At 54.7% G+C, this 541,659-nt stretch overlaps 161 protein-coding genes across 161 annotated transcripts in view; 84 read left to right on the plus strand and 77 right to left on the minus strand.

Moving 5' to 3' along the window:
- Positions 1–8,088: 8,088 nt before the first annotated feature.
- On the minus strand, positions 8,089–11,719 carry SPSK_02171 (uncharacterized protein; the record flags this gene model as incomplete). Its single annotated transcript, XM_016729047.1, has 2 exons — positions 8,089–10,857; positions 10,937–11,719. The coding sequence occupies 2 exons, from the start codon at positions 11,717–11,719 to the stop codon at positions 8,089–8,091; spliced, it is 3,552 nt and encodes a 1,183-aa protein (XP_016589335.1).
- A 1,015-nt stretch (positions 11,720–12,734) lies between these two features.
- On the minus strand, positions 12,735–14,909 carry SPSK_02297 (uncharacterized protein; the record flags this gene model as incomplete). The annotated part of the gene is made up of 2 exons (XM_016729169.1): positions 12,735–14,813; positions 14,880–14,909. 2 exons carry the CDS (start codon positions 14,907–14,909, stop codon positions 12,735–12,737), a joined length of 2,109 nt encoding a protein of 702 aa, XP_016589336.1.
- A 1,573-nt stretch (positions 14,910–16,482) lies between these two features.
- Positions 16,483–18,297, plus strand: SPSK_02373 (tyrosine decarboxylase; the record flags this gene model as incomplete). The annotated part of the gene is made up of 3 exons (XM_016729245.1): positions 16,483–17,446; positions 17,528–17,649; positions 17,734–18,297. The coding sequence occupies 3 exons, from the start codon at positions 16,483–16,485 to the stop codon at positions 18,295–18,297; spliced, it is 1,650 nt and encodes a 549-aa protein (XP_016589337.1).
- A 14-nt stretch (positions 18,298–18,311) lies between these two features.
- SPSK_02853 (uncharacterized protein) lies at positions 18,312–18,635 on the minus strand (the record flags this gene model as incomplete). Its single annotated transcript, XM_016729716.1, has 1 exon — positions 18,312–18,635. The coding sequence occupies one exon, from the start codon at positions 18,633–18,635 to the stop codon at positions 18,312–18,314; it is 324 nt and encodes a 107-aa protein (XP_016589338.1).
- A 400-nt stretch (positions 18,636–19,035) lies between these two features.
- Positions 19,036–19,926, minus strand: SPSK_02687 (uncharacterized protein; the record flags this gene model as incomplete). Its single annotated transcript, XM_016729555.1, has 2 exons — positions 19,036–19,442; positions 19,542–19,926. 2 exons carry the CDS (start codon positions 19,924–19,926, stop codon positions 19,036–19,038), a joined length of 792 nt encoding a protein of 263 aa, XP_016589339.1.
- A 1,649-nt stretch (positions 19,927–21,575) lies between these two features.
- Positions 21,576–22,058, plus strand: SPSK_02807 (uncharacterized protein; the record flags this gene model as incomplete). Its single annotated transcript, XM_016729671.1, has 1 exon — positions 21,576–22,058. The coding sequence occupies one exon, from the start codon at positions 21,576–21,578 to the stop codon at positions 22,056–22,058; it is 483 nt and encodes a 160-aa protein (XP_016589340.1).
- A 638-nt stretch (positions 22,059–22,696) lies between these two features.
- Positions 22,697–25,428, minus strand: SPSK_02225 (minichromosome maintenance protein 2; the record flags this gene model as incomplete). Its single annotated transcript, XM_016729098.1, has 2 exons — positions 22,697–25,352; positions 25,424–25,428. 2 exons carry the CDS (start codon positions 25,426–25,428, stop codon positions 22,697–22,699), a joined length of 2,661 nt encoding a protein of 886 aa, XP_016589341.1.
- Positions 25,429–26,471: 1,043 nt separating this feature from the next.
- On the plus strand, positions 26,472–27,895 carry SPSK_02493 (E3 ubiquitin-protein ligase UBR7; the record flags this gene model as incomplete). The annotated part of the gene is made up of 2 exons (XM_016729362.1): positions 26,472–26,547; positions 26,658–27,895. The coding sequence occupies 2 exons, from the start codon at positions 26,472–26,474 to the stop codon at positions 27,893–27,895; spliced, it is 1,314 nt and encodes a 437-aa protein (XP_016589342.1).
- A 355-nt stretch (positions 27,896–28,250) lies between these two features.
- SPSK_02471 (uncharacterized protein) lies at positions 28,251–29,741 on the minus strand (the record flags this gene model as incomplete). The annotated part of the gene is made up of 2 exons (XM_016729340.1): positions 28,251–29,377; positions 29,465–29,741. 2 exons carry the CDS (start codon positions 29,739–29,741, stop codon positions 28,251–28,253), a joined length of 1,404 nt encoding a protein of 467 aa, XP_016589343.1.
- A 2,570-nt stretch (positions 29,742–32,311) lies between these two features.
- On the plus strand, positions 32,312–34,537 carry SPSK_02286 (Patatin-like serine hydrolase; the record flags this gene model as incomplete). Its single annotated transcript, XM_016729158.1, has 3 exons — positions 32,312–32,375; positions 32,444–33,023; positions 33,106–34,537. The coding sequence occupies 3 exons, from the start codon at positions 32,312–32,314 to the stop codon at positions 34,535–34,537; spliced, it is 2,076 nt and encodes a 691-aa protein (XP_016589344.1).
- Positions 34,538–35,095: 558 nt separating this feature from the next.
- Positions 35,096–36,451, minus strand: SPSK_02525 (uncharacterized protein; the record flags this gene model as incomplete). The annotated part of the gene is made up of 4 exons (XM_016729394.1): positions 35,096–35,576; positions 35,600–35,840; positions 35,958–35,975; positions 36,055–36,451. 4 exons carry the CDS (start codon positions 36,449–36,451, stop codon positions 35,096–35,098), a joined length of 1,137 nt encoding a protein of 378 aa, XP_016589345.1.
- Positions 36,452–39,780: 3,329 nt separating this feature from the next.
- SPSK_02514 (FAD-binding protein domain containing protein) lies at positions 39,781–41,160 on the minus strand (the record flags this gene model as incomplete). The annotated part of the gene is made up of 2 exons (XM_016729383.1): positions 39,781–40,956; positions 41,044–41,160. 2 exons carry the CDS (start codon positions 41,158–41,160, stop codon positions 39,781–39,783), a joined length of 1,293 nt encoding a protein of 430 aa, XP_016589346.1.
- A 3,047-nt stretch (positions 41,161–44,207) lies between these two features.
- Positions 44,208–45,908, plus strand: SPSK_02410 (uncharacterized protein; the record flags this gene model as incomplete). Its single annotated transcript, XM_016729282.1, has 1 exon — positions 44,208–45,908. The coding sequence occupies one exon, from the start codon at positions 44,208–44,210 to the stop codon at positions 45,906–45,908; it is 1,701 nt and encodes a 566-aa protein (XP_016589347.1).
- Positions 45,909–50,150: 4,242 nt separating this feature from the next.
- SPSK_02192 (uncharacterized protein) lies at positions 50,151–53,378 on the plus strand (the record flags this gene model as incomplete). The annotated part of the gene is made up of 4 exons (XM_016729066.1): positions 50,151–50,359; positions 50,426–51,450; positions 51,541–51,979; positions 52,034–53,378. The coding sequence occupies 4 exons, from the start codon at positions 50,151–50,153 to the stop codon at positions 53,376–53,378; spliced, it is 3,018 nt and encodes a 1,005-aa protein (XP_016589348.1).
- A 974-nt stretch (positions 53,379–54,352) lies between these two features.
- SPSK_11021 (uncharacterized protein) lies at positions 54,353–54,559 on the plus strand (the record flags this gene model as incomplete). The annotated part of the gene is made up of 1 exon (XM_016737241.1): positions 54,353–54,559. The coding sequence occupies one exon, from the start codon at positions 54,353–54,355 to the stop codon at positions 54,557–54,559; it is 207 nt and encodes a 68-aa protein (XP_016589349.1).
- A 3,990-nt stretch (positions 54,560–58,549) lies between these two features.
- SPSK_02161 (C2H2 finger domain protein) lies at positions 58,550–62,536 on the plus strand (the record flags this gene model as incomplete). Its single annotated transcript, XM_016729038.1, has 3 exons — positions 58,550–58,687; positions 58,863–59,272; positions 59,440–62,536. 3 exons carry the CDS (start codon positions 58,550–58,552, stop codon positions 62,534–62,536), a joined length of 3,645 nt encoding a protein of 1,214 aa, XP_016589350.1.
- A 496-nt stretch (positions 62,537–63,032) lies between these two features.
- Positions 63,033–63,642, minus strand: SPSK_02767 (acyl-CoA thioester hydrolase; the record flags this gene model as incomplete). The annotated part of the gene is made up of 2 exons (XM_016729632.1): positions 63,033–63,480; positions 63,569–63,642. 2 exons carry the CDS (start codon positions 63,640–63,642, stop codon positions 63,033–63,035), a joined length of 522 nt encoding a protein of 173 aa, XP_016589351.1.
- Positions 63,643–64,410: 768 nt separating this feature from the next.
- Positions 64,411–66,180, plus strand: SPSK_02389 (tRNA pseudouridine synthase 9; the record flags this gene model as incomplete). Its single annotated transcript, XM_016729261.1, has 1 exon — positions 64,411–66,180. One exon carries the CDS (start codon positions 64,411–64,413, stop codon positions 66,178–66,180), a length of 1,770 nt encoding a protein of 589 aa, XP_016589352.1.
- A 1,944-nt stretch (positions 66,181–68,124) lies between these two features.
- On the plus strand, positions 68,125–69,198 carry SPSK_02621 (uncharacterized protein; the record flags this gene model as incomplete). The annotated part of the gene is made up of 3 exons (XM_016729489.1): positions 68,125–68,674; positions 68,743–69,047; positions 69,139–69,198. 3 exons carry the CDS (start codon positions 68,125–68,127, stop codon positions 69,196–69,198), a joined length of 915 nt encoding a protein of 304 aa, XP_016589353.1.
- Positions 69,199–69,838: 640 nt separating this feature from the next.
- Positions 69,839–71,047, minus strand: SPSK_02571 (biotin synthetase; the record flags this gene model as incomplete). Its single annotated transcript, XM_016729440.1, has 1 exon — positions 69,839–71,047. One exon carries the CDS (start codon positions 71,045–71,047, stop codon positions 69,839–69,841), a length of 1,209 nt encoding a protein of 402 aa, XP_016589354.1.
- A 1,065-nt stretch (positions 71,048–72,112) lies between these two features.
- On the plus strand, positions 72,113–73,409 carry SPSK_02544 (bromodomain associated protein; the record flags this gene model as incomplete). Its single annotated transcript, XM_016729413.1, has 2 exons — positions 72,113–72,422; positions 72,499–73,409. The coding sequence occupies 2 exons, from the start codon at positions 72,113–72,115 to the stop codon at positions 73,407–73,409; spliced, it is 1,221 nt and encodes a 406-aa protein (XP_016589355.1).
- Positions 73,410–74,616: 1,207 nt separating this feature from the next.
- SPSK_02542 (guanine nucleotide-binding protein subunit beta-2-like 1 protein) lies at positions 74,617–75,923 on the plus strand (the record flags this gene model as incomplete). The annotated part of the gene is made up of 3 exons (XM_016729411.1): positions 74,617–74,760; positions 74,888–75,205; positions 75,498–75,923. The coding sequence occupies 3 exons, from the start codon at positions 74,617–74,619 to the stop codon at positions 75,921–75,923; spliced, it is 888 nt and encodes a 295-aa protein (XP_016589356.1).
- Positions 75,924–76,489: 566 nt separating this feature from the next.
- On the minus strand, positions 76,490–78,427 carry SPSK_02346 (uncharacterized protein; the record flags this gene model as incomplete). The annotated part of the gene is made up of 5 exons (XM_016729218.1): positions 76,490–76,733; positions 76,790–76,881; positions 76,963–77,091; positions 77,158–78,037; positions 78,093–78,427. 5 exons carry the CDS (start codon positions 78,425–78,427, stop codon positions 76,490–76,492), a joined length of 1,680 nt encoding a protein of 559 aa, XP_016589357.1.
- Positions 78,428–78,871: 444 nt separating this feature from the next.
- SPSK_02398 (nucleobase:cation symporter-1, NCS1 family) lies at positions 78,872–80,610 on the minus strand (the record flags this gene model as incomplete). The annotated part of the gene is made up of 2 exons (XM_016729270.1): positions 78,872–80,382; positions 80,472–80,610. The coding sequence occupies 2 exons, from the start codon at positions 80,608–80,610 to the stop codon at positions 78,872–78,874; spliced, it is 1,650 nt and encodes a 549-aa protein (XP_016589358.1).
- An 888-nt stretch (positions 80,611–81,498) lies between these two features.
- On the plus strand, positions 81,499–82,774 carry SPSK_02550 (2OG-Fe(II) oxygenase; the record flags this gene model as incomplete). The annotated part of the gene is made up of 3 exons (XM_016729419.1): positions 81,499–81,747; positions 81,850–82,012; positions 82,092–82,774. The coding sequence occupies 3 exons, from the start codon at positions 81,499–81,501 to the stop codon at positions 82,772–82,774; spliced, it is 1,095 nt and encodes a 364-aa protein (XP_016589359.1).
- Positions 82,775–84,255: 1,481 nt separating this feature from the next.
- On the plus strand, positions 84,256–86,582 carry SPSK_02270 (MFS transporter; the record flags this gene model as incomplete). The annotated part of the gene is made up of 4 exons (XM_016729142.1): positions 84,256–84,744; positions 84,806–84,995; positions 85,063–85,168; positions 85,331–86,582. The coding sequence occupies 4 exons, from the start codon at positions 84,256–84,258 to the stop codon at positions 86,580–86,582; spliced, it is 2,037 nt and encodes a 678-aa protein (XP_016589360.1).
- An 860-nt stretch (positions 86,583–87,442) lies between these two features.
- On the plus strand, positions 87,443–89,167 carry SPSK_02403 (uncharacterized protein; the record flags this gene model as incomplete). The annotated part of the gene is made up of 1 exon (XM_016729275.1): positions 87,443–89,167. One exon carries the CDS (start codon positions 87,443–87,445, stop codon positions 89,165–89,167), a length of 1,725 nt encoding a protein of 574 aa, XP_016589361.1.
- A 4,059-nt stretch (positions 89,168–93,226) lies between these two features.
- SPSK_02172 (uncharacterized protein) lies at positions 93,227–96,799 on the plus strand (the record flags this gene model as incomplete). The annotated part of the gene is made up of 1 exon (XM_016729048.1): positions 93,227–96,799. The coding sequence occupies one exon, from the start codon at positions 93,227–93,229 to the stop codon at positions 96,797–96,799; it is 3,573 nt and encodes a 1,190-aa protein (XP_016589362.1).
- Positions 96,800–97,234: 435 nt separating this feature from the next.
- Positions 97,235–98,365, minus strand: SPSK_02595 (uncharacterized protein; the record flags this gene model as incomplete). The annotated part of the gene is made up of 2 exons (XM_016729463.1): positions 97,235–98,221; positions 98,285–98,365. 2 exons carry the CDS (start codon positions 98,363–98,365, stop codon positions 97,235–97,237), a joined length of 1,068 nt encoding a protein of 355 aa, XP_016589363.1.
- A 335-nt stretch (positions 98,366–98,700) lies between these two features.
- Positions 98,701–99,302, plus strand: SPSK_02771 (uncharacterized protein; the record flags this gene model as incomplete). The annotated part of the gene is made up of 2 exons (XM_016729636.1): positions 98,701–99,011; positions 99,086–99,302. The coding sequence occupies 2 exons, from the start codon at positions 98,701–98,703 to the stop codon at positions 99,300–99,302; spliced, it is 528 nt and encodes a 175-aa protein (XP_016589364.1).
- A 1,466-nt stretch (positions 99,303–100,768) lies between these two features.
- On the plus strand, positions 100,769–102,053 carry SPSK_02547 (mitochondrial large ribosomal subunit; the record flags this gene model as incomplete). Its single annotated transcript, XM_016729416.1, has 3 exons — positions 100,769–100,808; positions 100,884–101,840; positions 101,914–102,053. The coding sequence occupies 3 exons, from the start codon at positions 100,769–100,771 to the stop codon at positions 102,051–102,053; spliced, it is 1,137 nt and encodes a 378-aa protein (XP_016589365.1).
- A 525-nt stretch (positions 102,054–102,578) lies between these two features.
- Positions 102,579–103,720, minus strand: SPSK_02592 (cfem domain containing protein; the record flags this gene model as incomplete). The annotated part of the gene is made up of 4 exons (XM_016729460.1): positions 102,579–102,908; positions 102,978–103,318; positions 103,382–103,559; positions 103,622–103,720. 4 exons carry the CDS (start codon positions 103,718–103,720, stop codon positions 102,579–102,581), a joined length of 948 nt encoding a protein of 315 aa, XP_016589366.1.
- Positions 103,721–109,035: 5,315 nt separating this feature from the next.
- On the minus strand, positions 109,036–110,177 carry SPSK_02593 (uncharacterized protein; the record flags this gene model as incomplete). The annotated part of the gene is made up of 3 exons (XM_016729461.1): positions 109,036–109,213; positions 109,288–109,641; positions 109,813–110,177. The coding sequence occupies 3 exons, from the start codon at positions 110,175–110,177 to the stop codon at positions 109,036–109,038; spliced, it is 897 nt and encodes a 298-aa protein (XP_016589367.1).
- Positions 110,178–114,904: 4,727 nt separating this feature from the next.
- On the plus strand, positions 114,905–118,375 carry SPSK_02176 (pre-mRNA splicing factor (Prp24); the record flags this gene model as incomplete). The annotated part of the gene is made up of 1 exon (XM_016729052.1): positions 114,905–118,375. The coding sequence occupies one exon, from the start codon at positions 114,905–114,907 to the stop codon at positions 118,373–118,375; it is 3,471 nt and encodes a 1,156-aa protein (XP_016589368.1).
- Positions 118,376–119,094: 719 nt separating this feature from the next.
- Positions 119,095–120,029, minus strand: SPSK_02669 (15-hydroxyprostaglandin dehydrogenase (NAD(+)); the record flags this gene model as incomplete). Its single annotated transcript, XM_016729537.1, has 2 exons — positions 119,095–119,958; positions 119,991–120,029. The coding sequence occupies 2 exons, from the start codon at positions 120,027–120,029 to the stop codon at positions 119,095–119,097; spliced, it is 903 nt and encodes a 300-aa protein (XP_016589369.1).
- Positions 120,030–121,167: 1,138 nt separating this feature from the next.
- On the minus strand, positions 121,168–122,775 carry SPSK_02438 (uncharacterized protein; the record flags this gene model as incomplete). Its single annotated transcript, XM_016729310.1, has 1 exon — positions 121,168–122,775. One exon carries the CDS (start codon positions 122,773–122,775, stop codon positions 121,168–121,170), a length of 1,608 nt encoding a protein of 535 aa, XP_016589370.1.
- A 2,109-nt stretch (positions 122,776–124,884) lies between these two features.
- SPSK_02473 (uncharacterized protein) lies at positions 124,885–126,370 on the minus strand (the record flags this gene model as incomplete). Its single annotated transcript, XM_016729342.1, has 3 exons — positions 124,885–126,097; positions 126,192–126,225; positions 126,301–126,370. 3 exons carry the CDS (start codon positions 126,368–126,370, stop codon positions 124,885–124,887), a joined length of 1,317 nt encoding a protein of 438 aa, XP_016589371.1.
- A 1,554-nt stretch (positions 126,371–127,924) lies between these two features.
- On the minus strand, positions 127,925–128,197 carry SPSK_02869 (uncharacterized protein; the record flags this gene model as incomplete). The annotated part of the gene is made up of 1 exon (XM_016729731.1): positions 127,925–128,197. The coding sequence occupies one exon, from the start codon at positions 128,195–128,197 to the stop codon at positions 127,925–127,927; it is 273 nt and encodes a 90-aa protein (XP_016589372.1).
- A 378-nt stretch (positions 128,198–128,575) lies between these two features.
- On the plus strand, positions 128,576–132,622 carry SPSK_02159 (uncharacterized protein; the record flags this gene model as incomplete). The annotated part of the gene is made up of 3 exons (XM_016729036.1): positions 128,576–128,865; positions 129,474–129,717; positions 129,773–132,622. The coding sequence occupies 3 exons, from the start codon at positions 128,576–128,578 to the stop codon at positions 132,620–132,622; spliced, it is 3,384 nt and encodes a 1,127-aa protein (XP_016589373.1).
- A 1,018-nt stretch (positions 132,623–133,640) lies between these two features.
- Positions 133,641–135,650, minus strand: SPSK_02328 (uncharacterized protein; the record flags this gene model as incomplete). Its single annotated transcript, XM_016729200.1, has 1 exon — positions 133,641–135,650. One exon carries the CDS (start codon positions 135,648–135,650, stop codon positions 133,641–133,643), a length of 2,010 nt encoding a protein of 669 aa, XP_016589374.1.
- A 2,284-nt stretch (positions 135,651–137,934) lies between these two features.
- On the minus strand, positions 137,935–138,894 carry SPSK_02655 (short-chain oxidoreductase; the record flags this gene model as incomplete). Its single annotated transcript, XM_016729523.1, has 1 exon — positions 137,935–138,894. The coding sequence occupies one exon, from the start codon at positions 138,892–138,894 to the stop codon at positions 137,935–137,937; it is 960 nt and encodes a 319-aa protein (XP_016589375.1).
- A 922-nt stretch (positions 138,895–139,816) lies between these two features.
- SPSK_02840 (translation initiation factor 1) lies at positions 139,817–140,176 on the plus strand (the record flags this gene model as incomplete). The annotated part of the gene is made up of 1 exon (XM_016729703.1): positions 139,817–140,176. The coding sequence occupies one exon, from the start codon at positions 139,817–139,819 to the stop codon at positions 140,174–140,176; it is 360 nt and encodes a 119-aa protein (XP_016589376.1).
- Positions 140,177–142,048: 1,872 nt separating this feature from the next.
- Positions 142,049–143,055, plus strand: SPSK_02642 (uncharacterized protein; the record flags this gene model as incomplete). Its single annotated transcript, XM_016729510.1, has 2 exons — positions 142,049–142,292; positions 142,391–143,055. 2 exons carry the CDS (start codon positions 142,049–142,051, stop codon positions 143,053–143,055), a joined length of 909 nt encoding a protein of 302 aa, XP_016589377.1.
- A 7,705-nt stretch (positions 143,056–150,760) lies between these two features.
- SPSK_02664 (uncharacterized protein) lies at positions 150,761–151,704 on the plus strand (the record flags this gene model as incomplete). The annotated part of the gene is made up of 2 exons (XM_016729532.1): positions 150,761–151,506; positions 151,587–151,704. 2 exons carry the CDS (start codon positions 150,761–150,763, stop codon positions 151,702–151,704), a joined length of 864 nt encoding a protein of 287 aa, XP_016589378.1.
- Positions 151,705–155,023: 3,319 nt separating this feature from the next.
- Positions 155,024–158,061, plus strand: SPSK_02202 (annexin; the record flags this gene model as incomplete). Its single annotated transcript, XM_016729076.1, has 2 exons — positions 155,024–157,666; positions 157,723–158,061. The coding sequence occupies 2 exons, from the start codon at positions 155,024–155,026 to the stop codon at positions 158,059–158,061; spliced, it is 2,982 nt and encodes a 993-aa protein (XP_016589379.1).
- A 410-nt stretch (positions 158,062–158,471) lies between these two features.
- On the minus strand, positions 158,472–158,809 carry SPSK_02846 (splicing factor 3B subunit 5; the record flags this gene model as incomplete). The annotated part of the gene is made up of 2 exons (XM_016729709.1): positions 158,472–158,732; positions 158,807–158,809. The coding sequence occupies 2 exons, from the start codon at positions 158,807–158,809 to the stop codon at positions 158,472–158,474; spliced, it is 264 nt and encodes an 87-aa protein (XP_016589380.1).
- Positions 158,810–159,358: 549 nt separating this feature from the next.
- SPSK_02460 (uncharacterized protein) lies at positions 159,359–160,870 on the plus strand (the record flags this gene model as incomplete). Its single annotated transcript, XM_016729331.1, has 1 exon — positions 159,359–160,870. One exon carries the CDS (start codon positions 159,359–159,361, stop codon positions 160,868–160,870), a length of 1,512 nt encoding a protein of 503 aa, XP_016589381.1.
- Positions 160,871–161,351: 481 nt separating this feature from the next.
- Positions 161,352–162,838, plus strand: SPSK_02472 (mage protein; the record flags this gene model as incomplete). Its single annotated transcript, XM_016729341.1, has 3 exons — positions 161,352–161,847; positions 161,898–162,035; positions 162,099–162,838. 3 exons carry the CDS (start codon positions 161,352–161,354, stop codon positions 162,836–162,838), a joined length of 1,374 nt encoding a protein of 457 aa, XP_016589382.1.
- Positions 162,839–163,187: 349 nt separating this feature from the next.
- Positions 163,188–166,976, plus strand: SPSK_10447 (DNA repair protein RAD5; the record flags this gene model as incomplete). The annotated part of the gene is made up of 2 exons (XM_016736854.1): positions 163,188–166,825; positions 166,898–166,976. 2 exons carry the CDS (start codon positions 163,188–163,190, stop codon positions 166,974–166,976), a joined length of 3,717 nt encoding a protein of 1,238 aa, XP_016589383.1.
- A 588-nt stretch (positions 166,977–167,564) lies between these two features.
- Positions 167,565–168,348, minus strand: SPSK_02723 (uncharacterized protein; the record flags this gene model as incomplete). The annotated part of the gene is made up of 2 exons (XM_016729590.1): positions 167,565–167,650; positions 167,721–168,348. The coding sequence occupies 2 exons, from the start codon at positions 168,346–168,348 to the stop codon at positions 167,565–167,567; spliced, it is 714 nt and encodes a 237-aa protein (XP_016589384.1).
- A 7,695-nt stretch (positions 168,349–176,043) lies between these two features.
- On the plus strand, positions 176,044–177,398 carry SPSK_02526 (uncharacterized protein; the record flags this gene model as incomplete). The annotated part of the gene is made up of 2 exons (XM_016729395.1): positions 176,044–176,310; positions 176,382–177,398. 2 exons carry the CDS (start codon positions 176,044–176,046, stop codon positions 177,396–177,398), a joined length of 1,284 nt encoding a protein of 427 aa, XP_016589385.1.
- Positions 177,399–180,858: 3,460 nt separating this feature from the next.
- On the plus strand, positions 180,859–184,188 carry SPSK_02186 (NRPS-like enzyme; the record flags this gene model as incomplete). Its single annotated transcript, XM_016729061.1, has 1 exon — positions 180,859–184,188. One exon carries the CDS (start codon positions 180,859–180,861, stop codon positions 184,186–184,188), a length of 3,330 nt encoding a protein of 1,109 aa, XP_016589386.1.
- Positions 184,189–184,364: 176 nt separating this feature from the next.
- SPSK_02332 (D-lactate dehydrogenase (cytochrome)) lies at positions 184,365–186,355 on the minus strand (the record flags this gene model as incomplete). Its single annotated transcript, XM_016729204.1, has 3 exons — positions 184,365–184,451; positions 184,531–186,074; positions 186,136–186,355. The coding sequence occupies 3 exons, from the start codon at positions 186,353–186,355 to the stop codon at positions 184,365–184,367; spliced, it is 1,851 nt and encodes a 616-aa protein (XP_016589387.1).
- Positions 186,356–186,810: 455 nt separating this feature from the next.
- SPSK_02488 (beta-lactamase family protein) lies at positions 186,811–188,249 on the minus strand (the record flags this gene model as incomplete). The annotated part of the gene is made up of 2 exons (XM_016729357.1): positions 186,811–186,914; positions 186,989–188,249. 2 exons carry the CDS (start codon positions 188,247–188,249, stop codon positions 186,811–186,813), a joined length of 1,365 nt encoding a protein of 454 aa, XP_016589388.1.
- An 869-nt stretch (positions 188,250–189,118) lies between these two features.
- On the minus strand, positions 189,119–191,255 carry SPSK_02308 (uncharacterized protein; the record flags this gene model as incomplete). The annotated part of the gene is made up of 2 exons (XM_016729180.1): positions 189,119–189,266; positions 189,289–191,255. 2 exons carry the CDS (start codon positions 191,253–191,255, stop codon positions 189,119–189,121), a joined length of 2,115 nt encoding a protein of 704 aa, XP_016589389.1.
- A 923-nt stretch (positions 191,256–192,178) lies between these two features.
- SPSK_02458 (uncharacterized protein) lies at positions 192,179–193,702 on the minus strand (the record flags this gene model as incomplete). The annotated part of the gene is made up of 1 exon (XM_016729329.1): positions 192,179–193,702. The coding sequence occupies one exon, from the start codon at positions 193,700–193,702 to the stop codon at positions 192,179–192,181; it is 1,524 nt and encodes a 507-aa protein (XP_016589390.1).
- Positions 193,703–195,526: 1,824 nt separating this feature from the next.
- On the minus strand, positions 195,527–197,125 carry SPSK_02441 (uncharacterized protein; the record flags this gene model as incomplete). Its single annotated transcript, XM_016729313.1, has 1 exon — positions 195,527–197,125. The coding sequence occupies one exon, from the start codon at positions 197,123–197,125 to the stop codon at positions 195,527–195,529; it is 1,599 nt and encodes a 532-aa protein (XP_016589391.1).
- A 2,107-nt stretch (positions 197,126–199,232) lies between these two features.
- On the plus strand, positions 199,233–200,175 carry SPSK_02665 (uncharacterized protein; the record flags this gene model as incomplete). The annotated part of the gene is made up of 2 exons (XM_016729533.1): positions 199,233–199,682; positions 199,750–200,175. 2 exons carry the CDS (start codon positions 199,233–199,235, stop codon positions 200,173–200,175), a joined length of 876 nt encoding a protein of 291 aa, XP_016589392.1.
- A 473-nt stretch (positions 200,176–200,648) lies between these two features.
- Positions 200,649–202,327, minus strand: SPSK_02415 (large subunit ribosomal protein L7e; the record flags this gene model as incomplete). Its single annotated transcript, XM_016729287.1, has 3 exons — positions 200,649–201,275; positions 201,519–201,630; positions 202,311–202,327. 3 exons carry the CDS (start codon positions 202,325–202,327, stop codon positions 200,649–200,651), a joined length of 756 nt encoding a protein of 251 aa, XP_016589393.1.
- Positions 202,328–202,862: 535 nt separating this feature from the next.
- Positions 202,863–203,517, plus strand: SPSK_02762 (small subunit ribosomal protein S14e; the record flags this gene model as incomplete). The annotated part of the gene is made up of 3 exons (XM_016729628.1): positions 202,863–202,929; positions 203,050–203,122; positions 203,205–203,517. 3 exons carry the CDS (start codon positions 202,863–202,865, stop codon positions 203,515–203,517), a joined length of 453 nt encoding a protein of 150 aa, XP_016589394.1.
- Positions 203,518–204,145: 628 nt separating this feature from the next.
- SPSK_02168 (DNA excision repair protein ERCC-6) lies at positions 204,146–207,910 on the minus strand (the record flags this gene model as incomplete). The annotated part of the gene is made up of 1 exon (XM_016729045.1): positions 204,146–207,910. The coding sequence occupies one exon, from the start codon at positions 207,908–207,910 to the stop codon at positions 204,146–204,148; it is 3,765 nt and encodes a 1,254-aa protein (XP_016589395.1).
- A 565-nt stretch (positions 207,911–208,475) lies between these two features.
- SPSK_02519 (2-dehydropantoate 2-reductase) lies at positions 208,476–209,843 on the plus strand (the record flags this gene model as incomplete). Its single annotated transcript, XM_016729388.1, has 1 exon — positions 208,476–209,843. The coding sequence occupies one exon, from the start codon at positions 208,476–208,478 to the stop codon at positions 209,841–209,843; it is 1,368 nt and encodes a 455-aa protein (XP_016589396.1).
- A 1,000-nt stretch (positions 209,844–210,843) lies between these two features.
- SPSK_02881 (uncharacterized protein) lies at positions 210,844–211,077 on the minus strand (the record flags this gene model as incomplete). The annotated part of the gene is made up of 1 exon (XM_016729742.1): positions 210,844–211,077. One exon carries the CDS (start codon positions 211,075–211,077, stop codon positions 210,844–210,846), a length of 234 nt encoding a protein of 77 aa, XP_016589397.1.
- A 6-nt stretch (positions 211,078–211,083) lies between these two features.
- Positions 211,084–212,474, minus strand: SPSK_02508 (MYB DNA-binding protein domain-containing protein; the record flags this gene model as incomplete). Its single annotated transcript, XM_016729377.1, has 3 exons — positions 211,084–211,218; positions 211,292–212,305; positions 212,352–212,474. The coding sequence occupies 3 exons, from the start codon at positions 212,472–212,474 to the stop codon at positions 211,084–211,086; spliced, it is 1,272 nt and encodes a 423-aa protein (XP_016589398.1).
- Positions 212,475–215,218: 2,744 nt separating this feature from the next.
- Positions 215,219–215,449, minus strand: SPSK_02886 (uncharacterized protein; the record flags this gene model as incomplete). The annotated part of the gene is made up of 1 exon (XM_016729747.1): positions 215,219–215,449. The coding sequence occupies one exon, from the start codon at positions 215,447–215,449 to the stop codon at positions 215,219–215,221; it is 231 nt and encodes a 76-aa protein (XP_016589399.1).
- Positions 215,450–218,521: 3,072 nt separating this feature from the next.
- Positions 218,522–227,212, minus strand: SPSK_02126 (pre-mRNA-processing factor 8; the record flags this gene model as incomplete). Its single annotated transcript, XM_016729003.1, has 1 exon — positions 218,522–227,212. The coding sequence occupies one exon, from the start codon at positions 227,210–227,212 to the stop codon at positions 218,522–218,524; it is 8,691 nt and encodes a 2,896-aa protein (XP_016589400.1).
- A 796-nt stretch (positions 227,213–228,008) lies between these two features.
- SPSK_02230 (translation initiation factor 3 subunit C) lies at positions 228,009–230,705 on the plus strand (the record flags this gene model as incomplete). The annotated part of the gene is made up of 2 exons (XM_016729103.1): positions 228,009–228,378; positions 228,463–230,705. 2 exons carry the CDS (start codon positions 228,009–228,011, stop codon positions 230,703–230,705), a joined length of 2,613 nt encoding a protein of 870 aa, XP_016589401.1.
- Positions 230,706–231,569: 864 nt separating this feature from the next.
- Positions 231,570–234,307, plus strand: SPSK_02224 (complex I intermediate-associated protein; the record flags this gene model as incomplete). The annotated part of the gene is made up of 2 exons (XM_016729097.1): positions 231,570–234,070; positions 234,139–234,307. The coding sequence occupies 2 exons, from the start codon at positions 231,570–231,572 to the stop codon at positions 234,305–234,307; spliced, it is 2,670 nt and encodes an 889-aa protein (XP_016589402.1).
- Positions 234,308–234,511: 204 nt separating this feature from the next.
- SPSK_02705 (37S ribosomal protein S18) lies at positions 234,512–235,354 on the minus strand (the record flags this gene model as incomplete). Its single annotated transcript, XM_016729572.1, has 2 exons — positions 234,512–235,164; positions 235,231–235,354. The coding sequence occupies 2 exons, from the start codon at positions 235,352–235,354 to the stop codon at positions 234,512–234,514; spliced, it is 777 nt and encodes a 258-aa protein (XP_016589403.1).
- A 6,281-nt stretch (positions 235,355–241,635) lies between these two features.
- On the minus strand, positions 241,636–241,902 carry SPSK_02871 (uncharacterized protein; the record flags this gene model as incomplete). Its single annotated transcript, XM_016729733.1, has 1 exon — positions 241,636–241,902. The coding sequence occupies one exon, from the start codon at positions 241,900–241,902 to the stop codon at positions 241,636–241,638; it is 267 nt and encodes an 88-aa protein (XP_016589404.1).
- A 266-nt stretch (positions 241,903–242,168) lies between these two features.
- On the plus strand, positions 242,169–244,553 carry SPSK_02265 (U-box domain containing protein; the record flags this gene model as incomplete). Its single annotated transcript, XM_016729137.1, has 3 exons — positions 242,169–242,171; positions 242,240–243,046; positions 243,114–244,553. 3 exons carry the CDS (start codon positions 242,169–242,171, stop codon positions 244,551–244,553), a joined length of 2,250 nt encoding a protein of 749 aa, XP_016589405.1.
- A 310-nt stretch (positions 244,554–244,863) lies between these two features.
- On the minus strand, positions 244,864–245,853 carry SPSK_02651 (sulfonate/nitrate/taurine transport system substrate-binding protein; the record flags this gene model as incomplete). Its single annotated transcript, XM_016729519.1, has 1 exon — positions 244,864–245,853. One exon carries the CDS (start codon positions 245,851–245,853, stop codon positions 244,864–244,866), a length of 990 nt encoding a protein of 329 aa, XP_016589406.1.
- A 1,068-nt stretch (positions 245,854–246,921) lies between these two features.
- On the minus strand, positions 246,922–250,845 carry SPSK_02165 (uncharacterized protein; the record flags this gene model as incomplete). The annotated part of the gene is made up of 3 exons (XM_016729042.1): positions 246,922–249,929; positions 250,004–250,036; positions 250,167–250,845. The coding sequence occupies 3 exons, from the start codon at positions 250,843–250,845 to the stop codon at positions 246,922–246,924; spliced, it is 3,720 nt and encodes a 1,239-aa protein (XP_016589407.1).
- A 1,072-nt stretch (positions 250,846–251,917) lies between these two features.
- Positions 251,918–252,178, plus strand: SPSK_10491 (uncharacterized protein; the record flags this gene model as incomplete). Its single annotated transcript, XM_016736885.1, has 1 exon — positions 251,918–252,178. One exon carries the CDS (start codon positions 251,918–251,920, stop codon positions 252,176–252,178), a length of 261 nt encoding a protein of 86 aa, XP_016589408.1.
- An 85-nt stretch (positions 252,179–252,263) lies between these two features.
- On the plus strand, positions 252,264–252,635 carry SPSK_10484 (uncharacterized protein; the record flags this gene model as incomplete). Its single annotated transcript, XM_016736878.1, has 1 exon — positions 252,264–252,635. One exon carries the CDS (start codon positions 252,264–252,266, stop codon positions 252,633–252,635), a length of 372 nt encoding a protein of 123 aa, XP_016589409.1.
- A 3,228-nt stretch (positions 252,636–255,863) lies between these two features.
- On the minus strand, positions 255,864–257,399 carry SPSK_02454 (nucleolin; the record flags this gene model as incomplete). Its single annotated transcript, XM_016729325.1, has 3 exons — positions 255,864–256,182; positions 256,242–256,882; positions 256,953–257,399. The coding sequence occupies 3 exons, from the start codon at positions 257,397–257,399 to the stop codon at positions 255,864–255,866; spliced, it is 1,407 nt and encodes a 468-aa protein (XP_016589410.1).
- A 581-nt stretch (positions 257,400–257,980) lies between these two features.
- SPSK_02828 (NADH:ubiquinone oxidoreductase 12.3kD subunit) lies at positions 257,981–258,375 on the plus strand (the record flags this gene model as incomplete). Its single annotated transcript, XM_016729691.1, has 2 exons — positions 257,981–258,206; positions 258,293–258,375. The coding sequence occupies 2 exons, from the start codon at positions 257,981–257,983 to the stop codon at positions 258,373–258,375; spliced, it is 309 nt and encodes a 102-aa protein (XP_016589411.1).
- Positions 258,376–259,255: 880 nt separating this feature from the next.
- SPSK_02721 (ribosomal protein l37, mitochondrial) lies at positions 259,256–260,048 on the plus strand (the record flags this gene model as incomplete). The annotated part of the gene is made up of 2 exons (XM_016729588.1): positions 259,256–259,697; positions 259,768–260,048. 2 exons carry the CDS (start codon positions 259,256–259,258, stop codon positions 260,046–260,048), a joined length of 723 nt encoding a protein of 240 aa, XP_016589412.1.
- A 514-nt stretch (positions 260,049–260,562) lies between these two features.
- Positions 260,563–262,518, minus strand: SPSK_02339 (uncharacterized protein; the record flags this gene model as incomplete). The annotated part of the gene is made up of 3 exons (XM_016729211.1): positions 260,563–261,980; positions 262,060–262,418; positions 262,466–262,518. 3 exons carry the CDS (start codon positions 262,516–262,518, stop codon positions 260,563–260,565), a joined length of 1,830 nt encoding a protein of 609 aa, XP_016589413.1.
- Positions 262,519–264,290: 1,772 nt separating this feature from the next.
- On the plus strand, positions 264,291–265,559 carry SPSK_02554 (HemK family methyltransferase; the record flags this gene model as incomplete). The annotated part of the gene is made up of 2 exons (XM_016729423.1): positions 264,291–264,607; positions 264,674–265,559. 2 exons carry the CDS (start codon positions 264,291–264,293, stop codon positions 265,557–265,559), a joined length of 1,203 nt encoding a protein of 400 aa, XP_016589414.1.
- A 129-nt stretch (positions 265,560–265,688) lies between these two features.
- On the minus strand, positions 265,689–268,814 carry SPSK_02197 (leucyl-tRNA synthetase; the record flags this gene model as incomplete). Its single annotated transcript, XM_016729071.1, has 1 exon — positions 265,689–268,814. The coding sequence occupies one exon, from the start codon at positions 268,812–268,814 to the stop codon at positions 265,689–265,691; it is 3,126 nt and encodes a 1,041-aa protein (XP_016589415.1).
- A 521-nt stretch (positions 268,815–269,335) lies between these two features.
- SPSK_02523 (uncharacterized protein) lies at positions 269,336–270,696 on the plus strand (the record flags this gene model as incomplete). The annotated part of the gene is made up of 3 exons (XM_016729392.1): positions 269,336–269,575; positions 269,639–270,210; positions 270,270–270,696. The coding sequence occupies 3 exons, from the start codon at positions 269,336–269,338 to the stop codon at positions 270,694–270,696; spliced, it is 1,239 nt and encodes a 412-aa protein (XP_016589416.1).
- A 223-nt stretch (positions 270,697–270,919) lies between these two features.
- Positions 270,920–271,246, minus strand: SPSK_02852 (uncharacterized protein; the record flags this gene model as incomplete). Its single annotated transcript, XM_016729715.1, has 1 exon — positions 270,920–271,246. One exon carries the CDS (start codon positions 271,244–271,246, stop codon positions 270,920–270,922), a length of 327 nt encoding a protein of 108 aa, XP_016589417.1.
- Positions 271,247–271,686: 440 nt separating this feature from the next.
- Positions 271,687–273,744, plus strand: SPSK_02320 (amino acid permease family protein; the record flags this gene model as incomplete). Its single annotated transcript, XM_016729192.1, has 1 exon — positions 271,687–273,744. The coding sequence occupies one exon, from the start codon at positions 271,687–271,689 to the stop codon at positions 273,742–273,744; it is 2,058 nt and encodes a 685-aa protein (XP_016589418.1).
- Positions 273,745–274,146: 402 nt separating this feature from the next.
- Positions 274,147–276,408, plus strand: SPSK_02281 (nulp1-pending protein; the record flags this gene model as incomplete). Its single annotated transcript, XM_016729153.1, has 1 exon — positions 274,147–276,408. One exon carries the CDS (start codon positions 274,147–274,149, stop codon positions 276,406–276,408), a length of 2,262 nt encoding a protein of 753 aa, XP_016589419.1.
- A 1,698-nt stretch (positions 276,409–278,106) lies between these two features.
- Positions 278,107–278,449, plus strand: SPSK_02844 (copper chaperone; the record flags this gene model as incomplete). The annotated part of the gene is made up of 2 exons (XM_016729707.1): positions 278,107–278,194; positions 278,283–278,449. 2 exons carry the CDS (start codon positions 278,107–278,109, stop codon positions 278,447–278,449), a joined length of 255 nt encoding a protein of 84 aa, XP_016589420.1.
- A 1,366-nt stretch (positions 278,450–279,815) lies between these two features.
- SPSK_02603 (uncharacterized protein) lies at positions 279,816–280,921 on the plus strand (the record flags this gene model as incomplete). Its single annotated transcript, XM_016729471.1, has 2 exons — positions 279,816–279,973; positions 280,045–280,921. The coding sequence occupies 2 exons, from the start codon at positions 279,816–279,818 to the stop codon at positions 280,919–280,921; spliced, it is 1,035 nt and encodes a 344-aa protein (XP_016589421.1).
- An 802-nt stretch (positions 280,922–281,723) lies between these two features.
- On the minus strand, positions 281,724–282,059 carry SPSK_02848 (uncharacterized protein; the record flags this gene model as incomplete). Its single annotated transcript, XM_016729711.1, has 1 exon — positions 281,724–282,059. One exon carries the CDS (start codon positions 282,057–282,059, stop codon positions 281,724–281,726), a length of 336 nt encoding a protein of 111 aa, XP_016589422.1.
- Positions 282,060–282,642: 583 nt separating this feature from the next.
- Positions 282,643–282,873, minus strand: SPSK_02887 (uncharacterized protein; the record flags this gene model as incomplete). Its single annotated transcript, XM_016729748.1, has 1 exon — positions 282,643–282,873. The coding sequence occupies one exon, from the start codon at positions 282,871–282,873 to the stop codon at positions 282,643–282,645; it is 231 nt and encodes a 76-aa protein (XP_016589423.1).
- Positions 282,874–288,530: 5,657 nt separating this feature from the next.
- On the plus strand, positions 288,531–291,829 carry SPSK_02188 (c6 zinc finger domain containing protein; the record flags this gene model as incomplete). Its single annotated transcript, XM_016729063.1, has 3 exons — positions 288,531–289,613; positions 289,827–291,584; positions 291,668–291,829. 3 exons carry the CDS (start codon positions 288,531–288,533, stop codon positions 291,827–291,829), a joined length of 3,003 nt encoding a protein of 1,000 aa, XP_016589424.1.
- A 1,346-nt stretch (positions 291,830–293,175) lies between these two features.
- On the plus strand, positions 293,176–294,567 carry SPSK_02507 (sterol carrier protein 2; the record flags this gene model as incomplete). Its single annotated transcript, XM_016729376.1, has 1 exon — positions 293,176–294,567. One exon carries the CDS (start codon positions 293,176–293,178, stop codon positions 294,565–294,567), a length of 1,392 nt encoding a protein of 463 aa, XP_016589425.1.
- A 2,268-nt stretch (positions 294,568–296,835) lies between these two features.
- Positions 296,836–298,517, plus strand: SPSK_02414 (uncharacterized protein; the record flags this gene model as incomplete). The annotated part of the gene is made up of 2 exons (XM_016729286.1): positions 296,836–297,455; positions 297,521–298,517. 2 exons carry the CDS (start codon positions 296,836–296,838, stop codon positions 298,515–298,517), a joined length of 1,617 nt encoding a protein of 538 aa, XP_016589426.1.
- Positions 298,518–298,998: 481 nt separating this feature from the next.
- Positions 298,999–301,006, minus strand: SPSK_02329 (uncharacterized protein; the record flags this gene model as incomplete). The annotated part of the gene is made up of 2 exons (XM_016729201.1): positions 298,999–300,546; positions 300,611–301,006. The coding sequence occupies 2 exons, from the start codon at positions 301,004–301,006 to the stop codon at positions 298,999–299,001; spliced, it is 1,944 nt and encodes a 647-aa protein (XP_016589427.1).
- Positions 301,007–302,684: 1,678 nt separating this feature from the next.
- Positions 302,685–303,659, minus strand: SPSK_02652 (uncharacterized protein; the record flags this gene model as incomplete). Its single annotated transcript, XM_016729520.1, has 1 exon — positions 302,685–303,659. The coding sequence occupies one exon, from the start codon at positions 303,657–303,659 to the stop codon at positions 302,685–302,687; it is 975 nt and encodes a 324-aa protein (XP_016589428.1).
- Positions 303,660–304,838: 1,179 nt separating this feature from the next.
- Positions 304,839–306,229, minus strand: SPSK_02509 (DNA-directed RNA polymerase II subunit RPB7; the record flags this gene model as incomplete). The annotated part of the gene is made up of 2 exons (XM_016729378.1): positions 304,839–305,225; positions 305,312–306,229. 2 exons carry the CDS (start codon positions 306,227–306,229, stop codon positions 304,839–304,841), a joined length of 1,305 nt encoding a protein of 434 aa, XP_016589429.1.
- Positions 306,230–306,820: 591 nt separating this feature from the next.
- On the plus strand, positions 306,821–308,661 carry SPSK_02367 (uncharacterized protein; the record flags this gene model as incomplete). Its single annotated transcript, XM_016729239.1, has 2 exons — positions 306,821–307,471; positions 307,561–308,661. 2 exons carry the CDS (start codon positions 306,821–306,823, stop codon positions 308,659–308,661), a joined length of 1,752 nt encoding a protein of 583 aa, XP_016589430.1.
- Positions 308,662–309,612: 951 nt separating this feature from the next.
- Positions 309,613–311,422, minus strand: SPSK_02374 (6-phosphogluconate dehydrogenase; the record flags this gene model as incomplete). Its single annotated transcript, XM_016729246.1, has 3 exons — positions 309,613–310,053; positions 310,153–311,224; positions 311,256–311,422. The coding sequence occupies 3 exons, from the start codon at positions 311,420–311,422 to the stop codon at positions 309,613–309,615; spliced, it is 1,680 nt and encodes a 559-aa protein (XP_016589431.1).
- A 3,491-nt stretch (positions 311,423–314,913) lies between these two features.
- On the plus strand, positions 314,914–316,359 carry SPSK_02485 (rnp domain containing protein; the record flags this gene model as incomplete). Its single annotated transcript, XM_016729354.1, has 1 exon — positions 314,914–316,359. The coding sequence occupies one exon, from the start codon at positions 314,914–314,916 to the stop codon at positions 316,357–316,359; it is 1,446 nt and encodes a 481-aa protein (XP_016589432.1).
- Positions 316,360–316,611: 252 nt separating this feature from the next.
- On the minus strand, positions 316,612–317,820 carry SPSK_02572 (elongator complex protein 5; the record flags this gene model as incomplete). The annotated part of the gene is made up of 1 exon (XM_016729441.1): positions 316,612–317,820. The coding sequence occupies one exon, from the start codon at positions 317,818–317,820 to the stop codon at positions 316,612–316,614; it is 1,209 nt and encodes a 402-aa protein (XP_016589433.1).
- Positions 317,821–319,764: 1,944 nt separating this feature from the next.
- SPSK_02190 (uncharacterized protein) lies at positions 319,765–323,017 on the minus strand (the record flags this gene model as incomplete). Its single annotated transcript, XM_016729065.1, has 2 exons — positions 319,765–321,246; positions 321,329–323,017. The coding sequence occupies 2 exons, from the start codon at positions 323,015–323,017 to the stop codon at positions 319,765–319,767; spliced, it is 3,171 nt and encodes a 1,056-aa protein (XP_016589434.1).
- A 1,299-nt stretch (positions 323,018–324,316) lies between these two features.
- Positions 324,317–324,979, plus strand: SPSK_02758 (vesicle transport protein SEC22; the record flags this gene model as incomplete). The annotated part of the gene is made up of 1 exon (XM_016729624.1): positions 324,317–324,979. The coding sequence occupies one exon, from the start codon at positions 324,317–324,319 to the stop codon at positions 324,977–324,979; it is 663 nt and encodes a 220-aa protein (XP_016589435.1).
- Positions 324,980–325,473: 494 nt separating this feature from the next.
- SPSK_02383 (transcription initiation factor TFIID subunit 7) lies at positions 325,474–327,261 on the minus strand (the record flags this gene model as incomplete). Its single annotated transcript, XM_016729255.1, has 1 exon — positions 325,474–327,261. One exon carries the CDS (start codon positions 327,259–327,261, stop codon positions 325,474–325,476), a length of 1,788 nt encoding a protein of 595 aa, XP_016589436.1.
- Positions 327,262–327,412: 151 nt separating this feature from the next.
- Positions 327,413–327,963, minus strand: SPSK_02788 (uncharacterized protein; the record flags this gene model as incomplete). The annotated part of the gene is made up of 2 exons (XM_016729653.1): positions 327,413–327,725; positions 327,824–327,963. The coding sequence occupies 2 exons, from the start codon at positions 327,961–327,963 to the stop codon at positions 327,413–327,415; spliced, it is 453 nt and encodes a 150-aa protein (XP_016589437.1).
- Positions 327,964–329,194: 1,231 nt separating this feature from the next.
- SPSK_02299 (uncharacterized protein) lies at positions 329,195–331,367 on the minus strand (the record flags this gene model as incomplete). The annotated part of the gene is made up of 2 exons (XM_016729171.1): positions 329,195–330,834; positions 330,899–331,367. The coding sequence occupies 2 exons, from the start codon at positions 331,365–331,367 to the stop codon at positions 329,195–329,197; spliced, it is 2,109 nt and encodes a 702-aa protein (XP_016589438.1).
- Positions 331,368–332,928: 1,561 nt separating this feature from the next.
- On the minus strand, positions 332,929–334,705 carry SPSK_02386 (uncharacterized protein; the record flags this gene model as incomplete). Its single annotated transcript, XM_016729258.1, has 2 exons — positions 332,929–333,845; positions 333,982–334,705. The coding sequence occupies 2 exons, from the start codon at positions 334,703–334,705 to the stop codon at positions 332,929–332,931; spliced, it is 1,641 nt and encodes a 546-aa protein (XP_016589439.1).
- A 748-nt stretch (positions 334,706–335,453) lies between these two features.
- Positions 335,454–336,583, plus strand: SPSK_10461 (uncharacterized protein; the record flags this gene model as incomplete). Its single annotated transcript, XM_016736860.1, has 5 exons — positions 335,454–335,478; positions 335,555–335,704; positions 335,750–336,024; positions 336,085–336,178; positions 336,231–336,583. 5 exons carry the CDS (start codon positions 335,454–335,456, stop codon positions 336,581–336,583), a joined length of 897 nt encoding a protein of 298 aa, XP_016589440.1.
- Positions 336,584–336,766: 183 nt separating this feature from the next.
- On the minus strand, positions 336,767–337,737 carry SPSK_10462 (uncharacterized protein; the record flags this gene model as incomplete). The annotated part of the gene is made up of 4 exons (XM_016736861.1): positions 336,767–337,120; positions 337,184–337,243; positions 337,329–337,548; positions 337,649–337,737. 4 exons carry the CDS (start codon positions 337,735–337,737, stop codon positions 336,767–336,769), a joined length of 723 nt encoding a protein of 240 aa, XP_016589441.1.
- Positions 337,738–337,953: 216 nt separating this feature from the next.
- Positions 337,954–339,860, plus strand: SPSK_02353 (MFS transporter; the record flags this gene model as incomplete). Its single annotated transcript, XM_016729225.1, has 6 exons — positions 337,954–338,194; positions 338,275–338,388; positions 338,462–338,594; positions 338,681–339,370; positions 339,443–339,675; positions 339,748–339,860. 6 exons carry the CDS (start codon positions 337,954–337,956, stop codon positions 339,858–339,860), a joined length of 1,524 nt encoding a protein of 507 aa, XP_016589442.1.
- Positions 339,861–340,268: 408 nt separating this feature from the next.
- SPSK_02878 (uncharacterized protein) lies at positions 340,269–340,511 on the minus strand (the record flags this gene model as incomplete). Its single annotated transcript, XM_016729740.1, has 1 exon — positions 340,269–340,511. One exon carries the CDS (start codon positions 340,509–340,511, stop codon positions 340,269–340,271), a length of 243 nt encoding a protein of 80 aa, XP_016589443.1.
- An 864-nt stretch (positions 340,512–341,375) lies between these two features.
- SPSK_02786 (uncharacterized protein) lies at positions 341,376–341,934 on the plus strand (the record flags this gene model as incomplete). Its single annotated transcript, XM_016729651.1, has 2 exons — positions 341,376–341,475; positions 341,564–341,934. The coding sequence occupies 2 exons, from the start codon at positions 341,376–341,378 to the stop codon at positions 341,932–341,934; spliced, it is 471 nt and encodes a 156-aa protein (XP_016589444.1).
- A 122-nt stretch (positions 341,935–342,056) lies between these two features.
- On the plus strand, positions 342,057–345,260 carry SPSK_02194 (uncharacterized protein; the record flags this gene model as incomplete). The annotated part of the gene is made up of 5 exons (XM_016729068.1): positions 342,057–342,530; positions 342,617–342,743; positions 342,855–344,670; positions 344,716–344,961; positions 345,023–345,260. 5 exons carry the CDS (start codon positions 342,057–342,059, stop codon positions 345,258–345,260), a joined length of 2,901 nt encoding a protein of 966 aa, XP_016589445.1.
- Positions 345,261–346,989: 1,729 nt separating this feature from the next.
- Positions 346,990–349,123, plus strand: SPSK_02309 (solute carrier family 35, member C2; the record flags this gene model as incomplete). The annotated part of the gene is made up of 2 exons (XM_016729181.1): positions 346,990–348,181; positions 348,270–349,123. 2 exons carry the CDS (start codon positions 346,990–346,992, stop codon positions 349,121–349,123), a joined length of 2,046 nt encoding a protein of 681 aa, XP_016589446.1.
- Positions 349,124–349,664: 541 nt separating this feature from the next.
- On the plus strand, positions 349,665–350,672 carry SPSK_10453 (u4 tri-snrnp-associated; the record flags this gene model as incomplete). The annotated part of the gene is made up of 1 exon (XM_016736858.1): positions 349,665–350,672. The coding sequence occupies one exon, from the start codon at positions 349,665–349,667 to the stop codon at positions 350,670–350,672; it is 1,008 nt and encodes a 335-aa protein (XP_016589447.1).
- A 255-nt stretch (positions 350,673–350,927) lies between these two features.
- Positions 350,928–352,265, minus strand: SPSK_10452 (Endonuclease/Exonuclease/phosphatase family protein; the record flags this gene model as incomplete). The annotated part of the gene is made up of 1 exon (XM_016736857.1): positions 350,928–352,265. One exon carries the CDS (start codon positions 352,263–352,265, stop codon positions 350,928–350,930), a length of 1,338 nt encoding a protein of 445 aa, XP_016589448.1.
- Positions 352,266–352,722: 457 nt separating this feature from the next.
- SPSK_02589 (uncharacterized protein) lies at positions 352,723–353,874 on the minus strand (the record flags this gene model as incomplete). Its single annotated transcript, XM_016729457.1, has 1 exon — positions 352,723–353,874. One exon carries the CDS (start codon positions 353,872–353,874, stop codon positions 352,723–352,725), a length of 1,152 nt encoding a protein of 383 aa, XP_016589449.1.
- Positions 353,875–354,810: 936 nt separating this feature from the next.
- SPSK_02843 (uncharacterized protein) lies at positions 354,811–355,155 on the minus strand (the record flags this gene model as incomplete). The annotated part of the gene is made up of 1 exon (XM_016729706.1): positions 354,811–355,155. The coding sequence occupies one exon, from the start codon at positions 355,153–355,155 to the stop codon at positions 354,811–354,813; it is 345 nt and encodes a 114-aa protein (XP_016589450.1).
- A 143-nt stretch (positions 355,156–355,298) lies between these two features.
- SPSK_02254 (uncharacterized protein) lies at positions 355,299–357,745 on the minus strand (the record flags this gene model as incomplete). The annotated part of the gene is made up of 5 exons (XM_016729127.1): positions 355,299–355,540; positions 355,718–355,917; positions 355,976–356,154; positions 356,212–357,430; positions 357,699–357,745. The coding sequence occupies 5 exons, from the start codon at positions 357,743–357,745 to the stop codon at positions 355,299–355,301; spliced, it is 1,887 nt and encodes a 628-aa protein (XP_016589451.1).
- A 3,010-nt stretch (positions 357,746–360,755) lies between these two features.
- On the plus strand, positions 360,756–362,390 carry SPSK_02426 (lysine 2,3-aminomutase; the record flags this gene model as incomplete). Its single annotated transcript, XM_016729298.1, has 3 exons — positions 360,756–360,998; positions 361,081–361,450; positions 361,534–362,390. 3 exons carry the CDS (start codon positions 360,756–360,758, stop codon positions 362,388–362,390), a joined length of 1,470 nt encoding a protein of 489 aa, XP_016589452.1.
- A 2,270-nt stretch (positions 362,391–364,660) lies between these two features.
- On the plus strand, positions 364,661–365,044 carry SPSK_02834 (uncharacterized protein; the record flags this gene model as incomplete). Its single annotated transcript, XM_016729697.1, has 2 exons — positions 364,661–364,754; positions 364,887–365,044. 2 exons carry the CDS (start codon positions 364,661–364,663, stop codon positions 365,042–365,044), a joined length of 252 nt encoding a protein of 83 aa, XP_016589453.1.
- Positions 365,045–367,003: 1,959 nt separating this feature from the next.
- SPSK_10489 (uncharacterized protein) lies at positions 367,004–367,267 on the plus strand (the record flags this gene model as incomplete). The annotated part of the gene is made up of 1 exon (XM_016736883.1): positions 367,004–367,267. The coding sequence occupies one exon, from the start codon at positions 367,004–367,006 to the stop codon at positions 367,265–367,267; it is 264 nt and encodes an 87-aa protein (XP_016589454.1).
- A 741-nt stretch (positions 367,268–368,008) lies between these two features.
- SPSK_02436 (uncharacterized protein) lies at positions 368,009–369,622 on the plus strand (the record flags this gene model as incomplete). The annotated part of the gene is made up of 2 exons (XM_016729308.1): positions 368,009–369,571; positions 369,599–369,622. 2 exons carry the CDS (start codon positions 368,009–368,011, stop codon positions 369,620–369,622), a joined length of 1,587 nt encoding a protein of 528 aa, XP_016589455.1.
- Positions 369,623–371,224: 1,602 nt separating this feature from the next.
- On the plus strand, positions 371,225–374,749 carry SPSK_02174 (uncharacterized protein; the record flags this gene model as incomplete). Its single annotated transcript, XM_016729050.1, has 2 exons — positions 371,225–371,464; positions 372,617–374,749. 2 exons carry the CDS (start codon positions 371,225–371,227, stop codon positions 374,747–374,749), a joined length of 2,373 nt encoding a protein of 790 aa, XP_016589456.1.
- Positions 374,750–377,811: 3,062 nt separating this feature from the next.
- SPSK_02149 (vacuolar protein sorting protein) lies at positions 377,812–382,434 on the minus strand (the record flags this gene model as incomplete). The annotated part of the gene is made up of 1 exon (XM_016729026.1): positions 377,812–382,434. The coding sequence occupies one exon, from the start codon at positions 382,432–382,434 to the stop codon at positions 377,812–377,814; it is 4,623 nt and encodes a 1,540-aa protein (XP_016589457.1).
- A 1,833-nt stretch (positions 382,435–384,267) lies between these two features.
- SPSK_02252 (uncharacterized protein) lies at positions 384,268–386,745 on the minus strand (the record flags this gene model as incomplete). Its single annotated transcript, XM_016729125.1, has 1 exon — positions 384,268–386,745. The coding sequence occupies one exon, from the start codon at positions 386,743–386,745 to the stop codon at positions 384,268–384,270; it is 2,478 nt and encodes an 825-aa protein (XP_016589458.1).
- A 5,688-nt stretch (positions 386,746–392,433) lies between these two features.
- On the plus strand, positions 392,434–392,703 carry SPSK_10488 (uncharacterized protein; the record flags this gene model as incomplete). The annotated part of the gene is made up of 1 exon (XM_016736882.1): positions 392,434–392,703. The coding sequence occupies one exon, from the start codon at positions 392,434–392,436 to the stop codon at positions 392,701–392,703; it is 270 nt and encodes an 89-aa protein (XP_016589459.1).
- A 1,921-nt stretch (positions 392,704–394,624) lies between these two features.
- On the plus strand, positions 394,625–395,056 carry SPSK_10480 (uncharacterized protein; the record flags this gene model as incomplete). Its single annotated transcript, XM_016736874.1, has 1 exon — positions 394,625–395,056. One exon carries the CDS (start codon positions 394,625–394,627, stop codon positions 395,054–395,056), a length of 432 nt encoding a protein of 143 aa, XP_016589460.1.
- Positions 395,057–396,875: 1,819 nt separating this feature from the next.
- SPSK_02520 (SUN domain protein (Uth1)) lies at positions 396,876–398,240 on the plus strand (the record flags this gene model as incomplete). Its single annotated transcript, XM_016729389.1, has 1 exon — positions 396,876–398,240. One exon carries the CDS (start codon positions 396,876–396,878, stop codon positions 398,238–398,240), a length of 1,365 nt encoding a protein of 454 aa, XP_016589461.1.
- Positions 398,241–399,455: 1,215 nt separating this feature from the next.
- SPSK_02540 (2-acylglycerol O-acyltransferase 2) lies at positions 399,456–400,769 on the plus strand (the record flags this gene model as incomplete). The annotated part of the gene is made up of 1 exon (XM_016729409.1): positions 399,456–400,769. The coding sequence occupies one exon, from the start codon at positions 399,456–399,458 to the stop codon at positions 400,767–400,769; it is 1,314 nt and encodes a 437-aa protein (XP_016589462.1).
- A 245-nt stretch (positions 400,770–401,014) lies between these two features.
- On the minus strand, positions 401,015–403,666 carry SPSK_02236 (ATP binding protein L-PSP endoribonuclease family protein; the record flags this gene model as incomplete). The annotated part of the gene is made up of 1 exon (XM_016729109.1): positions 401,015–403,666. One exon carries the CDS (start codon positions 403,664–403,666, stop codon positions 401,015–401,017), a length of 2,652 nt encoding a protein of 883 aa, XP_016589463.1.
- Positions 403,667–408,249: 4,583 nt separating this feature from the next.
- SPSK_02296 (uncharacterized protein) lies at positions 408,250–410,437 on the minus strand (the record flags this gene model as incomplete). Its single annotated transcript, XM_016729168.1, has 2 exons — positions 408,250–409,499; positions 409,849–410,437. The coding sequence occupies 2 exons, from the start codon at positions 410,435–410,437 to the stop codon at positions 408,250–408,252; spliced, it is 1,839 nt and encodes a 612-aa protein (XP_016589464.1).
- Positions 410,438–415,990: 5,553 nt separating this feature from the next.
- Positions 415,991–416,461, minus strand: SPSK_02810 (uncharacterized protein; the record flags this gene model as incomplete). The annotated part of the gene is made up of 1 exon (XM_016729674.1): positions 415,991–416,461. One exon carries the CDS (start codon positions 416,459–416,461, stop codon positions 415,991–415,993), a length of 471 nt encoding a protein of 156 aa, XP_016589465.1.
- A 21,923-nt stretch (positions 416,462–438,384) lies between these two features.
- On the minus strand, positions 438,385–438,726 carry SPSK_02845 (uncharacterized protein; the record flags this gene model as incomplete). The annotated part of the gene is made up of 1 exon (XM_016729708.1): positions 438,385–438,726. One exon carries the CDS (start codon positions 438,724–438,726, stop codon positions 438,385–438,387), a length of 342 nt encoding a protein of 113 aa, XP_016589466.1.
- Positions 438,727–439,613: 887 nt separating this feature from the next.
- On the minus strand, positions 439,614–441,842 carry SPSK_02285 (esterase; the record flags this gene model as incomplete). The annotated part of the gene is made up of 1 exon (XM_016729157.1): positions 439,614–441,842. The coding sequence occupies one exon, from the start codon at positions 441,840–441,842 to the stop codon at positions 439,614–439,616; it is 2,229 nt and encodes a 742-aa protein (XP_016589467.1).
- A 1,753-nt stretch (positions 441,843–443,595) lies between these two features.
- SPSK_02524 (uncharacterized protein) lies at positions 443,596–444,953 on the plus strand (the record flags this gene model as incomplete). The annotated part of the gene is made up of 2 exons (XM_016729393.1): positions 443,596–444,021; positions 444,120–444,953. The coding sequence occupies 2 exons, from the start codon at positions 443,596–443,598 to the stop codon at positions 444,951–444,953; spliced, it is 1,260 nt and encodes a 419-aa protein (XP_016589468.1).
- Positions 444,954–445,486: 533 nt separating this feature from the next.
- Positions 445,487–445,720, plus strand: SPSK_02882 (uncharacterized protein; the record flags this gene model as incomplete). The annotated part of the gene is made up of 1 exon (XM_016729743.1): positions 445,487–445,720. One exon carries the CDS (start codon positions 445,487–445,489, stop codon positions 445,718–445,720), a length of 234 nt encoding a protein of 77 aa, XP_016589469.1.
- A 3,445-nt stretch (positions 445,721–449,165) lies between these two features.
- On the plus strand, positions 449,166–451,016 carry SPSK_02362 (uncharacterized protein; the record flags this gene model as incomplete). Its single annotated transcript, XM_016729234.1, has 1 exon — positions 449,166–451,016. The coding sequence occupies one exon, from the start codon at positions 449,166–449,168 to the stop codon at positions 451,014–451,016; it is 1,851 nt and encodes a 616-aa protein (XP_016589470.1).
- A 1,268-nt stretch (positions 451,017–452,284) lies between these two features.
- SPSK_02635 (pyroglutamyl peptidase type) lies at positions 452,285–453,311 on the plus strand (the record flags this gene model as incomplete). The annotated part of the gene is made up of 2 exons (XM_016729503.1): positions 452,285–452,353; positions 452,427–453,311. 2 exons carry the CDS (start codon positions 452,285–452,287, stop codon positions 453,309–453,311), a joined length of 954 nt encoding a protein of 317 aa, XP_016589471.1.
- Positions 453,312–453,846: 535 nt separating this feature from the next.
- Positions 453,847–455,139, minus strand: SPSK_02545 (NADPH dehydrogenase; the record flags this gene model as incomplete). Its single annotated transcript, XM_016729414.1, has 1 exon — positions 453,847–455,139. The coding sequence occupies one exon, from the start codon at positions 455,137–455,139 to the stop codon at positions 453,847–453,849; it is 1,293 nt and encodes a 430-aa protein (XP_016589472.1).
- A 4,292-nt stretch (positions 455,140–459,431) lies between these two features.
- On the plus strand, positions 459,432–460,795 carry SPSK_02521 (uncharacterized protein; the record flags this gene model as incomplete). The annotated part of the gene is made up of 2 exons (XM_016729390.1): positions 459,432–459,439; positions 459,511–460,795. 2 exons carry the CDS (start codon positions 459,432–459,434, stop codon positions 460,793–460,795), a joined length of 1,293 nt encoding a protein of 430 aa, XP_016589473.1.
- Positions 460,796–466,176: 5,381 nt separating this feature from the next.
- On the plus strand, positions 466,177–468,836 carry SPSK_02234 (uncharacterized protein; the record flags this gene model as incomplete). Its single annotated transcript, XM_016729107.1, has 3 exons — positions 466,177–466,467; positions 466,521–466,767; positions 466,855–468,836. The coding sequence occupies 3 exons, from the start codon at positions 466,177–466,179 to the stop codon at positions 468,834–468,836; spliced, it is 2,520 nt and encodes an 839-aa protein (XP_016589474.1).
- Positions 468,837–469,058: 222 nt separating this feature from the next.
- Positions 469,059–469,373, minus strand: SPSK_02857 (uncharacterized protein; the record flags this gene model as incomplete). Its single annotated transcript, XM_016729719.1, has 1 exon — positions 469,059–469,373. One exon carries the CDS (start codon positions 469,371–469,373, stop codon positions 469,059–469,061), a length of 315 nt encoding a protein of 104 aa, XP_016589475.1.
- Positions 469,374–469,390: 17 nt separating this feature from the next.
- On the minus strand, positions 469,391–470,779 carry SPSK_02510 (uncharacterized protein; the record flags this gene model as incomplete). The annotated part of the gene is made up of 1 exon (XM_016729379.1): positions 469,391–470,779. The coding sequence occupies one exon, from the start codon at positions 470,777–470,779 to the stop codon at positions 469,391–469,393; it is 1,389 nt and encodes a 462-aa protein (XP_016589476.1).
- Positions 470,780–476,174: 5,395 nt separating this feature from the next.
- Positions 476,175–481,378, plus strand: SPSK_02140 (intracellular protein transport-like protein; the record flags this gene model as incomplete). The annotated part of the gene is made up of 2 exons (XM_016729017.1): positions 476,175–477,508; positions 477,850–481,378. The coding sequence occupies 2 exons, from the start codon at positions 476,175–476,177 to the stop codon at positions 481,376–481,378; spliced, it is 4,863 nt and encodes a 1,620-aa protein (XP_016589477.1).
- A 4,288-nt stretch (positions 481,379–485,666) lies between these two features.
- On the plus strand, positions 485,667–487,388 carry SPSK_02405 (ammonium transporter; the record flags this gene model as incomplete). Its single annotated transcript, XM_016729277.1, has 1 exon — positions 485,667–487,388. One exon carries the CDS (start codon positions 485,667–485,669, stop codon positions 487,386–487,388), a length of 1,722 nt encoding a protein of 573 aa, XP_016589478.1.
- Positions 487,389–488,324: 936 nt separating this feature from the next.
- SPSK_02241 (crossover junction endonuclease EME1) lies at positions 488,325–490,949 on the plus strand (the record flags this gene model as incomplete). Its single annotated transcript, XM_016729114.1, has 1 exon — positions 488,325–490,949. One exon carries the CDS (start codon positions 488,325–488,327, stop codon positions 490,947–490,949), a length of 2,625 nt encoding a protein of 874 aa, XP_016589479.1.
- A 2,937-nt stretch (positions 490,950–493,886) lies between these two features.
- SPSK_02608 (uncharacterized protein) lies at positions 493,887–494,979 on the plus strand (the record flags this gene model as incomplete). The annotated part of the gene is made up of 2 exons (XM_016729476.1): positions 493,887–494,737; positions 494,826–494,979. 2 exons carry the CDS (start codon positions 493,887–493,889, stop codon positions 494,977–494,979), a joined length of 1,005 nt encoding a protein of 334 aa, XP_016589480.1.
- Positions 494,980–495,656: 677 nt separating this feature from the next.
- On the minus strand, positions 495,657–496,910 carry SPSK_02559 (uncharacterized protein; the record flags this gene model as incomplete). Its single annotated transcript, XM_016729428.1, has 1 exon — positions 495,657–496,910. The coding sequence occupies one exon, from the start codon at positions 496,908–496,910 to the stop codon at positions 495,657–495,659; it is 1,254 nt and encodes a 417-aa protein (XP_016589481.1).
- Positions 496,911–498,131: 1,221 nt separating this feature from the next.
- SPSK_02747 (ER lumen protein retaining receptor) lies at positions 498,132–498,828 on the plus strand (the record flags this gene model as incomplete). Its single annotated transcript, XM_016729614.1, has 3 exons — positions 498,132–498,146; positions 498,203–498,269; positions 498,335–498,828. 3 exons carry the CDS (start codon positions 498,132–498,134, stop codon positions 498,826–498,828), a joined length of 576 nt encoding a protein of 191 aa, XP_016589482.1.
- Positions 498,829–501,117: 2,289 nt separating this feature from the next.
- SPSK_02351 (uncharacterized protein) lies at positions 501,118–503,034 on the plus strand (the record flags this gene model as incomplete). The annotated part of the gene is made up of 1 exon (XM_016729223.1): positions 501,118–503,034. One exon carries the CDS (start codon positions 501,118–501,120, stop codon positions 503,032–503,034), a length of 1,917 nt encoding a protein of 638 aa, XP_016589483.1.
- Positions 503,035–504,933: 1,899 nt separating this feature from the next.
- On the plus strand, positions 504,934–508,983 carry SPSK_02158 (c2h2 finger domain containing protein; the record flags this gene model as incomplete). Its single annotated transcript, XM_016729035.1, has 2 exons — positions 504,934–507,207; positions 507,295–508,983. 2 exons carry the CDS (start codon positions 504,934–504,936, stop codon positions 508,981–508,983), a joined length of 3,963 nt encoding a protein of 1,320 aa, XP_016589484.1.
- Positions 508,984–509,655: 672 nt separating this feature from the next.
- Positions 509,656–511,557, minus strand: SPSK_02355 (histidine acid phosphatase; the record flags this gene model as incomplete). Its single annotated transcript, XM_016729227.1, has 1 exon — positions 509,656–511,557. One exon carries the CDS (start codon positions 511,555–511,557, stop codon positions 509,656–509,658), a length of 1,902 nt encoding a protein of 633 aa, XP_016589485.1.
- Positions 511,558–513,600: 2,043 nt separating this feature from the next.
- On the minus strand, positions 513,601–515,400 carry SPSK_02376 (threonineeeee synthase; the record flags this gene model as incomplete). Its single annotated transcript, XM_016729248.1, has 2 exons — positions 513,601–515,193; positions 515,317–515,400. 2 exons carry the CDS (start codon positions 515,398–515,400, stop codon positions 513,601–513,603), a joined length of 1,677 nt encoding a protein of 558 aa, XP_016589486.1.
- A 1,310-nt stretch (positions 515,401–516,710) lies between these two features.
- On the plus strand, positions 516,711–519,830 carry SPSK_02198 (hypoxia up-regulated 1; the record flags this gene model as incomplete). The annotated part of the gene is made up of 1 exon (XM_016729072.1): positions 516,711–519,830. The coding sequence occupies one exon, from the start codon at positions 516,711–516,713 to the stop codon at positions 519,828–519,830; it is 3,120 nt and encodes a 1,039-aa protein (XP_016589487.1).
- A 1,436-nt stretch (positions 519,831–521,266) lies between these two features.
- Positions 521,267–522,676, plus strand: SPSK_02500 (aspergillopepsin I; the record flags this gene model as incomplete). Its single annotated transcript, XM_016729369.1, has 3 exons — positions 521,267–521,348; positions 521,421–521,718; positions 521,812–522,676. The coding sequence occupies 3 exons, from the start codon at positions 521,267–521,269 to the stop codon at positions 522,674–522,676; spliced, it is 1,245 nt and encodes a 414-aa protein (XP_016589488.1).
- A 1,019-nt stretch (positions 522,677–523,695) lies between these two features.
- Positions 523,696–524,595, minus strand: SPSK_02682 (uncharacterized protein; the record flags this gene model as incomplete). The annotated part of the gene is made up of 3 exons (XM_016729550.1): positions 523,696–524,194; positions 524,381–524,470; positions 524,540–524,595. The coding sequence occupies 3 exons, from the start codon at positions 524,593–524,595 to the stop codon at positions 523,696–523,698; spliced, it is 645 nt and encodes a 214-aa protein (XP_016589489.1).
- A 2,425-nt stretch (positions 524,596–527,020) lies between these two features.
- Positions 527,021–530,128, plus strand: SPSK_02199 (uncharacterized protein; the record flags this gene model as incomplete). Its single annotated transcript, XM_016729073.1, has 1 exon — positions 527,021–530,128. The coding sequence occupies one exon, from the start codon at positions 527,021–527,023 to the stop codon at positions 530,126–530,128; it is 3,108 nt and encodes a 1,035-aa protein (XP_016589490.1).
- Positions 530,129–530,737: 609 nt separating this feature from the next.
- SPSK_02581 (26S proteasome regulatory subunit T6) lies at positions 530,738–531,907 on the plus strand (the record flags this gene model as incomplete). The annotated part of the gene is made up of 1 exon (XM_016729449.1): positions 530,738–531,907. One exon carries the CDS (start codon positions 530,738–530,740, stop codon positions 531,905–531,907), a length of 1,170 nt encoding a protein of 389 aa, XP_016589491.1.
- Positions 531,908–532,334: 427 nt separating this feature from the next.
- On the minus strand, positions 532,335–532,907 carry SPSK_02782 (uncharacterized protein; the record flags this gene model as incomplete). Its single annotated transcript, XM_016729647.1, has 1 exon — positions 532,335–532,907. One exon carries the CDS (start codon positions 532,905–532,907, stop codon positions 532,335–532,337), a length of 573 nt encoding a protein of 190 aa, XP_016589492.1.
- Positions 532,908–533,926: 1,019 nt separating this feature from the next.
- Positions 533,927–534,736, minus strand: SPSK_02716 (daunorubicin C-13 ketoreductase; the record flags this gene model as incomplete). Its single annotated transcript, XM_016729583.1, has 1 exon — positions 533,927–534,736. One exon carries the CDS (start codon positions 534,734–534,736, stop codon positions 533,927–533,929), a length of 810 nt encoding a protein of 269 aa, XP_016589493.1.
- A 275-nt stretch (positions 534,737–535,011) lies between these two features.
- On the minus strand, positions 535,012–538,918 carry SPSK_02166 (RNA-dependent RNA polymerase 1; the record flags this gene model as incomplete). Its single annotated transcript, XM_016729043.1, has 2 exons — positions 535,012–537,146; positions 537,202–538,918. 2 exons carry the CDS (start codon positions 538,916–538,918, stop codon positions 535,012–535,014), a joined length of 3,852 nt encoding a protein of 1,283 aa, XP_016589494.1.
- Positions 538,919–540,099: 1,181 nt separating this feature from the next.
- SPSK_02420 (uncharacterized protein) overlaps positions 540,100–541,659 on the plus strand; it is a gene marked incomplete at both ends in the record, with an annotated part of 1,647 nt that continues 87 nt past the window's right edge. Inside the window, one exon of the mRNA XM_016729292.1 lies at positions 540,100–541,659. This exon is cut by the window's right edge and continues 87 nt beyond it. Within this exon, the coding sequence (XP_016589495.1) occupies positions 540,100–541,659 (1,560 nt within the window).

The following is a 541,659-nucleotide window of genomic DNA, read 5'->3' on the forward strand; positions in this document are numbered from 1 at the left end:
TTAAAAAACGTTATTAATTTTACTCGAGATAACGCGTCGAATAATAACGCTTTTATTACGACTTTATACGAAAAAAACGATAAAATATTCAATATTCGATACCTTTCATATATTATTAATATTATCGTTAATACGATTTTATCGGACTATTTATTAACATCGATTACGGAAGAAGATTTATTTAATTATACGAATAATTTAACTAAATCTACCGAAACGGTCGAAACAGTCGAAATAACGAATAATTCGAATATATTAATTAAAGTATGAAAACTCACTACTTTAATTAAATATACACACGAAAATCGAAAACTATTACACGAAGACATTAAAAAATATAAAGACGAAGGCGTTATACCGGTTAATTATAATATTAAATTAATCCCTCTCGATAATATTACACGGTGGAATTCGACTTATAAAATGGTTAAAACGACCCTCGAATTAAAACGGCCTTTAATTTATGTTTCGAAAAATACATTAAATTCGGATTTTATTAATAATATATTAAACGAATTTGAATGGGAGGTTTTAACCGAATTAAAGACGATTTTCGAAATATTCGTTAAACTTTCCGTTAAATTACAAGGCGAATATTATACGACGTTAAACGAAAGCTTATTCTATATTTTATCAACTATATAATAAATTAAAAAAACTTTTACGGTATTATACGAATTTATTATTAACGAATTTATATTGTGATAATTTTATAACGGTGATTAATACCGGTATAACGAAATTCGAAAAATATTTCCCTCAAAAATTAACACCGAATAATTACGAAAAATAGAAACCTTATTTAATTAGTATTATTTTAGACCCTAGGTTTAAATTAATACACTTTAAAGAAGGTTTATTACGATTTAATTCGACTACCGAATCTTCCGTTAAAGGCTTTTTTATTACCGAATTTAATAAAGTGAAAAACGAGTTAAACGACGAAACCGGACAAAATAACGCATTTAATTTATCTTTCGACGAATTACAAGACGAATTTATCGAAAAACCCGTTTTAGATTCAGATTTTAACGAAATCTTTATTAAATCGAATAAAATAAATAAAGAAGACGAATATACGATTTATTTTAACGAAGACATCGAAGATAATAAGGTTAATCCGTTAAAATACTGGTTAAATAACGAAAAACGATTTCCTATATTATCTATTTTAGCTAGGCGTTATTTAGCTATACCAGCCACTTCAGCAGCAATCGAAAGGGTTTTTTCGGTAGGAAGCTTTATTATTTCGAAATCTAGGAATCAGTTATTACCGAATACGGTTAAAGAGTTAGTTTTATTAAAGAGTTGGGGGATAACGGATATTAATACGTATTTAAATACGAATAACAATGAAAACGAAGAAGAGGATTAATTAATATTATTAATTAACTTTTAATAATATATTAATTTTATAATTTACTTTTATTATAATTACTTTTAATATTATAATTCTTATAATTTTTTTAAACGATTATTATTATTATTATTACTTTTTAATAATAATTATACGATTTTATTAATTTAAATTATTATTATTATTAAATCACCTAGTCTTTTTAGTCTTTTAGTCTAGTCAGAGCCTTGACTAAGACTAGACGAAAGACCAACTAGTCTTTAAAAATCGGTGACTAAAACTAGTTGACTAGGACGACTAGATGACTAGACTAAAAAATGACTAGACTAATTGCCAACCCTGAGTCCATACGGTACGTTTATTTTTATTTATTATTATTATTTAAATATATATATATAAGGTTCACTAATAATTAATATATCAAATAACGTTCCGACATAGAATTCTACGTATTATATACTTAATACTTTTTAAAATTAAAAGAACCTTTAATTTACGTTAAAAATAATATTATTAACGATAAATTTAAAAGGATTCTTTTAACGGATAAAGAGTGGTAAGTATTAATATACTTAATTAAAATATTCGAGGTTTTTTTAAAATTTTCTATTAAATTAGAAGTAAAGGTGTATATTACCCTTATTTAAAGCTTATTATATATTTATACTATATATAATTAATTAAAAGGATTAATCGAAGATTTTAATAATTTATAAGACGAAGACTTTAATAACGTTTTATTCTTTTTCTTTTTCTTCCTTTTATTACTATTATTATTATTATTATTACTATTATTATTATATTAAAATTTGATAAGTCCGAGTATTTTATTATATTTATTAATACTATTTAAAAAGACGTTACAAAATTTTATAAATATTATCCCGTCCAATTAACGATTAATAATATTCATAATTTTACACCTTTATTCTTAATATTATTTTAAACCCTGGTTTTAAAGGACAACAGTGTAGAAACGGAGGTTTATTCTTTTACTCTTTCATTGATAATAATATTTTAAATATATTAAAAGAAACGTATAAAACGTAATTTATTAATATTATTATTCTATTAATTATAATTATTTTAGTTTAAAAACCGAAATAATTCTGACCGATAATCCGTTAAACGAATCTTTCGACGAATTAACATAAAAATAAAAATTATTTACAATTATCTTTTATTTTAACCGAAAATAATAACGAAAACGTAGATAGTAACGACGATTTATGCGTTATTTCTACCGTTAAAAAAACGAATATTTATTATATTTAACAGAAGAATTTAAAATACAAGAAGTATGTTTTTAATTAATTATAAAATTAAAGATTAATAATCAATATTAATTATAATTATTATTTATTAATCCTTTTATAGTAATTTTTAATAAGTTAATACTCTAAAATATTAAAAGTTAAATAAATAAAAATATCCTATTTTAAGTATTTTAACTAGACGTTATTTATCTATACCAGCCACGTCTACTTCTATCGAGAGGGATTTTTCTATTACTTGGAATATAATTACGAAAAGTCGAAATCGGTTATTACCTAACACTATTAGACAATTAGTTTTATTAAAATACTGGAAGGTTATTAATACTAAATGAACTAAATAGGTTAGTTAACGACGAAGATAACGACGAATAATTATATATGATATAATATTAAATAGATTAACTAAATAAATATTATTTTATTATGTATATATAAAACATAATATTTTTATATTGATTGTAATATATTACATTAATATAATATTAAGTGTAATATTATACAGTAATATTATTAACTATAATATAATAATATAGTCTTCGACGAAAAAAATACTACATTAATATATTACAATTAATATTCACCCTTATTAATATTAATTAATACTAAAATATTACATTAATATTATATTAATATTAAATACTACATATTAATTTCGTAACCCTAATAATAATATCGTTACTAAAAACCGTAACCGTCTTTTACCTTATACGGTTAAGGAGGCTATATTATTACGGTAAAAGGTTTTTAATATTAATAACCTTAATTGGTTAATATTTAACGATAATAAAGTAAATAAATAGAATACTATTTACTTTTTTTTAAAGAAAACTTTATAAAGTAAACGTTTTTAAAGTTATTATATATTTTCTAAATTTTAAAACTCGAAATAATTTTAATTTTAACTATTATACGGTTAATGTAATAATATACTACGTATTTAACGTAAAAATAAAATATATTCGTATAATTACTATAAAATAATATTTAAAAAGTGAAACGTAACATTTATAAAACGTGATAAACGTTTTAAAGTGATACTTTTTAAAACGAATAATTTACTTATTACATTTTAAACCTTACCATAATTTTATTTATAACTCTTATACAGTTAATATAATAGTATATTATATATTTAAGTAAAATATATTAAAATAAAACGTATTCGTATAGTAACTGTAAAATACTATTTAAAAAGTAAAAACTTACTTTTTTAAAACGTAATGAATATTTTTAACGAATACATTTTAAAAGAAAAGTTTCACTTTTTATAATTTAAAACTCGATTTATTTTATTTTAAAGACTATACGGTTAAATAAGCAGTAAACTATATATTTAACTATACTATATTAAAATAAAACGTTATTGAATAATTACCGTAAAGTAACAATTTATAAGTAAAAGCTTACTTTTTAAAAACCACAATAAACGTTTTTAAAGTAACACCTTTTAAAATAAGGTTTTACTTTTTTTAAAAAAAACTCGAATCAGTTTTCCTTTTAAAAGATATAACGTTAGATTGATAGTTAATAACGTATTTAACGTAAATATATTAAAATAACACGTTTGCGTATAATTACCGTAAAATAATATTTAAAAAGCTAAATCATACTTTTTTATAAAACGTAATAAACGTTTTAAACGAACACGTTTTAAGAAAGAAAAATTTAGCTTTTATATCATAACAACCGGAATTACTTTTATTTTTAAATAGTAAACGGTTAAAATAATAGTAAATATCGTATGTACCTTAAATAAATTACAATAAAAAGTGTTTATATAATTATCGTTAAATAAAATTTTAAAAGTAAATTATTACGTTTTTTAAAACGGAATATAAGGTTTTTAATTAATATATAATTAAAACGTATATTTCAATTTTTACGTTATGAATATCGAATTAGTTACTATATTTTCAAATATAATACACCTTTAAAGTGTTAAACTAATATCACACTTTATTACTACGTATTAAATAAAAGTAATATATAACGCATTAAACTAAAGAAGTATATAATTATTTAATCTTTTTAGTACAGATAAACTTAATACAACTACATTTAGTTGTTTTTCTTGACAACTAAATTTAGTTGTACTAAAAGTAAATTTAGTACAATTAATTCCCAACCCTGGTTATTCCCAACCCTGGTTATAACGCCTTGTTTAATAAGGATAACTAGGTAGATAGTTAAAAATTAAATGCCGTCTTTATAATCAGTTTTTTAAAAAGTAGTAAAAGATCATAATTCGTAATTTTAAAACATTACGTTTTAAGATAAGTAATTTTCATACGGAATAAAAGTATTTACTTTTTTATGATAATACTATTATTACTGGGTTTAAAATCCACGTTTAAATTATATACACACTTTTAAACTTAAAAATAAATACGTTATATAATATAAATAAAGGACTACTTTTATTGCAAACGAATTTTCACTAAGTTCAGAAAATTAGTATTTATTCTAATACCAATCAATCCAGTATACTACAAATACTTAGTACTGATTTTTTAAATACTAATACTAAAAGACTAGTACTAAAAATACTAATACTAAATTAGTATTTGAAAAATCCATACTTATCAGGGTTGGGAATTAATTGTTTAGTTTTAGTATAACTAAAAAACTAAATTTGGATTTAGTAGCCTTAGTACAACTAAATTTAGTTGTACTAAATTTAGTTTTAGTAGTTTTAATATAATTAAATTTAGTTATACTAAAAAATATAACTTATTTAATATTACATATTTAATTTAATATGTTATACTATTCACTTAATAAATCTTTTTTTTTAATACGTATTACTAAAATATAATATTCAATACTTAAATGTTATATATTGTACTTAAAAATAAAACCAATTGGAGTTTTACAACGGAAAAAGTAAAATATTAGTTTTTAAAACCGTTCGTTTAAGAACGCTTTTTACGTTTTATAAAATATAATTATTTACTTTTAAAATATTATTGTATAGTAATTATACGAAAACGTTTTAGTATAATTCAGTTAAGTTAAATATAAAACGTATTATTGTATTTACTGTATATCTTTAGACATAAAATATATAAAAAGTAAAATTTTAATTTTAAAAGGTGTTCTTTTAAAACGTTTATTACATTTTATAAAAAGTAAGTTTTTACTTTTAAAGGGTTATTCAATACTAATCATATGAAATCGTTTTCTTTTAATATATTTACTTTAAATACGTTGTTTACTACAAATATAATCTTTTACATTTTAAAAATAAAATTACGTCGGGTTTTACAGTATAAAAAGTAAAATGTTAGTGTTCAAAGGTGTCAGTTTAAAAGGTTCATTGGTAATCGTTTTATAAAAGTTAAATTTTTACTTTTAAAGGTTTATTTAACGACAATTACACGAAAACGTTTTATTTTAATACAGTTGAGTTAAATATTAGACGTCTTATTATATTAACAGTACACCTTTAAATTTTAAGTTTAATTCGAGTTGTAAAATAAAAATAGTAAAATATTAATTTTAAAACGTGTTGGTTTAAAACTTTTATTACTTTCTATAAAACATAATTTTAACTTTTAAATATTTATTTAATAATTATTATACGAAAATGTTTTATTTTGATATATTTTAATTGAATACGTAATATACAAAGGGTTAAGGATTAGTTGCTTAGTTTTAACTAAAAAACTAAGTTTAGTTGTACTAAATTTAGTACAACTAATTCCCAACCCTAATACTAATGCTAAAATATTAATACTAACATATTCTAACCCCGTAACTAATATATAAAACAGTTAAAGACCCGTAAAGTAATTTTATAACGGATCGATTAAAAAAAGTACGATTAAAACGGTCGTAAAACGTTAAATTATTCAACTTAACTCGTTCGTATTATTATAAAAGTATAAAAATAATATAAAATTACGCTTATAAGATATTTATTATAATATCGTTTAAAACTTATTTTTATTATATTTATAGTATAAAACAGCATTGTAAAAAATATATTATAAAATAATGAATTAAAAAACGACTTTATACGGATAAACTACGAGATATGGTTAAAGTATAAAAAAATTACTAAAAATTTTCGAGTAATAAGTTTCATATAAAAAAAGGTCTATTGATTTAAAAAGTATTAGATAAAAGGAAAATAAGTTACGGTTCTTTTATAATAAAAAAATAGTTTATTTAAAAAACGTTCGTTTAATTAAAAGACGAGTAAAAGGAAAAAAAAAAATGTAAAAACGGGTTATAGTTAAAGTTTAATCGAGTAATTAAATTTATATTTAAGTGCAAAAAACGATAAAAATAAATACCGTTTTAACAAGATATAATTTATAACTAATTTTTTAAATAAAAATATCTATTTAACATTTATTATTAATTATTTTGTATAGTTATTGGTTGATGTTATGAACAGTATATTAATATTATAAATAATAGATATTTATTTGAATATTATATTTAACAAGAAGTAATTAAAGTACGTTTAATACATTTAAGTTTTATATTACGTTAATAGTTCATAAATTAAACTTAATTTATATGTAATATAGAAGACCATAATGTAGTTTCTATATATAAAGTAATAAATTATTACACTTAATTAATAAGTTAATTATTGTTTTTAATACTTTTTACTTAATAAATTTTTTTAAAAAAAAAGTCATAAGGAAATTTAAAACCTAACTTATTAAAAAAATTTTATTATAATTGATTTGTAATTAAAGGTTATAAATTAAGTAATTTAACTAACGTAAGGTAATATAAAGTGATTGATCTTTAACTACTCCTTAACGATACGTTAATAAAATGTCTTTCTTTTGAAATAATAAGACCTTTTTAAAGGAAGAAAGAAAGTGTAAGAATTAGTCCTTGTTATGATTAACTTTTAATACTTATTCTTTTATATAAACCTTACTTACGGTTACTTTATTTTAGTTTTAAATACTTGTTCCTTTATAAACGTATTGTAAAATAAACGTTTAAACGGAAGTCTTAAAAAACTTAAGTATACTTAAAGTCTTATTTTTTAAAAAAAATTTAAGTTATACTTACGGTTACCACGTTTTAGTCTTAAATACTTATTTTTTATAAAATAGTGTAATTTTTTCACCTTTTTTTCTAGGAAAAAGTAACGATTAGTCTTTATTATAATATATACTTACCTTTTACCTTTAAAACTATTACATTTTATTAATTAATTTATCATAAAGACTTGTTCATAAAACACCTATAATACTTTATAATACACACTTACTTCGTCCTTGAAACTATTAACTTTTTATGACGAATTAATCGTAAAGAAACCTATTTAACCAACACTTATAACAACCTTGTTTTTATGTATGTACCTCATTCCTTTAGACTTAATTTACACTTTTTTGTCTGTATAAAAAAGTATAAAGAATTTACAGATCAACAAGTTAAATATTATTGAAAAATAAACGTGATATTAAGTTATAAGATCAACTACCGCCTTCTTTTATCACCCAAGGGCCTTTTAGGCTTTATAGAAGTGACCGGGAGGGTCGCATCCTTCAGGCTATCGTCTATATCAAGAATCTTCTCCTCGGTGAGGGATATATTTTCACCCCCACTCAGGTTACTACCACACTCACCCGCACTGTCGTCAACAACGCTGCTATTATCATCGTCCGAAGCGCCCGAGAACGAAGCGTCGCTACGTGTCCTACCGCCCGTGCCATGGTTGCGGGTCGAGGAAAACGGATGTGCTCGTTCCACACCAAGTCGTATGATGTTGTCGCTTCTCTCCCTATCACCATCAACCCCCTGGTAGTAGACACGCAATCCAACGACGGCGACGGCATTCCAGGGATCGCCCGCCCCGTAGTCACCGCGAGGACTGTCATTGCTCCCACGGCGGCCGTAAATAACAGGCACCGGGGACGGGGACCTCAATTCTCGGTGCCTGCCAGGTTCTGGTCTTGTACCAGGACGATCGCCTCCGTTTCTCACGGCGCGATGATTCTGCTCCATATATATGAACTCCAACTCGCTATCGCTGATGTCGGAGGGGCTGGACGGGCTAGAAAGGCCAGACTCGTCATTGCCCGACCTATCGTTGAGGTGAAATGGGTGATGGGGAGGATGGCGATGACTCCGGGGATGGATGTCATCATCTCCGCGGACCAGGTGAGGTTGACCGGGAATCAGCGGTGGTGTTCTAGAGTAGCGGAGACCGAATACTGGTGGCGATGGGTATCTCGAAACAGAGCGGCCACGGGATATCGGTGCGTATATAGGAGACATTGGCCGCGAGGCACGCCCGTGACGTTGTCGACTGTCAACACGATCGCCATCGCGGCTTGAGACATTCCGCTCTTGGTTGTCATCCCGAGCACTACGAGAGCCATGGGATGGGGAACGTGTCCCGTGACGGCCGCTGTTGCCACTTTCCCAGTGCTCTCCCTCCAAGAACGGCCGCGTGTAAGTGGTCGATGGGTGGTTAATGTCTTGTCGGTTGGATTGCAACAGCCCACTTCTTTCAACACCTCCCTTCATAGAGCGTGGAGAATCAGCCTCGTTAAGTTCCGGTTTAGGAGTGTTATCGTTCCTGGCGGTACCGACGGTGCTGGTGGGGGACAGGTTTAGTCCGGTCAAGGCTGGAACAACTTCACTGGTGAGGTCACCAACGCTCTCATTGTGGCTGCTGCTGGTTATGGCATGGGTTGGATTGTTTGTTGGGCTGCCTGCAGGGACGGTGGCCGAGGCGCCTGCTAATATACCCACCACCGGCACTTCAGTCATTGGCACCCCCTCCCTCGCTTCGTCATCTTTTTGATTTTGCCGAGACATTTTGTCTTTCACGCTCACTACGTCCACATCGTGCCGGTCAGATCCGGTTGTCTCTCGTGCTGCGGGTTCTCCCCGAGTAAGCTCCTCGGCTGATCGTTCCTCCTCCTTCATGTGCGCTCGACGTTTCACATCCCGATCTTTGCGCTTTGCGTTGGCTTTGGCCATCCCCCTTCTTTGCTTCTTGAGGCGAATCTTTGCTGCTAGATAGTCTAGAGCACGCTCTTCCATAATATCTTTCCTGAGACGCTCCTTCTGCCGTGCTTTTCGCTTCGCAGCAGCGGCTCGGCGTGCCTTTTTCTCAGAGGACGTCTCTACGATACGCCCCTTGCTATGCGCAAGGTCGTACGCAAGGCCGATGCGGATAAGCTTTTCACGGCGCAAGAGCACGTTGTCGCGGATAACATCCTCGGCGGGTAAGATTTGATCGTCGCGTCGGGCGTCGATTTTAACGAGAACAAGGTAGCTCCCAGCGTCCAGGTCAACCTCAACGCTGACCGAGCGTGACATGCGGTAACCTGGCTGGCTACGGACAATGTAGTCGAATGCATCGTCTGCTTCGTTTGTTTGTGCTTCGTTATCATTGTCGACTTTATGAAGACGAAAGCTCAGGCTGAATGAATACTGGCCCTCAAGCCCTCGAAAGTAACGTTCGTCAAGCTGGCTGAGCACAAGGACAACGGGGCCTGGGCGAGCAAGTGCAAAGGTAAATTTGGTATCGTTGTATTCGAGTGTCCAGGGTACGGTCATGGTCGTCCATATACTCGCCGTGCTCCAGTCATCGCCAAATAGCCGTGTGCGATCAAAGGCCTGGTATTTCCGCAGGAGGTCCTCATATGAGATCCAGAAGGAGCCGTCGTCACCGAAACGATGCTTGAGCTTCTGGATCCAGTCGGCTGTCCACTCCTTGGAACCATCGCTCCATGCACCTCTCCACTCATGACGGCCCCATGGGTTTTTGAGGAGAACCAGGCGCACACCGTCCATTTCAATCGCACGCATAACGGAGTACGCGTGTTGTTCTACGATGCCGCCGCGGTCACCTCGCCCCTTACCCCAAACACCTGTACTGCAGCTAAACAGGAATGTGTCGTTGACCTTCAGGAGCTCTTCATTCCAAAAATGTTCCTTGTCTAGGATGTCACTTGTGTAAAGTTCTGAGGTGACGCCCCCGGTAAGATCTTCGATGCCCTCACCCGTGAAGCCTCCCTCGATGGAGGCGTAGTCGCCGTGGGCCTTAGCGTATGCCTTTTCAAGCAAAGGAAGCCACGTTTCGTTTGGGTTCTCGCACTGCGCAAAGTAGAGCGCACCACTGTTAGACTGGTAGATCTTGCGGTACGCCTCCTCCGAGTTGACGCGTACACGGTCCTCTAACATATTACGCTCTGATCGGCTTTCATCGTAATTCGGTTTAGTCAAGTATAGCTGTTTTCGGATGGTGGTATAAGTATGGGAATGGGAACAGAACAAAAGAGAGAAATGGCTAGGAAAGGAAAGGACGTACCTTGTCATCAATGATCTCGCTGAACCACTCGCCGTCGCGATGGAAAACGAACCCATACACGCCAACAGCAGCATCGTGTGCTACGCATACACGCTCAATCAACCCCGGCTTGTTGCTCAGTGTACAGAGAGCTGCCATGAGCCAGCAATCTCCGTCGCGCCCTTGACGTACGTCGTTGGCTGTTGGGCCGTCGATGAAGAATTCGGGATGGTCAAAAATGTCAGGGACACGCTTTACAGCCTGAGGATTGAAGTTGGGCGCAATGTAGGCTGGCTGAAGAGGGACACTTGGTGTGCGACGCCCACGGCTGCGGCTAGGTGGAGGACCATAGTTGATGGTGCAGACATTTGACAGACTTTCTAGACAGTCTCGGCGATCTAGTTGAATATCAAGTTCCAGGTCAAAGTGTGGGTCGCGGTATTTTTGATTGATGCGGCGACACTCCTTGACGATGTGTGCAACTTTTGCACGGCACTGGGCAGCGGCCTCAGCGTAGGAAGCGGTAGTAGACTGGCTGCCATTGTTGGATTGGGCGGCTATACGGCGTGCTGCTTTGTCGGCGTAGGCATTTTGGGGAACGATGGAAGTAGGTTTGCCAGGCCTTTTGGACTGGAACTCGGCCCAGAAATCATCGATGACCTCCTGAGGCGCGCGGTGTAGACTTGCACGGCGTGGTGGGCGGAGCTTTGGCAGGCTAGCGGCGGCAGGTCGAGAGGGCTCATCATGGATGATGATCCGGGGTTGACCGTGTAGGTAGCTGGAGCGGCCTGACAATACAGACATTGTACCGCGGATAGTAAGTAGCCTGGGCTGCCACTGGGTTAGCTGTCGGGGGTGGCAAGGCCATCGAAGGAGGGATGAAGCTCCTGTTCCTGATTACTTTGATTCTCGTAGCTCTCTGTGGAGAGGTCGAAAAAGGAGGATGGAACGAGGGCAGGTCCACGATGGACAGAAATCAGGAACGCAGCCGAATAAACAGGAAAAGGAAACGAAAAGAAAGAGATCAAGGGAATGGGTCTCTGTAAAGGAAGTTGCAAAGAAAATGGGACGTGGGAAAATGTTGCGCAGTGTGCGTCTGGCCAACGACATGTCCAAGTGGGCTGGGAACCTTCACATCTATTGATCGCGTAGAGAAGCCACATGGCTGTTTCCATCATGTCCCAATTCCAACCTCTTTTGGTGTCCTTTGCGAGGTAGGGCAAACAGGGGCCTATTCATGGGCCCTTGCTGATAGGCTCGCAGCTGCCTGTGGGAAGCCTACCCATGAACATCGTACTTTTCGGATTTGCTACACTTTATTGGCCTCAAAGGTTCTGTTATGATGTTAGAGGCACTTGAAGATGTCTTCACGGCGAAGCCAGGTTAAATAATATTGGGTTTTGTTTTATTTCGTACAGGACAATCTTTTATTTACCAAAGCCTGGTTGAGAGTCAACCCGTCTAGCACAGCCGCTGTGGGGAGGGTCGTTCGGAGGATTGCCGAGCTTCTCAACACGCGGGACAACTGGAGATATTTCACTGACACCCAACTCAACTGACAACCACTAAGGCTTGTTGATTTAATTATTAACTATTGCGCAGTTATCTATGTAGGTACATCGTTATTATTATATTGGTAACTATCGACCCTCTGGACTTATGAAGTTGTTATAGTGTTGGATCGAGACTGTTGGGAGAGCCTCTGGTTGGGCAACGGAAGGCAAATATACGTTTTGTAATGCTGTGCAAAATTAACGAAGTATTGAGGAGGCCGAGTATGTCTTTACTGGCAGGATGGAATATTTCGAGGTCCTGCACACTAATGATGGGCGCTGAGGCTGGCAAATGCGTCCGGGCTGTGCCTCCCGTTGCTCCACTCCATGCCAAGCGCCATTATGCTATCCCTGCTGCGACCACTAACAAACAAGTCCGCTGGGTTCACTGTCATGGTAGTACCAGAGGGCGATGCAACTGTAGGTGGCGGGGGTTGTCGCTGCACTGACGACAAGGACGGTTGCGTGGTAGGATATTGTGAATTCTGTTGGGCATATGTTGATATCATACTGGTGGTGTTTGACATGGTAAGGAACGGATTATTCGCTACCCGTGTCGTTGTAGGCAAATGAGTTTGCGATGATTCGTTCTTGTTAAAGAGACTTTCGCCTGTAGATGACTGCTGCTGTGCAGGTGGTTGGAGAGGATTTAGAACTGGCTTGTCTAACGGAGAAGCCAATGGTTGTGCCACGACGGGGGAAAGCGGTTGCATGTTGTATAATGCCATGATAGAGGCTGTATTGTGCAGCCGCGGCGGCTGCGGCTGAGGTGGAGGCTGTGTCACAAACGGATTGTTCATCGGCCTTTGAGGTGGCTGGGGTAGCTGCGGGTTGGAGTTTTGCAACGACGACAGAGAGGTGCCGGACGGGTTTCCATTAGGTAGTGGGTAGGTGTGCGACTGGGATAAGGTTGTGAAGTAGCTCGCTTGGGACTGCTCTGGGATTTGTCCTAGTGCGTTTGGGGATTGAATGCGAGTGGGTGACCGTGTAAATGGATTATTCCCAAGCGTACCATTAGGAAAATCAGATGTTACGACAGACAGCGGTTGTTGGGGTTGCATAGGGGACTGGAGTCGCTGATACTGTACATGCGGCACTGGCTGTAGCTGCTGCTGCTGTGATGCGTTGTCAACATTCATGAACGGGTTATTGTACTCTACTCGTTGCGGTAAATTGCTTTGGTGAGATCGGCCGGCCGGAAAGGTGGAAGAAAAGTATGGTTGACCTGCTGATGAGACACTGAGCGGAGACTGTGCTTGGAGGGCCTGCTGGTGCTGGTGCTGATGCTGTTGTTGCATGCTGCTTCCGGTGTGGTGGGGAAATAATGGCTGCGGCGGGCTCAGTGCCAGTTTCTGAAAAGCCTGATGCAAATTGAAGGCGGACGTAGACGCCGTGACAGTTGGGTTAAACGGCGTAGCTTGCTGCGGTGGTGTTGGAACGATGCCGAACGGGTTTGTAGCGCTGTACAGTTTTTGGTTCTGCAGCGTCCCCGTCGATTGGGATGACTGCGGCGGCGCTGGTGAGGGGGCAGTTTCCAGTGTATCAAAAGGATTTATACCACTGTTCGCAGAAGGCGATGACGGTGTCCGAAGAGATGTCGGTAAGGGAACGCTCAGTCTCGTGGCGGTCGTCATTGATGCTGTTGGATTAAAGGTGCGGGTCGGCGCGGATAGGGAGCTATCACGCGGTGACGCAAGGGGGTGGGGTGAGAGTCGACCATTGCTTACACCTGCGTCACCCATGCGCACCAACATGTCAATAGCCCTGTCTAGATCCCAACTGACTGCTTTGAGCACAACGGTGTTGCGTCGGTCATCGGAGAAACCCATATCACGCAGCCTTGCCAGCTTTCCATCAAGGCTCTCGCTGCCATCGGTGTGTTTGTCGGAGCCAAATACTTGTGAAACTTTACTGCGGATCCTGGATCCTGCCCCAGAACCGGATGACTCTGGCCGCGGGTATGACATGGCACGTGGCAGTGGGGAGGTTGGTGTGGTGTTATGCTTGTCAAGGTTGCCCGGAGTGCTGTGATTAACAACAATATTGGCAGAAACATTGTCTTTGACCCTGGAGGGGAGGGGAAAGATGGAGGATACGGAGCGTACATTTAAACGGCCAGGGGTCTTGGGTGGGAGTGGTGGTGGTATATCGTCGGATCCAGAGCTGTCGGTGCTGCGGTGACGGCCAGCGTTTGTAGGTTTGGAAAAGGCAGAGTTGATATACTTTTGGCGAATAAAACGCTCCATGGCTGAATCGGCTTCGTCGGCGTCGATGGGAACTGGGGGTTTTTGGCCGATTGGATTGTACACTTTATTGGATGCAGCGTTACCGACCTTGCGCATATTCTATACGAAGCAGCAAATTAGACCTACACGGCGAGGAGCAAATCTGGACGTGAGGGATGGACGTACGTCGACTTGTTCGTTGGACCAGCTGTCCATGCTCAAAGACTTGACTTTGGATACGTGCGTACCCAATTTGCGATGGATCGCTGCGCATCGCATGCAGAGAAAGATGCCAAGCTGTGGTTTCGGACAGAGAGTGGTTAGCACATAAAGAGGTCATAAACGCAAATAGTGAGGATATTGGCTGTAGTCTCCCCTGGGGTCCGGGGCCAGAAGCCGGGGATTGGACGCCCAACAAGCTCACATTCCACGATGCCCACGCTGGGAGATGCGTTAGCAAGATTACATTTGCTTGGCAGCGGGTGATATAGCTGCATAGATACCGGTAGTGCGAGAAGGACAGCGGCATAACACACCTGGATTACGCGCTTGACAGTCAGCGCAGACATTGTTGCCTGACACTGACTGGACAAGGTCCTGAAGATTCTTTTCGTTGCGCGCCTGTTGGCGTTTGCTTAGTAGACCGGACATGGCGACTGGTAGTGGGCGGGGGAGAGCCACGAAGGCGAAAGCTGCGGATCAAGCGGCGGGCAGAGCACGGTTGGAGGCGCAGAACTGTTTGTTTCGAAGTTCAGGGCACAGTCGCGTCGGAAGCGAACGGTACTGCAAAGCAAAGCAGCGACGTGAGTTAATATGATGAGTGGAGCGCGGGAGCGCGAGCAGACATGTATGTCTTTGTCCGTGTGTCTGTATGTGCACGCGTGCGTGCTGAGTTGCCGTCTACGGATGCTAGTCGGTTTGCAGCACGAGAGCGTAGACTGTACCAGGAAGGGAGCTTCGAACTATGTCGAATAGAGTTGGATTCTTTTCGGATATGGCTCGCTTTTTCTGGCCGATGGATGCTGGCAGGCAGATACGTATTCTGTCTGTCGGCGTGTGCCGCTGGATTGGACATCGGAGGCGGAGGGGAAAGGTGGTTTGTACACGACCAAATAATATTTTCGTTAGGTACGTTGTCGCGAACTTCTCGCCGGGGCAGAACGACGAAAGGGGAGAGATGTTCATACCCAACAAAGAGAAGGCTTGTGTGTGGCCTTGGCCCAGAAAAAATTAGGGGTCTGAATAGACTGTGGGTCTGTCAGGCCGGACCGTGATGGATAGAGTACGAATAGGAGTATTGCTCCACACAAAATGCGCCATAAATCTTTCGCCGCCTCTTACTTGTATTGTTATTTTCAATTATGTATTTTACGGAGCGTTGCGAAGGAGAGGACAGCCCAGGTACAATACATTTTTACCCCGATGTTTATCTCGCACGGCCAATTTTTATGCAATGATGGCGTGTTACACTTGGCTAGGTCATTTGAATTGCAGCGCGGTATGTCGTTGCCAGCCTGGACAAGACTTCCTCCGACTGTAGCTACAGACTTGTCTGGAGTGAAAAAGGGGGAAGTAACCTTAGCGGATTTCCGCACACGAGAAATCGCCGAGAATGGCAGTAGCGGCTGGAGCTTGTTTTGCACTGGGCTTTGGTGGGTAATATTGGCTGAACTGCTTTTATGAAATGTGTTTTGTGACTTCGGTGCGGAGCGTCAGTCAGCTAGCATGCTACGTTTCGACTCATCTCAGGTCTCGCCGTTTGTTCCCGTAAACCTTCGACCTATAAAAAATGTCTTCCGAGAACATCACTGACATTGGGTTTCTCTCTGGCGGCTACGAGCGCTTGCGCGCTGCTGTCGATCGTCTTACAAAGCAGGACGGCGCCGACAATGCCGTCCCTACACTGCCGTCGTCAGCACGGGTTCAGGCAGCACTTGCGGCCATACCCAGGCCAGGCCAGTCTGATTACCTCCAGCCACGCGGCGCCCGCGTGGCCCATGACCACATCCTCGACACCATCATCCCTGCGCTCAATGGCCAAAACTTAAGCGGTCGTTATTATGGATTTGTCACTGGCAGCGTGCTCCCCATAGCCGAGGCCGCCGACAACATCGTCACCGCGTTGGACCAGAATCTACATGCGCATCTACCGGCCCAGACAGTTAGTACGGCTGTCGAGGCAGCCGCGCTGCAGATGCTTGCGAACGTTTTCGGACTGGACGATGGCGACTGGACAGGTCGTATATTCACCACCGGCGCAACGGCAAGCAACGTGCTCGGACTGGCCATGGGTCGAGAGGCAGTTATAAACACAAGACTGCGAAAGCGGCGTAGGTTGTCTGGAAAGGGTGTTGACAGTTCCACGGCCTCGCCCGTTGCCGTGGCCGAATTGGGCCTCCTCAAGGCGTGCCAAGAAGCAGGCGTGTCCGACATCCGCATCCTCACAAGCTTGGGTCACAGTTCGTTATATAAAGCCGCGAGCATCGTTGGGCTCGGCCGTGCCGCCATTATAGACTTGCCGTACAGTGAGGCTGAACCGTGGCGTCTCAATATTTCTGCTGTCGAGCAGACACTCGCAGACGCGTTCCAATCCCCGGGTGGTGAAGGGCAAACCGGCTCCTCTGTGGCATACATCATCAGCGTTAGTGCCGGTGAGATTAACACTGGTCGGTTTGCAACGACAGGGCTGGAGGATATGCAACGACTACGGGCACTTGCCGACAAATACGGCGCATGGATTCATGTTGACGCGGGTACGACTCCCATCCCTCGCTTGCTAACTTCCGTTCAAGTTTTTCTTTGCTGACTACTCTTTCTTTGCGCGCCATACACAGCCTTTGGATTGTTTACAAGAGCTTTGCCCTCAACACTTGAGTTTGCTCGCATTAGACAATACACGGATGGCCTGGAGCTGGCTGACAGTATCACGTCAGATGGCCACAAGCTCTTGAACGTTGTGAGTAAACAACAACAAAAGAACCACTTTGCATAAGTGTACAAGGTAACATTGGACGCAAAACTAAACTTGGATGTACTACAGCCATATGATGCGGGTATCTATTTCTCCCGACACGCCAGTATACAAACAGAGGTTTTCCAGAACGCCAACGCCTCTTATCTGACCGGAGGCGCGATCGGTCACCTACCCGACCGCGACGGGCCATTTGTTCCCAGCCCAATGAACATGGGTATTGAAAATTCTCGCCGTTTTCGTGCGTTACCGGTTTATGCCGTTTTGCTCAGTGAGGGTCGAGAGGGGCTCGCTGCGATGCTGGCCCGCATGGTGCGTTTGGCCCGTGGCGTTCGGCAGATATTGCGTAGGTTGCCAGAGTATGAGGTATTTGGAGATGAGGATGCATCGCGCAAGGATGACGATCTAGTTGACGACACACACATAGGTGTGCTGTTTTGGGCCAAAGACGAATCCCTGAACGCTAATCTGGCCGAGCGCATCAACGATTCCCGTCAAATGTACGTCAGCCCAACGGCATGGCGCGGCCGGCCAGCCTGCCGTATCGCCGTGAGCAGCTGGCGGGTGGCCGAGGGAGACCTGCAAGTTGTTGAGGTAGTTTTGAGGAAAGCAGTCGCGGTAGGAGATTCGTAAGGGAAGGCCGTCTTCTATCCAAACCGCCGCGAGCCAGCCTGGTGCGCTTTGTCGCTCTTGCGGTCGACGCCCTTCTTCTTGCCAGGGCCGATCAGCTCGAGATGGCCGGCGCGGTCGCCGAGCATCGCCTCAGTTTTTGCAGCGAGGCCAGACGAGAACTTTTTCATCACCTTGCCTGTGCTTGCATGTGCTTTCACCGCCTTGGCAGACCGAGGTGCCTTGGTGACCCGAGTGAATCGTTTTGGCGCGCCGTTGGAACCGGAGGCGATGGCCTGTTTCTTTGCTTTGCGAGAGTTGGACACCGGTTTAGCCGATTTCTTAACTGCCCCTTGAACCATTTTTTATTTTCTGTTTGGGTATTGTCACAATTATTTTTCGAGGAAATGATGAAGAGCGGATGTTGTGGCAGGCGTGATGTGGAATTTGAATTGGGGGAGAGGGAAAAAAAAAAGCCCTATCAGCGGACTATGGGTTATTATTACGACACGAAGTATCTTAGCGAAATTTTGCCGCTCTTTAATCTGACCGCCTTTTAAGATGGGGAGTATTTCACTGTTGGATTGAGCGGGAGCTATCCACTAGTTAGACAATTAATGGGAAATAACGATGGAATACGCCGTACATCGCCGCGCAGCTTTATGCCCTTTCAACTAAATGTTGCTAAAACTGGCTCATGTGAAATTATTACATAATACACCGGAATGTGTTGCGCTGTATAGTTCCCGATGTTCCTGCCTCTCAACAAAGCTCAAGTAGCGCCTGGGATCGTAGACGCCCTATTTCTTCGACGTCCGTGGTCGCTGAGTTTATGTTGTCCACGTTTACGTCTGGCCGGTCTATTGATCCTGTCAACGATACATCCGGAGTGGGTAAATTTGCAACCCGGTCACCCACTCTTGCGAGAAGTAGGCGCATCCGCCCTAGCTCGCCCTCCACTGGCCCATCACGCGTTACGAGACTAAGCTGTGCAGGAACGACGTCAGACGAGACACCGTCGAGCAAAGAGTTTATCCCACGTAGGCGCCGCACACGTGCTGCTGCTTCTGTCCGATGACGTGCAAGCGCCTGCAGCTGTATCACCTGCTCTGTATACCGGCGGGCCTCGAGCGGTAGTCTGTCAGCCTCAAGGGAATCGTCCCAGGCTACTGGAAGGTGAAAAATTATCGCCGATGCAGCTGTTTGTTAGCAGGGAGGGCCTTGAAGAAAGTCAAGAAAACGGGGAGGACTCGTTGTGGAAAGCATACTGTAGTCCGATCCTCGGTCAAGAGATTCACTGCTAGCATCGTTTGGTAGGGCCAACAGGTCGTCGCTAGTAGCCTGGTAGAGCTGGTCCAGTTGTTCGGCAACGTGGCGGACAGCCGTTGAGGTGTGCACACGGCGAGAGTGAAGCAACAGTAACTGGTTGGTGCGCACAAGGACCTCGTCGATAACCTTGGGAGGTAAGCGCCTTCCACCGTCTCCGATATCACCGGTGCTGTTTTCGATAGCTACTGCATCGCGACCACGTATGGTTCCTCTCGAGTTGTTTCTCCTTTGCCAGGTGCGCGATGGTGTGAGCGGCTGGGCCAATTGACGCGTGGCAAGTTCGAGAAAAGCCCGTTTAATGGCAATGACGGTCGGGGGATCCATCTTTAACTCATGTAGGAATTTCTGCGCGGCGTGAGAGAAGGCAGGCGATAGGGCTGGCAGTCATATCGCGACGTTGGTTGTCGAGATGCTAGTTTCGCGTCGCGTCGTGTGGACAAACTACAAGTCGTCGCGCAGCTAGGTGCTTTAAGCTGTGGCGTGTGGGGTTAGCCCGGTGGGCCACGGGTGGTCGTTGGTTAGTACTCGGCTTACTCTACGCCGTAGGGAATTTTGAAACTTTGACAGATATGATCAAAAAAAAAATTGAGGACAGGCTCTGCTTAACGAAAAGCTTGGCCTGCTTGTACATTTACAGGTAGGTTCGGTATTGGGTACTTTACGTCATTTTTTTAACCTTTTATTCCGACTTTTGATGAATGTTTCTACCCTGCAGTAAAGGCGAAGCTCTCGTTGCCACATTCCCGATAGCACCTTCACACTGTATACTAAAGCATAATGATGTGCAACTGCCCCATTACCACGGTTCGAGATTGTGCGTAGAATTTAACAGGGGCTCAAAGGAAGCACACCGACGGTGAGCCAGGCAGAGACGGAAGAACGGAAGAGTTGTGTGGGAAATATTCACATGTGAGATATTGAACGGAACCGTCGAGGCAACCAGGACTAGCGATATCTTGCAATGGGGAGTCAATCAAACCATAGTAGCTGGTCCGCAAAAGGGTCGGCTGCGAAAGGCACGCTTTGCTTAAACTTGCCCTAACGGCACGGGACGGAATGCCGGGCCGTGCCAAGTCCGGACTCTTCTTTGAGGAGCACCTCTCGTCCCAGATCTCATTCTCGGCAAGACCAAGACGGATACAGATTAAAATGTAATACTCCGTACTATTAATTTCGTATGTATGTGGAATTGATGCCCCGTATTAATCCGTATTTTTCTGTGGTCCAGCACTGAGAAATTCTCCGCGGTGGCTACCCTGGTGGGACTATTCTCGAAACTACTCACGGAGCATTCTTTGCTTCCCCATCTGCTCTACCAACCTATCGGCTTTTTGGCAGAGAGAGAAGGGGCGGCACCTTTTTGCTCGGCCGACTTGCACTTCCTACCAGTTTGACAAACAGTGGTGGGTGGGTCACAGGGGTGTTAGTTCCTCATGCTTGAACGAACTCGGGCGTGGTGGGACGGGGCAAGTGGGAGATGCCGGGGTGGACGGGGAGACCAGTGGGAGAGATTAAGCCGGACCAGCCAGCAAGCGAAAATAAGGGGGTCTCACCACACCTTTAAAACTTGCAATTACATGCTTTTTAGCAAGAACTATGAATAGTTTGCATATTGAACTGTCTGGGTAGTGCGGCGCAAATTCTGCTCCCTGTGGAAGATGTAACGTGCTTGACCTGCCAAGCTTGGGCCTGGCCAGAACAGGAGGCAAGAGTCCGCCAATTTCACGTAGTACGTGCTTTGGAAGACGAATGCGATCTTTGTTGCAACGGCCTTTTCTCTTTGCCGACAGACCAGATTCGGAGCTTCCCACGCGCAAGTCAAAGGCGGAGCTCACATCTTTCACCCTTGCGGGCGCATTTGGGCGCTTCCGGTTGCCGTTCCTTTACAGAATCAAGATTCCAGCATTTCTAGAAATTTGCCTGTCCACCCTCCTATTCTTCATTTCGCAACAGCTTTCTTCTGGCTCTCCGCCATGTCTGTCTATCGCTCGGCCGAGACCTGGGGGGCTGCTCTCCAGCGCCTCTTCAACCCCGAGCCTGTTGATCCGGCCACCGACACAGTTGAGGCCAAGGACGCTCGCATTCGCGAAGGCCTCCTCGACCTCTATATTCCGGGTACTTCGCATGTTACCATCGACGGATTCACCATGGACTTTGATGGCCTCATAGCCTCCGTAAACCGTGTTCGACGCTCGACCACCAATTCGGGCACGTTCGTGCGCTTTACTGTCCGTGATTACGTACGCGACCCGTCCGACACGACAAAATTTCGCTGCGTTTGGCGCATTGTTTGCGAAGATCCCCCTGACGGCCCTCCCGCAAAACGGCCTCTGCCGCCAGTCGTCGAGGTGCAGGTGCGCGGTACCTTGAGTGCGCCTGACGGTAAGGCTGTTGATATCCAAGCCCAATCGCAGACCATCTCAGAGTCTGACGACTCGTCTAGCTCCGACGATTGATGGTGGTGGCCGTGATCCCAGTTATGTTGGAAAGCGGCGGGTTTTATAATTTTATGAGAATCGAGTCAGATGTATACCTTTTTGGTGAGACCGCACAAGCAGGAAAACAAAGGGTGCAAAGTGTCATGTGATTCCACCTCATGTATAAGGGTTAGGAAAGAATACAGAACCTTGCTTTATGTCTGTACCCAAATACGCTGAGTTTTATTCATGATTGTGATGTTTTACGCCTCTCTTCATTCTTTCATTCCTTCAAGCTCCATCCGCCCCACGAGTACTGTTTCTTGCCGTTTGATTTTGTGCAGGTTGATATTCCCTCCTCCCCCTATCCTTTTACACCTACGAGACATACTATCCCAACAAGCGTTCAGGAACGACAAGCATGTATCGTAGAACAAAAACACAGAACAGTTAAAATAACACAAATCTAAGAAAATACTTCCCAATATACATGTAAAGAGGCGTGGCCGTACAAAATCCCGTGACAACTATCATCCGTCGAGGTCGCCTTGACTTGCACTACCCCCATCTATATTGTCACCTCCCCATTGTTTTCATTAAAGCATGGCTCCTAGGAGACTTGACTACGGCAATCGGTGCTGTTGCCGATCCTTCATTCAGATTGCCGACTCTCCATCCTAAACAGTCACAGACGATGACCGAGCATTGCGCCCGCCGGCCCCGCTAGTCATGGCTCGGCGACCGAATCCCTGGCCTGGCCGTACCAACGTGTATTTGGCAAATGCGCGTGCGAGCGCCTTCTTGCAGCTGACCTTCTGGCTACCGACAAAGCTTTCAATGGTCACGGCAATTGCACGGTCAATGTCCTGGGCTGTACAGTAATCCGAAAGTCGCATACGGCAGAACGCCTCTGAAATGCGAATAATTGCCTCAAGGTGGCGCACTGTAATTGGGTATGCACCCGTGGCAAGCGATTCGCGCCGCATGTCGGCAAATAGACGCGCAACTTTGTCTTCATCCATGTTGTAGAGCTTGGGCGAGCACCGCTCACGGGCATATAGGATGTACTTGCGGAGCAGATCCTGCGGGATCTGGTTGTCAGGTGTTTTGCTTACAGATGTAGACGAAGGTGAGCCTTGGGCAGTCTCCTGGGTCTGATCATCTTGGGACGTGTTCGCTTGCATGGAGTCAGGTTCAATTGCCGGATGGCTGCGGCTGTGCGAGTTAACAATGAACCGTGCGAGCCGCTCGTCCTCTTCCGGATCGACCGTGTCCCGCACGACGCATAAGATATCAAAACGCGACAAGATGGGTTCCGTCAGCTCCACGTTGGCCGCGAACGGGATGGTCGCGTTGTAGCGTGATCCGATAGGGTTGGCCGCCGCAATGATGCCACACCGCGCCTGCAGCGTCGTCACAATGCCGGCCTTCGAAATCGAGATTGTCTGCTGCTCCATCGCTTCATGGATCGACGTGCGGTCTTGGTCGTTCATCTTGTCAAACTCGTCGATCAAGCAAGTGCCTTTGTCTGCAAGCACCAGCGCACCTCCCTCGAGTGTCCACTCGCTTGTTAGCGGGTCGCGGCGCACACTCGCCGTAAGACCCACGGCACTCGCACCCTGGCCAGTCGCAAACACCGCACGGTGTGCTGTCTTTTCGACATACTTTAAAACTTGCGACTTTGCAGTACCAGGGTCGCCTAGCAGCAACACGTTGATGTCGCCGCGCACGTGATGGGCACCTTTACGGACTTTGGCTACGCCACCGAACAGCGACAATGCCACAGCCGTCTTGATGTCGTCGTGGCCATAAATGCTGGGCGCCATCGACTGCACGATCTTGTCCACAATTTGCGGGTCTCGTGCGAGCTTCCGGATTGCCTGCTCGTCGTCCTCAGTCATCCTGAACCCAGCAAGCTGGTCATGAGCCTTCACCACATTGTTGGCCTCGAGAATTGTGGCAAAAACGGGGAACCCGTTCCGGTTGTTAAGCTGGGCATCAAAGTTGTTGAGGTATGTGCCGGTTACTTCAATCTCCTCGCCAGGCTTCGCCCTGTCGATAAGGTCCCACAACAGAATGACTTCGCGGTGGCGAGGTAGGCGACCTGCCGGTACGGTACCGGGCGACTCCTGCAGCGTAAGCTTCTGGTAGTTGCGGTAGACCGTCTTCTCTGAGTTGAGGGTGAAGGGGCCACGCGACTGGCAACTTTGGCAGTAGTTGATTTTTACCTCAACATTGGCTTCCTGCTGAAAGGGCCCTAGAGTGACGCCGCACTTAGAGCAGTCGAATTTAACGTATTTTAGTTGCGGGAACACACCGCTGCGCCGAGTCACCACACCGCTCACACGAACCAGGCAGTTGAGGTGAGATTGGCGGAGTTGGCGAAGGGTATAGTGCACAGGTAGGTCGAAGATACGAACATGGATCTCCGAATGGATACGCTCGTAATCTGGGTAGTGAAGCAGAACTACATCCATGGCGACGTCGTCGAAGAGCTTGAGCATTTCTGTGGGAGCGTTGGCCAAAAAGTATGCGAGGATAGCCTTTGCCGAAGAAAGGTGATCGTATGACACCTCGAGCGACTCCGCATTGATCTCGCCAAGCGTTCGGATCCGGCTGCCGTACACCGACGAGCCACTCTCATCCGTGTACTCGGTCAAAAAGGCTTTGAACTCACGCTTGATCGTACGCTGCACTGCCGGCTGCGACACCCACTCAGTAAGGCTGGCTGCTTTCACGTCCTGAAGCGCCTCCAAAGAAAGCTCTTCATCCATGATGTCACCATCAAGCATTTCATCCGGGTCTTCGTCCATCCGGTGACGCCGCCGCCGAGGCTGCGCCGTCAAATCTATGTCACCGCCCTCGCCGTCGTCATCGTCATCTCCTGGCAAAAACGCCGCGGGCATGCCTTGCTGCTGGCGCCGTGCAACTTCGCGATCGCGACGGCTTAGCCGTGCTTCAAGCCGGCGACGGTCGCCCAAGTCCATGGTGTCGAAATCATTGTCGTCATCGAGGTCAATGCCCTCGTAGACATCGGTCTCATCCTTCTCGCGATAGTCACGCTCGAATCCTTCGCGGAAAAGGTCGACATCGTCCTCGGCCAACTCGTCGAGTTCATCAATGTCGTCCTGGATCTCAACATCTTCTTCGATATCATCGTTATTGTCGTCCTGTCCATGGACGATATCAAACCCGGGTGGCGATGATGGAATAGGGCTGGACGTAGCACCTGCGGACGACCCGCCGTCGTCCGCCGCGCCGCGAGAGCGTTTGCGGTTGAGCCGGGGCGCCGCACCGCGGTTCCCAGAAGCCATACTAGGGCGCAGTGGAGAACTGTACAGGCTGTTAGTTCCACGCAGCGACGTTTAGCAGAGTACTGGGCAAAGCTCGATTTCCCTTCTTACCTCATGGCGTGAGCGTCTACAGGGGGTGTCGTGATCCTATATGGTTGTCGAGTTTGTTGTGTTCTGTCGGCAAGTTATTTTGTCAAGTTGTCACAACAGGTGGCAGAGATGAGAAATTTGAAGAAACTGGAGGGCAACGAAAGATGAAGTTGATAAGAAATAGGTTTAGACGTGAAGCAGGGGAGTCACAAAGGTTGGCGACAAGAAGCCAAGTTAAAATGAGTGCGGGAGTTCAAACGCACGGGGTGCTCCCTGTGTCGCGTCTACCACGGTCCAAATTCGCGTCAAGGCGCGTAACTCCAAATGAACTAGTCCATTTAGAGCCAACGTGTAAAGGAGGTTTAAAGTGGTCGCATATGACCCACTAAAATTGTTGTCACCAATCCTGTTGGAGAAGGCGCAAACTTTTGAATTACATCAGCAGTTGCTTTCCTTGGTTCCCATAGGGGCTCCCAATAGGTGTACGGGCCCGTACAAACAACAAAAACGCGTGACGCGGGACACATGAAGACACTGAAGGCGAACCGGAAAATTGTCCAAGTAATTCACACAGTATCCAACATAACGTTTTGACTCCATTTCCGCCATTGCCTTCTGCTTGTTGAGATATTTCAAAGACAACCCCGTGGTTTTCTGCCAGAGCTGCGCCAACCGTCCTCGAGGATGGATTCACGATCGCGCCATGATGTCCAGTCAGCCGAAGATGGATTGCACACATCGACGGCACGTCGCCGGAGTTCATCGCATAGCTCACAAGCTTCGGATGACTCGCACACAGCACTGGAGTACGTTGTACCATTTCCCCGTTAATAAATTCGTCGGCACGCTACTTATCACATCTTCTCAGCTTCATCCGGTCGCAGATGCAACTTGAGGCCGATGCCCGTGAGGCTCTGCCTTATGTACGTTCTAGGCCACCTAGTCTTCCTGTGCACGTCGCTCCCACTAACGTTGCAGAGCATCGAAAATTGTACAAAGCCTCTTGGGCGTCTTCGCCAGGCGGTTTTTGCCTGTCTGACGTGCAACCCAGCACCCTCAACCTCAACCGATGATCGCCTTCAGTCCTACAACGGCGCGGCCGGTATCTGTTACGCCTGTTCCGTACAGTGCCATGGTGAACATAAGTTAGTTGAAATTTTCAACAAAAGAAATTTCACATGCGATTGCGGTACTACCCGGTTCCCTGTTACAAGCCCGTGCCGCCTTCGTTTTGATCCCAAAACAAATACCAAAGGTGTCGTGCACTCCGAGGAACCCGACAGAGGCAACAAGTACAATCAGAACTTTCGCAATCGCTTTTGTGGGTGTGCGTTGGATTATGACCCGTTCCAGCAAAGGGGTACTATGTTCCAGTGCCTGGGACTTGGCACGCATGATACTGGCGGCTGCGGTGAAGATTGGTGGCATCCTGGTTGCATCGTTGGTCTAGGGCTGAAGGAATCAGAAACGTACCAGGAGCGTGGGCCTGAGGTTTCTAAGGTTACGCACAAAGACGAAGAAGCACCTGCACGTGGAGTAACTGATTGTCTGCCAACCATCTCAGAGACTGTCGAGTACGACGAACATGTAACTGAAGCGGTTCACAGTTCTGGAGGCGCTAGAGCTGTTGAGGGTGATGGATGTGGCGATCGCGAAGAAGAGGGCGAAGACGATCCACCCATGCCGCCTGGGTTTCCGAACGAGGATGCTTTCGAAGGTTTTATCTGCTACAAATGCGTCGACGCATATCCTTGGATCAGACAGTACGCTGGATCGCCCGGCTTCTTACCAGCTGTACTATACCGAACCGAGCAAGACGTCTCGCCAGCACAAGCTCCAGGCCCATCTACGGAGGGCCTGGTGAAGCGTAAAGCCGACGACGATACTGAGACAGGTGCCAAGAGGTTTCGGACTGACGATAAAGCGGTCGCCGATGAAGACGCGTCGACCAACATTGAAAAAGACGAGACTGTATCAACTATGGAGCCAACTGTTCTGGCACCTGTTGTCCCAACTTGCAAGAAAGCAACCCTTCCACCTCCACCCAGTGGTCGATTCTCGTTGTTTTTCACAGAAGATTTTCGCGATCATTTATGTCGTTGCGCCAACTGCTTTCCTCTGTTAACTGCCCATCCCCAGCTGCTTGAGCAGGAGGAAACGTATGAGCCGCCAGTTTCTGACGACGGTGGTAGCAACGCGGAGGGTGTCGGCCCTGGAAGTGGGTCGCACGGAAGCGGTAGTCTCTACGAGCGCGGCGAAAGCGCGCTACGCAACGTTGACCGGGTGCGGGCAATTGAGGGTGTGATGGCATATAATCATCTCAAGGACAAGCTGAAGCCTTTCTTTCAACAATTTGCTGAGAGCGGACAGGCAATCTCAGCGGAAGATATCAAGTCCTACTTTGCAAAGCTGCGAGGTGACGAGCAGGCAATCCAGGAAGCTGGTGAAGGCGCTAGATCCGATGACAATTGGAGAGAACAGAGTGGATATTAGGTTAGGTAACGGAGCGGAGATAAAGCGAGGCAATTGTGGCACTGGATTGGCATGTTCGTGACGATGCCTTTAACCTTGGGCTGTATTAGGGTTTTGTATGGTGAGCAGAGTCGTTTAAAGTCTTGTTTAGATCAATATGTAGTACAATAGTGCTATTCAATTGCGCAGATTTTTTTTGGGGCGTTAATGGTTATGACACATAAAGCTACCAGATCGCTATCACCTGTGTGTGTCAATCGCACTATTTCGAGTGACGAGTCTAAATATACGGCAAACATAACAGACATATGATGGTGGGCAAAATGAACTGGTCGGTTGAGGGTCCGCTTGTCCGACTGCCCGCCTGGTTGCCCACCTACGGCTCACGTACACGCGAGCCGCTTGGCTGAGACGCCATGTCTGGGCTTATGTCCGTTCCTTGACCATGTGCTGATGCCACAGGGCTATCTCGTTGTATAGCAAGGATGCCACCCACGCGGCTGATGCTTGCCGGCGTTGGGGCTGATGAGGGTGCCTGTGGAACAGCGGGTAAGTGTGACGGCAGGTCGGTTTCAAGGTCGAGATCGTCGTCTAAGTCAAGGTCATCGTTGTCGTCATCGTCTTCTTCGCCATCAGTGTCGGCGCTCTGTTGGCCGTTCTTCCTAATATCGCCTCCCTGAGCCTCCGACGTAGCTGCCCGCGAAAGTACCATACTATCTAGGCTCAGACCATCGACGTCTCTACCATCTACGGGATCGCTGCTGGTTTCATTTCTGTGCCGACTGGTGTCAACATCTAAATCATCGAGACCCTCACCGATGTCGCCCGAACCTGGCGAGAGCGATGTCGGAGACAAGGCGGATGATAAAGCTGTTGCAGCGGCAAATCCTATTTGCTGCTCGTATTGCTGCTGCTGGTAGTGGAGGTTCTGCTGCTGCTGGTGTTGCTGCTGCTGATGTTGCTGGTGTTGGAGCTGCTGCTGTTGGTGTTGTAGCATTCGCTGTTGTTCTTCGACTGCTTTCTGCTCTATGTCGCGCAACCGCACTTTTTCCGTTGGGTCTATCAAATCATCATCGTCGCTCCAGTATGCAAGATCGTCGTCAGCCACGGTAGGCATCGCCATTCGCTTCCAAAAACGCAGCTCCTGACGGAGCGCCTTGTCCGTAACACGACGGTCCCATCTCGCCGGGTCTTCATCGAAGGACCGTCGGAAAGCTCGTAGACTAGCGTTGGCACGCCCGGCGCGCTCCTGCATCTGCCAGATTTGGTCACGTAAACGGCTGTTTTCGGCGCGGGCTTCGGCTAGCTGGTGCCGGTAGCTGCGGTGCCAGGCGGCAACGTCAGATACGTGCTTTTGCTTGTACTCGTGGAACTGTTTGAGCATCCCGGCGAGGACGTGCGCGTACTGGCCAAGGAGGGCGGCATTGGCGTCCTTGGCGTATTTAGCAGCATCGAGTGCCTCACTCAAGACAGAGATCGTGGCATCCATGTTGGACTCTTGACCTGGAACACAAGTAAGAAAGTGTTAGCATAGCAAACAAGTCCTGTCCTGTCTCATCCCCGCCCAATGACTGCTTGAGGACTGCATACCCTGCAGCTCTTCGCTTGCCCCTTCTATCAACGCCTCATTTCCGAGCTGTTGAGTGCGCGCACGGCTCCGCACACGTCCCACGCCAGTTACAACGTCATCTAGAACACGCTTGTTATCGGACAACTGTCGGCTAAGCTCCTCAACCATAGCGTGAATATAACTCAGCTCGGCCGTGTAGCCGGCAGGCGCTGGGAATCCGGATGCGGCGGCGGCCCCTGCCCCAGTCAAGGCGCCGGTGCCTGTGCCTTGTGCGTTGCCTGCGCCAAGGCCATTCATTGTGTGCGATTTAATTTCGTCGGTAAGTGTTATATCCTGTATACCAGGGTCGGCGCTGGGTAGAACTGTCGAGGTGTTGAGTCGAGGCGGGCTTTGTTGTCACGAGTATGTTTGGTTTATTTAGCTAAATTTCAACCTACGCGGTTTTACGAGAGAGTTGGTCAGTGCTCCCAGGTAAGCCACCAACTTGACGTTTAGCTGCTTTTGGCGCTAAAGGTTGTAATACAGAAAGAGAAAAAAGCACTGAAACGACACTCCTGAGAAAAGACCACAATGTCAAGTGGGGAATATATGCACAAGAAAAGGCCGCCCAAGAGGCCCATATGAAATAAGCTCTCGCTGTACAACTTACATATTATTGAATACCATCTTTGCATCTGATGGCTTTCAAAGTATGGCAGGTTGAGAACGTGTATTTTGTGAGCCCTGAATTTGCATCCGGTATGTCTTTAAACTTCATAATCGCACTACCTGTACCAGCCAACACACCCCGATGGGACGCCCATAATGCGCATTGGGCGCCTCCGTACGACAGAAGATGAAGATGATGCAGTGGTCGATCTTCACACATTACGACAGCAAGTTAAACAACCTGGGAAACGGCGACATCCGGTTTGGGCCGCGCTAGACACAGACGTCAACGGCGCCTAGTTGTATGCAGCTACGTTACCGAGGGCGGTATCCGCTGCCCTGTTGCTCTGTAATATCGGCCGCTTGCAGCGGCATAGAGCACGGAACTTAAGATGATCAAAGCCTTCACCGCTGTCGCGAACATATCACCCTGCTCGTTTTCAGGCGCAAAGGCCGGTTTCGTTAATACGATGTAATGTAAAGAAACTTTGCTGTGTCCTTGGTTCCCAAGGCTTAGGTTTGGTAGTTGTTCCATTCTAGTGTATTTAGCACGTGTCAAAGTGTCTAAAATTCGAGTGAATGTCGCAAATGACTCCAGAATACTCTGTAAAGATCCAACCATTGCAAACTGCTCTCTTGGATAAGGGCTATTATTAATATGTATAGCTTTTAAAATATTCACGCCAGCCAGTTGGAATTATTGTATTGGCTGGTCGTTGCACCTGACTATTATGGCTCACGTCCAGCTAGACACCGCGCTGGCCAAAGGAACAGGATTGACGTCTGACCAGATGAAGTGGTTATTTCCATTTAATCTACGAACATAGTTGAAGAGATTCCTATTTCCGTCGCGCAGGCTTGATACCTGGACACAGTCACTCTTCCTCAGCCATCTACGTGGTTGGCCAGCGGCAGCGACTTGGGGCAAGGATCCGACTTTTGTATTTTGCATTGCTGTACGACATACTCCGTAGTCCGTACGTCGTATCTTTGGCGTATGTGTATTCGTCGACCTTCACTGGTGGCGTTGACTGGCAACAGCTACTTCTGGCGGCCCGGAGCCACTTTGCACTAGCTGATACTCGCACACAGCATTGAGGAGTATTAATACCTTTGGTAAAGCCATGCTCTTCTATTCTTCGACCATTGCGCATAATTACAGTCCCAAATTGACGAAACTAATTCGGCGCCCGTCAAGTCATACAACACACCGTCCAGGCGAACACTCTTCAGTAATGCTCCGCAAACGAGTGAATTATGCTGTCCAGTCACTATTTTCTCTTGTCGTCTCTCTTCGTTCAAGTCGGGCATACCTTTCTTATAGATTGCCCAGTCAGATTCCAACACACTTGGCGCCTCGCCACACCTTGGAACACAAGGCACAGGCTAGGCTACCTCCGAGCCTCCGAAATCTGTGGTGGTTACGCGTTTCGCGTCCGCAGCAGAGAAAGTCGCCCCCCCTTTCCCCCCACCGACAATAACAAGATGGCTGGTCTGCTGGTGTTGTCAGTCGTTCAGCACTATAACTTGGCGGACCTGCAACTTGTTTTGGCCCTTCCAAGTCCCTCCCGGAGTGGCCCGGCCCAACTAAATTGGAGAATGAGGTACAGCCCAATGCCCCGCCCATGTTGCCATGAAACAGGCATATCCAAGGTACCAGGCCCTAGGAAGGCCAGCACAGCTCGCCCCGCGCCGCTGCTACACGGTCGCCTTTAGTTGGTCCTAGCCTAGCCAATCCCAGCCACAGCGCGAGTGGACGGAAAAGAGGGTAGGCACGGAAGTCCCGCTCTACCGTCATCGCCGTCGACGAACCAGCGAAACCCGCAAAGACCCAACGCACAACTTACAGAACGCATCGTAAACTCTGACAATCAAGACAAGCAACCAAAGTAAATACGACTAATTTATCCCCCTCCGCAGTCGGCTGAGATTGCGCCTTTGTCTCTTTATTGCTACATTATTTTGTCTCTCTGAACGAGCTATCTGAACGAGCTAGCGAATAGGACTCCGTCCACGTTTCGTCATCTTGCAACCTTTACATCATCCTTTTAATGCCCTCTCCTCGATCGCAAAGCTGACCTAAGTACCGGCGAATAGACAAAAAGCTGGCTGAGAGTATCTTCAAACGGAGCGCATTCTTCACTTCCTTTCGGGGGCCGCGAATCTTCTGATACGGCAGGAGAGGCATCTCCTGCTCGATCACTATCATACTAGCCGTCATGGACTCGAGTCTAAAACGAAAAGATACGACCAAGGGGCCGCCCCTTCGCATATTATCTCTTGGTATGTCTGCCTCTCTGGTATACGCTACCCCGGATCCCGGCCTTTCTAATCTCATTATTTTGTATTAGATGGTGGTGGTGTACGCGGTTACAGCATCTTCATCATCCTCCAAGAAATTATGCACCGGACGTTTGTCGAGATTGAGGGTCGCGCTCCCCACCGCAACGAGATCCCCAAGCCCGCCGACCATTTTGACTTAATTGTTGGCACCGGCACCGGCGGACTGATTGCCTTGATGCTTGGTCGCCTACGCCTTGATATCGAGACGTGCAAAGAACTCTATGTGCGCATGACACGTATGGTTTTCGAGACCGACAAGACCATCCTCGGCATCCCAACCCGTCCGACGCTATTCAAGGCATCACGCCTCGAAGACGCTATCAAAGAGGCTGTGCGCGAACATACCGTGGCCCTCAGTGAGGGTAAAGACTCGCTCTCCAGCATCGCCAGTCCCCTTACCGCAACCTCCGGCCGGCCCGCCAGTGGCGCTTCGTCTTCGTCTGCACCGCGGCGACACTCGAGCAATGCAAGTGTCGTAAGCTTCAGCGCGCGAAGCCCCGCCGCACAGATGGCCAGGCCATACCACTCCTCTAACCGTGGCGACCCAAACGCGCTACTTTATGACTCGAGGGAATTTCGCACAAAAACGTGAGTTGGCAGCATTATGGACTGGACTGACCACCCATTCTGTTTTGAACCGTACACAATTGGCTAAACGAGTTTCTCACAGGGTGGTCACTGCTATATACAAAGGCGCGCCACGAGGCGAAGAGCCCGTCATGCTGAGATCATACGACTCTAGGCGGGAGCCGGCCCCGGAATTTGACTGCCGTATTTGGGAGGCCGGTCGTGCAACTTGCGCCATTGGCCTTGCCTTCAAGCCCATTCAGATCGGCCAGTCCATGTTTCACGATGACGGTTCTGGCTCTTTTAACCCTTCACCCCATGCCCTTGATGAGGCTACCATCAACGAGTGGCCGGGCCGTGACGTCGGTGTTTTTGTCAGCGTTGGCACCGGCAAGCGTCCTCGTGGCAGTGACAACAACCCGATGTGGTATGATGGGTTTCTTGGCGAGTTCGCAGAAGCTCGCCGCCGTCTTATTTCCAAGATCGAAGGTTGTGAAAACATCCACGAATATATGCAGCAAGAGCACCTGTTGAGGCGCGGCGTCAACGTTGAAAACTACTACCGCCTAAATGTAGAGGTTGGTGTCGGCGAGTTTGGCATGAACGAATGGGGCCGCCTGGCTGAAATCAGCACCAACACAAAGCGATATTTATCACGAACTGCTGAACGCAACATGGTTCAGAGTGCTGCCGCCAAACTGGCCAAGATCAATCGTGCTAATGAGCGGCATAACCGACTTGCCGACGTGCCCGAGTCCATCCAAAAGTCACAAGGGCAGGCGCCTCTCCCTGCTGCAGAAGTGCTCGCTGTTGAACTGCCTGGCGATATGCCCACAGCATTTAGTACCGCAGCGCCAGGTACAGCAGCTTACTCCCCACGACAATCCTACGACTCCGGCATTGACCATCTGTCCGTACCTCACCAAAATGGCAGCCCATCACCCAGAAGCTCGTCTGACCGCTTTTCGTATAACGCCCCGCCATCTCCGCACCAGCATCCAGCCATCGCCGAAGTGCCCGACAGCTCCTCACTGTCCCAACCACCGCGCCAGAACGCTCTGCCACCGACCCTACCTCTTGCCAACAGTAGCGGGAGTGGACTGCAACACCCACAGCGGGGTGGCCGGACCGCTGCCGATGACGATCGCCTACTAGTATCGGCCCCGACACCTGAGCAATGGCGCAACGCGTCTAATCTAGCCGCTGCAGACTCTAGCTGGCACGTACAGACCCGACAATCTTACAATCAGCAACCACAGGAGTATCAACACCCTTCACAACCCCAAGCTCACTACCGTACACATCGCATAGAGCCACCGCCACTCCCACCCAAGACGCCGTTGCCAGAAGGCAACGGGCGCACGACCAGTAATAGCGGGCGCAGGCCGGACCCGCCACCGGCTCCCAGTAGTCCGTCCCCATTGACACCTTCATACACGACGCCGATGGGCGGCGCTCCCTACCCGATCGATGACGATGAAGCGCCACCTCCTCCGGTGAACAAGGCGAGGAAGCCCGAGTACCGGAGACGGTAGTGAGTCGGAAAGAGCATGAACTAAACGGAGCGATTTTGCACGGTCGGGGACGTTTATTTTATTTCTCAGAGCGTCGATACCCCTAGATGTAAAACTGTGTCCTTGTGCACTAAATACACCACAGCAAAGCTTTTATGTCTACTTTATACTTGGGGTGGTCTTTATACCGGAGTGAGAGACCAGTCGAGCAAAAAATTGTCCTGGATTATGTGGATAGGTTACGTACATCGTTGGCCATCCACCCCGATATCCCGACTAACGCCACGATATTTCACTACCTAAGGACCGTTCCACAAGCACCAAGTCGTTAAATAGCTATACCCAACCTAAACTCAAATCGTAGAGAAAATGAGAGGGGACATATCAAATGAGCTATGCCTAAGCCATGGACGAAATAAATAATACTATTGAAACGATTGCTGTGGCAATATGGTGCTTATGTCGTGAAGCGTTTTGGATTGAAAATATCGTCAGAATTGGGCGTCTCTTTCATCATGAGTGCACTATGCGTTCACCAGCTGTGATTTTCGCCGGAAAGTATTTCACGGCCTTGTGAGATCACGGTGAATGTGGCGGACTATCTTCAGGTCCACCTACTGGCTTTTGTGCATACCAGAAGTAGTACGTGAAATAGCGATGCACGCTGTTATCTTCCATAGCTCGTCGTGCCAGCGCAATGATTACTTCTCGCTCATTGGCAGGTATTCCAAGGGCAGCGAACGGTCGGCCAGCGACAGCACCCAAGATGTCGGCAACAGCCATCTTCTGGTACAGTCCGATGAGGCGAAGTGTTTTGTTTTTCGCCCAAACTCCAATGGGTACCTTTTTAGCAATGCACTGGATGTTGACGAAGCCAGCCTCGCGCAAAACAGGTTCCAACTCCCGTGCTAGCTTCACATTCATGCCAAACTTTGTGAAAGCTTGGTCGGCCAGCTGATAAACGTATTTGAGCGGGTCATCATCTGGCATTGTGTTATCGTCGCACATAACTTCACCCAGAAGTTCCTGCAGTTCAACCCAACCGCCGGGCTTCAAGCTTCTAGTTATAGTTAGCAGACACACAACTTTGTTGAGGAATAGAAGTTGAGCTCATCGTCGACGTACTTGTAGCAGTGCTTCATGATATTCGGTACGTCCCGAAGGATCATCACCATGAAGCGAAAGTGGGCTAGGTCAACATTGGTAGCTAGCCACTCGTTGGAGCAGTCATCCACAAGAAAGTCGACATTTGGCGGCACCCAAACGGGCTGAATTGGTGTCATGTCGATGCCACGGACATGTGCACTCGGGTATTGGTCGCCAACTGCAGGTCGTATTGTTAGTTATATCGAATATATAAACCGGCTGTCGGCTAAGCAAGACGTGCAACAGGGCTGCAAGGCACAATATCCTGAGAGCTTCTGCTCGTCGAGGATCTTACCTTCGATGGCCCAGATTCCTGGAGATGATTAGCTTTCGTTAATCTAGGCTGCTAGAATTGGCGCAATGGCTGCGATTTCTATGCTTGGTAGACTCACCAGTTCCTGTCCCGATATCAATAATTTCTTGGGGATTGTCGTCGACAGGAGCATAAAACAGCTTTCCATCCGTTAGCTCCATCATCATGGCGTGCTTCATGTCCTCGCGGCTTTGTTCCATGTCGTCGTCTGGTAACGGATAGCGGCTATTCTTGAAGTAATGGTAGCGTCGCCCATTCTCGAAGGTGTGCGCGTAGATGCTAGAGGTGGCACTGGTAGAGGCAAGCGAGTTGGAGGTTTCGTATCCTTCTACCGGATCGAATTCATCCTCATCGCCCGGTTGGCTAGCGGCCTCGATCACTGAGCTTGCCATCGATGGCGGCTGGCTGGGCACGTCAGTGTTGGCCGCAGCGGTTGCAGCGGGCGTGCTTCCACCCCCTGCCTCGTCCTCGCACATGGTCGTAGAGTTGTTGCACGGGATGCTCTCGAGGGATGATGTTCAGAAGGGCTCGAAGCGCCAGGCCGAGACTGTGCGGCCGTATGGCGACTAGTGAGGTTGAAGAAGTAGCAAGTAGTTTGATAGAAAGCGCGACGTTGTTGGCAGCCCGTCTGTTTGATGTTTTGGGCAAGGGAGAGCGCAAGTAGGATTTGCACAAGGAAGTTGGGACAACGTGAGGGAAGCGGGCGGGAAGGGATTGGGACATATGGAAATTGAAAGAGTGCGAGGGTGGGTGGCAGGCACACTTTTACGGATTACAGGAAACTGGTGCCAGACCAGATTTAGGGTGTGCGCTAGTTGCTGCCAGCCACGATCGTTGGTCTTTTAGCTTCAACAGCCGTGTGGAGGTTGGCGGGCAATAGGAAGAATGAGACAAGCCATGGGTTGAAGGGAGGCCAAAATCCGTGTCTATTAAAGAGGCTCCGGTTTACGGTTCATCTGTCTGGATCGTTTGTGATTGTGTTTTCACATACAACGACATATGCCGTACTTATTCGCAAGGGTCTTCGCAGGTTATCGCACTTTCCTGATACCGTCTCGAAATTTCAAGCAACTGCTGCACACTGCAATCCACAGCCATGGCCATCTGAATCCTGATCATAGGCGTGTATTGTACCGGGTATCTTGAATATCATGAACCTTCAAAACTTTACCTGATGTTGACGTTGTTTAGGACTAAATAAAGCCTAATAAAATAATCCGTATGTTACCTTTGCCCTTTACCACTGTCTGCTGATAAACGGTACACAAATATGGCGGGAAAAGTACATTTGTATGGATGTAGCTTGCCGTGTTCTGTTGCGGAGGACGGATTTGCCGCCACCCCCTAAACTCACACTCTACGTGAAGTGGACTCTCTACAGAAGCAGGGAGGGTCGTTTGAAAAGACTGTCAAGGGCAAGGAATCACAACGAAGACCCTCGTAAAGTTTATTTCTATCATAGTGGGCTTCCGACACGACAAGCAGTAACACACCGGATATGTCTGATGGAATCGGGCGCCAGGATACATTATCGATGTCTGCATTTTTACACCATATAGTATGCTGATATCCTCTCGATACACAAAGTATGCTAACCTTTTGTAGAGAGAGAGACACAGTGACAAGGTGTTTGTCAAACCTCAATGCACACATATAGATTACCACGCGATAATTGGTTGACAGGCTCTTAACTTGTCGATAAGCGCAGTTTTAATATAGATTGGCGCAAAGAAGGCACATTTAACGGTCACGGAGAGTACGTTTTCCCCTTTGTCCGTATGGCGAACGGAGATACTTTTGTTAACAGTTGTCTACGTGAGACCTAATGCTCGCCGAGGGAATGCTTGCTTCCGGAGCAGATTAATGTGAACGACGTACTTGCTTTGGACGGCCCAGGAACACAGAGCACATGCAGAGTGGCCAAAGTCGAGCAACAAAATTGGAGGCGTAGAAAACAAGATTGTTGTCTGTCGCAGCGCCGAGGCCTCTTACCCACCAAGTTGCCTCGTCTGTCATTTTCCTCGCCTCCTAAGAGCAATTCTGTCATATTCTTTGATCATTTGGCTGCCATCATCCTGCAGTTTTTCCATTTCTTTTGCAGCAACATCCCCCCCACCAACCCTCTTCACTGACAGTTGCTGTGGTCCACAACATCATCGAAACAACGAGGTAATCTTTCCACTCTTGTCAAGAAACGCCATTTCTGTCTGCTTGTTCTCAAATTCTCACACACTCTCTTTCAAGAGAGCCATTTCGCCTCGAACAGCACTGCGACGTATAGCCGAGACAGCGTACAAATTCGGCGGCCAGACTTGAAATGGACCTGTGACACGTCAAATGTCGACCAACGACTTTCAGACAACTAACCTTGATAGGTTAGGGGCGGGGCGCCATGGAATAGCGAGGCGAGAAAAGGCCAAGCGGCAGCGAAGCCGTAGCGTCCGTTGTTACTTCTTCTCCGCCCGTTTGTTACGAATGATTTGTCGTTGGTCGATGAGGGAGCAGGAAACTTCACACTAGTGCTTGGCTTTTGTGATCTGCACACCGATCGTTTTTGGAGCGACATGTCTTTCGAAGAGCTGAGACTCAGCAACGCAGCATGTTGGATTAATCCTCTTTTGTCAAACAAAGTAATTGACCTGTATCGGCTAAGACGGACGCAGCGCGGACGTCTGCGCGGAATCTAGCGGGAGCTAGAAAGAGCAGCTGGTGACCTTTTTGTGTATCTAAACCGCGCAAATGGGCAGACCTGGTAACTATTTGCGGAGGGCATCGAGCGTGGTGTTCGGGCCCTGATTGCAGTTGAATGAAAAAAACGTCGACATAGACCTCGGGAAAGAGGATGTGGAAATAAATGCAAACTCCCGTGGCTGACACGGTTTTTGTTTGAATTTAGAGACAGCACCCCGAATCTGGTATGTACTCTTCATCGGAGTACGATTTTATGTATTTTTCCGTTGAGGGGGAAAACATAGACGAACGGACCACAAAATGTACTCGTTCACTTGAAAACGTCAAGGGACTTTGTCAGTTTGTGCCAACGAGAGATATTCCACTTCCCGACGTCGACGGCATCATCAAGCAATTGCATCAGGACCTCAAGATAAATAACCGCACAGCATTGGAACTTACATAAGGAACCCAAGCCGATGCTCGAGGGAATACGCTCAGACCCTAGTAGGCCTTTGGCGTCTGAGAGACTGGGAAATGCGTTGCAGTGTCAATGGAGCTCGTCGCCCAATGACCTGGTCCCTATTCTGTATCTTGTGTTGGTTGAAAGGTGGCTACACCACGACCTTGAAAGAGGTTCAGATTCATAGTTATTGTCTCACGATTCTACGGCTGACATGAGGTAGTTCGTCGTCTTTTAATACAATGCCAGACAGAAGGCGTGGGCTGACAACTCGAGATTTAGGCTTGGTAGCTAGTTCCCTTGCTTCCAAGAGAAGCTGGTTTACGACTTTATGTTACTGTTTATTTTCTTGAAATAAGTGAGTTGCCGAAAACTATAGGTCACGGACAGATTCGTTACGAAAGCCAAAGATACAATAAGTATTGATCACCAAATTGTACGACATGCTTATTCGTATAACTTTGTTATAACACTGTTATATGAGGTATAGGTAGCATGTTACGGCCACAGCTGAGCGGGCACAGGAAAAAAACAAAGAGGAGACGAAAGCTGAGAGGTATGCAAAGAAAAAGAAGAATAAAAGAACAGAATAATAAACTGCCGCTGACCAGTGTCAGGAAGCCAACCATTCTTTCCGCCGCCTCCGCCGCCTTTTTTTGTTCAGCCGAGGCATTACGCTGAACGGCCATGTCCCTGTCGCGCCATGAGCATTTTGCTCACCTTCTCAACATCGAAAGATAGAGCGGCCTCCTGGACAGACTGGTTGACGGCCTTGGCACCGCGTTCAATGGCTTCGGCGTTGTAGGCGCCAATCTCGCGCCGCCGCATTTCTGCGTCCCAGTTTGCGTCCCGCGTAGCCACCAGAGCTTTAATGTAGTTGTCAACATCGATGATGGCGTGCTGGAAGCCTTGGCCGCGGTAGATCAGCATTGGATGAACGGCGTCACCGGCCAGCGTCACGCGGGCGTCCTGGGTTGCCTCAGTACCGGAAAATGGGACGGGGACCCAGTATTTCATCTCATCAATGTAGCATACAGAGCCCTCCGGTGTCCACTCAATCTGCTGGTTGAAAGGCGCCGCTAGCTTCTTGGAGCTTTCGCTATTTTTTAGCAGATCGATGGCCTCCTGGCCATGAACGGCCTTATCGAGGTGGCCTTGCCAGATTTTGACCCAGAAGGTGGTCCAGTCGGCGAGGTCTCGCACAGCGGCGCCGTCGGAGCCATCGTTAACGTACAGCACACCACACCCGCCAACGGCGTCGGTTCCCATCGCGGCAGCGGCAACTGGGTGCGCGTCAGTGACAGTCTTGACTTTGGCGGCATCGCCGTAGTTGACGATGGCCGTGGCAAATAGCAGACCAGACAGCGTGCTGCGGGCCTTTTCGGCATCGTCGACGACGATCTCGCGTACGCGGGAGTGTGCACCATCTGCTCCCAAAACAAAGTCCGCGGCGAAAGTAGAGCCGTCTTCAAAAGCAAGCGTCAGGGCCGCGGGAGAGTTGTTGCTTTCATTGCTGTTTCTGGCGATGTTCTGGAGTTTCTTGTCCCATTGGATTTCGAGCCCCTCGGCTAAGACACTGCGTAGGCGCTGGCGCGAAATGCGGCGCGACCCGGGCATGGGGCTGGCAAACATCAGAGCACCAGTCACGCCGTTGTACACGGGAAAGCTTTCGGCATTGGTGTCAAACTCTAGGTTGGGGTTGCAAATGGCGCGCGGTAGTTTCGCGGCAACATCGTCAGGAAGCAGAGCCTGCATGACGGGTAACGCCCAGTGCAGGACAATGGTCCAGTCGCGGGGGCGGGCGTCAATATGCGTCTCGCTATCAAAGATAGCGACGTCAAAACCATTCTGTTGAGCGCGGGTGCGCGTTCACATGGGGAGTCAGTTTCAGTCTTTTGTTGCACCTGCAGCGGATTATTGCTGTTGTGGTGTCACCCTGAAAAGTCCGGGAGCTTGGGTCTGTCCCACCTTCTTCAAGCCATGAGCAGCGAGGAGGCCGGTCAGGCCGGAACCCACAATGGCCACCTTGGAACCAGGCCCGGTTGAAGCCATGCTTGTAGATGTGAACGGAAGGTTGGGGGCGGGCTCGGAGATGGCACTTTGATGAAACACAAGCCTCGCGCGGCGTCAATCTCGAGCATGGAGATGTTTCCGTTTGTGTTTGAAGAACGAAGTAGAGAGACTTGGGTGCCAAAGATATTTGCAATGGAGGGAACTCCCCGCTAGCAGCTGACGTTGGGTTGAAGAAGCACTGGGTTCATCCGCTACATAGGGAACGACAGTGGGATAGAAAGGCGGCATGGATTCTCGGCCGAAGATGGGAAGGGGAAATGGGTAAGCGGGGCATCCATGGTCTCCAGGCTAGATCTTAATTACCGCGTACTTTTCTAATGTCGTTATTACTGGTCCTATGTCGCCCATTTTGTTCCTGGTGTGTCTATCCGAGACGCAGGTTGTGCAGAGTTTCCTGGTCGAGCAGCTAGTTGCCTGATGTTCTCGCCCGTCGTTTGCCAAAGCAAATACCAGGCTGAAATCGACACGAGACGGATGTACTTGGTGATGGCGACTGGACCTGTTGGTCCCAGCATTCTGGGACTCGAAACCCGCGGCATTAGCCGTGAACCGGGTTGGCGGGATTTCTGCACAAGAGGGGTAGCCATGGCGGGCGGGAATCGAGCCAAGGAGCCAGGCTTTCAGGGAAATAAGGGCGAGGCGACCTGGAAATCCGCCTGAAGCTCTGGCTGGTTACTGGTTAAAAGTGGGAGTGTTAGCGCAAGAGGCACGCAAGACGGGCAAAAGAAGGCAAGCCAAAGTGAAGGTGAATGAACATTTGCTCTTCAAACTACCAGCGGTCCGTAGGGTGTCAAACTGTCTTTTACTTGTCTGCATTGTGTACTGGAAATGGTCGTACGGAGTACGTTGTACAAGGTATGACTACCTTTACACACGGATTCTTCTGAGGACGGACGGTTCGCTTGAGAAGCTTGCGTAGATTTGGGGTTGAAGAATCCGGTATTTGGGTCGCGCACCTTTCATATCTCTGGGCGCATGCATTTCAGTATATCCTTTCCGTTCGGTGTTGTTCTGTTTCCTTGTTACGGCCTGGCTGATCTGCAAGAGAAGGTTCAAATAAATCAAGGCAGCGACTATAGGTGTTTGGTACCGTCATACTGTAGTACACTCGGTTTTTTCGTTAATGACAACGTTACCGTTGTGATTCCAATACCCGTTTAGGAAGGCACTCTGGAAGGCACTCTGGAAGGCACTCTTGGTTCGTTGTCAAAAAAGAGGAAGGAGGGGTCAATTTGACATACGGGAGCGAAAAAGGAAAGAAGAGTCGAATATAACTGGTAAGAATTTGACGAAGGGAAGACGCGCCGTCTTACGACGATATGAATTTTTACTCGCGTGTACGGACGTAAGATAGTACAGAAGCCCGGCTTGTTAAGGCTCCCGACATAAGGCGGTTCATAATTATCCTTTGTACGTTACGTTTTTAAGCTTTAACTACCGAGTTAGTGCGGGGCACGTTGCTTGCAGGGTTGGTTTTATTTCTTTTTGAAATGTTTTATGTCATTCTCACATGTTGTTGGGTGGGGCGAGAGAGAATGAGAATAAGATAAAGGAGAGAAAGAGCTATGACGCCGGTAACATTCGTCGTACCTGCGGCACCACCGCTCTAGAGCTCGACGTGAGACCTCCGGCGTCGTTAATCACATTGTAAGTGCTTCCGGAGCAGAAGTACATGGCCTCCATGTGGTTGATTTGTCAGTCGGTGGCTGTTTCGGAAGATGGTCATATCACCATCGCGCATCTCGCTTAATTGCTTCTTGAGTAGAAAACTCACACGTCCATACCATCGGTTAGGATGAAAAACGTACTGGCCTGCTCGGCGACAGCATGCGTGCTCGGCGAAAAAGACTGCCCCGATAGCAGAGAGCGTGCTTACAACTGCGCCTTCCAATTGGGAGTGGGTAGGGTGTCACGGTTTTTTAACCGCCAATGGATGCTTGATAGCCGGACGCACGAAGTGAGGAAATATACCAAACTGACGAGATTGGAACAAATAGCTTCTCGTTGGACATTGTCTCGTCGGCTTCGTGGGACTGCGGCTTCTATCCTTTCATACGTAGTGTTGATAGGATTTGTCGTACACTTCAGGCTGTTCATTTGAGAGCATGCCCATCATCCTCTTTCCACCCATAACGGTCTCAGATATTGACTCAATGGTCCTACTGTAGTCAGTCATTTTCTCATCCCTCAGAATATAGCTGCCGCAATGTCGTTAAGGCGGTAAAAGCTCGTGTTGTACCAAGTTCTGAGATCCTACGAGCCTCCAGAAACGCGCCCAGACTACCAGCCTTGCTCACTTTGGGCAATACGTCTGCGCTCAACTGGACCGCCGCCAAAGTCTATCCTTTCGACTTACACAGGTCTGCAATCATCGCACGCCGTTAAAGTGGAGCACAACCCAGCGATTCAGACGCTAACATGACAGATGTCGACCTGACTTAACCTAACCGGGCCACGTTCGTCAACATGATCCGCAATTGCACAATTGGGACTTTGGGGAAACAGCAACAAGAGACTTCCAGAAGCTGGGGTGCCTCAGCCATCTGCACCGATTATGCTGGACTCCAACGAATATGTTGTGCGAATTACTTGCCTTCGAGAAGAGGAAGATGTGCAACCACACGTAATTTCTTGCTGCATGAGCATTCGCAAAATGCAAAGACGTGATTGCAGTCTAGTCAGGTCAGTTCAATAAGCATACCATCGACAGACGCAGTCTACAAGACCTCGCCCGGCCTCCACGGCCAATCTCAAGACTTCGCTTTCCCTCCTTATTTTCTTTTTTTGCTCCACGTCACTTCTCGACGGCCATCTCCTCGGCACTGGTTTTATTCTCCCCGTATCCTATCTGTCTTATCGAACTTGCCCCTGCTTTGTCCCTGTATTCTGTGATGTGCAATCACGACCTGTGTTAGTGCATGACCGATGGATAAAACGAAGTCCAGTCCCACAGCCGTTTCAACGACATCCCATACAACGCACCCGTGAACTCTGGCCCGGCCTTATCCGTGTTGGAGACCACGGCAATGCCCGGTAACGATACAAAAATCGGCGTCGCTGACACTAACGCGGCGGCTCGCGCCCGCCGGCGCGTCTGCAACCTGACGCCTTCTCAGGTCGAGAAAAAGCGTGCAATTGACCGCACCAACCAGCAACATTGGCGCCAGAAAAAGCGACTCTACATTGCCGAACTTGAAGCTGAGGTTGCGCGGCTCAAAGACAGCCTCGATGTAAGCCACGCCAGGCTTCGCGTACTCGAGGGCAACAATGACGACGGCAGAGGAGCAGACCAAGACGCGGGCTCAACATCGCCGGCCCAGGACCTCTGCGGCGCTGTCTCGGTTCTGGACGTGTCTGCGGTCCCGGCGGTGTCGTTTCTGCCGATGTTACTTCCAGCGACGAGCCAAGCTAGAAACAATACGATACCTGATAGAGCCACACCCCTGAGATCGGTTTCGAGCGGGTCGTCCACAGCATCTGATGGTCATTCACTTACTCACTCGGTTGGCAACGTGCAGCTCGACTTTTTTGACACCACAGCATTCCAGCTTCTCGACAACCCTGAAATCGACGGGCATATTCCTGTGGATGTTGACGATGTGTTCGGTGCGCAGCCACTGTACCCCGACTTTCCGGCCGCAATCGACCATACTTACCATCAGCACGAACCGTTGCAGCACCAGAGCGAACATCGGCACGAGCAACGGAGCCAAGCTCCTTTTTACCGCCAAAACATCCAGCGATATCAAGCCTTGTACGGAGCAACCCCACCCTCGCCGTTCTTGACCAACCTGTCCTACATGCCCTACTATCTTGCTAGCCGGTACTCTGCATCTAGGTCCGGAATGCCAGATTGGATGGTGCTGCCACTTAATATGCCTGTAGCGACAGAGCTGGATAAACTGGTACTCATCACAAGCCAGGCACTTGTCCAGCGTTACAGCACAAACGAGTTTTGTCAGCCGGTATTTCCCAGCATCGAGGGTCTCATGTCGCCTCTGAGTACAGACAACAGGCCGCGGTCGGCCCGTAACGGCTCAGCTTCCAGTGGTACACTGAGTAATAGCGTGATGGGAGAGGAACTGCTCCAAGCATTAGCAGCGGCTTCGGCAGGGGGCGCGTCCTCTATTTTATCTGCCTCATCTTTGAAAGCAGCTGCCAGAGCATCTGCGGTAGCTGCTGCGGCTACTAACCCGCCCTCGCTAGCTGACTCGTCCTCTGCTGGAGACGGCGAAGCCGCCTCTCTAATTGCGTCACGACCTGTTCTTGCCGCAGTGGCCACCCATGTGGTTTGGAAGTCCCCGTTGAAGAACTTGACGGGCCGCTTGTCTTTCCTATATAAATTGGCTATATATCTGCGATGGTGTCTTTGCCCTACCAAGGAAAACTACGAAGCTATTCCCGACTATTTGAAACCAACACAGTTGCAACGCCGTGTTCCGCACCCGGCATGGGTCGACATAATCATCTGGCCGGATGTTCGAGACAGCCTCATCCGCAGCGGCGACTATAGTGCGTTTGAACTCTTGCGCTTCGTGATCGGGAACACGCTGTCACTCAACTGGCCCTTCACTGAGGCACACACTTTCATAGAATGTGCGGATGGGAAGCGGCTGACACTGAATCCAATCTTTGAGGCGCACATCCGCAACCTGGAAAATTACTCGGTTGGCTACCAGGCAGCCAGGGCGTTCCCGATACTATCTCGGTACGTTCGAGTAACTTAGACTGGTGATGGAACATGTCGTTGCATTTTCTGAGCGGATCATAGTGATGGTCTATATAACGGATGCTTTGTAAATAAAAGTTTCCAATACTTTTCCTTCGACTTTCTATTGTTTATTTTGTTCCTGTATCTCAATTGCAATACATTGTTAGTCGCGCGAAATGGCAAAGATCATCGCATTCTGGAAAGCCCCCACGCGGCACGTCACGTTTGTTTCAATAGGATTAGTCGGCGGACAAGCCAAACTTTACTCAAGAGAAGACGGGCATATTGATTTGGCTTTGATCAAGGCCCGTAGAACAAGCTTTACAAATCCCTAATTACATGGCAAACTTGACGAACTGTTCGACGGGGCGCAGACATGACAAATGATGCGGCATTGCACGTTATTAATAGTGCCCAATGAAGATCCGCGCTTGCTGGTTCTCGAGGCGTTGCATCCGTTGTACGTTTCGCAGAGAATACCTACTTCGGATGATGTTTCACGGTAGTTTCTTACGTTCTACGTGATTCTTTGGTGTAGGAAAATCAAAACTGGAAGGCGTAGGTGTGCATTGTTTTCTTAGGGGGAGGGGGCTTTCGAAAGGAATACTTGGGGAACAAGAGTCTGTAGTCTGTAGCAAGAGGCATACCCGGAGCCTCAACATGAAACTGGAGCAGGATACCGTCCACAGGGCTGAAATTCCAGGAGGGAGGCATGGACATACGCGAGGCGACGGCCTGTGGTGCACACATTCAGTACCAAGGGCTGGGCTTCAGCTGCCACAAGAGACACTGGTGTCAAACGGTTCATATCGCACAGCTGAGGAGCGGAGTGAATATGTTCTTTACAATCAAGCATTTTATTGTTTCGCTTTTTTCTCTTGTCTCCTTTCCCTTCTTATATATATATGTGTGTGTTTGATTTTTCTTTGCAGTTTTACTCCATGCAGTAAATATTGATTGTGAATGAGTGCTGCCCAGTGTGTTGCGGCCCGATACTTATTTATTGGGTCTGTCTTTTTTTCTTATTCATCCTTTTATCTCGCACACATACCCAGGGGCAGCGGGTCGAATGCGATCGCTGCCGTTTTCGGTTGTATTACACGCCATACTCTGCACTAATAGATCTTTCTCAATCAGCCAAGACGTGGCATGGCGAGCTCGTACACTACCGTGCATCTCACCAGGCAACTCGTAAACGCAATAGTAACTATGTTGTACTTCAAATATTTCTTAGTGTGATGTTATCATGGCTATGATATTCCTTCACTTATTTATTGTTCGGCACCGTATTATTCATATTCCATTCCTTAATTCGTTATTCATTATACCTACTCGATACGACTCCAGCCTGGCATCGATGACAATACATGCTGCCGATGGGGAAAGGACCCGTTCATTTCGCAAAGTTTTACCTTCCTTATCGCGATGTATTATATTTTGTAGGACATGAGCTGTGGTGGTAGACGGTCTTAGCAGTGCGATTTGCTATGAGTCCAGCCATATTTTTTCTTGCATATCCGTTAACATGATGTTGTACTTTCAACAAGAGTATACGGGCTTACTCACGAAGATATTGTCACTAAGCATTCGTATAGGTTTATTATTTTACAGCTACCCTCTTGGCATGAAGTCAAGAAATCGACCTGATCAAAAGCTCTAGTTAGTCTTTTACCAGTAAGCCCCTTGTTTCGTCTTGTGTGACTGCTCAATGCTGAACTAGGATTTCTCACCATTAGAATACTACCTACCTTAACAAAGCTCTACCGTCAACCCAGCTTGCTGAATCCACCTGTGATTCCATCAAACCAGGAGAGACGTACGCTTTTACTGGCAATAATAAAAATAATTATACACACAGCTACCCCGTTCGACAGCTTCCGCCCATCTTTTGAGGCCTTTGAATTTGGCTACCGCGCGCACAACAATGGCTGGTCTTGGCAGCCCCTTGTTCGTTGTGTTTTTCCAGGTCTTGTCAGTCCCTTTGCATGCCATTTTGATCGTGACAATATTTGCGATCATGGTTTAATGGCTGTGTCGGCATTTTCCGAAGAAAAAACGGCAGTTGACTGTTAGACCTATATGGGCCGAACGCTTCATGAGCGTAGATATGCACCAACACACTGGACTGTCGGTGTGTGCAGGACTCGCCGTCTCACTTCCAGATGACGACACATCTGACGGTGCTCGCTTAAGTCAAGGTTGGCAGCTGGGCGGTTTTCGGTTATTCTTACATTTTGTAATGAGTTTTTTCTGAAATTTTTGGCTTTCGTGGCTTTTGTGGCGTTTTTAGGCATATTTTGTTTTCGTTCAACTGGACTGTGAAGCCTCTTGAAACCGTTGGGCTGTGCTTCTCAACCCTTGAACTATTATTGCGTTTGGTTTGTCAGTTTCTTTTTTTTTATGCTCCGACCTAGAACACAGTCAGTGGCTGTCACATGCTCCTTTTGAGCTGCCTTGTATCGTCCCCCCGCGTCAAGATGAAGTCTAATTTGGGGATTGGGTGGCCCTGGTACGCCAGAGCTTGGTCTAGACCGTCCGCAGTTGCAGCCACATAGACAGAGTGATACTGGGGGATGTGCTAGTGTTGCAAGGTAAGTGTGAGAGCTCGACTACTACGTTCACCGATGGCGCGCCTTCGACGAACTTGACCATTGCTGCTTGTCATTGGGCCGTTGCCGTTGGTTGCTGTCCTTGTAAATTTGAAGTCAGTTTGCCTTGTCACAGTCTCCTAAAATATGATGCAGTACTCCGTATGTGACCATGCTCTTACGCCTCGCTACCGTATGTGCCATGCCTCTTTGATGCCCGTGGGTATCTATGTGGTGTTTATGTCATGTTTATGTCCCTCCCATCTGTCCTTCTCGTGCCGATTTCCTCTTCGGATGACCAAGGATCTCACGTCAGCGTCGCCAATGGAACAGCGACAACTTTAATTCTCAGACGGTGGCAAATCCTCACTGCACAGCTGTCAACTGCGACGTTGTAAACGTTGCCTCATTATTACTTTCGTTCAATGATGCAAGTATCTCCGGTCCATTTTTGCATAAAGTATCTCACAACAGGCCACCATCACTCTCAATGTTTCTTAGTTTTCCAGTCTGCTGTCAGTCTATCGTATCTGGCCCCTCCATCGTTGCTTTCCGTCTCATTGGCAACCCAGGCAACACATAATGTCTTTTGCTAAGCCGCATCTGGCCCAAATCCGACAATGTGCATAGCAGCGTCCGGCGCCGTTGTCATACCATTGCCTGCCTTTTCTCGACTTTCCCTGCAGTTAAATTATTCCATTCTTTGACGGTACTCCGTTTGACGGTACTCCGTGCCTTATTCGTTACTGCCAATTCCCACTGCGTTTTTCTTGCACCATCGCACACCCACCCTCAATCTGTCCTTGTAAGATAGCCTCGTAATTCTCCACCAGCCACCTAGTGCCTGGCTCTAACAGCTCATCGTCGAGGTGCGCCAAGGTAAAGGCTGCTAGGCGTAGCCAACAACGATAGAACTGACCTCCTGCCTTGACAAGGTGTGTTAAAGAAACAGCCTTGCCTCTTGATGTGGGGGGAGGGATGCGGAATAGAACGTTTCAGCCCTACGAACAGAACTAGAGCCAAGGACAGTCCGGCTGTTAGGGAGGCCTGGCTGTGGAACATCCTAACCGGGATGGCGTGGACAGTAAATGAAATAAAATGTCAACAATTAACCCAATCGGTAAATTAGCGGGTAAAAAAAAAACGACACAGCACGATGCTGAAGATATGGAAAAAGGACCAAAAGAGGCACACTGTTTAAAAGACACACAAGCCCAGAAGAGCAGTACAAAATGTAAGATGCTATTACTGTCAGAACGGGAACGCGCCAAAATCGACGATAAGGCAGGCCTATGCCATAGCGGCCAAATTTAGCAGGCTGTCTTCGCAGGTAAACACAAAACACTGATGGACTGGAGAAGTGCATATAACCTCACACGGCCGGCACCATAAATCCAGCTCGCCCAATTCTTATGATTTCAACCACCCCTCTCTGCTCTCTGTATCCCCTTTCCCTCGGGTTTCCCTTCTTTCTCCTCCGCCCCATTACCTTCTATCAGCAGCCGGCCTGTGAAACAATGCAAGAAAACCTCGAGGAGTGTGACCGGAGAGTGTTGCCAGTAACAACGGACGAGTTACAGAAATCCTCTCTCAATCTGACAAGCTCAGCCATCCTACTCTCATCATTCCCCATGTCCCAGTTCTCGATATCAAATACGAACACTAGCACCATGTCGCACGCACTGCTTATGCCGGTACCATCTCTCCTGCCTGCCGCGCCCGAAGATATGCAAGTGTGCGTGCGGACACCACGTGCCGAGCGTGTAACGACCAGTTGCAGTGAGTGTCGGCGGCGGAAGCAAAAGTGCGACCAAGGTCGACCTTGTGGAAACTGTATCAAGCGGTATCCACAGCCAGCATGCGAATACAAGCAGAACAAGTGCGTTTTGTTGTGACAAGCTGCCGCCCTTGTCTTGACAATGTCCTATATCTACATATCTAACAGGGCACACAGACGGCGAAATCCAGCCGTTCCTCGTGAACCGGCGTTTAAGGTTGTCCTCCCAGCACAAGATTACGACTTCGCCAAGTTTTGCGACACCCGTAGCCCGATGCTTCGACCGACCCAACTCCGACACAGACAAACCCGTCTAAACGCGCTCCCGCAGCTAGGATATGACATGACGCGTTCTTCCCCGAATTCACTCCCATCCCCGCTCCTCGAGTCGCCGCCTCTGCTTCCGTCGGCACATCCTATATCGAACCAGGTACATTTTATAGCGAGTTCACTTGACCACCAGCGGCAGCAACTACAACAATGGGATACTTTCACAGCAACTGCAACCGCTGCAGGTAGTAGCATGCTGGGACCGGATCTAATACTCGATCGCTGGCAGGAACTAGACCTGATGACGACCGACGACTGTCCGGACGCAGATGCCTCGACATCGAGCATACGTATAGCCATGGCAGATGCACAGATAAGGGATCACAGCGAGGGGGACAGTGTCCTACCGACACTAATTGATCTGGGCCACGTGCCTGCTCTTGGTGGCTCCTTCCCTCAAACTGAATTTCCCACGCAGCACTTCGATAATACCAACTGCGAAGGGCTTGGAGGACATAGTGACAGCAATAATGGCAACGTGTGTCTGATAGACCTCGACCACGCAGCTATTATACAGCATGATGTGCTCAGAAGTGCATTTCAGCTGTTATATGCACGCTACAACTACCCGGATGGGCTACTGACCGGCGGCAGCACAAACGACCCAGGCCCGGCCAAAATGAATGACTTTTATGCATGGCTGCGCATTCTGACATGGACTGCTCCCGGCAATTATAGACATAGCGGAAGTAGCAGTGCCGACGGTCACGGAAAGAGCAGGAGCCGAAACGGGAGCCGGAGTAGCACAAGCAGTGGCAATTCGCTGCATGGGACCAATCTGTCCCAAGTATCTGACCGGATTACCGACTCAGGACATAGACCAGCGGAAGTGACGTGTGCCAATAATGATATTGACCGAATATGTAGGCCACCTTGTTCTTTATTTTTACTTAACTTTCCTCATTTACTTTTACATCTCTGTTGTTGTCCTTCTATCTGACACTGCGTTACAGATGCGAAACTTTTATCTCGGTTCAAGTCCTGCTTCGACGGCAATAAAGATCTTTCGAGCCCTTGGACGCACACTTATGCGCCTTATTGTCTACAAACTCCTCTTCTGGCCCAGGTGGCCATATACACGTCGTCCTGTTTCCTGTATGAGACTGGTCACCTCGACAAGGCGGTTACCCTGACACACAAGGGTCGTGCCATTGACATGCTCAACGCACAGCTTCAAGGAAGAAGTTCTAATAGAGGCAACGGCGGGCCCGCGTCTACATCCACCTCTGATGATGCCATCACCACTGTCATCCGCCGGATCATGGCTGAGTGGTACTGGGGTCAAACACAAAATTTAAACACACACCTGCGTTGCCTTTGTGAGATGATTCGCCATCGTGGCGGCCTTCGGAACCTAGGAATGAACGGCTTGATCAGCAAGCTAACTATGGCGTAAGTTCTTTTCTAGGTAGCGTCGTTCTTCTGCTGTCCGTTCTAACAATCCAGGGTCATGCATCTGTCCGCCATCCACGGTAATAACCAGGCTGTGGCTCTTGTGCTGGAAACAGGCCCAGTACTTAATGGTGGCCACGGGACCAGCCAAGGTCTCTTTGACTACGAAGATGTCTCACCGGCACCATTCCGCGTTTCTCAAAATACTCCTTTAGTTCCAGGACAGCCGTCTTTTGCACAATGTGCCGAGGCGTTAGACATTCACCCAACGACCGCATCTATACTCGATGACATGCGGTTCTTAATTACTGCGGTGTTGGCTCTTCCTGCACGCCCAACGATAAAGGATTTGCAGAAGGTGCAGACAACGGCACAGTGGATTCATGACCGCATCCAGCGTATGCCGGCGGATTCACCGGAACTCCTTCAAATCCACCGAGAGGGTGATAGTGTCGCTGCCGAGGCGCAATGTATATCTGACGATCGTCCGTCCATTGTCTTGTCCGACGCAGAGCCACACCATGAAGAGAACATACATTTCACTGCCCAATCGCCATCTTTTTTTGACAAAGATCTTCAGCAGCAGCATACGTCGTCTGCATCGCCTGGGTTGTTGACAGGGCATCGAGGGCGGGGTGGCAGTCCGTATCAGGAACAGCCGACACCGACGCCACAAGTCTTGGCTGGCGGCAGTCTACTATCCATGCCCATATCTGCAAACGAAAGCGACGGCGGGATTGCATTCAACTCACGGCATGGGCCCACGCACTTCGTGGTGTACGGCCAGTCGAATGGTAGTCAAGCCAATAACGCAACCTGCCAGGCGACGGCAGCTCCTGCAACTACCGCTGCGTCTTCACAAAGCCACCCTCTTCCTGCACCAGATCCACTCTACCAAGTAGTTCGACAGGCTGCAATCATCTATGCTCGTGCCGTGCTTAGGCGTCGGCCTTTCGGCGAGGTCGTTCAGCCTCATGAATTTCTTCACCTGTGGACCGCTGCTTGGGACGTTTCGCTGACTTCCTGGAAGACTCTGCTGGGCGTGTTCATGTGGGTGACGATTTTAATTATTTCTAGTGCAGGTGGTACATCACGCGACCTCTTTGTCAAGAGCATGCTGAGCATCTGTTCTGTGCAGATGAGTCTAACGAACTGGGATGTCGCTGGCAGCGCGCTCAAGGCTGCCGTGCGACTGAATGTGTGGCTTGGTGACACAGATGGGAGCAATGGAGAATCAGAGAAAGGCGCTGCTTCAGGTGGTAGTATGGGACGAGAAGAGGTTCGGTCCGGGCTGGCCCAGACCGCAGGGAACGTCCTTCATGGCGTATCCGGCTTCTCAACGACCGAGCACCATGAGCTGCGAGATAGAGATGCAATATTCCCAGGATGGAATCAGTAAATTGTGTTGGGAGTGAATGGTTCGGTCAAGTCTAGAGGCAAAAAGCAGGTGTTGATAAAAGAAAGAAAAAGGAAAATGGTTGAAAAGAGTGAGACTTGAACACAAGCCGTATTTCTACGATAGCAGTCCTTATTGGGGACGATTTGTTGACATTTTGCAAGAGAACGTACGCGAAGTTGGTGCCCAGCCACTCGGTCCTCTTGTGTTTCCTTTTGTCGTCGGAACATGGTGCGTAGGCGTGTTGTGTGGGCTCACAATGTAGCGATAATGCAGTTTTCCGCACCTCTTCGCAATAGAGTGGACTGCCGCTTTCAGCACCTCATGTTATTTCAATATTTGTTCTTCACCCTGACACAGTGTATCGCACTTTCCAACCAGGTATATTGTCACCAGAAGTGAATCGGACACTAGCCTGGAGATTGTGTTGCTGCCGCCAGGATAGAATTTAATGACTGCATACGGGCAGCAATGGTGACATAAACAAAAGCCCACGAATTGTTTGACAGCAGCAAAGGTTCTTGTCGGCAGAGGACCTTTGATAATTCCTATTTGTCTAACGAGAGCGCCGCTAACACGCCGGAGAGCTCACATATCTCGAGCTTGTTGCTTCGAATGGAGACCAACTAAGGAATGTTATTGGGAGACCTCTCAAGCACATAAATAAAACGAGCACAAAATGTATGTCTTCGTAGCATAGATCTAAGAGATTGCTCTGAAGGCGTGTACTCATACTAAGGAAAGCGCGATACGCACTCCGTAAATGCGCACCTTCACTCCTACCTTTTTTATGAGGAATACAGTGTACGACCTGATAAGGAAATACGTAAATAGAAAATCACGGAATCGTGCGACACGACGTTCCCCCCTTCGTCATGTATCATACTTCACCTACCTAGAGAACCTATACTCTGTAACCTATGCTCCTATCATATCACACGCTTTGTGGTCTAATCTCTCCTTTCATTTCCGAATTTATGGCTCCATTCAAGGACATCTTCAAGATCATCTCGGCTCTCATCAAGATAGCCGACATCTCACTCAAAGCCAGAGCACTGAAACGCCGCCGCAATGCGTCAAGAGAATCATCATCAAAATCAGAACCACCAATGGCAGCAACTTTCAGAAATGCCAACAGCGGCTGCCACGACGAACAAGAATATGACTCTGACGTCGACTCTTGATATGAGTTCCACTACAATTCGTATGCATTATTGGTGATAGTAGCGGCTGTTGTTTAGGCACGGGCTACGGTAGCGGAGGCGGGACTGTCGTGATCACATCGACATTCCGCGCAAACGGTGAGAACCGGATCAACCACAAGCTACCAAGCCTTCCCGCTGCCGGCTTTTAAGTCAAGACACGAGCAGTCAGAGCGTCTGCCCTGCATGACATCTGCCACAGAGAGTCTCAAATCGAATTAACAAAGAAACACGCAAATATCAGAGATGTCGGCCAGCGCACATCTAAAACATATTTTTCATCCGCCCTACCGAAGATCACGCCGAAACCTGGCCACCATTTGGAACATGTGCGACAGCAGCGATTTCTACAAACAGGAAACAACTCGGGCAGAGCCTGCGACAGTGTTTGCGTCTCTACCTTTGTGAGCTCATTTTATACTTCTGTCTGTTTTTTTTTCATGGCTTCTCCTCCTCCCAATTTGGTGCACTTGTTTGAGTGCTGCGGTAGAGATATGAAACTAATGTTCTGTTACTCTGGTGGATTTCTGGTCTCCCCTCACTGGTAATCTTCCTGTTATTGGGATTCTCGTTTACCCGAGACCTGCTGCTTTCGTTGGTACTTGGGCAGGGATCGTGTCACTACTTACCGCAGGGCTTGTCATAGGTTAGATTCTTATGAGGCGAGGAAAGGTGGAAGGCATGCTGAAATAGACACAATCAAGCCATATTGAGCCACTTTGAATCACTCGGCCCCACAGAAGGAGCCTACGCAACGATGTCCCTTTCGACGAACTCACATTTAGGAGGGGCTTGCTACCCTATGAGGTTCCTTGTACGTTGTGGTTGCTGCTGGCTTAAATTTAAATACCCGAGCAAGCCGTGGCTTTGTATGTTGTGATATTTAATAACAGGTGCCACGAGAGAAACGGTACAGTGGTCACGATGCAACTCCCTCGGAATTCTCCCTACTCCCGCTACAACCGTCGATCCCACACACTTCCGCCACCTTCGTGCTGCACGAAGTGCCACATGAGGTGATGGAAGCACCGAATGTAGTACTTTGTTTGTAGGAACAAGACGTTATGGAACGTATACATCGTATGAGAGTGAAAAGACAAGGAGACAGCCGCGTAGAAAAGCAGGCTATTTTGGAGTAAGGACAATATATTTTCTACCTGTTGCAGTCTGCCGCATTTCATAGCCTCTTTACAGAGCTCCTCGTTCTATGAATGAATCAATGTGATGCGTTGTACCCAAAATCACGAAACAAATGGGGCCTCTCCACCATATGGGGAACAGCAGTCTGCGTTGGTAGGCCATCGCTCTACCTCTGATTGGCTTTTCGTTGCCCATGCATCCGCCCAATATGCCGTAGCAGCGCTCGGAAATCATCAGCTTCCCGCCTACGTTGCAGAGGAACTGTGGTGAAACTTTCACATACTGTGGTGCCGTACGTGAAGGCTAGGAAACAAACGGTGAGGAGGAAGACTGAGATTTCGGCTACGAGCATACCTCAACTTTATGGCCTGCTGTTTTGGTCCAGGACTGGTCAATTTGTGGTGGTGTTGAGCGGCGCCACCACCTCAATGTTGTCTCGCTTTGAGAGTGTTCTTTTATGTTGGGAGAGTTGGGTTATATTCGTGAACGTCATACGTCTGCGCCGAACAGAGACTCATGGTGCACACATTGACTTTAGAATAGAGCACTCACGAGCATGAAGCACATAATAGTTTGAAGCGTTTTTGTGTCGCCTGAGACCGTACTTGATCTCCAAATAGGTTCCTTCACAGTCCCAACAGAGAAGCGCAAACAAGAGAGCTTGGCGGAAAAGACGGGATAAGGGAGTGTCATCTTACAACGCTAGGAAGCTACCCGGTATAACCGACAGCCTTTTTGTGGGCGATCTCGGCCAGGTTGGTGCTAAAACACTGCAAGTAGTTCGCGGAAACGAAACGGACATTGTTCAGACCGTGGCAGTTTGTCTTAAAAACCGAGTTTTGTGTATAGTTTTTGGAGGACGTGATAAAGGTACGCTATCCGCGCATGAAGCTCCCTTTCGCAGTCTGGCGACTTTGTCCTCCAACGGCCATACCAGGCTGCTTTGGTCTGTAGACGGCGAGACTCTGACCTTTCCTTTCTTACATAGGATCAGACCCGAAAGCAGCCAGCACACTGTCAAAAATAAATGTGAGCTGGGCTCTACTTACGCTTTGTAATTAAGATACCAGGTGCAAAACCTTGTGCTAACAGCCTCGCCGCCTGAATTACCTCTTAAAGGGTAAGCTGGATAGGTCGCTTCTTTTGCACCGGTGTTGCAGGCCGCAAGCAAGGCCTAGTCCGCAAGAGGAAACAGAGATCCACGTAGAGACCGGAAAGAGGAGCAGTCCAGGGAGGACTGAGGCAAGAGCAGGTGTAAGAGATGCCTGGTGGACGTTTGAGAGTGATAAAAGAACAGTTGGAAGCCCTAAACGCGGCATTGGACATCCATGGAGGCTTGCGTCCGCCTTCGGTACTCTCACGGGGCCCATTAGACAACCACCTGTCGACCCGTCATCCCTTGGCCAAAGACTATCGATCACTGGAACCGCATGAAGAGTAAGAGTGTTTTCTTTTCTTTTTTTTTTTTTTTTTTTTTTTTGACAGCGTGGCGTGTCGACAATGTCTTACTCGGTGTGCCATGCCAGCGTAGATAACGCAAAGAACCTAGGCCAAAGAGATCGAGAGGACCATTAAAGAGCGGCTCTGTACACAATATCATCCTGGCGCACACAAAATACACCGCCTCAAAATCGCCAGATCAGTGTTGTCCATGTTCATCTGTGCGCCAACTTTTCTTAACCTACTTCTAATTGCACTCTTCCGATCAGTACCAGTGACCGTTGAATACGATATAATCGTCCGTAACATTCGTCGCGCTCTTTCGCTCTCGCCTGTCAAAGAAGGTATGGGAGGGATTTTGTATTTGCGCCGATGGTCGCCAACGGCACCACAGATATATTGGGCTGAGGACCTGACCTAAGCCCAAAATTAGGCCTCTTTGGCTCAGGCGAGGCCTTCTATATGTGGCCTGGCCCTGCGACTTGAGGCTGCGTGGTGCGTAAGGCATCCATACTTACAAATAGGAGAACGCCAACAGCACTCGGACGCGCCCCGGCTAGCTTAGCTCGAACACATTCACCGCCCAATTGAAGCGCACTCTCCCCCGGAGTCACGCCGCGCACTATAATAACACCAGGTTGTATCTTAGCAGGGAGCGACTCGAGGGGGCCTCCTGGACAAAGCCGGAATTTCCACAGGTACAAAATATGCCCCACAGCTCAAGAAACAACGCTAGTGCATTTTGCGAGGCTTTGGATCCTCAGTCCGGTGCCTCGGATTGGCTACCAGGGTCCACCTGCCTCCGCCAAGCACGATCAGAGAATGAGAGCCCAGCGCTGTCCACGCAGCCTTACCGAACGCACCTGCTAATTTGGACGACAAAGGTCGCCCCGTCTCCATTAGAACGAAGAGACGAAGGGCTAGAAAAAAGGTTGAACGCAAAAAATAGGCCACAAGCCCCGAGAAGGCCAGGGCCGCGACTTCCCTCCCCTCTGCCTCACAACTTCTTTGCCTCCTCTTTTTTTGCTACCTTGCACGACTGCCTCCGAAAGCCTTCCTCCCTCCCGCGCCTCGGTTTTTTCTTCTCCTCACAACCACCTTCTGCGCTTTGCATTTGTTCCCGCTCGCAGCTGTCGCTTCTGTCGCACTTCTTGCTTTCCTTTACTTATCCTTCAAATTTTGTTGCCTTCTGCACGCTGCGCGCCTTTCTATCGCTTTTCTACTTCCCGCGTTCTTCCGAGTCGCCGGACGTCAGTGCCGACCCCGTCGCATCCCTCCCCCAGACCGTATGTCCTCGACAAATGCACGCAGCCGCACAATTCACATAACGCATCGAGAATAACGTTGTCATCGCTGCGGATCCGGCCGTCCGACTGCCGTTTCCCGCCTGCAATGGACCCTCCCAACAAGCGGCGCCGACTGGCGCCCAAGCTCCCGGATCCGCCACCCTCCCCGGACATGGCGAAGGCTGCAAAGGCAACTACACCTGCGAAGGTCGCAGCGCAACCGACAGTTTCCGGCGCCGAGCAGGTACATATCCCCTAGGTCCACCCCAATTGTTTCGCCGTTGCCTCAATTGCTGCTTGGGCTACTCGGCGCTTGCGCGCATTTTCGGCCTTCAGCCTTGCTCCCACAGTCACCTACCAAATTTTGCCTGCCACCCCCCACTCCCACCAAACCTCAGTCAATTAACCCAAAACTCCAGATCCAAATGACTTCGAACGATACCCCGATAACCGATGCCCGCGATGCCGAAACCGGAGCCGACACGCAACGACACGACTTCGAGACATTCGCGAAACACTTGCAAGATGCCGCTATGTATATCTATCGTCAGGGTCAAAAGCTTCCCTACGCCAAAGTCTCCGCGCTTTTGCTAAAGTGGGAAGACGACGTAACGTCGTCGACCGACCTAACTTCGCTGGAGCACGTACTCCGCAACCGTTACAATTTCAGCGCAGAGCACTGGGGAATTCCTACTTCTATCGACCCAGGTGCTAGCCTAAAATCCCGGATCGCCAGTTTTTTGGATCAGGCGAGCGTAGATCACCTGTTGATCATATATTACGTCGGCCATGGCCACAACAGCCTTGACAATCAGCTGTACTGGTCCTGGTGAGTTAATCTTGCCACGGGCAATAAACCCTATAGTTGCGTGTCAAGCGGCAGCCGAGCGATTATTACGCTGCCACCGCGGACTTCTTGTCTGAAAGTACTCTTATGGGTGATCAGTATGGACGACAGCTAACCGCAGTTTGATGTTATGTTTTCCTTCGATACAGCAATGCTCGTGAAGATTCTCCAAGACTAAAGTGGAACACCATACGGAGCACAATCGAGGACTCCCACTCCGATGTCCTTCTCCTTCTCGACAGTTGTGCGCCAAGACATATGCCTGTTTCCGGAAGCAATGGCGCAAAGCAAGCGATCGCAGCCTCTACATACGATGCCGGCCTGCGAGAGCCCGGAACGCGGACGTTCACATCCTACCTAGCCGAATCTTTACAGAAATTGGGTAACGGGCGACCTTTCAGCGCACAGCACCTGTACGACGACATTGTCAGTATCCAACAAAGCTACGACCTTCACTACCCGCCCAGAGTGAAGTACAGCCCGAATGGCAAGCCGACAACAATTGTGCCTCATGCACCGATATTCTTCAACCTGACACCTGCTAAAGCCACGATTGATTTGGCCCCGATGCCAAGAGGCCACCAGCTACCTCAAGCACAAAATGGCGCCAATGCTACATCAAAAGCTGCCGGTCATGAGTCTGCTGAGAGCCGCGATGCACCAGTCATCAGCCCTGCTGCTGTTGCCGATATGGTCTTTAACGAGCCCCGACTGTTGGTCTGTACCACGTTTGTGGGTGACCCTGGTCCGGATATGACTGGCTTTAACCAATGGTTAGCAAACACACCCTCTTTGGCTTCCAAGGTCGCCGTTGAGGGCATGTTTCTTGGCCCACCAACAGTCCTGCTCATCTCCATCCCACAGTCCTTGTGGACTGTCATTCAAGACGCCAAGATATGCTTTTCCTTGGGTTATATCAACTCGCACAACTTGATCAACCTGTACAACGGCCTGATGAAATCCACAACAGTACCACATTCACACCCTACTGCATTAGCTAGGGACATTGAGGATGGGAGAACGCTTCTTGAGGCCCGTGAAGCGGCTGTCAACACTTCGCCGACCTACCGAAATGATTTCCATACTTACCAGCAGCAGCCAGCAGCCCCGCAGACTCAGCAGCAGCCAGCAGCCCCGCAGACTCAACAGCAGCAATCTCAGAAAATGCCAGGTGCCCTGCCGCCACTGCTACAACAACACCACCAACCTCAACACCAACAATCGCCGTTGAAGTTCCACTCCTCTCCTCAACACCAATCCACGTTGCCAACTCCGCAGCTCCCACAGCTACCACCTCCAATAGCACATCCCCATCAGCCGTTGCCTTTACCAGTACCTCAGCGTCAAAACTCCCAGGTGCATGCAACTGCTCATTTTCACGAACTGGGTCCTGCCAGTCATTATGAGGCAAATGGCTCTATCCGGCGGGACTCGATTCCACAGTTGCAAGAGCATCCTAATCAGCGGTTCACGCCCCCTGCACACAGTATTTCACTTCCTCGCATTGTTTCGCGAGGTGGTAGCCCCACCCTGCCCAAGGACGAAAGAGAAGATTCCGAGGAAATGAAGGAGGCTGCAGAGCAACTGAAAGCACTTAGCCATGTCCGCCCGACGAACGGCAATACTCCACCTCCGTTTACTGCGAGTGGTCATCTGTTGAAGATCGCACAGGACGTCATAAAGTGCCAGACTGACGACTCCACCTCAGAGGAAACTGAAATGAAAAACGGAGAAGAGGACACGTCTTCACCACCCAAAAAGGGCAAGCCAAAGAAAGACTATCGGTTTAAAACTGCCAAGTCACAAGATGGACAGCTTGTTCGATCTCGGTCCAAATCTGATATTTCTCAGTCGCTCCCAAGCTTGCAGTCTCAAACCTCAAAACCCGAAGTACAGTGCGACTGGTGCAGCCACGAACCGTTTAAAGACCACTCTTCGTTGAGAAAGCACGTTGCTTCAGCGCACACTAGGCCATTCCCATGTGCCTTCTCGTTTGCTGGATGTACGAGCACGTTTGGATCCAAAAACGAATGGAAGCGCCACATTGCTTCGCAGCATTTGTGCCTCCAATACTACCGTTGCTCGGACTGCTCGCAAGGGTCTATAGATGGCAAAGGCAACGAATTTAATCGGAAGGACCTCTTTACACAACACCTCCGTCGAATGCACGCGCCGCCCTACATCCGGAAAGCTATCCAAAAGAGAGATGCAAAGGTTGAGACGGAGTGGGAAGAGTACGTCAAAGATATGCAGAAGTCCTGCTGTATCGTTCGGAGACTCCCTCCTCAACGATCTGCCTGTCCCAGACCGGACTGTAACCGTCTTTTTGAAGGCCGTAGTGCTTGGGATGAATGGACTGAACACGTTGGTCGTCATATGGAGAATGGCGAGGGCGAGTTTCTCGGAGTGGATGATCTTCTTATCTCGTGGGCACTGGACGAGGGAATCATCTCTCGGACTGAAGACAACACCTATCGCCTCTGCAACCCCATGGGTAGTGGGACTGGTGGCGGAAGCAACGGAAACGGTGGAAGCATGAGCAACAGCAGTGTCATCAGTAACGCCAATGCCAATTCCAACAGCAGCAATAATGGAAATGGTAGCGGAAACAACTGGAGTACAGCCACTACGGTCAACACTGTTGACACCAGCAGCAACGATACTATGAGTCGGAATGGAAATGTCGACCTTGGCACCAACGACGACAACGCCCTTCCACCAAGTACGAATGCAGAGGGTGCCAAAGACAACGCCTCTCCTCAAATATCAGTCGTAAACCCTGTCACCGACACGAACGGCTTGCCTCCTCAGCGAACCGACAAGCTGACCATGCCTCCAACGCCACCCCAGCTAACAACCCGGCTCCAACCCGGCTCGGCTGAGAAGTCAGTAAAGGAGACCGAGAAACCAGCAAGGAGTCCAACCAAAAAGGTCGTGTCAACGGCAAATGAGAATGAGAGTAGTCCGAATACTGTCAGTACTGTGGATAATGCTGCTATTGCTGCAGTAGATACCCTAACTGCTGCTGCTGCTGCTGCCATTAGCAGCCTTAGCGAAGACAAACAGGTCGGTAACATTCGCCCACCAAGTGGGGCGGATTCCGGGGAGAAGCCTGTCGCAGCATCGAAGATTGAAGATCTCTCAGGGCTTCAGTCTATCACAGTGGCTGCTATTGCGGCAGCAGCTGCTTTGCAACAGCACGAGAATGAGGAAAACACAAACGGCGCCATGGATGTGGACGGCTAAAAGTGCATTTTCTACATACGTTTTAGTTCTTTCTTTTCTTTCTATGTGTCTCGATTTTTTTCACTACCTAGCGCAAGCATCACGACCGTTACGTCCTCACGTTTGATTTTTGGAGGTAGACGGAATATTATTGGGAGCTATTCCAAACATTGGTTCGCGATATATCGATCAATCCTGCTCAGCGGAGCAAAATTTCCTTTGACAAAACGAAAAGGTCATGTTAAATTCCGCTATGGGGACAGGATGAAAAGTACATATACCTATTTGTATACGCACATATTATTGTATATGGTACCGAGTACATGTAGTAAATATCGGCCAAATCGAATGACAATACACAGGCACCAGGCCATACATCGAAACGAACATGTGACATTTCGACACCCCACCGCCTTATATATTTGATTATAATAACATAGTCAGGCTACAAATGTCGTTCGCTATGCTTGTTTTTTACCCGGTTATGTATGAAGCGCTGTATGCTAGCCGGCGTGCCTCATATTTTGCTACTTCCAGCCATGCCCTTCGGCTTTTCTTCTACTTCATCGTCGCCAGGGAGCCGCGCGATGATGCGCTCTAGCCCCTCACGCAATGATGGGTGCATACCTGTCTTGGGGTTGGGCCGGTCTGTGGCTGCGTCGACGAACACCTGCACGAAAACACCAACTGCGCGGACGCCGGGCTGGCCCTGGGCAAAAAGTCCGATTTCATAGTGGACACTAGACTGGCCGAGCTTCTTAACACGAAGGCCAAGCTCGGCAACATCGGGGAAAGATATGGATGCAAAGTAGTCAGTGTGTGAGTGGACTACCATGCCGTACTGAGGCGTACGGCGAGCTGGATCGAAGCCACCACAGTGGCGGATGAGATATGTGTTGACAACTGAGTCGAAGAGGAAGTTGTAGATGCTGTTGTTCATGTGCGCGTACATATCATTGTCGGCCCTGGGCGAGTTAGCCAGAAAGCCTAGTGTTATAAACGTGCCTTGTGTAAAATATGCGACAACAGTCCCGCCGGGTTTTAGACGCTCACCATCGTGTACGGTAATCGAGAATAAAAGGATAGTCTTCGCGTTTGCGGGACTTGAGGAGGGCTAGCGAAGGCATTGTGTAGATTACTTTGTAGAAATAATAAAAACTGAGGGCGCGACAATGAGCTCAAAGTACGATCAAGCTACAATTGAATGGTAATGAGAACAACAGGCGAACTAAAGCTTGTGAGGTTGCGCAAACCAAGTTGAATAGGCCAGCATTAATGTCCCGGGTGAGATACGGCATTGGCCCTCCGGTGCGCATAGTCAGCCTCGGCTCTCTTTTCAAAGTGACCTTGTAGTCTTTTTGCGGGGGGGCTACTTTCCCTTTTTGGTCTGCCTTTTCACCTTGTGGTGGTCCCCCACTGAAACCTCTGAACAAAACAGCCGGACGCAAAATTCTGCCAGATCCAGAGCGTTTCACCGCCTAAATTTTTGACAGACGCCGTCGAAACTGCGAACGACCAAGCAGACAATGTTCACCACTGCATACATCCAAAACGTTCGGCTTGCATTATTACGAAAACGAGAGGGTGTTGAGGACCGCTTCAGGTTGTACTCCGTATACTAATCCTTACGGAGAAATCAGCTGGCAATTCCTGCTCCCCTTGAAACTAGCATTTGGTTGAAATTCCCCTCCATCCCAGATTTGTCAACCGACAACGCTCCACTGCGATCCGTCCGTTCCCTGCACTCGCGCCCACAGAACGGAAGATTCAAACTGGCGTATTATCTATTGCGTCTGTTCCCGCCTCGAACTTTCTCTACAAAGGGGGCGAGAGTTACACCTGCATATACACTTTTCAGAAGCGCCTGCTTGCCCAGGTCGGGCTCTACACCAGCAATGTCGGACACGCAGCAAGTCGGAACTGCACCGGCGGCTGCATCCGCGGCAATTCAAGATGCCATGGGTCCGAATGCAGTGGTCAAGGCGCCCGAAGCAGATTTTTCTAATCCTTTCACCGTGGCCCAGGCAGCGCCGTCAGAACCGTCTCAGGCGACCGACGACACCCCGGAAACAAAAGCAAAGGCAGCGAAGCTGGATAGAAGCCACGACGCTGCCACGGCATCGCACAGAGGTATCTTGGCGGTTGTAGAAGAAACCGTCAAATCATCCTCTGCAGCGCCAGCTGGGCCGTCTTTAACCTCGTCCGATGCTGTCCGTGATGACCGCGCCGCTAACTGGCCGGATCGCTACTACCTCGAAGGCGGCCTGCGCCGGGTCAAACCCTACTACTACACCTATAATACATGGGTAAAGGAACGCTGGCGGGGACGGTCTCTGCTGGACGTTTTTGAGAGTGAATTTCGGGATCGCCCTTTGGCTTATTACCGTCGAGCCATGGAGTCGGGTACCGTAAAAGTCAGCGACAAAATTGTCGGTCCGGATCACGTGCTGAAAAACGGTGAACGTGTCTCGCATACCCTCCACCGCCACGAGCCGCCTGTCACCGCCGACCCCGTCCAGATAATTCATGAGGATGATGATATGTTGGTCATAAACAAGCCAGCAGGTGTTCCGGTACACCCAGCTGGTCGCTACCAATACAACTCGGTGGTGGAGATCCTAAAGCATGAGCGGGGACCTGGTTTCATTCCCTACCCTTGCAACCGGCTAGATCGCCTGACGAGCGGTATCATGTTCTTGGCCAAGTCACCTGCGACAGCGAAGCGACTGAGTCTGCAGATTCAAGCACGTGTTGTCCGCAAAGAATATCTGGCACGGGTGGTAGGTCGGTTCCCTGACGGCGAGGTTATTTGCGACCAGCCCATTCTGCAGATCTCGCCCAAGCTGGGCCTTAACCGCGTCCGGGCCAACGGCCGGTCTGCGCGTACCGTTTTCAAACGGCTTGCCTACTACCGGCCGGACGGAGAGAAGGGCGATGCGTCTCCGTCTGAAGGACCGGAATCACGTACAGGCTATTCTATCGTTCGCTGCCTGCCAGTCACTGGCCGCACGCATCAGCTCCGAGTGCATTTACAGTATCTCGGCCACCCCATCGAGAACGATCCCATCTATGCCAACCAGAAGGTGTGGGGCTTTGACCTAGGCCAGGGCGACGCCGATGCGTCTGTACATACCGACGAGGACATTATCAGCCGCCTCTCGCGGATGGGCAAGGAAGATGTCGCTGAGGCTGTTGCCTACTACGATGAGATGGTCGATGAGTACCACAAGCGCAAGGCCGAGCGCATGTCGGGCCACGTGTGCGAGGAGTGTGACACGCCGCTATACACGGATCCGGGCTCGCACGAGCTCTCACTATGGCTGCACAGCCTGCGATATGAGGCTGCCGATGGTGCTTGGAGTTATGTCAGTCCACTCCCTGCGTGGGCCTTGCCGCCAAACGGCGCAAGTGGCCCGACTGAAGTGGGCAATCTAGACGACCTCGTGGGCGCCGCAGGTGCTCCCGGTTTTGAGGCAGAGCCGGATACAAAAGCAGATGATGCAGTCAGCAAGAAGGAAATGAACTCAATAATGGCGGGTGCCGCAGGCCCTAGCACAGACGCTACAACAGCCCCAGCGGCCGAAACTGGTGCGTCAACTCCGACTATTGCACCAGAGACACCGGTACCAACGGTGGAACCACCGAAACAAGCGTCCGGGCCTTAGATGCGGCTTGGTTTTCTACTAAAATAAAAAGCAAAAAAATAAAGTCTGATACATCTTTTCAAATATTGAATGCAATGTCGACGCTCATCCTGTGAGGCTTTGTCTTGTTGGTTCTTACCTCTGACTTTAGCATCGTCTTGGATTTTCCGCAAGTGTGCGGTTCACTGTAAGACAATCGTGTCGTATGACCGTTCCGTTCGACGGCAAAGTATACCTAATTTCTTCCTGACTCTCAAGGTGTCTCACTCACACGGTCAAAACGATATCAAGACACAATGCATTTCGAGGCAGCGCATGTTGCGGACATATGAGGATATGTCAAGGTGCTTCATCGCAAATAGGATGTTGTGGAAATAGAACGTGCCTCGGCGGTGTCAACCTGCATAAGCACATGCTTCATTCGCAGATGATCAACCGTCGTTCACGCTTTTGAGTCAACACACTTCCCATTAAAGGTAAAGCGCCGTGAGTTGTATCCGCATCTATTCACGCTTTACTTCGTATACGCGCTGTTAATCAACAGTATGAGTTTTTATGCCAAACGGTCTTGATTCTACAAATACATTCAATCTTACGACGTGCAGGCGGGGATGTCTCCTAACCCGGAAGGTACCCATCGTTCGAAAAGATTGCCCAACCACAGAGTAGATGTAGCGCCGGGATGTGCGCAAGGGCCATAGCGTTGCAGTGGAGCGATGTGCGGCCGATCCGCCAGACTTTGTGTCGGTCGAGGCTCTGACACCAAATCTGGGGTCGGTGCGAACATCTGCGGTTTCTCTGTCCTTTTATCCTCCGATGCATGAAGCGAACACATTTGTCTGTTTTCCCTTTTTTTTTTTTTGTTGTGTGTGTGTGTGTGTGTGTGGTTCGTGACTCTCCCGTCTATCATCCTTCTCCTCGAGTGACTTAGTCCCGATTCTCCTTTTATTCACAGAATAAGCAAAGCCAACTCTCCAATCCCTCCAGTGCCTATCAAATATCTCTTTAATACGCACTCGTCAATTATGACCCCTAAAGTATTTCGTACTGGTGCTAACGCTCGATGGAAGGCTGGTTTGCCCCTGTTGGTCAATGGACGGTCGCAGCATACAGATGGCACCGAAGTATGCAGGGCGACACAGGCCGACCTGTTCCCGTCGGTCGATTTTTGCTGAACTTAGATTTCCCTCGTGCACCAATCACATGCCAGAGAGCCATCACCACCTCAACTAGGGATGGCAAGCGAGACCAGAAGTCGTCGTCCAAATGATCGAATCTGTTTCCTTCGCCGCCGTTTGGGTGTGAGAACATCCGAGACTGTAATGAGCTAAAGCGCCACGCGTTGTACTTCATCTCAACGGAAGCCAGTACTAAGGTTTTTCATTGGTTTTCAAAAAGGTTGCATTCCGTAACCTATTGGAGGTCACGCCTTAACACGATGGCTCCTGCCCGTCTGTCTGCCGACCGATCCCTTCTCAAGACCATCGCAGTAACGATCACTTGAGGAAGGAGTGCGTGGCCGATTGTCGTCGTCTTCCTCTGTCAGACCCCTAATACAGCTCAAAATGGAAAGAGAAGGGGTCCTAGTGAACGATGGCTGGGTCGCAGCTACCCAAACGTCGACCTACGCATTTGCTTTACCTCGTGAATACCAGAGCCTCTAGGATAAATGCCAGCCGCCTGCCCTCCCTTTCTCCCTTTCCACCCATGACGATCGTTTCCCGCAGCAAGATTTTCCAGACATTGCGAAACGTAAAAGCTGGCCAAACGGCTCCCTATTCGGCTCCTTCGTCATCGTTTCGAAATTCGGTCAGTCTATTCTTCTCACCAAGGAGCCTCGTCCCAGGTACATCTCCAAATTGTCAGCAAAGCCACCTGTTAGCGACTGGCCTTTTCATCATTTGGTTTCTCTTCTTGGTTGTCTTTTCCTCCATTAAATACATTGTGGGGATATAATTGTATAGCATGCGTTCCATTTTGAACCAGCTGCTTGTCGCGGCAGCTGTCCTTGCCGTGGCCGTTTTGGCGGCCCCGTCACAGTCTGACCGGCGGGATCAGAGCTGCAACGGCTCACCGTCACTCTGCAGCCGGCGCTATAGCGACGTCACTTACGTTGGCTCGCACGACTCAGCCTTCGTTGGTCTTTTGCCCACCGATAACCAGTTCACGTCTGTGGCCAGCCAGCTCGGCCAGGGAGTACGTTTCTTGCAAGCCCAGAGCCACAACAAGAACGGTGTCATTGAGCTCTGCCACACCAGCTGTCTCGAGAAGGATGCTGGGACGCTCGCCAGCTACTTGACCCCCATCAAGAGCTTTCTTGACGGCAACCCAAACGAAGTCATCACTCTTCTTCTTACAAATGGCGATTCCATTCCCGTCTCTCAGTTTGGGACCGTGTTCTCAGCTGTGGGTCTCGACTCATACGCGTATGCTCCCTCGGGTACGCTGAGCCTCGACCAGTGGCCAACTCTAGCTGAGCTGATTTCGAGTGGGAAGCGGCTGGTTGTTTTTATGGGTGCGTTCTACTTCGATGTGGTTCTCACTTAGTTATGTCACAATAGCATCCTGCTAACACCGACTTAGACTACCATGCGGATACATCGCAGGTCAACTATATTCTTGACGAATTCACATACCTCTACGAAACTCCATACGACACCACAGATCCTAATTTCGCTGAGTGCACACTCGACCGTCCTGCTGGAGCTAGCGCCTCCGGCCGCATGGGTCTGGTGAACCACTTCCTTGACGTCGAGATTGATATTTTTGGCGAAGTCATTCTCATCCCAGACACGATTAACGCGGGTACTACGAACTCGCTTTCATCTATTACTGATCAGACAAGCCTTTGTGTCAACGCGTTCGGGCGTACTCCCAATTTTGTTTTGGTATGTAAAGTCATTATTTCGTTTCGATTAATTCTTGTTTTCTTGTCTCGTCATTTTTGGCAATCCCGCCCATCCACTGACACGCTTCCAGCTCGATTTTATTTCCATTGGTCAGGCGATGGATGCTCAGAACCAGCTGAATGGCTTGTAGAGAGAGCAAACAGCGGTTAAGGGCAACTCATTATCCTGCGACCGGCGATTCATTGCTTGCTTTTTGGATTTAATGAGAGCCTTCTTGATGTTTTTGATTGTAATACCACGATATTTCTGGGGGGGATTGGATGACATGGGCGTTGCTTGGCAGCACCATAAGCACTTGATAAAAATGGCTATGAATGGCAACCTTTTCACTTAAGATGAGAACAGTGGTCGCATCTTGAATGATACTACGCGGGCCTCGCTTTATTTTTACCGTTCACGTTATCGCCATCAAACATAGAACCATTTAGTTCGACCGGAATGCACCTTCTATTCTATCTTACTAAAACAGCTGTGTTTCGAATCGATTTTACCCCCTCTTTTCTAAAGCGATACCAACCCCTCGGGTTTCTCCGAGCCGCATCCTCACGTCTTCGATGAGGTCGAACGCCATGAACGAACCGATACACAAGTGGGGGAGATGATAGCGTTTCCAGCATTGTCATTCCAGTTCCCGTATCCGGCCCTAGGCGCAATCTCTGCGATGGCGTAATAGCACTGTCGCAGGCAAACCGACGAGTCATGTGAAGGATGGGGCTTCTCTCTGCGTTGATTGTAGTTGCCTTATTAGGAACCATTCTTCAGCGTGGTGTTTAAACCGTGGTGGAAGTCTCCTGGTGAGAGGCAGTAGGAACATCTGCAAGAAACGAGTTGTTCACTTGGAAGGGCGATTCTTCATCCTTGCGAAGGACGGGCTCCACGTGAGCCTTCATCGGGAAAAGGCCCCAACGGTTGAACATAGCCAGGTCCTCTTCCCAGCTCGAGCACGCCGTGGTGAGCATTTTCTCACCCGTGAACACAGCGTTAGCACCTGCCAGGAAGCACAAGACCTGCTTCTCCTCGCTCATGTCCACACGTCCAGCGGCGATGCGGATGATGGCTGTTGGCATCACAAGGCGCGCTGTGGCAATCGTGCGCAGGACGGCGTCGAAAGGAATTCGAGTCGATTTGAATAGAGGCGTTCCTTCGATGGGAACCAAGGTGTTGACTGGGAAACTCTCTGGGTGTGAAGGCATCGTTGCCACGGTGTGCAGTAGGCCCACATGGTCCTCAGGTTTCTCACCGAGGCCAAGGATGCCACCCGTACACACCTTGATGCCGGCGTCTCGCACATTGCTAATCGTCTGCAGACGCTCGTCGTACGACCGCGTAGTGATCACCTTTGGGTAGTGTTCGCGGCTGGTATCAACGTTGTGGTTGTAGGCCGTGAGGCCAGCATCCTTGAGCTCTTTGGCCTGCGTCTCATCTAGCATGCCCAGCGTCACGCAGCTCTCAAGACCCAGCGCGTGCACACCTTCGACCATGGCCTTGATATTGCGCAGACCAGACTTGCGGCCACGCATGTCCCGCCACGCGGCGCCCATGCAGAAACGGGTCGAGCCGTTGTCGCGAGCCACGCGTGCGGCAGCCAGGACAGACTCAACGGTCGATAATTTCGTCGCCTTAAGGCCCGTCTGGTACCGCGATGACTGCGCACAGTAGCTGCAATCTTCGCTGCAGCCGCCTGTCTTGATATTCATGAGGGTGCACATCTGGACTGCGCCCGGATTGTGGAAGCGACGGTGAAGAGTGCCAGCAGCATGGGTGAGATCGATGAGTGGCGTGTTGTAAATGGCGGAGATCTCAGCGCGCGTCCAGTCCGTCCGCGGGGCCGTCGCGTTGACGGCTCTCTGGAAGACGCCATGCACTGTTCCAGCACCGTCCGACACGAGGGCGGCTGCGCTGTAAACGCGGTGGATGGCAAAGGTGGCGGAAGGAACCTCGCGGTGCCTCGGAAGACGGCTGCCCAGCTTGGTCCACATTGCTGTGGCTTCGTTCTTCGATTCGTCTCGTCTTTGTAGGATTTCCTTGCCTTTCCACTGTGTCGTTATCAACAACTTTTGCAGAGAAAGCCGCCTCTGTTTTGAGTCAAATCAATGTCCTCAAGTGCGGACCGGAATACGGTTTTATTTACGGGCCAGGACATCGGCCCCGCATTTAGTACAATGAGGTTCCCAACGTTTCCAATTCTAGCAGCCTTGATTGGCTCAATTTATTGCCGTCTCATTGTAGGTTGTACACGCTGGCAATACGGGCTGCACCCAGCACAATCGCTTCGTTTTACTTACACACCCCGAGCTGTATCATACTGCACACACCGTACTGACCTGGCTCTCTTGGCTGTCTTTGTCCCGTTTAGATGTCTCGATTTCGCGTTTTGAGGTCGATAGGTGGGTTGTGTACATTTCAGTTTGAATGTAAATTTTGCTCCAGACCGAGTTTTTTGGGGGGGCGGGGGGGGGGGGGGGGAAGGGGTGTGTGGTGAGATAGATCTCATGTTTATAAAATATTCACCGTTCCTGAGAGTCATACCACCGCAGCCATAAACCAAACCATGTCAAACCCATACTAACACAGAATAGACAGTAGACCAAGAACTAAAAATTAAAAATTAACAAGTTAAACAAAACAAGTGTAAACAGCTTATAAGGCAAGACGAGAGCGTGACCGTGCTCGTACGCATATTCGATGTTTTGTGATACCATTTAAGGCGGTGAAATCTAGTACGAATTGAGACAGTTTCATAAAATAAAACGTATTTCTTTTCATTAGAACAACGAACCTGCTACTATATCACCGCGCTAAATCAAAAGTGATGAATCTTTCGATGCTTTGAATAGGGGCTGTCCTGAAATCAGCCGTTAGTTGAGACACAGTGGATTACATAACTCGACCCACATTTCAGGCTCTCGCGTTATGTGACAAACGGCCGCGCGATAGCGATAAGTTTCACGTCATCTCGAACAACCTCACAAACCATCAGCGATACAACCTCGGCACCGCCAGGAACGCGAGGTATTGAACCGAAAAGGGACATCGATACCGTCATGGGGAGCACGGACGATAGCGACCGACGATCGATCGGCGAAAAGAAACCACCAACAAAAACAGACGCGACACCTCTGCCAACTCCCGACATCAAGGTGCACCGACCACAAAAATTGAAACGCTTGCGCGAGCAATACGAAAGGGAGCAAGAGGAGGTTGACCAGCTCTTATGCACGGAAAAGGAGCCGTCGGCAGATGAAGAGGCCCGCCAAGGGCTACGACGGGCACTGGTGTTAGCATTGGACCATGTCGGTTTCTCGTCAGCCAGCAATGAAGCATTGGAAAGCTTCCTGCTCATCACCGAGTCTTGTAAGCGCGCCTCTGGTGTAGCCGACGTGGAGACGCTGTACATGTGACATCTTTTTATCGTACTGACTCGTCCCAGATATTCAGTCTCTTACAAAAGACGTCACCCGCTTCACTCTGGCCGCTCGTCGCACTCAGCCAATTCCGGTCGATTTGGACATATCATTAGCTCGCTTTAACTTAAGGACAAGTGCATTACGGCCGCATCTACGGAATCCCATCAGCCCCGCGAAGCTCGCACAACGGCCTCTTGCCGAACAACTGCCTGAACCGCAGTTGCATTCTCTGTCTCGTCGTCCGCTCGAGCGCAACGACTACAACGATCTACCTCTTCTTAGCGACGCCCTTAGCGGCAGATCTGAAAAAGAGAGCAAAGGCTACATTCCCAGCAGCTTTCCCGACTTCCCAAGCATTCACACATACCGCAACACGCCAATCGACGTTGACTCAGTGACTGTCCAGGGCAGTGGCCTACGGTACGACGACGGTTCTATGTTGCTGCTCCCGAGTGAAAAAGCGAGCGCAGAAGATCGCGACCTCGGCCTGGGGTTTGCACCACTTATGGACGGCACTATCCGGACCAGTGATCCCAAGAGAATACGCGAGGCCGCTGCTGTGGAGGCAAAACAAGCCGAGGAGGCACTTCGTGGGCTCATGCGTGCCAGCAAGGTAAACAAGTTGAAGGAAGTCCGCGCAGCCGCAGACCGGAGCACGCTGAACAAGAAACGTTACACCTTGTGGGAAGCAGCAATGCGTGAGCTTATTACGGAAGCGAAACAGGATCGTCGCAAGAGCGGTTCCGGTGGTGCTGCGGGAGGCTATGGCGCGGTATCACGTGCGTCTCAGAGCATTGACACATCTCCCTCTAAGGCGACTAAGAGCACTGCGGCAGCGTTGCGGGAGGACATTGCTGACCAGAGCATGATGGTGAACGCTGAGAAGATGTTCCACCGCAAAGAGATTCCGCGCAAGGCGCGCAAAATTGTTTAGGACTGCCGGGTTTTCATCACTTTTGCTGTTGTTTGTTTTACCTATCTTTGCATAGCCTGGAGTTGCAGGGGGGAACGGGTATTATACATACATATATCGTTTTATTTTCAGAATATTCTTTGGACAATCAAGCAAGCAAATTCTCTATCCATCCCGCTGGTGTCTGTTCGCACCTGGCCGCTAGTTGAATGATGTTCGCAGCCTTGTGTTGACAGCTGCTTGTCACCTGTCAAGAGCGCTACGTTTTCAATATTTCTGATGCGTGACGTGTCACATGGTAATCTTTTCTAGCGCAAAAGGAACATGGACAGACGCAACTCTCTATTACCATTGGCCAGATCCCACATCACACGCCTTTGGCCCTAAGGCAATTTTTGGTCCTTGCACAAAAAATAATACAAAAATTTCCCTCTGCCCAAACGCCCCATAGAAGTCAACACCCGCCCTAATCACTCTGAAACTTTTTTCCAGTCGAGCCCTCGTTCTACGAAAGGAAAGCGGGTGTTTCTGCCTACACGTCAATTTTTTTTTGCTTCGCATCGCCGTCCCCTCCAAATTGGTTGCCAGGAAAAACGATCACACACACCACACAATTGAACACCTTGTGCCGACGCCAATTCCATCAACCATCACGATGTCAGAGCAGCTCATCCTCAAGGGCACCCTCGAGGGCCACGTACGTTTTCACCTCCTCCTTTGCACCAGCAGCTTCTGTGATGGAACGCTCCGCAATGTTGTCGTCGTCGGCCATCGGGGTGGGAAAATCGAGGCCCAGCAGTCCAAGTACTACGAGACCTACAACTGGCGCCTGGAAACTCTGGGCCATTAATGAGCCGACCAGAAAAGAGGAGGAGTTCGTGCCCGAGATTTGGACGAATCGGCTTGGGCTGCTGCTGGCTCTTATTTTTCTTTTCTTCCTGGCTGGGAATGTTATGGCTAACACATATGTGTTCAACAGAGCGGCTGGGTCACCAGCTTGGCCACGTCGATTGAGAAGTGAGAACGCCCCCCCTTTTTGCGAATAGCCCGCCGAATTTTCTGAAAACCGAACCTCTGCCTGCCCGCCTTTTCTCACAGGCGCGACTGATCTTTGGAAGAGTTGACCTGTTGCTTGTGATTGAAGGAGGGGGGTTGAAATCAGCAAACAGAGGATGGCGCAGTTCGACTCGAAAGTCCGTCACTAGATCAAGCACAGCAAATACTTACAATGTTTTCAACTTTTAGCCCGAACATGCTCCTGTCCGGCTCTCGCGACAAGACACTCATCATCTGGGACCTGACCCGTGACGAGGCCCAGTACGGCTACCCGAAGCGCTCGCTGCACGGCCACTCGCACATTGTGTCCGACTGTGTACGTTTATCATCATCATCATGATTATTATCATTTGATCGACCTGAAATGAGGAGTGTTGGAGGACAAAAGAGATGGCCGCGATGGTGTTGTGAGGCGAATGTTGGCACTGACAGTCTTTTAATAGGTCATCTCCTCTGATGGTGCCTACGCTCTGTCGGCCTCGTGGGACAAGACCCTGCGCCTGTGGGAGCTGTCCACCGGTACCACCACCCGCCGCTTCGTCGGCCACACCAACGATGTCCTATCCGTCTCTTTCTCCGCCGACAACCGCCAGATCGTCTCCGGCTCGCGCGACCGGACGATCAAGCTGTGGAACACCCTGGGCGATTGCAAGTTCACCATCACCGACAAGGGCCACACCGAGTGGGTCTCCTGCGTGCGCTTCTCGCCTAACCCCCAGAACCCCGTGATTGTCTCGGCCGGCTGGGACAAGCTTGTCAAGGTGAGTTGTGTTCCGATCGCCCCGTGCTGTGCTCCCGATTTTCCTGAACCAAGCGAAGTCCATATGATGTTTTGCACCTTTATTTTTAAAGTATTTGCTACTTCAGAGCCGGCTTTGGCCGGCCATGAGACAAAATTAATCACCGCACTGATGTAGTACCCAAAACAACATTTTGTTCTTTTGGGCGTTTTGCTTCGCTTGTTTTTTTTTCTTGGAATTTATTGTTGGAGCACACAGACCCGCCTTTTGTTGGAAAGTCGTTTGAACTGACGTTGGCGTTTGCCTTTACTAGGTCTGGGAACTTTCCACCTGCAAGCTGCAGACGGACCACATCGGCCACACCGGCTACATCAACACAGTCACCATCTCCCCTGACGGTTCCCTGTGCGCCTCGGGCGGCAAGGACGGCACTACTATGCTGTGGGACTTGAACGAGTCCAAGCACCTGTACTCGCTTAACGCCGGTGATGAGATCCACGCCCTGGTCTTCTCGCCCAACCGCTACTGGCTGTGCGCTGCCACTGCTTCCAGCATCATCATCTTCGACCTGGAGAAGAAGAGCAAGGTCGACGAGCTGAAGCCTGAATTCCAGGCCGTCGGCAAGAAGAGCCGCGAGCCTGAGTGCGTGTCCCTGGCCTGGAGCGCCGACGGCCAAACCCTGTTCGCTGGCTACACTGACAACATTATCCGCGCCTGGGGTGTTATGTCAAGAGCATAAGTGCTGTTAACTTGGGACGGGAAGGTCGGAGCCGAGCGGGAGTGAAAAGTTAAGTCACGTAAAGTGACGAAGGAGACGAGGGGTCCTGGGGGAAGGACTGCTACATTTGGGACCGGAGTTGTTGGGACCAAACGTAAACGTACGGACGGCAACAGGAACAGGAAAGGTTTTGAGACAAAGAAATCAGTTCAAGTAGCCCCTGGTAGAGAAAAAGGAGGTAAAATGATAATGCCACTTTTTTTTTTTGCGACCAGTAGTTTAGTACCCCCTTTTCTAGGCGTTCAGGGAAGGAAGAATACATACGACAATGAAAACTAGCATGAGGTTGATGGGACACTGGGAGGTGCTATCTGCAGCACATCTTCTGCTTGAGCGTTGCACCTTTTTGTTCCCTTCTTCCTACTTCTGTGTGTCATTGTTCTCCGACGAGGACCTTGATGAGGAAAGCGTCGCAGGATAACAAAATAAATAAATAAATAAATAAAAAATAAAAATAAAAATAAAAATAAAAATAAAAACGGTAATATCATGACTCTCAATTGCAGACCGACCGCTCCTGGTTATCATTAGTCGCTGAATACGTCTCGCCAGGCATGAGAGGTATCCTGGTCCGGAAACGGCATATTTGACTGCTGCTGTTTCATTCCATCGTCTTTTTGGATGCATGAGTCTTGTTGATGGGTATGCTCTCGCTCTCGCGAGAGCAACACCTGGTCGATCTCCTCTACATACTTTCCCATGCGCATGCTGGCACGCCGCACATACGTGAAACTGGACTGCAGGCTCTCCAGATATTCCTTGATGCAGAGTCTAACGTGCTATTAGCTAAGGAATGAGAATGCATGGAGCCGCAGTCTGTTACTTACAGGGCACTTCTCAGCTCATGGTAATCCGCTGTAACTAGATCCTGACGCATGAACTGCCACAACATGTGGCCAATGCCTGAGAGTTCTTGTGTCTGTTATAATTGAAGAGATATTATGGTTAGTTTCCCTGGTACTTCTAATTTTCCAGTAAAGTATGACGTTACTTCACTTACCGCAGCAAGCGTTGTCCATTTTAGATAATCCATTGGAATCGAGGCCATGTCTTCAACTAGGTCGATAGCAGTGCGACAAGCCTGGCTGAATGTTGCTTTGCTGAACGCATAGACCATAATACGGACCAGCTGTGGTTTGTTAGCTTAAAACACTGATTTCAAAGGACTGCACATAAACTCTGCTTCAGAACAAACCTGATACGTGCAAACGATGTTTGTCGCCTGGAATCCGCACCGATTCAGAGATACATTGGATGACAGCGGTTGAGCGTGCCTGAAACGAATAGGCAGTTTATTTAATGCAGCTTTGAGTGGCATTAGAATCTTGGATTCGGGGTCGAAGTCGATGAGGAACACCGTCGGCAAGGTCGAGCCGGGGCCAATTCGGCTATGGTGCGTGGAGAGCCGCCGGGGCCGGAACTTGGCCAATAGATGCTCTAGCCCCCGGTATAAGTCCGTAACAAAGTTCCACCCAGTAAGCCACTCCACCTCATCATTGTCGTTTATTGCTTCAGATCCTTCACCGTAATTGCCACCGAAACGGTCAAAGTCGGGAATCTGGGGATAGGCGACTAGCGATTCGAGCTCGGGGCAGCGGACAGGATGGCCCATGACAAGAGCCGTGTGAACTTCGAGACGGTACATGTACCAGTACAATCGCCTCCGTTGCTCCTTTTCCATATCGTGCATGCTGGGCGGCCACCTATTCTCGTCATACAAGCTCTGGTTGGCCACAGTCGCGTGGTAGAGTCCAAGATATTGCTGGAGCAAGGCTGCATCACCCTTCTCGAGGCCGGTCACGCACAAAAGAGCCACTGCCTGGAGCTCTTCTGTCTGCTTCTGCACAGCAAGTGATAAGTCGACGGATGATATGGCCTCCTGCAGATACACTTGCGGTTTCAGATGGCGAGCAAACCCGACCGTAGCCGGTGCGATTCCCTTTTGAATGCGGTACGCGGCCAGAGAACACATGGCCATGAGTAGACCATACGACGCCTTCGAACTCGGCATCTGCTGGCTTGTCCACCGCTCCATAAATGTCTGTTCGTGAACATAATTCGATCTGTCGTTGCTGCTATCAGAATGCGAGTTTTTTCTAAGCTGTTCGGAGCCAGAGATAGCAAACATACATAGGATAAACAAAATCAAAGTATGAGCGGATTAATGTCGTCAACGTTACCCTGGACCCGTGTACTGCTTCGTCGAGAACCCATGCGGTCTTGGGATGGTCATTTGTTGCCGAGTTACAAGGCCTCTTTTCGTCACTTTTACTGTTCTTTGGTTTCGGTCCTCGTTTGGCAGGCACCCGGTTCCATGTACAGGCTAAGCCGTTATGGCGGCAGAACAAGCAAATCGCCGGCTCTCGGTCGACCTGACATTTTCGTCCTCTCCGGTGGCAGGTATCACACGCTTTGGTACTCCGTCGTCCCACACTTCGTTTTGATTTGTCTCGTGAGGTGCTCATAGTGTCCGTAGCTTGCGTTTTGGTAGGAATTAAATGGCACTACCTGGGCCAAAGAAGTTAATAACAGACCTCCAAACTCAAGTACTACCTGGGGAGGCGTCATATACAAGTATGGCATATGCAATGGGACATTAAATAAGATCAATCTTAGGCTGTCTTCGGCCTGGCCTAGGGCGGCCAATAAAAAGCATCTGCGATAAGAACTGCAGGTAGAATATAAAAGGTCGGTGCACACCTAGTATCTTTACTTTTTAGTCTTTGTCAACCCTGTCTTATCAATTGGTCATAGGACGGTATTTAATAGAGAGTCCGAAAAATTCACGTTCATGATGTGGGCAACAAAAGTTTAATGTATGTTATAACAAACATAAGCCAAAGACGGGCAATTTGGTTTACTGACAAGAGTAAATTTTACTTTTTACCAAGAAGATTCAGCAACAGTGTCTACACCTTTTTGTCGAAGCGGCCGCTATCAATGTTCTCGTTGCCGCTGTCTGATTCCTGGCTCTCAATCACAGCGGTTAGTGGACCGTCGACGCCGAAGTAGTCTTCATCATCAACTTGGCCCAAACCAGGAACAGGCTGCAGCCAGTTCATGATGTAAAACGCCGTCATCGAGATGAGTGTGCCCAACGGCCAGCTGAAGTAGTTCATGTTGGACCAGCCGTCCAGCGGTGGGCCGCCTTGGACCATGCGCGCAAAACCAGGCAGAGTGATCCAGACGCCCATAATCCACGCCACAAACGCGCGCCAGTTCACGCCGTGGCTGAAATGGTAGATGCTGTCAGACGTTGTGCGATACAGGTCCGACAACTTGTAGACGCGCTTGCGGACGATAAAGTAGTCGCAGAACATGACGCCTGTCATAGGGCCCAAGAAGACACCGTATCCGCCTAGGACCGTCAAGAAGCTGCTTGCACCGTTCATCAACTGCCAAGGCTGCACAATGAACGAGATGCACGTCAGCGCCAGCATACCGCGGCGCATGGTAAAGTAGCGGGGCAACAACGCCGACAAATCCATACCGCCGGAGACGCCATTGTTGGCGACGACTTGGCCGAACTGGGCAAGCATAAATGCCAGGCTGGAAAAGGCGACGGCCACTCGCGATCGGGACGAGTTGTTGTAGTGCAGCTGTAGACGTGTTAGCAGCTCGTACGGCTGCCACAGTAGAGTGCCACTTGTCTCGGGGAAGATCTTGGCGGCGCACGAGGTGCACACGATGCCAATGAGGGCGACGACAATTGTGCCCAGCGGCACCATGACAAGCTGGGCCAGGACCTGGTCGCGAGGCTTGCGTGCAAAGCGGGTGTAGTCAGACTGCACAAAGATGTGCACGCTGATGGTGCTGATGTTGGTGCAAATGCCTAGGACGAACATCCATGCGAGGTGGGAACCGTGCGCCTGAGTCACGCCCGCAGCAGCAACATCGTGCAGCAGCTCACCACCGCCGTGGGCCGCCGAGACGAACCAAATGAGCAGGGCGAGCACAGTCGGGATGATGGCGGCGCAGCAGACGAGAAAGGGGATGCGGTAGTGCTCGGGCTTGATGAAGACGAGCGGCAAGTAGAAGATGGTGAAGAGGACAAAGGCAAGAAAGTCGCCCGTCGTCATTGTGCCACCGGCTAAGGACTTGTTGAGCGACTGGTACGACGGCCACAGCGCGGTCAAAAATGTCTTGAGGCACTCGGCGCCCCAGTAGACCTGTGTCGAGTACCAGATGCAAGACAGGAAGAAGCGCTGAATAATGACGAAAACAAAACCACGAGTGCCCCAGGCGGAGCGTTGGATGATCGGAAATCCAATGTGCCACTTTGCGCCAGGCGCGCCGCTGAGAACACACATGATACCAACGATGAGGTTGCCTACGATCACGGTGATCATGCACTGCCACACATTAAGGCCATAGGCAATGAGAGAGGACCCCGTGGTCCAGCCGCCAATATTAAACGAGCCTGTTGATGTTAGACAAATGGTATAACAAATGGTTTCCATGAAAACGTTACAACAATAACAACAAAAATGACGATCAGAAAAAGCGAACCCGTTATGACCCACAGAATAACAAACGACCAAGGGCCATATGTTCTCCGATTCGGTGGTAGTGGCTTAGTGTCTTCATTGGACAGGCCGGCTTGGCCGTCCTCTCGGACGTCGACTTGAAGTCGCTTCAAGAAGTCCATGGCTGCGGTCGTGTCCTAATCTGACGCGTGAGGTGTCGAGAAGAATTGCCTTGACAAATGTTTTGCGAAATGCTGATCGGCGTGGGCAACTGGTTGGATGCCCTGCAGCTTTTATAAAATGACGTGCGCGCCTGCAGCTCAGATGCCGAGAAATAATATGCCCAGTCCAAGCAGTTGTGTCTCCCCGGTTCTTCTTCTCCAGTCTTGGGACTCCTATCGGTGGGCTAGAGCCTGTGAGTCGTGGCGGATGCCGGGCGTCGTCAAGAACAATGACCGGATTCATGCTGTTTAGCCGCTTCTGGCGAATCAGATAACACCAGTTTGAGAGTGCGCCAAACCAAGCGTTCCTGATAAAGGGACCTGGCGCCATGACGCTTGTTGTTAGGTAACAAGCCCAACCACCAAGATAAAGAACATCAACTCGGTGGTTGATCCGACCTTGCGAACGAACAATTCCTTATCAGCGGCAAAATTACGATGAAAAAAGTCGAAAACACAAATTGGACTTTACAAATTCACCCACCTATAGTGAATAAGACCAAGTCAAATTCGCAAGGCTGACAGTATCTTCTTCCGATAAGGCGGTAGAATTGTCCAATTGATTTGGTTGCCGTAAGAGATTTTGTGCCCTTTGGGGCGTGGCCAATCTTGTGCGGAGTTGTAAGTCTTGGTGCATCCTGCACTTCTCGAGCCTGGTAAATTGATTCGAATTCAACCGCCGACGATGGACAAACATCCTCAGGGACCGCCAGATGTAAGGCGTCACAGCGAAATACCAAACCAGTTATTAGGTATATAATTCAAAGACATGCTTCCTATCGTGGTTTTGGGTAACCGGTTCAGCAAATTTGGCTTTCCGTTTCATCTCGGAAAGGAAAAAGGGCAGTCATGGTTACAGCCACAACAACTACAGCCACAACCTCAACAGTCCCGACCCCAGCCACAAAGCTTCGCTCACTTGAGCTGGTAAATGGCAAGGTGGTCGAGTTTATCTCAAACGACGCCATCGAAGCCGACTACGTGCCAGTGGTCGATATCTCCCGCATGTACAGCTCAGACCTCTCTGAACGACAAGCTCTTGCGGAAGAAATTGGCCATGCGGCGCGCAATGTGGGCTTCTTGACCATTGTGAACCACGTATGTTTTGTCTCGATTCCTAAACGTATCGTCGTTGCACGTCTTTGTTTCCCTCACCTTGTTTCTTTTCTCTGCTCTTGTTCTCACTAATACATCACAAAGGGGGTCGACATGGCACTTGCCAAAGCGGTTTTCAAGCAGGCCAGGGAGTTCTTCGGTCAGGAGAGAGAAAAGAAGATGCAAGTGTACACAGGCCTTATGCCCAATGAATACATTGGCTATCACCCAATGCATGAGTATAATGCCAACGACAAAAAGTATCAGGGTAAGGGCAGTCTGTCTCCAAGGTGAAAAAGGTCACGCTCTTGAAAGTACTTTGCAAAGCAGCTGCTAATCCATCTCAGATCTGTATGAGGCGTATAACTGGAATTTTGAGGAGGATACCAGTGCAACCGAAGACGGCTCGAAGCCGCCACCCGTTTCCAATCTCTGGCCGGGGGACTTGCCTGAATTTCGAAAGACACTCTCAACGTATCAAGCGGCCTTGGTCGGACTCGCTCGTCACATGACGCGCATGTTTGCCTTGGCATTGCAGCTGCCCGAGACGGCATTTGATGATTATGTCAGGACGCCCGAGGCATCGATGCGCATCCTACACTATCCCATCCAGCAGGCGCCCCGCGACGACCAAAATGGCATCGGCGCTCATACGGACGTCGAGCACTTCACTATGATCACGCAGGACTGTGACGGCCTGGAGGTGTTGCGCAAGGACGGACAGTGGGTCAAGGTGCGGCCGGTGGCGGACTCGTTCGTCGTCAACATTGCCGACTGCTTCATGCGCCAGACCAACGACACCTTTGTGAGCACAGTGCACCGTGTCATCAACACAGGCCGCAAGGCACGCTACTCGTGCCCATTTTTCTTCGGATTCAATCGTGCCACGGTCATGACACCCATCCCATCGTGTGTCAGCGACTCGAACCCGCACAAGTACCCGGTCACAACGGCGGGCGAGTACTACCAGTGGCGCACGAAGCGGCAGAAGGAACGTGGATTGGGCGCACGCACAGCGAAGCCGAACTAGTAACAGAGGTTAGAGGAAGAAGATTTTGAAAAGATTGAAGAGACGGAGTAAAAGGGCTTGGATACTGTCTTTGTAACCTCCCTCTGTTGTCGTTAGATTAAAAGGCACCTCATTATCCAGCAACTGAGGATGTTCATGCTTTCCAGCAACTGAGGATATTCCATTCTTTCTTGCAATACTTCGTACAGGACGTTTCCTTCTGGGACGGAAAGTGAGGTACACTAATTTTCTTCGTTTATCGTGGTGCATGGCAGAATGCCGATAGCACATTCCCGCCTCTTACCCTTGTGTTCCAGTCCACTCATAAATCGGCACACGGCAAGCGCACCCCGCTCTGTTTCTTGCGATGCACTGCACGCATGATTTCCGAGGTGGAGGTCAATTCTCAGAATTTCAGTCACTGAATCGTCACATTGGGGAACAGCAAAGAAACAAAAGCCACAAAAACCGCAATAAGGCTCGCGACCAAAAAGAAGAGTAGCAAAAGAGGACGAGCGATGAACAAGGAAGGTGCGCCGTGTCCAAAATTTACATGTGGTGGGAACGTCGCTCTATCAGCACACCAAAGAAAAAGGGTACATAAATAAAGAAGTTCTCGGCCCCGATCACTTGCCATTGAGGCCTTGACACACGACTCGAGTGCATGGGTGGCGTGGGGTTCCATGGACTCCACAGAAAAAGTGAGGGACGTGATGACACCCTACCAAACACAATGTCTCACAGCGCTTAGGCTTTCTCGACAGCTCTGTTACTCTGTTCGACCTTTGAAACATTCGGCCGTTTATTGTTGGCGTTGGCGTTAGAGGTGGGCAATTGCAAAATAAATGCTTCTGTTTGGGCCAGGGCCGAGTTCTGCGTCAGAGATGCTCGACGTTCTGTGTACTTCGGTCATAGGACAGGGCCTGACACTTGCACCGGCAGCTGTGGTCCCCATTCTTTTTGACACACTTTTTTTTCTCCCACCATTTTCGCCTTCATCACTGTCGGCATGCCGCTACGTTGCCGTCGGAGCCGAATCGCTCATGCCTCCCCAGTCGTGTTTTGGATCTCTCCAGCCAATCTTTTGGCCTTCGAAGATCTCTTTCTCGTTTTTTCTTCTCCCAATATTTTATCCCATCTTTTGTTTCGTACGTCTTGTCATACGCCGCCAGCCTCTTTTTTTTCCCCCTCGTTGTCGTTTGACTTGCTCCCTTAAACATCATCCCAAGCCATATATGATATTCAGACACATTCCATAGGTACCATATACTCGGTCGCCTCGATAACCTTGGCGTAATACTAGCCCAGGTACCCGGTTAACCTTTTTGGCCGCCCAGCTTGAGCAAATATTAATACCGCCAACACACGGGTTGTATTACTTACGCACCGCAATATTTAGTACGGACGCCTCTTTACCCGGCCGGCTGTACTGAGATAAACCCCCCTCTCTGTTCCACTGTTTCGTCTCTCCAACGAGGCAGTTTCCATTTGTGCACGGGTAAATGAAGGGTATCGACGCTCGCTACGATGGCCAGCATACGAGCCGCAATGGGAATGCCGTTGCCGACGGAGTTCTGACGACCGCCCCGACTCCGGCACCGACACCGGCACCGGTGCGGGACGACAAAGGCAAAGACGTCAGCTCCGATACGGACAGCGACGATGACAGGCTGCAGGTCGATCACCACAACGTCGACTTAGAAAATGGTGATGGCAACTATGATGCTGGCGACAGTAACGCGAATCCAAGGCTGCTCCAGGCAACCGGAGGCCCTCGTTCGCCAACATCGGCGTCCGATACGGACGACGATAATGGCAGTGGGAAATGTACACCAGTCAGAAATAGGGGCAGGACAGTCAAAAGAAAGCCTAAAAACGAGAAGCCCACAAAGCAGGAGACCGTCCGGTGGCGGGACTTGCCCGAGAAGGGCCAGTTGACCGTCCTCACCTTCGCACGGTTGAGCGAACCTCTTGTGCAAACATCTCTTCAGGTAGATACGACTCCGTCCGTGGTAGAACCCTCATCAGATCCACAAACCCTAACATATTCAGTCCTACATGTTCTACCAGCTCCAATCGTTCCGGCCTGATTTGCCTCCTTCGGTCATTGCGAGCCAATCTGGAATTCTTCATGCCAGCTTTACGGCCGCCCAATTCTTAACAGCCATGGTTTGGGGCCGGCTGGCCGACTCGCATCTGTTCGGCCGCAAGAAGGTGTTAATGATTGGCTTAGCAGGGACCAGTGCGTATTGTCTTCGTCTCTTTTCAATCAACTCTTTGAGAGCCCTTTGGCTAACACATTTACCCAGTGCTCTCCTGTCTTGGCTTTGGCTTCTCACAGAGCTTCTGGCAAGCACTTTTCTTTCGGTCGTTAGGGGGCGCCACCAACGGAAACGTTGGAGTCCTCCGCACAATGTATGCCTTGTGTTTTCTCTTGTCTACATGATGCTCCCACGAGCCTCGCTAACATTTGTTGGTAAATATAGGATCAGCGAGATAATTCGTGAGAAGAAGTGCGTACCACCTATTCGTCGAGATTTATCAACGCAGATTTGGATTTATTCACTGACCTTGCAGGTACCAATCCCGTGCTTTTCTAATTCTACCCATGACGTTCAACATCGGTGTCATCATCGGTCCCATATTGGGTGGCGTCCTGTCCGATCCCGCTCATAGTTATCCAAATCAGTTTGGCGATAATGCATTCTTCCTCCGCTTCCCGTATGCGGCGCCCAATCTCCTCAGTGCGGTTATTCTATTCTCGGCGCTTTTGGGCGTCTGGCTGGGGCTAGAAGAAACACTTGATTCGAGACGAGGCACACGCGACCTCGGCATTGAGCTGCGGCGCAAGATTGTCTTGCTATTCCGTCGCTCACCCGATTCGATCGCGTACACACCCCTCGCAACCCACTCCCGCAACGTCAGTGATGCTAGCACCGTCAGTTTCGAAATGGATCCTGTTACGCCAGTTGTATCGACTGAGGAGGAGGCTTCTACATCAGCTACCGCCAAGTCATCACAGAAATCGAAGCGGCCAAGGACACGCTACTCGCAACGACTGCCGTTCCGCCGGATATTCACAAAGAATGTGATTCTGACGCTACTGGCACAGTCCATCTTTGCTTTCCACATGGGTTCGTTCAATTCGCTGTGGTTCGTGTTTTTGTCGACGCCCGTGTATGATCCCACTCAGGCACCGGCTCCAAAGTCACCGGCGGCCAAAGCTGCTCATTACCTCACGCAAAATCTGCCATTTGTGTTCACAGGTGGCATAGGCTTGCCTCCCCGCGAAGTAGGCATGGCCATGGCTATTCTAGGGTGCTTCGGTATTACCATGCAGCTCTTGCTGTATCCCTCCGTGTCCGCTCGCCTCGGTGTCGTGAGGTCGTGGCGCATCTTCTTGTGCTGTTTTCCAGTTACATACTTTATTGTTCCGTTCCTCAGTCTCGTGCCGAGCCTGTCAGCACCACCGCATGCCAAGGACGGTGCGGCAATCTGGTTTGCAATTGCACTGGTGCTTCTATGCCATGTCACGGGCCGTACCTTTGCATTGCCGGCACAGACGATACTAGTTAACAACTGCACCCCTCACCCTTCCGTCCTCGGAAGTCTTCATGGCCTCGCACAGAGCACAAGCTCTCTAGCACGTACAGTCGGCCCTATATTAAGCGGTTATCTTTACGGCCTCGGCTTGAATCATGGCTTAGTTGGAGCGGTGTTTTGGGGTTTGAGCTCGGTGGCAATCATTGGCCTCATAGCCAGCATGTTTGTCCGCGAGGGTGATGGACACGAAATCTGGCTAGAGGGCGACGTCGAAGACGAGGATTGAAAAGGCTGCCAGGGGAATCTCTTCAATTCATACCCTTTACCCCATAAGGCGAGGAGATTATCCAGTCCCTCGATGAGCATATGAAAAAAGTTACTATTTAAAATATACACAGATAGTTTGTTGATCTAAATGTAGTGGCCACAAAATTACCATGGAAATACCAAAACATATTAATAGGTTTCGAATCGCAAACAATCTGCAATAGTCGACAGTCATCTATGCCAAGACTCGCGGCCAACTACCGTGTTGGTATTGGTGTTACTGGCTGCAAAGGAAGGGAGGAGTCGATTGAAGACCACTTAGTGGTGTAGCGTTGTAATGGCTCTAACCGATTCGTCTAGGTAATCCAGGAACAAAAGCTGAGGTGCTACCCGTGATTCTTCGTATTGAAATACATTGGTCTTGCACACTCGAGGGCATTGATTTGGCGAAGATCTCGTATTTTTGTTTAATGTACATCCAATGTACAGCCTCTTGCCCTGGGCTTTTATTAGTGAGACGGCTACACTGCCGGGGCCCACGTGGGTCCGCCAGCTTATCCTTGTGGGTGCCGATGGTTGTATCCCTGCGAGGCGGCGATAAAAAAATGAAAACACGAAGAATGAAGGCGTGAGATAATGAGAAGGAGGTCCTGTCGGTCTTCCTTTCTCACCGCATCGATATGGCGTCAGTTCTCCCCCCCGGCTCTCGAAGCTGACATCTTGCGTCTCGTCTTTTTACGTTCTTTTCTGCTCTTTTCCTCGCATCACCGTCGTCGTACTGCATAGATTTCAATTCACTCACATTCCCGACGAAGCCTCTCTCTGCCTCTCTCTCGCCCTCCTCTGGCACCCACCGCCGTTCACCGGCCCTCGCTGACCATGCACAACCTTGCGACCCTCCGGGCCGGGGGCTACTGTGACGCTGGCCTCACCAAGCTAAAGCTCACGGAGCCACTCGATTCGTTTCCACCTGAGATCTTCGACGCCAGCCTTGCTGCCACGCTTGAGATCCTAGACCTCTCTGGAACGGGCCTGTCGGCGCTCCCCGACGACCTGGGCGCACGCCTACCACGCCTGCGCATCGCTTTTTTCAGCGGCTGCAAGTTCAAACGTTTCCCAAGCGCATTGGCTGGTTGCCCGCGCCTCGAGATGGTCGCCTTCCGCAAGAACGACATGGAAGGCTTTGAGGGCGATGCCCTGGACGATGTGGCCCTGCCGCCCCAACTGCGGTGGCTCATCTTGACCGACAACAGCTTAACGCACATCCCATCCAGCATTGGCCGTTGTGCACGCCTAGAAAAGTGCATGCTGGCAGGCAACTGTCTGACAGGCCTGCCCGACGCCATGGCCAACTGCCGCAACCTCACATTGCTCCGACTGGCCGCCAACAAGCTGACAGCGCTGCCAATGTGGCTCCTCACAATGCCCAGGCTGGCGTTCTTGTCGTTCGCGGGTAATCCGTGCTCAGCCAGCTCACCGACGAAGACCAATGCTGCCGCGGCGCGCTCTTCGTCGACGGCGTCTTCCCTTCCTCACGTGGACTGGAACCAGATCGAAATCCACCATGTTTTGGGTGAGGGTGCGAGCGGCATTATCTCCAAGGGTACCATTCGGAGTAATGAAGGCAACGCCAGCGGTAACTACAGCCGTGGGCCCAGCAGCACACTAAACAGCCGGGGGCCATCTGGCTTCAACACTCCGTCGTTGTCTGGAACGTCAACGCCTGCCCTGTCGGTCTCGGGAGCTTCTGTCTTCTCAACGTCTTCGTCTCTTTCGGCTCTGTCGGCTGTGTCTGCTGTGTCTTCAACGTCCACTCCGACCTCCACGCGACACTCTCTGCCGCTGTCGCCTTCGACCCCAGTTGCTGTCAAGATCTTCCGCGGTGCGCTCACGAGCGACGGCACTCCCTACGACGAGATGGCCGCGTGTCTGGCGGCTGGCCAGCACGTCAACTTGGTGCAGGTACACGGGCAGATCCGTTGGGTCGAGGACGCGGACGAAGCGGCAAACGAGGGAGCAAGCACTAGTAGTGCGCCGCCAGCATTCCGTGGCGGTCTCATCATGGAGCTCATTCCGCCACAATACCGCGTGTTGGGCCAGCCACCATCGTTTGACTCGTGCACGCGGGACTGCTTCGACAGTGATGACGCAACCGGCAGCAAGCAGCTACCCGTGTCAGCTGCCCTGGCCATTCTTTCGGGCGTGGCGTCTGCGGTGGCGCACTTGCACGCTCGCGGCATCGCACATGGTGACCTGTACGCACACAACATCCTGGTGGCGCGGGGCGGCTCTGGCAATGGCAAGGAAGACAAGGACACTACTCATGCCATCCTCAGCGATTTTGGCGCCGCGACGCTCTATGGAAGTGGCAGTAGCCAGGGTGAGAGCGAAGCCAATGACCTTGCCAGCCTGGAGAAACTCGAGGTGCTGGCGTTTGCACACCTTGTCGAGGATGTACTGGGCCTGATGAGTGAAGACGGTTCGTCGTCAGTGCGGCACGGGCTCCTCCGACTGCACGCACAGTGCGTTGTCCCGGCCGTTGCAGACCGGCCCGTCTTTTCGACACTTGTCGAGGAGCTTGCCGCTGTCCAGACAGGGGCATAGCAGGGAATGGCCAACAAAGACGAGGAAAAACAACAAACGAGTCAAGGCGTACAGTTATTACAGTATCATACGACTTTACGTCCCGGCTGGGTCTTACAAAACTACGTTTTTGCCCTTCTATACTCGCCGGCTAATTTCAGCGATTTCAGACAGAGAGAATTAGAAGAAGCATATGCTTCATATCGAAACCATATAGTGGAGGTCGGAAATAGGGAGGCCTTGCAAGTACGGATTAGATAAAATTCTAGGACGCACAATAGACGCCTGGGGTAGAAATTTACAGTTGTGTTAACCGACCTCTTGCAGGTGATATACGTAACTTGTCACAGAAGAGGCGGGTCTCTCGCCAGGCCTCCCGGCCGACAGTCATCTTAGAAAGCCATGTGTCTGGAGCTGACGCGGTACAGAGTAAAAAATGCGCGTGAGCTGTAAATGCTCTTTGATGAACGTATCTACCACAGTAGGATTCGAAGGCACGAGTGCCGACAGTGGCCTGGGTTTTTCTTTTGCCCATTTCACCGAGGTAGGGAAGTCAATCCTTCCATGGTCGCAGAGAGTAGAAATACAACCAGGCCGGCCTCTGTCACGAGCGTCACATACTTTGTACGAGTTTAAGACAGGGCATTCTCCGTACCGTATTGAGACTAATACCGTTTGTGGAAGGTATTCAAAAATTACACACCTGAATAATCTCGGAAATGACTGGCCAGACTTTCTAGGCTCCAACACCCTTCAATAAGTCTAGTTTGGCATTCTATCACGTCTCCTGCTATCGCATCATAAATAAGTATTACCTGCTGTTTGCAAAGGGCGACAATCTTTATTGCAGGAGACAAAAAGTTCCGTTAAACTAAGGTATCAGTACTGCAACGGCTCATTGTCCGTGCCCAAGTCAATCTATGTGCCACCACGTCCCGATCTGCATACACAATCTTTCACGGGCATTTTTTGTTTCTGAAAAAAATCTCACGTTTATACAGGGAGCTTGCTTCCTACCATCATGTCCATCTCGTACTTCCAAGTTGCCCACCCGTTGTCGGTCTCTTTCTCGGAAGGTGTTGCGTCCTTTGCTTCTTGGTTGAGTGGTATTAAAGAGAATATTCGTGTCATCAGCAGAATGGATCATGCCCTCTGAGAAGGTCACAATGAAGTCCCCTGTCTACTTTTCAAGTCTATGCCGGTATTCTTCCATCCTCGACTCACAATATTCCACCCCTCCAGTCACTTCAAAACGGCCTCGTCATGCATCTCGTGTCTCTTTGGTGATATGTCGTCGAAAGTATCCTTCCGGAACCAACAACACAGCTAACAGCCGCTTTACCTTTCTTTGTCCATACTCAGCCCAGCTGCTTCTGCATCCTCGCCGCCAACAGATGCAAAGCTAAAGAACAACAAAAGAAGCCCTAAAATTATGTCCAGTTAGTCCAAACATCTTTCTGCTATCCTCTTTTTTTTCTCAGGCTATGCCACACATCTATCAGCCGGTCAGCGTGTAAGTGCAGTGTCAATGTGCTAATGCTCCCTCGTGGCACAAGTCCATAGAACAAAAGGCCTGCCAAGGGCCCCTAAAGAAAGGAAGCCGTCGTCCACAAGCTGAACGAAAACAGCTCCTCACAACATTCAATAAGGATGGTGGGATGGCTGGGTGGATAACTGTCGCGGGGCAAGGATCAAAAGTGGAGACTGTCACCGTTGAGGGAGAGAAAGAGCGGGGCATCATGACCCCGGAAGCTGAAAGGTATTTTCTAGGGTTACACGTCGCGTGGTCGCAGCTAGCAGTTTCGCGGTAGAGTAACACAGCCAGCCAGTCCCTCGAAGAACAGGAATGAAGAGGCCAGTCAAAAGAGGACGGAATTCATGGATGGAAGGATCGCAGTTGCAAAAAAAAAAAAAAAAAGAAGAAGCCAACGCAAAGGGAGACGGCACGTCTGCAATATGCGTTCCTTTCGTGCAATTAGGCACACATGACAGGCGTCTCCGCCCATTTTGCATATTTTTTACATGCGTTGACGACGACCTACACCATATAGGGGTCCTCGTCGTATTTCTGCGTCAAGATTTATCAAGGAAATGGTATATGGAATGTCGAAACGCAGACACGTGCTGGAACAGACAAACCGATCTCAGATCTCGCGAACGTAGACGCACGATGCACTGATTTTTAGGCGTCTCAACAAGGAGACGAGCAAAGAACGACGAAAAGCCCAAAGCCCAGACCTGCAAGGTGAGATGCATCTGATATTTCCATTTGCCTATTGTTGTACTCTGTGCAGTTGCCGACGTTGTCCGGCTCTTTTCATGCTTCTCCGACAGTTTGCTTCGATGTTTCGATCGACGCCAATGCAAAATAAAAAACGGACTGAAGGGGTCGAAGTGCACCCAGAATGACATACCCCGTCTGGGATTGGCCTAGGTTAGAGGTGCGTGCCCTACGACGTTTGGCAAGGTGACAGAAGAGTCCAACTCTGCGTGACGAACACAACCCCCCCGGCCTGGAGGATTTCTGCGCTGTTATCATATTTTACACAGGATGGGGGATTCGGAAGGTGTGAGGCATAAAGACGTGGACATCAAGCAGGCTTTCCATACAACATATTGAAGGGTGTGATTTTCAGCAAGTCGACGGAAAGGCGGGTCATTTCTGGTCACCGACATGCCGCACGAGAAAATGGTGTCCAGAGGTTCTCGACACCGTCTGATCTATTTCTTTCTTCTGAGTAGGTAAAACCTTCCCTGCAAACCGTTTTTATTACTTTTGTTTTTGAGGTGATGAGAGCAGTGGCATTATTATCTCACAGACGTGTTGTTTTATTATTTTTATTATGTTTTCTTATTTTTTATATTTTTTTATTCAGCGCATTTGACATGAAAGTCATCCTGCACCTGCACAAATAAAATCAAAAGAGAAAAAGCAGAAACAAGGGCTGGGCTCCACTTCGAATCCAACCGCCTCGTTTATTGCCCGCGTCGTCGATCACACCCGCTTGGCGCTGGCATTGGCATTGGCCACCCCGAATGGGTGTTCTAAGAGAGGGGCAGAACAAGCACTGCCAACACGACGCAGCAAACTAGAGCTGAGTCTATTTTGTCGTATGTCTGTATTTTGTGTTTTGTGTTTTTGTGTGCTGTGCCGTGTTCCTTTTTTTGTGACGGTCCGTTTCTGGTACCAGCATACCTCCTTCCCCTTTCCACCTATGGTTGACAGTTTTCTTTGAACCTCTTTGGATGACTGGAGGGACAGCCAGCCCGGCAGGCAAGCTCGAAGTACACACGCGAACACAGCGAACAACTGTTGCCGTTGCAGTCCTCCCATCCCTCCCGGCTGGCATAGGCATTTTCGTTTTCAAGTGCCTCTTGACATCGGTTGTCGACCCGCCCTTCCCACATCTCAAAACAGATCCTCGGACACTTTTAAAACACTCTCTCACTGGCCCAACTGGCTGTGCGCCTGCTTCTGCATTCATCACAACGGAGCCTTCATTTCTCGCCGCCGTCAATCCTCATTCTTCAACATTCAATCTCGGAGCTGCACAAGCATGTAGTGTCACCACATCGGCGGACCCCCAAGCCTCTCCTCGCCTGTCCTCGCCTCTCCTCGCCTGTCCTCGCCTCTCCTCGCCTGTCCTCGCCTCTCCTCGCCTCTCTCCTCTCTCGTCTCGTCGAAAACGTCCGCCTAGTGCATGTTACACACAATTTCGAGTCTTCGGCCGGCTGCATTGACCGGCCCGCACCTCCTGTGTCTCTCTTCATTTCCCTCTCTGCCTGTCATATTCCACCGGTCCGGCTTTCCACGGAGCATCTCCAATTCTCATGGTCAACATTTCCCGTCATACTTGTTTCCTTACCGCATCTCAACTTCGCGCATCCGGTTTATATCTCTGCAACTTCCATCGACGGGCAACACTTTCCCCTCCCCTTGAGGCCGTGAACATTATCGACTTTGTGCAAGTCTTGTGCATCTCGTAGTTCTCCTGTATATCTTGTACCAGGGCTTGTTTTTCTCTTTTATATTCCCACGAATAGACTACGCCTATTCGCCTACTGCACTTTCTCTTCTCCATGCCTCCCACATTACCCATCGACCTCGCCAACTTCCCGGCTTTTCAGACGAGGAAGGCTCTCTTGGTTCTCGACTTGCAAAATGAATTCCTGTCGCCCGGCGGCACGCTACCTGTGTCAACACCAGTCGGGTACGTGGAACGGGCCCTCAAAGTCGCCAAAGCGTTTCGCGACTCTGGAGCCGGTGACGTCTTTTGGATTCGCAGCCAGTTCGATTCCCACCGTCCAACCGAAAATGCACAGATAATCACATTGGCCAACTCTAGCACAGCCGGTCCCAAGCAGAGCACGTCACGAGGCCGCCGGCGTGAGCCCGAGCCACTGGTCGGAGACCCGGACGCCGACCCCGAGGCTTTCTTAAGCACGGGCGGCCCAACGCCCCAGGACAAGCAAAGACAGCACCAACAGCGCAGCCAATGTCTTCTTCCCGGCAGCCACGGCAGCGAACTCGCACCCCAAGTAGCTTCTTCCGTGAACGCCCGCCTGGATCTCGTCATTGCCAAGTCACACTACTCAGCCTTTGAGTCTACCCAGCTTCTCATGCGCCTTCGCACGCGTTTTGTCACCGAGCTGTACATCTGCGGCGCCCTCACCAACATCAGCATTTACGCCACGGCTCTGGATGCCGCACGCCACGGCCTCACCCTCACCATTATCGAAGATTGCTGCGGCTACCGCGATGTCACCCGCCACAGCGACGCCATTAGGAGCTTGGTGCAGCTCGCTGGATGTGACACATTGGCAGCTGAAGAAGTCCTCCAGACGTTCGCGGCCCCGTCCTCCGATGCGAAGCCAGTGGTTACCGATTTTGCCGCAGCCATCGCCGCCATTACAGCGTCCAGCAATGGACCACCCCGGGCGCGGGGGTCAGCCAAACAGTCGTCGTCCGGGCCCATAGCCGTCGGCGGAAGTGGCTTCGGCGGTGCCGCCGTGGGTGTTGGTGGTGGGAACAGCGGCGGTCTACCCGTACGTACAAAGAGTCAAAATCCAGGGCCCAGTCAAGATGAGCCCGACGCCCGTACCCCGTCCGCACCCTCTCCCCATGAGATTTCGACACTAAGTCGTTTGTCTCCCGCAGCTAAAGCAGTCTCCCAAAACGAGCCGAAGACGCCGCCACCGGTACAGCCCGTGGTAGTGAAGACTGCGGTGTTACCGAAACCATTGAAAACAGCACCACAAAGAAAACATGCGACGAATACGACTGATGCAAACACTTCAGCTCGTACTGGCTCCGCGACGGTCGCAGGTGCTGTCATTGGTTCTTCCAGCACACCCCCTGCACCTGCTGCGGAAACTAAGTTGCTTAGCACAAGGCAGACAACCATCGCTGCCATCGAACCACTCGCAATCGACCTTGGCGAAATTACCCCAGACGAAGACACTGGCGACGATAACGACGCGGATGACTCATTTAAACTGGCGATTCCTTCACGGCACGAGAGACTTCTAGAATATTCTCGGTTGCGATCGACGCGAAGCGCAAATGCCTTGCAAAAGCGACTTGAAGAGGGAACAAAAGACGGTCCCTCTGCTGCCTCTGCCCAGCGCTCTCGACCTGAACAACCACGAGTCAGAAAGTCTCCTGCAACGTCATCTAGTCGTGCCACCGAAACTCGCCCCCGCAATCCCACACCTGGAGCATCAAATACAATGGCCACCAATGCCTCCTCTGACGCCGGGGCGGGGACGAACGCGGGGCGTCCCGCAGCACGTCTTGAGGCGTCTTCTCCTGCCAAGGTAATGCCATCGTCGGTTACAGACCCTGCCAGGTCCAACGACTTGGAGTCGACAAAGACACCGGGCAAGACCATCAAAACAAACGCCACGAGCGGCTCCAAGTCAGACAAACCTGCACAAACTGAGTCCGACTTGGACGATACCGATGCTAAGCTAGTGCCGGTCGATGCGACAAAAGAGCCATCTGCAACGGAGCCCATATGTGCTGGTGACACGATCATCTACCACGATGTCCTTTCCCAGTCACTGGAAGAGGGCATCTATGAGCGTCTGAAGGACGAGGTACAGTGGCTACGTATGTCGCACCAAGGCGGTGAAGTTCCACGCTTGGTTTGTGTGCAGGGACAGGTCGACGAGGATGGCAGCTTCCCAATCTACCGCCACCCAGCCGACGAGTCTCCGCCACTGGATGCTTTCACGCCAACGGTGCTCCAGATCAAGGGCGAGGTCGAAAAGATTGTGGGGCATCCACTGAATCATGTCTTGATCCAGCTGTACCGCACCGGGAACGACTACATCTCTGAGCATAGCGACAAGACGCTGGACATTGTTCCCAACTCGTATGTCTGCAACATGAGCCTCGGTGCCGAGCGCACGATGATCTTCCGCACAAAGCGAGTGGATAAGGACCCCTCCCTTAAGGCAGAACCGTCGAGCTCCGGCATTGTTGATAGCAAGGCTGAAGGTGGTTCCGAGAAAGAAGAAAAATCGACGAGCGGCAAGCCTCCAACCTCCTCCCCCACTCCCGACTCCGCTAAGCGCCAGAATTGCCGCGTCCAGCTACCACATAACTCTCTGTGCCGCATGGGCTTGCAGACAAATATGAAATGGCTGCACGCCATTCGCCAGGACAAGCGCATCGATCGTGAAAAGACGCCGGCCGAGCTGGCCTACAATGGTGGCCGTATCAGCCTGACGTTCCGCCAGATTGGCACATTCCTAAACCGCGATCAGACACTAGTCTGGGGTCAAGGCGCCGTGGGCAAGACCCGCAAAGACGCCCGCCCGGTCATCAACGGGCAGTCCGACGAGGCCATTCGTATGCTCCAGGCGTTTGGTATCGAAAACCACAGTTCCCAGTTTGACTGGGACAAACACTATGGTCAGGGCTTTGACGTGCTGCATATGAGCAGCTCGCCACGCTTTTTTACCAGTTTCGATCCCGTTGTTAACATGACGGTCCAGCTGCTGCTGGCCGAGCTGGATATCAGCTACGCCAGAGGCAGTATGGCCACGGTTGCTGAGAAGAAGGACACACCGTCCACCACAACACCTGGTTCGGACGAATCACCGACCACTACGGTTTCGTCCCTGGATATTCCAGTCCGGCTGGTGGACAACGACCGCGACAGGTCGACAGTCCAGGGCCTCTTGGCCATCCTGCTCTACGTAGATGCGGTATACGGACCGCCGCATAAGAACAAATCAGCCCATCTCCACCTTGACGCGGCGCGCAAGTACACGCGGCTGCAACAGGCTTTGCAACTCCAAGACAAGTGGAGAAGTGTGGCCAAGGCAGCTCCGGGTGGTGAGTCTGTTTCGGCCTTTTCTTTGAGTCCGCTAAAGAGCGAGATGACAGTCTGGGACAGCTATGTCTCCCAAAAGGAGGACGAGACAACAGACGCGACTGGCGAGTTTATCGCCGGCGGCACGTTGCCTTGCGTGGCAGACTATGCTGTGTGGCCTGTGTTGTACAGCATGGAGCTTGCCGCTGGTAGCCAGGAGACACTCGCAGCCGAGTTGCGTCGGCTGGGTGTACCCAGCCTAGCCAAGTACTATGCCTCGTTCAGGGCCAGGGATTGCGTCGAGAAAGTCATCAAGGCAGGAGAGAAATGATCTATCTTATGAGCTCTGTACGCGGTCATATGTTTCATTTGTGGCACATTTTACATCTTCTTATGGAACACTTTTCGCACAGTATGTAAGCAGGAAAGTCAGTCTTGGGCCAGCTCCCTAGGAATTGAAATCCACGGGAATACAAATCATGGTTGGAAACACATTCTGCCTTTTTAGATGTGACTACGTATAATCTTGTTTGCTGAATTTAGACTTTTGGAAACTTTTATATATTATTTTCAAATTTGTACTCGAAGTCAATGAAAGTAAATATAAAATATAAAACTTGCAAGCTGGCTGATGTCATGAATATAAATGTAAATGCGTAATTTATTACACAATGTATACCGCAACGCTCATGTTTCACAACATAATCCACAGTGTGTAAGTCGTAAAATCCCAAGTAAGAGCTCGAAGAGGCAAGAGATTCAAGTATCATGTCGCAGCCGAGATGGGCGGCTCATCATCGTTGGCTTCTCGTCCGCGAGCTGACTTTGACAACTGGAACCTGAAGCATCCCCACGGAGAGCGCGCAACCCAAATGACGGGCTCAACCCTATGCGTTCCTGATTCATCCTCCAATAGTGTATTCGGTGCCTCATCGTCATGTTCGGTATTGTTCAGGTCCACGTCTTTAAAGAATGCCAACAGCCGCTCATGCCGCTCATTGTAAGACTCAACAGCATCTGGTTCATGGCAGTCGACACGAAGCCAGCCGTAGGCACCCGTAACAAGCGCTGCACCCACGCCATGGCTGAGAGCGTTGTCGCTGGCTCTATTGGAAGCGCCGGTGGCTGCCACTCCTCCACCTCCAGCCCCGCCCACGACAATGGTTCCCCACCATGGCCGGTCTCGCCGGCGCTGTGCTCCGTACAACACGCGCTGTTCTGCCGCAGCCACCAGCTCGGCTAGCGGAACACGCCACCGTGGATCGACCCGAAACACATGAACGTGCTGCAGGTCGTCGTCGATGACGGGCGAAGCTAACACGTCGACGGAACCCTCGTCACCGTCAGCGCCGTACATTGCTGACGCTGTCGGTTGTACGCCCAGCAGCAGGCGCACATCAAAGCGCGCCTCGACATCCACGACGACCACCGTTTGGCGGAGGGGCGCGGCTATCAGCGTAGCAACGAGCAGGTAAACAAGAGCCAGCGGCCGATGACCTCCGACGACAAGCTCGGGTGCACGTGAAGAGCGGAAGTGACGGGCGACGAGCTGCTGGAGGGCCGGAATGGGAAAACTAAGAAGCCGCAACGAAGCCGCCGGGCTGTTCTTCCCAGGTGAGCCCGCCCCCGCCGCTGTCCGACCTAAATAGGTAGAGTCATGCTGAGTTGCTTTCCCTGTGGACGTTTCTGTCACGAGAGCCGCGGTGCTGTGTTGCGCCCTTGCGGCCGACTCCGCGCGGATGCGCTTCAGGACCTATGCAGAGGGGTGTTAATGGCTGCCGTTTCTTCTGGACAACTGCACAATATGATAACACACATCTTCGAGGCTTGTTTCTTCGACTTCACCTAGTATCCTGCGACCTACCAGTGCAGGCGACGGTGCAGCCGTTGCGGCCATGAGCTGATTGGCATGGTGGTTCCTTTATTTCCTTTGCCAAATTGGTGAGAACAGGTAAAGCGATCCGGATGATTGAAGGTGTTGTTTAGAAAGAGCGAGGTGGGTACGGGTGACTTTGTTACTGAGATTGCGGATAAGTCGCGTGGGGTGGGAATTGGCCCCTCTATTCTCACAGCTTATTTTGGCGGCTTTTCGACTTCACAAAACGCTTGTCCGTATATCGACCCACCACCACAGCAACAAACGTATCACAATTGGCCGACAGGAATTTCATATCAGTCTGTTGTGCTCTGCTCACAATATATCAGGAGAGACGCACAACCCTGTCGACAGTTATGACGCCGCCCTGCTACACATTCCCGGCCGCAGAGCTGACAGAACGGGTCCAGCTCGACGTTCATGGCCGTCAGCGCAAGATGCTGCCGGGCTCCTCCGCATCGACCCAGCGCACAAGTGCCGATGCTGTCCATAGTGCGTCTGACGGTACGGATGGAGGCAGCGGTCGCGGCAGCCGACACCAGGGAATCGACATCGTCCGTGACTGCACGCTAGTGTCGTCTATGGTACAATATAGCTGTTCTGTGATGCACCCAGAGATGCGTGACAGCCCAGTACGATGCTGGCCCATGCAACGGATGTTTCGAAGGTAGGCCATTGCAGCCTGCGTGGCCGTTCTATACGCTTCCAACGCCTCTTTCCCCATGACTGACGTACTTTCAGATGCCAGGACAGGCACGGGACATTCACTGTGGAGACCACTGCGTGGGAAGGCACCGAAGCAAGTCGACGCGGTAGCGTGGGCAGCTCGGTGGGAAGCATAACAACCGATGCAACCACAGAGGCTACTGCAGGACGTTCGCCAGCGTCAAGCTCTTTTGCCGTGTCGACCGGAGCAGCGCCACCAAAACGACCAGAGACACTAGGCGTGTTTGGATGAGGAAGATGGGACATCTGACGCGAAAGCAATGTATAATATAACAGACTCATAGTGCATGCAAGCGTAGGGCAAGGTGTTTTAGCTTGACGGTGTTACGTTCATTGAATGAGTAGTACATCCGTGGGTCATTAAAAGCAGACATTGTTACATCACACCACTTCACCATTACAGACACTTTTGCTGAGCAGTTTGGTTGATTATGGATATTTTTTGTCTATTTCCGCCTCCAACGCTTCACCACAACCCCAGCAATCGGTTCCAAGGTGAAAAAACACAAAATTGACCCAGTTTATGTACACATACACGGCATGCCGGACAGCGGTGAAAGGGACACAATACAGGGGAGAACGGTTGCGTCCTCAGCCCGACATTGCCCCTCACAGGCCGGCAGAAGCCTCTCCGTCGTTCATTCGCTCGTTCCAGTTGCTTGTCCGTCCGTCCTCCACGGTAGATGTGGTGCGTTTACTGTTGTGTCCGGGCGGCGCGCTCAGCTTCGAGCTTGACGTAGTAGTTGTCGCGGGCGTTGGTGCGCGGCATGTGGTAGCCGTACCAGAAGACATTGCCCATAACGAAGCCGAGGCCAAGGCCAATGCTGAGATCAGTGATCAGCGTGCGGCGAAGCATCTATGTGCAAGGCGCAAAGTGTTAGTACGGGGTTCCATGAGGTCCCTTTGGGTCCTGCCCAAGGTCCAATTCCCAATCTCTAGTTTATTTGCGCATTACTGCATCCCGATTGTCCGGCCCTCGGCAGGTTGGTACTTCACCACAGGTAGCCAATGAAGCGCAACAAGGGTCGCTATCTGTAGAGAGCAACCTCAATTGGCACCCGACGGCCCTGGGTTGTCGTTGCCGGGAGTCATTCTGCGTGGAACCGCGCCATTTATCTCGGCAGTTTTCGCGAAAAAACCCTCTTTGGATGGGAACAAACGTACGCCGGTGATCGGTTTGATGGCCATTTTGAACGGCGATTGGGTTTGCAAAACGGTCGAAGGGGACAGCAAATCGGATCGCGTGTGCGTAGAGGGGAGATTGGGCGGTGCGGGTGGTATTGTCGTGATGGAGGTTTGGCTGAACGGATTAGAGGTGCGAAAAGAGAATGGAAGGGAAAATCCCACGAAAGCTCCGACAAATGGTCTGATGCTGATTTGCTCCACTCAGCGCCCGCCAAACAGTAGACCCCAAGCGACGACTGGCCAGTGAAGTAACCTACCCGCAAAATGAATCATCCTAGGTTATTACGCGGTGACCCGGAAAATCACGTGAACCATTGGCCATATGATGACTAAGGAAATAAAATCAACCGCCAAAAATATTGAGTCCATTAGCCAACCAGACGCCCGCAATCTACGCTGGTGGCAGTTTTTTCTATACTCGGGGAAAGCCGTCTGCACATCCAGAGCCTTTTTGTTGATGCGTAACATCGTGACCCGGATTGCTACACTGCAGCGACAGCACTTGCGGCCACCATGAGGCTCAACATACACTCAAGGAGGGTCCTTGCGACAGGTAAGCTGTTTTACCACTTCAAAAAGCTCAACTGCACTCCTGAACCAAACTTTTCTAACGCAACTGCGCCCATAGGTCTCCGGCCGCCGACGACAACATGCACTGCCGGTCCGACGACACACTCTACCCTCGTGCCGCGGCCACGCACACAACCACAGCAACCTCTCGCACAGTCAAACGGTGCCAGCCGACCCCTCCACACGACCGCTTCGCGCGCCATTAGCTGGGGTGGTCTCTTTGGCCGCAAGAAGAAGCCGGCTTCGTCCAACACTGCCGATGTGGCTGCTGGCCTCTCCGGCGACCTCAGTCGGGCTAAAACCCGCCAGGAGCTCAAGGACCGCATGACCAGCCCCGGCCTGAGCGCGAGTCCCTTACTTGCGAGCGAGTTAGAACAGCAGGGCGAGGAGGACGGTACCGCCTCAAAGCCTTTGAAAACCTCGGCGGCCCGCAACGAAATCGGTACATCGCTGTTGCAGTCTGACTTGCAGCGCGCCCTCGACCCGGACCCGCGCAGCCGTGTCCGCTGGGAGCGCAAGATGGTGGTGCGTCATGTGTCACGCATGCTGGACCCCAAGGGCCAGGAGACGCGCGATGAGCGCCTGGCCCGCACGGAGCGCCAGTTGCTGCACAAGTCGATGCCCATCCCAACGAGCACAAAGAAACTGGTGCACCTGGCCCGGCAAATTTCGGGCAAGACCCTCGAGGATGCGCTGGTGCAGATGCGCTTCAGCAAGAAGAAGATGGCCAAGGAGGTGCTGTGGCACCTTGAGGAAGCACGCGACATGGCCGTGGTGGAGCGCGGTATGGGTCTGGGCCGTGTGCAGAAGCAGAATGAAGCAGATGGTGAGGGCGCAGAAGCGTCCTCACCCAACGCCATCAAGATCGAGACCAAGGACGGCCGGTGGCTCGAGATCACCGACCCCTCGCGGATGTATATTGACCAAGCCTGGGTCGGCAAGGGTATTTGGCGCTCGGCCGTAACTGAATACCGCGCCCGTGGCCGCCGCAATACAAGATGGTCGCCATCATCCTGTAGGTTTCTTGGCGTTTCCTGCTCCTTTCCTATCCCCGACAGGATTTACATTATACTGACACAACCTTTTAGTCCTCTCTGTCGTCCTCAAGGAGGAGAAGACGCGCATCCGCCAGTATGACGAGCGTTTGGCCAAGGAGGCCAAGAAAGCGCCTTGGGTTCACCTACCCAACCGTCCTGTCACAGCACAAAGACCCTACTACTCGTGGTAGACATTGGCGAAAAGTTTCGAGGCAAAGCGAACATTATTTATGACGAGGGCTTTTATGAATTGCCGTCGAAAATCTCACCTGTCCATATCCTGTCATATTAAGCAAAAGCAACTAGACACTGTAAAATATAATTGTATTTGTCTTCCAGTTACTGGCTACGTCACGAAGTCTTTCACCCTTGTCTGTCATTGTTCAACCGCTTAATGGTTTTCTTATGGCTTTCGCTTTAAAAATTTGGTATTGAAACAATGCTATCTAATTGAGTAAATAATCCCTTGTGCCGAGTGTCGTGCCCGGGCCGACTCTCGGTATGGTTGGTTGGGGAAGCAAAGTGGCTTCTCGATCAACGGTCTTTCCATCTATCATGACAATGTGCACTACCTGGTAGTGTCGTACGACAATAAGTACGGAATACGTAATCTGTAACCAATGCTAGGTTGTCTACATGGAGAATAAAGAAGAGCCTGTTCGCCGTGTCATGCCGACGTGTGTAAATGCTGGAATCCGCCGTGCAACAGCCGCCCCTCAAACCATATTCCTAGGTACGTGCCGAGGGACCATGTCTTCGTATCGCCGAGACTTCATCTCCAGCTCAGAGTTGTCGTAACCATTGCTACGGTCGTCATTTGCATAGATGCGGCCCGAGCCAGGCATCGGGTCCGAGATCTGGAGGTGGGACCGGGAAGGGCTTCGATCATTGTTACGACTCCGGTGTTTCCGGGAAATGACACACACCACGACAGCGGCAATAACAGCCACAGCACCAACGGCGGCACCGATGCCGATTCCTGCTTTAGCACCAACGGTCAGACCGGGCGAGGCAGTGGCAGTCGAGCTGCTGGTGCTGGATGTAGTCTGCTTCAGATGTCAGCAGGAAAGCCCCAGTCCACTTCATTGCAAAAAATAGAAAACTGTATCACTTACGCTCGCAGGAGAACCAGTGGTAGAGCTGGTGGCGGTCTGGCGCACTGAACTGGATGTCGGCTGGGTTGAAGTCGTAGCGACAAGTGCATCACTTGACGAGCTCGGTGTGGTGCTGGAAGCCGGTGTAGAAGTACTTGGCTCCGGAGTGGACGTGCTGCTCGGAAGGCTACTTGTCGTAGGCAGAGTCGATGTCACCACTGAGCTGCTGGTGACAGGTGCGGGAGTGGACGACACTGGTGTCGTGGGCGGTATTGAGGATGTTACAGCCTGTGACGTTGGTGAGACGGCTGACGCAGATGTGGTTGGTGTCGAAGTGGCAGCTGGAGCATTCACGGCAGCAGCTGTAGCTTGTTAGTATACTGTGATTCCTCGCAGTAGGATTCAACAGGGTGCTGTTAACTTACTTGCGCAAACGGCAACGAGATAGTTTGTAACCGAGGCCACGAGGTCAGCTGCACAGGCACCAACAACACAATCATGGACACCATTCTGGAAGTTGGTAGCTGCGCAGAGACAACCGACTCCGTCCGCAGCGCAGCCAAAGGAGCCAGCCTGTGCAATAAGCTGATCAAGACATGTTTCCTGTTGCAATGCGTTAGAACTGACGACGACGCATCGCAATATCTGGAAACAAACAAACTTACGCCACATCCGGGGAGGCTGGCCTCGTTAGGAAAGCTCTGAGACTTGGCAATACCCATAAGGGTAGCCAGCACAAAGACCAGGGAATTTTGGGAGCGCATGTTGAGTAGAACAAAACAAAAGAAAATGAAATGACAAGAGTTATGACGAGGAAAGAAAGTGAATCAAGAAGAGAAACGAGCCGTGGAGGATACAAGCTCCCCACACAAGCTGCCACTGGAGAGACCGGCCAGAGGCGTGGAATGTATCAAAGACAATGACGAAGACAGATAAAAAAGAAGAGGAAAGAAGGCCGTGACAAAGCCTACGGCGTATATAAAAACGTATGCAAGTCGTATACAAGACAGAAACGGTTAAAAGAGACCGATAGAGTGTTGCCAACTTGGCAGAGCAGAGCAAGCAGGGCAAACGATTTGTGTCGAGAAAACAGTGTCGTTTGCAGTATGCACGAAGAAACGAGACTGCTAGTAGGACGCGCAGTCGCAGTGAAACGGAATGTTGTGTGGCAGCATAAACCGGTCCTGGGGTTCAGTTGGACGGGGTGCCGTTAATGTGTTTCTGTCCGCCGTACGGGTAGCCTTTTCAATTTGTCCGGGTCCTCGTGCAATCCAAACGGGGCGAGCGAAATAAGAGAGCAACAGCAAGATCGGGTTGCGTCCAGGAATGTTGGAGGGAATTGGATGTGTGGAGGACTGCCCCGGTAAAACGAGAGGGTGTTCCCGGCGAAGAACTTGTCGTTGTTTATTAGATGTCCGTGGAATACTAATTTAATATCGAGCGAGTCGAGAACGCAAGCCGCATACGTATGAAAATGGCCTCGAGAGAATATATTGGCGGGCGGGGCGAAGGATCCAAAGAAAAGGGCACCGAGGAAGGTAAAAAGCAAGAAGATATGAAGATATAGCTGACGAGCCGTGTGGAATAAAGTACTTTAAAAAAATCTCGCAAGTGAGGCCAAAGTGACTTGTAAAAGTGCGCGGCGATGCGATGGCTGTGAGGGGAAAGAAGGTAATTAGTGGGAGAAGGTAAGTAAACAAAGAATGGAAAGATGGACCTGAAAGGAAGGAATGACAACGAATGTATGAAGCACAGGAGCGCTTACGAATAAAAAGAGGGTGAAGAGAAAATAACAAATTGGGAAAGAGTAAACTTTCGTGAGCAGAAAAGGGAAGTAGCGAAGGAGGACTGAGGAAAGGGAAGGGAGGAGGGTCCAGTTGGCTTAAAAAGGAAAGAGACCCAGTTCGTCGTGATCCAAGCTTTCTTCAAACAAGCCCCATCAGTGTGACTCTACCCTCATGTCGTCCGTTTTGGTAAATTGTACAAGTATCTAACAACAGATGGAGTACGTACTCCAGCAAACCTGAGAGTAATATTTCCTCTGCCCTGCCCTGGGCATCCTCCAACCAGGGGTGTAGCACAGAGCCCAATAGGAAGGGCTCAAAGAGACAAACGTCTTTCTTCAGCGCCGTCGTTTCTGCACCCCTCAAGGCTATGAGACCAACACGCCGGTATGGAATATTAAGGTAAGTATGGTGCATTAGTGTCCCCATGTCGCCTTCAGGAACAGGAGGAGCTTAATGCGCCATTATGTGGTTGACAATGTGCACTGAGACTGGGCGATTCAGGAACAAACATCCACTATTCAGGGGCGCCTGCATTACCAACTCGAAGGACAGTGGGCTGTGCCCAACCGGTTCCGCTCATACGAACAGAGCCAACCGAGGAAGGCGAGGGCTTTTGTTCTGTGGCACGACAAAAAAACGGTCTCGACTCCACTACAAACTCCTTCCTCCAATGCCCTCCATGATGGAAGACTCTACGGAATATGACCGGCACGCATATCTGACGATGTCCCCTGTGGTCCATAGCGGCAAGGACGGTTCCGCTTTGCTGGCTAAGCCGGTTTGCAAGTGGTTGTCCTCCTTCTAGTGTCAAGGGAGCAGGCGGCGGCAACCAGACAAACGAAGACGAGAGACGAGAGTGAGCCAAAGGGACAGAGACTGGAGCCACAGAATGTGGCAAGACAATGAATCCATGGCCGCTAGGAAATACTGTTTCCTAGATTGGCAATTGTTCAAACGGTGAATCGCTCCATCAGGCAGAAAACAGGCGCGAGGTTGGAGAGTCACTCCTTGGCTTGGTCTTGCCAGTTGAACTAGCCATCGGACCGCATAGAGGCAAAATGTGCAATATGTCGAGCTTCGTTCAGTATTCAGCGACGAAAACGGCTTTCCAAGTGGCAACACGTCTGCCCATCCCACTCCTGCACCACCCGCTCACCTCTGGCTGTTCTGCTCCGTGCAAAAAGCCAAGAGCGGTTGCGTGTGCCCTCCAGCCGCCAGCACATCTGACGCCTCGCCCACAACCAGTCAATCCAGACGATAGGATCACATCCCGCAGACGATCGACACCGGGAACAGCGTGAAGATTGGACTGCCATAGCCACCCCGTCAGGAACCAGGGCTGCCTTGGTCGGCTGGTATGTTAGTACGGCCCTGGCGCACCTTTTCGTATCCAGGCATCCCCCCTTTCTTTGTCGTTTCCATGTTTCTTCTAGCTTTTAACCCTGCTTGGACGTTGGCACTAAAACTGGCGAACGACGTCCTTTTGGAAGTCCTTTTTGTCTCAAGTTTTTCGCGTTAGTGCTTCACATAATTCGTAGCGAGCGCTGATATCCACTTTTTGTGGTTTATTTTCTTTTCCTTTGGGCATCATGCACGTCCATGGAGCGTCCGTCCATGGAAATGCCTCAACACCGGTCACTGGATTGCGAAAGAGGCAATAGGCGGACGAGTCTTCCGTCAACTGAGTTTATGCTATCTCGATACTCTTTGGTGCGCAGCTCCTTCTCCTCTCCAGCTCGCTTTTGTTCAGGGCGGCTACACTTGTTTGAGGATGCTTGTGTTGAAGATCCACCGACGACCGCTTTTCGACCACCAGCGCTAGACCAGTCCCACTACTGCGTCTCTGCAGGGTCCTTTTACCACGGCGTGCCTGAAGAAACGTTAGAAGTCAAACGAAGGGAGACACATGCCAATCATTTCCAAGAATGGAGGAGCAAACATGTGGCTGCCCAGGATGAACCTAAAAGATACGATCGCCCACAGCTCGCTATGATCCCTCTTTTGGGCGTCTACGTATGTCGTACAACATACCTACCAGGCTGATATAGAGTAAACATCATGGCTTCGGTGAAAGATGCTCACATTATGCACACTACGGAGCACATGTTTATGTGGCACACGCCTGAGTTGCTTTCGCAAGGCCGTCGCTTCTTTTTTGACGCCAATGGGGGGCAACTAGTTTTCCTCTTGCAGAAGCTATGTTCAAGCACCATGGGGGCCCAGGATATATCCGACGAATACGGAGTATGTGTACAGAATACGTCGTTCGTCGCAGCTCATGGACGGCATCCAGCCAAGGGTGATGCTCCGTAAAGCCGCGCAAGATTGCTCAGGGTCTGTCCCCGGTCTGGTCAACTTGAGCATCTTCTGGGGCAGTTTGCGCTGCGCCACGTAGCAGGCGTTTTAAAACAGTGCAATATGGATGAAGGACTGAGTGAAAAGTTGGGACTAGGGTGCCCTCCAATTTCAATGCGTGGAAACCCCAGTCCGCATCCAAAACAACCAGCCTCGAAGTCTCTTCAGGGTTTGTCGACAAGTATTACGGAGTACTTAACGGTCGCACATTGACAAGCAAATACCTTACACGACTAGGACCAGGGCCTGACGCCAAGACCAACTTCAGGCTTTCTCACATTCAGCACGCGAGATGGGGAAAGCCGAATAGGAAGAACTGAAGGAAAAGACAAAAGCCAAGACGTACTAAATTATTAGGCAGTCACAGACGGAATCCGTAACACGCTGTCTAGGGATGACAGGTCTCGCAATCGCTTCATCAAATGTCGTGGACATTCGATTTCTGACGCTTGGTATTTCTATTTCGTGGTGCCACGACTGCCCAAGTACGGAGCACAACGGGAATCGCGGAGTTGTCCGCAGAAACCGACTCTGTCGTAAAGAATACCTCCACTAAAGCTGTGACTTAGAGTTCGTCATTTCCATTTGTTGTGCTGTAACAGAAGAGTTCTGCTTATGCCTGTACATTTTGGCGGTTTGCTTAAACTTCGTTGGTCGATGTGCAACTGCATCAGTTTACAAATTACATTTCATGGCGCGTCAAGTGCTCTCTCTAACTTTACTCTTATCAGATGGACATAACACCGACATTTTACGAGCTACGTTGTACGGAGTATTCATACTCTTGGGTAAGTGGGCACTCATACCATAGAAAATACATGCGTCACGAACGTGGCTTGTTGATGCAAGGCGATGGCCCTTTGGCGAAAGATGAAATGGAATGAAACAAAAGAAAACAGAAAAGCCCAAAGGGACAAAGTCACTGCGGCTTTTTCGTGTCGCGGTTCGCGTTTGACGGGAGATAGGAATGTTTTTGTCACTCTCATAAATTGCTGCAGAAGCCGATGCGGATTCCAAAATTTGCTTCGTCAATCTGGCTTCTGCGTTGTTTACAACGCGACCCAGTCGTAATCCTGCTTTTCTATTCGCTGCTTCTTCCCAGACGCCTGCATCAAAGCTACAGCAGCAAGTTGAAGCTGCAGCTGTAGCCAGCCTCTCATGTATGCCACGATCCTGTATGCATACAGAGGGCTCCTTTCCATCCAGAAAATAGTTTTGTGTCCACCCGGCACTCGGACGCAATGCAGGTACGAGTCTAGTATTTGTGGTCAATTGCTCTTTTTTTTCACATTCCATTCATGTTACTATTTTTGACTTCTCTCCGTGCCCAATACCGAGTGAAAATACCACTTGCGTCGGCCGTAGCCCTCTTCCCTATTTTCTTCTTGCTTTCTGACTTGCAGATGCCGAGTTCGCACATACATGAGTGGATGTGTGTGCCCGATAGGATTGCGGCTCGATGCACGTCGCGACGCATTTTCGTTGCAGAAACGAAATGAACACAAGCTAAAATATTCGTCTGATGAAGCCACCACGAGGTGTAACGGTGGTACACTCGCTTGGCGAGTGTACCAAGGTCGGCGTGTCTTTGTTTCATCGTGCTTTTCTGTTCTCAGAAAGAAATTCAAAGCAGAGGAGGGTCACTACCAAATAGCGAGGTAAACGTTTCCAATAATTCGGCAGGTGACAAGACACGCAGTGTGGACGAGACACTCAACTAACGGTCATGGAACAAAGACGATATATCAAGGACTAGAGACGGAGAGTTCACATCAGGGGTATAGGTAGGGCAATGCTTCACGCCCACAGAACTAGGAAGTAGTTGTGAAGAGGTGAGCAAGAATGGACAGATATGTGGCTCTACACCACCTGTATCGAAGACAAATACCCAAGGTTGCACCAGACATAGGACACGGAACTCAAGGACACATATCCCATTAAAAGACGACTCTGCCGTTCGTTGGGCTTGCGACGCCGCCGGGTACCCGCAGCGGGACGCTCGCAAAGAAGAATGTCCAGCGGTCATGCACCACGCGCTGTGCTCTCAGAGCCTCGAGATCAAACATCTCGTTAATGGGCACACTCCAGCCGGCCAGCACCCAATGGTGCACCAGCCTATCACCATTCGTCGTGTCCTCTCAGCTCTCACCCTTCCATGCCGCGCCAGGCCGGACGCGGTCGGCGCACACGGTTTCTGCTCAATACTGATGGTGGTGCCGGTAAGTGCCGCACAGTCTCGCAGATCCATCGAAGCTTTGCCATTGTCGAGCAAGAGTCCCATGAATACCGCCATCTCGCACGGCGGCAACACCCTTTGCTGATCCCTGATGGCCGCATCGGAAGCAGCCGTGCAGCAGATGCGGATCAGGACAATGTCTCCCTGCTCAAATGTGACCCCTTTCCTCGCGCACAACGTCCTGCAGGTGCTCGACGGGCATTCCGGTGCAGGACATGTGGTCAACGCTGGATGCCGCGGTGTCCGGCATAACCGGCGTTGTCGAGTAGAACGCCGCGGCCTATGATCCCACCTTGTGCGATCTTTGCTATTTGACAAGCATGAAGGTTAGCAGATTTTCTAGGAATGTGTACTTTTGTCTACCCAAAACTTTCTCGCACATACAGAGTTCACAGTCAATGCCCAGAGAATCGGAGTATAAATTTCTCCCGCGTCTTGGTGTTGTTAAACACTAGTCTTCAGGTAGCCTGTGAAGTACGTCAGCGGAGAGTCTGTATTGCGTATCGCCATGAATCCCGTCTCTTGGGAAAGATCATCATACTGCCGGATCCCATCCCAAAGGCAGCGACACTGCGCGTTGAAGATACCGGCGTCATCGTCGACCACCCGCTGGTCCTCAGTCTCGACCGTCGCACGTAATCGGTTCTCAAGTATACGCTGGAATGCCTCGCGCTCAAAATGCGGCAAGTATGGATTTGTGAGTGGCAAGTCCAGGAAAACACGCGTACCAGAGAGAATTTGAGACGATACGAGCGGCCGCAACAACCTTTGGCGGCAACATATGAAGAGCTCAGAGATCTTCGTTGCCTGCGTAAAGGTACCAGGCATTACCGGCTGGACCATTCGTGTCGAGCGGCAGAGCAGCGAACAGAGGCGGTGCTGAGACAGGCATTGTTTTTGTTGTGACAAGATAAAAAGCTAAAACAAAGGATGCGAACTGGTATGAAGAGATAGCAGTAAGCAATATTCACATGGAGTAGACCAAATTTGGGTTGTGTGGTCGCGATGATATTCGATTCAGTGTCTGTAAAGCATATGGTTGCGTCCTGATGAGCACCAGTACCAAGGCACCGTGGCCTTTGGCGTAGTGGCCTTTGGTTAGAAGAGGAATTTATTTACATATGTCCGGGCAAGCTGAATCTCCGTGACTTGTTTGATGTTAAAAGATCGCTGGTCTCCTCTTTCCGCATACTGGCTTCCGAGAAAAGATAGGCAAACAAAGCGTTGGCAGTGCGGCCAGTCAAGAGCGTAACCTTTACGCGAGCCAGCTTCAGGCCTTGTCTTTCTTATATGGCTGTTTCGCTCTCCTTTTTCTTAAGAAAGGTAGTGAATTTTAAGGACGGGGTCTTTGTACGACGTATCCGAGAATTTCATGCCTGGTATGGCCCTCGTGGGCCGCCATTAAACGGGCTCGGCTGCCAAGTCGCTCGCCTTGCCGTTGCTTCAATCCTTACTCCGAAGTTTCACTGTCTGCTTTTCCTTTCGCGAAGCCAACTCATCAAATGCTGCGCCATATGGAGCGATATACTGGAGATCACCAAGAGCAGAGGGCGGCCCATACTGCTCGTAGCTCTATGCGGCTACGTGAGGCAAGATGCGGTTCGCCATCCAGGCCGACGTATTCGAGCTGACCCGAATCAATACCCGCTTTGTACTTGCTTCTTCAGCCGCTTCCGTTGATTCCGAACGCCGTTGCTGCTCCCAGCACTTGTTGCAATATGTCCGTTTTGACGAAGCAGTATCCCGTTTGCAGGAAACACCACCTTTCACAAGCCCCAGCAGACGGTTGCATCACTCCAAGCTGCGTCCAATACATAGCACGCAGAGCTCAAGGCTCAGCAGTGTGTGGTCGCTGCGGTTGGATGACGGATCGCCTCCAACAGCAACGCGCATAGGCATTCCGAAGACCGTTCTTGTGGCCACTCGGTGGTATATCCGCTGCGGCGGCTAAAGCATCCACGCGGCATCGACCGCGCGTACTGCCGCAATGACATTCGATTTGCTGCGGTGCTGTAGTGCAAGCGTGCCGCTACTCTCGCAAGAGATAGACGGTCGAAGCTGACTTTGCCTTTTTAGTTGATCAAGGAGACGGCTGCTGGCCGCTCGCTGCTGGCTGCCCGTCCGGCAACAGACCTAATCGATATCATTCAGCATCGTCTGTTCTTGGTCAGTCCTGTAGTAGAGAATGCCGACTCGGTCTAGATAGGAACGCGACATAGTTTACTCTCATTTGATTTTAATGTATTAGGAAAGATGTAACAGACTGGTCATCCCGAATCGGGATGTTGATACGCCGTGGACCGAAGTCCGAGCACAAGTACTGATGGGGATAACTCCAAATCTTCTGATTGGTATGAATGAAAGAGCCGTCCTGTTGCGGTGTGACCCTGGTTGCCTATTGGCATTCTCTTCACTCAAGTTTTATGGCTATCTCCCTTGGCAAGAGAAAACGAGAGAAAATTGATGTTCAGGGATGAGACTGGTCGGGCCAAGCCAAGCTCCCTTTGTTGAATGCCGGATAGCCGTGTTTGGCGCTGGACGAGAAAAACAGGCGTGTGAGGAGCAGGGACAACAAAGCTGGTAAACTCACCTGTTGGCAATCTAAACACGCACCACCCATGGAGCCCGGACTGGGACAAGTCTCTTCATCCACTTCTCCGCTTTCTTTTTGCACATGGATTTGTTGGTTCGCCTAACATGCTGGGGAAAAATACCCTGAAATTTTGAAATTGCTACCTTAAATAAGGGTAACGTGGTCTGGAACATGCAGCACAAAAAACCGTCTAGGACTGGGCTAGGCCCTCCGGCGCCAACAATGCGGGACGACGTCATCGGGCGTCCAGCGTAAGGGGCTTTCCTATTTCCTTTTTTTTTTTTTTTTTGTTCACTGACCTGCCGTCTGTTACAAGATTCAGCCGTGGGTATTACGAAGTCCTCTAGTACCAGATTGGCTGGGAAATAAGTCGCGACCAGCTCTTCCGCAGCGCCAAGCCATTGTGACCAGGGCATAAACAGGAGATAGCCCGGCGCCAGGCTCCCTTTGGGTATTTGCTGTGATCGGTTTTGACATCGACGCAGGAGACGAATGATGGACATTCTCCCTCTGTTTCGTCTCTCCACTCTCACCAAAAGGCATTGGGAATCGTCTCATCCGATTCTTTGATCATTTTGTGGAAGAGAACAGAGACGGGGCGTTCCCGAATTGGCGAGATTCAATGCCTCAGGACAATGTCAAGCTCTGGGATGTTTGGGGGCAACTATTTCCGCCTTCCATTCTCCCACGTCGATCGGCAAGATCGGCACCTGGCCAGGCCTATCACGTGTACCTTGGATTGCTAGGCAAAATAAGCGAACTGAAGCAAGTTCTGAGGGTAAAGTACGGAGTAAAACGAGGGAAATGCGAGGGAAAGGGTTTTGAACTTGACCCTGGTTGTCAGGGCCAGTCCCGCCGGGTGTAAATCGGAGAACGCACTGACGATCGCGTGTTTTCAAAACTGGTCTGTTTTCCTGTGAGCCCAGGTATTTGTTTAACCTGGCAAATGCTCACAATACTCTGCAAGCCCGCCACAGTCCGCTGAGACTGGGTGTAACAACGACAGTCGTCAAGGCGTGAGTTGGCGAGCCGGACCTCGGGGTATGTGCACCGTCTCACAGTGGAGATGGGAAATGGAAAACGCGAGGGCGCTGCTCCATTCTTCTGTGCGTGGGTTGTTGCGATCCAGTGGCTGTCAAGCGTCGTTTGCTTCCTCTTATGCGCTGCTCAGCATGCCTGGCCTGGCATTGTGTCGTATGAAAGCGTATTCCTCGTCCTTTCGTCTCCTTTTGTTGCGAGCCTTGACCAGAACCCGCCCAACTGATCCTTGGCAAAATGTGGTAGCGATCAGCGGATGACTAGACTTTCATGGAACATGGCTCCTCTAAAAACGACGCGGTCTTGAGAAAATATCCACAGGTGTGAGAAACCAATACACAGAGACGGGCTGAATGTCAACCTTTGCGCTTCATCCTAGACACTCGGGTGGCCCTGTCTGCCCGCAAAAGTTCGCCAACCCTATTTGCGCTGTGCCTCTTGATTTAAGTTTTCGATGCGTGGAGGAGCGAGACACAGCCGGTGATCTAGCCCCCTTCAGCTCTTTGCCGTCTCGTTGGTTGTTTTGCGTTGGTTGCATCTTTCCCCCTCCTGTCGTGGCTCACCGCGGGAGGTTGAGTTCGCGCATCTAGTCCAGCCTGTTTTAGCGGTTGCACAGCATGTGACGTAGTGTTTGTGAGAAACAGACAAACCACCAGGGAGCAAAACCGCGGAGATGCTGAATCACTTGGTGGAATGGGAAATGTCAGGACAGTGCTACAAGGGCATCTGGGCGAAGGAATGTGTGGCCGTGACTTTGCGTCTTTGTAAACGTGGGGAAAATCTTCCGGTGTTGTGATAACGGCGGCATGTCGAAGGAGTCGAGACGTTCAGCCAAATCTACACAGCAAAGGGGGATGAAGATACGAAGCCAGGACGCGTACTCGTATATTGTTCAGATAAATCCAAGATACCGGCCGCCCAGAGTCAAGAAGGCGCACCTCGCAGCAACGACCGTTCCTGCCGTCACCAATGGCAAGTCGCCTGCCGTCTGTCACTACGTCAGAAACATCTGGTGTCGTGGGTAAGATATTTAGAGTGCAACCCGCTGCAGCATTAGTGCTCGGGTTACCCATGGAATAGGCCGCACTCCCCTGAGGCATAATCTCGACAGTTACGTAGGACGCCCCGCTTGCGCTCGCTATGGCGCTGCCGGGAAATACGCCGCCCACAGAAAGAGCCCACTTTGGAAGGCAGGAGCCCACTTTTGCCTGCCAATCCATTGCGCTGGAACTCGCTTCTTTGGAGACAAAATAATACAAAACAGCACCACGCGGACTATGACAACGCCGCCGGCCTCCCAAGGAGCTAAGAAAGGCGGGCTGCGCTTCGTCGCAACAAAGAAACTACTCCGTACGCAACGCGGAAACAGGATGCAGCAAAGGGCGACCACGAAACTGTCCATCTACCAGCTCTAGCACGTCTCTTCACCTTCCAAACCCCGAGCCGGCCACCAGTTGCGCCTTCCTTCACTCCGTCCGTAAGGCAGAAGGGAGAGGCTCCATCCGTCATACACCACCCATCCTAGTTCTTTCCTCAACTGTTCGTCTCCTTTTCATGGTGTTGAGGTCCATTCTTACAACTTTTTTTTTGTTACCCTGCATCTGCATCGTCCACCCTGTGTCTGCAGCTGCCAGTCAGCCAACAACACGCATCGTCATTCTTCGCCGTCTCCCGTCTCGCTGTGCTCATAACATACTCAGTTGTCCTATCTTACACTAGCAGCGCCACGCGCCGCCTCCACCTGAAACGATAAACTTTTCACGCTGCCAGCCAAGAAGGACGACAAAAGCGAGAGGCTACTTTTCTTTGGTTTTTGAGCCTTTTGAGCCTCCTTTCTATTTTGCCGTTTACAAACCTCTCTCTTTCTCTCTCGGTTCATCCTGCGAGTCAAACCGATGGTCCCAAATTCTACTACCTCCGTTCGCACGCCTCAGCCATTATGGCCAGCTCTCCGCCTCCCGCCCCTTCGCCCGTAGGCGAAGATAGCTGGCTTGACTACATCGAACAACGGCGCCGCCACGCGACAGGACTGGAGCAACGCATCCGTGTTGTTGAACTCTACCGCGCCGCCGTCAACGCCGAGCCTGGCAGCATACGCGTGTGGATCGCCTACTGCGAATACTTCTGGGCGCTCTATTTCGAGTGCATGCAGCGGAGCGGCAGCGTTGCTGCCTGGCCTCAGGACGAACAGCAGGCCGCTTGCGACATCTTTTCGCTCGATGCAGCTCTCCACCTGTGGAGCGAAGGTCACGAAGCGACCAAGTACCGCCTCAGCGACAGTCACGAGCTTTGGAATCGATGGATTGCATTGGAGCGTGACCTTCTCGACCGGACGCGCACCGTCGAGGGCGTTCGGCGCATAACCCATCTATATCGCAATCGCTTGACAATACCACATGCGGCCTGGGACGACACGTCTTCGGCGTTTAGCTCCTTTTTGTCAGAGTACAACCCAGCCGCCTACGAAGACACGATGCGCGCCGTGACGGAGCAATCGCGAACTGCAAGAGCCATCTACGAACAACGCGATCCAATGGAGATGGCATTGCGGGCGGCCATCCGTGCCGGCGACGAAGAGGCTCACCGCGAAGCCATGTCGAGATATCTGGGGTGGGAGGTAGCAAACACCCTGGCCGAGCGGAACGACAAGGTTTTGGCCATGCGCGTTGCGCTGGGTCTTTTCGGACGCGCGTTGACCAGCGTCTTCCAAACAGACGACACGGCTTGGTCCGACCTGGTTGTTTTTATCTCGCAGCTTCGGAGTGAGTTGGGAGACGGCCCGAACCGCAACGAGGAACTGGCGCGTTTTCTTCCGAATAGCCTCGATGTTTTGCAGCGCGCCGTCCAGCACTGCCCCTGGTCTGGCGCCCTCTGGGTTCGGTATATCATCAGCGGTGAGCAGGCAAGTCTCAGTTTCTCCGACATGGAACGTATAAAGCATGCTGCCACAAACAGTTCCTTGGATCGTGACGGTATGGCTGCGGTTGTCGACATGTATGCTGCTTGGTGTGGCTACCTGCGCCGTTGTGCCATTGATCCGAATGCGTCCGACGAAGCTGTCGATCTTGCTGATTCTGGCCTCGTGGCTGCTCTCGAAGCCGTCCAGGTCTGGGGCGAGCGTCGATTCGGCAGCGCCTTCCAGGGCGACCCCAACTTCCGCCTCGAACGAATCATGATCTACCACCTGACCGAAAAGCACGGCGCCATTGATGAGGCACGCGAGCACTGGGAGAAGTTGGCTAAAAAGGAACTGCTCGCCCATGACTACAGCTTCTGGTTAAGCTACTATCTGTGGGAGATGAACCTTTTTCAGTCACAGAAAGGAACCGGCCGAAGCCCAACGCCAGCACCCCCGACACGAATGTCGCGCACGCCGACGCGCCCCGCAAGTGTTCTCAGCCGAGCCCTGCACGATCCCCAATTGAATTGGCCCGAGCGTATCATGGAAATCTATTTGCAACATTGCAACGACTTTGAAAGCTCTGACGTTCTGCGCGGTGCCCTCGACGATGTACACAACATCCGAAAAGCCATAGCGCAACAACGCAAGGAGGCCGCAGCGGCACAAGCCGCCGCCCAAGCCGATGCTCAAGCACGGACACAGGCTGGAACCTACGTAGGGACAGGACCCGCTACTTCTGTCGAAGCTAGTACCGGCCACCGAGAACCAGAGCGTGTACTTGAAGATCCGACTTCTGGGGTGAAACGAAAGTGGGAATCGAATGCCAACAAGGACGCTACCGGGCCTGCGACGAAAAGGCCGAAAAGCGAGAACGGTTCTGCCCAAAGCGATGAACAACAAAACCATACCCTCAAACGTGACCGCGAAAACACGTCCGTCTTTGTATCCAACCTGCCGGTCGACGTTACATCTACCAAGGTGCGGCAATATTTCCGCGAGTACGGCCACATCAACAACATGCAGCTCAAGAAGGAGGACCATGGCAAGTCTATGGTCGCGTTGGTTGAGTTCAGGTCTGCTGAGGATGTGCAGTCTGCAATGATTCGCGACGGGAAGTACTTTGGTGACCGTAATATCTCTGTCAAACCGGCAACGGGCATTACACTCTACATCACGAACTTTCCACCGTCGGCCGATGATGCATTTATCCACCAGCTTTTCGATCAAAGTGGAGACATATTCGGCATTCGGTGGCCGAGTCTGAAGTACAATGCACACCGTCGCTTCTGCTACGTGTCGTTCCGCGATAGCGAGTCGGCCTCCAAGGCCACAAAACTGAATGGACAGTTGCTCGAGGGCAAGTACAAATTGTCGGTGCAGTACTCCGACCCTTCAGCTAAGAAGGCACGAGACGGGGCTACAGACGAAGGCCGCGAAGTGCATGCCAAAAACATTCCGTTTGATGCGGACGAACAGGTCATTGAGACTCTCTTCGCCAAACACGGAGCTGTTGATCGTGTTCGCCTTCTGCGCAACATTGCCGGCCGCAGCCGTGGCTCTGCTTTCGTCGTCATGAAGACCAAGGAGGAGGCGAACCGGGCAGTGTCAGAACTAAATCAGGTCAAAATGGGTTCTCAGATTCTAACTGTTGAAATCTCCGTGCCGACAAATTCCCGACCCTCGGCACGAGAAACGTCTGTCGCCGCAGAGTCAATAGCTTCCGGGGTAGCCGGCGGCGACGACTCACATGACAGGTCGAACGGTGCCGACGCCAAAGATGCAGACAAAGAGGCACTTCGCAACCGGACGTTTGCTCTCCTCGGCATTCCAGACACGGTCAACATCGCCCGTGTTCGGGCGTTGGTGGAGCCCCACGGCCACATTACGAAACTTGTGCTTCGTGCCGATCATGGCGGCGCCATTGTCGAGTTTGCGGATGCGGTCGCGGCTGGCAAAGCGCAGTTGGCGCTCGAAGGCGCGCAACTCGACCAACACACCCTCCGAACCGGCACTGTTGCCCAGCTCTTCAAGGAGAAAGCCGAAGTCCGCTCCGACCGGATGGACAAGCCTGCGCCGCGTCCTCCAAAAGCGGCTACCTCGTCGACCACTCCCTCGAAAAAGAGCGCGGGCCCGACGGCAGCAGCACCGACGGAATCCGCAACAACTTTAATGCCCACTCACATGAAGCGCCCTGTCCTGGGTGGCAAAGGTGCGAAACGGGGCGTTGGATTCACTGCACTGTCGGCATCGACAGGTGCCAAAAGCAACGGTGAACCTACCACCATCAATGGCACATCGACGACCGCCTCTAGATCGGAACCAGTACCCACGAAGAAGTCGAATGCCGAATTTCGTGCCTTGTTCCTTAGTACCGGAGCAAATGCAGACAAAAAGGTAGAAGGCGACAACAAAGACGACGGCAATGGAGGCAAGGAGAAGGACCACAAGAAAGGCAAGGCAAAGCCCGCTGATGTTGCCGAGGAAGATGCCAGAGCAACAATGCCATGAATGACACCAAAATGGATGTCGATGTTGCTGTGAATGGCCACTAGTAACATGGTTCTTGGAAACACGGGGCTGGCGAAAAAGGACGGTGCGCCCTGTGGATTTGGATGCATATACCCCGACGAGTTGATCTCATGTTTGTGTTTTATGGTGGGCTTTGTACTTGCGAACTTGTCCGGGCATCGGCCATTAGTTAGCATATACGAATGCCCACTCATCATGTATTGCAAGAGCCATAGGCTCTTGAGCAAAGGAAAAAATGACAGGGTTGGTTCGGATATGTATTTTAACTTGAGTTGCCAATCGCAATTGAGTAGGTTTTGTTAATTGGTTTTGTACATGGTTCCTGACATGGATCCCACAAATTCAGGGGGGTTTGGCAAGGGGATATTGGTGGCCCTGCCTCTGGGCCAGAAAATGATAAAAGCAAAAGGACCATCAAAAACGGCGAATGAGATGTGACTTACACCTTTTGTATTTCCCCTATTTTTTTTCTTTCTTCATATCCCATCTCTCTCGGTAGTATTTGCTCCACAATCTGTATTTTCTAGTCTTAATTCTCTTCTTGGTGTACATATTGCACTCATGTCACGTTTGAACAAGTAGTACAAAACACGTTGATCTCATTCTAGCTCTTGATTGTCGTCTTGTATATACTGGCCCGTGGCGAAGGTCAACATGGGCCAATACCAACGGAACCCAGTGATTCCATCTTTCGAACTCTACGGAATTGCAGATGGCAACTCACTCGCCTCGCCGTGAATCTGCTTAAACAGCGGATCCCACACGGTGATGGAACGGACGCTCGGCACACCGTTCTTGAACGTCAGGCGCGAGTAGTCAATGTCGCTGATCTGCGTGCCGCTGCACTCGAGGATGACGCCACTGCGCGTGTCTCCGTCCGCCAGGCAGCCTGCGTACGCCTGCGTAATCGTGTCGAGCGGCGTCAGTGACTCGGCGCTCACAGCAGCAACCATCTCGGGCGGGATAATGTTTGTGCGCACGATGCCGGGGCAGACGCAGTTGATGAGAATGTTTTCCTTGATCTTCAGCACCTCGGCGGCGCCGCGAACAAACTGGACGACGGCGGCCTTGGCGCCGTTGTACTCGGGGTACGAGGGATGGGGATGGATGCCGGCGTTGGACGCCGTCACGACAATCTTGCCGCCGGGCTTGTCGGGGTTGTGGCGCATGTAGTGGATGGCGAGCTGGACACCGTAGAGGACACCCTTGTAGTCGATGTCGGTGCAGGCCAAGTTGGGAGCCGGGGGCACCTCCTCAACCTTGTTGCCTCGGTGCTTGAAGATGAAGAGGGAGGAGCGCTCGACGATGCCGGCGTTGGCAAGCAGGGCATCGATGCGCCCCCACTTCTTCCAGACCTGGAGGTAGGCGCTGGCCTGGGACTCGTAGCTGGAGACGTCGCACTGGACGAAGAAGGTGTCGGGGCCGAGCTCAGCGGCGAGCTCTTCGCCGACCTTGGCGTTGACGTCCCAGAGGGCGAGGCGCCAGCCCTGGGCAGCAAAATACGTGGCGAGCGCCCTGCCCATGCCAGACTGCGAGGTGTAAGTGAGTACTCCATTGAGGCACTATTTATCATAAAAGAAAGGCCATGACCTACTGCGGCGCCGGTCACAATGCCAACTTTGGACTCCACCATTGTGTTGCTGCACAGAGAGGTATGTAGAAAGTGGCAAGGTGTGTCGTGGTTCTGTCGTTGTGTCGAAGCTATCACGAAGCCAGTCGTTAACACAAAACTGGGATCTCGGAGACGCAGCGAGGGGAAGACGGAAATCATTTGTAATATGGAGCATACCTTGTCCCAAGTTCAGATACGGTCTCCAATAACAAACCGATCAACAAGGAGGAGGGGTCAAATCGCGATGCTTTACTGGGCAGGGCGTCCAGGCCCTTCTCACGACTCTCCGTTGGAGCTGTGATCTGCCTCTCCCCATTCTGGACATGTTCAGCCTGGTGGGAGGAGAACGAGAGCCGGAGGGACAGAAATGGGAAAAAGTGCGGTACGCGTCACAGCAAGCAAACACTTGGCGATGGGCCATCTATCAAGGAAATGAGAAAATGGAGTGAAGTGGGACGGGCTCTAAGCTCTTGCATAGTATCGTCGTTTATCCTGTGTATGAATGGTGTGGTGTTGGTACTGGGTTTGGGTTGATGTTAGCTTGCGTGCTAGTCTGGTGATCGTCTTAACGGGACTACGCCTCTGCCCGGGACACGATTTCCAGACCTGCGGACAAAGATACCGCAACAAGTCTAAACATTGAGTGTGAAAGGAGCATTGCAACACCTAGTGTGACGCGTTGCTTCCGGTTTCCTGTACTTACTGGGTGATGTTCCCCGCATTTTTTATGTTTTCCTGTGTTCGTGCGCCAGCCTGTGTCAAATGTCTCCTATGTAAGGCCGACACATAACTCTCTCTGAAAATATCCCTCGGCCTTATCAATTGCAGAGATGCATTTCTTTACCTCAAAGTTAGTATTGGTGAACACGTTTGTCGTTGTGATTAAAGAACTGAAAAACATTATTCATTATTTTAAATTCTGTTCGTGGTTCTTTCAAGATGACGATGATCATAAAGAACTCTCCGCTCTCCCCACGTCCCCCCATCGATTTATTCAGTCCAGTTTCATCCTCGATTTGATGTCCGACCTCACGACCATTTGTTCCATACCGACTACCGCCGCGAGTACCATAAGTGAACCTGATATCCCTTTGACGAACGTCACTAGTTCTATTGTCAGTACCTGCATCTCTGACCTGCCACCTCGGCGCCTCGCACGCTATGGCTGGTAGCTGCGCTTGAGAAGAGACGGCTTCCGCTCCTTGAGATCGAGCATCATCTGCCCAAAGAGGCCGTTGGCCCATGAGAACCATTGCCGTGTCCACTTGCTCTGATCAAATGTGTTGACGCTTTCGTGGATGAGGCCCAGGCCGGACGTGCTGCTGACAAGAGTATGCAGCTGGTCCACAATCTCGTCGTCGTCGTCTGACGTCAGGATGCGCACGATGCTGGCCATGGGCCACGCATAGCCCGGGCCTTGGTGGGGTCCGCCGACGCCGCTGATCACAGGCCCGTGCATGAAGTACGGGTTGCTGTTGTACTGGCTTGGGCCCGGCCGCGGCGTCTCGGAAAGGATCGCAGCGCGTGTGCTTTGGTAGACGGGGTCGCTGATGCTCGTAAAGCCAAAAAAGGGTGCCGACAGCAGGCTTGGAATGTTGGCGTCGTCCATGATGATGGACGAGCCGTAGCCGTCGACCTCGTACGCGTACACTGGAGCGCCGGCGACGCCGGCCCTGGTGTCGGCCACGATGCCGTGGCGCAGGATGGCGTTGCGCAGCGAAGAAGCAAGGCTATGCATCTGGGAGCCAAGACCCTTGGGCGCGGCAGAACCGAGCTTGTCCACGATTTTAGCCGTCTGCTCCAGGTAGTGCGAAAACATCATATTGGCCGGGATGAACAGCTGCAGCAGCGTGCTGTCATCGCTGGGGCGGAATGCCGACCGAATGAGACCCGTGTTGGCCGCCACGGGGCTGCCCAGCCCATTGTTTGCGAGTGTCTCCGTACTACGCGTGGTCATCCGAGTGAACGTGTATGGCGACGTAAGAACGGTCCCGTTGTCACCATATGTCGGCGTCATCATGGACGTGGCCGTTTGGAGGACGGCCTGCAGCGCCTGGAGCCACTTGAATTTTCCGAAGAAGGCCGTGTCACCCGTGGCGGTAAAGTAGTCTGACGACACCTCGAGGAAAGCAGCCAGACTGTCAAGCTCGTACTTGCACTCAAAGACTTTGGTGGAGTCGTAGGGTGGCGTGACAGTGTCGTCTTTGGCGGCACCATTCGTGGCCGGCGCGATGCCCGACTCCACCGGCGGCTGGAAGCTGTTGCAGTAAGGCGACTCAAGAAGGTAGCGGGCCTGCAGATTGATGACACCGCGGTACAGCGATGCGAGGCTGTTGGGGTCCGAGGACGCCTTGAGCAGCGAGCGGTACGACTGCATCTGGTTCGACGAGTCGCGCAGCCACATGGCATCAATGTCGCCAGTAATGACAAATGTCAGCTCCTCGTCGGCATTGTCAGCTGCCACACCCTTCCAGCGGATGGCCGTGTCCAGCGTGTTGGGGAAGGCATTGACAAAGAGCCGGTACAGGTCCGGGTCGGAGATGCTCCTCGCCATCGACGTGATTGTAGACTCGACTTCGGTCAAGTTAAAGGTGCGGCATGCGGGGTCCGGACGCATGTATCCCAGTTGGTAGGAGCCGTTGCTTAGAGGCGCGTGCGCATTCATGGCGTATGTCGAGTAGTCCGGGCAACTTTGACCGACGGCCGTACCAGCCGTCCATAGACCGGCTAGCACGCCGGCAGCGGCGATCTTGGAGCGTCTCGTCATGTTGTTCTGTCAAAGTATGAATCTGGTTGCTTCACAACACAGAGAAGAGAACGTCTAGATTTCCAGCAAAATATACACCGCCTCTATGGGTAATAGATTAAGCCGGGAGAGTTCCTGTGGGGTTGACTCTAGGAATGTGTCGTGCCGTCTGCTTCGTTTTCATTCTCGTGGCAGAACAACCGACTTGCTCTTGGCCAGACAACCGGCCCCCCTTAAATATATCTATCGTACACCCCCCCCGACGCACCGCGACCTGGTGTGCTAGCACCACGATCTGCCAGTCAAACCGTTGTATGGCAGGCAGGATGGTGAGTCTGATGCATGCCTCAGAGTGACAACTGTGAGATGTTTGTGTCGTATGGCTGGGGGGTCGATCATTGGCTGATCATGTCGAAAAAAAGGACATGCTCACCACTTCGCGGGGTTGATCAACAGAGCTGGGGTCGTATGTACAGGGTTTGATCATGTTCTGTGGGCCGAGAGGAGTTGAAATTCGATTTGCAAGTGTCTAACGAACGGCACAAGCACGGTGGCACGACGGATGGATGGTTGCATGCTGCAGCGATTATAGCGGATGGAGGGAGGAGACGGTGGCGGCAGTGCGTCATGGGACTGGAGAAGAAAGCCCAGCCAATGCACGCCTTGTTTATAAACATCCCCTTTGCTCTTTCCAATCTTCTCTTGTTATTACGTCGTAGACAGCGGTCTGTGGACTGCACCTTCCTTTCTCTGATTGTGCGTGTTCTGTGAATGTTGGACAGTGTTGATGCGTGCTTCTGTACCGGGAAGGCGCCTTTAGCAGGTACGTGGACCTTCCACAGCTTCACTGAGGACGGATTTGCCTACAGCCGGTTTGCGACCTTGTACTGTCCGCGTGGTGCATCGCCGCGTGCACCATGTCTAAAGTTTAAATTAACTTGCTCGTATCCCATATTCTCAGTGCTCCCTTTCCCACTCCGCCGTTCTCGCCGAAAATCTCTTGAGCCAGACATAATTCGCGCCAGGTCTGGTGTCTCTCCCCCAAAGATGATAAGATCTGCCGTTCCATCGTCGCAATGTCGTTGTTCAGATTTTGGGATGAAAGTTGCTTCCCGGTTCTCTTCCACCACGTGACAAGCCGACACGTTTTGGGATAAATGTGGTGTGGAATTGCAAGGGGTCGATGCATCGTTTCTGTCGATCTTGGTCTCCGCACGCTATAGCTGTACGGTCCGGCGTAAAGCGCAAGGTGTCTTGCTACCATGCACCGCAGAATGGCCGCGAATTGGCCGTGATCCGGCGCTCCGGGGTAGAAATACTTCTTCTCCGACCTTCACCACGTTTGCTCTCTGTTGGTTGTCTGCTTTGCCCCAGCTGCCTGATCGGGCAGGTCGGGTGGGACGGTCATTGCCTTGTCTGTCTTAATAACCAGAGCGAGTAATGCTTTGGCGCCTGCAGGCATTCCCCACACTGTTTTCTCTCTCTTCTCCGCAAATCAATTTCGGATCTCGGCCGGGTGTGGTTTTTGTCGTAGTCGTAAGCGGGACCTAGCAATTGTTCTCTGTATGCATGAAAATAACAGACAACCCGCTGATGGCAGGCTACAGTCTAGCCCCAGCAACGTAAAATTGTACAGCTTAACTAAAAATTGATCCCGTGGTTTCTTTATATTTTACCCTCCTTTTTATTTATATTTCCTACTTGTTATCGTTCCGCGATTGTTTATCCATTCTTCCCGGGAAATGCCTGTGAAAAGTTGAGGGTAGTCCACCATAGCGGGGCACGGCCTCGGCGCAAAGAAGTGCGAGCCACTGAAGCCTTTGTCGCCCTACCATCAAATAAACTTTCAATGTGTAGTATCATGTCGTAGGATTTCTAGTTCTGTAGGTCGAAGTGTAAGCAGGAAAGGGGATGCAGGAAGTATAGGTGAGAAAAGCTAACCAAAACAAGAGCTATGCGTGATGCAAAGAAAGCAAACGTGAGAACAGTAGGCTACAAGCGACTCCATGATACCGTGTGCGTCCTGCGCTGCTCTGGGTTGGCTGTATGCAAATACCAAGAACATTCTAATTACAAGTGAGATTTGTTTTCCTTCTTTTATGGTTTTCAAGCAGGATAAACACCTGTCGATTACTGGGACGTCTCTTTTGCGGCTGCGGGCTCTGCCGCCGTGGTGCCGTTCACCTGCGCCTTCTTCTCCTCTGTTGGTGGCGGCAGGGACGCCTGCACCGGCGGCTTCAGCAGGTAGGTGGACGGGATCAGCTTGTGGCGGGCGGCGGGGTTCAGTGTCAAACCGAAGCCGGGCTTGTCAAGGTCGGCCGTGGTCAGGAAGCCCTGGTACGGGATCGGCTCGTCGATGAAGAGGTCGCCGAACACGGGCAGCACGCTCTTGCCGTCGGGCGAATTGGCCAGGTATTCTTGGAAGGGCGTGTTGGGCTGCGACACGACAAAGTGGTAGCTGTACGGACCGCTGGCGTGCGGCACGACGGGGATGTCGTAGGCGGCGGCCATGGCGCTCACGCGCAGCAGTTCGGTCATGCCACCCAGCCACATGACGTCGGGCTGGATGATGTCGAGGTTGCGGCCCTCAATCAGCTTGCGGAAGCCGTAGCGCGAGTACTCGTGCTCGCCTGTGGTGAACTTCATCGTCGGGTGGGCGCGCTTAATCTGCTCGAAGCCGTCCGTGTCATCCGGTGACAAGCACTCCTCCCACCAGTTCAGGTTCAGGTCCTTGGTGGCCTCAACAATCTGAATGGTGTATGGCACGTTGAGCGACATGTAGCAGTCGACCATGATGGGGAAGTCCGGGCCGACCGACTCGCGGTGCTTGCGCAGGAACTCGACGTTCTTGCGCAGGCCCTCAGCACCCTCCTCCGGGCAGTACGGCAGCGGCACCTTGGCACCCCAGAAGCCCATCTTCTTGGCGGCAGTCGGCTCGGGCCCTGTGCAGTAAAAGTTGAGGCGCTCCTTGGTGGCGCCACCGATGAGGCGGTAGACGGGCTCGTTGCGGATCTTGCCCAGCAGATCCCAGAGGGCCAAATCAATCACGGAGATGATGGCGACGGGGAGACCCTTGCGGCCATAGAACATGGACGCACGGTACATCTGCTCAAACAGCAGATTCGTGTTGCGGGGGTCGGCGCCGATCAGGAAGCGCTCAAAGTGCTGGTGCACCAGCCAGCAGGCTGGCGGGCCGCCGAAACCCGTCGCAAAGCCGACTGTGCCATCGGTGGCCTCGATCTCGACGAAAAAGGAGCCGAGCACGTTAATGCCCCAGTTTGTCCGTGAAGACCGGTACTTCTCCCAGCCGGAGCAGGGCGTTGAAATGGGAGTGTCGATGAGCCTGGCGGAAGTAGCGAAGGCGCATGTTAGCAAACGACCGGGGAGGGGAAGTGGCAGGGGAAGGTGTCAACCGGGACATTGCGGGGCTGGCTCACCAATGGCCACCCTTGACATTGTGGTAGTCACCGCCTGGACAGGTATGTTAGCAATGAGACCGAGATGAGTTCAAGATATTCGGCTCAGCCGGAGGGCAGTAGAACGCACCGGAACCAACACCGTCGATGATAAAAGACCGGACGGCCTTGATCTTGGGGAAGTCCTTAACTGAGGCCATTTTGACGACCACACGGTTTGTTTTCGTGGAACGGAAGAGACAGAGGATGGAGCAGACTGGGACAATATGGGACGAGAAAGAGCTGGTGGTCCGAAGGCGAGAGAAAAGGCTGGACCAGAGCGTATAAAGGATGGCGAGAGACAGTGGAGGGAGTGCGAAGAAAGACAAAAGAGGAAAGCGCGGGTAGATGTAGCAGAAGCTTTGGCTTTCGGATTCCAGTTGCGACTGCGAGACCGGGAGAGTACAAACAATGTACCAGCCTTTTCTTCTACTTGGCTATTGGCATTTGCAAACGCACCTTGCTTCGATCACATCACACCAAAAGCTATGGCATATAATTCGGCGGCGGGCAGCCTTAACGTAAGAGCACACCTCTCAAATAGCAAGCACAGCCGACGCAGAGCCCTCATCTACGGGGCTGGCGCGACAGTATCTGGGGAACGCGTGAGGGGCGATTCTAAGCAACGAGCCCCCTCGTGTCACTCAAAATTGCTGTACCTTTCTCCAAGTGCGAGGCGGTGGCGATGGAGCGACTCTTCTTCGGCCTATGATACACCGACGGCGCACAGGCGAGCAATCTGAGAGAAACCCCACCTTCACAGGTTTCCTTACGAGAAACAGGGCCAGTAAAAGTGGGCTCCGTCTGTCGTTGGGAGGAGCCTCCAAGGTGGAACAAAGGAAACAAAGTGCACCGTCACGCGGCTTTACAAAAATGCTGCAGCAGCCGCTGCAGATACGGTGCCCGGCAGTGGAATCATTCGATTGTTGCGTATAGATGCAACCTAGCTTTTGTCTAGCGCATCCAAAGAAAGCGTAGCATGGCGGGTGGTAATACAGTAGACGATAGTGTGCAATATGCCGGACATATGGCTAATGGGCTCGTAGACATAGCACGCCAGCGGCAGCACGCAAGGAAGGTGCAAAAAGATCACTCAAGACACTGGAGGAAAGCGCGGCTGTGCAAGAAAAGCCGAGAATGGTGATAAGCGGCAACGGGGACATGTATCGGCTTAAACGGACCTACGGCTTTGGACAACCTCACGGCAGCATCTTGCATGGAATCACGGGTGTGCGCAAGCAAGTAGAGGGCATATTCCAGCGCGTTCTCATCGTGGTCTAAGCTGGACAAAGACCTGTTCGCAATGCTGGGAAGATAGGATACCAATTATCGATCCCCACTTTTGCAGTGTCAATTCATCTTTTCAAGCAGGTGCGAGCGGTCTGCACATGCCAGAACTTGCGCCCGGAATTCACTAAACCGTAAGCCGAGCTCGCAGGGGAACAACAGACCCCAACAGAAGTCAATGCTTCATAGCGCCATCCACGACCCTCTTTTCGTCTCTCGTAGTCTCCTTTTGCACACAGTCACAACCGAGTATGTCACAGACCAAGGCAAACAGGCTGGTCGTCTCCACAGCCATACAACGACCAGGGCTAGGCAGGCCAGTTCAGTTAGCACGGGGACCTCGGTGCTGGTGGGTGTGACCCATATCCCTTGAGTCTACAAGTTCTGTTCCTCGGGATGTCTCCAAAACGTGAGACAATAGCCCGAGCTTACAACATTGACCCGAGACCACCAGCAGGATAATCCTTTCCAACGACGCTGCGTTTACCTCTGCCGACGACAGCGGCTTTCACCTGCTTCGTTGTCGACTCCAGACGCTCCCCCCCCCCCACATCCACCACGCCTCGCACATGGGGCCCTTGGCGCTCTGACTTGAAATGCTGGGGAACACTGCTCAGAGGTTCCGTCTGACCGTGGATTGACCGCGGCGAAACTGAGCTTGTGATGTGACATGCTCGGTGGCCATAATGACTTTTCGTCATTTTTTATCCTCTTTTATAGTTTAATTTTTGTCCCCTAGTGTTGTGCTTCTATTCCCCCGATCGCGAGGGGCCAGCGCCAGGCACACCTGGGGCCTGTCATCTTGTCCCATCGACAAGGAGCGGCAAAGTGAGGAGAAAGGAGGAGAAGCTATCTGCGACAATTGCCCCCGAGGTGCAGCAGGATTTTGACACACTGCGTATTCCCGCTTTCTGCACACACAGTTTGCGCACATCCATTCCCGCAAGGTTCGGCATCCGGACTACTATTCATACGAATCGAAATCAAGGCGCGGGCCAGCGACCAAGCAACCCATGCGGTCGGTTGCACGAAGTGCAGGAAGCACGGCTTTGGCCACCGCACGTCCAGGCGCCGCCGCGATGGCCGCGTGCACCATCTCAGGAGCAGCTGGAGCCGACGGCCGGCAGCCACTCCGGCACCATCCTCTTCAGCAAGAACAAACGCCAGGTTCGAAGCCGAGCCTGCACACCTTGCAGACCCAGGGCCATAGTCAGAACCAGCCTCAGTTGCAGCAGCAGCAACAATTACAGGCCGTTGAATCAGACAGCGGCGACGGCGACGACGGCGACGATCGAAGCGATATTGACGGTGACGATGATGGCGGCGTTGGCGCCCGTAGCGGCAAGCGGAAGCGGCCCATTTCAGTCTCGTACGTATTTTCGATTCCTGTTCCTCTTTCTGAACCCTGCCTTTCTGGTGCTCTTTTATTTCTTTGTTTTTGTCTATCTTGTGCGCTGCTGTTGATTTCAGGCCATTTTCGGTCATTCAACTCGTCCCCGTTCATGCATTATTTCATTTCTGGTTTTCCCCGGGTTCCTTGGACCATGCTTTCCATTCCTGCATCAACTCTGCCCCCTCCCTGTACCACTACTCTGTTTGTCGTCTTCCCTCGACTAGTGCCGAGTGTGAGCCTGTGTTGAAGGTTGTCTCTCGCATCTCGGGTTCATGCCCTCCGTGACAATCCCCTCGTCCTCGCAAGCTCCGACGCTTGCCCAAGCTTCCTTCCCCATACTCCCCAGACACCATACCCTCCTTTCCGTATACTTTGCACATGTCCGGGTCTGTTCGTCATCTTGACCCCCTCCTTGCCAATGAGACTCGCGTATGCCTGTACTCGGTGTGGTCATGGACTTGATACTCGTGCGCTACAATCGGCCGCTTGTGCCTATCCGTGGATACCACTCTCCGTCTTAATTCCAGACTTCCGTCAATCTTTCCGTCAATCAATGTCGTCGCTTCTTTCCCCACGCGTTTCAGCCTTCTGGCACGCCTCACTCTTATCCTTATCTACACGGCGGACGACTTGTTGCTGCACATGATGGCCGCTGCGGCCGCTTATCAGTCACCTCCGGCGGCTCAGATCGAGATCGCCGACGCCACGTCCCAGTCGGACGACAGCGCGGACGAGTCACCTCCTCTCAAGAAGCGTTCCGTCAAGAGAGACCATCCATCCGCTAACCTGATTGGCAATCCCAGATGCGAACTCTGTAAGCAAAGAAAAGTAAGTCGTCATGAACTTCCTACATATCATGGTCGCGAGTACTAACTAGACGTAGGTGAAATGTGACCGTGGCCAGCCGTCGTGCGGCTGGTGCACGCGCAATGGCGCCACCTGCGAGTACAAGGAGCGGAAGAAGCCGGGTCTGCGCGCCGGCTACGGACGCGAGCTGGAAGCAAGGCTCGACAAGCTTGAAGCGATCCTCCGCAAGCACTCCGAGGTTCTCCACATCACCTTCGACGCCTCCGGCAACCCCATCAGCTCTTCCGTCAGTGTCCCATTACCATCCGGCTTCCAGAACTCTTCCGCAATCGGCAACGGGCGGCCAGGTAGCGTTCATGGTAGCCTGGCTAGCGGCGAGGACCGCGGCACACCGCAAGAGCATATCGCTGCCTCTTCGATCTTCAACCGCATCGACGCCGCCCAAACACCCCAGGCGGAGGCGGCACTCTTCCTGCACAAGCCCTCTACGGTGCCTTACGCACCGGGTGCGGCGCCGTCGGGAGGCCCTCCTGCCCTCACCGGCCGTGGCGGCAGCGGCAGCGGAATGGACATGACCATGACATCGCCAGGTACCATGAACAATGCGAACAATGCCACATACGGCGCAGGAAGCGGTCCTATTTCAGGCATCTCGCCGTCACTTCTCTCACAACCTTCCCCTCTCTCAACCCCGGCGGCACGAGAATACTATGGAGCTAGTGCACCGCCTGGTGTGGGCAATGGCGTCACCACGACAACCTCGCCCATGATGAATATGACCGGTGGCAAGTCTCATCTTGGCTCAGACCAAGACCTCCCTCCCTACGACCTCTCCTACGCACTGGTCGACCTTTACTTTAAACACATAAACACATGGTGCCCGCTCTTGCAGCGGAATCCGACCATCGAGGCGCTGTTTGGCGCGGCGATGACCGACGAGACAAACAAGATTCTACTGCACGCAATTGTGGCGACCACGTTGCGCTTCTCCACAGACGCGCGGCTCACAGAAGAGAAGCGCCAGCGCTACCATGACATTTCCAAGAACCGGGTGTTGCTCTACGGCATGGAAAATTCGTCAGTGAAAGCACTCCAAGCCTTGGTCATTCTGGCGCTCGATTTCTGTGGCAGCAGCAACGGGCCTCCAGGCTGGAACATTATGGCGCTGATTACTCGAGCGGTCGTGCAGCTCGGCCTCGCGGTTGAGACCAACTCATTTTCCGTTTCACCCAATTACACATCCATCTACACACTGCGGGCCATGATCCTGCCGGAACCCAAGGACTTTATCGAAGAAGAATCACGCCGGCGACTCTTCTGGGTCATTTACCTGCTGGATCGTTACGCCACCATTGCGACGGCCTTTGAGTTTGCGCTCGATGACCGCGAGATTGACCGCACCTTGCCGTGCCGCGACGACCTCTGGGCCCGAAATCAAAAGGTCGAGACCCGGCTTTTCCACACCGACCACACACGAGGTGGGATCAACGAAGGGCCTGGCAGTCTCGGTGCGAATGGATTTGAGCCCGAGGCGGGCGGTCCCAGTGGCTCCAACGGCAAGCCAGAAAATTTGGGTGCCTTCAGCTACTACATTGAGATACTCGGCATTTTGACCAAGATTCACAATTTCCTCAAACAGCCAGTCGATATTTCGTCGCTTAGCGACGTTGAGCAGTGGCAGATGCGATACCGCGAGCTTGACCAGACGCTCAACTCGTGGAAGGTCGGCCTGCCCGGTGAGTATGGCAACATGTCCAAGTTGTTCCAGCCCAACTGCGCCAAGGTTGTCAACTGCGGCTGGATCATGCTGCATATCACCTACCACACGGCCATTATCCGGCTGCACTCCTCCTCCGCCTACCCGACGACACGCTCGCCCATCTTTACGCCGAGCTACTCTGCCAGCCAGCGCTGCCACAGCGCTGTTGAGAACATTGGCACACTATGCGAGTTTGTCGTGTCCAACAACCTGCTGCCCAAGCTCGGCCCACCGTTTGCGTTCTCACTCTGGGTGGCTGCTCGCCTGTACCTCGTGCATGGCTCGACGGTCGAGCACAAGCTGAGCGCCCGCGTGTACTTCTTCGTCGACACGCTCCGTGCCATGGGCCGCTACTGGCCCGTAGCCGGGCGGTACTGCGCGCTCTTGCAGCGTGTGCTCGACGAGCACAGTGACAGTGAGCGGCACGGAGACAGTGTGACCCCCAACAGTGTCCAGATCTTGGCCGACATGCGCCGCACTGCGTTCGATCTCGATTTGCTGATCAGCCGGCAACCGCGTCATGTGGCCGGCAACAACGCCTTCATGAGTGGCCAGCAGTTCGGTCACTACGGTCATGATGGCCGCATGCCCAGCGGCAGCAGCGCCGACGGAAACAACGGTGGTCTCAGTCAAATGACCGCAATGGGGAGCCACACGATGGGCCGCGTCCCGAACCAGACACTGGCACGAACGCCGCAGCCTAACGAGTTGGAGTATTTGGATGTTTTTGATTTCTTCAATGTACCACGGCTGCCCTTTGGCTTGCCAACGGAGACGAGCGGCAACGGTATCAACATTGTATCCGGCATCGGTGGTGGGCCCGTAGCTGGCTCCAACAACACGGGCAGAAACGACAACGCTAGCAACACAGCCAACGGTGCAGGTGGTGGCAGCACTGGCCCAAACGATAGCAACCGCGCCGCTACGACTAACAGCAACGCGGGCAGTGATGGAGCCGTCGCGGCCGAGAATGCGGCTACCACGGCCGCAGCAGTGAACAACAACAGCAACAATAACAACAATAACAACAGCAACAGCAACAACACCACCAACAACAACGGCGGCGGCGCGCCGTTTGGCAATGAGTTTAACATTACCGACTTTATGATTGACGCGAACCGTGACTGGCTGTACAAGCAAGACGGCACCAACAAGTACATGGCATGAGGGGTGATCGGCCGCTTTTATGGTCATGCTCTGTTTACTTTTCTATCTGCATTTGTATACAACTCTTGTTCATATTATATCCCACAAAAGGCGCTCTGCAGTTTTTCGGGTCTCAAAAGATTGGAAGAAAAAGGGAATACTCAGTTTTCATGCTTCATCTCATTTTTTTTGGAAAGTTCAAATAGGAAATACTTGACATGCATCTCACACATGTGAATCGTATTCCAAACTGTCATTGTAATAGTGTCAGACAAGATGAGACCCCGTTTCTTGGATAGCTTTACATTTTACGACGTACAATTATGAATGCCAACTTCACGGGACCACTTGGGTTATTGTTGAGGGGGGGGAAAGGTGTTGTGGTTGGACGGCCCATGTCTTCTCTTCTTTCCTCGTCACTTGCGGGAACGCGACACAACGCCCTTGACCTGCTGGGTATGTTACTGAGGTTGAATGTGTCCTGTGTGACATAATTTTTTTTTTTCGTGATAATGCTGTCGGAGCAGTTGCCGACGTGCGCCGGCACCTTCCCCTTTATGTAGTTGATGTAAGATTAGTGGGTCGTTCTTTCCCCTCGGGGATTCCGCGATCTCTGGGCATCCAGGGATGGCTATTAGCGATCCTACTCTGAATCCCATGTGCCGTGGCGCTTTCTGTAAATATCCTTGCGGCACACATTTGTGTTCACAGTTTTGACTTGGACCACGAAGGAAGGAAGGATCGAACGACATGGGTCGAATAAATTAAGAAGGATGCTATGAATCACGAAAAGGAAAACAGGTGCAAGGACACGACAAGCACCGCATAAAACAACAAAAAACGCCAAGGGAATACGAACGTGGCCCCCGTAAGTAATAAAGCCAAGGTGCAGAAAACAGCCGCGCTAGAATAGCTGTACGCGGTCCCTTCGGCGGGGAAATGCAAGAACGCAACACTTTCTTCTCTTTTCGCTCGACAAAGCTCAACCTCGCGCCCTCGCCGCTTCAGCGTCTTCTCCTCCTATAGTTTGTCTTCCTCCTCACGGCCAAATAGCACAGATCGTCATGCCATCAAAGCGACCGATCACCAAGCTCAGAGCGTCTCGATACTTTTCGACAACAGGCTCCTGCTTCGGGGGCGTAGCAGGCACGGCGGGCGTTGCCGGTTTGGCGGCTGCGACGGGAGCCGGCGGTGTGGCGGGCGCGGTCGCGATGGCGACAGCTGGTTCCGCTTCTGCTGCCGCTGGCGCCTCGGCTCTCCTGACGTGCGCGCCCCGGTGACCGACACGTTCTTCGACTGCCCTGTGCTGCAGATTCAGCGGGTTGTGGATCACAGGCTTGCCCGCTTCCGGCAGGATGCTCCGGCGGATGGCCACGATCCAACTGAAGCTGCTGCGCGAGAACCCGGCAAAGTGGCTGCTGTGGATCAGGACCTCGAAATCGACAACGGCCTGTTGGTCCCACGACAGCTTGCCCAGCTCCTCAAGCTCGTCCTTGTCCAGCAACGCTTCTTTCGACACGACATGGACGTTGCGCCCTTTGGCGTCGGCGATGAACCGGTTGCGGTGCTCCTTGGAGCCGGTGGCGAGGTAGACGGTCGAGAGGTTGTGGCGCTGGGCCTCGTCGAGGTAGGCGGGTGCCTGCGTATCGTATCCGGGCCAGCCGGCCTTGGCCGCGTCGGCAGCGACGCGGAGGTGTACGCCCAGGAAGGCCTGGGGCGCGAGGCGGCTGCGATCCAGCGATGTAACCATGGTCGACGCATCGTCAAACGAGTTGGAGCTATCGATGGTGAACTCGGGAAACAGGACGGCGTCGCTGACCATGGGCACCCCGGTCTGCTTCTCCATGGCCCAGAGGGTGGCCGCAGCGAGGCGGCGGAGGTGGTCGGGGAAGCGGAAGAGGCGGGGGAAGGCAATGGCGAAGTCGTGGGCCTGGTTCTCGCGGTTCCAGTGGGACAGAGCCAGGCGCTGACGGATGCGCACCGGCGTCTTGGAGGACATGGTCTTGCTGGCGGGCACTTTCTCGTTCAGCCAGGCATCAAAGGCCGCGCGCCAGCCTGTGGCGTCAATGATGAGCTCATGCATGCGCGGCAACTTGCCGACGCCATTGGCACGCATGGCGGGCGACTTGTCGACGGGCGGCAGGTTGGCGACCTCCTTGTCGGAGCGGACGGCGCGCATCTGGGGGCAGGCCTCCTGCCAGGCGGTGAGGAAGTAGTCGACGTCGTACAGGATGTCCATGTCGACGCTGTGCTTGTCGTCACCGAATTTGCTCAAGTTGTCTTCGGATCGGGCGCCAATGCGCGGGATGATAATGGTCGTGGCGCCGGCCTCCATGGCATAGCGAACACAGTTGATCCACATGTTGCCGATATTTCCGATGCCGCCGTTGACCATTTCGCAGTGCCAGACGAGGCCTTCCTGGAACTTGATGGTGTCGCACATTTTGCGGATGGGTCTGACATCCAGCAGCCCCTCGACGGGGTCGCGGAGGACGGCGTCAATGTACTCCTGCTTGGTTATGGTCGCACGGGCCGACTCGAGTGTGAGCGGCTCTTGCGGGGGAGTGTTGGAGGTTGCTGGAGTCTTGTCGGTCTCGGGCGTTGCGGGTGTGTCGGGTGTCTCTTCAGGAACCACACCTGTCGGCGGCTTGTCGGGCCAAGCTGGCGAATCGGGGGCGGGCTTGTTTGAGGCCTGTGGTGTCGGTGGCACATCCGGGTTGGTGATTCTACCGCCGGTCAATTGTCGGACAGTAGACGGCACATTGGCAGTGGATGCAATAAGGATCATAAAAACAAGCAGACTGCCTCCCAAGACGAGTTTCCCCCATCGTGTCTGGAGAAGTGTTCGTGGTCCTCGCCGAGTGGCAGTGGCCGTTGAAGTTGACGACGATGGTGGTGACGATGTAGTGGTTGGTGAAGTTTCCAGGTCAAGTGGCTGGTAGCTGTAGGATGCAGTTGTCTTTCCACCGCTGATGGATGCGATGCCGGCTCGGCAGGCCTGCCTGATATGCCATATCGCCAGCGAGGGGAAGCCGGTGCCGGATGACATGGCGAGAGGAAGAGGAGGAGACGAGTTTCGTGTTTTTCAAGTTCCAAGGCCGACTGATAGTCAGCGAAGGACAACAAAGCGAGCCCCTTCAGGACGGTCTGCGTGGTGAGTTGGCAAGTGGCAACTATAGTATAGTTTGGAGGTTGAGGGGTTGAGAGGCAGAGAGAGTGAGGGAGAGGACCTCATCAAGGGTCTGCCAGACAGAATAATCGCCTACCACCAAAAGTGAACTGCCTCGGAATTCCGGTCAGTGGAGAGGTCGGGGCAAGGACGGCGCCAATGGTGTTGCTAAACAACGGACCGGGTGGGCGGGTCGACAGACGCTCAAATGGGAGGAAGATACAAGATTAAAGAGAGATAATGCTGAAGAGTGCAGGATGTGAGGAGGAGCAGGCAAAAGCAGCGAGTACTAAAAAACCGGAGATGCAAATTTGGTGCTTTCCACGGGGATGATAGTGTCTGACGAAGACGAATTGGAAAGTACACGCTGAGATGGACTAGGAGGGAGGACAAACAACCAACACGTTATGTTGCATACGAGTCTGGATTCACAATTTTGGTTCTTACGGCGGGCGACGAAAGGGATAGGCCATGGCCAGCCACATACGGAGGAGACTGAGAATACGAGGAGGGGCGTCCAGAACCCACCTTCGCGGAATCAAAAAATGATTCCTGAACTGGCAGCGTCTTGGGAATGATGGAAAAGCCGTTCCCGAGGAAGGACGATCTTTGGCAACGCTGGCCTGACCGGGGCATGCCGAAAACGAAACGGTGGATAGAGGAGCTGGGCATGCCTTCCGACGTATCCAGTGTTTTTTCTTCACCATTTCCGCCACTTTTTTATCCTTCTTTCTGAGGTTTGCATGTATCCTCTGAGCTCTCCAGCCTGCCCGCAGGGCAGGTACTACTGCACATAATCCTACGTTTATGAAGGATGCCGAAAAGAGAAGCAGAGGGAGGACAAGACGGGACACTGTGATGGATTTGGATGAGCCCATTTTGGGTTTGGAATGCAAGGTACTGTTGTACGAAACGCACGTTCGTGATACATCTCTGGAGCGAACAAACTCAAACGGAGGTTCTTCTCTGGAAAGGCCACGACAGGGATTCTGAGGCTCGGGTCCAGCTGGCACACCGTTGGCATGACTGACACCAATACTGAGTTGCTCTAGAGCAGAAGACGGTGGGAGGCGTTGAATGTTGGTGGGAGACCAACCAGGCGGACGGGAAGTTCTGTTTATTGTCCAACAGCTGTTTAGACACAGACGAACTCAGGTACAAACGGAACCGTTATGGACCACCTTCAAAGGTCACAGGCACGTCTTTCAGTGAAATACGGTGCATGTACGAAATATATGGAATATGGTTGTAAGAATTCAATTATCTATGAACAAAGTCACCGGCCCGGAGTCAAAAACCGGTCAAAAGCCGATGACTGAAGATGGGCTGAAGAAGAATGCCACAGTATGCGCTAGACCAAGGATGGATATTACACAACGATCGGGCACGTTTTTGGAACGACGAACATAAGAAACGGAGGCAAACGCCACCGGGACACGCCAACTATCGATAGTGGGAAATTAAGGGAGAATAACGACAATATTGGGAACCAAAATGCACGGAGCGACATGTGGAAGAAAGACGAGGAAACAAAAGGCATAAGACGGGGACGCAAAGCTTGTCGGGCGGGTATGGGAATGCTGGAATCAGACGATAGTGAATCCCCTGGGCGCTGCAAGGCTGCTTCCCAAGACGCTGAAAGTTGACTTGTGGCGTGTTTCACGACTAAGGAACTGCATGACGACCTCGAATTCGCGTGTTTTCCACAAAAGAAGGTGCTGGTGGGATGTTCCGTCGTACCAAAGCGGCAGTTGTTTGTTAGATTGAAGCCACAAACGCACGTCCAATATCTCTTGGCAGAAGCAAAGGGCAGCCAGACGAAGATAATCAACAGAACATTCCCATTTACTCCCCCCTCTCGTCCAATTCATCACTTTTTCTCTTCACACGCATCAACCTTTCAAGATTCGAGAACATATTCGAGAACCCAGAGACGAAAATACGCCAAGTCCCTATCATTGCTACATGGAAAGACGCGCGTCAAACACAAACGCCTGGAACATGCGCGACACACCGACGGCCAGGGTACAACAGCAACAGGGAAGGCGACAAGCCAAACAAGACCAAAAGAACACTTCGAAACCCAGCAAATCGAGAGACATTTCACGCAGTCCGAGACGCTGCCAGTCAAGCCAACTCGTCTTTTGAAACAACTCTCTTCCGGTTAGTTCGTCACTGCGTGCTTGTCCCCCGGCCACTCGTCGTCCACGCCCACGTGGTTGCTCACCGTGCCAAAGACGTCCAGCGCATGCGCCAGCGTGTCACGCACTTCTTCCACACGAACCGCCGCGTCCGCACCGAGCGGGAACAGCACCTCGGCTTCGTGGCCGCGGCCCACGCCCGTCGCCGTCGCCACCTCGAAAATGGCCCGTGCCGCCTTGGCAGGATCACCCTGAGCCGACGCAGCCTGGCCGCCGCTGGCCATGTGGCCCATGATCTGTCTGGCCACGCTGTTGGCGTAGTCGTCGTCCGTAGATGCTGGTCTGTCTTGCAGCGTCGCCGGGGCAGACGAGCGCACCTCGGTCGCATTCGGCATGTTTGTCTGAAACGAACCCAGCGACACGTACAGCGCCCTCACGTTGAAAGGCGCCACCTCCTTGGCCAGTGTCTTGGTCAGCGCGTCCCCCGCCGCCTTGGCCGCACCGTACAGGGCCATCGACGGGCGCGCCTCGAGCCCGGCGCCCGAGCTCACGTAGACCACCACGCCGAACCTCTGTCGGCGCATCGTTGGCAGGACCGCCTGCACCAGCCGCAGCGGGCCAAAGAACATGGTCTCCATGAGCGCGCGGGCGTCGGCTTCGCGGGCGTGCTCGACGGTCTGGAGGACCGCATGGCCGGCGTTGTTGACGAGGACGTCGATGGCCACCCCCAGCTGGCTCACGACCGTGCCCGCGTCCGGGTTGTCCGCATCGAGCGCGACCCAGCGGTGGGAGCCGTCGCCGTACGACGTCACCTCCCGCACCAGCTCGGGCGTCTTGGCAGGGTTGCGTGACGTAGCAATGAGGCGGTGCCCGTTGGCAAGCACGTGGCGGGCGAGGGCCAGGCCAATACCGGACGAGCAGCCGGTGATGAGCCACGTCAGAGGCCGACCAGGGGCTGTAAAGTGAGGGACGGGCGTAGACATGACAGCAGGTGCTTTGATGATGTGCCTTGACGTCTGTTTTGCAAATCTTGTAGAAGTCGATGGCACCGGTCCGCCTCGTAGGAAAGTAACGATGCGGGCTACGGCTCCGCAAGTTCCCTTACGGGAAGGATACAGGGCATTTTAATGTTCTTTCCGTCCACGTACGTCGTCGCAGATCGTATGCCCCAGAGTCGCGCCTGCCGCGGATGGTGTCCGGTGTTAGTGGTGATTGCAGGGTAAGTCCGGCATGGTTCTACTCCTTTAAAAGGCATTTGCTTCCTAGTATTTGTCCGTTTGACATAAAAGAGGAGACCAGATGCTACTGATCAATAGCAATGCCGTCGGAGTGTTGCCGATATTGACAAGTTGCGAGGAGCTATGCCAGTCATCGGTGTTAATGGTGTGGATTGGTCTTGCCATTTGCCAAGTGCTTCATCGGTGTTAACACCGCACGCTGATTGGCTGTTGACAGCGGGGCGACAGAAGCTGAATGCTGGGCATGCTCGCCAAGGTCGCCCTGCCAGTGGCCACCCAGGCCTTTTGACGTCCACTCCAGGCGCTTGGTCTCGGCCAAGCCCGGCCTCCCCTAGATGTCACCTAACCGTAGGCGCTTCCGGAATGCAGCGCCACAGTCATTCGCCACTCTCGCCATCTGTTATCATTCGCCCCAGCCTCGTGTCGCGAGAGAACATGACTCCCAGATGATCGTCCTCCCCGGATTTCAAGAGATATAAAGCCCTGTCGTTCCCTACACCATTTGCACCTGCTTGTCTTGACTGCCTTTAATCAACGTTGTCTTTGCCTTGACGTTTGTCTGGTTTTGCTTTTCAACTTCTGTTCCTCGTTCTCCCACCACGGAATCTTATCGTCCTTGACATCCACGTCCACCGCATCGGACTTCACGCCACCCCGTGCACATCACATGTCGATCGAAAACCTCAAGACTGTCGACCCCTTTGCCGATGCAGAGGACACCGTACTCCCCAAAGACGTGACGTCCGACGCCCGCCGTGCGGCCAACATCCATATTCGCATCCAGCAGCGCAACGGCCGCAAGACCCTGACCACCGTCCAGGGCATCCCGCCGCGCTTCTCGCAAAAGAAAATTCTCGCCGTCGTCAAGAAGAAGTTCGCCTGCAACGGCACCACCATCCACGACGACGACCTGGGTGACATTCTACAGCTGCAGGGCGACCAGCGGAAGCACATGCAGGCCTTTTTGACCGACAAGAAGAGCGGCCTCGAACTGGACGCGCAAACTGTCAAGGTGCACGGTTTCTAAAGTGGACCGGCTACACTTTGCTACGATGAGAGGGTGCTGATGATCCGTCATCCCTTCGGCTACTTTCTACTCTGTTATATATAATTCCGTCACCACAATGGCGTTTACAACAGTCTTTTCAGTACATAGCTGCAATAGCAATTCACAGTCATTGCTGGAGAAAAAGGGTTGTAATGCTTTCAAGTGATAAAAGTCAATGATTCGCTTAAAGCCACCAATGGTGTGAAGCGGCAAGCAAACCTTGCAATCTGGACGAAGAGATGACGGAAAAGTCGGCCAACGTGGCAGGTCTACAGTTCATTAGCGGCGCGATGAAACATATCCAACTGAGAACAAATTGAAAAACTGCAGGGTTAGCATGCACAATGGCACAAAAATATGACGTGAGATTGTCTTTGATTGTCCCCGTCGTAATTTTATTGCATTCTAGTGCCAGTCCCGAGGCCCAACAGCGTGAGAGCGTCTGCCCTCATCAAACGACCACCAATCATTTACCCTACCAACGCGACCACTGCTGCTGGCGACCTTCTTCGGGAGGCCTAGGCAAGAGGGTGAGAAATAAGGTTTTATTTAATGATAATGCTGGCCTCGATTGGGTCGTCATCAAATAAGCTGTGATCCATGTGTCGCCTGGAATGACTTCTTTACACGTTTCTATTAATGCATATGAAGATTCAGGTCTGACCAGATGCACAGCCCTGCAGCATGCTGCAGACGAAACAAAAGGAAAGAGAACGTGAGGCTAAAAAGAAAAAAGGTCGACAGCAAGCCGTGCGCGGCAACTCCAAAAATAACTGCAACACTAACAGCCCCCATGCACCACCACACCAACAAATAAAAGACGCTGCGCCTTCTCCAGAACGGGACTAGCGAAATGCAGCTCGTCCTTGAGGACGGGTAGCTCTTGCTTGAGGCTATGTTTCCCAACATCACTGGATATCCATTATTATACTTCGTACAGCATACAAACACAATCTTTACTTTGTACAACATACATTCGTGATATTCTGTAGACTCGACTCTCGTCACTGGGGGGGCCACAGGTAATCTGGAAATCTATCCCCTACCTCTCGAGTATCCTTCCCCTGTTGCTTTGTTTCCCCAAATCATCTGTGGCTGACGGCGACCCAACCGAATCCACTTTGAATGCTCACCCACCGCGCCGTCAGCGTAAGCTTATCTGACCCAAGCCTGCCTCTAATAAGAATAGGGGAAAGAATGGTTATGGCATCGTAATGAGAGAAGTGAGAGGCGTGCTCTGCCGCGATGCTCATTTATCTATTCCCATACGCAGTCCCCTTTTGAATCTGCCGTGTATTCTGTGATGTTCACAATCTTTTCTTGGGATCATGTATTTCCAGCAAGACCTCCCTTTCACATCCGTTTTAAACGCTGTCTCGTAAACTTTCACGGCTTCTTTTTTACCACCTCTCCATCCGCGACAATATTGACATACACAACAAGTACATACGAGACTACGTCGTACACAGAGGTACCAGGGTTATAACGTCCGCTTTCGTGTGCTCACTGTATTATTCATAATACTCAAAAATAGGCACGCTCAAGCTTGTCCCTGACGCTCACCCAATCTTCTGAGTAGGCTTTTGTTTTGTTTCGTCTACGAAACCTCAGCCTCATTCTCTCACTCCAACATCCCGGCTCTCCATCCCGGACCAAGAACCTTCCGTTTGGGAGGAGCGCCACGCTCATTTCTGCCTTCGTTTGAGCGCAAGTCTCCCTCCTATCCCTATTCATTCTTTAATCTACCTTTGCTCCCACCTCTTTTTATTTTCTATTTTCTTGGTCACTTTTCTTCTTTCTTGTCCTTCTCTTCTCCAACGCAGCACGTCCTCCACGTCGACAGCCGCCATCATGCTCTTCCCTATCGGCGCCTCGCCCATGGCCATCTCTGGCCGGGTCGGGTCCTACGACGGCTCCAGGTCCTCCCACGCCACCGGCACCAAAGCTAGCACCTCCTTTTTCAATGGCGGGAACAACGACGACTTTGACACCAAGGACCACCACCATGTCCCCATTTGGGGATGGGTCCTGATCGGTGTCGGTGCTAGTTTGGTGCTCGCCTTTGTCGTCTCGTTCTTCTTTAACGCCCTTCACGGTGAGTCTGGGTGCGCGTAGCAAACAGCTGCCATCACGCCCTCCCAGTTCCCAATCACAAAATGTACTCGTGCTAACCTGTAAACTGGGCTCGCACAGAACGCCGCGCGGCTCACAGCGAAAACCGCAAGCCAAGCTATGGCCGTGCCGCCCTCAACGGTCTCAAGGTTGCCCTCTTCTTCTGGGTCTTCGCCGCCATTGCCCAAGGCGTCCGCTCCGTACTGGGCCGTGGCAAGAAGGCCAGTGCCACCACATCGTACAGCAAGGTGGTCCCCACGGGCGCCAACTACGACAACAAGGATGCCCGCAGCAGCCGCAGCTACAACAGCAGCATGGCCTACGGCGGGAACTCTGGGATTTCAGACGACCACGATCTCGACGACGTCAGCCAGGAGCCCTGGTCGTCGGCCGCGTACGGCGACGGCGGCTCCGGCCACGCCGCCCAGTCGGGCCACCGCTACACCGCGAGCAACGAAAAGTACGAGCCGTACAGCAGCGGCGCCGCCATTGGGACGGCAGCGACTACGAACACCACCACGACCGCCGTCAGCGTCGGTTCGCCCGCCAACGTGCCGTACTCGCCCAACAGCGCCTACACGTCCGTGTCCGCCGGCAACCTCCCTCCTGCGGTGCACATCACACCTGCCGTGTCGCCCTTGGCGACGCCGCTGCCTACGCCGGCCGCTGTGACGGAACCGCTTATGGGGTCGTCCACGCCGTCTGCGACCTACGTTCCGGGCCATGATGAACGCCCCACGTATTAGCAAAAACTGGAGCAACAACACGGAGTAATGGGATAGATCATAGAGACGAACGAGGGTGTACACGTTTGTATGGCACATGCAACTGGTGTTGGTGATGGTGAGAACGGGTTGATAATGCTAGTATTATATTCCGGCGGCATTCGTTCTGCATTGGCTTTTTTGTTCACGTTCTTTTTGTTTTCGTTTATCTTTTCATGGCAATCCACATATCGTCAAAAGGCCAAAAGGATGGCCGCTCGTTGCTTCTCGCCCTTGTCTTTACGGTGTCTAAAGCCGGACGATATGTTGAGCAGCATAGACACAAGGCCTCCTCAACATCACAGCTTCTCTCTGTCTCTAGTCCTTTGTATTCTCTGGCCGATGGGGTCGCCTTGGGGATTCACGAGGCAAGTCTCTTTTTAGTGCCCCTTTTCTTGCTTTTTTGTGGCTTTCTGTTTTTTCCGGCAGTCCGAGTTGGTTGGTCGTTTTGGTCGCTTTGGTGTTTGTATAGTAGTTCATAGTACTTTGTTGGGCACGATTGTCTGGTTTCCTTTCGCAAATGTTGAATTGATTCCTTTGTTCTGCTGCTCCCAGCTCATGTTTGCATATTTGGCACAGACCACGGACCAGAGACCACAAAACACGTCCTGTCTGTGCCTCACGGCGGCTACCTACATCACAGTGACCTCCATCATTGCGTTTACGGCCGCGCCGCCCCCTGACTGGCCGAGACAGTACTTTCGTTGGCGTATACAGCGTTGCGTGTGGTAGCTGCTGCCACCGAGTAGATTTTGGGTCGCTTGAAGTCTAGACTTTCTTGTCTTTGAATTCATGCACAGGCCTCCTGGTAATTAATGTTTTGGCTAGGTGAGTTGGTTTTGTGAGTTGATCGATTTTTGTTTCTTATATGAGCCTTCCTCCTCTGTGGTCTCCTCCCTTTTGCGTCTTTTGTTTCCTGGTGGTGTTGTTCCACTTGCTCTCCTATTTTCTTTATGGCCTCATAAATTCTGTCTTCCCCCCTGCATTTGTCTTTGAGAGTTCCGTCTCGCATATGGTGCCACAATACATTGTACATCGTGTGGTGGACATCTTCATCAAATACCCAGCAGTTACCATGTCGTTGCAACCACTGCAACCGTAGGACTTGGCAACAGCATCTTGATCTCTGAGATTTTATCCGGCGCTTCCATCTGGCGCCTCGTATCCCTCTGCCCGACACCGCCCCAAATATTATATTTGTGCAAAGCTCTAGGAGTTGGGTACGCCAGAGATGTGGTTTTACGAGGACAAATGGAATAATGAACTAGTGAAAGTCATAACGCGTGGAATAATTAGCTACAAAAAGCTTGGTATTCGACGTATAATTACTTTCCTAGTCTGCCCACTTGTGAGGCCAAACTTGACAAAATGCCACAAAGACGCGACGTTGTAAATGGAAAAGGTATATCTTCTGGCACCAACATGCGTTGCTACTAAATATCCAAAGCAAAGAGCTCCTTCCAGGGGGGATGGCACTCCGCACATATCATTGGACCACTGACAACATTTCCTCATATTGTGTCGTCCTTCACATGCAGTCTTAAGTGTGCCCGTTCCTAATGTTCACTTTTGTCTTTCGTTAGCTGCCTTCCACATCCTCAAACGCTGTTCCTTGGGCTTTTTCAACATTCCGGACGCACTGTTTCAAAACAACAGTAGAAACCAGGCGAAAAGAGAGCGAAAAGAGAGCGAAAATAGGTCGAAAGAACATTTTTGTAGGCGGAGGTATTTTCTCAACAGCTCACGTCAGTGTAGAGGTACTTTTTCAGTAACCTGGCCTGGCCGCGCGGAGATGCGCCAACCTTGCCAAATAGGATAATTCTACTATTCGGCTGCAGTATTTTTATTTGTCTTTTTCATTCATTTTTACATTTCTCTCTCCGCATACTGGTTTTGACGCTCCCATTTGATATGCCACCTACCAGTTTATGCCGCCCTCTTTTTGGCCCTTTTCTTCAATTGCAAATGATCGGCGCCTGCAGCCACCCGAGTAGGGAGGGGAAGGGGGCTCGGGGGAACAAGAAACCATGCTCGGCCCCTGGACGGTCCCTTGCCTTGGCAAAGCCCCCCCCGGTGCCGTCGTCTCGGTTGGTGCCCGAACGGCTGTTGAAAACCGGTTTCTTGGCACGCACCCGAGTACACTGACGGATGACACTACATTCCATATGTGGGCCTCGTAAACATTAAGAGAGAGAATTGTATTCTACGGAAGTTACCGTTGAGAGCATCAGGATTAAGTCTATTGGTCCTGTTTCAACTCTTGCGGCAGGGCAGCAGAAAGTAGAATATGCAATTACAACAAGGGCGTCTCTGGCCACGGCATTAATTGTCTTTGTTTTCTTTTTATGTCCCGTTCTACCGGAGTTCTACTCAGATCCAATCACAGACCTGTCGTCAGCCACGGCTTTGCATTGCCATGATTTTCACATATGCCTCAACGTCATTTTCTTGTCCTTTGTCTACGCATCTCCATTTTACGTTTCTTGATTCATAGTTTCCGTAGTCTGGGCCCGGCTCCATCTTAAGAAAGTCCAGATGATCGACAAACTAGCCACAGTTCTGACCGGCATTTCGAGTCTCACTCACGTAATACTATCGATCAGTCTTTTCTGGTTGGCTCTGGTGTTTGGCAATTTGTCTGCAACGTCAGAATCTCTTTTTCTCTTTGTGTCCGTTGCGTCCTCTTTCATCTGTCTAACGCCAGTCTGTAATAGGCGGACATCGGTACTACTACTTGCACATGAAGCATGCTTCCTATCATCTGGGATGCCTTGGTAGGCTTGTTCGCCCAACGGAGCCGGGTCATCTTCAGTCAGGGATTTCTATATTCACGTCATGCTGGACCACCCCATCCCGGCACAACGAGGCGCTTGTCCTTGTTCTGGTTCTCATATCTCCTCCGGAACGGTCGCGTTGTACACGCGAGCAAACAATGTGCCCGAGCGTGAGAGAGAGAAGAATAAAAAGCTCGGCAGAGCCTGTATCCTCTCGGTGCCTTCCAGGAGACTCGGGTGGAGGCAGGCACCCTTGCACCGACCGAGAGGTGGAAAGAAACCTAAAAATAAGCACACTATGCCTTAGTGGAACAGGGCGCCTGCGCCCAGAAAAGCTTAACCTGCACACGGGCGTTGCGAGAGCGGGTCTTTGTTGCATTGCGACGAGGGATTGACAATGGGGCACGAGTCCCTCTTTTGTTGGTGGACGAGTGGACGATGTGGCACGGGAGCAGGGTCGCAGGGCCCAGGGGCCCCTTTGTTCTACTTGTTGTCGCTAAACAGATCCTTATTTTTGATGTTTCTCGTATTCAGGGAATTCATCGCCTGTTATTTGCTCTATTTGGAAAGTGCACGAAGGTCCACATTTGGGGTGTCAAGAGGGAAAGAGCTTGGACGTGTGGGCGAGTTGGTTCTTTGTATGCTTACTTTCCGGTTCTGGACTGGCCCGTTCCTCCTTACTGGGCTGCCGTAATTATGTCTGTTGACATCTTACGGACCTGTTGGCAGGCGAAGCGTTTTTTGCCATTTCACAATCTTATGCTTGTGTCTGTCGTATGTACCGCAGACAGGCTGCCTCTGTCTGCACCCCTACGAGAGTACGAAATACACCCCTGGAGATCTTGGTATACTGCTTCCTTCATGTCGAATGGATTGTCTCCTCTACGGGCCGAGTCATTTTGTGGTCATGAGCGGCAGGTCCGGTTGGAAACGGTCAAACTCCATGCTTACTGCTTACATCGCTATTTGGATACTCGTTCCTTGAGCTGATTTTGTCCAGAGAGTCGTCCGGTGAAAGGGGCGCGTTCCTTCGCCCGAGGGCATTCGATATTTGGACGACCAATCCGCCGACACTAAGCGCACCCAGAAGACTTGAAAAGCGTAAGCAAAAGAAAGAGAAAAACATAAAACTGGGCAAAATAGAAACCGATGAACGAAGTGTATTTTTTTTGTCTTTCAACAGTCTCTGGGCGCCAAGGCGCAGAGAATAAGTCTAGAAAATGATGCTTCAGATAAACCTTGTCTGATTTTGGCCGCAAGGCCTTTGAGAATGGCATACACTCTCCACGAATCACACGGGCGGTAGCAGCGGTTACGGAAGGGCATTGCGTCTACTTTGTATGGGCCTGTGAGCGGCGACGAAATGGCCCCCAAAACGTTCCCTCACGGCCGCCCTTGCGCCCCTTGGATGCAGCAACCGTGTTTCAGGTCGTCTACGGCGTGTGTCTCCCTGTATCGAGAGTGTCTCTGATGCTTGTCGCGTGTACAACTGTACCGTGCTTGTCGTGTTTATCCTGTCTGTTGAGTTATTCAGCTTTGATGTTTCTGCACTCGCGTCTCCCAACCAATCATCACTGGAGGCGAGGTATGAAGGCCAAGAACGAATGGGCCTTGTTTCGTACTTGTAAGGTCCGTACGCCCAATTCGTCATGGAGAAGTCTCGCCAAATATCCCAAGGTCGCATGTTGCATCAAAAAGGTTAAGCTTGTCTCGCTCGCCGAGCGGACCGGAAAGGTAAAGTGATATAAGGTGCGTGCAGACCACCGTACATGTACACATGCACGCCGCCAGCACGACTTAAGCATTAGAAAGGTCGTCAGCCGGGACTATCGTGCTCGATGTGGGGAGAGCTTTAGCAGCAGCGGAGTAGCAACAGGGTTAAAACTGTATAAAAAAGCGTGGATGCAACACCGGACAGCCAATTGACAAGCTGCAACCCAATTTGCAAATATGATGCAAGAACGAGCTTTGGCCGAAGAGGCCAAGTCGACTCCCAATTGAGAAAAGCCACAACCAGGACGCCGGAAATGCGCTCTTTTCGTTTGACGTTTTCCATTCATCGCGGCCCCCAAAACTACTAGAGCCAACCTGAGCCAGCCCCTCTGTTCCATGGATTGGTCTAGACCGCCGCCACCTACCTGGTTGCACGGGCCGCTGCAGAGGTGTGCCATTGGCTCCATGCTGCGCGCCCTTGCGGTGCTCCGGCGGGCTAATACAACCACTGGAGGCTACTGGAGAAGCGATGGCCTTTTGGCACTACGCTGGACCTGATTTGGTCGCGCGAGGCTGTTGCCCTTTGTCGAATTTGGTTGAATCCGGCGCGGAGGAAACGCGCCAGAGCAATAAATCAATTTCGAAATGTCCGTCAGCCCAAATGTACGAAATACCGGACAATGCTTTTCTACTTCCGCAAAACTTGACAATCGTGGCTTCATCGCCTCGGTGTACTCTTTGGTTTTTGTGTGGACGACTTGGGTTAATGAAATCGCCGCAGAGTAGTTACGGAGCATGAGGACGTCCATAAAACGAGCCCCGAGGGGTTTGTTACTGTAAAGTACATTGTTTAGTAACTGAACACAACCTTGGACGCTGCGAAAGGGGTCTACACATATCGCGAACGACGTGAACCGCGCCGTGCGCCAGCATTCGGCAAACGACCGTTGCTGAGAAGGGCATATAAATGCCCTACAAACATGCATACAACGAACTCGTCCCCCTCGCGCACCGCTGATCGTCTGACTGCTTTCGTCGCTTGGAGGCCTGGCCAGGGCCAAGGACCGCGACTGCACTACTGCCATCTGGGAGGTGTGCGTGGTGCCTGAATCTTCGCCGCAGTTATGCAGGTCCGTCGGCTTGTTCTTTTGTCTTTCGGATATTCGACAATAACAAGCAATGCAAAGAGGCAAAAGGACAAAAGCATAAAAAGACAAAAACAAGTGACAAAAGAAGCCTTGTACAATCCCTGCGTAACACGCTCTGCCCCAGCAGTGGCACACATTATGTATCATGGCATAAACTTTGCACTTTTGGTTCGGCGCCCTGCCGCACTTTTCTCGGTATTATTGCTTTCTTGCCGCCCCCGGCGCTCTTGTTGCTCTTGCTGCTCTTGCGCATATCATCAAAAGTACACCCTGTGATGCGCGTCGTGCGTGCCGGAGACACATGTCAGAGCCAGGACGGACAGGCCTTCGCACGAAAAAACTTGTCGACAATGGCCTGTGCCACAGGTCCAGGTCCGTCTCGAACACGACTCGCAACCAGCCTGTGCCCCTTTGTTGCTTATGGCTCGGGACCGTCGCTGTTTCTTTTTCTCGGCGTCCTCCACTGTCCTTTGTTGCCCGAGTCGCCCTTGTTTTGGAAATTTGCAGCGACAAAGAAGGCCGTTACGATCAGCGTAGCACTGCCCCTGGTGGCCCAAACGTCTAACCGCTTCCTTCTTTCCTTCCTTCCTTCCTCCCTCTGCCCTCTCTGCCTCTGCACTCGCTCGTCTCGCCTTTCCCAGCCGTGCGTCAGTCTTGGCCGGTGACACTTGCTGTTTCGTCACCGATCGACCACGATCGTCCTTGCGTACCAAAACGCCACAAATTGCATTCTCCGCCCCTTCGTAGCTGTCTTCCCCCTTCCCACTTCATGGCGTGGTTCGTTCGGGCCCTTTCGTTGCTTCTTTTCCTCTCGCATCTTCTCCCCACATACAGCATACTCCGTACGCCTTTCACCACCTGCATCTCCGGCCAACACTTCCTTCTTCCTCCTGCCACCCTTACTTTGTCCTTTCCTGTGGTTTTTTGACATAAAAGCTGTTTTCTTTTGCAGAGACAACTCTTGGTTGTTCTTCTGCTTTTGTCTGCTTTTCTGTCTGTCTTTCTTTCTTTTGTTCAACCGCATTGGCTTAGCACCCCTACTCCCAAATTCATAAATCACCAAACAACACCAAAAAACACCCAATCCCAAATCCCACGCACTAAAAGTGCCCAAATCCCCCCCCGAAACCCACCAATTATTACCTCCACCCTCCCGGCCTCAATTTAGCCTACAAACCTACAGGCCACTTCAAAGATACGAGCTCCATATTGCAATTGCGGGTCCTCTGAAACTCCCCAGCACCAAAAGTCCATGTTCTTGGCATTTGACTGTCAACGCCCAAGACGGTCTGGGCGATCGTATATCTCAACCGGCCGCTCCTCTCACACCTCACACCACATATAGACTTCCTCCCTCGCTCCTGCCTCTTGGCTCTTGTTCTGCTCCGAACCTCCCATTCTTTCCTGTCTGCTGTTCCTCTCTCCATTTTGTTTACTTGTGAAAATAACAATTCGTATATGTCTCTTTTCCTTTCCTCTCTCCAACTCTGACCCTCCAATTTCGCCAAAAGCAACAGACGCACTCCTCACTCCTCGCCCTGCGCCTTCATTCCGCCCACTGACCACAAACTCATCCTGGCCGCGACCAATTGTTCTGCGTTGCACCCTCGTCTCTTCAAAGGTCTATCCTACGTGTCCGTCGGCATTGTCCTCTATTCTCCCGGCCCTTTAATCTACGCGGAGTATTTCCCGGTTGCCAAGAAAACGCATTCATTTCTCTCTACTGGACCTTGGGCCTTCGAGCGCTGCTTCCGTCTCATCTCGCCTGCTCGCCTTTATTCAAAGTCCAGTCCACACTCCTGGTTGCATCTTCTTTTGCGGCTGATATCTTTATCTGTTCGGCTGTGTACACAGCATCTGCGTGCATGAGCGTACCACCAAAAGCTTGAATCGGAACAAAGCCGTCCACTTTTGCATTTTGCCTGCAGTCCTCCTCGGGTATTTATCAAACCGTCTCTCCTCTCACCTCGACTGAAGAAGACTTTTTTTTTGTTTTGTCTACTCCTTTCACCCACAAAACAACGAGTCTGCACACGCTCGCCTTTTGTCATCATGAGGTCAACGACAACTTTTCTGTCTCTCCTGGTCACCGCGGCCAGCGCGCCCGTCGTCCTGGCTGCACCTATCCCTGGCAGCCCGTCTGCTGGGTGGGAGCGCCGCCTAGCTGTAGGTGCCAGCCGCAAGTTCCTCCGTCTGCATGAACTGTCACCCGAAGCCGCCGCTGCCCTAGCCGATGAGACCGGCCTGAACGCCAATGTCATTGACAACCGCCACTACACTCCGTCCGGTGACTCTGAACCGTCAGCCGTACTGGCCACGCCTCGCCCAATCGTGACGACGTATCTGATGGGTCTGGGTGCCACCAAGCCCCGTGTTGCGAAGACGACGACGAAGTCTACTACTACAGGAGGAGACGCCACCATATCAGACGCGCCCGTGCCTATCCGCCTCCAGAACGCAGACGAAGGCATCGAGGTTGTCATTATCGACGCCGATGTTGAGGCCGCCCTCGAGGCTGCCAAAGCCATTGCCGGCACGCCCAACTCCTCGCCCATCATTTCGCCCGTGGCCGTTGATCCGCTCCACTCGGCAGAGCAGGCCGCCCTGCTGAGTGTCGACGTTCCGGAGTCTGTGAAGATGGAGTCCCAGCCGCTCCACCACAAGGCCCGTCCCGCAACCGACGTGCCGTGCCAGTATGCACAACTGCGCCGGGAAAACGACATGATGGTCATTGGCCTGGTCGCCATCTTCCTGCTGGTTATTGTCGCTGTCGAGCTCTATGAGAGCAGCACGGAGCGGTACGTTCATTTTCTTAATGCTTTGCTGTCTCAGGCGACGCTCCACGTTTCGTTGCAATGCACCTGCTAACGCATGACAGAAAACCTGCACAGGATGCCCCCGTGGGTGCCATTAAGCTGGATATCGACGAGATCTCAGAGAAGCGTCCGTTGTCTGTGCAGGCATCTCCTGTCTCCCTGGCATCCAGCGAGCAATAATCACAACTTGACTACGCAGACGCGTTTTCGCGTCTTCGACTGTTCACTTTGTACTATGAGCATTCCTCCATCCGGCCGATGGACAACGGTCGCAAGCTGATTGTCCGGCCCTTCGGGAATGCCTTTTTCTTTCCACTTGTCTTTGTAGCAACGCAACGCATGAGGTTATGGCGCAGGGATGGGATACAATTTGATTTTCTTTATTGCGACTTGGGATTCCATTAGCGACAGGAACGAGGTGTTATGGGCATCTGATACATTTCTTATTGTTATATTCTTTTTGTTTGCCATTGGTTTTTTATTTGACAGCAGCCCTGGAATTGGCGTTTTCTCTTTTGGGGCATGAGAGAAAAGAGACGAATGCCGCTGATCAATACGATCAATGCTTGGGGAAATCAGATATGCATAGACTAACATTCAATACCAACATACCCAGTAATTGATTTACACAGGAGAGCATAGTATGCAGTAAACGGCCTGTAGATCGTTGAACAGTGTCCAAAAGTGTCTCTTGGCCATGCGATCAGAGCGGGTTCCCTCCGAGAGACTTGTCTCCCTTCATTCCGTCTCTACTGAACCCGTAATTGATGATGCTGGATTTGCGTTAGAGTCGACCTCGCTCCTTCCCCTACAGGTAAGTTTGACGACTGAAACAAAAAGGCTTGGCATGATTCGCGTTGTTGCCTTTTCAGGCAATTCATTATCACCAGGAAAGAACGAGCAGCAATACGCGGAAGTCTCGCTGAACAACCCCAGTCGAGTTATTGGCATTTTTTCTTCGTCTTCCTTCGGCTTCTTCTTTGGCATTTGTCACTTTTATTGACATTCGAGAACCGCTTCCAATCCGTTCAAAGCCCCCCCCCCCCCTGGCCCCCACCTCACACTGTCTCTCTCCCTTACCATCAAACCATATATCCCTTGGATTGTGATGGCTTCAGCTTCGCCCTGTCAATAACGATGCCAGAAGAAGCTAACCCAAATTTGCCAGCGGGCCTCTTGTCGTGGGAAACGGTCGCTTCCAGCCTCGACGAATGTACCAGGCTGTCTTTCCATTTCCCTCATTTTACAACGTTACCTGCCGAGAGTCATGGTCCCCCGAAGAGCCGTCGACCGCGTTCCACTCGGTGCTTTCTAGCGGCCTCCTCCAAATCCGATCTACCCAGATCAACGGCCACTGCCCAAAAGAGGCAATCCAGAGCAGAGCAATGCTGAGCAGCGCACATTGCAAAACATCCACGTGCCGCGCATTCGACGTAGACGACGACAAACAAAGCGAAAGGGAGAGCCAAGAGAGATATGGCGAGCTTACCGCAAGGATTCAATCAGTGGACAGGGTTGCCAAGAAAGGGCAAAGGACAATTTCCCATGAATTGAGATTTCGTTCCTCGCCGGCAATGTCTCGCTAACCGCGTATGTCGGACTCGAGGCATTGCCCACAGTATTACAGGCCAAGACAACCATCCCAATATGGCTCCCAGGGTTGAACGAGGTTACCAGTCGGCCTTGGTCGGCCTTCAAATGAACCTATCAACTCTCCACTGCACGACGTACGACGGCCTCTGGTTAACGGTCCAAAGACAAACACGCAGAACACCCCAAAAATGTACACCATATATGTCGTACACATCAGACAAAGACCTGCTGACTCGTCTCGCGCAACCAGGCAATGCAGAGCACAGCGTGAATCCCTCTCTCGAGAAGCGGATAAGAACGCCCAACAGCAGATGCGAAACCTCTGTCTATTGCATTTGCCAACATAACCAATGGTCAAACGCCTATTGATACGCATTTCTACACCCATCCAATACTCATCTGCCGTGCTCCTTAGGTGATTGTTTGGCTCCCCGTGACCTGTTACATCTCTCATCGGTCTCGTTGCGTCTTGCCGGTGTGGCAGATAGCTTGGCAGGCTGAACCACGCAATACCTTACCCATGCCACCAGGACCGTGTCTGCGGCTACAAACCCGGTTTTCGTCGCAAGGGCCCATGCAACCTGTTTTGATTTTGTTTGAAAAGCAGTCGGCCACCCAATGCTTTGATGTTTGAGAAAGGGGGGCTTGTTGTCCCACAGTTAAACGGCTTGAGCACGAGCTCCAGTCCATGTGGGCCCCGTACTCGAAACAAAACCCGTTTTTATCGACGACACGCTTTGTTAGCTCCAAGAGCTAAGAGGGGAACAAGCGAGCGCTGTGTACGGGCGCAAAAAAATAATCTCTATGAGCCCAACAACGGAACTGGGAAGGCTCGGAAGGCAAAAACGGACGGCGCTACCCGCCACCATGAATAATACTGCGAGCCTCCGGTTTGTTTACTTCAAGCACTCGAACGCACATAGTCCGAGATACTACGTGACGCGGCGTACATTGGCCACAACAGCACGTACGACGTCTCTTTGTCAATGTGAGGCAAAAGGGTTTGGCTGTTGATGATAATGACCTCCCCGCTGGCATCACCTTTAACCAAAAGAAGCAGCATATCGGGTCTTATTTCACAAGCTGCAAGGCCAGTCTGCAAGAGCTCACTGGCTCGGCTGTGCCTGCACGTGAGCTGCCCTCCCGATCCTCATCAAAAGCTGCAGAAAAAGTGCAACTAGAAGAGGCCTGTAGGGCATAATCTTACGTGTGCTGGATGCACCTAGCCCAGTCCTTGGCCCGCGTCTTCGTTCGGGCCCTCCATCCAATCCCGCTTTACCCCCCCCTCCACTGCCAACCAACCCCTGTCACAGAACAACACGAGCAAGGATCTTGGAGGGGCTGCCTCTTCGCTTTTACCGCAAACACAGCACAAAAGCAAAGGGAAATGCACTCAGGCAGCCTCTTCTTCTCGTCTGCACAGTCTTGGAGTGTGTTCGTCTCCACTGCGAAGGCTCTTGTTCCCTGTTCCTCTTCCAGCCTCCTCCCCGTAACAACCGCATTCGCCTTCGTCTGTAACTCGAGCCTCTTTCTTTAGTTTCTGAGCGTTTCTCGTTTTTGACCAGCTCCTGGTTCTTGCTTTTCTTAAACAACGTAAAACAGACAAAACAGCAAAAGCGCCAGCATACGAGACAAAGCTCAGTTACATCCTGCTTGTTTTTGTTTTTGATTTGCCGTGCTGCGATCAGCGACTTTACCATTTGTCAAATTTTACCCCTCCTAGCATCGACAGGCGTCATCTGCGACAGGTCGTGCCACCTGCGTCACCAGAGTTTAGAAATCAGAAACACTCCCTTCTTGCCTCCTTCTCCCTCTCCAAAGAGACGTCCCTCTGCGAAACGGAAGACTGCAGGGCAGGGATACACAAAGACAAAGCACACTGCCGTCGCTTGGCCTGTCCCGCGGCATGTCTCTCCAAGTCAACGACAGCGGCCGTCGTGGCCGATCCAGGTCACCCTCGGGCCGGGAGCGGGACCGCTCCTCCTCCCGCATCGAGCGATCCCCGTCCGGTCGCGATCGCGAACGTGACCGTGATTACGAGCGCGACAGAGAGCGCGATCGCGATCGCGAGCGTGATGACCGCGACGACCCCCACATTGTGACTGCCGCCCCCTACCCGGGCTCCTTCCCCGGCGACGATGACGGCCCCAATGGCAAGGACGACGACCCGCGCAAATCTGTTCGTATTCTCGACTACGATGACTACCGGGGGAACGCCACCCAGCCGCCACCATCTTCGTCGGGACGAGGAGGCGGACCGACCCCAAACAGCGGCGACCCAAGATACCGCTCATCCAAGTATGACGAGGATGATGAGGCGGACATACGCTACGGCGACCGCCGCCGTGAGAAGGAAAGCAGCCGCGACCATGACTATGAGCGTGGTGGATACGAACGAGAGCGTGAGCGCGAACGCGAGCGTGAGCGTGAGCGTGAACAGGACAAGGGCAGAGACGAGCCTGCGATTGCTGCTGACAAGTTTGCCTTCTTGCCCGCCAAATATGCCAAGAAAGTGGAAGCCGCCGGGCCGGCTCGGGACAAGCCGTCGGCATCGTCGCATGGCGGCCGAGAGCCGGAACGTGACCCGCGTGATCCCAGAGACTCTCGGGACCACCGTGAACCGCCACGCGGCTATAATGACGAGCGCCTGAGCGATCGTACCCGTCTGGGAGCCGGACCTGGCGCAGGACGCCGCCATAGAGGCAGCGGCAGCGAAGAGGACGACACGGACGATGATGACGAGGGCCTCGCCTACGGACACGGCGGCGTTCCCAGCGGCAAGTCCGCGGGAAAGCCGTCCTACGGCTACAGTGGTGAGCCGAAGCAGTATGAGTACGCCAAGTCGGACAGGTACGCGTCCTACGGTGATGATCGAGAGCATGGTGCTGGCCGGGGCGGTGGACGGGACCCGCATGTTGTGACGGCGGAGCCTCGGGACCCGCGCGATCCGAGAGATCCCAGAGATGCTCGTGACCCCAGAGATCCGCGGAGCTCCAGAGACTCCTTTGATGGCCGGAGTGGCCGTGATCTCAGAGATCCACGTGACCCCCGTGATCCTCGCGATCCCAGAGATGCCAGAGATCCTCGTGATCCTCGTGATGGTCGCGACCCTCGCGACCCTCGCAGTTCGAGAGAGTCGTTTGACGGCAGAACTTCCCGCGATCCGAGAGACTCTCGGGACCCAAGAGACACCCGGGACAACCGGGACCCCAGAGACCCTAAAAACCCCAGAGACCCCAGAGACCCCAGAGACCCTCTTGATGGTCGTGATCCCCGCGACCCGCGTGACCCGCGTGACCCGCGCGACCCACACGATCCACGCAACTCCCGAGAGTCGCATGACATCCGAGATGACCCTCGCTACGAAGACGAACGAGCATCTAGGCACTACCGTGACGACCCCCGTGATCCTCGCGATCTTCGTGCAGACCCCCAAGCCGATCCTCGTGACCCTCGCTCCAGCGGCAGCAACATCCTGTCTGTTGAGCCCCCTCGTCGCCGTGAACGGTCGCGGTCGCCGATGCCGACCAAGGGCATGGAGCGCTTGTCGGTAAACACGCTGTCCGTCGGTCCTGCACATCACGCCCCTGGCGGTTCTCTGTCTGCTGCCCCGGGCTCGCCCATGCAGGAAGCCTACCACGGCACGTACCAGTCCATGTCGCCCATGCCGTCGCCGCTCATGCTGGCCTCGAACAACCCGCACGGTGCCGGAGACGTCCAGGTTATGGATATCAACGGTCCTGAGCCCGACGATGAAGACTCCCCGTCAGCCACGAAAGGGCTTGGCGGTGGTGGTGACGGTGGTGACAAAATTCGGCGCCGCGCGCGGTTCTACGATCCAGAGGACGACGCCCAGCGGCTGGCCAAGGCCCTGCGCGGCGAACGCCACCCACCCGACACGGGCCCGCTCATCGAGATTCTGCCAGGCCTCACGCACGACCAGGTCTTGGAGCTGCGCACGGAGTACAAGCGCATCGTCAAGACGGGCACCGAGCGGAAGGGTGTCAACATTGCCAAGCACATCCGCGCGCGCCTCAAGGACGAGGACCCGGCGCTGATGAAGGTGTGCTATGCGACAGCACTCGGTCGCTGGGAGAGCGAGGCCTACTGGGCCAACTTTTGGTACCATGGCGACAAGACGCGCCGCGAGCTGCTAATCGAGTCGCTCATGGGCCGCACCAACGACGAGATCCACCACATCAAGAAGAGCTTTACCGACAAGAAGTACGGCGACAGCATCGTCAAGTGTATGCGCACCGAGCTCAAGGAGGACAAGTTCAAGCGGGCCGTGCTCTTTGTGCTGGACGAACAACGCATGGAAGAGGTGGGTCGTGATGGTCGCCCGCTGCCGCTGGACCGCGGTCTGATCGAAGAGGACAGCGCCACGCTGCACCACGCCGTGCGCGCCGAAAAGGGCGGCGAGACGGCCATGATCAACGTCGTCGTACAGCGCAGCGACGCACACCTACGCGAGGTCCTGCGCATCTACAGCGCTCAGTACCAGACCAACTTTGCCCGCGACTGTCTCAAGAAGAGTGGCAACCTTGTTGTAAGTCCCACCACTCCCCTCGTTCTTGTTGTTTTCTTGCACTGCTAACAGTTTAGGGCGAAATGCTGGCACACATTTTGAACGGCGTCATCAACAAGCCCGTCCGCGACGCTCTGTTGATCCACCACGCCCTCACCACCTCCAAACGTGACGAGCTGCGCCGCGAGCTCCTAATCTCCCGGCTCGTCCGCTTCCACTGGGACGGCCACCACATGGCCGCTATCAAGGCTGCTTACCGCAGCCGCTACAACAAGGACATGCAGGAGGCCATCCGCGAGGCCACTGGCAGCTCGGATTGGGGCCTGTTTTGCCGCGAGCTGTGCATCACCCGCGTGCCCGACGATGTGAAGCGCGTTGAACGTATCTCGGAGATCCGGCGCGACGACCGAGACTAGGTAAGCAGTGGGTGTTTGCAAAAGCGTCTAATGAATTTTGTATGATATCACATTTACATCATATTTTGGAATGAAATTTGGGATATTTTTATATGAAAAAAAAATTATGGCCAAAAAGAAAATGTGACTTTTAAAGTTAAGTACCGATATAAAATGTCCGAAAAGAAGAAAACCTCCTTCAACCCGTGACAACCGTGAAAGAATTTTGTGCATAGCAGAAAGGGGGCAAAAAATAAAATAAAATTAAGCACTAGAAACGTAAATTGCATGCAACATAGATGTATTTCATGGTCGAGCAAGGCCGCTCGCCTCGTAACAGTGGCCGTTCTCGTGATATCCCAGAATAACGCCAATGCACTGAAACAAATAGTGACCAAAACAAAACAATCTCAAATCAGCAGATGCAGACCCTAAACCTCATCTTCGTCTCGCGCCGGCGGTGGTCCGCATGGCTGCACCATGTTCTTGAGCAGCTTGAAGCGCGTCTTGGCCGCCGGCTCGCCCTGCGCCAGCGACAGGAATGCCAGCATCGGCGGGTGGCCGACCAGGCTCGAGTATGTATCGCGCATAATGTTGGACTTCCACTCCCAGCTCGTCGTGTCCGGGTGGCCGGTGCCAATGTATTTCTGCTGGAGCCGCTCGAGCTCCTGCTGTGCGCGAAGTTTGTCGGCCTAAAGGAGACGTGTTAGCTGGCTGCGCCTTCATGGGAGGGCATATGATGGGCTCAGCTGTGATTTGAATCTACCATTGTAAAGTTATGAGGTTGTTCTGACTTGGAACGTAGGTTTGGTGAAGCTACGATGGAGTCGATGGCGAGGCTTGTGTCACGATGAGGCGAAGTACTTGTCGCAAAAATTAGGCTCGTCCATAGATAGCCCGTAAAATGATGACTAACAATTGCTGTAGCCTGCTATACCAACTACGCGCGCTACCACCCTGCTTAGATAACGCGCTAAACTTTGGAAGGTTTGGTGGGCCAGGCGCTTCCAATCTTCAGCGCGTGCGCCAAGTTCCCTAAACTTGCGCCTGCACATCCGATCTTGAAGCATTACCAATTTGCGCCACGCCACGGAAAGCCTTGCGATATTTGGACACCAGCTTTGGCGCACCTTAATTCCTGCATGTTTCTTATATAACGAGGCGCCCCGACAGCAAAATAGCTTGGCGATTGCCCCTGGTGGCAACGTGCCTTTAAAGGCAAACTTACTCGCCTCGGCCACGACGACGATTTACCGGTCACGTCCGCGGCATCGATACCCGACACAGACTACCATAATACTAGTCGACGAATGCCACAATGACAGACAGCTTCGAAAGCAACTTACTACGGCTCCTGAAAGCGATGCAGGAGCAGAAGGCCACCTTCACAGCAGAAGCGAAACGGATAGCCGACCATTGCCATTCCGAGCATACCGGGGATGGCACGGCCGCAACAAATGGAACCAACAGCAAGGCAACACAAGGCGGTGATGTCGAGATGACGGACGCACCAAGCAAAGAAGCGACAATAGCGACGGCAGCGACAACCAACTCGGCGAAGGCCTTTTTTTGCCGGCCCTGCTACAACGACTTCCTCACCATGATCTACCAGACCTACGCATCGCCCGCACAACCACAATGGTACGCGACGCAACAGACATCTTTTGTGGCCGAGGTCGGTCGGCTCCTCGACGACGTGCGCAACCTGCGCGCCCCACTTTCCAGTGTGGACAGCTGGATCAACGCCCAGAAACAGGCGTGGCTACGCAGCCAGCTGCGGGACGCCGTTGCGGTGCAGACGCTGGCCGAGTCGCTGGACGCGGAAAAGGCCGCGTTCCATGCCCAGCTGGTGGATCCGACGATACAGCTGGACGTTCTGCTGCGAGCAGTGACGACCACGGCGGGCAACCAGGTCAACGGTGAGCGTGAGCGCATTGTGGCGGATGTGCAGACGGCGACCAAGAAGCTGCAGCAGACGTCTACCGACAGCAACGAAAAGAGCACCATCTACCGCGATAATCTGTTCCCGGGGGGTGTGCCGGATCTGCCGGCTGTGCGCGCGATCGAGAAGAAGCTGCTGGATGGCACGGTCGGCCTGGACGAGGGCCTTGGTGACATGCTTCGAGATGTCTATGGAGGCGAGGACGAGGACGCGCGCGCGGCGAAGATGCAGAAGCACCAGAAGAGGCTGGCCGAGCTAAAGCGGGCCAAAGCGGCGCACGAGGCGCAAAAACTCAAGAAGATGAAGCCCATCGATGTGCCGTACTTTTTGCAGGACGACACGCCGTGTGCGACGTGCGGCAAAGCCGCGGATCCACAAAAGAGCCCCTTTTGCGAAGTCTGCTTCCTCGAGGTCGACTATTGCTTGCGCGAGAACCAGACGGTGTGGTGCTCGACGACGTGCATGAAGGAGGACTATGCGGCGCACCTCGCGGCGAACCACGCGTGCGCAGCGGGCGACCGCTGCACGCGCGCCAAACCCCTTGGCGATTCCAGCGCAACGCGTCAAGAGCCGCGGTACTATTTCTGCCGGGAGTGCGTGCTGTCCTTTAGTATTGGGACGGTCTACTGCAGCGAGCGGTGCGCCGGCCGCGACTTCCAGCCGCACCGCGAGAAGGTCCATCTGCCGAACCGTGAGATGCGCGCCGACTCGCGCGACGACAGGGGGGAGCTGAGCTACAGCAGCGCGCGCAAGGTGGCCTACACGGCGGCCGACATTGGCAAGCATTTGCTATCGCTGGGCGAGGCGCTGGCCGGCTGCCAGAAGAAGCACCCGGACTGGGACCTCGCGACAACCAAAGTGAATCTGACGCTGCCGTGGACTGCATAGGGGCGGCCCACGTAGCAAGGACACGGAAGGACACGCAAGCAATCGCATCCGGGATACAGCTCCTTTTCACGGATGTACTGCGTTCGTTTCACTGGGTAGATTTTATTTTATCTGTGCGAGATTTTCGCGGGCGACGGCGTATGGTGCGAAACAGGTGCATTGTATATCATTCTCTGTATTTTATATCCCTTGATCGATTGGTCAGGCAAAAGAAACGACAAGTTCCGGAGTGAAGGGACTTAAATTACAACGCCATTGAATTTTGATGCTGGATCCTTTCTTTAATCGCAGGTTCAGCTTGGGGTGGAACGTGTTAGCGGCTGACTGAACGCGTTGCAGGTGGTTCACACGCGTTTTTGGGACCTGTTGTGCCCCACTCTGGCGACCTAAATGAACGACGACAAACTTTCAAGTTCAGGCACTTCAAGCAACAATCAGCACGTTTCTAGGTGTTCGCCAGGGTTTTTCTCCCATAACCAAAATGCCGGCACTGTCGCAACGAGTACGAAGACGTCCAGCGGACGACGACGAAGAGGAGCCGCCACGGCACCGCCACCAGCCAGTTGAGGAAGAGGAGGAAGAAGGAGAAGAAGAGGAGGAGGACGAGGGAGATGACGAAGCCGGGGGCGAAGACGACGAGGAAGTAGAGATGGACCATGAAGAGGAGGAGGAGGAAGAAGAAGAAGAGGAAGAAGAGGACCAGAACGCACGGCGACGTGCACAACGGCAAAAGGAGAAGCAGAGGAAGCGACGAGAGGCCGAGCGGCGCCAGCAACGGACCACCCGAAACGACGAAGACGATGACGACGATGATGGCGACGAAGACGACGATGTCGCTGTCAATGGAACAGCAACCCAGGCACAGGTTGACAGACAGCGGTTACACCACGAACTGTTGGCCAAGAAGCTGGCACGGTATGCGTTGGCCAGCGAGCCGCGACGGCTGCCGATCCGGCGACAGGCCGTGAAAGAGCAAGGTCAGTTTGCACATACCCCAGCACATAAATGCTCCTGCTGACCGGTGTAGTCCTCGAAAACGAGGGAAAGCACTTTCGCAAGGTGTTTCCCATTGCACAGGAACAGCTGCGCGGCATCTTTGGCATGAATATGGTAGACTGGCCCGCGCGTGAGAAGACGACGATGACCATGCGCGAGCGTCGGAAGGGTATGCACACATGTACTCCCACCATAATCGTTTATTTGACCCTTTGCCCTCTGACATGTGCAGCCCTCAAATCACAAAAGGCAGCCAAGCCGACCAAATCGGCCGCCGTCGACCGCTATCTGCTCGTCTCGACGCTGCCCGCCGAATACCAGGAATGCGTCTTCACACCGATCTTGTCCGATCCCGCTGCCACCGACAACATCGAACCGGCCATCCCGCCTGCGCCGGACGCCGCCTACATGGGGTTCTGCACATTGGTTGTCGCCCTCATCACGCTCAACGGTGGCGAAATGTCCAACGAGGACCTGGAGAAGCTGCTGAGTCTCGTGCATGGCGGACGCAATGCCCCTGCCCGCGCCGACGATGATTTCCTGCAGCCCATTGCAACCACCATGGGCGACCACATTGACGACGAAGACGGCCGTGGGGTCGGTGGTCCATCAGAAGATGGCACGCCCACAGCCGGGGGCACGCTCCAGCACATGGTGCGGCAAGGCTACTTGCTTCGGGTGGTCGAAGCACCCGCCACGGCCGAGGGTCGGGGCCCTGTTGGCGGACGCGGTGCCGGTGCGACTGGCGGCGGTATCCCAGCGGGCGCCAAGGTAATATGGCATGTCGGCCCACGCGGTCAAGTGGAGATTGGGCCGTCACAGGTGGCCGATGTTGTGTATCATATCTACGGCGAAGATGCAAACGAGGAGTTGCAGCGGCGGCTGCTGTCGAGCCTGCAGATGGCGGGCAACGCTGCGGGCAGTGAGCAGCAGGAGGCCCCTGCCAGACAGCAAAGCGAGGAAGTGCCGTAAATGACTAAGACACGAGGAATTGCAGATATGTGGTAATGAATTGCTTTGATTTACATTGCTGTTTTGGAACCAAGTCGGACTTTTGCTGTCGAAGTGCGCTGTAGTGCGACCTGTTAAATAGTGGATTTAGTGGTGGATGTCACTGTAGTGGGGCGTGCAAGGCCACTTAAAGCCGGCCCCGATCACTAATTGGCAAGACGCGTCAAGAGATTTCAGACCGCGTCTACTAGTGCCACCGCTCGTAAGCAGGAGGTTTGTTGCCTCCCGAATCGAACGAAGCGACGACGGTGAAACATTTGCCGCACCACACGGCACCGGACAGCATTACACGGCCCCGGAACGACGCCAGATGGAACCGGACCTGCCTAACCGGACGATGGATGCTGCCGAATTTCAAGAGCCGCCTTCCAAGAGGCGTCGGTTCTCGCCCGATAACGGCAGTGAAGCCGATCACGAGGGCAGCAAAGCGCGGCTGGATGAAAAGGAAAAGGAGAATGCCCAGCGACTGCCCCAGCCGAAACGCCGCTTCTTCGACGATGCCGTTGCCATCCCCTCCCTTCCTCGCCCTCAGACCGCCGCCCAGCCGACCTCCTCCCCCGCTGCGATGCCTACCAATGGTGTCAAGTCCACAGCGTTGCCGACGAACAGTTTTACCCCGGCCAAGCCCTCGTCGCCGACACCCGCCTCTCGTCGACCGGCACAGTCATCACCCGCCCGCCCAGGGCTGTCGATAACCCCCTCCTCACCGTCGCTCTCGGCGTCGCCCTCGCCTGTTGGCCCGGTGCCGTTTGATAGCGAACTGTTCGCGGGCATTATCGGCCAGGAAGTTGGCCCGGACGTTTTACGGATTATTCGAGAGTCCTGTGGCAGTGATATGGAGCGTGCCGTCAACATGTACTTTGACGGGACTTACAAGCTCAAGATGCAGGCGGCCGCAAGCCGGACGAATGGTGTTGCAGTACGGCCCAAGGCCGCATCTGCGTCAACCTCGGCCTCACTTTCAACCTCATCTAAGCCCTCCATCTCCAACCAGACGTCTACCAAGACGTCGCCTCGCAAGTCTGTCCTGCAAAACCGCTCTGCCATCCCCGAACGCCGCTACATTGGCTGCTTCGGCGTCGAAGGCTGGGCCACCCGCAGCGGCGCCAATTTGCTCAAGCACGGTGACACCGTCAAGATTGAGCGCCAGAAGATCGAGCTGCCCACCATTGCCGGGACCAAGCAAAGGGCCTCCAAGCTCGGCGCCTCCGTCGTCGTCCGCGCCAACTCGGCTGCCGCTAAGCGCGTAGACGTTATTGTGCGCTTCACCAGCACCAGCGGCCAGGAGATTGGCCGTTTGTCGAAAGACACCGCCAACTGGGTGTCGACGCTGATGGACCAGCGCATCTGCCGCTTCGAGGGCGTCTGTGTCTACGCGCCCGAGCGGCTGCGGACCAACGACACTGTTGTGCTGCAGCTTCGATCGTTCCTGTTGCGCTCGGCGTTTGACCAGGCGCCGCTCAAGCCGGCCGAGAACCGCACCACGGGTCTGTTCGAGGAAAAGGAAACCGCCGAAGAGCGGGACCTGCGCCTGCGCCAGTTTGCTCTGGTGCGGCTGTTCCAAGAGGTCAACCTGCTGCCGACACGCGTCAATGAAGCCGCCGCCAAACGCGGCCGACAGGATCTGCTGCAGGCGGCAGAGATGGCCGAGAAGCGAGAGAAGGAGGCGGCCAAGGAGGGCTTGAGGCCGACCCAAGACATTGGCTCCAGTCAAGCCCCGGGGGGGTCTGATGAGCCGGAAGACGGCCAAGAGCTGGAGCAGGACCAGCTGGATGCACTGTACGCCAAGGCACAGTCGTTTGATTTTAACACGCCCGAGGCCGACCCCCCAGACACCTTTGCGCTCACCCTGCGCACGTACCAGAAGCAGGCGCTGCACTGGATGCTGTCTAAGGAAAAGGACGAGAGCGTCGAAGAACGGGGCGAGTCCATGCATCCGCTGTGGGAGGAGTACGCATGGCCGTTGAAAGACATGGACGACAATGACCTCCCAACGGTTCCTGACCAAGCCAGCTTTTACGTCAACCCGTACTCGGGCGATTTGTCGCTCGACTTCCCCGCCCAGGACCAACACTGCCTGGGGGGCATCCTGGCTGACGAGATGGGTCTGGGCAAGACCATCCAGATGCTGAGTCTCATCCACTCGCATAAATCGCCCATTGCCATGGAGGCACAGCAGCAGAAGCGGCAGCAGGCAGAGGGCAAGCTGACTAGCCTCGTCGGCGGCCTGCGCCGCATCCGCACCCGGCTGCCCAACGTTGTCCACGCGCCATGCACCACGCTCGTTGTTGCTCCCATGTCGCTTCTCGCGCAGTGGCAGAGCGAGGCCGAGAACGCGTCCGTCGAGGGCACGCTCAAGTCCATGGTGTACTACGGCAGCGACAAGTCGGCCAATCTGCAGGCCCTGTGTGCGCCAGACCAGGCGGCTACCGCGCCCGATGTTGTCATCACCAGCTACGGCACCGTCCTATCCGAATTCACGCAGATGTGGGCCAAGGGCGGCGGCCATGAAGGCCACCCGGGCCAGGGCCTGTTCTCGCTCAACTTTTTCCGCATCATCCTGGACGAGGCGCACACCATCAAGAACCGCCAGTCCAAGACTGCCAAGGCCTGCTACGCGCTGCTGGCCGAGCACCGCTGGGTCCTGACCGGCACGCCTGTTGTCAACCGCCTGGAGGACCTGTTTAGTCTGATTCGCTTCTTGCGTGTCGAGCCCTGGAACAATTTCTCGTTTTGGCGCACCTTCATCACAGTGCCCTTTGAGTCCAAGGACTTTATGCGCGCGCTCGACGTCGTGCAGACCGTGCTGGAGCCGCTGGTCATGCGGCGCACCAAGGACATGAAGACGCCCGACGGGCAGCCCTTGGTGGTCCTGCCCACCAAGCACATGGAGATTGTCCCTGTCGAGCTCTCCAAGGTGGAGCGCGAGATCTACGATCACATCTACATGCGCGTCAAGCGGTCCCTGACCGCCAACGTCGAGGCCGGCACCGTCATGAAGTCCTTTACGAGCATTTTTGCACAGGTTTTGCGTCTGCGGCAAGTCTGCTGCCACCCCGTGCTCGTGCGCAACATGGACATTGTTGCCGACGAGGTCGAGGCCGGTGCCGCAGCCGATGCCGCAGCCGGTCTTGCCGACGACATGGACCTGCAGTCGCTTGTCGAGCGCTTTACGGCCACAACGGACGACCCCACGGACGCCAATGCATTTGGGGCCCATGTCTTGGGACAGATCCGCGACGAGGCTGTGAACGAGTGCCCGATTTGCAGCGAAGAGCCCATGATCCAGCAGACCGTCACGGGCTGCTGGCACTCGGCCTGCAAGGCGTGCCTCCTCAAGTACATTGACCACGAGACGGACCACCACCGTCTGCCGCGCTGCTTCCATTGCCGCGAGGTCATCAACCGGCGCGACCTGTTCGAGGTTGTGCGCCACGACGACGACCCGGACACCGTCGCCGGGCAGCCGCCACGGATCAGCTTGCTGCGCGTCGACGTCAGCGAGTCGTCCGCCAAAGTGGTGCGCCTGATCCAGCACCTGCGCGACCTGCGCCGCTCGCGGCCCACCATCAAATCGGTCGTATTTAGCCAGTTTACGTCGTTCATGTCGCTGATTGAGCCCGCCCTGCGGCGCTCAAACATGAAGTTTCTGAGATTGGACGGCACCATGGCCCAGAAGGCGCGCACGGCCGTCCTCGACGAGTTTCGCCAGTCCAACAAGTTTACCGTCTTGTTGTTGAGTCTGCGGGCCGGCGGCGTCGGCCTCAACCTGACGACGGCCAAGCGCGTGTACATGATGGACCCGTGGTGGAGTTTCTCGGTGGAGGCGCAGGCCATTGACCGGGTGCACCGTATGGGCCAGGATGAGGAGGTGAAGGTGTATCGGTTTATTGTACAGGGCAGCGTCGAGGAGAAGATGCTCAAGATCCAGGACCGGAAGAAGTTTATGTAAGTTTTCGTGGTGCCTGAACAGACGGAACGAAGTCTCCTTTTGCAAAAAGACAGCTGCTAACCAAACAGCGCCACCTCGCTGGGCATGATGACGGATGAGGAGAAGAAACTGCAGAGGGTCGAGGACATCAAAGAGCTTCTCAGTTAAGAAGCACAAATAGTCCATCCTTGGCCATCTTATGGATAACATGCACAAACGACGACATAGTACAGAACACCTGGAATCGCATGAAGGAATTCTGACGGTGCGATGGACCCTGGCGAGCGGGTCAACCGAGAAACCAGGATGAAACAAAAGACGGAATCCACAGTACGACCACGCGTACGACACACTCTGAATATCTCGGAAACGAGGATCGACACGACACTGCATTTACGACGTGCCTGAGCGGGCAGGCATCATTGGTTTATAACGGCACTGAATAAAGGATAGATGAGGACAACATTACACGGTATTGGATGCAAAGCCATTGGAAAAGACTGAGCAAATACAAGGTATATTTGAGCTATTGACAAGGAAGCAGAAAAAAGTGTATATATTAAAAACCAGGCGTACGTTTTTCAAAAGTCGTGCAACCAACGATACAAACCACGCGAAGATACAAAGAGGACACTGGTATGCTTGATATTTTTAAACCAGACAGCAAGAAAACCAAAGAGTCCGCTCAGAGCAACGCTGTGATTTGAATACTAGGCCATCGAGGTCTGTTTCACTCCGTTCCAATAGGCCACGCGTTTAATCCCGCTTGGGGATGAGCGACCCGACAGGCAGGTTGATAGCAGTGCCACCATTGCCCCAGAGACCAGCAGCACCGGCATAGTCTGGCGAGTTAGCAAGGGGGAGAACACAAAAGGTATACGTTTACGTATCGTTGGGGGAGGATGAACGTACAGGCAAGGAAGGCAGAGATGAAGCCGGTGGCCGAGGAGGCCTTCAGCAAGCCGGCATTGTTGACCATGTAGCCCGTGGCAATGAAGAGGAGAGTCAGGTCGACAAAGACGAGCAGCAGCAGCAGCACCCACGAGGCACGGGTCGCGGCCACGGTGAAGATGACGCAGACAATGAACCAGGCCCAGACAAACATGGAGATGGCCTGCGGCAGGTCGGGCAACGGCTCGCCGGTGGTGGGGTCCGCGTAGGCGGCCAAGATGCCGGTGCCGGGGATGAAAATCAGGGCATAGGCGACGTTGAAGCCGGCAAACGACGAGAAGACCGTGGCACCAAAGGTGTTGCCGGTGACAAACTCCATGATGCCGGCAATGTACTGGCACAGGCCGCCAAAGAAGATCATGGTGCTGATGATAATGTTGGGCTCGGCAACGCCGCGGGGGTGCAGGTTCACGAGGGACAGCAGGAAGATGCTGGTCGCAAACGCGGTCAGGCCCAGCGGCGCCGGGTTGGCCAAGTTGCGAGGGACAAACGGCAGACCAGGCTGGTCACGGGGCGAGATGGTGACCTGGGCCTCGAGGTCGTTGCCGCCGCCGGTCTTGGAGTTGACGGAGGGTGTGGAGGGCGACATTTTGCTGGAGAGGCGGGCGAAGCGTTAGATGTCCGGGTGACGGTGTGTGACGGCGAGGAAGAAAAAAAAAAAGGAACCGGGAACGACGGCCTGACAAGTGAGAAAAGGAAGACACAGGAAGAACAAAAAAAAAAAGAAAATTGCCACGAGGGACGAGGGAGTGAACAGGGCCTTGTCTTTTATGCAGACACCTTTATCGCCTCGGTACGGGGACAGTTGTCGCCAGTACCACGGGAAGAGAAAGAGAACCAAAAGAACCAGAGGAAGCGACCCGGTTTATTGGATGAGCACAACGTGGGTTTGCTGCTCGTTGGCAATGCAACCCAACTTTTGGGCCAGTATTTTTGCTTTGTACGGTCATGCACGAAAGGGATGCAGCATGGATGGGCCGTGCGAGACGTGGAGAGAGAAAAGATGCCTTGTTGGTGTTGTTGTTTTGCAGATGCAGGTGGAAGAGCAAGATTTTTTTGGGTAAAGGACGGTGTCACTCACAGGATTGAAGTTGTTGAATTATGAAGTAGAAGCAGAGAAAATGCAAAAACTGGTTGAAAAACAAAAGCGAGTGCGAACGTAGTTGGATAATGTTAAATGTTGTCAGGCAGAAGTGTCCTTGAAAAGAAAAACAGTATCGTTGAGAGAGAGGGATGGAGAAGAAAAGAAAAGGCGACCGACGAGCTGAAAGAGAAAGAAGAAGGGATCTGCGTTCTCAATAAAAGTAAAAAAAAAGGAAAATAATAAATCGTGGCGAGAGCGCGCGTCCCGAACAAAGTACACCACTTCCGTACAACAGAAGATGACCAAACAAGCAGAGCAGGGGAGCTAAAAAGGGGAAGGAAGATTACCATCGGCGAGTCTGGAAGGGGAAAGGGTAGGAGCATGGGAGCATGGCAAAAAGGCTCGTCGTGCGGTCTCAAGTCTGGGCAATGGTAAGTCGGAGCTTCTCTATGTCTTTAAGCCATGAAAGACTACGAATAAGAGAGCATGCCTAGTAACAACCACGGCAAAGTATGGCGGTGTGGCATCATCAAGCCTTGTTGAGGAACAGAGAAAAAGGCAAGACTTGGATCCAGGCCGTGGTTTTGACATGTCTCGCGGGAAATTTCTCTAACATTCGTACATTTGACTTGTTTTATTGTACTGTTTGTGTGGCTCCGGGATGATGGAGTGCATAAAGATGTGCAGAGGTTTGTTGACTTTGGGCCAAGAGCATGTTGATCCAATTCTGGATGTACATTGCACAAGCACCAAAGAGACTAACTCTGCATAGAATGAAGAGGAGAAGAATAAGCTAGGCAGCCAACATGGAGGAAAAGCAAATCGAGACTAGCGCTGCTGTCCTTGGCATTCGAGAGTGTCAATATGAGAGACGAGAGGATATGAGAAGATAAGAGAGGGAGAGGTGAGGGACATTTAGAAAACTGTATTCATGGAGACGGAAAAGGCAAACGACGGTGGGAATGCCAAGTAACTACGACGTATGTGACGGACCTGGCTACCCGTCCAACCTGTATGTAGACACGTGTGAGGATATGTATGCCGCCGTGTGGAAGCATTTGCGAAAGCTGGGTGGATTAATGGGTACTCAAGAGGTACAGCAACAGAGCGAGAAAAACAAAATATGACAACTAATGAAGCAGTATGCGGCTTCGTGACCCCTTCGTTTTTTCTTTTCTTTTCTTTTTTTTTTCATTTTTTTTTCATTTTTTTTTTACCGACCGAGTGATGCCGTCCACTCTGTAACTGTCTGTTGTCGCCAAGAAAAACGCCGCGTGTAATGCTTCCTCTTTTAAAATGGTAAGTGAAGATTATTTATGAGAGCCAATATTGACAATTTTGTCCAGCACCCTAACTCTGTATTATTGATGCTCCGTGAAAGTAAAGTATCCTAGGTGGGCTGTGTCTTTCCCCACTCTCTTCCTTTGCTCGCTTCTTTCAAATATGGACAGCATGGATTGTGAACGCCACGAAACTAGCCAAGGGATCGTCCCACGGTGAACAGCATAAACAGACAGGTGTCAACCTTATGTTGTACGGAATATGGGGATGCAGGTCAGACTAGGCAGGCCAAAGAACGTTGAGACACCAAGGAAAGTGCAGGCATGGGGGAAAAGACAGAAAAAGGTAAGACCTTGGGAGTCAACCAATACACTGTGGCTCAACACCATGTAGGGGATAACCGAAGGAAACGGTAAGAGGAAGGTTACGGGTCACATCCTATTTGTCCCTCTCCGCCTTGTCCATGTTACAAGCTCCTTCACTAGACTCAGAAAATATTGCTAAATATATGACATAGAGTCCGTTTTGAGACAGCTTCTCGTTACCCCACCGTCTCTTCTCTTTGCTTTTTCTTCATCATCACCTGCTGTATGCAGTAAGGACACTTGGTTCATGACCCGATACGGAATCCTCGTACTGAATATTCGAACTTGGCATATGAAGTACGGAAGAAGCACATGTACTCAATAAATTCAGATATCTCAGTAAAACGGTCCAGCAAGACAAAACGGTACTTAAATGCTTTGGAAACAAGTGTCGTTACGGTTTGACGACCGCTTCGTACGACCTAGGAAGAGGAGAACTGTGAAAAGAGCACAGTGCTGTGGGTGACGGCGAGCGTCAATAGTAGTTTGATGTCCAGAGTACTCACTTTGCTCGCTATCAAGCGGACAATACCTCTGTCTTGTTTACATTACCTACTTTCTTTTCTTCTTTCATTACAACCGTCCACGGGCAGGGGCATGTTTTGGATACGACTCCGTAATCATGATCCGCCAGTAAGAAAGCTACTAGCGATGAAAGACAGTCGCAAAGCGCGCAATCCGCACCGAATCTGAAAACGAGCAGTAACGGAAAAACACCCAAGTCATACATCAGCAGGTGGACCCTCCGCCATACAAAGTTGCAGTGGCGGGGATGTGGCCTGGTCTTTGCATATGCAATGGCGCAGCATGTTGTATTTTTCTCTTGTTTTTCTTCTTGTACTCTGGTTGATCGTCTCTTTTCTCCTTCCCTTTCTTTCTTGCCGTTTTCCTGGCACTCCCTGCCCCTTGTGTTTCGTAGTCACAGGTTTACTATTTCTTCAACTTGTGGCTGTCTCGGCAGTTGTTACCGACTGTTGGTTCTTCACAGAGAGGCATTTCTTGGGGCGATTACTGCGTAAAAAGCTTGGCTTTGACCAGTTCCCTGGTGTTGGTCTCCGTTGTCACCTCTGGAGACGCTGCATGGCTGGCTCTACCACCTGTTTGGCAAAATGCCCGGCCGGATATATGGTCAAAGTACATGTACGCTTTTTGGCTTTGTTACTGAGTTCCAACGTCCGGAAGCATTGGTTTCTGATCCGAAAGTTTTGATTTCAACGGGGGCAACCAAAGCGGCGTAGTGCAAAATGGAAGCTCAACATGTACAGGCGCCCACAGCGCGGGGCCCAGGAGGAAAACGTCAACTTCAAGCTTTTGTGTGGGGGCTCGGGGGATGCGCACAAACGCTACGGGAAGTGGACACGCCAAAGAAGCCAAGCTCCCAAGGTACCGCTCCGTCCTCTCACACAGTGTGGTCTTGTCCCCTTGTGGAGGATCAGAACAGCCAGTGGGGCCATGTAGGCTGCCTGTTTTATGTCGTCTTTTGCGGTTGGCTGAATCTGGGAGCAGCGGGGGCTGCTTCGACTGGGGGCTGCTTCGACAGGGCCTCTCGGCCACAACAACGGCCGCGTCTAGGGCCTGGCCGCATCCGGGGCCGCATACTTCGTCAAGGGTCAGATTCAGGGTGGGGCGACTGTCTGGGCCTTTTGCTCCCCTTTTACCCTTGACCCTGTCCTCTTTGCACGCCGTTCTTCATTGCGACTGGCTACAGGAAGCAGCCAACGTCGTATTCCGTCGAATTGGCCCCCACGTCTTCGTTGCAACGCTTGACGGGCCGGTATTTGTTTCGCTGTTCGTTGTCCGATGTCCGTCGTCCGCCCATGTCGACAATATGCAAGAGGACGTCGTAATGATTACAACAGTCAATGTCTCTCTGCTTCGAACGAGTTCCCATGTGCTGTGCCCTGTCTGCCTGCATTTGGACTTTCCTTTTGTTTTCCATTCGGTTTTCGTTTTGTGTTGTCCCATCCTTGTCTATCGAGAGCAAAGAGGACACTCTCCTCCGTGTTGTGACAAGTCATTAACAGCTGAAATGAACGAATTTGAGAAGCGGTGAGTGTGCTGCGTCTGTTTCTTTTCATTGTAGCTGTACGGACTTCCTTTTTGTCGTCTCATGCCATCCTGAAAAAATATGTGCACGTCAACGTCAATGATTCAACTCGAGAGTGCACGTGTATTCTGTTATTCAATGCATCGTTTGTCTGTATCAGTTTTGTTCAAACTCTTCTTATCCCTTGTTCGTCCATCATTTGCCTTTTTTGTCAAGTTTTCTAACGGTGTATATACAGGGCTATGAGCACCTTCTCCGTCGGCTTGCCCACTTTGTCCTTTGCCATTTTACCCATTGCCTGCCGGGCGGGAGCCAGTGCGTCCCTCCCGCTCACTCCAATTGCGCTCGCCAACTGTGCTCTTTTTCAGTGGGGGTAGAATTGGTAACATTCGTCCACGTATGCGACGTTAGAAAAATGTCAGATATCAAAAATAACTGTAGCTGTTGCAGCTGCGGCCGTCTATTGGTTTGCAAATGTCGCAGTTTGCGCAGTTCTGCATTAGAGCATTTGGTAAGGGTCCCCTGTGTGTTCTCCATTCCCGTTACGAAGTACTTTTTGGCCGTACCCCTTTTCAGGAGCTCGTATTTTGTTTTCCATTTCCTTTTTCTATTTCTGCCTATTCGTTCCCATTTTGTCAGTCCTTCTGTTTCACCCAAGTCTTCAACAGTCTATTTCGCTATTCATGATTTCATTATTTCGTCATTTTTGTATTCTTGTATTCTTGTACGACTAACAGACTGCGACTTCACGGTCTGTCACTTGCAAATACTCGTGGTATATATTTAGCATCTTTGGTTTCGATTCTGTGGTTCGTTGCCCCCATCCCCCTTTTCGCCAGACCTTGGGGGCCAAAGAAAGGAAAATCACTGTAAATCCGAGGAAAATCAATGGACATCTCTGGGTCTACCAATTGCTAAGGGTGGCTCGTGGTCAATCGTGGTGACCACCTGTCTGCAACGCTGAAAGCCGGCTGAATTGCCTTTTTGCCCCCGCGTCTCTCACATTCTTACTTGGGATGGCGGACAGGTCCGACACCAAATTTTTGGAAGATTGTTGACGACCTTACGTATTTGCTTGTCCCGAAAAATGTGGACTGGATCTGGCGCAAATCTTGGATACACGCAACCGAATGTTTTGCACACGCTCACACCCTCACGCACTGCATAGTGCATCGTTGGAGGCACGGCCCATGTCAAGAAACAAAAGCGACTTCTAGAATCGGGCGACGGCAATTGGAGCGACTTTTTGACTTGAAGACATATTCTGCAACGAATCACCAAACACCAATTGGATTCAAGCCGATGATTTGAGAAGCACAATTATTATAGCCCCTTGTTTGTGCCGCTTTTAGTGGACGTGTCTTGAAACTACAACTGTGACTGATGCGTCCCATGGTGCAGGTGTTTTCTTTCTTTTTCTGCTCTATCTTGCTCACATTTCTCTTCACATTGTAAATGTCCACCGTACATCGTACGGATTCAACTTTCAGAGGCGCAAGAAAACGGAAACCGAAATAGAGAAAGTCCGACTTCTAGCAACCGGGCCTCTTCTCATCTGCCCCTATCATTCTTACGTGTGAACAGCAAACGTCCCCCAGCACTGCCCCTTATTTCGTTCCCTTTCGGTCAATACTCTCTGCGCAGAGTCGTATTTCTACACAGAACTCGGTGATGTGATGCCTCTTCCGTCCTCGTTTCACCAGGATCACCCAATATCCTTGTAGTTTCTTTTCACAGAGAGTATCACGATGCGTCTTTTAATGCTCCCATTTTTCGTTGATACGACTTTGAACGGTCATCCAGCCTCCGATTTCTGTGTCTCTCCCCCACGTAGAGTGCATTTACAGACAGTGTTTGTCGTATGAGCATGCTCTTTCCTCTTGTCCATGGTCCATATTCGTCTCTCCCCCTTATCGTCCTCCACCTTTCTAGACTTGCTTCGCCGGGGATCGCCGTCCCGCTTTCTTACATAGTGCAACCGGTTGAAACTCTGCTTTACTGATCGTTCCTCGTCTCCTCTTTTACCCTTGCCATATCCCAGCCATGGGATGGTGATCCTGCATCACCTCATCCTGCCACGCACTTCTTTCCTGTTTTTTCTCTCTTTTCTTTCCCTACGGGTTTATTTTTCTTTTCGTTTTGTGTCTACGGTCTCGTCTTGTATATTCGCTTGCCATCCTACTAGCGATTCGTTCCTCAGTGTTCAGTATTCTCGTATTTGACCTGTTATGAGGAATTATGCAAAGTTTGAGGAACCGTGTTTTCACTCTGCATCTACCTTCCAGTTCCACACTGCCTGCTGTTCTCGTTTACAGTGTAATCAGATGGAGGTTTACCGAATGAAAGCCCGTCTGGCCTGTTCAAAACATTCCGTCCTGTTGTTTCTCTCTCTTCTCTCTCACTTCTCTCTCTCTTCTATGCACGTTCGTACTCTGGTAGGATCCTACCAACCAAATCTACGACATACTCCTGAGCCCCTTTTCGGATTTCCCTGGTCCAGCCGTTTCTGCTTTTCCGAGTAACAGTAGGGACATGCGGGTTGTGGTTGCAGTCTGACTCCCCTGGGACAGATGCCCCAGTACGTTCCTGGGACGGAAAGGGAACAGCCAGCACGGTTCCTGCGTTTTTTTCGCATCGTCGGGATATTGTGTGTCGAGTGGAATATTGTCTTTTCTGAGTCTCGATCAGCCACTACGCAGTGTTTGCGACACGTGGATCAATGTTTTGTTTTTCTGGTAATTTATTGACACCCGAATCGGTCGACAGCGCCTTTTGTTTTTGGTAGAGATTCGCCGCAGATAAAGCGACACGGTCTTCGGTTTGTGGTTTGTGCTCCGTTCGAGAATTCACTTCAGCAAGGGGAAAAGGAAAGTCAAGAGACTCGTAAGAGACTCGTCACTTTTTTGTTGCTTTTGCTTCATTTTTGTCACTTTTTTCCTTTCTTTTCTACTATATTGGGTCAACCAAACCTTGAGAACCACTCAATCCCCCGGAAACAGAGAGTAGAGGTTACTCCGTGCAGAAAAAACTGCCCCCCAACTCACCCACGACATACTTTACGTACGCAAAAAAAAAAGCAAATACTCGATGCTACCACTCGAGGCTACATGCTACCGTCGTACCCTGACATTTTGGTTTCTGTATCGGTTTTCTTCCGTTGCCGAGACATAGGGGCTCCAGAATAGGACGTTCTTACAAAGGCATGAACGACATTGGATCTGCATCAACGACAACATCCCAACCTCAACGGCACTCCTATTTCGAGCTACACAGTACACATGGACTGTTGCAGGAGATATAACATCATCGTTGGGCCCTCTTCTCTTCGTCGCTCCTTTACGTTTTTTCACCACTCGCTTGGCCGTGGCCCTTTCCGTTCTTGGTCTTCATTCTTCCACCGTCGCCTTTTGTATTCCATATTTTGATTCTTTCCGGTCGACCCTTGGAGCCCATCGACTGTTTTGATTTCGACACATCGACGCATCCAGCTTCACCTCAGCCTTCACCATGGGCATCTCGTCCGGCGAGCAGTACAACCACAATCTTACACTCGGTGTCGTGACAACATGTCTCATCCTGTCGTTCTTTTCGTTTGTCTTCCGGCTGTTTGCTCGCACACGGTCGGCGGCCAAGCTATGGTACGATGACTACTGGATGTGTTTTGTCATGGTCTTGTGCTTTGCCATGTCAGCCGGCGACTACACGGGTCTCGCCTTTGGCTCGGGCCAGCACCAGGCCGATCTTCCAGTTGAAGAGTTTACGTCGTTCCTCAAGGTATGCCCGCGTCCCAAGCACTTGTCTTCTGGCCGCAATCCTGTTGTCTTGTACAAATGCTTATTGCCCAGAACCTCTACGCCTACATGATCCTGTGGGCGTGCGGCGTGTTCTCCGTCAAGGTCGGCATCCTGCTCTTTTACTGGCGCGTGTTCCCAACCCAGTCGTTCCGCATCGGCGTCGTCTGCGTCGCGTGCCTGTCCACCGGCATTTTCTTGGGCAACTTCTTCTCGTTCGCGCTGCAGTGCCTTCCCGTCTCCCTCTTCTGGGACGAGACAGTCAAAGGCAAGTGCATCAACCAGAACGCCTTCTATCTCGCCTCGGCCATTATCAACGTCATCGGTGATGTCGCCGTCTTGTTCCTGCCCATCCCCGTCGTCTGGGGCCTCCACACCTCGCGCAGCAAAAAGCTGTCTCTCAGTTTCCTCTTCTTGCTCGGCGCCTTTGTTTGTGTGGCCAGCATCTTTCGCATTCTCGCCGTCAAGGAAATCGACCCCACCGACTTTACGTATTCGAATGTGGCCGGCGGTCTCTGGTCGACCGTCGAGGTCGAGATTGGCTTTATCTGTGCCAACCTGCCCGCTCTGCGCCCGCTGTTGGCCCGCTGGTTCGGTCGCGGCGGCGGCGGCAGCAGTGGCGGCGACTCGGGCTACGGCGCCTACGGGTCCGGCGGACGCGGCACAGGCACGGGAGGAGGCGCAGGCGCCTCGGGCTACGGCATGCACAGCAAGATCAGCGCCAGCCGCAGCGGGCGCATGCCGCTGGGCAGCAAGAATGGCGACCGGGACGTGGAGCTGATGTCACAGGGCAACGGCTCGGACGAGATCAACCTGACCAAGGGCGGCCGGCCGGGGACGTCGGGCAGCGACGGCATGGGCAGCGACAGCAACACCAACACGAACTTGTCACACGGGCCGAACCAAGTGCACGGTGGCGTAGCGCAACACGTGACAGCCAGCCACGGCGTCGACAGCGGCGGGTACGGCGGCAACGGAATCCGCGTCAAGACGGAGGTGAAGATGACCGTGGACGAGTGGTCGAAGCCGGTGGACAAGAAGCGCGGCAACGCGTTTGCGACGGCAGTGTGAGCAGCTGCCGGGGCCGTATGCTTGGCATGATCGTGCCCGACGACGTGGCGATGTGTAACGATGGCTTATATTTTCTACTGGATTTTCTACAGGTTTGATACGCACTGTTCCGATACTGTTCGATACCGTTTCGTTTCTTTTTCTCTTTCTGTTTTCTTTCCTTGTTTCTTTTCTTTTCTTCTTTCTTTTTCTTTCTCACTCGCATAGCTCTCGCATAGCTTTGTTGTTCGGCATTGTATCTAGCGGTCATAGAGTGCAATACTATTGAATTCCATGGCGTCGGGAATTGAGACTAGAAATGTAAAGTCAGTTTAAGGTTTTGTGGCGGTCGTCTAGTGTTTCGTCTCTCTCCGCGTTATAGCCGTAGTGTAAGCCGTCACGATATAATCGACTTGCACGAAGTACGCAGCGCATCACACGACAACACTCTCCGTATAAAAACACTGTTTTCGGGAAGCACGCGACGAACAATTGCACATTCTTACCGATAGTTGTATAGTCTGATTCCCCGATATACACACACGACGCACTCATTCCAATTACTGTTGCACTAAGCCAGTATTCTGCCCATATACACCGCTTCGGCTTGATCCTGTCAGCTAGACGAGAAGAACGAGCGATTCGGCGACACTGTTTTCACTCTTGTCACCGAGGTGGAATTTCAAGCTGAGTTTTTTGTACCACGCAGCTCAGTGGGTATCACACAGGGTGCATGCATGTGGCATATCAATTGGACGACTGCGAAGGCGAAGTTTTGTCTCCTTTCGTCTAGTCGTCTACAGACTTTTGCCAATATTTCACCATCCAATTTCTTCTCGTTTATATTTTCATCCTACACCGTGTTCGCCGTATCCCAGAAACGTCCTAAATCGAAAGTGACTTGTTTCGACGTGTCCGCGGGAAACATATCCGTAATGAAAGACTGAACACTCACTTGTCATTTTTGCTTTCTTTTTCCTTGCGGAGCAAGTAAGACGCATTTTTGCGAGAACAAGACCGCACCGCAAAACCGACGCTCTGCAAGTCACTCTGCAATTCCACTTCGCATAAAACCCCTGCACGCATACGACGCTGTATTCTGTATGGTATCCACGACTCCGCGGCTCGTTTCTCCGTGGCGCTGCTTCGGAGGAGGGCAAAAGACGGAGTACCTGAACACTGTTCCGGATATACAGGGCCAGGCCGTGACCAGGGTGTCTTGCCAAAGGGAAGTACATGTACAAGTATTCTGTAGCGGAGGAAATTAAGAGAAAGCAAAAACGGTGAGAGTGCGCTGCAGACTGGGGGTTGGTTTTTTCGTCTTGGGTTGCGTGCAGAGTGGAGGAAGGTTGCGTTGTGGATTGTTTGCGGGAAGCACAGTAGGATGTCTTAGAGTCTCGCACGGCTGTACTTTTGTCAAAACAAGCACCGCCAAGCATCTCCCAGGATGTCGTCCCCCACGGAGCAAAACTCCAAGCCCCTTTCCGGGTTTCCCTAACCCACTGGCTTAACCCGCTGGTTTGTATGGCGTACAGCAGCTTAGCAATAAGCTTCTTCTCGGCGCCGGAGCATTTGAAAATAAATATTGCACTTGCCAATATGTGGCTTGGTCTTGGCTGCTCCGCAATCCGTATTGCTCCTTTCGAGTCCTCTGGGCACCGAGGACGTATTTCGGAGCATTGAAAGTCCATGACTGTGTCCCGTATTCGTGTAGCCCTCTGCTGACGGTGAAAAGAGCCTGGCATCTACGTAACGGAGGTCGTTTTAGTCTCCGTTTGACGATAAGCAGCGATGATCTTCTGTATGACTCCGCATAATTCTTGCAGGCCTACAACGTCCCGGGAGACTGTATCCTTAGCCACGCTCAACCAAACATTGCAGAAGGTGTCAGACTTCTTTATTAGTGAATGTAGGAATCCGACAGCAGCCAACCATGATCGTTCCAACAGACACGGCCGCCTACCGGATCGGACCCTTCGCTTCGCTCATCCAGACTGCAGAATGCATGCCACCCTACGAACAGTTGTTGTCCGGTGTCTGCTGTTTTCCCACAGACGGAGCAGACAACTGCCAACTGCCAACTGCACACATTTTTGTCGCATCTTTTCTTTCCGTCTCCTCCTTCCCATTTTCCTCTCGTCAGTCGCTCTTGCCAATTTGCTTGTGCCGACCAGTCGCACTTTCCCTAGCACGCCATCGCAGCCGCGGAGCATATGTACTAAACGCACTGTCGCCCTTTCCCCATATTGCGGTCAACACCTTGGCCCAAAAGATGGCCTCTTCCTTCAGTTCCTGCAGTTTACGGAATATCTGTCATGAATGGACCGCCAAAAAGAGGCCTGTCAGCTGGTTGAGAGCTGGCAACTGCCTGCCAGGGAAAATATCTGCCTGTGAGGAAGGCGCTGCGTCGTAGAAGTTCTTGGGCGCCTCCAAACTGCAATCATCTCTGTTGACATCAACAACTCGCTGTCCTCGTTTTCTCAACCCCCCCCCCCCCCCTTTCCCCGGCATGTATCCACGAAGGCACACCCCCTCTGGTGTTTTTGCTCGTCCTGAACTTTACAGAGTTGCAATATTGCCTCTCCGACCAGCGTCCCACCCGAAAAGAGACCCAACGACCACGAGCGTTGCAGTGCAGGAAGACCGACGGGTCTCGCCTCGCCCACACCCCTTATTCCACACTTTCTCCCCTTTATCGCTTCTGTCCTCTGTTTCGTTATCTTACCATGCCCCCTCCTTCTCGTCATGGAGTGCCATGCTCAGCACGACTTTGAAAAGCTTGTCCGACTCGTTGCTCGGAGAGGGTAGCATGAAAAGAAAAGTGAAGGGAAAGAGAATCGAACAAGGCAAGCATCCTCTAACCTCTATTTCTCCATTTCCCCATGACACGTAATTTGTGCTTGCTGTATGCCACCCAGCGTATCATCCTCATTCGATACCATTCACCATTCCCCTTTAAACGGCCCCGTTCCTTTGTCGGTTTCCACTGCCCCTTTCCTGTTTCTCGTTGCCAACTCCGAGACTGTGGCCCAGAGCCGTGCAAGACTATGTTGCCCAGCTAGCTCCGACCCTCCGAGACTCTCCCCTCACCGTCTGCATTTGCTACTGCATCGCCACCCTTGCCGTGTCCTCTGATGGCTGTCCTATCGTGACCTTTCCGAGTGTTTCGTCTTGTCGTGTGTGTGCGTGTGAATTTCCGTACTATGCCCGTTTTCAACACAGCTGGCCTTTTGCCGGACACTCCTTTCTGTATCACTGCCCTGCATTGATATCACTTCTCTGCGTCTTCATCTCATACTTGTTCTGCTTTTCTTCTTTCTCTTCCCATTCTCACCGTCTCACGCCCCGTCACAACGTCCGCTTACCTTACCCTCTTTGCGTATCTCTGGCACGCTGTTGTCTGCAACCGTGTTGCCTCGAATTATTCCTTTATTCCTTTATTCCTTTATTTATTTTATTATTTCCTCTTCTCTCCGCCACAATGGCTCCGACTCCGGCAGAGCGCATCGAGCAGTTTGGCAAATGCTACACCATCGACGACGTCGTCCGGTTGCGGGCCCGCGATGAGGAACAGACGCCCATCCTGGGTATGCCACGTGGGAAGGACGATCCCGCAGACTACGAGTACTTCACTGGTGCCGAGCTGGACCGCATGGTGGACGAAGCCTGCCGCGCACTCGTGGCCAAGGGCCTCGTGGTCAACTCCAAAAAGACAGTCACACTCTACGCCGTCTCTGACCTGTCCTATGTCGTCACCTTCTTCGCCCTCTTCCGCCTGGGATGCAAGGTCCTGACCATGTCGGCCCGTCTGGGCCCGCCGGCGTGTCTGCACCTGCTCAAGACCGCCGAGTCCGACATTGTGCTGCACAGCTCCAATGCCCGCATTGATTCCACGCTGGCCGAAGTTGTTGTCGAGCGGCCCGGCATCCAGCTGCTGCCCATGCTCACCCGCGACGAGTTTGACAAGCCCGACGCCCCGCCCCAGCCGCCATTCGTGCGTGAGATTGCCGACCCGGACGCCGAGCATGTCGAGGTTTGCCTCATGGCCCACTCCTCCGGGTCCACGGGCCTGCCGAAGCCGCTGCTGCTGTCTCACCGCAGCCTTCAGAACTCGCTCTTGTCGGGCACCGGTCTGCGCGCCTTCAATGCGCTCCCATGGTACCATGTTCACGGCCTCATCACCTCTCTGCAGGCCATGTGGATGCGCTGTCCCGCCCACCTGTTCAACCCGATGCTCCCCCTCACGGCTGCCAACCTCGTGGCCGCCCTACGTGTCATCAAACCTGAGGTCTGCCACTGCGTGCCGTACGCCCTGAGCTTAATCGCAGAGGACCAGGCCGGTGTCGACGTTCTCAAGCAGTGCCGCATCGTCACGTCCGCCGGTGCCAAGACCCCCGACGAGCTGGGTGACCGTCTGATTGCCTCTGGTGTCAACCTCGGCGTCATCTATGGCTTGACAGAGGTCGGCCACGTCGGCGACTCCATCTACAACCGCAAGCCTGAGGATGCCGACTCCTGGGCCTATGTGAGACCCTACCCCAACCTGAATGAGCACATGACGTTCAAACACGTCGAGGGCACCACGTACGAGGCTGTCTTCTTCAAGTCGCACCCAGCCCTGCTCATGTCCAACTCGGACGACCCGCCCGGCTCGTACTATGCCAAGGACCTGTTCAAGCCGCATCCGACCATTCCCAATGCCTGGAAATACATTGCTCGCCAGGACGACCGCCTGACGCTGATCACCGGCGAGAAGATTCTGCCTCTCGGCATGGAGGGCGCCGTCCGTGAGCATCCCCTCGTCAAAGATGCACTCATGTTTGGCAACGACCGCGCCGTGCCGGGAATGCTCGTGTTCCGCGCCCAGGCGGCGGCTGCTCTGACCGAGGACGAGTTTATTCGTGCCATCTGGCCCGCCATTGAGCAGGCGAACAGCATTGCCGACGAGTTTGCGCGCATCACGCGCGACATGGTGGCGTCCATTGCGTATGGTGTGGAGTACCCCGTCACAGACAAGAGCAATGTCATCCGCGCCGGCGCTACCCGCCTCTTTGGGAAACAGATCGAGGCCATCTACGCCCGGCTGGACGGCGGCGGTGATGCTGGCGCTGCGAACGGTGCACGAAACGGCACCTACTTCAAGAAGCCCACGTCACTCGACGTGGCTGGTCTCGAGGCGTTCATCATGGACACCTTTCGGACGCAGACGGAGATTGAGTTGCCCAGTGCCGACGCCGACTTCTTTGCCTCGGGCGTCGACAGCCTGCGCGCCATCCAAGCCCGCCGTCTGTTCCAAGAGTCGCTGGATTTTGGCAACTACCGCCTGCCGACCAACGTCGTGTACGATGCGCGCACAGCTGCCAACCTGGCCGTCGTCTTTGCTAACCTGCTGAACCGGACGAACGATGCCAGTGCAACCACCGGAGAGACTGAAACCAACGGCCTTGCGAACAGAAATGGCATCCATTCCGAGACCGAACAAACCCCCTTGGCTGTCATGCAGAGTCTCATCGACAAGTACTCAACCTTTGACACCGAATCTCAGCACGCCGACGGCGGGGAGTCCGTCCTGTTGACCGGCGCCACCGGCGCCCTTGGTGCCCATATCCTGCACCAGCTGCTCTACGACTCCAACGTCGAGCGCGTGACCTGTCTCGTCCGTGGCCCGCACGGCCTCAAGCGCGTCCACGCCTCGCTTCGGGAGCGTGGCCTGGACCTGGGCTCGTCGCGTGCCATTGCCCGCAAGCTTGTTGTTCTCGAGGCCCCGAACCTCGGCGACCCGCTGCTCGGCCTGGACGCCTTTGACTACAGCGGCCTCGTAGCCGACACCACCACCATCATCCACGCTGCCTGGCCCGTCCACTTTGGGCTGTCCGCTTCGAGCTTCGAGCCCCATATTGCCGGCCTTCGCAACCTGCTGCAGTTGTCCCTCCAGGTCCCGTCGCGCAAACCCGCCCGCGTCCTCTTTGCCAGCAGCATTTCGACCGCCTTTAACATCCCGCGGCCAGACAACGGTGACACGGCCGTGGTGGCCGAGGCTCCGCTAGCGTCTCTGAGCGACGCATCGGAGGGCTTGGGCTACGCCGCCTCCAAGCTGATCGGTGAGCGCATCTGCGAGGCCGCCGCTCGTGAGGGTGCCAATGTCGCCGTTCTGCGCATTGGCCAGATTACGGGCGACACCGACCGTGGTATCTGGAACGACCGCGAGGCTGTGCCGCTGCTGGTGCGCAGTGCCCTTGAGCTGAAAGCGCTGCCTCGTCTGGACGGCCAGCAGGGCCGTTGCGAGTGGATTCCCGTGGACGTTGTAGCAGCCGCCTGCATCGAGATTGCAACCACCATGAAGGACGCGAGCGCCACCACGCCACGACGCAACAGCGCCGACGGTCCTCTGCAGTCGTCCGATGTCAAGGCCAAGGCTCAAGCGGATACGGCCAAGGCCCGCTACTACAACATCAACACGCCTCACGTTGTGTCGTGGAACGAAGAGGTCCTGCCCGCCTTCAAAGCAGCCGGCCTCGACTTTGAGTCCGTGTCTCTGGACGAGTGGCTGGCCAAGCTGCGTGCCCGTGGCGACGAGCTCGGTTCTGGCTCGGATTCGGATGCCATTGCCAAGCGCCTGCCCGCCCTCAAGCTGGCCGACTACTACGAGCGCAACTACGGCGGCACGCCCGAGTCGGCCAACCTGCGCTTCAGCATCACAAAGGCGCGCCGCGACAGCCCTTCCTTGGCGGCGTGTCCCGACATGGCCGACTCACAGCTGGTGGGCAAGTACCTGAAGTCGTGGCTGGCGAAGTGGGAGGCTGAGAAGTAGGTAGTAATGGGCTGTCTGAAAATTTGGCCCGCGGTTTGAATTTGCATTTGCCTTCATCTTATTGTCTTATTTTTTACATGATGTAGCATGATCTGTTGTATGACTGCCGAATGTCGTGTCGAGGACGTATATAAATCAAACAAACCTACTTGACCTTGTGAGGATACGACCAGTGACTATGCGTCGGTCGAGACCAAAGGCTTCTTCATGCGGACAACCTTGTCGCAATTCAGAAGGCACAGCGGGTCGAATGCGTTTTTGATCTGTCGCCGTCAGCAACGTGTCAAAAGAAACAGATACATGTAAGGGGGAAGGGGGTAACATATATAGCATATAACATACCTGACGCATCAAGTCCACGGCCGGCGTGCCCAACTCTTTGTCCAAGTAGTCTCGCTTCACCAACCCAACGCCGTGCTCCCCCGTCACCGTCCCGTCCATGCTGATCGCCCGCTCCACCATCCGGTGCACCAGCTCTTCTGCGTGCTCCTTTTGGTCGGGCTTGTAAAACAAGAAACAGTGGAAGTTGCCGTCGCCCACATGTCCAATAATGCCGCCGCTGACCCCGCTCGCGATAATGTCCTTGGACGTCAGGTCGACGATGTCGGCCAACCGGCTGATGGGCACCGCCACGTCTGTGATCCACGCGCTCTCGTCGTCGGCTTTCGAGCCCGCCGCCGTAAACAAAGCCTGCTTGCGCGCCTCCCAGAGCAGCTCCGACTCGTCTTGGTTCTGCGCCGTGTCCAGGGCCGTGGCCCCCGCTGCCTTGGCAATGTCCTCGACGACCTTGGCCTGCTCGCCCACGGCCTTTTCGGTCGCGCCCGCGAATTTCAGGAACAGTGTCGGCTGCTCGGGCCACGACCGGTCGGTCGAACTGCCCGCCGCATCGTTGATCCACCGCATGGCACGCGCGCCGACCAGCTCCACGGCCGCGACGTGGACGCCCGCCGATACCAGTTGGATGACGGCGTCGCAGGCGGCATGGAACGACGCAAAGGTGGCCACCGTCACCTGCTCGACGGCCGGTTTTGTCGTCAGCTTCAGCGTGGCCTCGGTCACAATGCCGAGCGTGCCTTCGTTACCGATAAACAGCTTGGTCAGGTCGTAGCCGGCGCTGGACTTGCGCGGGCGCCGCCGCGTCTGCACCACGGTGCCGTCGGCGAGCACCACCGTCAGGCCGAGCACCCACTCCCGCATCGTGCCGTAGTAATACGCATTCGTGCCCGAACAGCCCGTGCCCACCATGCCGCCGATCGTGGCGCCCGGGCCCGGATCGGGCGGGAAAAACAGGCGCCGGTCCGCCAGCGCCGCATTGAGCTGCTCGTAGCCCACGCCGGGCTGCACCACCGCGTCGAAATCGGCGTCGTGCACCGTCACGATGCGGTCCATGCGCGACAGGTCGAGGCTGATGCCGCGGCACACGTTGGCAAAGTGGCCCTCGAGACTGGTGCCGCCGCCAAAGGCCACGACGGGCACGCGCCGGCGGTGGCAGATGCGCATTATGGCGCTGACGTCGTCGGTGGACTGCGGGTAGACGACAAAGTGCGGGTTGTCGTCGACGGACTCGGCATACGAGGACCAGGCACTGGACGTGTGGCGGGCCAGTTCGTCGCGGTGGTCGGTGACGGCCGCGTCGCCGACGACGGCGGCGATCTCGGCGCGCGCCTGTGCCAGGTTCTCGGGCGAGGTGTCATGGTGGACCTCGGCGACGCGGTGGAGAGGCAGCGTGGAGCGGGTGCTGGCGAAGACAGGCTGATCGCCATCGCCGTCTTCTTTTAGGTCGGCATTCTCGGCGGCGACAGATGGCATGCCGACCTTGGCATCCCCCGTGGCGGCTGCTGTGCGCCGTCCAAGAATAAAGGCAACCATGGCCACAACGGTGCCGCCTGTCATGACGTTTAGTACACACAATACCCGAGACCCGGCGCCAGATGCAGATGCTCTTACCAATCCCATATGCCCATGCACTGCTATTATTCTGCGGCGGAGGCTGACGGCCAGCCGAGTAGACGCGCCGAGGCGCGCTGCGTGAACGGCCGATGTGAGTCGTCGCTGTCGTGGGCCGAAAGATGTTGGCGGTCAATGTCGATTGCGGTCGACCGGGCGATGATGTCAGAGGCAGACGAAGCCTCGCGCCACGCGCGGGTTGCAACACTCTGCATAACATTGTAACGTCTCGGTGCAGCCGCGCAATTGTTAAAGACGAAGAAGCTGGAGACAAATCGATCGCCTCGAGGTACATGAGATGAATGCAATGCAGCAGCTGAGAGGTTGCTGTTGGGGCTTATTCTTGCCGTCAGGCTGGTAGGTAACTTAAGTATGCGCTGTAAGACAGGTTAAGACATGGGCGATCACCCAAGCGCCCGCTTCACCAAATGGGTGTGAATAAGGCCAACGTGATTGAAACCAACCTACTGACAACCACGAGATGGCGACGCGGGCGCTAGTTGCCAGACGCACCACGCGATCAAAGACATGTCTTGCCAATGCGACTTCCCCACGACCAATTTTGGGGATGACATTTGTTGTCGAAAAAGGGCATTTGTATATAAAGCCAAAAATATTCAAAAATATATTAAAAAATAGATAATTATTCCCAAGATATCCAAAGAGCTACTGCCATCATTCCTTTGTCCAGAAACTCGACGCCCATGCTGCGAGCGCCCTTGTTGGCGACGCTGGCTCATTGGTTTTTGTGGTTTCGGGATGAGCGCCCGGCTTCGAATCTGGTCCGTTGCAAAGGTGTCAGCAGAGCAAGGGAAATCACAATGTCGTACATGCTGGGGACGGCGCAACATACCAGTCTTTCCCTCCGTCTCCTCAACAATGGGGCCAAGGGTCTTTCCAGCGTCGAGGCTGTACCCCATCCGCCGGTAGACTTCCTTTTGGAATGCCACAATGCTCGGCACCCCGACCTTGTCCACGGCCGGCACCAACTGCGTCGCAAAGAACCCGCACACACCGGCCTTGCGGTCCACCCACCATAAAATGTGATACAGGCCGCTCCACATCAGCGCACCGTCCTGCAGGCCGGTCTTGGTCGTGCCGTCCACCAAGACACCGCCCAGCCCCCAGTCGTGCTCGCCCTTGTTGAGGATGCTGCGACAGATCCACACCGGGAGGTCGAGACACGCCTCCAGCGGTGGGTGCTGGTTCGGCGCGAGCTGCTTGCTAAACATGGCAGCCGTCGTTGTGGGTGCCAGCAGCTTGCCATCGTCGACGAGCAGCGAATACAGGACGGCACAAAAGTCGGCCACGGTGCAATGGACGCCTTCGCCACCCATGCAGACGTCTTCGCCGGCGTCGTTCTTCTCCGGGAAGACGGTGTCTGGGACAAACGACAAGGCGCCGGTCCACGGGCTGCGGGACGACATGCCGGCGAGGCGGCGGGCAAGGTCGGGGTTGCGCTGTGGGAAGAACGTCAAGCTCGATATGCCCAGCGGCTTGGCAATATGGCGTGCCATCCACTCTTCCAGGGAGCAGCCAGCCACGCGCTCCACAACACGGCCTGCCCACGTCACGCCGCTGCCGTACGTCCAGCCGTCGCCCGGATCGTGCAGCAGCGGGTGCGCCAGACGCGCCTCGAGGCTGCTGCCGCCGGCCACCTTCTCAGAGCGCCACCACCGGACACGCCACAGCGGCTGCCACTGCAGAAAATCGTAGCCGGCGCCCGACGTCTGATTGAGGAGGGACCGCAGCGTGATGGTCGCGGCCGGGTCGCGCGGCCGTGTGATTGGCTTGCCATACCAGGTGAAGCCCTCCAACACTTCGAGCGACGCCAGCTCGGGGACGTGCCCGGCCACGTCGTCGTCGAGTTTGAGGAGACCCTTCTCGACAGCTTGCAGGGCGGCGATGGTCGTCAGCAGTTTGGAAGACGAGGCGAGGCGGACGACCGTGTCCATGCTCATCGGCGGCCGCTGCGCCGGGTCTGGGTTCTCCAGGCTGGCAACGCCTAGCGCGCGGTTGTAGATGATGTTTCCGTTCTTGTCCTTGGCCCACAGGGCAACGCCCGATAGCCCGCCGCTTTCCACCGTCTTCTCAATGTACTCGTCGAAAGACATGGTCGGTGAGTGCGGCGACGTTGTGGTGTCAGTTGATGCCGTGTTGCATCGAAAGGATGTGAAAGATGAACATGCACGGGGAAAGACGATTTCATACGACAACGAACCGTTTTGCTCTCCAATCTGGTCGGCGAACCTGTTTCCTCGCCAGCCGCTTGTGACCTTTTGCCCATGTCGATTCGACATACCCAACCTGCAGCGTGGGCATGAACAATATGTGGCCAGCCATGTATGCATAAACACTACTCAATTCATGGATGACACAATTGTGCCGGGCATCCGGTTCGTATAATTACGCAGTTGACTTATTTGGGTAAGGTGACATATCGAGCCGGGATGCTGTGTCGTTGAATGTCTCTTGTCGAAACCTTATTCGAGCAAAAATAGAAGGTCGGTGCACTTCCCAATCAGCCTGCAGGTACAGCGATATTGCCAAGTTTATTTGACGGGATATTGGCCAGGTATCGTGGTACTTGACACCGCCGATTTTGCCGAGCCATTTGCTTTTTGCCTTGGCCTGGAGTCAAAGCTACTTAATCGAAGTGAACCCGACAGCTGGTATTTTGTTATGTTGTGTTTCCCTTAAAATGAAACATATGAGTCGCGAAATGACGCGGTGCTTCTATTTTGGGTTAATAGGACAGCCCAATAACGAAGCGAGAGGATCACAATGAAGCTTGCTTGCAAGTTCGTCTGTAAGTAAATTAAAGATATAGAGACGGGGCGATCAAAAGGGATATTAAAATATGTCCAAAAAAGCAAACAAGAAAGTGCACGTCTAGTTCAAAAAGGAGGCTGGCAACCGTCACTGTGTCAAGAATGCTAACCCAAAAAGACACGATGCAAAACGAAAGCAAAGTTAGTAGTAATTAGTTGTTGGCTTTGGAGCGCTTGCGGCGGTGTTTTCGCAGGCGCAGAATGTGGCGCCGCTGAATAAGCGATCTGCAATACCGCAGAATCATGTCGTACATCATGATGACGACGGTGAAGAAGATGACGGGACCGGCGATTTTCCAGCTGATGGGATGTCAGTACGAACGTGTCATCATGTCGTTTAACACAGGGGTGGACAACGCACAAGAAAGGAATACCGAGCTCGAGGTCGGCAAACCCGTCAAAGTTTTGGCCAAAGTAGCCGGTCAAGAAGGTCAGGGGAAGGAAGATGATGGTGACAATCGTGAGCTGTTTCATGCTTTCGTTTTGGTTCGCCGAGATCGTGTTGAAGATGAGGGAGATCATGTTCTCGGCTTGGCCGCGGATCTGGTCCAGTGACTCGGTGATGAGGACGCAGTGGTCCAGCACGTCGGCAAGGTACACGTAGGTTGTCGACGAGATGGTCACGCCGGTGGCTGGGTTCTGGAAATCGTCAATGGCTACGCTGTCCGTCTTATGGTCGCGCAGCGTGTTGATGAGGTTCATGACCGGATTGATGAAGCTGAGCACCTTGTTCATCTCGGTGATGGTAATGTACAGGCTCTTGGTGTGCCTCACGCTCGGGCTGGTGAGCACATCCAGCTCGAGGTCGGAAATCACATCGCCGTAGCACACCGTGACAGGGATGGCCAGGTCGACGATGGCGTCCAGAATGGCCTGGGTAATCAGAGACGCGTCGCAAGATCGCCGCAAGCTGGTGTCGGCCAAACGCAACCGCTTCAAGATGGGCTGCTCCACGTCTTGGGCAGAGAGTTCGAAAAAGGAAATGACAGTGTTGTCGTCGGTAATGAAGATGGACACCTGTTCCGCAGCCACGGCCAGATTCTTGGAGCTCAAAGCGGAGTGGCTTTCCATAAAGTCGGTGCGTGCATCGTTCGGCGAGGAGTGGTACCGCTGAAGTGTGCGAAAGGCATTGACGTGAGAGAGGTCCTCAGCATCCCGGATCGACGCCGTCCGTGGTACCGGTGGCCGTGGTCCACTTTCCACATTTCGCGCCGATGCCGCATATGTCGGTGCAGACGCGGCTGGCTGTCCTCTGCTCGCATCTCTGCTCCTGTGGTGTCGGCGGCCGAACATGCGTCGAAACCGCCGAGAAATACCGCTTTTGCGTGAGTGGCTGGACCGACCACTCTTGACACTCTCGCCGTTCTTATCGTCCGTGGTGTCGTCGCCGTCGTCGCTCTCACCGCTGTCGCTATCGCTGTCGTCGGAGCGGCTGATGCGGTTCTTGGAAAAGTCGAAATGCACGAGTTTTTGTAGCGTCAGGACCATAAAGATATGCGTCGTGTACCAATCGGCCTTGGTGCGGTTCCGTGTGTTGATCATGTCCTCAATGGCCAGCCTGTGCAGGCGCTTGTGGTTGCCCAGGATCTGGATGACGTCCCAGCTCAGGCCGTTGACGTTGATCCAGCGGCACTTCATGTGGCGCGGTTGGGGTACCGCCAGAAAGCCAGCCAGGGTCGCATTGTCCAGGCGCGTCGTCATAATGTCGTCCTGGCTGAAGTCGACGACGGTGATCTCGCTCGGCGACATCATGGTCGCCAGCGTCGCGCGCCCGCCATCGGGCTTGCTTGTGTCGATGCCCGGCTCGGAACCTGGCTGCCACCCAGGCCGCACGTCATACTCGGAAAAGTTGTCGACATTGCGAAAGGTCACAGCACGCTTTGTGCCTCGACGGCGTAGACCGCCACCCGGGGTGGTTGGCGACAAGAGGCTGCCTGGACCATCGACTGCGGACATGGCGCCGTGGACGGAGACATTCGGCTCGGACAGGGGCCGCCTGCCGTCTTGCCCCTGGGCCTGGCCTTGGCCGTAGCTCTGGCCGTGGCCATGACTGCTGGCGAGCTGCGCGTCGACAGACAGAGCCGGAGGCGCCGACAATGTGCTGGGCCCAGTCCCTGCTTCGGCGTAGTGGATATGGGGTTGCGACACGGCAGGCAGAGGAGGCGGCGCCGACGTGGGCGATAAACGTTGTGTGGGAGAAGCAGAAGCACGCTGTGTGCGTGTGTCTTCTTCGGCAGCTTCAATGGACAGCTCTGCGGCTGTGGAGGCAGATTCGGGCGGCGACGACATCGTCAGAAGCGGGTGAGGTCGAAGTTGACGTGTGACGTGCGCCAAGGCATGGGGATTTAGCGTGCGCGGGTGCCAGACGCGAAGGCGCGGAGGCGCGCAGGTTGAGACGGATGGACGATGGCAAGAAAGGGGCACAAAACAGAACAGAATCCAGGTGAAGCCAAAAAGTACAAGAAAATGTGCGAAACGCCGGATGCAAGGCAAGACCCAAGCAATCTAAGCTCGTGGGGTAAGAGCGATCGACGCGTGCGATAGTTGTGGGAAGGAGAGGACCAACTCAGCCACTAATGAAACTACGGCGTTACCCACGTATCCAGTGTACAATTGCCATCGACCGCGATCCAGGTTATAAAAAACGCGACTAGGGGCTGTGGCTGCTGAAACACGGCACCACTTATCTCAGACGTCAATGTTGTTTGTATTGGCTCAGCTTGTATTTCGTATACCGATTTGTTTATCGTGAAAAACGGGAAATCGGCAGGCGCAGTCAGTCTCACCTGCCACTTTTGCTCTTGCTGTTTCTAAACATGTATTTCGTAATTACACTGGAAATAGCAAGAGCTGACAGTTGGCGGGCGACAGAGCGCTATATTTAACCAAAACATTACGGAGAATTGTACGGGACTTTTTGTTTTTTTGTCTCTTTGACAGCCGTTATACAACAAGACCGGGAACCACGAACAAAAAAAGCATTAAAAAGAATTGGAAACAAAAAGACCGCAAGAATTTAATGCTATATGTACAGAGAAGGTAATGAGGTCGTCGCACAAGAAGCGCGCAATACAAATAATACACAGGACACGACGCGACCGTCAGATCGAATAGGCCATCGAAAGACGCGTCAGATCTCATCTCACATCGCTCCGCCCAGACCATGACATGGCCACGAATGGAGGCACGTGGGGGTGACCGTTGAGCAGACCTCAAGGGAAGACGGCAAACAGTTGCGCGCCGTTGGTCGGGCACGCCCCCGAAACCAGGCGCCCATTGTCTGCGCCCGGCAGAATGCACACCTTGCCGTTCTCGCCCGAGGGCGCCAAGGCAAAGCTGAAGGCGCCGATAAAGGGCACCAGCTGGTCCGCATTCGTCTGGCCCGTGCCGTCGGCGCGGCCGCCGCACGAAAAGAGGTTGACGGTGTCGTTGGCGGCGCGCCGGCCGTCGAAGCTGATGCAGCCGTTGGTCAGGGTGCTGACAATGAGGGCGGTGCCGGGCACGTCGTTGTGGGCGCCGGACGTCACGACGTCCCAGCGCTCGTTGGGCGTGCCGGAGCAGTCGACGAGCGAGACGGGGATGAGGTTTTCGCGGAAGTCGCCGGCGGTGGGATCGACAAAGAGACACTGGCCGTTGGGCGCGCGGATGGTGACGCTGGTCAAGTTGCGCTTCGCGGTGCTGTCGACAGGGTTGGCCTCGGCGGCAGCAGAGGGACTGAGGTTGCCGCCACGGGAGACGGGAACGGCGGAATCCGGCTGGGGGATGGCAGTGACCGTGCCCGTGACCGCAGCCGTGGCAGCCGACGAGGAGAGTGGGTCAGGGTTTGCAGCGCCGAGAGCGACACCGGCACCACTGCTGCTCGCCGTAGAGGCAGAGGCGGAGGCGGAGGCGGATGCTGTCACGGTCTTGATGACGGTACGTGTGCGGCCGGAGCAGGCCGAGGCGGTCTGCAAGGCAGACGGCAGGGTGCCTGGCGCAGCAATGCTAGACGTCGCTGCCAGTACGGCCGACGTGACGGACGAGTTTGAGGACGATGCTGCTGCTGCTGCTGCTGTTGTTGCTGGAGCCGACGCAGCAGCAGATGCAGAGGATGAAGCAGCCGAAGGCGCAACCCCGGCGGCCGCTCCCCCAAAGACAAACGACTGGTTCGCGTCGGCGGCGTCACACGTGGCAATGTCCACCACGTTGCCCTTGACAGTCAGACACGACCCGGGCTGGTTCTCGGGCTCCAAGGGAATGGGGCCCGTTTCGGTGCCGTTGAACGAGAAGAGCTGCGAGTTGGTCACAAGCCCGCCGCCGTCGGCCCGCCCGCCGCACGAGAAAAGCAGGACCTGGTTGCCGGCGGCACGGCGCGGGTCGAAATTGAGGCATGCATTGGTGAGGGTGCTGACAACGAGGGCCGCGTTGGCGACGTTGTTGTGCTTGCCGGCCGTGATGACGTCCCAGCCCTGGCCGTCGGTGGAGCCACAGGCGGCAACCTGGACGGGCGTCAGATTCTCGCGGAAGTCACCCGAGAGCTTGTCGACAAACAGGCAGCGGCCGTCGGCGGTGGTGATCTGCACGTTGGAAAAGGCGCGGGTGGCGGTGTCGTCGCGCTGCTGGGCCTCGGCGACTGCGGCAGCGTCGAGGGACGTGACGGTGCGTGGCAGAAGGGGTTCGGCAACGTGGGCATACTTGGCGGCGACAAGCGTGGTCCAGGAGACGGAAGCCGCCAGAAGAGCGAGTGCTCGCGTCATGATGGAGAGAGAAGGGGTGATGAAAAGGGGGCTCGCAGAGCAAAGAATGATATCAAGACGACGACGAAAGACGCTGGAAAGGAACGGAAGGGAGCGTTGAAAGAAAAGCAAAAGAAAGAACGGGAGCTCGCCCTAGGAAGAAATGAATGTAAAATCTCACGAAAAAGAAAGATGAGGTTGAAGAGACAAAGAGAGGGGGGAGCATCGTGAACACCTGGGTAGATGCAGTCGTTATATGTGTTTACACTCTCCAGTTTAGAATGCACCCTGTTCATCGTCAATTGAGCTGCTACATAAACGCCCCGCAGCTGCATGCCCTGGCGGCCAGTGAAACTCTACGATGTCCATTTCTGGGTTTTCTGCGGAGTTGTCTCGTGGTGCACGGAGTGCGTCCTCTTCAGCATTGCACAGGCGCTTCGAGGTTGACCACAGCCACAACGAATGAAGGTGCATCTTGTCAACGTAAGAAAAGAAAAAAAAATAACATAAAAAATCAGTTTACAGGGTTTAGTTGAGCCGCCAGTCCGACCTGACTCGTCTGACAGGAGGTTTTGTAATGTTGTGTTCCAAGCCTTTCCAAAAGCATGTAAGTGGAAACATTGGGAAACAGGCCCAACGGAGCGGTCGAGAGAGTTAGTCAGGTACAAAAGAGTAGATAATAATACGTGGTGAAATGCGCGGCGGTTCAGACGACCTTTGGGATGGCCAGGAGGCGCTGGGGTAGCAACTGTGCGCCTGAAACGGTCCATGTTGGAGAATTAGAGTTATTCAACCCCCTTCATCAGTGCAACCTTGTCACCGTGCATTTCATGCGACGCAGGAGGGACAGCACTGAGCTTGTCGTCTCAATCTGAAAGAAGGGACGAAAGCCAAAAAGACCAAAAATTAGGCCAAAAAATAATAAAAAATCTCCGGTATCCCGCAGTGCACCTTGCCATCCTACAGAGTAGTTAATCTCTTAAAAAATGCCCTCATATGACTCCTGCCCCTCGTTGTGTGTTTTGTATTCTGGCCCATTGGCCGCATTGAGAGCCCCTGACGGCCCTTAATCCTTGCTGAACATCAACGGGAGAAGCGCCGTGTACGGCGTGAATCCGGCGAGGATCAGTGATTTTCGAGGATGTGCAAAGAGTTTCGCTATTCTCCGAGTTGTGAAAAGAGGACGAGCGAATGGGAGAGATTGACATATTTACGAAATAGACGAAGAAGTCGAGTTGCATTGAACAAGTGGCAGTGTTGGTGTAGCATCTCAACCCGATGAAAGTCTCCTCGACGGTCGTGTCCTCTGACTTTATTTTATTTTCAAAGGCAACATATTCCCCTCGACCTTTTTCTCAGTCCTTATTTCAGGCTCAGAGGTATTCCCGACGAACTCTCCATAGCCATCGTCTTCCCTTTGTCTTCACTTCTTCGGCCAGAAATGTGGAATGTGGTGCGACACTACGTCCCTTTCGAGTTTCATGAGCCCCGGCCCAAGGGTATTGTGTCACGGACGTGAACCCTTGTTTATGAACTGACCTGCCAAAAACGGCCAGCGACGTCGTGCGCAAGACATTCCGCACCAGAAGCTCGCCGTCGCTGGCGAGCATCAGTCGTTTGGGGACGTGGCGTCAATTAATGTACTTTGTCTGTGGAACCATGCAGATAATTCCATTATGGATATTTATTTCTACGCACAATCTAGCAATGAACTACAGCTAGAGTATGAGTAACATATCCATATGATTTAGAAAATATAAATTGGCTACTTCAGTAACACTACAAGCGCTCACAAAAAGCGTCCCGATTCCTCATCCACATCCTCACCTACACCAACCCCTCAGACTACGCCGACTTCTTCTCAATGTACACGTCCAGACCCTCCTGGACAACGAAAAACGTGGCGTGCGCGTTCAGCGAGCGGTCTGGGTGCACAAGCGCGAAGCGGAAGTCGCGCAGCAGGCGCGGCAGCACCTTGTTGATCTCGAGCAGCGCCAGGTTGCGGCCGATGCAGACGTGTGCGCCGCCGCCAAACTGCACCATGTAGCGATCCATGCGGCGGGCGCGCTCCTCGTCCTCGGTCCAGCGCTCGGGGCGGAACACGTCGGCGTCCTCGCCAAAGGTCGCGCGGTCGCGGTGGATGACCCAGCCGTTGACGGCGACGTGGGTGCCGCCGGGGAAGAAGACGCCGTCCAGCTCAGCGCCCTCGGGCGGCACGACGCGGGTGATGTTGAGGCCGACGGCCGGGCGGACGCGCATGGCCTCGCGCAGGCAGGCCTGGAAGTAGGGCAGGCTCTGGCCCTCGGACCAGGACACGTTGCCGGCGGGCGGGATGGTGCCGTCGGCGACCGCGGCCTCGATCTCGGCCACGAGCTTGTTGTAGATGCGGCGGTCGTGCAGGACCAGCCAGAAAAACGACTGCATGGTCGAGGCCGTCGAGTCCGAGCCCGCAAAGATGGCGCCGTGCGCGACCGCAAACACGTCGCCCTCGCCAAACTTCTCCGGGTCCTTGAGGTGGCCCTTGATCAGACTGGCCAGCAGGTCCTGCCGCCCGTCGCCGCCGCGCCACTTGCCCTCGCTCTCCTTGTCAAACGGCTTGCGCCGGCCCAGCTCCTCAAGCGCCATGCGCGTAATGAGCGCGTTCTTGGTGTCCAGCGCGGGGATGTACTTCCACAGCGGGTTGCGCCGCAGCACGTAGTCCAGCTCGGGCACCTGGCCCACGATGCCGTTGTACCGCTGCGAGTCGTCAATCGTCTTGATGGCGCTCTCCACGTCGCGGCCCTGCTCCAGGAACCCGAAGCTGCGGCTGAAGGCCACTTCGCCCAGCACGTCAAACGCAAAGTAGTGCAGCCACGCGCCCAGGTCCACCTGCGGCCCGGCGGCGTCGTGTGCCTGCCCGTTGGCCTGCGTCGCCAGCTTGGCCACGAGCAGCTCGACTGCGTCGTTGATGAACGGGCTCAGCTGCTGCATCGCCGCCATGCTGTACGGCACGTTGGCCACCTTCTTTTTCTGCGCGTGCACGTGCTCGCGTACTTCGGTGAAAATGTCCGGGTTTTCGGGCGGCGGGAACACGCCGTAGAAGTTAGTCTTGTAAAAGTGCTTGCCCGCGCTCAGAATCAAGCGCGCCGCCTCGGGCGATGCAATCGACACCTCGTTGGGCGCGATGCGCACGATGCGGCCGTACTTGCGGTGCAGGTCGATGTGCTGCCATTGCGTGTTGGTGGACGCCGTGCTCAGCACCTTCCAGAGCCGCGAGACGGAGGCGAGCCAGGGACCGGGATACCTCCGCAGCGGTGAGGCGTAGCGTTTGTAGAGAAGCCGGCTGATGAAGAGGAGCGGCAGCAGCACCGGCCAGTGCGCGGCCCAGATGGCGACCAGCTGGCCCAGCACCAGACGCACTGGCGAGACGGTCTGCGAGTCGGAGGATTCGAATGTGACAGCCATCGCTGGGGAAGGGGGATGTATGACGTCGTTGAGGGCGTCTTTGAGAGCGTCGAGGGCGATGTCGAGAGAGGTGGTCTGACGAGATGATAGGACACTTGAAACGGAGCAAGGATGAGTGGATGAGACGATGAGAAAACGAAAAGGGGATGATCGGGCGTCGGCCCTCGATAAACTATGTGCGCTGTTGAAGCTCGATGCGGTGCCGACTGGCTTTGCCTGCCCATATACAAAATACAAAAGAGAAAGGAAATCGAGCAAAAGCAAAAGACAGCCTGACAAGCCGGTACAAGACGATAGAGGTGACTTCTCTTTTAAAAGACGACTCACTACGACCCGTCCACACAACCCCCTCTTTTGTCATTATTCTTGGTATATCTCCTCACCTACCTTGGTATCTTTCTGGTGCATTCTGACATGAATCCTCGTGTTGGTCGTCGCCCAGAAAAGCGGTGCACGTTGGTGTGTCGGCTCCTCCACCAACCATTCGCTCCCGAACCGATATGGCCATCGGCTGGATGGACAGGGGACCGTGACAGCCGTGTAAGTCCATTTGTGCACTAGCAACAGACTAATTGAAAGCCTCCCTGATATGGCCCACCTACCCCAACTTCCCGAAGGTTCAGCAAACCACCAAGACATACAGGAAACTGGGGATTTGGCTGATAAGGCCGGCCAACCAGACAAGTGCCGACTGCATCCAAGACGAAGGGGTCGTCCCATGCCAAAGACACCATTGAGAAAGAAATGGGGCAGGAGGAATCAGATAGTTGGGGCAATCCCCGCGGCTCTGCTGCACTTCTGGTTTTGCTTGACCTAGGTTGCAGCACAAATCCTTGAGCCAGTCTTTGGGCACTCAAAAACAGAGACGTGGTACAAAGAGCGCCGAATTTACTCTCATCGCGGATATAGAAACCTGTGCATCCATAACCGGCCAACGTACATGAATCCACAAAAAGACACAACAGGACATTCCCCAGCTCTTCGACAGTCTCGCTTGGTCAAAGATTGGTCAAGCATCTCCGCACTCCAAACTCGAACAATCGTCTGCATACCGTCCACATCGGTAGCTGGCCCAACAGGCCTTTGCCCCAAATGGAATGGAGAGTTTCAACAGTCAGATTGCTGTCAGCATTGCGACCCATGTCCAAGCCTTATGGTTTGGATACTGTGGGGAGTATCACCAAGACGGTTACGTCGCATCCTGTCTTCCACACGGGACAAAGGAGAAATAAGAGAAGTGTCACGGTTTCCGGGGTCCCGAGACACGGAAACGGAAATGGGACAACAAGTGCGTGAAGCGTACCATCGCGTGGTAGGTGCCAGAGAAACATCCCAAAACACGCAAGTTTGTGTCTCAACCCACCTTGTGTCTCCGGATGATGTCGTGAGAACAAGAGAACAGCAACGCTTGTTCTCTGTTGCCTCTCGACTTGTCAGCGGTTCGTCAGCGGTTCAAATCCCAAAACGACCAACGAAAGGATTTAAGTCTCCAACCATCCACCAATCCATGCATCCGACTTTGCAAATCTAGCTTGCGCGGCTGGCTTCACGCCGGTGGATGCCCTGTTTCGGGGGTATCCTGCCGAGTTGCGACGCTTATTAGCGATGACAAGGGAGAAGAGGGGACGTTGAAATGGAGACACTAGCCTCGTGTAAGTGTCACGTGGCTGTCTCGGACAGACAGCAGACAACCAATCATATGTCCTTATTTGATTACTGTCATTGATCGTTGGCATATGACCATTCCAGGCCAAAAACATTAGATGACATAATCAGCCCAGGGAAAATTTCCAGTACGACTCGTTTGCCCCACATCGCTTTTCGCCGCCGAACCAGATGTAGGCAAACGGCGCCTGTTTTCTGCTTAGAAATTGGACCTTGATGACAGGAACGAAAACCGCACATCTGCTGCCGGAGCAGGAACGGACATTGGTACCGCTGTTGGGGTAGTTCACCCCGAATTGAGCCGCACCTACCCAAGCACACGCCATTCAATCTCACCTATTGCCTCCAACGTCATTCTTCTCTCTCAAACACTTATTTTGTAAAAAACAAACAACAACAGCGACCTACACAAGACTCGTCCCTTCCACATCTCTCCACCGCAATGGCTTCGATACCAATATGCTCCCACGCACTTGCGGCCGCATCGTCCGCCCCGAGGAGCATCCTACACCTCCGGAGGGTCCTGTGCCTTGCGCCGGGCAGCGGACCCAGCTCGTCACCCATTCTCGACTTCCTTCTTCCGCCGCCAGCCTCGAGTGCTTATGCCAGCAGTGGTCGCCGAGGCTATGCTACGACACCGAGCTCAGCCGAGTCACAGGCAAGAACAAGGCAGCACAGACCGGCGTCGAGTAGACGCCACTATGCGAGCCGGCTATCAAGACCGAGCATAAACGTGCCGTCGTGGACCACTTCAAGGAACCCAACAAACGTGCCGCAACCCAGGAGCTTCGCTACTACGGCTCCGCGAGGCACGACACAGACCCTGCTGAACCCGCAAATGGACGACGACGGCAATGAGATGCGTCTCGAGATTACCTCCCGTGCCGCCAAGGTATGCTAACATTTTCACCGGACGGATCTGTTTCTCGCTCCTTGCTTCCCTACTAACAGTGTGCCAGCGCCTCGCCAAGGTCATGGAAAAGGACGGCAACAGCCGCCTGGCCCTGCGCATCCAGGTCGAGAGCGGCGGCTGCCACGGCTTCCAGTACCTCATGAGCCTTGTGACGCTGCCAGAGCAGCTGCCGACGACGTCCGGGCCGGATGCGGCCGTCGAGCCGGACGCGGGGGCCGATGCGGGTGGCAGCGAGCCCGTCATTCGAGACGACGACACCATTTTCACCTATGCCGGCGAAGACTCTGGGGCCAGCCTAGCCGACCCGCTGGCGGCGCCCAAGATCATTTTGGACACGCCATCGCTCGAGCTGCTGAAAGGCAGCAAGGTCGACTTCACCATGGAATTGATCGGCTCGCAGTTTAAGATTGTGGACAACCCGCTGGCCACGAGCAGCTGCGGCTGTGGAACAAGCTTTGATATCAAGGCGTGAGATCATTGGTACGTGTTGTCGTTGTTGCCTTTAAGCACAAAACACACACGAACGACGCCTTAGATAGACGTAACGTATTTATGGACACTCAACTCATGCATTACCTCATATGGCATTCTTATAACGACAAAGGGTGGCATATATACGCCACCTGTATGACGGCTTACTAGAAATAGAAACACATTTTCATCTTCACATTCTTAGGCTTGCTCACAAAGCAGAGTCACTTGCAGTACAAAGAAAGAACAGTGGCATATTTATGATGTTTTTTGTGGATTGACCTTTGGAGTAAAATAAGCCGTAGCATTGTGCTTTTCCAGCCAGAAACGCCGTGCGCAACGTTCGAGTTGTCCATTACGCAAAATTTTAAAAACAACCATGTCATCAGTGCCAACAGATTTTTTCATTTCTTTCCAGACAAACACACAACGGCCCCCTGTTCCATCGCAAACAAAACTCGCTGGGCAGAAGCCTTAGTTCATCTGGCGGATCAGGGCGTTGATGTTCTCCTCGCGGTTGCCCAGGTCACCACCCTCAATGAAGTGCTTGAACTTGCGGGTGTGGAAGCCGCCAGTGGGGTTGGACAGCTTGAAAGGCCACAGGAAGTTGGAGGCCTGCTTGAAGTTGGGGCCGACCGTGTAGATCTCGTGGATCAGGTCCTCGACGCAGACAATGCCGTACTTGCCGAGGGACTCCTCGATGATGGCGTTGTCAGTCAGGGCAATGCGCTGCTTGTTGACCTTGCCGTAGCCGCGCTTGTAGACCAGCTCCTTAACGCTCTTCAGGTTGGGGTAGCCGTAGGCGACCCAGGGCTCGACGATCTTGATCATCTCCTGGGTGGCCTTGGTGACGCGGATGAAGACGCCGTTGTTGATCTGCAGCAGACGCAGGACCTGGAGGGTCTTGCGGGGCTTGGGGGGGATCTTGTTGATACCCTTGATGCGGACGACGAAGATCAGGTTGTGCTCGGCCGGGACGTGGAACGAGTTGTTCTGCTTGGCCAGGCGGGCAAGACGGATCTGCTCGCGCTCGGCGTCGCGGTACTCCTTGACGTACTTCTCAGCACGCTTGAAGATGACGGTGCGCTTCTCCTTGTTGGCCTGATGGGGAACGACTGTTAGCTGGCTGTCTTGTGAGGACACATATTACAGTGCAACCCAAATCCCAGAACAAATGCCCATTTCCTTATTCGATATCAGACCCGAAAGATGGTAATTTTTGCAACGACATCGACAAAGTCTAGTTGGCAAGATATAGCTATGCATCATATCGACTTCCTCCTCTTGTCTGTGTTCACGCCCGCTCAATGTAAGAAAATTGAGAGTGTGCGAGATTGTACTTACAGCCTTCTTCTTCTCAATCTCCGCAGAGCGCTCGGCGCGGGCCTTCTCCTGGCTCTTGCGCTTCTTCAGGAGCGTCTCGGGGACCAGAATGTGGTCGTGCGTAGGCACGGAACTGTTGAGATCAGATTAGTACGTAGTCCAGCATACCAAAGGTATGAGGGAGCGCCTGTGGAGAACTGCTGCTCAAGTGCGACATTCTCTCGATGGCTGGCTCGCTTGTTCAATTTAATCGGTGAGATCGCGTGGAGAGCAGGGATGAACAACAAATGAATGTGTCAACCAAGCGGACTCCTTGCACCACTCAAGCCGACAACACCTCGGGCAAACAATCAAGTTCGCTCAAGAAACGTTTTGCTCCTTGCACAAGATGACGAGAGCAGCGCGCCACTCGTTTCGAGACACGACGCTGCTGCTTGTCACTGTAATAGGCACTTATTTTAGAGAAGAACGTCGGCCTTTCGGCACCGGGTCGTTCAGACTCAACACCCAGCACAGCTGCCTTTCAAATTGGGGAGAGCGAAGCGGCCCTCCGCAAGATGGAGAGACGTGCGGGAAACATCAGACTGGCATGCCGTGTCTTCAACGTCTGCTCCGAACACCGATGCGAGACCGAAGAAGAGCACGTATGGCATCCAGCGAATGGGGACCACGACAATCTAGAAGAAAAACTCTGCTGCTTGAGTGAAGCGACCGCCTTTTTTTGCGCTCGTCACACGCAATAAAGCGCAGAGGCGGCAATAAAAAGGTGGCGTTCAAGACAAGGACGATGATGGGAGGGAGGGTGATGCATACGTAGAAGTAGACGCCATTGCGAAGGATTAGTTGTCGAGATGCTCGTCGGTTGTCGAGTATTGTCGATGACTTGTCGATGGTCGAGTGAAGAGGGAGAAGGAAGATTTCGAGACCTAAAAAATTTCAGGCGAGAAAAAGGTGTAGCACAGAAATTGGGCGGGAAAATATGGGGGCCAGAGTGAGACGAGCGAAAATTGGCCAGAGTTGCCCTAAAGTCACAAATCCGCGCTAAAACGGCCCACCCCACAGTCACGAGTTGTCCCTCTTCACCTCGCAAATTTTATAGGGCACGCTAGCCCTGGCTGTTTTCGAGACCAATTTTGCTTGGGCCGCTTTCTGCCGTCATACACCGCCCGTAAATTTTGTGCAGCCAAAGACCTGTTCCCCACCAAAACGACGACACAGGGACCCAGAGACTGTGGTGTTTTTTCCAGGCTAACATTCTGCTGGTGGCTTTTCTGTCCTTCGTTTTGGAATTTTCGCTGTCTCTGTTCTGACATCCTACGATCATCAACACCGTTCACCAACACAGAACACCACCAAACCGCCAACATGCCCCCGAAGAAGACTGTCAAGCCCGCCCAGGAGAACATCTCCCTGGGCCCCCAGGTCCGCGAGGGTACGTTTTGATACGTTTTGGCCGAGCAAGAAGAGACATCGATGCGCAAAACGAAGAATTATCTTTGGCAGAAGCAATTGCGTTGGGACATGGACACCAAGACTAACATTGGACTTTTAGGCGAGCTCGTTTTCGGCGTTGCCCGCATCTTCGCTTCCTTCAACGACACTTTCGTCCACGTTACGGATCTGAGGTAAATACGCTCCAACGGGGGACGGAGGAGAGAATACAAGTCGAGGCAGCACTTTTAAAGGAGGGAAACTAACATGGACCAGTGGTCGCGAAACCATCTGCCGTGTTACCGGTGGCATGAAGGTCAAGGCCGACCGTGACGAGTCCTCGCCGTACGCCGCCATGCTGGCTGCGCAGGACGTCGCCGCCCGCTGCAAGGAGCTGGGCATCACTGCTCTGCACATCAAGATCCGTGCCACCGGTGGCAACGGCACCAAGACCCCCGGCCCCGGTGCCCAGTCGGCCCTGCGCGCCCTGGCCCGTTCCGGCATGAAGATTGGCCGCATCGAGGACGTCACCCCCACGCCCTCCGACTCGACCCGCCGCAAGGGTGGTCGCCGTGGTCGTCGTCTGTAGACATCGACCCGATCGTGTCTGCCGTCGTTTCATTTGCATCACTCGGCGTCACTGGTTGTCTCTGGCTTTTTACAAACCATTATCGATTTCATCTTGGCTCGGTGATGGCGGTGTTTCTTGTTTGAGGCACGCTTCGCTTCGTTTTTCCCCTATTTAGTTTTTTATTCTCGGACATCAAAAACATCGGAAAAAGACGGGCAGGATAGAGGAGCAGAAGAAGACCTAGTATATTTTCTCTTTTTGCGGCCGCACCCCGGGTGTGGTTTACGCACATTGAAAATCATTACGGTTCCTCTTGTTGATCCTTTTCTTCTTTGTCTTTCTTTTCGTCTGCCTCTTTGATGTCGCTGTGGTGTTGACACTTCCGAGGGGAACGGCAAATCTGCCTGGTCCCCATTGACAGTTCTTCTACGTCGCATGTTGCTTCTGGCACAACCGCAGTAATGAGATGGCTTGACAACGGGTTTAAACCAACGGGACGGGCTTGTACCAAGGACACGCTTTTATAAATAGCCTCAAAGACAAATGAATAAAATAGTAAAAAATTAAAAAAAAAAAAAAAAGCTAGTAGTACGTCGTCAATCGTCACGTAAATGCTATACTATGTATACAGTGCAAAGTTGTGCCCTCATGCCTGCTGAAACTTGGGCTTCAATGACCAAATGGCACGCATGCTCGAGCCGGTCTTTTCCATTCGTGCCACCACTTCTAGCGCCTTTTTGAAGTCGGCCGCTTGCTGCTTGCCCGTGCAATACTGGTTAAAATGATCCACAAGCACCTTTGACGGCACCTTGCCGCCGTGCCGCCGAATAAAGTTGGGAATCATCCGTTCAAAATCGTCGACCGTGATGCCGGCCGATGTAGACGCAGACGCAGACGCAGACGCAGACGAAGCATATCCTCGGTCGGGTGTGCCAGAGGGTGAGCGTCTGCTGCTCGGCGTCCGCAGACCTTGGCGGTCGGCAATGGAGGCCAGAATGCCGGACGAGCTCGGCCCAGCACGGCCGCGACGCTCGTTCCGTACATTCCGTGGCCGACCGGCCTCGCCCACTTCGCCTGTCCAAGTGACTGTACCAATCGGCACGCGACCGGCTTCTTCGCCGGCCTGCCGGAGATGAGCGGCGGCCTCGGACGCGACACGACGCGCTTCTTGTTCGAGGATGCGGCGGTCGGCCTGGACAGTGCGTTTACCGCTGCCGCTGCTGCCGCCGTTCATAATCATATCGTGCTCAACAGCGCTGTGGAGGGCGGACTGGGCAAAGATGCCCTTCATAATGCGGTCTTCTTGTGCGGACGCCGATGTGTCGGCGGTTTCGCCATTGGCATTGGCATCGTCATCGTCGGCCTGCTGGAACTCTTCCAGCTTGGCGACACCCGGCATGCTGCGCAACTGTTTGGCGTCATCACCATCACCAGCGGCAGCAGCAGTAGCCTCCGTGGCCTTGCCCTTGTTGCCGTCGGTAATGACGGGGACCGCGTCCGGGCCGGGTGTAATGACTTGCTTGCGGCCGGTGGGCACCGTCACCTCGCTGCCCTGGAACAGCTCGCTCGTCTCCGTGACGCCGTCCTCGTACGAGCCGAGACTGAACAGGTCGTGCAAGTCATGCAAGCCAAAGGTCGTCCGCTGTTTGGGGTCCTTGAGGACCTTGTTGGTCAGAAACTGCTTGAAGATCTGGCGGTGGTAGATTTTTTCTTCGATGGTGCCGGCCGTCATGAGACGGTAGATGGTCACCTCCTTTTTCTGGCCCAGTCGCCAGGCACGCTCACGCGCCTGCACGTCCGTCGATGGGTTCCAGTCGGGGTCAAAGATGATGACGCGGTTGGCGCCTGTCAAATTGGTGCCGAGACCGCCGACTTTGGTGGTGAGGAGGAACAAGTCAATGTTGGGGTTGTTGTTGAAGCGGTCGACCAGCGTCTGGCGGTCCTTGATGGCCGTCTTGCCGTCCATTCGCAAATAGTTGATGTCGCCCTGGCGCTGCACGAACGCCTCCAGGATATCCAGCATCTGTGTGCCCTGGGAAAAGAGCAGCGTCTTGTGGCCGAAGCGCTTCCACATTTGCAGCAGCGTCTTTACGACCTGCATCTTGCCCGACTTGTTGGGATTGCCCCAATAATACCCCTCCTTGTGCTTCAGCGGCGGTTCCAGCAAATCGGGGTGGTTGCAGATCTTGCGCAGAATGTCGATGCCGTAGAGCGACTGCCGCGCTCTGCGCAGGATGGCGTTCATTTCGTCCGATTTCAGAAACAGCTCGTAGGCCAACCGTTGCGGCTCCGTCAGCTTGCAAAACAAGACCTGCTCGCTCTTCTTGGGCAGGTCGGTGGCCACGTCGGCCTTGAGGCGCTGCAGCAGGTACGGGCTGATGGCATCCTTCAGCGTCTCGGCACACTTCTGGGCCGTCATGATCTGGAGGTTCGTCGCGTTGGCGTAGCCGCCCAGCCGGATGGGGATCTCAAACTGGTTGCGGAAGTTGATGAGCGTGCCCAGGCGCATGGGATAGATAAAGTCAAACAGGGACCACAGCTCGGTCAGGTTGTTCTGCATGGGCGTGCCTGACAGGATGATGCGGTTCGGCGTCCGCAGCTCCTTGCAGTAGACCGTGATGGCGGTGTTTGGGTTCCGGATCTTGTGGCCCTCGTCAAGCACGGCATAGCCCCAATTGACAGGTATCAGAACATCGCCATACGTCTGCAGGCCGGCATAGGTCGTGACCAGAACGTGGCCATGCTTCACCACGCGGTCGACAATCTTCTTGGCTGCCGCACTCGATCCACGCTTCGCAGGCCGGCTGTCCCACGGCAGCTCCTCCTCTTCGATGCGGTCTTCGCCCTTGACACTCAGCATGCCGCTGCCGGACGAGTGTAGGATGGACACCCGTAGCGCGGGCCACCAGCGGTGGAACTCATTGACCCACTGCCGCAGGACGGTGGCCGGTGCAACAACAATGACGGGCTTGTCGAGACGCCGGCTGTAGTGCAGGGCCGCCACGAACGAGATCAGCTGCACTGTCTTGCCGAGACCCATCTCGTCGCCAATGATGCCGCCAACGCGCATGTCGTACAGCTCAGCGAGCCACCGAACGGCCGTCTTTTGGTAGGCAAAGAGTGACGGGTAAATGTCGCCCGGCAAACGAAGGCCGTTTTCAAAGACATGGTCGGGTTCGTCTGGCGATGGTTTGAACCACTCGGGCGTGTCGTCGTCGTCATCGTCATCCGCAAGGAGACCGGCGGCTTGCCTTCGCAGCCGCCGCGCATTTCTTCTCCGGGTAACCCAGTTGTCCAAGCGTTGCTTGTAGACCATCTCGTTTCCATCGTCGACGCCGCTCAGGTTGACCTTGGCATCGGAGTCGCCTTCCGTCTCGCTTGCTAGTGTGGATGCTCGCCCGTTGCGCCCTCGTTGTTTCTTTGCTTTGGGTCGCGTGAGCTCGGTAAAGTCGGTCGTGTCGTCATCGTCGCTCTCATCTCCGGACGCTGGTGCCGTTCCCGGCTCCGAGGCGTCTGCTGCCGGCTTCCATTCATCTTCGTCGCCGTCTCCACCACTGTAGTCGGAGCCTTGCTCAGCATCGACAGGTCTTGTTTTCCGCTTTTTTCGCGGCCGTAGTGAAAACTCGGACTCGACGGATGCCTCGGCGGCCGTGCTTGGTCCTGCCTGAGCTTCTGTTTCCTGCTTCTGCTTTGCTGCCCGTTGTGCATCCGCCCGGCCGAGTTTGACGGCCTGGACGCCCTCAGAGAAGCCTGGAAGCCGCAGATTCTGGTGCGAGTGGGGCTCGTCGCGTGCACTGCCGGCCAGCTCTTCTGCAATAGCCTCATCTTCAGCCTCCAGAATCACGTCGGCCAGGTCACCCGCGACGCCGTCGGGCCGCGCACCGCTAACCTTGGCAAACGGCGTGATTTTACCAGTGCGAATCAGGAACTCGCGCTGCGTCTCGTTGGGCAGCCGGTGGTTGCCGGCACTCTTGTCGTCGTCGGTCGCCGAAGCCGGACCCGCCGCTCCACGTCCGCCGTCGCCCACATGTCGCTGGTCGATGCGTCGGCGAAAATCGGCAAGGTCCTTGTCGGCCGTCTCGATCTCGGTCGCCAGTTTGGCAATTTCCGACTCGAAACGACGCCGCAGCGCCGGGTTACCTGTTGACGTCGCCCGTAGCCGCTGCTGGTAGGTGCTGCGCTGCGCTTCCAGCTTCGTTTTGGACGCCTCGAGCCGCATAATGCGCTTCTCGTCGCGCTTGTCTTCGGCGTCGATGAGGGCAAGCTCGGCCTGGTAGGTGATGTCGCGCTCAAGGTCGTCCTGGTCTCGCACTGTCTCCGTCAGGGCCTTGATGGCCGACTCTTCGTCCAGCATGGCGGCGTTGTCGGACACCGCATCCGGTGCCGCAGGGGTGTGAGACGGAGACGACATCGTCTCGATGTCCGCTTCACCTTGAACGGAAGCGACGGAGAATTGCTGTCTGACGGAGAATTGCTGTGTCTCTGTAAAGGGCAATGAGATGTCGACGCTTCAAGACACGTCGTAAGAAACTGCACTTGCCGTCCTGCAGCCTGCGTTTCAGAAAGTGAGCAGTTGCGAGAAACAGCAGGTTGCCGAGTATGTAGTGTGACAGCTCGGTGGCGATCGACTTTCTCAAACGTCATCCGAAGAAAGTTGGGGAATCGCGACGCTTCCACGACAGCACGTGACATAACCGCTTTTTAAAGTGGTTTTTACCGCTAGGCTACAGCGCCTCCACAGGCGTCTTTCTCGCCACCATAGCCGTTTAGCCCAACACCAACGCTTACCTAATTGCCGACGGCCTCAACGTGAAGCGAAGCATCGAGCGACTTCTTCCATAGCTCTCGGTATACTCGGGGGGATGTTTTCTCTTGCTTTAAAGTCTCACTACCCTGCTGCGGTGTCTTGTACATACTGGCGCAGCGCCTGGTTGGTGCCAGCGGCGCCCTCCAGGATATGGTTCAGCTCCAAACCGATGACAGATGCCGTTGGAGCGGATGGGCCGGGGGAAGCTGCCATCCCGGGTTGGCTGTCAAATGTGCTTCAGGACAAGGCACCAGGACCAAAAATCTACAAGTGGACCGCGGAAGATATACCGGGTGGCTCCAGCACGGCCAAACCAGTGACGAGCCGGAAGCTTTCGGCAGAAGAAGAGCAGAGGCGCATCTACATCCTGGGCATGGGAAACCTGGGCCGACTTTTTGCTGCTTCACTCGCCAGGCTGCCGAATCGTCCGCCGATCACATTGGTCGTCCACCGTCCCGGCCTCCTAGAACAGTGGCGCTCCAAACCCGGCGTTGTGTTACACCCGCCGAGCTACCTTAAGGATCAACACGATCTGGACGACAGTGCTCGGACCACCGGCTTTGACGTCGAGATGTGGTCTGAGGCGCCTCCGTCTTCTTCGGCGCGGGCGCAATCTGCAGAAATAAGCAATATCGCCAATCTTGTCATTTCCACCAAGGCCCAGGACGCGCTCAAGACGGCAGACTGGCTGCGGCGATATCTCGGGCCCGACTCGGCTGTCGCCTTTGCGCAGAACGGCATGAACAAGCTGTGGCCACCGTACGGAGCTGTCTACAACAAGGCACGCTACCCCGGGACGGCCGCGGCTCCTCTCTGGCTCGCCTGCATTGTGACCCATGGCGTCTTTTCGCTCGGGCCGTTTGCCAGCGTCCATGCATCGCCTGCCGATGTTGTTTTGGGGGCCGTAGGCGACGACAGTCCCGGCTTTGCAGGAGAGGAGTCCTTTCCTTACCTCGTCCGGCAGATCCTGGCGGCATCCCAGCTAAACGCCCGCTGGGCCCCGCGCCATGAGTTGTGGGTGCTGCAGCTCGAGAAGCTTGTGGTCAACGCCGTCATCAATCCCCTGACCGCCATCCTGCGCTGCAAGAATGGCGCTCTTTTTGTGCCAGGAGGCGAATCGGCGGTGCCGCAGGTTATTGACGAGCTTCTCCAAGAGGCGAGTGTTGTGTTGCGCGCGCTTGTCCTCCACGAGATGGAAAGCGGCAGCATCTTTGCACGGACGGGGAACGATGCCAGTGGCGATAATGACAAAGAAGCGTTGGTCGAAAGACTCTCCTTTGCGAGTCTACGAGCCATGATCTACCGCGTGGGCAACCTCGTCAAGGACAACAACAGCTCCATGCTCCAGGACGCGCTGGCCGGGAAGACGACCGAGGTGGGCGAGTTTAACGGCTGGATCGTCGACATGGCTCGCTACTTGGAGAGCGTGAATGCGACAGACGGGAGGTCCATCCAGGTCGCGGCGCACGAAAAGATGGTAGACCTGGTAGAGAAGGCTGTCCCTCTTAGCAAAATTGAGCTGGAAAGCCAATTTTAACGATAATTATTTGATGACATGTATCGGAGTTTTACAATAGTGATGGATATGACGAGAAGTTATAATGGTCGTTTTATTCAATTGTGCAAGTCATGTCTATTTATTTACTCTTTCCATCCATTAATAAATAATTAAACGAAGGTGTGAATCGTATAGTCGAGTTTATTTATTTGAATTTGTTTCCAGAAATACAATGCAAATTATTTTTTTATTTATACCTCGAATAAAAACAATAGAGATTGGCTAGAAACATAAGTTGGCTTAATGTATTATCAACAGAGAAAGCTGAGTGAGACTAATACGTGTACTATTTATTTATATTTATGGATTACAGAAATGCCCGACGTGTGGAGCTCAGGTAAACAAAAAGAGAGAAAAAAAAAAAATAGAACGAGGAGGGGGAGAGTGAATGAGAAGCCAAGATCAAAAACACAAATAAATCCAACGCCCGCACGCCCCATCACAAACGAAACGGCAAAAGCTCGGCAGCCCAAGCGCGATACAATTACACCGTTCATATACCGATCGCGTCGCTTCGTCTCTAATTCCGCGTTTCTATGGTCATAACATTCAGGCCGGAAATCAAAATAGGTGGAAAATAAAATGTGAAAAAGAAAAGCGAAGGACGAAACATAAAAAGAAAATAAAACGTCGCCCCAGAAGACATGATTAAGAGGGAGTACATGATGCTGCCAAAAGAGGAAAGGGGTATGATACTGCCGTGCGATGAAAGGAAAAGAAAAGAAAAGGCTCGACAGCGTAAGTTCTAAACAAGGACATGGCAATAAATGGTAATGGTGAAGAGAGTCAAACGTACCAAGTTACCACGCAGACACAAACAGAAAAATGAAATAAATGAAATGAAGCAGAAAGAGACAAAGGAAAGGCCCTTCAACAAGGGAGATTACCATTGATGGGCGTGAGAAGCCGGCACGATCAAGTCGGCGTATGGCTTGTTGCAAACGCGAGAGTAAATGCGAGCATAGCGCTCGTGGACGGACTACAGCTGCTGGGAGAACATGCTGCCGGGTAGTCCGGGAGATTGTTGTGGATGATGTTGTTGGTGTGACAGCTGGTGCGCGTGTTGTTGATGTGGGTGGTGATGCTGCTGTTGCTGTTGCTGGTGAAGGTGCTGTTGATGATGCTGCTGTTGTTGTTGCTGCTGCTGTTGCTGCTGCTGCTCAGCGTAGATCGTGGTGTCCCCAGACCCAGGATTGGCTCCTGCTGGAGACATTGATTGCTATAAGGGCCCTCCCATCATCTGCGCCGCACGCTCCCGGCACGCCGCCGGCGTGAAACCCGTACCGACCTTGTTGGCCACAATACGCCACTTTTCGTTTTCATAGTCCTGCAGAGCCGTCCGTAGTTTTTGATCCTGGCCTTGTTAGTCCACGCCGCCCCCGAGGCAAAAAAAGGTATGAGGGATACAAAAGAGGTCGCAAACGCACCGTTTCGTCCGTCCACTGTGTCGTCTTCGCCTTCAACTTGGTGCAGTACCGCACTTGCAGGGTCCCACTGGAGCGCCCCGGGAAAAAGTCGGCGATTTGCTTCCACGTCAGGCTCTTGTTTTCCTTCAGGTCGATTAAGAGCTGGTCGTCTTCCGGCGTGAACTTGAGCTTGGGGCCCCGCGGCCGGGGGGCCGGTGGTGGCATGCCGGCTTGGCCCACAACGCTTGGTGCGCCGCCACCGCCGCCGCCTCCCCCCTCCCCATCACGCCGCATCATTTTCGAAGGAGGTCCCGTATCTGGTAGTCGGTGGTGATGGTGGGTCGGAGGCAGAGACTGTGGCGTGGCCTGTTGTGGTGTTCCTGTTGGCTGCCCATATGCGCCCATCGAGTCGAGATCACTCTGCTCCAGATCCGGCATCCCGGACACAGAGAGATCGAGGTCTTCGGGCCGCGTTCGTTTCACTCCCGCCGTTGTACCAACAGGTCCGGCGGTCAAACCTGGATAGAGCGGCGTGACGACTGCATGCGGTGAAGGAACGGGCGCCCCGTAGTGCGCCTGGCCCGGATGGTGCCCAAGATGCCGGGCGGCAGCTGCGGCGGCATGGTGCGCGCCCATCTGGCTCGGGTCCATCAGCACCTGATGGGGGTGGTGCGCGGCGGCCGCGTGGTGGTGTGACATGGTGTGGTGGTGTGATTGTTGCTGCTGCTGCTGCTGCTGCTGCTGCTGGTGATGCGCTGCCGCGGTTGTGTCGTGCAAAGAAGTACCGGTTCCGATGTGGTGCAGCGACGGCCGGCTGTGATGCTGTTGCGGCTCGTAAGCCTGCGGCGCTTGATTATGTTGCTGCTCGCCAGGGTGCGAGTCCTGGGGAGAGTAATCGACATTGTAGTCTGACCCTACTCTGTAGTTGCTCGCCAGCGTGTCGTCTATGCATGGGTTCCGCCAGAGCGAGCCGCTCTGGCTGGTCGCCGGACTCTGAAGGGAAAGAATTTGATAGACCGGGGCCCCGGAGGGCGGCTGCGTCGAAAGTGTATGGAGGGACCGTGTTGGACCCCGGGCACACGTTGTTGCCGTTATTAGAGGCCTGGCTCTGCCGTCGATGCGGGCGTTCGGCCGCCTGGTGTATGTCCTCTGCGTTACGGACCGTGAGGGAGTGACTAAAGTGGCTCTCGAAAAACGACCGCATGCGTATTGTTGAGAATTTGTCGATTAGAAAGGGACTGTCTGTGATGCTTGGTGGTTGGTAATGCCGAAGAAGAGATGTTGAACAAGGTACAGGCTGGAAAGAAAACGAAAGTGGGCGACAGCGAGTGTGGTTGACGAATAGACGTGCGGTGTACGGGCTTCGCGTTTTGGCCAAATAGATAAAGAGTGTAATAGTGGGAAGACTGAGTGGGAGGAGAGAGAAACAGAGGAAACTCTGTCAGAGAGAGGCGTGTGTGCGAGCGGCGGAGTATTTCAATAACAAGCAGACAAGCTATTACAAGGGTAAGAACGGAAGAACGCGACAAGGACAAGAAGGGGCTGCTGTGCTTCCATCCGTCTGGTGCCGGGGAGATCGTTGGGTTTGGCGTGTTGGCTGATCGTGTGCTGCTCTCATGTCCTTGGATCCGTCGACGGTAGAGGCGAGGTGTAGCTGCTGATGATCTGGGCAGGGCGGGAGCGCATTATCGTCTGATCTTCGTAGTCAAGGCAAAGGGTAAAGAGCAAAACGACGTATTCAGGGGCCGAGTGCGGATAAGAGAACACGAGCAGCTAGTCACCGCCGTGGTACATGTGAGTCTGTGTCGGGGCTTTCTTATACTTATAAGAGCCCATATAAGAGCGCACGGTGGGCGGCGGACGGTGGTAGGTAGGATGGACTAAGTGGACGGTATTGGAAATGGAAAGGCCAACTTTAAAAAAATAAATAAGAGGATTTATGGGGTCAGCATCCAGGAATCCGACCCCTCCCCTGGTCTGCCACTACTGGGATATGGAGACCAAGCACTATTGAGTACGCAATACGAAATACACAGGACGGAGAACACGTCCAGTATGCGTGAAGGGGAGGGGGGGGGTCGTTGGCATTTCCTTTGCTCAGCATCCGATGAGGTAGCATAATTTGGTGATCTTATGCCATGGCTTGCATGCCGGATATAGAAACGGTTAGGCCCCGGCCCCAGATGACAACAATACAGGGGGTGGGGTGAAGATGCTAGGGTGTGTACTGGGAGGGGGGGGGGGGGGGTCTTGAGTTGGTAAAACGGCCATGAAAAGAAGACAAGAGAAAGACCAAGCCAGGAACAGATAGATGCATATCAGCCCCAAAGAGTAAATTGGTCAAGACTGATGCAAAAAGGGAAGAACAACAAAAAGTCACAGGTCAGTTGGGAGGCTGAACAAAAGACAATGAAAAGAGCAACAAGAAGAAGCCTCATGGAGGGTGAAGATGGGCTAGCAGCGTCCTGGGCCAGTCCACTGAGAGAGAAGAATCGAGAACGCATAGAAGAATGCAAAACACACAGAGTCGGATTGGCCATCGTAACATGAAACACTTTCGACCCTGTACTTGGGACGAGTGACGAGTGACGAGGGAGAGCCCGCAAGCGAAGAGCGGGTAGAGGAGGCGAGCAGGGCTGCGGAAGGTATCCCATTCCCCCCCAAACTGGGGCATTCCGTGCGGTTCGCTGCCGGACAGATAGAAGCCGACTGGGACGAACAGACTGCTCTCACAATAGTGGTAACGGTGGCGACAAGTACTCCCGCAATGGCATAGGCGGGAAGATGGGGATGACGCGGGACATACCTGTCAGAGGAAAAAGGAAAAAACGTCACGGCCAGTTGTTCCCTTCCTCCTTGTAGACCTCCCCACGTCAGTTTTCATACTTTTTGCCCCTTCCGCTGGTGCCATTAAATTACGCTCGAAAGGTTTTTTTTGTGCGTAATCCATGGCTTTCTTTGACCATGCATGAAAGCATTAGAATGTTTTGCCCCGGGTTTGCCTCTCTCTGCCTTAAGGTTGACTAGCTGGAGGAGGCGAGGAGACAGGAGACAGTAGAAGGATGGGGGCCAGTGCCGAGGAAACAGCCAACGGTAAAAGACGAAAAAATAGGAAAAAAAAAGAGGACTGCTGGATGGGAACAGACTTCGGTGCGTTGCGATGGGATTCCAGAGCTAGGAAAAGCGCCACTATTTGTTTCTGTCCGCGTCCTGTCGTCTTAATAGACGTCTGTTATGATGCAACCCAAGGTGGCAGTGGAAGGCCTGGCGTCGCGGCTTGTGAAGGACAAAGGACCAAACGATAGGCGAGGAGCGCCTCAGACTCAGACGGCTTACAGCGGTGAGTGAGAGCCTCCGGTAGATTGTGTCGTGGTGGTCGTGGCTTGCAGCTCTTGTGTGTGTGGTACAAAGTACATGGTGAGATGCAAAATGAGATGTATGGTGGAAGCGGGATTCATAGTACGGAGCACATGCATATCGTACGCATTTCGGACAGTGCTCCACGCACCACTGTTGGCAGACGGGCCTGCGCTCAACGCCGTGCGTCCAAATCAAATTCTCAGACTTGGATGGCTTCGATCCTGTATGGCGAGCCAGGGTCCAACATGTGAGCGTCATGCCATTGGCAAAGCGGACGTTGAAATGAGCTGACGGGGGTTGACCCGGGCAGTAACTCGATTTGGACGGCCACACCAGGTCAACAACTGCTGAGTACGGCGTATACGTGCGGCAGTCGTATTTTGTATTTTGCATGGATTAGAGTTGAGTGTGGAGGCAGTTGTCCAAGCTGTCGGGAGTGCTGGGGAGCGCCGGGAAGCATCTGATAGTCTCCAATGGGATGTAGTGTGAGCAGGGGAGGTCCGAATTCCTGTACTTTTCGTAGTGGGAGAGAGATGTGCGCGCCGTGTGAAGCGAGGAGCAGTTCCGACGAAGAGCGACGCAACAAGATCATGCATTACATTGTGCGCGCAGTCCCTGCGTCTTTTCACACGCCGCATCGCCGCATCGCCAGGACAGTCCTTGCAGCGATGATGCTTCGCGCACCGCCGGTGGCTGGGCCTGACCTGGACCAGGCCTGACCATGTCGGCAGCTCCAAGATTGCAAGATGCCTTCGCGTCAATGCCCGTAGCCCTGGTGGCCCATGCAGAGGCCACCAGAGAATCAGAAAGAGGGCCCATATCGTCAGATGGAGTGCAAAGTGTACGAAGACGGGGCCGCGGACAATGTGATCTTCCCATGCGCAAGACGTCGCAACGCTGGGAGGGGCAGAGCGGCTGTTCGACGGACAGGGATATGCATAAGGAAGGCTTGAAGCTCGGAACCCAGCAATAAAACGAACATTATGCTGCCAGGCCCTTGCCAGGCCCCTGCTTCGCCCTAAATGCTGTCTGACAAGGGGTCGGACGGAGACGTGAGCAATTGATTGCTGGTCTTCTAGAAAGCCAGATGCAGGCTTCTAGCGCGGCGCGACGTTATGAGTTGTGGGAGCTGGGATGTTCGTGCGGGCGTGCTGAAGGCCCCTGTCTACGACATACTTGACTCCTTGGTTCTGGTTCCTATTTTGAGATTGTGAGCTTTCTTTCCAATTTTTTTTCCTGACGATCTTTCGCCTGATGTTGGCAATGCAGTCGTACCGTTGTTGCGCCGTGTTTGGCTGCAGGCTTGTATTGCATTCCTGTAATACAAACACTCGACGGGCGCACGGTCGGGGCTCGAATTGTTCTTTTTGTTCCTTCAATCTGTCTTTGTGTTGCTCGCGAGTCACCAATCGAAATGCAAAGGCAGGACCCCTGGCGGCGTTGCCACGGCCAGCCACAATGCAAGAGACGCAGCATCCAGAACACGCAGGCGCGATTGGTGGTTCAACTCCTGTGGTGTGCGTCGTGTCGGTCGTGGTTTCCGAACCCGACTCTGCGACTCCTGATCGGCCATCTTTGCGTTTGAGCAGCGTCTGACGCGTGGCTGGAAGGTGCTCACAGGTCGCACTTGCCGCGTGCAATCGCGCAACGGTGCAGGCACTTTGCACCTGCACAAAAGGAGCGTTTTGCTGCGCAGTCGGTCTCGGGCGTGCATCGTCGCTGTTCGTCGGTACTTCCGCACATCACTACTACAGACGTAATCAGGTTCTCGTATATATTGGAATGTATTTTGGAAGCCCTCACAATAATCGCCATAGGACCTGTCGCTATTGCAGAAATGCCTGGGCGTGCAGAAAACACGAAATGGGGTGCTGGAATCTACCCAAACCAAACAAGGGCAAAAGCTGGACGGGATATGCATCGTACGGAGTACAGACGAACGACGTCCAAGTGACGATGCTGGCGAACAAAGAAGATGCGCCTTGCATGTGCTTGAGGGCTTGACTGTTTGGATCAATACAAAGGGCAAGCAGCGGCTGCAAGCATGCTGCGGAGTCACATTCTCCTTTCGAATATAGTGGTAATTGCAGCCCTTGTGTCTTACGTCGTATGCCGTAGTTCAGTCTTTGGGCACGAACGCTTTCTCCGGGGAGCTGGAATCGGTTCACCTGAACCTGTACGGAGTATTCCGCATAGTTACTCCGCCAGTCCGTGTGCGTCTGCCAAGACACCCCTTGGCACACTCGGATGTCGAGTGCATGTTGAAATGTGTACTCGTTGGATTTAGGCCTGCTTTACTTTACGGCCATCTCTCGTCGCTGCTTGACGCCCACTCTCTACAATGAAAGATGCCGCTGGGCGCAAGTGTGCAAGTGCGCTGTCTCGTCCAAAAGCGCCAAGCGACATGCATGATCATGCAGAGCATCACTGCCCTTGCGAGTGACAGGTTGCCACAAAAGCCCCCATTTCAAAGTTCATTCCCCGTCACTCTTTCCCTCTCTACCTCTTTCTCTCTTTCTCTCCTTCCCTGTTTGTACCCACTCTCCGGTTTACATCGCTTGGAAAGATTAGACGGAAAGAACTTTGGACGTATCCGTATAACACGGCTTATGACAGCCCAGAGGGAAGACGGGGGTCACCTCAGGCAGGTGCTCCCGAAGATTCGGAAACTCCCACGCCTCCCACGCCCCCCTGGCCTTGCTTTTGAGGAAGTCAGCCTGGTCAGTCTTTCCTTGGTTTGTACGCGTCTTTACACCGAGTCGACTCCGTCGCTTTGCCCTGGGGAGGCATATCCTCCGAATGTGTCTGCAGCACAATGCAGGTACGCAGGAACGTCAGCTGCAGGGCCTGTCTATTTGCGGTAACAGGCGCGACGGGTCACATCGGTTTGTTTATTGTTCCATTTTCTTTATTTGGAGGTGCTGGACGTCGCATTCTCGTCCTTGGCTGGGCCGCATCCTGCTTTTGACATGTGCAATCTGCTCCTTCCCTCTTTTTCGAGTTGCTCCATTGTAGTTGTGCGACCTCCTTCCACTCCGTCTTTCTTGCCCAATACGGCGTCCTTCCTCGTGTCGCCCCTGCCCTTTTTGTCCTGCTCTGTCCAGCCCACCCCACCTTTTTTCATGGACAAGGCTGGCGCTAACCTGTTGTTGGCCGCGCCTTTTTGATTTGCTTGCAATGCATTAATGCATGAATCTGTGCAATTTACTTGATCATCACTGCGAGGCGCTGATTCCGCGTTGCTGTCTGGGGCTCTCCGCTCGCTCGCCAGAAACGAGCAATACAAGAGACTCTGATGGCGTCGGCAGGCCCGTTGCCGCCGGGCGCCGCTGCTTGTTCAGTTCTTACCAAGCTCGTGCTGTGATGGGAAGGTGCGACGAACAGGCCGCACCTGTCACAGGCCCCACGAACCGCAGGCGCCCTTGTCGTAGGGAAGGGACCTGGCGACTGGTGATGCTCACGCGCTCTTGCCTTGTCTGCCTCGAATCGGATTGGTCATCTGACAGGCCTACATCTTTTGACACACTCACATCCCACGCGCATTTTTGCTAAACCCTCGGGCCGGCGTCATGTTGAACAGCTAAAGATCAAAGACCATAAAAAGGAGAAAAAAAGACTATGAAAACGAAAACAGAGGCCATAGGATTCAAATCGAAACTGGAAACAAACTCGTGATGCAGCGTCGCCGTGCCATTTAGAAGTCCGAAAATGAAGATCAAACATGCAAAATAAATGTACTAAAAAGTTTTTTTTTTTTTTTTTTTTTTTTTGTCCACGACCCTTACCACCGACGGGCACCTTTTTGGGCTGGTCTCGTGCCCTTTTGTGCCCGTATGCATTTTCGTCCACTCTCCTCTCCTCGTCGTGCCGCAAGGACTGAGACCTGCCCGCTTAGGCAAAGCTGTCGTCGCGGTCCACCCAAATGTCTTCCAGCTCGGCAAAGTTTTGGAAGTGCAGTGGCCGGTGCTGGTCGCTGTAGAACGGCTGCGGCGTGTCGAGCTTGACGTGCACGCTCTTCTTGGCCAGGCCGGCAAAGTCCGACCCCATGAAGCTGTAGTTCCACCGGCCGTTCTCGGGGACCAGGAAGAAGCCCTTGTACTTGGGGCTCAGCAGCAGCTTGCGCTTCTCGCCCATGCTCGTCGTGAAGCCCTGCGGCTGGTCGCTCTGCGTGTCCTTGTTCTGCACGCCCCACGAGAAGCCCTGCGGCGACAGGCCCCACGCCGACAGCGAGACGCTGCCCGGCGTGAAGGACACCGACACGGAGATGTTGCTGTCGCGGTTGACGGACCACGACTCGTGCTCGTCCTGCAGGCGCGCCATCTCCGTCACGTCCGCCGCCGACATGTACGGCAGCTCGTTGCCCGACACCGTATGGATGATGCCCAGCGGCTCGAGGTTCCGGAGGTACTCGTGCTGCGGCAGCTGCTGCGGCAGCTGGACGCCCCGCAGACCGCCAATCTGCGGCACCAGCACAATGCACCGGATCTCCTTCACCTGGTCCGTCTCGGGCGGCGAGGAGCCGTACAGGTAGCCGGCCACCTGGACACGCAGGTCCGCAATCGTGATGAACTTTTTGAGAATGTTGTTGGGCATCACAAACGTCAGCGCGCCGCTGTCGCTGTCGGCCGGCGACACGTAGATGTTGTTGGCGCGCGTGCGCAGGTTCGACGTCGCAATGGCGCGCGTGCGCCACTCCGTCTTGGACGCAAACGTCTGCGTCTCAAACTGCGACGTCGTCGTCACAATCATCTCCTCGCCGTGGATGTTGTGCGTCTTGGTCGTGGTCGCCATCAGCTGCTGCTGTTCTTGCTGCTGCTTCTCGATTTCGGCCGCCTGCTGGCGCTGCATCGACGGCGCCGAAATTTCCATGCCGAGAATGATGTCGCGCACTTCGCTGGTCGTCAGGCTCGACACGTTGACGTTGTTCTTCTTGCCGTAGTCGTTGAGAATCAGGTCGCGCAGCTGCGTTTCCACCTTGATCCATTCCTCGTCCGTCAGCGACGGCCAGATGTGATGGTCCTGCGTGATGATGGTCTTGTCCGGCCGCAGAATCAGCTTCGTCTTGTCCTGGTTCACGTGCAGACCACGCAGGATCAGGACGAGACGCGAAAAGGCCGTGTACGAGGAGATGCCGCTCTTCAGCCACTCGTCGTAGAGGTTGAAAAGCACCATCTGCGGCTCGGTCGCGCGCAGAATCATGTCACCCAGCTTCTCCACCTTCATCGCGGCCTGGAAGGGCAGCTGCAGTTCGGACGCGCGGATCGAGATGTTGGGGAAGTCGAGCAGGTTCACCTCGAGCGGGTCCAGCAGACCCTTGCGCGTGACAATCAGCTGCTTCGGCTGCTCTTCCACCGGCAGCGAGCGGATCAGCGCCGCGACTTCCTCGGCCGTCTTCCACTTGGCCAGCTGACCCAGACGCTTCTGGCCGGCCCAAACGCTCGTGTGGATGATCTTGAGGAAGAGCTGGCCGGTGCGCGGGTTGAAGATGAAGATGGCGCCGTTGATGGGCTTGGTCGTCAGGTTGCCTTCAAATGTCTTGTGGATGGTCACGCGGTAGACGTTGGTGTCGTCGATGAACAGCTGTGTCTGGTTGCTGAAGAGCTCCGAGTAGTTTTGCGAGTTCAAAAACTCTTGGTTGCTCTCCGACGCGTACAGCTGCAGGCCCTTGCGGATGCGCTCGCGCAGGACGTACAGTGCCGGGTTGGCCTTGATGATCTTGGCCATGGCCTGCTGTACAAGAATCTTCAGACCGGGGAAGTACTGCCCGTACGCCGAGTACAGGTTGTACGCCATGTCGATGCCAATCATCAAACCCGTCGGCGACGGATACAGACTCATGCTGTCCGTGGTATAGTCGAGGTACTTGGCACGGACGTAGCGCTCAATGTCGTGCGAGTCGTAGTCGCCATACCGCAGCTGGACGTCGATCCAGAACTTGTCCGTCGTCGTGGCCTCGAGCGTGTCCTTGGAGTCAAACAGGAGCGACGGACGCGTCACGTTCCACCGCTGGCTCGGGAACAGCTGGATATCGGCGCATGAACTGTTCATCTTGTACGACTTGCGCGGGTGGATCGTCTCCTTCTGCACAGACTCGATGCCCAGGGAATCAAGCTCCTGGTCAAACACTTGGCACAGATCCATCACAACAGACTCGTGGATCTTTTGCCACAGATGCGCCCGGAAGATTTGGATCAGCGAGATCTTGAGCGTCGGCAGCTTGCCGTGAAGGAAAATGCCCGTCAAATCCAGCTGCACCTGGAAACCAACGTACACCGACGCTCGGTTCATCGTCGGCGACCACCATAGAACAAACCGACGGTTCGGAATCTGCGACAGACCACTCCGCTGGGCCGATGTGAGCTTTTTGAACTTGAGTGAATTTTCAAAGCCAGAATTGTGGACAACCACGTGATCATGTCGAAGGTACAGCTGATCTTGATCAACGCGGAAGCCAGCCCATTCGGTCTCATGCTCCTCGAGCTCGATGTCTGTAATCATGTACCTGCCAGTGGCAGGTGCAAACCGCCTCATGGCGATCTTGCGGGCCAAGAGCGTCGGGATCTCGTGAATGTCCCCGGTGATGACGGCGCGCAGGGCAGTGTCTGCCGTCTTGGCGCGTTCGCTGGGCGGTGGAACAACCTCCGACGTGGTGACCTTGAAGCCAAGCGAGCGCGTCAGCGTCACGGCGTCCCAGAAGAGGCGCGAGTGTCGCCGTTTGGACTGTGCGTAGACAAAGGCACCGACACCGGCCGCGTCATTCGCGACGTACGTCCCGTCGGAATCGATCAAACCGGCCAAAACGGCCAGGCGGACCTCGCGGGAGTTCTTGAGGTAGCACTCCGGGATGCGCTTGGTGTCGGGGCTAACACCGCGGGAGAGGACGCCCAGAGGCCGGAGGGCATTCAGGAGGGTGCTGACCTTGCGGCCACTCGCAGCACCCGCAGATGCGATCTGCAGGGCCAGCAGCTCCTCCTCGTCTTCATTCAGGTCACCATAGGCTCGGCGGCCAGACCGCAAGCGAATTTGCCGGGTGTGTTCGTCGGCGCGGAGCGCTCCTCTATCGTCCTCGTCGTCCTTGATCTCTTGAAGCGCGGACAGGAGGTCATCGGCGGGAAGGTCCCCCTCCCCGACCGGGATCATGTCCAGGACGTCGTCGACCTGCGCGTGCTCCAGTGCTTCTGTGGTGATGTCGACGACTCTGGGGGCCGGGAAACAATCAAAGTCAAATGCTGACAAGACAATCTCCTTAGGACCATCTGCTTCTACCGGTGTCCCGGCGCGGGTGGTTTGCTGCGAAAATGGTACTGGGTCGCTCGGAGACAACCTGCGGTCGGCACGCAAGGGCGTGGGGACTACGATGGGCGCCTGCCACGCGTGCTTGGGGCCGCCATCGGACATGGTGCGGTCTCCGACATGGTGATCAAAATGCAGGTCCAGCTCGGCGGCGTACGCCGCCAGGAAATCGCGGATTTCCTGCTCAGGGTCGATGGCGATGGCAGCATCCACGCGGTGGCCGTCACCAAGCCACAAGCCCAAGAAGTAAGGGTCGACTGGCACGTCCTGCTCGGCATACTCGAATGGAGGGGCTCTGTAGAGCTGGTATCGCGAGCGCGAGGAGGGGTCCATAGCCGCAAAATCGGCCGCCGTCATCTCGACGGTCGTCCAGTGGCCGTCAGGACTGCTCTCCGGGACGGACCGGTCGCCGATCACGTCTTCCATTCTGTTGTCCCCACGGTCGTGGCAACAAGGTTCGTGCAGAGTCAGGATATGGTTGGGCGTGACCACCAGATCCTCGCACCGACCAGTCTTGATGCGGTACAGGCGTTCCTTGCCGGACACAATGTTAAAAGCCTTGCGGGGGCCGCCGTCGGGGCCCAGGAGCAGGTCGCCTTCTTGGACATCCTCGACGTTGACCAGCGATCCATCGTAGCGGCAGAGACGAGTACCCTTGGCGAGACAGGCCTTTTCCCAGAAGAGACCCTCCCAGGATGCGTAGCCAGTCGCGCGGAACAGACTGTGCTCGAGAATCGTTTCGACACCACCCAGGGCTTGGATCACATCGGTACGGTAGCTCTGGAGAGACCACAACCTGCCGTCGTGCCGCTGGCTGGTCCACCAGAAGGGGTTGCTCCGCATAAGCTGGTAAATCTTGAAATCGGCGCGAGCGCGGAAACCCTTGTCGAAGCTCAGCGTGCTGCGGTCCTTCTGGAAGAGGGTGTTGATCCGCGGCAGACCGCGGTCCCAGCTGTCCTCGAGATCCTCCAGGGTCAGACGTCTGTTCTGCTGGTTCGCCTCGAGCCGCTTCTGCGAGTACTCGGTCCAGACACGCTGCGAGTCGACAAACTCGGCCTCCCACGGAATGATGTACCGGAAGATGTTGGGGATCAGCGTTTCTTCGTCGTGCGTCATACCGGCGCGGTAATGGGTGACACCGACGTCCGTCTGCTTGGACCACCGCTTGTCGCTTGTCGGGATCAAAATGTGTGAGCCCGAAATCATACCAAGACCGCCCAGTTCCTTGGGCGTGTAGAACACAGCGGGCGGGAAACGCGACGGCATTTTGGAGTTGAGGCCAATCTTGACACGGGTCTGAATCTTTGTCTCGCACTTGACAATGGCGTCGAGGAGGCTCACGGTCGACACAGCGGCCTCGCGGTAGTAGGTGAAGAGCGCAATCAGCGCCGTGTTCCACTTGTTGGCAATCTTGGTGAACGTTGTCGAGCCGGACGACATGAGGATCTGGCGGATGCGGTTGTTGAACTTGGCCACATCCTCCTCCGTCACCTGCAAAAAGGCATGGGCGGTCCGCTCCTTTGTCGTGTTGTCCACAAGCGACCAGACGCTGTCCTTGACCGGGAACTCGTCGTTCTGGTTGCGTATCTTGGGCAGCACGCGCACCTCAAACCCGGCCATGGAGAACAGCAGGTTCGGGTTGTCGCGGCTGTACACGCTGGCAAACGTGTCCTCCCACTCGATCGTGGTCACCGACCGGGGCAGACGGTTCTTGAGATCCCAGAACACGGCGCGGCCCAGATTGACGTCGTGGCGCATCAGGCGCATGCGCGAATCACGAGGCCAGCACCGCTTCGTCTTGTAGCCAATGACGTTTTCAAAGTTGGGATCGGGCTGCTCGGTGAGGAAGCGCTGGATGAGGTCGCGGGACTCGTCGGCCGAAAACCGCAGGAACACCCAAATCTTGTCAATGTAGCGCGTGTACAGGCGGATGGGGTGCTTGGTCTCCGTCTCCCGGTCCTGGAACTGCAAAAAGTCGTTGGGCGCATGGGGCGGGCCTGCAATCTCACTGGCACGCTGCGGTCCGAGGAGAAGCAGATCAAGAATGAGGCCATAGTACTGGAAGACAAAGGCCGCAAACTGCAGGCCGCGGATCATGCCGTAGCTGTTGACGTGGCTCATGTCCTTGTAGGCAAGGGTCACGTTGTTCTTGGCCGTGATGTAGTCCGCCAAATTGTGGTCCATGATCAGACGCAGCAGCGAATTGAGAAGCGTGAGCTCAATCTTTTCGTAGACCTTGGACAGCTGCGTCTCAATCAGGACGTCGCACTCACCGTCTGCCGTCTCCCACACATTCTGCAGGTTGTTGATGCCCTGCGTCCACTTGTACACCAGCAGCGGCGGCACCTCAGAGTCGGACGGCTTGATCCAGGCAGGGAACAGGTGGCGCTGGTCCGCCTGGTACCAGAGATACTGGTCAAGATAGGCGTCGCTGATCTTCTCGATGGGCTCAATGTCGTAGACCGGGTTGATTGTGCTGTAGTTGTCGTTCATGTCGATGCCCACCTCCTTGAACGCACGCTGCGTCAACAGGAAGCGCTTGATCCGTTCCAGCGTCGTGCCGGGGTTGTCGTACGCTTGCTCAATGAGGGCCAGTTCTTCGCGTTGGCTCTGGTTCAGGCGGCCCTTGGTCGAGTACGACTCCCGCAGGCGCTCGAGGGCCAGGATCAGGATTTTGGTGTCGTGCTTGTACGACACGCTGGGGAAGGGGATGGGCGAGAATTTTCTCGACTCCAGCCAGTGCACCGTCGTGGTGTAGATGGCCACCGCCTCTTCCGACGACACGTACGGGCCGTCCTTCATGTGGTTGTGCTGGCGCTCCTGCTCGGCCTTGAGCCAGAGCCGCGTGAGGCGGCCAACGTTCTTCTTGGCGACAGTCTTGTCGACGGTGGCACCGCGGCGGATGCGCTCACGGTTGTAATGTGCCACCGAGATCCACCAGTCGGCCTTGGCCTTGACATAGCGCAGAATGACGTTCTCAATGGGCGCCGGCAGACCGGGCACCTTCCAGGGAATGTTGCTCTTCCAGCACCGCCAGGCCTCCGAGAGATGCTGCAGGACGGTGTTCACCTTGCTCTGCCGGATGCCCTCGGGCATCATGTCCATCAAATCCGCCATGACGGACGCACGCAGCTCGAGGTCAAAGTGCGATTCGACACGCTGCTTTGTTACCGTCTTCGCAACACCCTTGCTGTGACGGCCCTCAAACTGGCGCGAGAGCAGGTTGCCCAGCCAGCGTTCCAGCAGCGGGATGATGCCGCGCATGAAGAAAAGCCAGACACGCCAAGCCGGTGCCCACACACCGCAGCCAGGGCCCTTGCCGATGCCGCCGGCGTTGAACTTGTAGTAGATCAGGTGCTTGAGATCTTTGCAGGACCGGATCTGGTGCATCAACTTGTACTTGTACCGGTACATGCCCGTCAGCTGGCCGACGTGGTTGAATGCGTACAGAATGCCATCCGCCAACTGGAAGGCGTCGATGTTGCCAAGGCGGTACTGAACCTGGGCGTCGACAATGAGCTTGGTCAGGCGCAGGATTTCGCGCATCAGGTGGAATGCGTTACCAAATCGGGACTTCTTGCGCTCCTTGGTGGTGAGCGTCTTGACGGGCTTCAGGTTGAAGTTGTAGTCCAGGTGCAGGTACGTCAGGTTCTTGCGGTGGATGAGCAGGTTCAGCATGTTGAAGCCCTGCCGACACACCTGCAGACCGGCCTCGACCCAGTCGATCGTCGTCTGCTGGAAGAACTTTGTCTGCTTCAGTGTCCGCAGCAGGTCCTGCCGCTGGAGCGTCTTGGGTTTCTTCTTGTGCAGCTCGTTGAGAACGTAGGTCTTGAGCAGCTTCTGGTACGAAACGCCCACCTTCATGGGCATATGGCGGGCCGGATGCTCCAGGTACATCCACTTGACCAGCGGGACGTCCTGTGCGCGCACCATCTTGCCAGAGCGGCGGTTGAAGGGGTACGGCGCCCACCACAGATCGATAGCATCAAAGGTGTCGTCCGTGGTCAGGTCCTCGTCGGCCATGAACGGCTCCAGGTCGGCCGGCAGGTCGAAGAGGCTTTCCTCTGGCTCCTCGTTGCTGCCGTAGCCAAAGATCTCGTCCTCGTGGCTCGTGGTCGTAAACTTGGTGTCGGAGCGCGACGAGACGGGGTTGATGTTGGACACGACGTGGAAGGTAGGCAGGTCCGAGTTCTTCGTCAGCGTGTACACGGTCTGCGGGTATGAGTACCACGTGTTCCGCACGCTTCGCGGGAACGAGTTGTACAAATGGGGGTAGGCGACCCGCGACTCGGTCCGGATCGCGCTGCGGAAAATGATGCGGTCAATGGCATTGAACTCGCCAAAGTCTTCGTCGTTCGGGTCGATGTCCTTGTACAGCGGCTCGAAACGGGCGCTGCCAGGAAGAGCGACGTTCAGAGCCTTGGAGGTGAAGAAGCTCTGCGGCTCGAACAGGTAAAAGTAGTTGGAGTCCTGCCGCTCGCTGAGCAGGGGACGGCTAAGACGGTACAGAGCGGCCATCTGTTGCAGGTTGAGGTTCCATGACTTGTAGCTGGGGCCGTTGACATGCGACGTGTCCACCAAGGGCCGGCTGTCGTAGAACCACTCGTAGACCGCCTCGTCCTCCTCCTCGTGCAGCTCCAGCTGGATCGGCTCGAGCGGCTCGACATCCTCAATGTTTTCCGACCAGGACAGGGGCGGCTCCTCATCGTCAAAGGGCGGGAATCGCATGCGCTTGAACAGCCGTCGGTTGCGCTTCTCGTGCCGCATGGCCGCCCACATGGCCGCCCACTGCGCGTGGAAAACGGGCTCAATGACTCGCGGGATCTCGTTGACCAGAGTCAGGCAGCCGTTGACATGGTACAGAACCTTGACTTCGCGCGCCGACTCCCAGGGCATGGGCATGTTCTCGAGCAGCTTGAGAACGGCATGCGGCATGAACTTGAGCGCGCCGAGATAGCTGCGCTTGTCGCTCGTGTACTTCTTCTGCGAGACATCGCCAATGTCCTTGACAATCTTGCGCAGATGCTCCGGTGGCATGTCGGCCTTTTGTGTCTCAACAAAGCCACCCCTCCGTTTCTCGCCGAAACGGTTGCGTCGTGTGCGGAGCCATTCGTTCTTCTTCTGCTCGAGCTTCGCTAGCTCGAGTTCGCTGAGTGGCTTATAGCCCGAGGACGGGGGAGGCGGCGGAGGAGGAACCGCAGGAGGTGCAGGGAGCATGGAAGAGTCAGGAGGCGGCGGCGGCGGCGGTGGAGGGGCCCATCCCGGCGGCGGGGGAGGAAGAGACGACATCGCGACTGAGACGGAAGGAACGATCGTGCGTGGGAGCCTGCTCCAGAAAAAGGAGGCGCGCGTGGTATGATGACACAGTTATGCGATGCAGCACAGGTGATCGATGTCGGGTGGCGATGTGATATGAATGTCACGAGAATGAAAACGGAAATGTTGTAGGCAGCACCTGAGCTGCAATGGCTAGCGAGCGTTGCGCCTCGCGTCCGCCGTGTCGAGCTTCTGTTTGGCGGTGCAGTCCGGATTATGCTTCGGAAGAATGCCTATAGAAATGTCTGATCACCCTGGATGATGCAGGATGCTTATGCGTTTGGTGCGAGGTCGTTGAGAGCTCGGCGGTGATGTATTGAGGCACTGTTTGCCCTTGCAAACACTGAGAAAGTCGCGACACGGTATGATGCAGGGCCTCCTCCGAGCGGCAAGATTTTTTTGCCTGGCAGGTTGCCTGTTTGGGGGAGGCGGCATTGATATTAGATAATTTCACGTGCCATGGTTCGTCGTCTGGTTAAGTTCATACTGGATACGCGCAAACTTCCTAGATTCTGCCAGCTGGCACGTGCTATGCCGGTCCGCCCTCCTCTAGCCCCAGCAAACCCCACTAAATTCAGTAAATTTTTCTGTCTGGTCAGTATTTTTTTCCGTTTTCGTTTCCCCTCCATTTGCCCATTGCCCACATTGTGCGGCTAGCCAGCAAAACAATACTCGCCCGGAGCCCTTTTTCACACCTCTGGCAGACAGACCCTGGGACTCTGCAACCATCGGCCACCCACGGCATCAGAAGCGACATACGACCATCAATATGTCTGCCACGCGCTTTTTCCGCTCCGGAAACGACAGCTCCAGCGAGAGCAGCTCCGACGAGGAGGAACTCTACTCCGATGAGGAGGAGGAGCTCGACGAGCTCGACGACGATGACGAGGACGAGGACGACGATGATGACGATGACGACGACGACGACGATGATGACTCGGATACCGACTCGGACGGCGACAGGCCGCGGGGAGCGAACGCGTTCTTGCTCGACGCAGATTCAGGCGCCAGCTCCGACGAGGAGGAGCCCTCTGCCAAGGTGAAGAGCGCGAAAGACAAGCGGTTCGACGAGCTCGATGCCACAATCACGGCGATTGAGAACGGCGAGAAGATCAACGACTGGGGCTCGATCTCAACTGGTTCGTCTTGTCCCCCGCCGTTTTGGCCATAGACCGACCGCCTTGACGCGGTTTGACTCATCACTAACGCGTGTGCACTTGCAGAGTTCGATAAGCTGAATCGCCAGGCCGAGAAGCTGCGCCAGGGTTCCAAGGCCCCCAAGCTCTACATCAAGGCCGTTGCCGACCTCGAGGACTTTTTGAACGAGTCGATCTCCATGCAGAAGGTCTCCCTGAAGAAGATGAACGCGACCAGCGCACGTGGCCTGAACGCCGTCAAGCAGCGCATACGCAAGGTCGTCAAGGAGTACCAGAGCCAGATCGACGAGTACCGTGCCGACAAGGATGAGTTCATGGAGTCTGACGAGGAGGAGGCCCCGGCGCCAAGAAGGGCGCCCGCTGCCGTTACGTTTGCCCCCACCGAAGAGGAGGGTGACGACCAGGGCTTCTCGACGGTTATTGGCAAGGGTGGCCGTGTTGTTCAGTTCACGCCCGATGGCATCTTCAAGCAGCTGCGGACAATCATGGAGTCCCGCGGTAAGAAGAACACCGACCGGCCAGAGCAGATCAAGATTATGGAGAAGCTCAACGAGATTGCCGTGACGCCGTACCAGCAGATCCGCGTCCTGCTGACGCTCGTCTCGGCACGCTTCGACCTGGGCTCGGGCGCTGCCACCTTCATGCCACTCGAACACTGGAAGGCCGCCGAGAAGGAGCTGGGCCAGCTCTTCAAGATCCTCGAGAAGAACAAGGAGTACATTGTCATCGAGAACGCCGAGGAGTGGGACGACGACGACAAGCCGCCCACCCTGGAGGCCGGCCAGAAGTACATCAAGATCCCAGGCAGCATCGTCTCGTACGTTGAGCGTCTGGACGACGAGTTGGTCCGCTCTCTCCAGAACATTGACCCCCACACGTCCGAGTACATCGACCGCCTCCAGGACGAGGGTGCCCTGTACAACACCATTGTCCTGGGCCAACTTTACTACGAGACGCTCCGCAAGGACTCGTCCCTGGAGATCCCCCAAGAGAGCCTGAACCGCATTGTCATGCGGAGACTCGAGCACATCTACTTCAAGCCGGCGCAGGTGGTCAAGATCCTGGATGAGAACAGCTGGAAGGAGGCCACCAGCGGCATCGACTCGACGATTACGCCGCGCGCCGAGTCGAGCGAGCCTTCCGGTCTGCTGAACCTGCTGTGCGGCTACCTGTTTGCCAACAGCGAGGGGATCATCCGCGCCCGTGCCATGCTGTGCCAGATCTACTTCCTGGCGCTGCACGACGACTACTACCGCGCGCGTGACATGATGCTCATGTCGCATCTGCAGGAGACGATCAACAGCTTCGATGTGCAGTCGCAGATCCTGTACAACCGGACGCTGGTGCAGGTCGGCCTCTGCGCATTCCGCAAGGGTCTTGTGTACGATGCGCAGAACACGCTGCAGGAGATCTGCGGCAGTGGCCGGCAGAAGGAGCTCCTGGCGCAGGGCGTCATGATCCAGCGCTACAGCCAGGTCTCGCCCGAGCAGGAGCGCATTGAGAAGCAGCGCCAGCTGCCGTTCCACATGCACATCAACCTCGAGCTGCTCGAGTGCGTGTACCTGACGTGCAGCATGCTGCTGGAGATCCCGCTGCTGGCGCAGACCGGCTCGTCGCCGGACATCAAGAAGCGGGTGATTAGCAAGACGTACCGCCGCATGCTCGAGTACCACGAGCGCCAGATCTTCACGGGCCCGCCGGAGAACACACGCGACCACGTGATGCAGGCCTCGAAGACGCTGGCGGCGGGCGAGTGGAAGAAGGCGATTGAGTTCATCCACAGCATCAAGATCTGGGAGCTGATGCCGCAGGCCGACAGCATCAAGGCCATGCTGGCCAAGCAGATCCAGGAGGAGGGTGTGCGCACGTTCCTGTTCACGTACGCGCCCTTCTACGACACGCTGGCCCTGGAGACGCTCAGCAACATGTTTGAGCTGGAGACGCACAAGATCTCGGCCATCATCAGCAAGATGATCAGCCACGAGGAGCTGGCGGCGGCCTTGGACCAGGTCAACCAGACGGTCATCTTCCGCAAGGGCGTCGAGCTGTCGCGCCTGCAGAGCCTGGCTCTGACGCTGTCCGACAAGGCCAGCGCGCTGACGGAGTCAAACGAGCGGACACTGGAGCAGCGGACACAGGGCTCGGCCAACGCCTTCGACAGACAAGGCGGCCGCGGCCGGGGCGGTGGCCGTGGTGGTGGTGGCGCACGAGGCGGCCGCGGAGGCGCTCGTGCCGGCGGCAACACGCAACGGCAGGCGGGCGGCACGCAGTTCACAGGCGGCGCACTGGGTGCTGCCGTCCGGGCTTGATTTCTGATTTCCTTAGGATGTTTGTTCAATAGTTTTAGTTTTTCTCTTCCGTGCCATTCTGCCTCACTCATGTTGGGGGATCCAGATCATCAAAAAGGTTGCATTGACACGACGTGGTCATCTACTCCGGTATTTGCTTTTTGACGTTTTCGACGACCGTGTAGACACAGCGCCGGTGGTATCTAAGCAAGGAAGCGGCGACTTGGGTAGGTTCTTGCCGTGGTTGTCTGTTCCAAGCAGATGCTATCACGTGCTCTTGTGGTTTGAAAACGGTTCTGTCAAGGCGCTGCATCGCGTTGGGATGCGCAGAAAACAAAATGGCGATGTTTGAAAAGCAGTGTCTTTAGTGCCAAAATACTATTGTGTATGATACATTTGCAGTGTTTTCATTGCAAGTAAGTAAGCTGCCAGCGGATTTTACGGTGTAGATACTGGGGCCCATTTTAGAGTGAGTGCACAAAAATGCGGGCAATTGGGGCCATTGTAACTGGCTGGGCGCCAGGGCAGGTGCAACTGGCTGGCGGAGTTTGGCGCGCCAGAAAAATCCGGCCAAAAAAGAGGTCCCCATTTTGGAACAACATCTCGTAGATCCACCACCAACGGCCAACGACCCGGCGCACTCTGTCACCGAGGCACTCCCACCCCTTCTTGACGGCTCTGTCTAGGACCACCGTGACCAATTGATGCCAGCAGCCATGCAGAGGTAAGTTCTGCCTCCAGAACGGTGCCCTGTCTGACTCCCACCACACTCGTGCGCTGTGGTTAACTCTTCCTCCCCCGCAGCCCGCCCTCATAGCTTTCTTTCTTTTGTACTCCCGCAACGCAGCTTGTGTCGGTGTCCCATATAGCCTCGCGGTAGCAGCCATGCGGTCGCATTTGGCGGCACGCAATGCGTACAGGCGCTGCCTCGTGCATGGCCGCGCCGATGCCCGCCCTGCCGTCCCCTCTGTGACGTCAACCTCGACCTGCTCCCTCTCGACCTCACGAAGCACACCCCCTACCACGAATCCTGTTGCGTCCCCTAGCTGCGCACGGCCTGCCCCCCGTCCACAACGATATACGAGACGCTTCACAACGGTAGAAGCGGGATCCAAAGCTGCAGCCAGATCCTTCTCAACAACCTCTCGGCGAACCTTCCTAGGCGTTCTCCGCTCGCAAGCCCCCCGCGAGATCAAAGAGCAGCACGTTGAGCCAGGCTACGATGTGCTCCTGCAATTCCGCGCGAGTGTTGCTGAAGACACCCGCCGGCCGCCGCACGACGACCTAGTCCAGGCCTTCCGCGACTTTTTTGCCTACAAGTACCAGTATGGCAAGCGGGTGAACGCCACCCAAGCACAGTGGTTCCGGCGGCTCTACCAATACCTGCGACACGAGGGTCAGGACCTTGAACAGCAACAGGAGCAGCTCTACGAAAGCGATGGCTGCGCCCACGACCTCGATCTCCAAGATCTGCGGAACGCCCGCGAAGCTCTCGCAAAACCGCCGAGCAGTGCCGCAAACACCGCCGCAGCGCACGACCACCTTGAGATGTGCCGCGAGATCTACACGGAACTGCGGAAACGTGGGGCCTACACGCCGCTCGACTTCAAGCGTCACATATTTATTTTGTGCCAGTACGGTGCCTCTGTGGAGGCAGCAGAGCTCCTGACCAAGTACTGGCTGTCGCCACAGCCATTGTCCCCTCTCACAGCAAGGTCCGTCGATCAACCGGCGGCTGAGCAAGCACGTCAAGCCGAGAATGGCAAGCGCTCACGGCGAGACAAGGAGCTGTGGGTGCTGGTGCTGCAAGGCCTGGCAAACGAGGGTCGTGAAGATGCGCTGCTGGCCGAGGCCAAGGCCGCCGAGGAGGCCGGCCTCGAGTATATGCCGCTCTTCCACGAGATCATGACCACCTTTTACGCACGGCAAAATAACTACGCCAAGACACGGGAGTGGTTCGAGAAGCCCATTGCTGCCCGGCGACACGCGACGGCACAGACATACGCCGAACTGCTTGCCTTTTCGCAGCGCAGCGACGGCAACAGCCTCGCCGAGAAGCAGATGTGGGTCCAGGCAACATTCCAAGACCTGTGTGACGCCAATCCGGCCAAGGACGTCTGGGACGTCATCTTTCAGTGGGCCGTGGTCTCGCTCGACAAGGGCGTCGACGAGATCCGCCACATGATTGCCACCATGGAGAAGCACAACGCCAACCGGCCCAACATGTCGCCCGACGCGGCCACAGTCAACGGTCTGATTCGGGTGGCCGCAGCCAAGGGAGATGTGCTGCTGGCCGAACGGTTTGTGCAGCTCGGCGCGGCGCCTGAGAGTGCCAATGGCCTCGACATTGCACCCGACGCGCAGACGTTCATCCTGCAGCTCGACTACCGCGTCAACGCCAACGACCTCAGCGGCGCCTATGCATCGTTTATGCATCTCCAGAGCATTGATTGCCCCGACGAGGAGGACGCGCCCGTCATCAACAAGTACATTCGCGCACTGTGCTCCTCGGCATCCGCGTCTGCGGCCACCACCGGCAACATCAAGAACGTCAAGAACACGCAGCGCATCCGTGACGTTTTGGACATTGCCGAACACCGCCAAGTCGCACTCGAGCCCGCCACCGTGGTGTCTCTGTGCATGACATTCTTTGGTTGCGACCAGCAGTTCGAGGTCATTGACGTTCTCTCCATGCACGCCATGCAGTACTCGGTGGAGGAACGCGCCATTGTGCGCGATGCCTTTGTCGAGTACATTGTCGACCGCAAGCAAAGCAGCACCGCCCGTGCCTGGGACGCCTACTCTCTGCTGCGGCAATACTTTGCCGAGACGCCGCCGGCCAGCCGTGTGCGCGTCATGGACGGCTTCTTCCGCCGCCACCGCCCAGACATGGCCTGCTACGTGTTTGGCCACATGCGCGGTGCCGACGACCCGGCAGTGCGGCCCACGGCCGACCTGTACGTGCGTTGTCTCGAGGGTCTCGGCCGCTGGCCCGACGAGACGGGCCTGAAGATGGTACACAACATGCTCAAAATGGACACGCGCGTGCAGATGGACACGCGACTGTACAATGCTCTGATGCTGGCGTACGCAGCCAGCGGTGACCGGTCGCGGGCGCTGGACTTTTGGCACGAGATTGACGGCTCCGTGGAAGGCCCCTCGTATGCCACACTGGCGATTCTCTTCTATGTCTGTGAGGGCCTCCCGTTTGGCGACGCGACTGCACGGTCCGTGTGGGCCAAGATGCAGCGCATGGAGGTGGACGTGCCACCAGATGTTTTTGATGCGTACAGCAGCTCCATTGCTGGCCAAGGCCACATTGACGAAGTCCAAAAGCTGATTTCAGGCATGGAGAAGAGCGTCGGATACGGGCCGACACTAACGACGTGAGTTACCAACCCTCCCTGTTGCGATGCTACGAGTAAATTGTATGAACTTTGTCTAACAACCACAGGCTCGGCCTTGCTTGCAACGCTCTCCCTGGCCAGGATCTGCAGGCGTCGTTCGCCGACTGGGCGGCAGCCGAATACCCGGACATTTGGGAGCAGGTGAAGAAGCGCGGCTGTACGGCGAACATCGATGGCCTCCGTCGGTACAAAATTACGCGAGAGCTGAAGGCATGAACCGAAACTATAGGGAAAGAGACAACTGTACATAGCAAAAATATAACAGGGGAGCATGCTAAGAATATTTACAAAATGGAAAGTCATATCTTGGTTTTTTGGTATTTCTTCTTTGAATCTCTTATACCTATCTATACAATATACACCAGGGCACTCACGCTCCTGCTATCAACAAACGTCACTCTCCATTCATCCATCTCCATTCTACCGCTTCCGATGGCTGCCGCCGCTCTGCACGTACGTCGGCCTCGGCATTGCTGCAATGGTCGGCGCCAGGATCTCCGGGTGCTTGTGCACACTCGGGTGGATGCCCATGCCCATTGCCCGCCGCACCGCCTTGGCCATGCGCCGCTGGTTCACCGGCCGCAGCGCCGTTTCCCTGCTGCCGCGAATGCGGCCCGTGGACGTCACGAAATCGGAAATCATGCTAAAGTTGCGGTACTCGTCGATCGGGTTGATGCCCAGGATCTCAATCACGTCGCGCTGGCTCAGGTACGACTCGCCCCACTGGTGCATCTCTTCGATGCCGAGGTCGTGCGCCGTATACAGGTCGCCATTACGCCAGCGCCGCGTCAGGTGGCGCGCGTAGTCTTCTGTGGTCTTGCGCTCGGCCATCTTCTCTAGCGCCGTGCGCTTCTGCTCCTCGCGGCGCTCGTGCATGCGGCGGCGGGTCTCGCTGTCGAAAAGCACGCGGCTCAGGGCCGCGTTGGCGTCGCTCCTGGGGCCGTAGCGGGGCGCAACTGTGGCCGGTCCTCGGCCTGGGCCCTGTTCGCCGTCGGCGGCCGGGCGGGGGCGGCCGTACTCGTCGTTGTTGTCGAGGTCCAGGAAGGAAGCACCGCTCGATGGCGGCGTCCGGGCTAGAGGAAAGTCACAGGTTAGCTTTGCGCCTGTCGCAAGGGAACAGTCGCCTGGAGACAACGTACGAGCATCCAAACGGGCGCTGCTGTGGAGCGACGCGACGGTAAATCGCTGCGTGATCGGTGCCACAAAGAGGTTACTGCAACGGCTCAATGCCGCTCCAAGGGATGTTGGTAATCTCGGAGGCATGGTGTGTGGTTGTGATGCGGCAATGGATGACACATCCAGCTTGACGTCGGTCGACCTAGAATTGAAGCTTTTGGAGCCGTGACAATTTTTTGGCTGTACGGGCAGAAATGCGCTAGCCTGTTTTGAAAAAAAGCCCAGTCTTCGCGTAAAGTCACGTGCATCACGTTGCAACAACTAGAACGACAAAACACCAACAAACCGCACGACCCAAATGTGTTTGACTATTATCCAATTTCAAGTGTTTAATGTCTAGGAGCTACGATTATGAACATCTACTATTCATGTTCTTTAAGGGGTATGGGGCTCGACAGCATATCACAAAACATGGTCGCAAATGAAACAGAAAATGGCTTTAGTCTATACTTGCCAGCTTGTAATGTCGCAGCAGCTGTTTGTTCCTTTCACTTTCGTTCTAAGATCATCAGGAGGAAGGTTTTCTGTTGTCCTGTTTCCTTTTCTGTGTATATATGTGTGTACGCATATTGTTTGCATTTATTGTACTGATTAATTTTATATTTATATATATACTGAAAGCGGTTTTATTTAACGAACCAAAAAGTAAATTTACTTCAACCAAAAATTCACGCTACAAATCCTTCCGGACTTTAAAAAGTCATCTCCATAAGCTTACAGCTGGCATACATTATGCAGTAAGACAGATTTTTTTTTTTTAAAAAAAAAAAATGAGACGGCATGGGCAATGGGCAACTGGCCATTTTCCAGAAAGATACGGCAAGAGGAGCAGGATATCTCAAGGGGGCTCGTACTATTAAATTCTGGAGGTGGCATGACCAGGCATCAGGAGACTGGTAGTGCGCCTGTCGAGTTCGTCCTTTCACGAGAAAGGGAGTCACACTGGATACGTACGGTGTCACGGAGAGCGCGAAGGGTAAAATTATAACGGAATTTGATCAATTTTCTGTCTGGTGATGAAAAGAAGATCCGAGTGGAGATATACAGAAATAGCCGCACAGACTGCTTCGCTGCGTGATACAAGAACAAACAATCGTGGGAAACGAAAGAGGGAATGGGGGTATATGAAAAGAGACTGCGCTGATATGGGAATAGGCAACGAAAAGAAAACACAGAGAGAGAACAAGAAAAAAGGGACGAGAAAACACAATCCGATATCGCCGCCGACCTGTTGTTGAGCCAGTCTTATTTTCCCAAGGAGAAGCAGGGCAGCCAAAGCAACAATTTCGCCGACCGTTCCGAATGTGATGAACACCCAATGGGAAAGAAAAGAAAAAGAAACCCGAAAGAGACGTTGCCGTCACGTTCTTGTTGTCGTATATCGTTCTGTTGTTTGCCGTTGTCCAGCACTTGTTTTTGCTGCCGTACTTTTTCAGATCGCCGCCGTTGTCTTGTCCAACGCCTTACAACGATAGAAATGAGCGCGAAATGCAAATCCGAAGACACACTCCGAAGAAAATCCGAAAAAGCCGCCGTAGTAGCGAATCCCGTAGCAAATCATGCGATTCGCCCGGACGTCAAGAGTCAAACGGCAGGCGAATAAAATGAAAACGACACGCGAAAAGCAGGGCGTAAAATGTTGACAAAAGCAGATGACAGAAAATATGGAACGCCGGTCTTGGTGTGTTTTGTGCACGTGGGGGGCGTGGGTAAGGACGCGAGCGTGCAGGCACGGCGCATTCCACTTCCGGGCGGTTCCGGAAGACCATAGGCTCCCCTACAGGCGGCGCGTGTAAGTGCAATTACAGGCACTTTTGGCACTGAACATGGGCGCAGCTGGTGCAGGTGTTGCTAATGACAAACACACCACCGCACATGTGGCAGTGGACAGCGTAGGCGCTCATGTTGGGAGCGGGCTTCGTGGTGGTCGGGGTGTAGGAGTCGCCCATTGTGAGAGTTGAATGGGTTTAGCAAGAGAGGATATTATGTGACTTGTTGAGATGTAGGTGGTTCTTAGGTGATGGACAGCGTATGCGCCGAGAGTGAGCTTTTTTGCTTGTGTGTGAGACGTTCTCGTTGTGGTTGCTGGTGACAAAGCTTGGACGAATGTGTTATGTGAAGAAGAGAGGATGAAGGAGCAAGAAAGGAGAGAGAGGCGAAACGAAAAACATCGAGACGGGGGAACAAAGAGTTAAATACAAGGCAGTCGCGAATTTGGGGGGCAGGGAAAGAAAGAGACGAAACGAGCAAAAAGGGAAAGAACGGGGGACAGGATTCTTGCCTCGCACAGAAAGGGCGGGCGATGACTGCCTTCCAAACTGACGACAAGATCAAATTGGCAATGGAAATGGGCTACGCAACAAACTGGCGAATAGATGTGAGCCAAGACCACAGGGCTTGACGGATAACAGGGCCAGGCCAATAAAGGCCGACAAAAAAAGCAAAAGGTAAAATAATAGCCTTGACCAAGGTTTGACAAGCGCCAGTTTTGGCTCCCACTTCTATACTCCGACGGCTCCTGCCTTAAGAACGTGAGCAAATCGGGTTGGAGTGGCGATTATTGCGTCGTCTGAGGCAGGCGCAATTTTAATGTCAAGAGGGAAGGAACCATGGGGCGAACATGGTCGAGCATAAGTAGAAGGACGAAAACGGCAAGGATACAACATATTCGTAAATCCCAGAGCTCGATCGAGGAACGCGCTCTCAAGCGCCAACAAGAGGTCTGTCACCAGTAGGTAAATCACATTACAAAATGTAATTACGGATGGCGTAGCGAATGCGCGACGGCGGCCACTTACATGAGCGGAAGCCTTGTCGGGGTTGAACAAAAAAAAAAAGTGCACTGAGAAAGCGGGGGTAACGAGTGCATGCTTCCCCGGATTTTACACACTGGAGTTTTCGGAGGAAGGAGCCAGCGCAGCCAGGCTCCAGGGTGCACACCAATACCCAAATACCAAGCTCAAGGTAATAAGAGACGAGCAACGGAGGGTCAATCTCACACAAAGATGCTGCGCTAGACGGAGCCGGAGACATGCTCGGTATGCTGTGCTCATTGCGAGAGGCAAAATGACCCTGTTTTGCCCGGGTGAATAGAAAAGCGAGCGAGTAAGACGATCCGCTGGACAGCATGCAACAAAAAGCAGGGTTTTTCTTGAGCACTGCCAAAAAACCGTCAGTCAGGGAAATGAGCACAGGAAATGGGACAACGAGGCGAACAGACCAAACAGAGAGCTCCGATAAATGCTGCCCTGTCCAGGTGGCGACACAGACATGCATATCTGACTCCTTTTACACAGCGGCTGCAGGCGACACCCATCCGACATCGAATGAAATGGAGGGGACCCTGAACCAAATGAACTAAGTGAGCCAAAGTGAAGCTGGACTGCTCGTCTGGCAAGATGCTGTCGAAACAGCGGTTTCTGTCTCAGTAGTTCCAACAGACCCCCACTAGCACGGCAGAGGAGCGTGGGTATATGCAGGCCAAGTGGGTGGCGCCGCGGGCGAACCTGCGAGAGGCCCGCGGAGGTGATGAGACACCATGCATCGTGAGATGCAGACGCTGAGAAGTAACATTTGTGAAAAGAAGGGTGGACAGGGCATGCAACCAAGACCAAGGACATTGCCAAACAAAGGAGGCGAGGAAAGTCATGGAATGGGCACAAAGACCCATCGTGACGATGTGAAACACGTCCAACCCAGCGGGTGAATACGGGACGACGAAAAGGCCATGACGAAGTGGTCGAGACGATGAATCTCATTCAAGATGCAGGGCCATGTTCCCAGAAAACTACCCTGCATCGCACTACGTCAAAGGCCAAGCACTTCGTGGTGGAGGGCCAGGTGACCATTCCGGACAGAAGCGCCAACAGAAAACACAAAGCCGTCCCAATCAGAAGCGAGGGAGCAGAACTCTAGGCCACAGAAGAAACAATAAAGAGGTAGGCTCGCAAGGATGGTCAGAAAAGAACACAAACAGGGCCCTGGGCGTCGTAGTCAGACACCACACACCCTCTCCATTGCAACGACAGCGCCCTGTGCTTCCCCGCATCGGACCTGGCCATAAATTGCCTGTGGCGATCAAAAGCTATGACGCATTGAGGGCACGTAGGGCTCGTGGGTGCTGACCTCTGACTGGTCAAAACGGATGGAATTCATGAAATTCCCAGGAAAGTGGTCCTGCGTACGCGACTGCGCACACAACATCGTATGCAAAATGACGATGCCCAGAGACTGGATGCGGCTGTGCAGAGACAAATGTCACATTCAAAACAGGGCAAGTCTCGTGACTTTGAGATACTCTACTGTGGCAGAGTGTTCCCAATAGGTCGGAACTGCACTCTGGAGTCTAGGTCTGAAGGCTGGATTGCAGATCAGGACTCGAAAATGACGATGTTATGAGAATGGGAGAGAGCGAGCGAGAGTAAAGAGAAAAGAGGAGAGCGAAGAAAGCGCCCAGGTGGATCGTGGGATTTTGCATTCAATCATCGTTGCTTACTACGATACATAAGCAGTCTGCCCATGCCGCTAGCTCTGTCGGTTGGTCCAAGCATCGTGATGTTCAACCAAAAGGATGTTTCGAACATGGAGAACGATCGACCACTAGTTTTAGTCCCTAGCTCCAAACATAGTATTGTGTCAATCGTTTGGGTAACTCAACGCCTCCCTCCATCATGCTCGAAGCTGCTCCTAGGAAATCCCAGCCCTATTCTCGTGGCGGAGCAGCTGACGTTATGCTTTGGATGGTTTGGATGGGTGACCATTGACCTTTCTTTGGAGCATCGTGAACGAAGCAATGAAGTTTTGCCTGCGAACTCTGTTCTCACCAGAAATCTGTATTTTTAGCCACAGAGTGACATGGTCTGCCCAGGGGTCTGTTTACCAGGTCCGCCACACTGTAATAAATGCCCTGTCAGAATCCTCTGTCCGCAAAAACAACGCAAAAAAGCCACAGAATCTGCCTGCAGCAAGACTAACAAAGGCTCAATGAAAAGAGCCTGAAAAGGTAAACCGTCCTCACCGTCTCCGGAGCCGCCTTCTATTTCGTTTGTTACATTCGTGTCAATGCTACCGTGGTAAATGTAACACGGATATGGCGCCTTGACTCTCTGACTCTATTCTCTTTTTGCAAAAATATGCGAGGCTTTCCAAGTGGCAGATTCGTGGTGAATGTCGGCGTCGCCTCTATTTCTTTTTCGCTCCTTGATCGACACTTAATTCATATCCCAACCTTGGCACTTTTCTGCTGCCTTGGTTGCCCGATGGCCCGCCGCGTGGTCTTCTGCAAGGCGACGCAATTGTCGTGAGACCGTTGAGCCCCCAGCCTCACAACTGGCGTTTCACGTGGAATACGGAGGATGAGATGATGTGAGATGTTGGACCCGGGACCGTTCAGACCCGGCCATGCCTAGACGTTGTTCAAGTTCACGTCTCGTGCTCCCCTTGAATCACAAAACATCCCAGTCTGGCGGGCGGCCTACGGTGGCGTCTCTGTTACTACCGGTCTTGGTATTGTAGAACGGCCGGTCGGACCCACCGAATGACCGTGTGTTGTTCCGTCTCAATCCAGTAAATTTCAGCTGGCTGTGTGTCGAGCCTGCGTTAGACACAGACACCTGCCACAGTTGTCATGGGAAGACCCGCGGAAAAGCCGCCAGTCAAAAAGGACATCCTATATAACCAGCCGTAGTAACGGCGTAAGCCCATCTGTTGGTAACTCGTTCCTGACGCCCCATCCCTGTCAGCGGGGCGTTCTCATTGGCGTGCGCCTCCCTTCCACTTTGCCTAGGCCCCTGCCAGATCCTCATTGGTTCGCCGCATTGAGGCATTCTGCAAGGCTCATTCGCCTACATGGCATCTAAGTACGATCCCGACGTGTACGGAGAGTGATGTACATGTTACGAATGGATCACAAATCCGAGAACGTTGCGACATCCGCCATACAGTAGCATCACGCTAACAAATGCATGCACGAGAGAATATCACCAAAATTAGCAATTTCATAGTAAGCGGGTGACGAAGAAGCGAAGAAAGCGACTGCCGGAATAGGCGCATACTGCACTCCGTACCCTCTCTAACTGTGCTCCCTGCGCCGCCTTCCGATTGAACGGTTAAACCTCCTGATCTTCTTTTTTTTCTTTTCTTTTTGAGGCCTCGTTTGCCTCGCATCGCTTCTTCTTCAAACTCTACCAGAGATACTCATAAGGAAGAGAGGCGCTTCGAAATAGGAAGGACGCCTATGAAACGGGCAACTGCATCCTATGCTTGGATCACAAGCAGCGACACACCCTTTCTTTATCTTCTGCCCCTTCCCCTTCATCGTCTTCTCTTCTCATACTCTGTACATCTCTCTCACGATCGTCTCCTTGAGTCTACCTTATCTTGAGCCCGCTGGACCAGAGAACACGATATAAAATACGAAACCTACAACTGTCACTACTTTTGTCAGCCTCTTCAACCTCATCAGCCTTGACAACCGCCTTGCCAGTTCCAGACTGCACCAACAGACGCCCAGTCTCCGGGGCTAGATTGTATTGGCCTTGCGTGGCGCCGTGGCCTTTTTTGCCTTTTTCTTTGGTAGCCCCGACGGTCTGCAGCTCTATTTCTCCTCGTGGCATCTCCACAACGACATCTTGCATGATTGTATCATAACGGGGAGAAGCCCATACTTACGATACGAAGCACTCCCCCATCATACAGTGTTCCCCCTCGTTCCTTCCCTCTCTTGGTCTCGTCTTCTTTGAAAAGAGGCACACCCTCCGTCTCCTAGAAGCCCTTCGCTCTTTCCCTTTTCTTCGCGTCTCTTGCCGTCAGGTTTTCTTCGCCTGCCATTCGTTCCTTCCTTCACAAGCACATTGTTTTTATTCACATACCCCTTTTTAATTTCCCTCCTTTGCAATTCAAAATGGTATAACCTTTTCAACTTTCCAACGCTCCTCTTGCAATATCAAATTAACTAACACAATTCTTCGCCAGGTTCATATCCCATTGCTGTCGTCTCACAAGGACGCGGCCGCAGAGGAACAAGGAGACGCCACTGAACAGACTCTGCCGCTGCGGCCCAAGGCGGGCGACTCGCCCCTTTCGGTAGCCATTCACCGTCTGCCCACAGGGGACGGCATGCTCATCAAGGTGACGCCACCAAATCAGCCTGCAGATTTTGCTGCTGTTGGCGCATCGTCAGCACCGGACGACGCTGGGACGGCCCGGCCCACCCGTCATGTACCATGTGACATTGTCCTTGTCATCGACGTGTCCGGCAGTATGGGCGACGACGCTCCGGTACCCACGGTGGAAGGCGAGACGCCGGAGCGCAACGGCCTGTCGGTGCTCGACCTGGTCAAGCACGCCTCCCGCACCATTCTTGAGACCCTGGACGAGGGCGACCGGCTCGGCATTGTCACCTTTGCCACGGAGGTCAAAGTGCTCCAGGAGCTGACACAAATGACAAAAGAAAACAAGGACAAGACCCGTGCCAAGATCAAGTCTATGGGTCCCGAGAACGCAACCAACTTGTGGCAGGGCATTGTGTCCGGCATCAACCTCTTTCATGGTGGAAAGACCCAGTCCGGCCGCGTGCCTGCTATTATGGTCCTGACCGATGGTATGCCCAACTTCATGTCCCCTCCGCAGGGCTACATCCCCAAGATGCGTACCCTTGGCCGCATCCCGGCGCCCATCCATACCTTTGGCTTCGGCTACAGCCTGCGCTCTGGTCTGCTCAAGTCCATTTCCGAGTTTACTGGCGGCAACTATGCCTTTATCCCCGACGCCGGCATGATTGTAAGCTCTCAGAGTCTAGGCCTTTGATTCCAAAATGTGTTTGCGTTGCAATACTAACAGTTTGTAGGGCACCGTGTTTGTTCATGCTGTGGCCAACATGCAGTCGACCTACGCAAACGATGCCGTCCTGTGTCTGACGTACCCTCAGTCTGTGACGGTTGAACAGACACAGGGTGCAACCATCGGTTTACATAAGCCCACGGTTTTGGAACAGAAACAGCAGCTCACCATTGACGTTGGCAACATCCAGTACGGCCAGTCGCGCGATGTCTATCTTCGCTACACGCTTAGCCCGGATGCAGGCGACCAAGTGCCTATCGACGCCGAACTCGAATACAGAAAAATGAGCACAGACCTGTACAAGGCGTCGACATCGTGCAACCTGGCAGATGGCCCGTACACGGACGAAAAAGTGGACGATGCCGACTTTGAAATTGTGGACAGCCCGCTGTCGCCACATGATGTTGCTTTTCACATCTCGCGGTCCATGCTTTGCACATTCCTTTCGTCCCTCAGCCCCTTGAACGAGATGGACGAGCACATCAACGCACCCTATGCAAAAATCGTGGAGACCGCACAGCTCGATGCATTCATAGAGTCTCTTCCCGCAGGCGAGGCGGCGCACGCAGGGGACCCCGCTTGTGCCGCACTGATGACTGACGTCAACGGCCAGGTGCGCATGGCTCTGTCGCAATCCGTCTTCTACAACCGCTGGGGCCGGCATTACTTGCCGAGTCTGCAGGGCGCGCACGCCGCTCAGCAATGCAACTCGTTCAAGGACCCAGGCCCCCTTCTCTACGCGTCGTCCAGTCCGCTCTTTACTACCTGCCGCGACGCATTGGACACGGCCTTTGACACCATCCCGCCTCCCGAGCCCAGCAAGACGCGACGGTCCAATGTACCGGGCGGCGCACCTCCGAGCTACTCCTCGGTCAGCATGGGTCGCTACCGCAACTCCAGGGGCCCGTGCTTTGCTAGTTTCTGCCGTGTGACCTTAGTTGACGGCCGGTACATCCGCGTCAACAAGCTTCGTGCTGGCATGAGTGTCCAGACGCCGCGCGGACCCCGGACCGTTGCCGCAGTGATGAAGACGCCCGTCAGCAGCATCCCCATGGTCACGATTGGCCGTCTTTTGATTACGGCATGGCACCCCGTCTCCCACAACGGCACCAAGTGGGTGTTCCCCTGCCGAGACCCCGTGGCCAACAAGAAGACGACGGTGCGGTACACGGGCTCCATCTACTCAGTGCTCCTCCAGCCCGACGAGGACGCCGATTCGCACGCCATCAACATTGAAGGCGTCTGGGTGGTCACACTGGGCCACGGCCTGACACAAAAGACCGACGACGAGGGCGAGACCAACAATGATGTGCGCGTGCACCGCTTCTTTGGCGACTATTCGGCCGTCTGTCGGAGCATGGCGACACTGGATGTGCGCAAGGACGGCCTTGTGGTCAATGGTGGCTCGTCACGCAGCAACTTCCGGATGTGGCATACGAGGAAGTAATCGTGTAGTCTGCAGACGGGACATAGGCTCTGCAAATCGTTCTTCATTTTTGGACACCTTCTTTCTCTTTTGTTTGAGTTTTGTAATGTCTGCGTTTGTTTTATTTTTGGACGCCGTGACGGGCACGCGACGTCAGGAAATGTGGTTTTATTTTTTTACGTCTATTTTTGTTTTAATTTTTGTTTTTCATGCGCTGGGCGCCTTTCAACAATTTCCCCAGAAACAAAAGCGAAATACTCGAGATTTAATACATTGGACGTAATTTTTGAAACCCTTTTTACTTGGAAGCAATAACCCATCACAACATATTTTACCCCTGTCTCGCCTCAGCCAAGACGCTCGCATCAATCAGCGTCGACAATGTGTCGCGGCTCATCGCGGTCCGCCGGTCGATCCGTGCCACCCACGCGTCCTCCTTTACCAGAACATCGAGCACCTTGTCTGCATGCAGGTCGCCCGTCCACGTGTGCACCGGCCAGACCGCCCTGACCAGGGACGTGTTCCCCGCCAGGCCCAACACCGACGACGCGACCAGCGACACAATCGCGTCCGATGGGCCGCGAGCGGCGCCAAACTGCGCTTCTGCCTTATCCAGTAGCTTCAGGAACGCCACAATTTCTTTGCGCTTCGCAGGATCTGCCAGTTTGTCCGACGTGCTGTGCAGATTGAACACCTCGCTGTACACAGACCCGTTCTGGAACACGGTGTGCGGCACCGCGGCCGTCGAGAGCGCGTCCAGCACCAGCTGCATCGTCGGCTCCCACATGCCCGCGGCGTCAATGGTGCCGTGGGCCAGCATATACGGCAGCGTGCCCGCCCCACACGGGGCCGCCATGCAAATGCCGCCGTTGACCACGGTGTAGTCGCTGGGGCCGAGCCCCCCCACGTCCTGCAGCAGCCGCTCGACAAAGTACGCGGCCGACGTGCCCGGAATGGTGCCGATGCGTTTCCCTTTGAGGTCCGCAACAGTCGTGGCGGACGCAGACCGCGCCACCAAGCGGTAGGCCACTTCGGCCACGGTGTAGATGATGCGCAGCTTCTTGTGGGTGGCAAACTGGCGTAGGGCCTGGGTCTCGGCGTTGGCGGCGAGGTCGATGGAGGTGTCCGACACAATGTTGGCCACACCGCCGTTGGTGATGGTCCCAACCGACGACGCGCCCCCGGACGAGGCTGACGAGGCCTGCCGGATCGCCCAGAGCTCGGGTGTGTATTCAATCACGCTCAGTGCGCTGGCAATCTTGAGCGTGGCCGACGCGGACGCGGCGGCACCGACAACAGCCAAGACGAGCGGAAGATGCATCTTTTCAACGAGGGCGAGAGGACGCGTTTGGACCGGATGGAAAAAAATCCTCTGTCTGGATGAGCGATGCACTGAACCAAAACTAACAAGCTCTTGAAGGTGCCAAGAGCCGGTATTAAGAGGCGTCTGTTGAACAGCTGTGACATTGGCCCCGTCAAAATTAAGGACAGATCTTTAAATAGACCACTCGGCTCCTCGTTCCTCGCAGGACAAGATACGCAACCCAGGTGGGTTCGGCGTGGGAAAACAGAGACAGTGTAGGCGAGGAACAAATGTCGTTGCATCTGCCGCTCACAGACCTATAATGCAACACTATATTTGGGCTCGCCCGTCGTCATCGTCCTCTACCGTTTTCTACTGGACAGCCCTTGTTGATTCTCGGCTGAGATGTCTTAGATGAAGGGGAGATGAATGAACAATCTTGAGGGCGACTACGGCCAATATATAGACCATCATCAGCGGCCAACAAAATTGTTGGTATTTGGACTCGTCATTTACACAAGAGCAATGGAAGAGGCGGAGAAGCGGAGAAATAAAAAGCTTGCGAGGGCAGGATTTGCCGTTCTAGAATTCCGTCATCGGCTCGGCAAACCCTCACCTCACTTCCAACTAAGCTTTTCTTGCTGATCTGCTAAATGGGTAATTGGACAATCTCGGGCGTTTCTTTGTCAAAGTTTGCTCAAATTAATTTATTTCGTGCGCAATAAGGGGAGTCTCTAGACGGAATGAAGATGGAGTTGAGGCTAGCAGACAAAAAATGAAGGTATCCATAAGTACAATTTTTTCAAAACAACAAAGATGTGAGCGATGATGTTCGCTGGCTCTGAGATCCAGAAATGTAAACCAAAAAGAGATAGAAGACACAAAATCGTAGCCGAATACACGCTTTCTATTGGTGCGTGACAGCATAAATAATATGATATTGAACATGTCGTGGTGTGCAGCTCGTTCAGAGCGAGCATCACGCATCATAAACGCAGCCTTGAAATGCCAGTTAAACCCACATCATGGTGTCGTCAACAGTCGACAGTCATGGTGGCAGTGGCAGTGGGTAGCAGCGCGTCAGGTTTAGTGCTGACTGACTGGAGCCGAAGCCTCCTTGAACTCCTCGTCGTCTTTTTGCACAATGGTGTTGTACTGGGCAAGGCCAAAGCCTTCTTCGACAGCGGGAGCAGGTGTAGCCTCATTTTGCTTCTCGCCGTCCGTAGACGGCTTGGCAGTGTCACCGCCGGCGGGCGTATCCTCCGCCGTCTTCTCGTCCGACTGGGCGGTAGTCGTCTCGCCGGGCTTGCTGTCCATGGCGGCTTCCTTCTCGGTAGACGCTTTGTCCACCGTCGAGTCGGACTTGTCAGTGGCCTTATCGACCGCCTTTTCGGTGGCGTCTGTCTCGTTGCCCTTGGACTCCTTGTTCTTCTTCTTGTCCTTGTTGCTGGCCTTCTCGTCTCGCTCCGTCTCATACGACGTCAGCTCATCCTTGCGCACGCGCTGGCCGCCCGCATTGGCTTGCGCATTGTCCAGGTCTTGCTCGCCGCGCTCGCCCATGCCGCCCTCGGCCAGGTCGCCGCCCTCCATAACGACCCGCAGCTCGAGGTTCTCGTCCTTGGAGTAGACGCGAATGCCCACGATGCAGATGGCGTTCCACGGCGCCGGGTCCTTTTCGTCCTCGGAGGACTCGTCATCCTTGGCGACGGCAGTGGTGGTTGTAGTGGCGGCGGCAGCAGCCGCGGCTCGAGAGGCCTTGGTAGACAGGTCGTCGCTTGAGTACCACTCCTCCCAGTCTTCGAGAGGACTATCGGACGAGTCGTCTACGACAGCCGGATGTGGTTGGGGAGGTGGCGGGGGGGAGGCTTTCCTGAGCGCCTTGGGCTTCTTGACATCAGAAGCGGAACCTGAAGCGGATCCAGAGGATGAGCCTTCTGAACCGGAAGAGGAAGATTTAGACACAGAAGACTCGTCTCCGCTCTTGTCGGCCTTCTTCCCCTTGCCCTTTCCTGCCTTCTTCTTGCCGTCGTTGCCCTTGCCCTTCTTTGCCGGCTTTTCTTCGGGCTTGGAATCGGCCTTGTCACCCACAATTTCGTCAGTCTTCCCTTCTGATTTCCCATCTGACTTCTCAGCCGTCGTCTGGGATTTCTCCTCTGGTATAGCCTCGTCTTTCATGTCAGATTTGGTCTCGCCCTTTTCGTCCGACTTCCCGGCGGGCGTATCGGCGGGCTTGTCTTTTGAATTTTCATCGGTCTTGACGCCTGCCCCGTTGGTAGTCGTCTGGGCCGACGTCGCCTCCGTCACGGGAGGCACAAGAACTAGCTCACCACCCGCAGCATCAAGCAACGGCTCAGTGATGATCTCGCTCTTGGGCGTGTCGAGAGGCGTCTTTTGCGGAGTGCTGACACCGGACGTGGACACGGAGATGAACTCATCAGCGGCGGCCTGGTTGGTGGCAGCCGTGTTCGACGCTGATGTAACGGAAGCAGCGGACGCAGCAAGTTCAGCCTGCACGGTAGTCTCCGTGGACTCTGTGGTGACTTCCTTTGTGGCCTCAGCGGCAGGCTCGGCCGTTGTTTCGGCATCCTTCTTCTCACTCGTGTCCTTGCCCTCCTTTGTGACGGTCTCGGTAGCCGCCTCGGCGTCCTTCTTGTCCTTGACCTCGGTCTGGACCTCTTTGTCCTTGGACTTGGCCTCTTCGGCCTGTTTCTTTTCTTCGGCCGCAGTCTCGTCCTTCTTCTTTTGTTCGGCAGCCTTCTCCGCATCCTTCTTCTTGCTCTCCTCTTCCTTCTCCGCCGCGCGTTTCTTGGCCTTTTCGTCATTCTTCTTTTGCTGGCGTTTCTGAATGTCCTTGAGCAGGTGGCGCTTGGCCCAGTCCTTGCGGCGCTCGCGCTTCCGCTCGTCCGAGGCCTTGACCTGGTCAGACTTCTTGCGCAGCTTGGCCAGTTCTTCGAGGTGGGCGGCGGCTTTGCTGTGGGCGAGGTCGTATGCCTGGCCGACTTGAGCGAGCTTTTCGTTTTCGACGCGTTTCTTGAGCTCGTTCTTGACGACGTCTTCGACCGACAGGGTCCTGGACTCGCGCTCGGCAATCACCGACAAAAATACAGAATAGTTGCCGGGCTCTAGGCACGGGAGTTCGACACTCACAGAACGATCCATCAGGTAATTGCCGTGGGAGCGGACTATGTAGTCTTCGGCGCCGGGGCGGTCCTGCTCGTGGAGGCGGAAGTGGAGTCGGAAGTAGTACTGGCCGTCGAGGCCGTGGAAGTAGCGGGAGTCGAGCTGGGAGAGGACCAAGACGAGGGGCGACTCCTTGGTGAGCTTGATGTGGAACTTTTCGTTGTAGCTCGTCTTCCAGGGCACGTCGACGCCGATCCAGCGCTGGCAGCAGAGCCAGTCTGGGTCGCGGAAAAGGCGCGTGCGGTCGACATTCTGGAACTTGAGCATAAAGTCTTCATAAGAGATCCAGAAAGTGGAGTCGCTGCCAAAGTTGTGGCCGACTTCCTCTTTGGCCTCGGTGGTCCACTCTTTGGAACCGTCAGACCAGGCGCCCTCCCAGGTGCCGGCCTTTACTTTACCCCAGGGGTTGCGCAGCTTCAAAAGACGGGTGCCATTCTTGAGGGTCTTGGCCTCCATAATGTTGTAGGCATGGCCCTCGGTGATGCCGTCGCGGTTGCCGTAGCCGCCATCGAGCAGGCCCGTGGTGCAGCCAAACAAGAACTCCTCGTTTACGCGGCTCAACTCGTTGTCCCAGAAGCTGTCCGTGTCGAAAATATCAGACATGAGAAGCTCCGTGGTGACGCCACCCGTCAAATCCTCAAGACCCTCGCCGATCCAGCCGCCCGTCAGACTGTCGTAGTCGCCGTGGGCCTTGGCATAGGCCTTTTCCATGAGGGGCAGCCATGTCTCGTTCTGGTCCTTGTTCTGGGCAAAGAAGAGGGCCTTGGAGCCGGTCTGGTAGGTTTTGCGGTAGACGCGCTCAATGTCGTCCTGGTCGATTTGTTGGAGCAGGTCGCGCTGAAAGCTGGGGGAGTCCCAAGAGGGAGAGGTGAGGTAGAGTTTGTCGTCGATGATGGAGTAGATCCACTCGCCGTCTAAGACACAATAGTTAGTGTAAGTGAAGAAGTGGAGAAGTAGGACGATAAGACAATTTATGGGGACAACGCACCTCGATAGAAAACGAATCCATAAATACCGATTTCTGCAATTGTTAGCGATCAAGATCGAATGAACGGTGAACGGTAAACGGCGAGCGGTGAGCGGTGAGCTGTGCGAGAAGATCAGGAGAACGACTACATGGAAGTGCGCCGTGGGGGTCGGGTGGGTCTTACTTGTATCGTAGGCCACACAGGAGCGCTGCAGACCGCCAGGCACATTGGCCAGGCCGCTGACACACGAAATAAACCAGCAGTCGCCCAGGCCGCCCTGCTTGACGTCGCTGCCGCTTACGGTCGACATAAAGGTCGGCTTCTCAAAGATCTCATGCACGCGCTTGACGGCCTTGGGCACCGTGGCGCCGATGCTCAACATGTTTTTGAGTGATACGTCGAAGCTAGTGTTGCCGAGGCTGTTGAGACAGTGGCCCTTGGCCATCTTGAGGTCCCAGTCAATGTCCCAGCCCGGATCACGGTAGCGCATGTTGACGCGGCGGCACTCCTGGATGATCTTTTTGACTTTGCGGCGGCACTCCTCGGCGGCGCGCTCGTAGCCGACGCTCAGCAGTTCGTTGGCGCGTTCAGAGAGCGGCGAGGGCGCAACGGGGGCAAAGGGCAGGACGGTCATGGCTTTGCTGAAGCGTTTTTGGGAGAAGCGTTCCCAGACTTTGTCGATGGATTCTTGTGGAAGCAGCTTCTTCTTTTTCTTCTTCTTTTCTGTGGTGGCCGTATCGGCAGCGGGTGCACCGCGGGCGGCCCAGCGGCGGCGGGCTTTTTGAACCTCGACATCGTTGTCCGAGTCGGAGTCGGACGAGTCGCCGCTGTCCCGTATGAGGCGACGGTTGCGCGTATACATTGCGAGGGTTGTGTATAAGGATGATGTGCAAGGAGGGAGAGGTAGAGAGGAAAGAGGTTCTGAAATGAAAATACAAAAGATGTGCAGAGCAAAAGGGTAAAAGAACAAAGGAGCACAGACAAATAGTGGCACACGACCAGAGCTATCGAGATAACGAGGGCAACGCTATTAGAAGAATAGAGAAGGAAGAGAGGATAAACAACAGGAAGAAGATTGAAGAGATAAAGAATACCGGAAGGTGTAAACGTGAAAATAGTGGGAAGGGAAAGAAAAGTAAGAAAAGAAAGAAGTGAATAAAACAAAAGGACAGAGCAGAGAAGCAAGAAAATAAAAGAACGAAAGCATGACAGACAGCCACAGGAGCAAAAGAAAGATAAAGGCACCAGCTGCTTATCGGCAGGCTGACCAGCTGGACAAGAGTCACTTCACACAAAACACTAGTGTCGGCAGACGAAAGGCAAAATCAGACAAGGCTCGACAAGCGAACACCACTAGACTGCACCCGTTTAACTTTTCTCACCCAGTCATCCATGGTCAGGGGTCGCCAGTGCTCCGTGCAGGGAGAGAGGGCACACAAGTGTCGCAGGAAGGCACAAAAACGAAGGCACACGGCCGGTCTCGCTGGCTAGGAACGTTGGTTATTCGGAATTAAAAGCAAAGTATGAATGTTGACAAGCGAAACCTAAAAGTTAGGCGCTGCTAGTGCTCGCCGTTAGCGTGGCAGAAGGTGTGGCAGGACCCTTTTTGTGCCTTTGAGCCGTTTTGTGTGTGTGCGGATGGGACGCTAGAAAAGGACCCCTAAAAGATGCCGCGTATTGTTGGAGATTACGTTTCGAGACATTTGACCACATAGGCGCCAGGAGGGCGGGGCGTCTGGTGTGGACAGAAGAGAGCCAAGACGGAGAACGGTCGGAGCAGCCAATAACGTGAATGGCAAATGGCACTCGGGGTCGTGTGAGGCGAAATGTGCAGGCGGCTCAACTGAAGAAGGCTTGGGACGTCGGTCGGCCGCAGCAGTAGACGACATGGCCTTGAATCCTGTCTCTGTGAACAACCCGGAAGTACGGTTAAAATGAAAACAGCAAGCCAGGAACAAGACGACGAAAAGGAACGACGACATGAACACACAAGCGTAAGAAAACAAAGACCAACGGGCCATCCGGAACTAGTGGCAAAAGACGATACAACGATACAATACGGCCACGGGCGGGCAAGATCACCCCCCAACAAGACGACGAGAACACTGCACAATACAAAGGCCGAAAGAGCGGAGATGCAGGCTGTTGATCGAACTTGTGATGGTTGGACGTGGGTTGGGGGCGGAGAGGGGTAGACGGGGGTTGTATGCAGAGAGCCAGAAAGACACTCACCGGTTCGTCGACGCTGGCTGTGCATCAAAAGTGAGGCTGCTCCGACAAATGTCTATGTCTATGGTCGATGGGCCTGGCCGAACGGCAGTGGCTCATGTCCATGTCCAAAAACAGGGCGGCCACACAGGCGACGACAAGCCATCGATGCATCCAGGCAAGACGATGCAAGACACCGCTGACGACAAACAACAATGGCCTGCATACAATGTCGGATCCTTTTATGCGGGTGATGGTGGAATGGCAGTGTCGTGTCGTGCTGGTGTTCCGAGACGGTCGTTATGTGCAGCAGTGAAGGGAATGAGTGAAGGGGGCGAGCATCCGCAGACGACTTCTTTGGGGACGGGGGAGACATCACAAGACATGTATCACTCACAAAGGGAAGTCACTGTGGCGGCAATATGGGGAAAGAGCGCATGGTGAATATTGTGGGCCAGGCTCTGGGCCAGCCTGGGCCCCTGGCAAGTGGGGCCACTGACCGACAGAAAACGGGGGAAAGAGTAGGCCAAGAAGAGCGGTCGAAGGGGAGACGGGGTGATGTCCGCTCTTTCCCTGCCCCTTTGATTGAAAGAAAGAACGAAAGAACGTAAGAGCGACCAAGGGCAACAAATGTGGAAGACGGCGACAGAAGGAGCGAAGGGCAGCAAAGACAGACAGAACAATGGAGTTGTCTCTGCATGCAGGCGCATCCCACGGAGGCGCATGTCGCTGCACGGCGGCTGTGCCTATTCCTATGCCCAGGTGACCCTTTTTTCGTACAACTGCGGCCAGACACACAAATTTCCCCTTTCAGCTTCAATGTGAGTTGAGACGACTTAATAGAGCGATGCTATTTCTACAATTCGTTTGTTGGTCACCAGTTGCTCCTGCCTGTTGGTTGTCGGTTTTGGCGAACAAGACAAATTTGGGCCGAAACAGGAAAGAATCCACTTTCGGACGTCACTTTACAATTCACCGCGAGACACTCTGAAGCACGAGACTCTCATAGACAACTCAAAAGGGCCCTCAAAAAAGGGACGAAACAAAGTCTGAGAATACTATCTGATACTTTACAGACACAGTTGGGCGGCTGAAAACCCGAATCTGACTCTTCTGTTCCTGGCCACTGGTCCCTCCGACTTCGCCGTATTCGCGACGGCGACCGCAAAACACCGCTATTTTGTCTTTCCTCCAAACTGGTGCGCTGTGTGGCAGAGAAATGGAGGGAAAAAAGATACGGCGAGAACGGGGACACAGCAGAGGCAAAAGGGGAAGACCGCCCTGTCGATCAATGGTCAGGTTGGGGGCAAAAACGCAAGAAGCCGGGACGTTGGGGATTGATACGGGAAAAAGCCAGAACTCCGCGACATGAGCTGCGAATACAAAGGGCAATGTTAGATACTGGGTTATCGGCGGTGAGGTCTAGGCGAACGGTCTTGTCCAATCACAGCCTTTTGATATTTGTGTGTCGTGTGCCTTCAACGGTCGGCTAGGGCCCGCCGGTCGCATTTCGGTCTTCCTAGAGGGCCGTCTATGTTGACTTAACAGTCGCCATTGTGGTCTTATCACTGCGCGCTAAGCGGCTGCTCTCGTGTTTTTGCACCGTTTACGCGTGCCCAACAGACAATAGGGGTTCTGTTACGTCAGGAGAGAGGGACAACGACTAGTGAGGCGCAATTTAGGCGTGAGAGCACGAGGGCAATGGCTGGGCAGTGGCTGACCGCCTTCCGGAGCGGGGAGATAACAACGGTCTATCTCCAGTTGTCACTGTTTGTCGACGTTCTGCCAATCTCGTTTCTTTTCATACGTTTAGTAGCACTAAACCAGTAGGCGGGCATAGTTGCATGTCGATCACGCTTGTCACCCTGCGGTGGACGGTTCAGTGGTGCATGAGCGTTTCTTTGTTGCCCCTCTGGGCAACTCGGTAAGTGCATCCTGCATCAAAGAGACGGACACTCTCATCATGACCGCAGAGAACCAAAGCGCTTGCAAGGCGTGCCGAGACATCCAACGCGGCCCCGTCAGTGTACAAGAAAGACAGTTGGACGTGACGCCAGCTGTGAGCTAATCGTCGTTACGCCTGGTGAGGAGAGTCCGGTCACGGTTCAGGTTGGGTGGTGAGGGGAACTTGGAAGCACAGCCTGGTAAGAGAGGCATGTCAATGTTGGAGGCGAATGTCGAGGTAAATCTATAAGTAACAGCTGGGGCTATTTGAAAAGGTGTTTGAATTGTTTAAATTGTCAAGCGTATGGATTATTTGTTCCGGATTTTATTTGTTCTCGATTTAATTATTTGTAATTATTTTAACTATTGTAATAAACTCCTCACATCAAAAAGAATAATGAGATTTTTACATCCGGATGATCAAGAAAATACGTATAGCAAGGTCAGTCAGATGGGGTCAACGTCAAGGCTCAACGACGGCGATATTCACGAAATTCATACATGGTCACACCGAGCTTGATCATCATCGACGACGTTTTTTCAAGACAATAATGAATAAATTAACTTTTATGACCTGAACGCCGATGCGTCTCTGCGGCTTTCTTGTCTTTCTTCTATGAGGGTATTACAATGGAAAAAGGAGGGAACGCGAGATGTGGAAAACAGGGAGAGGAAAAGACGTTTCTTTGTTTCTTTTGTTTTTCTTTTGCATTTGTGTACTTACCAGCGCGACACGTAAAATCGACTCGAAGAGAGGCCAGCGACGGTTCTCTTTTTGTAAATCCCCAATGCCTTGCCAGCCCACGAAATCGAGGCGAATGAAAGGCTGCGACAAGATGCATTGCACATCCCATCCCAGCCCTCATCGCCTCGGGCAGTTCTGCCTTCCGAAGAAGACCAGACCTGCAACGCCCCGGAACAGTGTGACCGATCCCAGTTGGAACAGAAAGAAGTACCTCTTTTGATACAACCCACCTCCCATACACCAGAGAATGCACGAGAGGTGGATCGTAGAGCCCTCAGGAGAGACCCCCAGTATGCAGTAAAAGTCATGAAAAAGTAAGAAGCCCACAGAAGCCCACAGAAGCACACGCAAACAAACAATCAAAATGAAATATTGCCCCCAAGACGAAAAAGAAAAGAATAAGAAACTTTGCCATATGAACCCATCACCATTTTTGTTGTACTAATCGTGGCACCGTTCCCTCTCATGTCCGGGAGAGAGACATTTTCTCTTCTCTCCGGCGAGCTTTTTGTCTTTTGTTTCTTTTCTTTCTTCTTCCTCGGCAGCAACAAGTAGGAGCCAGCAGGAGCCAAGCAGAGCCAAAAACCAGTCATCAGGTCATCATCGTGTTTCCTAACCAGCATCCACAAAGGATGGGAAAATAGAAACAATTTCAAAGCCCACAGAGTTTCGGATCGAGCCCTCAGTTGTATCGCGGCGACGTGGGACACTCCCAATAAAGGAATCCCACGAAACCCTCTCTCACGAGCCTCTGACGTTTCTGTTCAGTCCACCCCCCTCGAAAGGGAGGATACCGAACAGAAAGCCAGACCGACAGCCAACCTAGCCAATACCCAACATATGTGTGTGCGCAGAAAATCCGAACGATCCCTCGGGAAATTAAAGCCGCTATGTCGCCAAAAGAGAAGTGGGAAAAGAGACGAAAGGCAGACAGGCAGTCCGCCATGCCCTCATCCCCAAAACGCAACGGTATCCTTCCACGCTTAGAAGGTCGTCTTCTTGCCCTGGAAGCCGCTGCTACCGCCGCGGCCACCGCCGAAACCACCACGACCGCCGCCGCGGCCGCCACCGCGGCCACCACGGTCACCGAAACCACCGCGGCCACCGCCGCGACCACCAAAGCCACCACGACCACCACCGCCGCGTCCGCCACCAAAATCGTTGCGGGGCTTGGGGGTGGAGTAGTCCAGACGGACGTTGCGGCCGGCGCAGTCCTGGCCGTTGAGCTGCTCGAAGGCCTTCTTGGCATCCTCAATCGAGTAGAACGAGACGTAGCCGAATCCCTTGGGGCGACCAGACTCCCTGAAAAAAGCAGTTGTTAGTACGTGTTGTACGATGACGCGCGGGCGGAAGTTACTTACATGTCCGTGGGCAGACGCAGGCTCTTGACGTTGGCGACGTCGGAGAAGAAGGCATTGACGGTGTCCTCGTCGGCGTGGAACGGCAGGTTGCCAACAAACAGGGTGTCGCTCTCGGGGCTGATGGTGTCGCCGTACTTCTTGGCACGGTCGGCCGCGGCGTTGTTGTTGCCACCGTCGTTGTTCTTGGGGCGGGCCGTGGAGAAGTCGAGCTTGAGCTCGCGGCCCTCAATGAAGTAGCCCTGCATCTTCTCAAACGCAGCCTTGGCGTTGGCGGCCGAGTCAAAGTCGACGTAGCCGAAGCCGCGCGAGCGCTGCATCTCGCGGTCGGTGATGACGCGCGCGCTGACCAGGCCCTCGCAGACCTTGAACTCCTCGTACAGCAGGTTGTCGTCGACCTTCCAGCCCAGGTTGCCGGCGAACAGGGTGCTGCCCTCCTCGGGCGCGGCGGCAGCCTCGCCGTCCACCTCGTCGGTCTTGGCCTTCTTAGCGGTGGCAGGCTCCTCGTCGTCCGCCTTGCGCTTCTTGGAGGGCTCCTCGGTCTTCTCGTCGTCCTCGTCGTCCTCGTCGTCCTCGTCCGAATCGCTCTCGTCCGAGTCGTCCGAGTCATCCGAGTCAGAATCGGAGCCAGTGTCAGAGTCGGACTGCAAGAATGTTTGTTAGCATACTGTATGGAGGCAAGAGTCGGTAAAGCAATGTCTTGGGGTCACTCACGTCAGCCTTGGTCTCCTTCTTCTCGGCCTTGGGCTTCTCCTCCTCCTCCTCCTCGTCTTCGTCCTCCTCGTCAGAGTCAGAATCAGAGTCGGCGTCAGAATCCGACTCAGACTCGGACTCAGACTCCTCCTTCTTGGCGGGCTTCTTGCCGTTGGCCTTGGCCTTGGCGGCGGGCTTCTCCTCAGCCTCCGAATCGGAGTCCGAGTCCGAGTCCGAGTCGGAGTCGCTGGAGGCAGAGTCCTCAGACTCGCTCTCCGACTCGCTCTCCGACTCGACCTTCTTGGCCTTCTTCTCCTTCTTGCCGTTGACGGCCTTGATGGCAACCTCCTTTGCCAGCTTCTTGGACTTGGCGTCCGACGTCTTGGACGGCTTGGTGACGCCGCCGTTCTTGATGCTCTTGATCGGGTCGGCAACAGCCTTGACCTTGGTCTCCTTTGACTTGCCCATTGTGAATGAGTGTGTGTGTTGGGAGAGATGGGTGAGGGGATACAGAGAAATGGGTATGGGGAAAAAGAAGAGTTTTAGAGATAGTGTATAGGATGTAGGAGGAGAGAGGAGAGAGGGAGAGAGAAGACGAAGAAAACTGGTGAAAAAGGCAGGTTGTTATATGGGAGATTGGGGAGGAGGAGCGACCGACCGGGCCTGCCTTCCCTGCACAGGGACCAAACTGCTATCCAGCAAAAACTTTTTTTTGGGCGGCAAAATTCTCTGCAAAATAATTAGCGTGGTTGGTCGGTTACTTTGCCATGGCATAAGTGGGTCCAGGCGGTGAGAGAGCCGACGAGGAAGGCGCAACGCTCCTTGTGGCCTGGATTGCAAGGCATCCAATTTTGGTTTTGCGGCGCCCGCCATTGGCTTTTAGGTGCGCTCGTTTGGCCGGTAATTAGAGCCGGGGGACTCGAACTCCATTGACCGAATACTATCACCACTTTATTACGCAGTACGCACCACGCGGTCCCGGTCGACACAACAACGACTCTCTCCTACACTACCCGCACTCGCACACTCACATTCTTTCCTATTCCGCAATGCCGACCCCCGAGTCGGCCTCGTTCCTGGCCAAGAAGCCGACGGTGCCGCCGACATTTGACGGTGTCGACTACGATGACACCAAGCGCTTAAAGCAGGCGCAGGACGCCATCATCCGCGAGCAGTGGGTGCAGGTCATGATGGGCCGGCTGGTGCGGGAGGAGATGAGCAAATGCTACTACCGGGAGGGCGTCAACCACCTGGAGAAATGCGGCCATCTGAGAGGTGCGTTTGGAAGATCTGGGACACGTTGGCGAGGGTTCGAGGTAGCCGAACCGAGACAATGCTGAACAATGCTGACACGTTGACAGAACGGTATCTGCAGCTGCTCAAGACCGCCCGCGTCAAGGGCTACCTGTTTGAGCAGCAAAACTACTTTGAGAACAAGCAATAGAGCGCCGCGAGTTCGAACACGATTCGGAGGAGTGGATGAGACCCGCGCCCACGGGCCACGACGAACACATCCACCGAGAGGCGAGAAGAGCACGCTACGATCTGATACGACGACGACGGCAGCTTGTTCTAGAGGCCCTGGCATGACATATGGGACATGTGATGAGCGTTGTTTGGAAAGGGAAAATGGGCCGTAAGGGCAAGGCCCCTCCACCGGACCCAATGTACATATCTACTGCGTAAAATGCAATTTTTTTTTTGAAAGCAAAAATCCGGACACGCAGTCTATGACCGTTGCAGTGCGTGCATCTCTCTCAATGCTGCAGGTCTGGACGTCAACGTAAACCATAGTGAAGCAGCTCGTCTCAGAAAAAGCTGCCCCAGATGACCTCCCCCAAAACGGAAGGCACCTGATTGGTTCATTTTGGGTGCTTTTTGCCGGTAGTTGGCACATGATAGGCAAACAAGCACAATGCTGGCAGACAGGCGATAGAAAATTGTCCACGAGATGGCGAGATGTGTTGCAAGTCCATTGCTCTTTTTCAACAAAGTTCAACCGACGTCTATATCCTTTTGGTGGTGATATGATGTTGTTGGTGCATTCTTGATATAGCTGATCACGTGCAGAACGAGGCTATGGACTGCTCGTGTCTAAGATGTCTAACAGACGGGCTAACGCCGAAAATTACAGGCCCGTCCGAACCCTACCAAAAAAAAAACGGGGCCTGTGGACAGAAAAGAGCTTTCTCGCGCCTCAAGTGCTAATAACGTCGTGCGACCAAAGGCTACGAACAATCGACGACGACGACGACGACGACGACGACGACAGCAATCGCCTTTGGCGCGGCCCATACCCTCTCAATTGCCCCTCCACACACACAATGAACGCCTGCCGGACCGCCCTGCTGCGGCGAGCGGTGGCTGCGGCCGCGCCAGCTCGCTTTTCCTCGACTTTTGCAGTCGCATCACGCCGGACAGCAACATCGTCCTCATTACACACCCCCACCGCATCGTCTTCCTCCTCCTCCTCCTCCTTCTTCTCGACCTCCTCCGTCTCTCACAACGCCGCCCCTGCCGACACACCATCACAAGACGGCGCTGCCGCTGCCGCGGCCGCCGCCCCAGCCGCCGAGGCGGATGCAGCCCCGGCGGCGCTGTCGTCGTGCCCCGAGGGCACCGTGCTCGTGGGCCTCAACTACACCAAGGGTAGGACGGACCCTGTTGCCCTGCGGGACGAGGAGTACCCGTCGTGGCTGTGGAACTGCCTCGATGTCATGAAGAAGGCCGCCACGACCGAAGACGCCGACGCTGGTGATGAGTTTTGTAAGTACCTCCTATGGCCCGGCGGATGCCTTGTGGACAACGTCCGCGTCTAACCGTCTTTGTCTTATAGCCAAGAGCAAAAAGCAGCGGCGCATGGCGCTGCGGCGGCAGCGCGAGCTCGAGGCCAAGGTGCTGGCGACGGGCGACCTGACGGCCCTGGCGCCCAAGATCCCCCTGCAGCACCAGACGGTCAACCTGCCGGTGGGCGCGGAGCGGGCCGAGGGCCAGCCGGCGCCGACGCAGCTGGAGGACACGCTGGCGGCGGCAGGCAAGCGCAAGGAGCTGCGGGTGGCGATGCGCAAAGAGCGGCGGGCCAAGATCAAGGAGAGCAACTACCTGCGGTCGATGTAGGCGGCGTACGGATGTTGGGTGTGGTGATGATCAAAACATTTAATAAAAACGGGTGTTGTGCAACGTTCACGGAGCACATTGAGAGGACATTGTACATTGTAAAATTACGTAGAAGCGAGAGCAAAGAACAAACTCCTTCCGATGGTGGTTGTATGTACGTTTTACGGTTGAGAAGGAGGCAGTATATGCACGCGAAATAAAGGTAAAATTGAAATGAAACGTCAACTTGAGAGACCCCACGAGTCAGGAGCCGTGCGGTATTGAGGTTAACAGTGAAATACAGTACATGTCACAAAGAAGAAAGACACAAGACATAAATTGAATATAGAATGAAAAGAGACGAGGCTCCAAATATCCGGAAATCCAGTGACCAAAGAATGCTGTCGCTCAAACGCTGTCATGATCATGAGAGATGGTGAAGAGAAAAAGGAAGAAAAAAAAGAAGCCAGAAGAAACAAGACAGCAGCAAGAAACAACCAAAGCAAAAGTGTGAGGAAAAGGCACAAAATCCACCTCACATTAGTACACAATTATTTGACGCTGCAGGCAATGCTGGCATGGATAGTGCTGGCATGGGCAATGCCGTGTGGTGCCACTCCAGGTGCAGCTGGAAGTCTGTGAGCGACGGGAAGCCGTGCTCGTCCTGCGCATACTTGGTCTGGTCCCCTTCGGCACTGTCGAAATACAGGTACTCGTCACAGTACGGGCACCACAGCCGCGCTTCCCAGTCGCCCGTCATCGGCGGCAGGTGGTTCGCTATCGCCAGTGGTGCAAACACAACGGTGCGTTGTGTGCTGGTATCGGACACGGCCACCGTGGTCGCCTGCCACCGCGGGTAGTCGTCTTCACCGCCCTCACCATCGGGCGCAGCGAGCACAGCAGACACAGCAGACGAAGCTGGCTGTGGTATTGACGACAGCTGTGCGGACGGTCGTCGAAAGGTTGGTAGTGGTGTGGCTTGTGCGGATGCCGTCGTTTTCGGGGCGGTAAATGGTGGAAAGGTGGCGGGTGTGGAAGACGAGGAGATGGCGGCAGGCGGTAGACGTGTCGTGGGCAATCGCTGCACATCCTCCCATACGATATGGCCATCGCAGAAGTCGCAGATGAAGGCAATGTCACGGTCGCCAAAGCGTTCAAACGTGCCGACGGCGTTGCAGTAGGGCACAAGTTCCTCGAGTGTTGGTGGTTTCGGTGGCGGAGAAGGAGGTTCGTCGGGGTGGAGGGGTATCGTTGTTTGTGCCGGCTCAAACGAGCCGGTAAAGGTGGAGGGTGTAGGTAGTGGTGTCGTTGCAGACGTCGACATTGGTGCAGGTGCGGGGATCGCTGCTGGTATAGATGGTGCTCTTGTCGATGCTTTCATAGCTGATTTGAGGAGAGGCCTTGCTGAGGCTGGATTGGCGCTTGCGTTTTGGGGCGGAGGGGGAGCATGTCGGGGTTGTGGTGTCATCTCGAGGCTGTCACCTTCGTCGTCGTGCGTGTCATTGTATGCTGTCCGGCCGCGGAACCGCTCTTGGCCAGCAAACATCCGCCGTTCGCGCGCCCGTAGCTGTGGCAGCTGCTGCTTCCATGCCGGGGTGCTTGGTATGGTTTGGGACTGGCTACCGTTCTGGCCGCTGCTCCCGTCTTGTTTTTGGTATGCCTGGTCACGGACTTGTTGTTTCCGGAGGTCTTCCTGCTCGCGAAATCGGCGGTACACCAGGAACGCACCCAAGCAGCGAGCACCGCTGCCGCTGCCATCGCCGGCCTCGTGTTCAGCGTTGAATATGCGGCGTGCGGCGCGGCACTGTGCGCGGTGCAACTGGCGGCGCAGGTGGACGGTCTCGCGCACCCAGAGCGGGTTGATGGGTCCGCCCGATCGTATCCAGTCGCGGAAGAGCTGTGTGTGGTCTTCGAAGTAGCCGCGTAATGAAGACAGCTCGGCGAGCGATTCGGCTGGGATTGTTAGTTGAATGGCACACGAGTATGTATGTAAACAACGAAAAAAACCAAATGGAAGGAGGACAAGGCATACGTTTCCGGTCGTTTTCATAGTAGAACTGGCCGTTGACGAGCGGGGCCATGGCCTGGAAGTCGCGCTTGGCCTCGTCGAGTGCTTCTTCGACGGCGCGGACCTGCTCGAACTCGTCGGGTCCCCAGCCGCGCTTGTCGGCGAACATGAGGATGCGTAGGACGTCCTGGAGAGCCGTGGCGATGGCGGCGAGCAGCGAGCCAACGGTCTCGGTGGGCGTGGGCGTGGGCGTGGGCGTGGCTCTAGAGGTAGGTGTGGAGGCGGAGGTGGACGTGGACGTGTCCATGGTGGGATTGGTCTGGCTGGCCATTTCACGTTGGTCGGCGGCCCATTCACTTGGCCCGTCGTCTCGAATCGCGTTTCTGTATTGTCTCGCCGTCAGGAGCTCGAGCTCTCGTCGGGCCTCTACCGGCCGCGTTCGCTGGTCGGCCGAGTGCAGAGGACGGCGTGCGGCGGCAACATGCTAGGGAGCGGCGACGGTGGTGGCTGGCGCGTGTTGCGTTGCTTCGTGCCGTTGTCTATCGTTGTCTATCGTCGTTGTCTATCGTCGTTGTTTATCGTTGTTTATCGTTGTTGTCAATCGTTGTTGTCTATCCTTCGTCGCCCTGGTTTGTCATCTCTGGCTGGTCGTCCCGTCTCGTTTGTTGTTTGCTGTCGCTGTCGTGGGGCGAGAGACGCAGCGTCTGAAATTTGACAACTCAAAAGTATGGAGCAAGACTGCGCTCTGCTTACGCCCAGGCGTTTTTGCTCTTCTCTTTTCGATGTCCTCTGCACTTTGTACTTTTTCCTCTTCTTGCTCTCGTCTATCGCGGAAACGTGGACGCCGTCGCCCGCTCGCTGGACCGAACGGGGAACGGGGAAATTAGCGAGTTTGAAATGGCGAAATGGCAAAATGGCATCCGTCAGCCAAGCCTCGCTCGACCCTTTCGTCGGTTCCTGCGCCCAGGCTGGAGAGACACAGGAATGCTCCGTATGTTCGGATCTTTGCTGTTGTGTCTTTTGCGGCTAAGGCAGCAGCGTGCGACGGTTTCGCTGCCAAGCTTTTGTCGATTGACTTTAACTTGGTCCCTTTTAGTTGTCGGATTGGGGCCTGCTTGTTGACGCGAGAGCTGTATTGTTTGTCTTTGCGTTGTTAGGCCGATTGTCGCTTATCTCGTTTCTTGCTTTTTTGTTGTTTCGAGATGGATTTGCGTTTTAGTGTCCATGCAGGCAACGAATTGATGACTGGTTCCTGTCTCTGCTTTGTCCCCAATCCTTCCTTCCTTCCCTGCACGACCTACACGTGCCTGCCATTACAACCCATTACAACGACGACGTAAGATACAGTGTCCTTGGCGCTCCGCTCCTTCCTTAACCCATTTCCTCAAAGCCCAGTTAAAAAAGGAAGGAGGCAGCCGGGAGCAGGTTGTGGCTCGAAACGTAGCTGATCCACAGTAGCCGATAGCATAGCACCGGGCACACCATTGTTAAGGGGCGGGGATTGTAGTGATGTTTACGAAGTGCGTGGTATTTCATGAGCGGTTTGCCTGGTCTTTCTCTGTTTGCAGATCCTGGGTACCTCTGCCCAGTGCTGAATTTTCTGCGTGGCTCCTTCCTTTGCCCACTCTCCTTTCTCGGTCGCGCCTTCTCTCCTTATCCAGGCTGTTCTATCGAAGGATTCAGCCGCTGGGACATGCGGAAGGTACGAGTGTCAGTGAGTTCGTAACGTGTTCTCGTGTTCGCTGCAATCGGCCAGGGTCTGCGGGGCACACCACTCAGACTACTCTAGTGTTGCTGCTATTTCTGGCACCTGCCGATGATTTCTGGCGCCGTACGGCGTATGCTCAATATCATTTCGTTTACAATTGGTTTTGGCCTGGTATTCCTTCTGGCGTCGGTCGTTCCTGCCAGAACAATGAGCAGCCCAATTGTGCACGGCGCCAAGACGTAAAGGGTCGTTCTTTCTGCAAAAATGGGCGTTGGCACTAAAATGAACTAGGCGGGCCACTGTGCGCAACCATGCCAGGGGTGCTCTTTCCCTCTCGAATGTGATTTGTTTCGCAGTCGTGCCTGCTTCTGGAACAGCCACCAATTCAGCCTTACAGGCAGGCACAGAACGCATTAGCGGGCAGAGCGCCACGGCAAGGACCCCCTTCTCCAAAAGCAAAAAGACTGGTCGAGACCGTCGATGTCTTGCGACGCACAATTGCATAACGCGGAGCTCCGAGTCCGACGACATTGCGACCGCCCGTTTCATGCCCCGTCTCCGGCCGTCGCTGTTTTGGGGTGCACGCCGATTCTCGCCGGGCGCAGCCCTGCTGCTGCCCGTCTGTCGTGACCTACCGTCGGCGCTGACGGAGCTTCGCTGGATCCAGGCGCACGTGGATGGACCGGACACGAAAACGGCCGACGCTGGGCGGAGGCCGAGCCGACGGCGCAGCGCCAAAGGGCGGCAGAAGGTCCTCGCGCTGTGTCGGAGGCGTGGCCGTGGCGAGCCTTTGCAGTACGTCCTGGGGACGCAGCCGTTTGGGCCGCTGGATCTTCTCTGCCGGCGAGGTGTCTTGATTCCGAGGTGAGCATTGGGTTTCTTTCGCTTCTTTCGCTTTTTTCGCACAGTCTTGCTGATGCCTGCCGACAGACCCGAACCAGAAGCATATTCCATGCACCTCGCCGACTTGCTGTTGCAGGAGAGGGCGCGAGAGTCCTCCCATGGGGCGCTACAGGCACCGATCACGATCCTTGATGCGTGCACAGGAACGGGCTGCATTGCCCTGCTGCTGTATGCCCGGCTGCGCCAGCGGGCCGAGGCAGCGCGTAGGGCGCCGGTGCGCGTCGTCGGCGTCGACCTGGTGCCAGCCGCCGTGTCCCTGGCCCGAGCCAATGCCGTCCGGAATGGGCTTGCGTCCGGACAGGAGGGATCGTCCACGGCCTCGTCCCGGTCGGCGTCGTCGGTCCGCTTTGTCCAGGGCGATTTGTTTGCCGACGACGACTGGCTGCACGAGCCGGCCGTTCAAAATCTGCTGCAGCAGACGGACGGGGCACAGTCCCCGCGCCTCGACGTCCTGGTGTCCAACCCGCCGTACGTCTCGACGGACGGCTTTGCACGCGACACAGCCCGGTCCGTCCGCCTGTTCGAACCGAAGCTGGCACAGGTGCCTGACGTGGTGCGGGCGTCCCTCGACAACAACCATGGCCAACCGTATCGTGACGCCACCGCCGCCGCCGCCGAGGACGTATTCTATGTGCGCCTGTTGGACCTTGCCGCGCGGCTGGATGCGCGAATACTGTTGTGCGAGACCGGCGGGCTAGAACAGGCCGAGCGTGTGGTGGCATTGGCGTTGGCAAAGGCGGCGGCAAAGGCGTCGGCAAATGCGTCGCCGTCTCTTCTCGAGGTGGAGATCTGGGCGGACCAGCCGGACATTGTGGACGTAGACGACCTCGACCGGTCCGTCACAGTGGCTGGACGGACTGTCGCTATTAAAGGCAGCGGCCATGGCCGGTCCGTGTTTATACGGCGGAGGTGACGGTGTTGTGCGGCGTAAGATGATATGTGATAGTATGTTACATTTATATACATGGATACCCTTATGTCCTTTGTCCTTTTTTTTCTTCTTTTTTCTTCGTTTTTCTTCTTTTTTCTTTTCTTTGCCCACTTAGAAAACAAAATTGACCAACTTGCCGTTGCGGACGACAATGGTCTTTTTGGCCTGGCGAATGTCGACGCGGCCGTCGCCCGCTAGCCGGGCGCGGCCCTCGTCGGTGGCCAGGACGGCGTCGGCAAGCCAAGCACCGAGAGCCTGGCCTTGCAGGTCGGCCGGCGCGCGGGGGATGTCGACCGCGCACCGCAGCTTGCCGTTGATCTGGACGGCGCAGTTTTGCAGGCGCGGCTGCAGCCAGGCAGCGGAGCCGTCTTCGCGGGGGAAGACGTTGTTGGGCGCCGCCGCTGGGTTCGGCGTTGAACCGAACAAGCCGGCCGACGACGGCTCCAGCCGACTCCAGCACTCCTCGGCAAAGGCAGGCGTGATCGGGGCGACCATGCGCACGACGGCGGACACCGCGGCGCGCAGGACCGAGGGGGTGACGACGCCAGCCTCCTGGGCCGCCACCAGCGTGTTGGACAGGCGCATGAGATCCGACACGACGGTGTTGAGCGCGTAGATGCGCGTGTACGAGGCCGTCACCGAGGCAATGGTGGTCTGCACCTCGCGCCAGACCGCCGCGTCGGCGTCCCAGCGGGCCATATCGCTGCTGTTTGTGTTGCTGCGGCGGGCCTTTAAGTCGTCGGCCACAGACGTTGTCGACTGTGCCTCCTTTGCGTCCACCTCGGGCAGGGCGACGACGAGGTCGTGGACACGGCCGAGCCAGCGCGTGACGCCCGTGATCTTGTCCTCGTCCCAGTTGAGGACGTCGGCGACGGGCGCCTGGAAGAGCATGTGGGCGCGCGTGGCGTCGGCGCCGTGGCGCGCAATGGTGTCGGTGGGGTCGACGCCGTTGTGCTTGGACTTGCTCATCTTCTCGTAGGCGACGGCGGCGGGTCGGCCGGTGGCGCGGACAATGGGACGGGCGGGGTCGTCGGCGGTGTCCACCTCGCTGGGAAGCAGGTAGCGGCCGGTGTCCGGGTCGACGAGTGTCTTGCCGTGGACCATGCCCTGTGTGATGAGGCGGGCGAAGGGCTCGTGGATGGGTGTCGAGGAGGACGTGTCCGTGGCAGCCTGACTCTCACCGGCCGGCGGCGCGCCGACCAATTCCGACGTCATTAGCACTTTGTAGATGAAGCGCGCATACAGCAAGTGCAGGATGGCGTGCTCGATGCCGCCCAGGTACAGGTCGACAGGCAGGTTCTGCACGGCCTTGTCGGCAGCAAAGGGGGCGTCGGCGTTGTGCGGGTCGACAAAGCGCATGTAGTACCAGCTCGAGTCGACAAAGGTGTCCATGGTGTCGGTGTCGCGCTTGGCGGGGCCGTGGCACGACGGGCAGGGCACATGGGCCCAGTCGGCGGCGGCAGGCGATGCCAGCGGGTTGCCGCCGTCCTTGGCGGCGAAATGCGGCTCGACGTCGGGCAGCGTCACGGGCAGGTCCGTCTCGGGCACGGGCACGGCGCCGCAGCGGTCGCAGTGGATGATGGGAATGGGGGCGCCCCAGTAGCGCTGGCGGCTGACGAGCCAGTCGCGCAGGCGCCAGCGCTCCGTGGCCGTGGCCAGCCCGGCGGCCTCGAGCATCGCCAGCAGCTGGGCGCCCGCCTCCTGGGACGGGCGGCCCTGGAAGGGACCGCTGTGGGCCGTCATGTAGCCGTGGCCGACGTACGGTGCGTCGCCGTTGGCCGTGTTGTCCGCCTTGTCGTCCGTTTTGTCGTCCTTGTCGACGTCGAGCACCGTGGTGGCCTCGTCCTCCGACGCGGCGAGCACGAAGCGCACAGGGTCGGCGCCGCGGTGCTGGCGCCAAAACGCATGGTCGCGGACGTCGTGGCCCGGCACGCCCATGACGGCGCCCTCGCCGTAGTCGCCCAGCACGTAGGGCGCGACGTAGACGGGCAGGGACTCCTTGGCGGCGTCGGGGGTGCTGTCGTGGTAGGCCAGCGGGTTGATGGCGCGCAGGTGCGGCAGCAGATAGCCGACCTTGGCGTCGGGCGGCAGCGCGGGCAGGGTGTCCAAGAAGGCCTGCAGCTCCGGGTCCGACTGGGCGAGCGTCTGCACGACCGGGTGCGACGCGGCCAGCGCGACGTACTGCACGCCGAGCAGCGTGTCGATGCGCGTCGTGTACACCTCCAGCGCCGACGGCACGCCCTGGCCGTACGCGAGCAGCGGGAACTTGACGAGCGCGCCCGTCGAGCGGCCCAGCCAGTGGCGCTGCATGGCGAGCACGCGCTCGGGCCAGGCGTCGTTCTCGGCCAGCACGGCGAGGTCGGCCAGCAGGGCCTCGCGGTAGGCGGAGATGCGCAGGAACCATTGTTTGAGGCGCCGCTTCTCGACGACGGCGCCGGACCGCCACGAGCGGCCCTGGGCGTCGACCTGCTCGTTCGCCAGGACGGTCTGGTCGACGGGGTCGTAGTTGACCTCGGCCTCGGCCTGGTATGCCAACCCGCGCTTGTGCAGCAGCAAAAAGAGGCGCTGGGTGTGCTTGTAGAAGTCGGGCTCGCACGTCGACAGCTGCCGCGACCAGTCCCAGCTGCCGTTCATGCGGTCGAGCTGCGCACGCATGCGTTCGATGTTGGCGCGCGTCCACGTGGCCGGCTGCACGCCGCGCTCGCGTGCGGCGTTCTCGGCGGGGAGGCCAAAGGAGTCCCAGCCCATGGGCAGCAGCACGTCGTGGCCCTGCAGGCGGTAGAAGCGGGCGACGACGTCGGCAATGGCGTAGACGCGCAGGTGGCCCAGGTGGAGGTTGCCCGAGGGGTAGGGAAACATGGGGAGGACATATTTGAAAGGGCGCGGCGAGGTTGCGGAGGAGGAGGAGAAGGAGGAGGATGGCAAAGATGTGTCAGACGAAGCCGACTCGGCGGCAGCCACCCATTTTGCCTGCCATTTCTGGTCGAGTGCTAGCAAGTCGACTTTGTGGTGTCCGTGATGGGACCCTGCGGCGTCGGCGTGGCCGCGTCTCTGCTGACACGCGCTGTGGGTGACGAGAGGTGATGTGGCCGAATTTGTGGCCGAATTTGTGACGAGATTTGTGACGAGGCCGGCAGAGGTGGTCCAGCAGCCGCGGTGCGCCCGAGACGCCAGCCGTCGACGCAATGCTGCTTGTACCGGCACGCTGCCTAGGAATCGTCCATTGGAGAGCGGCATGGTGGTGAGGGCATGGTCCTTGGAGACACGGTGACGGTTGGCAGAGTGGTGAGTGAAGGCCAATGGACAGTGAAGGCCAATTGAGATCCGTTGTTTCTGCTGCTGTTTGGTGGGCCTTTTCTTATCGCGCGATAAGGCAGGAGCTGCAAACTGTACCTGCCGTCATTTTACAGGCAGCTGGTCGCGTGGGGTCTCGAGTGGGGTTAGCGCTCCTGCCCAAAACAGCCACTAACAACGGCAGGTGGCACTGGCTACAATCTGGCGTCGATGATGCAAGACGGGCAGCATTGGACTGGGGCGTTTTAACGTTATCAAGGCGACATGAGACTGCAAAGCTAGTGGTCCTCTGGGACGAAATACAGGCTGAACTGTGACTCACATGCGAAGCAGGCGCACGAGAGGCTGTTCTTGGCAGCGTCGACAGCTGGAGGCCATACCATGGCCGTTGTGACGAGAGGCCGAAAGAATGCCCACCGTCGAGTGAATCGTCGTCCAACTGCTCCGTCATACATCGGAACGCAATGGCCCCGCCGACAGACGAAGAAAAGGACGTGCTGCAGCAGGCTCTATTGGCTCGCCTGGCACCGACGCCGTTTGCCTGCACCGGTCCACTCACAGCGCTCACGAGCGGAACAACCAACTTTGTCTTCCGGGGCGTGCTTGCGCATCCGACAGCCGACGGGGCGCCGAGCATCGTCATCAAGCATGCGACCGACTATGCGGCAGCGAACAAGGACTTTCCCTTGGACGTGACGCGATCTGTACGTCGTCGCTGCGAACGCTGCGAATGGTGCGCATCTATGCCTCCTGGTAATTACTGACAGCGGCAGCGCTTTGAAGAGACGATGCTGAATGCGTTGAACGACCTCCCACGGGAACGGGAACGGCTCAAGACGTCTTCAGACGGCCTGGCAGCACCGTTCGAAGCAAAGGCGCCGCGGCTGCTGTGGTTTGACCGGGCCACCAACACGCAGGTCCTCGAGGACTTTCCGGCCGCCGTCGACCTCAAGTCCATGCTGCTGGCGACCGTCAACCCAGGGACAGAGACGAGGCATGCTCTCGCACAGGATGCGCAGCTCAGTCGCTCCATCGGCGTCGCGCTGGGCGCATGGCTGCGCTCCTTTCATGCTTGGACGTCGGAGCGCGGGGCGGCCCGTTCGACGCTCCGGCGGGCCATGGCAGCCAACGAGCCCATGCGCCGGCTGAAGCGCCAGATCACGTACGACGCCCTGGTCCGCGTGGTCGCGCAGTTCCCAGACGCCCTGGGGGATCGTCTTCCGATTCTCGAAGCGGTGCAAGCCGCGGCAGCCGCCGAGTTTGACAAAACGCCGCCGGCCGAGGGTGACGACGACGACGAAGACTGGGGCATCATCCACGGCGACTTTTGGTCGGGAAAGTGAGTCAACGCGCACCTCGGCCGACTTCATTTCCGTCTGCTACGGCTAACTCTTCCAGCATCCTCCTCCCCGACGAGGGCCACCTCAAGCCGCATGCGCCTGGGCAGCCGCTCTTCGTCGTCGACTGGGAGTTTGCGCAGTACGGCCGCCGCGCGTACGACATTGGCCAGCTGCTCGGTGACCTGGTCGAGCGCGACCACTTCCGAGGCGCGAAAGCGTCACGGGACGTCCTTACCGGGTTCGTGTCAGGCTACTTTGGCGAGGCCGACGAAAAGACAAAACGCCGACGTGCGTTCCGCATTGCCATCCACGCCGGCGTCCAGCTCATCGGCTGCTTCATCCGGCGCGCCCCCACGGGACCACTGCCCGGCACGCCCGAGCAGGTCCAACAGGCCATCCAGCTGGGCACAGATTTTGTGGTCAAGGCCTGGATGAAAGACCGTGACTGGTTCCAGAACAGCGTCCTCGCGCCATTATTTGAGTAAGGGGAAGGGAGGCGAAACAAGTATTGAATGCATCTCAAGCACGCCGTATGTAGATCCACGGCAAAGCCAGCCAAGCCAAGCGCCTGCAGGTGTGCAAAGGGATGCGGAAACAATGCCAGACGAATGTTGTATTTAGTATAGAGTCCTCCTATTACCGGGCAAATTGGGATGTGTTTATGCTCCCCCTGAGAACGGACACTGGAGATGGTAAAATGACCCTATTTCACCAGAATCCACTGGAGCCACTCTGGACGCACAAGCTCCTGCCAAAACCAGAAGGGGCCAGTGCTGGCTGTCGTATTTTTTGGCTTTTATTCGGTGCCACTTGCTCCTTCCGCACTGTCATTGGTTGGCGCAGCTGCCTGTTCTGTCCTGTGCGCGCCGAATGCTCCTTCCAAAAGGCACCTCCAACAGGCCCGCCAGGGGCGACGTTTTCGGAAGGCAGCCCTTGCTTTGTGCCACAGATCTGGCCCCTGCCTTTTCGAGCAAGATCTGGACGGCTTACTAGCCACTTAGCCACGGACGATTCCCAAACATCGCCTGGATGCATTTTTGATGCATTTTGATGATTTCATCACCAGCGTCTTCTCTTCCACTCTGACGACTGCCACGAGTTTTCTGCAACGACGAGGCGCACCGGACGTATAGCATTTCCATTTGTCCTTCTTCACACGGCGCATTCCCTACTACGGCATTAATCCAGCGCTTGCATCTTGGCACACGACGGCGACTTTCAAGCATCTTGTTTCTGTTGACTCTTGCTTTGGACAGCTCTGTCGCCCGCGACGATCGCGGACGACCGCTGCAGCTTCATAATTGTACGGCGCCGCCCAACCGACGACCCGTGGCCGCCATGCGCCGAGGCACACAGTGATCCCATCCCCTGACAACGACGATCAACAACCGACCGTCGTCATATTCGTCCTGAATCCGACCACTGCATTTCCGACCACTGCATTTTCTTTCGCCTCCCCCCCTCCTCCTCCCCCGATGCCTGTCGCATACGCCAGCCTCCAGCCGCACACGCGCGACTCGCTGGAGCTCGCATCCCTGGCCAGCTCCAGCCAGGTCGATGCGGGCTCGAATGCAAGCAGTGCCGACGGCGGCGTGGCGTCGTCGCGGCCCAGCATCTCGTCGTCGCGCAAGGCGTCACTCGAGCGCGAAGACCCGCTCGACTTTCACAACCCGGCCGCCCTGGGCCGCCGCGACAGCGACGACTACGACGAGGAAAATGACGACGGCAACCGACCATTACGATACGGCGGCAGCGGCAGCGGCAGCGGGGCACGACCGGGCGGCCATGGCCGCACATTCTCCGTCTCGTCGGGCTTCGACCTGGCCGCCAACCTGTTTCCCCTGTCGTCGACCGCCGGCGGCGACGGGTACGCGCCCATTGGCGCCCCCACGTCAGCGGCGGCCGGCAGCGGCGGCGGTCTGCTGGGTGCGGGCTCGCTCGAGCGGCACAAGACGCTGACGTATCTCAACGGGCTGTCGCTGATCGTTGGCTTGATTATCGGCTCGGGCATCTTCTCGTCGCCGAGCCTGGTGAACGCCAACGTCGGGTCGCCCGGCGCGGCGCTGCTGGTGTGGGTGGTGGCGGGCGTGCTGGCGTGGACGGGCGCGGCGAGCTATGCGGAGCTGGGCGGGGCGATCCCGCTCAACGGCGGGTCGCAGGTGTACCTGGCCAAGATCCTGGGCGAGCTGTTTGGGTTTTTGTTTACGTGGGTTGCCGTGCTGGTGCTCAAGCCCGGCAGCGCGGCCATCATCGCGCTCATCATGGGCGAGTACCTGGTGCGCGCCGTCGTGGGTGCCGACGCCGTCGACGTCAGCCCCTGGATCAACAAGTCCGTGGCGCTGCTGGGCGTGCTGCTGGTGACGCTCATGAACAGCGTCTCCACCAAGCTGGGCACGCGCGTCAACGACCTGCTCATGTTCCTCAAGTTCGTGGCGCTGCTGGGCGTCACCGTCACGGGCATCGTCGTGGCCGCCACGGGCTACGCGTATGCGGGGCAGCCGAGCCTCGACTGGAAGACGCGCGCGTGGTTTGCCGGCACGAACCTGGACGCGTCGGCCTGGGCCGTCGCCGTGTACGCGGGGCTCTGGGCCTTTGACGGCTGGGACAACACCAACTACGTCGTCGGCGAGTTCCGGAACCCGCGCCGCGACCTGCCGCGCGTCATCCACACGGCCATGCCGCTCGTCATTGGCTGCTATGTGCTGGCCAACGTGGCCTACTTCTTGGTCCTGTCGCTCGACGCCATCAACGCCACCAACACCGTCGCCGTCGTCTTCGGCGCCAAGGTCTTTGGCCCCGTCGGCGCCCTCGTCTTTGCGCTCGTCGTCAGTGCCTCGTGCTTTGGCGCCCTCAACAGCTCGACGTTTACTAGCAGCCGGCTCGTGTACGTCGCCGGCCGCGAGGGCTACCTGCCGGCCGTGTTTGGGCGGATCGGCCTGGGCGCGGGCGACGAGGCCGGCGGCGCAGGCGGCGGTCCGTTGGGGGCCTTGGGCGGGGGTAGCAGTGGCGGCGGCGGCGGCAGCGGCGGCCGTCTCCGCACACGTATCCACGCGCCGCACAGCCGCTCCTGGTTCGGCCGCCTGTTTGCGCGCCTCGTGGCCGACGAGGACACGGGCCTCTTCTTCACGCCCATCTACGCGCTCGCGCTCAACTGCGCGCTGACGTGCATCTACGTCTTTGTGGGCGAGTTCGGCACGCTGCTCACGTTTTACGGCGTCGCCGGCTACACGTTTTACTTTTTGACCGTCCTCGGCCTCATCGTCCTGCGCGTCAAGGAGCCGCACCTGGAGCGGCCCTACAAGGTGTGGATCACGACGCCCATCATCTTTTGCTGCGTCTCGCTCTTCCTGTTGAGCCGCGCCGTCTTTGGCCAGCCGCTGCAGACGGTCATTGTCGTGGGCTTTGTGCTGGCCGGCGTGCCCGTCTACTACTGGCGCGTCTGGTCGCAGCGCCGCAGCGGCAGCAAGCGGGAGCGCGGCGACGGCGGCGACGGCGTGCCGTGGTACAAGTTTTGGCAGACATGGCGGCGGTGAAGAAGGTGAGGAAACGGCGAGGAAACGGCCGTGGAGGATGGCCGTCTCGCACATTGCGTATGTCATTTTGGAGTTTGTATTTTATCCATGACGGCTTGACCCCATCGGGGCTTGTCTTGCATAGCAACGGGGTTTTGAATGAAAAGTCTTTCGAGGACAATGCATTGAGTGGTCGTCTGCGTCGTCGTTCGTTTGAAGTTCCTCTCTTACATAAGCAAGCTCCACTAAAAAGTTGACAGCACTCTGGCGGGGTCACCGGTGACTGTTCGGTGCAGCGCAGCGGCCAACTACGTAATTCAGCATCCTTAGCACTGGGGGACCGCTAAAAGATTTGACGTGACCTGCATCTCCATCGCACTCTTCATTCACGCGTCTCACCACCGCACAAGCACAACTGCAGCCATGTCGAGCCGACAATTGAAGAAGTTGCGCGCGCAGGAAGAGAAGAGAGCGCAGACGTCGGGCCGTGCCCATGCGGACGAGGCCAACGAGAACAACGACGGCATCGACGACGATGAGGACGAAGCCGACGTCGACACGCGACCACGGCCCAAGAACGTGTTTGCTGCATTTGCCGCATTAGGCGACGAGGGCGACGACGACGACGACGAGAAGGAAAAGGACGACGACGAGGCAGACGAGCAGCAGCCACAGGTCAAGGACGCCAGCGACGCGGCTCGACCAGCACCAAAAGCGGGCAAGAAGAAAAAGAAGAAGAAGAAGGGCAAGGGAGGCAAGCCAGCAGCAGCAGCAGCAGCTACGGCACCGACAGCACCGGACGGCCTCGACGAGATTGACCGTGCCCTCGAAGAGCTGCGGCTGAAAGAGGGGGCCAAGGCGGGCACCGCAGACCAGGCAGGCGGACCCCACAGCAACAACAGACGCACCCTCGACGCCGCCGCCCACGACATCCGGGTCAGCTTTGCGGACCTGCGCGTGCTCAACGAGCTGCGCGAGGTGTTTGGGCGCGACATTGTGCAGGCGGCGGCCGCAGACGATGCGCTGGGCGTGCCCGGGCGGCCGCGCGGCGAGGCGGGCGAGGCGGGCGAGGGCGGCAACCCGAACGTGGTCATGATGGACCTCGAGTCGTTTCTGCGCGCGCCGCCGCCGCCGCCGCGTGGGATGGTGTACGTGGGCGCCAACGGGCAGCGGCTGCCGTCTGCGGGCGGTATGGCCGGCCTGGTGGCCAAGCGCAACCCGTTTATCCAGTGGAAGGACACGTGGCCGCGGGGGACGTCGGGCGGGCTGGCAATGCGGCAGGTGACGGATGCCAAGGTGGTGCCAGGGACAGCGGCGGGGCGGGGCGTCGTAGAGTATGCGTTTGTGCACAGCCCGGCGTACGTGGTCCTGGAAGACGAGTTCTTCACGCTGGTGATGATGCACAACCCGCAGCCGCTGATTCAGTTCCTGCGGGACCACCCGTTCCACATTGCGTCGCTGATCCAAATCAGCCGCGTGGCCAAGCTGCAGGACCAGAACGCGTCGCTGGCGGCCGACCTCTGCGAGCGGGCGCTCTTTTCGTTTGGCCGGTCGACGCTGTCGTCGTTCCGGCAGACGCTGGCCGAGGGCCGCGCGCGCCTGAGCTTCTACCGGCCCGAGAACCGCCAGTTTCTGCTCGCGGGCTACCACTACGTGCGCAGCCTGATGGCGCGCGGCACCTACCGCACGGCGCTGGCGTGGACGAAGCTGTTTATGAGCCTGATGCCGCACGACGAGTATGCGCTGGTGCTGTATGCGCAGGCGCTGGCCGTGCGGGCGTTTGAAGCGCGTTGGCTGGTGTCCTACCTGGGCACGCCGAGGAATGGCAGCGACGAGGGGGAGAAGGAGGAGGGGGAAGAGGACGAGACGGTCCCGGCTCTGCGCAACAATTCGATGCGCGACTACATCCGGCAGTCGCTCGTGCCGGCCCTTTTGCAGACAAAGGATGTGGACGGCGCAAAGACGGCCCTGGCCCGCGGCATGGCGCGTCTGCCCTGGCTGTACGGTGCGCTGTTCCAGGCGCTGGGTCTCGACGTGCCGCGGGCCGTCTGGGGTGTCCCGCCCCGCGACGACCGGGAGACGCTCTACACGCAGCTGTACGTGCACCTCGCCAAGGAGCTGTGGGACGCGCCCCAGGCGCGCGCGCTCCTCCGCGAGGTGGCCGACGGCCTGTCCGCACAGCCCAAGGTCGACGCCGCGACGTTGCCGCCGGCGCCGCCCATGACGCTCAGCCTCGCGCGCTTTGTGTACCTGGACGGCACGCCGGCGCTCATGGCGCTCGTGCCCCGCGACATGCTCCACGCGGCGCCCAACTACGACTTTGACCCGCTGCCGCCCGCGCGCGAAGCCAACGAGTTCTCCAACCGGTCGCAGGTGCGGCCCTGGATCATGGCGGCGAGCGACCGGCAGCATGGCGGGCACCGCCAGATGCCGGTGCTGCCGGACGATTTCCTGATGCCGGGGCAGCTGATTGAAGTGGAGGAGGCTGATGATGATGACGACGAGGATGACAACGAGTACGACGAGGACGACGAGTACGACGACGAGTTTGAGGTGGCCGAGGACGAAGACTACGCCGAGCCAGCACCCACAGCCGCGGACACGCCCGCGTCAGCGCCACGGCAAAGTCCGGGCGGGAGTGGAGGCGGTGGCATGCCGGGCGCATGGTTTGACGATGATGCGTAGGGGCGAGACACAGCCAAACGAAGCCCAACGAATTCAAACATAGAAAATAGACATTGTATCTTACATCTTGGGAACCAAGACAAGCGCCAACAACAAGGGTTGCGAGCACGGCAGATGTCTTGCATGAGTGTTGCTCCGTTTGATTCTGTCTGCACCCACGGCACGCAAGCAGGCGAGCCGCCGGCGCAACGATTCGCTACCAGCTGTTCGTAACATGCATGGTAGCATCCATCATTGGAACAGAGACGCGAGACTGACCTATGATCGGCATGGCGTGGCGTGCTGGCTGTAACGTCGTCGTGAACATTTTCGCCTTCTCAACGGCTCTGGCCGTGCCAAGCGATCAAACCCCGACGGGCCGCAGAGAGGGGCGAGGACAGAGTGCAGTAGTGTAGTGGGTAGTGCATTTCAAAGCAAGCTTGTCGGGACTTTGGCAATTGTTGTGCGTCGTCCATCCGTCGTGTCTGGCGTCTCTGATTGTTTAGAAGAGGCTTTTGCGACAGACATTTGAGCATGTTTCAGCTTGATCAAGATGATTTGCAGGGAAGGAGAGATAAGGAAGGAGAGATACGGAAGTGGAAGGAGGTCGACAGACCGAAAACAGAAGGACCTGGGGGCCGTTCAGACAATCGTTTCATGTTGCTTCCACGCCAGAGGGAAGGAGTGAGCCTTGTCTCTCGGACGAGAAACAAGGTCCGACGGCAGGTGCCACCGCAGGCACAGAAACCAGCAGCACATATGACGCAGCGGACAAAGGACGCAACAGAGACAAGTGTTGCCAACACATGCCATACGCCGTAAGTACTCCCTTTCCCAACTGTCTTACAGCTGACCTCCCAAAAGAGATGCTCGTCTCACGGCGTGGAACACGCACTCAGACGTGGTCGGTTCACTTTACGCACAAATGGCGCAGATGCTTCGAGGGTTTGGAGAAGGAGCGAACGGACATCTCGAGTTCCTTCCTTTGGCATTGAGACTCAACGCACCCAAAGCAAAGCCAGAGATGTCTACAATATACAGAGTATGCACTTGGCCGTGCCAGTTGGAAGACGCTCTATGACCGTCTCGAAGCATGCAAGACACACATTGCAATGGTGCTCGACCGGAATGGTGACAGCGAGCACGCAATAGATGCGACAAAGGGTTTCTCGCAGAGGCCCGCGACGTTTGGAGTCAGCCCCTAACCCACTCTTAGCCCACTGTAATCCCCCCCCTATAGACCCCCCAAAGACCCCCTAAAGACCCCCTAACGGCTCCTAACGGCCCCGTAACATTATTAATCCTCGGTGCGTAGGCGGACCGCTCGCTAAATTGGGGCACTGGGGCAGCCCCATGCCCTCTGACGTGTCCCAAACCTGCTCAGAAACGGCAGTGGAAGCCGTGTGCCGAGCCCTTGTTAGCCTGTGCCCAGCCCCGAAACAGCGGCACACCTCCCTGCCGCACCCACACGCCCCCTCCTAAGCGCTGTCGCAAGTCGATTTCTAATGCTTCTGACGACTTCTCTCAGCGACTGCTCTCAGCGACTTGCTCTCTACAAAAGGACGACGACCACCACCGTCTGAGACTTTATCTGGGCCAAACTCACAACAACGAACAACGCACACTCTCACCACGAACCATACACATTTACCCATCACCACTGCCAAGACATCCCATCCACCCGCATACGCACCTACTCACCCACCCACGCACATCACAATGGCCGACCACACCTACAAGTTCAACGTCAGCATGTCCTGCGGCGGCTGCTCCGGCGCCGTCGACCGCGTCCTGAAGCGGTTGGAGGGTACGTCTCTCTCCCGTCTCCCGTTTCCCGTCCCCCGTCTCCTGTGACGCCGGTCGACGTCTCGTACTAACCTGCTTTCGCGTCACAGGCGTCAAAAGCTACGAGGTCTCCCTCGAGAGCCAGTCGGCCACCGTCGTGGCGGACCCCGGCCTGTCCTACGAGACGGTCCTCAAGACGATTTCCAAGACGGGCAAGAAGGTCAATTCGGGAGAGGCCGACGGCGAGAGCCGCAGCGTGGAGGTGCAGGCGGACTAAGGGACCAAGCGGGCGCCGGCAAGCGGAGCGCGACCGGCGATGAGGACGTGACGAAAAGCGACGGAAGGACAACGACCGCAGCGAGGAAAGGGAAACAACGAGCACACTTATGAACTAGCGTTTTCGCAGAGCAAGACAAACAAGCGGTTATGATTTTTATGGGCCCGTGCCTGATGCGTGACTGAAGCAGGGCCCTTGACGTGAGCCACGGATGATCCAAGACGAGAGGTGTACACTGCGGCTTGGCGATGCGCTGGATCGTGAAGAAGGAAGCGGCAAGTATGTGCCATACTTCACTTTCCATTTCCGACGCTGGATCGCCTCCAGTAGTGGCTGGGTAAGGCCAATATCTGTGGGTAGCTGGGATGGCTGGGAGCAAACGGACGTAGACTGGGCATGGGTGCCTTACTGTAGCAGTCTTGTCCACGGCCTGGCTTCCCTCGCGAGCCGGGATTCACTTCACCCAGCGTAGGACGACAACCAGGTGCAGAGGGAATCACAGAAGCACGAGATGTGGGGGAGGAAACAACGAGCAAGAGGGCTGCTATTTACCGGCGGCTGGACGGCACGTCCACAGGGTGGAAAGGGTCTCCTACTATTTTTGTGCCCTCGGACAGCCACTCTATTGGCTTTATATTGGCATCACTTGTCCCACACCCGGATGGTGGCTTGCGTCTGTGACGCGGAGGCAAATCGATGCAGAGTGCTTTGTGCTTGACGTCGATATGAGGCTTTACTTGTGACTTCTTTGCTAGTCACTCTGCTGAAGGGAGGACAAAATAACAGTATGAGCAAATAGATTCGCAAAGACAAAATAAAGAAGAGTAGGAAAACGCTGCAACTCACTATTTTGTCACTGTGTTTGGTGGAATTCAATATCCCGTCTTCACGTTGCAGCCGTCAATTCACAATATATGAAGAGATGCACTCCCCACTCCCCACAACACGGCAAATATATATGCTGTATCCTTACGATCCTTGGTGCCAGCGTGACGCGACCCGGGTGTGCTGCGATGTCTGCATCCATGATCCCCAATCCCAGTAGTCAACTTATACGCTTCTCCCTTTGAGCACATTTTCATACTTTGCCCCCTATCTCGACATCTGACCTAGAAAAGACGGCAAGTGTAAGCGGCACTCGTTGTCGCCTTATGTGCGGCCACGCTGGTCTTCCTGCGTCATCGTGTCGCAGTGCGTATAGAGTCTCATGACCGGGACAGCTCCTCTCCTTTCGAGACCGGGTCTAGAAATGAGGTCTAGAAATGAGGGTCTAGAAATCAAGAACTGGCTTCCGTGGCCGTCTGTGTTTATATTTATGTCGGCTCACCCATGTCTTTTGACTCCACACGTAGACGAGACCACATACATGGGCAGTCAATCCGTATCCGTCAATCGTCGTGGACTGGCCAACATCGCCATGTTTTCCATCTCCGGACTTGCGGCTGCCACCGCCGCGCTGCTTGCAGCCGGCGCCAATGCGCATGGCGTCGCCACCGCCTTGATTCACTGGCCAGATGGCACCTTGTGCGTGCCTGCTCTCCTGCTCTCCTGCTCTCCAAGTGTCCCAAAAAAATAATGTTAACATACCTTGCCAGCTACCCTGGATACGACCCCGGCTACCAGTTCGTGCACCCGCCGCCCGTTGTCATCGGTTGGAGCATCCCCGACGACCTCAACAACTCGTATATCTCGCCCAGCGCCTACGCCACGCCCGACATTGTCTGCCACTTGGGCGCCACGCCCGCCGGCCTCGCCGCGCCCGTCAACGCCGGCGACGTGCTGGAGATTGTGTGGAACCAGTGGCCCGAGTCCCACCACGGCCCCGTCCTCGACTACCTGGCCAACTGCAACGGGCCCTGCGAGACCACCGATAAGACCAAGCTCAAATTCTTCAAGATTGGCGAGGCCGGCCTGCTCGATCCCGCCAAAAACTACTGGGCCGACGACGTCCTGCGCGCCAACAACCTGACCTGGTCCGTCCGCCTGCCCGCGGACATTGCGCCGGGCAACTACGTCCTGCGCCACGAGATCATTGCGCTGCACTCCGCCGGCGTCCCCAACGGCGCGCAAAACTACCCCTTCTGCTTCAACCTGGTCGTCCACGGCAACGGCACCGCCACCCCCGCCGGCATCCCCGCCACCTCCCTGTACACGGCCAACGGCCCGGGCATCATGTTTAACCTCTACAACGGGTCCACCGACTACGTCATCCCGGGCCCGCCGCTCTACTCGTCCGCCATGACGGCCGCTCAGACGAAACTAGGCTTCGTCAAGGCCACCGCGTCCGGCGTCTCCAGCTACGAGCCGTCTGCCGCGGGTGCCGCAGCGCGTGCGGTTCCGACACCGTCCGTCGCTCCGGCCGCCACGGGCGCAGCAGCGACCGCTGCACCTGTCGCCGCAGCCGACCAGCCTGCCGAACCGGTGCCGACGACTCTTCTGACTGCCGTCCTCAAAGTGAGGGGGAAGGAGTAAGATGCCCTACTTTTTTTTTCCTTTTATTTTTCCTTCTTTTTTTCTTGTGTTTTCGACGCTCTGTGTTGTCCCGACGCTCGTGTCGTTCATAGCCTGCCATCCAGCTTTTGCATCATTTGAGAACCACACTACACAACTTCGATAGCCCGTCCCGCTATGGACGACCGCCGGCCCTGGGTTCCGCCCGCAATGACCTTTTCGTTCTATTGTTTTGCCATTCCAATAGTTTGGCCAGCGCTGTCTGTCTGTGCTTGCATTTGATTTCAAATACGCCCCAAAACCGTGCTTGGGCATTCCATCATCCCCTCGTCCACGTCCTTTTTCGTCCGTAGCAGGAGGCGGGTCTCTATTGGCCCGTTTCGGCCGGTGAGCGCTTGCGTCTTTTCGGGGGGTTTATTTCTACATGTACGTACTAGCCGTCCACATGGTAACAAAATCCGTGCAAGGTTACGGAGAACATACGTAATTTGGCAGGCGCCTTTCCGTTTTCGAGCCTGTCATCTCTTGTCCTTGGCATCTTTTAACTCGTGCAGATACGACTGACCAGAGTACGACGGAACCCAATCTGACATACTCCATACTGCCGTCCACAACGTCTCGATAAACGAGCAGACCATCTCTGGAGCTCGCGTGGGGCCGACTTTGTTTTCGGGCCATCTCCTGCCAGCGACGAAACTACAAAGTAAGTCAAGAGGTTGCTGCAAACGTCCGCTCTGGCACGTATTCGATAGCCACGTGCAACCCTGGACCTGGACGGAGACGCCAATGACCCATGGTCTATGCCCAATGTATCCGTTCTCCGTCATCCAAAGCTCCAAGACGCTTGGCGCCCCCAAAACGCTCGGAACCGCACGACGGAATCCCACAGACAGTCCAGTGGTCGGATTCCGAAGCCGCCGCCAGCACGTCTTGGTGGTCTTTTGTCTCGTTTGTCTTGTTTCTCGCCTCGGTCTATCGGTCGTCCGTGTCTCTGCCCGTGTGTCTCAGCTGTCTCGTTTCTTCCTTCTTGCGATGCTTTTTCCTTCGCTACGACGTACACCGCTGCTTTCCATCTCTTATCCAACACGGACCACGTAGCATTGTGGGATTCTTTTGCACGGATGGGCTCGTCGGATCGCATGGTGCAGCCGCTGGCCATGGCCACGATTCTCAAAGAGCGAAGCCAAGAAAACGGCTCTCGTTTTCAACCAACAAAACTGACAAGTAGATGATTACCACAGCCTCTCCTCAATGAACACGACCTTTGTCTTTCCTCGCTACATCTGCGCCAGTTAGACGTAGAGGACTCGTACCTTCCCCAATCGCTCAGACGCCACGAAAACTAGGCCCGATTAATTACGCCAGAGCAGAACAGATGAATCGAGAAGCTGCGATGAACGCAAGCGGGAACGACCCTGTTCGGGCCTCTGTTCCTTCCCGACCCTTGTTTTGTCTCTTGTCCCTTCCTCTCTTTGCCACCATTCGCATGTCACACGAGAGCTAAGCCAAGCGGAGGAAGGAGCCCCCAAAGGGGCCGAGAGACCCAATACCAGCATTCGCAATATGCCGTTATTCCTCGTAACTTCGACCCGATGCATTCGCACATTGTCGTTTCGTAGTCCACAATGCGACCTAGGCTGCTCTGCTTTCTCTCAAAGTCCAGTTGGGACACGATACACGAACAGCTCGGCCGTCGGAGATCGGACAAGGATGCCGCGCCTAACAATTCCACCAACCAGGCATTAATGGACGGTAAGTAGCCTGCTGCAGGTTGGGATGTCGAGGCTCACACGACGCTCTTCGACAAACGTCACCGTGCGCCGTCTTGCCGCCCAGGTGCCACTTGGCGAAAGACCATGTCGTGGCTGCAGGTTTGCTTGTTTGCTCCTTCCGCCGGGATCTGCTGTCCCCTTGAGCTTTTGCCACTTTGCTTGCCGAGCTGTCAGCCCGGCCAGGCAAGCGCCATCGGCCATTCTTTGCCCGTCTCGACCACAGACGACAAATGACGGAATCCACAGAGGCAGAAACGGCTTATCTTCCGTGCTGGCCGGTGCCTCTTGCCAATGATTTGTCGTCAACCAGCAGAGAACCGAGGATCAGATCCTGCCAATATTGTTCTTCAACGTATCTCGTTTCGTTCCATCCTTGCCACGTCCACGGCTCTCTTCTTTTCGCCATGCTATGCTGTGCTATGCCCTCCCCTCCCGGCCTTTCCATTGCATTTTTCTTCTTTTCTCTCCTCCGTTCAATAGCATTTTCAATAGCTCCATCAAGCTACTGGCCATTCGCCCCGTGGGATCCATACAGGACCCCATTTTGGACGCCATTGCGAAGCCAGGCGAGCCAGGGCCCCCTTTCTTTCGCCCACCTCGCACCTTTGGTGCCGTCTAGGCAAATTATACGGAGACCCATGGCACATGGCACAAAACACAGATGCCGTATCGTTATGGAGCCTCTACATGGGGTACCGGCGATGGAGAGGGCAATGCGCTTGTGTTTGACACCTTGCCCATCGCACTCTCCCGACAACTGGCCGCCCCAAGCCATCGGGTCGCCTCCGAGACTTTTTCCAGTCGGCCTCGTGCTGTTGAGCTCATTTTTTTGTACGGAATACTTTTGTTGGAGCGGAAATGCGGCAAAACGGCGGAAAACCATTACCCGCCTTTCCAAACAACGAGAACTGGCTCCTAACACAGGGAGCCAAACCATGCCACGAGTTACAGTGTAGTACTCTGTTCGACGTATGTGCTTCTGTGCTTCAGGCCGACTGGCGGAGATGCTGTCTCCAGGTACCTTGTTTTCTCTTTCCAAAACAAAGGCAGATGCCATGGCATCAGCAAATGCCAACATTTGAGCACGTTTCTCCTTGCACTTTCCTGGCGACCGCCTCTGCGATGCGGGAACATGCGGCGGCAGGCAAGACGACAATTATGGAGTCAATTTCGTCGCGCTTGGATCGAAGGAATATCTGCAGGTGCCGTTCAAGGTGGATGTATCTCACTGCAGCCCACGGCAGACTGCGGCTACTGCCTTCCTGCTGCAACACATTGTCGCAGTCACGCAGACCCTGGCCAGGCTGCCTACTTCCTACGTCAAGGAACCCAGGCTCTGGTTGCTCTGGCTCGCTTTTCCCTCACTGGTGCACACGACGGACCCTCCTCCCCCCGTAATGCATAGACGCCCGTCCTGACATCTCTTTGCTCGACTCGCCAGCTTGACAATGTCCTTCTTGTACACAGTAAATGTATCACACGGAACAATACATGCGCAAATGCGGAGAAAACAACGGGGCTCATTTGGGTTCCAAAGTACTGGCGTACGAAAGAAGAGACTTTTGCTGTCCAATGTTACAACGTCGGCCGTCAAAGTGAGGGCGTAAGCAGGCCAATCTCCGTGTCAAGTCCTCCTTCTCGTGGCCCCGACAGTGTGTTGAGTGACCTGAGGCTGGTGAGTGTTCCTACTCTCGACGATGGAGTACAAATATGTTTCAACATATGCCGTAACTCTGCTCTTTTGCTCTTTTTTCTCTTTTTTTTGGGTTGTCTTCCGTGCCATTCTTATTTGATTTCCTACCTTCACTTTCACTAAGCCGTTCCATAGTTCATGTTGGCCGGTTTTCTCATTTTTGTTGGTTGTAGCTTTGACCACCTTGCCTACCTTGCCTCGCCGTTTTTCCAGTCTCACGTTTCTTTAGCACCCCCTCTGCCTCCCTCCCCCTGATAGCCCCCGCTCCGCCGGTCGCCTATCGCCCGCCTGTCGTCCGTTGTGTCTCGGCAAAGTTGGGGCCAAGATCGATTTGGGGGCCAAAAACTAACAAGAATCCTCAGGAACGATAAAAATAACACGCCAACAGCCGCCGACCGCGCACAGCGGGACCGAGACCGCAGTTCGCTGTTTTAGCGAGTTGGCTTGCGTGAACTGTCGACTTTTGTTGTTTTGGCAGGCGGCCGGTCCGATAACATAATTCCATGTTTGCACGCTCAGTATGGAGCAAGAGAGACAATCCAAATATTTCCAAATTCGTTCATTGTTGGGCCTGCAGTGTACTTCATTGCAATGCTGGCTGCTGACGTTGTCTTACTTTTTTCTTTCTTTTTATTGTTCCTTGTTCTGTCCCTTGCGTTGAACAATTTAAATTCATGTCGTTGAATCTCGCGATCTTCGCGTTTGAGCACATTGTATCTTACCCTCCGCCATTGCCAACAGGCGGTCCTTCCCTCCGCTGAAATCTACCCGAAAGTGCCTGCCGGAAAAGCTGCGGAGTGTCCCACCTGCTCCTTCTCCCCCTAATCGGGCGGCAAATCCCAGAAACCAGAGAAGCTAAGGCGCCTTCCTCCGTTGTGGGCCTGGCCAAGATGCTGCCTCGCGACTCCCACGGTGGGCAGAGGCTCATCCGAGTTCTGGGACAACAAGAGACGTGGAATACGATTTACAAAGGTACACAAACACACAAGCTGCGTTCAGCAGAAAGGTGAAAGGCTTTGTATGATTGCGTGGACATCTTGCAAGAGTAGCGGTCTGGGCCTTTGCGCTCAACGAGGGATGTTCTCCCTCGCGCCTTCCTTGCATAGACTTCTGTTGACGGTGTAGAGCTTGCACGATACACTTTCCCAAAACATGAGAAAAAGGAACAAGCTGTCTGGGAAAGAAGGGCAAAAGAGGAAAGAGCGACGCTGGAAGGTCGACGATCACAGACGATGTGATGGCCAGAATTGGCTGGGCGTCCGTGAGGGTCTTGGGTCGTTGTCTGCTGGGTCCACGTTGGTTCTGCTTTTACGGAAGGGGCGAGGGGTCTAGCCTGGAACCCGGTCGTTCGTGCAAGTCCGAACAGGGGTCCTGTCAGCGACCATGTCCTCTGCTCTGAGTAAAGAAGACAAATCGAAGAATAAAAGAAGGGCCAAATTTAGCTAAAAAAGAAACCGCCGGCGCAAGGTCCCGCGACCAAAACTCGCCGTAACTCGACAGAGTAACCAGCTCGTCCTCCGCCTGCGCTTCCCTTGCCCATCGCACCTGCCCTCCCGCACGTCACTTGTACCTTCCCCCGCGGCAGGGCAGCAAGCGCCAAAACATCTCCGTGGCTTTTGTATTTTATTTTGTATTTCGTACGAGAGCAAAGGATCCGGAGACGCAGACGTCTCGTGGCAAATGGCAAATGGCTGGCTCGGTTTCCGATCTCCCTCGTCCGTCGATTTCTTCGTGTTAGGCTTGCGCTCTCCTCCGTCCTCCGAGACACCCATCCCATTCTTTCCTTTCGAGGCATTCGTCCGTATCTTTGTAGCCTCCGGTGGCCTCTGTATTGGGGAAAGAACGAAGAACGACCGTTTGGGAAGGAAAGAGCCACCAACCCAAACATTCCCCCGTTGCCTGGGTCCTTCTTTCCCTAATCATTCACACCCGTCAAGTTGCTCTTTCTGCTTTTGGCTGCAAAAAGTCTTTTCGTCTTTTGGAGCTGTACTAGTTTCTGGTTCCCCATCGCACCTGCCGGCGGGGTCGTCTCTGTGAGACGAATCTTACTTGTACGAAATACCTTCTCTGTACACACGCGAATCACTTTCTTGGTTTCGTCCCTTCTCATTCACGTCCCAGAAACGGAAGCAGCGACTCGTACGAAAAGCCCGCCTCAACCCCCCTGCCCGTCTCTGAAGCCAATCAGGACCCATAGGCCACGCCCCAGGAAGCTGCGTTGTGCCTCTTCAGCCCTCGACAGGTGCCTTCCCGCATCGAGCTCCGACCTGACCCAGACAGCCGCCACGCTCTTTCCTTCCTCTTCCGTATTGCTACTTTCGGCCATACCTTCGCTTTTTCCTCTTCCTTCTTTTCCTCTCCCCTTCTTTATTTCTTTGTTTCTTTTTCCTGTGTTTCCTCCTTGGCACTCTGGCGTCTCGTCTCCGACAGCAAAACAGGTATTTCGCACTCGAGCGAAGCACCACATCTCATCACGGATCGGTTGCGAGACACGGCAAACCTTGTCCTCACCCCCCCTGCTGTTCACACAAAGGACTCCGCCCCTTTTGTCGCGTCTCACAAATTAAAGCCACTCGGATGACAAAAGAAACGCGGGCTTGTCATATTTTGATTTATTCCTGTCAGGTTCCGCAAGTCGCACTCGGACCCGGGAACTGGACACATTCCGCTGGCCAAAAGGTGTTTCTCACTGTGGCTTTATATTGAAAAGTTTGTTTTCAGGCTGAGACCGAACACACGGCACCGGCAAACAACTCGACGGACCTTATTTGTGTCTTTTGTGTGTCTCGACTTGCTGGCCACGGATCCGGGCATCGACATTTGGCTTTGGGATCCAGTGGACATTGCAAGCAAAATCAAAAGACGAAAAGCAGCTATAAGACGACAAACAACGCATAATGCCGGGGCGTCAAACGAAACCCGATATCATTTCATCTGTTTTTGTCTCCAGCAGGCCTTGAATTTCTGTTGCATAGCCTTTTATTTTTTTTATTTTGTTACGATTTGCTTTCTTGACTTGCTGGACCACAACTCGATCGCAGTCTCAAAACGACACCAGCTGCCCATCACCCCTCCCCGGACCTTTGCGGCTTGAATCGTTTCTCGTTAGCACCAGCTCAGCTTCTCACGACGGGAGATCGATCTTCTCTGTGGATGGGTGCACGAATGCACTAGAGGCTGTGCCGATACGGGTTGAAGAGCAGGTGTCCTTTGTTTTCTGTCTTGCTTCATTTCTGTGGCGCTTTCGTTCGTTCGTGTGTGTGTTGTCCGAGCGAAGACGCAAAAGCCACTCGGCATCCCTCATTGTCGAACGCCCACAGCCACACACTCTATTTTCCGCATTCTTTTCTTGACAGCTTCCAGCAGCACCGGACACGGCAACGGAAACGTAGCACAGGGCTCACCACCAGCAATACGAGACGCAGCACAGCCAGACAGACAGACACCTTTCAGTCTCAGCCTTTGTGGCATTCACAGTCGCTACGGTTTCAATCTCTCTCTCTCTCTCTCTCTCTCTCTCTCTCTCTCTCTCTCTCTCTCTTCTCGATCTCGCCGCTCTTGCCGTTGTGTCCTGCCCGTGTTGACACATTCGACGACTACCACGGTCGCTTTCCATTGTGTCTCCGTTCCAACACAGCACGCGAAGCGCACAGCTATCGATTTACTGCTGCATCATTGGCCAGACCAAATGCACCGCTGAGCTCAGGTAGACACGCACTCGTCACTCAACTGATGCAGCGGATCGACCACAGTGACAACGCCCGCAAAGCTCACGACGCTCATCGGACGTGGGCTGCACCGCACCCGCTTCTTGCTGACGCGCCGATCTTTGCTTTTGTCAAAGCAAGGGCCATCTCACAGCGACCTTTTCTGCTGTTATTCATTGCCCGCGTCAGAGTGTCTTTCACCGCCCCTTTTGTACGGCGGGAACTACATTTGGCCGTCTTTTGACGAGAATTCGCCGGTTCTCCAACGACGACAACCAAAACAGAAATCGAAAAGTGGAGAATCCGGGGAACGTCGAACGAATCTATAAGGAGATATAGGCCGGAGCCAGAAGTGGTCTGATTTGTGTCGCGGCCCTCTTGTTGGTGTCTTTTTGCCTCACCAACTCCCTAATTACTCGGTTGTGTCCAATCCCCTTTTTTCGAACGGACTGCACGTCATGGACAACAATTCCCATTTCCGCTCCCAGGCCCCTTCCCGGACAGATCAGGGAGAACGGACAGACCGAACAGACCGAGCAGACCGAACAGAACGAACAGACGCTCAGACGCCAATACCTCAAAAACAGTCGCCTACTCCGCCTTTGGGCAGCAAGCATATGGTGTTTGATGTGGCAAACTGGCACCCCAAACCCGTGAAACGCCCACGACCCGTGAAATCATGCACCGAATGCCGCCGGCGGAAATTGCGCTGCGACCGGCGCTGTCCCTGTTCGCAGTGCCAGCGCTCTTACCGAGTCTGTAAGTATGGCAGTGGCGGCAACGGCAGTGCGGGCTCCAGCAGCAAGAGCACCGACCCGAACAATCCCACCGCCGATTCCGAAGGCTCGGAAGGCTCCGAAGAGGACGACGACTCGGTGCCGGGGAGCGGCGCCGGAGGCGAGCGTCCGTCGAAGCGTCACCTCAGCCGGCCAGGCTCCGGGTCAACACCACAACACGGCCATGCCGTGCCAAGCAATGCGGCGACGAGCAGCAACCACCCGGCGCCAAACAACTCGTCCCTCAACCTCCTTTTGAACCCGCCATCACCAACGCATCATCACGCAAATCTTTCCCCACCAGGCCGTGGGTTGTACCATCAGTTCCAGCAACACCCCCAACAGCCACCATATGGCTCATATCAACCGTCCGCACAACCGATTGCAGCTGCATCGATGCAGAACTCGTTTCCGTCACTCGCACAGATCTCAAGCACCCTCGAAAGCCCGGAACCGCTCATGTCGTCCAAAGGAGACGACCTCCGCAAGCTGGCCGCGTCCCTACTGCTGCAGTGCATGGTGCGCATGGAGAGACTGGAAAAGCTAGTCGTGGCCAGGGACCCGTCCGCCCTCTCCGATATGCCCACGTTTCCGTCGTCGTCGGTTCTCTCCCAGCTGAACCTACGCCAACAGCCTTCGCGCGACCAGCAACAGCGCGTGATCGAAGCCTCCAGCACGACAATGCGTTCGTTGAGTGTCAAAGGTCGCAACGGACTGCGGACAAGATACTTTGGCCAGAACAGCACGCGTGTTCTGTTAAACTTGGTGCGTACCCAACCCAAACCCGAATGAAGACGACAACGTCTGAAGATGCGGAAGAAACATGCGCATGAAACGCATTTGAGAAACAGAAATACGGACGGATCTATACGCAAAATACCATATCCGACATAAAGGCGTGGCCGTCGGCGAACGTAGGGATTGTGAATTTGTTGATATGAGTATGGACTAACACGCCTTTTGGGGGCTGGTTTATAGTTCGACGACGCGAAGGACTTTATGTTGAACCAAGCCAAGCGAGACACGACTGGGGGCTTGTTCTGGCGACTAGAGCGGATCCACATCGCACTACAGGAGAACCACCAGCAGACGCTGAAGCCGATCACTGTCTACGTCGACTCTATGATGCCAGTGCAAAAGCGCATGGCAGACATACTGCCGCGCCGCGACGTATGCGATCGCCTGATCAATGCCTATGTCAATGTGTCCGAGGGCCTCTATCGCGTCATCCACATTCCGACGTTCCGTCAAGAGTTTGAGGCGTACTGTGCGCACGGCGTCACGGGCGGCACAGGGGACGGTCAGGGCGTGGCCGACGATTTCTTACCGCGACTGCTCTGCATTCTGTGCATCGGCAGCCGCTTCGAGACCGACTCGAAGGGTTTGGCGTACGACCGGTCCGATGGCGTGCATATCCCGACCGCCTGCGCTCTGGTGCGCTCGTGGCTGGACGGCCTTCGGGGCAAGCCGTCCGTGGATGTGACGACGCTGCAGACGGAAGTGCTGTTGCTGCATGCGAGCCGCATGATTTCGCCGCGGCCGCAGCGGATCTGGACCGAGCTGGGGATGATTTCACGCCTCGCCATGGCCATGGGTCTGCACCGCGACCCGGCCGAGTTTGCCCCCGAAATAACCCCTTTTCAAGCCGAGCTGCGGCGCAAGCTGTGGTTTACGATTCTCGACATGGACCTGCACGTTTCGCTGGCGTCCAGCCTACCCAGCGCTCTGCGACCTGGCGAAATCACCTGCCGCCCACCGCGCAACCTCGACGACGCCGACCTCTACCCCGACATGCCGTCGCTGCCGCGAGGCAAGCCCATGGACCAGTACACAGAGGCCCAAATGCAGCTGTTTGCGGCCGGCACACTGCCGTTGCGCATGCGGGCCAGCGACCTGCTGTGCAACATCGACTCGCTGACCGACTACTGGGACGTGCTGGACGTGGGTGGTGACCTGGAAAAGGTGCTCGACGACATCAACTGCCTGTTCCCGCGCAATGCCGCGCTCAACAGCCACCAGAAGCACAAGGAGTGGCGGATGCGCGCGATGCTCGACATGCATGTGCGCCGGCCGTTGCTGGCATTGTACCGGCCGTTTGCACTCAGTGCGTCGGCCGAGTGCCCGCCGCCGGCGGTTATTTCTGATGTCTACCTCAAATCGTCCATGGCCATGCTGACATACATGGAAGAGCTGGACCCGGCGATTCCTGGCTTCGGCGACGTCAGCCATATGTATTATGTGATTCTGCGCAATGACATTGTGCAGGCCGCGTTTAGTGTGTGCTACTACATTGCGCAGGCGGTCGAAGCCGAGTTGTCGCCTGCACCCGCCGGCGCTCCGAGTAGCAGCGGTGCCTCTACGGGCACGGTCAAGCCAGTCGACGGCAGCTCGCCACCCATGGGCCACGGTTCTGCTTCTGCTTCTGCTTCTGCTTCTGCTTCTGCGGCGGCTGGCGGGCGCACCGGAACGTTCCTCAGCAGCGGCGCGCCGCGCAAGACGTCGCTGATCTGGTCGTCCGCGTACATGATCCGGACGGTCGAGCGGACGGTCGAGAACTTGGCGCGTCTTGTCAACGACCTCAGCTTCGACCTGCGGGATGTGATTGCGCTCGCAACCGTGCTGGGCTCCGTGATGCCGGCGACCAGCCCTGCACAGCGCCACGACCACATCCGCACCCAGGTGGGGCGCGTTCTCGACACCTGCGTCGAGATTCTGCGCAACCACAGCTCTGCCGCGGTACGTCTGGCCTAGTTTTGTGTTGCTGTTTCTACGCGTCTCCCTCTGCGTCTTGCTTGTGGCTTACTAATTCCTGTATACAGATCCGGAGCGCAGTGCTGGGACAGAGCCTGCCGCCGATTGCACATCATACGCCGGGCTATGATGGCCGCCAGCTGCTGCCCGACGGCAAGCCTGTCCAGACGGACGAATCTGCGCAGTGGGACACGTACTTTTGGGATCTTTGGACGCCCAAGAGTACGTAAGAACATGGTGTACACATGTGGGTCATGTGAGACGTGTCTTTTGACACCTTTTGGACATACAACGGGACGTATCTCCCGCGATTCATATAATTTTGTCATATATTTGGTTGAATTGGTCATATCTTTTGTTCCTGCATTGGCTCTTCTTTTCCGGCCGCTCGATGGAGCACATAGACAACAAGCTCTTTGGGGACGAGAGAAAACACAATTCAAACCCGATGCATTATTGTGCATCGCTTGCTTTTTTGGATTTTGTGTCTGTTTGAGTCACTTCGTCGTATCTCGTGATGCGGCTGCGTTTTCCCGGCTGCACTAACCAATCACTAGACGTCTAGGTTCCTACGGTGTTTGCAGATGATGAGAATATAAAAAAAACGCGACGCCGCCGTTTCCGCCTTGGTCCAAATTGATTTCACATCGCGCGATCACGAGGCCGCCTTAGAGGCTGCTTGCGGTCAGAAGTCAGAACCAGCGGGGCGAATACTGCCTCTTCCGCCCGAGGTGGGAAGCGACAGGACATTCGTACAGCTATTGAGGAACACATTTACTGTGGTTCGGAGTCGTGGGCCTGCCGTCGGCGCCGGTTGTCAGTTAAAGCCACGTGACTTATTGCCCCGGCAATTCAAGGTTGCGGACGGATCCACCGGCAGCAGCCAGCCCCGGATTTGAAGACTCTCCACTCTTGTGTGTGTGTGAACGATTAAGTCTGCCGCTAACGCCGCCTGACTTACCCCCCTGGTATTCATATGAAAGAAGCTGATGTTAGGCTCGCAAGTTACAACATACTAGTACTCTGAACGTTTTGGCGCGGCCCCCAAACGGTCTTTGCCTCGGCTGTCTGCCATCACACCTCGTTTGTTCATAACAGTACGTTCCCCGCACGTCACTTGTGTGCGGGTGGGCCATTGTTCAGATCAAGACACGCACAGGCGACAGGCTTTGCTGGCGACGGGCTGCAGCAATAGGACTTACACGGGACGCTCGTCACTGCTGTCGGCATCGCGTTGAAGGTGTTGACGTCCCTGTACATTTTTGCCCCAGTCTACCAACCCCCAGTTCCACGTTAGTTCCCATTTAGATCCTCGGCAGGAAACCAGTCGGCACGCCTTTGCTTTACTTTGCAGGTGAAATCGTCTTGACGAACGTTCCTGGCTCCAAACCGTCCATCATTTGTTTATTATTTCCTTCTTGTCCATTCTCTCTCGTCCGCGCACCGTTTTCTATCCCCCAACATTGAACCCTCTTTCACTTGCTTCCATCGTCCTCCTTTTTCTTTTCCTTCTCCAACCTCGTTCCACTTCCACACCCACAACCCCCCCGCACACATCACCCACAAGACCGCCAAGATGGTCAAGGCAAAGGCACCCGTCTACGTCCTCGGCGTGGGCATGACCAAGTTCATCAAGCCCCGCGGCAAGGTCGACTACACGGAGCTCGGTTTCGAGGCCGGTGTCAAGGCCCTGCTCGATGCTCAGATCAACTACGACGACGTCGACCAGGCCGTGGCCTGCTACTGCTACGGCGACTCCACCTGCGGCCAGCGCGTGTTCTACCAGTTCGGCATGACCCAGATCCCCATCTACAACGTCAACAACAACTGCTCGACCGGCTCGACCGGTCTCTACATGGGCCGCTCCCTCATCGGCAACGGCGGCGCCGACTGCGTCATGGTCGTCGGCTTCGAGAAGATGATGCCCGGCTCACTGCAGAGCTTCTTCAACGACCGCGCCAACCCCACCGGCACCACGGCCGAGATGATGCGCGCGACCCGCGGCATAACCAACGCCCCCGGTGCCGCGCAGATGTTCGGCAACGCCGGCCGCGAGTACATGGAGAAGCACGGCGCCACGGCCGAGGACTTTGCCGAGATCGCCCGCGTCAACCACGCCCACTCCGTCAAGAACCCCTACTCCCAGTTCCAGGACGTCTACACCCGCGACCAGATCCTGGCCTCGCCCACCATCCACGACCCCCTCACCAAGCTGCAGTGCTGCCCCACGTCCGACGGCGGCGCGGCCGTCATTCTCGTGTCGCAGGCCTTCCTGGACGCCCGCCCCCACCTCAAGGGCCAGGCCGTCCTCATCGCCGGCCAGTCCCTGTGCACCGACGACCCGTCCCTCTTCTCCCGCAGCGCCGTCGACCTCATGGGCTACGCCATGAGCGAGCGCGCCGCCCGCGAGGCCACGACCGAGGCCGGCCTAACCCCCCACGACGTCCAGGTCGTGGAGCTGCACGACTGCTTCAGCACCAACGAGATGGTCACCCTCGACGCCATTGGCCTGCCCGAGGGCCGCGTCGGCGCCCCCCGCGGCGGCGCCGTCGACCTCGTCCGCCGCGGCGGCATCACCTACGGCGGCCGCTACGTCGTCAACCCCTCGGGCGGCCTCATCAGCAAGGGCCACCCGCTGGGCGCCACGGGCCTGGCGCAGTGCGCCGAGCTCGTCTGGCACCTGCGCGGCTGGGCCAACAACCGCGCCGTCCCCCACACCCGTGCCGCCCTGCAGCACAACCTGGGCCTCGGCGGCGCCGCCGTCGTCGCCGTCTACAAGCGCGCTGACGGTCAGGAGGCCCCCGTGCTCGACGACGCCACCGTCGGCCGCCTCAACCGCCTGGGCTACAACCCGGCCACGCAGGCCAAGGGCTTCACGGCCGAGCAGGCCCGCTCGGTGCGCAGCAAGTCCAAGGCCAGCGACTGGGCCCTGGGCGACACCGAGGCCAAGGTCGAGGCGCGCTTCTAAACCTGCCGGTGGAGGAGGGTTTGTGAGCAGAACGGGGTCGTTTGGCAGGATCATTGTACGACATGCATATTACCAATTGTGTTTTTTCCGTTGTGCTAGCCATCGCACTCCTATTGAATCAGCATCAGAATGACAAAAAGCAAAACAATCATAGCCAGTATAGGATCTAATCGTCCATGTTCAATACTATGACATAATGTGTGCATGAGACGTAAAGGCAGGTGCGACCGTGACTACGACCGGATTGCAAAGGCAACTTCTACTTTGATTTAAGGAAAGTGCAATCGTACATTCGACGTGCGTTTCAAACTGGGAAGGGGCGCCCACCCAATGCACGGACTGTTCTTTCCTTCCATTCCTGTTGTTTTTGGCACCCAACCCCTTTTTCCCCCCAATTTCTCACACGTCGCAGATTGTTCCACGAAGCTTCGAGAGCAAGACGATCATACCACTCGACAGTCTTTTGCTTTCTTGCCATCCATCAATGGCCAGCATCCATCGCGATGCGTTTCTATTTCTATCGTTTGTCGTTTAGTCACCAGACTCGTGCGTCTGTGCACAGTCCTCTCATTCATGCACAGAATCGACACGTCGCTGCAAAACGAGGTGAATGAAGCAAAACAGCAAAAGCAGACACAAAACACGTCGGTTGGTTCTCTCTCTCTTAGGCATCGTCCTTGCCACTGTCTTTTTACTGGTTCTGACAACTCAGCCTCGCCGCGTCGCGTCTCAGTCCACGCTGGACGTGTGATGATTGCGTCGAACAACGTGCCTTGTTGACTGCGCTGGCTACGGCCACTCCACACATTTGTCTCTTCTCCTTTTCCTCTGCCAAGTTCAAGACGTCCTCTGCCCAGCAACACCCCGGATCCCTCCCCTCTTGTTTCACACCCCCACGGAAGACGTCCCAGAGACGGATGCTGAACCGCCGTCTGCGGTCGTCAAAGGGCAGGAGACCATTTATTGCTTGCCAGTCTCTACATACCTACGTCCTTTATTTCTCAACGCCCACGCCGGTCCCGCTGTCCCCATTAGAGACAGACAAGCCTTTTATTGTGGCCCCGCGTCCTACCGTCGTCCCACTGCGGGCCGCATTAACACACGACAGGTGCATTTACACGGCCAGGCGCATGACATCACATCATACAACGTATCGAGCTGTCACTCTGTTGGGTTTTGCCTCTTGTCTCCCATTTGGCTCATGATCGTCCCTGTCTCTTGTTTTTCGTCTCTCGTTTCTCGTCCCCCTCGTTCGTCTCTCTTCTCCCACGGCCTCCACTGCGCATCCCCCTTATTCTCCCATGATCGCCATTCTTCCGTACCAGCCCCAGAACCGCGAACAACGACAGAAACAAAAATGACAGGCCCTGCACAATGGCCGCACCACAAACACAGACACACGCAGTCACACACGCAGTCACACGACGAGAACACGCACAGACATTCGCAGACATTCGCAGACATGCACTCACTCACCCTTCTTAAAACCGGCCTTGGCACGCCACCCAGGGCCGTGGCCAGTCTTCCCAAAGTCTGTTTTCTGGCATCCTCCAATGGTCAACGACAACGTGCCGCTTCATTTGTTTGGCATGAACGAGGCCAGCCCGCCTTCGTTGTCCATATTTGACCTGTCAACTGTAGACGTCCAAACGTCTTACACATGCATGCTCTCGTTTTATGCACGTCTATCGTGAACACGCACTCTGTCTCAGCTCACCGTTGGGGCACCAAAAAAATGGACTGTAAGAACAGACAAGACGAAGTAGGACGACCGCTCGTTTCTTTCCTCGCCCAACCATACATGTCCCTCTCCCAAAACGCCGGGTTTCTTCGTTTTGCATTTTTCCTTTTTTCCTGCCTCTGATCACCCACCACCCGGACCAGAAATAGGAACATTCTGTGTGAACCGAGTTTGGACATTGTTTTTCTCTTCTTCCTCCGCCTTCATTTCTTCTCGCTTTTGTCCCTTCCGTTCCCAGGTCTCCTTTCGTATTTCCTTTTGTCCCCCCAGTCCCCGTGTCTTGTCATCATTGATCCCTTAATTTTTACTTTTATGTTTTGGTACTTTCGTATTATTGTCGTCTTTCCTCCTCGCTCGATCTTGTCCAACCTCTCAGCGTCAGACACCCTCTGGCCTTTTTCTTCTAGTGTAGTCATCCGTACTATTGGGTACTCTTCCACGTATGGTAGTTCCTACATATCTACCCCCTTCACCTTCCCTCCCTCCTTTTCTTCATCGTCCTCGACATCATTGTACGGCCCGCGACCATGGCGACTCCCGACTTAACAAGAGGGCCCGTCCTCCTCGCCATCTCCATCACCACCGAGCTCTTCGCCCTCACTACATGCCTTATCCGCCTTTTAATACGCAAACGCTCCGCCAGCCACCACATGGGCCTCGATGACTATGCCATCATTGTGGCCGCCGTCGTCAGCTTTGTCGGCACCATCTTCGCCATCATCGACGGCAGCTCCATGGGCAACTCTGCCCGTGCCCTCCAGTTCGACTGGCTTGGCCAGCCCTGGTTCATGATGGGCACGACATTCGCCAAAATATCGATTTGTCTCTTCTTCTTGCGACTCGTCGGCGCCGCCAAGCAGTGGCGCATTCTGCTGAGCAGCCAGATATTGCTCATGGCCGTCCTGAATTTTACCTTTTCCCTCACCACCAACCTGCAGTGCCGACCACTCGACAAGCTGTGGGACCCGTCCGTCGTCGGCGTGTGTTGGAACCCGAGTGTCCAGCAGAACATTGGCTACTTCCAGGGCGCCTTTTCCGTCTTTTGGTGGCTCTTTCTCTCCATCTTCCCCGTTATGATTGTGCGGGATCTCGAGATGCATCAAAAGATGCGGTGGCCCTTTTACTTTTTGTCGAGCTTGAGTCTTTTGTAAGCTATACAGCCCCCAGTCCCCCTCGTTGTCGCCGAGACATATCACCCTCTAACATACCTAGGGCCGCCATTTTTGCCACAGTGCGCACGTATGAGACGTCACAGACCGTGCGCGGCATCTACACCTTTGACACCTTCTTTGCCAGCGTCCTCTCCATTCTCGAACAGAATGTCGGCATCGTCGCTGCAAACATTCTGTCCCTGGGCTCGCTTGTCTGGAAGAAGCAGGTGACCACACGGGGGGATCTTGGCGGCCGTGCGAACGCAAATTCGGACAGGTACCCAGAACCAGCAAACACACGGGGTCGTACCGGTCAGCAAAATCCGTTCGAGTCGGGCGCCGACTCCGTGCACAGCGCCACACCCCGGCGAGACGAATTTGACTTTGACGACACCGAGAGCGACCTAGGTGAGAGTGGTCTATCGCGGACGGGATCGAGCCACTCCTCCGTCAAGCGGTCCCCAATGCTCATTATCGAAGGCCCCCGCGAACGCGATTACCATGACTCGCGCCGCATGCGAGACGAGCGGGATGTGATTCAAGGTGGGAGAACACAGCCCACCAAGAAGTTTATGAAGCACTCAAAGGGCACAAAACACAGCGACACACCTCTACGCACTGTTTTGAACCGCTCTGCCTTGCTCATGAACAGGACTGGCCGGGATCGCCGCAGCATAGATGCTGAAGCAGCAGCAGCAGTAGGAGGGCAAGAAGGAAATGAGTCCAGTGAAGATCCAACCGGCGCCAACTTTTGGCCTCGCGGTATCATCAAGACTGTCGAAGTCGAAGTCGTCGAAGAGGACATTTCCACGTTGCAGCAGCAGCAGCCGCAGCATCGCCGACAGCCATCCAACGCCTCTGGTGGCATTGTGGCGAGCGACGTGTCAAACGAAGCCAGTCTGGGAGGCCACAGCCGCAACATGTCACGCCACAGCCGCATGGACTCGGACAACGACTGGGTAGCACTGTTGCGCGGAGACGCGTCGACGCCGCAGCCGGGTTCACGGGGACCGTCACGACAAGGTTCACGAGGTCCTTCACGGCAAGGCCACTACTAAGGCTGTCTTATTGAACTGTTTTTCTCATGAAATTTCCTTGTTTCTTTCTAATGGAGGCAGGCCCAAGCGAGGTGTTTCATCATTTTCTGATCTCTTTCCATTTTCCCAAACACTTATAACGACAACAGCGAGCGAGCGACCCAAAAACAGGAGATACCCAATGTACGATTATATTTTCGATTTTGCTGTTTAATTTTCCATTCCGGTTTCCGGTTCTTATTTTTATCTCTAAGTTTTGATTTCTTATTTGCTCATAGATTATAGACACCAGCAAGCAATGGAGTGAAAATATTTAATGTGACAGTTAAATAATTGCTGACTTGACTGCCCCCAACGCCAGGCATGTTTGTTTACCAAGAGCTAGCTAAATAAAAAACAAACACATTCTTTATACCAAAGCATCAAAATATATATCGTGTAATCATTATATGCTGCCTGCTTTCCACCGACTCCTATTTGTAAGCCTACTCGCCGTCCACTTTCATCGATCCATCTCTACAGCGGCTGGCGCCGGAGCCAATGAGGCTGCGTTGTTTGTTAAGACCACGCCAGCTGTTGGCTCCATATCTTCGCTCCGCGTGGGCGATGACGATAGTGCCACATCGAGTAACAAATCATTGATGCTGGCTGATGCAACGTCTTGCGATACATGGCGCTCAACACTCTCGTGACTGGCTCGGCGACTACTACCGCTACTTATACCCTGGCTCGTGTCTACAACCAACATGGCACCAGGCTCGTGCTGCTGTGTGACCGCACCATCGTTGGAGAGAAGCGATATTGGCTCGACACCGACTACCTCCTCGTAATCGGGACTCGGGCTTCGACGACCAGAGTGATCGGCATGGCCCGGTGTGAGGGTCTGGCTTGACCCCGACGCGTCACTGCTGGCAACACGGTGCAAAGGGATATCGTCGGCTGCAGTGGGTGCGGTTGTGTACGTGACTGTGCATCCGTTGCTGATTGTATAGCCTGGTATACTTGGTGGACGGCCGAGAGGGTCTTCTCTCTGGTACGGCGGCAAGTCTTCGTATTCTTCACCGTCCTCCCCGCGGTGACGTGCATTGCCATCGCGTGGGCGGTAGACCGGCAATGACCCAGGCCGCTGCCGCATGCTGGGTCGGCTTCCTCGGCCTCTCCCGCTTCCAAGTCGTTCACCACAAGTTCTGTGTTGTTGAGAGAGAAGCAGGCATGCGGTAATAAAACAGACACAGGCAAACACTTGGCTTGTCACAGAAACCCAAACAAGACTCGAGGCAGCTGGCCCCGGGCTGATTTCCGGCATGGTCGAATTGGCGAGCGCTGTGTCGTTCAGCTCGGCGCGAGATATCAAGATGTTGTTAGCCAAGGGGTACATATCAGATGCCGTGGGCAGGGTCGACGAATTGTCTGGTTGAAGAAAGGAATCGGCAGAGGCACCATCCTTGGATGTGTGCTTGACAACCCAGGACACGCCGCTAATAAGCAGACCGACTGCAATCAAATTAGTCGTTGTGGCGAAGGCTTTTGTAAAGGCCATGGCTATGCGACCACGCTTTTGCCAGAGCTTGGTACCGTTCAGGAACAAAAGCAGTGGCCAGGCCAGAAGAGTGATGGCGATGTCAAGAATATAAAAGACGAACGAAACACGGCCAAAAGCTGGCTGGCCGCTGAGTTGTGGAGGTGCATCAGTGACCTTGACGGTCGTGGGGAGTCTGCAGTCAGTTGTTGTGGCGTTGCCGGAGGATGCCGAGGTGCCAGAGCCGCTTGTGCCAGATGTGCTGTTGAAGCCGCCAACGGTAGAGTTTATGGGTGTATGAGCAGGCAAAGCGCCGCAAGAATTTGAATTTGGCGAATGGTCTGTGCTGTGCAAGTAATCGATGATTTGGTTGTCAATTTGCCGCCAGTTGAAGTCGATGCCCAAATTACGGGAAATAGGATGGAGATGGCCGGTACCATTTCGTATGCACAGATGGTTGAGATACCAGTAAACGGAAAACGTCTCTGTCTGGTTGTCGTTGTCTGTTTCGTATAAGACGTCTTTTGTCCACTACGATGGTTAGGTAATGCGATCTCCGAGAACCGGGCAGCTGTCTTTCCGGCAATCCACTCACAGTCAGCAGGTACATGTCAGGTGCTGACACGTCGAAATTGTCTGAATTTTGTCCCGCCGCGTTAAGGACGACGATGATGATGACGGAGAGCAGCTCGAGAACAGCGACGCCGAAAAGGAAGAACTGCTGAACATGCATGCGCTTGAGACTCTTGGACCAAACTTTCGGCCGTAAAAGACTTTGACCGATGTTTCTTCCGGGCCATCGTGGCCGTCGTGATGATGGCTGTGGAGGCTGCCGCTGTGGTTGAGGAGACCTGACGACGGCATCTGCGGGTGAACTTATCGTTGGTATTGGCATAGCTGTCGGTGTTGGCGTGGATGTCGGTGCCGATGGTGACTCTCTTTCTGGAGGAGTAACGATGACTGTTGTTGATGATATCGTGAGAGAGGACATCGTGAAACAGGATGGAGAGCCTGCCACAAGGGCCAGGCTTCAGTGACGACAGATGTACTAGTCAAGTTGTTTGAAGCTTTCTCGTACCGTTCTGTGTGGGGTGCATCAAATGGAGACTGTTTATACTAGGTGTCGACTCGCTCGACGATTCTGTCAAGTGAGTATTTCTAGCATTGGGCCAGGAGGCTAGCAAATGACAACAAGAAATGAAGGGAACAAAAAACAAGGAGAGAAACAAATGGCTTGGAAACACATCACTCCAGTGCTGACCACAGAAGAGGACGCATGGTTCCCGCCCTTCTTGTTCAGGAGTGTTGAGGACATGGGGCGGGACATACTCAGATTCGATCTCTTTTCTTAGTGTTTGTGGTGCATCAGGTTCCGCATCCTGCCCCTTCCAGCCTCCATCTGGCAGAGGCCGTAAACGAGGGAAATAATCAAAGTCAACCAAATATTGCCCGATGCGTGCTGAGTGGCGAGAGGAGAGCAGCGGATGGCGTTGGTTAGCGACGAGACTGGAGTCTGCAGGGATCTGTATTATTAACTCTGTCTGGAAATATTCCGCAAGGAAGACTATTAGAGAACCGAGCAGATTAGCCTGGCGAATAAACAAGATCCGCACATCAGCGCTTCTTTTCGTTTGCTTTCCATTTGTTGCAAATACGTCCGGGTTGTTTCTTCCCTTTTGTTTTTATATCTTCGATTGATCGACGTGCTGTCATGTCCCTCTGTCTCTACACTATTCTTTGTGTAGTCTTTGGTAGTTGGAATCGATTCGTCGCTGTTGTTCGTCGCTGTCCATCTTCCGGCAAATAAGCACGGAGGTAGGATACCACGCCCCCCTTTGTAGATTTATGCATAGAGTGCGGCACGGCCAAGAAACGACAGGGGATCGACGGAGGGGCAGAACAGATTGTCGACCATCACTGAGCAATGGCTTTCTGGTCAACAGTCTTGTTTTATTCGTCGCTCTCGATTTTGTGCCGTTCACGTGAGGCTCAAGAGTCGGGACCGAGCTCCGTTATTCGAATAGGACGCGAAACGACGGATAAGGCGGATGTGATCAGCATAGTGCGATAGTAGACAGCCTGCACAGTTATCAAAAGGAAAACACAGCCGCTGCTCCATACGCCGTGATTCGATCGACGCACATTGTGGCTGAAATAGAAGGCGACATATAGCCTTTGGGCATGTCTGGCGGTACTGCGCGGAGATCATTGGAGACAAGGGATCGTGGGTGTTACTGGATCGGGAAAGTCGACTCAAAATGGTGTTGACGATGCGTATCGAACTTGTTTTGATCTGGGGATGGGTGAGAGAAGTCGATGGTAACAAAAGTAAAAATTCAACGGGCGAAATAAAGGGGAAATGTGAGCACAATTCGGAAAATGGGGGAATCTGTGGTTTGTTTTGGTAATTGCCATATTCGGAAAGCGTGGGGAGGTATTATTCCTTTCTACATTAGGAAATATCACGATCGTCTGAAACACGGAAAGTGCGAATTGCATGCGTGTTGCTCGAAAGGATACAGAATCACGTGAGGAACTACGATGTAAATGAATATGCAAGAAATGGTATTCCTCAGAAACAAGCTCTTTGGCTGTGGGTATCATAAAACTAAACATAAACTCCTCCCCCTTATGTGGTATTGTCACAAAACTTTCCCCTATCACATGTCTTAGTAGACCCTTGGGTAGATTCTTGGTCTTGAGCGAATCCAGTTCTGAACAAAGACAGGGAACTGGGCAGCCTCCTCCGCCTCGCCACGATACTGTTTTAAAGCCTCGGACGCATTGGCTGTGCTTTTGGTGTCATCCCATTCTCTGCGGCAACGGTACTCTTCTGGGTTAGAGTGTGAGACACCCGAGTCCGCCTGTTCGTCTTCCTCGTCTTCGTTCTTGTCCAGGCCTTTGTCCTGGCCGAGGTCGAGTTCGACCTCGTAGGCCGTGACGAGACCGGCCTCGACGGCTTCGCGTGCCATGCTCTCGAGATACCGCGCCATGGTCAGACTTCTGGGAAAAGGGCGGTCAACCTTGCCGGACAAGTCACAGGTGCCTGGCGGGAAAGGCGTGGTCTCCCTCTCGTCCCAACAGTTTTTGGGCAGGACCTTGCTCTGGTATACGGTGAGGCGCGCGTCTCGCAAGTTGTCTGGTGTTTCGCGGGCTGCCACCTGCCAGTCTCTGTCCTTGTAGGAGTCACAGTGGCGCCCAAACGTCAGTAGCTTTTGGTGCCGGCGGCGCGTGAGACCCTTGTGGGCGTTGTGTGTGAGGTCCGGAGGCAGGTCAGCGCCGAAATCGTTAAAAATTTGGTTGATACGCTTCACCTCTTGCTTGAACGCCTCCCTGCTCAGGTAGTGCTCGAGTATGCGCTGGAACTGCGCATCCGAGTCGATGCGGTGTCCATAGTAGAACGGTAGGTCGGGGTCCTCGGCCGCCATACGTTCCAACGACTCCTTGGAATTGTCTGACCAGAGCGTCGAGGGTGCTGAGACGCTGGAAGCGCTGGAGGTGGCGCCATGTGGCTCAGAGTCGTCCGAGGTCGCCCAGTGCCGAGAGTGCTCAGAAGACGAGGAACCCGCATTGGTGCCTTTCTGGCTAACAACCAGATTGCCAAGAAGGGCGCCAACCTCTGTGATAGACTTGGTGTAGTCCATTATAGCGAGTTTTGTAAAAGAAAAAACGAGTCAAGAGAAGACTTTCGATGTGATAGGGTGTGTCCTGCGGTAGTCTGTTGGAGAGTTGACTTGACCGGCGTGGCTGACAAAGACAGATTTGGAATGAGGTCACGGGGGTGTGTGGAAAGATGCGAGGATGCGAGGATGCGAGGATACGAGTAGAAGCTGTTCAAACTCGGTAGCTTTGGTTGGGTTGAAGAGAGAAACCCTGGACAGAAAAGCGAGATTTATATAGGCCTTCAAAAGCTGTGCTCAGTCATGCCGCAAAGCGAAATCGTAGACGTTGGCAACTTGCAAGTGGCCTTGGATGAGTGATTCTCTTTCTACAGTAAAGCTTCTCCGCTTGTCGCCCAAAGTATGACTGATGTGGGCTGCATTGTTTGGTTCACGATAGTCGGGTTACGTGGACGCACGCTGTACTTCAGACACAACTGTCATATGCATGACGCAGGGCTGCTTTTGCAGTAGATGTAGACGTTTGTTCCAGGCTCTCAATGGAATCATGCCGGCCAGAACTTTGTGCTGTGGTAGACAGAAAGCAGAAACAAGGGACGGAGTACATGGCGAACCTAAATAGGGGTTGGTGGCCAAAACAAAACAAACCGCACTAACACCAACCAATGCATTTTCCCATGTCTTGGTTTCACTCTCCGTCCGCAATGCATACAGTATCTATATGGATTTCGTTGTCAAAGTGTGCATTGGACATTTACGAACAAAATGAGACCAAACAACATGAGATTCAGTTGAGAACGGCGGAAGAGCGATGAGATTGGCAACGTACAAAAGTTTGGAGATCGCAAGTCGCTTCGCCATGGCACGCCGACGCTAACGAGGCAGCCAATAACAAACACTCTTGCTTTCTCCGTTGGGAATTTGTATTCAAACATATGAGTAACGAGGAAAGGCAACCATGTGCTCTAGCCTCAAGGCAGTCTATCAAAGTTCTTTTTTGTCGCCTCGAGAGCATTGCACAACATCCCGTGCAATGCCAATTATACACTTTTCGTTGGGCTGGCACTTGACCCGAGCCCGTACTGCGTGTGAGCATGACTCGTCACGCTTTTTTTGCGTCTTTGCATACAACATGCAACCACGGCCGTGCATCTGATATGATGCCGTATCGCGGATCGTGGCATCGACCGAGGAGCGACCCAATTACTTTCCAGAGTCGCCGTGCCGTCGCTGCAACGCGGATAGCACACGCTCACTCTCATGGTCCCAGCGGGCTGTTGGGAATACGGTGTCAGCAAAGGGAAACAAAAGCGGAAACAAAGAAAGCCATAAACACAAGGTCACAAAATCACGTCGGGCCAAAACAAAAGTAGTTGTTTGTGTGCCGGCGCTCGTGCGCGTGCACGTGTAAATCACATACCCAAGGTAGTCCTCGTTTATCGTGCCAATCGCCCACATCTCGCCGACCTCGCTGCGCGTGCCCATGATCTTGACCCGGATGTGCGTCCCGGGCTCGATCCGGTAGTCCTCGTTGTCGGTGAACTGGGGTGGCGTCGCGTTTGGGTCGTACTTGATCTGGCTAGGGATCATCTGGCGTATGTTAACGCTGAACACGTGCAATGGTACAATAAAACAAAAAATAGCCACCACCACACGCATGCACACATGCAACATACATGAGACGACACAAACAGACGCAGCGGTCCTGCCTGTGCAAAGAAACCGTGCGGGTTGACCGAGTAGACGACGGCATCGACCGTCTCGCCCTTGAAGGGCCGCCACACAACGGCGCGGTAGCCGACGGTGAACTCGGCCAGGCCGTTGCCCGGCAGAATCTTGCCCGCCGAAATGTCAAACGTGTCCATGATGGATATTATGTAGTAGTTACCGGCGCATGTGCCCTCGACGTCCTTGAGCAGCTTGGTCGTCACCAGCTCGTGCATGTTGCGGCCAAAGTAGGACGGGTGCAGCGTCACGCGCCGCTCGAGGTTGTGGAGGAAGAACATGGCGGTAGACGGCAGGATGAGGAGATGGAGAGGCGGGAGATATGTTGTATGTTGCGCGAGGGAGAGAGCTTCGGGATGCGCAACGTCACTGCCGCTCGCGTGTCGAGTTCGTAGTCCGGTCGCACGAGATGTGTAGCGAAAGGAGACAGAGAACAAGATAGCAAGCGAAACCGAGTCAGTCTGGTCGGATCCGGTGGTCGTCAAAATGGTTGTCGTCGTTGTTCGTCGAGGTCGTAAGGCAGAGAAATGGCCGTGATCGCACGCGCAAACCGTGTCAACCGGCCGAGGAAGGTGGAAAGAGCGTACAAGAGAAGCGAACCAGCTCACCGGCTCGAAAAATGGCGGCACGACTTTGCGCGACTTGGATCCTCCCCCGTAGCCCTTCGTCTTGATTTTCGTCTTCTTGCTTCTCGTCGACTCTCTCAACCGAAAATCGCAGCCTCCCTGTTCAGACGGTGGGCCGGGAACACAGAAACAAATGCGCCAAAGCAATTCCAACAGAAACAAGGACACAAAGGAAGACCGTCTGGAACAAGGAGAGTCGCAGAGAGGGCGGTGGCTGTTGGTTGGCGCAACGAAAACGGACATCCACGCAGTCGAAAAGAAAGGACCAAAAAAGTCGTCAGTCGTTTTGTTGGTTCGCAAAAGGGACGACGTTGCTTCCCTCACGCGGCTGAATGTGGTCCGTGCACGGCCAGCCCAACGCGCCTGCCATTGTCACACAACCAGCCAGCTTGCGCCACATTTATCACGTGCGCTTTCCACCAGCCACATTTTTGCTCCATACTGTGCTCTGGACCCCGATTTTGGCTGCGTGCGCTTTCCAAGTCAGTCAGTGACGGCATTTTTGACCTTTTTGTTTCTCGCCATTTCTTTTCTTTTCTGCATCTTTAACCCACCCACCAACGACGACGTGTACCGAGACGGACTGCAAACGCCAGACCGACTATTGCAACAGTCAAACCCACCCGCCCACGGCAGACGGCCCGTTTCAGTTGTCAAGACAGCACCGTTACATCCTCATCGACTCAAAAGCCATACATCACCATCCATCGTCTTACCATCACTCATCTCGCGCCATCTGCGCAGTGGCTGCGTCTCGCCTCGACGGCATCGTCACCCACCTCCCACCCCCTCTCCAGCCCTTTCTCGACACCCCCACCACCTCTTTATATCGCCATGGCCAGCCTCGATCGGTTTCGGGCGTCCCGCGAAGCCTACCAGCCGCCACACATTCCACAACCATCAAAATCCGGCGCTCCACCCGCTTCGGCAGCGCCGTCAATACCGCCGGCCGTACCCACTGCGCCCACATCTATTACCACATCGGCCTTGGACCGCCAGTCTCTGTCCCAGTCGCCCTCCTCATCGCGCCGGCGCGATGTGCCGCCTGCGGTCCCGTCGCCGCCCACACACTCCTCCAGAAACTCGCCTCCACATCGCCGACCATTGTCGCGACGAAGTGCCTCCCCGCGGCGAGATGGAGTCCTGCCCCAGCACAACGGGTCCGTGACATCACAACCACGGCTGCCGACAGCATCGCCAGCCCGCAACGCGGCACACGACAGCAATCGCAATCAGCCGCCATTTGCTAGCCAATGGTTCTTCTCCGACAACGAGCTGCTGAGCACGCCGAGCATATTGCACGGGCTGTCGCCCGCCGAGGAGCGGGAGCGCCGGTCGAAAGGCGTCAACTTTATCTACCAGTCGGGCATCGCCGTGCGGCCACACCCGTTGCCGCAGATGACGTTGTATGTGGCGGCCATCTTCTTCCACCGCTTCTACATGCGCACCAGCATGGTCGAAGAGCGCGGCGGCATCCACCACTATGTAAGTCGTCTCGCCCGTACAAGCATGCTCTCTTGCTTTGTTTGCTTTGTTTGCTGTGTTGCCGACAACGCCTAACGCCCAGACTGTAGAAAATCGCTGCTACGGCCATGTTTTTGGCCAACAAGACCGAAGAGAACTGCTTCAAGACGAAGAACATTATCGTGGCAGTCGCCAAGGTGGCGCAAAAGAACATGGACTTGGTTGTCGACGAGCAGAGCAAGGAGTACTGGCGCTGGCGCGACGTCATCCTGACCTACGAGGAGCTCATGCTCGAGACCCTGACGTTTGACCTCGTCGTCGCCAACCCCTACGACCAGCTCTGGTCCCAGCTGCGCAAGCTCGGCCAGCTCGGCACCAAGCCGGTGCGCGAGGCCGCCTGGACGTTCCTCAACGACTCCGCCCTCACCACGCTGCCGCTCGCCCTCGACGCCAGCGACCTGGCGTCGGCCTCCATCTTCTTCGCCAGCATCGCCACCGGCGCGACCGTCGACGACGTCCAGAGCCGGCCCTGGTGGCAGCACCTGCGCGCCGACGAGACGCGCATCACGCGCGCGACCCACGCCATGGTCGCCTTTTACACCGACAACCCACTCAAGAAGCAGCAGGCCAGTGGCCGCGTCGTCGCGCAGGGCTCGCCCGTCTTCCAGCTGGAGGCCACGCGCCGTCCGCAGGAACTGGCCCAGCTCAACAGCCGGTCGCTGGACCACAACAGCAATGGAAACAGCCACAACAATAGTCACAGCAATAGCCACAGCAATGGTCACAGCAACAGCAACAGCGGTCACAGCCACCAGCCGACGGCAAGCCGCGACGTAACGCCCCTCGAGCTGGACCAGCGGCAGCCGCAGCCGCCGCCGCCGCCACCGCAGCAGACCCGCGGCCGGGGCGACTCGGATGCCGCCCTCAAGGCCGCTGCCAACGACTTGGACCACCATCCGAGTCACTATGCCAACTCCGACGCCAACGCCAACGGGCTTGCTGGCCGTTTGGCCCCCAACGGCGACCCGGCCAGCACCCGGAAGCGCAAGAGCGTCGAGCCGGACGACCACCTCCTCTATCGCGACCGTGATCGGGACCGCCACGACCGCCACAGCGAGGGCATCGAAGAGGGCGAGTACAAGAGCAGCTCGCCGCCACCGGCCAAGCGGGCCCGCCGGACGTCTGAAGGCGAGGTTTCCGATGGGGCCTAATCCTGCTTCTCCTCCTTTCTTCCTTTCCTCCTTCCCCCCTTTCCCCTGTCCCTCTTACTCCTTGTCTACTCTTGTGCTTTCTTTATTCCCTTTTTATTTTTCTTCGCTATGTCTTACTCTTTTATTTAACTATTCTCCCGCCAACGGCCATTTTCTTCTTTTTTTTTTTTACTTTTTTCTTGTTTTACGTCGGTCAGGGACTGGCGAACAAAGGAGTTCTAGCATAGACTACTTTTGCGTCGTTTTCTTTCTTTTTGTTACCCTTCTTTACTTTTTTATTTTGTATGATTTTTTTTCACGTCTATTCAGCAGACAGTAATCAGCTTTACTCGGGAAACACCACGTTCGGGTCACGAGCGGGTTTGAAGGCGGGTAACGGCAAAGGCGGGACCCGCCTCCTTTGGGACAAGGAAGGCTGCAATCTGGAATTTGGTTGGGATTGTAATTTGGTCAGGGGATTGTCAAGATATTCGCGCATCGTCAAAATACGTGCTGCTACTGAGATACCTAAATACCACCCTGACATTATGAACCATAATCACCGGCGAAGGGCATGTGCGTACTATTCACTCACAGTCAAATGCTTCCAGACAACAAATATGCATAACAATTACACATGTCTTCTTAATTAACATCGTCACACATTTTGTTTGAGCGGTGGTAAGCAAATGCACCAACAAAGGACAAAGGACAAAAGACAACAATACACCAGCCCAGTCCTTTGACTCGGCGGCTCAGTCCTTTTGGTAGGACTGAACACCTACACTGCTGCGCGCGACCCGGCGGTCATGTCTAGTGTTTCCTCATCGTCCGTGCTCCATTTTTTGTTTTCTGTTTTCGGCAGGTCTTGCAGTCTATCCTAAAATGCACGGCATGCACGAAAATGCACGACAATGCACGAAACCCAACAATCTCGTGGTCTCCCTTTCTACTTCTGACACTTTGTCGCGCTTATGCCTGGTACGTCGAGGCAGAGACATTGCCACCGCGGCCGGTCCAGTTGACGTGGATGTCCTGGCCATTGGGGTACTTATCAGACGCGTCCTCGGGCTTGATGCGGAAGGTGTGGGCACCGAAGTAGTCGCGCTGGGCCTGCAGCAGGTTGGCGGGCAGATCCTTGGTGCGGTAGCCGTCGAACCACGACAGGGCGGTGCTGAAAGCCGGGGTCGGGATACCGAGCAGGGCCGACTTGGCAACAACGTCGCGCCAGCCGGGCTGGGCCTTGTGGATGGCCTTGTTGAAGAAGTCGTCGAAGAGCAGGTTCTGCAGATCGGGGTCCTTGCGGTAGGCGGCAGTGATGTCCTTGAGGAAGACGGAGCGGATAATGCAGCCACCACGCCACATCAGGGCAATGGACGGCTTGTTCAGCTTCCACTTGTACTCCTTGGCGGCCTAGAGACAGAGACGGATGGTGAGTATGGCATGTGAGGCAAAATACAAGGACGAAGTATAGGCAGAGGAAAGGGGAAAAGGGAACACAATGCGGCTTACCTCCTGCATCAGCATGAAACCCTGGGCGTAGGAGATGATCTTGGAGGCGTACAGAGCCTGCTCGAGGTCCTCAAGGAACTGCTCCTTGTTGCCCTCGAACTTGTTGGCGCGGCCCACGAACTCGAGCTTCTTGGAGGCGGTGACACGCTCGTCCTTGATGGCAGACAGGCAGCGCGACAGCACAGCCTCGGCGATCAGAGTGACGGGCATGCCGAGGTCGAGGGCGTTGATCGCGGTCCACTTGCCGGTGCCCTTCTGGCCGGCCTTGTCGAGGATCTTCTCGACCAGGGCAGTGCCATCGTCGTCGTTGTAGTACATGATGTCGCGCGTAATCTCAATGAGGAACGAGTCCAAGACGCCCTTGTTCCACTTGGCGAAGACATCGCCAATCTCCTTGCTGGAGAGGCCCAGGCCGCGCTTCATGATGTCGTAGGCCTCCGAGATGAGCTGCATGTCACCGTACTCGATACCGTTGTGGACCATCTTGACGTAGTGGCCGGCACCCTCGTCACCGACCCAGTCGCAGCAGGGCTCGTTGTCGCTCTTGGCGGCGATGCTCTGGAAGATGTCCTTGATGTAGGGCCAAGCATCCTCCTGGCCACCGGGCATCATGGACGGGCCGTAGCGGGCACCCTCCTCGCCACCGGACACACCGGAGCCGACGAAGCGGAAGCCCTTGGACGCCAGGTACTGGGTTCTCCGGTTGGAGTCGGGGAAGTGTGAGTTGCCGCCATCGATGATGATATCACCGCGCTCCAGCAGAGGAATGAGGGTCTCAATCCAGTCGTCGACGGCCTTGCCGGCCTGGACGAGGAGCATGACACGGCGGGGCTTCTTGAGTTTGGAGACGAACTCCTCGGTGGAGTGGGCACCGACAATGGACTTGCCCTTGGCCTCGTTGGCCAGGAAGCGGTCAACCTTGGACACGGTACGGTTGAAAGCGCAGATGGTAAAGCCATGGTCGGCCATGTTCAGAATCAGGTTCTGGCCCCTGTTTGCGACAATAATTAGCCACGCCTTTGGCAAGACGGCCGGGGGAGCTCCGAGACGATTTCTCTGGCGATCCGCGGAACTGATAAAGAGAGTTGGGATTGACAACTTACATGACGGCCAGGCCGATGAGGCCGAGATCAGCACTGGCATTGCTGTTAGCATTTTTCTGTTCATGGTTCTGATTCTGGGCAGCGCTGCCCCGTTCAGGCGTGGACAAGGTGGAAGTTGAGGAGGAGGATGCAGTGAAGGAGGTGGTCTGAAGGGCCCCGCCGAGCATCGCAAGGCGGGTTCTGTGACAGGGACAAAGAAACAGTTTCAGCCGGCCATTGATTTGTGAAAAGTGGACGTGAAGCAAAAGCGCACAGCGAAGCACAGCAAGCGTCCAGAAAGCTGCAAGCAACGACAGCAGTGGGGTTGCCTCAAGGGCGTCGTTTTTTTTTTTTTTTTTTTAGAGAGAGAGAGACCTCCTGGGTTCCGTCCGCCGGTATTTCTTTTCCTTCGTATTTCCCTCACTCGCCCGCGATTACTATTTTCTTTGCCGTGGCGCATCCCGTCTCCTCTTGGGCCATGATCGCAAACGACTGGTGCGGGGGTGGGGTAAATTTTCCAACAGCAGGGCGTTTCGACGTCGAGCACCGAAGTGACAAAGGCGCCGACACGAGAAGCAATTGGAAATTCGGCAACAGGAAATCAACAAGCCGACGGCAGTGACAACAGTTTCGCATCCCAGAAGGGTGCAATGGGGCAATTGGGGCAGCGAATGGCCCCGAAGAGGCAGAGGACAAGCTACAGCAGGGGGCGCTGAAGAGAGGCACTTACACAGGACCAGACATGGCTGTATCTGTTGAGCAGTAGACTGTGGATGGAGATGGGGATGAAGGGTGTGAAGCTGTTGAGGGGGAATGTCGATTCGACGTGGATGGTGATGGAAGTTTGGAGACGTAAAGGAGAGAAGAGAAAAGAAAAAGGAGAGAAGGAGGAAGAGAAGGGAAGAAACAAAGGGAGAGAAAGTAAAGCGGAAGGAAGGAGAGAGGCAGAAAATTAAAGCGAATAAAATAAAATAATGCGACTGCTTGCTTCACTGGTTTGGCGTAGAGGCAAGTGACTGACAAGGCAGGCGCGGGGCTACGAGACAAGCTCCAGACCAAACAGATCTTACACAAAGAAGCGACGACACACGCTCATACGACATACAGTCATAAAAACACACAGACACGGAGAAGGTGCGTTCGGTTGCAGCCCACGGTTCACTGCGCAAGAGGCAGGAGCAACGCGCACAGAAACACAGGGAGAGAAGCAACGAGAGTCGGCGGCAGGAGCAAAACGAAGCGGTTACGTGCGACACACGGCAGGAGCCACCGCGTAGCAACCCCTCATCGCAGAACTGTTTCCGCCAACACCAGTAGCAGATAGACAAGCTGACGAGACATGGCAAGAGGGAGAAGAGCAAAAGCCGTCAATAGGCTATGAAAGCTGGCTTCCTGGGCGACGTAATTAACAGGTCCAGCAGGGGCCGGAGGCGAGACGCTAGTCGGGCCTTGCAGCATGTCGCAGGTCTTGCTGGAGAAACCCACAGTCGCCGCGAGGCCCAAGATGGGCAGGCACACCAGGCTGGCAGCCGACGCCGCCGAGGAAAACCACGATTAGCAAGCAGTAATAATACAAAATAATACCTGACAATTCCCAAACTAGGGATGTGCCATATCTCGACGCTTTGGTCGGCAAGTGCACTGCCAAACCAGGCAGGACCCAAGGTACAAGATGAGACGAAAGAAAGCAAGAGCGACCTGGGCCTGCCACAACCCAGAATCCGTTGGCTGCCAAAACGAAAGCCAACGACAATGCATCCGATGCTCAGGACCAGGAACGAGGCAAGAGCACAAAAACTTCGTCCCAACAACAAGGAAGGCGAAGAGATGCTCCTGGTCCGTTAACGGTCGGAAAAAGAACACGGGAAAATAGCCATAGGCGGGTAATTGAAGGTGGGGCTTACTGAGGGCAGAATCGACCCGGACACCCGAGCTAGAGGAGGGTGAGCAGTATCCATATGGAGCAGACACATTTTTGGCTACCAGATACGCGAGCTACAGCAGAGGCATTACTACTTGCTGGCCGGGGAACCTCTATTTCCGATTTGTCGTGTTGGGAGACGGCGATTGGGTCGTCCTTTCCGTCCGAGTAGCTTTCTCAGGCCGAAGCAGGCAAGTGCAAGGCCCGTATATAGGACACCATCGTGGCAAGCCACCCCCAGAGAAGAAGGAGTGAGAGGAGAACGCAAGAGAAACAGAAGGAACGAATGGGGCGAAAGGGGAATGAGGCAATGAGACGGAGCCCCGTGTCAGCAGCCACAGCACCAATATGGTTTGTTTTGCACCCTGTTGCATCGTCCTGCCAGGCACAAGATACGATACATACATATCCGACGGGGGCCATCCTGTATCAGGTGCGCAGTCAGGCGTACGGAACTGGCGTCCCCGGCCAAGCCATTTTGGCCGACAGTGAAACAGAGGGCATCGACGAGGGCTCCGTCGTTCCTTCCATGTGCGTGCCTCGACTAATCACAGTTCGAGGCATTTTCTGTTTTTCATTGCCTCTTTTCTTCCCAGCGAGAACCGGAGGCTTTGCCTCCAGCCTGGAGCCAGTTGCGCTGCTGAATCGAAGGACGATAACATCCCACGGCGAAATATACTGGTGTGTTTGCGGTGAAAAAAAAAAAATAGCATCTACTGCGTAACAACCACGACCGCGAGAGGGGCAGAGCGGCACCGTAGCGCGACTTTGCTTCCATCCCATCATCTTGGCACAAGGGTGCAGGGGTCGCATGAGGCAAGAGCGACCCGCCAACAGCCCCAAACTCCCCCAAACAAATTGAAGAACCGGCCCAAACCAACAACCCCCACGCCCACGACAGAGAAAGAGCGAGCAAAGAAGCACCACCAATTGGGGCGCGCCCTCTTTCCCCATCGGATCGGCGTCTGTTCGCATTTGAAAGGGCCTGCGCGACAAAACTTATACGATGTTTGTAAGTGATGTCCGACGCAAAGTGTAAGTCAATGACGGGCTTCATACTCTACTGACAAGGCATGTTCGATGGCAAGATGCTGTGGAAGAGGGACTGTACGGAGTAGGCGGCTGTTGGGTGTTGCTCTGTTCTCCATGCTCTATTCGTCGCGGAAAGGTGGAAAATGGGCTGTTTTCTCGTTTCTCCCCGGATTTGCAGCGTTTCTTGAGCACTCTCCAACGTTTCTAAGTGAGTTTGTTTCCAATGCCTGCCATGAGACGCCCGAGGGTAGCAGTTGGGGCATGGAGGGGCTGTGACGTACGTCAGAGCTTTGACAGTCGGATTGAGGGAGCTGAGCTTGAGCTGTTTTCGTAGCAAGGTGGTAATAGCAAGGAGGACACGGTGTGAATGTTACAATACTGTGTAATGCACTGTGTCAACTTGGCTTAGTCAGAAACTGTGTTATATCACGTGCTTTTCTCACCGCCACCAACATTCGTCGCGCCCAATGTCTTTGACGAGGGCAGAAAAGACAGCGCAAAGAAAACATCGCCGTCGCATCAGGCTGCATCATCAGGCTTCCATCGACAGCCGAATCCCCAACACACGACAGACGGTCTCAATATCATCGTCATCTACGATCCAAAGGCTTGTTTGGCTTCTAGGTACGTTTGTGCCCAACTTGCACAAGACACGTCGCCAACCTCTCTCTCTCCGTCCTTTTCTCCTCCTTTCTCCTTTTTGGTGTTTTGCAATCGAAATTCATCATGGTCTTCTCGGGCCCTCCAGGCGTCAACTCGCCGCACCCGTCGCTCCCTGCACGGCCACCTCCGTCGTCTGTCAGCCCGGCGCCGAGCTCCTCCACCCCGACCACGACATACGGGCCGAGCGCACCGCCAGCCACATCCTATGGCGCACCAGCAGCAGAGACCGCAGGGCCCAAGCTGGGGTACTCGCGGACGTATGCCCCCGTAGGCACCGATGCCGGCCGCACCTACAACACTTACAACAACAGCAACAACAGCAACAGCGCCTACTCCTACCCCCAGAGGCAACCGCAAGGACCGAGCTATGGCCCCAGTGCACCTCCGGCGACGAGCTATGGGCCCCAGTACGCCCCAACGCAGTACGGGCCACAAGCACCACCGGCCGGTGCGGGCATTGGCCCACAAGCGTACGGCCCCACGGCACCGCCTCCGATCCAGAACCCGTTCCCTGCCCATGGCCCGCAGCAACCGCAGCAGACCTATGGCGCTGGTGCTGGGGCTGGTCGCGGCGGGGGCTACCGACAGAACAACAACAACTGGCAGGGTGGATACGCCAATGCCAACACCAATGCGACTGGTGCTCCAACGTCGTACGGACCCAGCTATGGCCCCAGTTACGGACCCAGCTACGGGCCTACCTACGGCCCCAGCTACGGCCCGACAGCAGCTGCCGCTGGAGCCACGGCCGTGACGTACGGACCGGACGGCATGCCGGTTCCAGCAGACGCTGCCGTTGGGGATGACGCGTCGGGCGACGCGGACGGCGGCGACGGCGGCAGCAGCGCCAAGGACAAGGACAAGAAGCAGAGCACGGTGTACCGGTCGGGCGGCGGCAAGACGTGGACGGACGACTCGCTGCTCGAGTGGGACCCCAGCCACCTGCGGCTGTTTGTGGGCAACCTGGCGGGCGAGGTGACGGACGACACGCTGCTCAAGGCGTTTTCGCGGTGGCGGTCGGTGCAGAAGGCGCTGGTGAAGCGGGACAAGTGGACCAAGAAGTCGCGGGGGTACGGGTTTGTGAGCTTCAGCGACGCGGACGACTTTTTCCAGGCGGCCAAGGAGATGAACGGCAAGTACATTGGCAGCCATCCGGTGGTGGTGCGCAAGAGCACGACCGACATCAAAGTGACGCCGTTCAAGGACGAGACGACGGGCCACGGCGGCGGCGGCGACAAGAAACGCTTTGGCAAGAACCGCAACAACAACAAGACCGGCGGCGGCGGACACAGCACGCCGGGCGACGTGTCCAGCACGGGCGCCACCAACAGCGGCACGAGCACGCCTCTGGGAGGTGGTGCCGCAGGGGCCGCCGGCAAGAACAACAGCGGCAGTGGTGGCTTTGGCAAAAAGTCCAAGGCGTCCGGGTACGAGCCGGCCCTGGGCCCCGTGTCGTCGGGCGTGCACAAGCCCAAGAAGACAAAGAACGGGCTCAAGCTGTTGGGTTAGGGTTGGAATCATACGGCGTTCATTTGCGGTCGGAGTTGGTGGGCATCGGCGTCTGGTCAGTTCCATTTTTGCATATATACTACCTGTGGCGCTCCCATGTGGAAACAATGTACATTTTGTAAAGGGGTTCTCTACAACCAGGCATTTTGCACAACTTGTATTCATTCATCTCGAAATGTGCGTACTGTCCTTTAATCTAATTGGGTATCTCTGCGTCTGTTTGCCATCTATCCTACACGGTGAGCATGCGTGTCATATCTCATCCTCTTCGTCGTCAAAGTCGTCCTCGCGGCCCATGTCGTACAGGATGCGGCCGCCCTCACCGGCGCCAATGTCGGTCTGGGCATCAAAGTAGGGCAGGACAATCCCCTCACGGTCACGGCGCTGCTTGTCGGTCAGGCCCAGGTTGAACGTGGATGTGGGCGCGTCCTCGTCGCCACTACCATCGTCCGGCCTGTCGTCCTCCCTTGGGTCGCGTGCGGCCGCAAACAACGGGTGGTCTGCCATGACTGTGATGTTGGCGCACGGTACCGCACCAGGCTGCCAGGGAAAGGCAATCTGGGCGGGGGCGGGGGCAGGAGCAGGTGTGGACGTCGCAGACGCCGGCCGTGCTGCCGGGACTGCCGCCTTCTTCTCCGTGCCCAGGACAACCACGTACTGCTCGACAACGGCGCGCCCGCTGCGCCGCCGCAGCTCCATCGTGACCAGCAGCCCCCGCCGATCCAGCGCCTCGGGCGTACCGCCAACCAAGTCCCGGCGTGTGCCGTACCGTAGCGCCGCATCGCTGTATCCGTACGGCCAGCCCTCGCCCTCGGCCCAGCCAAAGCGTGGCACTTCCTCGGCGCGGTCGCGGGCGCGTTTGCGCGCAACCTCTTCGTGCAGCGGCAGGACGCGCAGCACGGCGGTCGCCAGGTGGCACAGGATGCGGAAGGGGTGTGGCTTGCCCCGGTGCAGCGGCGAGGGGCCGCTCATTGTCGACGACGACGCGCCGACGCCGTCGGTGTGGTACAGCCCGACGACGGACGCCGCCGGCGACACCAGGCTCGACACAAAGGCGGCGGCCCGCAGCGGGTCCTGGCGGGCGATCTGGCACAGCGAGTCGACGACAACGAGCACCTTCTTGGGCCCGGCGGCCGACACCGCGGACACCGCGGCCAGAATCGCCTGGCGAAACACGTCGAGCGGCTGCCCGCGGCGCTCGACAAACACATCGACGTGCGGGGACCGGCGGCGCGGCGCCAGGTGGCTGGCGACGTAGACAATGGCCGTCTTGTCCGTCTTGGCCGCCGCGCCCGTCTTGGCCCGCAGCATCATCTCCTCGACGAGCGGCACGCCGGACTCGCGCACGGTGTCAAGCACCAGCGTCAGGGGACTCACGCCATCGCGCAGGCTGAGCAGCTTCTGCAGGAGGAGCACGCTGTACGACGACCGCGAGTGCGCGTGCGCCCGTGGCGTGGCCATCTGCGTGTGCGGCGAGAATAGGGTTTTGGGACAAGCTTGTGAAATGAACGTAGTTGTATGACTTTCGAATGGGTAGGACGTGGCAGGATGAAGGGATTGACTGTTATGAGTTACTTGAATGGTGGCCTACGACAAAATAGGCAGTTGCAGCCTTGTGAGTGTCTGGGGTAGGGCGATGGCCAAAATTCTGAGTGGTGTCACGTGATGTCACTTTGCCGACTATTTCCCCCCTTACCATGCGACTGTACCTCGATCATTGCTGTTGCTTGCATCGGTTACTGAAAGTCTGTAGGATATTTTGACAGGTCCATTAGTAGTATTTAATACCCTGGGTCGTGGTTGATGTGTATTGTAAGATCTGGAACTTGGCAGTTATTTTTCGTTTGCGGGCAGTCAACTCCGTATTTTTCGGTTTATTTATTTTACAAAAAATATCATAAACATAAAGAAAATCAGAGAGCCGTCCTAGAGAATGTATTGTAGTATTTCCCAAGACAAAATCATACTCTGTACGGTTTGACAGGACCGGTGTTCTTTCTCTGTTCGGAATATGCCAAGTAGTTTTAACTTTCGTCTATTGTTCAAATACTTCGACCGGCTATTATCATCACGGCAGCAGTAAGGTCATGTCACCACTTTGCCATCTTTCTGATTTTGCAGTTTTGCGGTTGTACAGTTTATTGTCACCTTCAACTCCCTCAATGTCGCTGTAGCTGCATTGCTCTTCCGTCGCAGCTCCCATGCAGTTGTTTATTTTCCTTCTACTTGCCGTTTCCAATATATGCGTTTGTTTCCAGCAGGCCAATCACAGAATACGTTTCCCGCCTGTTTCTGCCTTTCCGTATTCCTGTCTTCTTCGTTCCGAATCATGGCATACGAATACCACTATCCTATATTGCCCTATAGGTCTTATCAATATAGAGCATCCCCTCCCACTCTCTCCAACATTGCCGGCAGAGCGCGTCGATCGCCATCCTCCGTTATTTTGGGCCCCGACCAGATTGTTGTTTTCTTCATTTTGTCCAAATTACCGCTCTTGGCCAGCGCGGCACACGACAGTCCCATGGCCGATTCGACATTGAGAAGCAGAAAGACGCCTTGGCTCTACATGGCCAGAGTGGTGACGAGCTTCGCCAACGCTCGGACGTTGAAGGAATATGACTTTCTTGCCATTTTTGGCAGTTCTCCGCAGGGAACAGTGTGTGCCTTTCTTTATCATCGTGATTCTCAATTTGACTGTCTCATGTCTTTTCGATCGTTGATTTTTGGCTCATCACAGCGGTTCACCGTCTCAACCTAAATAGTACTCCTTATCTTCGAGCCTGGAATCCATCCCATTACTACTCTCGGGATATATCACCCCTCGTGATATCTGCCTCTCCCATCGCGGCGAGTCTGGCTTGCTCCGTTCCGCGTTTGTCTCCTGATCCAGTGTCCCTTGTCCAATTCCATTTGCACAATCTACAATCTACAAACTACAACCACTCCACTAAATCGTCTTTATCTCTCCATCACTTTGTCCCCTCTCCCCTCATTCTTCCTTTCTTGGCTTCTGAGCCCCGTTCCCTTACTATCTTTCCCCATTTTGTCTCGTCGTTTTGACGTGATAAAGCTGTGATCTCGCCCTCCATCCTTTCGGCCTCTCATCCCTTCCTTTTTACCCGGTGTCTTTGTTGGCGTTTCCACCGTCAGGAATAGAAGCAGTTCCAGGCAGCTGGGTTTGCCCGTCGTCTCGTCTTGCTTTCGCCCCTATCTTCTCATCTTCGCACTGTCATGGCCGTCCTCAGCGTCCTGCTCGGCAGTTTGGCTGCGGCCAGCGTCGTTGCCGGCGCACCTGCTTCATCATCAGCCTCGTCAGAGACACCGCACTATGGCAGCCACCACCGCAGCGGCAACCACGTGCTGGTGTCCCGTGCACCGGCGGTCGCTCTTGCCGAACACACGCTACCGCTCGTGCGCCATGTCCCGGGCGCACAGGGAAGGCGCGCCCGGCCACGGCCATGGCACAACCCCGATCGGGCGGTCTGGCCACTGCACGCGACATGGCACGAGGCAGTCGCGGCCGGCGGCAGTCCCAACGGGTCGAACGCGACAAACGGCACATCCACATCCACATCGACCACCAACTCCAGCTCGTCCACGCCCCCCGCCGCCATCAGCAGCGGCCTCGCCCCCTCGGCCAACCACGACATTGAGTACCTCACCAGCGTGGTCGCGGGCACCAACAACCTGTCGCTCGTCGTCGACACGGGCAGCAGCGACACGTGGTTTGTGCGGCAGGGGTTCTCGTGCATCGACCCGCAGTACCACGAGCCGACGCTGGTGGCGGCGTGCCGGTTTGGCCCCGAGTTCAAGGGCGACTTCCCGGGCGGCGCGATTGCCAACCAGCACCTGAGCGTGGCGTACGGGTCGGCCAACGGGCCGTTTATGCAGGGCGTGCTGGGCTACGCGGACCTGACGGTGGCCGGGCTGACGACGCGCAACCAGACGATTGGGCTGGGCACGCGCGGCTTCTGGGACGGCGACGGCATCTCGAGCGGGCTGCTGGGGCTGGGGCTTCCGGGCCTGACGAACGCGCTGCCGGGCGCCGTGAGCACGTCGCGCGCGGGCGACCTGGCGGACCAGCTGCGCACGCCCGTCGAGTACAGCCCGCTGGTGGCGACGATGGCGAGCAGCAGCAGCGGCAACAACGTGACGCAGTTCAGCCTGGCGCTGTCGCGCGACCCGCAGCAGTCGTTTCTGGCCTTTGGCGGCGCACCCGCGCACATTGCCGTCGACCCGGCGCTCGGCTGGGTCACCACGCCCATTGTCAAGACGGTGATGCGCAGCGTCAGCGCCAGCGGCAGCGCCAGCCGGCAAGCGCGCTACATGTACTACACCATCAGCATCGAGTCGCTCCAGTACAACAGCAGCCTCCTGCGGCGGAGCACCCTCACCATGGATCAGCAGCCGCTGCGCGACGTCCCCATCATCGTCGACAGCGGCACCACGCTCAACCTCTTCTCGTACGACGTCGCCCTCGCCATCAACCAGCTCTACACGCCGCGCGCCCAGTTCGACCCGGACCAGGGCGCCTGGATCGTGCGCTGCGACGCCACGCCGCCCAGCCTCGGCGTCCAGATTGGCGACAAGACCATCTGGACCGACCCCAAGAGCATGATCCTGCCGCCGCCGCCCGGCGCCGGCGTGGGCGAGAACCTGTGTCTGTCGGGCGTGGGCGCGCGCAGCGAGCTGCCGTACATCCTGGGGGACACGTTTATGCAGCAGCTCGTCACCGTCTTTGACGTGGCCAACAAGGAGATCAAGTTTGCCAAGCGGCTGGGCACGACGGCCGCGGCCGCTCCAAAGTCGGCATAGACGTAGGAAGGTCACGGGAATAGTGTAGAGTGTAGCTCGAATGCCATGTCGTCGTATCGGTTCATTACTCTGTCGTTATCTTGTTGTAAATAAACATCATAATTGCACCTCCCATTGCTTCCCTGCTCGCGTATTGGTATCATTCACCCACTTCGATGCTATCCTCCACTGGATCGTTATCCTTCGGGCCCTGCGACGCAGCCGCGACTCCAGTGCCCATGCTAGGCGTCATCCGTTTCCGGCTCCTCATGGGAACGTCGACGGCTTCGGTGGCATCAGCGCTGTCGATGTCGACGGAAACCTTGCGTTTGGCTGGTACGGAAGAGGCCTCCTCCACGCTGTCAATTGCCGTGTCCACTCTAGCCTGCTTCTGCCTTTGTAAACTTTTGTTGGACGTGTCTGTCTCAGTAGTCGTTTTGGGTTTGACTGGCTGCGCCTCATCTCCGTCGAGCACGTTGCTTGTTCTTGCTTCGATGGCAGCGGCGGCGGCAGCGACAAAGTCGCCGTCACCTGCCTTGGCCTCGTCTGCTTTCGACGCCCGCCGGCCTCGTTTCAGCGACGTGCTGGGCACGACGTTTGCCTCGTCCACCTTCTTTGCCCTGTGCGCCTCCGGCCGCAGCTCGTCCGGCACCGTGACACCCCAGCTGCTCTCAAACGAGTCGAGCACATACGCATCAAACAATCCCGTGGACCGCATCGCGTGCGCCTCAAACGCCTCCTCCAGCCACTGCTTGTTGTAGAACCCGGCCGCCAGGTCCGACCGGTACCGCGCACAGTCGTGCCGGAAATTGTTGTCGTTTTCCAGAGCGGCCACGTCGGGGCGGGCCAGCTCCGGCGTGTCTCGATCCAGAACAACGGCGCCCGGCGGAAGACGCGCCAGCACCCCCCGCTTCTCGTCCGCGTCGAGGACGTCCCATGCCTCTGGCTGGCACAGCAGTGTCCGCAAATCAAACTGGGTGAGTGGCGAGCGCGTGTTGGCGAGCACAAAGTCCGTCTGCCAACGAGCAGCTGCCTGTTTGCGGCGGCGCATCACAGCCACAGCGGCGGAGGCCGATGTCGAGGGGGCGGCCTTGTTGGTCTTGGCCGTCTCGTCTTTGGCTTTGGCAGGTGTCCGTGTCCTGGTCGTCACCTTGGCCGACGGCGGCGACGGCTCGTCGCCATAGTGCTTTTGGACGACACGCCGGCCCGAACGTGTTGTCGTGACCGCGGGCACGGCGGGCACGTCTGGTTCGGTAGCTGCAGGCTGTTGTGTGTCATGGTCCCCCGTCTTGGTGCTGTTCTCTTCAGCCACAACTGTGGACTGCTTGCTCGTCGCCTTTCTCGGCGTCCTGGCGGGCGTCTTGGTCTCGCTCTTTGATCTTGCCCGGCTTCGCTGGACTGGAGCTTCCTCCGACTCTTCTTTGTCTTCTGGCTCTGCCTTCCCTTGACTCTGTTTGCTTTCCCTCTTCTGCACCCGCTTCGCTTTCGGCACCGGTAAAAGTGCCTTTACGACAGCAAACGCGTTGGCCGTGTACGGCGGTGACGAGTGGATCTCTTCTGTAGCAATGGTCGCGACGTCTGGCTCGCTGGCAGCCACATCGATCAAATCGTGAACTGGTTCACCAATTGGCTCATCGTGTTCTCGGTCGACCTGCACGACGATCTCGGCCCCTGGAGGCGAATCCGCTCGTGGTGATGTCAGGATGAAATCTACCTCGGACAACGCTTCGTCGGGATCAATAGAGGGAGGGCGGTCAATCTTGTGATTATGATCGGCATCTTGACCCGGGTCCCTGTCGCTCTCGTAGCCGCAGATTATACTGGATGCCGGCGGCGAGGAGAGAGGCGATGAGTAGTCCATAGCGAGGACGTTGTAGCTTGTGCGTCAATAGAGACGCCAAAGCAGGCGGAGTGTAGCGGTGCTTGGCCTCAATAAGCCATGGCCACGACAACGATGCAATGATGAGATGAACACTGTCAAGATGGAGATCACTATGCATAAGGTGGTAGTGCGTAGACGTCACGAAGAATACACTCAAGAACAAAAATATAACGACGAATGCACAGCGAGAGAATGGACTATCGTGGTGAATGTGGAGAGAAGTGAATTGACAATGTTGCGATGTCTGTGTTTGCTGCATCGAGCTATTTAGATCATTTGTGGAGTGGGAGCTCCAAGACAAGGCTGACGTAGTGCAGAGTGTTTGGTGGGGGCCACTGAACCGCTGTAAAACGAAATTGAAACCCTTGGGAAAAAAGCTACAGCAGCTGCTTAGGGCAGAGGGCAAAAAAATTGGTAGCTTCTCTTTGTATAGCGTGTCATCCTTAGTGCAGGGGCCATGCTAATCTTCTCTGTCTGGAATGAATTGTCAGTAAATTGTTGCGCTAGTCGCGAATCGAATTCGGGAGCTGTGGAGAACAAACTTACATCGTTTCAAATTGACCAAATGCCCGAAGGCAAGTAAAAGCCCTCTTTGTCTGGTTTATATAGCCCAGCCCAAAGTCCCAACTGGGTCACGTGTGCCCACATCTGCAATGTACCCACGTTCTGCCCGTCCAGTTGTAAGAAGTTGCACGCCATAAAATCGCGAAAAATTCGAATGCACCTTTTCCCTCTGTTGTGTTTCTCTTCTTTTACTTGTGGTCCTGATATGTCGACTGGGTCGAACTCTTCACTCGAGCTGCTTTACACCTAACGTACCGAGCGCCCTGATTGGCTAGCCTCGTGGAGAAAAGTGGAGAGCTGGCCCGTTTAGGACAGCGCTGCCAATCTCCACGCCAGCGATCGAAAGGGGCAGCCGCGCTCTTGTCCTGCCTTGCAAGACAAAACTTTTAAAAAAGGAAGCAACGACGGCCGAAAAAGGAGGCAAGGAGGCATCGCCAACGAAACCAGTTGAACGTCACATCAACGCAGACGTCTACCCACACACCACATCCCTGTAACCTGCGACTCGCACTCGCCACAGTTTCCAACACCACCTAGGCAGACGCCGTCGTCCAAGACACGTCACCTGGATCGACTCCGACGACAGCCTTTGCAATCCCGATTGTTGCTGCCCAGTTGTCGGGTTTCTTGTCGATTTTTTTTTTCTTTTCTTTTTTTTCCCCCCCTCGTCCTCCTCTCTTCCTCTCTTCCGACTCTCCTCCTCCACACATCGCCATGATCCACTCGACACAGATCGCCCGCCTCGACGGGCTCATGCTCTGCGCGTCCGTCGACGACGAGAGCAACAACACGGCCTCTGCGGCCCTCGCCGAAGTCAAGTCGCAGGTCAAGCTGATCTTGCGCCGCCTCAACCGCAACGCCGAGCCCCAGGCCTCCATCGAGGTCTCGGCGCACCCCTTTGCCATCCACTACACCATCGCCGACGACGTCGTGTACCTGTGCGTCTGCGACCGCGCCTACCCTCGCAAGCTCGCCTTCACCTACCTCGCCGACATTGCCCGCGAGTTTGCCAGCACGTACCCCGTCGCGCAGCGCACCAGCCCGACGCTGCGGCCGTATGCGTTTATGGAGTTTGACACGTTCATCCAGCGCACCAAGCAGACGTACGGCGACGCCCGCGCCGCCCAGAACCTCGACAAGCTCAACGACGAGCTGCGCGACGTCACGCAGGTCATGACCAAGAACATTGAGGACCTGCTGTACCGCGGCGACTCGCTCGAGCGCATGGGCGAGCTGAGCAGCCGCCTGCGCGACGACAGCAAAAAGTACCGCCGCGCCGCCGTGCGCATCAACTGGGAGCTGATGCTGAAGCAGTACGGGCCCTTTGCGGGGCTGGCCTTCTTCATCCTGTTTTTCCTTTGGTGGCGGTTTTTCTAAGTGCCGATGGAGGGTGGACAGGAGAGAGGACAAGAGCTTGAAACGAATGGAACAAGACAAAAAAAGGGCAAGAAAACCCGAGCGGCGGCGAGCGAGCTTGAGCATTTTGGCGTTTTGGGATTTTGCAGTCTTTTTCCTGTGTGTATTTGAGCTCTTTATTTTGCTCCGTGAATATGTATACATTGTGTTTATGGTTTATGTCGCACGCTGGGTTAGACGGGTAGCTTTGTACAAATACGCAGAGTTGTACACTCGAGTTATAGACGATGGATACATACAGTGCCTGCAAGTGATGATCTGATGTATGATATTGATCCATTTACAACGTGTGCCCGGCACAAAGGCAGAAAAAAACGCCAAAAACGGTGCACCTGCTCCCAAACGCCGCTCATTTATTGACACGTCCTGACAAGCATGCAGTAAACGCCGGGCCGTTGCGCGGGCCTTGCAATCCAAATACAACCACGAGGGGAGGACGAACCAACGACGGCTCACTACTCTTCCTCGTCAATCTCGCCAATGGACGCCTGCTTGAGCCGCAGCTCCGACAAGACACGCTTGCGCGTCCCCTCGATGCGCTTCCGCAGCAGCGCGTTGGTCGTGGCCGCCAGCTGTGCCTCGAGCGTGGCCAGGCTCTTCTTGAGGTCGTTGATGTCCTCGCGCACGCCCTTGGCCTGCTCGGCCCGTGCCTGCTCGTCCTCGTCGAGGTCGTCGTCGTCGTCGTCGTCCTCATCGTCGTCGTCTCCGTCTGCGTCTCCGTCACCGCCAGCCTCGCCTTCCGACGCTGGCGTGGGCGCGTCGCCTTGGGCTGCCGCGGCGGCCACAACCGCATGTTGTGGTTGTCCTGCTGCACTGCCATCCGCGGCGCCCGCGCCAACACCCGCGCCGGCCGTCTTGTCGTCATCGTCCTCCTCCATAAACTCGGCCATGAGCTCGGCCTCGTCAATCTCGCCGTCGGCGTCCGCCTCGCCGTGCGGGCCGCCGTGCCCTTGCTGCTGCCTGCCAAAGTAGTCCTCGTCGACCTCGCCGTACGCGTCGTCCTCGCCTTCGGCATCCTCCTCGCCCATCTCCATCTCGGCGTCCTCCTCCTCGTCTCCGTCCTCGTCCTCGTCGGCCGTCCGCCCGTCGTCAAAGAGCTCCCACTTGGTCTCGGCGGCCAGGCGGTCCTCGTTCAGCAGCCGCTGCAGCTCGGCCTCCTTGTCCTTGATTTCCTTTTTGGACAGGCGCTTCCGGAAGCGCCGGTGGATGCAGTCGTGCATCGGCGGCGTCAGGCCGTGCGGCCAGCGGTAGTCTTTGCCGACCATGGCCGGCAGCGGTGCGCTCTTAGCCTCCGCCTCGCCCGCCACAGGCGCATACACCAGCAGCATCTGGCAGATGTCGGCGCTCTTCATAAAGTTGCGCTTGTCCCACGTCTTCATGCCCTCCGTAATGGTCGGTAGGTCCACCAGCACGCCCACAAAGTGCCTGCGCTGCACCGTCACGAGCGCCCGCCGCTCCGCCCCCGGCAGCCACTTCATGTCGAACTCGGCGCCGCCGTCCTTGGCCGGCACGCCAATCTTGCGCTCCTCCACCATGCGCCGCAGGTAGTCGCACTGCTCGCCGGGGAGCATGCGCAGCACAAACGCCTCCTCAATCAGCGGGTCCATCTCGCGGTCCTCCTCCTCCGAGTCGTAGCCCTCGCCTTTGCTGTGCGGCGGCGCCTCCTTGGCCGCCGGCTTGAGCACGATGCTCGCCGTGCGCGACAGCGTCGACTTTTTCAGAATCAGCTTGGGCCGCTTCGGCGGGTGCGCGTGCGCCCCGCCACTCTGGCTGCTGCTGCTGCCGTTCGGCAACGCCCGGCGCGCCGGTTTGGCCGCCGCCGCCACCGGCCGGCCCTCGTCGTCGCTCTCGTCAAAGTCGTGTGCGCGCTTCTTCGCCGACGGCTTCGAGATGCGGCCTTTTTGCGTCGTCACTGTCGCGGGCGTCGTGGGCGTCGCGGCTGTGCTGGGCGTCGGGGGGACGGCGATGCCCGGGGTGGTTGTGGATGTGGTCGGCGTGGCCGTAGCTGCAAGAGGGGCGCCGGTCGAGGGGGGCGCCCCGTCGGTGTGGACAGCCGGGGTCGGTGGTTGTGAGCGCTTCAGCACAATCCGCATGCCACCGCCACCAGGCGTCGCTGGTGGCGGTGACATGGCCGAGGGCGTCGCGACGATCGGGTTGGCCGCGATGGGAGAGGCTGCGCTGGGCATCCGCAGCTTGAGCGTGACGGGCCGCGACGGTTTCGCGGGTGGTGGTGGTGATGCCATGTTGGCTGCGTTATGGTGCATGTACTACTCTGACAGAAGAGTGCTCCTCGTGCCGGGAGGCGTGCGTATCAATGTAGAAAGAGGCGTCACGGCGTGGCAGAGTGGCAAACGAAAAGAGGCTGAAGAGAAAGAGAAGCCTGAAGACGAGAGGCTAGCGGCCGTCGCGAGGGCCCGCCATCCGACGCGGCTCCCAGTCGAATGAATGTCTATTGGTGACGTGTCGTAGTCGTCGGTACGTCGGCCGTGCGTAGTCTCGTCGCCGTCGTCGGTGGTTTCGCGATGATGCTGAGCAGGAGACAAAGCGACGATGTTCGTTTTCGGCTGACGAGGCAATAGCGGCGTTACAGTGCTGCTCGTCAGGTGCTTTCGCGGTTCGTAGTGCGCTACACGTAAAACTACAGGTAGAAGTGGGTCCCACAATAAGTGGGTCGCCTGCGTGCTCGCTTTCGGGGCTCTTTCCGTTACTTTTAGGAAAGTCAGCTGTAGCTCTCACCAAACTTTACGTTCCATCTTCAACCGCCACCATTCACGACAAACACCGTGCTCTCACCCCGACGCCTACCCCACGCGCTCTCCTCGCTTCTCGCGTCTCTCGTAACGCTGGTGCACACGATCCGACGACCTTGTTCCTCTGCGTGATGGGCGGCGGCGCATTCTGGTGACGGCGGTGGACGACACAAGACGACACACGACGACATCCATTCCGAGAGAAACACGCAATTCCCTCCTCACAAACGACAGCGACCTTGGCCATGACACACCAACTCCCCTTCTTCCACAGCCTGCTGCGCCCGTGCGTGCTCCAGATCCTCCGCGCGCAGGGCTACCATGCCGCCCGCCCGTCGGTCGTCGACGCCCTCACCGACCTCGCCGCGCGCTACTTGACGCTGCTCTGCGAGTCCACGGCCCACCACACCGCCCACAACAGCACCGAGCTGACGGGGCTCGTGCCCTCGCTCGTCGACGTGCGGCTCGCGCTCGAGGATTGCGGCGCGCTGGCGGGCGGCCAGAGCGTCTCCAACGACGACCCGCGCGGCGTCGACGAGTTTGCGGACTGGTTTGTGTCCGGGCCGCGCCACCGCGAGATTCGGCGCGTGGCGCTGGACGGCGACGACGACGAAAACACCGACTACTTGATGATGCTCAAGAAGAAGCACAGCAAGACGGGCGAGGACTCCAAGTACAGCAGCACCGTCCTGGGACGGGGCAACGTGGGCGGCGGCGGCGGCGGCGGCGGCGGCGGGGAGCACCACGCCGCTGTGGACCTAAACGGAGATGCTGCTGCTGCTGGCCCCACGGCCGTCGGCGATGGTATTGTTGTGGAAGGCGGCGACTGCCCGAGCATCACAGCGTGGCGCGAAAAGCGCATCGAGGCGCGCCAGCAGCCACGGCCGCCGACACCCGTGGCGGACGACGACGAAGACGAGGAGATGGACGATGGCGACGATGGCGACGACGCAAAACACCGGCGGCGGACAGCACGAAGCCCTAGTTCGGGCCTCAGCTCACTGGGCGACCGGTCGATTGACGAGGAGATGGAGCTGGAGTTTGGCGTCCCACAGGGCGCACACAACGGGACCGACACGACAGAGGCCAAGGAGGCTGCAGACACAAAGGATGTGGTCATGGAGACGGGGCAGGCCGGGACGGCAGGGACGGCAATCGCGACTGGAAACGAGGCGGTCGGCTTATAGGCTAAGCGACTGCGGACGTCCAGAGCTCGGACGGCAGCTGTTTGAGAGAGGTTCTCTTGGTTTCTACTGTCCGGTATGGCATTTGTACTTATTTTATTCTCTAGCGCGGCGTTGAGGCAGGTACAAAAGGCAATATATCGATTCAACTGTGATCAACACTTTTTTGTCTCTTATGTTTCAACTTCTAGACGCTTTTATTTGGCTGTACATGCTGTTCGTACCTTCCATCGACTCGTCGCCTACAGCTTGTCGTCGCTCGCCTTCGACTCCGTCACGCGGTCCAGGTTAAAGGCCGCACTGATCAGGGCCAGGTGGCTAAACGCCTGCGGCGTGTTGCCCAGCTGCTCGCCGCTCGGCGAGATCTCCTCGGAAAACATGTTGACGTGGTTGCCAAAGCTCAGCATGTTCTCAAACAGGTTGACGGCGCCCGCCAGGTAGCGGCTCTCGTACACGCTGGCGCGGCACATGGCCTCGACGAGCCAGAACGTGCACATGCTGAAGGCGCCCTCGCGGCCGCCGACGCCGTCGTCCGACAGCGTCGTGTCGTAGCGGCTCACCAGGCCGGTGCTGGTGAGGCCGCCGCGGTCGGGCGGCAGCAGGATGCGGTCGAGCGTGTTGAGGAAGCGCGGGTCGCAGGGCGAGATGAAGAAGACGAGCGGCGCAATCAGGATGGACGAGTCGAGGGCCGTGTTGTTCTCGTAGCTCTGGACAAACGACTTGAGCTCCGTGTTGTAGCCCTTGTCCATAATCTCCTCGTACAGGCCGTCGCGCGCCGCGAGCCACGCGGCGCGGTTCGGGCACGGCAGATTGCGCTTCTCGGCCAGGCGCAGGCCGCGGTCAAAGGCGACCCACAGCATGACCTGCGAGTAGGTAAAGTGCTGCTTGTTGTTGCGCACCTCCCAGATGGACATGTCCGGGTCGTGGCGGATCGTGAGCGCATAGTCCAGCAGCTGGCGCACCGACACCCACTGGTCCCACGTCGCCGGCTTGCCGTACTTGTTGTTGAGGTAGATGGCGTCGAGCAGCTCGCCGTAAATGTCAAACTGCAGGTGGAACGCGGCCGCATTGCCGACGCGGACGGGCTTGCTGCCCTTGTAGCCCTCCAGGTGGTCGAGCTCAATCTCGGGAATGTCCGTCTCGCCGCGGATGGTAAACATGATGGGCAGGCCGCCGTCCGGGTTGCGCGACGTCAGGATGCGCTCGCTGATAAACTCCATGTAGGCGTCGGCCTCGGCCTTGAAGCCGAGCCGCAGCAGAATGTAGATGGTGAAGCTCGCGTCGCGCACCCACGAGTAGCGGTAGTCCCAGTTGCGCGAGCCGCCAATGTTTTCGGGGATCGAGAACGTCGGCGACGCGATGATGGCGCCCGTGGGCTCGTAGGTCAGCAGCTTGAGGATCATGAGGCTGCGGTCGACCACCTCGCGCCACTTGCCCTTGAACTTGCTCTTGCTGATCCAGTTGTACCAGAAGCGCTGCGTGTCGTGCTGCTGGGAGTCGAGGAGGGTGGACGTGATGTGCGGCGAGATGTGGTTGGGCAGGTCGCTGCGCAGCACGAGCGACACGGACTGGCCCTCCTCGAGCACGATGCGTGCCACGACGCCGGCGCCGAGCATGCCCGGGCGGTCCTGCGCGTGGAAGGTGACGACGGGCGGGCGCTTGGCAGCTGTTGCCGTGCTGGTGTTTGTGATGTTGTTGTTGATGTCGGCCGCCGACGGGTCGGTCGGCTCGCCGGACTCGACGACCACGTCCAGCTGCAGCTGGACGTCGGCGGAGTGGAAGGTCGCCGTCTTGCTGGGCTTGTCGGGGCCGGCGGTGGTCTGCTCGATGGTCGTCTTGTGGGGCGCCCGCGCGTAGTCGAACGCCGGGAAGAGTTCGATTTCTACTACAAGTCAGCGCCCTGCCCTCCTCCTCGTCGGCTCGACGACCTGCGACCTACGACCTACCCAGTTCCATCCGTCCCCGGATGCACTCCACCCGCCGCACCAGCCACTTCTTCAGCTCCTCCTGCACCGACCGCGCGGCCCGCACGCCCCCCTGGCCCGGCGCGCGGGACACGACGGCCGTCTCCTTGGGCCGCGGAAAAAAGTCCACCAGGTCCACGACGCCCTCCTCGTGGATGTAGCGCGTCAGCAGAATGTTGGACGACGGCAGGTACTGCTGCTTGGTCGTGCAGACGAGGTCCGGCGGCGGCGACACGCTAAAGTGGCCGCCCTTGTTCTTGTCGAGCAGGCGGCCAAACACAGACGGCGAGTCAAAGTCGGGCCAGCACATGAAATCGATGCTGCCGTCCATGCCGACAAGAGCACAGGTGTGCATGTTGCCGATGATGCCGTAGTTCTCAATCGGCAGGTAGCCGCCGGCATGTTGGCGCATGGCGCTGCCAGACGTGCTGCATTGGTTCGCCGAGGTCATGATGCGGTGTCAAGGGTGTCTAGTAAGAACAGTGAGAGGCAAAGGACGTTTGTGACTGTAGTTGGAGAAAAAGAGGTGGGAGGGTTTTCTTAACAAGGGGGACGCAATTGGAACAGCGACTCGAGGAAAGTGCACTCTCGACAACAGAAAGGAAGGAGCTGCCTGCTCCAAAACAGCGGGGCATCCGGAGCTTCCAGCAACGTCATGGCGCCGGCTTTGACAGGTGCCGCCCTAGACGCCCCACTAGCCGGCCCAAAGCGGAGATCGTGCAGCATATACGGCAGGCGCAGGAGGGCCAGAGGGTTGCTTAGTGGTGCGTACCACGTGACGCGGTAGGCGAGGTTGTGAATGGAGAGAGAGCGCGGGATGGGGGGATGGGAATCTAGTATTTCGTATTCCGTGTTCGATACTGGGCAAAGCAATTTTGAACCAAATGACAGGATGCAAACATTCCAGGACCTGGCCGCTGATGCCACTACATCGCCCCTCTCATTATCTTTTACACCCCCCTGTCGTCATGTTTTCTTTTGTTAGTCCGTATACCACCGGGTATGTCAACGTAAGAGAGAAAGAGGAACTCCTAGGTTGTCCGTTAAAGTAAGAGAAGCTGACAAGTCGCCGTATCGCTTCCTAAAACAATCATACTCGATTGCCCAACACGGGTTCAACGTCCATTTGTAATGTAGCCCTGTGGTCTCGGGAGACTCGCATATATATATGCCTAGGATGGGGAGGTAAGGAGTTGTTGAGCTTTAGTACTATAGGTTTAAGGTTGAAGCCTATAAATTCTTACAGATGTCGGGTAAGATGATTAAGGAGGCTGTATTATCAAGGTGTGTGTTGGTAAAATTCGTAAAACGGGTCGTAGGTTCATTGTTAAACAACGGAGGATATATTAGCCTATCGTTTGTAGTTTTTGTTAAATATACTTACCGTTTATTGACAATAAAGAATAACGGGTTACTTTTTACAAGTTTTAAAGTCTATTTATTTACACCTACTTGACGTTTACTCGGTACGATTTATAGTCGTTAGTCTGGTCGTCAGATGCAAACGGCACTAACTTTGACTGTACGTCGCTCTCGAAACCACAGTTCGCTGTCCTGCATCTACTGATCAGTCGCTGATTTGCTTTTGACATACAGATACCGAAGATCAGAAGACATTTTTTGGCGAGAACCCTAAAGGGGATCTTGAACTACGGAAAGGAATCGAGATGAAGACCAACTCAAGTTTCCCCAACAACATATTGGAGTCTCCCAGAAGGTTGCTCGCGAGGTGCGTTTCTCCTTTTCTCATCTTTGTTTTAGTTTCTTTACATTTATTTAACATGTTTTTTTTTGTCGTGTGAGCCTATATTCCTGTGTCCATTATTGATTGCAAGTGAATTCCCCTTCACCTTATACCTTACCCTACGATACACGTCTCGTGCTCTCACCAAACACAGCCTCCCTAGCCTGATCAACTAGCAGAGTCCCTCTCGATCCTTAAAAGGCACTTTGTCACACTGTGCTTGGCCTTTACAACCGGCCGGGAGAGAGTCCAGATTTTCGTCTTCTATTCAAGAAAGCAAGTCACGGAGTTTTTTTAGTATACGGTGTCTTTTCACGACAAGAAAACCAACAAGCACGGTAACGAAAGATAAGACCAAAACTATAGGCAAAGCGGATTTCCAGGGAATGTCCACAAAGTTCATGCCAAAGACCGACGTAATCAGGGAGAGCGGTGCAAAGACGGAGATTAGCAGGGTGAGCCACTGGACCTCCGCCGCCTGGCTGATGGCATTACGCGACTCGCGCAGCTGGGCCGCGTTGAGTATGGTATCCACGCCATCTTTGCACTGCGCTGATAAGTCTTGCAAACGCTGCAGGAGACCACTGTAGTCGGACGTCAACTCTTTCAGAGTGGCTTCGGCCACGTCTGTTGCGGTAGTCCGGTCGTCTGCTGTCTTGCTGGATGAGCCATTTCGACTCGGACCGGCCTGCTGTGGCAACGGCGACGTCAATGCCGGCTGGGGTGAGGGTTTCGTCATCCACGCGGCCGCACACGCCCGGTGCCCTAGGAAGTCGAGCACGGTCCGCACGTGCTGCGCTTGGCCGTCCAGCTCCTGCTTGAAGGCGCTGAGGTCGGCCAGGGACAGCTCCTCCTGGCTCTTGACCTTGAGCAGGGATTCGCTCACATGGGCCTGCAGCATGTCGATCACTTGGCTCAAACTGCATGCGCAGTGCCGGAATACATCACTCAGCGCATACAAGGGGGACTTGCGCATGAGGTCGGCGTGGTCGCGCAGGCCCTTGAAGCCGTACTGGGCTGCCAGCAGCATTGTGTTTTGCGCCGTCGACGGCATACCGCCGCCATCCGGCGACTGCAGCGAGACCTTCCTGCGGGTGGCAATGATGGGCGTGCATGTAAAGTCCGTGACGGGCGTGGGAAACGGCAGGACCGGCAGCGGTCTGCCGACGTCAAGCCATACGATGGCTGCAATGTAGGTCAGTTGCTGCCAAAAAGGGAGTCCTAGAAAATAGAAAAAAAAGAGAAAAAAAAGAGAAAAAAAGAGAAAAAAGAAAGAAAAAAGAAGAAAAAAAAAAAAAAAAAAAGAAAGGCAAACACGTACCCGCCCATCCTTCGGACCTGTGCACAACGGTGCAGGAGATTTTCTGGTCAATGCTGCACACCCACTCGCTGTAGGCGTGCAGGTTCCGCACAATCGACGCACTGACGTCCTGTGCCTGTGCCTGCTGCTTCCGCAGATGGTCAAAGTCACACTGGCGCCCGCTCTTGACCTCCTTGCGTGTGATGGCCGAGCTGGGCTTGACAATGGTGCCCACTCGCAGCTGTAGAATGCCGTGGCTAAAGCTCGGCAGACGCGGCCAGTCGTAGTGGTCGTCTCTCCGCAGCAGCAGCATATGACTGCGCCAGAACTCGGGATCGACTTTGAGCGCGGTGCCCAACGTGTTCAGCCACGCGGCCGATGGATAGCCCCGGAGGAACACGATCTGCGCCCTGTCCTTCCCGATCTGGGGCCCCTCGGTGTACTCGACCGGGTTGAGCAGGTCACGCACCTCCACCTTGTCGGCGATGTCGACGACGGTCACGAAGCAGAAATCGTCCGAGGGATCGTGGGCGGCGGCCACAGCAGCAGCCGCACTGCTCTGACGCTTTGCATACGGACCGTTCCCGTTTCCGCGTCGCGAGGGGTGGAGGAAGCTGGCGAGGCTATCGTAGTGGCTGCCGGGGATGAGATGGTCGCTGTGGGACAGGGATGCAAGGCTGGCGACGTTGCTGCCGTATTCGGCGCAGGATACTTGCGCTTTGGGTAACGTAGACGGCGACTGCATCTTGTCCAGAACAACGACGATGCCTCCTACTCACATACATGCAAGGACTGTACGCATTACGTGCCCCCCCTGGCTCTTAAATACACACGCTCTCTCCGCCGCCTGCTTGTCTCGCAAGGCGGGCAGCAAGGCCACTTATCGACCGACATCCCAGAGAGTCCCGTTTTAGCCTAGGACCGCCACACAACCATCGGCAACTGCAAAAGGTGGCATGCAGGAACAGCAGGCGCTTAGGGAAGGCCTGGCCCAGACACGCACCCCCTGGCAACAAGGGCGGTGGTCGGTGGCTGACCACTGGGATCGTCGCCTTGAGCTGAAAAGGGACCGGGATGAAGAGCGAGTAGCTGTATGGATGTGACGAGTGGGGCAATCGTGCAGATATACTTTGCTGCACCCATTGTCGTCAGCGGTAAACAAAAAAAAAAAAAAAAAGAAAGAAAGAAAAACAAGATACGAAGGTATTGCTATGGAATACGCCACAGCACCGCCGCAGCGTGTCTCTGTCTTCCCGGTGCCTTTCCCGCGGTGCAGAAAAGCTGCTGAACGCAACCCATGTCCGTTGTCAACCATATGTTGGTCAGGAGGGGCAGCCTCATTTTTCTTGGCCTCCGCCGTCTCCCACGCCTTTCTTGCTTCCTCTTTGTCTTTCTGCAATGCAATGCATCGATCATTCTCTGCTGTTTCTCGGCTTGGCTTTATTCTGAATCTTCTGACATATCCGCGCGTCCCCCGGAACCCGTCACACAGCATGTCGCGCACCGCTTTCCTCGTTGGTAGGGTCGTCCTTGTCCTGCGCTGTCTTGCTGTCTTGCCTTGCTCGCAGAGCCGTCCAATCTGACTTCTCTTTAGGCGCCAACCGTGGCATCGGCCTCGAGCTGGCCCGCACCCTGGCCGTAAACAACTGGACTGTGTTCGCCTCGGTGCGGCCCGAGACCCGGGCGGCCCAGGATCCGTCCATCGCAGAGGTTGATAACGAGCCTGTGTCCTCCTCATCTCTGTGTGGGCTAACCTGCAAACATTCTGCGTCCCGGCGAGCAGATTGAGGCCATTGCATCCGGCATCTTGAGATCGATCTTCTGAACGAGAGCACCATACAAGCGGCTGCCCAGAAGTTTGGTGATCGACCTCTTGATGTTCTCATCAACCTTGCCGGTATGGACAGCAACGTGCGACGGATGGTCGTCTTTTTGTGTTTTATTTTGCTGTTCTGGTATCCTGCTAATCCTTGGTGGCGAGCCTTAGGCATCGGGCCGGAGCCTGACAACTGGTACGAGCATACCGCCGAGATTTTGATGGACAAGTATGCCACCAACACGGTTGTATGTTTTCTCCAAACGATCCCGTCGACTCCGTGGCCTGTTCTAACAAACGTGCACAAGGGGCCTTTCTTGGTGTGCAAGCACTTTCACCCCAACGTGAAACTGGCCAAGGGGATCATCATCAACATCTCATCCCTCGCCGCATCCATTGGCTGTACGCTATGCCCTGTCCTTTGCCTTTCTGTCCAGAACCTTTCTCCCGACAGGCGTTGACGTCCTTGGCATCGGCTGCCGGCATGAGACCCAGGGCATGGGCAATGTTGTAGAAGCCCTGATCGATCTTGGTCGGATCATCGGCCGCCACCCAGAACACGGCATCAAACTGGGCGTCTCGCGAAAAGGCATAGTGTATGGCGATCTGCGTCTTGCCAATGCCGCCAAAACCACTGAGCGAGAAGGAATGAAAGCCGCCCCCGTCCGCCGAGAGCAGCTCTCGGTCAATTTGCGCAAGGATGTCGGTGCGGCCAACAAATTTGTTGTTTGGTTTGACCGCGCTTCGCATGTAGCAGGGCATCTTGGGTATGCTGATGACGTTTTCGAAACTCGACGAACGATATGACGAGGGCGCTGGCCCGCGCCTCGTGAGTCGAACGACAGAGAGGGCGTCAGAGCAGAGCGATGCCTTCGAGTGAATCCCCAACGGGCTCGCCATCTTCCCACGCCCCCCTGTTTGGCTGCCTGCGCCACCTGCTGCTTCGACTGTCGGGAAAACAGACGTCAGCACTCTATTTGTTCCGGACGTTTATACGTACTTTGTGGGAATCGGTAAATCACCGTCCACGTTCTTGAAACCTTCATTTCTGTCCACCGTCACGGACATGTTGCTCACCAATGACTTCTTCCAGAACCCCACGCTGGTTGGCAGTGTCTCACAAACACTGAGAATTCCCTCTTCGATGTGCATCTTTTCGAAATTGGTGCACAAGCCGGCTACGCAGGGAATGAAGTCTTCGGTCTTCTTAAGGTACGACTTGTTATAGCCATAGGCCCGGAGGAGGCCGTCGAGCTTCGGCCACAGGTCACGCGAGTTCGTTACATGAGGAGCACCCAGAAAGACAATGAAAGCCAGGTTCGAAGCTCCCAATTTGTGCACGGCCTGCAGGACAGATATTGTAAGATCCTACAACATAGAGCGCCGGCCGTGCGAGCAGAGACACACCTTCTTGACAACGCAGCCGCCGAACCCACTAGCCACGAAACCCAGGGGTCGGATGCCAGACTGAAATTCCCCAGATGTCAGCTATCAGACGAGGTGTGAATTGAAAAGGATCCCGTACGCAGTCCCTGAGGAGATGCAAGCATACACTGTAGTCGAGAGCGGCGAGTGCAGCAGCCAGCGTCTCGCCGGCACCTTCCAGGGCGTGCCAAATTGATATGCTCTCGCGACCATGTGTCCCGGAATACTCATAGACTGTCGCTTGCGGCGTTTCTCGCTGCAAAAGATCAGGCACGGAGGTGGTCTGCCGGTGCTTGTCGTGGCTGCGCCTGGCTCGCCATAGTTCCTGATCCGGCACGATCACGACCCTGGAAGAACAAATCATGGACTGTTAGCGCATGTGCAGAATCGATATGTGCCGTGTGGCGCAAGGCGCAAGGCGCAATCGAGACAGAAGAATGGACGCACTCGAGATGTGTTGCCGCGTCCTGGCGTGCGCCGGCTCCATTTCGCTGCGGCTGCTGCAGTCTCTTCAGCGAAGGCGGATCAGAGGCCATGGTGTCGCAGGATGTTGTGTGCTATGCGATGCAACGATGTATGGCAGAAAAATACCAAAAAAGGGAGAGCGGCAGAGACGCCCCTCTGGCAACAAAACACAACAAAACACACGCACGCCCTTTTGCCGACACTTTGACTCAAACAAACAAACATGCCAGCCAGCCAGCCAGCCAGCCAGCCAGCGGATTTGCGCACAACGAAGCTCGACATACACCATGTGGAGGCGTAACGCACGAACCGTCGTACCTCTGGCCATCCTCGTATACACACACAACGTGGCAGAGGTAGTGACAGACGTACCGACCTTTCGCATCATCGAGTATGCCGTCTGCCAGCGCTTCTACCTCGGCGAAGGCCGATCTGGCGAGATCCCCGAGTTGGAGTGCAAGGCGGAGCCGATTCAAAAGCAGGTTCTCTTCCTTCTTGGATGGTTCTACGCCGTCGACTGCTTTCCCGGTACGCAACGAAGGAGACGGACACAAAGACGCATCAAAGACGTCGTCCCGATGGAAGACTGCCGCTGACTGCGTCTCCAGGCATCTTGACCGCGTTCATCTGGGGCCATGTGGCCGACAAGCTGGGACGGCGCTTCGTCATGGCGCTCTCCTGTACTGGGCAGCTACTGTTCATGGTGGTATTGGTCTCTGTTGGTTTGTTGAGACCAGCTGCTGCTCCTCATCGCGTCCATCTTGATTCAAAACTGACGTGCGGCGGGTTCTGTAGCGTACTGGAATGACCGAATTCCCACCGAAGCCATCTTTCTGGCCCCGGTGATGAAGGTGGTTGGCGGTGGCACGCGCATCTTTGATTCCATGACCACCTCCGTGGCCGCCGATATCACGACCGTGTCCCAAAGGTAAAGGTTGAGCCCGGAACCCCGACTGCCTCTCCTCCGTATCCGTATCCATTGCTTTATTGACCAACATGCACGCCCCACAACAGGACCAACCTATTTTACGCACTGGCATTGCTCATGTCCATAGCCAACGTCACGGCACCACCGTTCGCATCCTGGACGCTGTCTGTGAATCTATGGCTTCCCTTTTGGCTGTCTGGCGCTTGCTTTTGCGTCGTGTTTGCCAACATCATCGTGATCCCGGATACACGACGAGTTTTCAAGGCAGGGAACGGCCCTCCGGAGTCGCAGGCGTTGCTGAATGAGGAGTCCTTGCGCCGTGATGTGCTGGATCCGCAGCCTGGCGTGTTGCTGGACGAGAATGCGACGGATCGCCCAGGGGCACAATGGTACGACCGGTGGCGTGGTCCTGTGCACAAGATCCTGCAACTGACAAAGTCACGAACCGTTGTGATCTTTTTGTTGTGCTCTGTCTTGCGGAAAACCGCCATCTTCAGCGAGAACTTTTTTGTGCAATACACCTCGGAGCGATTCAAGCTGCGCTACAGCCAGACTGCCTGGTTTGAGGGACTCCAAGCGGCCGGCGCCATGCTGTCCCTCGGCGCCATCTTGCCCGGCGCCGCACACCATCTTCAACGCCGGCTCGGTTCGCCATGGAAGGTCGACCTGACGATCATGCGCATCAGCCTCGCTGTCATGGCCTTGGCATATATGTATTTGTTGCCGGACGAAATGGAAAAAATCAACAGTGGGAGGTGGACGGCCAAGATTGTCAAGTGAGTGCTTCTGATTTCTGATGCGTTTGGCCCAGCTGCATTGGATCGATTGGTGCTGATCGACGCCAACAGTCTGTGGCGACCTCTCGCCGTGGTGCGCAATGCACCACTCGTCATCACGGACAAACGCACGGTGCCGCAGGACGACCTCATGGAGGTCGAGAAAGTCCTGCCGGACAAGGTCGAGCGCAGCAACTACGTCCAGTACAAGGCCTATCACCAGTACTACTACATGTCCAACCAAGGCCCCGAAGACGTGGCCGTGTTTACCACGTGGCATCAGACCAAGGGCGACAAAACAGCGGGTGAGTCCTTTCCGCGAGCCCATGGTTCCGCTGTTTTCTTCTTGTTTACTTTTGGAAACTGACACATCACAGAGATCTCCCCGCATAGGGCCGCCAGCCAATTCACCGACGACTTTATGAAGAGCCCGAGGGAGAGCATTAAAGTGCGCCTGATTGTCTTGACGGATGCGCAAGAGACGAAATAGAGGGACGGGACCACCGTGTTGCCTGGCGGACAGGCGGGGGACGCTGGACCGCTAAGCATCGCTTAATTTGCCTACTTTGTGTTATTTTTTTTTGTACTTTCGTATTGTGCTGACCTGCTACGTGGCCACTCCACCCCATGGTCAAACTTGCTCTTTTCATTCTACGAGATTCAGTTCAGAAATGAGAGACTGCTTTATTCGTATTGATTCTAGCCTATCTGCCTACATCGCACAGAACCCAGTGGGAATAACAGGAGGTTCCATGGCCTCTGCCAGACATCGTTCTCATAGCCTCCTCCAGGAAACTGTCTTGGAATAAGTGTCTGGGACTGTGGAAAGGGCAATTCGTGCGAAATACAGGGCTGTAGAAATCGATGCCATTGACTCACCGGGGACTGCCTTGTTGTTTCAGCGGCTTTTGGCATCGAGCTCCTGCAGCAGGCGGATATCACGACGAGGGCCCGCGTTGGCCTTTTCACGGAACGCGTGCGGCTCCGCCCAGTAATGGCCGGACACAATGTCTCGCCAAGGCTGGCTGCGGCTGTTGCCATCTTTGGTGTCCACCGTCGGCGAGAGCAAGGGCAGGCTGGTGGTGGTGCTATGCGTCGTGGCACTCGCGTCGCTGGTGAACGAGTCCGGCGGAGACGACATGTTGGCTGTTGGTCGGCTGTGAGCAATGCTGTGAGGCATGCTGTGAGGAATACTGGAAATGGAAGTCGTTGTTCAAAATGCTGCGATTGTCTGGGTAATGTTTGCTAGTGCACATGTCGTGCCACGATGCCAGCTGGCAAGGCTTTGTGCGCCTCGCATGCCCTTCTTATAAGACATACGGGGGCAGACAGACACGCATGTACAAATGACCGCCGGACAATGAAAGCAGTCGCCTATCGCGGCATTTTTTGAGAAATAAAAGGCATCTTCAGAAAGAAAAGTGCACATTGGAACGTCGAGGCTCGCCTTGTTCTCGTCGCGATACGAATGACTTACTTTGCATGACTTGCAGGATACAAGGCCTATCATGCAGGTTGACCCTTTGAGAAGGGTGCTGTGGGTCTAGTGTCAGGCCCCCACATACAGTCCACCACCCTGAGACTTTTCCCTCGCTGGTCAATGGCATGGAAGAGCAACCAAGCCGCAACACAGAACCGCAACGCTGCAAATTTTCGGGGTTTTTGCCACTGCCCACCTCCCTCGTCCTCTTCTCTGCTCAGACTGCTCCGTCTTGAGCCGACTCGTTTGATGTTTGAAGTAAGTTGTACTTCATACAGAGCATTTGATGCCCAACGTTGCAGCTGCTGGACACGCTAAAATTTAGCGGCGGCTCGCTACAGCCCGTGGTGGGTCCACTTGCCCTGAAGGAAAACGGAACATTCCCAGTCGCCCATGTGATCACGTGATACGCTCGTGATACGGGCGCAAGTGTGTCGATAGCAAACAGCCATGCGAATTCGTACATGTTGCTGTGCTGGAGATGCTGACAACAAGGCCATCTCTCCTCAGCACACAACCGCAACGATGAAGGTCATCCACCTTGTGCAATTTGCGGCCTTGGTCCGCGCGGCGCGGCGCCGAGGCCTGTCCGGCCAGACGCCGTTCGCTGCCGACTACTGCGAACGTAGGTCCAGGAGCACCATCTCGGAGCACCGTCTCGGGAAGGCCCATCCGGCCAGAGGAAAAAGTTGTTTTAAACTAACATCTGACAGACTATGCGATGGCCGACTTGGGCGCCATTGTCCGAAACCATACACCGCTGCTAGCCCCGATCGAGCGTCTGTACATGGATATTCACCAGCGCGCCGAGCTGGATGCGCTCCCCGTCCGCGAGCAGACAGGCGTACCGTATGCGAGCACGCAGCACATGGTCGACTGGTGGGGGCACGAGCAGCCGGTCATGCACGCCTGCGGGCACGACCTGCACATGGCCTGCCTGGTCGGCGCGGCGGAGCTGTTGCAGAGCGCCCGCGCCAGCTGGTCCGGCACGGCCATTGTGCTGTTCCAGCCGAACGAGGAGCACACCGGCGGCGCGCAGGCCATGATCGACGACGGGCTCTTTGCCAACAGCGGCGATGCATAGAACAAAAGAACAAAAAGAACAGCATCCCCGTGCCGGATGTGTTTCTGGCACAGCACTCGGGGCATCTCGTCCCGAGTGGCTCCGTCAGCATTCGTGCGGGCCCGGTGCTCGTGGCCGCCGACATGGTGCGCATTCGCCTCTACGCGAGCGAGGGCCACGCGGCCAACCCGCAGGTGGCCGTCGACGCGGCGATGGTGGCTGCGAGCATCCTCGTGCAGATGCCCGACCTGGCCGACCGGGTCAGCCGCGAGGGCCGCGGCTTCGCCTCCATCCATGCCGACGAGATCCACGCCGGCGCGGCCGGCACAGACTGGGTCGCGCATGCCGACATTGTGCTGGACGTGAAGGCGTACGACGCGACCATCCGCAAACAGCTGCACGCGGGCATTCACAGCATTGTCCAGGGGGAGGCCGCCGCGTCGGGCGCAGCGCAGAAGCCCGAGATTACGACGGCGGTGCGCGCGCCGCCGACCACCAACGACGCGGCGCTGGCAGCCCATGTCGGCGGGGCCTCCCGCCGCTTCTTTGGGCGCGACAAGGTGCTAGACAGCCTGCCCCAGCACCCGTGCGAGGACTTTTCTGTGCTGGCGACGGCCGTGGGCAAGCCGTACCTCTTTTGTTTTTCGGCCGTGTCGACCCCGGCCTCCTCGACCGGGCGCGCGCCAACAACACGCTGCTACAGGACATCCCCATCAACCACTCGCCCTTCAATATGCCGCTCCTCCACCCTACACTGGAGACGGGCATTCACGCTTTGTCGTTCGCCATGCTCTCCATCGTCGGCAACGCAAGCAATGCAGGATCGTACGGTGGGCCGTGCCAAGGAGATGGATTGGTCCCTACGCCATAGAATGGAAATTTGTATCATTGTTCTTTGATTTCTGTGTGCTAGTGAGAGGAGCGACCCCAGTGCATCATAGTCTTGCTTCCCGTCCTACCATGGGAGCGTCTTGCCATCCCAGTTCAAGTACGTGCCCGTGTCCTTGCGGCCGATGCGCTCAATAATCTTCACCATGCCGGCAATGGTTTCGTCCATATTGTCGCGGGAGCGAAAGTTGGTCAGCTTGGTAGCAACGTAGCCCGGACGCAAAGCGACCGCCGTAATGTCGCCGCCGTTCCTCTGGAATTCCTTGGCCAGAGTGACGGTCATCATATTGAGGGCAACCTTGGACATGCGGTAGGCGAGGTCTTTGCCCTTGCACACTGCCGCGCGTCAGTCAGCTTCGAGACGGATGACCTGGAGTGGCTGTCCGACCCGCGGAAGCAACTGACACAAGCCGCCGCAGCCGCCGCTGCAGATGCTGCCGGTGGCGCCGAGTTTGCCAAGTGGCTGTTGATCTTTGACAACGTCGACGAGATTACCATGTTGGATCCGTTTTGGCCAGCCGGTCCACACGGGTCCATCCTGATTACCTCCCGTGACCCGCTGACCAAGACCGACCTGGCCACGCGCGGCGTGGACGTGCCACCCATGTCGGAAGTGGAATGCGTCCTGATGCTCTGCACGGAGGTGGATGAGTTGCCCACCAAACCGGCAACGAAGGAGGCCGCGCTGGCGCTCGTGCGGCCCGTTGGCCGGCTGCCCCTCGCAATCGCGCAATGCGCAGCGCGGATCCGTCGGACCGACACGAGCATCGAGGAATACATGAACCGCTTCGGCCGCGGCGATCTGATGAATGAACTCAAGAAAGTACAGGTCCTCCCGCCCCAACAGCAGTACAAGCATGTGCTGGACACCGTATGGCGGTTCGAGCGATTCTCCGCCCCCGCCCTCGGTTTGTTCCACGTGCTGGCCTTTTTCGACCCCGACAGCGTGTCCGAGCGGATCCTCGAAGTCGATGCTGCGGTCGAGGCGGAACCGGATGGCGTTCCTTGCGCCTATCCGAAACCAGGCGAGGAATACGACAACACCCGTGTCGAAATCATGCGCACATCGCTCGTGAACCGGAACAAAGAGACCCGGTCCCTGTCGTGGCACAGAATGGTGCAAAAAGCCGTACGGAGCAAGATGAGCGCGGTGGACGCGCAGCGCGCCTACCAGCTGGCTGTCCACCTGTTGCACCAGGCGTGGGAATACGCCGAGGATCGGTTCAGCCGCGAAAGCCGGAAGCGTCCAGCCTGCGACGAAGTGGTGCCCCATGTCCTGACCATGATGCGGGCCTATGGTGCGGCCGTGCGCGGTCGACCCCTCGCTCTGCCGAGCGCGCGCCGGCTCGTGGTGCTGCTGCAGGAAACCGGGTACTATCTTATCCTCAGCGCCCAGCACGGCGCCGTGGACAAGATCCTCGACCTGGCCATCGGCATCTGCGAAGCGTACGGCGACGACATGCGCGATCTCCTGGCGAACACCAAGTTTTCGTATGCCCGCTTTGGCGGGGAGACCAACATGGATCCGAAACGTGTCCTCGGCTACTGCATGGACTACCACACCATACGGAAAGCACTGGACGATGGCAGTCTGGAGAGCCGCGAGGACGTGGCCTCGTCGCACACCAGCCTCGCGCAGGGCTACCTGTTCCTGGACCAGTTCGAAGCGGCCCTCGAGCACTGTCAGACATGCATTGCGATCGAGGCCGCTCTGCCGGGCCATGAAGGCGTCCTGTCGCAGTTTGCGCACATCTACCGGGCATGGGCCTTGTACGGCCTGCAACGGGACGAAGAAGCGGCCAAGCTCAGCATGGTCGTCATCCAGTACCGCACGACCAAATTTGGGCAGGACGATATGGAATCGGTCAAGTAAGTATCCTACATCTTGTGTGTGTGTGTGTGTGTGTATGCAAGATGGGATGAAGAAGACGTACTCACCGTTGGACTGGAACCTAGGTTGGGTCTTGCACTGCACTGTCTAGCCAACGCCCGACGACGGCAAGGCCGGATACTAGCGAGCTTCAAAGCCTACCAGAAGGCATGGGCAAACTACCGCGCGACGGAGGGGCCCGACACCTGGCGCCTGGCCCAGATCGACCTCAAGCTGGCCGAGATCTACGTCACGCAGCCCAACATCCCGGGCACGGCAGAGTTGGCAAAGTAAGCTCGAACGAAGAGAGAGAGATTGTTTGTCTTTCGCTAACGTCTAATCATCTCGCAGGGAACACTTTGACAGGGCCATCAAGGCCTTTGGCCGGTCGCCATTTCACAAGAACGAGCTGGCCCGCGCCTTGTACAGACACGCTCTGTCTCTCGGCGAGCTGAAGACGCCTCTCGGGCCCCAGCCAACGTACGAGAAAGCGAAGGGCCTATATTACGGATTGCGGCCAGAGGCCAGCCGAGAGACACCACCAGGGGAAGCGGAGTTTGATTCCCTGGTCCGCTTTTGGTCTCGATAAGGGGAGACGCGTGCTCTTCCGCTACATATCCATATGTATGCAGGAGGTTGGTATGTAGATGCTCTCGACACGGAAAAGCCCTTTTACGCCTTCTTATGCTCCGCCTTCTATCAACGATCAAAACCGGGTGCCGCCGTCCTTGCCATTTATACAGTTTTACGATTGCGGCCCTCACGAGGCCAGGATGGGGACCCGACCCCCAGGTACATCTCAAAGATCTTTCGCTCGCTTTTGTCATTGCTCCCGTACTCCTTGGATCATCCTGGCCACTCGGGTCTAATTGCTTGCACAAGGCCGGGGGTTTGTGAAAAAGCCGTCACGTCCGGAACGGGTCGTTATGTTTCCGTATTGGTCGCGAGCATTGATTTTATTTGAAGCCTGGGCAGTGTAAGCAGACGATGATCGTTAAAGCGAGAGCCGACGATCTGTAGGCCGAACGGCGGTCTTTACGGAATAAAGCCTACGCAGTCCTTACTAGGCCATTTCGGCATTTGTATGTACTTGTCGTAGGCCGTGAAGCTGGAGGAAAAAACGGTAAGCTTTTAGCGAAACACTGTCTTCACGATTTGGTCGACCGGAATAAACCCAAGATCCTTTAAGACGGTTATACGTAACCCAGACATATGAACATGCTTTCATGTAGCGAAAATTAATGGGTCGACCGGTCGTGATAGTATATCCCGACTATTAAACTACGCGATGGCCGCGAGTAACAAAGTTCCATTTGCAACGGTGCGGCCTATAAGACCTTGCACGTTATTAGTTGATAGGCTGATTACCCTTCGGTCGGAAGTTACGAGGCCTGGAGTCGGACGGAGTCCTGTTCCACCGTAAAAGGCTGCCGGATTACATATACTAAAGCTAAAGTTTAATCCGATGCTTAATCAGCTGTTGCATTTCTGAAGACATCATGATGTCTGTTTTGTCATCTCCCAACATCTGCTTTTAACTGCCAAGAATTCACGCCCACGTGCAAAAAGAAGTGCCCAAGGGGGATACTCGGAAAGTGAGCTGGTGAATGCCAATGTTCAAAACTGTCTCATTTCCGTGGTTGCTTTCGAACTCGCATTTATGCATTGTATTGATATAAATCGTTTCTCTTCATTCGCAACTCTTACGTACAGCATGCTTGGCTGATCCACTATTTTTATCCACTATCTTCTTTGCATTTGCTGTTGGAGGCGTTCTGTTAGCGCGCCCAGCTGTATTCCCCCTGAACAAGCCTGAAAAGACCACTGTGCAAAGACCGAAATAGGGGTCCGTTACTCAATACCAGTAGTATTTCGTTACAGCCACCGCCCGCTACCGCCCAGCTCTAGCGCTGTCAAGTCCTCTCCTGGGACGCTGGTCCAGAACGCGCTAGGGAGACGTGCATGCCGAATCTGGCCAGAGTTCCGCAGGGGAAGGAGGTCACGGCCAGCGCAAAAGCAGACATCCAATTTCGGAAACAGCCATCGAGCCTCGTCTAGGGAAACAGACTCGACCGTCACGACTCGACAAACAAACGCAGCAACAACGCAGAAACGAGTCGAAAACGCACCACAGCTCTCTGGCGACGACCTTTGTGTCTTCCATCCTGCGAACACGGCCATTTGTATTCCCATCGCCACGTACAGCCATGCGAGCAACGATCGTCTGACCCCTTTCGTCCATTTCCTGCATTCTTTTCTCTTCCTCTTCGTGGTCTTCCTCTCGACCTCGTCCTCTCGACCTCGTCCACAGACTCGCAATGCCGTCTCCAAAACCAGTACGGACGGCCGCGTTGGGGCTGTCCACCGTTCCCTTCCCGTCCGCTGGCTCCTCGTCGACCAACAGCCCCGTGGCCGATGCAGGCACGGGCGACCTGATCAATCCCAGCCCCATCGCCGGCTCGACCTCGTCCTCGGGCACATCAGGACGGCCACGGCGGCGAAGTAGTCTGTTGAAAAGCAAGCACAACAATGGCGGCATTGGTGTCGGGACGGCGGGCCGCCCCAGGAAGGCGTCCACGGCCGCATCAACGGCCACGGCCATCGGGACGACAGGCGCAGGAACGCCAAAAGCATCGACCGCACGGGCACATCAACTGCAGCCACGAGACGATCCAGGAGACGGATGGGACGATGCATGGGGCGAGGAGGAGGACGAGGACGGCAAGGCGCACGAGGACGGCGAGGACGCAACGCAGAACGGACGCAACGCCGACCACACACTGCTTGACGAAGACTACGGACGCGACGACGGCGACCTCCACACCGACGAAGAGACGGGCCTGGGTGCCGCCGCACGGAGGCAGCGTGGCGACGCGCGGCGGAGCCGGACGAACCTGGACGAGCGCTTTGTCCCCGGCGGCGGAGTGGGCGGCTCCGAGTTTGGCTTCGGCGACGGCCGGCTCGTCGTCGAAGACGCCCAGAGCAGCCTCATCATGGCCGCCCTGACGGACGACGAGCGCAAGGAGGCCGACAAGAATGTGCTGCGGCGGCTGCTGGTCAACGGCCTGCTCATCGGGCTGTGGTACTTGTTCTCGCTCAGCATTTCGCTGTACAACAAGTGGATGTTTGGCAGCAACTTCCCCTTCCCACTGTTTACCACGTCCGTCCACATGCTGGTGCAGTTTTTCCTGTCGTGTCTTGTGCTGTACTTTGTGCCGACGCTGCGGCCGAGCCACGGCCGGGACAATGGGAGCGGGCATCGCCCGGTCGCTCGCGACGAGGATGCGGACGAGGAGGACAACGATGCCGATGGCGACGTCGACGTCGACGTCGGCAACGTCGACGGCCAGGATGCCTACAAGGAGGCCAACGGCAAAGGCGACAGGCAGCTCGAGCCGGCCATGACCAAGTGGTTCTACCTCACGCGCATCGGGCCGTGCGGTGCTGCCACCGGTCTGGACATTGGCCTGGGCAACGCCTCGCTCAAGCTGATTACCCTGACATTTTACAGTGAGTCCCGGCGCGACAGTGTGCGTGTTGTTTGAAACCTGCAATAATACTAACACCTGGCCTTTCTTTTTTCTCTCCTCTTTCCCAGCCATGTGCAAGTCGTCGTCTCTCGCCTTCGTGCTGCTCTTCGCGTTTGCCTTTGGCCTGGAGAAGCCGACGCTGCGCCTCGTCGCCATCATCGCCACCATGACCGTCGGCGTCGTTATGATGGTCGCCGGCGAAGTCAAGTTCGACCCCTTTGGCTTCTTTCTCGTCATCACCGCCGCCTTCTTCTCGGGCTTCCGCTGGGGCCTGACGCAGATCATGCTGCTGCGCAACCCGGCCACGTCCAACCCGTTTTCGAGCATCTTCTACCTCGCCCCGGTCATGTTTGTCACCCTCTTCGCCCTGGCCATCCCCATGGAGGGCGTCCCCGAGCTCCTCCAGGGCCTCCGCGAGCTGAGCGACAAGTTTGGCGGCCTGCGCGCGCCGCTGCTGGTCCTCTTCCCCGGCACCATTGCGTTTTTGATGACGGCCTCCGAGTTTGCCCTGCTGCAGCGCACCTCCGTCGTCACCCTGTCCATTGCCGGCATCTTCAAGGAGGTCGTCACCATCGTCACGGCCACGCTCGTGTTCCACGACAGGCTGACGCTCGTCAACTTTCTGGGCCTCGTCGTCACCCTGGCCGCCATCGTCGTCTACAACTACATCAAAATCACCAAGATGCGCCAGCAGGCCCAGATCGACGTCCACAAGGAGCACTCCGCCGCCCGGCAGCACCCGATGCAAACGTTTTCGGGGCCGACCGAGTACGGGCCCGGGCTAGGGCCCTCGTCCTCCCCGTCTGGGTCGCGTATTGGTCGGAACGCCCACGCCAACCGTCCACCGCCCCATGACGGCGACCACGACAGCGACCCTGACGGCGAAAACGACGCAGAAGATGCCGGCTTGCTGCGGAAATAGACTCGTCGTCTCCGCCGTTCCTTTTGATCGATGCCTGCCCACCTTTCTGTACATGATCACTAATATAAAAGGCTCGGCCGCCTTGTGTTCTGCTTGGTAGCGAATAATAAAGAGGATACCACCTGTGGGGCGTTCTGGATTGCTTGGTTTCATTCTTTCTGTATTCTTTTTTTTGCGGCCACGACATTCATTATCGTAATTGGAAAAGGAAAGGCATTTCTAGATAGCATCTCGAATGTGGGCACATAGCTCTTTTGTATGCAATCGTGGTCTATTGACGAACGCACGTGTGCCATTGAGTGTTAAGTTAGCGATGTACCGGTATCCAGAGACCCACTCTCCACTGTAACTTTGTCCATGCTGCCCACCAAAAAGCTATTGTGGGTCCTTGTCACGTGCAGTCTTCAAAGAATTTCCTCAGCCTTCTCTCACTGACGTCGCTTTGTGTCCATTCTTTTCGCGACCACTTCTGCGTTTATGCCAGCCACGAACAGCTCGACACTCTTTACGAACCAACACAGTTTGGCTTATATCACACAATATGGCAGACTCTGGCTACCGACGGAATCGCCGGCCAGACGGCGACCGAGAACGCGGCAGTGGCAGCAACCGCCACCGTGACCGCAACGACCGCGACTACGATCGGGATCGTGGTGGCCGTGGACGTGATGACCGTGGGCGTGACGACCGTGGGCGTGACGACCGTGGGCGTGACGACCGTGGTGGCCATCGCCGCTACCGGTCGCGCTCACGCGACGGCAGAGACTATCGGGACCGCGACCGCGACCGCGACCGGCGCGACAATCGCCACAACGACCGCAGCGATCGTGGCGACCGCGAGGACCGCCGCCGGTCCGCCTCGCCGGACCGCCGCAGCGGCAGCCCCCCGTCGCTGTCCTCGTCTCGACTCACACCACCACCGCCTCCTCCGCCTCCGCCACCCTCTCGCCGCGCGGCTGGCGGCGGCCCCAACAAGAACCACCGCCGGGCACCGAATGGAAGAAGGGCTGACGAGGACGACGACGACGACGACGACGACGACGACGAGCAGGGCGGCCTCCTGCGCAACAGCGCCTCGGCGGGCCTGCCGAATAGAACGCGTGCGCGGCCCGGTGAGAGCACGTCCACGCCCACGACGTCTGCGTCTACCGTCGCCCCCATGTCCTTCCGTGTCGGTGGGGCCCACAACGGCAGCAGCAGAAGCAACAGGCACTACGACGACGCTGGATATGGAGAGGCCGACGGCTACGACGATGCGGACGGCCACGACGACGGCGAGGCCGACATGGAGGCCGGTGGCAGTGGCGGCGATGTCGACGGCGACGGGGACGGCGACGGCGACGACGACGACGACGACGATGTCGAGGTCGACGACGATGGCATGGATGCCATGCAGGCCATGATGGGGTTCAGCGGCTTCTCGTCCACCAAAGGCACCAAGGTGGCGGGCAACAATGCAGGCGCCGTCCGCAAGGCCAAGCGCACCCAGTACCGCCAGTACATGAACCGCCAAGGCGGCTTCAACCGGCCGCTCAGTCCGTCGCGGTAAGGAGGGGGTGTGCGGCGTGTGTGGAATTTGCAAGGAAAGCGGAAAATGAAAATGACAATGTTGGCGTATGGGGCTTTGCGATTGCTTCTTGAGATTTAGACTAGCGATTCATAGACTAGCGAATACACAGTGATACCCTGCCTGTTCCTCCCCATTCCTCCCTATTCCCTGTTCTGGTCGCTTTCATTTGTGCCACTACGAAGCACCAACCCGCAAAACACAATGATACATGCCCAGGCACACAGCACAACCCATTCACACAACAACATACGGCTCGCCGGGCTCGTCGGACTCATCGAGCGAATCAGAACCTTCCGGAGGAATGACAATCTTTGTCCTCGGCGTCTTGGGCTTCGTCGCCTCGCCCGGGTGTGCTGTCAGTGCAAAGGTCATGACCAGCCCCGCGTGGTCGCTCCAGGGAATCCGGATGGGCTCGTAGGCCGGATCGGCCGGATCGGCCAGGTCGTGTGGCATCGTGTCACCCTCGGCGTCCACAAGCGCCGTCGGAACTCGCATGGAAACGGTGCCCGGCTGCAGAATCTCCATCGTCTTGGGCGTCAGTCCCCACACGGCAATCTTGTCGAGACGGGCGGGCGGAAAGACGTGCGACCCCGGGCCGTGCATGCTCCAGGTGTGGCCTGGGAACTCGGCAGCGTCACCGCGCAGCCGGGTCCAGCAGTCGACCAGCCCGTGTTCCTCGGCGAGGTTCTGGTCTTGGTCGTCGGCCAAAAACGGGTTGAAGCCGCCGGCCACCAGCCCGCCGTACACGTCGGGCGCATGCAGCAGCTCAGACACGATGCCCAGCTGGCGGCGTCGGTAGTTGGGCGCGGCCGCGAGCGAATCAAAGTGGACATTGGCAAGCCGGATGGTCTTGCCGGTCCCGTTTGGCGTGGCCGTCGGGGCGCCAATGTCGCAGCAGAGGGCGTAGCGGTTGAGCTGGCTGGGGTACCAGACGGCCCAGACAGCACCGAGCGAGGGAAACGTGGCGCACGAGCCGCGGGCAAACCGGAGGCGTGACATTAAAATGGCGCTGTAAAACTCCTGTTTGTTGTCGGCCAACATCCATTCGAGACCGGCGATGTAGTAGTTGGCGCGGACAAAGGAAAGCTCGGCCAAGGTGTGCTTGGCGATGCCCGACAGCTCTTGCAGAAAGACGACGTCCGGGCAGCCCTCGACGTCCGCATCCTGGACGCCGTCGATGAGACTGGCCAGACGCTCGGCGCGTTCGTTCCGGCCGTGGCCCACGTTCCATGTCACGATGGTCATGTCTTTGGGGCCCAGGTCCGGCGGCCCCGGCAAGGGGACGACATCGTGGCTCAGAGCAATGGGCGGAGGAGAGATGACCCATTTGTCTTGGGCATGATCAAAAATATACCAGGGAAACGTCACAATTTGGGTATCGGTCGTGTCCAGCAACGGGGGCGTGATGCCCGCAGTGACCGCCGAGGCGAGCGAGACTGGGAGAGGGTCGAGGAGGTTGCCGCCTGGTGGATTCACATTGCTGAATGGATGCTCGGGGTCCTCGTCCGCAGCGACGATGGGCTTTTCATGCGGAGCACCAATTGTAGGCGGGTCTTCGTCCGCGGCGGTCATGGTAGCAGTGCGAGCACGGCGTTTTGAGTGGGCACAGACAAGCGTCTGTGGGGGGCAATGCGTTGATGTGAGGTGTTTGATGGATGCTCAGTCATTGATCATTGGTGGGAGACGGGAGGAGGAGACTGAACGAGATGTGATTAGAGATGTGATCGATTTGATCGGTTTGATCGATGTGATCCTGCGCCGTCCCAACGCAGCAACGGAAGGAACAACAAACAGCACACTGTGTGGTGCGGTTCGCGTCCGTTCTTGCCCTGTCCGTGCCGGGTTGCTCTTTCCGCACTCTGTTCATAGCGACGGCCCCGCCAACAACACCAGTGCAGGCAGGAGCAGGTAATGCAGCCATTCGTCACAGCGGAAGGAGCATACTGACACACGGCTGCCCTATGTGAGAGAAAGCCACGCCTGTCGTGGCTGTCCACAGCGGAGGCGGTCGTCTGTCATCGGTGTCCTCTCAGACGTCGTGCCGTGGCTGTCGAATCATGTGCTCTTGCTGTCGTGCCGCCCCCAGCCGGTCCTGTTCTCGTCTGTCCGGCTTGATGAGATAGTGACCGGGCGGCGACGTGTCGCTCGTCTTTCCATGGCCCGTTACGTTTGCTGGACCCTTTCCGGTCGCCGTCTCTTGGGCCGCTTGTGCCTCCTTCCAGCCCGTGACGCGGTACCGCAGCTGCTCGGGGTTCAGCAAATGCCGGAACCCGATGCAGTCTAGCGGGTAGGTTTCGTTGACGAGGATGGGCCACGCCGCAGCCGCAGGCTCCGGATCCGTCGACAACATGGTGGCCAGCTCGTCACGTACGTGCGCCTCCACATCGGCCCACCGCAGCTGCTTGTCGACAACGACGTGTGTCGCCTCGCGCAGGTTCTGCACCCAGCGGGCGCCGTGCTGCCGGGCCTTGTTGATGCGGAGCTTCCGGGCGCCAAAGGCACCATTGGGGAGGTAGCAAAAGGACAGCCCAGCAAAGATGCGCTGCCCTTCGGGGACGAGAGGAGGCGATATGTCGCGGGCGTCCTTTTTGGTGGTCGTCTTGGCAGGTCGTCCCGTCTTCCGCGCGGCCGTGGCCCTGTCGAGAACCTCCTCTCGCTTTCTCTTCGGCCCTCGTCGGTCCGGCAGCGGATTGGACGACGTGCGGCGAAGCGTGGTTGACGATGAAGGCCGCACAGGCGCAGCAACGGTCGAGGCGGTACGGCGCGGCGGTCGTGGTAGTGTCTGTGGTGGCCCGGGTGGTTTTAGCTCTGGCTGTGTCAAGTCGATGATTTCGACAACGTCGTCGCTGTCACTGCCGCCGTGTTCCCCGCCCCCGTGGTCGGCCCTAAGTGCAGCCTCGTCTGCTCTGGCCTCCCGTGCCGCCTCCTCTGCCGCCTTCTCAACCACCTTTTCTACCGCTGCTTTGGCTGCAGCCGCGAAAGCCTTGCTCTTGCGCCGGTGCTCGCGCTCACGCTCGGTCCACCGCGAGTCCGGCTTCTCAACGGTGCCTGAGCTGGTCGCTGGCTGGCTGTTGTCCGTATCGGACAGTCCCCAGTCTGTGAACAGCAGTTCCTTCTCATGCAGTGGTAGTGGCGGCGTCAGCGACAGGGCCGGCGACGAAGCCAGCGGGTGTGAATCCATGCCGGTCGCCAAGGGTCAAGGGTGTCTTGGGTGTTTTGGATGTTTTGGGTGATTCCAAAGCTCAGGTGGCCTGTCGCCGGGCGAGGTACTGCAATGCATGGCCCTTGAGATGCTTTCGTGTGTCATCTGGCCTGGAGTAACGAATGGAGGCAATGCCTCTGCCTAGAGCAAGAACAGTGTCCGGTGTCACACTAGCAAGACAGTTGTGGTACAGGACGCACACGAACGTCGAGACAAAGCCGGACGGAACCAACCATGGAGATGCCCCACTTCCAGAATTAATTAACACGATTTCCCAAATGGACGTCCGCCGTGTGTTAGCGCCCTTGAATGTCCAAAATAGGCAACAGCGACACCACCGGCCTGTTCTCTATCGAGGCTGATTGGTCCGTCCTCATTTCCTGCCAACGCAATAAGAGGAAAGCTGCAATCCTAGAGTCCGAAACAATTATGCAGAAATGTACTTTTGTATTACATTCGATTTTGGGGTGTGTTATATTTTAGTATTATTTTTGTTACAAAAAAACTAAAATAAAGAGAGAAAAAAGTTAAGAAAATTAGCAGTATGTGTATGTAATCAGCCAAAAATGGGTACATTTTTATTTTTATCACATTTTGCCCATCCGACTCTGGCGTCCATGCATTCAGCCGTGTCTAAGATTGATTACCACACAAAAAGCACTTGCATATATATTTTGGGTGTACCCAATGGGACGGGCCTTGGGCGGCAAGGATGTAAGACATGCAGGTTGGGCTGCATTGTCAAGTACACCGTACGGTCTGTCTCAATCGAGGACCTTCGTCTGGGAAAGGGGAGTACAGGAAGCAGGACTCGGTGTATGGACGTTTTTTTTTTCAGTGCTGATAGTATGTCAATTTCTTTTTTGTCGTAATTTTCTGTCGTTATGAAACGGAATACAATGTGAACATCTCGGTTTATATAATATTAAAGATGCACGGGGAAGGAATTCGCAGACTCCGAGAGAAGAGAGAGAGAGAGAGAGAGAGGAATCTCGAAATAGGCTCATTAAGATCACTGCACTGAGCGCTTTCAACACCACCTCGTCCGTAACGAGATGCGAGCTCCGACTTAAGCCCTGCAACCGCATGCACGTCGGCTCCGTTTGTATGCAGCAGCTGGACGAGCATGGCCCAGGATCCCAGGATCATGGCTGCCACCACACCCGCACTCTTCTGGCCTTGTGGGAGGCCATCAACTGAAACCAATTTTTGCAGCGCACCACCATCCAGATGGGTAAAATACACCGACACGTTAGGCATGTCGCCTATGTCAGCGCGCTCACAGTTTCCACAAACCCCTGATGGTCCCGGTGAGGACAAGAGCGTTGTATCCGTAGGCCCAAGACCTGCACGATGGCGGTTTCGTTGTCATCGCACCATCGTCGACTCGAGAGACGTTTCTTTCACGAACGAGATTGTCTCGCCCGTAGTCTTTGGATGTCGCCCCGGCGGACGAGCAGACAGAGGACAAACGACACAACCAGCAGGACGCCCTGGAAGATGACACTGCATCGTGCACTGGTCTTTTCGATAAGAGCCTGACTGACGGGGTTGCCGATGAGAGTTGCAATACTGACAATGGCATAACAAGAACCTAGCCACTTTCCAAAACCGCGGCCATGGCAAAGGCGGCTTATGCATGTGGCTACAACGGGACACGAAGGGGAAAGAAAAGGAAAAGAAGGTCAGCTGCGTGTCTCACATTGTAATGGAACAATTGGGGAGGTTGAGCTGAGGCAAAGAAAAAAAGAAAGAAGAAAACGAAATAAATACGAGAAGACGGCCAACAATGGCATGAAGCCCACCTTCGCTGAGAACTCACCAGCCAAGGGTACAAAGGAACCAGTTCCTACGCCCATGAGAAACGCCACCAGATACAGGGCGGCTGTACTGTGGTCACCAAAGGGAACCCAAACCACAAAGATGGTGAGGATTGTGAGGGCTGTCATGGCAAGAGTCATGTTGAATGGGCCAAATCGGGTGGCGAGCCAAGAGGGAATGGTGCGGCCGGGGATGGCGCCGCTGGTTACGTTAGTGAGGCAATGGATAAAGCACCAGACGAAGTGCATCTGTGACTGACATGTTGTAGACCATTTGGAAGTAAAAGACGTCTCCCAGGCCTGTTCTTGAGGCAAAGTATGGCAAGGAGCCCCACTGCGTGAAGAGGACGAATTCGTATACTGGTAGAAGCGAGGCGTGAATGTTAGCTAGTGGGCAAAGAGAGAGCTGCAGAGATGGAGAGACGGAGAAAGAGCAGTACTGTCCATCACGACACAAATCTCTGCATCTCTGCAGTTTTGATGCACATAGACGCACAGCATCTGCATGTGCGTGGGAAGACCAACCAAAAACACATATGGTAAAAAGCCAAAAGCCTCGGTCGGTAAAATGGCTCAAGGAGCCCTTGTCTGCGTCCCAGAGAGCTGCATTGGCATACCAGGGAATCGTATGCGCAGGTGACAGTGTCTGTGACTGTGTCTGTGTCTGAGTTTGCATATCAGGCGGGTGGGCCGTGACGCAACTGCGTCGGAGAGGCAGGCCAGATCGTTCAAGGCGGTCTGCCTGTTCAATGGTCGTCGTTTCTGTCACAGTCATCTTGATCTCCATCGGCGGTGTTTGGAGAGGGCTTTTGTGCTTGAGCACCTGCTTTTTGAGTCCATCGAGTCCATTGGCGTCTTTCTCGGTCGCTAACTGGTGTGGTGATGAAGACGAAGGCCGTCGGCTTCCCCACACGACCAGGACGCATGCAATGAGCTCCATGGCACCGATGACGGACGATAGACAGAACATGGACACTTGCCAAGTGCTGGGCGCCGTCCGGGCCAGCAGCGCCCGCAACATAAGCGAGAAAAGAAGGCCACCGAGCGGAGCACCTGTCGAGACGACCCCTGTTGCGGCCGCGCTGTGCTTGAGGGTGGGGGACATTTCGAAAATGTGGTCAACGACCGTAAACGCGGCGACCGACGGCAGGGCGGAGGCAATTCCGGCAACCACCATGCACGCCATGAACTGGCCATAGATCGAGCACCACGCGAGGGCCAAAAAGGAAGCCCAGTACACAACACAATGCGGGGCGAGCAAAAGCAACAGGCCTCTGGTGGAAGACGACGACGAGGAGACCCGGTCCAGGACGATGCCGCTGAACAGGCCAAAAAAGCAGTTGAGAAAGCCCAGCAGCGAGCTGATCCAGGCAATGGCAGCATCGCTGTTTCCACCGTTGTAGTCTGCCAGCTGATGGGTTTCCCAGTAGACCTGGAAAAGGCCAAAGGCCGACATGAGACCATATGTAGGCATGGTCAAACAGACACATCCGACCACAGCAATCCAAGCAGACCAAGCTGAGTAGCTTGTAGAGGGGACAGAAGCAGAAGCTTCCATTGGCAGGGGACTCACCCCCTGAGCTGAACCATGGTCATTCAGCTTGCCATGTAGTGGATGGAGTGCCGGGTTGCCGAGAGGGCATAGCAGGTGAGGATTGGTGACGGCAACTGTCTGGTCCGTGTCGGTGGCTGTGTGCTCAGACGCGTCTTGAGGCCTAGAAAAACGTTGTCAGTGGATGGTGAGAACAGTGGGCGAAAAAAGAAAGCAAGATGCAGCTGTTTCATTTGGACGCATCCACGCAGCACCAAAACAGCGCCGTCGTGTGTCTATTATGGAATGCACCATCATTTATCCAGTCCTCCTATCCTTCTATCCATCTGTGATCCAGTAGTTTTATCCATTGGTATTATTCACACCCATGGTAGTGGAACAGCAAGCCTGCTAGGCGCGCATAAAGCGGAGAAAAAACAAACGAAACCTACCTGATGATGGTCAGGCCATCCTCGCCCGTGGACGACGAAGAGACCATGGCGGTCACGGTCCCGTGTAGCTCGAGGGACCTTCTCTGGAGCTCGAGGAGAGAAATGAAAAAGAATTCCCAGCGTGATGCTAGGAGAAGAGATGCCGTGTGGTGATGGGCAGATGGGCGTTGACTTTGGAAAGCAATCAGATAGTATGAAGTGAGTCCTTAGAGATACGTGGGCAGAGACAAAATGGGAGTAAACACTCGCTTTGTTTTGTCTCAATCCTGGTCCAGTCGAGTCAAAACACCGTTGAGTACGTTTCCTATTTTTTGGCCTTTTTTGCCTCTTCTTTTTGTCTCCTGCCTCGAGATGCCCGTTTAGGAAGTCAACATACGCAAACTATCAATGCCTTAAGCAGCCCACTTCTGTTCCCCATCGCACCTTCCCTTTGCACCGCTGCTTCTTTCCTTGTGTAACCATGGTCACCATCGCCGCGTCCGGCCGCGAAACCGCTCTTCCTCGCTGCTTCCCTTTTCTGCCGAGTATATTGGCTCTTCCCTTCTTCCTCCTGCGTTTGCGTCTGTCGAGAACCAACGGCATCTGCACGACGAAGATCATGACCAATGACATCTGTGTTTGCTGTCTCTCTCGTCTTCCTCTCTGCATTCGTCTTGGCACGTTTCCTCTTATTCTTTTCCCGTTTTGGCCCGGACGTCGTGGACCGTGCTTGCCTTCTGTTGGCCGGGGCTTCCTGCCCGAGAGGGACATGGGCTAGATGCGAGCAAAATAGGAGGAGAGACAGGGATGTATACGGGTGATAGCTTGCGTTCGTAGTGGTTTGACAGACAGACTTCCGTCTGCGTGCGTTGTTTTGTCTGAGGCCCCATTCTCTTTGTCAAGATGTCCTCTGGTGAGTGCTCTCGACCATCTCTGAATCCCCAAAGAGTGGCCAATACGAAGCGAGGCGAAAGTAAATAGATACGTCGACAGTCAAGTCGTCACACAACGTCTCCGTGGACCGGTTCAACTATTCGTCGAGGCCAATATAGGCGCCAACATGTGAACATTTCACCATGCAAGCTTGCGTTCCAATCCCTTTCCGTCGAATTTTGCTTCTGTCATCATTTGTAGGTGCAATTGCATCTGCATCTGCATCCCACCCAACCACGGTCTGTTGGTTCGACGTGGCAGGTCAATGATTCACACTGTGACCGTACTGCGGTCCGTTTGAATTGTTGCTATTAGTTCCGTTGTTCCCCGGACTGAGCCCCCCGAAACGTTGACTTGCTTGGCCTTTATAACTTTTATCTGTTTTCTTTTTTCCTCATGTTGTTCCCTTTTCACGTCGCACAACGTAGGCAAACATGTCCAATACTGCCCAGCGGAAGTGGAGATGTTGTGCGCGCACCAACAGAGAAAACCCACAGGACTGGGAACGTGACGCAACGCAACCTGCAGGACACGCAAAACGTCTTCCTGGATTTTGCGAACCCAGCCTCTTGCGTTTTTTTTTCTCTCGTATACTCGTACGATTGGAGGTTGCACTCGGGATTTCTGCGTACATTTGGCCGCATCATGGCTTTCATCACGGGATGCCCCCGACCGCATCTAGACCAAATTGCAAAGCCCCGTTTGCAAAATGACGGAGCGGCAGTCGCTCTCTAGTATGGTTTCCTTTTTGTCTGCCAATGCACGGCGTAGTCTCTGTCAGGAGCGTCACGAACGTCTGTGTACCTTTGACATTCATATGCCTCCCTCAAGTTGCCTCGCCCAGAAACCTGCATTTCGTATACAGGCGGCAACCGAGAAACAAAGAGTATTGGGAGAGGGGCATATAATGCTGCACAATGGCAAGTGAATGAAAACCAAAGAGGCAAGAAGAAAAGTGTCTTACAGTGAATGGTAGCCAATATTGAACAAAAAAAGCAGCTATGGAAATGAGAAGTACCGACCAATAGCAAGCGACCACCAACGACAACGACGACCAACAACCGATGATCACCATCCACGGCGATTGGACATTCAGCTCAGGCGCTGCACAACAACATGCACAAAGGTACGTACAAAGCCACGCAGTCCATACAGCCCATAAAGTCCATGAAGCCATGCAAGATCAAGTATCGCGGCATGTTCTCCCCCTGTTCGGACTACCTCGAGCAGTAGGGCAAGGGAGAGGGAGACATACAAACATGCATGGGCGGCGAGAGTGATATGCAAAAGTTGCAGACAGTAGACCACATCCTCAGCATGTCACTTTTCTGTGACGTGCCCTCATGCTCCCACGCCCCCCAGTCCCCATGCCCGAGGATGCAGTCTGCCATGTAGGTGAGTAGACAAAAGGCACAAAAAAGAAGCCGGGAACGTCGAGGATCGACAACGAGACCTGAACGTCTGTCTTTTGCAACGGCTGCTCTGTAGTTGAAGCTGTCCGCCATCGTAGAGTGCTAGGCGAGACTTCTTTGATGCCCGCACATTCCCTCGTCCTCGTCCTCGACCTCGACCGTTTGCATCTCTGGTCTACTCTCACCTTCCTGTCGCCTTTGTCTCACTTTCTTCTCTTTCTCTCAGGCAACAGTTTGGTGGAGGCTTTGGTGCACCTTTGCAGGTCCGTCGAGGAAGGTAGACTGTTTACACCCGAAGCGATCAAGAACAGGAAAGAGCGATGCACAAAATAAATGTCGCCGTCCAGATGCTCCAGCAACCAAAACATTGCAAAGCCATATGTGACGGTAGCTCCTGCCCTGTCCGTCCCTCCCTCTCTACCCTTCCTTCCTCTTCTGACTTCTGTTGCTCTTGCCTATTCTTCCCTGTTTTCTATTTCTTGCCCTCTTCCCTTTTTTGTCTTCCAAGCTGTTCTCTCTGTCGGCATTCCTTCTTCTTAATTTCTTTTCTCGTTCTCTCTGCTTTGCCTCTTTTCCCATCAGCACGTTCTCTCTACATCTCTACATCTACTCAACATCGTTACCCAGCGTCATTACGCATCATCGTTATATATCCTTTCTCTTTCGTACCTCTCTTTCATCGTTCACCACGCTCGCTGTCAATTTGAACAGCTCCCGGCTGTTTTCCGGACGCATGGCTGCACCCGTGAAGAGCATCACGATCGCACGTACTGTTGCCACACTGCCTCCTCGCATGGCACCCATGGTACCCGCTGCGGCTGCTCAGCAGACCCAGAACGAGGACAAGGACACACCCATTGTTCAGGAGGCCGGCATGGGTCCCGTCGATGCCACGCCCTCTCGGGACCAGTTCTGGCGCAAGATTCCCGTCTGGAAGGACGTGTCTACGGACGAGTTCCTCTCGTACAAGTGGGGAGTCCGTGTAGCCTCCCTATTTTGTTTTCCGTTCCTGTACCTCCTTGTTCTGCACGCACGCTGACTGCCTACGACTCCCACAGATCAAGAACACGGTCCAGGGTGAGCTCAAGCTCGCTCGCTTCCTCGAGCAGGTGCTCCCCGACGAGATCCCCATGACCGACGTGGCCAATGGCGACTCTGGCAAGCTCGTTCAGACCCGCGACGCGCTCGTCACGGACGTCGTCGACGGCATCAAGACCGCGACCATGTCGACGCGCATGACGCCTTACATTCTCAGCCGCATCAACTGGGCCGATCCGCGCAATGACCCCGTGTTCCGTCAGTTCATTCCCGTCAAATCCCACATGCTGCCTGACCACCCCAAGCTGGCGCTGGACTCGCTGCACGAGCATGCCGACTCGCCCGTGAGCGGCCTCGTTCATCGTTACAACGACAAGGCTCTGTTCCTGCGTAAGATGTCCCTTTCTTTCTTTCTTTCTTTCTTTCTTAAATCCCCTATATGTCCTCACCTTGTGCACGACGCTGACCAACAGCCACGTCGGTCTGCCCGACTTACTGCATGTTCTGCACGCGCTCCTATGCCGTGGGAGCCGACACGGACTCGGTGAAGAAGGCGTCCATGAAGCCCACCAAGACTCGCTGGGAAGAGGCTCTTGCTTATGTTGAGCGTACCCCTCAGCTTCAAGACATTGTCGTCTCCGGCGGCGATGCCTACTATCTGCAGCCCGAGCAGCTGGCCTACATCGGCCAGCGCCTGATTGCCATGCCCAACATCAAGCGCTTCCGCTTCGCGTCCAAGGGCTTGGCCGTCGCCCCAGCGCGCATCCTGGACGACCAAGACTCTTGGTTCCAGGCTCTCAAGTTTGTGGCCGACGAGGCCCGCAAGGCCGGCAAGGCCATGGCGCTGCACACCCACTTCAACCACCCACACGAGATCTCCTGGGTGTCCGAGCTGGCGGCCCGCCGCCTCTTTGAATCCGGCATCATGGTCCGCAACCAGACCGTTCTTATGCGCGGCGTCAACGACGACACGGCCACCATGTCGGCGCTGATCCGCAACCTCGCCGACAACAACATTTTCCCCTACTATGTCTACCAGTGTGACATGGTCGAGAAGGTTGAGCACCTCCGCACGCCGCTCCAGACCATCCTGGATCTCGAGGCTCAGATCCGCGGTTCCATTGCGGGCTTCATGATGCCCCAGTTTGTCGTTGACCTGCCCGGCGGCGGTGGCAAGCGTCTGGCGTGCTCGCACCTCTCGTACGACCGCACCACCGGCGTGTCGCGCTTCATGGCCCCTGCCGTGACGGGCCGGGACAAGGAAAACAAAGTCTACGAGTACTACGACCCCGTGGACGCGGTTGTTGCGCCCAACGCTGGTGATCAGTGATGACGAAGAACAGTCTCTACTATACCAACAACAGCACGGGCACGTTTGCACACCGAAGGGAGCGAATGGAGCGGAATTTGGATTTTTTTGGGCCAGCACCATGGTATGGGGTACGTGAATGGATATGGAAAATTCAACACAAGGAACGAACTGGCCTTGGAAGGGTCTGAAATCTGGATCTGAGTTTGAATCTGAGTCTGAATCTGGACATCTGGACATCTGCAAATATGGCGGCATTGTATGGAGAGGAAAATATGTACGTACGATATGTACGACGGCTTTGCGAGTTAATGTTCAGGATGTGGTATCACGGTCGAGAAAGACCCATCATCTGGCAGGGAGGATATAGCCTGAACAAATACTAAAATCAAACAAGACACAAAAGTCACAGTAAACAAAAACTTGGCTTCAATACGACGCTACTTCGTAGTATGTCGTGGAGAGTTGACACTCGGGTCCCGGTGATAAGTAATAATGTGTGTTTGAATTCGAGGACACCAGTTCCTGTATCAATAACCATAAGGAAAGCTGAGGACGTGCTACGTTATCTAGCCTAATGAGTCGAGCAGGTAAGAAGTCCGGGAGCTGCGCGGCAAGTAAGAGAACGCCGACAGATCTTGATCTAGTTCTCGGACCGTTGTCATTGTTAGAACTGGACAGAGTCTCCAAGACAATGTCGTACTTCGTAGTCAATGTCAAAAGCAAGGTCAAGATACCGCCGGAAATGGAGACTCTCCGACGACAAAAGGATAAGCAACCTAAAAGACTGAAAGAAGTATCAAATAACGCACCAAAAAGAACAATACAGGAATAGAAAATCATCAGTGCGTGCAGTGGTGCAACGTGCTCATACTAAAATAAAAAATAAAAATAAAATAAAAACTACCAGTGGCCCCAACCGCCTCTTCCCGCCCTGTGCGCTCGCTAAGCTCCACCCGAACCAGTCGATCCAAACGATGGCGGTTGTACTACTTGTCGCTGTGTACAAAGTGATCTCCCCGTTGATGAATCTTTTCTCTGCGACAGCATGGGAGGCGGCATCAGGCGCTTTCGACGGCTGTGTTGTACTAGCCGATCACTGTCGTCGCCGTCGGTAGGTGTGGTGTCATTGAGAAACGTGGGCTACTCAATGTTGTACTTGCTCCGGGAATGTAAACGTGTGCTGTGATTTTACGTATTAGATTTCGGCATCGAGCGGCTACCTCCTCTGGCCCCTGTCTGCTGAGTAGATCCTGTTATCTCTTTTCTCAAAATGAAATGACTTGGCATGCCCCAGAGTGGCTAGTGAACAAAAGAACGCAACAAGGAACCCTGAAGGAAACACAGAAGACACTTGATAGGAATAGGAACAGGAGTGGTAAAAGGCGAGGAAGCCGAGGGCACAGAAGTCAGGACGGTATTCAAATGTGATAAATATGATAGATGACAGTCGAAATCACATTGTGACAGTGTGAACAGAAAAAAATCCGCAGCAGATCGTTGCCGTTCCCGGGAAAGATTGGCGGGTTACCGGGGTCACCGGGGTTCTAACCTCGCTGCCTAGTGACCTTCATCGTACGGGCGGCGCCTGGCGTTGTGACGCTGTACATGTTGCCGCCGTGTCCGCAATGTGCTCCCATCGGCCAGGATGACGAATGCCAGGGGCAGTATACAAGGGCAGTATCCAGTGGAACTAAAGAAATGAGGAGAAAAGGAAAAGAGAAAGAAAAAAACGAACAAGAAGAAAAGAAGAAAGAAAAATGACGAAAGCGCGCGTCAAACGGGCGAGATAAAGTGAATAATACCAGACAAAGGTAATATGACGAACGGAGGACTTCGTCCGCGAGTCCTCGAGGTTGTAGTCGGCAGGGCCACAAGGCAGTCTGACCGTCTGGCGTTGTTCCTTGGCGCTTCCGACGAATTTTGTTGCCCACTGAGCCACCCTCTAGTTCTCGCACAGATGATCATAAAAGAGGGTCTTTTTGGTGTCGAGGGCGCTTCTGTGGCCGGCGGAAGCGGGATGCTGACTTTGTTTCTATTTTCAACCGTCTGGTGCGGTTACTCACTCGCCCCCCTTCTTCACGGCACGGACTCGGTACGGTACGTTGACGCTGAACACGCGTCGCACCACCAGACGACAATATGGACGACACTGTGAATGCACGTCTTCGATATCGACGGACGGCCGAGACTGACGCGTTCCCGTTTGTTCCACCTCCTTCTTTTGCAACGTCCTCGGTTGGTACAGCGTCCCATATGCACCTGCAGCCACAATCCACAGTCTTCACCATATGCATGCACTCCTGGACCAGTGCTACAAAATGCAGGCCTTGGACTCGCAGCTCGACCGGCAGACGGGGTTTTGCGGCACAGAGCACATAGGATGTAAGTGCAACGCCACGCAGCTCAGAAGGAAGAAGCAGAGGGACGAAGGAAGGTGGAGAAGAAAAGGACGACGACGAAACTGTACGACGTATGCAGTGCCCCCCAGATGAAGTGTTTAGCGTCTCGTACCAGCTCGAGTTGTGCTCTCGATGCTGATCTCGCTACAAACCAAGGACGATTTCCACATTCACATTGAAGCTATGAAAAGTGAAGGCGATTCGACAACGTTCGACACTCTCCTGCTCCGCACAAACAGCTCGGATATGGCGGTGGACGACTTGTCATTCTAATAAAAAAGCAAGCGGAGATTTCTCTCAGGGCCCCATGGCAATTTTGCATCTCCCGCCTTTTGCTCGCGTACGGAGCATTTTAACGTCGTATTTTACGGTTGCCATTTTCTGTTGAGAGGTTAATCCTGGGCAGAGGCTAGCTGGGATTTAGTTCACATACGTAGGATGTCGGTTGGCGCCCCAAATCCAAAAGTCAATAACCACCATTTGCTTGCCGGGCATGGGGCCAGGCCTGTCAACAATATGCCTGCAAGGTCCCGCACACAATACGACACTGTAAATTTGTTAATATCGCTGGGGCAAAGAGAAAACGAGCCTGGCCAAAATAAAACGGTCTTCATTGCACGGTTAATTGTTTGAAGACGCAAATACTGTGCAAGGACAACAAATTGAAGGCACTGCGAGACGACGATCATGTCAAAAGAGGTAAAAAGGACGGGCATCAAAAAGGGACACCAGGACGTGACCAGGCAGACAACAGTGTTCAATGAACAGTGAGAGTTGACCAGTTTGAGACAAGTCAGACAAGGGCAGACCGCGTACCGGGGCCCTGGCATTCCCAAAAAAGGTCATCTACACGGTAATCAACGAGCTGCCGATCGTGGTGCAGAAGAGGAAAGGCTTTCTGTCTGGGGTATGAAAAGAGGCGGAGGCCGGGGCAGGCGAAAGAAAAAAGTGTAGAGAGTGGAGAGAGGAGAATACACGACAATGGACGAGGTGAAAGGCAACAAGGAGAAAGGAAACGGAGACCAGAAAGCACAGTCACGTTGCTTAATGTTTTTTACGGCGTACGGGGTGTGTTTCTGTCGATGGATGTCGAATGTCGTATGTCGTACATTGTGTTTTGGAGACAGAAGCGGCGAGACGGTTAGAAGGTAGAAAATCAAAAATAGACAGCTCGTTTCAGGTTGGCTCTGCCGAGACCAGGTCGAAGAGCTAAAATAGATTAACACCAGAGGGCGGGACCGCGACTACGATGTATGTAATAATACTTTGTAAGTGCGCACGCTTAAAAAGCTCCTGTAGCTTTTAGCTTGTCGTGACTTTCAAAACAGCTCACCATAATTCGTAAACACACAAAAAAAGAAAAGGAACGCAGATCGTTCACCGGTTAGGCAATGGCTTCAGACTTGTGAATAGGAGAAGTGGAAGAAGCAGTCTCCGGCTGATACGAGCAGGAAGACCCTTTTCCCAGATATCCTGAGGTAATTGCTTTCCATGTCTCGCTCTCACACATGGTCATTTCCGGAGTTTGTCTTCTTGTTCCACCGTCTCATGTGTGTCCTGCGTGTCTCGCCTTGTCCCTCGTGGATGTGTCTCGCTATCGTGTCTTAGTTTGCGTTCCTTTTTTTTTCTTCTGTTTCAACTGTTGCTTTTCTTTAGGTTCTTCCTTTTCGTCCCCTTTCTTGACCCATCTACACAAGTACAACTATCTCAACCACGACAGCCAGATTCTCGAAAATGGAAAGTAAAAAAACGTAAAAGTATGTTGTATACCAACAAAGTAAAGAAAGGACGGCTCAGACGCCTTTTAGCAGCCACCACAATATAATTATGCAAATGGCCAATGCGCAGGCGCATCAAATGCTGTACAAGACTCTCAGTGGCCGCCGGATACCTACCGAGCTGCCGCCTTCCAGCAAAGCAGGGTCATGGCGTCGTGGTCAGTCAACAGCAGCGACATCGCATATTGCCATCCATGGTGCACTCGCTTTGAACACTCTGTTAATAGATTGCATTGGCAGTTATAACGTTTTAATCTAGTGCTTTCCTTCACTCTCCTGTAGGCTCTTGCCGTATTTGCTGACTATGTAGCAAGGAAGGTGCCATCTATGGTCGCTGCCGTTATTTATTGCTGGTGTCCGAGCGACGATAGCCAAACACGGCAGGAACGACAGCTTCGTGCGATCTGCTCTTGCCTCACGATATTCCACACTCTTCCTTCCCCTGCAAGTTGCAATGCTGCTCCTTCCCCTTCTCAGCGTATTACGGAGTACAGAGCACACGTGTATGGAGCGTGCCTTCCCTCGCTGTACACAGACACGTTGCACAACAGGAAAGAAGGAGAAAAACAAAACAGAGAGGGAAAAATCCTGGGACGCCCACAAAAACGGCGATCCCTCTCTCCTTGTCGAGAAAACAAGAGGCAACGAAGCAAACATCCTGGACATAAGCAAATGGCCAGAGATGATGAAGAAGGACGACAAGAACGAAACAGATTAAAACCTCTGCGCCGCCCACGTTGCGCCCTCGTGTCCTACTACCAAACTTTCCCTGTCTCTGGTTCACGTTTCTGTCTCTTTTTTCTCTTCTGTTCTTCTGTTCTTTTGTTCTTTTCTTCTTTTGATCTTCACCAGCGTCCATTCGCCCTGCAGGCCCACCGCCAATAACACGTACCGACAATACGACGTACGCACGCATACACCGACACGACCGTCGACTAAACGACCATCCACGGATATCTTACTGTCAAGCCACAATTGCCCCTGAGCAACAACGCAGAAAATACACAGTGCCCCTGGACTTTGCTTCTACTGTTTACCAGCAGTGTCCCCAGATGATCGTCGACAATCGACGAAACAAAGCGAAACAATACGACTGACGACGGGCATTGAAACCATAATATTGGAAACGGAAATTACCGTGCGTCCAAACAGACGAAGAACCCAACAGGACGATTTTAGAACACTTTGTACGGGCAAACACAACCCACGCGAGAAGCTGCCTTCTGCGCACACCGAGCACCATCACGTCCACACTCCAGACCCTGGTCAGTTCCGTTGTTCGCTACCCGCTTGTTTTGCAGGCTGGCCCCATTTTTCACCAGGCGGTTAAGGACGCAAGACGAAAAAGGGAGTTGGGGTGAAGAGCAGGGAGACGGGGCAGTTTGAAAGGCAAAGGGGATATTAATCACAACACTGCTAACGAATATGCCAAACCAGTAGATAACAGCAGCAGACAATTATGCCTGCGCTCGAGCACCACAACGGCCAGTTCGTTGCGTCTGATGTTAACTGTTGTTCCGTGCTGAAGATGGGCGCCGATGCCGTCGAAATAGTTGAAGCCGTTGAAGCCGCCGAGGCCTTTGCCGCCATTAAAACGTCTACAATCACCACCGGCACAGGCACCATCGCCAAGACCACCGGAGCGAGCTGGATTGCCGCTGACAGGATTCCCACTACTGGCACTGACAGCAGCTACAGGGCTGCCACTGCAACCTCAACCGGAATCACAACCATCACCACTGACGCGCCAACCAGTGGCACTGGGGTTGACGCTGCCAGGGTCCAGATTGAGGACCCTGGTAACAATTCTGGGTCCGCGCTAACCAACACCAACACTTGCGGAGGCAACATTTGCAACACAAGCTCAAGTTCAAGCTCAAGCACAGCGACCGGGGATGCCTCGTTATGTTCATCGCCTGCTCTGGATTCTGCTTGTCCTGTGTCTGTAGCTTCTTTGCCCTCTTTGCCATTGGCATTGCCATTGTCGCCTCTTGCTTTCCCTTCGACATCTGCTTCTGCTCCCCTTCTTCGTCCCACGTCAGCCTCCGCTTCCTCGTCTACCTTTATACTTTCCAAAGCACCTCCACCAAAGAAATACGCACGTATTCCTCCTCCCATCGAGATCGGCGGCAAGCTTCGCAACAGTACTGCCTTTTTGCTGTCACCCTCGCCTCCTCAGTCTGCCCTCCTCTCTCCTTCCTCGGGCACGCTGTTTTCGACACCCTCCACATCCTCTCTTCAGTCGCCCTTCTCCTCTCTTTTCAACAACACGGTGTCTGCTCCAGATACACGGGCCTCTTCGTCTTCCTCACGCACACTCACGACGACGGCCATTGGCTCTCACACTGACGACGACGACACTAACAACAGCAGCGGCGGCAGGAGCAGGACCAACAACGACGACACCGCCTCGACCTGCTTCCACGGAGCATCTGAGTCGGTTTCAAACCCCACATCGCCAACTTTGACAGTTTGGCCCGGCCACCACGATACCGACAGTGACAACCACGCCAGCCAGCTTATTGGGCCTGTCCGCTGTCGCTCTTTGTCCGCCGGTCATAGCAGCATGACTATGACGGCCACCGCTGCTACACGGAACGCAACTGCAAGCGACAACTGCGACCACAACCACGGCCACTTTCTCAGCGCCAGCTTCGACGGGACGGCTGCCGGGCGCATGAACACTGCCCGGACGAGCAGCAGCAGCCACGGCAACGGCAATCGGAAGAGCAACAGCAGCAACAGCCGCTGGCGTCCGACCTCTGCAAAGAGTGCACGAAGCGCCGAACGGGTTCGTAGACGGTCGCCGAGCCCGCTGTTCAACCCGTTTGCCCGCGTTTCCCGCCACCGACACGACGACACCCGCGACGACAACAACAACAACACCGACAGCATGCTTGCCAGCACAAGCAACGGGCGCCAGCCTACTTACAACCGGCGGGGCTCCTTGTCCTCTGGTGCAGCACCGCCGCCATTGACTCGTGAAGAGTTTGAGGCTCTTCCCGTGGCCATTCAACGAAAGGTAAGTTGATGATGCTGTTTTCTGCAGCTCGCTCAGATCGATCCGACGTAGCAAGCAAAGAAAGAAAGAAGCAAGTGCGAGACGAATCACAAACCATGAAAAGGCGGCACTCTCAGCCTTCAGCCCTTTAGCCTTCAGCCCTCCAGCCGTTCACATCGGGGTTGATGAGGCTCCACCCGCCCGTTTTCCTTTTTTTTTCTGTTGTTTCTTCAAATTCCTTTTTTGATCGTGTTCATCGCGTTCGTCCCTTTTCTTTTCGCGTCTCCACGTCTTCGCCATTGTTGTGACGCATCACATTGTACTGCTGGCAACGTTGGCGCCCGCCATCCAATCCCATCCAATCAACACGCATCCCCGACTGCCCATTGGCCAGCTTTGGGGCATTGCAAGCACTCGCTTGCAGACATGGATCTCCATGGGCACCCTCGTCACATCGCGCCTTTTGGGCCTTCCTTCATGTCCCCCCATTTTTGCTTGGTTCATTACCTGTCAGCTGGGCGGCAATCGGGCAGTGCCACGATCCAATGAGAGTTTGTTGATGGCCCCCAACCACACTTTTGAACCCTTTTGCGACTGCACAGCAAATGCATGCATTATCACAACCGCTGAAGAGCGAAATGAGAGTGAGAATTGCGGGTGAGAAAAAGACAGATGAGAAGCGAAAAGGGAAAGCACCAAAGAGACGGCAGGGCTGAAATGAAAGCCATCTCACGCTCTGGCCAATGTCAGTCGAGAAATAGACAGTTGGACGTCGGCCAACGGCGAGTCGAGATGAGACGAACGGTAGGAACACGGACAACACGACAAGACCGGCAACGACAAGAGCTGTGCCCGAAACGGCAATCCAGCTGGGGGCGTTACTCGCATTGTGCATGCGAAGCGCCACACAGTTGCCTGACTGGGACAGTTGAGGTTGCGAGAAAAGTGAAGAGAGACGAAAGAGGACATGGACGAGAAAAGAAGACTGAGAAGGTGGCCAGTGGCCGCTTGAAAGAGATGTCGTCTTTTCGCGGCCGCCTTTCCTTTTTCATCCACGTCGACATCCACGGCGCCGCCACATCTCCGCACGAACGTGCCTGTTTGCTTTTCTGTTCGTCTGTCCGTTCACGTTTTCTTTTATTTTTCCTTCGTTCGGTCCTTTGTGTGTCCGGAGTCTCTCCATCCTATTCATGTCTCGCAATTGCTTGCCCTGTGCCGGCCTCTTGCGGGGCTTTTGCCTCCTCTACTGCATGTCTCGCTCGGTCTGGCGCTATCTCGCGTCTTTTGTTCATCCCGCGCATCATCCATTGCACATCACATCCCATACTCTGCACTCGCACTCTGCCCTCTGCACATCATTTTCGTCCGCTGTATTGCCTGCTATGCGGTCACTTCTCCCTTGGGCGGGACTGAGAAAAAGTCCAAATATGAGGGTGGGGGGACCAAAGAGTCTGGCGGTGTGTTGTTCGGGAACCGACGATCATTACCTGCCATCAACGACCAGCTTGACAAGGTATGCGCTGGCTTTGGGTTGCAAGCGTGTGTGACTTGCGAGAATTTCCTCGCTGGGATTTCTTTTCTTCTTTTTTGTCTTATATGTTTTTTTTGTTCTGCTTATTTTTTTTTTCTTATTTTTTTGTCTCGTTTTGTCACATCATTTTTCTCCCACACCACATGCAAGGCCCACGCAAATCACCCCCCAACGTACCGCTGAATGGCCTGGCCCAAGCAAGAACAGGTGCGTTAGGGCGTCTTGGGACCCAGCGACCTGCATATGCAGTGGTCGGGGGTGATGCATTGGTGGGTGGCTTTTGGCGCAGCCAGGTGCAGCTTGGAGTTTGGTGCATTGCAGGCTCCGTCTGGGCTACCAGTGAAGCGCTGCAGCGCCTGTGCGTGCACTGCATCGCTCTAACTGTATGTACCTGAGCTGCGATGACAGGGACCTGAAAACTGCCTGAACTGGCACCTGGGCCCTTGCCCCTTTTTGCTCACTGCCCCTTATCCGCGCTCCACTTTTTGCCCATTGTCCTTTTGCTCTTTTCCTCTTTGGCCAAAGCAAGCCAGGCTTCCTCTCCACGTCGGCGGACGTTGCTCTCCTTTCTGCGAGAGCTCTCTCTCTCTCGTTCCTTTCACTTGCTTTTGACCGTCCTTTTCCTCGTCCTTTTTCTTGTCACTCCATGCCAGCTCGCCTCCGACTCTCTCCTCTGGGCTTTCTTTTATTGTCTTTTGTTCCGTGGAGGTTCCTTTTGTGTCGATCTCCCTCGCCTTTGCGGACATCATCATCACAAAACCTCTCGTCTTTCTCCTTGCTCCTTTCTCCTCCTGTCTCTTCCTTTCTCTCCCCATTACGCCTCTCCACCGCTTGCTTTCCTTTTTCTATCCACTCCCCATATAGCACGCGTATTTCCTCGGTCAGTTCTCGACGAAATTGCATTCTCGTATCTTTCTCCAACCAACACCGGCCACACCGTCTCTGCCCCCTCTTGTCCACTCTGGTCTCTTCTCGTTCCTGCATGACCACCAACCACCACGTTTGCTGCGACTTACCTGCCAGATACAGGTACGCCGCCGCAGCCAGAGTTCTCACGCCTTTCCTGTCCACATAATACCTCGCCAATTCCCACCGCGTCCCTACTAGCCGTTCGTATTTTGATTTTGATTCTCGTCTTATATATTTCTGTCGGGGCCTTTCTCCTATTTCTGTGTCATATTATTCCCACGCCAGCCAGCCGACGGCCTCTCGTTGGCGTTGTGTTTATTTGTCCCTAGATTCGTGCAAGTACACAACAGCTCCATATTACCATCCCTCTCGGCCATTCTCTCTCCCTCCATTCCATCGTCCCGTTGTCCCACTTGGACCTGATCACACACTTTCCAGCGTGCTTTCTTTCTTTCTTTTTTACTTCTCTTCTTTTATTCTTCTCATTTTCCTCCGTTGTCTTTCTATTTTGATTCCTCTTTTATTCCATCTGCTTGCTACTGTCGTCGATCTGCTTTACTACGTTACCATCCCGTCTTCCATTCCAAACAAAACACTAAACAATCCTTTTTCTCCCTTCTTAACAGTACTTCTCCACACTCGAACGTCTTCGCTTTGCGCAGGGGTCTGGCGCCATCGACGGCATATATCAGCACTACGACGCCATCTCCGTGCAAAACATCCAGCGCCGCAGAGCTCGCCAGGACCGCATCGCCTCGGACAACATCACCACCCGTCTCCGCAAGCGTTCTCTGCGTCTCGAGTCGTCACCTCTGCTGTCCACCAACAGCTACTTCAGCGGCAACAAGAACGGCCCCTCGCCCGCCATTGGTGACGCCGTCGCAGACACCCTCTTCTACGCCAACTTGCCTGACAAGATCAAGAAGCGCGAGTTCTCCCGTGAGGAGCGGCTTGTCCTCGCCGGCCAGCTCCACGCCAGCGTCATCCTCGACGCCGCCGACGAGGCCATCTACAAGATTGGCCGCCGCGCGAGCATCACCCACCGCCTCATTGCCCCGGACATCACTGTGGACACGCCCACCGCCACCTCGTTCCGCCGCAGCATGGAGACTATGCGGTCCGTCGAGTCCATGGAGACCATGGAGACCATGCACAGCACGAGCGATCCCCGGCTTGCTCCAGGCCGGCGAAACCCCCTCGGCCTCAACAACGACGCCGCTGCCAAGCGCATCAGCGGCGTGCCCGAGTCCTTTTACGACAGCTTTCGCTGGCTGGAAGACGAGGACGACCTGGACCTGCGCCTCTTCCTCGACGACTACCACGCCAACCTGCGCGACGCCCTACCCTCGCCCAGCAAAGCGCGCCGCCCATCGCTGCGTCGCCACCTTTCCATTTCCAAGAAGCCCTTTGGCCGCCCGCTGCCCACGTCCGCCTCGACAGGCAGCAATCTTCTGGGCGCGGGTGTTGGGAAGGGCAGCAGCAGCAACATCAGCAACAGCCGCCCTGCCACAAAGGACGACGCTGCCTCGACGCGGACAGCCAGGTCACCCAGCATGAGCAACAGCAACGGCAGGACCACACCCTTCCCTACCGTACCCTCGAGCACGTTTTCCTCGCCCACCCGTCCTGGCTCGCACGTTCGCCGGAAATCACGGACGCTGTCTCTCATCACGCCGAGACAACACGCCGCCCACGACTCCATCTCCAGCATCGACCCAGGCGCCGCACACTACCAGGACCCCGAGGCCCGTCTCAAGCTGCGCGTCTACTTGGCCTCACCGCAAAAGTTTGACGAGGCCATTGAGTTTGGCTTCCCCTCGACCGACGTGCTGTCGTCGATGCCTTCCATGGCCGGCATGTCCATGGCCGGCGGCTCGCCGCCCCTGGGCTCGTCGTCCATCCTGTCGTCCACGTCCACCAAGGGCAATCGCGTTTCCACCGCTCCGACAGCCATCGAGAAACGGCATATGCGCCGTGGTACGCGGCAGAGCACCTCGGACGGCACCATGCGGACGTTCCTAGCCGATGAGGACGATGACGAAAACGACAACGCCAACGAGAACGCCAACGAAAACGGAAACACGGCCACTGAAGACGACGACATGACCAAGCTCGACAGCGACCAGGCATCCGTGCCCGACCCGGAATCCCCCAAGACGCCAAACCTGACGCACGACAGTGACCTTGTCGGCGGCATCGGCAGCCGGAAAACCTCGTCCTCGGCGTTCCGCCCGTACCGTATCTCCTCTTCCGCCGACGCGCCACAATCGACCGGCCACCGGCCAACCGACAGCTACGCTCAGGTGCCTGCGTCGTCTCGCGAGATGACGCTGCGTATGACCCTGACGCGCCTGGACCTGCGCGCTGGCGAGGACGAAATTTATGGCTGGCAGCAGCAGAAGAAGCAGTACCACGTGCACCACCAGAGCAGCAGCCACAACCACCTGCAGGGCCCCAACCACCTCCGCAAATCGTCAAACGCCACGGCCCTCCCGGGCGCTGTGGGGCCGTATTACCCATCGGCGCGCAACGATTCCCTTCGTCTGCCGTCCTCCACTACGACGACGACGACCACCACCACCACCACCACAACGACATCGACATCAACGTGCGACAACTCGATCACGTACCTTGGTGCCGGTGCGGTCAGCCGGCCCAAGGCAAGCATCGAGGACGTCTTTGCCGGCATCGACCATTGGGAGGCCGACCAGGACAAGGGCGTCATGAAGCGCTTTTGGAATCGGGTGCGGCGGTCTTAGAGACGCCTCCGCCGCCCATCGCCCTGGCCGAATCCCTTGCTTACTTTGGAGCAGCAGTTCCTCCCCACTCTATTTTCCACTCTTCCGCCCCCTGCTCTATAGAGTGCGACATGCGTGCTTGCCATTCTTATTTTACTTGGATTTCGCTTCGTTTATCATTTTGTGTTGCATCATACCATTTCTTTGTATCGTTTTAGTCTTTCTTCGTCCAATTCGTAAGGGTCTCTTTGTATTCTTTTATTCTCATTTTTATTTCTTTTCTTTCCGTTTCGTTCAGATATCAACATTAGCCAGCGCTTGCATTTGTTCATCCTTTTTCATTTCCTCTCTGCACACTTATTCTCAGCTTACATACATTCATTACCAACTATTTTTGCCACTACTCTCGTTCTTATTGGTTGTTTTTATTTTTCCCTGGCTTTTGGTTCTATATCACTTATTTTATTACCCTGATCAGCATGCTTCTTATTATTCGTTTGGGCCTTGCATGTAGCCCCTATTTGAATTTACAACTATTCCTACGGACGTACCTGTGCACATACTGAGAAAAAGTGGCCAGCCTCCATATAATGTGCTCAGTTTTGGTTTCGAAACGTGATTCTGGCATGGAGGATGACAAAATACAACGTCCAAATCACTGGCCGCTTTGTCTCGGTCCGGCGGAGTGTGTGCCTTTTCCTGTTCCTTGGGTCGCCATGTCTCACTGCGTTGCCCTCGACCAAAAAATACGACCCGTTTGGAGCATTGTTTTTCCTCGTTTGGTTTCGTCTAGTCGTGCTCCAGCAGAAGCCGCAGTGACGTTGCGTGATTGGAGACGCCAAAAACGTGGGGCCCTGTCAATAACACTGAAGCGAATATAGGGAGACGCTGTGCACGGCGACGACGGGATGGGTCCTGCCACTTCCTGCCTGTGCCTGTCTGTCCCTGTCTGTGCCTGGGCGGTTTGTTGGTTTTTCCCCTCTTCCAATTAAGCTTGGACCGCTTATAATTGACGTCCATGTTCTTGGAGGCATACAGCAGGCCAAGAACAAAATAAATGTTGCAAAAAGCGAGAGGCAGAGTCACACTCTCTCCACAATGTCTGTTGCGTTTTTCATTCTTTTCTTCTGCTGGGAGAGCTTGTGAGATATGGGCTAGACTCGTACATAAACACAGGACACAAACCTAAATGGATTTCTTTTCAACAGTTCGTCCTCTTTGCTTTGTCCATGCTCCTTGTCAGTCTGTGGCTGCACTTGACAAACTCGCCCTTTCGTCGATGACGTGCTCTCAACGTAGTCGAGTCAAAAATGTGAAACTAGTAGCGTTGCATCCACCAATGCGCGGGCCCTTTTGCGTGTCGTACGACATCGCGATCGTTTTGGCAGTTTTACGACGTGCAGTTACTTCAAGACTAGCCATGCACAATGGACGATGCATGATGCAGGCGCTGTGGTTTTTTTTATGTACCTTTTTGCCTTTGCAAGAAAAAAGAAAAAAGCGCCTGCATTAGTGTGTATGAAAAAAGAGGACCGGCCGGCCGTGCCCCCTCTTCGACTGTCTTGGATGTGCAGACTGCTTTTGGAATGGTGCCAGCGAGCTGCTGCAGGTCGGTTTTGTCTTGCCGATGGACACACAGCACATGTCTCCAAAGGACGATTCGTCCCAAGCAACCAGGTCAGCCTCGTTTTGGCGACGTTAACCGCCACCGGCAAAGGTCAGCGATGCACCCAGTGCAGCTCTACTAAAGAGGACAACAAACAACTTGTTTGCTGGTTGCATCGGACATCCAACACATGGAAAAGAACAAAGAGGGGCTCGGCTACCAAGGAAACATCCTAGTGCGCCCGCGAGATGTGGCGGCTAGTATAGGAAAGAGCAAGGAGCTAGGAGCCCGAGTTGGCGCTGGGAACAAGGAACCGGGAACCTACATCGTAGAACCAGGAGAGGAGCTTTTCATGTGTAAAAAGCTAGATGGTGTACGCCATCGCACGAAACGTCTCGCCGAAACAAGTGCACGATGCTACTCTGCTCACATCACCTCTAGAAACAATGCAAGGGATGAGAAGCTCGGAGCGCTTTCATCTGACTTTGTTTGGCGCATTTCCATTCTTTTTTTTTTCTTTTTCTTTTTCTTTTGTTTCCCGCTGTCGCAATGCCCACTCTCTCTTCGCTGGCATCGTGGTGTGATCGGCCGCGACCAGTCAGCTGAAAGTATGGCGTATGTCGTACGACGTACAAAGAGGCCGTTGCAAAGTTGAAAAAGTCTCAAGGTTCAAAATGCATTACGCCGCACAAGGGAGCCACCGTTGGCCCGTTTGCACGTGCCGAAGGAATGAAACGAGAGCGACGGTGCCGACAAACCATACTCCAGAGAAAACGGCCGGCCGAGACAACTCGAGGGACAAAAAAGTATGGAGACCGGAGCACACAGCGCACCAAACAAAACGCCGTCGACCTGTTGGCGCCTTTTGGCCGAGGTTGACACTCATCCCTTGCTTCGCCGTGTTCCGTTCCGGCACTTGTCTGTGATGTCGTACTTTGTGCCTTTCCGTGCCTGAGAACCATTCTTAGAGGCTGCACAAGCCAGCTGAACAGCATGCCACCCCACGAGGCAAGGGAGACACGATGCGAGACAGCGAGAGACAGATGCAGGTAGTAAGACATACGGCACACGCAAAGCATGGCATTTGTTTGTGCATGCATTTTATGCATAGTTACCTGTCGGTGATGACTAAGCACGACACTCGTCAGACTCGAGCACTTATTTTCTATATTGTACAAAAAGGATTTGGTATTTGGTATTTGGTATTTTGATCGTTTGTGCTTTTGCAAGTTGTGTTTGTGCTTGGCGGGCTATATGTGAGAGGTTACAGGGGAGACAAAGCGAGGCATCTGCCTGATATCTCAAGGCAAAAAAAGACGAAAAAACAGAAAAGTAAAAAGATAAAAAAAGGAAATAGTAACCCATGAAAAAGACTGTACAACTCGCCATCCAAAACATGGCAAAACAAATGGAAACGATTTTATCTACTCGTCAGCGAGCGTTGCTTTTCGCTCGCGCGACCGGCCGCCCAAACAGCCTAGACGTCCTCGTCGCTGTCGTCGCCCAACAGCTCGCCCTCGTCGTCGTCCACAATCGCATAGTCGCCCCGTCCGCGCGCAAAGCTGTCGCGCGTCGTGAACCGCCGCGACCCGCCGCCCAGGCCCAGACCCAGCCGGCTCCATGCGCCCCGCGCACCACCACCACCGCTGCCGCCCGCGCGCCGCTCCAGGGCACCGGTGGCCGTCCGCCAGAGCGCCGTCGCCAGCAGCGGCAGCGTGCCGACGACGGCCACGACGCCGGCGGCCGCCATGATGGGGTACTTGATGTAGGGCGCATCGCTGTCGACGGTGAAGCGCGACGAGCCGCCCTCGCCGAGCCGGATCGCGCCAAACTTGCCCGTCCAGTTGCGGTACACGTACCACGCCACCGCCGCGGCCGCGCCCACCGACACCAGCACAATCACGGCAATCGCAAACGCGCCCGGCCCGCTGTGCTTGCGCTCAAACTCGTCCTCGTGGCCCTTGCACGACTTCGGATCGGACGTCTTGTCCGACTCGTCGCCGCCCTGGCACGTCGTCAGCGGGATGCGCCGGAAGCCCGTCGGCGGGTAGTACTCGACCGCGTCCGGGTGCTCGCTGCACCACTGCTTCTTGGACATGGGCGCCAGCCCGGGCACCAGCGAGCACTGACCGTGGTTGTCGAGCTCAAAGTTGTAGTCGCACTCGTAGTCGCGCCGCGTGCACGTGCAGTTCTCCGTGTTGTACAGGTGCCGGATCTTGTACCCGTTGTAGCACGTGCGGTCCGTCTTCTTGCGCAGGTACTGCGACACGTGCCCAAACAGGCACGACGACTCCGGCAGCAGCGGGTGCGACGGCGACCACAGGTAGTAGTCCGACTGGCCCGCGTCCTTGTCGTCGTGCTCGCACGGCCGGTCCGTCAGCCCGGAAAAGTCCACGTTGATGGTAAACACGTGGTCCCGCCCCGGCGACCGGCACCACAGCAAGAAGTTGCGCGACGCGCCCGACCGCAGCGTCGTAATGTCCAGCACCTCCACCTCCTCGTCGCTGAACTGGTGGTCGCGGAACGTCGCGCCCTCGTCCGTCGTAAACGACACCGTCCGCGTCTTGGCGTGGCGCGGCACCAGCACCACAATCGAGCCCTGGTCGCCAAACTGCCACGTCCACGCGCCCTTCTTGACGTTGCGCCACGTGAGGCCCGCGTCCGTCGTCATAAACGTGTCGGCCTCGCCAATCGGGCCCAGCTGGTCGCCCACGTTGCCGACGCCAAACATGAGCCCCACCGCCCCCGACGACGAGAACGTCTTGCGGTGGTCCTCGCGCTCCGTGTACCCGTGGATGTGCAGCGCGCAGTTCTCGTCGCCGCCCTCGCGCGCGCCCTTGCGCGGCGTGCACCCGTAGTTGTTGTTGTCGACGTCCTTCTGCGGCGGCGGCAGAAACGCCCACTCGGCGCCGTCGTTGTGGCTGATCTTGGTCTGCAGCTTCTTGGCCGTCGCCTTGGCGTCGTCGCGGTTCGCCACCACGTTCACCACCACCACGCCCTCGAGGCCCAGCATCTTCTCAAAGTCCACGTAGTAGCGGTTGTCGCAGTTGACGCCCGCAATGCTCATCACGTACGACGTGCCGTTCGAGTTGCTCTTGAGAATCGTACCGTAGCGCCGGTCCTTGCCCGTCTCCGTCGCCACAAACAGGTTGACCGCGTGCGTCGAGCTGTCCAGCACCGTGTACTCGTGCTGCGTGGGCACCGCAAAGTTGACGGGGAACCGCGCCTCCGCGTACGTCTCGCCGTCCAGGCTCGCCAGCGCCCGCAGGCTGCTCTTTTCCTTGTCCTCGGCCGCCACCACAATGAACTCGGCCATGGTCGCAAAACCCTTGACGTTCGCCTCGTGCACCACCTTGGTCTCGAACCAGTCTGTGCTCGACACCAGCTGCAGCGGGTTCGCGTCGCCGCCCTGCACGTCCTCCTCGCGCGCGTGCACGAGGCAGACGACCTCCTCCGGCTTGCGGTTCTTGTACGCGCTCGAGCCGATAAACTCGCACCGCTCCACGTACCGCAGGAGCGTCACCCAGTTGTCGCCGCGGTCCCGCGAAAAGGACGCCTCCGTGTAGCACGCGCCCGTGCTCTCGCACTTCTTGCCGATCCAGATCAGCCAGTCCTTGTGGTCCGGGTGGAACAGCAGCGGCGACCGCTCGCTCTCCACGTCCGGCGGGTACGGCGCCTGGAACTCGTGATACTGCTTGCCGTAGTCCACCGTGTACACGACGTGCTCCTTGGTCGTGACAAAAAACACCATTTCCTTAAAGTACTCGTGCGGGAGGATGGCCCACACGTCCACCTTGTCAAGCACCTCCGGGTGCGTCCACGTCTTGCCGTGGTCGTTGGTCACATAGATGGGGCCGCCCTCGCCGCGCGCGCGCTGGATCGGCCGCATGATGATGGCCTCGTTGTCGGCCGTGTCCGAGCTCGAGTCGCCGCGCTCCAGGTAGTGCTTCTCAAAGTCGGTGAACTCGGACAGCTGAAAGTCGTAGGGCGTGTTGGCAATCTCGCCCGACGCCGGCGTGTTGGGTGCCGTGCCCGTCTCGCTGCACTTGTGCTCCACCAGGTCGTCCTTTTGCTTGCCGCCGGTGCGCTTGCACGTGTTGCCCGGGATCAGGCGCCAGCCCGACGAGCCCATAAACACGTCGTCCGGCTTGGCGTCCTTGCCGCTGCACACCTTGCTGCCCTCGGGCAGGACCAGCGGACCCACCCGCACGCACTCGGTGCCGCTTTCGCTGCGGCGGAAGTTGTAGTCGCACTCAAAGTCGAGGTCCGTGCAGTCGCAGTCGGTCGTCTCGACGACCGGGTCCTTGAACTCCTGCTTGAGGAAGCAGGCCGCGTCCTTCTTGCGGCGGTGGTACTTTTGCGTGTGGCCCATCAGGCAGGTCGGCTGGCCCTTGTCGTCGACGCGCGCCCACCAGTCCTCGAGGTCGCTGTCCTTGCACGTGGCCTCGTGCAGGCCCGCAAAGTCAATGGCGATGATGTGCCAGCGGTCCTTGGCCTCGCCCACCAAGACAAACTTGAGGCTCGTCGAGTCCTGCGTCGTCGTCAGGATGTACGGGCGCACCTGCAGGCCGTCGGGCAGCTTGGCCGCCGTCCAGGTCGTGCCGTGGTCCAGCGAGTAGGTGACCTCGTCGACGTCGGCGGCGTCGCGCACCGCCAGCAGGATCGAGCCCTGGTCGCCAAACTCGTACTTGTGCGGGCCCTTGGGGCCCTCGATCCAGGTCACGCCGGCGTCGTCCGAGATGAAGAGGCTGCCGTCCTTGTAGTGGCCCAGGTAGTCGCCGGTGTTGCCGACGGCCATGACGAGGCCGGGGGCCGGGCTCGAAAAGACACGGCCCACGTTGCTGAGGTCCGTGACCGAGTGCAGGTGCAGGCGCTCCTTGCCCTGGCCGCGCAAGCCGACCGGCGCAAAGGTGCGGCCGTCGTCAAAGGTGATCTCGCTGACAATCTTCTTGCCGACGCGGTCGTTGCTGACGGCCTCGCCGTTCTCGACGCGGTTCACCAGAAAGATGCCCTGGATGCCCGAGATCTTTTCAAAGTCGACGTGGCCGCGCTTGTTGCGGTTCGTGTAGTCGAGGTTCTGGGTAAAGAAGGTGCCGTTGGAGTTGCTCGTGAAGAGCACGCCGGTGGGGTCGGAGGGCCGGGTGTTCATGACGTCGATCTGGATGCTGTAGTTGGTGCTCTCGAGCACGGTGTACGACTCCTGGTTGATGCGGTGGTCGGCCGGGAAGACTGCGCGGTGCCAGCGCAGCGTGTCGTCGGTGACAAAGAGGGCCATCTCGTCCGTGTTCAGCGACGTGGTGGCCACCAGCAGGTACTTCTTGACGGCCGCAATGTTGACAATGCCCTGGACGGGGCGGTTGGTGTCGAGGTTGGGCTCAAACTCCTGGACGACGCCGTCGGCCTTGACGGCCTTGAAGTAGTTGTCCGACACGAGCAGGCGCTGATCCTGCTTGAAGGGCGACAGCGTGTCGCGCACGATGCAGAGGATGCGGCTGGCGTCGAGGTCGGCCGCGCCCGTAGTAAAGAGCTCGGAGCCCTTGGCCCACCAGCAGCCGGCGGTGTTGCCGCGCAAGAACTTGGCGTCGGTGCGGAAGCCGTCGGTGGTGTACATGGCGACCTCGCTGAACGAGGCGGCGTCGTAGTCCATGCCGTTGAAGATGATGCGGTCCGGGTCGGCGGCGTGGAAGGTCAGCACGTCGTACTGGAACATGCTGCTCTCGGCGTCGGTCAGAAACGACTGCCACGTCTTGCCGCGGTCCTCGGTGCGGTAGTGGGTGATGCCCTCGGTCAGGACAAACGCGCGCTCGGGGTGGTACTGGTGCATGACAAGGCGCGCCGCGGCCATGGCGGGGATGGCCGTGACCTTGTCCCAGTGCGCGCCGGCATCGGCCGAGCGGTAGATGAGGCCCTCGACAAAGTCGTGGAAGAGGATGACGTCCGAGTCCTCAAAGTAGTTGAGGTTGTCGGGCTGGTAGCCGAAGGCGCTGACGTGGAAGGTGGGCCCGTCGGCAGCGGCGGCGGCCGGCGAGATGGCCCAGAATAGAGCCCACAGGGGCGCGGCCAGCGCCGCCGCCGTGTGCAACGCGGACGAGACCCTCATGGTCGGAGTGGCGCAGAAGCGGGTGTCATAGGCGGGGGGAGCGACGCCGAGGGGAGAGAAGGGCAGCAGAGGGGGTGTGAATGGCCCCGGTCGAAGGAATGGACGGACGCAGGGAGGTGTGTGGTTCTCGTCGAGGAGGATGGAGGGGGTCGATTTGTCAAGATTCGAGAAGACGCGATTCGAGGTCGATGACTATCCTCGCTCGTGAGGACGTCGGAGGCTCCAGATGCAGGTCGGGGACCGGGCTTGGAAGAGTCGATCGCAGATAGCCAGATGGTAGCACCAGAAATCAACGAAGCTCAAGAATGGCAAAAGGGAGAGGTCGTGATGCGTTTTCGGCCGTTTTGAGGCACGTAATAAGGGGGGGTGACGCCCTGTGCAAAGGGACAGACGGCGTCGAAACGAGAGAATGCGAAGCGAAGAAAAGCAACAATGCCCAAAAATAAATCAAGCCACGGCGGACGAGTGGCGGCGATGCGGTGTGTTGGGCAAATCGCCAAAAGGAGACCTGGAGCGTGGAGGAAAAGAAGAGAGGAAGACAACAAGAAGACACGAAACGATGAGAAGCGGAAGGCTGAATCAATGCGTGGACGATGAACTGGCTGGACTGGAGCAAGAGCTTAGGAGGCAGCAGGTGTCCCTCGTAAGATAGTACGGCAGGCGCGCAGTTACGCCGTAGGGAAGGAGCCTCAGGTGTCTCGGGCGCTGACTTGGGGCAGGAGCTCCCCAGTGCGGTGGATACTGTGCCTGCAGCTGCGCATCAGAATTAGCGTGGGAAATACAGAGTAATTAGCGCGCAAGAAGCTACAGTTACTGCCTGGCATGGGCCTTGGCAGGTGTGGCGCTGCCAGGCACCGGTTTGGGTTGTGGGAAGGGAAGGCGCGAACGCGACGCACCACCACTGCCGAAACGGCAAGATAGCCCTAAAGGCCTGTGGAGTGCCTCGTCGGGCAACTGTCTCACATGTGTCAGGCAGTCGATGCACACTCTACAGTATACATCCGCAGTATGACAAAGAATGGTCCGTTTCGCGCCGTCTTTTAACGTCAGGGCTATCATTTCAAAGTACCGTGCGACACAATACAGCGCGAGTCTTTTCGTGCTCGTATTCGCACGAGCAAAGCCAAATACACAATAACAAACAGTCCATCTATAATAATACACGTCGAGCTCTACGTCGTAGTAGCTCGTTCTTTCTTTTGAACAAGAAAACACCGAGTGCCCAGATCCTTATCCTTATCCAATTCCAATTCCAATCCCAGCAGGAACCCCTTAACCTCTGATCTGGCCAAAGCCAATGCGCCGATAGCTTGCTCCGTCTCGTCTTTCAATCATCTCCTTTTGCACCCTTCTCTCGCTCTGTCCCCCTCTCGTCTTGTTCATCTTCATCCATCACCCCTTTTGAATGTTGTCCTCCAGTTCCTCCGTGTAGTAAGGTCCGTGAGTCTGTATTATGATGAAATCGAGGGAGACAGGTCGCCGCCTGTTCCCCGCCCTGTCCTCCAAATACTCCGTTTCGGGGTGGAGACGAGGTTCCCATAGGTTTCCGTAAAAGCAAGAGTGCCGTGACAATGGCGAGTCGTAGTTTTTGAGTTGTGGATGCGTCAGGTGGCGTTGATGGCATCGAGATGTGGCAGTCCAGTCGGAAACGGGGTTGCAGATAAAAAACAAAACATATGGCCAGCGCCGCCCGGTAGATAACAACAAACAAAATAATGGAATAGACAAACGCCGCAAGCAAAAACACAAATTACCCCGTAAAGGTTTTTTTAAAACATCATGTGAAAATATGAAAATGCAAAACGTGGCAGATCCAGCGACGCCTCGGCGTCATCACTGCGCACTCGCAGCCTCAAGCTCTTGGCCCACGCGCTGCTCCAACTGTTGCTCGATGTGCTCCACCAGAGGGTGCTGCTCCTGTGGCTGCTCCTGTGGCTGCTCCTGTGGCTGCTCCTGTGGCTGCTCCTGTGGCTGCTCTTGAGGCTGCTCTTGAGGCTGCTCTGGAGGCTGCTCGTGTGCAGCCCGAGACACTTCCGTCTCGGGCGCCACGGCGGGCGACAGCGCCTTGGCCCCGGCGGCAGCAATGGCCGCCGCAGCAGCAGCGACCGTTTCCACGGACACTGGTGCATCAGATACGGGCGCTTCCGCGGCGGGCGCTTCAACGGGTGCTGCCGCGGGGGCCCCGGCCAGCGCCCGTTTGAGCGCGGCAACTTGTGCCTCGTAGGCCCGGTTGTCCGACTCGAGCCGGGCCACCTTTTCATCCTGGCGGCGCATCCGCTCGTCCTGCGCCTTGAGCTTGTCCTCGAGCGTCTGGACATACGCCCACATGCCCTGCTCGGACGAGAAAAAGTTGGCATTGTGGGCGGGCGAGCCGTTGCTGTTGGAGGCGGGCCGCAGCAGGACGTGATTGCCGACGGCGGGGCTCAGCGGCTTCGGGCTCTCCGCGATGCCGTGCTGTGAGAAGAGGCCGGCCGCATGTGCGGCGTTGCTGCCCGCGCTGAGGGGCAGCACCATGGACGACGAGGAGATGCTGGTGTTGGGCGTGTGGGCGCTACCGGACACGGTGGTGGCCGTGGCGGAGCTGGCGGTACCGGTGCGGTCGACGCTGGGCGGGTAGAGGCTGCCCGACGACCTCGGCTGCTGGTGCTGCTGGTGCGGCTGGTGCGGCTGTTGGGACACGGGCGGGTAGGTGCGCGCGTGCTGTTGGGCGCCGCCGCCAAAGGAGTCTGGGCCGCCGGGCGTGCCGCGCGCATGGTCTGTCTTGATGCCCGGCAAGCTCAGGCGGCGGCGCTCTTCCTCGCCAGCGGCAGCACCAGCTGCCGTGCTGCTGTCGTACTCGATACCAGACATGACCGAGTCGTCGCCCCCGGCCGTCGTGTCCATGAGGCTCGCGTTGCCCTCAAAGCTGTCGTCGGCGCCACCCAAGGCACCAAAGGTGTTGGAGCTCGAGCGGCGGCCCGCACAACCGCCAGCGCCTTTGCTGTGGCGGGCCAGGGCGTCGCCGCGGGCAAACTTGCGGTCGCAGCGAGGGCAGATGTGGGGCTTTTCGCCCGTGTGCAGCTTGGAGTGGCGCTTGAGATCGTGGAGGCGGCGGAAGCGCATGTCGCAGCCCTGGCAGACGTAGGGCTTCTCCTGGCTGTGGGTGAGCAGGTGGCTCTTCAAGTTATGATGGCGGGTGAACTCGGTGTCACAGTAGGGGCACTTGTGGCGCTTGGAGGTGGGCGACTTGGGGGCCAGCTCGGGAATGATGAGGTTCGACGGAGCCGGTGCGGTGGCCGAGGCCGGTGTCGGTTGGGCAGCAGTGGACGCAGCAGTGGGGCCGGGGTAGAATCGTGGTGAAGTTGGACCTTGCTGCAGCTGTTGAAGTCGTTGCTGATGCTGCTCTTCTTCCCGTGCAATCGCCGGATCAAGTTCCATGTGGTCCGTCGCTGGGACCGTGTTGGCTGGCGGCGCTCCAGACGAAGCGGTAGCTGCAGCGGCGGCGGCAGCGGCCGCCGCTACTGCAACGCTGGCAGCTTTTGAGGCGGCAAGCTGGTTGGCAGCCGCCTCGGCCAGGGCAGTAGCAGCTGCAGCATCACCGGCGCCGGGCGCTTGTTGCGGGTCGTGCGGTGGTGTTGACTGCTGGGCTGTCGTCTCGTCTGTGTCGTTCCCATCCATCTCGGCGGCCGCCGCTGCCGCCGCGCCCGTGTCCGCGCCCGTATGTGCCGCGCTTCGTGTCGCAGCTGCCGCGGCTTCGGCGGCCTCGCGCACGCGCTGGGTCATGAGGGCTTGGGCACCGCGCAGCACAGAGAGCGCTGTCTGTGCGGCATTGTGGTTGGCGATGTGGTCGGCAGTGCCAGCAGTGCCGGCAGTGCCGGGTTGGGGATCTACGCCATCGACGGCTTCAACGCCATCGACTGCTGCGCCGTGGTCGTCGAAGCGCGAGCCGCTGGCAAGACGCGCCAGTTTGCGTGGTGAAAGTTGGGGGTCTTCGAGCAGGCTGTGGTCGTGGTTCTGATGCCGATTGGCGTCGTCCTGGGGTATGTCATCGACGGCGGCAGACGACGGCGATCGCAGTCGCTTTGTTGCTGACCGCGCGGCAGCGGCGGCGGCGGCGGCAGATGCAGCTGCAGCGACGGCGGCTGCGGCGGCATCGGCTGTCTCGGCGTCGGTTACTGCTGCGACGGCAGTGTGTGCTGTTTGTGATGGGGAGGTCTCGATTGCAGGTGCTGTGGAATCGGCAGCAGCGGCTGTCATGCGATCGGACTCGGGCACGAGGGCTTGGCTGGACGCCGCCTCGACGGAGTCGGCGGGTTTCTCGACTGCCGCCATTGAAACGACGGGGAGGAAAGAGTGTAGTCGATACGTGGCGTTGATCGCGAGGGGGATGGAATCAATGTTGATGTTGTGGTAGATGTGGATGTGGTCGTTGTTTTACGAGGCGACAAATCAATACTCGACAATCGACGAGCATCAATCAACAGCCGTCAATCGACACCAAACCAAGCCGAATAGACGGCGTGAAAAGGAAGACGTGAAATAAAAAAGGAAAATCGATGGCAGCCAAAACACTGACTCGACAGAATCGACAGAATCGACAGAATCGCGTATCTCAACTCAAAATCAACAAGGTGTTCCCTCTCAACAAGGAACGCGTCGATTCTCTGGGAGCATCGGAACCGCTGGCAATTGTCTCTGCAATTGTCCTTTTCTTCCGTCTGTTTTTTTTCTTTTTGTTTTCTGGCTGGGAGGGTTCTCCTGTTTCTGTTCCCGTTTTGTCTCTCAATTTCTTGCTGCTCCGAAAAAGAGGGACGTCGGCGACACTCGCTCAACAACAGCCTTCCAAGAGCATCATCGATTTCGAAGGAGGGGGGTGGAAGGCAATCGAAAAGCAGAGGAGCAATCGGTTGTAAACAGGGCTTTTTGGAGGCCAGCAGCGTGAGAAAAAAAGAGGAGTCGGGATGTGTGGCTGGAGAAACGTGGCGACAGCTCTGGGTTGATTTTGGTTTGGGGAAAAAGAGGAAAGAGAGAAAAGAGAGCAGGGAATGGAGACTTGGGGCCGGGCGGCTGGAGAATGGAGAAAGGCAAGGGCGACGGACGTTGGACAGTGGGAAAATGGAAATGGGAAACGGCTAAACTAGGAAGGATTAGGTAATAGGGCGAATCAATATTTCGTACTGCCAGAGGCTGAAGGACCAGAGAGGGAAGGAGTGCTGGTGGCGACCGTTGTTTTGTTGACAGCAATGAAAGCGAAACGAAGGCACGATGGAAAAACGGGCAAAATGGCAAAAAGACAGGAAAGCGCATTGCGTGTCACGACGGAAATAGAAAAAGCAATTGCCGTCCGGTGCGTGAAAGACTTGTTTGCTGGGCTGCTCCTTCCCTGACCACGCGAACAGGGGAGGTATGTACGATGCATTTCTGCGTACGAGGTGAGGAAAGAGCGACGGCGACTGGGCGTTCTGAGCAGCCAGAATGCTTGGCCAGGTGAGGCTGGTGAGCACCAAAGGGAAGTAGCGGGTCCTCTGCTCTAAGTGGCTTCCTACAGCGCGAGAGCGGATACGGGACAGTGGAGAGCTGATAGGTGAAAAGGTCCATTTAGCGGGCCGTTCGGAGTGTGTAGGACTACTGTGTGGGCGCATTTGGTGGGACGCCTTGGGGAAGACAGCCACAACGGGGCGCTTTCATCCACTAAACTGTAGCGGCATCAACTAGGTCGCAGTGGGTAATGAGGGACGGAGGTGCCTAAGCCACGAGGGCGCCCAAAACCGAGTGCGCCGGCAGTTAATCTTACAACTACGACAACAGAGACTTTCTACGCAGATGTCAGGGACTATCACAGAAAAGACCTCGAGCACACGACACAAGACAGAAAGCAGCACAACACCAACCGAGACGACAAAATACAAAGTAGGAAAAGGGCCGCCACAGTCGTGTATGTCCGTGCTACGGGCCATTGGGAGAGTGTGTCCTATGTGTATGATTGCCTTCAAGGTGGCTGTCTCGCATGTGGCGCGTTATCTGTTTTGTTGCGTCGGTGACTTCTTGGCTTTGCATTTGTTGGGTTGTGCTACCTGCAGGCCGCTTCTTGCATCTTACTTGCTTGTATCTCCTTGTCCCAGCGCTGCAATTGGACATCATGTTGGGTCGCGCTCGGTTCCTTCACAAAGAAACAAGGTGGTGTCCGTATTCCTTTTGGGTGAATTTGCGTGTCGCGACGTCAGCTGAAGAGCAGGACTCGCAGTGGTTCATTACCCCGTGGACAGCCAACGGCAAGGACGAAGAGAGAGGCGGGCTATCCCAGACGCTGGCTAGCTGGGCTCTGTTGGGCTGAGGACTTTGCGCAGGATACGAGGAGAGCGGAGGTCGCATGGTGGTGTGGAGAGAGTATTTCGTTCTAGGGGAGACATATCACAGTCAGATAGGCCGTATTACTTGTTTGGCACAAGGCTCTTGTCCCTAATGGTAACATATCTTACGTACTCCTGATTGTGACTTGTCAGATATGGAGTACATCTCCATCACAATAGGACATGATGAGCGACGAGGAATCCATGAATCAAGAGAGCCAATACTCCGTAATTACCGTGCAGACGCAGAAAGCTACGAAAGCCTAGCCGGCAGACCCGCTTTCAGCCAACACAACATCGGAGCTTGTGGCTGCAAGTGGGAGGCTCTGGCAGTGACAGCTGAGAGTGGGGATGGGAGATACGTAAATTGAGAGGCAGCCGCATATTTCGGACGGCTGGGACGTTTGCCATTGGACTACGCCAGGATTCCGTATTTGTACGAAATTTGTGCTTGCAGTGACGACTTGGTCTGTCAAGCCACGAGAGGCTAAAGTTTATTGCAGGTCAAGATGGACAGGGGCAGGCTGTGAGAGTATTGGGTTGTGCTGACTGGTGGTGAGCAGCCGGGACAATCGGGGCAGTCGGGGCAGCCTGGACAGGTTTCATGTATTCCATACGCAGCACGTTTTATTTCATACGTATTTCTGCGAGGTGAACTGTGCAAGGGAGGGATGGCGCATGTAGGTCGTAGGTACGCCGTAGTCTGGAGCACGGGGAATTTCAAAATGTATTTTAAGAACAAGAGAGGATCTGTGCGCTGTTTAGGGGTGTACGGAGGTGTTATTACAAGCGTACATACACCCCAACTCGGGAAAGATTGCATGCAAGAGCCAGGACGAGCAATGCCGGGCATCAGTTAATTTTGGCAAGCGAAGCTTGGGCAGACGAGCTCCTGCAACCTCACATGTGTCCAGACGCGTCATGTCTGTGTCAAGATCTGGGAGAGGTCGTGTCGAGTCGAGTCGTCTTGACTCTAGTCAGGAACGAAAATGAGGAGACCAAAGTGGGCCACAGGAGGCCAAGACGGAGCCCTCTTCCCTCCGTCAACTCCGTTATCCTCCTGTCTCCATACAGTGCCCATTTTCGTGTTGTGCCAGTGCTTCTCCGTCGACAGACCTGTGAGAAGGTTGTTGACGTTGTTCATCAACAGGTTTATAATTCACAACTCACATGATGGCCAGACCATTCTTACCTCCTGGAATCGCGGCTTGCCAGCATATACGATCTATTGTAGCTGTAAACGCTTACCCGGTTTGGTTTTTATGGTAAAGTGAATACAAAAGCAAAATTACGATGTAATGAGGAAGCCTAGGTCAATATCAAAATGAAAAGACTGAAAATAGAACACAGTAAAGGAGTCATTCAATGGCCGAGGCTAAAAATCAAGGCAACGAAATCAACAATCAACAAATCAACAAACCAAAAGAGACACGCCGCCAGACTTATGTAGAGAAAAGGGGTAATTCACCCACGCGGTGCCTGCCGAAGGGGGAAGCAGCCGAGAGGATCTAGGCCCGCCAGACTGTGGCTGTGTTGCAGAAGCGCGATGCAGAACGAATAACGCAAACACAGACCAGAAAGACACGCTGCCAGCGAGCTACCAACGACGCGACATGGAGCGGAGACTTGTTGTCCTCCGACCTCACTGGTACCAGGCCGACATGGCGAGGTGTGCGTGACATCTCGTCCGATGGGAATGGCGATACGACACACAGAAGCCACCAGCATATGCCGCTGGCAAAAACTTACCCACAAGAGGGTGCATATGCATAAGCGATACTCCCTATCCTACCAACATCTTGCGGAGATTTTGGTTTTCTTCGGCATATATGTATTAAATTTTGGCCATTTTTCAGCTACCCCTTGGCTTGCTTGAGCTCCCATACAATGGCAAGCTCCACTGGTCGCGACGCATGTAACAGGCAGCTGCCAATGGAACTGCACATCCGTCGAAATTGCTTCGTACACCACAGAAACGCCATGCAGCCACCCATGCCTGCAGACGTTTGTTTCCTTTTGGCAGCCATAGACGCAGCCTACGTGAAGAGCTTAAGAACAGTCTTCTTACGTATGGTGGTGAATAACAGGATGTGCGGCCGTGGGCAAAGTCAGAGTAGTGGTGGTCGTTCGTGTCCAAGTACCGATATCAAAATTCTTGAAAATGGACTTTACATATTCGCTGCGTCTACTTTGGACATATGGTTTATGGCTTATTCGACTTGTTTCCGACCTCTATTGGTTTGAGCGTTTCCAAACAAGCCTAGGTGCTTCGCTTGTTTTCGCGATGCAGGACGCCTTGTCAAGGCCCAACGTCTACCTGCCGCGGCATATAGATGATGCAAAGGGATTATATGATATTGCGGTCTGATATGAAAGTTGCACGTCTGCATCACGGTGGGCGCCTAGTCGAGGAACCCGTTGGCTGTATCTGGAATGACGGTGTGCTGTTTGGCAAGGCTGTAGCGAATGATGCCTCAGAAGGATATTTTGTTAAATTTCAAATAGGAACATCACCACTTTGTTTCGTGAACACATCATACTCGATTTGCTTGCCGCCTGCTGCTTTCTTTTTCGACAAAAATCAATCATAAATCAATAATAAATATCAGCCAAAACCATCTGTATCACCTTGACGAGGCTGTGGACAAACACAACATCTCAATGTGCCTTACCCGTCGCCCTACCCAATCTCATGAACCACGCGCCCGTGGTTTGTAAACAATACAAATAGGCAGTGATTGTACTTATTGAATCCCTCGAAACTGGCCCTACAAGGACGAAGAAGCGAACACACAACGTTCATCGACATGGCTACTTCGGTATGCGGCCGTTTGTTGCCATTTCGGCATGTTTTATCGAGATCGACCGCCAGATCGTGCATTCTTGCGGGTTCGCGATGCGATTCAAAGTTCATGGTACATGGACAGACCACAGACTCTGCTCGTCGTTCCCTTTTGTCGTGTTTGTATTGTTTACAGTCTGCAGCTCTTTTCCGCATCGACAATCTCAAACATCACGCGCCAAGCCGCACGCCCAACCACATTCCAATCACGCAGACCGCCCACACCACGGCCACGCTGTACCGAGGGATTGGTAGTCCTTTTACAGTCTGCCTCTATCATTTTGTACGCTGGATTGCGTTGGTAATTGAATTTGTCACTTGTTTCTGTCGACAAAGGACGCCTCGAGGCTGTTCATGATATCATCCACGGCCACACCATCATCGCCTTGTTAGACCATACACTCTCCTTGTCCTCAAGGAGCTATTTTTTAACGTACTGGAATCGCAGTGGCATTCAAACGCAGGTGGTTTGTTCGCGTAGAGCATGTTTTGGGAGCTTCCCTGTCCGCCAGTAACTTGTCGTGCACGGGCATCGACGTTTGTGATGTTATTTGGGTGGCATGTCGAAGTGTATGCACTCTGCAGTGCTTGGGACGCTGGTTGCGTTCATGTCCAGCGTGCACGGCAGGATTCCTGGGCCCTGCTACATCCATGCCGGCTCGCAACCGATGATATTCAAATATTTACGGGCACGACAGTTGTCACGACGATGCAACGATATGTTTGCATCGAATTTTTGGACACTGCCGGTGCAACGCGCATGTCATCAGACAACAGGGGCCATGTGGCCAAATTTACAAACTCCCTAGATGGCCGTTCACAAAATTCATGATCCCTGACCATTTACTTTCACTTCCACTTGGCGGGAATGCCATCGCGAGGGATGAGGAGGAGAACAACTCTGCCGCTGTATGTCTGCTCGATGGCAATGGAAATATCGACTCCACGGTAGATCACGAGACGCAAACACCCGTCATCGTTTTCTTTCGTGTGTGTCTTCTGGTTTGCCACAAGCAGGTTCCTTCGGCAAACCATGGAAAACGCGAAACCCGAAAACCGAAAACTCGGACCGGAGCCAATGGACAAAGAGATGAGTGAAAATATAGACACAAACGGGGGGAAAATGGAAGAAAAAGCCTCACGTTTTCACCTCGCTAACGAGATAATTTTTCATCGTCAAACATATCGTCGCTTTTGGCTTTGAAACCTTTTCAACGGCTTCTTGTGCTTCTTTTGTTTCTTTGTTTGTTCGTTCCGCCAAGCCAATACCGCCGGCGTGGTTAAAAGCGTCGGTCTATTGTCCATGTGGATCGCAGCAACGGTCGTGACCATGTGGCCAGGTCAAACCACGAGGAAAACATGCAGAGGCTAGGAGACGATACTCATGGAGAGAGCAACAGATGGTAGAAATGCTTTCGCTACTAGGTGTTTGAAAGTCCATTTATTCTTTTTTGTATGCAATGGGCTTTAAATCCTGTGCGCCATAGTGTTTCAACGCCGTCCTACGACGTAGAAGTTATGACGATGTGAAGTGATGGGATGGAAAAGAAGGGACGAATAGATGGGATACAAAGAAAGAAACAACCAGGAAAAGTCACGAGCTTCTTTTTATCCCGCAGCTTGTCAATCGTCTCCTTAACCAAAGAAAAAAAATCAACGGTTTCAGGTCCGTCGTTGGGTATTGTGTGGTTTCTTTGTTCTCGCTCTTTGTTCTTTGGACCATTGTGGTTTTACGATATCGACGGCGTCTTTTGTTCCTGGATCCAACCGGGTCGAGCCGGCAAAAACGGTGCTGCCAGTCGTCGAATGGTTACTTTTCCATGGCAAAATACAAGATATGCCGTAAGAGAGGGCTAAAAATTCCAGGGTCTCTTTCAAAAACCTCTGGTCGCCGAATTTCACCCGGTCGCCTCTGCCACTCGGGATGCGAGTTGCTAGAAACGAGAATCAACTGGCGCACTCTACCTTGAACGTCGTTGGCCATGCAGCAATTTGTGCCCGCTGCTGTGTAAATTGCAACATCTTACTTTGATGGTCCTATTTAACAGATGCGTACTTTGACCCGGATTGTGTATGCATGCTCTTTTACTCTCTTTCTCTCTCTGTTGTCGTCGTCTTCATTAGCGCCTATGCGTGATTAATGGACGGGATGAATGTAGAGGAAGTAGCAAAAAAGAAAAGAAGAAAAAAAAACGAAGAAAGAAAAGAAAGAAAACAAAATCAAAGCAACAACAAGACCCGACAACAGCCTCCAGGTGGACCGCCACGCCGACAGCATCCACACTCTTTCTTTGTGCCAGTGGATCCACGGAGACAAAGTCGATTGCCGTACTTCGTAGTCTAGGTCTCGAGGAGCCTTCGATCGAAGACGGGATATTGTGACTTGCCCGGGCCATTTTCTGGATAAATTGGACAAGTCAAGAAGTCAAGTGTATGGGATACATCGTGCGTCGTGTGTTCGAATGGAATATACAAGTACCCCGTACTTTGTACCTTTGTCCTGCGTTTGATGTGACATGAAATGAAAAACTGGGATACGATGTTGGACGCCAATTCATGTCCGCATGGCGATATATCAAAATGCACTTGCTCCGTGCGACATGCATCGTATTCTCGTGACCGTCGTGTTCCTGGAGCGGTCACTTCAGCCTCGCGAGGTTGGCTGCATGTTTTCTCGGGTTTTTTTATTTTCTTTTCTTTCCATTCGTCTTCGACTCCACCAATGTCGCTGGAGTTAAGGAAGAACGAGGGACATTGGGGTCTGGCTGGAACGAACGCCGAGTGTCTGCATAAAGTGGCCCACCAGATTTCACCAGCCAAGATCAAGTGAGCCGTGGTCGTGCACAGGCCGTCGGAGAAAGAAAGAGAGCGTGAGAGAGGAGGGAGGAGAGGTCAAAAAGCGCAGAACGAAATGTTGGCCATAAAATCCAAAGCGGAGCAGATCATTGGGGCGATCCCTATTCCAGGCAAGAGCCCAAATCAGGGTGCGGCGGGGCTAATCTAAACCTGGACTGGCGCAATGGCCAAATCAGGTCAAGTTCAGGAACAGGGGACGATCGACCAATCAGAAGTGAAATATCGACGAAATGGTGGGGCAGGAGCCAGGGACAAACAACAAGGGAACGGCCCAAGGGGCTCGACTTGGGATGGTGTGGGAGGGCAGGCGCGCTCTTGCTTGCAAAGCGCTGGAATAAGGGAGGAAAGAGGAAAGAGGAAAGGGAGCAATGGAGAGGACAAGGAAGGACCGACCGACCAGCCCAGGCGCAGGGGTCAACAGAAAAGGGGCCATCGGAGGATTTCCTGCTTGTGCACAAACAAACTGCATGTCGATTGCGTCCCCTTTCATTCGTGTTTCCTTGTTTCTGAAACGGCCGCGCCCCAGCCAGTCCAGTCAAGCGGCGGTGCATCGTCCATCATTGTGGGCATGTTCCGTGGCCTGTTCGCCCGCTAGGTTGTCTTGGCTTCTCACGGCGGCCCTCTTTTGATTCTGGCTTCGAACGGTACACAAACGACATACGAAGTATTTCGTACATGTACGGAAATACACTTACAGCACGACGTAAGTTAATTCGTACATCTTCCGGAATACTGTCGACTGTCGAGACCGATGACGTCTCGTTGAAAGACTGCCCCTCGACCGCCCTGTGAGAGGTGCATTCCAGTCGCGTCTTGGTGGTATGAAGGGACAGACCGGCCAGCAAAACAAGGGCAAAGTGGAAGTGGAACGCGAAGGCAAAGGGACGGACTGGAAAAAGCCAGAAAGGCACAAAGGGTCTTTTCCTGACTCGTGTGCGGTCGTTCGTCACGTACGATGCAAGTCTTGTCTTCCCGTTAGACAATCGACCTCCAGCTTCGTCATCGTCGCCTCTCACACGCTCACGCTCACAGTCTCTCGCAATTTCTCACTCTCACCCACTGCCAATACACCCCTGTCGTCTCTCCACCAACCGCCGTGTTGGCGATACATTGTACAAGGGGGGCTGCTCCCCCATTCAGTTCAGACCAGAAAGAGACCACCAAGATTACGGAGTACAGACCCCTGGTCCACTCCCACTTGCCACACCGTTTCTTGGTCTGCCCTCTTTTTCCTGTTCTCTTCAGACTTTTTCAACTGCTTCTTTCCAGTTCATTTCCACTTGTTTGGTCCTTCAATGGGGAATGCAATTTCGCCAAGACCCGACCATCAAGGGCGATCATTGGACGACGGCGTCGGTCACAGGCCCTCAGGCCCTTCAATCACAGTTATTGCGACCTGCGCTCGCCGTCGTTAGTGATTTTACGGGCTTCTGTTTGTGCCTTTTCGTGCTTGCTTTGTGTCCGTATCTTGCTTGTGCCTCTCCGTCGTAGCCTGTATTTTATTTCTGTATCAGTAGGCGTGGACTGACTTTCAATCGTCGAACCCCCCCCCCAACCGATGCTCTTCATTTGGTGGCTCCTCTCCCACTACACTACAGATTAATTACCTTTTGCCCATTCCTAGACCGCCCACTCCCTTTTTGGTGCCTCTCCCTTTTCGTCTTACCTCTTTCGCTCGTTTCTCTCTTCTCTTGCCCTTCTTTCTTTCCTCTCCTTTTCTCCCTTTTTGCTTTCTCGTTTCTGCAAACACAGCATCACGGTCGACATTCGGTCACCCCTACGCTCGCTTCTCCATCCAACTGAGGATCTTGTTCCTCTATCACGCTCCTTTTGGAAGTTGTTTTATCGACCGTCAGAGTGAAGCCAAACGAACAACATCGGACCTGAACCGCCGACTCGCACGAGTAATCAGAAGGTGGGTTGAATACATGCAATGTGAGAAGACGGCGAAATCACGACGGGATAAACAAAGACATTCGACGAAAGTGAACAAAACACCAGACGACAAACGACAAACGGCTTCACGACAAAGAATGAAATCAGCGTAATCGATTGAGTGTGACAAACGCAAACGACGATACAATCGAAACAAAACAGTGATCGAAACAAAGAGGATCAAAACAATCACCATCGGCATTGATATCGACAAAAGCGGCTTATTGAATTTGTACGGCTTGCGTATTGCACAGAATTGTTCGAAAATCACGGCGACATTACCTCAACGGCTTCGGAAACGACTTTCAATTCAATCCTTGCTATTTCATGTTGTGTTGATCGCAGAAGCACATTGCGCACATCACCAGATCGATCTACGCCAAGCCGTTTGAATACGGCGCATCATCACAACCATCTCGTCTGAGTATACTAACACACGCTGTAGCCAAACACCAACCAATCGCCGTACACTTGTCACCATGAAAGGTTTCGTCCAGATTGCCGTCACGGCTGCGCTCGTGGCCGGCGCCTCCGCCGACATGGCCCACCAGCGTCACCAGCACATGCACCGCCACCGCGCCATGAACGTCGAGAAGCGTGAGGCCGCTGTCGAGGTCCCCGCCCAAGTCGAGAAGCGCGCCGCCGCCGTCGCCACCGTCGTCGACCCCGTCGAGACCAAGTACGTCTACTCGGACGGCGAGGCCGTCAACGCCGCCGAGGCCAAGGCCTGCATCCAGAACGGCGAGTGCGTGGTGGTCGGCACGTCCACGCCCAAGGCCCCCCCCAAGCCCAAGCCCACCAAGCAGGCCGCTGAGTTCTTTGAGAGCAAGGCCTCGAGCACCAAGACCACGTCGTCGTCGACGTCGTCGTCCACCTCGACCTCGACCACCTCGTCCTCGACCTCGACGTCCACGTCGACCACCTCGTCGTCCACGTCCACCTCGTCGACCTCGTCGGCTGCGCCGGCCAGCAACAGCAACGTCACCGCCGCCGGCTCTGGCTCGACCTCCGAGTTCCCCAGCGGCAAGATCCCTTGCTCGCACTTCCCCTCCGACTACGGCGCGGTCGCGCTCGACTGGATCGGCCTCGACGGCTGGGCCTCCATCCAGACCACGGGCTCCTGGACGCCCGGCACCCTGATCTCCGACATTGTCGAGCCCATCAGCGGCGGCTGTGTTCCGGGGTCCTTCTGCTCGTACGCCTGCGCGGCCGGCCAGACCAAGACGCAGTGGCCCACCACGTCGCAGGGCGCCACCGGCCAGTCCATTGGCGGCCTCTGGTGCAATGCCAACGGCTTCCTGGAGCTGACCAACGACAACTTCAACACGCTGTGCATGGACGGCCTCGGCGGCATCAGCGTCGTCAACGAGCTCTCGGACGTGGCCTGCGTCTGCGGCACCAACTACCCCGGCAACGAGATGATGAACATCCCCCTGGTCACGGAGCCCGGCAACACCTACACCCTGACCAACCTCAACGCCAAGGTCGCCTACCAGTGGCAGGGCAAGTACACCAGCGGCCAGTTCTACGTCAACAACGCCGGCGTGAGTGTCGAGCAGGCCTGCGTCTGGAACAGCCCCGACTACCCCAACTCGGCCGGCAACTGGGCCCCCGTCAACATTGGCGCCGGCACCGACGTCAACGGCATCACCTACCTGTCCATCTTCCCCAACACGCCCACCTCGACGGCCCAGCTCAACTTTGACATTGAGATCACCGGCGACATCACCGCCCCCTGCTACATCAAGGGCGGCTCCTACTACGGCGGCTCCAACGGCTGCACCACGGCTCTGCAGTCGGGCGGCGCGGCCAAGATTGTCTTTAAGGCCTCTGGCAGCTCGTAAGCGCGGGAGGGCAAGCCAAAAAGGACATGTGTACATGGAGGAAATCAGGGAAACATGATACATAGTGAAGGGACAAAGGGACGCGAGAACCGGGGGTCCTCCTTTTTCAGTTCTGATGGACGGTGCTTATTTCTGTGAAACAAGTTTTCACACTTTTGTTTATTTTGTGTGGCTGTTTGCCCTTTTTTGACTTTTTTGGTCCTCACTCGCTTACTTGTTTGTTGCCAATCTCTTTGTTGTAATCTGCCTTTTCGTGACCGATGCCCTTTTCCCACCCCAATCTTTCTTCTTCTCTCTCCCATCCTTCTGTCTTCCCTTTCTGCTGCATTGATTCACGTCACTTTCCCCTGTGTTTACTTTGGACTCTGCCGGTCGACGCACGTCTCCGCTGCAGACCGTTTTCAAGGGATCGACTCTCTTTTTCTCCTTCTTACGTGCCAATGTATGATCTTGTTTGTATACTCGCTCACAATCTATAAAATACACTCATAAAACGGAGCAAATGTCGGGGGACATGAATCTACATGAAAGATGTACAAAAGCCACAAGTAGACTGGAAAGACAAAGTGCGTGCTGTGAGATTCGGTTTTCGTGGGCGGTTGGAACAGCCTATCGTTTTCACGTGACTTTATGACCTTTGCCAAGGCAACCCTGCAGCGTGCCGCCTAGCGCCTTCCCCAGCCACAAACGAAACTGACAACGTCATCAAGCATGTGCAAAGCCGCTGGACGTCGTCTTTCCGCGCCGAGCAAGAGGGGGCGAGTACAGGGAGAAGGAACGACGCACGAAAGCGAAACCAAAATCTGACGCCCGAGGCAAGCACGCCGCAGCATCCATATACACAAAAAAGGGAGGCGTGTCTGTTCTTGGCTGTTTGACTATTGGATACGTTCAGCCGTTGTCTTTGGGACGGGCGATTTACTTCAGCGAACATCAGCGCATCTCTCCTTGCGACACGACAGCTGTCAAGGGATTTGGCATCGCTCAACGAACCATTACTACATTCTCCCTCACCTAGCGACGACTTGGGAGCAACGCTTTTCATAGCCCTGCGTCAGAAACAGCTGTCTGATTGGGACATCGGCTTTGCTGTATCCCTGTGATAGACGGAGAGACAGGTATTGTGCCCTCCAGGACACAGCTGGCTGTTGGTGGACGCAGCGATGCTGACAACTCTTGTCCAGACTGGCCCTCCCGACGACGGACACGGACGCAATGCCTGCCGTAACCCTCGACTACGAGCCGCCCAACAGAAGCAACAATAACAACCGCGTCGACGGTGTAAACGGTGTGCGGCAGCGGAACCGAGCACGGCCGAGCCGCAACCCCAAGACGAGCGACGAGCCCGACAGCGAGCCCAGCGACGCGGAGACGCCGACCGGGCACATGCCGTCCGACCAGCAGCAGCCGCGCCAGCGGACTGCGAACGGCACCACAAATGGCACCACAAATGGCACCACAAACGGCACAACGCCCGCAGCACCGCCAACGCAAGAGGCACACAAAGGCATCCGCTTTGCGCCGCTGCGGGTGCCGCTGCGGCGCCGCAAGCAGACGCTGGCCGTGCTCATCCACTGCTCGTGCCTCATGATGGCCATCCCGCTCTTCTTCTTCTGCTGCGCCGTGCCGCTGGCCTGGCCCCTCATCGTCCCCTACTTCCTCATGATTGTCGTCTCCAGCGCGTCCACCAACGGCCGCCTGCGCTGGCGCTCGGAGCGGTTCCGCAGCCTGCCCATCTGGACCTGGTTCGCCGACTACTTCCCGGCCCAGCTGCACAAGACGGCCGACCTGCCGGCCGACCGCAAGTACATTTTCGGCTACCACCCGCACGGCATCATCTCGCACGGCGCCTGGGTGGCCTTTGGCACCAACGCCCTCGGCTTCCGCGACAAGTACCCAGGCATCACCAACGCGCTGCTGACGCTCGACTCCAACTTCAACATTCCCTTTTACCGCGAGTACCTGCTGATGGCCGGCATGTGCTCCGTCGCCCGCGAGTCCATCATCAACCTCCTGAGCCGCGGCGGGCCCGACGGCCACGGCCAGGGCCGCGCCGTCACCATTGTCATTGGCGGCGCCCGCGAGTCGCTGCAGGCGAACCCCGGCACGCTGCGCCTCGTCCTGCACGGCCGCGCGGGCTTCATCAAGGTGGCCATGGCGACGGGCGCCGACCTGGTGCCCGTGCTGGGCTTCGGCGAGGTCGACCTGTACACGCAGCTGCAGGGCGACGACCACCCGCTGCTGCACCGCTTCCAGATGCACGTGCTCAAGGTCTGGAAGTTTACGCTGCCCTTTATGCGCGGCCGCGGCATCTTCAACTACGACTACGGCCTGATGCCGTACCGGCACCCGCTCAACATTGTGGTCGGCCGGCCCATCCCCGTGACCAAGGCCGCCAGCGACACGCTCGACCCGGCCGAAGTCGACCGCCTGCACGGTCTGTACTGCGACGAGCTGCAGCGCCTCTGGGACACCTACAAGGATGAGTATGCCAAGGACCGCGTCGAGGAGATGCAGATTCTGCCATAGTGGGCCGTTGCTGTAGCGGGCGCGGAGAAGCAGATGGGTGTGGAAACGAACGTGAAACGGAACCGTCTCGTTTGGTTTATGTATACTTTGGATGCGGTGTATAATTGAATGTTTGGGAAGGCAACATTGTGGGGAAACACGAGAAAACACGAATCAGGATTGGTTTTGCAAGGACTTGCCTCGTTGATGAAAGTAAAACGTATGTTTTCCATTTCACGCATGCACGATGACGAGATAACTAAACGTTACGCCTCTCCGTAGACTGTCTGCACGACGACAGCGGCTAGACGTTCGCCACGGGCGTTCCATAGCGAGGCACATGGCACGATGGGCGACGTGGACGTGTGCGCCTTGGAGATCTGGCAGAGGTTCCTGTCGGCATAGACCACGTCGACGTTGTCGGCCAGAACGGCGTCTGGCAAGACCACTTTTGTTGATGGTTTGTCTGCTGGACAGGCCCACGCTGTTGTCCTCTGCACGACAACGCGGCTGCTTCGTGGTGCTGCCGCCGGGCGGCAAACCTTGTTGTCGTCCTCGCTGCCACTGTCCTCGTCGGTGTCGCCATTCCGCGGCGGTAGCGTCTTGAGGATCGTCTGGTGCGTCCATGTCTTGTTGGCCGCACCGTCCGTTCCCGCCCACGTCCGGAGCTGGATGCTGCTGTTGCTGCTGTCGCCGCCACCGGCGTGAAGGTGACCAAAACCGGCCTGTGCGTGCCACTCAACCGGCGCCGCCCGCGGCAGCTCGTGCACCTCGGCCAAGAAGACGGGTGGCACAGCACGTGCAGGTTGCAGAGGACGGCCGTCGAGCACGCGCCAGTCTGGCAGCTGTGGTGTGTTCTTGTCGCTGCTGCTGCCGCCACCACCACCCGCGCCATACCTGGCATACCGGGCGTCAAACGCGCGGTCCCACAAGTCGGGGCCATCGACGCTGTCCTCCTCCTCCTCGTCTGCATCGTCCTCGCTTGTTGGCCGCCATTCATGTGCGGTCTGCCAGGCGCGGGCCACCAGCCGAGCTTTGTTCGACAACGAAGGCTCCGCATGCCCGTCTGTCTGCCGCGGCACGTAGGCCACGGTGCTCCCCCACCACTGCACGTCCTGGTCGATGCCGATGCGCCACAGATGCTGCAGCGCAAGCGTGGCCTGGAAGGCGAACGAGGCGGGCCAGGGCGAAGGCGCGTTTGGCATGCAAGCAAGCCCTGCGTGCGCCGCCGCCTCCACGGCCTGGTTGGGCAGGTCCATGGTGGCCGGCACCAGCGGGATCTGGCCCGCGATGGAGACCACGCGCGGGCCGCGGGCGTCGTTGCCGTCGTTGCCGTCGTTGCCGTCGGCGTGGGCCAGCACCGACACGGCCTGGCTGTAGGGGCCAATGTTGGCCGGCGCCCAGTACGAGCGCGACTGCACGTGGAGGCCCTGGCGGCGGGCCGCGTCAATCTGGGCCGCGTCGTCCAAGACGGACAAAAAGACGGCGACGTCGACGTCGGTGGGCAGCGCCGTGCCGCAGGCAATGGTGACGCGAGACGGCGGGTTGGGCGCGCCGGTGAACAGGGTGCCATAGACGGCGTTGAAGGCTGGAAAGTCGGCCATGCGCCGGAGGACAACCAGTGCGCGGATGACACTGTGGGTGGGCGACAGGTGGCTTGGGAGGTGGCGGAGATGCTGGCGGACCTGAACGACAATGGACCGCGTGGCGTCGGCCATCGAGGGCGAGGGAGGGATGGAGGCGAGGTCAGGGACAACAGCCAAGGTCGTGACGGCAGAGGTCACTGTGCTTGGAGAGAGAGCGAACGTCGTCTCGTCGGCCAGGGAGAGGGCTGCAGCCATTGTTTGCGCAGCATCGGAGGCGGTTTCGGTCCCTGTCCCTGTCTTTGTCTCTGTCTCTCTCCCTGTCCCCAACCGTGCCAGAACAGCGGCAAACCGTGCGTCCAGCAATCCCGGCTGCCGCACGTTGACCAGGCTGGCCTCTGGCTCGTTTGTCGGCCCAGTTGGCTCCTCTTTCGGCTCCACCGTCGCCGTCCGAATCTGCAGCCAGGACGTCCCGCCGCCTTCGTGGACCACGCGCCGGTCGGCGTCCGCCACAGAAAGCGACCCCTGTCGGAACAGCGCCCGCGGCCCGTCCACGACAAGCGTCTCGTACTCGCCGCCCTCGCCCAGCATGCTGCCGGGTCCGTCGTCGGCCAGGCCCAGGCGCTGCAAGGCCCGCTGCAGCCGCGCCCGACCGGCCGCGCTGGCCACGTTGGTCCACAGCAACGAGTCGTCGAGGCCGCCGCTGGCGACCTTGACAATGCGGGCATCGAACCCGGCGACAGCCAGGTCGTCGAGGTAGTCGGTCGCGGCGGCCGACGTGGCCGAAAGCGCGTCGTCCGCCGAGGACGAAACGGCCGGGAGGAGGGGATACTGCCACAGATAGGCCAGCGACGCCAGTCCCAGGCGCACGGCGACCGACTCGACGCGTGTGCGCTGGTAGGTGCTCAGCAGGGCGCCCGCGCAGACGGCATTGGCCTCGGGGAGGTCGGCGAGCACCCGGCAGAGCAGCCGCGTCATGGACTCTGTTTCGTCTTCGTCTTCGCCGCCGTTAGGGTGGTACTCCCGCCCCGACTGGACGGCACGGCCGAGGATGGGCTGACGGTAGAGCGGTAGGCCGGTGGCGGCGGCGTACAGCGGCAGAACCCGGTGGCCGACGGTCTGGTACATGAAGCTGTTGAGATCTTCTTCGTCGGCGTCGGCGTCGGCGTCGCCGTTTGCATTTCCATTTCTGCTGCTACCGCCAGCATGGTCCTCCGTGTGCGGCGGGTGCAGATTCGCCAGGGCCACGACGCGGTGGCCGTGGGCCATGCAATGCAGCAGGCTGAAAAAGCTGTCCTTGCCGCCCGAGATGAGCGCAATGACGTTGAGGGCCATGGCGGTGGTGATGGGCGGTTGGCAGTTGGCGGTTGGCAGTGTGTGTGAACCACACGCCCCTACCAAGTCAGGGGGTCAGCCTGGCGCACCTGCCGTCTCGTGTAATCGTGTGATCGTGTTCTTGCCTGTTTTTCCGATGCACACCTCGGGTGGTTCTTCCCCCCTTGGGCTGTTCAATCTCGGTTGTTTGCTCTTTCCCTTTGCCTTTGAGTCTCTTTCCTAATTTGTTTGGGCTTTTCTTCCCCTCCCAACGTGCCTTCCTTTCTCGTTCGTCAATGTGTGACGTGTGATTGTCTGTTGGGCACACTGCGCCGCAGTCAAGCCAATTTCTATCGACTTTGATATCGTCAATTTTCCGTCGCTTTTTTTTTTCGCAAGGCCGTTGGCCCAAGAACAACTGTTGGTGTGAGGCTGGCCTTGCGCTTGCTGCCGCCTTCTTTGGCGCTAATTTGCTAGTGCATAATCCCGCCATTGGGCTGTTGGTGCAGTTACCCAGTCGCTGTAAAAGGCAAGTTCAGGCTTAAAAGAAAGTGTCCGTCTCGGCATACTGCAACGGCACACAATGACGACAACACATCATCACGATCTTCACGCCGCCGAACGCACAGATCACTCGAAATGGCAACACGATGACCATTTGTTCAACCGCCTTTCTGGCAGTGTACAAGGCACGAGGGTCAAAGAGGGAGAGCAAGAAAAAGCCTTGTCGGTTCGGATGCGGGCAGGTGAGATGCTTAACACTTACTGCGGGTAGGGTGGTGTCGACGGGTGACGCAAAGCCTCGACGAGAGATGGCCGAGACGATATTTGAAAAGGCACGGTCGGGCATGCTTTTGCAGTGTTTAGAACGCCAGAGCTTTTCGTTCTCGTCTTCGTCCCATTGCGCGATGTTGATATATGCATTATTCCGTCCACACGTCTGCCGAACTTATTTTTGTTTCTTATGTTATGTTTTTGCCTAGTCTACGGATGTAGCTGCGTATCGAGACACAGGACGGGGGTTGACAATGGACGAGACAAAGAGACTGCCTAGCCGACGTGTGTTTGTGGAACAGGACGCAGTTGGCCGTTGCCACGGTGGAAGGGCCACTTGGAGGCACGGCATGGGACGATAATAGACGCCGTAGGACAGCCATATGGCAGCATACGACGACACAGGACGATGCGGTCCTCCGAAATGGCGGTGGAGGCAAAAATAGACATTCATGGGCTACACGAAGCACGGAGCACGAAGCTTGGACATGGCGTACAGCATCACACCCTCGCACAAAGATCAGAGGACACTATTGGCCTTGGTCGAGGACTGACGGGAGCGTAACAAGAGGTGTCCTTGGGCGTGTCTTTGAGTGTGTCTTGGAGCGTCTTTGATGTAGTGGTCCCTTTTCTAGCGTGGCGGTGAGGAAAAGACGACAAGACGGTCCTCGGACCTCACTACTGTTTCCTTTCTTCGTTTGCTCGACAGTTTTCGTAGTAGTCTGGTCCGCCAGAGCCGCGTCGAGTCACCATTGCTGTCGCCTCTCTGTCCTACAGATGCAAGCGAGCGACTGCAGAATAGGCCTGCTTATGACAGAGTACAGTCGCCCGTCTGCAGATGACCCCATCTGGCGTGCAGTGTTGTCAGCACGGCATGCCACCCAAATCACGACTACGCGTGTATTCCGTACCTTGCAGAATATTTATGCAGGTACAGCCGCTGGTCAGGCCGCTGTGTCTTTCTGTTGCTCTAGGCTTCGTTCTTACAGTGCGCCTCAATCATCCCATTTTGCCACGGCTCGGTCATCCAGCCGAGAGACTTTGCAATCCAATAGACTCTATGTGCGGAATTAATAGTCCGATTCCATTATTGCGTATCTGGCCGACATACGCCGTAATATTGGGTAAATTGCTATTCATACTTGGATCCGGAGTATATTACTTTTGCACCTTATATTCATATTGCAAGAGTTCTGTTGTTTCTAGAAAGAACTACAGACTAATTGTGCCGTAGAGTGTGGGCAGTCGTCAAAAGAAGGCCCGGTAGGCCAAAACCAAAGAGCCACCCATTTGCGGATGCGCGGCGGAAGCGGGAGGAACAAGCCAGCGGCCGAGGGCCCACACGACAAGACCAGACCAGGCAAGGCCCAGAGCTCCAGGCAAGATGACAAAAGGACAGTCGTGCTCGTCCCAGACGACAGCGCAAAGAGCTGAGCGTCGAAAATTGCACTGTTCTGGCCATTGCCCTCGCCGACTGCCCATTGGAAGTCTCCCAGCGGCAAGAGACGTCTTTTGCCTTGTAAGTCGCTGTCAATTTTGTTTTGTTTTGGGGATTTGCTTTTTCCTTTTCTTTCCCCTTCCCGTCCCGGCTCGGCTGTTACTTGCATTTATTTAAGATGAGCCTGTCATTAAGCCCACACTCATCAACGCCTACAGATTCACGCCCCTCCCCCGTCTATCAATCCTCCATTCGCGCTCGTACCCGCGCGCCCGGGGAAGCTGTCCCGTGTGCGGTTCCTTTCCTTGGAAGAGAATTGTTCTGTAAAAGAAATGGTTTGGGCAGATTGACTCTGACAAGAAGACAAGGGGAAGGAAAAGGACAAGGAAAAAGCAAATGGCAAAGACAAAGAAAGGGAAAGAAGCCCGTTGGATCGTCAAGACATTGTCAACGTCCAAGTTGAATAGCTACACACGCTCTGTCCACTTTCACTTCCACTGTCACTTTCTTTTGCAAATGGCCATACACGTGTCTAGTACTTCGTACCTTTGCTCATTTCAGGGTCCACTCCACATTTTCACACACCCTGGACGAAAAACACGAAAAGAGAGTAGTCGAGTACTCGAGTAGTCGAGATTATGCACCTCTCTCTCGTCTACGGAGCACCGGGTATGAGGGCTCCATTCGCCTAGGCTAAGCAGAGCAAGAGGCAAGACGATCGAAGCTCGCTAGAAGAGCGGGCAATTTCAATTGCAGTTTCCAAGGCGTGGGGAGACGTCGTACATCAGAGAGGGAAACGGTGAGAGCAAACGAGCGTTGCTGTACATTAGAAAGTGTGGGGCAGGTAATCTTGAGTCGTTCTTTGTAATCTTGTCCTAAGCTACGTTGACTTTGTTGGCCATTTGTTTTTCCACGGCGTACTTGGCTTGCAAGGGCCATATATCGTAATTGACTGAAACAAACATGGAAGCACTGAGCGGAAAGATGAAAGAGGGAGCAAGCGCAATTGGAATTCGAGCTGGCTATGCTAGACAATGAGCACGCATGTTCGGTACAAGATTCTGTTGGCGTCGTTTGTGAAGCTTATTTTCTTCGTCTGCTACTCTTCAGCCCCGGTAAGCGACGTCAAGCGATATTGTGAACCAGCACACCCTGTAGATCGCGTCGGGAGAATGAGAGGACCGATGAATGAAAAAAGAAAAGAAAGAAAGAAAAGAAAGAAAAGTACAGACGTACTACAAAACCCAATAAAAGGTAAAGTTGGGGGGCCAAAACAAAAGGAGAAAAGATGTTCGCCGTTACGAAACTTGCATCCCACCGGGAGACATCCCGGCGAACAGTTTTGGCTTTGAGACATTGAAGCAGAAAATGAGCCGGTAGGAAAGATCAACAGATGGGAGCTGTCAGAAAAAAAAAGAAGAAAGCAAAACCGAGCCAAGCGACAGTTGACAAGACGAAAAAAAGAAACAAAAGAAAACAAATAGAAATGACATGGGTATATTGATCTGCTCTCCACCGCGACTTAACGCCTTCGCTTAACCGCTGGTGTCCTCTCACTTGGAGCTCGCTTGTCATGAATTACGACAATTGTTGCCCCATTGATATTCAGCTGTCAAATCGCACATGTCGTACACTGGCAGCACACATACAGGGCATAGAGATACAAAATGGCATCAAGCAGAACTCCTCATCTCGAATTTTTCAAATAGCGGTCATCCTAATAAACACGCTTTCTCTTTTCTGTTGCCAGAAAAAGGAGAAATGTAATAATTAAAAAACACAATCGAGAACAACCTAAAGCGACAGGACGAAAAAAGAAAACAAAGACAAGACAAGCAAGGTAGGATTTCAAAAAATGAGAGGAACAAGCTTTGAAAATGGAAAAGTCTTTGACAAATAGAAGCGAAAATAAAAATAAGATACGTTGGGGAAGTGGTGGTACATTGAAGAAGGCTAAAAAAGGTTATGTGTGGAAGAGTGTGAGGGAGAATCGAAGTTGAATAAAAAGACTTTTTTTTTCTGTTTCCTGCGAAGATGTTTCTGACCATAGTGTTGTGTGCCCTGTAATGTCCTGTTTTTTTTTCTTTTTTTTGTGCATAGCCGAAGCAAAAGCAGACAAAAGCAAGCAAGCCAGGGCAAACAACCATTGCCTGAAAACACCGCAGAGCCAACAACCCTAGGGGGGCCGAACCGCGTAAAACAGGTAGCGGGGTAGGCCTGAAAGAAGAATGTGTTTCGTGATATTCGTGTCGGGGCATACAAAAGGTGCGCTGGGGGGGAAGAACAACAAACAGCGCGCCTTCTGGTCGTAGGCAACAAAATAACAAAAGAAAAAGAACGGAAAAAGTGCAGAAAATGACGAAGCGCGCGTGGTTGGGGGGCTAAGACACGCTTAGTCTGTCCGCTTCCGCTTCTTCTTCTGGCCGTCGCTGCTGTCGTCCGAAGAGTGCTCGCTGGCGCTGCCCGGGATCTCCGAAGCGACCTGGAAGAGCACGCGGCCCATGCCAGAGTAGTCGTCGCCGCCCATGGCCGCCGGGTGGCCAGGGTACATCATGTGCGGCATGTAGCCGCCGGCAACAGCAGCGACCATGTCTGCCTCGTCAAAGACGTTCATGACCATGGCACCAGCGCCATGCGTGCGCGCATGCTGGGCAAGGTTGTCAGAGCGAGAGAACTTCTTACCGCACTCGTGGCAGTTGAACGGCTTATCATGGGTGTGCAGCGAACGGTAGTGGCGCTTCAGGTGCTCCTGGCGACGGAAACGACGGTTGCACAGGTCGCACGCGAAGATCTTGGACGGGTCCTCCGTCAGCGACTGCTTGCGGCCGCGGCGGTTGGTGGGGACCGGGGCGGCGACGCTCTCCGTGCTCTCCTCCCCCTCCGGCGTAGCCGACTCGCCAGAAACAGCGACGGCCTCGCCGGTGGGGGCTTCGGCTTCCTTGGGCTCGTGCGCCTCCGTGGCAGCAGCCTCGGTGTTGTCAGAGGCGGCAGCAGCCGACTCTGCGTCCGACTCGGGAACAGTGGACATGGCGAGGAAGCTACCGGACGAAGTCCGCTGGCGCTTGCTAGAGTGCGACTCGGAGCTATCGAAGGAGGTGCTCTCCCACGAATCGAAGAACTCAATCTCAGAGTGCGCAGTGACAGACGAGCTGGCACGCGAACGCAGGCTCAGGTCGGCCGAGGCAATGCTGGAGGCAGAGGAAAACTCTGTGCCCAGGTTGACCAGCGTGTTGACGAAGTCGTCCTCCGACTCAAGGTCAGGGAACTCCTCGAGAACCGACAGGTTGCTCGGGATGAAGTCAGCAGCAACGGGTGCAGGAGAGGCGGCCAGAGGAGAAGACGGCGCGTGCTCCTGCTTCAGGTTGAAATCGTCCTCGGCGTCCGCAGCAGGGCTCAGCGAGGTCTGGATGGCAGAGAACGTGGGCGAGAGGCTGCCCTCGCTGCCACTGACCGTCAGGTTGCGGGGGTCGCAGAAGTCGTTGCCCTGCTCAGACGCGACAGAGCGAGCGTAGGGCGATGGGGAGGGAGACAGGGACGGGCAAGCTGAGACAGACAGCAGGTCGCTGGTCAGCGCCGCGGGCGTGGCAAGGCCGCTAGTGGGCGCAAGGCCCTTGACGGATTGTGACTGGCCTTGGACGAAAACTAACGCAGGGAGAGAGAAAAAAGCCAAATGTTAGCATTGATGATGCCTCTCAAAAAACAAAAGGAATGCGGTGAGCTTCACGTGTTGACTGAAATAAGGGAGAAGGGATTTGGTGCCAAAAAGGTGAAGCAAGGGAGAGAATTGGGGCCACCAAAATCCCAGACCAGGCTCAAAGGAACCCCGCTTTATCGCCTTATCAGTGAGGCCAGCCAGCTCCCTCGTTCCGCCGCACTTGTTGGGCGGAGCCAGGAAACAGCACGGCGCATACCAAACAAGCAAGCCCAACAAACACAATGCATCAAAAAATGCACCGCAAAGGTGCGCATATACATATACACAATGACGTACCAGGTGTGAAGGGCGGCGATGCGCAGTTGGACCAAGCAGCGGCGTTGAACTGCTCAGCAGCAACGTCGACCGCGTTGGCGGTGTCCTTGGCAGCCTCGAAGCTGTCCAGGCCCGAGAACATCGGGTTCAGAGGCGTGGCCAGCATGTCGCACGCACTGGGGCTGCCAATGGCGCTCGAGGCAGTCGAGGACAGCGGCGGTGTGGAGGGCAGGCGCAAGCCGTGGCCGTCCACATCAAAGTCCGTCTCCAGCATGATCGTGGGCTTGCCGGTGGGGCCAGCGACCGAGCGACGGGCGTTGCTGCCGACGATGTAGGCAGCGGCCGGGAAAGGCGCAGCAGCGCCGTGCGGGAACGACTTGGGTGCCTGTGGCTGCGACATGAGCACCGGCTGCGGCTGCTGCGACGAAGACGAGTTCGGCCGCGAGTATGTGGGCGTCGCAGGCATCATGTAGTAGTAGGCAGCCTGCGGCTGCTGCTGCTGCTGCGGCTGCTGGGGGATGAAGGCACCGTGGCGGCGAGCGTCGGTCTGCTCAGGCGTGTAGACGAAGTAAGCAGCCGGGGCCATGGGGTTGGCGATGACGGATTCCATTGTGAATGTGTTTTGTCTGGCGGCTGTTAGAGCGGGAACGGAACGTCGAAGGATCTGTGTCTCTAGGCGAACAGGGGAAAACTACTCACTAAAAAAGGTTCTCGTGTGTGATTGTGTTTTTTAGTTATTAAAGTATACTGGATGAAGCGAAAATCGGTAGATGGTCGTATTTGGTGATAGTTGTATTGTAGTACACAAGTGTCGCGGCGTCGGCCAAAAGATGGTGGGTCGTGTTGAGAGTGCGTGTGGTGTTGTCGTCAAGTTGCAAAAATGACGTCTCGAGTGTCGATAACGAGTGGATGGCAGTCTTGAGTCTGGCTGGGAAGAGCTGTCTGGATTGAATCACAAAGATGCTGGAAGGATGTTGTACATTGGCGGAGGGCAGGCAAGATGCTCGTCGAGAGATCAGTCGCTCTTTCCGTAGGTGGTAAGAAGGATAGATATACAAGTGAAGAAAGGAAGGAGCAAGAGGGCAAGAGTATATGAGGATGCAGGATGCAGGGAAAGAGCAGAAGACTGTGTGCAATGAACGAGGAAGGAGCAACAAGTGATGATATGTATAAAGAAGGGCAGGAACGAGTTCCAAAAGTTCGAGATATCCAAAAGAGGGAATAAGGAAGCTGTGGGAGAAGAAGAGAAGATAATAAAACAGGTAGCAACACGGCACGAGAACAAAAACACGGAGAATGAGAATGAAGTTCCGTGATAAGGAAGGTGACGAAGAGCAGGAAAGAAATACCAGAAAGCGAAGGACGAGGGTCGGATGGAGGTTTGGGAGACGGGGGGAAGCACGAGGATAAGTAGTCTTGCGTCTTGAGTGCGTGCGTGCGCGACAAGAGGATGGCACAGAAGACAGAAAGAGGAAAGAGCAGTCTTGCGAACCACACGAATAAAACGATTAAACGACTGAAGAGAAAAAAAAAAAGCGGGAAAAGGTGACCAGACAGAGGGAACGAACCAGCCCACACACACTCCCTGTCTCCCCAGTCGCACCTACTCGTCTTGACGGCCGTTCCCTGCCACACCTCTTCCTGCGATCAACGAAAGGCAAGAAAGACGCCAGACCATGGAGTGAGCATGGATACATTGATAGGCAAAAGAGTGGGGCCGACCCAGGCGTGTGTCGAGAAGGAAAGACCCAGAGGAACCAGAGACCAGAAGCGACAAGCAGACATGCGAGGTGAGAAACGAGGAAAGAGGTATCGTCGGCGGACGGTTGGGACCCACCAGCACACCACCACTGTGGATGGGTTGGACTGGGACGGGGGGCGTGTGTGGATGCAGTCAACGGGCTGCCCCCCGCCCAAGTCCACCAGAAGCCCACCCTCCCTCACTTTCTCTCCTCCAACCAAGCACCCATGTCTCACAAGAAAGCAGAGAGAAAAAGCTGACATGGGAGACCAAGTCGATGGGGGCGTGGGCGTTGGCTTGCGCAGAGGATTTGGGACAAAGGTGGACCACTGCAAAAGAGACACCAAAAGAAGAATAGTCAGGGGAAGGAGCGACAGAGGGGTGTACAGGTAGCGAGTGGTTGATGGAAGTCGGCTGTGGGAGGTAAGGACACCCCCTCCCTGTTCTCTTCGCTCTGGCTCGCTCTGCTCTTGCCTTCTCGAGCCTCTCTCCCCAGGGCGGACCGCAACGGTGAGGACACTTGTACCGACTCCCATGCAGAGTCCCTGGCCGGGTTGTCCGCTCTTTCCTCGCCTCTGACCTTGTGCTCTTTCCTCGTCATGTTTGGGGCGAAAATACGAAAAAGCAAATAAAAGAGGCAGGGACGACCGAGAAACTGGAAAGGTAAAACGTTTGTCGGTGGGCCTCTCCATGCACCAGTTTCCCCCGTTTTGTTGCAATGTGGTCGTATCTTTTTTTTTTTTTCAGTGTGCGTAGGGCCTCCATGTGCATGTGCGTGTGGGAGACAAAAGAAGGCGCAGCACATCACACTAGCCATTGGGGTTGCTCGCTGGCCACACCATATTATGCAGAACAGCAGCAGGTGCGCGCCTGCCACAGCGGGCACCTCTTTCCTGTAATTCGCTGTCACTTAGTTGCTTTAGTGCCATTCGTAGCCTCTCGTGTCGTCGACTTATTTCTAATTCGGGACACGGAGCCCGTGGCTTGACTTCGCTATTGGCTGGAGGGGGATGCACCCGTAGGACCACGCTGTAAGGACAGAGGGAGCCCTGTAATTGACCTGTGGGTGTGGCGAGAGGTATCCCACGGGGACGGCGACAAAACTGCCCTGTAGTGCAGAGACTTGCATCGCATTCAGCCGGTGCGGACAGGCAGACTCAGTGGTCGTTCTTTCAACAGACGTATCGCTCAAAGAAAGGAAAAAAAGCCGGGAAAAGGGATGCGAGCCAGGGCGAAAATGACGACACACACACACACACACACACACACACACACAAAAAACCGATCACATACCAAAGCACAACACTACCAAGAAGAACCAACAAGACGCAAGGCACGACTTGGTCCTTTCCAGTTCTTAAGTCGGCCGCTTTGACTGGGGCCGTTCTACCAGATTGGCGCAATCGCCGGTCTCTGATACATGCCCTGTGCAAAACGCGGCGTCGTTCACAAGGCGGAAAAAGAGCCAAAGAGCCACCGTGCGACGGCTTGCTTGTGCTCGTGCTTCGTTCCGACGTTTGTCCTTTTTTTGGTGTATTATCGTTCCCTGTTTCTGGCCACATCCTGTGTCCTTTGTGGCACATTGAAAACACAGGTCCAGGCGTTTTGACGCGAGAGAGCGCGCGCGACATGCAGGACTTTTTCGTGTTGGATTTTTTTTGTTCGTTTTTTTCTAAAACGAGCATTTGTTCTTTCTCGATCTTCCTCCTCGCTATTGTCGCCGCCAAACGTGCATATGCAGTCTCCAGTCTGCTGCCGCCGGCGCGCAGTCCCCTGTCCTGCTGGGACCTGCAGGCCTGCAGGACACTTTTGGCTCTTTCTCGTGTGCTCCGTACGAATCAGAGACGAATGTCTTTTTCCTTACTCTCGCGCTTGCTTTTGTGCCTTGCGTCGTCTTGGGTCGATTATTTGGTCGCTTTAGTCGCTTCTGCGCTTCAAAAGAAAAGACAAAACAAAAGTAACACTTCACGTCAACTTTCTCGCACCCCATCTCCATCCTACCCACTCCCCCACACGAGCCATTTATGTTACCTCTTAAGTCGCTTTTGATCCTGCTTTCTGGCGGCCTCGCAGTTGGGTGCAGGAGTTAGCGTGAATGGATCGACGAGCCAGACAGCGTGATCGCCTTGGTCCTGGGCGATTGGACGACTGGACGGGTGGGCAGACATGTGGATAAAAGTCAAACTCTGTGAGTGACGTTCAAGAACTCAGGGTTGGCTCGTTCCGTGGGTCTAGACGATGACACAAGGAAAAAAAAACAATCGAAAATGGGAAAAGGAATATGAACGAGTGAGCCAGAAACCTCGTATCTGCGTATCTCACCCGCCCCCTCCACGTAGAAGATGATAAGTATCACTAAATAAAACAAGATTTTTGGGGGGAAAAACAAAAAAAAAAATAACATAGACACGATGCAATACGAGAGAACGTTGAAAACGAGAACAAAAATGTGGCAATGGCAAATGAGATATGGTGATGTGCATCAACTGACAAACCGCATGTACGTACAAGCGCTCGAGCGTTTTTGTTTTCAGAAAAAAAAAACAGAATAAAATAAAATAAAAAAGAGTTGTATACGGAGTGTGATGAATCCCAATGTTGTGATAGTTCTGTGACTTGTTGAAACACAATTTTTCAAAATGCGCAAACGGGAATCAGCCATGTGATAGGCTGGGGAGAGGCGCATCGTCGCCCGCTATCACCATGCCATGGTGTCCAGCATTGGCCAGTGAAAGGCGGTCTCTCAGAGCAAGAACCAAGCGGGCAGCTTTGAGAAAACCGGCGTCCGCCAATGAGAGGGCAACTAGTTGGTGTGAGGTAAGACGTGCCGTCACAAATACCCACGGACAAAAAACAAGTCTTGTACATTGGACAGACAACAGGAAAACGGGGTTTTGGGTTGCCCCAGAATTGTAGTTGGTGTCTACGTAACGTAGTTTACAACATTGTTACTAGGAAAGGGTGAACGTGGATAGAGGAACCTTTTGAAAAACACAATTTTGAGAACGGACCCGGCGCCGGTGTGGATAGATCACGAAGTGGCGTGAGGATGTGAAAACAGAGGCGACGGGTGCGGTGGTATCGAGACGTGACGGGTATTGTGTCAATACTTTTTTGCCATCCTTTTTTCGAGTTGATAAAGTGGTAGTTGATAAAGTAGTTGGTGTTGTCACGTCACTTCTGGCGTTAGTTTGCAGACCGTTGTGTTGTCGATCCGTTTGGGCGAAACGCCCAAACGGACTGGACAGAACAAGAAAGATGTGGTTTCAGCCAAGAACCAATGCAGCTGAGGTGCGTGCATGTTGATTTGCTTCTACATAGAAAAAACCAAATAAAGGTTAGGCCGTGTAGCAATTTTTTTTTTTAGAAAAAAAAAAATAAAGTACGACATATGATTAGTGACATATAAATGAAATAAAAATGAAATTCAACTTTTTTTTTGCTACAAAAACCGCGGTAAAAAAAAGGACACAACAACACATGAACGCTCCCTACGAATCACTGTACCCCAAGACTGATGTTCTCCTCCCACAACTGAACCAGTCAGGCGACGATGTTGCTTGCTCACCTTTTTACATGTGTTCTGGGAGGGTCAGTTGCTGACGCCGCAACCACAGCACCATATCCTCGACATAGATCATAGGATCTCCCAGGTATGATAGGATAGCAATAGCATGGACGAGAGCGGTGGAAACCGGGGTCGACTGTCTTGCAAAGCGGTACGGGAAGTAATTAATACGAAGTAAGAGATATCAGGGTTGAGTGACGTCTGTAATAAGACATGTTCCATAACAACAAGTTGAAACCAGGATAGGGCATAGTGTGGGGTTCTCCAGTCACTGGACTTGGAACCAAGGGACTTCGGATGGTGCTGTTTGGGGCTTGGTAACTACGGCCTGGCCAGCCCCCCAAGTTTGGTGGTAGTCCTGCGCACACTATAAACACTTATCCACCAAGCATAGGATACCAATAAACAGCACAGCCAGCCAATCCAAGAAGCCTCTCAGATGAGGGAACCAGACATGGGGTGTCACAGATGCCATGGCATAAAATTGGCCTCTATGCATGCGGGATTGCACAGCAGACGACGGCTTTAGAATACTTCGTTACCCTGTATTTCGTAGTATCCTATTATTCAGGTACCGTCCCACGCGAAATGCGGTGAAAGGCAACACGCACGACGCAACAATCTCCTGCGCTGTGCGATCAATATTTGGGGGTTGTCACCGCCGCGTCAACCAACAAAAGACCGGCGATGGTCTAGTGTGGTGCGGGTGTGTCTGGCTCTCTGGCTGTGCTGTCTCTGATTGCTGGGCCTCTTCCAACCAACCAGGCGGCGCTGGCCAATGCGTATGCAAAGCACGCCCTCCACGGATGTGCTTTCTCGTCCCTTGTCTTTGGTCGTTCTTGCGTCGCGTTACGCTAGTCAGGCCACTCGCGGATTCGTACGATGCGCGGGCCACTGTCAGATGCGATGTGCAGAAAGGATTTGCGCCTGCTGAACACGGGAGGGGGACGAGGCACGAACGAGGTGAGCAGCATGGACCTTGCTGCACCACGTCCCACGTCCGACAGCAAGAGGCATCCTAAGATACCGTATGTATGCATGCTCTTTGACCTACTGCCGCCCGTTCTCCAGTCTCTGGTCTCCCATTCGAAGACCAAAAGATCAACAGAAGAATTGCAATGCGAGCCAAGTGACCAAGTAGCCCCGGGCCAGAGCGCGCGCTTTGAGCCACAGGCGGCAGTGCGGCGGCCTGTGCCTTGCACGTCTTTGTCTGCTTGGCGGCTTGTCGCTGGCCAATCCGAGGTGTCGTCCACGCTGACTGGCTGGGGGAAAGCGAAAAGGTGGTGTGGGAGGATCCGAAGCGCAGCGACTGAGAGGACCGACATGTCTTCCCACTTGAATCGTTACGTAGTCGGGCAAACGGCGGCTGAGGCGGACTCACTTTGACGGCGGCAAATCTGAAACGCGACGACACCCACACCCAAAAGGCAGAATACATCGATATAGTGTCTGAGGTGGGCTTACGGCGCACTTGTCTGCCAACTCGTGAACTGGCAGGTGTCTCGTCGACAGAAACACAGTGTAGACGTCACAGCGCAATCAAGACAAAACAACATATACGATGCAAACGCCATGAGTGACCCATCGCAATGGACCGTCGGCGAATTCTATTTGGCTAGGGAAATAATCACACGCCACAGACGTCGGACGGGATTGCACCTTCCACACCTTCCATCGAACCTTCCAACTTTCCACTTCAATTCGTTTTTAATATGTGCAGTATTTGACCGTCGGCGTTGGCACCATTTTCGTGCCTGCCCATATTACCCACTGCTGCTGTTAGATTGCGTCGTCGCAAGGAAATCACGACCTGCATTTTCATACTTTACAAGGCACATACGACAGAATTAAGTCGTACTCCGTCACGCATGTCGTATCCCCTCAAACCTTCCTTTCTCGGCCATAGGGGCAAATCGTTATCGACGACCCAAACGATGAACCAGACCCAGTATGTAACAACGACCAAAAAAGGGAGACAGACCAATGCGACCCACAGCTGCCTCGTCTGCGCGCGTGTTCCCCACTGGTGCTGCTTTCCTTTTCGCCTTTCTACCAACGCCTGCGCAAGTCTGACCCGAGTGTATGTTGGTGGTGTTGGTGCTCGTGTTGCTTCGTTCCTTCCTGAAATGGATCATTTGCCGACCCAAAGGCAACCGAGCAGATTGTCTTGACTTTTTCCCTCTGTTCCATGCTTCCCCTTTGCGCTTTCCTTTTGTGCTCTTTCCACTTCAATGACTTTTAGGTTGGCTAGCATTGGCCCGCATGGCAAGAGCAGCCCTAGCCTCTGCGGCGGGGAAGGAAGGAACCAGATGCGGCGTCAGGTCCACAGGGGCACCAAAACGACAAGAGATGGAAACAAAAGTGATCTGTCAAGACTGCCTTCTGCCATCGCCATTGGGTGCAGCGTCTATCATCCCCTCGCCGCCACCGCCACATACCCACCAAATATTGAATCCGTGTGCCTCTGGTCCTCAATTCCTTTGCTTCCCATTTGCCAATGCCGCCAGAGCTGACAGAAGCTGTGCACAGCACAGAGTGCCGACATGGGCGACCCTTTGTGAGAGGCAGCAATCAACAAACGTCTGGCCAATCTGGGGCCTCTTCTCTCGCCACAATGATCCACGGAGACGCTCGACTGCGTCCAGACGTCGGACGACGGCAGTCACAAAAATTGAAAACCACACTCCAACATGGACAAGTAAATACCACGCACATGCAGCAAAAATGATGTCTGGTCGCTGTATCACTCCGGGGAACCACCTGTCCACTCGGTAGGTTTTCTTTGCGTAATGGCGTTTTCTTGGCTTTGGCTTCCTTTTCTTGCTTCCTTTTTCTCGTTTCGTCTTGCTGTGTGTTTTGCTCATGTCCTCCCTCGCGGTCACTGGTAACAGTCGTCTTTCGAGCATACGACGTACGGACTGCCCGGGGCCGCCTAGTCCACATACGGGGAACGCGTGTGCCAAAAAGAGAGCCTTGCTGCATGTGCTGTGCTCATCATAGCTGAGCTAACCCTATCTCTCAGCAAGATACGAAACGATTCTTTGGACTGCCAAAAAGCCCACAGGCCAACGAGAAATACGATAAGTCAAATTTTACGATACGACTGCGAGAAGTAGTCGTGCTACTCTCACCTCCTTCGTTCCCGACAGCGGTAGTTGGCCGTCACCTATGCCAAAAGTCCCCCTCGCGTGTGTTTCACTGGGATGGGTCCCCGAGTGGCTGGCTACGTCTGGACTAGCGGACAGTTTCTTTCAATTGTCGCATTTTTGGTTGTCTTCTCAGAGCGGGTGCGTTGAACAACTCAGAATTGTGTGCTGGAAAAGTCTTTGCCACTGGCTTTGAGCTTCTGTTACGATGGGCCACTGAGGGTCGTCCTGCAAAAATGCCTGGCTCGGCCAGGCCAGGCACACTACGGCGGACACTACGGGACCCATCCGGACTGCAAGGTTGCATTGAAAGACCGACAAAGCAACTGCTCTGCGAAATTTCCGGGGCTGTCGTATTGCCTCCCCAACAGCTCAACTCGTCCAGTTCTCGTTTTCTTACCTACCATACCAGAGGCAAAACAAAAGCCCTTGAAACAGCTACACTGTAGCTCTGGATGGACTGGAGAGCCCGAGATCCCGGCAGCAAAGTCTTGTGCTCACTACAGACAGGCTGCTATTTATGGAGTTTGCCTCGCTGTAAGCTGAGCAATCTTGAGGCTTGGTGTGTTTCCGAGACAGCTTGTCAGAGCATTTGAACGCAGAGGTGAGATAAGTGACTTGTGTAGGGCCAGGCCAGATCAGCAACGGCGTCTATCTGAAGCGAATAAGTCTTGTTTCCCCTCGAGTTTCCAGGCGACTGTATCTCTGCCCACTGCCCCCGCTACGCTACCGACCTAGAAACATCCACAACTAGCTGCAAAGCCTCAGCTCTGGCCTCTCCCAGAGTCTAACTAGACGACACCGTCAGAAAAAAAGTGACACACCATCCTTGGCAAGAAGTTCAAGCCCAGCACCCAAAGAGCTTTTCTCTCGTCACTTCTCCTTGCACTGACGTGTGTGATGTGAGCGACCGCGTCATACAAACAGGGCTTTTTCCCCTCATCCTTGCATTAGTTATCCAAAGCGTGCATGAAAAGGTTCACAAGGTTGTGCCGGGTCCCCTCGACATGCATAACTGCACTAAGATGCATCGTCTATGCTCTTCCTCCACCCAGCTCGGATGCTCTGCTGCTCTGCTCTGCTGCTTTGCATATTGGATACGAATACGGCGAATGTCGCCCTCGACTTGGCTAAGCTCATATCTGCACTGGCTGGCTCCTCCTGGGAAATATCGAAACGACAGGACACAAGTATTTCTGAGCTCACATAAAAGGCAACATCCAACGGAACGGCGACCTGAATTACAAGAAACGTGACCATTTCAAAACGCAGATCCCCATGCAGAAACAAAACGGTCTCGGAAACGAGGCCGCCTTCCGGCCGACTGGACAGGCTGGCCGGAAATAGGAAGCAAGGACAACAGCAGTGTCTGGGCTACCGGTGCAAAAACATGTGCAGGCATGTTGTTGGAACCTGCAAGAACCATGCAAGGTACGGAGTACAGAGAACAAAAGAGAGAGAAATAGCACCTAAATCTCAGCATACACGCCCAGACGGAGATTTGGATACGCTTAAGCGACGGCGAGACATGGGCGAGAAAAACCATATTTTGTCCAGTCTGCCTACATAACCTGCGATAAGCCGTGCCGCAAAATCATCCGCGCAAAAGTATCTTGTATCTTTGAATGTCGCATAATCCTTCCACCTCAAGTCGCCTCGACTCACCTCACTTTTTCGGCTTGTCCAATGTTGCCTGCCTCTGGTTTTGCTGTGCGAACAAGATATCCAAATCAGCGCAATATCCCAGTCGTTTTTTTTTTTGTAATATTCGCTTCCCCGTTCTTTTGCATTCCGGTCTTCGCTTGTCACTTATCACTTCCCAAATCCTCAACCTCGCTCTGCAAATTTCTCCGTTGGGCGGTACCCTGGCCACGGTACCGTACTCCGTAGCCTTTTTGAGGTCCATATGGATATGATAACCCACTACGAAGGCAGCCTGCCGGAGCAGAGGAGAAGGCAGAGAAGACAGAAAAGAAGACAAATTTGACAGTGGTGGCATCCAGAACACAGGTGGCGGTCTTCGAATGGAGCTGGTTGGAATCAACTGGAGTAGCAGAAAGGCTGGACATGGGGAGGCGTGCAACTCTCGAAAGAACTGACCCATTCCCCCCATCGCATTATCACGGATCCAACTCCCGGAGCATGGGTTGTGAGTGGATGCTGCCAAATTGGGGAGGTACTTATTTCGTACTGGGCTTAACGACAGGCCATTTCGGAGACCTGGTCTGTCCATCCATCAACAGAAATGGAGAAGGCAGTACACAGAAATGTCAGCCATGATCCTGACAGCAGTCCATTGACGAGTAGCGCACCCATTCGGGAATAGCTCAGTAGCAACACCCCTGCTCGTCTGGGTCCCCAACTTGAACGTCCACAACGGGGGCCATCTCACATTCAGTTGTATCAAACTGAAGGCGACAAACGACCTGGTCCCTCTTTCGGGTAAGCCAACTTCTCACGGTCTGGCGGGCCCCTGGCCGTCCGTTCCGCCTCGAGGGCCCGAGAGCTACACTGACACGCTGACTACTGACTGTGAAATAGCAAAAGAGCCAACGATGATGCTCGCCACGGAGTTGGGTTCGCAGGATTCTCACCCCAGCGATCGAAAGCCCTTTCTTGTGCAAGTCCCCTCTTTCCGCTGTCTGACAAGATCCACTGCGAGATCCGAGCAATACTTTGATGTGAGAACGAAGAGACAGTAACAGGCACTTGTGGTCTGGGGCAAGTGTTGTTTTTCTCGGTTTCTTCGGTCGGCGTCGTCTTACTTTGCAACAAGAAATGTTCAAAAACGTCCTCGTCGAGACTTACAATTCACAATTCGGCGGTCGGCACCTCTGCCAACACGGTATGTTTCACTCTCACCAACGAGCCCCCATATCGTAGTCGTCGACCCCCCACTGGTTCGGAGCAAACACAAAAAAAAACGTAAATGGATTAACGTGGTTGCTCAAATGAGATCTGCATTATCGGGACCTCTTTGGCACCCCCAAACGCCAGTCATAGTTTGGCCAGATATCGACAAAGATAATGCCTCATAGTCAGTATATTTTTGGTCTCCATTTGTTTTGGGGGAGGGGGAGAAACAGATAATGGTGGACAGTGCAGCGCTGACCACACATCTCACAGCTCTGGTTGGAAAACCGCTCCGCGTCGGCGGTGCGGGAAGGCTGTGTTTGTTCATGCACACCCATTCTCAGCCAATCTCGAGCACAACGGCAGGAGGAAACCAGGCTGTCGTGGTTTGATCTTCCCAGTCGTCAGTGGTTCTCTGGCGATTATGTTCTTGGGGGCACGCCAAACAAAGAAACGACAGTGGTAAGATACGTTTCGCCCATCGGCCTGGCTGACAAGCGAATGGTCAGACGGCAGGCTATGCCCAGACTGGATGGGTTTTTGTAACCCGCTAACAAGGGCCTTCTATGGCGAAGCACTTGTCCCTGAGCGGGCCGTAGCCGTCGTCGTCGTGGCGGGAAACGTTGCCAGCATCACACAAAGAGAAAGGAGCAGGAGGCGCAAACGCTAATGACGTTCTTTTAGTAAATGCTAAACCTCTGTTGCAAGAACGGGCTCAGTGTCGGATACTTTTTCCACTTGCCTTTTGCTCTTTTGCCTTTTCACTTCAGCAATCTTCACTTACACGGATGTATTTTCAACGGTGGTATGTTGGCCGTAGCTGGCATACTCGCTCCCTACATCGTAACATTTCCTGCTTCCATGCTCCCACTGCAAATGATAGGCAGTTACATTTACTTTAATGTCTTGACGTCGCTAACAACTATTTAGTGCTTCTGCCCGCTGTTCTCAGTGAGCATCCTCCATCCGCCATTGGGACAAAAATAGCTGCAAAATTGCAACACGGCCGTACCATATTTAAACAAGACAAGCCAGGAACAAGCACGACCGCGCTGACAGGGATGCAACACTTCTTGTGGTCAGCCATGCAGGACCTTTTCCAATGAACCAGGCAAAGTGCAGGAAAACAGACCATGCCGTTCGCAGACTAGCTGACGACGCTGTTCCTCCAAAAAGCTTCCACTCACACCTTTTACGCATCCTCAGACACCTCTCAGCTTTTCCTGTGAAAAAACGTCTTGCCGAAGGGGTACCCAGGTACTGCTTCGTAGGATATTCTGGAACCATCCACCATCAGCTCCAAAATAATTGCCTGCCCCAGCCCTGTCATTCCATGCTACCGACTGGCAGCCTGGGTCCAGAAAACCCCCGTGTTCCCCGTTTCTCCGTGCGCTATGTGACAGAACTTGGGGCCAGACAAGGTGGAGTGGCTGGGGATGTTTGGGAAAAGAAAGAGGTATGGAGAAAATTTTGTTCTTTCTGTGCCCTGGCCTGTTTGGCTGTGCTCATTGGGAAACCTTTTGTGTCTCTCCAGAGTTGCATTGCATGCTCTCCGTTACCCCATCCGGGATGCTCTCGGTGAGTTACAAACAGACAGGTATCTTTGTTTTTTGATATTTCCGTCAAATCAAGGTGGTGAGTATGCATCAATTACAGTGCATGCAGGTTTATGCAGCGCAAGCAATGTACTCCGGTCAACAGCCCCCATCCCCTGCTGGTGTCTTCATTCCAGCGTCCCCGCATGCTCGATAGCGCCACGTCCACCGAGATGTGTTTTTATTATGCACCCAACGCCTCAGGGCCTGACCACAGGGCAAATAACACTTGCAGAGTAGAAGCAAAAAAGAGAAGCAATACAGGAAATGACTTGAAAACACCAAAGGCGGCCGCCAGGCCAGAATCATCTCCTCCGCAGTTCCCGCTTCGGGTCAGGTCTCGACGTTAGTGCGATTGCTAGCAACATTGGGGGAAGAGATAAGGGACCAGCAACAAGAGCATTCGCCATGAATGCTTCTAGTGGCGCCCGCAATCAGTCTACGGAGGTACGATGTCGCTCCAGTTGGTTGTTCTTCTCCCGGTGGTCGACCTTGAACTTGCCACCCAAAAAGTTATGGAGATATGGAGCCGATTTGATGAAGGAACCAGCAACAACCCCAGCCAAAAGTCAACTGTGCAACCGGCCCTGGCCGACGCCAAACTTGGATAAGAGTTCTTTGCAGGGGCTGGGGCCGGGGGTTGCTTTTTTTCATATGGGCCTTCTCCATCTGGTTCGCACATCGCTGGATGGCGACCATCTGGTTGTGGCCAGGGCCAGCAATAGGTCTGTTGGCCAGGCCAGTGGGAGGGCCCGAGATTGGGTGGCCCGGAAGGATTCTGGAGAGAGACGCGGACAGCAATTGGCCAAAGAGCAGCGCTGATGAGCACAAGCTCAATCGCAAACACAAAAACAGAAATGATGGGCACAACAAAACCAGAAGAAAACGACCCCCAGTCCGGTTAACAAAAAAATAGGCCGTGATCGAGGCCGGACTACGAATACTTCGTTGAATCTCACCGTGCTTGCCACAGGGCGATCTCATCGTTCATGGGGAACGCGGGCGAGGTTGAGATAGCTTCCATACGGAGGCAGATGTCTGTGCCACTATCAGTGGATGATTGTGGGTTAGCATCCCAACCGGAGATGTTTGTGTCGACTTGTCTCGCCTCAAACCCGACCGCAGCTATCCGCTTGTCGCTTTGGACGTTTATCGTTTGGTGGCGTCAAATTGCCTATCTCTCATTTTTCTGACAATGGGACTTTACTATGTACAGTTCGTGTCTTTGGTCCCAATCCGTCAAAGTGGCTGTTTGGCAGCATGCATCGTCCTGCAGGAAGACTGGTAGGCTGCAGGGTACGAATTGGCGTTGGACGCTCAAGCACATGAAAAATTGAGCCGACTTGCAGACGAAACAACTCAAAAATGCACCAAGACCCTGGTCCTGCATGACGCTAGTGCAGGAACGGGGCGGAGAAAGAAGGCAAGGAAACGAAGAGAGTCGCTGTGGGAGAGGAGACAGAAGGACGGGCGTTCTGGCCAATTGGGGCCGTTTCCGTCAATGATGGAAAAGAAAGAAAAAGCCACAGACAAGACAGTGGCCGTTGGAGGGCCTTCCAACGTTTCCAACGGTACGACCAATAATGGTAGCACTTTTCCAGTGTCTGTCACATCATGTCTGCCCTATCGCGTTGTTTCTCTTGACCAGGTGGAGCCGACGAGTAGCAGCTTCATTTTTCCCTCTCTGTTGCTTTCTTCTTCTTCTCACTCATTCTCTGTCTCTCTTTCCCACAGGAAGCAGCATCCTACCAAGATAAACAGACATCTGTGTGGCCCCTACCACAGGCTCTTGGGGACTTTGTGGCGAATTCGGCCCCATATCAAGAAAAGAATACGACTCACAGAAAGGGCGAAAGCAAACCGTCCAAAAATAACGACATCCGAAAGCCAGAGGCAAAAAAGTGGGCTGGGCCCAATTTCCGATATTTATTACGGACCACGGAGGAGACTGCCTGAGTATCAATGGATCAATGATCTCTATTTTCTTTCCGGGGTGGATGCAAGAACGAGTGAACCTAGTGGCGACGAGCGCGCGGGGTCATGCCGTTTACGAACCAGCTTCGTTTTTGTTGTCGCCTCGTCGCTGCATTGTTTCGAACTGGGCTCGCTGGGCTTAGATTGTTTACTTTTTGTTATTTGTTTTGCAATTTGCCATCGTCTCCCACTTCCTTGGGATTGCGTTCCACTTACTAGGGGTTTACGACAACTTCCATCATCTCGGCATATCTGTTTTCTGCTTCGTTTGCACGACTTGCCTTCACACGCCCCCCTGGCCATGTTAAAGAAAAGGAAAAGAAATGCCACAAAACAGCCGGGCGCTTGAAATCGGCGAGATGCTGCACGAATAATTGCGAACTGTTCCAAAAGTGGGGATGGAACAAAAGGCAGAAAAACATGAATACGGCAATGGCTTCGTGAATGTGGAAAGTTGCCAACCACACTGACCTCCGAGGATATTTCATCAACATTTGGTCGGGACCCGGCAATAATGGAAACGAGTTGCGCCATAGCGCAACCACGAAAACCGAGGAATCTAAAAGACCGGACAAGATGTCGATTTTCGCCTGAACAGTCTTGGCCAGGTACCTAAGCTACTTTGTAAATGGGTTGAAAGAGGTCCGAGGAAACTTTAGGATTACTTGTCGACTTTTTTCTACTGTTTTATCTTAAGGAACAGGAGCAATAAAGACAGCCCGCGCTCGTCCCAATAACGCCTTCCCTCAATCGTCCAAGGTAAACGGATTATGAAGCATGTACATTGTCTGTAAATCCGTACCTTGTCAAACATGTGTTTTCCATGCTTTCCTTCAGGCCTCTTGGCCTCGTTGTCGGCATTTTTGTCTCGCCGGTCATACCCTTGACTGATTTGCAGGTTTCGCGGATTTCGCAGGTTTGGCAGGTTGTCAGATCATATCACCTTCCGCAAACAGCAAAATGTGGATTCTGCAATGCATTCCCTCGTGAAGAAGGGCCGTTGCTACGGAAGTTAGTCTACTCTCGAATGTTCTGGGGAGATGATATGGTAACGATACTACGATACCAAAGATGAGAGGTACCAGCCTTCTAGAATCTCTTGCTGGCACGCCAGGACGAAACGACGCCGGCCACGAAAGATTTATCTGGTCTGCGCTCCGTTCTCCATTTTCCGTACTTTCGTTCACACTCTTCCACACGATCTTTCTTCTCACGCCCAATATAACGATATGGAGCATTAGCGTCTTCCTTGAGGCGAGAGGGTGTATAAGGGTCCTCTTTTCTCATCGCTCTCTCTTGCATTCTTGGTGCTCTTCACTCTTGTCTCTAAGTTTTCTTCCCTGCTAGTTCGAGAAGCCAGGAACAGGAACCCAAGAAAATGCGGAGAAGGCCGCCGGGAATTTCACCGAACGGGGCCACCCCAAGCCTTTTGCAGACTTGGGGGCGGACAACTGAAAATCTGAGAACGGAGAAAGAGACGAAGCGACGAGTCGAAGTCCGGAAAACGGGTTAAGACGAAAAGGGAAAGAAAAGGCGCCCAAACGAAATAGTTTAAAAAAGAGTTCGACGGGCTCGGTGGAGACAAGCGATGGAGACAAGAAACGAAGCAAAAGGAAAGAGAAAAAAAAAAGAGGAAAGAACAAAAATAATCCATGGCGACAATCAGGCGTCTTGGCTGGCCAAAACAGCCGTCGTCTTCCCACGTGGGCCAGAGAGACAAGATGGAGAGGTTGAAGAAAACAATTGGAGCGCAGGAGCACACAAAGTGCAAAACCACATCAGTCTAAGAACGTCGGACAGGTACTGTTTTGCATGACCGAGCAGACGGGAACCATGCAGTCCCATGTCCCTTCTACATGTACCCAGAACCACAGCACTGGGGGCCGGCAGATGGCAAGTGCAGATGGGGAACGAGGTGTGGGTGTTGAGAAAGTACGACAGGACGACGTACAGAACGACAGGCGAAAGAAAGAGGAGACGAGAATAATAAGAAGACGTGAGAAATCATTGCCCCCCTGCCATGCAGATTGCGCATTTTGAAGACGGAAACTGGCTCCAAAATAACGATGCCTACTCCGTACATGTACACCTGGTCATGGTCCTGGGAATGGAGGAGTCCTGAGTGGGCCTTTTTACGTAAGTTTTGCGATTGCGACGTCAAGGACTTAAAGCACGTGTTGCACAGAAGACGACAAAATGGCTGGGTAGCGTTCTCATGTCTGCGGCGACACATTTTTGTGTGTGGTCTTGGCAGGTTCCGTACTACAAGTAAGGTTGGATGAAACGCAGCGAAATTGAACGACAAAGAGATTTCATGACAAAAATGAACATGTTTTTCCTTGTTACAAGAGTATTTCCAAATGAGAAGAGGTTCCAGAGTGAGGAGACTCTGACTGGAATGGAAGGAACGGGTGGCAGGGGATGGCTTTGGATAGAAGGAGAAGACATGGAAGGGAAGGGAGCGGGCGGCGGGAAGCTCCCGCTCCGCTACAGCTTAGGACCCTTTGGGCAGGCCAAGCGTATCAGCCGTTGATAACGGCAAGAGCAACTGAGACAAAAATGGAAGGAAAGAACAACCCGACCCGTCTTCCATGCCAGCTAGTGCGAAGACAAGCAAAATCAAAAAGTACCCAAAGTAACCCACATGAGGACCGGGCACACCAGCAAGAAGGAAAGAACAGCCATTCTGGCTGTCCTTTTTAATGTTCCTTATTTTTACTCACTTCGTTTTCTCTTCTCGTCTTATGATTTTGCCTCCCAATGTGGCAGAAGAACTTTTCTCATTGCGATGAAGTGCTGTGCACAGTATCAACGGACGCGAATGGATGCGTACAGACGCCGAGTGGGAAAGGAGACGGATTAAGAAGGTCAGCGTGCCGGCCGGTCAAAGTCTGGTAAAGTTGGCCGAAATATGCGATAGGAACTTGATATAACAGACATCCGGGTACGACAATGAAACAAAAGGCTGGACTTTGAAGCTGGTGAATTGGACAGCGGTGCATGGACGCGGGCCGGAAAACAGCACGACGAGCTGAAAATCATGATATTCAAATGGCAGTGTCCAAAAAGGACAAGCTACACCAAAAGGGACGGCGATGAAAAACCATTGGCCTCGTTGACCTAGAGGGTGTGTGTTTAGATGAACCATCTAGCAAAGCCCAGGAGTCCATGCACGATGCCAATATGCCCATGTTTGGCCATGAAGCTGTATATGCGGAGTATGTCGGCTGCTTTGACGAAGACGCCTTTCCTCTTCCACGACATCGGCGTCGCCATCTCTTTTCCTGATCGCTTCTCATTTGCCTGCTCATTTGGGACTGCTGCAGAGAGTCTCTTAGCGTCCTTCTAGCGTCCCCTTCTGTCCTGTCCAAGCAACAAGCGTCGAAAGTGAAATGGAGTTCTCTTGGCCGGAAGCCACCTCTTCCGATCTCTGTCAACCTCCGACGTGGCCAGTCATCGAATCTGTCCATAGCTGAAGTCGTCTGGCGCACTTCAAATGGTGAGCAGAGCGCTAACGCCGCTCTATTCTTGCTTCTTATTCTTGGTGACTTTGACACTGCATCTGGTTGGTTGCGTGTGCACAGGAAACTAAGGTTCAATGAGGAAAGGTGAGCCTGGGATAAGACGAGCTGGATGAGGATGGACGATGTTTTGAAAAACTCAAATCAAGCTGCATCTTCTACGATCGTCTTGCCCATGTGCCCTGGTCGCTGCCCAAATTGGGGCCAAAATCGTGTTATGGAGACTCACTACGATCTACTCGCTCACTCTGGGCCCTGTTTGGCCCTGTTTGGCTCTGTTTGGCTCTGTTTGGCTCTCTCTGGCCCTCTCTTGCCCTGCAAATAATGCCCCGAGAACCATATCCTGTCGCGGATCTGCAGCATCGTTCAGCTTGGTTAAGTCGTGTGGGTTTGTTAGATCTTAGCTAGAGCGAGGCCACTCATGTCTTTTTTTGTCCTCCGTCTCCTTGTCGATGGGCCACGGCTGTTTCACAATCGCATTAGGCGCAGTTGGCGTCCTGCTCAGCAACTCAGCTGGCAGATACCATCTCACACCATCTCCATCATGGAACGTTTCTGTCTTCCATTCCAGCCGGCACATCCCTGTCTTGAAGCTAACACTATCTCATAGTGTTATGCGGGCGAGAGAAAAGGGAAAAGAGCAAGGCGACGAAAGGGAATAGCGGCAACGAAAAAAGTACTGAAGTACGACGAAAGTCCGTTCTCCATGTGTTTTGTAATTTATTCAGTAGAAAACGCCGACATCTACGGCTGTATTACTCTTTTGGCCCAAATGATCCGGTGCTTTCGACATTTCCGGTACTGCCACCGTTCTTCCATGGACCTTCTCGAAGGACGAGACGACCCAACCTCCAAGACTGGCCTCTTCCGTGCGCATCGGCGGCATGAGACACAGTGGAGAGCTGTCGACAAAGTACGAGACTGGCTACGAGATTCTGCGGCTTCTCATTTCATTTCGCGTTCTCAATTTTTTTTCTTAATAAAAAATGCCATTTGTTTCATTTGCCACTCGTTGGAAAAATGAGCAAGAAAGCGGAAAAACGAAGAGAAAACGGCCTTCGGTCGTGATGGGGGCGGCAATATTCAGATGGACGACCGAGCGATGGGCATTTGGGCAGATTGGGTGGCGGCCGAAAAGACGGGCGATTAGCATGGACGCACACTGAATCGGAAAGGCCGAGGTGGGCGGCTTTTGAGGTGACTGCGAACGACACGAAAGATTGTCGAGTGGGATGAGCGAAAAAGAGCATGTTATCACGACCGATCGCCCTTTTTTGGTCGATACCGACGATAAACGCCCACGCCCCCCACCCCATGCAGACGGAAGACAATCATTATCACGGCGGAGAAAGGCAAAACCCAAAAAATGACGACAAATGAGTTGCAGTCGTCGGTGACGACAGTGGGGGCCACAACTGCCGGCAGCACCGCGTGTGGACGTCGTTGGCCAAAACGATTCTACAACAGTCTTGTTCCAAAGCGCAAAAAGAAAGTTGTTGTCTAGATTCTTCGACAAAAAAACGAGAAAAGGACCAAACCCCCCCCCCCCCCCCCACAATATTACGTTGTGGTATTCCACGGATGTGCACAAAAGCAAGCAAACGGAATACTACTTGGCGACACAAATCGTTGCATACATGAAGAAAACCAGTATAGGTGGCCATGTCGGTGACAAGACAAGAATAATCGGAGAACGGACGGCAGGTTGTGGGAGGGCATGGGCAGATGGCGCAAGATAACTCGCTCGTTATCTCATCCGCCGGAGCGCGCCCACAAAAAGACCCCCGCGCGTGGTTTTTCTAGTCAGGCACCAGACATACGCGGTAGCAAAAGATACGACGCAGTGAGACGCACACAATTAAAAGAAGGGCGAAAAATCGGCTATTGCCGTTGGGTTGCATCGCTCGGTGGAGGAAGGGCTGCTGACTCTGTCCAAGTTCAGTGGAGGACACGAAGACACGAAAGAGAAAAGCCCACACTGAGTGGACAGTGGTATCTCAATCTGGAAGGACGGTATAGGAAAATGCCGCCTTCACGCCGGACGAGCGTATTTTACAGAGATCTACCGGAGTTGACGAGACATTTCGGTTACAGAGCGTTTAGTTGATCTCGATCCGCGTTTGCGTGATAGCAGAACGTTCCACTCCGTTCACGGCGAAGCCGTTTCGTTTGAAAAGTGCTCTGTTGCGTCAAGATATGAGTCGTGGTGGTGAAGCAGAGTAATATGGGGCAAAAGACGAAAATGAGCCCAGTTGTGTAAGGCGAATGCTAACCCTTCAGCCGTTCCCAGGAACCAGGGACCAGGTACCGAGCAATCCGGCTACCAGGAAACACAAGGAGCAATATAGGCTAAAAAGATAAAAATCAAATTGATAACAAGAACAAAGGACTTATAACACAGTGCACAAATGCACAAATGCATAAATGCACAGACGCATTGTCAACTCAGCAAACAAGAAAGAAAGGGAAATATACGCACACAGCGACCAAGGCTGCGCTTTGACAGTAGTCGTACGTCTTTGTCGTAATATAGTTTTCTGTATTCAAATAGATGAAAAAATATCAAAAGGGCCTAAAAACGCAAAGTATGAAAAAGACCAAAATGAGCAAAATGACCCAAAAGACCTACCATCGCCTCGGGTGGCTTCTTTTCTATTTTTACAACAGTACACCATCCCATCACGCCGAAACAGACGCCATGAGGTAGCTCTGGTTGCGAGAACAAAGAAACAGACAACATAACGCAAATAAATTTTGGAAACGCGGCAGGGCATTCCCGCGCATAGACGGCACTAAAGCTGTTGGGAGTTGTTCAGGGCCGAACGCCTTAGCATTATGCCTTAAGCTTTTAGCTTAAGCCTGAAGGGGACTTCTAAACTCGGCGAACTGGAAGTTAGTTGACAATACCTGACGACACCTCACAACGCTAGGTCCTTCACAAACGGACCAGTGCTCTCTAGTGCTAACCAGCTGAAGGCCTCTGTATCTTCTGTGTGACAAAACACCAGCTGAAACGCCCTAAAGCAACGCATATAGCGCACGTTGGAGCTGTATTGGGATTTTTTGCCACCCGGCTCCGGGGTCTTCCAGCGGGCTTTTTTAGCGCTTTTTAGCGGCTTCTTAGCCAACAGCGCAGATCACGGCACACTAACCGCCCGGTAAGGTGGTTCGGAGGTCGGCAGCATTTTTTACAGCCCCGAAAACCAGCGCCAGAGGCCTAGCTTGCACCAAAAGTGTAATATCATGTGCTCGAAGGTGAGTCTGTGACCCAAAAGCCCCCTCCAAATCCTCCAAGGAGGCCTAACGTTTAGCGAGTCGCACCAAACTATCATATCTGGTTAGAATGTCCGGAGAGCAAGGAGCCGATAGAGGTCAGAGAGCTACATAGAGAGTCAAGATATGGCCTCGAAACGGACGCATTGGGCATTGAGATTGGCCAAGAGCCAAGAGACGGTCAACAGACGATTCTGGAGGATGACGGAGTATGGTCGATCAACAAAGATAACGCATGAGGGCGAGCATCGATGAGCATACGAGCACATGGATGAGCATATGGATGAGCATATGGATGGGCATATGGACGAGCACATGCATGAGCATATGGATGAGCATAGACGAGCATGCTGGCATGAAAATGGCGGCAATGTCGCGGCCGAGGAAACAGTAGGACCCGATCGTCGTCGCTGGTGCATTGCCGGCAGTTCTTGGATGTGGTAGCCTGGGGGCCTGAGAGCAGACGGTTTGGTTTGCTGCGCCCTAACGGATTGCATCATTGCGTGTCTGGTATTGCTGAGCACTTTGCTCGTGTGAAACGACGAGATCCACGTCCCAGACAGGAAACAGGATGCGCAGAACAGCTGCCGAGAGGCAAACTTGTCGACGATCAACGCATAAACATTCAAGGACGCGCATCTCGGAGGAATCAGAAGATCAAGGACCAAGGACAGAGGGATCCACGGCAGAACCACTGGAACCGAGATGGACGGAACAAAAGCAGAAAAAAGCACAAGCCGTGGCAGACTACCAAAGGCTTCTTGGTTCTTTTCTTGGTTCTAGGTTCTTGGTTCTCGGTTCTTGGTTCTTGGTGGCAGGGTCTAGAGGGGACAGGATCGCTCAGCCACGGCCGTTATTTATGCGCAGGAAGAAACGTGTCCCACGAGAGAGGAGGCTGGGGGCGCAAGGGGAGGGCGTGTGTGTTTGAGGTTTGGGAAGATGAAGGCGATCGAGGCCGTCCTGTACATGTACTGCTGTACACCGGAACACGTAGGGTTGCATTCCCAGGCACGAAGGGGGTCCTTGTTCTCTGTGGATGAAAGAGGAGCCAAGTGAGGTCGACACTTCAGACGAAACAAGGGCCTTATACGGGGCGACGACGAGTGAATGAAAACGGGTCCAAGGTTACGTATGGATGCCGTAAGAGAAGGAGAACAAGAAGGCGAAGAATGGAAGAAAAGAAGCGAGGGCAGGCCGCGGACAGGAGGACAAGAAGGAGGCATTGGAGATGGACACACCGTAGGTGAGGCTGGGAGTCGGGGGGACGAAACGACCGGCCGTCGACGACCGCGAAAAAATTGACACAATTTTAACTGCAGTAGCCACGGCGGCAGCATATGTGTCAGAAGTCTGTTCGCTTGCCAGCTCTGTCATTCCTAGCACTAAGGTCGTCAATGTTACAGCGCTCTTTAGGCCTGCACTCTATTTTGCAGCGACGACGGACCGTATGCTTCGCATCTGTGCTCCGTAAGTGGTACCTTGAATTGCTTGACTTCATGGCAGACTTGCAGCGGGAGCGCAAAAGAAGCTGTTTCACCGGTCTCTGCCGTGTTTGAAGCCAAACCGCCGTCCAGCCGTTCGCCAGCCGTTCACCAGCCGCGCAAGTCTGTAAATCCATCGACACGCTCACGTCCCTTACCCAAAGACTCTCGAGTTTTGGTTTTTGGTTTCTCGTTTCTAGTGTCTATTTTGGTTCGACGACATTGCTTTGGTTCTGGTCCCAGCAACTCGATCCCGCGTCTGTGTGTCATGATTGACGTCCCTTGCCGTCCATTACCGCGTTTTGTGTTCTATGGTTTCTTTGTGCTTTCTAGGTGTGTCGAAGAGACCCAAAAAAAAAAAAAAAAAAAGCCTACTGGTCCACACAAGCAGCGTCCTTGTTGAATGCGACTGCATTGCATGACGCCGTCCCTTGCATATGCACGCTGCAGTCCACCGTCCACTGGGTTTGCATTTTAAAAAGTAAAAAAATGGGGCCAGGCTCTAAATGGCCAGTATCACTATCACCAACACATAAAACAGACGCGTATCATATCACTGGAAAACATTATTATATCACAGTCACAGTCACAGCAACTGCGGTCACTGCATAGTCACTACGCAGTGACTTCATAATCACAATCACTGCTGAGAAAATCCTAACGATCTTACAAAAGGTCGCCCAAGACAGTGAACTGCCCCTTGTACCTGCAGCGGAGCGAGAGAAAGGAAGATAAAGATGACGAAAAAGAACGCGAAAAAGAAATGGAAAACGCGCAAGACATCAAACGCAAGCCGTGATGAGAACGAGGGATGACGAAAAAATGGCGCATGTTGGAGAAAGAGCGAGAAGCCGGGTGTGATGGAGAAGGAAGGGTTGATGTTTTTTTTTGGACAATGCATGAGCTGAAAAGCCTCCTTCTCACCGTATTTTAAATTTTCTTTTTTCACTATTTTCATTTCTCTTTTGGTGTTAACATAAAGACATTAAAAAGGAAAGGAAAAGAAATGGCCGCAGTACTTGGAAAATTCTATTGTCTTATGTCGAGTTTTGTTCTTTTTCCCCTCTCTTATTTCTTCCGTTTGATCACTTCCCATTCTCCCTCGCAATCTTCTTTAGCAACCAACCACCCGCAACACACGGCCTTTTCTGCGCGCAATATAGGTTGCCTCCTACAGCCTCTTTCGACCTTTGATTTCGTGGGTGTATGAGAGGAATGTCAAAGAGGAGTGTGCGGTATTGTTTGATTTTTTTTTTAAAAAAAACCCACAAATCCAAAGTAACGTTAAGCAATGGATCACTGTCGTATACTCATACATGGAAGCGTACTTACCTTGCCGAGTAATACGCGTTTGCCTCGCCTAGTTGCCATCGCCCATTGCCCTTTGTCTCCGGGCCGAGTCTACGAAGGTGGGTCGTATCGACGACTATCTCGCACATGTTTGCATCCTGCGTCGTGTACTTCGTATAGAGTAGCCTGAGTACAACATAGTCTTCACCATCTTTCCTTTGCGAATATCACTGTCTCGACGGGCAGCATTCCGCGCGACCTCCACAGAGGAGAAGAGGGGAAGAGGGGAAGACGAAGACAAGTAAAGGATAAAGAGAAGGAGAGAAAAGAAAAGAAAAAAGAAAATCCTTTCAAAAATGGCGCTACCCCGGAAAATTGTGACGTTGGATGGGGATGCTAATAGAAAGGTGCTAGTGGAGGATGAATTGAACGGCAAAAGACATTGATGGGGGGGAATAGACCCGAATAAGGCCGAGACGACGAGAGACGTTCTGATGTGAGAAGACAACGCAATGAGAGCTTATCTCACTGCACATTACAACGCTCTCCCCGCAGGATACGCCGGGAAAGGCGCCGTTGTCTCCGTGGCTCCGTGGGACGCCAGGAAAAGAAGGTCTCTCATGTCAGCCTGTGAAGATGAGGAGGAGAGGAGGGGAGAGAGGAGAAAATTTTCAAGCGCAGGCAGGCTGGCAGGCAAAAGTAGTGAAAACCGGGGAAAACTATGGGGAACGTTCTGGGAGACTGGGGAATGGCACCGTCTGGATGGAGAACACTGGGGCAGGGTAATATCGTGCGGACGCTTTGTTTAGGCGAACAGGCAAACCGGGAAAGCGTGTCTACTTTCCGGAGTCTGCATTTTGAGATGCCTTTTCTTTTCGTTTCTTCGGCACTCACTATTCCCCCCCTCTTGAGAACTACTCATTATTTCCTTGTGATTCTGCACCATTCTTTCTGATCATCGCTGCGCATATTGCGTCTGTTCTGGGCCCCAGATATGGCGGGGAAAGAAACTAGACGAGTCGGTTGAGAAATCACCAAGGAACGCTAAAAAACAAAAAAACGAGCATTCTCCTCGAACTGGGGAATCCTGGAAGACTTGACATCTCTGGGGAAGGCATACAGCCTCTCTTGATTTAGGGAACACGGATGGTCCCTGCCAAGACCGCATGGACGATGAACAGGTCCGTGGACCAAGCACTAACAATGTTGAGGGCCTTTGGACGAGTTCCGGAGCAATTCCTCTCTGTTGCATGCCGTTTCCTTCGTCGGGATCATGTCTCCAGCCGCGAAACAATTGCCCAACTCAGACCAAAACGGGCGGACAACACAGATGAATACACCATGCTACGCCGTACACAGCTCGGGCCACTTTCTGGCTGGTGTTGATGTTCAGTGTCGAAATGGTAAAGTGCGGGCTGCGAACAGACACTAAACCACGAGAGACAAGAACAAACACGCCAGGCACTTTGCCAGGCATTCGATTCTCACCGGACATTAGTGTGCAGTAGCGCAAGTGGACGGAGTGCAAATTATGCACCTCGCCGTTGACATCGAGTGCCTTGTCTCCAAACACAAAGTCGGGCGTCCTCCAAGCATGTGTCAATGTGGGGAGGGGGATCGACGTCGTCTGTCTTCCAAATCCGTGCTGTTCGCGACGTATCCTGTGTTATCGTCGTACTGGCACAAGCGGCGTCCGGCACCGGTAGAACACTTGCGACTACTTCGTACATGTAGCATGGCGGCGGCGGCCGGTGGGTAATGTCTTGAAGGGCAGTTGCATGCATTGCAGTTGTCTATTGTAGTTGGCGGGAGGTCCGTCGTGAAGTCCGTCGAGTGTTGCACCCTTTCCTGATGCCGATCTGCGTTGAAATGAGGAAGTGATGCGCAGAGACAACGGTCTGCCGCCGGCTGTTGTCTGTCGCCTGTCGCCGTCCAAGCTCGCCCGTTTGCCGTTGCGATCGAGCTGGGGGTCCCATTTCCCTTGCATGTGTCTGCATGTGCAATCCATACGAAGTAGCCATGGAGCAGGGCCATCTGCACGATAAATTTCGACCGTCGTTGGGTGGTGGGCGTTGGATAACGGAAAAGCCGCAAGCCGTTTGAGCTGACCATGTACGACGTAATACTGACCGTATGGTGCTCGTGAACCGTGGACTTTTGGTTTTCGTCGACGTTATCTTTGTCGTTGTTGCTTTCTTTTTCTCATTCCTTTTCTTGGCCTTTCCTGGTGCCCCTATCGCTGCTCACATCTTGTCTTGGACGATATCACGCTCCTGCAGCAGAGAGGCAGACAAGTGTCCCGAAACATCTCGTTGCAGTGGTGTGTTGTGTTGAGCAGATCGCGATCGACGGCCGATGGAAAGAAGACAGGGAGAGAGAGAGAGAGAGACAAAAGGTAACAGATGGGTGGAAATATCGTTCCGGCGACACCACAGCGCTTTTACTACTCCGCAGGCCACGGGGCCTAGTAGAGACGATCGTGCTCGAGGCCGTTGATCTCTTTTGACTTTGTGTGTATTGTCTCACCGTCTCGATGGTTGCTGTGTCCCATGGTCATTGGCCACGTACGTCGTTCGTCGTACGTCGTTCGTCGTTCGTGTTTTGTTTTGTTTTATTTTATTGTTTTCTTTTGTTTGCCATTACCTGCCGTATCATATCCTCTGGGGCGATATGCACATTGCTGGCTGTATCTGTCCGTCTCTTTCATGTGATACATCGCCGTTGAATGTTCCTTTCCTTTTGCTCATTGTTTTGGGGGAGGACTGATGTTGTCTTCGGATAGGACGGCAGTGCTGCTCGCCACAGTGCTGCTCGCCATGTTGTATGCTGGTGTTCTGTGTTTTCTTATCAAACCAAATCCTGACGACAAATACCTAGTCCATTGTTACAGATGACAGCGGTGATTGTAAGATACGAGATGGGACACAAGTAGTGGGAGACTGTGAGATGCCAAGACAATGCAGAGTATTGACTCTTGCTCCACAACCGCTCAATGCAATTGCTTTTTGGTATATGTATGCTCGGATTCTTACATCTTACTCGCATCTAAATCTCCTGATGCTTCGGCTTGTGCTTGAATGTAAATTTTGTGACGTTTGGCCTCGTTCCCTATTGCCTCTGCCGACTTTCCTCGGCATCTTCCTTCACATCTTGTCCCCGACGGGTGTCAACAGGCAGTGGGAAATAGCCGTTCGTCCTGCAAGGGAGGCCAGAAGACATCACAGTGTCCACAAGTAGCAAGCGGGCGACACCTCCAGATGGAGGATGTGATGCTACTCCATATGATGGATGTTGATGTGGTCGACCGCGTCAAACTCAACGGAGACAAGTTAAGACAGAAAGCGGACAAAATACAAAGTTGCTAGTTGACGTTGACAGGCAGAAATGTCTTGCATCGTTCCGTATGTTAGAATGTCTCTGCTTGTCTCGCTTTAGAGGGAGATCTTTTTGTTGCGACGTGGGCATGGCTCGGTGTGTCTGCAGTCTGTCTGCCTTTTTCGACCTTTTCAACCTTTTCATCCCTTGCATCCAAGCCGCCCGGTCGGTCCTGCGCGGCCTGCATTCGGGGCTTCGTCGAGATCTTGTCTGGCGTTCATACTTTGTAAATCCATCTGCAGGTCTCACCTGGCGTCTTCCGCTGACCTGTCGCCTCTGTCGCCTCTCGCTTGTGTCTCACTTTGTCGCTTCCGTCCACGCCCCCCCTCCACCGCCCGCCTCCGCCGCCGCCCTTCGCCGCCGGTGTCGTTCCCACCCCCGCACGCCCTCGCTTCGCTTCGCCTGCCGCGCCGTTAGTTCCCCCGCCCTGTCCGCCCTGTCCGCGCCCGTGGTCTGAGTCGTGTGTCTCGGATTGCGAATTCGTGGTTTGGGTTGGCGTTGGTCACCAATACCAATGGTGCGGCAGAGACGGACCTATGTCGGCCCTCGCTGGCACTGGCTCACCCTTGCCTCTGTGCATGCCTTGATGCATGCCTGTCTCAGTTCTTTTGGACTGCGTTTCAAGTTTTTCGCTTTTTTTTTTGTTTTTGTTGTTTTTGGTTTTCGATGTTTTCGACTTTCGATTTTTGACATTCGATTTTCGACTCTCGCGGCACTCTTTGCGACGAATAGCAGTTGGGTCAGGTTCCTTCCCCTCCCATCGTCGACAACGTGCCGCCATCCTCCTCCCTGCCTCCATCGACAATGCTCCACCATCCGACGATGTGCATCGTGCATGCCGGGGATGCACGCGCGACAGTGCCGTACGCTTGTAGTAGCGGTGCTTCGAAAGACAGGACTGCCGTCCAGGGTTTGCCCGCCAAGTATCGTGCGGCGTGGGAGGGATGCATGGACAAGATGGTCGGCGACTGCACCAGCAACCACGACTGTGGATAGAGGGTTGAAGGCTGAAGGCCGAGGGCCGATGGCCGGTGGTTGATGGCTGCCCTTGCCTTGATCCCGCCGTAGCCTATCCCTCCCATGATGGTTTGCAATGGTTCGCGATGGTTGCGATGGTTGCGATGGTTCTTGTGATGGCTTCCCCATTGGCTCTGTGATCACCATCAACTACTTGCTTTTGCCCCCCGCCACGACGTGGCTCCCTTCCTTGCGTGATTTAGTCGCCATTCATCGATCTGTTTGTTGGCCGACTGCATGATAGCCGTTGCCACTCGTCTCATGAAAACAAGCCGCCGACTAATGGTAAAGAAAGACAGAATGGCCCAAGTTGAAGCTGAATGCCTACGTCGTATGCCAGACAGTGGACCGTGGGTGTTGGATTCGTCAGCTGCCTTCTGCCCATTACCCGCCCCCGAGCCCTCTTTAGTGTACATCCTCCACGTACCCGTGAGACATGCCAGTGCCATGCAAGCTGAAAGGTGAAAGGACCGTACTTTGTGTGCACAGAGAGGGGTCGGTTCCAGATGCATCAGTCGGCCAATGATTAGCGGCCAGGCACATCCAGACGCCCTCCCGTGAGAGCTGCCCGCGAGACCCGATTCCAGACGAGAGGGCCACTTTGGACACAACCCGTCAGGCCAGTACCGAAACTGATGGGCGATGAACCGTGATGTGCATCATGGGGTAGTCAGTGGATATTGAGAAACGGACGGATTTGTACGAGTGTCGCCTGGTCGGCGAGACTCTCTCAGTAAATATAGACGATTGGTAGATAGCAAGGAACAAGAACGCTCGGATAAAACGCAACGAACGCATGGGGCAAGATTTCCAACCGTGTGTCTAATGTTATATCGAGAAATATGTCCAAGAGTATGTCCGAATTGTAGCCAACGTAGTCAACGTAGCCAATGTAGCCAATGTGTGTCCCAAAAAACAGTAAATCAAATGCGACTTTCTCTCCTGGCATTCGTTATTGCTCCAGCCGATCTGCCAGGTCCAGCCAAACGCGGCACCGCGCCGACTGGTCGTCCGGTACCGTCTCCATGGCCTGGTGCCCGCCCGTGTAGACAACGAGTCGCTGGCGCCGGTCGGCGTCGGTGCGCTCCTCGGGACGTCCCCACGGCACCCAGTCGGCAGCGTGTGGGCTCTTGTGCGTGTTGGGATCGAGGCTGCGCACAAATGAAATGAAGTAGTCCATCATGACGGGCACCAAGCCGGGGTTGCCATTTCGGTCCTCCTCCGGCGACGTGGAGCCGTCGTCCGGCCGGAAGTAGCTTGCGGGCGGACAGCAGATGACGTTGCGGGGCCCAAAGACGGCGGCGGCGTCCATCATGTGGACGGTGCCGAGGCCAGCGGCCATGAGGCCGGGGTCCTGCATGGCGTAGCGGTAGGCAAAGAGGGCCGGTCGAGGTGCCGCGGATTTTTCTGCCGGCACCGCGGCCACGGCATCCAGGGTATTGACCGCGGGACAGACAAACGTCACCTCGCCGTACACGTGCGCAAGCGTTGGGAACCACGGCGCATGCTGCGGCACGGCCGGCGCCTGGGGGTAGTGCTGGGCAATGATAGAGGCGGCTGTTCCCGCCTCGCCGGCCGGGCCCAGGCCGGGGTAGTTGCTGACGATGAAGCCAACGACGTCGTCTTGGCTGGCGGCGTTGGCCACCAATATTGTGCCTTCGTCCGAGGCCACGCCGTACAGCATGGGTACACGCACATAGCGTCCTTGCCGGAAGAGGACAGAGGGCCGGTCGACAATCAGGTCGCCGTCCACGCAGGGGCCCCAATAGAAGCCTGCAACGCCGGGTCCCTCGGTCGATGCATTCCCGCGAAACTGGAACGACGACGGGACATTGGCACGCTGCTGGAGCAGCTCGACGGGCGTCTTGCGCAGGCACGCGATAGCATCGCCGACGGCCTTTTCGTCCTCGTCATCTTTGAGGTCCGGGCACACGGCGTGGACGGCGCGCCAGAACTTGTAGGTGACGTCCGCACACGTCGGCAGCGTCGGCACAAACACAGACTGGGCGACGGCGCCCACAAACAGGCCGTCGTCGCGGCCACCATAGGCGACCGTGTGCAGCGCCACCGACCCCGCACCGGCCGAGCCACCATGCACGACGACGTGCTGCGGGTCGCCGCCGAAGCGGTGGATGTGCTCCTGCACCCAGGCGAGCAGGGCGCGCTGGTCGAGCAGGCCGGCATTGGGCACGACGTCGGCGTCTGTGGCGGCTGTGCCGGGCGCCGCCAGAAAGCCGTACAGGCCCACCCGGTAGCTGAAATTGACGAAGACAACGTGGCCGCCCGACCGTGCCACCACGTCGGCGCCGTCAATGTTGGGATTGCTGTTGGCAACGTAGCCGCCGCCCTGGATAAAGACCCAGACGGGAACGCCTTTGGAGTTGGCCGTCTCGTCGGCTGCATGTGCGCCGTCCTTGGCCATGGCCGACGCCGGTGCCCACACGTTGACAAACAGACAGTCCTCGGCTTGCCCGCTGCCCGGCGCTGGATCCGCACCCATGCCCAGACAGATTGGCCGGAAGTCCGTGGCCGCTTGCACGGCCGTTTCATTGTCCGGCGGAGCGGGTGCTTGCCAGCGTCGCGCGCCCACGGGCGGTGCTGCATAGCGCATGCCCAAGAACTTGTTCACGGCGATGGGGTTGGCACGCGTATCGTGATCGCTGCCTCCGTCGCTCGAGGGTGGGTACACCTTTGGGAGCCGCATGCCGGCATACTGCGCGTAGCCCAAGTTGACGCGAGGACCAACGCCGCCGCCGTCGTCGTTGTCGCCGTTCTTGTGCCGGCGGTCAATGCCGGCCGCAATGGCCAATGCAAAAAGGAGCACAACGGTGATGACGCACAAGAGGCCGGCCGTGCGGCGTCGGCGGCGTCGGAGGTGCTCGTTCTGCTGGGCCCGCGTCGTGCCCACGCCGGCACCGCCCCGCGCCAACGGACCGCGCTCGCTGCTGTGGCGACTGCTGCTGGCGTTGTCGCCGCCGCTGTCATCGAGGTAGCTGTCGCCGTCCGCATTTTCGTCTGCGCTGTCCAAGTTGCTGTCGACGTCGTCGTCAAACTCGTCTTCGTCGTGGTCATTGCCGCCGCCACGCCCGTTCGACGGACCACGCGACAGCAGCCGAATCGTCTCGGCGGCGTGCGCGTCCGATTGATCCGCTGCGGTGCGGCCGCCTTTTCGATCGGCCATGCCGTCTGGTTTGCGAGGCGCGTTTTTTAGCCGTGACAATTGTCATCCACACAGGCTGTGCAAGCCCGTTGTTGGTCGAAATGCGGCATCAAGAGATCATGAGTCGTAATTGCTGTTGGACAGTCCAGCGTCTTGATAAACACACGGCCAGACTGTCGTGCGCCTTAGAAGTATCCACACCAAGCATCCACGTCGATCATGGGTGTGTGGAGTGGCCATGCTGCTGCCCCTGACCCCCTATTCGCTCCTTCGTTCCTACTGTTTTTGCAAACATCAGAGCAAGACATGGGGAAGGAAAGAGGAAATCCCATTAAGAAGGAAAGAGCAACTGTGCGACAGATTTGCAGGTCCTTTAAACAAGTATCTATTTTACTATTTTACGAGAAGCATCGTAAATCCTGTCACATGTCGCATGGCTCATGGATTGTCATTTTTTACTTTATTTCACATTGGCTGGTTCTCGTATCAGCATGTCAGCGAGGTCGCCGTTCCTGGATTCCATTTCGGCATTCCTATTGTGCGGCGTCTGATAATGCTGCTATACGATGTATGAAACCTGGATTTCCTAAACTCGTTATTAATCTTCGACTGGTTTTAATGTCTAGAGTCTGTTGTGTCCTCTGACGATTATTCAATGCCGCTTTTATCCAGCCCGTCCTGCGTCTGGGCTGTATCGACCTGATTTCATCGTACCACTGCGTTTTCCCTACTGTTTGTGAGAACGTCAAGCAAGGGTGCTTCATCTTTCGTCACATCTCATCGTCTCTCGCGTTCATTGCTTTCGCTGATTTCGTATGGCACGGCTGGTATTTGTTGCACTGTGAACGAGTCTCGTGCCTTTTCATATCGTCGCCTCCCACTCCTTCAACCTGTGCCTCTTCCATCACATGCTGCACGCTTTGACGCCAATGGCTACCCGGCCCAGTCTTTGACAGCTTTCAAGCAGGGCTAGCCTGTAACAGACTGCCCCGCCCTCGAGACATACCAAAGTAGTGCACGTTGTCTAAGCTTCACCAAGCTTTGGCGCGTCTTGCAAGCTCCAAGCTCATTGTCGGATTCCGCTAATAAAACAGCAACCACGCTCGAATTTTGCCGGTCCTTTCTTTCTTCTCTCTGTCGCCATTGACTCCGGACTGACGTGCTCCACGCTACTGTTCTGCATCGTTTCTTATCGTTTCTTGTCGCTCTGTCCCTCCCAATCAACTGCAAGGCTGTCGACACCGCATTGCAGAGATACACAAGCCAAACCTCGATTAGATTCGCTCTTTCCTTGTGGCGTGTGCACCCCCTGCTACTGCACTGTCCGTCACGCCTTCCCGCCACGCGAACGTATCTTACGACATAATCCGTACACATATCCACACTCGGACGGCAGGCGCTGGCCAACATCATTTGTCTGTGCTCTATCGCCCTTGCCCCGTCATTGTTCTCTCATTGTTGTCCTTCTTTCCCCGCCAGCCGCGTGCCTTGCGTGCTGGGCCTCCCCTGCCCTTTCCCTGGCTCGCACGTTCCGGTCTTTCCTTTTTCAGTCTTTTCGCAATTATTTTACTTTATTTTTATTTTATGCTCCCGGCATAACGGCGTACTGTGTACTGTGTACTTCATTGTCCTTCCTCTCCCCCATTTCTGCACATCTGTCGTGCTTTGTGTCGGGTGGGCAGGACTGCCGGCACCATTAACGGGAGAGAAAACTCGAACAGACCCGTATTTATACGACATATTGCAGCAGTACCCGAGTATTTCATGACCCGCCATGGCCACTGCGGCCACTGCTGCCACTGCTGCCAGCGCTGATCCCCGTCTTGTCTCTGTTCCTCCACCGACATCTTCCTCCTCGCAGCCCGCAGAAGCTCAAGTTGAATCTCAAGGACATTCTTTGACCTCGATCCCGACCTCCACCTCGGCACACGACTCATCACAGAACCAACCAGACGAGCTCCCGTCGATCCCTCCTCCCGTCCTCTCGGCGCCCTCGTCACCAAGATCCGCCTCGGTTGTCTCGTCCGGCGAAGGCGCCTCACCCGCGTCACCTTCTTCGCCAACGACACGCCCAACACGCGGTGCGTCTACGTCGTCGTCCACTGGCTCTGTCGGACGCTCCGGCCTCTTCAACCGCAGCTTGTCAGGCATCCGGCGACAGGCCACTCAAGACCGTTTGGATGAGATTCTAGAGGCAGGTGTCCATTGATTTTTTTTTTTTTTTTCTTTTTACCGTTTTCCTCTCGTCGCCCGCGACTTGCTCCGTTCATCCACGCATCGTCTAACACACTGGAACAGACGGCCCGCAACCGCGCCGAAACCTATACTGCGGCAGCCCCATCTGCCACGCCACCCGACCGCAACCGACGCGCCACCTTCCGCATGGAACCGCTCCTCCGCAACCAGTCCGCACCGGGCGCGTTTGCCGGCATTGCCGAGCAGTACGAGAGCGAGAGCGCCGACGAGACAACGCGCATCAACCGGCGAGACAACAACAGCCTAAACTACCAGACGACGTCGAAGCCCGCGTCGCGGTCCCCCCACTCTGGCCCACGGGCGCGGAAACCAGGAGGGAGCGAGAGCGGCCAGGGGAGCCAGGGTGATGGTAGTGGCGGTGGGGTGCCACGAGGAGGATCGCGCGCGGCGTCGGTGCGGAGCAGAACCACCAGCGCCGGCGCACCACCACCACCTCCGCCAAGCAGCCGCTGGACGGACTTTTGGGCCGGCTTCCAGTCCGTCGAGCTCGAGAACAAGGGCAGCGTCGCCCGCGACCACTTGGCCCTCGAGCGCACCTTTTTGGCATGGCTGCGCACGTCGCTCGCCTTTACCTCCATTGGCATTGCCGTCACGCAGCTGTTTCGTCTGAACACGTCCACCGATGGCAGCAACAACAACAACAACAACAGCGGCTTCCACCGGTTGCGCAATGTCGGCCGTCCGCTGGGCACCGCGTTCTTGGGCATCAGTGTGCTTATTCTGTTTTTGGGCTACCACCGCTACTACCAGAGCCAGCAGTGGATCCTCAAGGGCAAGTTTCCCGCGAGCCGTGGCACCATCCTGCTTGTGTCGCTGGTCGCCTTTGCGCTCATGGTGACGTCGCTTGTCGTGGTGGTGGTCGTGCAGCCGACCTAGCGGCGCGTCTACGAAGCAGGGCGTGCGGGAGGCCTTGTCCTTGTTCTTATTCCTTGTTCTTGCTTAGATTGTATTATTGTGCTTTGGAAGGGCAGCCTGTCCAAGGACAGATTCCCACTCAGGGCCGGCGTTCTTGTTGTGCATTTTCAGATGGATATCCTCGGGAGCTTGTATCATCGCAATTGGCGCATCAGCGGCCACAGGTGGTCGTGGCCACAGAGTTCGACGGCTGTGTGGAATTTGGTCGTTTTTGTTTAGCACGTATCTTTTGGATAATTGCATTATCGACACTCTGGCATTTGCTCTTATCACTGCCTTTTGGGTACCACCGATTCGAGCCGAGCTGCATTCATCTGATGAGCTTTGGTCGATCTGTGATTACCGCTGCATCGTGCATACGTCGTGCATGAGCTGCGTGTTGATGCAGACGTCAACTGTTTTGGCCAGTTCAGGCCAATCACGATCGACATTCACTTTTTGATGATGCTCCTAGACTGCGTCCTGCAGCCAGTCCAGGCGTTGCGCAGACGCACATGCAAACTCCGATGCTTTTGAGCCGCATCTCGAGGATACAGACGAGCCTGGCGCATTTGGCAGCTTGGTTTGACACGTGCGACGTGCGACCGAACGTGGAGGGAGCACGGGACACCGCCCAACTGGGTAACCGGCCTGGCCCTGCTGGCCGTATGGGGAAGCGGAATGGCGCAACGTGTGTGCCGGTCAGCCGGGCAGATGAGAAGGAGGTTGCATTTAGCGACCGCGTCTAAATGGGAATATGCTTAAAAGTGAGGGGCTTGCTTGTCAGGAGGCCCTGAATAATCTACATTTTTTTTCGGTCCTGTTTTGTTCAAGCCCAGTTTACTTTTAATCGACGGCATTGTTGGAGGCATTTACTGTCTTTGTACGTCCTCTGCCGTCTGGTTCATATGTGCAGATCATAGCCAAGGGTCACTGTTGATGAAGGAACGAGGACGGGAAAAAGGAAAACGTGGGGTGTTTAACATGATCGTGAGGTTCATCAGTTCGGCCCGTCAACATGAGTATGCAGAGGATAGCTCGAACAAGGGACACAAATCTGTCAACGGAGAAAAGACTTTGGGTGCACTTTGGTAAGCCGTTTTTTATTATATTTATTTGTGTAACTATATTTTAATGTTTAAAAAAGATCGGTCCAATACCACCTATCGCAGACAGAGGATATTCGTTTTACGGCCACGATCAACGACGGTGAACTGCGCAGTTATCCTCTTTGGCTTGGAGTAAGATGAACGACAATCTCAACGCCCCCGGCTCTCCTCGACTCCTGGAGTCTGACGCTGCAATGAGCATAGTTTCGGTCCCAGTCGAGCTTGGTGCATGACTATGCTAACAGGCACTTTACTGGCCAATTTACTGGCCACGTTTTTCTCTTCCAAGTCCATGCTGAGCACAAAAATGTTCACCGGGATCTACGGGCATGACGAATGGTCCCTCCTCTATTGGGATCGTGTTCTCATCATTAGGCCTCCGCCCTCCATCACTTGTCTTGCCTAATCGTCACTGTATGCCTTTTACACGTCGCCTTGCCATGACTGTGTCGTCACGCGGGATGCGCTGGCTGTAGCCACAGTCAAGGATGTTGTGCGTTGCCTGACCCCTCAAAACCAGCCTTGGCTTTGCTGGCGATTGAGTCTCGGTGACTCGGTCTTTTCGCCAGCTTCTTACCTTCTGGACGTCCCAACGCGCGGCCGTTCTGACAAGTCCCCTCACCAAACGAGTCGAAGACATGCGGTCGGCATTTTGTTTGTTGCAAAACACTCTAGACAAAAGCAAGACATTGTGCAAGAACATTGGATTGCTGGCTTTTGCTCGACGCAAAAGGGGCGTCGTTGTGTTGTAATTCCACACGAATACGATAGGCAAAGGCAGAATGTGGGACATCGAAGGACTTGTACGAAGCCCACCCTGAATGTGTTCAAGAAAATGCTCAATATTACTCGTATTACTAGGCGCTCCATGATCTTGGCTGGCGACGCATTCTGCTGGCATCTGAACTCATTGCGGTTTACTTGAACAGACAAAGGCGTTTTGGGCGTATCAGTTCCCCGGTCAAGCCTGGCTAGGAATGTGGTATTTAGTCCCTCAATCAGCACACGGCGTTCGTGTCCGACACTTTGTTGGCCAAGCAGTCCCTGCGTCCTTTGTTTTCGGGGCAACGTGTGGACGCCTTTGTGGCCCAAGCGTTCCCCAACGTGGCGAGGATGGCACAGTCGTTCGTTCCCATGGTTCGCTCGACGGTAGCCTATACTATAGTTGGCGGGCGCACACACGCCTCTTCCGCACCTTAATCATCCTCCATCCCCTCCCTCCTTGGCTGGTTCGTACAAGAACATCCCACATACCTTTCTGTACGAGAAGGCCCTGCAGGCGTTTTTCATCATCTTTTGGTTGGAATGCCTTTTCAATAATTCGTACAGTTGCGCTGTCGTTTCACGTCGTATTGTAGGCCGTAGTTTTCCTCACTTTGGATAGGACTCCTGCTCGCCCGAATCTATCCTAGTTTCCATTGATTGTTTTCACAGTTCTTTACCAGGCTCCTCTTTCTTGATATTCGCCCTCTTGCTTGTTCCTTCCCGTTTGTTTGTCTCAACATTCCTTGCCTTTTTGTTTCCCTTTGTGCTATTCTTGTGCATCGCTCTTTCTCGTTCCCCCCTCTTGCCCTTCCAACCAGTCCTTGTTCACGTTTTCTCGTTCTTTCCGAGTTCCATTGCAACAATCTGCATCGTTCCTTCCCTCCACGGCAGGCCATACTGGATTAGGACTGGCGAACCGGGTAGCAACCAAACCGCCGCACTTGCCCTCCTTTCTTTCTCAAATATCTCTCCTTCGTCCACCTTACATCAATTTTGTTCTCGTCACTTTTACTTTCGCCTCTCCAGTTTCTCTCCCATTCAATTCGACCTCGGAATCGAGTACGACATACGCCAAGCATTCTGTCTGCTAGGACTCGGCAAACAAAGGTCCCGGCCGAGGGCGCTTATCCATCACTCGCCCACGTCAGGTCGCTGCGCCCCTTTTGCTTTTCCCCAGCAACAACGCCGACTTTCCCTTACTTCTCGCCAACAACTCAATTTGTCTCAGTCAGAACTCAAACGCCCTTGCACCGACCGTGTTTGCTCCTTGGTCTCCCTCGAACCTGTCGACCATCGTTTCGTTCTCGACCTCGACAACCACCCCCGGCGCTAACCAACATTTCTTCGGCATCCCTTGGATTGCCTCTCTCGCCTGTCTGGGTCCTCGAACGCGACGAGATCGACCCTCCTTGTCCCCACAGGCGCGAAGAAAATATCTGTACGCATCGACTATCACTGCACGGGCACGGCATATACGGTGTACGGCTACGCAACGCAGGAGCACCTGGACACAAAATCGATTTTTGATCCGACAAAGTAGGTTTCCCTGCTAGTGCCGTTGTGTCTGGGGACACAACAGACAACAGCGGGCAAAATCGACAAGCAGATTGGATTGAGCGGTCAGCATTCAGCATCAGCGTTTGGCCCGTAGCACCTCAACTCGCTCCTCGCTTCTCGCAGCCTTCACCTGGGCCTTGCAAAACCTTGACGCACCAAGCCGACTGCTCCAACACATTTACACAAACGCTTCTCTTGGAGAGAAGACTGTTTTGTATACGACATACACAATACGATCCATTTCCGTGTGCGACACACGTCTCGTTTGCGAAGGACTGACTCGCAGGCTTTTCGACAGTCGCCCAACCAGCGTCTCATTTCCTCCCAGAACTTTGTCCCTCCATCTCCTTTCAGCCGCCATCCAGCCTTTTCATGCTTCCACGAAACATACACCTACGTATCCGCCCGACAAGATTATCGAACGCTCTTTTGGAGTCGTCCCTTAATTGAGGCTCTTTAGCGTTCCTGCCCCTGTCCCGCACAAGTTCGCTTTGCTGGGATCGACGCCAAATTACCCGGACTGCTGGGCTGTGTCGTGTGCCGCTCTGTTGCTTTTTGGGGGGGACGTGTCAGGAGGCAGGGTAAACACGAGAGAGGGGGTGTACCGACAACCAACGACGACGGCGAATTGAAGACGACGGCCGTGATCTAGCCAGCCCTCGTCTTCCCTCGTCCTCTTCGTCCTCTTCGTCCTCTTCGTCGACCGTGACCGACCCATTTCCGACGTCTTTACCCATCCACCTTCTCACACGCATCCGCCACAATGGCGTTACCCGTAGCCATCCAGTCGGTCGTCTTCTACTACCTGGCATGTACGCCATGCATGTCCGCACGCACCCGGCATCGTGCCAAAAAGAAGTTTGACAAGGAGCGCAAGGAGCGCGCGGCGATGGAGGAAGACGAACCGCCCATCTACCGCCATCCCAGTCCCTTCAATGTCAACCCCTACTGGCAAGAAGAAATCATGATGGGGCCCAGCCTGCCGAAGAAGGGCCGTGCCGCCAAGCAGAACTCGAGCCAACGCAAACTCACCAGCGCCGGCAAAGATAGCAGCATTGCCACGCGTAGCAGCTTAGCGATTAGCAATCACGGAGGCGTGCCAAATAGCAGCGGTGGCAGCGGCGGAATTCTACAAGGAGCCAACGGTGGCTCGGAGCCATTGCCAGAAGGAGCCGCAGCGGCCGCCAGTGATGGTACCGACGCAACAGCAGCCGGTGGCGCAGCCGACCGAAGAAGCGCCGACAACAGCATGCCGGCCTCAAATAACTCCAGCGGCGCCAACGTCGCTAACAAGTCACGCACGAGTGGCGGCCAGCCACCGGTCAGCCCAACATTGAACTCCGACGATGCTCGTAGCATGAGCATGCTCGAAGCCACAGCGACGGCCGCGACAGTCGGTACGACCACGACGACCAGCGCCGAGGGCTGGAACTACAAGCGGTACCAGCGCGAGGACGAGGAGCTGTGGGGCTCGGAGCCGTCTCGGACGCACAAGCTCATGGACGCCATTGTTAAGGCCGGGTCGTCTGCGGGCCGTCTGCTCGAGAGTACGCTGGGGACTAAGGAGCGCGGTGGCTTCTCGACGGGCGCCTACTACAGCGGTGGCAACCTCGCCGTCACCGACGAAGACCGTGCCAACTTTTACTCGCCGACCATCATCCACCCACCCGTCAACGACTACCACCCCCCCGTTGTCGGCAGCAAGCCGGCCCACAGGGACGCGCTGCGCTGGATGCTGCAGCCGCCGCCGCCGGCCAAAGTGATGGAGGGCAAGGTCCCCGTCAGCCGCAGCACCAGTGTGGCCAGTTCTATGAATGGAGGCAGCATGCGCCGGTCGACCACAGCCGTCGCCGGATCCGAGGTGTCCCTCACGCGCAGAATGGCCCGCGAGGCGCGTCTCCGCCGTGGCGATTCAGCCAACAGCGGCGCCACTGTCACAGGTCGCCCACGCGCTTCGTCTTCCACTTCGACGGAGGAAGACGATGCTGCAGCCGTTGCCGCAGCGGCGGCCACTGCCAACCTTAGCCGCACTGTTTCTCGCAAGTCCGCTACCACCGGAAACGAGATCCGTCCCAAGAGCCAGCAGCGACTCGGATCGCGAGGTGCCGCCGCCGCCGCCGCCGGTAGGAGCCGCAGCGGCAGCCTTGCATCGTCTGTCGAGGACCCAAACTGGTCGTCGGATGACGACGGCATGCTGCGCACAAAGTGGCGGTTCCCAAACGCTGCACCTCCGCCGGTCCCCGCCATGCCGTCGCTCCCCGTTACTGCCGTGCTGCCAGGCAGCAGCGGTGATGCTGGTGCCTCCTTTCCGACCTCCAGCCTCCAGCCACGGTCCTCGCTGCACGTGAACAGCCAGAACCCGAGCCGCACGAAGCTCGAGACGATCTTGAGCTCGGACGCCAGCGGCAAGATGGACATGAGCCGCAGCAGCAGCAGCAGCCGCGGACGAAAGGAAAACACGCGGCCCGGCGTCATCAAGGGCGCCGCGACGAGCTCGAGCACGAGCACGAGCACAGTCGTTGCCGCCTCTCCCGGAAACGGCGATGCCACCAAGGCACCGCATGACCGCTCGGCCGGCTCGTCGCTGGACAGCGGCCTGGCTCTGTCTTCGTAGGCGACTGCCTCGGGACTCGCCAGGCGACTCTGCTGCCTTACTTCTCTGTAACTCGCTTTTACATTTCTATGTTTCTTTATTATCGCATTTGTCCCACTTCAGCCACTACAAGTTTATTTTTTTGGTCTTTTTTGTCTTCTCAACCATTCTTCCGTTGCTTGTTATGCGCGGCGCATTTGGGCATTTGGGCATTTGGGCATTGGGCACGTCAAAGAGCTTGTATTTTTTGTATTTTCTTCCGTTCCTTTTCATCTTCCTTCGCAAGCATTGTCCAACATTCTTGGGGCACAACACAGCATTGGAGCACACACACACCGGAGTTTTTGAATTTGTTGCAGTCCTCCAAATTTTATTTTGTCACTTTTGTTATTGTTCATGGACACTATTTCGTCAGACTCTTAGAAAATCGTCTTCTTTTGTGTCCGTTTGTTATCAAATAAGGTGTTGTGGTTGCGTCGTTGACTTTCGGCAGGGCACCCTACCCTTTCCTTGTAAAACTATGTAGGACTTGATGCAGATTGGAACCATAATCGAAGCCGTTCTTTAACCGTTCTTCAATAAACCGTGCAATTCGCGTCCCTTTGTGTCAGGAGTCGCTCCATGCACTGTGATGCAACTATCCCTCCTTCTAATGACGTCTTTGTTATCTCGAGCTAGCGCTGCGCTATCGCTTCAGTGTCCCCTCTCGTGTCAGGGGAGTTACAATGTGGGGTAAAGACCACTATATTTCGGCGATACCTCCCCCCAGTCACACGCCAAAGTCCATGAAAGCCACTGGAATCGCTGTCCTTGAGAGCCCTTTGTCGCTTCAGCCGAGCAGTTTGCAGGGCACGAGACTGTGCATAACAGACAATATGGATGGCGAGATGCCCAGTCGGACCTGGTTTCTGTTTATTCCTCTGGTGTATCTCTGAAGTATTTCGATTGGTTTCCCGGCTGCTTCTGTCTTGACTCTTCCCGTTGTCGTATCTGTCTTATCCCCAGAGTCATTACGCCGGTCTTGTGTCACTCCCTTTCCGTTTTTGGCATCATCTGTCATCACCTGTCATCACCTGTCATCACCTGTCATCTTATCCCTTGCGGCCCTCCTCATCGCCCCTAATCGGCCGTTTCTCCTTCAACTGTCTCCCGCGACACTAGACGACCGGTTGTCTGTACTTTCGCCGCATCTTCTGCTTCTGTCCTGGCCATCACCTTTCCAGTCCTTCTCCCTCCAATTGCGTCCCTGAAGCGTCCCCCAGTACGCCCGCCCCGCCAGTGTCTCCGCAATGGGCTCCGTCCAAGACTCTCCCGCCGAGGAGTTTGAGGAGTTTACGGTCCTCGTCACCGGCTTTGACGTACGTGGTTCATCTTTGTCTGCCATGAAATAGTAGTGCGTTGCATGCTCACGGCTGCCTTTACCTGGCACAGGCGTTCAAGTCGGAATACCCTCAGAACCCCTCCTGGGAGATTGCCCGCCGGCTGCCCGAGTACCTGCCGGCGCGGACAAAGACGGCATCTTCTACGGCATCCTCTACGACGACGGCTCCGTCACCAGCGTCTGTACCGCCCGTGCGCATTGTCGTCTACCCAGGACCCGTCCGCGTCAACTACCAGGCTGTCCGCACGCTCGTGCCCACACTCTGGGACGGCACGCCGACCAAGGTGGGGGGCGGGGCGTATGACGATGGCAAAGAAGACAAAGAAGGCAGAGAGGGCACGGAATTTACGCCCCCGAAAAATATTGACCTCGTCCTCCACATTGGCATGGCGGGCCCCCGCCTCCACTACGCCCTCGAGCGCGTCGGCCGCCGCGACGGCTACACCCTGCGCGACGTCGACGACCAGCTGCTCGGCGACACCCCCGCGGACCGCGGCGACCCCCGCTGGCCCTGGTACGGCGTGCCGGCCGCCCTCGAGTCCCATCTCGACCTGGACGACGTGCTGGCCCGGTGGCGCGGCCATGCGGCGCCCGGCGCGGACCTGCGCATCTCCGTGGACGCCGGCCGCTACCTCTGCGACTTTATCTACTTTAGCTCGCTGGCCCACCTGTACCGGCGGGACCAGGAGGCCGACCACAAGGACGCGCGGTATGCGCGGCGCCGGGTGGCTTTTTTGCACGTGCCAGCGGCCGCGACGCCCGAGCGGGTAGAGGCCGGGAGGGCGCTCGTGGTGGAGCTGATCCGATCGCTGGTGGAGTCGGAGGTGGTGGCACGGGGGAACGGCGACACGCCTGTGGCGAATGCGTCGGCGGCGGCGGCGAGTGCGGCGGCGCCGGGGGCAGACACAGTGACGGGGAAGTGGTACCGCGACTAGGGGGCGGCCGGAACTGAGACAAGGGTACGGGAAAGGGCGAGTGAGCGGACGTGAGACCGCGTGAGAGCGAGCATGCATGAGCGGCATGTGTGGCATAAGTCTAGCAATACGACCTCAATACGACCTTTTGGTTGATGACATGATTTCCAGACCCCACTGTTATGTACTGTGTGTATTCGCCGTTGCGCCTGCTCGAATGTCCGATTCATGTGACATTGACCCATCGTTCTTCGCCCACGACTCTTTCTTACCCCAGTTTCCTAACACAGCTACGTCTGTTGCTAACGACCAGCACATCTTACGGCGCGGCAAAGCGGACGCCGTCAGCAATAGGCACGTCTCGGCACATGCACGATTTGGATTGCATGTATCTTATGCATGTTGAATATGACGTCAAAATTGAGGCCAAGGCTGCAGGCTATATACAAAAACAAAAACAGATCCGCACAAACCCAGAATAACTGTCAAAACACGCTGTCTATGTATCTCTCTAATCGTCTAAGCACACCGTAGCATCGTCTGATCGCCCAATCGTCTAGATCCTTGCGTCCGGCTTCCACAGGGCACGGCCGTACTGCGTCGGCCAGCTGATGGGCACACCCAGCTTGTGGGCCACGCGCCGCACAAACTCGGGTTCCTTGAGGAACTGGCGGGCCACCAGGACCAGGTCGGCCTCGACGTTGCCGCCCTTTTGGGCCGCGTCCCTGGCCAGCTCGGCATCCCGAATGAAGCCGAGGGCGCCAAACTGGAGCGCGTCGGCGGCCTTGCTGCCCTGGGCGCGCAGGCCCTTCTTGATCGCGGCCACGAGGTCGGTCTGGTAGGTGGGGTGCAGCTGGATGGACTGGTCGCGGGAGTTGCCGCCGGACGACACGTCGAGCAGGTCGACGCCCAAGGCGGGCAGCTGGTCGGCCAGCTTGACGGTGTCCTCGACGGTCCACGAGGGCTCGTCGGTGACGGTCTCGAGCCACTCGGTGGCCGACACGCGCAAAAACAGCGGCATGCTGTCGGGGAGGACGGCCCGGACCTCCTGGACAATCTCCAGCACCAGGCGGATGCGGTTCTCAAAGGAGCCGCCGTACTGGTCGGTGCGCTTGTTGGTGGTGGGCGACAAAAACTGCGTGAGGAGGTAGCCGTGGGCGGCGTGGATCTCAACGACGTCGACGCCGGCGGCCACGGCGCGCTTGGCCGCGGCCGCGAAGCTCGCCTTGATCTCCTGGATGTCGTCCAGCGTCACCGCGTGCGGCTGGAGCCAGTCGGGCGCATAGGCGATGGCCGAGGGCGCCCACGTGTTGTCGGGCCAGCCGCCCTCGCTCTCGAGGGCAAACAGCTTCTCGCCGCGCTGGGCCTCGTGCCACGGCGCCAGCGTGCTCGCCTTGCGGCCGGCGTGGCCCAGCTGGATGCCAATCTTGTTGCCCTGGCTGTGCACAAAGTCGGCAATGCGCTTGAGGGGCGCAATCTGGCTGTCCTGCCACAGACCCGAATCCTCGGACGAGATGCGGCCGTTGGGCAGGACGGCGGTGGCCTCGACAATGGTGAGGGCGGCGCCGTTCAGCGCAAACTGGCCGAGGTGGACCAGGTGGAAGTCGGTCAAGTGGCCGTCGTCGGCCGAGTACATGCACATGGGCGAGACGACAAGGCGGTTGCTAAACTCGACGCCCCGGATCTTGTGCGGCGTGAAGAGGGTCGGAATGGGCTTGCCGTCAAACGTCGTCGACTGGGTGGCGGTGCCGGGCGGCGGTGTCTGGGCCGGCGTGTAGAAGGGCACGCCAGCTGCGGGCAAGCTGACGGTTGTTTTGCCGCGCTGGGTGATGCCCGTAGGACGTGTCATGGTGGCAATGAAGCGTGTCTTTGTGGAAGGTAGAGAGGATGTGGTGATGCTGAAATTGGAAGAGAGTGGAGAGAAGACGTGCTGAGATGAGAGCAAGAGATGGTGACGCGATCGAACTGAAGCGATCAATGCCATCGAGGTTGGATGGGATCGTGCCTTTTATACCGGGGGGGGGGGGTGGGACAGAAAAGGAGATCAAGAAAAGGAAAACAGAAAACAAGCGAAGACGGCGGAAAGCCAAAGAGGATCGAGGATCGAGGCCAAAGAAGCAAGAGGCAGCTGCACAAAAGTGGCCCTCCGGCAGCCAAGAAACGAGAAAACGAAAAAAATGGCGATTGCGTCTTGCCCGGCAGGAGCGATGGCCGTCTATACGCGGGGGTGGGCCCTGTCAGGGAAGGAATGCCCTCGACGAGGAAGGCAGGTGCGGTCCAGTGGATGGCGCCTGCTTAGCACGCAAGCAGAGCAAAACTTGCAGTTATTGAACAGACTCGTTCGAAATCAAAATGGCAGCTGCGGAGATGCCGCTTAGGCCCGTATCCAGGGAAGGTGCGCCCTGCAAGCGAACGCGGAAGGAACGCGGCACGGAAGCACTCCGAATCATGACATATCAAGGGCGCGACAGTGAATTACTCAGGGTCTTGCGTCTTATACGGGAGGAGGAGATCTTGAATTGCATTGCGGCCACCGGTGGCCGTATATTATTGGCGGGTTTTATTTGAGTTTTTAGTGGACCTTGGTCAAACATATTCCCGCGCGTGCTTTCTAATAAGGCAGGCTGCGTAGAGTGGGCACGTACGAAACGCTAAAGGGAGAAAACCGGGTGTCCATAGGGAAAGTGAGAAGAACGAGCGAGAAGAAGTCGATCGAATGAAAAGAACCCGGACACGGAAGTCGATCGAATGAATAGAACTCGGACACGGCATTTACTTCCAAGGGGAGCATCTACGTCGACGGAGCAAAATGGTTCCCAATTCCTGCAGGCCCTTTAGTGACTGCGTCGACCAACTCTACCATTATTAATGAGAATTTGACGTATGCTCAATACGCCTGGCTGTTGGTGATGCATTTGCATCGACCTTGCACGTCCGTCTCCCACATCGTGGACGACACCGAGAAGGTCCCCTGTAGGCTAGCACTCGCCCGTTGGGCCTTTTTGGAGAGCCACAATGTCCACGGCGTCAACGGAATAAACAGTTGCAATTCGTTCGCCGCAAGGCAGTGTGAAGTGTCTGAATTCGGCTCGGAGCGCTACCAACAGCCAGGGGACTCAGGGCAGGAAGGCGCTAATGACGAAATCACGAAATGGACCCACAGCGCTTGTGTCGAGCCGCTCTTGCTGACAAACCCAAAGCGCTCCTCGACTCTCGTCGCAACAGCCAAACGACCGAATTTTCGCAGCCACACGACGTACGCAAATCGTAGTCGGTATTTTTCAAAAAGGCATGAGGACAACACCAAACGATGGCAATCTCGTCGTGCTCACTCGGACAGCGTCGAGTTGGGTCGGCAGCTGCCAATTGGGAGACTCGGTGCGTCGAGACCCGTTTGTTATTCTTTTTTTTCTTTTGCGTGCCTGTTTGGGTCAATTGGATTTGTTGGCGGCCTTTTTTTAGCTTTTGCTTTTTGATTCCTCAGCCTTACCTAGCCTGCTCGCGTCTCGCCTCGTCTCGCCTTTAGAAGCATCTTCGGTCCGCTTTTTCCTTCTATTATTCATCCAGTGGTTTTGTCAGCCAGCCACAGAAAATTTCTTTTTGGGCGTTTCCTTGTAGCCTCGTCATTCTGAGCTGTTTTACAGAGATTCATAGAGAGATTTTCTATTCTGTACATCGTATGTCGTATTTGGTCCACGATTATCATTATCCCAAGCCATTCCATTTGGGGGTCTTGAAGATCGCCAATCACTTTGTTGCCCGAGCGCTCAAATAGGGTACTCAGGAAGCTGTGCATGAGCCAATGACGACGTAACCAATACAGTATCACACGCAATTGGTGAGTGAAGGCCGTGTATGGAACACACAAATCACTGTAGTTCGTACTACCACAGCTTTCTCGAAACGTTGTTTTGAAACGTCCTATCTTTTCTGCTTCTTCTTTTTTTGTGCAGGTGAAACGCATGATTATGAAACAGACGGAAACAGAACCCCGCCAACCACACGACGGCTGAGCTGTTAGACCATGAAGAATACGAGATGAAGAGGAGGAATAAAATGAGTAAAGAAAAGGGGGACAAAAGGAAGTGATGAATGACAAGCCGAAGTCGAGGAAGTAAGTGAAAAAAAAAAGGAAAAGTAAGAGAGGAAGAAAACGGTGTGTCGACTTCGCCTTGCATCCAATCCGATCACGGAACATCCCTCATTCGACAACGGGCGGCGCTGTCCGCATCGTGTATGAGATTGGACGGCAAGATGAGGGGAAAGAAACAAGTATGTCGTACGTCGTGCTTATCCTCATTAAAGTTTAGAGTTGGAGAAGACACACGGCGTGCAGAGCACGCCAATGATCCCAAATAGCTGGAAATAAGACGCCGGAAGCCATAAGACGGGCGTGCGCCGTGTCCGCAATGCTCGAGCGCATGGCTGTGCGCTGCAGCTTTCGATGCAATGAGCTTCAGTGCGTGCAGCCATGTATGCCATGCAAGCTCTCCATCGACAGCGTAATTTAACGTGCATAAAAAGACGAGGACGAAACGATTGTGATGTTGATGTCCAGGAACTTGACTTTGACGTACGACGTACAATACGAACGATACAATAGATGAAAGCAGCGTCCTGCAATACTCTCTGTACCTGAGAGTGGAGGAGAAAACGGGAGCTCGAAGCCGGGACTCACAGCTTGGGCCTTGGCTGGGGCGAGTCGTCTGCTGTGAGTTGTTAGCTATCGGCGGGACCAGAACCTGCCAAATGTTTCAGATGCGGCAGCCGAGGGCAGAGTCGATTTACGTTGATGGATTGGTGGATTGGCAAATGGGATCAACTTTCTTGTCAGTGGGAACTTTTGGCTGGACCGTTCCATCCGCTTACACGAGAGACGAGAGACAGCGGTCCAGTGTTTGAGAGCCCTGTCCTGTGGCACAGAAAATACAAGAAATGACTTGTCCGAATTGGGCGAGCCTTCGAGATTCGGACTAGTCCCTGGATCGTGCAGGTGTCAGTTGCGCCATGAGCTGAAAGTTGAATTCAAATAAATAAATAAAATGGATACTGTGTGCGAAGTACTCCAGCTGACAGTCCACAGTTCAAGCAATCTCTACTCATCTCGTCAACTTGCATTAATTGATTTCCCTTTCCCCTCTTGAGCACAGACAAAGTAAATTGAGTCGCTGCTTCAGTAAAAGAAGAGAAACCCCACTCTACAGAGTACTGCATCTGTCCCTCGTGGCTCTCTGGCCTCTCCGAGCCAACAGGGGTCACTGGCAGGAAGCTGGCCAAAACTGACCAGACAGGGAGCAAAATGGAACAAGGCTCCGCTCGCCACGAAACCCTTTGAAACAGCAGACCGGACGAAAAGGGTAAACGCCGGCAGAGGCGAAACGACGACAAGGAGAGCGTGGCAGCACTGTTCAGCAATAAAAGGAGACGGGAGACTGGACAGAAGTAATGCAGTAATGCTCCGCCCACGATAGCTCGCAGCGTAGCATGCGGGTGAACATCAACTCGGATCACTCTTTCGCGCCGAAGTCGATCCATAATTGGGACGACAAGTGCGTCGTGTAGGTAGGCACTTTAACAAATGGCTAGCCAGAATAAGGAGAAGATGAAGAAAAATCGTTCAAAAGTGAAATCATTAAAAAAAAGACGAGAAGGAAAGAAAGGGCTACGTAGACCAATCGACTAATAGTAACAAAGTATGTCATAAACCCAAGACGACCATCTTCATCACCGTTCTGACATGGTATCCCAAACGCCCTACCCCTATCACAAACGCTGACAAGCCATGAAGCGTTGGTGGCACGAGAGACGAGTCCAAGGCCCCTCCTCCCTCCGATCACCCCCCGGCACACCTCCGTGCACGCTCCATCTGTAGCCCCCCATCCGCTGCCCTCATCCAACACCCTGGCTCAACATCGTGCCATGACAGGCCGGATGTGCCAGAGACTGGGCGCACTTGTACTTGCAGTCGTAGTCGCCTGTCGTCGAAGGCTGCATAAGAGTATCCGTCCCCTCTTTTGTCGGCCTCGTTTGTCGTCCATCGACTGTCCTCATCATCGTCAGCATCGACTCATTTGTCGTCACCGTCGGCTCACGTGTGGTTCGGTGCTTCTTGTCTCATCCATCGACCTTTTCTAACCAGCCATGTATTCGTAAGTTGTCCTCCTTGCATCACCTCGTACGACACCTTTCTTGCACTCGCCACTCACCACCCACTGCGCAGTGATCTCCTCCGCGTCCTCGTCGGTCAGGACCACCGCGAGTTTGTCGTCCACCGGGGCCTGCTCTGTGCCAGCAGCCCCTTTTTCCGCGACAGCATCGACGCCGTCCCGGAGGGCCTGACGCCGTCGTCTCCGGCGTCAACACCACCTTCGTCGCCGCCCTCGCCTCCTCCTACAACAAAACCCACCCTCATTTGGCTCTCCGGCGAGTCGGCCAATGTCTTTGAGCTGTTTGTGCTCTGGCTCTACCGCCGCCATGCCTTCCGTGCTGTCGTCGAAGACGCCGTCACCATCCTCGCCCGTGAGGCCAGGCCCGATGAGGTTATTACTCTCTTCCCAGAGCACGACTCGGACACCACCGACACATCGACCGACATATCGGCTGATGCATTGGTTGACACGTCGGCCTCGGCCAACTTGAGCGACCTCCATTGGCACCTGGTTCGCCTCCACCTCTTCGCCGCCTACATCGACATACCCGTCCTCCAGGACGCCGTCATGGACGCCCTGCAGGACCTGTACCTGCGCTTCGACTGGACCGCCACGCCGGCCCTCTTGACCTTTTTGTACGTCGAGGCCGACCCGCGGGCTGCCTGCCGTCTGCGAAAATGGAGTGTTGCCCTGTTGGCATGGACCCTCGCCAACAGCAACAGCAGCGGCGATGACCATGCAGAACCGGCCCGCCACGGTGGACTCGCCGAACACGCCGAACACGCCGAACATACTCAACTGCGCGCCCTCCTCCGCCTCATGGAACCCCTCGCCGACGAGTACGCCGCCCACATCAGCAAAATGAAGGCCAGCCGCGCAGACACCCGCATCAAGAACCCCCAGCTGCGCATCCCCAGCAACCAGCTGCGCCGCGAGGACCGCCACTTTGGCTTCCGCCAGTGCTCGTTCCACAGCCACCGCCGCGCCGCCGGCGAGGGCCGCTGCCCGCACGAGCGCGCGCGGCGCCGCGGCGCCCTCGACGTCGTGTCGTCGCTGGCGCTGCCTCTGCACTTGGGCAAAGACGTCAGGATGGACGTCAAAGATGCCAACAAGACGGTCAGCGAAGCTGTCCACAAAAACGTCACCGAACCTGTCCACAACGTCAACAAAAACGCCAGCCATGTACCGCCTCGCAGGCCAAGCCAGCACTCGCCGTCGGCGTCCCTTTGCTCGCTCTCGTCCCTCTCCTCGACGTCCAGCGGCAGTGAGCCCCGGCGGGAAGACCTGCCCGTCTGGTCGCCGCTCTCTGTCACGACTCCAGGGTATGCACCGCTGGGGATGGAGTCGACCATTTAAGCCGATTGCGTCATGCTCTTCAATGGCGTCCTTTTCTTCTTCTTCCTTTTCCGTCTCCCCGTCTCCCTCCGACTCCATCCGTCTCCCTTCATCCTTGTCCACATCTCTCTAACCCCTTGTATTATGATGTATACGGCCTGTATTTACGACTTTGTACACACTTCGGTGTGTCACGGCCTTTTGGGACGGCGTTTTATTGAATGGCTTGATGTACCGTGCTGTTATTTTTTTTTTCATGATTTTTTATGTCGAATCGCATTCTCCTGCTTTACATCTATAGGCAAGCCTGATTGGAGGCTTATGTTATACTGCACACTGGCAATGGGCATACAATCTCCTGTTTTATCTACCTATTCAGATTAATTACAAACGAACCCTCTTCGTGACTCCTCTTTTGCCAGAAAAGGCGGAGAGACAAACACTAGGGAAGGTGAGACTGTGAGAATGAGTGTACAGTGTGCAGGACCCGTGGTCTTGTAAATGGCCATGTCCAGCACAGCCGACCCGTTTTATGCAAGGAACAAGTGTTGTGGAGAAGGAGAACGTATCGTGGAAGGCGTAAGAAGGATCGATGTCAGAGGTACAACACACAAGAGGAAAGCGTTCGGGTCAAAGTGCCAGGTCGGATGCACAAGGGCATGTCAGAGTCGGCTCTCTGCACAGGATTTCCAACAAATCGCAAAACAGGATTTGACGCCACACGGCTGAGCGTTTTCTCCTTGTCCGTCTTTCTGGTACTCCATACAGGGGCGTCTAATTGTCGGATGACTTTTGGCGGGTCCCTTATTTTTGTCTTGCTGTTTTCTTTCCTTTTTTCCTTTTCTCTTTCTTTCCTTCTTTCGCTCTTTCGCTCTTGTTTATGTCACTGCAACGCTCCTTTCACCACCGTCATGTCTCGCCATCCGGAAGTTTTTTATCTTCCTCGCGCTTCCCGTCCACACATATTTACTTTCAACCAGTAAAGCAAGAGACAAATGGCAACTGACACGACAGGCGGTTAATAACAGCCGCCCCTCGCAAAGGCAATATGACAAAGCGAGAGATACGCTCGGGCGGTAGTAAGATGCGTGGAAAGACTTCGATCGTCACATTCCCATCTCCGCCAGTACATCTCCGCCAAGGAGCTCTATCTCGGCCTCGTGTTCACGAATCCTTCATCCTCTTTGAACCACTCTTGCATCGTGTATGGCACCTAACGCGGTCATCTTCGGCCTCGGCCCTTTTCTATTATTTTGAGATCTGCATGCAATCAAGTTACATGCTGAGCAAAACGCAAAGTGTACGATTTACAAAGTACGGAATAAGGCTGTGCATGTCCTATCTGCCACGGAGTCTTACTACCTTGTCACCTTTACACTTTGTTCTTATTCTTATTCTTATTCCTTGTTCCTTGTTCCTTGTTCCCTATCTTTACCATGCTTGTTTACCTTGGGTCTCGTTTTAACTGATTTGGGACGTTGGCGGATCGTGTCGACTGTTGGCTGCCTCTTTCAAACTATTGGATTTATTTATTTTTAACCACACGATCCATTTTCCATTTTGATTTCTAACAACCATGCTCTCGTCAATTTTGTGACTGGGCCAAGAACGTCGGTAGCGCCTTGGAAGCTGCAAATCCCGGACTGTGTTTCCTGCTCGTCCCACCGTCGTATGTTACGCCATTGACGCTGCCTTGTCCCTTTTCGTCCCCTTCCGACTATTTGGGATGGTGTAGCTTGAAGTTGTTGTGCGTGTATTGCGACCCTACAAACGCCACTGCATAGAATACGCACGCTCTTGGGCGATCCTGTCTCCTTTGGTATTCCCCTCCAACCGACACGATATCCAAATGAAGGCTAGACCGACTTTCCACCAACTGCACAAACCCATCCTCGACAATTTGTCAGTCTATTCTTGGCGTAGCTTTTCTACAGAGTCCTTGCATTCCGTATGCATTCTTCCTCCCCTCTTCCCATATCCCCTGCTCAGCCGAAATCAGGCTTAGATGCTCCAGAAATGCGCCGTTGCTTGGAAATATGCACGGAACGTGTGCTCGCAGAGGCGGCTGAACAGGGCCGCCCAACAGGGCCAAGAGGACCCATTTAAGAATGACAAAAACAGTGGCACACGTTTTGGGCAGCAAATCACAATGCGTCACCCCAGGTCACGACACAACGGTGAACAAGATAAGGCCCGGTGGTGATACTTTTGTCAATCTGTTGCTATTTGACTGCTGCTTCTTGCATCCGTTTTCCCGTGGGTCTTTCTTTTTTTTTCCTTTTTTTCTTTTCTATTTTTCCCTTTTTCTTTATGTATCTCGTCACTGGGGTCGCATCCCTGTCAGTAAGCCACCGAGAAGAGGAAAGTGATTGAAAGTAGAAATAATGTACGCGAAGTACGACGGTATTGTTACGGTTTAGATCTGCCGTCTCCAGTGATACCCATCAACGTCCCGGAAGCATCATGACGATGACAGAAAGCAAAAAAATTGAGTTAAAATAAGTATTCAACATAAACAATCGACAAAAGGAAAACACAGCGTTAAAGAACCCACTTTTCCGTGCCAGTTGCCTAAACAGGAAATTTTGTCGACAAGAAGACCACAGCTTCGCTTGTGAACGCCATCATCGCACAACCAGCTCTCCCCAGCGACTGGCAGCTGCAAAGGCATCGTCCAACAAAGATGCTCAGCGACATGTCTCGAGGTGTCGTACGGCGTGCGGACTAATGCGTCCCAGATTGTCGGAGAAGGTCCTCCGCCAGTTACGAGTTACGGCGGTGTTGCCTGCCGCTTCTCAGTCGCGCCTGCACGTCGCTCCTTCTGTGTACGGAGTACGTCGTTGTGCGACCTTCTTTCTCACCCCTCGCGTCGTCCGTCCCTTCCCAATTCGTGCATCGCGGGTTTTGGGTCCGTCCTTGCCCAGCCTTGGGCCGCACTTTGCATACCACTGGGCTTGCCAAGTACATCGTCGCTTCCTGTTAAGCACACCGCTCCTGTCGCTCTTTCCTACCCTGTCGTAAGCTCTTGCCGTCCTTGGTTTGAGCTTAGTCCATGTGACGAATGCATGTGTGATGCCTCCTTTTCTTTCTCCTTGTTTTTCTCCTCATTTTCCGAGTTCTTTTTTCCCCTCGTCCTCATCAACCTGGCCAGCCCTCCCCCATGCACCTTCGAGCTCATCACACACCAAAAGGCCTCCAGCGTCGCCCGAGCCCTTCAACCTGTTTCGACAGGGCTATCGAGTATTCGACCAGAAATCCTCCGTACGACAAGTTTGGGACACGCGGAGCAGGAATGCGCGGATGTGACTTTGCCTTGGACAGCAATGGAACCCTCGAGAGGCCGATACCTCTCACCTTTCCACTGCATCAGGGCTAACGGCTGGTACGCAGAAACGTTTGTTACGACGTTGGGGCCTCGAGCACACAGTGTCCCGCGCACAATGTCCCGGTCTGGTGGCCTCTCCTTGCATGTCTCTTGCCTTGAAAGTGATTGTCTCCGATGGGCTGACCTTTCTTGTTTCCGTTTTGTTGTGGCCCTACAGTTTTCAACCGGTGAGCGTCTCCCCTGCTCCTCTATTGGACCACCATTGGATCAACCCCCTTAGGCATATTGACCTTCAATCAAAAACACCACCCACGTGAAGCCCATGCAGCCCAACCAGGACGCACTCGACGACACCCTCTTTCGCAAGCTTGGTCGTCACTTCTTCTTGCTTTTCTCGCTTTTGCTGCCTTTAGGCTTATTGTTTCTCGTTTCTCGTTTCTCGTCTGAGCCGCGTGTCGTATTCTTCCTTGCCCTGTTTACCACGCGCCCCTCCGCATACGTCTCGGCATGTGCCCCTTTTCGGTCTGTTTGCAAAACTAGCTGGGGTGTCACTATGGGAAACCGAGAAATGCAGGTCTAGACCTCGACACTAAACCTTTTGAGAGGTTGTCTCAATGTCAACAGCTAGCCGCGCCGGGACCTGGATGGCCATTGGCCCAATACCGAACATTTTTGTATTGACAGTATCATGTCGCGGTCGGGCAAACGAGGCGAAGCGCAGTCTGATAGAAAGACGCAGATAAGACAAAATGCATCGTCTGGTGCGTGTGGCGTTGCCGGCCAGCTGTTGGGGTTTTACCAATTCGTCCTCACGAGCAGGGACTCGATAACATCAAATTACTACACTGCTACTACGCTCACAACACTGTCCCGGCTCATCTGCGCGAGTTCCCATTTACCCTTCCGGAAGGGCCACCCAAGAGAATGACAGTCCTGTTCATTGCCCCATACCAGAATGCCTACATGCACGTGCACTCTTGTACATGTACGCTCCTCCGAGCTGCCGTGTCGAAGGATTCGTGGTGCATGGGCGCGACCACCCCTTTCCCTGCCAGTTCCATCCTTGCGCCACGGCATCCGGAGCAAGTTGTGTCCTGTCCCGTTTTACGTTTTGCCCTACGGCTCGAAGCGGACTGGACGTGTCCATGTACGGCCTGGCCATGTGCCGAAACCCAGCAGGGCGTCCCATGTTCCAGAAACCTCGATATCATGCCAAGGTATTGCATTGTATGCACTGCATATTCATTTTTATTTGTGTTCTTTCTATGCCCTTGGTCCTTAATAACGGCTCCAGATTCGCTCGGATAGGACAGCCACGGAATATGCCATGGCCTTGTTACAGGATTGGAAGAAAAGAGTTGAAGTCAATACGACGAGCCTGCACTGCAAAAGACGAGGCCGTGCGTGGCTGTCTTCACTTTTCTTCCGGGTTACCATGTCATCAAACTCACCCCGCCTTTGCTCTTCAGCCTCTCCGTCACACGTCTAGACCCCTTGCCTGGGTGTCGACACCATCTCTTGACATGACCCAAGGCACTGAACAAGTCATCATATCGCCCCTCGCACAACCTCTGTCTCTCTCTCTCTCTCTCACGTTACCTGCAGAACTGATGTAGGTTATCCTGCCCAGCTTACGTTGATATGTTTTGTTCCCAACGCCGTCCTACCGTCCCACCTCCGCTCTCCCAAAATAGCTGCACATTACTTGCCCACAGCTCTAACCAACGTGTGGTCGATATATAACGGTCGCAACCTCGCCACAGAGAAACCGTACTCTTTGTTCTGGGAGGCCATTTTGCATTTGCTATTGGTGCCGCGTTCGTTTGACGCAAGCGCGTTGTTCTGCTGGGGTCTTGCGGCGTTTCTCTTCGTCTCTTCTTATTTGTAATTCGTTATTTTTTATACAGTCTCCTTTCCTCACCGTATCCGGTCGTTCAAGTCTCTTCCTTCTCGTTCATACTTATTTTCACAATTATGCTGTTCCTCATCTCTCGTTTTCCGTCTTGCATACACATCTCAAGAATCACTACGAGCTATTAATCAAATACGCCCCAAATCACCTTCTAGCTTATCCACAATGACTTCCGTCGACTCATCAGACATCCCACCCGGTTTTTTCTCCACCTTTTCCATCTCTGACCCACACAATCCGGCATCCGGGCACATCGTCAAGGCCCAAAAACGCAACCGGCGCGTCTTCGTCTGCATTCCCTGCCATCGCCGGAAGCTGAAATGTGACAAGCTGCTTCCGTGCTCTCGGTGTACGGCGGCCGAAATGGCAGACGAATGCTCGTACATGCCACCGCCATCGCATGCTGCGAGCCGCTCGAAAAGGGGACAAGATCGAAAGGTTGTCGATCGTCACAAAGTCCCCAAGGATATCACCGAGCCTACCAAGCTGCATGTAAAACGAGTGTCCAGTCCATCTCTCTCTGTGTCTTCGGTATCGTCGCACCTGTCATCTTTGACGCCTTGTCCTTCATCGTCTCCATCTCGGTCGCCTTCCCCGTTGCCTCCGAGCCCAACCAACCCAAAGCAAACGACAGCGTATACGGACTCAAACGGCGAGACATACGGACAGACAGATTTCAGGGTGATCCAAAGCAACAACAGCAGGGGTTCCAGGCCATTGAATGGCGTGTCACACTGGAGCCGAATTGCATGCGAGGTGAGGCAAACCGCCCAGCACATTGCCAGCTTTTGTCTTGTCGCCGTGGCAGCAAGGCTGTTCTCATCTAACACACTTAGTTCTCAGAGGCCCTCCCATATCTGTTTGGTACAGATTTACAGTGGCAACAGAGGTACTGCCAAATCAAGAGCCTCAAATACCTGTTTCCCTGTCTCGACGACAACGTCAATTTCCCTTTTAGCAACACAAGCCCGGCTATCAAGGGCCAGATTCTCGGCTCTCTGCCATCTGACGATGTTGTCGATACGCTCGTAAACAATTATCTCGGCTCATTCGGGGCCACTCATTGCCTTTTCCACCCGGCACAGCTGCGGTACGAGGTCCAGCAGTTTTACAATGCGCGCTCCGAGGTGTCCGACGAATGGCTTGCCCAGCTTTGCATGATTCTCGCACTCGGTGCCGAATCCTTGCCTGACTCTCTCTTCAGTGGCTCGGGCCAGTCTTCCACGGAATGGTCAAACATCTTTCTGAACGCAGCCCAGGCCTCATTTGGCCGCTCGTCCTATATGGTGGCGCCAACCCTCTGTACCGTTCGCACGCTCTGCATGATGCTTCTGGCTAAGTTGGTCGAAGCACAGGCCAGTGGTGGCAGCACCAGTGGAAACAATGGAGACATCGGGCGCGACAGTGCTACCAGAGAGAGTAGCGACGGCATACCGTCTTGCACGAACGGCTACTCGCCTCTTGTATCTCTCATGGCATTCACAATGAGCACAGCCAGATCTCTGCTTCTACACCGCTCAACGAAGACTGGGATACAAGCGTTTCGCAGGTCAGATCACCCAGACGCGGGCAAGCCTACAGCAGCAGACAGTGTCGAAGCAGAAACGAAGCGTCGGATATGGGTCACGGTCCAGCTTCTTGACCTCAAGACAGCTCTCCGAGCCGGTATGATCACAATGCAGAAACCGGGAGACTATGACACTGAACTGCTACGGCCTCTACCGATCTCAAACGTACCGTGCAGTAGAAGCGACTGCAGTGCTATCTACGAAGGGTCAAGTTGCACCCATATTGGTACGAAGGAAGGGTCTGGGTACTCGTATTTGAGATCAATTCCATCGAACGACTATGGCTTCCAAGCTACACACACAATGCCCACAAGCGCCAGAACCGACGGCTTTCATGGTGACCCCGATGGTCTCTACCAGCACAAACTAGCAGCCTTCATGCCGCTGCTTGTCGCAATGGTAAACTCAGCCAACTCACCCACCACGCCCAGCCCGGGATACTCTCGAATCAAATTATGGCATGCACGCACTCGCAAGCTTCTGGCCGAGGCCAAAGCGGCCCTTCTTCCTGGCCCAGCAGTAGGTCCGCATGCAATGGAAACCAGCGCCAGCGTTGGCTGGCAGCAGCTGGGCGTGGAGACGTTCGACCCAATCACTTCAGCCGGCCAAATGCAGCGAGCAAAAGTCCAATACCAGCATCTTGAGGCACTGGCCAATCGCGCCTTGCTTGCACTACACCACGGCTCGTTCTGTCAGTCCCTGGTACGACCGAATGAGAGGATTCCAAGTCGAGAATCGGCAGAGCTGTCCTCTCTGCATGAACTTTCGAAGGCTGCTGTTGTCGAAATCTCGGTTGCCTTGCTCAACACCCACGGAGTATGGGCTGCACCGATAACCGCGAATGCCAATCGCTGCCCGAGCACCTGCACAAATCTCACGACATCAGCAACAGCAACGGCCACAGTGGCAAGTGTGGATTCACCATACTTGTCCTTGTTGCACCTGCCAGCTGGCGGTGACCATATGATGGGACTAATCAAACCCACCGCCGCAGAGATAATGATTCAACAGCAGCAGCAGCAGCAGCAGCAACAACAACAACAACAACAACAACAACAACAACACCAACAACACCAACAGCAACAAGCAACAGCAACAGCAACAGCAACAGCAACAGCAACAGCAACAGCAACAGCAACAGCAACAGCAACAGCAACAGCAACAGCAACAGCAACAGCAAGAACAGCATCGCCTACTGCAGCAGCTGCCCATCCCACTTTCGGGACGATCCTCGCCAGCCATGTTCGGGTGTGGTAGCGACATAACGACTGTTGCTGGACTGCCAATATCCACGACAGCTGAAATGCCAACAGCAGCAGCGTGCAACACTGGGTGGCTGCTCGATCTCTGCCACGACGATTTTAGAGCGGCTTTGCTATACATGGTGCTCGTTCTGCGGGGTATCCATTGCCAGGGTCAGGGCCCTCTTCTTGGGAGCCCCCAAGAGGAAGCGTCAACCATGACCACGGTCCGCCACAGCTACGAGATCATGCGTGACCGGTCGTACCGGTCCGTCGCCCATTTTGAGGAGTTCCTGAACGTGGCCATCTTCTTTTCATGCTTCCGTGGCCTGCGGTCAGACGGCGACTTGCTCTCCCAGGTAGTCGATGCGACCAACGACGTCGAGCAGATCGTCGTGACCGGGCGCAGGTACCTGCTTTGGGCAGCCGACAGCGTCACAGGCCCCGACGAGGCATCGGCCTTGATGGGGTTCAATGGGCCATTGATGGCATATGGCGGACTGTAGACTGTTGTGCGGGATGCAAGTCGGCCGGCTCCACTCATAACACCCATTCTATGCCCTTTTCAGTCTACACCTCGCTCTTCGAGTCACCCCAGTGGTGCTGGAAGGCGTTGACACCGTCAACGATCATGGCCTGACGAGCCGTGCCAACATAGAGGTGGCTCGTCACCAGATGGACGCCGACGTGGTAGACGAGAGACAGGCCAAAGTAGCCACCGAACGCGAGCAGGATGGACAGTGGCGCGATGAGCGAAAACATGGTGAAGCCGGACGCAAAGGACTGGAAGGCAGAGCTCGCCGCGAGTCTGTCTGTCGTCAACCCCGCCTGCAGGGAGCTCAATACAATGGCAATGTAGGCCATGAGGGAGGCCAACCAGCGCACATTTCCCTGGAAGAAACGCGCAAAGCGGTCCAGCCGCCCAATCAGCACAGGCACCAGCCCGCCGCGCTTCAGCTGGCTGATCTCGCGCAGGCGGTGCAGCATCATCTCGCCGTACAAGAACCGCTGGTGGAAGCGATGGGCCACGACGTCGGGCGACGTGACGACCTGCCGCGTGAGGAGGCGCCAGCTGTGCCAGGTGACCTCGGCTGGCAACAGCCCGTGTTCCTGTGCAATGCGGAAGTCACTCTCGTGGGCAACGAGCGCGGCATACGAGTACAGGAAGCCGAGGGCACAGTCCCAGAGGTGGCGCTTCTCGCAGGTGGACGATGCTGAAGAGGAGGTAGAGGCAGCCGACGCAGAGGACGTGACTGTCTTTTCTGATTGCGCCCGTTGCTGCCGCTGTTGCTCTCGCTGTTGCTGTGACTGGGACTGTGGATGCGGCTGCATCTGTGACTGGGAGCGCAGACTGCCAGGGGGGGACGACTGTGCGCTGCCATTGCTGTTGCTGCCGCTTCGCCGGCTGATCCACGACCGCCGCCCGGACATGACGACAACCGTGTCGTCCCGCTTGCACTCGCACGCCAGCACCTGCTCCCAAAAGCGGGTGTCCAGCAGGAAACGCGGCAGCGGCTTGAGGTACAGCAGGTCTCGCTTGCCGCCACCGCCGCCGCGGCCGCCGTCGCTGCCCAGGCCCAGACCCAGGTGGCGGTCCATCCGCTCTGTCACGCAGATTGTGCGGCCCCGGTGGACACAGTCGTGCAGGGGCCGCGGCAGGGCGGGCGAGCCGAGCAGCCAGAACCAGTGGTGGCTGAACCCATCGAGGCGGCCGAGGCCGAGTTCGGTCACGAGGTAGGCGGCGGTCAAGGACGGGGTGGACAGCTGGGGAAGGCTCTCGTCGCGGTAGACGCCGGGCAGGTACGATTCGAGCGGCGGCGGCGGCGGTGGCGGCGATCGTGGGGACGCCTTGCGTGAGGGGAGCAACCCAGAGTTTGCATCTCCATCAGCGCTGGTCGGCCAGAGGATGTTGATAGAAAAGGGCGGTGTGGGTTGGAGGGAACTGTCGGAGCCGTTCATGACGATGTATTTTTGCTGGTGGTCCTCCAGCCGATGGTGTCGTGATGATTTGTTCTTTTGTGTGTGTTTTTTTTTGTTCTTTTTTGTCTTTCTTACTCTGCGTGTTAAGACGGTCAAACTCAGGTTTATTTGAATAGGTTCGGTTTTGGGTGCTGTACATTTGGTTTACCAACTTTTACGATGCTATGATATCTCTGTCTTGCTATATATACGGAACTATATACGGAACTTTGATTCTATTTTCATTTGCTCCCCGTGGTCAGAAAGCAAACAGGCGTGAGGCCAGTCTCAAAGGTGACCGTAGCGCGTGAGTGCGCCTTTGCAGCTATTTAAGCTCTTGTGAGGCTCAATGAGGCCGTTTGGGAGCCAGTCGTGTGGCTGCGCGCCAACATCAGGATGTCGATGTTGGGCCATGTGGTCCGTTTGAGACACGGAAGGAGGCAAATTGTGGAAGTGTAGACTGAAACAATCAGAACGGGACATGGCAGTTGCATGGTCAAAGCCAAAAGGTAAATCGGTGCAAATAGGTAAAAATAGGTAAAGTAGGTGTGGCACAAAGATTGGGCGACAAAAGAACTTGCTGCGGCAAGGCTACAAAGACAGCAGGCGGCCTCGTGATTCGATCGAGCAACGACAGGCACCCAACCGGCGATCGGCATTAAGACAAGCGACATCACCAGGAAATCACCAGGCGACAAGGCTGTGTCTGTGCCGGTTGGCCATAAATGGGGTCTCGTGCCCAAGCAGAAGCCATGAGGGTGGCGATATCGCAAATGGCGCCTGTTTCCAGTATGTCTTTATTTTCGACGCGTTGCGAATAAAATAAAATAATAGAAAACGAACCCAAATCGGCCTGGCCAATGGTTTCGTTTTTGTTACAGAGTTATTTTGTGATGGGCAGTCGTTTACCTTGCCTGCCATGCATCGACTGTTGATAACGCGTGTTCTCCAACGGGAGTCACATGAGAGCTGAATCATGAACTCAAAACCTCCAAGTCATGCGCCCGCATCCCCTCATCTGCATCTGAGACAGAAATACAATGGGCGCCACACATTCACAAACTACTCCAGAATGATCACTTTTAAGGCAGCCATCAGACCGATGAAAGTAGGCCGTGCATCTGCGTTTCTTCAAATTTCTACAAGGCTGTGTGTGGTTTTAAATATGCATATGCAGTTATCGTATATTTCTATGTTCTCCCGCTGATATTAAATTAAGTTGGATAATTTTAAAAGAATTAATAATAACAAAGGCATGTTTTCATTTATTTAAATATTTTCTACTTTTATCTTCACTGTTTGTTTCCTAACAGCCCTCCACCTGTGCTTACCTCCATCGATGTTGTAAGGTCTCAATACGTATGATATCTTCACCCCTTCGTACCACCAGCTGTGGTGATACATTTGGTTTTTGTTCACACGGCTGCAAAATTGTATGTGTGGATAACATTGCTTCCTTCGCGCCGCATCGATGATTATCACAACGCCGGAGACATAACAAAAGGCAGAGCGGCCGTGGCATTTTCAATTTCTCGCTGCCAATCGTCAACGGCAAAATTTACACGTCCAGTGTCCACACGAAGACAGAAAAACCTTTAACCTGCCATGCTGCAGATATTAAAGGGTCCGTTAAGAGAGGAATGAAGACGAAGTGAATAACGGTAGTGTGAAAAATGAGGGGACCACACCCCGCGTATGAGGCCTAGCGCCCTACCCGAGACAGCAATTCGACGGGCCAGACGCCACACCCGCGTCCAGCATATTTTGTACCGCCAACGAACATGCCAGACATGTGTCGACAATGTGAGCCTTTGAATGAAAGAGTTCCCGGTTCCACGGGCACAACACATCGCTTTTCCTTCGGATATCGTTTTGCGTATCAAAACCAGATCAATACGACTAAACTAATGCTATCTGGCATGCCGATGACTTGGAAGCACGTCGGCATGGACCCTGAGAGTGTCACTCTAGCTCAACGCTGGTATGTTGCTGGACCCTTTGCCATTTAACCATATTCTTCGTACGGAGTATGTGGGATGTAATACAGAATACGTGGATGGGATTGTCAGATGGGCAATGAGGAACTGCGGCCATTTCCCAATGACTGGAGTGTGGCCTGGCGAAAGTGTCTGACCTCTGTGTCCATATTTTGCATTCCACCACCTACCCAAACCCAGAGCGCAAGCTTTCGTGTTCTCCCTGATCGCCGCGGGACCGTAAGAGTCTTTTTTTTGGTCGTCTTGGGCACGGGCGGGTTCGTGATTTTCAATCAGGGAATATGACTCTGTAACAAAGAAAGTTATCGACAGTTTATTTTTGAAGCGGACAGCAAGATGGTACCAGGAGTAGTGAGATGAGTCTGTCTCAATGAGAGGACCTGGTATTGGACGTTGATGTAAATGGCACTACTAAACTGTGTAAAAATACTCTCTCTCTTTCTTTCATTCTTTTTTTAATTAATTAATTATTATTATTTTTGTTTGCACGGCTACGGCCTACAAATCGCCGTGCATGACAGATAATTTGACGGCGACAGTGGACTAAGAATAAGCGTAATATAGCTATTCTATGCAAACTGCAAGATACTGACAAGGACCTTTGTCCACGTAACATGACATTAAAGCCAAGGCCAGCACTTTTGTTGTACGACTTACGAAAGGGCCCATCAGGATGACAAAGAGCCGCCGGCAGCCACAGGGCGTTACGCTTGGTTTACATGAACATCTGCACATCATAAAGCACTGGACGAGAGTACTGGACGAGAGCTCGAGGTGGCTGGCCAGACCACATCGGCCCAGGGTCCCTCACAGACCACTTGCCACGGACCACGGACTCTTTTGTCAAGACATGGCCAACCCACAATGAACTGGACCCGCAAGCCCCCTGTACTCTGCAATACGATGTAATCAGTCTGTAGCCCACTTTGACCGCCACATCTGTCTCCTCTTACCGCCTCACACTGCCTCCACACGGAGTCGCAACTCCACCAACTTGAGAACTCGGTAAGAAAAGAGACAGCAAAAGGGACCACAGCCAGGGACACAAACTACGCAGCAGACCCAGAAATAAAGAAGAACAGGGAAAGGGGGCAAAGCGAACAAGTGGAAAAAAAAGGCAAAGACCGCTCCAGGCTGTACGGCGAGGGGATAGTGTCGTATCGCCAGCAGACCAGGGGACAGGGAGGTGCACAAGAACAAACAGGCCATGACACTGGGATGGAGAGGCAGCTTCCCTGTCTCCTCCGCATCGACTGCTGCGAGCACTTTAGAGATAGCGCACGAGGTTGGGCCGCCCTTACACAGTAGTGTCAGACCCTCTCACTCAACCATCTGAAGAGAGAGGAGGTCGTGGGGCAGAGAAGCGCTTTTCCGGTAATATATGTGGCGCTGAAGAAAGGGATGTTCGACAGCGTTGAGGGTGAGTCGACCGCCTCTTCTTTATCACCAGCAAGGGATACAGTGCATTCTGCAGATGCACGGCGTCGTGCATAAGCAGCATGCATGGAACTTTGTTTGCATAGGCCGGATGCGCCGGCAATTGTGCTGGAGAATATCTTGTGCACATGTACGAATGTACTGTGTAATCAAGAAAAGAGGCTTGTTCCTGGGCTAGTAACAAATGGGGGATGACGATGTCGACCATTTTGCATGCACGATGTTGATCGCATTTCAAGTCGAAGTGGCTGCCAATGGCTGCGAGCATCGCAACTTCCACCAGCGGCTCTTTTGCTTGCTGCAGTGCAATTTCCCGTGTGCTCTCGCAGCTCCCAAAAGGGAAAGGGTGAACTGCCAAATTAAGAAAGTCGCGAAATGAGACCTCCGACAGTCCCCACTGGCAAAGTAGTTTGCCCATACAACAACGCGGTGACAGGTACAAAAGTGCTTTGTGCAGCCAACGGTGCGGCGCTAAGATACGAGCAGGGATGGAAGGCGCGACAGGGACTGTCCCTGGCCATTCTCCACGCCGCCAGCGCGTGCTGATTGGGCAGGAGCTACTGGACCGTCAGGAACGGTCAGGAACGGTCAGGAACCAAGGCAGGAACCAAGCAGGAAACACGACCTGCTCCTGCTTTCTTCGGTCGCTGTTCTTTCCATTCGAGGCTTCCTGCGCGTCCGAGGAAGTTGCGAGCGTGAGCTTCACAACGTGCACCTCGTCGAGTAGCGCCAGGGGCAACCATCCACTTGTCCTCTTCTTCCACTTTTGCCGCTTGCCCACATCTCCTCGTCGCTCCAACGGCCCTCCAAACTATCGCCAGCTTGCCGGTCGACTCGTCAACATCCTCGACCTCTCTTTTGGGGGGTCATTTATTTGCTTATTCGTCTCCCAACGGGCCGTCCGAACCCCTGTGCATGCAGGCATATGCACCAGCAAGAATAGACCGAAAATAGAGCAGCAAACAGGATTTGCCACAGCAGATGAAAATGCAAAATGTCCAAAGAGAGACCGCGATGCTCCACAACTGCACGGCAAACAAACAAAATACAGACCCAGAAGTACTTTCGTCTGGTCTTTTGAGGTCTGTTTTCATACAATAGTGCTGCCGCGCGCGATTCGCACGGTTCATGACGCGTCGCCCAATGGAATCCTCGAGGCTTCTTAGCTTTGTCGAGCAGCTTTGTCGACGACGTCTGTATTTTGTATTTTGTCAATGCGAACGGTTGTCTTTGTTGTCGTCGCATGTTCTGTATCTTTTTTGTGCTGCTCGATTTCTCGACTTTGTCCATGTCGACTCTTTTTTCTCCCTTTTTCCTCTCCCTGTTGCCTCCTCCCTCGTTTCTTTTCGCCTATCCGTTCCATGTGGCTCCTCCTTTCGCACTATCCCACGCTGCTCATCTGCTCATCTGCTCATCTGCTCATCGGCTCATGTCGAATCATTCTCAACTCGGCCAGGCCCAATTTCCCCAAATTGATTGGCAGCGCTTTTCCCCTTTTCTGTCCATGCAATCTCTCTCAGCTCCCTTTCACGAGCTGCCTTTCGTGATCGCTTCCTGGTTGCTTCCTGTCTCCGTCGTCCCCTTCCTCTCCTCTCTTTTCTGTGTGTCTGTGTGCTACACTCTTTTGGAGAGTTTCCTCCGCTGCTACCCCCCCTCGAAGCTACATTGACAATGTGCGTGACCTTCTTGGCCGCCTGAATACGCACCACCCCTGTCCGTCATCTCTCTCCCTCCTCTCGTCTTCCGTTGATACGCCGTACCACGCCGTACACGGTTACGCTGTCAGGTACATCGTCGTATCCCACCACCACGATAGGCCAGCAGCGTCCAACAACAAACGCCGCACCGGCAGCCCTGTGACTCTGAGAGACAGACGGCCGAACGAGCGAGCGGCAGATATCGTTCTCTCCTTCGTCACACCCCCCCTCACTTGGCACAATCTCATACTACCACAATAATATATGCGAGCGCCATACAAAACCATCACGGCCCCCATCATGTCGCTCGATACGTCCTCCGGAAGGAGGACCGATCTTCTCTTTCCAGTTCGCAGCAACTACAACGGCCACGGACCATCTACCGCTGCCTCTGCTTCTCTCCCTCTCTCCCCCCTCCCCTCTCCTTCTCCCTCGCTAGTTTCGTCCACGTCCCCTTCTCCCTTCCCGGCACCCATCCCTTTCTCAACGTCGGAATCGGCCTCCTCCCTTGTGTCGGCTTCCTCCAACTTCTCGTCCATCTATCCAGCGTCCTCCCAGCACACGCCCGCCCTGTCCCCCTCCTCGTCATCCAACTCCATCGGTGACACTCCTTCATCCGCTCTCGACGTCGACGCCTCCGTCACCGACCCGTCTTCTCTCTCTTCTCTCTTCTCTTCGCCCCTGTCACTGCCGGCGCCGCGGGAGTTAGATTTGTCCCGTCGATCCTCTGCCCGCCCCTCGCCTTTGCCGCTGAAGACGGCACAGCGCACTGCCGACGTCAACGACCACTTCGTCAGCAACAGAGGCAACAGCATCTCCATCAACGAGAGGCGACCCCAGAACCTTGCGTCCGATTCTGCCGCAGGCGTTACTGCACAGCCGACTTCGGACTCACCGACACCGACCGCAAGTGCTCGCACAAGCGTTTCTGTCGCGTCGGCCGCACCCATCCGACGGAAGCCAGTCGCCAGCAGCTCATCTGTCCACTCGTCGGTCAACTCGGTGTCTCTACCGGCCATTGTTGACCGCACTGCTTCGAGACCCCCGCCGCAATTCACGCCGGAGTCTGAGCCTGTGGCTCATCCCGACAGCGAGAGCGGTCTCGACCTGTTTGACGAGTACGACCAGTACAGCCAATACGGCGACAACGCCTACCACGAGCAGGACTCGCAACAACAGCCGCAACCGCAGCCGCAGCCGCATCCGGACCCTGATCCTCACCAGTTCGCCTTTGATCTGGAGAGCGCGCTCGACATTGACATAGACGACTTCTTACCCCGCCCCGACCAGCGCTTTACCCGCTCCGGCTCTGTCGACAGCCCAACGCTCTACGAGTTCCCCAAGACCCCGGCGCTCTTTGCTGCTGGCTCCTCTGCTTCGGCTGCGCCCGCTTCGTTGACGCCATCGTCGCTTTCAAAGTCGTCTCTGCACTCGCACGTCTCGTCCTCGTCCTTGTCTTCCGACAAGACAGTTGAAGGCGTCGTTGGGAACATTGAGCTCGAACACGAGCAAGACGTTGAAGACGGCATTGTTGAAGAGAACGAAGATATCTTCCGGGACGACAAAGAGAGCGCCAAGGACAAAGACGGAAACAAACAGTGAGTGTTTTTCTTTTTATCGTTCTTTTCATGCACGAGTGAAATGCTTCCTGGTTGTTTTCTCACATTTTCTCACATTTCTCACATTTTCACATTTCTCACATTTTTCACATTTTTCACATTTGCTTGCCTTTTTTCTGTTTTCTTGCTCTCCTTCCTTTTCTCTCTCATCCCCCCCACTCTACGCTTTGATGTTGTTTCATTCCCCCCGTTTTGGGCCGCCTTTGTTATTGCGACTTATATCGCACCTATGATCATTTTACCTTGCTTTGTTTCCATTCCCGTCTCTCTTCTCTCGTTTATGCCTATTCCCAATCATCTTTCATTAACCCGGTTGGTAGATCCTTTGCGGTCGCTCTAGACTCTCAAAGTACCGATTTTCAGGAATCCCGGGCAATCCAGGAATCCCGCGAATTCAAAGGTTCTGAGACTGGATTTCAGAGTGCTGCTGCAGGAATCGTGCCGTCTCGAAACAGCTCGGCCACCACCCCTGCAGCCCCTCAAACAGGCCCAACCACTGTTTCGTCGCAACGCGAACAGGAGTCAACCACTACAACCACTGTAACCTTGGGTAGCAGCGATCGCATCCGCACGGAACAGTTGGTTTCTGAGCGTGAAAGCAGCAAAAAGAGCGGCGATTTTAAGAGAGAGTCCCTGCAAGAGTCCGAGTCTCCCGTGCAAGACCGCGAGGCCAGCTACGATATAACACAGCGCAACTCTACCATGTCCCTCTTCACACGCAAGACTAGCCCACCACATCTACGTCTCGGCTCCATCAGCAACACAAATCCCAACGGCAACAGCAACCACACCACATTCCACGACAACAAAGAAGACAACGCACAAAGATCAGTGTCACCCGACGACCGAAATTCACTCTACTCGGTCTACGACGACGAAGAACTGCAAGACAAAAACATCCCCATTGCCCTTCCAACCATTTCCACATCCGTCGTCAACGTCGACAGCAACACCTCTCCGAAGACCGGCAACAGTGAAACCATCACCACCATTGTCACCAACAATAACGTCAACGACGTCGACAGCCCCAATACTCTGAAACCTAACAACAAATCGCCCAGCTCTGCCTTCAAGCTTGGCAATTTCTTCGGCTGGCCTTCTGCGTCGCCGTCTACCACCGAATTCTCGGACCAGAGCTACTCGCCTCTGCCGTCCCCGTCCCCGTCTTCGCTGCAGCCCCCGCCCAGCACTACCTTTACCCATGCATCAACGCTATCCACACCCGGAACCAACTCACCTTCCCAAGCACAGGACGGCTTCAGCGCATTTGGCAGCACCCACACAAACACCAACAAGAACAGAAACTTGCTCGGTATCATTGCCCCCGCAAAAACGAATACTGCCGCGACCAAGACCGGCGTCGAGTCTTCGGCATACTACGAGGACTACCTACAGAACCTGCAGACACCCCCCATCTTGACCCCTGGGGCGCGTACTGCCGCATCACCTTCCTCCTCCACCCTGTCCCCCCACTCCCTGGCCCAGCAGCAAGAGCAGTTTGGGCACATCGAAGAGATGGAGGACGAGCTCAAGGCCATCAGCGCCGAGCTGGCCGCGTCCATCCGGCGTGAGATGGACCTCGAAGACCTCGTTGACAGGTTACAAACAGAAGTCAACAACCCACAACCCACCGGCAGCAAACGCACCAGCGACTACTTTTCCGACTCGGGCGCCATTTCCTCCAAGTTTGGCGACTACGATGCCGCCAAGGAAGAGATTGCTCAGGTGCAGCGCCGCGCCGAGCAGGAAAAGGCCCAGATCCGCCTCGAGCTGACCGAGAAGCTGACCGACGAGCGGTCCCGCCGCCGGGGACTCGACCAACAGATCAAGGAGCTCAGCGAGCGCGCATCGGGCCTGGATATGGACATGCGCAACAACAACGACGCTAGCGGCCGCGTCAAGCAACTCGAAAGCACGTGCGAAGACCTGCGCCGCCGCCTCTCCGAGGAGCGGGGTGTCAAGGAGAACTTTGAGGATCTCCTGTCGGCCATGAAGTCGGAGCTGCAAAACGCCTCCAACGAGCGCGACAACCTCCGCGACGAAGTCGTCCCGCAGCTGCGGGCCCGCGTCGAGGGCCTCGAGTCGCAGGCGGCGGAGCACGCGCGCCAGATATACGAGACCACCAAGATGCAGCAGGAGCTGCAAAGTCTCAAGGACGAGAACTCAGGCCTGCGCTCGGCGGCCGCTTTCAGCGCCGATGCCGGTGCATCGGGCTCCGCCAACCTGTCCAGGTCCAACACCGTCAAGGGCATGCCGGGCGGACCGCCGTCCAAGTCCGCCACAGCAGCCAATGCCACGACAGAATCCCGTGAGGCATTGGCTGAGCGTCTCAAGGACGTTGAGGCCCAGCGTGACGCTCTGCACAGCGCCCTCAAGAGCCTGCTGGAGCGCCAGGAGTTCCAGAACCGCGAGAACGACAAGAAGATCCGCGTCCTCGAGCTGGAGCGCCAGCGCCTGCTCACGGCTTCGCCCAAGAAGGCCGGCTACGAGCGCGACGTCGCAGGACTGCGGGACGAGGTCAGCGTCCTGCGGCGGCGTGCCGAGGAGGCGCTCGAGCAGAAGTGGCAGGTGGAGAAGGGCCTGAGTGGCCTCAAGATGGACCTGGACCGTGCCGAGGACGAGATTGCCCACCTGCGGACTCTGCTGCAGCAGCACGACATTCTCCTGCCCTCGAGCAGCTCCAGCCGCAGCGGCTCCAACACGTCCAGTGTCTACGACACCGACGACACCGCAGCCACCAGCATCGGCAGCCTCCGCGCCGGGCCCGTGACGTCGGCCTCGCTCGAGACTGCATACAAGAACCTGCAAAAGTCGTACGCGGACGCACTGGAGCGCATCCGTGCCTTGGAGTCGTCGAGCGGCGCGCTGGGTTCGGTGATCCCGTCCGACGAGAAGACCACCCTCGCGCTGCAGCGGCTCGAGCGGTCGCTCTCGTCCACCATGGCCGAACGCGATGCGGCACGCGACGAGGTGGCCACGCACTTGACACGCCTGGCCGACTCGGCCGGCTCGGAGAAGACCATGCTTGAGAACGAGCGCAGCCTTGCTGGCCAGCTGGACGCCTCGGCGCGCCGGGTCGAAGAGCTCGCGCAGCAGGTGCGCACACAGCTCGAGACCAACGCCACGCTGCGCGATCGCCTCAGTCAGATGGTGGCGCGCGGCGATGCCGACCAGAAGGCGCACAAGAGCCGCATCGCGGGTCTGGAGGCGCGCCTGCGCAGCCTCGAGGAGCAGCTCGTGGCGACGCAGACGGCCGCCGAGGACCGCGTGGCGCGCCACGAGGAGCAGGTCGCGGCGCTCAAGGAAGCGCACAACACGCAGCTGCAGCGCCTGCGCGACGCCTCGGGCGGCATCCGCGCGTCGTCGCCCAGCCGGTCGCCCGTCACGTCGCCGCGCATGCTCTCGTCCACGCAGCTCGGCGGTCTGGGCAGCCTGGGCGGCGCCATCAAGTCGCCCATGTCGCCCATGTTCTCGGTGAACGGCAAGCTGGTGCCACCACCGGCGGCGTCGTCGTCGCGGCCGAGCAGCCGTGGCAGCGTCATGAGCGGTGGCGGTGCGAGTGCGTCTGGCACCGCCGCCGCGGCGGCAGCGGCCGAGGAGCAGCAGGCGCAGGTGGCCACGCTCAAGGCGCGCGTCAGCGAGCTGGAGACGGCGCTGTCCAAGGCCGACTCGGATATGCAGGAGGTGGTTGGCCGTATGAACACGGCGCAGATTGAGGTGATGCAGCTCCAGGAGGACCTGGAGACGGCCGGCCGTGAGACGCGGCGGCTGCAGCGGCTGCTCGAGACCGAAAAGGTCAAGGGCTTTGAGGAGCGGTTCAAGCTGCTGAGCCGGACGACGACTGCCTAATGCTGTGGCGTGAGCAGTGTCGTGTAACGAACTACGACGTTTTGACTTTCTGACACTTTCTGCCTCTTTTTTCTTCTTGTACAACTTGGCATATTTTACACAGCATATATTGGGTGCCTCGTCGGGGAGGTCCAACCCAATCTGAGGGCGTTTGGGTCTGTACTTTTTTTTTTGCTCGTCTTCTTACTTGTATAAACAGACACACATCCATCACCAGGCCGCCTTCCAATAGATGGATGAGACGGCCGGTTTGGCTTTTACACTTTATTGTTAATATTTTTATCTTAACTTTTAAACAAACTAAAGTCGGATGTAAAGAGGTATCCCTTGTTTCACAGTACTGCCGTTCCATTTATTACTTTCGTCTGTGAAGTCGAAGCAAAAGTACGTGTCTACAGAACTTGCCTGCCTTGCCCACTCTGTTATGGGAACACAGAGTTCACCGCTATCTGTTCTTGGTTGAAGAACGGACTGGCAATAAATGCAAGCAATTCAATTCCGCACCCCCCTTATTTTTTTCCTTTTAGCGTTTTCTACGCGTCTTTCTGGAAGAATGAAAGCAGGCAAGTCAAGGCGGATCCAAGATCGGAGACTTGAGGGCCGGTGCGCTGAATGCACGGGGTTGGTGTTTGTGCCGGTTCACTTGCAGCAGCTTTCTGCCATCGGCGACGCCGCGATCGATGGGGAAAAAGGGGACAAACGAACGACGGGTCGTGCGTGGGGTGGGGCCGCGAACCGCGTGTTGTGTGCCAATGGGAGCTGACGCTGGCGAATGACCAGCGGCTCAGGGGGTGCGCGGGGACTGAAATTGGAAGAGTACCTGCTGTCGAGCGAGGGAATTACGAAAGATGGCCCTCCTACGGGAACGTAGAACACGAGACTATCACGCAACGAGGCTGGTAGCGAAGCCGTTGAGGCGGCGGTGGGCGGATGGAGTCGACTTGTCCAGAAGAAGATGAGAGAGAACATCAGCGTGCAGAGTCGAGCATATATGTGGGGTGTACGATGTATGTTGTATGTTGTCTTTCGAGGCAAACACAAACGCTTTTGGACTGGCGATATTTGATACTCGATCAAGAACGTAACCTTTCCAATCCGTCTGCTGAGAGTGCCCTTGTTCAAATTATGCTGGCTGAAGTAGAGAACAAAGTTTCTCGACAGAGCCCCAGTTTGATTATTTAAATTGTATGTGCCCTGTATGGAACTTGTCAAAACCCCAATGTAAAACTCGGCTTGTTTCTCTTTTTTGCCAATATTGCGACAAACATCAGAAAGTGTGCAGTAGGCTGAATGAAGCTGTGAAGCGATATTCTCTCTTGTTCTTGGCATATGACTTTGACCATTCCGCGTCGTATCATCATTTCATCGTATCTTCTCGTACTCACATCTCTCATCTGTTTTGTCTCATTCTTTGGTATTAGTAGGATCTTTGCCTGAAAGAACGGGTTTGACGTCCACTTACATATGCGTACTACTCGAGCCGTAGCCAGGCAAAATCTCTCAGTGTGGATAGTGATCTTCGAGAACAACGAACGACCTGTTATAACCCACGAAATCATCCCTTGGGCGCCGCTCTCCCGTCCTTGGGCCTAGCACTGAGTGACCGTTGGTGACCAGTTCACAAAAGCTGTCCCAAACATCCACTCATCCCCTGGTAGATGAGACCCTCATACAACTGACGTTCAGCCGGTACCTGATCCTTGTTCAGAGGGCTTGTTTATAGCGTGATTTCTGTCTTTCCTTTGTCATTCTTGTCTTCCCCCATCGATCTGAGACCAACAGCTAGCTAAATTGGCGTTTGACGGGTGACGTCTCGATCGTCGTGTCGAGAACATATCAATTGTGGAAGCTAATAATTATTATAATATTGCCTTTGAACCATATTTTTCGTACTTAGCATGCACCGCCTTCACCATTACGCGGTACTGTCCAGCATTTATGCAGGTCCTATCGGTGACCTGCTGCCCGTTTCTTGTATTCTTGTATTTTTTGTATTATTTTTTGAGTGTGCTTTGACGTCTGCGTCGCAATTATTGGTCCCTACCATGGCACTGGAACGGTCGAGGCGAACAGACTAACAGAAAGCAAGCCTTGAGTCTGGTCTTAGTCACAGTGGTTGGTGGCTTTAAAGCATGGTATGGATTGCTTACTGCCACATAGTGTAGCCCGTATCTACCGTGGTTCGATCGATGGTCATTTTACGTCTCAGTGATACTGGTTTATGGATCATATGCTTTGAAAGTCTTCTCATTTTCTTAATTCACTGCACAATCATTTCTCTGATGATGGTCCTCTGTGCCTCCTTTTTTGGTGTGTGGCCGAGCACAATTCCATGCAAGACAAAACAATAAAGGGCCCCGAAAAGAAGATGGAGGGTGGTATCCAGGAAAAAGAAACAAAGATAGAAGCAGAAACGGTACCTGGTCGAAGGCATATGTGCTGTGTAATACCGCTTAGTCTGGCTGTTTTGTTGGTCGTGCCTTCTCCAATGCGGGTGCCCCCACCTACACTTTCCCGGTTGGCAAAAGCACCATGCAGGCCGTTTTGCGGCTCCATGCCCTTCGAATGCGCCTTCCTCGAGACCACTCTCTCTGGTGGTGCGCGGGTGGCCGTCCTGCGCTCCTTCCTCCGCATGTCGTCGGGGCTGGCCAATGGCGGGCCGCAGCCGTCCTTATCTATTACACGACGCTGTTAGTGTTATCAATTTGTGGGTCCATGTTCCGACAGGGGTTCGCAGCGTCACTTAAGATACATTTGCAAGCCACCGAGGCCACTTGCAGGGGATACCCAATGCATCAGTGATACTCGACTCTCAAAGTGATATCTTACCTCTTAGTTGGAGTCTCGACACGATGAAATATGTCTTGCTGATATGATGGACCCACTTTTATATCGAATACAAGCCCTGCGTCGAAGGAAGAACCGGAGATGGCTTTTCGCACAAAAGACGACAAAAGACAGCATCTTATTTATCTCTATTCGAATATTTCGTACTCCTATTTCTATGGTTTTGCCAAACCTGGGCGACTTGCCTTACCTCTCGTAATATTCCCTTCCTGGAGTCGCTGTCTCCGTCAAGTGTAGTTTTTGTACTTTCTTGTTTCTCCTGCTTCTGTTTTCCTCATAGATTTTGAATTTCCCTGCCGTTTAGGTTTCTTTTTCCGGGTTGTTGCCTCCTGAATGCACGTTGTAACATCCGCCTGATTCATAGACTATGACGTGTCGTTTTCTTTTCCTTTTCTCTTTTCCTTTCTTTCGTGTCAACGGAGGCGCAGATAAGCTCCAATGGACGGACGTTCAGCATCTTTCCACTCACGCCCACCACTCATGCCACCTGCATCGGTCACACCTATCACCCACTCTTCTCCTCCACCTCCACTCTCCGCTGTATCCTTATCATCGAGCCAGACGGCTCCCACGTACATGGGGTTCTGCTTGGTCGATTTCCTTTTCACCCCCCTGTTCCAGTGTTTTGGTACACTGAACAAGTACGGTGCAATACACCGAACTTTGAATTTGATGTACTTTGAATTCGATGTACTTTGAAGTCGATGCATTTTGCCTCATGCGTTCCACTGCAAATCTAGACCACAGCCCGCAGCCGTGACAATAGCAGCGGTATATTCTACGGCGTACTGTATGGCATAGTCTACATCACACTGGCCGATGCTTTACTCATCTCCTCTTCTCATCTTGTGATGGACTGTCTCTGGTCTTTTATTTGATTCTGTCATTTCTTTATTTCTTTACTTATTTCCGTTTACTTCACTTTTCTTCACTTTAATGCGTATGCACGTACCAGCAGATCAAAACACTCAAATTACCGTGAACCTTTGCTCTCCCGTTGTCTATCGTCATCTTTTTGAATTGTAAACGATACCCTGCCCTGCTGCTTTGTTTCGTTTTCTCTCCTAGCCCCCAGCTCTTTCTTCCGTGTCTCAAACCGTCGTATTGTGATACCCCGTGTCTGCATACGACCTTCTCTCAACAAATCACACCAGCTGATACTCGTAGAGGTGCCTTGTTTGCCTTTTCGACTTTTTGCCTTTGTGCCGTTTGGTCCTTATTTTTTCGTCTCCTTGTCCCCCAGCTTCCCTGACGCCAATCCACATCCTCCGCTCCAAGCTCATCCGTGTATATACCCACTCGTATCCCACTCCCATCTCACATCCTGTTGTTATCTTTACACCTCAGAACTGGCAGCCTCCGCTCTTCAATTGTCCCTCTTTTCTTTTTCTTGTTCTTTTTTCTTGCCACTTTTCTCCTCCGACACCCCTCCACCGCTAACATGACCACCATCGACGGCGTCGACCTCGACGACCTGCCGTACGTGCTCAAAGTGCCGTACAATGGCACCGGATCGACGGGCGGCGACGCCCTTACGGACAACCTCAACATTTGGTACGAGACGGGCGACATTGCGTGGATGATCACGGCGACGGCGCTGGTGCTGCTGATGATCCCGGGCGTCGGGTTTTTCTATTCGGGCCTCGCACGCCGCAAGTCGGCGCTCTCGCTGATCTGGCTGTCGGTCATGGCCACGGCCGTCACGACGTTCCAGTGGTTCTTCTGGGGCTACTCGCTGACCTTTTCGCACACGGCGGGGCCCTTTATCGGCGACCTGGCCAACTTTGGCTTCAAAGACGTGCTGGCGCGGCCGTCCGTCGGCTCGTCGCGGATCCCGGACCTCATGTTTGCCGTCTACCAGGGCATGTTCTCGGCCATCACCGTGGCCCTCGCCACGGGCGCGGTCGCCGAGCGCGGCCGCATGCTGCCGTGCGTCCTCTTTATGTTTATCTGGGCCACGGTGATCTACGACCCGATTGCCTGCTGGACATGGAACCCGTCGGGCTGGACGAGCCGGCTGGGCGGCCTGGACTTTGCGGGCGGCACGCCCGTGCACATTGCCAGCGGCACGGCCGCGCTGGCATACTCGATGATGCTGGGCAAGCGCCGCGGCCACGGCACGCACGAGCTCAACTACCGGCCGCACAACGTGACGCACATTGTCATTGGCACCGTCTTTTTGTGGGTCGGCTGGTTCGGCTTCAACGCGGGCTCGGCGCTCTCGGCCAACCTGCGCGCCGTCATGGCCGCCGTCGTCACCAACCTGGCCGCCTGCGTCGGCGGCATCACCTGGTGCGTCCTCGACTACCGGCTGGAGCGCAAGTGGTCGACCGTCGGCTTCTGCTCGGGCGTCGTGGCGGGTCTCGTGGCCATTACGCCCGGCTCGGGCTATGTGCCGGCCTGGGCGGCCATCCCGTACGGCATCCTGGGCGCCGCGTTTGCCAACTACGCCACTAAGCTCAAGTTCTTGCTGCGCATCGACGACGCCCTCGACATTTTTGCCGTCCACGCCATTGGCGGCCTCGTCGGCAACGTCTGCACCGGCTTCTTTGCCGCCGACTACATTGCCCACCTCGACGGCGTCCAGGTCATCGCGGGCGGCTGGGTCAACCACCACTGGGTGCAGCTCGGCATCCAGCTCGCCGACAGCTTCTCGGGCGGTGCCTACTCGTTTGTCGGCACCTCCCTCATCCTGTTCATCATGAACATGATCCCGGGCCTCCGCCTGCGCGCCAGCGAGGAAGCCGAGATCCTGGGCATCGACGACTCGGAGATTGGCGAGTTTGCCTACGACTATGTCGAGCTGACCCGCGAGGTGCTCAACGAAATCGACGGCAACAACGACAACGGCTCGCTGTATTCGCTCGACGGCCACGGCCACGGCCACGGCCGCCACTCGGCCATGGGCGGCGGCGGCGTCGGCGGCCCTGGCGTCGGCGTCCACGGTGGTCCTGGCGGCGCTGTCCACGCGCACTCGGGCGGCATGCACGGCATCGGCATGGCCATGGCCTTTGGCGCCCACGAGAAGCTGAGCAGCAGCAGCAACAACGGCACCGTGTCCACGGGCGGCAGCGGTATCTCCGCCACGGCCACGCCCGGGAACAACATCCCGCTCCAGAACGTGCGCATGTTTGGCGGTCCGGGCGGCAATCATACCCAATGACAACGACTGTCGGGCTGACGGGCCAGAACTATGCGTGTCTGGTGATTCAACATGGGAGTTAGATACCCGTCAGCCTTTCGAGCCAGTGGCAAGTAGACGAGTGTAGGATACGTGTGGGAGTTGTGGGTGTTTCTGCCTTTTAGGCTGACATTTCTTCTTTTTCTCCTTTTTTCTTATTTTTTCTCCTTTCCCGCTTTCTTTGTTTCCCTTCCTTTTCCTCCTTTTACGCACTCTTTCTTTTCTTTGTCACTATACCTAATTACGATTTCAACGAGGTTGTCCACAGCCCATTCATGTACAAATACGCAAACATATACTATATACATATTTCACAAAAAGATACGAAGACTGAATACTGAATACTTTGAGACGGCTTGACAGTGCTTAAGGAAAAGAAATGTTGATGTCGCATAAATGAACAACTAAACAATCGTACAAAGGGATAACGTCCCATTTTGTGGTTGCTTGCTTTACAGTGTCTTTCGTCTCCCGTATGCCCCACCCATCATACAGCTACTGTGAGAGGAACCATCTTGGCGCCGTTCTGTGTGATGAGCAGCAACAATAAGATACTGCTCGCAAAGGGCAAATATATGAGAATGTGCCGTTCACCCAGCTGGTTGGTAGATGGTCGATCGTGCCTTCTCTGCCTGCACGACTGCGCTTTCATGTTAATTACCGCTGACTATCGCACGTGACCTTCGTGGCTCTTTCGCGTTGGGTGCATTAATAGACGCGCGGTGGGTCGCGACTGCTGGATGCGGCCGCTAATTGCCTGCAGCTGACCATGTCAACAAACGGCCATTTTGTGTCCCTCCTTCCCCTCCTTCTGCCATTCCCTTGCTGTTGGATCTCACTGGCAACGATGCGACGTTGATATTGACGTTCTCGCACCCAACTCGCCATCGCTTCTCGTATCCGCCACCACCATCGACTATGGCGGGAGACGTCGTCATTCTCTTAAGCGACGACTCCAACTCGGACGGCGCCTTTGTCACGCCGCACCCGCCCACTGCATCGCCAGCCAACATTCGGACCACTGCAGTTGCATCGTCACAGGAGGCAACGCTTCCGCCGCCACGGCTTAACCTACCGAAGCTGGCTCCAACGACGGCAGGACGGAATGTGGACGTCCATGCGGACGTCATCGAGATCTTCGATAACCCGGCGCCGTCCAAGCCAAGCCACCACTCTCCAGCAGCGCGGCCTTCTGCTCGACCTGGCGTCTCAAGTTTCCCCGTGGACGATTTTCTTACCTCTCCCTTCCTTGGTGCCTTTCCTACACCAAGTCTGCCGGCTCTGAGCCGGACACCGAGCCAACCACGGCCGCCAGCACACAGAAGCCCGCTGCAGGAGTCGATGCGAGAGAAGGCTGCTGGGGCTGCGCTCGAGCGACTCCGAGCCAATGCTGCCAACAGTGATGACAGTACCGAGGCTGCGCAGGGCAGACCAGCGAAGCGCATACGGCTGTCTCCGTGTTTTGGCTCGCCGAGCGTGGCCTCCCGGCGAGCAATGCCCTCCTCGCCTTTGGTCGAGACCACCGACAGCCCACCGCGGCACAACCTGCCTGTCCAGTTTTATTCACCCGCCGCGGATCCTAATGACCGCGCTGTGCACCTCGTTGACGATCTTGATGATTGTGATGTCTTTGACGACGCCCTCCCACCAACCGTACGCCCAACTCAAACCCCGCTGCCGAGTGCACCAAAGGACCATGCGGCATGCATTGACCTACTGAGTTCTTCTGACTCGGAACGTGAACGGTCTCGGTCAACGACGCGGCCATCAACGATCGACTCTGACTTTGTCGATATTGACGACCTGCTTGCGAACCCGTCGCCCAGATCACGGCGGCAATCTCCAAAGCGACAGGAGCCGCAACAGCCAGGAGCCGACGTCTGGCAAACAGATCAGCTCGGAGACAAGCAAGCCGGACAGCAAAGAGAACCTTGCGATGAAATCCTACTGTTTTCCAGTCCATCTGTCGCTTCCCCCGTTGCAAGGTCCAGGAAGGATCATCTTGGCATTCGTGCACCGACATACACGCAGCCACACCGCGAGAGACAGTTACGAAGAAGCTTTTCAGAGGGCCCGCCGTTGGTCTTTTCCGACGAAGAGGACGACGTGTATGACAAGGCGACTGCCGATGCGCTTCTGGCAGAGTGGAGGGAGAGCCGCAAGGTGACCGAATCGAACCTGCCAGTAAAATCACCCTTACAATCCTCAGCTCGACGAGCCGCTCGGACAGTGAAGAGGAGACCCTCGTTGGACGAGACTGTGGCGACTGACCGCCAGAAGAAGAAGCAACTCGACACCGAAGAGAGGCGGCGAGCGAAGGAAGCCGAGAGGGAGCGCCGACAAAAAGAAAAGGAGATTGAGAGAGAGCGGCGTAAGATTGCAGCCGACTTGGCCAAACAAAAGAAAGCCAAAGAGAAGGCTGAGGCGGCCGCGTTTCACGACGCCAACAAGTCTCGCTTGACCAAGGCCGCGGCCGCACCCGAGATGGTCGTCCGGCTGCCCTCGACCCTGTCCCAGGCAACCAAGGAGACGACCCAAGAGAAGCTGGCCGCGGTCAAGGCCGCCCACGAAGAGTGGACAAGCCGCCCCGTCGACAACATTGTGACGTGGCGACGCAGGATATCCAATGACTACAAACCGGACCTGGGCCACTGGGTGCCCGTCCCCACACGTCTCGAGGACGAGAAGCATGCCCTTGTGGTAGTGCGAGGCGACGAGTTTGTGCGGTTGGTTTTGGCACGAGACGGCGACCCCGACGTCCTGCATCAGACGGGTGGCCACGACCTCGACAGCCATGTGGCGGCCATGAAGACCGCCTTTGCAGGCTACACGATTGTGTATCTGATTGAAGGGCTGAAGGACTGGCGGAGCAGAAACAAGACGATCAGAAACCGCCAGTTTGTGGCCGCCGTGCGGGGCGAGGCGGGGAGCGGGAGCGGGAGCGGTGCGCAAGCAACGACCGCACAGCAGGCAGCACGGCCATCACAACGGCTGGGCCGACGGGGCCAGAAGCAAGCACCGCAGCACCTGGACGAGGCGCTCGTGGATGAGGCGCTTCTCGATCTGCAGATGGAGCACAGAGGCGGGGCCGACGGTGACGGCAGCGACGGGCAAGGGCATGTGCTCGTCCACGAGACGAGTGGTGGCCTGGACACGGCGCATTGGATCCAGGTCTTTACGGAGCAGATTGCTCTCTCGCGCTACCGCCAGCAGCGTGACGCCCTGTACGCGGCGGCGGCGTCATCGTTCTGCATGGACAGCGGGCAGATTGCAACGGGCGAAGACGCCGCCGAATCGTACGTGCTGATGCTGCAGCAGGTGGCGCGGGTGACGGAGCCGATCGCCATGGGCGTGGCCGCGCGCTACGATACGGTGCCGAAGCTGTTGCGCGGGTTTGCCGACGAAGGACCGCTGGCCCTCGAAGCCTGCTTGCGTAGCCGGAACCGCAATGGCGCACTGTCTGACCGGACTGTCGGGCCGGCGCTGAGCCGGCGTCTCTACAAGTTGTTTACGGGCCGGGATCCGCAGAGTACGGATGTGTGAGCCCTCCAGCCCTGTCTTATTCTGGCATCTTTTTGACCGTTGTCTTTGTTTTTGGTGTTCTTTTTTGGCTTCTTGTCTACTTATTCTAGACACATTTGAGTTGTTTGTTATGATAATACGATATAAATTTGGCTACGTGGCGGGCAATGAACCTTTTTTATTGTATTGCCGAAATACAACATACGAGACTTCAGTTTGAATGCATTGTTCATTTGCTCTGTTTGCCTGTTTGCCTGTTTGCGCCGCTCACTGTCGTAAATGATCGACCGATCGTCGATGAAACCGGACGCCCGGACGAAGGAGACGAGGCCTCTATTTATTTGTACCTTTTTTTATAAATATCTTTTTGCATTTTTGTCCACTTCTTAAAATAGGCAAAAGAATACCGACGCCGCGGCGTCTACGTGGAAGGCTCTGCCCTTGCACACCGGCCCTGGCTTTGAACCCACATTCCTGGAAACAAACGGGCGTGTTGAACGACAGAATCGTGTTTACGTGTTTCACGTTTCTGCTTGCTGGGAGGATTACTGTCACACGCCCAACACACGAGAAACGCTACTTCAATACTGGACATGACAGTCGTCTGGAACGACAAAACCAGTATTAGTAAAGACGGTAGCAGCACACCGACTCGGGGCTCTTTCTCAACTGCGAAGCCGCTTTGCGGGTAGGCTACGAATCTCGATATACGACGCAAGGATATTGCAAATGCGCCACTCCATAACTAAGAAGGCCGTAATTGCTTAGTATTGTAGCGCTCTCGTCAGTCAATTCTGCCACAGAACAGCAGACAATTTATCAGATTCAATACTGGCTGAATAATTGCTGCTTGCCGAAAGAAAGGCAGCCGTACGAATTACTCCCATTGGATAATGTAGAAAAGCCCGACCGCACCTACGGCACACGGCATAGTCGCAATACTCTGTTCCTCCAGTCAAATGCCAGACCCGGCAAACCGGCACACAATTGTCAGGATGTTTGCGTGTCGTTTGAGCCTCCAGGCCCCGTTGTTGTGAGGCTCATTGGCAGCCGTGTTCCGTTGGCGCCATGCTCTTTCCACGCCTCTGGCATGACGGCGCCAAGACGGCAGACCCACTGTTTCTTCAATCTCCTTCTACGTATTTTTGCGACGGAGCAACACAGAGTCCAGTGCGACTTTTTCGCGCGAGAAAAATTAAGTTTATGTGCGAGTTTAAGGAGACCCTACGTGCCTACGTGAGATGATAGACGCTGTCCACCGCGGTGCAATAAAAGTCACTCCGCGCTCCGTAAACTCAAATGGCAAATACAAGCACACATGCAACTGAGAGGAAGGAGTGAACGAAAAGGGAAGTGGGTTCGGAAAGGGGACAGGACGCGCGGCAAGCAGTCGCTAGCATGGCATTGGCAGGAGAGCCCCTCGCTCTTTCCACACACGGCTGCACCTTCCGTCAGTTTGGCCTTATTGCAATTTACAATGTACAGAGGAAAGGAAGAACTGCCCTTACCCTGGAGGAAGGAGCCGTTAAAGCGAGAGTCTGTCTGACGACTCTTCAAGGGAGACGCGGGACGACGCTTCACAAGGAAGGCTCTATTCCGTGCTCCGGAACTGTACCTGCCAATATTTCGTACCCGGGCAGAAGACACACGACACAGACCCAGCAGAGTCTCAACGCACCAAGATACCAAGATAACGCCGTCCAAAGCAGGAGCTCTCACTGGCTTGGCGCGGACCCACCTGCCAAGAACTTGATTAAAGATTTTGGCGCCAAGATCTCCTCCAACTCGCCTTGCCCTGAGTGTATCGGCCGTTGTGTCGTGTGCTCTCCTGTCCAGTCCTCTTGTCTTCGTATACCATCTTTAACACCACGACTATTACAACTCTTGTATTGGTTTTGGCATTTTGCATTTTGCCAAAACGGCTGCACGGAGCCAAGAGCCAAGGCAGCGCACCTTCCCGTTCCATTTGCATTGACCGCAGTAGTGAAGAGAACAAAAAGAGAGGAAGGCGCGTTTTGTTTTTGTCCCTTCCTTCCTTGGTCGCGTGCCTGCCAACTCTCCTAGGTACCCAAGTACTCCGTGTCCTCCGTCTGGCTTCAGCACAGTATGCATCTAGCGCCAAGACTTACGTATGCCTTATTGCAAGGGTCTCGTTTTTGGCCTCTGTGAATCCACCGGGCTCCAGTGTGTGCTGCAGGTTCTGGCAGATGGTCCCTTGACCGCGTGGCCTTTTGCCATTCAAGGAAATACTCAGCTTCTCCGAGTCCTGTCCAAGTCCCGTCATCAGAACTCTGTTTTCAGAACCGATGGGCATTTGCTCGTCTGAAAAGTCTCTGTCAGCTTCCTCGCACGGTGAGTTGTACTTGCACCAAGCATGCCTCTCACTTTCGGGGTATGTGTACGTTTGCACCTTCCTGTCCATACACAACCCAGGGCCGCCTTCCGCGTTGTCTTGGCCGCTCTTGCCATGCCTCGTAAGGGGCGGCGTAATAAGTAGTTACGTAGTTTGGCCCATATTTCGTGTCCTCACTCTCGCTTCTCGTTTCGCTTGATGCTCTGTCCCTGAGTTGAACGACCGACCATAGACGTACAAAGAACCAACCATCGCCCAGCCTCGGAGGCGGGCTGGGTCTGTTTTGTGTTCTCCTTTTTTCACATATTGTTTATTTTCGACACTCCTTGGCTTGCCTCTCTTTCTTTTCCATTCTCTTGTCTTCTTGACTTCGTTTGTTGTTTGTCATTTCATCCTCTCAGTCACGGATTTCGGCTTGCGATTCGGCTTTGCAGATCTCCGACCCAGACGAGATCCAGCTGAGCAGAACACACCCCGGCGTTTCCTCTACAAATTATATCGTGACTCTTTTGTGTCCCACGAGCCTGGACGACATATCTAGTGCGCCATTCATGTCTGCTTCCATGTTTCGTTGAACTGCGTTTCTCGCCCATATGTCGCCCACCATGACCTCCCTGCGGCATATCTTTCTCCTGGTCGCCTCGTTTTTGTTTTGCGCTGTGCTCGCGACAACAGAGTCACCAGCACGCGTTGCTGCAGCTACTGTACCCGGCCCGACTTCAGCAACCACCGCCGCCGCGAAGCAGCCATTGGCGAAGCCACCTGCATCACCACGCCTCGCAAAGAGACGACCGCCCAACCGCCCCGTCAAAGGCGACAAGTACTTCCATGAGCCGGGCAGCGACAACGAGCTCGGCCACTACGACATTCGCTATTTCAAGGGCCTCGTCCCCTACGGCGAACACCGCCCCGCCCTCCGCCATCTGATCCGCTCGTACCTGACCACGTTCCGTTCGCTCAACGTCGAGACCTGGCTGGCCCACGGCACGCTGCTCGGCTGGTGGTGGAACGGCCGGATCATGCCCTGGGACTACGACCTGGACGTCCAGGTGTCGGACGTGACGCTCTTTTATCTGGCAAAGCACTACAACCGCACCCTGCACACGTACCGCTACCGCGACGACGCCACGGGCGAGGACGTCGTCAAGGAGTACCTGCTGGACATCAACCCCAACCACGGCCTGCCCCGCGGCGACGGCCTCAACATCATCGACGCGCGCTGGATCGACACGTCAAACGGCATGTTCATCGACATCACCGGCCTGGCCGAGCGCGAGCCGAAGCGCAGCCCGGGCATCTGGAGCTGCAAAAACTTCCACCGCTATCGGACGCGCGAGCTGTACCCCATGCGCGAGACCGAGTTTGAAGGCGTGCCGGCGACGATCCCGTACAGCTTCGACAAGATCCTGACCGACGAATATGGCTCCAAGAGCCTCGTCGCTACGCAATGGGAGGGGTATGTGCCATACACACACACACACACACACGCATACGCACACACACAGACAAACACAAACGCCAAATGCATCCTGCTAACCAACCAGACATACATGGAACCACGAAGCCAAGGAATGGGTCAAGAACCCGCCACATACGAAGCAGGCGCACATCAATGCCACGGCCGAGGAAGCCGCTTCGTCTGAAAAGGACGCCGCACAGACGAAGCGCGGATACCACGGCGGCATTTTCAGCCGCTGAGCATCGTTTACGCTCGTACATCATCGACATACGTCCTACTGCGACCACGAACTGTTCGTCGACCTACGTTTTCCGACCAGGACATATTTCTTTTATATTCTTTGCTTTTCCTGCAACCTACGACGGCGTTACCGGACGGCCTACCTTTATTTTTTGGTTCATGTAGTTCGTCATGTTATTCAGCATAATGTTTTTGCATACATGGCGTTTGGGTATGGGGCTACTGCCGACAGGGCTATTTCTGTCGAAACTACCTGAGCTCTCTTTAGAAGTCACGCTTTGTGATGGGACGAGCGTGTTGTTCGTGCTCTCGCTACATTTTGGTGTTAGATACCCTTTTGAATGTGCAGACACGCCGAATGGAAGGGCCAAAAGCAACGAACAAGTTTACAAGTTCACTATCATGAGGTTCCCCTTGTGCAATTGCTTTCTAGCAGTGGTGCGATGCGCAACAGTATATTCAAATGCATCAAATGCATCAAATGCAATGCTGTCATAAAAATGCATCTCTAGTAAATAATAATAAACAACCAGCAAACCAAACCATACAAAAACAACAGATACCCTCAAAACGCCCTCGCAATGCAGAGTCAACAGATGCCATGCCAGGCCATGCCATAAAGGCCAAAATACAGGCTGAAGAAAAAGAAAGGAAAGTGAAAAGCATCAGCCACCTGCTACTGGCGAGCGGACTGGCCAGAGCCATCATTGCCCGTAGTGTCGTTGCCGGCAGCACCGCCCTCGCCGGCGGTGCCCCGCCGAAGCCGCGCTTCCGCCGCGTGCGCACGCCGTTCGCGGTCGCCCATCGCAGGCGGGACGGCAATGCCATCGACAGGCCCGGTCGTTGTCGCCGTCGACGTTCCCAGATCGCTGGATTCAGCGCCGCCCAGCACAAAGGTTCCACCGATTAAACCACCAGCATCGACGTGGTCGTGTTCTTGGTCGTCGTCCGACGAGGCCGTCGGCGGCTCGTAGAAGTCTCCGTCACGGCCGCCCGCCAGCGTCCGCCCGCCGGCGCGGCCACCCCGGCTGTCGGCCACGCGCTCCACCTCCCGCTCCAGTTCCCGGTACAGCGCCCAAAAGTGCTTGTCGTGCGGGCCGTGCACGTTGTGCGCCAGCTCGTGGCACAGCGTCTTGCGCACCGTCTTGTAGTCGCGGTAGCCGGTGAAGTCGTCGGTCCGAAGCCGCAGCTCAATGACCTGGCCGTGGTTGCGGTTGAGGCCCAGCGTGCGCGACGTGCCCTCGTGGTTCGCCTCGGTGTAGAGGCGGGGATCCATCTCCGTCAGCAGGCCGACGCGGAACTGGTGCGTCTGCATGACATGGCGGATGCCTGGGTCGTCGCGCAGGCGATGGAGGTAGGCAAGCGAGCGGTCCGGGTCGGGGAGGTGGGGCAGCGGCTTGATGTCGGAAAACGTGTAGGAGCTGGCGCCGGAGACGGTCTGCACGCCCTGTCGTGCAGTCCGCTTCGCGGGAACAGCACGCTGCCGCAGGAGGGACATGCGGGAGATGCGCCGCCTGGCCTCTTCACTGGCCTCACGCACGTTCCGGATGGCGCTGGACGGCGTGGCCATGAGAATGAGTTTCAGCTGGTTGGGCGGTTGCTGCTGCTGCTGCTGCTGTGTTTTGGTCGAACGGCGTCCCGCAGCCGCGAGGCGAGCAATGTAGTCGGACAGGACATTGTTTCCGTCTTTTGTCACATTGATCAAGCCGACGGGCGGCGGTGCAATCAGTCTTGTGACGGTGTAGTGCGTGGCTGGCTCGCCGTCCGCCGCCTGGCCCTGCAACTCGATCTCGCAAAGGAGCACTATGTCTTCGACGGTGGCCTGGGACGGCATGTGGAACGTGTACGACTTCTTGCCATGGGTGACGACAATCTCGACGTAGTCATCGTCGGCCGGAGAGGCAGCGTCTGTTATTTCGTCTGCCGGCATGGTGACGTGTGGCGGTTGTCTGTACGCTATGTTTATCTTGTACACAGAGTAGGATGACGTAGTAAAGATATGGCCAGCTGAGAAAGAAAAAGACAGTCGGAAGAGTATAATTGCGGAGCAAGTGGAAAAGTCGTTGCAACTGGCCGTTGGCCCCGTAGATATTTGTTTTGTTATCACAGGGCCCCCGTAGGGAGGGCAACAAGGCGGGCAGGAGCGTCTTATGGGATGTCGTCGAAGCTTCCGTGAGCGTCTGGCGCAACGCCTCGGCCGCCTAGCCTTGGTGCGCCTGCTTGGTAATGTTGAATGACAACGACGGGAAGGCGCTAGCTTGGGGCCTATGGCGGGGGCCAAGGAAACGTCCAGAAGCGGAAGATTTGGCGGACCGCCTCTCGCCTTGGTGAGCAGTAGCCGAAGTACCTTGTAGCAGTTTTTGGTAGAAGGGGTACTTGTGGCGGACGGCTAGCTGAGATTTGTTGCCACACAAGGGCGGCCGTTGCTCACTGTGTGCCGCTGTGGCGGCGATCCACTCGGCACCTTCAGTGGGCATAACGCGCTAGAGGCCACAACGCGGGACAGCTCTCTCTCATCTCTCTCGGTGGGCCATGCAGCCAATAAGGAGCAAATCGCGTTCGTGTCCTTTCCCTTTTGCACCTCCCGGCGCGGGCTGCACTCTGCTCTCATTTCGGCAAGAACAATCCACCACTTTTCCACTTTCCACAAGGGGACAGATAACACTCGGCAGTCGTTGTCATTCAATCGCTGCATTCGACGGATTCTCGCTCCTTTCTCCTCGCCTTTGATCCCGACGATACGCGCGTTTGCGAACCTGCGCATCCTTTCCACGAATCCGGCTCCCGCACGTTCCCCTGACGCAAAACCAAACCGGCACAGCTAACAGCTGCATCGACGATTGGACGACAGCGGTGATACCAACGACGACTACCGGCGACGACAGCAGCTCATTTGCTTTGCCCCCGTTTGGGACTGTTTACTGGGCCTTCCGCGCCGCTGCGCCTCCTATCCTGCCAAGTGCAGCGGACCGAGAGACAAGGGCGCCACGATGGGGTTGAATGTTTTTCGCGTGTTTGGTACGTAACGACGGCGGGAGCGAAGATCCATGACAGAAATAGAGCCGATGGCAGGAGGCGGAGAGCACATGGGCTAACAGCAGCTGCAGGGGACTTGTCCCATTTGGTGTCGATTGGCATTTTACTGCACAAGATGATCCAGCTCAAGGTACGTTGAGAGAAGGTGGCATCGATCGCACGTAGATTGGCAGCTGACTGGGATAGAGCTGTTCGGGCATCTCGTTCAAGTCACAAATTCTCTACTTTATCGTCTACATTACAAGATACCTTGGTACGTCTCTTCCCTTTCGCAGCGGCGACCGACCGCCGGCGGCCCCTGCTAACCGACCGCGGCAGACCTCTTCTCGACCGAGAGCGCATACAACTTCATCTTCAAGGTCCTCTTCATTGCATCCCAGGGCTACATCCTCTACCTCATGACGACGTCCTACAAGCCCACCAACGACCCCAACCTCGACACCTTCCGCGTGGAGTACCTGTTGGGCGGCGCCGCGGTGCTGGGCATCCTCGTGCCGTACAAGTACACCGTGTCCGAGATCCTCTGGGCCTTTTCCATCTGGCTGGAAGCCGTCGCCATCCTGCCGCAGCTGTTTATGCTGCAGCGCACAGGCGAGGCCGAGACCATCACGACCCACTACATCTTTGCCCTGGGGCTGTACCGCGCGCTCTACATTCCCAACTGGGTGTACCGCTACGTGACGGAGCCCCATCACAAGGTGGACTGGATTGCCATTGTGGCAGGCGTGATCCAGACGATCCTGTACAGCGACTTCTTCTGGATCTACTACCAGAAGGTGTTCAAGGGCAAGAAGTTCAAGCTGCCCGTCTAAGCGTCTCGCGTGGCCAAGCCGGCTGGCAGCGAGGTCGCGTGGTGGATGAACTCGAATGAGGACGCCGGGGTGGATGGAGAAGAAGAGTTTGATGATAGGACAAGAATGGACCATGGGAGAATGGGAGAGGAGAGTATGGAGCCGTGCCGAAAAAGGTGCCTCTCTATGTCTCTTGTTTGGATGTTGGTTACGGCGATGAGGAGAGCGGTATGTGGAAAGTAGGGACCAACGTACCTCTTTTAGCATGCCTGCGTGGACGTGGAAGACAAAAAGAAAAGAAGCAGAAGACGAATATGAAGAAGAAGCATGGCGGCATGCTGCGCGCGCATGCGTAATGCAGCTTTCGGCTCTCAGCCCCCAGCCCTCTGCTGGAAGAGCCGGGGGTTTTATGTGGTACGGTATTATCTACGGCGTTACTGTTGTTTCTGGTTTTGTATCCATGTCGAGCTCGACGATTTTGAGTTGCGTTATTTTAATTTAGTATTTATTTGCGTGGTGAAATACGTGGCATAAGCAACACAAGGGACAAGACCGACATACTGACACTGAGAGGACGGTGGCAGGGTCTGGCAGTGCAAAACGCATAAATGAAAGACGGTCTTGTCGCATGGTTTTGGGCGATTTCTGGGCGAGTCTCAGGCGGGTTTGAGACGGGCGATCCTCGCTCTATCCGACATCGCTCCTCGCGCACTTTTTGTTCCTGTCTCTCCCGGCCGTTTAGATCGCCAGATTTTGACAGGAAAATGTCAAACGCATAATGGAAATGCCACAGGGCAGAAACGGGACAGTTGGTGGATTTGGGCACTGAATACAACCTCGCGATGAATTCTAGTGTCACTATTTTGGTGATGGCGTCGACCAGGTAGACGGCGCCGAGCATTACGACAAGCCCTCTTTACCCGTTGATGTCGGTTTTTTTGGACTTGGAAGCAACGATCTTTAGACCTTGTCTAAAATGTCCCGTTTGTCGTCTGTTCTGGTGTTTGGCGTGGATGGCGAGTCTCACTTTAGGCAGTACATCACGAAACAAACATTTGTCTGCAAACCTGGGAAAGAAAACGGCTGTACGGCGTACAAGAATGGTTATATACCAAGACGAACGATTCCGAAGGGCGGTATTGAAATCAAAGATATTTCTACTGTTTCTCTTTTGTATCTAACCTTTGCAACTCTAGTACGTCGTATGGCTTGCATTTGTTACCTGTCCTGTCCCCTGTCTACTCCTACCGTGATGCCTGTCTCCCCCCTTCCCTTTCGCTGCTAGAAAGCTGTCATTGTTTCAGAGTATCACTCTCGAGAACGGGGAGTGCTGAACGATGTGCGCCGAAATCCCTACTTGTTCTGCCTCTGATTGTTGCAACGGGCATCGCGTCGCATACTTTCCGCTTTGGATCCAGAGCACAAGGTAGTTCGATTGCAAAATAGATAAAGACAGCGACAAGGGGGATGGCCAGCGATGAGACGTTCCAAACCCCGGGTTGACAGGTTACGGGGGCGGACGCATGTCTTCCATGGAGACGAATTGGGCCATATTGCATCTCATTGGCTTGACCGTATGAAGAACGTTTTCTCTCTGCCTTATTCTCTGTCTCCTCGGTATCCATCGCAGGTCATACGACGTGATCGCCCAATGTCCCTCACGACGTGTAGGGTCCAAATACGCGGACGATGGAGCCATTTGGAAAGTACCAGACGGGGAAACTCGAAGAGAAAAGATGGATTGCTTGGCCCCATCGACCGCAGGTGGTTACAGGTGTCTCGACCGACTTGACAATCTCAACCGTTTTCATGCTTTGCTTGGGTTACTGTGACTCCTTCCCATACTCTCCGTCTTTCCGGAGGCAACCTCGCCGGCACCCTGGTTTGCCATTTGTAGAAGAGACAGGTCGACGATTGCATGAATTGTTTGGCTCACGATGCCCGGAAAAGGCAAATGGAAACCGATATGTCCATCTTATTTCATCCTCTAGTACGTCTTACAAGCCTTCTAACCCGGATCTCTCTCTTTCTGTCTTTGTCCACTTTTCCTTTTTACTTCTTGTTCCCCCATCTCTTTTCTCCCACGGGTTTTGTTTTTTTGTTTCCTTTTCTCTCTTTTTGCCTATTTACTTGATTTTCTTGCCTCCCGAGCTTTTTCGGACTTTCCTATCATCACTTTAGTCACCAAGGACGATGATTCCTTGCTTGCATGCCTTTTGTTTATGATACCCTTATCACTCTACATCACCGCTGCGTTTTATATCTACGAATCTCAGCGTACACACTCTTAATACGACCTCCATACTTGGAATGGCGAGACAAAAGTGCCACATGCGGTGGTGGCCAGCTGCAGTTTGGCTGCCACTGCTTCTCGCAGCAGCAGCTGGTCCTGCACGGGCAAATGGGGGACTCGACATAAATACAAGCACTAGCAAAGCCCTGGTAGCACCAAGGATACCAGGACCCAGTGATGGCGGCAGTGACGGTGGCAGTGGCGACAACGTGGTCGAGCTCTTTCGCCGACTGGCAGCGCCGCTAGCCGCGGCTGCTGCCGAACCGAACATCATGGCCGCCGACGCCGACGAGCAGATACAGCAGATGCTGCAGGCGGCTGTAAAGAGGGACGAGATGCGCAGAGCGCAGGGAGAAGCAGAAAGAGACCATGCAGCACCCGCCAATGCCGCACGCCAGCCGCGGCAAACACCACCACCGGCGCTGGCCCGCCGCCAGGACAACAGCGGTCAGATCCAGGCTCTGAGTGCCCAGATCCAGTCCATCTCCCTCGTCGCGTCGTCCATCAGCCAGGCCAGCCGCTCCGTCTCGCAGACGTCACAGCAGCTCGCCCAGCAAGTCACCCAGCTCTCGCAGTCCACCGACCGCCTCTCGCAATCCATCAACCAGCTGCAAAACTCGGTCCAGCAGGCCCAGCAGTCGGCCCAGTCTGCACAGGACGCGTCCCGGCAGGCCTCGCAGTCTGCCTCGCAGGCCGTCTCCAGTGCCATTTCGAGCGCCGAGAGCAGCGCCAACGCCGCCATCGCATCCAACATGGCCAGCCTTACCAGCAGCGCGTCGGCCATCATCGCTGCCGCCAGCGTCAGCGCGGCCAGCCTTGCCAAGGCGGCTGCGTCGCAGGTGCAGTCGGCGCAAGCGGACGCGACCATTGCGCGCGCCGATGCCGCCACGCAAGTGCAGCAAGCGCAAGGCACGGCCGTGTCGGTGACGCAGGCGGCCTTGGCCATTGTCGGCGCCTTTGTCGGCTCATCGCTGTTGACCATTCTCGCCTTCTACCTCGTCTTGCGCTACAAGTCGAACCGGAAACGCCGCCGGACGCGCCTCATTGCCACACGCGGTGAAATTGGGTACCCCAAACAGCAGGGAGGCGACGGTGATGGCGACGGCGGCAACCGGGGCACCTATGGCTACCCAATCGATCTCAAAGACCCACCGCGGCCGTCTATGACGGGCGCCAACGCAGAGGGCGACGGCTTCGACGAGAAGCGTCCTGAAGCAGCGTACATACGAGGCATGTTGGGCGGAAGCGCTGGTACGACCAACAAACCTGGCGCAGGTGCAGGTGCAGGTGCAACTGCTGGTGCTGATGTCGGTGCTGGCTTTGGTTTTGGCGCCTTTGGATCGGGCAGTGGCAGCAGTATCAGCATGGCCGGCGGCCTACCGCAAGGGCCATTCGGACGGAAAGGCAGCGGTGGAGCAAACAACAACGGCAACAACAACAGCATCAATGGACGCTCGTCCTTCTCCCTCTTCCCAAAGACACCAACGGGCGAAACGGGGCCGGCCAACAACGCTGTGCCAGCGTCTCAACAAGAGCAGCCGCAGCAGCCGGTGGTCTCCCCGTCCATCTACGCCACGGGCACCTCGACCATGACCAACACACTAAACCGCTCCAACACCACCACAAACAACCCGACGCGCGCACAGCCGAGCCTACAGCAATGGCTGCGGGAAGGCACCGTCAGTCCCTTTGCCACGCTGAAGCGGGACAGCCGAGAGGTGCGTGCTGCCGGCAACGGTAGCAGCGGCAGCACTGGCAACAATGCTGCCGCCGGTCCAATCGGCCTGGCCAGCACGGCGGGCGGTCCCCTCGAGCGGAAGCAGCAGCAGCTACGTGCTATGATGAAGCGGTCAATGGGTGTCGGCGGTGTCAATGCTGGCGGCGGCGGACGTGTGATGCGGCCGGGCGGTTCGCTGCCTCTGCGAGACAACTGAGTCGGCCCTTTTCCATTTGCTCTTTCGGTATTTTCTTTCCCTCTTATTTTCCGGGAGGTTCACTTTGATGGGTTTGGGGCGCAGCATGGTAATGGAAGCGAGCGAGCATGGCGTTGTCGGCGGTTCGATGCATTTTCTTTTCTATTCTTTTCCCGTCTACCAATTCTAGTCAGTAATATCAATGAACACTTAAGTACGGATGTACCTTTTACCAGTAGCTCGCTTTGTCCTTTTTCCCTTTCAAACAGGTCGACGACCCACAGCCACGCTTTGCCACGTGGAAAATATCAAAGGCAAAACCATACTTAATACGTATCGTCGTACTCCGTACGTCGTACATCGCAGTCGTATCGAGGTCACGGCATCGTATTGACAAGCATGTCGTATACTCTGTGCTGTTTATGCTGGGCATCGTATTTAGGAGGATCGCATGCTATGTCCTACGCATCTTGGAGCTCTGTCCACTCATCACGCCATCTGTCCGCGGACCATTGCCGAAAGAGGAAGCGACGTGGGGAGAGGCGGTCGGCTAGTTGTTTATCCTTGGCAAGACGCATTCCCGGCAAGCAGGAAAGAGGTAGGCTCACATGCGTTTTGACCCTCTCTCCTCTCCGCTCTTTCCTCTGCCACTTTATCCTGATTCTTGCTGCCGCTTTACGAGGTTGGTTCTTTCCCGCTCTGTTGTGACTGTTCATGGGATATCTCTCGCTCCTTCCCATGCTTCGCTCATGCCTCTCACCTGTTTTTCTTGTCTGCCTGCTCTTCCCAAATGGGGAGGACCGCACCGGCAGACCGGGTGTTCATGCTGCTAACGGCACCATTGGTTGCCTTGTGCGAACACTGCCCCACTCCCCCTTCTTACCTTCCTGGACTCTCAGGCATTTGTCGCACGTCCCCATTTTCACCACAGGAACGGCCACCGTTGTAGTTTTTACTTTGCAGCTTGCAGGGATACGAGGGGGCAGCGTGGGCAGGTAGGAGGCAGGGCAGTTTTTCACATTGGGAACCTAGGCACTGCGAACATATCTCCATACAAAAGCTGGTGGGAGCAAACAAGCAAGGCACACCCCGGTAAGTTGGCGGGTTGGCACAGATAGGTGGCTGACTTGGTTGTACGCTCGCTCCTGCCCCTTGCTCAGAACGTCACGCATGCGCCTTCCTCTGTGTGTTATTGTGGTTGGCTGGCACCTGCCGACTGGTAAAAAAATTGGGTAGGAGGAGGGAAAGAGAGAGCGAATGGGAAAATGGATGATGGAAGGAGCCAAGGACAAGAGCTTGTTGCGAGGGCAATGAGGAAACGAGGCCTATACCACCCCAGGCCCACGGCCCCCCCTTCCCTAGCAGTAAAAAAGTCGAAACGAGAAACAAATGCATCGTCCCGCGTACTTTATTAACTGAAGCTACCTGACCTTTTCAACATAGATGCACATTGAATGATTTCGTTGACCATCCACGCGCAACCTGCGACGCCTGCTTCTCATCGACCGCTAGCCCCTGGCTGCCGAGCTCTGGCAAACCCGTGATCAGGCCAAATGTCAAGCCACGCCTGATTTGCGCCTGCAGCGTCCATCGGCGGCCGCTTCCCCCATTTACCGCAGTACAGAGACCAAGGCAAACGAGACGACGGGGGGTCGATCGAGCAGACAACCGACGGCATACAAGGCAGGGCGAGAAAGAGGAACAGCCACACTCTTTGCTTCCCTTGCGAGCGAGCGCTGCATTTACGATAACAGCCGCGGCCCGGTTGACGTGTGTCAGTGTTTCGGAGGAACATCCAATCAGGCCAGAACCACAACGAACCATCTCGACGTCAGAAGCAGCCACACGACCAAGAGGCAACAAGCAGCGACGCAGACAGCACACCTATGCCTTGAGCGCTCGCCGACGTCGCAATTCACCATGGATATGCCAATGGACCCGTCCGCAGAGTCGGCGTCCGCTATTCGGGATGCCTTGGGGCTCCATGTGCCGCAGCAGCCACAACAGGACGGCACAGCACATCCGACCGGTTCCGACCTGTCGTTCTACGTCTTTGAGCAACAACACCAACACGGTATGCAGCCGCCTGGCACAGACGCCGGTGGCCTGGTGGCGCCGGACGGTACCGCATCCCATCGATCGTTTGCCGGCGACGACACGTACGCGGTCTGGTCTCAAGATCCGATGGACCTGGACTATGACCCTGAACTCGCGTCTTGGGTGAGCTCTTGGGACGCGCCGCCGCCTCACCAGACTGTCAACACCTCGCACCAGCCGCAGACACCTGCGCTGGCTCAGATGTCGCCAACGATACCGTCGCAGCACCAGAACCTGAGCCACCAGCATCACCACCAGCCCCACCATCAACAGCTACATCAACTACAACAGATGCAGCCCCCCCATCGTCCTCTACCTCAGCAACCCCAGAGCCAGCAGCGTCAGCAACAGCATCAGCATCAGCTAGCCTTGCGCGACCAGCTGCCCTTGCAGCAGCAACATCAACAGCAGCAACAGCCTCAGCAACAGCAGCAGCAGCACGAATTTCAACAATTACAGCACACGCAGTCATTCTCTAGCAGCCAAGCTTCGGTTCCGTCGTTTGAGATCAGCTCGTTGCCATCCAACTTTGCAGACCCCGACCTGAACAAAACTGGCAAGATAATGGGGCCCGACGACTTCCTCTTCCCGGACGACGAAACAGCGGCTGTGCTCTCAAACCAAGTCCACACCACGAGTGTTCAACAGAACACTCACCAGGGCCCATCGGTTCTCCCATCCCCAGCTGCCGCCCAGCCTTCCGGTGCGCAGCTGGCACCCGCCGCTGGCCTGGACCTCAACGAGCCTGCGACGCTGGAGCTGTACGATGATTTGCTCATCTTTTCGCGCGGCAGTCACCTCGCAGGTGACAAGCTGACATTCGACAGCTGCGATGCGGCCAAAGAAGCTGTGCTACACCGTCTGGCTCTGAAGTTCAAGCTCAGCTACAGTTACGATCCTGTGCAACGGAAGGCGGCGATCTGGAGATCGTCAGTTTTTGGGCCTGTAAACTACGAATCAACTCCGGCCATTGTTTCGCAACCACCGACCGTACCATCACAACTGGTCCCCCAGCCGACACCGACTTTCGCGAGCGACATACACTCCGCACCTCCCGCCTCGCCGGCCTCCGCCGCAGCGCCACCTGCGACGCCTACCGTACCTTCGTCTCGCGGCCCACGGCCGGCAGGCAGCGATGGCAGCCCCCAAAAACGGCCTACGATCACCCCGCCCGTCATTTTCCCCCTTCTGCAACAAGACACGAACACAGTCGGGCTGTCTGTTGGCCTCACGCCCCCGCCGGCCCGGCGGCTGAGCAATGACAGCAGTGCTGCTGCCTCCGTTGTGTCATCTCTGGCTCTGCCTGGACAAGGGGTCCCTGGCGAAGACGACAAAACCCACCAAGACACGCCGTCGCTTGGTGACCGCCTGTCGAGCAGCTGGAGTATTTTTCATTCCGGCATATCGTCACGGCGACCACGAGGCCGCCGGGGTCCTCTCAGTGCAAAAAGCCGCAAAGACATCAAGGACCTGGAATGGGCAGGTGGTGCGTGTTGGCGATGCAAGATTCTGCGCCGAAAATGCGACCCAGGCATTCCATGTAAGAATTGCCCTGCTCCCGATCTCCGCGAAGACGCCCCTCCGTGGCCACTGATTGGCTGTCGGCGCGGTAACCTGCGCGAAGCAATGCCACCACAGGTGCTTTGCACCAAGTCCCGTTCCCTTCTTGCCTCTTGCTCTCATAAGATGCCAGCCATCCTGGCGGCAGAGAACGTCGTCGACGACCTGACAGGCGGCCCGCCACCGGGACAACCCGACGTCGTGTCGCATTGCTTCCGTGAAGCCGAGATGCAGTGCTTGTCCGACAACAAACTTGTCCTAGACAACCCGGCCCTTTTTCTGCGCACGCATGGCCACTCTGTTGCCGCACAGCACTTCTCACAGTCCATTCGCAATGGCCGGTACAGAGCGAATGAGTCTCTCAATGTTACCTGCCAGGCTCATGAGACGTCCTCGACCTACTCAGATCTCATCTCGAGCATCGCCTGGGAGCTGGCCGACAACAGCGAGTGCCTCAACGTATTGGAGATCGAGTCGGTTGAGAGCTTCATGATGCTCTTGGAAACAGCATGCCTCTATGAAGTGGAAGTCGGAAAGGTAAGACGACGCAAAATTGGATAATGTGGGTTGCTGTGCCTGCTGTCATTACTAACGTCTCTTTCTTCCTTTTCTTTTTTGTTGTAGTCTCCCATGGTGTCCCTGTCCTTGGTGTGTCTTCGCAACTGCCTCGATGCTTTACGACTGAACTCGGCTCATATCCTCGATGCTCGCCTTCACAGCACCTGCCAGAGTGACCGCTGCAGTATCAACTGCCTCCGGGAGCTGGCCAACTGCATCGACACGTACATCGAAGAGCTGTCACTGCTCATGTTCCGCAAAGTCAACTTGCGTGACCGCCGGTGGTGGCTTTCGACATTTTACAGTTTGTGCATACAGGCGTACGTTCGCCGTGCCCTGCTTGTCATCGAACAACAATTGCTGTACCCCGACTCGGACGACGCCGACGTCCTCTACAGCAGCCAGTACCTCCATCTCGTGACGGTTCTCTTCATTGCGGTTTCGTTCCAATACGACCCGCTCGTGTCCAGCAGCGGCGGGCTACAGCTCCAGCAATCGCTTCTGGCCGAAGAGGACGGGGCGCCATCCGACATGTTTGTTCCGGATCGATATTTCGCCGCCGGTCGCTCTGCCTGCGCGGTCAATATCTGGTCGGATGAGGGCATCAAGTCGTCATACCAGTTCCTGACACGTCTACTCAACATCGGATCACTGGATTTCGACATGGGCCAGGTTGACGGTGGGACAGGTGCAGGAGGCGATGTCAATATGGAGGGCTCCGATGCGGTGTTGCCATTGCGGAGACTCCGTGGTATCAAATCCGAATCGTATTCGGCGTACTCCAGCCCCAATTCTTCAACGACGAGCTTTGCAAGCTCCTTATCGGCGCCTCGGTCTACAACGGGCGTGATCAGCCCGCCATCGTCCGTCGGCCCGATGTCGTCCGCGTCGTCGCCGCGCACGTCCCTGCTGATGACCGAGCGACGCAGCAGCATCGGATCGCTCCCAAGCCGATTGTCTGCAGCCTCGTTCCCGTCCTTCAATCCCGGTACTCTTGCAGCGACTCCCGTTACTTCTCTGCCGCTCCCATCGAAGCCAGGCAACGGCGCCACCGTGTCGCATGGAAAGGCCGGTTCGATCGTCTCCGAAAGCGGGTGCAGCAGCGTCGGAAGCACCGCAACGGCTATAAATGTGGTAGCACCCAGCGGCGATGACAATACCAGCGGTGCCGCGGATAGTGGCATGGCCGTTAATGACGACGAAGGGCAGCTGGTCTGCACGTGTTGCCCGAAACGTCCGCAGCGCTTCAACACGATGGAAGAGCTCAAGGTGCACCAGACGAAGAAGCCACACATTTGTGCGTTCTGCGGCCGCCGGTTCAGCCGCATGAACGAAGCCGAGCGCCACATCACCACCATTCACCTGCGGCCGTTCTCTTGGTCGTGCCGCCGCCTCGCGACGCCCTTGCTGGCATTCCAACGGGTGAGCGACGGCACAACCACGTACGATGTCTGTGGCTTCTGTGGTCGCCAGTTCCAGCGGCCGGCGTCACTGTCGTCGAACAGTGGTGGAGACAGTGTGGCCGGCGCCAACGACAAGACCGCCCATGACCAGGCCCTGACATTGCATATCGAGGTGGACCATAAGCTGCATGACTGCAAGGCCAGTGGCAAGAAGTTCTACCGCGAGGACATGTTTGGCCAGCACCTGAAACTGTCTCACGCCGCTGAACCTGGGGTCTGGCTCAAGTATCTTGAAAATGCGTGCAAGGCCGAGGAAAAGGAAGCTGGCATCCAGCCGACTCTCGCCGCATAAGTGGCACTTGGCAGCACATATACAGCAGCACATGACCCTTGCGTTTTTCTGTTTTCGCTTTGGACGTTATTGTTCTTTCATTTCTGTCCTTTCTTCTCGCTTGCACTCCCTAGGGGCCACCCATTTTCTACCACTTCTTTCCATTTGCTGCAAGTTAAAATACCCCCATACTCGATTGATACGAAATGAATACAAGGATGAGACGACAATAACTTTTATTGGAACGAATGTAACGTATTATGAATGTAGTATGACATTGCAAGGACAGTGACCTGGTACGATAATGGCTTCAAAATACAGGATTGTGGCAGTCAAAGCAAGCTAAAGAAACAACTCTCGGGTGAAACCCAAGTTGTTCCGATAAACAAAAATCAGAAAAAACAGCATCCATTCCAAACTCCTGTCCGGACATAAATACCTCATAAGAGCCAAATGGTAACGATTGCCACGATGTGGTCGGTGTATGCGTGTGTTCGAAACCCAGCAAATAAAACACCGGGGTATAAAAAGTCCAACAATAATATGGGTATCAAAAAGAGAGCCAGAATGAGAGGGTATATACCAAGACGGAGTGATAAGACGATTCGACGAGTAAAAATATGGAAAAGAAAGGAAGCTTCATGATATGCCAAATGGGGGCCATTGGGTGTCCAGATCTTGACGGGAATGAACTTAGATATGCTCCCGCGGGTCGACAGGGTTGAGTCCCAGGTCGGCCATGATACCGTCATCGTCCTCTCCGGGGTCGCGGTTGACAATGGTTGACCGGACGCGCTCTGTGCGCGTCGCAGGCTCGCCAGACTCGACATCCGTTGCATCCGCTGCAGAGGTACCAGACGTTGCGGCCGCCGTGTTGTTGCCGGCGCTGCTTCCATTGCGCAGTTCCCAGCTGCCGACGCGCTCGTGGCCCACGCCCGTTTTGGAGACGGCCACATCGGCGTCGGCCATCTTGCGCTCGCCGCCCTTGAAGCCGCCGCTGCCAAAACTGAAGCGCTTCTTGAAGATGCCCGACTTGTCCGTGCCATTGTTGCCGCCGTGGCTGCCGCGGCGGCCGCCCGCGAAGAAGAAGCGGAGGCCCCCCAGGAGCATGGCCGCCAGAATCGCCAAACCAACCACGGCCAGCGTCACAAGCGCCCCGATGACGCCTGCGACGGCGGGCGCCATGCCACCGCTCTGACTCCGGAGGCCTCCGCTGCCACCGCCCGACGACCCGGAGCCACTGCTGCAGCTGTCGCCGTAGCCAGCATTCTCCAGCATGCCGGGGCAAAACACGCTCACACCATCGCAGGTGTCACACCAGACGGCCACCGAGTCGAAGCCGATGCCCTGCATGGCGCTGGCAAACGCCGAGTAGGGGATGTTGACCTGGGTGCTGTTGAAAATATCGTACGAGGTCAACTTACTGTCGGCATCGGTGTCCGGCACGTACAGGAAGCGCACAAACAGGTCGGACGGGCCCGGGTAGACGGTGTTGTTGGCCACGGTCGAGTCGTTGGCCGACAAGGAGTAGAGCTCAAAGACCATGGCGCCGCCGTTGCCAGGGAGATACTCGAAGACGGCGAAATCGTCTCCGCCCAGGAGGCCGGACAGGGCGAAGAAGGCCAAAAAGGGCTCAAAGGAGCCGAACATGAGGCTGAGCTTGTTGTTGGCACCGCTGTTGAGAATGTTGCCACGGAAAAAGTTGACGACCTGCTGCGCAAGCATGCGGCCGGTCACGGCACGGATCATGTCGCCGGTGTACTTGCCCGAGACGGTCAGGTTGGCATTGAGGTCGCGCTGCTGGGCGGAGGCAAAGATGCGCAGGTCCTCGAGCAGGGAGGCATTGAGCGCGTTGGCGACCTGGGGATCGTGGTTGTACATGTACGCGGCGTAGTCGTAGAGCTCGTAGGCAAAGTAAAAGTTGGTGTTGGTCTCGGAGAACACGGTCTGGAAGAGCGTGGGCCACAGCGACTGGTACAGGCCGAGCGTGCCGTTGTAGAGTGCCGCAGCTTCGTTGTTGTTGTGGTAGTCGATGGCCGACTGCTGGTACAGGGTGCAAGCCAGATTGCCCTGGATCCACGAGGAGGCCGGATCCTGCAGCGACGCGGTGGTGACAAGCGGGTACTGGTAGCCGTCGAGCGGGAAGTTGACGAGGGCGCCGTTCGCAAGCACAGCCGCCGACCGGCCGCCGTTGTCGTAGGCGTAGTCGTGGGTCTGCGGCGGGTAGAGCCCTTGCATAAAGGCGAGCGCGCCTGCGGCAACGTAGCTGTCGCCTGTGCTGAGCACCGTGACCTGGTTGGTGTCCAGCGCATTGCTCTCGAGTCCGTAGACGGGGAAGTCGGCGGCGGAGCTGGCGTTCGCGGTGCCCTGGAGCACATAGCGATTGCGGAACGCCGTGCCCTGGCTGAACATCTGCTGGGCGCCGAGCGGCGTCAGCTCCGGGCTTGTGGGCCCGACCAGCGGCGTGCGCTCGCCGTACATGATAAATGCGACGGCGGACCACACGGTGATGTCCAACGCCATGGCCGGCGTAGCAGCTGTCGCTGCCAGCAGGGGAAGAAGGAGGCTCTTCGGAAGAGTGAAATGGGCGGCCATGGTTACAGCGAGCTGGCCAGTGTGGGATAGGATGCGATGCCGTCAGTTCGAGAAAAACAGGTATGTTGTTACAGAATACATTAAAGATAAAAGAAAAGAGGAACAGGTGCAGGGAACAGAACACGAGACAAGATGAGGGGGGAAAGTGAGGAGCGCATAGGATCGAAGCTCCCGTACGGTCCGAGATCAGACAAAGAGCACAGACGAGCACGAGACAACAGCACGGGGGAGTGACAGAGCCAGCCGTAAGATAGCTCGTCTAAGCTGTGATCGCCCACCTGCAGCAGCGAGAGACTAGATAGAGCGTCATTGTTCGCTGGGAGTGGCAGCTAGTGACTGGTCAGGCAAAGCCATTCCGAAGACAGTCGGCTGGTATTGCAGGGCTAAGGCTGAGCTTGTTTGGCCGGCTAGGCTGAGCTGTGTCATCGCACGAACACATCGAGACAAGGGCCGCGCCTGCAGAAAGACCTGCCGAAAGGAATGTGCTGGGGTGGCCGAGGATGGATGATGCTGCAACGGTTGGCGCTCTTTGTCTGTTGGTGTGGATGAGTAAAAGAGGAGAAGAACAGGGCGAAGAGACAAACGGGTGAACGTGCGTGTAAGGGAAGGGACTCTCCACAGCATAGCTCCAAAGCAACGGTGCAGAAAACAGTGGGGCACTGCACGGGAAAGGCAAGACCGACGTTGCTGGCGGGCGCTGGTCGGCCCTAATTGGTGGGGGGTGGACACTACCCGCCGTCGCCGCCTTCCTCGCTAAACCTTCTTTCGTCCTTTTGTCCTTATCTTTTTATCTGCCTGCAATGCGCCAGGTTGGGCCTTCCCGGGATGTCTAGTGGCTGACTTGGCGTGATGGTTGCAGTTTCCTTCTCATACATTTCTGGCAGGTGTGCTCCAAAGTGCCCTATGGACTATCCCATACGTCACCTGCGCCTTCCTGTATTACCAGTGTACGGAGGTGGCAGGATGCATTGAAAGGTAGCAGCGAGGGGCATGTGATGGGCAGTGGGGGTCGCGGGGTCGTTTTCTCAAAAAGAGAAGGAAGGTGTGAAGACAGAGAAAAGTGCCGCCAGGGAAGGAGCAATGAAAAGGACGAGAAACACGTAGAAAACGAACAAAACGAGCGGCTGAAAAGGACAAACAGAGCAACTGGTACTCACTTGCCCCCCCTCACCGCCAACCGCATTCTGAGCACGCACATGCTTCACCGTTTGTACCATCCAGGCGTATTATTGCATGCTGCAGGGGCCCCGCGGCGCATTGCTGCATTCTGCCAAGGAAGGAGGGGCGCAAGCAATAACAGAGACTGGAGAGCACAATGACGTGAGGGGGGAAGGTGCCAAGCAGCCACATTAGTGTGTTCGGCTGCCACATCTTCGGAAGCAGCGCCCGCTTCGGTGACAGGGCGCCATTTACCAAAGGGTCTTATATTTCAAAGAACAAGGACACAGGACACAGGACACAGGACACAGCTGCATGGTATGATTGGATGAAAATTCATTCTATCGTCTTCCGGTTCGTCCCTGTCTCATATGCACAAATCATGGTGAGCAGGGCAGCCAGGGTGCAGTATGTGATAAGAGGCGTTTTCTGCATGCATAATGCACGCCGTCGGCCTCAAAGAGACAAAGTCAAAAACATGTGGCCAAGTGGCATCGCCCTCCTAATTGGTTCTCCTCTCTCTCTTTATTTTGGAGTTCATTGCATCTAGCCAAGCAATGAGTGTTTTGCACTTGCCAGACTCTCCAGCCATATATGCAAGAAAACGTGAAAAGAAAAGCAAATACGATCCCCAAACGCGACGAAAGGAAGCACCGAGTGCCGAACTTCTCGTTGCGCTTGGATCCGCTGTATCGTTATGCAACCTCATCCACCGTTCTAAGTCCAAAAATGAATAAACAAATAAAAAGTGTACCCGACAGAAGAATCTGTGTTGAAGATTAACGGCATCAAAAGGGGGAATAGGGGAATGGGAGCAGGATATGAAGATGGAAAAGGATGCTGGAAAGAAAAAAAGAAAGCCGTCAATGTTGAAGATGACAGGATTTACGGAGCAGACAGCTCCTCGTCCACCTGCTTCTGGACCAGGGCACTGACAGCCTTCCAGTCGTTGGCCACCGTCGAAACGCGGCGCTCCTTGTCCTCGAGGCCAATGAACTCGGCCGGGCGGACCTGCTTCTCAAAGTCAAAGCCGGCCTCGTCCTTCAGAGCGGTGACGACAGCGCCGGCAAACTTGGCAGGGTGCGCCGTTGACAGGGCCACGTGCGGCACGCTGGGGCTGGTGCGGCCGATCGAACGCTCGGCTGCCGTGAAACCGACGGCTGTGTGCGGGTCGAGGATGTAGCCCTCGGCGCCGTTCCGGTACGCAGATTTGATGGTCTCGAGTGTCTGCGCGTCGCTGACGCGCTCGCTCTCAAACGTCCGCCGCGCCGTCTCGAGCACGTCCTTGTACACGGGGCCAAAGCCGCCCTTGGTCTTGAGGTCCTTGAGCCACGTGGCGACTTCCTGGCCGGCCTGCTTCTTGTTCCACGCGTCGTCCATGCCCGCGACGGCCGCGAACTCGTACGCCAGGAACCACAGCAGGCGCTCAAAGTTGCTCGACACCAGGATGTCCATCGCCGGACTGAGCGTCTCCTTGACGCCGTCCTCGTGCGCCTTGGCGCCGTCGACGGCCAGACCACCGGCACCGTTCGTGCCCGCCTGCTGTGCCTGCTGCTCGCGCTGCGAGAGGGGGTGCTTCTCGTAGCGGCCCGTCTTCCAGAACCGGTCGAGGATGTCGTTCTCGTTGGTGGCAATGACAAGCTTGTCGACAACCAGGCCCATGCGGTGCGCAAAGTAGCCCGCCAGGACGTCGCCAAAGTTGCCCGTGGGCACGACGAAGCGCACCTTGTCGCCGACCTTGAACCCCTCGGCGGCGAGCGGGCCCTGCGTGAGCTTAAAGTACGCATAAAAGTAGTAGGTGATCTGCGCGAGGATGCGTGCAAAGTTGATGGAGTTGACGGCGCCCAGACGCAGGGCCTTGTTGGTCGCCGGGTCGGCAAACAGAGCCTTGACAATGTCCTGGCAGTCGTCAAAGGTGCCCGTCACCGCGAGGTTGTGCACGTTCTTGTCGGGCACCGTGGTCATCTGGGCCTCCTGGATGGGGCTGACGCGACCCCTGGGGTGCAGGATGAACACGGACACGTCCTTCTTGCCTCGCAGGCCGTAGATGGCCGCGCTGCCCGTGTCGCCCGATGTGGCGCCCACCACAGTCAAGTGGTGGCGGTCGCGGCCCGTCTTGCCCTCGTTTTTCCGCACAAGGAAGTACTCAAACAGGTTGCCGAGGAACTGCAGCGCGACGTCTTTGAACGCAAACGTGGGGCCGTGGAACAGCTCCAGCAGGTACAGGTTGTCCTTCATGTGCACGAGCGGCGTGACATCCTCGGTGCGGAATGTGGAGTAGCTGCGGTCGATGATACCTTTCAGATCGGCTGGTGGGATCTCGGACGGGGAGATGTAGAGAGACATGATGCGGAACGCCAGCTCCTGGAACGACAGGCCGGCCCAGCTTTGCCAGTCGGCCGCCTTGGGGATGTCCTGCGGGATGAACAGGCCACCGTCGGAGCCGAGACCCTGGAGGACTACCTCCTCGAAGGAGAGCTGAAGGGGGGAGGGGTGTTAGCCAAACGTCGAATTGGTCATGGACGACACGCAAGGGCGGCAAACGACGCGGTGGTGCCATGCGCACACCGCTCTGCAGCGTACGATGGAAGCAAAACATACATCCTCATCCTCGCCGCGGGTCGACAGATACCGCTGCGATGCCGTGTGCGTCTTCTCCGCCACGCCGTTGGATTGGCCAGACATTGTGTCTAGCCGCGGGGTTGGGAGAGAGGGAGGAGGTCCGGGGATATGCGGAAAGGAGTCGGGAGAGGGTGGTAGATCGGAACAACGACGATGTCGATGTCGATATTGCAAGAGGTTGCAGTCGGCACAAAAGAGCGAGTTGCTTTTGTGGTGCCAAAAGGAAAGAGAAGGCAAAGTGCAAGCCGGAAGCCAGAGGCCGAAATCCAACTGAACAGCCAAGGAAGGAGCGCCGGGCCAAAACAAAACTTTTCCGTTCGGCTTGTGTTGGCGCCCACTAGAGTGCACTTTGGTGTATTTGGTCTCTTGGTGTATTATTTGACACACGCCGGCTTTCGGCGCTAGAGAGGCAAGCACTGTGAGTCAAAATGACACCGACAGGGTAATACCGAATATTGCATTGGAAGGGAACACTATTACGACGTATATTTCTACGACATATGAAGCATGAGAAATAGAGGGGCGGCTGGTCGTGCAAAGCTCTTTCCGCGCTGGTGGATTGGCCCCTGCCGTTTGAAGCCACGGCAAGGAGGGGTGAGAAAGAAGGGCTGGCAAAGGCACTCCGTAATTACCTGCTACGCATGCTCACGTTGCGATGGTTAGTCGCGCTGACTGGCCAGTCGACACCATAAAAGCTGGGCTTCTCGTATTGTGCATGTTGTGCGACACTGGAACAGGTCCGTCTCCCTACTCACAGTACGGTGTACAACAAGCAACCGACAGATCTGGACGAATGCGACGTGTAGCGGTCTCTGGTTCCTGATTTTATTCGCTGTTGGGTGCCCCGGAAGTAAAACGGAGGATATGGCAGCTGGCAACAGCTGGCAAAATATGTGGGTCTTTTCTTATCGCACACCTGCCACGCTTATCGGACGGTCCCAGCTGTCACAACGGCCAAGACCTCCAAGCTGTCCTTTTGCTCTGGTTGTCGCTGTCCTTTTGTCTCGACGTCAGACCGCAACCCTCGATCGCGGCGCAAACAGCACACTCGATCGTTGGCGGGATATTTCTGGAAACAGGCCAGATCATACCGTGACAACTGTACCTGGACCCTCCCTCATTCCCGTTTTCTTTATTATTTTTGCATTGCCTCTTTTTTCCCTCCGTCTTCTCTTTGCTTTTTTTGTTTTTCATTTCGGGTCTGTGTTCCTCTTCATTGTAGGTTCGACGACAAAGGCCGGGCTTGCTCGCCTTCTTTTGGCCTCCTCTCATTGCATTGGCCGTCTTTGACTAGCCCGTTGTGCCTCCAACGCACTGTTCAGCGTCTGTCAACACCTTCCCTCCTCTCCGTCCATCACAGCCCCTCTACTACTATGGCAAGACGCACAATATCCTGGCGGCTCGCATTTGCGGGCCTCTTCCTCTTTGCCTGCCACACCCTCGCTGCGTCGGCCGTTCTCGGTGTCGACCTCGGTACAGAATACATCAAAGCGGCGCTCGTCAAGCCCGGCATCCCCCTCGACATTGTCCTCACCAAGGACTCGCGGCGGAAAGAAATCTCCGCCGTTGCTTTCAAGACGCCACAAGGCGGGGCCAAGGCCGGCGTCTACCCCGAGCGCGCATACGGCTCCGATGCCATGGCCCTGGCGGCCCGCTTCCCCGGAGACGTCTTCCCCAACCTCAAGGCCCTGCTTGGCCTGACCATGGACGGCAGCGACGACGCGAATGCTGTGATCCAAGAATACGCCGCTCGCCACCCGGCTCTGAAGCTCGAGGCCGCATACAAGGACCGCCAGACCGTTGCACTCAAGAGCAGCGGGGCCTTCGTCGACAGCGAAGACGCCTGGATGGTTGAGGAGCTGCTGGCGATGGAGCTCAAGAGCGTCCGCCGCAACGCGGAGGCGCTGGCTGGTCCGGACACGTCGGTGCGTGCCGCCGTCATCACTGTGCCTCCGTTTTACACCGCCGACGAGAAGCGGGCCGTCGAGCTCGCCGCCAACCTCGCCGGCCTGCGTGTTCTCTCCCTCATCAGCGACGGCCTCGCCGTCGGCCTCAATTACGCCACCAGCCGCCAGTTCCCCAGCGTCCAGGAGGGCGGCAAGCCCGAGGTGCACATGGTCTTTGACATGGGCGCCGGCTCCACCAAGGCCACCGTCTTGCGCTTCCAGAGCCGCTCCATCAAGGACGTGGGCAAGTTCAACAAGACCGTCCAGGAGGTCGACGTGCTGGGCAGCGGCTGGGACCGCACGCTGGGCGGCGACGCTTTGAATGCGCTCATCGTCGACGACATGGTGGCCCAGTTTGTGGACAGCAAGGCCGCCCAGGCCGCGGCGATCACGGCTGCGTCGGTGCAGGCCCACGGTCGCACCATTGCTAAGCTTGCCAAAGAGGCCGAGCGTGTCCGCCACGTCCTGAGCGCCAACACCAACACGGCCGCGAGCTTCGAGGGTCTTTACAACGACATCGACTTCCGCTACAAGATCAGCCGTGCCGATTTCGAGGCAATGGCCGAGGCGCACGCTGTGCGCGTCAACGCCGCCGTGCAGGACGCCCTGCGCATGGCTGGCCTTACCGTGGCCGATCTGGACTCGGTCATCTTGCACGGCGGCGCAACCCGCACGCCGTTTGTGCAGAAGCAGCTCGAGCAGATCTTTGGCGGCTCCAGCAAGCTGCGCACCAACGTCAACGCCGACGAAGCGGCCGTTTTTGGTGCCGGCTTCCGTGCGGCCGAGCTCAGTCCCAGCTTCCGTGTCAAGGAAATCCGTGTCGCGGAGGGCGCCGTCTACGGCGTGAGCATGAAGCCAGCGAGCACCGACGCTGCTGCCACCAACGTCATTCCCGAGCGCCAGATCTGGGTGCCTACGGCACACATCGGCCCTGCGGCTTCCAAGGAGGAGCTCGTGTACGAGCTGGGCGAGGACAACAAGGCCGAGGCCTCTGTCGTATTCTATCAGCACATTCCCGGTGCCGATGGCAAGCTCGTCGCGTCGGCCGTCAAGACATTTACGACCAGCAACCTGACGGACACGTTTGACAAGCTCGTGGAGAAGCACGCGTGCGAGCCGACCACCATCCAGTTTAAGCTCGGCCTTCGGCTCGGCCTTGAAACTGGCGAGGTGGAAGTCATCAAGGCTATTGCTGAATGCGAGGCAGAAGGCCCCGAGAAAGAGAGCCTCATGGATGGCGTGAAGAACCTGTTTGGCTTTGGCAAGAACAAGGACCAACAGCCCCTCAAGGAGGGCGACGAGGCTTCCGAGACTGAGGATGCGAATGCCTCGAGCTCCAGCTCCTCCAACAACACCTCAAGCAGCAGCAGCGGCAGCAGCAGCAGCAGCAGCACGACCTCTTCCTCCACTACCAGCTCCTCGTCTGCATCTTCGTCGCCAACTCCAGCCGCTGCCGATCCCAGCGAGCCGGCTAGGAAGGTGCCGGTCGCCATTCCCATCAAGTTTACCCTGGAAAAGGCCGGCACTCGTGCCCTGTCTGACAGCGAGATGCAGACGGTAAAGAAGCGCCTGCAGGCGTTTGATGCGTCTGATCGCGCCCGTGTCCAGCGCGAGGAGAGCTTCAACCAGCTCGAGGCCTTTACCTACAAGGTGCGCGGCCTGCTCGAGAGTGACAGCTTTATCGCCGCGTCGACCCCCGTGGAGCGGGCCACGCTCGAGACAATGCGCGGCGAGACCAGCGACTGGCTTTACGACGGTGGCGTCGACGCCACGCACGAGGAGCTCAAGAAGAAGTACACGGCCCTCAAGACGCCCGTCGATGCCATTGAAACGCGCATCGCCGAGGCCGAAAAGCGTCCGGCTCTTATTGCCGGCCTCCGTGAGGCTCTGGTGCAGAGCCGCGAGTTTGCAAACTCGATTCGCGAGCGGATTGTCGAGTATGAGGCGTTCCACGCTAGCAAGTCGGCTGCGGCTGCGGCTTCGTCGTCGTCATCGTCCTCGTCGACGACGACCTCGACTGCGGCCTCTTCATCAGAATCGTTTGCCACTGAGGCCGACTTTGACGGCCTCGAGGACGACGAGCCCCCAGTCGTTGCCGAGGCAGCCACGGAAGAGGAACCCCTCGAAGACCGCGGCCCGGTCCCGCCCATCTACACACATGAGGACCTCAAGGAGTCCGACGAACTGTCCGCCTCCATTGCGTCATGGCTGGACGAGAAGGAGGCCGCGCAAGCGAAGCTGGGCCCTACGGACGACCCGGTGCTGACGGCCAAGGAGCTGCAGGCGAAGCGCGACCACTTGGATAAGGTTGGCATGGACCTGGCGATGAAGGCCGTCCGCAACTTTGAGAAGACGCAGAAAAAGAGCGGGAGTGGAAGCAAGTCGAGCAAGTCCAAGAAGTCGAGCAAGACCAAGACGGCGACGGCGACGACCAAGAGCGAGAAGACGGCATCGACGTCGTCTTCGTCGTCTACGTCTTCGTCTGCAGAGGCCAAACCATCACAACAGGCCGCACAGGATGAGGGGATCAAGCACGAGGAGCTGTGAGTCAAGGAGTGCGTCCTATTTCTGTTCCTGCAAGGCATAGCTTTTTGTATTTATCCTTCTCAAGCATGCCCCGTAAAGGCCCCAAAAACCCCATAAAAAGAGAAAAAAGAAGATACCATTTTGCATCACATCCGTCTATGATCGCCAAGGAAGGGTTAAACAAAACGAAACACGGCAGCAAAAAATCGTAGCGCAGCCAAGCAAAGTGGCATGCAGGAAAGCGTATATAAAAACACGGTAGGGGATGTGAACTTTACTGTTTGCACCTGTTTGTGTTTTATTTTGATATACTTTATTGATATGATTTAGTTGACATGTTATCCGATGCTTTCTTTTTTTTTTTTAAAAAAAAAGCATATAAATACATAAATGTACACATTCCTGACAGAAAATTCAGAAGACGGAGAAAATGGCAATAAATATTATAAATAACTTCCGACTTTCTCCTACTGACACAGACCGTCTTGTCAATACCGTTCGAGACACTATAGATATGGCCAGAGTTGTTTCTCGCTGATTCTGTTCAACGAGATTGTTCTCCTTCTGTAGAAAATTAATGGGGCCGTCCCTGCAATTACAAACGGAGCACAAACAGGCCGAGCACCACCAGAAACAACCGAACACGACATTGACATTGACAAGACACAAGAACACAAGAGAAGGAGAAACAAGGAAATGAGACGCGCCCAGAACGTACAAACACTGTGGCGGCCACAATGTCGTACGGAATACAGACGAGACACAGTCGACCAACGTGCGTATGAAGGAGACATTTGCGGGGAGGTGCATCCGAGTAGGGGGCCCGGCCGGTCCTTGATGGTTCACTTTTACTCTGTATCTATGACCGGCTCGAGCATCACCAAAAATGGGAGATTGCGTAGCTGCCGCGGTAACGTGTACCACCCGGTCCGGTGCAGAACTGAGAGACACGTCCACAGGCCAAGGCATCGCACACGCACAAGCCGGCCGAGGAAGGAACGATAAACGAGCGACGCGTACCATCCTAGTGTGCGTCGTTTGCAACCCAATCGTGCTCTTTCTTCGCCATTAATATTGAAGACCAGTTCTGGCCAGGAGAGGAAGCTGCGGCCAGACTTAAAAGGTCGTAGTCGTGCCTCGCACCTTCTTCTTCTTTTTGCTTGACAAGGTTTTGTCGTCCTCCTTTCCTATCAGGACGTCTCCCATCTTTTATTTGCTGCTTCATTTACTCCTGCAATTGCTCTCTTTTTTATTACTTAATTTTGCTTTCTGCCTCTCATTTCACCCATCTAGCCACTATCTGGCCGTTGGCTGCTTAAAATCCTTAAGTGTGAAATTTATCGTGAGACCGGCCCCTTTCAAACACCGTTGTTGACATCGCTCTCGTCATTCCCAATCTCTCGACTGAAAAAGCGGCATCTTCTTTCATACATTCTCGCTATATCTACTTGCTCAGCATGCGGTATTCCTCTCTTGCGTCGTTGGTGCTCCTGCTGCGGACCAGTACCGTTCTGGCAAAGCCAGTCCTTAATATCGCAAGTAAGAATACCAGCTTGCACGTGTAGCTCGCGTTTCAAGATCTTGTACTTATTTATGATGTGTCCGATGCAGTCGATAAAACGCTCAATGCCCGCTACGGCCCTGTCCACATCGCCAACAGGGCAACGTTCGCAGTCGACCTTGTCCGCAACAATGATTATCGCAGGAATGGCGCAGCCGAGCTTGCGTGGACCTACGCCAAGTACAACAAGGACCCGGCCGGCATGCACACGAATGCTAACGACCGTCTGTCCTCGGGCCCGATCGGTGCCTACAACCAGACTTACGACCGCGAGTACCTGAGCCCGGTCTACGTGGGCGAGCCTGGCCAACTGTGTTGGCTCGACATCGACACGGGATCTGGAGACCTGTATGCTTGATGATGAAAACCGGGATATTCTTTGCTTTTGTACGAATGCTAGCCTTGCTAATACGCGTGTTTACTTGCTAGTTGGCTCTTCAGTTCCGATACGCCGAGCTTCTACTTGGACGGCCAAGAAATTTACCACCCGGAAAAGTCCCGTACGTCTGTCGACGTTGCCAATGCTAGTTGGTCCATCACATATGGCGACGGAAGCTACGCCGGTGGCGGTATTTACCGCGACTCGGTTCGGATTGGCAATGTGACTCTGCACAATGCGACGGTCGAGTCGGCCACGGCTGTTTCCCGCAGCCTGACGACCGACCCCGTCATGTCTGGCATCTTGGGTCTGGCCCTCAATCATTCGAGCACCACGTACCCGCAGCAGCCGACTCTGCTTGACGCTCTCCGCCCCGTTCTGGAGGAGAACCTGTTTGCGGCAGATCTCAAGTACCAGGACGTCGGCCAGTACCACTTTGGCTACATCAATCAGAGCTCCTACACGGGCGACATAACGTGGCGTACGGTGCTGCCTCATTCTGGATTCTGGGAGTTCTATATCCAGTCGATCCACGTTGGCGGCGACAACGTCTGGCGCATGCACAACTGGCCCATGGTGGCGGACACGGGCACCACGTTGCTCCTGCTTCCGACGGACCTGGTCGAGCTATACTGGTCCTTTGTGCCGGGCGCGTACATGAGCGACGTGTACTACGGCTGGGTTTTCCCTTGCAATGTGACCCTGCCCGTGCTCGACTTTGGTTTTGTCGACGACCACTGGAACGCGACGATCCCTGGCCATTACTTTAACTTCCAGAACGTCAGCGACACGCTGTGCTACGGCGGCATTCAGGACAGTATGGAGCCGTTTGGCATACTGGGTGACGTGTTCCTCAAGGCACTGTACATGATCTTTGACATGGGCCATTCTCGCGTCGGACTCGCCTCAAAGAAGCTTTTGGCGTAGATGGAAAACGGAGAACTGTTTGTGGGTTAAAATGGGGTCGTCGACAATGATGGGGCCAACTTTGGAGATCGGAGGCAGGTGAACCCTTTATACTGGGAGGGAGGGGGGAAGGGGTCTCGCGCTCTTGCCGCTTTTTCGGGTTGTTTTGCTATTTATGTTTTCACACATTTGTCGAATATTCGTCTCATGTGTATCTCTCAATCTTGTCTTTTGACCCTTTTGAGTCAATCATCACATTTAATGACCGCGAACCACGAACAGCTTCGCGAGTCGAGGCTTTCTAGGTCCTCTGGAGTGTGCCTCTGCCGTTTGATTGCCGTTGGAAAATTTAACCGGGCCGTACCGTGCCGTACCGTGCCGTATGTTGGAAGATGCACAACATACTAAAACGGGCCTCTGTTGCAATACTGCGGACATCCATTTCACCTCCGTTCCGCTTACAGGGATCTTACGCGCGAATGTAACAATACTTGAAGACGGCAGACAATGGCAAGGGAGATTGTGGTAGTTTGCTGGGAGACTATGAATGTGCGATACGAGTTCAGTATGTCTCTATATATGGATATGGCTATGGGATATGGCTCCAGATGCACGCAGAAAGAGACCAAGTGAATTGTAAATGGTAAACAGCATATGGCGGAAGTATGTGGCCAAAGTGCAAAGGAGGGAATAGGGAATCGTGACGGGGGTTTGGTATTGAGACAGGGGATGACAAAGAAAAACCCAGGAAGAAAAAAAATCGACATCCCCGATGCAAATATTAAACAGATGTATGTAAACAAATAGAGAGCGCTAAAAGAAAAGGAGACACGTCGATGTACGGCTTGCGATCCTCGTTGTGGGAGAGACTCTTATCGCTGCAGGAGACGCCGGCCCCGCGGAAGTGAGATGTGTCGCTGTCCAGCTGATCGAAAACTGAATCCGGCAGTCAGCCGTTGTGCTTGTACAGTTGATTTCAGGTCCGGTCCGTGTGATGACAGAATACGTCAAGACGAGTTGTATGTATGTACTGTCGTTGTCTAGTAGCGGTCGCCATCACCGTCTGTAAAGTTGCGTGAGTCAGCCACAAGGCACTCTTTCAAAAGCCTAGAGCCTAGATCCCCCGAGAAGCTTGGCTCCCCTCTGCACCTGACAAAAGAAAGCTCACCCTCACTGCCAACGGGGGTTGGCGGCAAAGCGCCCGGCACAGCCTGCTGGCTTGCGCGTGCCGTACCTGGCCGGCTGCTGCCGTACTTCTGTGCGTCCACCTGCTGCTGCTGCGGCTGGCCCTGCTGCCGTTGGCGGTGCTCCAATGGCCGTGGTGTAGCGCTCTGGGAGTGGGTGTCGGCGCCCGAGGGACCGCTGCTGTTGGTGTTGGCGTCGGCAAAGACACTGTTGATGGAGGGACGGGCGTTGCGGGGGCTTGTCGGTGACGCGCCAGCAGCTGGGTTCTTGCTCTTATTGAGCATAGCCTCCATTTCGCGAATGCGCGCCTCGAGGGCCTCAAGCTCGGTGGTCTGGCTGGTGACCTGCTGCTTCCTGGACGTGGGACATTGCGAATTAGCGGGCACACCAACATAGTTATCGAGGGCATCAAATCTCAATTAAAGTAAGCCAGAAGCAAGGAGAACGCAATCACGCATAAACGGATGATTTATGCGTGGTTGACGCTTTCGCTGGTGAATCTGCAACAGAAGAGGGGAAACGAGGGGGCCACATTCTCACCGCTTGTCAACCTGCTCATCCAGGTCTGCAACGCTGTTCTCGATACGGAAGATGTCCATAAGCTCGAGAGAGAACGAACGCGCAATCGTTCTTTGCGGTTAGCGACTGAAAGAAAACAAGACACAAAGGCTGTATAAATCGGGCAGCATGGAAACATACGACTGGGGCCGGCGGCCGCTGGGCTTCCAGTCACGATCGAGTTCTTCGTCAGACATTGTGGGCGGCGATACTGATAAGGGACAACCGGTTGGTCAGGGGTCGTCGTCGCAGACTAATGAACGGTTCGTGTTGCGTGCTGAAAGAGAAGCTGGCGATATCGGTGAGGAGATGTTGCTTGGGCAAGAAAGTGGAAGAGAGAAAAGAGAAGGAAATAGGAAAGTGGAAAAGGAGAAAACGAAAAGAGAAAGAACGAAATAAGGAAGGAAAGGCTGAGGACGAGAAAGGAAGGGAGTGCCGGGGGTAGGAGAGCAACAGGGAGCAACAAAAGGTGCGTGTGTAAATATGGGGGTGGGGTGGAAGGAGTGATACAGGCGACAGCTCAGCGACAGCCAAGCCGCAAAATGGGAGCAAATCTGTTCGGCACGCGCCCTGTAACGAACGGTATTACTTTGCAGTGTCGGCGGCGACAGCTTTCACTGACGAGGCAAGGGGTTCCCCACTTTTGCGGTCCAGCTTGGACGCTGCTTTGATTTGCACCCGCCGCTAACAAAAAGGGAAATGGGGACGCTACTGGTGTAATTAGCAGACATTTCGAGCAGTGGTAGCAACTTTAGCAGTTTGCTCCTTTTTTATGGATAGCCCGCCGTGCCCACGATGTTCAATTTGTCACAGTTCCCTCTAGTTTGCACATAATCCAGGCGTCATATTCAAATTTCAGCCCGTTGATCATCGTGGAGAAGATGACAAAGTAATAGCGATCGATAGACGACCGAAGAGAAAACAGAACCAAAGAAGAGCATAACTGGCACGAGCTGAGACCGACACGAGGTCGTCAGGGCATGTGCTGGGGGATGTGTCTGGAGACTGGGCACCGACCATACAGAGTAAGTGAGCAGAAGACAAAGACAAAAGACAAGAGAGTAAACGGAGAGAAGTGTGGTGACATCCATTCACCCAGCACAGCGGTCGTGAAAGGACGTGCGTGCGTGGGTGCCCCTATTGGAGAATTTGATATCAGCCCCGTCCCTCCGTATTCGAGACGATCTTCGGGAAGATGCTAGGCTGGGTCCAATCCAATCTCCTTTTTTGTGTTTTGTACGGAGTAGGTATTATGGAAGAAGGCTTTGAGGGTCCTGCCCACATTGCCAGTAGAGCTTCTGCTGGCACGCATAAACTGCCCCTGTTCTGGGCCCCTGGCCTAAACCTCAACAAACCAGGGTTTCCGTCTTTGTTTTGCTTCGTCGCAATCAAACTCACGCATGCGAGCATTCTCCCAGTCGATCTTGCGTCTGTCATTCGCCCGTTTCGTGTACGCTTTTTGTCCATGGCTGTTGCAAATGATGTGACTTTTGTCCCTGTGAGACTTGTGATGTGTTACGGTACTATGAAGTAAAGAATGGCCAGACACGGTCCCTGTTCAGAGCGCGCTTGCATTGCGCAGCCAGCAAACGCATAGGCGATCCTTTCCCAGCCTAAATGGATTGTGCCTTTCAAACTGTTGCATTTGATGGTTGAAGTGTGTTGAGGCATGGCGGAGAAGTCGGCGATTTTAGGTGTGAAGCTGGGCCACGTGAGCGGCCGTCATATGGCCCCGTTAGACGCATGCGCAGCCTTGGCTAAAACAAACATCGTCACATGGATGCGTTGTCCAACTCCAAACGTCTGCATGACTGACATCAGCCAACAGTAACGCTCCAGTAGCGTCTTTTCCCGTCGTGGTTTTTCTTTCCTTTGTTCATTCTTTGTGCTCCTCTCCATCGCCCTTCACATGTGGTTGCTGAGAAGGTGAGACATGGGGCGATATGTAGTATGCGGGGCGTCTGCGTCTCTGACCAAGTCACATGACCAGCAGACCGCCCGGGAAAAATCTTCCTGCAAGGCCCAGCCAGGCTCCGGCTGGCGCTGCGATTGAACGAACGAGACGAAACAGCACAGCTCTCCGCGGACCGCGAGAGACGCGTTGTATGCGCAAAACGGACGACACACGGCCATTTCCATCAAGTTACGCGGCGAATACCCTCGTTTCCATCAAAGCAGTTCGCCGTGTCGGGCGTGTTGATGCAGTAGGGCTGCCCGAGCGCGTTTTGCTGCTTTCGCGCGGCAATTTGTGCTTTTGTGGTTCTGCCTATTGCTTTTGCGGCAACTTTGGTACGTGACGCGATGGATTCTTCCCTGCTGGTGATGGACTTGGCGATGGGATGCCCGTCCGATTTCTAGTCCTTCTTGTCACATCCAATACGTCTTCCAATCACCTTCCCCTACCTACACCCTTTTTCGTCGGCAGCATCATCAGCATCGCCTCATCCCTTTCGTCGCAGTACCCTTCTTTCGTCCACTCGTCACCACAAAGATACCTCTATCACCCCTCCCACACTGCTCACTAACAGCACAACATAGACCGTGGCGCCAATTCACCTCCTGCCGAGACGCGAAGCTGCGCCCGTCGTTTCCTGGCGCGGCGGGGCTCCTCCTCCTTGGGGCATGACGACGACTACCGGCCCTTCGCCGTCCATGTTCACGCCGCTCGAGTCGCTGCTGCTCTTCCAGTCCATTCTCAAGCACGGCGTCGAGCCCGACGCCTTTGCACGCATCGCCACCGTCCTCCAGTCGAATCCCTTCATCCGCAGCGACGACCGATACAATGCCGACCGCCTGACCGCCGAGTCGCTGCGGCAGCTGTTCCTGCATCTGCTGCGGTCCGAGTTTGGAGAGGCCGCCGGCGAGAGCGGCGGTGGCAATGCTGCCAATGTCAAGATTGAGCCGAAAGAAGCCAAGGATGCCAAAGACACGACGCCGAGCGATGGAAAGAAACGAAAGATCGACACGCCGCCTCTGCCGGCTGCGCATGCCGAGCAACTGCCCATCCTCGTCGAACGCCTCTACGTGCGCTATCGCGAACATATTGTCAACGCTATCCGCGAGGATGAGCGGCGCATAGAAAAGGTCCAGGGGGAGATTAAGCTTCTCGAACAGCAGGCGGCCGGTGGTGGAGGACGCGGCTCCCATGCTCGGGCAGCGGAAGCTAAGGCGGCAGCCGCTGCCGCCGCCGCCGCCCAGAACGGACGACAGCAGCAGCAACAGCAACAGCAGACGCAATACGTCTCTGCTTCTCCCACGCTCGGCAAGAATGCTGGTCTAGCAGGGGCAGCTAATGGTGGCAACGCACCCCCATCTGTTTCCTCGTCGAGGTCTGATTCCGTGTCCGCACAACCTTCTGCCTCGGCACGGCATACGCCCGAGCGCCATCTCACCTCTCTCGGCCAACGCGGCGCTGCACTAAATGTGCCCCTGCTCCCTGCCACGTCGCGTCCTGCGAACCAACCTCCTACGACGGCAACAGGTGCGCTTGTTTCTGTATCTACTCCTCCTTCGATTACATCCGTCCCGGCTGTGCAGCACGCACAGCAACTACAGCATGCTCGCACCACGCCACAACTTACCCCTATTGCTCCCGCTTCCGCCCCAGCCCAGCGCCCCTCGCGAACACTCTCTGTAGCTGCGACACAATCGACTCAATCGACTCAATCTCCTCCCGACAGCAAGCCGTTGCCTGCAGCACCTGCTGGGCAACCTGCCGCGCCTCCTCAGCCTGCGTCCCGGTCCATCTCCCCCGCTCAACTTCCTCACCCCCCGCCACTCGTACAGCAACAACTTCTGCAACAGCAGCAGACTGGATTGCCACAAAATGCCAATGCCATCCAGCTACCCCCAAAGGGCGTCACAGGCCCGGTTCCCTCCAGAGCGACGCCGCCCTCCCACACACCGGGCACACAAACACCCATTCCCAACTCGCCCTCTACAACACATTCCGCCGCTTCGCAAACCGCGCAACCACTGGCACCTGTGCAAGCGGACCAGCAGCTACCTCTGGCAGCTGGTCCGCAGGCAGGTACGCCACGGCCACTTGTTCCTGCGACACAAAAGCAGACACCAATTGCTCCGACTCCCCAATTCCAGCGTATCCCAGGAGGTCCACCGATGACCCCCGGCCCGCAGGGTGCTGCAGGTGGTCCTGGTTTGGTACCGCGGCCGCCGTTTCCTGAGCATGTGCGCGGTGGTCCGCCGTCCCGGACACCGACGCCTGTCCAGTCACCACGACCTGCCTTCCCGCATACGCCCATCCAAGGCGTTGGTACTGGCGTGCTTGGGCCGCTGTTCCTTCCACGCGGCAGTGGCACGCGCTGGAAGCCGAGCGATCCCACACCGTCGACCCCTGGCCCCGACGTTGGCGACATGGCAAGCCCAGCATACGAGCCCCTCAGTCCCGTGCAGCCCAGTGCAACATCCCGCTCCTCGCGCTCAGGCGCGCGTGCTGAATCGGCCGACTTGGATATGGTCGACGACGACGCTGAAGACGACGACGCCTCGCCCGTATCGCCCTCGGCCGCTGGTTCGTCGGCAGCGGCTCTGCGCCAACCTCGAAACTTGCGGAAGCCGCAGTACCCGGCGTCGCGGTCGGGGCAGACGCCTGACCGCAGTATGCGTGGACCTGGTCGGCCATCGAGACATTCTCGCTCGCAAGGTGAGCGCGGCACCGTGGACGACGAGAGCCATCCGATAAAGGCGGAGGCCTCGACACCGAGAGCGTCCTTTGACGATGTTCACGATCTGGACGACGATGACGGCCACTCGCGTGCTGCTCTTAAGAGAAAGCGGGGCGGGGGCGGCGACGATGAATCTGTGGACATATCCTTCCTCAACACCGCCAGCAACAAGCCTGACCCGTCCGTGGTTGCGCGCCGGCGCCTCGTGGGCGCGCCGACGCCCCCCACACACGTTCTGTGGATGCGCGGCTTCCCCAAGATCAGTGCGTCGGCACTCGACCAGATCAGCAGTCACCGCCATGCCAACATGTTTGCACACAAGATCCGCGACCGCGATGCTCCTGGGTATGGCAGCATCGTGCGCCACCCCGTCGACCTCAAGTCGATCCGCATGGCCATCTCGCAAGGCAACAAGGCCGCCAACACAGCGATCGCCGCGCTGCCCGAGTCGGAACGCGAGAGCATCAACAGCAGCAACAGCAGCAGCGTTTGGCTGCCGATTCATGCCGACCTCGTTCCGCCGCGCGGCATCATCAACAGCAGCCAGCTTGAGAGCGAGCTTGTCCACATGTTTGCCAATGCGGTCATGTACAACCCGGACTCGCACCGTGGACCCGGCCCGGCCTTTTTGGTCGGTGACACCGCAGACGACGACGACGACGACCTCGTAAACAGCACGGGCGGCACCGGCGGCGACAACGCGCGCTACAAGGTGGACGAGGACGGTGTTGTCAACGACACGCGCGACATGTACGTCGAGGTGGAGAAGCTTCTTAGCGAGATGCGCTCGGCCGAGCGGCAGCGCGGCATGCCTGCCCCTCCACCGGGCGCCAAAGGCTTGGATCTGCCCCTCGACGACATCGACGTGGTCGGCGTTGTTGGCAGCGGCGGCGCCGAGGGTGCCGACGAGGACGAGGACCGTCCGAACAAGAACGACAGCGACAAGAACGACAAGAACGACAAGAACGACGAAGGCCCCGGTGCGGCCGATGCTGACGAGGGATCCGGCACCGCCAAGCGGCGGCGGATCACGCGAGGTCTGTAAGGCCGGGCCAGATTTTTGCTTTTGTCGTCTTGCGCCTTGCGTTTTGCGCCTTCTATCTTGTTTGCGAATTTGGAGCGTAATTTATTTTGAAGCAATCGTCGCTGTATCTAAAGATTTACTTTGGTGTTTGCTGGCTTGTTGGTTTGTTGGTTTGTTTGTTTCTTGGCTTTGGGATTTTTACTTTCAAATTTGTATACCTACATGTACGTTATTGTCGTGTAGTGCTCTGTGGTATGTTTGTACAATATAATCACGGCGTCGTCAAATTTGAAGCTGTCGCGATGTGAACCGAAATGTAAAAAAGTGGAGCCTCGTTATTTGACAATAGCTCCCCACAATTCACGTGACGCGCTGGACGCGTTGTCGTTGCCAGTGCCTAGGATGATCGGCTTTTGGGTGGCGCTGCTCTGTCAACCAACCTCAACCGCTGTTGTACGGCACACGCAACTCACCCGCCACGATCCATTTCACGAGCAGCACCAATTGATAACCGCACATTCGCATCAACGTTTTAACGACACCCACACGATCACAACCTTTGCGACTACTTATTGAACCAACGAACCCTCTCTCCCACTGCCGGTCTCACGACCACCCCACCTCCTCACGATGTCGCTGGACAACTACTACCAGAACAAGATCGAGGCGATGAAGCTTGAGATCCTCAAGGGCCAGGCGGTGCTGCGGCGTCTCGAGGCCCAGCGCAACGACTACAACTCACGCGTGCGGCTGCTGCGCGAAGAGCTGGGCCTTCTGCAGCAGCCCGGGTCGTACGTGGGCGAGGTCGTCAAAGTGATGAGCACAAAAAAGGTGCTTGTCAAGGTGCACCCGGAGGGCAAATACGTGGTGGATGTGGCAGACAGCGTCGACATTGCCAAGCTGACGGTGGGCAAGCGGGTGACGCTGCTGTCGGACAGCTACAAGCTCGAGAAGATGCTGCCGTCGTCGGTGGACCCGCTGGTCTCGCTGATGATGGTGGAAAAGGTGCCGGACAGTACGTACGACATGATTGGCGGCCTGGACCAGCAGATCAAGGAGATCAAGGAGGTGATTGAGCTGGGCCTGAAGCACCCAGAGCTGTTTGAGAGCCTGGGCATTGCACAGCCCAAGGGCGTGCTGCTGTACGGGCCGCCGGGCACGGGCAAGACGCTGCTGGCGCGGGCGGTGGCGCACCACACGGACTGCAAGTTCATCCGGGTGTCGGGCTCGGAGCTCGTGCAAAAGTACATTGGCGAGGGGTCGCGGATGGTGCGCGAGCTGTTTGTCATGGCGCGCGAGCACGCGCCGTCCATCATCTTCATGGACGAGATCGACTCGATCGGCTCGTCCCGCGTCGAGGGCAGCAGTGGCGGCGACTCGGAGGTGCAGCGCACGATGCTGGAGCTGCTCAACCAGCTGGACGGCTTTGAACCGACCAAGAACATCAAGGTCATCATGGCGACGAACCGACTCGACATTCTGGACCCGGCGCTGCTGCGGCCTGGCCGCATCGACCGCAAGATCGAGTTCCCGCCGCCGAGTGTTGAGGCGCGTGCCGACATTCTGCGCATCCACAGCCGCAAGATGAACCTGACGCGCGGCATCAACCTGACCAAGATTGCCGAGAAGATGAATGGCTGCTCGGGCGCCGAGCTCAAGGGTGTGTGCACGGAGGCCGGCATGTATGCGCTGCGTGAGCGGCGGGTGCATGTGACACAAGAGGACTTTGAGCTGGCCACGGCCAAGATCCTCAACAAGCACGACGACAAGGAGGTGTCGCTAGGCAAGCTGTGGAAGTAGGAGAGGGACAGGCTGCTGGATGTGTTGATGCGGTGGTGTTGGGCTTGCGGGTTTACTTTCGCCGCGTTCTGCATGGGCTATGTGCTGTTCATTCGTTCGGTAGACTTGTATTATAGCATTTGAGGACAGTCTGTGGTCATGAATACGAAGCGTGTCGTCTGCCATTCTATCGCGACAGTATCGTAAAGGTATCATAAATGTTGTTGCCGTACAAGTTGTTGCACGTGATGTACGTGCTCTTCTGTGCTTCCCAGTTGCGCTTTCCTGCGCGAGTGTTCCTCCCCAATTCCGATGTCCTGCCTACATTGGCTCTTTCCTATATTACATAGTTTTTTGTTCACAGTCCCCTATTCTCTCCAGGCAGCATTGCCACCATTTCATACAGCATTACAATCGCCTTCTGCGATCACGTCCTTCGCCGCCTACATCAATACCGTCCTCTCGAGTCCTCCACCACGATTGTGCTCGACCGCCGCGGGCTGCGCGCCTTGGACAGCGACGAACGCCGGCGCCGGCTGCTACCGCGCACAACGACAGGCACCGGCTCGGCAACAGGAGTCGACTGCGTGTACAAGCCATACGAGGGCGGACGGCTGTGGCTGCGGCCATCGCTGCTGTAGTAGTAGCGGCCGTCGCGGTCGTCGTGACTGCGGCTGCGGTGGTGGTGGTGGCGATGGCGGTGGTGGGCATGGCGCGGTTCGACGTCCCGGTACCAGGCCTCACGCTCGTCGTTCGGTGGTGCGCCGAGGTTGAAGCAAGATCGGAAGATCCAGAGCAACAGAAGGAAACCGACGACGGAGCCGATGACAATACCGGCAATGGCACCACCTGACAGGTTGTTGCCGCCGCCATCACCCGACGCATCCGCGACGACAGTCACCGTGCTCGAGGTGGCCTGACGAACACGAAGCAGATATTCGCGAACCACACGGGATGATGGTAGCGTGCGGCTGGGCTGCGGCACCCGCGGACTGAGGAGCGGAACGGGAGGAGGTGCCATGGTGATGGTATATGTGGGGGAAATATGAATGTGAAAGGACAGAACCAGGTGGGTCAAGGTGGAACGCTGCGAGACGGTGCAGGGTCAAAAACAGACGACTTCGAGCAACGACGGCAACGATAGATGTGAAGGTAATGTTGAAGCTGGGACGCTTCTTGACCGAAGTGAGACAAGTGACGACAGACGAGTTGCTACAAGACAAAGAAAATGGCGGACACGCATACTTATGCGTGCACTTTATGAGAACAGAAAAAAGACGAGCCACAAGACGAACCATCTTGGACGATCACAGCATCGAGATGTGTCCCGCGTTGCGTAGAGGTGATGGTGGCATTGTGGCCAGTTCCACGCAGCCAACCTGAGCATCATCTACGTCATGGGCCATCGAGATTCGGCTGTGTGGACACACAAGGAGAAAAGCGCAAAGGCGCAAGAGAAACGAGCCGAAAAGAAACAAAACCGACGCACAGAAGCAAACGGGTGTCTTGGCGGCCGTCTTTTTTTATTCTTCGGTAAGGGCCAATCCATCCCTACAGCATCTTCAAGTCGTGCTTGCGCAAAATATTTCAAGACATTTTGAGGCTTCAGAGGCTCGACAGTGGGCATACGCGCTGGAACATGTGCGATTGCACACCCCTGTCGTGAGAATATGCACGTTGACGATCGCGGCTTTAATTCAGGTTTTATCTTTCCATTTTGATGGAGATATATCACTAGCACGGAGCATATGCTGCGGTAATTCAAGCAACACGCCGGTTTGCTGGATGAATCGCCACCCGTGACGTACAGCATGCAGTAAAAAGCCGAAATGTATTTGGAGAGACACCGAGGGTACGTATAAAGCACAGGACTGGAGAGGACAGACAGGCTCGAAAAGGAATCAACACCTCGAAACGATAACTAACGTTGAAGACACGCTTTGATAAGTTTCTGGTCTAACGGAGCTATGACAGCAGCCCAGGATAAGCACTATTTCGTAATATCACATTGCACCCGAGATTTCCCAGCCTTCCTCGAACTCAAATATCCACCATAGGCACGCTACTCAGACTCGCTAGCTTCGCGATGAGCTCGTCCTGCAGCGCCTCGTCGTTGGTCACCGGCTGAGGCTTCTCCGCCCGCGAGTTGACAAAATACTTGCCGCTCACGCCTCGCCCGTTTGTGCCGCCGCTCCCCTTAGCCTCTCCCTGACCGAGAGCCAGCGCTGTGTAGGTTGCGACAGAGCCGTCGATGCTGTCTGGGGCCGACCAGCCACCCAGCTTCGTCGGCACCCACCCGGGATCGGCCGACACAGACACATCGAGGCCGTTGGCCCACCGCCGTGCAAACGCCTTGGCCAGCATCACCATGTGCACCTTGCTGTCGCTGTACGTCACGCCGCGCGGCAGTGTCTCGAGCTTGGGCCGGCCGCCGTAGTGCATGCTGGACGAGATGAAGATGAGCCGCCGCGGCAGCGGCGCGGCCATTGACACCGCCAAGATGTAGGGTGCCAGCGTGTTGACCACAAACAGCCGTGGAAAGCCCGTATCGCGGCTGACGGCGTTGTCCTGACCACGATAGACGCCTGCGTTGTGGATCACGGCATCGTACCGCGCACCCGGTTCCGTTTCGAGAAGAGCTTGCGCCTGCGCGGCCAGCGCCTTCGTCTCGGCAATGCTGCACAGATCGCCGGTCAGCACGGCCTCGGCGCCCGGACAGGCTGCTTCTGTCTCCCGTGCCCGTTTAGCATTGCGCGCATGCAGAACGACTCGATGGCCGTCAGCCACGAGGCGCTTGGCCGTCAGCAGCCCGATGCCGTCAGACGACCCGGTAATGAAGATGCGGGCCATGGTGATCCCTGGCGCCGTGAATTAGTGAAGCTGTAGATGGGTTTTGGCCAACGTGTGCCTGAATCGAATGCCAGGTGAAGACAGAAATGCCCCGAGGCTGGTCACCAAAGAGTATTGATTTTTTTATTGACGATTTGACTACCACTAGCAACGACCTATTGCGTCAAGATTGATGCCTATGGCAAACTATCGCTTCTGAAAATCTTGGATTAACTCCGGCACGGCTTACAGCCCACTGGCCACGCCACTAAATCATTAAGACATCACTCATGGCGTCAATAGCCAAATGCCCAGCCGACTACTGCCGCCCTACCACCAAGCGACAGCTGCGCCATGTCCTGCCTCAAATCGGCATCAAACCGAAGGCCGCGGTGGATAAATTCGAGCTCTCGGATCAGCGCCGACGCCGCCACGAGCCAGAACGACTCAACCCGGTTATTGTTTTTGTTTTTCGGTGCGTGTCCGACTCCGTTCCGTTCCGTCCTGCGATCGTCCTTTTCGTTTTTCTTGTCTTCCTTCTGGCTGTACGTGCACGCGAGACACAATTCTAAAACTGCAAGGCGCTGCGACCGCCAGTCTCGCCCTTCCTTGTCAAAGTCGTCTTCCTCGCTGTCGTCTCCATCATTCTCCTCGTCCACGCCACCATTGTCTTCGTTTGTTCGTCCATGAGGCCGAATCTGTGCTGTAATCCACGAGGAGATGCGTTCATACTCATCCCGCAGCTTGCGCGACCGGTCGCGCTGCCGCAGCGTCTGAGAGCCTGTTTTGTTCACAATCGTGCCGATAAACACCTCGAGCTCTGTGATTGGCAGCGTCGGATGTTCCGAGAACTCGTACATGGTCGTCAAAATGGAGTCTTCGTACGCAGACCGAATCCGCAGCGCCTCGTCTGTGCGTTGCTGCCAGTTTGTGCCCCCAAGCAGCTCACACTCATGGGTTGCCCATTCCAAAAAGGCATCATAGAACATGGGCTCCTCGTCTGCATCGTCATTGCCATTGCTATTTGTGTAGCGCACGTCGTCTTGCCAGATTCGGCGCTCGTCAATCGCCCGGTACAGGGTGCCGAGCGTCTTCGTCGACTGGTAGTACTTGTAGGTGGGTGCGTCGAGCTCGTGCGTGTCGTCATCGTCAGCGTCGTCGCCGTCGACCGTCTTCGCCATGAATTGCTCCAGGTCAATGTCCTTGCGGCTGTGCACTTCCACAATCGGCCCGGGAGACAGAAAGTCCGGTCGGTACCGGTTGGCATGGGGCATGTTCTTGAGGTCGGCAGGAATGCCCGTTTTGGAAAAGTCCACAGCTGTCGAGTGCAACGCGGCCAGTTGGATACAGTTAGTTTCACGTGTGCCTTCCGGCAACTGGTCCGCAAGAATCATGTGGCGTGTCGCAATGGTACCCAAGTGGTCGGTGCGAAGAAAATCAAGGAAGAAATCTGCAATGTCGGCCGTCGTCACGCGCCGCCCAATATTGACGGGGTCTTGGCGCGGGTAGTCGGCCGGCACGAACGTTTTGAGCCCCGGTAGGTCACAGACCACTGGGTCCCATATGATGTTGAAAATATCACCGTCTAGGTCGCCGCCGCTGAGCTGGCTTGGTAGGTCACGAACGCCTTTCGAGCTGAACACGATGCAGTTGCGGAGGTAGTGCAGTGGGTGGGTGGCATCAGCAGCGGGAGGATGCACATTTGTCGCCCGCTGGTTATCACCAGGATGCAGTGCAGGCGAGCGTGTTACTATCACCGGATCGCCATTGCCAGGCGGTGCACGGAAGCGCCGTGACTTGGAGCCGTTCTTGGGAACATCAAACGTAATGTACACCTCATTTTCACGGAGATAGCCCGTTTCGTCGATTATGCCAAACAGTGTAATGCCCAAGGGAACAAACATACGAGCCTTGTGCTTCAGCAGACGCAGCTCGCGCAAGATGACGGCGTCTGTGGCGCGGCGCAGGAAGGGGTCTGTGCGGAAGTCGAGGCCCAGACGATCAGCCAGCAGCAGAAGCTTGTGCAGCTTGATGGCTGTGGCTACTGCTTGCACCTTGAGAAACCTGGCCATGTTGTACGGGCTGGACGTTATGAGCTTCAGCTCGCGCAATGCATCGTCCTGAAGCTTTTGAAACCAGGACGTGGGAACACCCATGTCCTCGAGGATCTTGATCAGCTGGCGGTTCAGGTACAGGGGAATGGGTTGCGTGGCCATGTCGCAGATCTCAAGGTTGGCCATTTCTGTGCTCTTGAACTTGATCATGGAGGGCCGCAGGCAAATTCTGTTGTCGGTCAACCGTGAATCGAGAGCCAGCATGCCCTTGGCACCGGCAAACCGAATCTGAAAGCAGGTGGGCTTCTTCTTGCCACGCGGTAACTGCTTCCAAATTGCCTCGGCAGCTTTCCACGAGATGGTGCCGGACGCCGTCACTGAAGACGCGACTGGTGTCCGTCGACGACACAATGTCCGGAATCTCGTAGACACTGATGTTGTTCTCGGCCATTGGCACGGCAAATGGTGTCTCCGAAAACGCCTGACCAATGCGAGCAGCACAACGGGCGGGCGAGTAGATGGTGTCAAAATTGCCCAGGGCAGAGATGATGGTAAAGTGCTTCTGTAGCTGGCCGTTGTCGTCGATAAAAGGGGCCACGAACCACATGGAGTGAGAGCGCAGAGAGGAGTGAGACCATCCCAGAAATATGTAGGTCCGGCCCGCCACGCTGATACCGTCGACCATTGCTTTGCGGAACCGATCGTAGACGTGGGTAAAGTCAACGCGGCTGTTGAAGCGCAGGCTCTGACCATCCTCGTCGCAGAACTGAACGCGGATGAAATAGTCGTGGTGATTGGGAAACTTGCGCAAGACGCGATTTTTGTTTTCGAGTTCCGGACCGTGGAGTGTCTGGTGGGTCGGCGTCACCATGATACGATGGATGGCGGTCAGGTTGCGGCCGGGGTTGACCAGTCCCTCGCGGACGTAGAGCCCTTTGTTCATGCCCTGTTCTGTCTCGAGAAGGTAGTCGTAGAGGGCAGGCACTTCGAACTCGCCCGGATCGTGGTGATTCGGCGTGGGCCAGTCAATGGCCTGGAAGAGTTTCTTCATTGCCTCGGCCGAAATGGGCGCCGCGTCGTGGCTGGAGGCAAGTTTTCGAGCCAGCTTGCTCACCGTATCTGGATGCAAATATGCATTGCTGGCGAAGGCTTGAAGCTGCAACAAGATGGAGAACGGCAGGCGCTTGGCTGTCGTGAGCTGGCTGAGGAGTGTGCGCAAGTTCGCGTCGCTGGTGGAGAAATCTGGACCCGCGGCGTAGTGCACGTCATGCCGGGTCACGGTTAAGCCGCCTAAGTTGGCAAGACGCTGCATTTTGCGATGGATCTGCTCTGGTCGGACGACGATGTGATAGACCAAGCATTTGCCAACAATCTTGGCATGGCGGTCATCGAGGGCTGTCAGCCGCCACCGTCTGTCCGCATCATTTGGGGCAGAGAAAAACAAGGGCACCGTACTCAATGTGAGTGTGATGAGTCCCTGGGGCGACCAGACAATCTCCTGAATAGTGGACAGCGGGACGTATATCACTCGACGGTCATCGCTGGTGATGGTCAAGTGCCGTTTGCCGAACTCTGCCAGGCCCTTCTGTTCAACCTGAACGTACTCGGGAACAAAAACGAGCTCGCCACCATTGATGTACTTGTAATAGCCGCAGCTAAATCTCTCGTAAAAGAAGGACTTGTCGTTGGCGGAGGTGGTTTGCGTTGTCTGCTTACCGGTCGGAGCGGGTCCAGTCACCACAGAGTTTGTCTTGTTTCCGGTGTGTGGTTTGCCCTGCTTTTGCTTCTTCAACCGCTCATTCTCTCTTGCAGCCAGCACTCCGAGTGAGGCGCGGCTCGGAGGTCGGTTACTCTCCCGGCACATGACATGGGCACCGAGGATTTTTAACCGCGAAGCGGTGCCACGGACAGGACCCCTGCTGTGAAAAATGGAGCTGGTGAGCGGAACCTCGCCATGGGATGCAAGGAAGCGCTTGCCATCGTCTTCTGACAAAAATGTGATGAAGGCGTGCCGTTTCGTGGCCGCCTTTTCACAGTCGTATGCGGTGTCAGAAATCTTGAGGTCCCGCATAAATGGCCACAGCTGCAGCAGCAAGCCTTGGCTGCTAAGGTTGCCCTGGGCAGGCAGGTTGTGAACGAAGACCTCCATAGCTGGACATGGCCGGGAAGTCGGGAAGTGAAGCAATGAACATGAAGAGGCGACGAGGAATATGAAGAAGTGGAAGCGGGCAATAGAACGACAGAACGACAGCTGAGGCAGAAGCAGTGGAGGGGTCAGGAGGGGTCAGGAGGGGTTGAAAAGCTGAGGTGATGGTGAAAAGGTTGTGTGGCCGTTTGCCCGCAGGCGAATGAGCGTGTGGCCTGGTTGTTGCGGATGGCCTCACACAATAAACGAAACGGCGAGGGGGAACCGTGATTCGAAGATATGTACGGCTGCTGAATTTTTGACGGAAAAGCAAGCAAAACAGAAAAGGAGTCGGACAGTGGCGGAGATCACGATATCCAGTGACAGCAAGCTTTTGCAATCCAAGGAAGGAAGGCACGGAGCCATGGGGCAAGCACCTCAAGGCTGGCAGGTGCGTCCGAGACTATCGCGAGGCAGTGAGGCAGGCGCGACTGGCCTCGAAGCTACCGCGACCAGCTCCTCATTGGCCCTGGCAGTTGCTGTTGCCATTGCGAGGCTCCACTGCTCCAGGCTCTGGCCCATACTGTGGGAAGGCTCCTGCGCTCTCAGCCGGCAAAGTCATCATCCTGGCAGGCGGAGACATTCAAATACAATCTTCCATTGACGGAAAGTGAGAACGGCTCCAGGCACGACGCGTGAGACGTGCCTTTCCATTTCGGGACATTTCGTCAGGTACCAGGCCAAGTCTCGCCACGAAGCAAGAGCTAGGAAGTACTCTTCCCCGCGAGCGTCCTTCCAGCGTCCTTCCAGCACTAACTCAGCGCAGTCCTGTGGAGTGAAAGCTGCCCCACCACCCTCACTGCCGAACCGCAATCCCGCCGCGCTGCATCGCCGGTGAACGGCATGATGGCGATCACAGAGGGCCTCGCACCTGGTATATATTGAACGGGCCGCCCCGACTCGTTGATTGCTGCCAGAGCCAGCCGGGTTTCCATTTTGACCAGTTTGAGATCTGTATCTTAGCAAGTGCAGCCTCATTGAATCGACTCTACCCAGCATCGACGAAATTGACTTCACCAAACCGACGACATAGACACACATTTTGTTTGTCTTGGGACGTTTACGAACCGCCAAAGGTACTGAGCCTCTTGTCTTTCGACTCCTCGCCTTCCTCCTCCTCCTCCTTCTTATTCTCCACCACCACCATGGCCTCTTCTACGCCCACCCCTGGCATGCTCTTTGTCACGATGGAGCCGCAGGACGGCCTGTCGCTCGACCAGTTCCACGAGTGGTACAACAACGAGCACGGCCCGACGCGGCTGCGACTGCCGGCCATCTTCACAACGGGCCAGCGCTACCGCGCGACCGACGGTGAAAAGCCGACGTTCCTGGCCACGTACGACGTCACGGACATGGCGATTCTAACGCAGCCCGTGTACACAGATCTGCGCGCCAACCGCAGCCCCCGCGAGGCGGAGACCATTGGCCAGGTGGCCGTCAAGCGCTACTTGTTTGACCTGCAGTCGTCGCGCCAGGCCGACGATTTTGTGCCGCCGGCGGACCAGAGCGACAGCGCGGTCGACGGCACTGTGCTGGTGTACGTGGACGTGACGCTGAACGAGACCGCTGAGACCGCCGAGAAGGCCGAGGCCGAGCTGGTGCGCTGGTACGAGGAGGAGCACTTTGGCATGCTGACCAAGGTGCCGGGCTGGCTGCGCACGCGGCGGTTCCGCACGTCCAGCCTGGACCTGCCGCCCAACGACACCGCCCCGCTGCGCATCATCACGCTGCACGAGTACAAGGCGACCAACGGCCTGGGCGGGCCCGCGCACAAGGCGTCCATGGACACGCCGTGGCGCACCGACGTCTTCTCCAAGTACGTGGCGAACAAGGGCCGCCGCACATACTCGCTTTTCTACGTGTTTGGGAGCGCGCCGCGCGACCTCGAGCACCTCGCGCCGCTGCCGGCCTCCAAGGCCTTTGTGTCCACCGACGCCAAGACGGCCTCGACGCCCGGCACGGACGCGGTTCTCCAGTCGTATGTCACGACGTCTGACGGTCTCGAGATCCCCTACCGCCTCGAGGGCAGTGCCGCGCCCGGTGCGCCGACTGTCGCCTTCTCCAACTCCCTGCTGACGTCGCTGCACATGTGGGACGACTTTGTCGCCATCCTCAAGCAGCACCGCCCCGAGCTGCGCATCCTGCGCTACGACACGCGTGGCCGCCATGCCATCCCCTCGCCGCCCGTGCCTGCGACCGTGTCCATGCTCGCGGACGATCTGCGAGCCGTGCTCAAGCACCTGCGCATCGCCAAGCTGGAGGCGCTGATTGGCGTGTCCATGGGCGGCGCGACCACATTCCAGTTTGCACTCGCGTACCCGGAGCTTGTGGGCAAATTCATTGCATGCGACTTCAACATCCTCAGCAGCGACGCCAACACGGCCGCCTGGAAGGAGCGCATTGGCGTTGCCGAGGGCACGCCGACCGGCATGGAGACGCTGGCCGGCATCACGGTCGCGCGCTGGTTTCATCCGGCGACCGTCAGCACCAAGCCGGAGGCCACACAGAACATGGTCAACATGGTTGCCGCCAACAACCGCGAGGGCTTCAAGTACAGCTGCCAGGCGCTGTGGAACTTTGACATGCGCGCCACTGCCAAAGAGCTGCGCGTGCCCGGCCTTCTTGTTGTCGGCGACGGCGACGGCAAGGGTGCTTTGGCCAAGGCCATGGGGGCCTTCCGCGAGACCATTGGCAAGGGAGACGTG

The sequence above is a fragment of the Sporothrix schenckii genome (assembly GCF_000961545.1).
Source record: "Sporothrix schenckii 1099-18 chromosome Unknown Cont43, whole genome shotgun sequence".
NCBI lineage: Eukaryota > Fungi > Ascomycota > Sordariomycetes > Ophiostomatales > Ophiostomataceae > Sporothrix > Sporothrix schenckii.